Below are 576,716 nucleotides of genomic sequence, written 5' to 3'. Positions count from 1 at the left end.
CCACTGCGCCACCAGGGAAGCCCTATCCACACTTTCAAGAGCCTGGGAAGCACGGGTGACCTCTCCACCCCTTCATGTACCTGCACGCCTCTCCCCGCTCACCTCCTGTACTAGCGTCCTAAGGTATCCTCCCAGTTTCTCATTATCCCAAGTTTCTTTTAAGGGACCCTCATCACCATTCTGGCACTCCAGAGTGGTTTTTTTTTTTTTAAATTACTAACACACTCTACTTTCTTTCTCTGAAGGGACAGGATCCGATCTTCTAAACATTTAATATAAGTTGCTAAGACAAGGTTTTACCCATCTAACTATTCAGTAAATAGCAGTTCACTTACTTAAACTTGTCACCCATCCCTCCAGCTCGTTTCCAAACATGTGAGGGAAGAGACAGGGCTTGGACGCCAGGACCTGGGTGGAATTGAAGGGCCTGCGACATCCCTCCTGGGGCGGCTCTTCCCCTGCAGGACCGAGGCTCTGCTGAGCAGCCCTGATTTATTACGCACATGGGAGCCACAGGGCACAATGCTGGACCAGGAAGGAAAACTGTAAGAGGCCAGAGAAAGCCAGTTTCACATCCCATCGTTCCTTCTTGGTAATTTTCCAGTGTTTGGTTGTGAAGAAAGGACCGTGTCAAAGGAGAGACATTCTTAGCTTGATTTTACTAATTAATAGGGACTGTCTTTTTAGTTTGTATAAGGAAGATTAGGGTGACCACAAACATGGTGCCATGTGAAATCCCATCAAGCCAAAGAGCCAAAGGGATGTTTTGTTTATTGGCAGAATTCTTTCTTGCAGAACTCAACGAAGTGTTTAGGACGGGAAAGGAGTGACTTTTTAAACGTTTTAGAAGGTCTTCAAAAAGGATGAGTCTGAGATGTGACAGGGTAAGAGAGTGTCATGGACATATATACACTACCAAATGTAAAATAGATAGCTAGTGGGAAGCAGCCGCATAGCACAGGGAGATCAGCTCGGTGCTTTGTGACCACCTAGAGGGGTGGGATGGGGAGGGTGGGAGGGAGGGAGATGCAAGAGGGAAGAGAAATGGGAACATATTGTATATGTATAACTGATTCACTTTGTTATAAAGCAGAAGCTAACACACTATTGTAAGGCAATTATACTTCAATAAAGATGTTAAAAAAGAAAAAAAAAAAAGGATGAGTCATCCTCTTGTTCCTTTGCCTCAGTACAGGGGTGCCTCAAGTGTAAGGTGAACGGAAGTTGTTTCTCTCCTGCAGGGCGTGTCAGCATTTGGTACACAACCACAGCTTTCCGTTAGAGGGTTCAAACCCTGGCTTATCATATAAAAATCCTGACAGGGTGTTAACACAAGCAGTTTCTGGTGTTATTGTGTTGTTTGAGTGGTCATTTACCATTAAACACTTCACTATAAACAGGTAAGTGTGTGTTGTGTACGTTAACTTCAGTTTATACCCTAGCAGCAGTTAGCCATCAATGGAAGCATCTCTTCTGGAATCCATTCTCAGGACGTGGCTGTTGGGACTTCCCTGGTGGTCCAGGGGTAAAGAATCCGCCTGCCAATGCAGGGGGCGAGGCTTCAATCCCTGGTCCGGGAACTAGATCCCACATGCTGCGGGGCAATTAAGCCTGAGCGCCACAACTACTGAGCTCGCGCGCCGCGTGCCGCAAACTACAGAGCCCACGCACCCTGGAGCCTGCACGCCACAACTAGAGAGAGAGAACCCGTACGCCACAACTAGAGAAAAGCCCGTGCACCGTAACCAGGGAGAAGCCCGTGCGCTACAACGAAGAGCCCACGCTGCAACAAAAGATCCCATATGCCTCAACGAAGACCCTGCGTGCTGCAACTAAGACACGACGTGGCCAAAAAATAGATCAATTAATTAATTAAAATTTTAAGAAGAGGTGGCTGTTTAGCACTATGAATATTGTTATGAAAATCTGTGCCATAGGGCTGGGGTCCCCAACCCCCGGGCTGAGGAGGGGTACTGGTCCATGGCCTATTAGGAACCGGGCCGCACAGTGAGGCCAAAAAAAAAAAAAATGGAGGGAGGAGCTGGAGGGGCAGGGAAATAGAGAAGATGCCTGGTGAAAAACTGCAAGTCCCAGAGAGAAGCCATTTCATTATTCACTGCTTGCTGTGTAGCAGACTGCTCCAAAGTAGTGGCTTAACCAACAGCCATGGACACTTCTCATCATTCTGTGGATCTGTTGGGCTCAGCTGGTGGTTCTTGGGTTCCATCAGGTATCAGCTGGTATAACTCATACAACTGCATTCAACTTGGAGTTCGACTGGGGCTGGAATGTCCAAGATGGCTTTACTCAATATCTGGGGAGGCTGGAATGGCTGGGGAGAGCCGGGCCTCTTTCTCCAGCTGAGGGGTCACGCTTCTTACACGGCAACTCATGGATCCAGAGACAGAAAGACAGAACTGCTGGGCTTCTTACCATTTAAGCCTGGAACTGGTGCAGCCTCACTTCTACCACATTCTGGTGATCAGAGCAAGTCTCAAGGTCACCCAAGATTCACGGGGAAGCGAAGTAGGCTTCCCCTGTTGATGGGAGGACCAGTAAGTGCTTACAGGGATGGGAGCAGTTAGCTCAAAATCATCTCTGGAAATAGTTGACCACAGGCAACAAGAGTAAAGGAGGGCAGTCTGGATGGAGAACCTGGGTTCAGGCCAAGCCTCCACCACTCATGAAGGTTACCTGGCTTACTGGTGCCTCAGTTTCCTCACCTGTAACGCAAAAACTTGGACGTGAAGGCTGTGTAGAGATAGTGTGCCTGGTGAGACCCTTGACTCTTCCATCATTGGAACCCCCTCCCCACCCCCCAACCTCCCCCCCAAGAATAATCCACGGGGTCTGCTCTTGCCCCCCTTTTCCTTCCCAATTGAAATTGGAGGGTCTTTTGAAAAACCACCCACAAACCCCTATGAAACCTCTTTCATCCCACACAAAGAGGCTTAACATTTCTGAATCAAAAACCAAAAAAAAGAACTTTACTGGTGGCACAGTGGTTAAGAATCCACCTACCAATGCAGAGGACACGGATTCGAGCCCTGGTCCAAGAAGATCCCACATGCCGCGGAGCAACTAAGCCGGTGCATCACAACTACTGAGCCTGCGCTCTAGAGCCTGTGAGTCACAACTACTGAGCCCGTGTGCCACAACTACTGAAGCCCGTGCTCCTAGAGCCCGTGCTCCGCAACAAGAGAAGCCATCGCAATGAGAAACCTGCGCACCGCAACGAAGAGTAGCCCCCGCTCGCTGCAACTAGAGAAATCCCGCGCGCAGCAAGAGACCCAACGCAGCCAAATAAATAAATAAATAAATATTTTTAAAAAACCAACCCCTCCCCAAAAAAATAAAGTGGGTATATGTATATGTATAACTGATTCACTTTGCTGTACACCTGAAACTAACACAACATTGTAAATCAACTATACTCCAATAAAAATTTTTTAAAAAGATTATGAAAACATTTATTCAAGTCAAAGTTTGATTTCTTGGTGTACTAAGGAGATGAATCAAGAGGAATGCTTCTTCTGGGCAGGTGTTTACCTGCAATCTAAGGAAACGTTCCAGAATATTATAACGTATTTTTCTCAGTTTAAAGGTAATAAACGATATAAATCATTAAGAAAGAATTACATCACCCATATTATCACCACCCTGAAATAACCGATTAAGACTTTTGTGTCTTTCCCTTTATTTTGTTTTTTTCTGTGTATGTTTGTAGCAGACATTGCCTGTTTTGGGGTCCGTTTCTTCCTCAGGGGCGCTGGTAAACCCTGACCAGTCTAAGAGGAAATTCATTCCTCCTGTAGATAACTGGTTTGAGAAGTGGATGTGTGACTTGGTGCTGCTTAATGGTATACAATGGGAATTTTGCCAGGGGATTTCTGGAAAGGATTCTCTCCTCCGATAAAGACGTAAACAAGGCAGGAACACAACACGTTCTGACTCTGGACACTGATGTGTGAGGAGGTAACTCCTGAAGCTTTTGGCGTGGAGGGGAGACTAGCCGGCATGTTGATGGAGCCAGAGCCAGAAAGGTGAAATGATCTTGGTTCATAGATCATGTTCGAAAGCCACCTAACTAACCATTCCTGGAGCTGCCCTATCTCCAAATTTCATGTTCTATGAGATAATATATCCCCTTCATGTTTAAGCCACCCCTACTTATGATTTGCTGTTACTGGCATCCAAAAGCACCCTAAGTGCTACAATATATATAGCTGTATAAATATATTTTGTAAAGTTTATTCTTTCATCCAACAAATATTTAATGAGGATATCCCAGGCTTTAGTCATTCTGCAGACACACTTTGGCTCTGCTTTTTTCCACTTAACATTTTCTCTAGTCATTAAAAATTATTGTACATGTAATTTTTAAATTGAAGCATAGTTGATGTACAATATTATATAAGTTATAGGTGTACAATATAGTGATTCACAATTTTTAAAGGTTCTACTCCATTTATAGTTATTATAGAATATTAGCTATATTCCCTGTTTATATGTCCTTATAGCTTATTTTGTACATAATATATATATCTTATGTATACAGAATTTTTAAAAATTTATTTTATTGAAGTATAGTTGATTTACAATGTTGTGTTAATTTCTGCTGTACAGCAAAGTGATTCAGTTATACATATATATGTATATATTCTTTTTCATATTCTTTTCCATTATGGTTTATTACAGGATATTGAATATAGTTACCTGTGCTATACAGTAGGTCATTGTTGTTTATCCATTTTATATATAAAAACTTACATCTGCTAATCCCAAACTCCCATTCCATCCCTCCCACATCCCCCTCCCCCTTGGCAACCACAAGTCTGTTCTCTATTATCTGTGAGTCTGTTTCTGTTTTGTAGATAAATGCATTTGGGTCATATTTTAGGTTTCACATATAAGTGATATCATATGGTACTTGTCTTTTTCTTTCTGACTTACTTCACTTAGTATGATAATCTCTAGGTCCATCCATGTTGCTGCAAGTGGCATTATTTCATTCTTTCTGATGGCTGAGTAGTTTTCCATTATTTATATGGGCCACATCTTCTTTATCCATTCATCTGTCAGTGGACACTTAGGTTGTTTCCATGTCTTGGCTATTGTAAATAGTGCTGCTATGAACATAGGGATGCAGGTATCTTTTCGAATTACAGTTTTGTCCAGATATATGCCCAGGAGTGGGATTGCTGGATCATATGGCAACTCTATTTGTAGTTTTCTGAGGAACCTCCATACTGTTTTCCGTAGTGGTTGCACCAATTTACATTCCCACCAACAGTATAGGAGGGTTCCTTTTTCTTCACGTCCTCTCCAGCACTTATTATTTGTAGACTTTTAATGATGGCCATTCTGACTGGTGTGAGGTGGTACCTCATTGTAGTTTTTTTGTTTTTATTTTTTTTTATTTTTTTTTATTTTTGGCTGTGTTGGGTCTTCTTTTCTGTGCGAGGGCTTTCTCTAGCTGTGGCAAGTGGGGGCCACTCTTCATCGCGGTGCGCGGGCCTCTCACTATCGCGGCCTCTCTTGTTGCGGAGCACAGGCTCCAGACGCGCAGGCTCAGTAGTTGTGGCTCACGGGCTTAATTGCTCCGCGGCATGTGGGATCTTCCCAGACCAGGGCTCGAACCCATGTCCCCTGCATTGGCAGGCAGATTCTCAACCACTGCGCCACCAGGGAAGCCCCTCATTGTAGTTTTGATTTGCATTTCTCTAATAATTAGCAACGATGAGCATCTTTTCTTGTGTTTATTGGCGATCTGTATATCTTCTTTGGAGAAATGTCTATTTAGGTCTTCTCCCCCATTTTTTCGACTGGGTTGTTTGTTTTTTTATTACTGAGTAGTATGAGCTGTTACATTTTGGAAATTAAGCCCTTATTGGTCGCATCATTTGCAATATTTTCTCCCAGTCCGTAGGTTGTCTTTTCATTTTGTTTACCATTGCTGTGCAAAAGCTTTTGAGTTTGATTAGGTCCCATTTGTTTATTTTTGCTTTTATTTTTATTGCCTTGGGAGACTGACCTAAGAAAACATTGGTATGATTTATGTCAGAGAATATTTTGCCTGTGTTCTCTTCTAGGAGTTTTATGGTGTCATGTCTTATATTTAAATCTTTAAGCCATTTTGAGTTTATTTTAGTGCAGGGTGTGAGAGTGTGTTCTAACTTCATTGATTTACATGCGGCTTTCCAACTTTCCCAACACCACTTGCTGAAGAGACTGTCTTTTCCCCATTGTATATTCTTGCCTCCTTTGCCAAAGATTAATTGACTGTAGGTGTGTGAGTTTATTTCTGGGCTCTCTATTCTGTTCCATTGATCCCTATGTCTGTTTTTGTGCCAGTACCATGCTGTTTGATTACTGTAGCTTTGCAGTATTGTCTGAAGTCTGGGAGGGTTTTGCCTCCTGCTTTGTTCTTTTTCCTCAGGATTGCTTTGGCAATTCTGGGTCTTTTATGTTTCCATATAGATTTTAGGATTATTTGTTTTAGTTCTGTTATGTATGTGTAATTTTAATGGCTACTTTTATTTAGTCCTTGCCCTGTTATCTGACATTTAGGTTGCTAAAGATTTTCATTATTAAAAGTAAAGATGGGGTGACATCACTGTACATAATTAGTCACATTTCTAATACTTTGGGGGATATATTCCTAAAAATAAAAAAAACAGAGAGAAAGATATAAATATTTTTAAGATGTCTGATGCATAGTCCCAAATTGCTTTCTAGACAGTTTATGCCAATTTGTATGTCCCCATGCAATGTTTGAGATTTGCTACTGCATCTGAAGTCACTCTCATAATATACATTTTTCCCCAGATGTTTCTGGAAAAAAATTATGATTTAAGTCTACAGGACACATTTGCCCAACAAGTCAATGGCATAAAAAAAATGGAAAGGGAGACTGTTAACAAATGAAAGAGACTTAAAAGATATACTGTGTGGACCTCGTTAGGATCCTGATTCATACAGATGGTTTGTAAAAATATATTTTTGAGAGACTGAAATGTGGACTGGGTATTGGTGTTAAAGAGTTAGTGTTAATTTTGTTAGGTGTGATAACGACATAGTGGTTATACTGGGAAAAAAAAGTCCTTATCAGTTACAGATGCATCATTATTAATGGATGAAATGGCATGCTGTCTGGGATTTACTTTAAAAAATTCCAGCAAATAAAGGGGGTAGGGTGGGATAAGGAGAAACATGATTGGCAAGATCTTGACAATTGCTGAAACTGGGAAATGAGGGCTTATTATAGTAGTCTCTCTACCTCTGTGTATATTTGAAAAATATAATGCAAAGCTTTTTGATTTTTCACCTTGACTAATTTTTTGAAAGAATATGTAGTTGACACTATACGCATAAAAGGGTGGGAGACGGCAGACCTATTCTCCTCTCTTCATGGTCTAAGTGAAGGGCCCTTTTGGGGTTGACTGGGACGCTGGCAGTGCCTAATTGCTTCATTCCTGGCCCCAAGGACACCAGGGAGCCTGGTTTGGTCCCAGGAGCACATTAAAACAGATCTGAGGGCTTCCCTGGTGGCGCAGTGGTTGAGAATCTGCCTGCCAATGCAGGGGGATACGGGTTCGAGCCCTGGTCTGGGAAGATCCCACATGCCGCGGAGCAACTAGGCCCGTGAGCCACAATTACTGAGCCTGCGCGTCTGGAGCCTGTGCTCCGCAACAAGAGAGGCCGCGATAATGAGAGGCCCGCGCACCGCGATGAAGAGTGGGCCCCACTTGCCGCAACTAGAGAAAGCCCTTGCACAGAAACGAAGACCCAACACAGCCATAAATAAATAAATAAATAAATAAATAGACTTGCTCAATGCAGGGATGCCACAAACCTTCATTTAAAAAAAAAACAAAACAAAACAGATCTGAAATGGCCAAGGGAGCTCGGCCAAAGTAGACTGCCAGGCGAGCTTCCTTGGCCTCCAAACCAAACTCGTGTGCCCTTGATCCCCAATCAGCTAGCTCATCTGCTCCCAGACTCAGGGGCTGGACACAAATCGGATGACTTCAGGCTTGAAGCACAGGAAAGAAACTGTATATTGAAAAGCACCACCTGTGACAATCAGATTCATTTGTGTGCCTACGAAATACAAAGAGACCGAATGCATGGGGTGTAACAAGTTTTTAAAACCGATTTAATGGCATCACTCATCAGGAGAGGCACACGTACATTCAGAAATGTAAGTGAAGACTGTAGGGTTTCAGCTTCTGACTCAGCCGATCCCCTGATTTGGGTACCAGATCTGGCAGCTACTGCAGTCTGGGTGTCTATGTAAAGCATGGAACTTAGACGCTTGGTTAATTTCCCTCTCTCAGTTCTACTTACAGTGTGTACACCTGACAGTGGTTTCATTCACTTAGCATAGGCAGGTGGAAAGATCACAGGCCTGGGAGACAAGATAAATCTAGGTTCTAACTCTGGCTTTACACCTGTACACCCGGGAGCAGGCCTGGGTATTAGGAGTCAGTGATACCTGGCAGAGGGCAGGCCTTTGATAATGCCTGTGTCCTTTTCATCCACTAAGGAGGACCCTGAGGCTTATTATTCCCAGTCCAAGGGATCCGTAATGCTCAGTATTATGGGACTCAAAAAAGTGGGAGACTTTCTATGAAAAAGCCTGCATTATTAGCTGACACACTGTTAAGCTCTGAGAGTAGTAACAGCTATGGCAAAACCTCTAACTGCAAATATTAGGAAGCTGTCTCCCGTTGCTTCTGTGAATAACACCACTTGTGCCATCTTCTGTCATTTTTGCTGATTGAAAAGATGGTAGTGATCAAGCAAATAGTGTAAGTAATCAAAAGTCACAAGTTATCCTTTCTTTCATAAAATTGAATGTTTTAAAACCAAACAAACAAGATAGAATATAGAGATTTTAAATCCCTGGAACATGTTGCAAAATCACTAGAAGTCTCAGTCATTGGAAAAAAATCAGCTTATCAAGCTTGCCAGCTGGCTTCAGCAACAAACCTATATGGATCTCAGTCATTCATCCCAAGTGAGGCTGCATTCGGGACCCTGAAGCCAGGATAGCACCACTGTGCCTTTACTTTGGCCCTTGACTCACTCTGCCTTGTTTTGTAGACAGCAGTTTATCTGTCCCAGCCTGGATGATGGGCTCCTGGAGGCCAAGGACCTTGTCCAGGCCATCATTGTGTGGCCCAGACAACTAGTGCTGCCCCTGACCTTAACAGATGCTCAATAAATAATTGTTCTTACCTTTGACTGAGAGCTACTCATTACTCCTGCTTCTCTGCTGTCCAAGAGGAAAATCATTAAGTTCCTTCTGGGATCAGAGGAACATTTTGTAAAAGAAAACATTTGCCCACTTGAGTCTTGTGTTACACAAGAAAGCTCTCTGTTGGCAAATGCCTCCCCTCACTCCTCCACATATACACCTGTTGTTACCTCTGGGCCTTCCCTTTTTTTAATATATTTTTTTAATTTAACAAATACAGCTCAAAAAATGAGCTGCCCTGTTGAATTGTTTTTTGTTGTTATTGTTTTTTATTGGGGTATAGTTCCTTTACAATGTTGTGTTAGTTTCCGCTGCACAACAAAGTGAATCAGCTATACGTATACACATATCCCCTCCCTCTTGGACCTCCCTCCCACCCCACCCCCCATCCCACCCAACTAGGTCACTGCAGAGCACCCAGCTGAGCTCCCTGTGCTATATAGCAGGTTCCCACTAGCTACCTGTTTCACTCATGGTAGTGTATATATGTCAATCTCAATCTCCATCCCCTCTTCCCCACCGTGTCCACATGTTCATTCTCTATGTCTGTGTCTATTCCTGTCCTGCAAATAGGTTCACATGTACCATTTTCCTAGATTCCACATATATGCGTTAATATACGATATTTGTTTTTCTCTTTCTGACTTATGTCACTCTGTATGACAGACTCCAGGTCCATCCACGTCTCTACAAATGACCCAATTTCATTCCTTTTTATGGCTGAATAATATTCCATTGTATATATGTACCACATCTTCTTTATCCATTCCTCTGTTGATGGACATTTAGGTTGCTTCCATGTCCTGACTACTGTAAATAGTGCTGCAGTGAACATTGGGGTGCATGTGTCTTTTTGAATTATGGTTTTCTCAGGGTATCTTGGGCCTTCCCTATTTTCAATAACTTTATCCTTTTTTTGGAATGTTGTTGGGTCAGTAAATAGCTGCAGATAAACGTTTCTCCTTTTTCCTGCGTGTTGCCTCAGTTCTGTTTCAATGAAGAGAGCCGCAATACTCTGCTAGCCTTACAGCTTTGGGGCAAGGGCTCCAGCTTTCATTTTTATATCTTCTTAGTACAGAAGCATTCACAAGCTTTACTGGTTTCAGGAATTCACTGAGCCAGAGGAGGTTCCCCCCGCAGCCCTAAGTGATCAGGAACTAATCACTCCACACCTTGGTCACTCCTCCATGTTCTTTAGACTGGGTAGAAGAAGACACTGCTCTCAGCTCAGTCCTTAAACTCACTAAGTTTTTTCTTAATTCTCCACTACTTCAACTGCCTCCTTGCAACTCAAGCTTGGGGATAAGAATTAAAGTTACTAACAAGAGAAAAGACAGCAAAGAGAGAATTTCCTTACATCATAATGAAGATATCTAATAAATGAAACCTACACTGCCAAGAGTCACTAAAGGCCTTTAATTTTCAGAACAAGAGTTCCCAGAGAAGAGATGGTGGTCTGACTTTCTCTCTACCATTAAGGGCCAGGGCTGTAACTCCCAGTGGAATTATTCCCTGTCCCTTGCTCCTTCCTTACCTGATCGCCCATTCCACTCCACGCCATCCCGCTAAAAAGCAATCAGTATCTTCCTGCAGGCTCTTGGCTATACATTGTTAATTTCCTACCCTAGATAGACCCTTGTATGCTGAGAAAGGAAAATTGAATTTACTTGGAAAACTAAATGGTAACACAGTATGCACACCTAGGTGTTTGGGAAAGGTGGCCCATTGGCTCCACATGAGGGAGCAGCAGGTCATAATCCCAGAAGCTCACAAATCGCGAGGTCTGATCTGACCACTTCCCAGGATGCACTAGGAGGCAGCCACGGGCTGAGCTGTGGCAGCAAAGAAAAGTGTTGGCTTGATGATAGCAGGGTGTTATCAGGAAAGAGGATAATGGGTGAATCCTAGAGATCCCAATGATGTGGCCCCGGTTAGGAAACTGAGCTTGATAATAAAAAATACAGGGCTTCCCTGGTGGCGCAGTGGTTGAGAATCTGCCTGCTAATGCAGGGGACACGGGTTCGAGCCCTGGTCTGGGAAGATCCCACATGCCGCGGAGCAACTGGGCCCGTGAGCCACAACTACTGAGCCTGTGCGTCTGGAGCCTGTGCTCCGCAACAAGAGAGGCCGGTATAGTGAGAGGCCCGCGCACCGCGATGAAGAGTGGCCCCCGCTTGCCGCAACTAGAGAAAGCCCTGGCACAGAAATGAAGACCCAACACAGCCAAAAATAAATAAATTAATTAAAGGTATCCTTTAAAAAAAAAAGAAAAAAGAAAAAATACAAACAAGGAGGTTTGACTTGAATAAAAAAACTGAACCCAGGGTGGCATGATGAGTACTTATTTTTCAGATGGTGTTTATTTTCAGAAGGACTTTGATGCCCATTCCCTCAAACAAATCAGACTGCTCATGTTTACTGAATCATTTGCTTGGAAGAAATTCGTGTCCCTCACAGTGGGCTGAAGATTAGTGCCCCTGAGTGAGAAATACTGAGTGTATTTTTCTTCCGTTTCTCCTTTTTCTCAGTGATGTCCACTGTCCTACAGTTGGTATTCTTACTAACATATCTGTGTGTAGGGGTAGAAAGGTCAAGGAAGTCAAAACTGTGAACAGTAAGAGACAAAGGCAAGACTTTTTATATGTTATCAAACTATAACAACTAACACCTCAGTTACCACTCCCAAAGCATGAGAGTTTTGTTTAAAGATCGGAAAATCTTGAGCAAATTGTTCATTTCCATATATGCTGGCATGTGCTGTTTCTCTGCCTGAAACATCACCACCACCACGCACGCACACACACACACACACACACACACACATATACACACGCACATACACACACACACATATACACACGCACACACATGCACCCTCCTTGCCTTGCCTAACTCCTCTTTAGCTTTAGGTTCTCCCTGTTTAGTCTTCCTAGACCCCAAGTCTGAGATGGGTTTCCCTCTTAATAGCTCCCATAAGACCCTGAACATTCTCCAGCACCACGCTTATCACAACACTTATCACAAAATATAGTAATCACTTCACTCCATTAGAGCTCCATGAAGGCAGGGACCAGATCTATCTTTTTCCACAGTTCTATTCCCCATTCCTGGAATGGCAGCCAATAAGTATTTATAGAATAAATGAATTCTGTAAGACTTGTCTTTGTATGAGCCTTTGTTTATGTCTCTGAACAACGTCTGTTAAGTATGGTTGTTCAGGTCATCTACTGTACGAGGACATCTAGCAGAATCGGGAGGGGAGGCTGAAATCCAGCCCACGTTCTCATCACCAAGCCACTGTCACTGGTGGTATCCACTCAGAGGAAGAGGTCCCTTCTTCTGATTTGCACTGTGGCACCATATGCGCTTTGAGCAGCCCAGCTGTGAACAACGCTTAGTGTCTTCAAAAGCAAATCAGAATTCTCCCTCTCGTTCCTAGAAAGGCTAGGACAGAGTGCTTTTATGAAACTGTTTCTTCAGGTCCTTTGCCAGCCATCAAAGCCAAGACTGACCCCATTCACGGCAAAGATCTCCCTCACTCTCCTCTGATTTGTGTCTCCTGCAGGGTTTGGGATGACGACTCCAGCCACAGTAGAAGGAAAAATCTTTCTGATCTTCTATGGCCTCCTCGGGTGCTCCAGCACCATCCTGTTCTTCAACCTCTTCCTGGAGCGCCTGATCACCGTCATCGCCTGCATCATGAAATCGTGCCACCAGCGGCAGCTCCGGAGGCGGGGGACCTCGCCCCAGCAGAGCCTGAAGAACCCGGGGAAGGGTGAGGTGGACCGCTCGGCTGGCTGGAAGCCCTCCGTGTACTATGTCATGCTGATCCTGTGCATGGCCTCCCTCCTCATCTCCTGCTGCGCGTCCGCCATGTACACCTCCGTGGAAGGATGGAGCTACTTCGACGCACTCTACTTCTGCTTTGTGGCTTTCAGCACCATTGGCTTTGGGGACCTCGTCAGCAGCCAGAACGCCCGGTATGCCAGCCAGGGCCTCTACCGCTTCGCCAACTTCGTCTTCATCCTCATGGGCGTCTGCTGCATCTACTCCTTGTTCAATGTCATCTCCATCCTCATTAAACAGTCCATGAACTGGATCCTGAGGAAGATGGATGGCGGGTGCTGCCAACAATGCCAAAGACGACTCTTGCAGTCCCGGAGGAACGTGGTGATGCCAGGCACTGTCCAGAACCGGTGCGACATCTCCATAGAAACGGATGGAGTCAGAGAGAGTGACACGGATGGGCGGCGTCTCTCGGGTGAGATGATCTCCATGAAGGACTTCTTGGCGGCCAACAAGGTCTCACTAGCCATCCTCCAGAAGCAGCTGTCCGAAACGGCCAATGGCTGCCCCCACCAGACCAGCACTCTGTCGCTGGACGATGAATTCTCAGGGGGGGTAGGAGCCTTTGCAATAATGAACAACAGGCTGGCAGAGACCAGCGGGGACAGGTAGGGGCAAGGAGAGAATGGACAACGAGGGTACTGTCACCCAGCTCAGCTCTGTGCCCTGGCTGGGTTCATTCTGTTCCTTCTAGCCTGGAGCCCAGCTTGAGAAATCTCATCTTCTTGTCTCCAGCAAACAGCCACTTGCCAGGGCTGTGGGAACCTGCAGCCTCGATGCCTTTCTCCTTATCTTTATTCTTGAAGTCTAAATTCAGTCTTTTAAAAATGAACCACAAAAGCAGTCTAAGACATCACGTTGTCTTCTTTACCCACCTTGCTGCAGGGTTTTAACTGCCTAAGAGAGGGAGGGCTTCCTTAAGCCTTGATTTCCTGCTGCTGTATTCTTCATTTGGAAATAAAAATCCTGAAGATCCTGATTTTCCCCTGGAACTCTGAACAGCTGAATTCACTGCCTCTCTTAGTCCCTTCAACAAAGGGAGGGTGGGAACTGTTTGAGAATGTGACTGGGCTTTCTTTTTGCTGGGCTTCCTTCTGGGCAGATTCATCCATGGGGCCATGGCTAGGGAAAGCATCTGTTCCTCTTTATACCTGCCTCTCTATTTTTGTTTTTCCTTTCTTTTATTTTTAAGCTCTTAACGCTTGACTAAGGTGTCTGTGGGACCTCAGTGTGGTAAGAAAACAAAATTCAGCTTCAGGCCTTTAAACTGAGGCGTGGTGGTGGGAAGACTCACTCTTGTCACTAAGCTCTATTCTTAACACGTTAAGCTCTGTTCTTAACACGTTAAGCTCTACTGAATGGACCCTTTGAATGGTCCCAGAGACCACTTCAGTTTTACCAGGGCTTGGGGCCCATTGCAAAGATAATGGCTGACTATTTATTAGAATCGAAAGTTTAATAAATCCTCATTTTATTAACGAAGATTACATGATTGCTCATTAAGGACATTGGGGGGAGGGTGGCTAATTAAACAGGCACTTACTGCACTCAGAGAAAAAGGAAATAGGAAGTTAATTTTAAGAATGTGAACATCATCTTGGATTCTTGGCTGGAGAAACATTCTAGACCAGATAATGAAACTTGGCTTCTCTTTGTCTAATCCGTTTCAGTTCTACCTTGTGGTATTGTAACAAGTCTAATTACATAACCTCCCATGTTGTTAAAGCAGTCCATGCTAGGAACAAGAGCTGTTGATCTTCTTCATCTACGCAGGAGAGAAGATTTGGGGGGATGAGAGCAGAGTTCATAAGAGATAGCTGCAGTTTTTATAAGATAAGAATGGTGTCCAAAAGGCACTTTCAGAAATGAGGAAGAAAGATGGGCTCCATAAAGAAGATAAAGCAGAAAAGCTCTGCCCAGTGAAACTGAATTGTTGAGCAGAAAGCATCAGGCTGGGAGGACCCTTAGGAACCATCCCATCCAACCCCCTTGTTTTTGACACAAGGAAACAGAGGCATGCAGGGATTGCTCCTTGTCTGAATGCTCAGGGCTGATGGGGCGCAGCTAGGAGAAGCGCCCAGGTCTCTGATGAAGTCTGGGCTCTTCACCCATGCTCTACCCAGCCTCAGAACACCCCCAACAGCTCCCTCTCCAGGCTGAGTTGACTTTTCGTCCAGGGCAAACCCAGATATTTTCTTTACGGTACAGGAGTGCCCTAGAGCCAAAGTGTGATAAGCAGCAGTGCTGGGCTTTGAACTTAGGGCTGTGAAGCTCCAAAGTCAGAGATCTTCAACCATTACCTTGTATCACGCTTACAGGGCAGCAGCCTGGAGCTACTGCAAAAGTTCCTTGTTAGGAACTTCTGATCATAAACTGAGCTCCCTGGGGGCTCTGCCCTGCACGAGGCACTGTGGGGATGGGGAGAGCATCTGGGTCCCTGTCCCTAGGGGATTTCTTGATCGCCACATTCCTGGTACAGGGACTGGCACGAAGCAAGGCCTTGCTTCTCTAACCTGGGTCCCTAGAGATCTCGCAGGTGTACCAAGAGGCCAAGAAGCATCAGTATAAGCAAGCCTCATCTTCCTGGAGGGTCAGTTTTACTAAATGATTTTTGCAGAGAGATGTTATGTCAAAACACATCTATTTAAGTAGGTCCCAAAATTGGCATAAACTTTTAAGCGAAACATGAAAGACATTTGTGATCTTATGATGAGATTTCTAAGTCTTCTCAGAGTCTCAGAGGATGAGTTTGTTCTCCTCTAGGTTGGGGGTTCCCTGGTGGAAACACTTGAGAACCAGTGTAAGGAGAGAAAAGTGCAGTGCATTTAGGATGGATGGATAGATGGATGGGAGTAACATGCCAAAAAAATTACAAAACTAGGAAACTTTGTTTAGATAAACCTCTTTATACTTACCCTTAGGCATGAGTTGGTCAATAAGAGAATTTCTAGATAGTAATATCAAAGCTGGAGTTCAAAACCTGGAGCCCATAAATCCCCTAATATTGTTATGTATGCGTACATGAACGTGAGCGGAAACACACATGTGCAATTTCCTAGGTAACGAGCTTCATGGTTTTCATCATGTTTCCAAAGGGGTCCTCACATTTTCACTAGAGTAAGAACGTTTACTACTATTTTCTCTTGTTATCTTTGTCCCCACACAGCATGTCTCTAGCCCTCCTGACCAGTTCTCTCTATTCTGTTCTCTCTGAACTGTCACTGTGTGACCTTGAGGCTGGCCCAGGTTCTTCTGTTTAGGAACCCAGAGACTCCCCGGAGTGATAAAGGACCTATTGACTCAGCATCATGAGGTGGTCAGGCTTCATCCATGGCCGGGCTCACAGCTGGCCATCTTGAGCTCTCTGTGACGCTATAAATGTGAACTGGCCTTGAATGCAGGGACCTCAAAGCCAAGACCCAAGTGACCATCAAGTTTCTCAAGTGACCATCATCCCACACACTTGCACAAGTTTTGTTATATGTCCGTCCTACCTGAAATAGTATCTTCTTGATATTTTAATCAACTCAGTTTTAATTAGTTTCGTTTTAAAAAGAAACTTTGTCTCACTACCTAAACAGAAGACTCATATCACTTGCCATAAACAGAAAATAGAGTCATTGCAAAAATCAATAAAATGAAGATAAAACTATGTTATTAAATTCTAACAAGATCCCGTATCCTAGTAGAGGCTTTAATCCCGTGATCTTTTCTCTCTCGGTTAAAAAAGGAGATTGGCAAATGTGGGGGGGAGTTGTTATAAAGACTCATTAGCACCAAACAGAGACTCTCTTCATGATGTAATGAAAGGACTGGAAGAGAATTGGGAAGGGAGTAACTTTCTCACCGTACGATTCAGTGTTAATTCATTCCAAGCCTGCGGGCCCCTAAAATCATCTCATGTTCCACCTAAATCATTGGTGCACATCCCACATTGGGGGGCCTACATAAAAGTAACAAAATACAGCACAGTTTCTGAGGTCATGCCCACCACGTGGTAAAGAACAGTTCTTGGATTTGAACACCAGGCCCAGTAGTTCTAATGTGAGAGACAGTGGACAGGTCTCTCAACCTCACTGTGTCCCATTCCCTCTGTACCTGTGATGTGGAAACAGTAGCAACACCAGATCAAATGAGGAGATGCTCAGGGCAGGGCTTTGTGGCCTCTGAGGAGCTGCAAATGCAGTGGGCGCTGGTGGTCCACGTGCTGTGGGGGTGGGGGGACGTTACATCCAACAGGGAAAGATTTTGTTCTCTTCTTGCACCTGCCACCCAGCACTTGCCATACTGCGCTTCATTAACTGTTCTCATTTATTAAATGGTGTCACTCTTGGTGATGGTTTTATACTAAACCAAAAGACCCCAATGCCTTTATTTCTGTTCCACTGAGTCCTTTTATTTTAGTATTAGCTGAGCCAATTGAATGATTTGACACAGTAGAATGTTCTGGGAAAGCTGTAATATCTTGGATATTGCTAGAATTTTATAGCTTTTAAGGCTTATCCATTCACAGTTGTAATATTTTGACTTTCATAACCACATTGCAAAGTAGGTAGGGTACTTATCTTCAAACTGCCTTTAATCTTTTCTGAAATAAGAGAGAGAAATAATCACACTTCACATAAAAATTAACTGGGGTTCAGATTGAAGTAGGTTAGAGAATAAGTAAGTTAAAATTATACAGACTGGGTTTGAAGTTTGGCTTTGTCACGTTCTGGCTATATGAACATAGGAAAATTACTTAATGTTTTAAAGCCTAGTTTCCTCATTGTTAATGTGGGAATGGTTGTATCCGCATTGCGGCATCACTGCAACAGGTAAATGAAGTGATCTGGGTCTAGGCTCTCATCATCAAGACTATGGTCTCTAAGCCCTTGGAAGTGAAGGATGATAAGTCATAGCATTTCAGAAACCAAAGGAAAAACAAGACCAGCTTCTAGAAGAGCCCATTTTATTCCAAAATTTGGAAAGAAAGGAAGTTTTCTCCTTCCTATATGACATAATGTAATACATTCTTTTATGACCAAGTGGGATTTATCCCTAGGATGCAAGGATGGTTTAACATTCACAAATCAATAAATGTGATACACCACCAATAGGCTGAAGATATAAATCATAGTTTCATCTCAATAGATGTAGAAAAAGCATTTGACAAAATACAGCATCCTTTCATGATAAAAAAAAACTCTCAACAAATTGGGTATAGAAGGAATGTACCACAGCATAATAAAGGCCATAGATGACAAGTCCACAGCTAACATCATACTCAACAGTGAAAGGCTGAAATCTTTTAAGGTCAGGAACAAGACAAGGATGCCCACTCTCATCATTCCTATTCAACATAGTACTGGAAATCCTAGCCAGAGAAATTAGGCAAGAAAAAAAATTAAAAGGCATCTAAATCAGAAAGGAAGAAGTAAAAATTCTCTCTGCAGATGATATGATCTTACATATGGAAAATCCAAAAGACTCCACAAAAAATGTTGTTAGAATTAATCAATGAATTCAGTAAAGTTGCAGGATACAAAATCAGCTGTGTTTCTATACACTAACAATGAAATATCTGAAAAAGAAATAAAGAAAAGAATCCCATTTATATTAGCATCAAAAACAATAAAATATTTAGGAATAAATTTAACCAAGAAGTTGAAAGATCTGTACACTGAAAACTATAAGACTTTGATTAAAGAAATTAAAGACACAAATAAAAGATATCCCATGTTAATGAGTCAGAAAATTAATATTGGTAAAATGGCCATACTACCCCAAACCATCTATAAATTCAATGCAATCTCTATCAAAATTCCAATGGCATTTTTCACAGAAATAGAAAAACAACCCTACAATTTTTATGAAACCACAAAAGACCCCAAATAGCCAAAGCAATCCTTAGAAAGAAGAACAAAGCTGGAGGCATCATGCTTTCTGACTTCAAACTATATTACAAGGCTATAGTAATCAAAACAGTATGCTACTGGCATGAAACCAAACACGTGGACCAATGGAACAGAATCAAAAGCCCAGAAATAAACCCAAGCATATGCAGTCAACTAATATTTGATTAGGGAACCAAGAATACTCAATAGAGAAAAGACAGCCTCTTCAATAAATGGTTCTGGGAAAAATTGGACATTCACAAGCAAAAGAATAAAACTAGACCCTTATCTTACACCAGTCACAAAAATTAACTCAAAATGGATTAAATACATAAATACTGAAACCATAAAACTCCTAGAAGAAAACATAGGGGGAAAGCTCCTTGACATTGGTCTTGGCAATGATTTTTTTAGATATGACACCAAAAGGACAAGCAATAAAGGCACAAATAAACAAGAGGGACTACATCAAACTTAAAAGCTCTGCATAGCAAAAGAAATAATCAACAAAATGAAAAGGCAACCTACAGAATGGGAGAAATTATTTGCAAACCATCTATCTGATAAGAGGTTAATATCTAAGATGTGTATGGAATTCATGCAACTCAACAGCAAAAAAATCAAACAATCTGATTTAAAAATGGGCAGAGGACCTGAATAAACATTTTTCCAAAGAAGACAAACAAACGGCCAACAGATACGTGAAAAAATTCTCAATGTCATACTCTCTGTGCCTCCAGAGGAATGGGGTTATCTATAGCCATGTACCACATGGGGAGCAATGAGGAAATTCCCACCCCTTATTTAAACAAAAAAGTGTACTGGAAGATTCAGTCTTCTGGTATGGAAAAAAGGTAGCCTAGTGGTTTGATAGATTGTCTTGTCATCTCATTTAAAAATTTAGCTACTGCTTCCTGGATATACAGTGTTGTGCTAATAATGTGGGATGGAAAGTACCAGATGAGGTGGGAATTCTCATGCCTGGCTGTGCATCAGCATCCTTTAAGGACTTTTGTTAACATGACAGACTCTCAGGTTCCATTCTTCACTTACTGAAAAATATTCTCTGATGCTGGAACCTCAGAAATATATTTTGCACAGTGTTCATTGGTGCTTTTGATGTGCAGTCAGGTTGAGAGCCCCTGTTGAGGAGCTTGTTATCTTGGGTTCCAGAAATGACTGTATATAATTAGTAAGGATGGTCTAACAAGAACAGTACCTTACCTGGCATAATCTTTATACTTTTCGAAGAGCTTCCATGTGTTCCATGTGCCACTTGATCCTGATGACAGTCCTGTGAAGAAGGCATCACCATTCCCACATTTCTGATGAGGAAACTGAGCCTCAGAAAAATGTAAGGACTTGATAAAACTTCTGGCTTCTACCCCTAGATGTGGAGAGCTGGAAGGAACATCACTCTAGCCAAACAATGAAAAAGAGCCAGATGAGCTTCAAATTCTCCACTTTGTGGGAAATCACTGGAGAGCTGAGGTCGCAGAGCAACTGGCCCAAAATAGGAGGAAAAACATAATCTGCCAAAGAAGAGGAAACGCAAGTGCTCACTTAGCTGGGATAGAAGCATTTAGCCAGAATAATTGATGAACTGGTGAATGATGAGTCTAGCCTCGTGGGATGTGTGAAGCCCCAAGGGCCACAGAAACTGGAGGAGCCCACACCCTCTTGCAGGTCTTTTCTCCATGAACCCCACTGAGCACTCACAGAAGAGACCAAAAAGAGCTCCAAGAAAGTGTCCATCGTGGCGCAAACCCAGGGGAGGGGAGTGGCTGCCACGTGGGGAGAGAAACTCCACCAGGATCCTCTCTCTGCTGTCTCCCCTATGGGACAAAAGCCTTAATGTGGAGTGGAGGTGGGGCAACAAAATCTGCTCTCAGGGCAGAGTGAAAACTCACTGCAGGGGGGGCAAGGGGACAGAAAAACATCTCTGCTTCAGGGAGAGAGGCAGGAATATGTGCTGCACCAAAAGGCACAGGCAGGGGACAAGCAGGAGGACTGGGACGAACACGCCCCTGATGCCCAAGGACAGGGCACCTCTCTGAAACTAAGGCTGAATCTGAACAACACAAACACTCCCAACCTCCTCCCCATCGAGCTCAGGAGCTTCCGATGACAGGTGTCAGCGGCATACTGCTGGGAAGATGAGAGTGTGCAAAGAGACCCTCTCTCAGAAGGGTGCAGGGAGAAGACCTAACATTCAAGATCAAACAGACCTCGCTCTGGCAAATCAAGTTTCATTCTAAACACAAGGCATTGCTACAGGTATGTGAGGCCTGGGGAGCACTGAGGGTAACCATAGCAACCACCAACCTCAAATCCAGGCCAACTGCTAACTGGATTAATGCAAACATCCACACTAAGCATCTATCAATAGGAAAGGCATGCTCGTGTCTAGGCACAAAAACTCTGCCTCAGTCTCTGCTGACATACACAAGATGCCCAGCTTTCAAGAAAAAAAATTATGAGGCAGGCCAAAAACATCGAAAAAGAAAACTTCCCCCAGAGACAAAGCAATTGTCAGAACCAGACTCAGATTTGAAACAGATGTTAGGCAATATCTGGCAGGGAATTTAAAATAACTATCATAAGTATGTTAAAGATTCAAGAGGAAAAAGTGGGCATCAGGCAACATCGGATGGATAATTTCAGTAGGGAGATGGAAACTATAAGACAGAATCAAGTAGAAATGCTAGAAATAAAAAACATAGCAACAGAGGTAAACAGTGCCCTTGACAGGCTCGTCAGTCGACTGACACAGCCAAGAAGAGAATCCACGAACTTGAAGATAGGCCAATAGAAATTGCTCAAACTAAACCACAAAGAGATGAAAGAATGAAAAAAAAATGACATCCAAGAGCTTTGGGACAATATCAAATGGGCTAGCACATGAATAATTGGAATCCCAGGAGAAAACAATGAGAACAGAGCAGAAGATATATTTGAAGAAATAATAGCTGAGAATTTTCCAAAATTAATGACAGAAACCAAGATCCAAGAAGCTCATAGAACACCTAGCAAGTTTTAGATATAAACACAAACACACACATATATAATACACAAACGCACACCACATACACCTAGGCATATCATATTCAAATTGCAGAAAACAAAAGACAAAAAATCTTGAAGGCAGCTAGGAAAAAAAAGAACATTACATTCACAAGAACAAGATAAAAATTACAACAGATCTCTCATCAGAAACCATGGCTGTCATAAGACAGTAGTATGACATCTTTAAAATGCTGAAATTTTTTAAAGAACCCCTGTCAATCCAGAATTCTATATCCATCAAAAATCTTTCAAAAGAGGAGGAGAAATAAATACTTTCTCAAACTAAAACTTAGAGAATTCATTGCCAGCAAACCTACCCTTCAAGAAATGTTTTTTAAAGTTCTTTAACATTTTAAAACAATGGGAGAGAAGGAACAACTCTTCCAAACAGAAGAATTCTAATTAGTAAATGTAGAGGAAATTAGGGAAATAGTGAATTACCATTAGAACACCAAAGTAATAATTGCTGCCGGTGAGACCCACAGATGGATGCTAAAATTAGTGATGTAAAAGTTTAAGAAGAACCAGGATATTTGCAGTCTCAAAGGATCTCCACCAACCACCAAAATATTTAGTCATTACAAAAAGAAAAATAGTCACTTAACAGTGGACAATTCTGGCGGACACCACATTAATCAATTGAGCGGAGTTAATGTCACCAGTGACACCATGATGTCACAAATATCATGAGCCACCTAAAATGATGCATCGAGACGGGAGCAGCATCTAAAGCATCCTTTGCAATAACTTCGATCTAATCACGAGAAAACATCAGACAGACCCAAACTGAGGGACATTCTACAAAATAACTGAAAAGTATTCTTCAAAAATTTCAAGCCAATGAAAGACAAGACTAAAAGAGGCATGACAACTAAATGCGTGTGGGATGCTGCATTGAATTCTGGAATATAAAACAGACTTTAGTGGACAAACCGGGGTGACATTCAATAAATTCTATAGTCTACTTAATAGTATTATACCAAGGTTACAGTCTTAGTTTTGATGATTGTTCTATGGTTATGTAAGATGTTAAATAAGAAGCTGGATAAAAGGTATATAGAAACTCTCTGCACTATTTTTACAACTTGACTGTAAGTCTAAAATTATCTCAAAGTAAAAAGTTAAAAAGAAAAAACCCAAGACTTTCTCGAGTTTGCACACAGCCAGTCACAGCTCAGCGTAGGCTGTGACTTGAGCATAGTACAGCCATGATTCCAGTCCAGTTCTCACATCCTAAGCAGGTCTTGGCCATTGCTCTAAAGCTGTAGTTCTAAGAGTGTGGTCCTCAGATCGGCAGCCTTAACAGCAGCACCTGGGAAGTTTGAAGTGCAACTATCTCAGGCCCCAAAGCTGACTTAAAAGAATCAGAAACTCTGAGGGTAGGGCCCAGCAATCTGTATTTTAACAAGTTTTTCAGGCAATCTTTTCCAGTAAAGAGTGCTTTCCTGAGCATGAGCTATAAAGGATGGGAAAGAGACCCTCCCTGGGACCCAGCCTGCATCCCCATCAGGCTATTCCGCTGTTGCCAGATCCCAGGGGCTCCCAGAAATTAATTTCTTCTGTATCTCAGAGCCATTCCTAATCATTTTGAATTTCCCAGACACTAAAATAACTACTCTGGAAACTATGCTCCCTGCAAGTTATTAGATGAAGGTAATGATTCTGGATTTAGGCAGAAGATGGTGCTTTTTTGTTTGCAAGGAATTTTTTTAAAAATATCATCTCATAGTTGTCCTTGGGTAGATTTCTGTGTATTCCTAGGGCATTTGCTGAGTGAATTTTGTTTAGTCTTCCCAGCAGCTGGCCTGGGAATTTAAGTCATTACAGCATTCCCTGCCAGTGGGAGCCATGCGTCCAGTATGTCCTACCTTCCTCAAAAATCACCATAATCCCCTAGGGAGATTGTTTTTAATGCAGATTTTCAGGACTTTCCCCAGACCTTCTCAATCAGAACCTCTATGGGTGGGACCAAGGAATCTGCATTTTTTATTTTAATATGCATCCACCATCCCCGTAAAAATCAGTCCTTCAGCACATTAACATTCGAGAACCACTGCTTTGTGGGGTTAGGTGGGAGGAAGAAAGGACATCGCCTCAAAGAAGATGCAGGATCTGCCTCGGGTTTGCTGAGAAAGATTCATGGACATCTGAGATTGTAAATTGCAGCAGAGCTTTGTGCATTCAGCTTGGTTGGGCTGATGGCCACTGAGACGATCCAAAACCTGCATGGTGCACCTGTTCCCATGATTTATTCCTGACTTTCTCTGACCCGTGTGGGAACTTGGGCACCACCCCATCCACTTCTCCATGTGCAATGGAAATGTTCATCTCTGCTTTCTCGCGGGCTCTTGTAAGTCAGTTCAATATTTAGTAAGTATCAAGACTGCTCTGTGTGAGCTGCTTTGAAGATACAGAGCAAATCTCAGGCAGTCAGTCCCTGACTTGAGGGACACACTCAACACACTTTATATAACTAAGGGTTGAAAACAAAGTATCTGAAAATTTTCCAGGGTGACCAGGAAGGGGTGAGTGTCCGTGTGGACTGAGCAAGTCAGGGAGATCGCATGGAAGAGGTGGGCTGGGAGCTAGGACCGGGAGAATGGATACGAGCAGTAAAAAACTCTGCTGAAGGCATAGGTAGGTGAGAAAGGGAGAAGGAAGATCACGACTGCAAGGAAAGAGACTGTGTCCTGCAACCAACATTGAGTATTTAAAAGCACCTCCCATGCGCAAGGGAAGTCAGGGGTGAGGACAAGTCTAGAGCTGAAGGAAACTGCTTGCTCATCTTTTTCTGGAATTCTTTTTCTCCCTCCTCTAAGGAGAGTCTGCCCTGACCCTCCTCTTTCCTTTACTAGAATCTCTCTCCTCCTTGGTCACCCTGGGTCCTCCGGGATTTTACACTAACTACAAGGACCCTTTAAACTCTCCGTGAGTCGCTTAAGCTCGATCTAGTGGGAATGGAAGGTAGCAACCAGCATCAACACCTCATGCTCCTGGAGAAGAGACATGGGACAGAGGAGAGTGATGAGCTGAGAGGCACCACCTGGGGAAGATGGGCAGGCCACAGCCTGTTGTATTAGCCAGCGTTCTGCAGAGACACGGAACCCATAGGTTGTGTAGATACATAGAGATTTCTTTTAAGGAATTGGCTCATGCACGTGTGGGGATCGGCAAGTCCAAAATCTGCAGGGCAGGCCAACAGTCTGGAGACCCAGGGAAGAGTTGATGTTGCAGCTCAAGGTCAAAGACAGTCCAGAGGCAGAACTCCCTCTTCCTCCGGGGACCTCAGTCTTTTTCTCTTGAGGTCTTCAACTGATTGGATGAGGCCCACCCACATTTTGTATGGTCATCTGCTCTACTCAAAATCTACCAATATAAAGGTTCATCTCATCTTAAAATAGCTCCACAGCCACATCCAGACTGGTGTTTGACCAAATATTTGGGTACCTTGCCCAAGCCAAGTTGACATAAAATTAACCATCATCACATCCATTAAACCCCTCAGAGCCTAAAGCAGAAAAGAATCAGAAACTATCCTAAGCCCTGAAATCCCCTCCAGTTGAGCTTCAGAGAGAATGCCCAAAATGGCACACTCTCGCCTCAGGGGTCTGGACCTCAGCTCTGAGGGAGGGGCGAGCACTCCTCTAAGTGTCCAAGGTCCCCCTCAGCCAGTCTCCCTCTGCTCTAGGGGTGGTAGCTGCTTTCTGCAGTTGCTGCATCTGCACACTTAAGATCCTCCTTCCCCCTTTGAGTGGTTAACACCTTTCACCAGGTAACCATTCCTTCTGTTAAATTTTCCCTGTTCAGATTGTCGGTGTGGTTTCCGTCTCCAAATGGACTCTGATTAAATCAGAGGGAGAGCCCTGAGGAGAGCACCTTTGATCCTTCCCTTCCCTAATTCAGCTGGGAGACTGAAGAAGGGAGAGAAGAGAAAATTCTATCCTCTGCCGAAAGTGGAAGCTGCTGTCTGTAGTTTCTCCTCTAGCCTTTTTCCTTCAACAGGGCATCCTCTTCTCTCACTGTACACTTGAATCATTTGAGAGCTTTAAAAAATATATGATGCCCCATTCCTGTCTCCAGGGATTCTGGCTCAGTTGGTCTGGGATGGTGCTCAGTCATGAGTATAATTTAGTTGCTTCCATAGTTGTTACAAGAGAGAACTGCATGAAGTACTAAATTTATGCTGTATAAATTGCTATATAAATTCTGTGTTTCTATGTATTTTTTAATTTTCCCTGAGCTATATTTTGTAAAATTTGTTTTGAAATTTTTATCCTGGCTCAGGAGAGAGGTGGTTTGGTCCTCACTCAGCCTCAGGAGAAGAGCATGAGTAGGAAAGTCAGATTAGACATCCATGCCTTGCCTCCTGCAGGGAGGCCACAAAACATGCTCTTCTTTGTTGGATCCACGTGTCAAAACATAATTTTCAAAAAATTAATATCATAATTCTCATGCAAATATACAGTGAGCAAAAATAGAAGATTTCTTTTTTTTAATAGAAGATATCTTTAACTCAATGAGGGAACAAAAAGGAAAGAAAAAATGAGAGATGACAAATCATTCAAAGGATGATAGGAGATACATAATTCATATGTATGTACACACACACAGTGAAAGAAAAGATGCTGGAATAAGATTGCTAAATTAGATACAAAGTGGGTAAAGCTAACAGATTTATACAGAACACTCCACCAAACAACAGCAGAACACACATTTTTTTCAAGGGCACATGGAACAGTCTCCAGGATACACCATATGTCAGGCCACAAAACAAGTCTTAACAGAAAGACTAAAATCGTACAGAGTATCTTTTCCAATCACAACAGAATGAAACTAGAAATCAATAGCAGAAGGAAAACTGAAAAATTCACAAATATGTGGAAATTAAGTAACTCTTATGCAACCAATAAGTCAGAGAAGAAATCACAAGGGAAATTAGAAAATATCTTGAGACAAACGAAAATGAAAACACAACATACCAAAACTTATGGAACGCAGCAGAAGCAGAGTTAAGAGGAAAGTTTATAGCTATAAGTGATTACATTAAAAAGAAGCAAGATCTCAAATTCATGACCTAAATTTACACCTGAAGGAATTAGAAAATGAACAAAGTAAACCCAAAGCTAGCAGAGGAAGGGAATAATAAAGTAGAGGTAAATAAAATAGACAATATGACAATAGAAAAAAAATAAACAAAACCAAGAACTGGTTCTTCAAAAACATCAACAAAATTTACAAAAGTTTAGCTAGATTGACTAAGGAAAAATGAGTGAAGACTCAAATGACTAAAATAAAAAAATGAAATTGGGAACATTACTATTGATTTTACAGAAATAAAAAGATTGTAAGAGAATACTGTGAGCACTTGTATAACAACAAATTGGATAACCTAGGTGAAATGCAGAAATATCTATAAACATACACTCTACCAAGACTGAATCACAAAGAAATAAAAAACCTGAATAGAGATTGAATCCATAATGAAAAACCTCCCAACAAGGAAAAGCCCTGGACCAGATGACTCCACTGGTGGAATCTACTAAACATTTTAAAATAATGCCAATTCTTCTCAAACTATTCCAAAAGTTGAAGGGGAGGTAACATTTTCTAACTCATTCTACAAGGCTGCATTACCCTGATACCAAAGCCAACCAAGAACATGACAAGAAAACTATAGAACGATATCCCTTATGAACATTAATGTGAAAATCCTCACAAAAAAAAAATACTAGCAAACTGAATTCAACAGCCTATTGAAAGGGCTATATACCATGACCAAGTGGGATTTGTTCCTGGAATGCAAGAATGATTCAACACATGAAAATCAATCAACGTAACACACCACATCAACAGAATGAAGGGATGAAAAACACATGATCATCTCAATTGATGCAGAAAAAGTATCTGACAAAATTCAACACCCTTTCATAATAAAAACATTCAACAAACTAGGAATAGAAGGAAACTACCTCAACCTAATAAAGCCCAAATATGAAAAACCCACAGTTAGTATCATTCTCAATGATGAAAGACTAAATGCTTTTCCTCTAAAATCAAGAACAAGACAAGAATGCCCACTTCAGCCACTTCTATTCAACATAGTATTGGAAGCAGTAGCCAGAGCAATCAGACAAGAAGAATCTATGAGAGAAACATCTAGTTAAAAAAGAAAGAGAGGGGGATGGGGGGAGGGAAGGAAGGAAGGAAGGGAGAGAGGGAGGGAGGGAAGGAAGGCAATTATTTCAACCTCAATGTTTTTCATTACTTTACATGGATCATTTCAGAAATATCTCTTGAAAAGAAGAAACATTTATTTGAAGTTTAATGATTTCTTCTATTTCTTGTCTGTTACTTCTATAAAGTTCAAGTAAGATTAAATGTAATTAGTCTTCTAAATGTCATATATAGATTCATCCTATTTTTGCAATAGCTTTTCTTTCTACAGCTATCTATTCATCCATTTACCCATCTATTTATTTATCTATATTCTGATGCCTAAAAAGATGTCTGAAATTTTTTTCAGGCATAAACCTGGAAACAAATATACTTAAGATGCTAACAATAATTAATTCTGAGTTTTAGTATGGCTGACTCTTAATTGCTTCTTTGTAGTTATCTATTGTTTTTAAATATTCAAGAATTAAAATAAAAATGCAAAATAAAATGAGTTCAGTAATATGTAGTGGGAAAATCAGATTTCTATTTGCGTATTGGCAACTTTGTTAATTTCTCTGACTTTCAGCTTCCCCATCAGTGAAACAGAATAATTATGCTCACCTTACAGTGGAGTTGCACACCTGAAAAGATTTAATGTCTGCAAAATGACCAGAAGTTCCTGGCTCAGAGTAAGCTCTTACAGGAACTAACTTTGACTCTGTTCTTGACATGTTACTGTCTCCCTCCTCTTTTAGGGTCATCCTGGCAGCTGTCTCTTTTTCAGCTACCACTCTGCCTTTCGGACCAGCCACTCTTCACTGCCTCTCTTAGTTAGTGCTTCTAAAATAGACCCTTAAATGAGTTTTAAATTATTGATTAAATATGAGTTACTAAAGCTGAAAGAGAGTCTAAGCAAGAATGACTGGCTTTACTGTAGGGTTTATGGCATTTTAGGGCCAAATCTGTGTGCTGCTATGTTCATTCAATCAACCATTCATATAGCAAATATAGACTGAGCATCTACCATCTGCCAGATGCTACCCTGGGCATTAGAGGTAGAAAGATGAATAAGGCACAGTCCAGACTTAGGAGATCCACAGACTTCAGCCTTTATTCCACAATATGGAACTTGTCAAAAAACTGGTGTCTGATGCTTAGATGGGTGTTAAGGTGGATTTCCCAGTCCCCGAAGACCTAGATCAGTTCAGGGAATACTGTGGCGGTCCAGTGGTTAGGACTCCATGCTCTCACTGCCGAGGGCCCGTGTTTGATCCCTGGTTCGGGAACTAAAATCCCACAAGACGTGCAGCACAGCAAAAAAATAAAAATAGGTTAAAAAAAAACACATTAAAAAAAAAAAGATCAGTTCAAAGCCCTCCCCTCCCTACTCCCAAGACTGCTATGAATTCTAGGGGAGCCATTGCTTTTGTGGTCATTTCTGGCTCTGAGATTCTTAATAGTCTAAACTAGTGTTTTTTCTAAATAGGTCCTTAAATGCCTTCCTGTGTGAACACACGTGTGGTTCCTGTTGTGTGTGTCCCCACAAGCACACAGGCACCATTCTTCTGGCTTCTCTCTCCCTCTTCTCCTTTGTGATGATTAATTTCATGTGTCAACTTGACTGGGCCGCCAGATGCCCAGATATCTGGTCAAACATTATTTCTGGGTATGTCTGTGAGGGTGTTTCTAGAAGAGATTAACATTTGAATTCATAGACTGAGCAACGCAGATGGCCCTCCCCAATGTGGGGGGCACCATCCCATCTGTCAAGGGCCCCAATAGCACAAAAAGGTTGAGGAAGGTTGGATTTGCTCTCTGCCTAACTGCTTGAACTGGGGAGTTGATCTTCTCCTGCCCTCGGAGCTCCTGGTGATCAGGCCTTTGAACTACACCACCAGCTTTCCTGGGTGTCCAACTTGCAGACAGCAAATTGTGGGACGTCTCAGCCTCCATAATCCCATGAGCCAATATCTCATAATAAATCTCTTTATCTGTATCTATATCTCTATATCTTCATATCTCTATCTACCTATCATCTATCTATTATCCATCAATCTATCTATCTATCATCTGTCTATCTCTTATTGGTCCTGTTTCTCTGTAGCACCCCAACTAATGCACCTTCCTGCCTCACCTTCTCATCCTCTCCTGGATTATTCTGGGGAACTACCAGTTCTTCTCATCATTTATGAAGAATTATAATATTTCCTTCTCTTCATTGTCCTCCTCTTTTGAATTATGCCCCTTCAATGTGAAAAGGGCCTATCGTTGAATCTAATAAATATCTCTAATTAGCATCACAAAGGAGAAGAATTATTTTAAATGATTGCTGAGAAGGATGCCATTATATACTATAGGGAAAGATCCTTCTCTAATATGAAGTGGTTGGGGGTGGGAATAACCAGTTACAATTGGCTAATTATTTTTGATCCAAAATATTTCCTGTTTCATTTGTTTTACTTTTTTCTCAGATTAGTGATGGGGGTTGGAGGATTTAATCATAACATGGTTTGAAGCCCCATGTGTGAGGCCAACAGATAGCTTCTTGTTGAATGTTTCAAGGATCTATTCACTGGGATAAGAGTGCAAGTACAATTGTTCTTCATCTCCAGAAATGGCCTCTTACTCAGAGGCTCTCAGAAAAATTTAAGAAACATTCCTCCAATCAGTTCCATTTTCAAAGGCTTACTTAAACGGATCCTTAATTAGAACCTTCAATATAATGGATGCCAATCACCAGACAGTCATAATTAAGTTACTTGATAAGTTTCTGAGTCTACGTTGTAGTGACAGGCCTATTTCAGGGCAGTTCCAGGGGTCCCTTTTAGTCCAGACACTTGGTTGCATTTCAGCCACTGAGCCATCTTTGGCTGTCACTTCTAAGTAGATGAAGAGATTGACCTGCAGATGTTACAACTTTTCCACCCTGGACTCTCCATTGTCTTATCTCAACTTAGCCCCTGTGATCCCCGACTTCTCCCATTCTCTTAATTTCCTGGTCCTCACTTCAAAAGCCCATTTCTGGTGCCTCCCCGTGGCCTGACCTGAGCCAGTTTGGTCATTTACAATTCTTATGTTTTCTGTGCTAGATGCTGGAGACCACCAAAAACTCTGAGAGGAAAAAGAGTTAAGTACCCCACCAAACCTTGCTGCCAGGAAATAATGAAAGCAAGTCTTAGACCAAATTCCACCCTACATATAGACATTTATTAAATAACTATTTATCAGCATGCTGGTCCCAAACCAGTTCCTACAGCCTGTTCCGTGAGCTTGATGGGGTCCCAGCCCCTGTCCTTCTACACCCTCTGACCACCGTCCACATAGAACATTCATCAGGGCAGAGGGACCAGTAGCCAGCATCAAAACAGATCTCTCGGTTCTGCGTTAGACAAGGGACACTTGGAGACTTGGCTGAGGGGCTGGGCTCAGTCATCACCCCTCCCCTTCTGCACAGTTGATCTCTTCTATTAGCTCCCTCCACCAATAGAACAGCCAACACTTACTGAGTTCTTGCTGTGTGCCAGGCACTGTGCGAAGCGCCTTGTAGATGTTATTTTATGCAGTCCCCATAATAACCATGTGACCTAGGAAGTATTAGAAGCCCTGTTTTACAACTAAGAAAGTGGAGCTTGGAGAAGTGACTTGTCCTAGGTTACAGGAATTAAAGGTGCCCAAAGTTAGAGGAATAAAGAAGGAGGTCTGGCTGGTGCCAAAACTTTAACCACTTAACCACATACTGCATTTAACCACTGCCCTGTGCTTGAGTCACTCCCAGGGAAACAAATAAATAAAGTAAAAAAGAAACAAGAAACAAAAAATTTCCTTTGATTTGCCACCTGGGCTCTCGTCTTCCCTTCAGAGCCACGCTTCCCCAAGCAAGAGTTGAAGTTGCCATTTCCTCTTCTCTACCCATCTCTGTCCCGCTGCAGCACAGGCTGTGCCTCCACCACCCACGAGATATGGTCACCAACAGCATCCATGTTGTCAGGGGCAATGGATACTTGGGCACAGACCTTACACTGTCTCCTGGCGTATTTGGTTCTGTGGTCCGCGGCCTCCCTGAAATTGTGTCCTTGCTAGCCTGGCTGACGGTTTTGTCCTACTTCTCTGGGCACCCCTCCTCCAGGGCTCCTCTTCCTTGTCCATCCTGTAAACACCCTCCAGGGTTTACACTCACCCACCCACGTGCCTTTTACTCCCGCCCTGTGGAACACCGCTTAGAGCTCTACTGATGTCACTCACTTGTCCTGCTGGTGGTAGAGAAAAAGGCAAAGCAAGTTTCAGCCTGTGTAAGGGATACTCTCTTTGCAGACGTTTCTCTCCCTGTTATATTTGTCAGTACTTCAGTATGAGAAGTGTAGTGGGGAAGGCTGCACCCTCAAGATAATCCAAACCTGTAACACCTCCGCAGGGTTGCCTAATTAGCATAAGGAATGACAGAGCATCCTTTGGTTGGTGGAATTACAGGTGCAGTATCGGGACCCACCGTGTGATTAAGTATGAACACTGGTGAGCCCTTATGATGGGGAAACTTCTGGAAGTCTAGTCTGACCACAGCCCTTACCTGTGAGCCATGTTGTCACTCAAAGCTTTCATGCATGGGGTAGATGTGAGTCCCTGAGATGGAGAGAGACACCTTTTCTGAAATTCCAACCACTAGTGAGACTATCCAGGCTGTTTACTAATAAATGTCTGTGTGTTTGGCAGAATTTGGAGTGGGACTTGCTTTCATTGTCATTCACCTCCTGGTGGTGGTCATGCGGGTGCAGACGCAGAGCTCCTTTCTGCCTCCAAACACTAGAAGCTGTCCAGAGTCGTCAAAAGAACCTGACGTTCAACAGATTATAAGATGAACTTTTGGTTCACAACACTCCATTTGGAAAGGATAAAATCTAAGGTCATAAAAAATGTCCTGCTAATGGAGGTTTTTAATTTAATACTTTATTTATTTATTTATTTATTTTAGTTAATTAATTAATTTATTTTTGGCTCACAGGCCCGGTTGCTCTGCGGCATGTAGGATCTTCCCCAACCAGGGCTCGAACCCGTGTCCCCTGCATTGGCAGGCAGATTCTCAACCACTGCGCCACCAGGGAAGCCCCAATACTTTATTTTTAAAATAAATTTTCGGGGCTTCCCTGGCGGTCCAGTAGTTAGGACTCGGCGCTTCCACTGCAGGGGACGAGGGCTCAATCCTTGGTCAGGGAACTAAGATCCCACATGCCACGAGGCGTGGGCAAAAAATAAAAAATAAAATAAATTTTCTATTTTAGGATAATTTTAGATTTACAGAAAAGTTGCAAATATAGTACAAAGTTCCCATATACCCCTCACCCAGGTTCCTTGAACGTTAACAGCTTACGTAATCATGGCACAATTGTCAAAACTAGAGATTAATAGTGATACATTATTATTAACTAAACTAGTCTTCCCACTGATGCTCTCTTTCTGCCCCAGAATCCCAGCCAGGGTCCCACATAGCAAATTAGTCATCGTGTCTCCTCGGTCTCCTCTGGTCTCTGACAGCTTCTCAGCCTTTGCTTGCTTTGCTTTTCAAGACCTTGACAGGTTTGAGGAGTACTGGTCAGGTGTTTTGCAGAATGTCCCCCAGTTTGGGTTAGTTTGGTGCTTTCTCACAATTAGACTGGGGTTATGTGTCTGGGGGGAGAGTCAATGCTGGGGGTCCCCCCACAATGCCCACTGAAGCCCCCTCCACCGAGCAGGGGCCCCCAGAGTGCTCTGTGGGCGCCGTAGGCTGGGAAGGGAGCCGGAGCGACTAGGAGACAGTGCCTCGGAATTCCATGATGGGACATCACCCTGAAGAGTTGTGTCGATTTTGTGGTCACTGGAAGGTCCAGAGCTAGAGAAAGGTGATGGTTGTTGATGAAGGGGGTAAATACATCTGAGGCTGAAGGAGGGAGAACAGTACAGCTGTGTATGGGAAACCCTAACCCCTGTGTGTTGTAAATAGATGGGCTGAACATCCTGTTGCTGTGTCTTATTTTTTCCAAGTCTGCTTTTCCACAATAAAGCTATATTTCCTGTCTAAGAATGAAGGAAGGAAGGAAGGAAAGAAGGGAGGGAGGAAGGGAGGGAGGGAAGGAGGGAGGAAGGAAGGAAAAAGTACAAGAAAGAAAGAACCTGAGTGTAATCCACCCTGGATTGTATTTGTCTTTGAACCAATGCAATCATCAAATATAATTTTAATAGGATTTTTTTTAAGAGGAAAAGGACCACAAAAGTTACACCACAGCCTTGCTCCAAGTGCTGGCAATCTTATTTATTTCTTGATTGGATGCAGGTCCCTGAGGAACAGGGTTCCATGAAGCTTAACTTGGGGTGAATGTTTATCAGCCAGTGTCCCCAGTAAGAGGGGAAAGATACAGCCAGAGAGCCCTCAGTGCCCACAGTGGAGGGGGAAGTATTGGTTGAAGCAGAGTCCACAATATTGCTAAGGGCTGGACTTGTCCTTGAGAACACTAGTTCCTTTAGCTCCACTGGGGCGGAATCCCCATTCCACACTAATTGATTAGTGGTAAATGGCAGAAATAAATGGACAAATAGGCTAACAATTTAAATTAGTTTACAACCAGAAATGAAGTTAAACGCACAGAGCCCCAGTCTCTGCAGGAAGAGGCAAGATTACCATGAAGCTGGACATGCCTCACCTTCAGGGAGCTCACTGCCTAGGGAGAAAGATGAAGAAGTAAACAAATAATCACAAAGTAATAACACATTAAAGGGACAATGGGAGTGCAGAGGAGGAAAATCTATGCCTCAAAGTCAAGGATGACTTTATGAAGAGGTTAATTTAGACTGGGTCTTGACAGATGTGTAAGAGTTCACCAAATGAAGGATCAATGTGAGATGGTAAAAATCACAGGTGTTGGAATCAAGTAGTCCAAGGTTCCAATCCCAGCTCCATTCTTTACTGTTCATATGACCAGAGACAAGTTGTTTAGCCTCTCTGAGACTCAGTTCCCCTATCTATAGTATACCTACTAAGAAGAGTTCTTGGGAAGATTAAAAACAATAATGTACATATAGTATCTAGGTGCTGCCTGGCACGTAGTAGGCTTTTTTGTAAATAGGAGCCACCAAAAGGAGAAGGTGCATTAGAAGATGAGGGTGTGTATAAAGGTGTGTCGGAGGGATGAGTCACACAAAGGCTGGGGAGAGGGTAAGTTGGAAGGCTGTTGGAGCCCAGGGAGCCTGGGTTTTCATGTCTTCCAGTCCTTGACTTACAAGCTGTGTGATCCTGGGCTAATTAGTTAGTTTCTCTGCAACTATAAGATGTGGATAATAGTAGCACAACCTCAAAGGGCTGTTGTGATGATGCAATGAGTTAATGCAGGTAAAATGCCCAGCACAGAGTGACCAATCAGCAAAGGGCACCTATTATTTCTGTTGTCATCATCGTTCTTTTTGTCATCATTGGGAAAAAGGAAGTGAGAGAATGGAGCTAAGAACCAACAGCCTATATCTGGCCCTCCATCTACCTTGACAGTATTTATTGATAGGTTTACCTCTTCGTTGTATCTCCCCACTAGAACATGCCCTCCCCTGAGGGTGAGCTCATGGTCTTGTTCACTGCTGAGAGCCCAGTATCCAGCATCGTGCCTGGCACGTAGTATGTGCTCCATAAACATATGTAAGATGGGTGGGTGGGTGGATGGATGGGTGGGCGGATGGATGGGTGGGTGGATGGATGGATAGTTGGGTCACGGATAGATGGGTAGTTGGGTCACAGATGGATGGTTGGGTAGTTGGGTCATGGATGGATGGATGGATGGGTAGTTGGGTCATGGATAGATGGGTAGTTGGGTCACGGATGGATGGATGGATGGGTAGTTGGATCATGGATGGATGGATGGATGGATGGATGGATAGATGGGTAGTTGGGTCATGGACGGGTGGGTGGTTGGATGGATGGATGGATAGTTGGTTGCCTGGTTTGGGAATAGCACAAAGCCCATTAAAGGGAGGACTCAGAGCAGGAGAGTGACTGCAGCTCAGCTCCACATGCAGTTAAAGCTCCAGAAACGTTTCCAGCAGTGGCCCTGGGAGAACAGAGCAGCAATAAGGCAGATGGGTGCCATTGCAGGTGGGCGGGCATAGGTGGAATGCACCCCAGCACCCTCACACAGGTGCAAGGTCAGCTGGACCTTCAAGGGGATCCTTGCCAGCCCCCAGCCACTGGCCCTAGGGAGCCTGGAACCCCACCCAGACAGCAGTGATGGGAGCCTGGCCTGGGTCCCCAAGGAGGGATGGTGGGGGGAGTGGAAGTGGGGCCTCTCCACCTGCTCGAACTCTGGCCATCCTTTGTTACCCTTTTCTAAGTATCAGGAGACCTGAATTCAAGTCCTGGTTCTGCCACTCACTGCTGTGTCTCTTAAGCCAGTTATACAACCATCTGTGCTTCAGTTTCCTCATTTGTAAATAGTGGGGAGAGGACCTACCTTCTAAATTGTTGTGAACATTAGACCCAACACAGAAGAGGCCCTGGACAGAGGTGGCAGCTATTGTTACTACTGTTATTATTTTTTTTTGATAATAAAATGCACTTCATAAACAGTTATAATTATTACTACAGGCCAAAGGAATCTCTTTTTTGCTGAACAGCATAAAGACAGCTTTTCCTGTCTCAGCTACAAAGTCCCCCTCTAGATGAAAAGCTAGTTTGGGGCTGTGGCCTCTGAGAATCATCCGTGTGTCATTCTGCTTTTCCTGGCTGTCAGGAGCTCCTGGGTCGCAGGCATGGTCTCTCTCTCTCTCAGTCTCTTTGTCTGTCTCTCTCTGTCTCTCTCCATTTCTCTCTCTCCTCCTTGATGTTCTCTCTCCTGAGGTCCTCCCAGCCCCACTGACCATCACCCTTAACGGGAAGTGACCCCCTCGCGACTCCCCGCCCCCCCCCCCATTCCTCTGGGCAGCTTTGCACGGAGCCTCAGTTTCCTTGCCTGTAAAAGCAGGTATGCTGGCCCCATCTCTCAGGGCTGTGGGAGGATGCAGCGAGATGGAGCAGACAAATTGCTTAGCCCAGTGCCTGGCGCCAGGAAGCGCTCAGTCCCAGGGCAGCACCTGTGACTCTACATTTGCGCCTCATTTCCTTCCCTTCATCGTGAGTCCTTAAGTCAGGCACTGCGCTCTGGCGTCATCCCTGGATCATTCCCAGCATGTGTCACGGGGTCATCTGGGGAACAGCAAGGGGTGAGGAAGACACAAAAGGGGACGAACAGAGGGGGTAATGAGCTGGCCCTGCTCGTAGAAACGTTTCAGAGGGAACACCCTGTTGAGGGGGGTGGGTGTTTAAAACAAAACATGGTTCACACCCCCTCTTCCTTCTTGCCAGGGAGACGGGCTTCCTCGGGTGGGAGCGGCAGGTGAGTTCAGGTGCGTGGGGTTGGGTAAGTCCGCAGGATGAGGAGATCCTGGCTCGGCTCGGCCCGGCCCGCAGACGCTCGTGACAGGGGGCGCTGTCCTAAGCCCTTCACGACGCCTCCCCCTGCCCCGCACCTGCGCAGAGAGGCAGGTGTCATCCCCTGCACTTCACAGGTGAGGACTCAGGGGCCCGGAGAGCTCAGTTACCTCCCCTTAGGTCACGTTCACTTCCAGGGGCACAGCAGAGTGGCCAAGCCAGCTCCCGCCTCCAGCGTGTAACTGTACTTTAACCTCTTTGTGTCACACAGAACAAACTTGCATCATGAAGAGTGGGCAAGGTAAAGGGCCCCAGACGCTTCAAGAACTTGACTGAAGGTCATCGGGGTTCGTAGGCAAACAGCCTTCCTTGGGGCCCCAAGCCTTAGTGTGGGAAACAGCTTTGCAGATGGAGAGGAGGCCACGCCTCTACACCCACAAACCGAAGTCTAATCAGTGCAAGGCCTCCGACCACTCAATTTTGCAGTAAGGAATTAACACTTACAGGGACCTACTATGTGCCAGGCACTATGCTAGGTCCTTACATTTTTTGGTTGTTGTTGAAATATATTTGATTTACAATGTTATGTTAGTTTCAGGTGTGATTCAATATTTTTTCAGATTATACTCCATTATAGGTTATTATAAGACAACGGCTGTAATTCCCTGTGCTGTATAGTATATCCTTGCTGCTTATCTATTTTATGTGTAGTAGCGTGTATCTGTTAATCCCATACTCCTAATCTGTCCCTCCCCCCTTCCCTCTCCCCTTTGGTAACCACAAGTTTGTTTTCTATATCTGTGAGTCTTTCTGTTTTGCACATACACTTACTTGTATTATTTTTTAGATTCCACATGTAAGTCATACAGGATTTGTTTTTCTCTGTGTGACTTATTTCACTAAGCATAATATTCTACATATATTTTATTTCACTTAATACTCAAAGCAGTCCTAAGAGGAACATATTTTTATTCCCATTTTACAGTCAAAAATCTGAGACAGAGGGTTTTAGGAAGCTGTCTAAGGTCATATAGTCATTAGGTGCCATTCACGTGACCAAATTCTCAACCCCTCAAATCCCCATTGAGGTTCGAGAGATCGTCCTCACTGCTATTTGAGTCTCACTGTGTGTCACAGTTCCAGGTGATTGTGGCATCATTTGCAGACCTGGATTTGTAAAGGAGGAAGTCCTTGGGGGTTTGTAACGGTTTGCTTTTGCTACAATAATACTGCATAACAAATAACCTCAAAACTTGAACTGCGTACAGCAATGAGTATTGCTTTCACTCGTGTGTCTGCAGCTGGGGACTGGCTGATCTGGGTGGGACTGTGCTCCAGGTGTCTCTCATCCTTCTTCTGGAATCAGCAAGCTGCCCCAGAGCATCCTTCTCATGGTGATGGCAGACTCACAAGAGGGCAGGTAGAAATGCAAGACATTAAGCATACCATCACATCCATCTCATTTTACTGACCAGTGTAAGTCACGTGGCCAACCCAGAGTCAAGGACAGGGAAATATGGGTCAGCCATGGAAGTGAGGGGAGCTGCAAAGCTTTTGCATAGCTGGCAAAAGGTGTGGGTTCAGGGGGCTGTTCTCTCTCTTTTCTTGTACCTGACGGCATTTGATGACATAAATGTAGCAGCAGGAACATCTCAAGTTCTCTCCAGAAGACAACAGAATTACTGACTTCCCACCTTTCATTAGAATGAACTGATATTGCTTTGACTAAACACACTTCCATGGGTTGTGAAAAATATTCACTATATTTTTTCTTATCTCATTGACTGATCATATTAATGATAATATAATTTACAGTTGTCTGGGTCTTGAAGGATTACAAGGCACTCATTATCTTCCTGATCCTCACATCAACCCCATGAAGTATGTGGAGGAGGGGAGAGCCCACAGTAATGTGTAATTAATAACACGGCAACAATAATAGCAACTAGCACTTCTTTAGCTCTTGCTACGTTCCAGGCACTGATTTATACAACTGACTCGTTTAATAAAGAGTAGTTGCTCATCACTGGGCCTCTGGAATCAGAATCTGCTTTGGAATCCCAGGGGTTCTGCTTCCCAGCTGTGCAGCCTTGGGCAACTTACTTAACCTGTCTGTGTAAGTTTCCTAAAGCTGTTGTAACAAATTACCACAACCTGGGTGGCTTAAAACAACAGAAATTTATTCTCTCACAGTTCTGGAGGCTAGAAGTACTCATTTTATAAGGACATCAGTCATACTGGAGTAAGGGCCCATGCTACCCCAGTGTTAACTCCAGTACTAATCCAGCCAACTTAACTAATTATATCTGCAATGACCCTATCTCCAAATAGCCAAATAAGGTCACATTCTCAGGTTCCCGGAAGGACATACATTTGGGAGAGGACACTGTCCAGCCCAGTACACCCTCTAAGCCTTGTCTTTTCTTTTCCATCCATAAAACAGTGCTCTTAGTAGGTTCCACATTATAGGATTGTTATGAGGATCGGGTAAGATATGGCTGGAAAGCTCTTAGCACAGAGCCTGGCACATTGAAAGTGCTCATCAAATAGAAGCTGTCACCATCATTGTCCCCACTTTACAGTTGAGGAAATAAGGTCTAGACAGGTAAAATTGGTTGTCATCCTATAAAGGGCAGAGCCAGGTTCTCTAATTCCTGAGCCAGTGTGCCATGCATACAGTAGATGCTCAATAAATGCTCCATGACAACCATCTGAAATCCAGTGGACATATCCCCAGCCATGGAGCCCCGAGATCACTCCAGGCTGGAAGGAGAGGACCCTGGAAGGCCTGGAACCTGAGCCCTCTGACTGTCGGGGCGTTCTTCTCCTCCACCCCTCAAGCTGGCTCCCAGCTCTCAGATGTCTTTTTTTTTTTTGGCCGCTCGGCTTGGGGGATCTTCCTTCCTGCCCCCAACCAGGGATCCAACCCATGACCCCTGCAGTGGAAGCGCAGAGTCCTAACCACTGGAACGCCAGGGAATTCCCATTAGCTGTCTTTAAAATCAGCTCTTATTCCGCCGCTCTCTGCCTAGCTGGTAGGGCCAACACACCTGGGTAAGGATGTCTACCATTAATACTGCAAATTGGATTCCATAAATTAGTCAATCCCCTGCTGGCAGCACTTGGCTGGAATCCTTCCGGCAGCTGGCTTTCAGCTGTTCAAATACCACAGGGACTTGCTTGCTCCATTTCCCCAGGGACTTTGCTCTGTCAGGAAGGCTTTGCTGAGGCAGAGAAAGCCACGTTTTGACATTTGGTGAGCACACTTGTTAACAAATTGCACCTACTCTTTTCTCCACGAGGGCTTCCCAGGGGCGCAGCTTATTTCTCTTGGGAGTTGGGGGAAGCCAGCCAATGGAATGAATGGGCATCCGCTCGTGGGTGGCTCTGTTGGCACCATACGGGCAGAGCCATGCCAGGCAGACTATGATGGAAGCAGGGGTCAGCTCAGGTGTTGGGCTGCTCGGCTCCTGTCCCAGGACCCACCCATGCCCCCCATGATCTCACTCTCATTTTCTGGGAAGTCCCTTACGTTTCCCCCCACCGCCCCGCCACAGGCCACTGAGTCAGGCACAGGTCCCAGGATACAGACACAAAACAGATACTGTCCCTAGTCTAGGAGCTTCCAGGCTCAGAAAGGTGATAAGACATGCATCACCTCCCTAATTAAGTCAGTGAACGAAAAGGCCCTAAGAAGGAGGCAGGAGCACAACCTTTGTGGGGGGATCAGGGAAAGCTTTATTGACAGATGGCATTTGAGTGGGTCTTGAAGGTTGAGTAGGAGTTCAACAGCTAGTGGCAGAGTTAGAAGTAAAGGCAGGGAGGTGGGAATCCCAGGGCATGAATGAGAAACAAGAACTGGTGCAACTGGGCTGAAAAGCCTGAAATTATGGGAGAAGAAACTAGAGAGGTGCTATTAAATAATAATAATAATAGTAATCCCCTCTGAGGACTTCCCTGGTGGCGCAGTGGTTAAGAATCCACCTGCCAATGCAGGGGATGTGGGTTCGAGCCCTGGTCTGGGAAGATCCCACATGCCGTGGAGCAACTAAGCCCATGCACCACAACTACTGAGCTGTGCTCTAGAGCCCACGAGCCACAACTACGGAGCCCTCGCACCGCAACTACTGAAGCCCTTGTGTTCTAGGGACCGCATGCTGCAACTACTGAGCCTGCGTGCTGCAACTACAGAAGCCCGTGTGCCTAGAGCCCATGCTCCACAACAAGAGAAGCCACCGCAACAAGAAGCCCGCACACTGCAACGAAGAGTAGCTCCCACTCGCCACAACTAGAGAAAGCCTGCATGCAGCAACGAGGACCCAACACAGCCAAAAAAATATATAAATAAAATAATGCCCTTTGAGGAGTCAATCCATAAATCTACAAGCACTAGGAAATGCTTACAAGCTCATCAGAATCCTGATTTTGCAATGAGAAGGATGATCCAGAAGGCATAGCAATTGCTTCGCCGTGGTCCTGCCAATGCTGTGGCTAGAACACCCACGAGGTGAAGCGCCCAGCAGCCAGGTCCCCAGAACGGGCTTTCCACCTATGTCATTCCATTCCATCCTCACAGAACCTGAGAACATAAGGATTATAAGCCCACTTCACAGGTGGGAAAAGTGAGGCCCAGGGTTTCGAGGCGGAGAACAATGTGCTTAGGCTCACACAGTGTGAAGTGCTGAAAAAATGACGAATAAAAGGAGGCAGGCTTTTTTTCCAATTATCGTACAGTGATTTCAAGGTTTTCTTTAATAATTCAATGCATGTTTTCATTGAGATGCTGCAGATAACAGTCACATTTTAGGAAGATTCACTCTGATTAAAAAGTCCGGTTCAGTCTGAAGCCTCCCCCAGCCCCCCACCTCAGACCCAATTCATGGCTCAAGATCCCACATTGGAGAAGAGGTGGAGCCTTTCCTTTCAGGTCCCCCTCCCCCACTCACTCTGCTGCTCTGACACCCCCAGGATCAGGGCTTGGGGAGGAGGGAGATGCTACAAAAGTCTTGTGTTGACTCTGCATTCCTCAATGGAGTGTGTTGCATTTTGTTATTTTTCAAATTGAGATACAATTGACATAGAATATTATATGTTTCAGGTGTACAACATAGTGAATCTATATTTGTATATGTTGCAAAAAGATTACTACAGTAAGTCTAGTTAACATCCGTCACCACACATAGTAACAAAATTTTTTCTTGGGATGAGAACTTTTAAGATCTACTCTCTTAGTAACTTTCAAGTATACAATACAGTATTATTAACTGTAGTCATCATGCTGTACATTACATTCCCAGGACTTATTTATTTTATAACTGGAGGTTTGTATCTTTTGACCCCCGCATCTACCCATTTCACACACACCCTCACCCCTCCCTCTGGCAACCAATCTGTTCTCTGTATCTATGAATTCAGGCTGGGGGTGTTGTTTTAAGATTCCACATATACGTGACATTGTACGGTATTTGTCTTTCCCCGTTTGACTTATTTCATTTAGCCTAATGCCCTCAAGGTCCATTCACGTAGTCACAAATGGCAAGATTTCTTTTTTTATGGCTGAATAATATTCCACTGTATATAGATGCCACATTTTCTTTATCTGTTCATCCTTCCGTGGATATCTAGATTGCTTCCATATCTTGGCAATTATAAATAATGCTGCAATGAACATGGCGGTGCAGATACCTTTTCAAGTTAGTGTTTTCATTTTCTTTGGATAAATACCTAGAAGTGGAATTGCTGGATCATATGGTAGTTATGTTTTTAATTTTTTTGAGGGACCTCCATACTATTTTCCATAGTGACTGCACCAATTCACATCCCACCAACAGTGCAAAAGAGTTAGTTCCCTTTCCTCCACCTCCTCACCAATACTTGTTATTTCTTGTCTTTTTGATAATAGCCATTCTGTCTTATTGGGCTTTTGATTTGCATTTTCCTGATGGTTAGTGATAATTGAGCATCTTTTCATGTGCCTGTTGGCCATTTGTATATCTTCTCTGGAAAATATCTATCCAGATCCTCTGCCCATTTTTAATCAGATTGTTTTTTTGCTATTAAGTTGTATGAATTCTTTATATATTTTGGATATTAACCTTTTATCAGATAGACAGTTTGCAAGTATTTTCTCCCATTCCATAAAAGTTACATTTTCATTTTTTTAAAAAATTTATTTATTTTATTTTTGGCTGTGTTGGGTGTTCGTTGCTGTGCGCGGGCTTTCTATAGTTGCGCGAGCGGGGGCTACTCTTTGTTGCAGTGTGTGGGCTTCTCATTGCGGTGGCTTCTCTTGTTGCAGAGCACGGGCTCTAGGTGCATGGGCTTCAGTAGTTGTGGCACGTGGGCTCAGTAGTTGTGGCGCATGGGCTTAGTTACTCCGTGGCACGTGGGACCTTCCTGGACCAGGGCTGGAACCCATGTCCCCTGCATTGGCAGGCGGATTCTTAACCACTGAGCCACCAGGGAAGCCACCTTTTAATTTTGTTGATGGTTTCCTTTGCTGTGCAGAAGCTTTTTAGGTTGATGTAGTCCTTTTACTTGTTTATTTTTTTTGTTGTTGCCTTTGCTTTTGGTGTCAAATCCAAAAAATCATCTCCAAGACCAATGTCAGGGAGCTTATTGCTTATGATTTCTTCTAGGAGTTTTAGGTCTCAGGTCTTACATTCAAATCTTTAATCCATTTTGAGTTAATGTTTGTGTATGGTGTAAGACAGTAGTCAAGTTCATTCATTTGCATGTAGGTGTACAGGTTTCCCAGCACCATTTATTTATTTATTTATTTTTGAATTTTTGAATTCTATTTTATTTATTTTTTTATACAGCAGGTTCTTATTAGTCATCCATTTTATACACATCAGTGTATACATGTCAATCCCAATCGCCCAATTCAGCATACCACCATCCCCACTCCGCGGCCACTTTCCCCCCTTGGTGTCCATACGTTTATTCTCTACATCTGTGTCTCAATTTCTGCCCTGCAAACTGGTTCATCTGTACCATTTCTCTAGGCTCCACATATATGCGTTAATATACGATATTTGTTTTTATCTTTCTGACTTACTTCACTCTGTATGACAGTCTCTAGATCCATCCACGTCTCAACAAGTGACCCAATTTTGTTCCTTTTTATGGCTGAGTAATATTCCATTGTATATGTGTACCACAACTTCTTTATCCATTTGTCTGTCGATGGGCATTTAGGTTGCTTCCATGACCTGGTTATTGTAAGTAGTGCTGCAATGAACATTGGGGTGCATGTGTCTTTTTGAATTATGGTTTTCTCTGGGTATATGCCCAGTAGTGGGATTGCTGGATCATATGGTAATTCTATTTTTAGTTTTATAAGGAACCTCCATACTGTTCTCCATAGTGGCTGTATCAATTTACATTCCCACCAACAGTGCAAGAGGGTTCCCTTTTCTCCACACCCTCTCCAGCATTTGTTGTTTGTAGATTTTCTGATGATGCCCATTCTAACTGGTGTGAGGTGATACCTCATTGTAGTTTTGATTTGCATTTCTCTAATAATTAGTGATGTTGAGCATCTTTTCATGTGCTTCTTGGCCATCTGTATGTCTTCTTTGGAGAAATGTCTATTTAGGTCTTCTGCCCATTTTTGGATTGGGTTGTTTGTTTTTTTAATATTGAGCTGCATGAGCTGTGTATATATTTTGGAGATAAATCTTTTGTCCGTTGATTTGTTTGCAAATATTTTCTCCCATTCTGAGGGTTGTCTTTTCGTCTTGTTTATGGTTTCCTTTGCTGTGCAACAGCTTTGAAGTTTCATTATGTCCCATTTGCTTATTTTTGTTTTTATTTCCATTACTCTAGGAGGTGGATCAAAAAAGATCTTGCTGTGATTTATGTCAAAGAGTGTTCTTCCTATGTTTTCCTCTAAGAGTTTTATAGTGTCCGGTCTTACTTTTAAGTCTTGAATCCATTTTGAGTTTATTTTTGTGTATGGTGTTAGGGAGTGTTCTAATTTCATTCTTTTACATGTAACTGTCCAGTTTTCCCAGCACCACTTATTGAAGAGACTGTCTTTTCTCCATTGTATATCTTTGCCTCCTTTGTCATAGATTAGTTGACCATAGGTACATGGGTTTATCTCTGGGCTTTCTATCTTGTTCCATTGATCTATGTTTCTGTTTTTGTGCCAGTATCATATTGTCTTGATTACTGTAGCTTTGTGGTATAGTCTGAAGTCAGGGAGTCTGATTCCTCCAGCTCCATTTTTTTCCCTCAAGACTGCTTTGTCTATTCGGGGTCTTTTGTGTCTCCATACAAATTTCAAGATTTTTTGTTCTAGTTCCGTAAAAAATGCCATTGCTAATTTGATAGGGATTCCAGCACCATTTATTGAAGAAAGTGTCCTTTCTCCATTGTCTTGTAAGATGTTATGGAAAAATCCAAACGAACTTTTTGGCCAGCTCAATATATTCTTGGCTCCTTTGCCATAAATTATTTGACCATATATGTATGGGTTTATTTCTGGGCTCTCTATTCTGTTCCATTGATATGTGTGTCTGTTTTTATGCCAATACTGTGCTGTTTTGAATACTATGGCTTTGTAATATAGTTTGAAATCAGGAAGCATGATAGTTCCAGTTTTGTTCTTTTTCAAGATTGCTTTGGCTATTTGGTGTCTTTTGTGATTCTGGAGTGTGTTGCATTTCTGAAGGGCCATTTCATTGTGCTGGACTCTTTCAGGCATCATAAGATGTCCAGCTTTCTGGCCCACTAAATGCCAGGGCAACCCCTCCCCCCAATCATTATGACAACAAAAAACACCTCCTCATGCTTACAAATGCTCCCCAAGGAAGTGATATTATCTTATTTTAAGAACTGAGTCTTACCTGCGGCTATTTGCCATGCTCTTTTGTCTGACACCGACTGGTCAAAATGTCAGTACTTTCATGAAGCACATTGGGATTCTGTGGAGGCTCCCCATGAGGACCTCCACACTGCCCTGTTCCCTGACTTTGGCTTCAAATTCTCCAGCTGACCTCTCATGAACACCCCCCCTCCTGCCCCTGGGGGTGTGCCACACAGACTCCCCGTGCTGGGGTTCCTGCATGCTGGCAGACGCCTCTTGGTTGGGATCCACTGAGGGTTTGAGCCAGCTATTTTCTGTGGCATCCTCTTGTTCCATGATGAGCAACAATCAGGCTGCCCCCTCTTCCCAATGGCCACAGCAAGCTGGTCCAGTCACCCTCCCACGCGGGCCCCCCAGCTACAGGCATACATGTCAAGTTCCCACCAAAATTACTCTCACATGCTGCAGCCTGGTACCCCCATATGTCTGCAACTTAGCAAACCTGCAGCCAGGGAACCTGCACTCATCCCCTTTCTGACGGGGAGCCCCACATCTCTAGGGGTGATTCTGCTTGGGTTTGCTCACTTGGTTTGGGAGGGGGAAGGGAAAATCCAAAGCACTTTCTGCTTCCATGTGTGACCTTCTCTCTCCAATTCCTTTATAGGGGCCATCATGGCGGCTGATGGGAGTTGATAGGACCAAGCCCCGCAAGGGTGTATCTGGTACCTCTCTTAGCAGGTGGAAGGACTTGTTGTCTGCTGTTCTCAGTTTTAGGGTTTCTCCTAGCTTCTGTCACCTTCCACCTCCCCTTACATATGAATGAATAAGCACAGTTCTTTGGGGAACTGTAGGTAGGTCTCTGAACCTGGAAGCCAGATTGTATACAGAGCAGATGAGAGAAAATGAGTCAGCTGGAACTCCAGAATATGTACAATAAGTGTTTATTATGTGCTAAGCTCCACACTATGGGCTTCCCGTGCATAATCTCATTTAAAACCTAATTTTACAGAGAAGGAAACTGAGGGGCAAAGAGGTCAGGTGACTTGCCCAAGGTCACCCAGCTGGGTGGAGGTTGAGGAGCTAAGCTGTGAACCGAGGTGGGGTGGGGAAAGCCAGGCTCTGAACTCCTGCTCTGATTACGGTGAACCTCTGGGCGGGTCCATCCTGCTGGCAGCTTGGACCACAAAACCCTGTGGAGGGGATCAGAGGGGTCTTCATTATGGGGGTGTTTGTTTTCCCAGCAAGCAACAGTCCCAGGCTACAGGAAGCAACGCTGCCATTTTACTAATGAGTTCATCCGTTATAAAACCAGTACCACTCAATCACCACCCCCGCTTCCCAGCACACGGGGTCCATAGCTTTGTCCTCAGTCTCTTGCTCGTGTCTGCTTGTCAGATGTTGCCATCCAGATGCAAGAGTAGAACCTTGAATGTTGACAACGATGCTGGACTTTGGGACAGTGATGTTGGAGAGCTGCTTGTGTCTCAAGAGAAGGTCTGGTCCAGGGAGGATGTGGTGGGGACAGACCAGTTAATACCCCAGGACAAGAGCTTCAACAAGCGGGTAGTGACACATAGAAAGAGAGTGATTGAACTTTGAGAGTCCAGGAGGCCGTCAAACATTTTTGCTAGAACGACCTTTCTGATTGTGCCCTGAAAATCAACTGGGACATGAAGGATTTAGTATCGCGCTGTCATTTACGTTTTTGCTGCAGAAATCACTCTAAGAAGCCACCTCCAAACAAGCAACGTCTGATTCATTCTTTGTTCACTTTTAGAATGTATGTGGGATGCCATTACACCCTAAATGTCCTTATATATTATCTTCCTAATTATGAGTTCTATTTTTCATAACTGAGTTTCAGCCATGTTTTTTTCCTCTCTACTTTCTATTCCATTTCAATCCTTGCTTTAAGAGCCTGATAGGATGGGGAAGGAGAGAAAGACTGAGGCTAGGGAGAAGTCAAAGGGGGAATGGAAAGAGTTTAGGAGATGGCTTGGAAGAGGGACAAAGGAGCCGAAGCCGTGACGTTGGGAATGGCAGCTGGTGAGGGCGTTACTGGGCTTGGTGGGTGTGGCACAGACACCATGGTTCTGGGGAGGCCTTGGCCATACCTTTATCCACACATATTCCCTGAGTGCCTACTGTATACCAGAAGTGCTGCTGGGGACACAGAGATGGAAAAGACCTTACAGCTCACAATCTATTAGGAGAAAGAGATATATGAACAGATAATTACTATATAAGGGGATTTTTAAAAACACTAATAGTGAATCTCTAGGAAATTGTGTTGTTACAGATTGAATTGTGTCCACCTCCCAGAAAGATATGTTTGAGTCTTAACTCCCATGACCTCAGAATGTGGCCTTCTTTGGAAATAGAATCATTGCAGATGTAATAGTTAAGATGAGGTCACACTGGAGGAGGGGGGCCCCTAGTCCACTAGGACTGCTGTCCTTATGAAAAGATGGCCAGGTGAAGACATAGATACAGAGGGCAAGCTATGGGATAATGGAGGCAGAAGTCATGCAGCTGAAAGCCGAGGGTCACCGAGGATTGGTGACAGCGCCAGATGCTGAGGGACCTAGGACAGGTTCTCCCCTAGAGCCGTCGGGAAAGCATGGCCCTTCCGACACCTGGATTTTGGACTTCCTGCCTCCAGAACTGTGAGACAATATATTTCTGTTATTTTAAGCCACCCAGTTTGTGATACCTTGTTGCCACAGCAGTACTAGAAAACTAACACCTATGCTGAGTAAAAAAATCCCCAAAGGTTACAATCTATATAACTCCATTTATTTAACATTCTTGAAATGGCAAAATTACAGAAATGAGAACAGATGGGTGGTTGCTGGGGGTTAAGGAGGGGGCGGGGGTGAGAGCAAAATGGGTGTGGCTATACAGGGATCCCGACTGGGATGTTCTGCATCCTGACTGTGTCCCTCTCAAGATCCTGGCTGTGATTTTGTAGTACAGTTGTGCAAGGTGTCAGCACTGGAGGAATCTGGGTAGAGGGTATGCAGGGTCTCTCTGTATTATCTCTAACAATTACATGTGAATCCATAATTATCTAAAAATTTAGAGTTTAATTTTTTAAAAAGTGTAGCTACCGTTGATTAAATAGTTACGATGTGAAAGCACGTGGCACGTCTTATCTAATTCTCACTAAGATCTGAGGAAGAGGTATTATCATCCCTATTTTATGAGGAAATGGAGGTTCAGAGAGGTTAAGGAGGACGTGGCTAGGAAGGGGTACCGGTCAGGATTTGAACCCAAGCCTGAATAACTCAAAAGCCCAGGGGCTGAGAAGCACATGCTGCACTAAGTGGGGAGAGAAGGTCCAGAAGAAACCGAAATGTCCAGGAGGCAGCTGGGGATTTAAGACTAAATCTTAGGACTGAAGAAGAGACAAAAGAGATTCTCCTTCTGAAAGTGGTGGCATGAGGTGAGTACCTTCTTCAGGAAACGCATATAAAACCGGACAAAGTTATCAAAACGACCATCGCAGGGCCCTGGAAAATGATCAGAGGCAGACAGCTTGAGAAGTGCTTACTCATGAAAGCACAGGTCCTTCATGGAGTAGGAAGGCAAGTTCAAGGCATTTTTTTTTCTTTTTATTTAAATTGAAGTTTAGTTGCTGTACAATATTATATTAGTTACAGGTGTACAATATAGTGATTCACAAGTTTTAAAGATTATACTCTATTTATAGTTATTGTAAAATATTGGCTATATTCCCCATGTTGTACAATATATCCTTGTAGCTTATTTTATACATAATAGTTTGTCCCTCTTAATCCCATACCCCTGTATTGCCCCTCCCTGCTTCCCTCTCCCCATTGGTAACCACTAGTTTGTTCTCTGTAACTGTGAGTCTGCTTCTTTTTTGTTATATTCACTAAGTTATTTTTTAGATTCCACATGTAAGTGATATCATACACTATTTGTCTTTCTCTGTCTGACTTATTTCCCTTAGCATAATACCCTCTAAATACACCCATGTTGCTGCAAATGGTGATATTTCATTCTTTTTTTGTGTGACTGAGTAGTAGTCCATTGTATATATATACACCACATCTTGTTTATCCATTTATGTGTTGATGGATACTCAGGTTACTTCCATGTTTTGGCTATTGTAAATAGTGCTGCTATGAACATAGGGGTACATATATCTTTTCCAATTAGTGTTTTTGGTTTTTTTGGATAAATATCCAGGAGTGGAATTTCTGGGTCATATGGTAGTTCTATTTTAGTTTTCTGAGGAACCTCCCTACTGTTTTCCACAGTGACTGCACCAAATTACATTCCCAACAACAGTGAAGGAGGGCAGGGTTCCCTTTTCTCCATGTTTGAGGCATTCTTGAGTGGGGCATTCCACCCCCTCCCCAGCTCAGGTGGCAAAACCTGCAGTTTTCTCAGCCAGAGGTGGTGTCTGGACCAGGCAGGTAGCAGAGCAGCTATAAACCTAACACAGTGATAGTGAAGTGAGAGAGCCAGGAAGACTGAATAACAAACTCCACAATCCCTGGCTGACTGCCCAACTACACATGCGAGTGGGGGACCCCAGAGAATCCAGAGAAAATTCAAAGCCTGAAGAGACTTGTGAAATTCTGCACTTATGAATGCATTTCCCAATCCCCACACAGCTTGGGCTGCAGAGGGTAGTGAAGTGTCTGAACAGAACCTCTACTGACCACTTAAGATATGCAGCTGCAAGGGAGACCCCTAGGGAGCTAGGCTCTAAAAACAAAAACCAAACACTTTGAGTAAACACATCAGCAGCTATGTATCCCAAGAGATACAGATTTTGCAGTTTGAGTTAATTACCTAAAAAAAAAACAAAAACAAAACACCAAAACCCTCAGAAGAACAAAACAGAAGCCAGAAATGTTACAGTGATACCACATATTGTTCACAATGTTCAGTTTCAATAAAAAAATTATTAGACCTGCAAAGAAACAAGAGGGTGTGACCTATGCTCAGGAGGAAAGTGATCACTTCCGAGTGGGAATGTGGGATTTAGCAGAACAAGACTCCAGAGCATTCATGATTATATATTCAAATAATTAAAGGAAAATGTGTTAATAATGAGTCAACAATAGAGAATATTGACAGATAAATGCAAACTGTGGAAAAAAAAAAGAACTTCTAGAATTTAAAAGTGTAATGTCTGAACAAAAAACTGACTAGGTGGGTTCAATGGGCAGAAGAAAGAATGAGTGTCTTTAAAGAAAGATGAATAGAAATTAACCATCCAGAAAACAGGGGAAAAAGGGAAGAAAAATGAACAGAGCCTCTGAGATCTAGGACAATATCAAGTGTAACAACACAGAAGTAATTGCAGTCCCAGAAGGAAAGGAAAAAAAAAAATGAGGCAGAAAAAATTTTTTGAAAAATAAATTGCTGATAACACCTCAAAGTTGGTGAAAAGGATCAACTTACAGATGCAAGAATTTCCATGAGCTCCAGGTAAAATAAACAAAGCAGGAGAAGGTGGAAGGAGGTGGGAGCTGTCTTCACAGAGGGGCTGACTGAAGTCCTGGACTCTCCTCAGGGAGCATGTAGGGAAAGCAGCCAATGGGCCAGGGCGACTCTAGTGAACGGCTGTAATTAGAGGGACTGGAGGAGGGACAGTTAAGGGCGAGAGGCCAGCCTAGACAGTGTACATACACGTCAGGGAGGTGAGGGGGAGAGAATCTCATGGAGGTCAGTGGTGTCGCGTGCACAGAGCAGCGTAGAATTAAGGACAAGGGACCCAAAGGCCACCTGGTATGGTCCTTACATCTCCAGGGCACATTCTGCCAACACCCTCATCCTCTGCTGCTGGGAGGGCAGCCTGGCGTAGACTTGCAATATGGCAAAATGGCAAAATATTTAAAAATGCTAACTTTGACCCACTCACTCTACTTCTAGGAATTTATCCTATAGAAATTACTAAGTGAGGCACACAGATTTCTGCATATTCATTGCAATAATAATGACAGCGGACTTTTGTTAAGTGATTACCAGGTGCTGAGTGCTCTGAGTGTATTTACCTCAATGAGGCAAATGCTATTTTTATACCCATTTCATAGATGAGGATACTGAGGCGTAAAGAGATTAACTTAACAAAGGCACATAATACAAGGGAAAGCTCAGGTCTTTCTGACACAGAGCCCCTACTCTCAAATGTGAAAGCAGCATAAATGCTGAAAAATACCAGCTTGGTATAAATGATGGTATATCCAACAACCGAAGTATCACTCTATCGTAAATCTCTTTCCCATGAGAAGGTCAGCTCCATGAGTGTGGGGTGTTCGTCTGACTTGTTCCTCAATGCCTGAAACAGTGCCTGGAACATAGCAGATGTTCAATAAATGAGTTTATTTCATATTTGTTCATAAGGTAAATTCATAAAATAAGTGAAGGAATAAGCCTATGTAATAGAACATTAAAGGTCATTAAAAATCATTTTTCAAAGAGTAGTTAATGACATGAGGGAAATATTTATGATAAACGACTGTGATAATATTTTAAGTAAAAAGGAAATATGTCACACGAAATATATAGTATGTTCCCGATTTTGCTTAATTATTTCTTATACATAGAAAAAACAGCTTAAGGAAACACACCAAAATGTTAATGGGGTTACATCTGAGTGGTAGAACAGCAACTGACTTGTATTCGCTCAGTTTTTCTCAACTTTTTTCTCTATTTTTAACATTTTCTGTAAGGAACATACGGCACTTCCAGAGTTAGAAAAAAAAAAAAATGTTATGAGCAGGGTCAGCAGAATGAAGGCCACGGAAACCACACGGCAGATGGAAGGTTGAGGAGAAATCCACTGCAGGGGCATGGAGCTGTGGTCCCACCAGTCCTGCTGCGAAAAGGAGAGAAATCAGACAGAAGCAGGAAGGGCAGCCGGGTCAGCTGAGGCTTCTTCTAGGTGATGAGGATCCCGATCCTGTCTGAAGGCAAGGTGGGGAAGAAGCCCAAGGAGCCAAGTTTGAAAACCCTGGAGGAAAGTAGAAGTGGTTTCAGTTTAAATGCCTCTGTATTTAGCCAGACCCGCTGCAGAACAGCAGAACTGCTCCCAGCTGAGCAGCACTTTCCTTCAACCAGTAAATGGTTAAGGAGGCCCCACCAAGTGCCTGGGGCAGGATACAGTGATACAGGGATGCAGGAGTGAGCGTGGCACCCGGAAGACAGTGTCTGAGAATTGTAAACTTTTGTTTCCAATGACAAGCATCTAACTCTTGTGGGATTTGTGCTCAGAGAAGAGAAGGATGGGGAGATATGGCTGGGGTAGGGATCAGATCTGAGGGCCAGGGAGATGTTCTGAGGTGGATGCTGTTATGGGAGAGGAAGAACTCTTCCTCTACCCTCTTAGGTTAAGTGAGTGGGTACATGCGAATTAAACTGACAAGAGACCTATTAACAGGAGAAAAGTTTTATTCATATGCATATGGGAGGTAACAAAAGAAGAAGTAGCTCAATAAATGGTTAAAATTAGAGGCTTATATACCTAATTTAGTAGCGTAAAGGGATGGGGGAGAAAAGGCTTCTATGGAAGAACATATTGATTTCTTTAGGAAAGACAAACATATTTCAGGAGAACAAATGGGAGATAAGAAAGGTTGTGATGATATTTGTCTATGCAGGTTTGAATTGGCTTTCCTTCTTCTTCAGGGCCATAAAACTCCCTCAGAGGGAGGATTTATGGCTGTTTTACTCTTGGTCTCTCTCCTGGAAGTAAACTGCCCCAAGAGGAAATTCATGGCAGCCTCATTTCCCCAAAGTTGCTGCTTTTAGTCAGATAAGGGAAGCTCCAAGGCTTCTTTCCTCATCTGTTGACCCTCAAATGTTTTCAGCTTATAATAATCTTCCTACCAACTCTGGGATTCTGAGTGGTTACCCAAAGTATCTAAGCTGAGATCTGCAAGTTAAGTAGGAGGAGGCCAGGCAGAGATGTCCCCAAGCAGAGGTCACGGGTCCCCCAAGGGCTGGCTGAGGCACTGATCCACTGTCTGGGAAGTGATGTGAACTTGAGGCTGCATCCCAGTCCTAAAACCCTCTGGATTTTCCTGCAAAAAAATAAAAAAATAAAAAGGCGATGAAAATAAAGGTTGGGAGCCAGAATGTCTAAGTTAGACCTGACTGCCCATCAGCTATATGGTCTAGAACAGGTCATTTAATGACTCAGAGCCCCAGTTTCTCATCTGCAAATTGGGGGTAATAGATGAAACTCAAAGCATTGTTGTGAGGTCATGTGAGACCAGGTCTAAGAAGGTGGCCAGTGGGCACTCGGTGAGAGTTAAGTGGACTCCGAAGTCTTTAGCGTTAGTTCATGCCGTGGGGTCAAGGGCCCAAGGGGAGCAGAAATGAGGAGGAGTGGGTGAGCAAGGGAGAGCGCCCCGGCGGCGCCGTTCGGGCGCCTTGGAGGAACAAGAGTCCCGCTCCACGAGGCATTTCGAGCGCGACCACTGCGCAGTATTTCGTTGGGCGGCGCCCTCTGCTGGTGAGTCTCTGAACTGCATGCACCTGTCAGCCACCCGGAGAACTGGCCGCCGTTCATTCCTCCTTCAGTCCCCCAGCTTGGGAGACACACCGACAGTAACAAGCAGCCGGGGTGCTAACTCTGGGGTTTCTTCTTGTTGGAAGGTTATTCAACTTCAAGTCATTTTACTCAAACCCTTTATTAAAAAAAAATAATTTAACAAACATATATACTGCTTACCACATGCCAGGCACTGTTTTATGTACTACAAATGTCACCTAGTTTGTTATTTTAAGTACTTCTGTGAGTAGAGTCGGTTAGTGCACCCGCTTTACGGATAGGGAAACTGATGCATGGGGTCACACACTGACATGCTGTGTGAGTGGCCCACTGGGGGTCAAACCCAGGCAGCCTGGCTTTAGAGTCTCTGCTCTTAACCATTACTCTACACCACCCACTCTTTTATATATATATATAAAACGTATATATATATAAAATACATATATATATAAAATATATATATATAAACAGCTTTATCGAGATATAATTCACAACCATACAACTTATCCACTTAAAGTGTACGATTCAGTGGTTTTTATATGTCTTCACAGATATGTACAACCATCACCACGATACATTTTGGAACCTTTTCATCACCCCCAAAAGAAACCCACTACCCACCAGCAGTCAATCCCCATACCCCTCACCCATTCCCAGGAAACCACGGATCTATATACTTTCTGTCTCTATTGACTTGCCTATTATGGACATTTCATATGAATGGAAGCATATGTGGTCTTTTGTGACTGGCTTCTTTCCCTTATAATTTTTTCAAGGTTCATTCATGTTGTATGTATCAGGACTTCATTTCTTTTATGTCTGAATACTATCCCCTTGTGTGGATATATACCACCTCATGTTTATCCATGCATTGGTGGACATTTGGGTTGTTTACACTTTTTTGGTAATTATGAATGTTGATGAGAAATTAATTAATAGTCAATTGAAGAAAGAAATGGAGAATTTTACTCCAGCCAACTTGAGGATTATAACTTTGGAGGCAGTCTCTCAGAAAGCTCTGAGGACTGTTCCACCCGTTAGAGGTCAAAGCCAGTCTTGATTTCAAGACAAAGGGTTATACATCAAAGTAACACACTGACAGTTTACATGGTCCAGATCTGCACGTACAAGTCCAGTAGTGGGTCATCGTGACCCTTTACAGGACTGGGAGAAGAATGTTATCTCCTAAGGAGTTACCTTGCTGGCACCAGGAGAAAACTGCTCTTTTCAGTTGAGCAGGCATTCCTGTGTCTTCCAAGGGGATCTGGTTAATGTATAATGTAGATGCATGGTGCACACCAAAGAGGGGTAGTGGCCCAAACGGGCAGAGAGAATTTTATGGGTAAAAAGTTTCTTGTCATGCCTTAAAAATAATTTTATTCCATCAGAATAATGCTGCTATGAATGTTGATGCACAGGTTTTGTGTGGATAAATTATGTTTTCATCTCTCATCATCACCCAGGAGTGCAATTACTGGGTCACATGGTAGCTCTGTTTAACCTTCCAGAACAGCTTCCAGACTGTTGTCATTATTTTTTTAAAAAAATGTACATGTGCTTTTTTTAAGGTAAGGCCCAAGGAGGGAAGGGACTCTCCCCAGGTCACACACAAGGTAAAGAAAAGGCCAGAACCTGACCCCAAGTCTCTGACTCCTGGCCAGTGCCCCTCCCACTACACCACACTGTCCCTTGGGCCGGTGGCCTCACCCATTGGGTCAGCTGAGCTGCCAGCACTGCCACATTCCACCCCTTCCTCTGCCTGCTTCCCTTCACCTTCTACACCAAACAGCAGAACTTCCTTCCACACCAAGGTCCAGACGACGCTTAAACCCTTCCCAAGGGCTTCTGTTTTACAGCAGGAATCAAGCCTTGAGAGGAAAAAATAGTCCCTTTAATGGTTGAAGCTCATGGTTGATGCAAAAAGAGTCCGGTTCCAGGCTCTAATCCTCAGAAACAGGTTTTTCAACCACAAAGATGCCTGGCGGGAAGGTACTGAGAGTCCTGGTGGATGCGGGATGTTTCATTGTGTGGGGTGTCCCTGCCCACCCTGCCCCCAAATACCAGTCACATTCGTACTCATCACAAGGACCAAAAGCTGCCCCAGAACTTCCCTAAGTGTCCCATTAGGCGGCGCCGTCCCTGGGAACCCAGCTCTGAACGCCCACTCCCCCCCCTTCCCCAGATTCCTTGCTATCTTCTGCACCTACTACCACCCCCACCAGCCTGGGGAGAAACTTCATTCTTAATCCACGTGGACTCTATCGAATCTATGTTCTAGGTCCTGAGATCTTTCCTTGCCCCCTTGAAGCTGGCTTCTGACACTGGCTTAGGAAGCAGAGGCTCCTTTTTCTCTGCTGTGCGCCAACCTCTCCATCCCTCACCTGGAGCAATGGGTCCAGGAGAGCCCGGCAGAATGGGGGAGGGCAAAAGGTAAAAGGCAATGTTGGAAACTGGGACACAAAACAGCCAGTGGTTAGTATTTTCAGACTATTCTTTCACCACAGCACCTAAAGGAGACCGACACCAGCAAGAACAAAGGCAGCCAGTATTGAGACAGGGGTTCTCAGGTAACGCCAAGCGGCCCACTTAGCTGAGGAGGCAACTCTGAAGGGAAGGCACCCTATGCATCGCGCCTGAGGGGCTCAGCATATGTAGGAAGGAGGAAGGGAGAAGGCGGAGGGTAGGAGAGGAAGGTCACGGGGCCCAGAGGGAAGAGGAGAGGGGGGTAGAGAAACAAATGTGGATGCTGGCGGTGTCGCTGCCATAACTGCTGTTCTCTGTCCTTTCTTCTGCAGGCCACCGTGACCTCCAAACTTCTTTGATGGCTCACCCATCTGTAAAATTGTAATTTTAAAAAGTTAAGCATCAGGGCTTCCCCAGTGGTGCAGTGGTTAAGAATCCGCCTGCCAATGCAGGGGACACAGGTGCAAGCCCTGGTCCGGGAAGATCCCACATGCTGCGGAGCAACTAAGCCCGTGTGCCACAACTACTGAGCCTGCACTCTAGAGCCCGTGCTCTGCAACAAGAGAAGCCACCGCAATGAGAAGCCCACGCACCGCAACGAAGAGTAGCCCCCGCTTGCCACAACTAGAGAAAGCCTGTGCGTGGCAAAGAAGACCCAGTGCAGCCAAAAATAAATAAATAAAATAAGTAAATAAAAGAATGATGCATCTTATGATAGAGGTCAGGTCATCAAACGAAACTTGTCATCACTCCCACTTTGCCTGTTTCCCCATATATAAATTCAGAACACCGCATCATAGCTGCGGTACTTCCTTCTGACTCTGATGTGGCTGAATAGCTTGAAGTTGAGCATTATTTGCCAATTAGACATTTTTCATAAGTAGAATATTCCAAGTCACTGCTGCACCACGGTTTTTGACAAAATCTATTTAAAGAAGTTATGTGACCAAAAAAATCTCATAAAAAATATTACAATATTTCCAAAGCTGTAATGAAATTTATGATGTTAAAATGTTTCCCAACTTTTTTTGAGGCTATTAGTTTAAATAAGGGGTTTCTGAGTGAAGGGTTAATAAGGATAATAGATAATCTTTTGATGTGTCATGGTAAAGCCTTTTGGGTGCATTTCCCAGAAACTGAGAGTAAATGGCTTTGATGACTGAGTAATAAATCCTTTTGTACACCCAGTGTTTTCTAGTTCCTTGCCATCACATGGAAGAAAGACTTAATTCAAATTATCATTAATAATAGATTTTGCTGATGGATCACTATGTGATTTGGGGTATACGACACAGAAGGATTTAAAGAATTGGGTGACATTTTAATTACTAAATTCTTTCCTTTGCTTTTTAATTCCTAAAAATTAATTTATCACAAACTATAATATAATATATACTTTTGATCAAGTGTGTACTAGTTATAATTTGTAATAACTCAATCTAGAAAACATTTTTAACACATGGCACCTTAAAGACAGAAAATAAAATACATTGTAAAATTCTAATTTGTATAAAATGTTTACAGAGATGTTTGGGAGATTGATCAATAAAATATTTTCAAGCACAGAAATGCATGACATTAGGATAAGAGTATGTGGGATGGAAATGCAAATTCAAGGAGAAAAAAACTGTTTAACCCTACAACATACTCACCACCAAAAATTTATTTTCCATCTGTCACCGTACAGTTGATCCCCTCCATCCATTTCACCCTTCCCCCCGCCCCTCCCCCTCTCATAACCACTAGTCTGTATTTATATGTTTGGTTTTGTTTGGTTTGTTCCTTTCTTTTGTTTTGTTTATTAGCTTTTTATATTCCACATATGAGTGAAATCATAAGGTATTTGTCTTTCTCCGTCTGACTTATTTCACTTAGCATAATACCCTCAAGGTCTGTCCATGTTGTCACAAACGGCATGATTTTATCTCTTTTTATGGCTGAGTAGAATTCCATTTTATATATATACACATGTATACCAATGACATCTTCTTTATCCATTCACCTGTTGATGAGCACTTAGATTGTTTCCATATCTTGGCTTTTGTAAGGCTGCAATGAACATGGGGGTATCTTCTTGGATTAGTGTTTTCGTATTCTTTGGATAAATATCGAGAGGTAGGATAGCTGGATCACGTGGTAGTTCTGGTCTTAATTTTTTGAGGACCCTCCATACTGTCTTCCCTGGTGGCTGCACCAATTTACATTCCCACCAACAGTGCATGAGGGTTCCCTTTTCTCCCCATCCTCACTAACACTTGGTGTTTGTTGTCTTTCTGATAATAGCCATTCTGACAGGTGTGAGGTGATACCTCATTGCAGTTTAATCGGTTGTTTATTTTTTTTATCGTTGAGTTGTATGAGTTCTTTATATATTTTGGATATTAATCCCTTTTCGGCTATATCATGGGGAGAACATTTTTCAATGCTAAAGAACCTGTGTACATAACTTTCAAATGGATGGTGTTAGATATCAAGCTATCAAGCTAGTCTTAAGTTGTTGACAATAACCTAATAACTGCGATTTAAATTTTTTTTCAAGTGAAATATTTATAAGGCTCAAATCTCGCTTGTAAGTTAGCGCATCATTGCCCACCCGCTCGCACAAGCCCCGAGAGCGCAGGTTGGTGCGTGCGGGATTTGGTTCCTATCGGCCTCCGTGGCGTCCCTCGTCAACTTCCGCCTCTGACGGGCCGCCGACGCGGTGCACTTCCGGCAGCGGCGGCTCGAGCGGCCGAAGCAAGATGGTGAGTGACTAAGGGTTTCGGCTGGTAGTGGCGGTGCGACGGGGTCGAGGCGACCCGAGGCGCGAGAACCAGGCGGCTGCCGGAGGCACTCGGTCCACCCGCCGGCCCGGTCTCCTGGGGCGGGCCTTATCCCGGGGCGCCGGGGCCGGGGTTCGGCACGGAGGGTCCCCCAGGCGGGCCACGGGGGCGGCGGAGCGGGTCAGGTGGCCCCGCCTCACTCCTGCGCCGGCCAGGGCTCTGCCAACCGGCGCGGGGTGTTTCGGCGGGAGCCTCCTCGAGTAACTGGGACGAGTGCTTTCGGAGCCGCGCAAGTGGAGGGATGTGCGGCTTGAGCGGAGGGAGGGATTCGCTCCAGCTGAGGAGGGAGAGCGAGTCGTGGGAGACCGCCCGGAGTTGGAGGCATTTGACGGAGGCCTTAAGATGCTTTTCTAACAGGTGGACCTCGGAGGGAAAGGTCCCGTGGTGCGTTAGTAATAATAAAAGCAGCTAGCATGTATTCATTAGTTCGCGGATTGATGCTGCACTTTGGCGGAGGGAGGGCGCAGGCTCTGCTCTAGGCGCTGGGGATACAGGGGGTGAGCATGACTGACCCAGTCTCTGCCTCTTGGAGCTTACATTCTCAAGAAGGCAGACAAAAAATAGAGGAAGGAATATGTGATATGACGTCGGGGCGGGTGGCCGTCGCTTAGGGCTGTTCTGTAGAAGGGGATAGGATGGGGAGGGGTGGCTATTTTACATAGGATGTCAGCGAGCCCCGATGAGGAGGTGAGATTTGAGCAGAGATCTAAATAAAATGAGAGAGTGGCTTATGCAGATACGTGTGGGAAACTGGTCTAGGCAGAAGGAACAGCGAGTGCAAAGGGCCTGAGATGGGAATGTGTTTGGCCTGTATCGTGAACAGCAGGAAGCCCCGACCACAGTCGTACAGGTCTTAGAAGGACTTTGGGGTAGCAGTATTCTAGGTATGATAAACACGTGGCAGGTACTTTTCCAGCATTTGGTCATTATTCTTCTCAACAGTCCCTTGAGGTAATTATTATTATCCTCAGCTTACCAAGGAGGAAACTGAGACAGGGTAAGCGGCTGTGCTAGAACACAAACCCTGTCGGTCTTTGCTATGAGGTACTGGTAATCCAGGCAGTAGAGGAACACAGGTATTGGTGTCCCGTGGACCTGAGTGTGATTCCTGGCTACCTCTCTGACAGCTTTGTGACAACAGGCAAGTCACTTAACCTCTCTCAGCCTTCATTTCCTTATCTGTAAACTAGGGGTAATGATGGTGCCCACCTCATAGCGTCTGTAAGAATAAAGGAGATGATACCCTGAGAATGTTTAGCGCACTGCTTGGCATATAGTGTAACGCGTATACTTGTTATTATTTGAGACTGAGAAACATCATGTAAACGCCCCAGACATGAAGAAGTTCGGGACCGACTCAGGAAAACGTCCTCCAGTGGGGCCAGACTTGCGGGATAATGGGAAAGGTAGATGAACCTGGGAAAATTAGTTGCAGCCAGTTTGGCAAGGGCCAGTTATGCCAAGCTAAAGAGTTTGGGAGCAGTTGAAGGTTTTTGAGGAGATTTAAAGGATAGGCTCTTTGTTGTAGGCGGTAATAATTGGATTGGTGAGGGAAGAAACTAGACCTGGAAATCTCAGTTGGGAGACTAGAGCCCCAATAAGATACGATGGCCTGGACAAAAACAGAGACAGGGTGTGGACAGAAGAGAGAGTGAAGAACTGAAGCAGAGTGGATGTGTTTCAGAGCCCAGACTTTATAACCAGACTGACAAAGTCCTGACCCTGACATTTCTTATTCGCCGATGATATTGTACTGAGTAGGTACTATGAGTCATGCAAATTTGAAGTGTTTTACGTGCATTACTTCATTTTCAGCAACAAATAGGAGCTAATACCATCCCCACTTTCCAGTTAAGGACACCAAGGCTCAGAGAGGTGACTTGACTTACCTGAGGTCACACAGCCTATTAGGAATGAAGTCGGAATTCAAACCTGGATACATTTATTTCCTTAGCCCATGTTCTTAGGCTTGTTGCAGTTCCTCATCTAGAAAGTAGTAGTAATGAACCCTACCTTGAAGGATTGTCCGGGATTAACGCGCTAGTGAAGGAGAACGTCTAGTGCAGACTTAGGCGCATCGTAAACCCACCTCAGACATCAACTGCCCCAGCCAACAGCACACTTCCTCAGGGGTGTAATTGATTGTGAAAGGCCTGCAATTTGGACTGCTTATTGCAGTAAAACTAATTCTATTTCCCAAAATTTCTCAGAGCCCTTAATTACCTTCTTCAGAATAAAGTGCAAAGTTTTAAGAATCCTGCATGTTGGGAAATAGATTTGACTTTAACTCTTTCAGGTAACGATGAGAGGGTTGTTTTGTCCTGATAATGAAGCTGGTGCTGTATTAATTTAGAGGAAGTGATTTAAGGGGACAGAGGGCCCCTCTAATCAAGTAAATTCACTATTGCTTATTTCAAATGCCGTCATTTCTGAGACACTGCTCTGTGTGAAACATTGTCCTGTAACTGAAGGGTCTGTTTTAAAGTCAGAAATCCCACTGAACTTATTAATACACTAAGTTCTTGATAGCTTAAGGTGATTCAACTTTTTAGATTGGGAAGAAGGACCCGCCCAATCGCCCCAGTCTTTAGGGATGGGAGATATTTAAGCTGCCATTGAAAGGAAAGTCTCCTGGATCTTGGTGTGATCCTAGTAAGGAGTGATTGTTGAGTAGGTTAAATGATTTAGCTTTCATGGCCCAATTTCATGAAATATACTCTTGGTGGCCTCAGCCAGGTAGTTTTATGTTAGAGAGTGTCAAGCTCTATACCTTCCCCTCAAGAAGGGGTGGTCTTAAGATCTTAGTCTCATAATGACACATTAGTTATATCTGTTTCTTAATAGAGTTGTCCTTGATTTAAGATGCAGTCTGTGGCAAGGTGCACCATTGATCTACTAACAGCTTTTCAGGAAAAAGAAATTCTGCCACATTAAATGTACATGTTGACTGCAAGGTATATCTTGAGTTCAGAAATGTTAAAATGAGGGGAAGTGTTGGTGTCTTAGAATTGCAGGAGAATAAGAAGGGTTTTTTGAAGTGATCATATTCTGAATTTATACCTCTGTCTTAATTTTTTTTCTTTTTTTCAGGGTCAGAGTCAGAGTGGTGGTCATGGTCCTGGAGGTGGAAAGAAGGATGACAAGGTAAATAAATAAGAAGCCAGATATGTCTGTCATGTGAGTAAATTGAGGAAAATGTCAGATCTCAGCTGAGAAGTTCTTTGGGGATTCATGAATTTTAAAATGCAAAATAAATGATCTCTATTCATTTAACCAGCCTAGCCTACAGATACAATACCCTTTTTGTGTTTTACAAAAGATTATTGACCATCACGTAGGTATTTATGAATTAATGATTTTTAAAGGTGTAAAATTAATAACGTTATAGAAGTGTTAAAATAAATTGCCTGTGATTTTAGTGTTTAATATCCTTAGGTGTGAAGAATTGTGTCAAATCATTTCACCTCAGACTTCTGGCATATAATTCTGAATTCTGACCTCTGTTCCTTATTGAATGATCTATCAATGTGCATTGTAATAAAGAAGGATCAGTTACATTCACTTATTAACATTGCAGGAATGTAAAAACAGATTTTGGGGTTTTTTTAGGACAGTTTTTAATAACATCCTAAAAGATGAGGAAAATTATATTACCTGAAAATAGATGATGGTCCCGCGTAAGTGTTTTAATATGATTTCTGTGTGATTTTTTTCCCTTGCTATTCTGAAAACTCAAGGACAAGAAAAAGAAATATGAACCTCCTGTACCAACTAGAGTGGGGAAAAAGAAGAAGAAAACAAAGGGACCAGATGCTGCCAGCAAACTGCCCCTGGGTAATGACATGGTTCCAATTCCTAGGGGGACTGTCTCTGTGTGTGTAGCTTAGAGGTCTGAATGTGGAGACAGGAAATAGGGCGTGGTTGAAGCTCTAGGTCTGTGACTTTGTGGGGCATTCTCTAGCTTGGAATAAAAGCTATATTTTGGTTTTAACAGTATACACAGGATATCCAAATAAGGATATCTTATTTTTCTGTAAGATGTTACAGAAAAATCCGAATGAACTTTTTGGCCAACCCAATACACAAAATCCCTCTCCCCTTTGCATTTGGGCACCTGCTTACTTAGGGTCACCAAACTTTGAATTTTTCAGTGTCTGTCCAACTAAAATAAGTTTAAGTGTTAACTTCTTTTTGTTCTTAAGGATGAACCGAATTAATTGCAAACTTCAAGCTCCAAGTATAATAAAACTTTCTTTTTTAATTACAGTGACACCTCACACTCAGTGCCGGTTAAAATTATTGAAGTTAGAGAGAATTAAAGACTATCTTCTCATGGAGGAAGAATTCATTAGAAATCAGGAACAAATGAAGCCTTTAGAAGAAAAGCAAGAGGTAAATTGAGAAATTACTATAACTTGCTTTTTTACAAATTGAGTTCTACTTAGAACTTAAAACTGTTAATGAATAAATGAAATTCATTTTCTGGCTTTAATGAATCATTATTTAGCTGCCTTTTTAAAAAATTTTTTTTTATTTTAAATTTATTAATTGATTGGTGGCTGCGTTGGGTCTTCCTCATTGGGTCTTCGTTGCTGCGCGTGGGCTTTCTCTAGTTGCGGCAAGCAGGGGCTACTCTTTGTTGCGGTGGGCAGGCTTCTCATGGCGGTGGCTTTTCTTGTTGCGGAGCTCAGGCTCCAGGCGCACGGGCATCAGCAGTTGTGGCACGTGAGCTCAGTAGTTGTGGCTCTCGGGCTCTAGAGTGCAGGCTCAGTAGCTGTGGCGCACGGGCTTAGTTGCTCCACAGCATGTGGGATCTTCCCAGACCAGGGCTCGAACCCGTGTTCCCCGCATTGGTAGGCGGATTCTTAACCACTGCGCTACTGGGGAAATCCTTAGCTGCCTTTGAAAAGTACCAACTGCTTTGTGAATCTAGTGAACTGTCAGCATCGTCTACTTTTTAGGTCTAATCTGCTTTTCCTTCTTGGCCTACTCTTATGTAGGAGGAAAGATCAAAGGTGGATGATCTGAGGGGGACCCCAATGTCGGTAGGAACCTTGGAAGAGATCATTGATGACAATCATGCCATCGTGTCTACGTCTGTGGGCTCAGAACACTACGTCAGCATTCTTTCATTTGTAGACAAGGATCTGCTGGAACCGGGCTGCTCGGTCCTGCTCAACCACAAGGTAAGTTGATAGCCTAAGAAAGCCCATTGGAGTGCTTTCTTCTTCCTTGCAGATCCGTCCACCGGTCCTGTGGAAGTAGATCACCAGAGCACTCCAAGGGGTAGAGAAAATTCTGTGATTGCCATTTCATTGTAAGTGGATTGTGTGAACCTCACATTCCTGTGTTAAAGCTTAATGTTCCCTGTTAGGTGCATGCTGTGATAGGGGTGCTGATGGATGACACGGATCCCTTGGTCACAGTGATGAAGGTGGAAAAGGCCCCCCAGGAGACATATGCTGATATTGGGGGGTTAGACAACCAAATCCAGGAAATTAAGGTATGTCGAGGAACCAGCTCTGGGTTTTTAGTATTTATTTACTTTAAAATATTTATTTATTTACTTAATTACTTGGCTGCTCCAGGTCTTAGTTGTGGCATGCAGGCTCTTCAGTTGTGGCATGCATGTGGGATCTAGTTCCCTGACCAGGGATTGAACCTGGGCCCCCTGCATTGGGAGCTTGGAGTCTTAACCACTGGACCACCAGGGAAGTCCTGAGCTCTGGGTTTTTAGACCTTTAGTTTCTTACTGCTGTCTTATTTAGGGTGCTTGGAGTTGTTTTGCATGTTTTATTTTTTCTTTATTGATCAGACCAGTAACTGACTCAGACCTTGCTAGTGGTTGTGTTTTGTGTTGTTAATACTGAGTTAGGTAATAGAAGTAAGTATAAATTGTATGATAGTTCTTGCAGCAGCAGTAGCTTAATACTTTTTACATGTAATGTTTAATAATTATCTGTGTGAACATGTTTCCAATCGTATTGACTTCAGCTGTGGCTATCCAGAAACCTCCAGTGATGTCTGGGGGTAGGGTGAGTGGCATACACTTGCACAGTGCTGGGGTCTAGAACGTTACCCCCAGCTCCTGCCATGGTCCTGGGGTCAGGGGCGCGTGGTGGGCCAGCCCTCTGCAGGTTCTTTCATCTGCATGGAGGTCATTCAGAGTGATCACAGATCTCCACTGGTGACTCTCAGACAGCTGGGAAATAGCCATCATATCCCTAGGTGGTCACAACAGAAAATCTTGCCAGCTCCTGCCTGCAGTTTCATTGAAAAGGGTGAATTTTAGCTTTAAGTTTCTTTTGCTCAGGAAGCGCTTAAGTGTTACTCAAGGTTGACTTTTACTGGGAAATGAAAGGGAAATTGGGTGCTATTAGGAAGAGGGGAAGGGTGCCGGGAGCTCAGGACAGAGGTCCTCTTCAATATGTCCTTGCTGCTGGTGGAAGTCAAACATTGTCTCTAACAAGAATAATTGAAATTTTAGCTTATTTTTGTTGAAAGTGAGATGTACCCATGATGTCAGTGAATGAATCTGATAAATTTCAGTAAGAAAGCCTTTTATTTTTACCAAGTGTCTGTTTTCTTTAGGAATCTGTGGAGCTCCCACTCACTCATCCTGAATATTATGAAGAGATGGGTATAAAGCCCCCTAAGGGGGTCATTCTGTATGGTCCACCTGGCACAGGTATGTGTGCTCTGTGTTGGTCACTTTCCAGGCACTGAGCTCATCTCTTGAGCAGCAGCATTAGCTGGTTATAGTGACTTAGCTGTTGAGTGAGGATGCCACAGTTCCTTAGTTTGAAAATGTGCTCTAAGCAGCATGATGGACATTTCTGAATAAGCAGCTCCTCTGGAAACATACCTATTGCACGAAAGTATATATTTCTGTATAATAGGTGTACTAAGAAACTGAACTATCTTAGGCTTGTAATTGTAGACTTAACAGAGTTAATGTGTTAAAAACAATAGTAGGGATTACAACAGAAGATAAACACCAGTAGGCAACCCCCCCCCAAAATGCCTGCTCAATGTGAATGCATTTCCAGTTCCCCAACACACCTGCTGTATACTCAAATGTGCTAGATTTATGTGTTATAAAACATAATGCTTTTAAATATTTTAAAGAGTAATGTCTGTTGAAAATATTTTGTAAGAAAAAATAAAAATAAACAGGGTGCTCAACTTTGGCTGTACATTGGAATCACCTTGGGAGCTTTAAAAAATACTGATGCCTGCTCCCATCCCTGAAGATTCTGATCTGTTCATCTGGAGTGTGGCCAAGCATCAGCACCCTGGTGGACGACCACTGTTTTAAAAGCTATCCTGTGCTGTTCAGATTAGGTTCCCCCTCCTGGTCCATGGGTACTGAATGAGTCTAACATTGGATGAATAAATGGATAAAGATAAAAATGCATATACGTATCGGGTTCATTATGCAGTAAGTTGACCTGAGTAAGTTGTATAGTCATTGCTATGTAAATTCCAAAGGAAGAGAGGTTATTTGATTGCGTGAACTGAAGCCATGTTGCCAAGAGGGTCTGTACTGAGGATTGCCCACGCTGGAGGGACAGGGAGCCAGCTGTACCCTGAGGCAGGGAGCTACTGCAGCCTGTCATTTTACAGCCCAGGGAAGTGAGTTTCAGAGAGGCCAGCGACTAGCCCAAGGCCCCATTAGCTCTGGGAATTGAACTGGTACCAGGGCTGGAGCTGGAACACAGGCCTTCTGACCCACAGCCGTGAGCCTTCTTTGGGGCACAGGTGCTGACAAGGGCTAGAGTGAAGTACCGGGTGTCAGCCCTGTTGGGAGGAAGAGGAGACTGGTTCAGGGATCCCTCTGGCCACTGAACATCCCAGCAGCTGAACTTGGCTGCTTCTGGACGGTAAGATCCCATCCACTTAGAAGGTCCTTTTGGTCTTCTGTCAGCCATCCTTAAATGATGCCCTCAGGGAGCAGTCCGGCCTTCTATTAAGCCTTTGAGCCTGCCACTCTGACTGCCCGACTGAGGGAACACCATCGCCCTGTCTTGTTGCGAAGCTTAACTCCCTGTCCTCCTTCCCACTTGCACGAAATCTTTCGTGTCACTCACTCACTCGCCTGCCGGCCTCCTCCCCTTCCCGTTACAGGCCTAAGGGTGGTCCTCGTGCCAGCTCTGCCTCTAACTGCCCCTGTGTCCTGAGGTGACCGCCCAGCGCTCACCATCAAAGGGGCCATGGTCTTGAGCTCTGAAGTTCTCAAGTTGGTACTCTTTGCTTACTCTTGTTCTTGATCTAGGAGGAATATCAGGGAACAGAGCAGGGTTGGAAATGTCAGGTCTTCCCTGAGATCAGTGGGGAACGTCCCATAAGGGCACACCACAAAGAGAAAAGTCTCTTGAGCTTTGAGCAGCTCTCAGCTGTGGGCTTCATCAGGATCTGGTCTTGGCTCAGCTGACTGAGCCCTGGGGCAAGCCCACAGCAACGTCTTCAGGTAGCCCCAGGGCACTGCAGGCCCTGCTCAGGGACACTGTGTGTCCTTCAGTCAAACCTAGGGCTCCCAGGCCTTTATTTCATCACTGATAGTTTTGTAGGAGCTGAGTTTGGTTCTCTAACCCTGGTTGCATTAGGTCAGGTTAATATTATATGCAACTTTGAATAACTTGCAGTAAAAAGTATTTTCTGACATTATCATGATGAACTTAGGAAGATGGTTAAAAATAATCAAAATATGTTTTTTAGGTTTTTTTGAATTTCCTCTTGTCTGCTTTGGAGAACAGAATGCTTTTCATAGAGGGATCCACCCATTCTTGATGTCTTTTTAAGGTGATAATAAGGGTTTTAAAGTTAAAACAGCACTTGAGATTTTTTTCCCCCCTTTTTCTCTTTCAATCTAAAATAGGTAAAACCTTACTAGCCAAAGCAGTAGCAAACCAAACCTCGGCCACTTTCTTGAGAGTGGTTGGCTCTGAACTTATTCAGAAGTACCTAGGTGATGGGCCCAAACTTGTTCGGGAACTGTTTCGAGTTGCTGAAGAACATGCACCGTCCATCGTGTTTATTGATGAAATTGATGCTATTGGGACGAAAAGGTAGACTTTCTCTTACCTCTTTTGTGTTATCTAGAGGTAAAAGCCATATGGCTCTTCTCTGAGAATGACCGATCGTTGGGCACTCCCTACATGGCCTGCATGTTGGTTTGCCACCGTCCCTACTGGGTTGCTTCCATGGATGCTTTAGGCTCTGCTCTCCCACGTGCCAGGTAACAACTACCCGGCAGTTGATTGGTCAGTCAGTAGCCATGCCTTGAGCACCTGCTCTGAGCACGGCACCATCCTGACTCTGGAGACACAGCCATGAGGATGAGTCTCTGCCCTTGAGGAGCTCAATCGTGGAGACTGAATAAATCACATAATTTCAGGCATGAAAACCGCTACGAAGAAAATAATGTGGTGTTCATCTTGGGCTTTGGGAGGGTGTGACATATAGGCTGAGACAGACCTGTGTTTTGTAATCCCCTTTAACAGGAGATCAGTTGGGTCTTCACTTCTCCCTCACTTCTTTTCCAAAGGTATGACTCAAATTCCGGTGGTGAGAGAGAAATTCAGCGAACAATGTTGGAACTGTTGAACCAGTTGGATGGGTTTGATTCAAGGGGAGACGTGAAAGTCATCATGGCCACAAACCGGATAGAGACTTTGGACCCAGCACTTATCAGACCAGGTCACGTTTGCTTTGGTTTCATTGTGGAGAATGAACGTCCTTATGTGGATTTGTATTTCTTAGGAGCACTTTGGGGAGAATATAAATGATACGTGTATGGCAAATACTGCCTTGAAACTTAGAATAATTCACCAAAACTGTGTTCCCTTGAGATAATCATGATGTAGTCTGTGTAGCTTGGCTCCTTCAGCCTCGAGATGCCTTTTTTTTTTTTTTTTAAAGAAATAATTCATGATAGCTCAGGTCCATTTTTTACATTCAGGTAGTACCAAAAGAAGCAGTAGCTAATTTTACTGTCTTTTGTAATGTTTTTAACATGATTGATCGATCTCTCCTTTTCCACTAACTGTGCCATTTAGGAATCGCTCCTTTCGTTTGTTTCTCAAAGTACCAGAGCAGAGAGGATTTTGTAAATGAGATGAATTCAAACGTTGATATTTACAAACTACAGACATGAGTGTTCACTTTTTAAGATCTGGACCTCCTTCCATAGGACGCTATGTGACTGAGACCACTCGTGTGAGGAGACTAAGGCCTCTCCCGGGGCGCCCAGGGGTGTGACTGAAAACCTTTTATACCCACAGGCCGCATCGACAGGAAGATCGAGTTCCCCTTGCCCGATGAAAAGACGAAGAAGCGCATCTTTCAGATCCACACGAGCAGGATGACACTAGCCGACGACGTAACCCTGGACGACCTGATCATGGCTAAGGATGACCTCTCTGGTGCCGACATCAAGGTGGGGACCTGCGCTGGATTGTACCTCTTTATTTTATCGTATGTGTGTATGAGTTTGGACGTTTCTTCCCAGATGACCAGAGTTTAAAGCAAGGTCTGGCAGCACTGAATACGGCCACAGCCTGCTTTCTGGGGGAGGACGTGGGTTGATGCCACGGTTAGGTAGGGGCGGCACACACAGGCTGTTTCACGCTGGTGCCTGCACTGAACTGCGTATCCCTGGCATCTGTAGAACTAGGTTAGTGTCTCAGTTGGGGAGTAAATCTCTCTTTTTAAAATTTAAATTACCTTAAAATTCTGTACCAACTTCTTATTTAGAAAAATTTCAAGCCTTCAGAAAAGTTGCAACAAAAACGCCCACATGCTCATCACCCCCATTTACCAAATGTTACCCTTTTACCTGTTTCTTCTCTCTGTATGCAGAGCACACTCTTTTCTGAACCATCTGAAATAAATATCCTAAAGGCCATAACCAGATAGAATCTTCAAAGACAGGATTGTGTTTGTATCATATCATGTTGCTTGGGTTCTTGTTTTACTTTTGGCAAGTAATTATTGAGAAAATAAATATATTAGAATAAATACTGTACTGAAACTTGTAAATATTTAACCAGAAAATACAAGTTCTCTTCTGACTATAGGTAAATGAAATGGATGTACACTCTGTTTGGGCTCTAAATTTCTAGAATAATTTTATCTATTTCTTAGGAAGATCACTCCGTTTAATGAAAGCAAGGTTGTGAGAACTTACTGACCTGCCAGGCCACACGGCGGGTTAGAACCTGAGCCAGTCCTCTTCCTTAGTGAAATATTCCCAGTTTAAGCCACCTCAGGTCCTTTGAGAAAATAATTAGAATGTTTAAAACATTTTAAAAATCTAATCATTCCCAAATGGTTTGAGAACTTCGTGTTTAGGTTGGGTGCCTACACCAGATTTCAAAATAGCACTCTCTCAATCGTTAGCATAAAAAGGATTTCACTTTCTGAACACACTGTTTCTTCTTACAGGCAATCTGTACGGAAGCTGGTCTGATGGCCTTGAGAGAACGTAGGATGAAAGTAACAAATGAAGACTTCAAAAAGTCTAAAGAAAATGTTCTTTATAAAAAACAAGAAGGCACCCCTGAGGGGCTCTATCTCTAGTGGACCACAGTTGCCTTCCAGGAAAAGGTTGGCAGTGTGTCGACCCCCTCAGAGGTGTGAGGTTGGGGAAGTTGCCCAGGAGTCCACGTTCCGGTTGCTCTTCACTAGCACAGCACCCCGAGTACCTTCTGAGCACGATGGGTAGGAGGCCCATCCAGCCCTCTTCGTATGTGGGTCGCGTGCACTGCTCTCTTCCCAATAAAGCGTGCTCTCTCTCAAACACTGAATCCTGTTTCTGGGCCCTCCACACCGGCCGCTCAGCAGCAGCAAGTCGGTGGATCCGGGTGTTTGTTAGGGAAGCTGGCTGACCAAAAGGACTGCAGACTTCAATACCTGCTGCCCCGTCACACCCCCAGAGCTGGTGGCAGTTGTTCAACAGCAGCTGATGGGAAAGCAACAATCATAAGTAAATAGCCGGCTATCTTGTTGTTTAAGCAACAAGAGCTGAGTCCCTACGGCCGTGGCTTCCCTTTTGGAAGGTCTGTGGAGCATGCGGGCTCTCAGCGCTCTGGAGGCAGGAAGGAGGTGTCGCTGTTGCTAAGAGACCGAGGCTCCTACAAGAGGCCTCAAAAGGGCAGGGCCGAAGAGTCCCATACCAGCCCTGCCCTCCCTTGTTCTCGGGTTCAGAACCTGGTCCCTCCCAAGAGTGTTCAGAAATGTGTCAAGCTTCCCCTTCCCTTTCTTTGTCTATTTCCTGCTCTTCTCTCCTTTCAGAACAGTTCCATCTATCTCAAAGCCTGTAAGTGGGGCAGATCAAGGAAAGCCTCCACTTCAATGGCCAACTTCCTTGGGTGCTCCGAGACGCTCTTTAGAAAGTGCTCTAGCTCAGGAGTCCCCAGGCCTCCACCTGTTAGGAACCACCGGGCCGAACAGCAGGAGGTGAGTGGCAGGTGAACGAAGCTTCATCTGCCGCTCCCCATTGCTCGCACTGCAGCCTGAACCATCCCCCATCTCCCTCCCCCCCACCCCACCTTCTGTGGGAAAACCGTCTTCCACAAAACCGGTCCCTGGTCCCTGGTGCCAAAAAGGTTGGGGACCGCTGCTGTAGCTGTGCTGCCCTCTGCTGCTTTTTCCCAACCAGTGTCCATCGATTTCTAGCCAAAATTCTATTCCACAGCACTGGCTTTTCAGGATGAGGTGCCAAGGAAATAGGCTTTCAGCAATTCTAGAGAGCATGATTTTAAAAAAAAAGAAAAAAGCCAGAGAGAAGCTGTCCACTTTTTAAAAAGCAGGACCTCAGAGAAGATAAAGCAATTTCCTCTCAGTCAAATGTAACTCAGTTCCTGGCAATCAATCAGAATGAGAGCGTGGCCAACACCGCTGAAAGCCACCTTCGGCCCGTGTCACAGGCAGCGCTGGGTTTGGTAGGAAGGAGCTCGCTCCATTCTCCACGACAGTGGCTGCTGGTGAGCTCCCCTGCAGCGGGGTCCTTATTTCTTCAGGCGGTGCCTTCTATGCGGTAATGTACACACAGAGTCCCCTAACAGGGCGTCCTATTAGAGCCCAGGTTCTGACAGCAGGGCTGGGGAGGGGCCTGAGGGTCTACATTGCTCCCAAGCGATGCTGGCTGCTCAGGCCATAGTCGAGGACGTCACTGAATAGGGTTCAGGGAGTAATGCGAACTCAACACATTTGATACAGGTGAGAATACCAAGTTTTAAACGACTCCCCACTGCTCTGGTCTGAAGATAAGGGCAAAATCTCTGCTAACCAGCCCAGGGGAGGAAGTCCTAGTATTGAGTAACCAGACATTTTTTTTGACTGCAAGACCCAGGAGACCTGGCAGGACCACCAAGGATGCCAACCGAGAAGGTACATTCACCCCAGCAGGGCTGGCGCTGGCTGGGCAGGGGAAGAGTGGACCAAACGAGAACTCACACACCAACCATGACAGGTTCAGTTATCACTTAGCATGATTCCTGTCTATGCACATATATACACACATATATAATATGCAAAACAATGGCTTTTGTGTCATTTGCACACGCAAAAAATGTGCAAGAGGTGAGAGACCAATAACCCAGACACAAACTATCAAGAAAGAAACTCCAAAGGCAGAGGTCTTAACACGCTCGCACTCATGTGTCACCGTCTCTTCTGGTGTCTCCTGGCTCCCACGGGGCAGGCGCCGAGGCCTCGGAGGCAGGCCCCACTCCCCTCCTGGTCGCTAGTCCTCAAGCAGAAGCTCCAGCTCCTCCAGCGGCAGGCGCACGCGGAGCTCCTTCTCCGTCATCAGGTCCAGGATCTCCTGCATCTCATCGGGGAAGTACTCCACGGCATCCAGGTACAGCACCTGGGGCCGGAGAGCAACACCCTCGTCAGCCGGCGCTCCCTCCAGCTGCCCCGCCACAGCCCACGCTCCCCTTGCCGTCCTAACCCGGCAACACCTTGGCGTGCTTCAGGAAGGACGGAACTCAAAAGCAGAGGGAACGTGAGTAAACTCAAAGGGAGACCCTCTCTTCCAAAGTGGGGCCAGCAGCTGTTGGCAGACACTGCGGTCACCATCAGCCTGGTCTCTGAACGTCTCCTGACTTGGGCTGTACGGGGCAGAGCTGGCACGTGGATCCCAACGCTCTCAGCACCTGGGATGAGCTTTGGGCAAATGTTGGGAACCAGCTGCCTACAGCAACGCTCCCGTGAAACGCCAGCTCCAGAGCAGGGAAAGGAAACAAATGCCCCTCAGTCTCCAAAGGGGATACTTTGACTATGGAAAGGCCTGGGAAGTGCCCTGTCCCCGTGACACTGACTGGATGAGGCTTGGCAGGGAGGTCCTTGGGAATCTGAAGAGACCATGGCCTTTAGAACTTACCTTTGCCCAAGGACAATTCTGAAGTGCTTTGTAGAACACACCTTTGCTTCTTTCTTTATTTCCTAAGGAAACCTGAGGCGAGGGGAAAAAATACAAAAACGATGAAAGAGAATCCAAGGCCATCCCGGTACTGGTCCACCCGGGGCACTGCCACAGTGGCTGTTGGGTGGTATGGGTCCACGTACCACGGGATGCCCTCAGGGGCGACTGCTGTGTCTCAGTGGGCCTGGAGTTGACCTTTAACACTTCTGACTTGTTTTCATCTCCTCCATCACTGTGGGCCATCACACCTGGCATTACTAAGAGTGCCTAGAACGAGGCCTTGTGCGTGAGGTGAGGGTGATAACTTCACACAGAGAAGATGTTTGCTTTAATACTTGCCATTTTCTGAAAACTATCTTAGAGAAATGAGGCGACCAGGATTACTGAGTCAGTAACCTTATCAAAAGCAAATTTCGGGTCAGAAATTTCAGTCAGAGCATGCAGATATTCAGCACGTTTTCAATCTAAGCACATTTTTACACTAAGATATAAAATCCTTATATCTTGTATCAACTCACACACAGGTGCTTTTCCCACACCTGCTGTGGAAGCCGGAGCAGCGTGTGTCCTGCCCTCCGTATCCCCGGGCCTCTCCCAAGTCCCAGGGAGGGACCTGTCCCTCCTCCAGGGAGTCACAACCCACGGGCAGGCTCCCCAGGCGGGCGTCCGCAGCTGTGAACGGGCACAAGCCGAGCTCAAGCCGAGCTCACGGAGCTGAAGTCTGTTCCTGGGCTTCCTGCCCGCCCACCTCCGCCCGACTTCCCGCTCCCACAGCAGAGCTTTCCAGCGGGTGCTGGCTCTGCCCGCCAGGCAGCCAGGGCATGGTGTCCACACAGGACCGGTGAGGGCTGTTGGCCGACCTCTCAGAAACGCGGGGGCGGCATCAAGAGACCCCCATCCGCAGCTCAGGACCTCTGTCTACCAAGGACAGCCTCGCCTCCTTCTCAGATCTTTCAGGCTAACTCCCACAGTCAGGAAGACTGTAACTCTGGCCTGTAACCAGCATCTGTGATAACCTTCAGGCAGGCAAGGCGCAGGGCTTCCTCACCCCCTCCCAGTGCCATCCACAGAGTCAGCCGCGTGGCCCGGGGGGCTCCTGCCTCCCTCCCTGGTATGAGCCTCGGCCATTCTGAGGCTGGACCTCTGAATTTATACCCAAGAAGCCAGTGTGAGCTGTCCTTCCTTCACACACCAAAATACTTCAATGTCCTCTGCTAAAATAGTAACTACGCTTAAGGCTTTGTTTGTTCTGGAAAGAAGAAAAACTGTATTCCTGTACTTTCTCAACCACTGTATTTGTGAGACTCACAGTTAACCCTGGAATCCAGCAAATCCAGGTACGTAAGTTGGCTAGCCTCAAATGAGAACTGCCCTCTGCTATTTCCTTCATCAGTCGGCCACTGGAAAACGCCTCTGCTGCATCAGGTATGAAAGGCTTAAACGCCAGGTGAAAGCGTGGGAGTGACCGTTTCTCCTCCAGGGAACCAGAGCCACACCCTTCCACAGTGGCCCCACGGCGTCCTGCCCTCTCCTGGCGCTCAGAGCCTACACCTCTCATTTTGGCCCTAATTTGATTTTTTCACTGAGTTTATCAAAGCGTTTAGGAGCTCACCCAGATGCCTCAGAAACTGGTAGGGGAAATCACTGCTCTAATTAATTCTTGGTCTGATGCTAATCTTTCCAAAAAGACAGACATTCCTTAATGGTCCCAGTCTTTTTTTCTAAGTCAACAAGAATTTTTCTGTCTACAGTCCACCCAGACTTGGCTCATGGCAGATCCTCAGTAAAAGTACTACACGTTTGCACTTCACCCTATTTGTCTCTACCTAAAAAAGACTGGAGAAGTTAAACTGGAAGTGTGCAAGCTCTCCCTCTTTTTAAATTTAAAGTCTTTCATTGGCTTGGACACAGAGTATTAGCGCTGGAACCATTAGGGAGCATCTGGCGTGCTCCTTCAGTGAGGGGCCTGACGACAGGGGTGGAGCTCAGTGGGAACCCAGCCCTCCTGCTGCCGCCCCAGTGGCCTCCTCTGGTAACGGGCAGGGCCCGCATCCAGGCCGCGCGTGCCCACGGACACCACGCTGGCGTGTCTGGACTTCTGAAGGTTTCCATTTCACACAAGGGAGTCAAGACGTAAAATCTGAGCTTCTGAGTCTGAAGAATAAACATTAAAAACACAGAAACTTTGGTGGTAATTCATCTTGATGCCGACTTCTGCCCACAAAATTGTGCCCGTTTGTCCTGGGTGTGCTGTCCTGAGATGCGTCCTTCCCTGCTACTCAGGCCTTTCAGAGATCAGGGGAGGTGCTCCCCCATGAATTCTGGACTCTAAGAGGATGGGGGAGGCCCAAACCTCTCCTAACCCCTAACTTACTCTCTCTGTATCTCTTTACACCTGACTCTGTCAAATGTCAATGGGAAATGTTCAAATACTTTGATCAACTTCTGAGAAATTATCCTATGGAAACAATCAGAGAGATACATATTTATTTATAAGGAAGGTCACTCCTGGCTTCTGAAAGGTACAATATTCAATGGAGGTCACTTTGATATGATTTAATAGCCTTGAGCTAAACAACACTCAAGTGGCCTAGAAGACTTTCTAAAAAAGCACGCAACTTGGCAGTAGATGTATTATAGTAAAGGAGGCCCAGCCCAATGCCAAACCTTTAAGCAAAGGCACAGACAATTGAAGACTCCATGAATGAAGCCCAGGAACCACCTTTCAGCCTGCACAGCACATTAACAAAACTAAATGGCCTCTCACCATGTTCAATCACTGTGGTACTTTTAAGTAAAAACAAAGTTGCTTTGCAAAGGTCTATTTTAAAAACCACATTCCAGATTGAATCTTATCTTTTAGTAACAAAACAGAATCAGGACCTGGAAATTCTTAGAAGCAGAATGGCAACAAATTTAGGTCTCTTTCAAATGAAAGCTCTTAGACCATTTCCAAGTTGTTGACTCAGCGAAGTCAACTAGGAAAAAGCCACATGACATCCTGCTGCACTGAACAGCCCAGGCATCACTCCTCGCGATCATTCTACCAAAGGCTCCAGCAGAAAAGGCAACTTGTGACCCCTCCCACGTCCTGAGAGACCTGACGTCATCCCACCAGGACGCCCACAGGATGAGCCAAGGCTGAGAAGGGCGCGGGCTGCTGGACACCCGCACCGCTCACTTGCGAAGGAGGAAGCAGAGCTCTGCGTAAACACAAAAACTCCGCATCTTTTCTTACCAAAAAATTCAAATACATCCTCCACAGTAAGGGGCACTGGCTGCCGTAGTCACTCCGCATCGCATTTTCAAACAGGGCTCTGATCCGATGCGTCAGGCCAGTCTCGGGAATGGTGGCGTGGACCTCTCTACCGTCTACCCTGCAAGACAAAAGCTCATGTAACTCCAAGACAACTTCCCACACCTACGTTGCAGTGGGAAGAGATACGTCAGTGACAGCAGACGTCAGCGACAACTGGATTTGAGCACATCGGAGGCAGTGCTGCGCCCAGGTCTGGGGACACGGGGGTGCAGGATATAGTATGATGTGGCTCCTCCAGGGCCAGAGGAAGCCAGTGTCCAGGGTGCTGTGGTGTCTCCGCCACACTGGGTCTGCCTAGAAGGCACACAAACTCCCTGCTTCTCTGTTTTCTAAGGAAAACCTACCCTTTCATCAGCAGAATGCAAATTTTACCATATGGGAAGGAAAGACCTTTCAGTTGAAAGTAGAGTGAATAAAATCCTGATGGAAGAAGTAAAAAACAAGTAAACTGAAATACTATTCTGGACCCCCCTGGTGGCTCAGGGGTTAAGAATCCGCCTGCCCATGCAGGGGACACAGGTTCGAGCCCTGGTCTGGGAAGATCCCACATGCCGCGGAGCCACTAAGCCCTTGCACCACAACTACTGAGCCTGCGCTCTAGAGCCCACGAGCCACAACTACTGAGCCTGCGAGCCACAACTACTGAAGCCCACGCACCTAGAGCCTGTGCTCCGCAACAAGAGAAGCCACCACAGTGAGAAGCCTGCACACTGCAATGAAACTAGAGAAAGCCCGTGTGCAGCAACGAAGACCCAACGCAGGAAGGGAGGGAGGGAGGGAGGGAGGGAGGAAGGAAGGAAGGAAAAGTGAAAAATAATTTATAAAAAAAAAAGAGAAAGAAATACTATTTAGAGGCAATTCTGAACACTCGATTTCTAAGGTCAGAGTGAAGCAACAACAAAGCTTCTGGAAGGAACAATGATGCCTAAGCCAATATGTTCCCAAGCCTGTCGTTTAACCTGCAGATGTAAAATACTGTATCCAAAAAAAAAAAAACATTTAAAACATGACACTGTTATCATCAGTAATAATAACAGAGGCTAGTAATTAGTCTGCACTCTCTTTGTGCTCGGTACTCACCCTTCCCAGCAACCCTCTGAGGTAGGTTCTTTATTCCCATTTTACAGAAGGGGGAACCTACTGGAGACATGAACTGACTTGTCCAAGGTCACACAGCTGCTAAGTGGAAGAGCTGGGATTTGACTCCAGATTCCAACACCAGAGCCTGTGCTCTTACCCCCATGCTTTTACTACACCTTCTCAGACACCTGAAGACCTGGCGGTCACCACTCATGCACCATAAGCAATGCTCAGGGATCCCAAAAAGCACGGCCTAGGGAGACAGCCACAGGAGCCTCTGACGAAAGGTGTTGCTACTTGCAAGTCTCTTATTCCTTTTTCACCGTGTTTTTCTACAACACGGAGGAAGCCCCCGGCAGGCGTTCCAGGCCCGGGCCGCATTCATTTCTGTATTCTGGAGGCCAAGTGGGTGGTGGGAACACGGCAAGCATTGCGTAAAGGTTCCTGGACACAGGGACAAGATGCTCTGTAGTTACCTCTGCACAGTTTCCACTAGTCTTTTCCTCATTTTCTCAGCTTCAATTGCAAACAACCACGGCTCCAAGGGTTTGGCAGACCTGGTGATCGCATCGAAGAATCTTCTGGTCTTACTGGCACTGTGGGACTTATTCTGAATCTGTACATATGACCTCCAAAGAACCTGGTTGCCCGGATACAACTTTAAAGCCTCCGAGAGAGCGTCTCGCAGAGGAGCCAGCGGGTAGACGGCGACTTTCACGTGGAACCTGAGCAGGCTCGTGTGTGTCAGGGTGACGGCCTCGAGGACGCTGCTCAGGCTCTGCGGGCTGGCACTGCCCTCCAGACCAGGGCCCTCTGCGGAAACAGAGACCTGGTGTTTTGCAAGTACCTGCTCATATATCCGCACAGCAGCGTCGATCCCTAGGGTCAAATACTGGAAGAGCATAAAGCATTTAACCAGGCTAATCAGGCGGCTAAAGGAATCGGAGACACAGCTCTCCCCCAAACAGTCCTGCAGCGCGTGTTCATAAGCCTTCCGAGCTTTCAAAATGTGAACGGCCGAGACTTGCCCGGTGTAGGGCCCGTAGGCCCCATTCTCGGTCAGTCCGGTCAATACGTGAATGGCTCGGGCTGGGGCGGCCCCCCTCACGTCCGGCAACAGCTCCACCTCCAGCTCGGCGTAGAGGAGACCGAGCTCACACAGCTCATGGTCCTTCAGTTCTCTGCTCCCTGCTATGCCGAGTGCTGTATCGAAAACTTTTCTGGCATCCTCTGTGTTGCCGAGCAACCACTCCAGATGCGCGTACTGCTTCCAGAGGCAAAAATTGTTGCGGTTGTCTGGCTCCTTAAGGAGATTCTTGGCTAGTTTTTTGCAGTTCTTTCCTTGTGATTTTAATCTCTTCTTGTTTTTAGTGTGCAGACACCAAACGACCTAAAGGTAAAAAGAAAAGAATGACTCCAAGTGCTCTGTGATAGTAAAGACATCCCTTTGTACTGTCAACTGCAGAAAGCCACACAAGGCGCCTTCACTGCCTTCCTTTATCACGTGTCTCCTAAACACTTAGGCTCTCTGAGAAACAAATCAGGATTCCACCAGGGCCACAGGAGCCCCAAAATGAACACATCTAGGTTTCCATCTGAAATCCCTACAAAGAAGGCTTATATACTCCAAATGTTCTTCTCCAAAGATAGATGACCACCAAATTTTACCAGAAACTATTTTAATAATACAGCCTGGTGTGTGCAATCTGCAGTTAAAGCATCAGAACTTTGGGTATTATAATTCAATACTAACCGGTGGCCAGCAGAGGGCAGAGGAGTCAACCCTAGACGAACTTCTAGCAGATAATGAAGAGCAGCATAAGTAAGTGGCTTATTTTATCTATTTTAATAAGCCCCTAAATCCTCTAACCGGGCTTAAGCTTAAGCTTGGTCCTTACGACTAACTGCTCACATAATCACAGACATCTGGTAATAGAGTCAACACAACAAACAGCTCCCGTCACTGACGCGCTGGACTCACTCCCACCTTCCTCCTCTTCCCTGTGGCCCCTCAGAAGGGGCAGCCACACACCCGGTGCCTTTGGGGCCCCGAAGGAGGAGGTGCTGTGGCCCAGAGCCCTGAAGAACACCAAGAGCCTGGCCATCCCACTGACAAACAGCGACGGGAAATGAGGTCCTCACACAGGGGAGGAGGAGGCCGGAGTTACCTTTGCAATCTCGTACTGTAACCAGGAGAAGCAGAGCTGAGACCTCTCCTTGCCTGAAAACAAAGGCATCACGAGGTGGAAGAGGCTGCGGATGAACTCCTCGCCCTCTCGACTGTGACCCCTGGTCCAGTGCCAGCAACCCAGCTGGTCCGTGCGTCCGACACAGCTGACGCCGGAAAATGAAAGGTTGAGAAAAGTCAAGGGCTTTTCATCATAGAGTCCATTGTCAAAGATGCTGTTCTCATCCATGGCCAGATAGAGGCAGGAGGCCGGAGGGCTGAAGCCGGAAGGCACACCCAAGAACTGCAGAAAGGCTGCAACCAGCTGAAACTGAAGATCCGGGCTGGAAAGTCGGATCAGAGACTGTCCAATATCATCAAACAACACCTGCAACGAAGACAAAATCAAGTGACCGAATGCAACAAACAAAAAAGCCTTCACAATTTTTTCCACAATTCTTTTTATAGGGATATACTTACGAGTCAACATTATTCAAATTAAATTTTAAACAGGCAGGAGCTAGGTTGTCTGCAAGACGCAAAAAAGCTAGAGGTGTCCCAAGGCAAGCTGAGGGCGGGAGGGTGAGTGCCGGGGCCCTGCAGCGCCGGCAGCGTCTCACACTTCCTGGGGATCCTCCACAGGAGGGGCCACCGAAGCGGAAACTTTCAAAGTCTCCTAACGGATTCACAGGAAATCTAAAATCACATTCACTTCTTTTTTTTTTTACATTCACTTCTGAGAACTCACAAAATTGCTTTTGTAGTTACTTTGGTAAGTTACAATTGTGAAAAATTTTTATTTTAAGATAGAAGAACTTTACTACTTTGTGGTTTCTTTGTACAAAATTGCTTCAGGAAATGAAAAATATGCTCAAAAATACACAAACAGCAGCACAGTAAAAAGGAAACTGCAGGAGCAACGGACCATGCTGAAAGCAATTATAAGAGGCTAATACTAACAGTAACTGTTTGTAGCTGACTTCACGTAATAACTTTAAAATGTAAGGCCACGGGGGCTACCCTGTGTCTCAGGTCCTGCTTATCTGACTGGTCTCTGTGGCCCTCAGCAGAGAGGAAATCAAAACACGAGCACAATAAAAGTGGACTGCCTGGGACTCAGCTCATCAAAACCATCAACTAATCAGAAAGCTTTTTCTCCTCCAGGCTTTGACTAGAGAAAAAAATCTAAGAAATTGCTCGCGGCAGTAGTGTGCTCCAGAAATGAGCTTCCGGGAAACTGCCAAAATGCTGAGCCTTGAGAACTAACTTCTGAAGGGTGACCATGAACTCTGTAAGGCCATCAAACACCAAAGACAGAGCCCACCCACTCCGCCTGAAAACTTCAGCTCAGCGGGGCGGGGACCTAGCACGCAGGCTCGCCTCACCAGGGTCGCAGCGTGAGCTGCCATTCCCCTGGAAGCTGGCCCTTCCCTCCCGCCCAGAGGGCCCCTCTTTCCCTCCTCCCAATTCTGTCTCCTCAGTCTGGCCACCCCGTTCGCCACTCCTCGAACGTCCCAGGCCCTCTGGTTCCTTTACTCGTGCTGATCCCTCTGCCTGGAGCCGAAGCTCTGGCATCAAATAAATACTCTCGGCATCCAGGACTATTAACTGAGCGCTCACCACTGGGCAAGCTTCGTCCAGGCGCTGGTGACGCAGCAGTGATGGAAACAGGAGAAGTCTCCACTCTCACGGCACGTGATGTGTAGGGAGCAAGCAGGTCAAAGCTCAGGAGCCTTGCTGCCGTAAAACCTCTCAGACTGTACTTGTGACCTGTCGCGTGCCAAGCAGCACACAGTAGACCCTTGAACAGCACGGGTTTGAACTGGGCGGGTCCACTTACACACGGATTTTTTCACTAAACACGTCCCACAGGACCCCGTGACCCGTGGCTGGTTGAATCCGCAGTTGTGGAACCACGGATGCCGAGGGCTGACTGCAAAGCTATACTCGGATTTTCAGTTGCTCGGGGGAGTCGGTGCCCCTAACCCCCTCGTTGTTTAAGGGTCGACTGTAGTTGGTATCTTGTCAAAGTGGCTCAATTCCAGGTATCAAAATAGAATCTCTTCCTTTCGTTTTATGTAAAACTTCCAAAGCTGCTGGCCACTGGGCACAGAGTAGCAGGCGCCAAGCCACGCAACAGCCGTGAAGGACGTGACCTGAGTGCCTGGCGAGCACAGGGGCCCAATAGGTGCTACTTCCTCCCCAGCGAGACGAGCTGGACACCCACCGTCCCAACACGGCCTCTACACTCCCGTCCCTCTTGTCTTCCAGAGTCACAGCCACCCACCCATCTTTAAGGATCCAAGAGTAGGGTGGAGAAAGTGGACACAGTTAAAGAATCTTTGACAGTGACTCCACGCATTTAAACCCTGAGCCCTCAGGCTTCCGTGTGAAAAATTAACTGAATAACCTGGAAGACCATCTCCAGAGGGGCGACCACCAGAGCCGAGCCCTCTCCTCGGGGACAAGAACTGTCAGGGCGAGCGCCTCGACGCCCCCCCCATCACGAGCGGCGCGTGGAACTGCCCCGGCTTCCGCAGGCAGGAGCAGGAGCAGGAGCAGGCTGGAATCTCCCAGGCCAGGCAGGTGCCCAGAGAGCCCAGCAGACTCCTTCCGGGGAACCAGAACCCAGCGGGAACGGGGGGAGAGCAAAGACCGCGCAGGGGCGTGTGGCGCTCGCCTGTCTCTCTGGGTCCTCACAGTCTTCCTCCGCCTGCTTCTTGGTCTTCTCAGGGCGCCACGGCCGCCAGTGTCTGTGGTCTCGGGACCGCTCAGCAGCAAGCCAGATCTGCCACCTGGGCAGAGTCTTATCTTTAATTTCCTGGTCGTTGTCTTCCGGTTCATCATCGTCATCATCTAGGCAAGAATCAAACTTCTAGCACACCTAACCAGCAAATAAAGCCACCACCAACACTTAAATCTACCTGCTTGTGCCAGCTACAGGGGTGGGCGCCTGGAAGGCCAAGGTAAGACCCAGGCCCAGCCTTCTGGGACACTCAGTGGCATTTACAGACTCTCCCATGATCACTCAGGTTCCCAGAAAAAAACGGCAGGTTAGCCGATGAAATCAGATGATTGTTAATGCTATCACAGCAATTAAAATGGGAAAGACACATATTTAGAACAGCACTGCCCAGAACTTTCTGTGATGCCAAAAGTGTTCCAATTCTGTGCTGAGTAATATGACAGCTACCAGCTACAAGTGACTTACTGAGCACTTGAAATGTAGCTGGTAGAATAACTGAATTTAAAATTTTATTTCGTTTTAACTAATTTTAATTAAAATAGCCACGTGTCACTAGTGGCTACTGTACTGTACAACACACTTCTAGAATGCTAAATGACATTTAATGAGAGCATTGCTTTAGATTTTCTTAAGCCATCAGAAATTTTAGCCAGTGGCCCTATGACTATGACACGTGTTCACTTTTTTTAAAAGAAGAAGCAAGTCAAGATATCCTATACTTTATTTCACTTTGTTTCCTAACTCTGAACATGCCGAATAGGAAAGGAAAAAAGTCTGAGTCTTCTGTAAAGTTCAATATTTAAAAATAAACAAACAGAGTATGTAAAATGGTGCAGCCACCCAGAAAACAGTTTGGCGGTTTCTTATAAAACTAAAATGCACTTACCATAAGACCCAGGAATTGTATTCCTGGTGCTGATTCCAGAAAAATGAAAACCTATGTTCACACAAAAACCTATACATTAATGCCCACAGCAGTTTTATTCATAATAGCCAAAAACTGGCAACAATCCAAATGTCCTACGGAGGGTGAATAGAGAAACAAACTGTGGTACATCTATGACATGGGCACCACTAGGCAATAAACATGAAGAAACTGCTGACACATGCAACAGTATGGACGGATCTCAGGGAATTCTGCTAAGTGAGAAAAAGCCAATCTTAAAAAGTTACACAGAAAACAACTGTTAGTGAGGATGTGAAGAAACCAGAACCCTCGTGCACTGGTGGTGGGGATGTAAAATGGTGCAGCTGACGTGGAAAACAGTAGGATGGATCCTCAAAAAATTAAACACAGAACTACCATATGATCTGGCAATTCCACTTCTGGGTATATACCCCAAAGAACTGAAAGCAGGGACTCAAACAGGTATTTGTGTATCCACGTTCATAGCAGTATTATTCACAACTGCCAAAAGGTGAAGCAATCCAAGTGTCCATCCACAGATGGAGAGAGAAATAAAATGTGCTGTATACATACAATGGAAAATTATTCAGCCTTAAAAAGCAAAGAAATATTGACACATGCTTCATACTGTATGAACCTTGAAGACATTACACTAAGTGAAATAAGCAATCACAAAACAACAAATATTGAATGATTCCACTTATATGACGTTCTTAAAGTAGTCAAATTCATAGAGACAGAAAGTAGAGTGGTGGCTGTCAGGGGCTAGGGACAGAGGAGAGGAATGGAGAGTTAATACTTAATGGGTATAGAGTTGCAGCTGGAGAAGATGAAAAAGTTGAGGAGATGGATAGAGGTGATGATGGTCGCACAAGTGTCTGAATGTAATTAATGTCACTGAACTGTACACTTAAAAATAGTTAAGATGGTAAATTTTGTGTGTGTTTTACAATAAAAAATGTTGAAAAGAGTTACATGCCATATGATCCCATTTATATAAACATAGGTGAAATAACACAGTAATATAATAACAGACATGGAGAACAGATCAGTGGTAGGAGTTGGGGGGAGCGGGGAGGAGGTGTGGCAAGAAAGGTACAGCATAGGGGGCCTTGTGGCGATGCAGTGGTTCTGTATCTTGATTGTGGTTACGTGAAGTGGCTTATGTGGTAAAACCGTAAAGTACGAAACAAACACAGGCAAAGACGAGTACCTGTCAAACCAGTGAAATCTGAATAAACTCTGTGGATTGTACCAGCACCGATTCCCTGGCTGTGCTCCTGTCTGCGGCACTACCACTGGGGGGAGCTGGGTGAAGGGTGCACAAAACCTCCCTGTGTATTTTTTTTCCCAACTTCTTGTGAGTCTGTAAGTATTTCAAAATAAATAACAAACAAGCAAAAATCTCAAAAAATCGAAATGCATGATACGTATACCAGCATTTTAAACCCAATATTCTACCCAATGCTCTTCTGAATTCCTCAAAGAAGAAAACAAATTTAACTATTTACCACCTTCTTCTAAAGGTCTACCTTTGAAGTAATCCTTCAATCACGCTGAGAAACCTACTATAAGAGAAATTACCCCTGTGAGTTACACATCAGACTTAGATACCAGAATTTATTACATGAGTAATTCAAAAAGTTACATGGCTGTGGACAGATGTATATACGTAACAATCACAGCCTAAGAGGAAGTGAGGGTAAGCAAGAAGAAATAAGTTGTAATGTATGAAGAAGTACTTCAGCATCAATGAGAAACACCAGCCACTCTCTAAAGGCCAACCCTGTCGTGATGAACCAAAAACTTAAAAATAAAACAAAACCAAAAATAGTTATCCACTAGTTTTCTGAAAACAAGAATCTTTCAACCTTTCTCCTGATGCTGCTGGGGTTTTACATACTCCCATTATATTCATTAGAAAGAAATTCATTGAATTCAGTACAAGATTCTCTATAATGGAAACTTTGCAGGAATATTAGCACCAACACATGTCCCTAACTTGATACTAAAAATCAAGGTTTCAACACTGAGTTACCTTTCTGAGAAAATTAACTTTACATCTGATCATGAGTGACGATTAGACATTTGGACATTTATCAGAGAAGTAATGTTAACTTGGTCTCTGGACACTGCTATGAGAACTCTATCCTCATAGAATTGCAGAATATGGTAAACTTAGAACATACATACCATGCACTCTAAGAGTCTTGCTCATTCACAAAACATAGAAACAAACAAAAACAAGCTAAAAACACAGAACCATGCTGAGTCGGTCACTCAGAGAAAGAAGATTTATTACCCGAAGACCTATTTTTGTAATTCTTCATGTGGTCTTGCAGACTCAGTGGCTAAAAGTGCAACACCTACTTCCATTTTTCCCTGCAGGTTACTGTTTTCATATATGAAACCACTGAGGTCAGCCTGAGGAACAGTTCCAGTTCTTTTAGGAAAGGACACTCAAGGGAAGTCAAAACAGCTGAGCCTTTGACAGCCCAGGTGAGGCATGACCATTACCAGACAGCGCTGCCCAGAGCAGAGTCACCCCAAATACCTGACGGTCCCCCCACACAACCTGCCTTAGTGGAGGAGGGGATGCCACCTGGCCTGGAGCTTTGCGCTGCCACGCAGACCTTAGCTAATCCAAAGCTTCCATGCCGCAGATGAAGAAACCAAGGCCCAGAAAGGTCACACCTGTGAGAAGAGGCTGGACGAGTCTGGGCTCTCTCCCCCTCACACTTTCAACAAAACCAGAAAGTGAAGCAATTCCTGAATAGCTGAGAGCTGCACTGTCCAATTCAGTAGCCATGGTATGAGGCTATCAAGCACCTGAAAGTGGCTCGTCTGAATTGAGATGAGCTATAAGTATAAAATATACACGAGATGTCAAAGTCTTTGTATGGAAAAAAAAGAAGGCAAAATATCTCATTAATTTGTTTAAATTGATTACATGTTGAAATGTTAATGTTCTGATATACTAGGTTAAACAAAACACATTATCAAAATTAGTTTCACCTCTTTCTTTTCACTTTTTTTTTTTTAGAAATTTTATTCCTGCTTTTATTTATTTATTTATTTATTTTTGGCTGTGTTGGGTCTTCATTTCTGTGCGAGGGCTTTCTCTAGTTGTGGCAAGCGGGGGCCACTCTTCATCGCGGTGCGCAGGCCTCTCACTGTCGCGGCCTCTCTTGTTGCGGAGCACAGGCTCCAGACGCGCAGGCTCAGTAATTGTGGCTCACGGGCCTAGTTGCTCCGCGGCATGTGGGATCTTCCCAGACCAGGGCTCGAACCCGTGTCCCCTGCATTGGCAAGCAGATTCTCAACCACTGCGCCACCAGGGAAGCCCCTCTTTTCACTTTTTTAACGTGACTACCAGAAAATGTGAAGTTACATTATGTGACTTGAATTATATTTCTGTTGGTCAATGCTGTCTTGAAGAGTATAAATCTGGAAAATACTATGGAGTCACTTAGAACGACTACTGTATAAATGCTAGTTAATAATTATTTTATAGTATTCCTAAAAAGGCAAGTATTTTTCAAATAATCTGTTGGTCTGTACATTGCCAAGAAAACAAAAAGACAGTCTTAAACACACACAAAAATGGGAGGAGGGAGAGCAGGGGATTAGTAACAAAATTACTAATCAGAAGCAACCTACAAAAGGAAAAATGAAAATTACTTCCTCTGGAAAGAAATTCAACCCTCAGAGTGTATGGACTAAAGGAGGGGATGGCAGTCAACTGCTTTAAAATCTCTAAGGGGAAGAAACAGTCTTTTCTCCCAGGTCAGTTACTTCATGTGTGTTCGACATTTTGATGTTTGTACAGTGTTTCTAAGCTACTGATAAATAGCTTACACCTACAAACAAATAACCCATGAAGACGTGAAAACAAATTCTAGAAGGAAAAGGCAGAGCATCTCGACCGAGAGGCGCCTTACCTGGGCTGACGACCACCCAGCCGCCCCGCTCCTGCTGGTGCATCCACGCTCTCCAGCCTCGGGCGCCCTTCTCCCCAGCCCTGGGCTCTCCACTGTCCCAAAAGGGCTCAAAGAATTCTACCTGTTCAGGTTGAAAATAGAGAGGTTAGCCTACCTTGAACAACAAAACTGCTAAGTCACTGGGCAAAATCAGTGCTGACTGGCATAAGAGGGGCTTATGATTCTTGAAATCTTGCCTGTCATCAGTCGGGAGTAGATACACGATACACAAAAAAGAAAAAATAATTAGTGTGACAGGCAGCCACCAAGAGAGGCCCCCGTGACCCTCCCCTGCCTTGAGGTATTCACGCCCTTGAGTGTGGGCTGGGCCCAGAGGCTTCTACTAACAAACAGAATATGGCACAAGGCGATGGGATGACACCTCTGAGGTTAGGTTACAGAAAGACCGGCCAAAGCCACCACGAGGCACCTGCAGCTGGGTGGGAGAGGGACGATTTGCCGGTTCTGACCCTGGTAGGCCAGTCTGACCAGGGACAGTGGCACTGCCAGTTCCCTGAATGCCACTGGGCCCCCTAACTGATACCTGAAGTCATGTTGCTTTCAAGACCTTTTGAGGGGAAGGAAATTCAAAGTCTTTTTTTTTTTTAATAGAATTACAGTTGATTTACAATATTATATTACTAAAGTTTCAACAGGACAGACTGTGAGCTCTTGAGGTCAGGACCACATCTCAATTACAGTAAATTCCCAGCACCTGGCACTGTGCCCAACACACAGGAGGGACTCAATAAATGTTTGCTGGGAGACAGCTGAACATGGCTGGCACCCGGTGAACAAACAGGCCTGCAGGGTAAAGCCTGGCCCCTCCCTCAGTCATCTGGCCACCAGGCCTGCAGCGTGTGGCGGCAGTTTGGCGGCAGCACTTCCCTATGGAACAAACGTGAACACTTCCATGAACAGGAAACTGAACATGTCATCACCTGGCAATCAGGACTTTAAAAGTGAGCCAGTAGGGACTTCCCTGGTGGTGCAGTGGTTAAGACTCCGCGCTCCCAATGCAGGGGCCTGGGTTCGATCCCTGGTCAGGGAACTAGGTCTCACATGCCGCAACTAAGAGATTGCATGCCACAACTAAGAAGCCCGTGACCTGCAGCTAAAGGAGCTGGCAAGCTGCAACTAAGGAGACCCAGTGCAACCAAATAAATAAATAAATATTAAAAAAAAAAAAAAAGTGAGCCAGCAACCTGTTCAACAAAAGCTTTTGCAAGAAACCTCTTGAAGCAGAACGAGCAGGCTTCAAAGGGCAGGAGCGGCAGGATGCCCCAGTCCGAGCCCCCGCCTGCATCAGGAGAGACACAGGAGGGCCAGGCCCTGTGCTCCGAGCGCGGACAGCCACCTCGGCCAGGGGAACCGGGAGGACTACACTCCCTCCTTACAGGATTCGCTCTTATAAAAGGGATGGCAGAAGCGCAGTCAAGAAAAGAAGGTTTGTTTTTTCTTTAAGTGTGATGAATGGTTATAACCAATTCATTTATTCCACAGAAACACAGACCGGTAACCCCAGACTCTGCCTGTTTTCTGTTGTACTACTCTGTTTGTGGGAACAATGTCTCTCAGTTACAAAGGTATGGAATGTCATTAAATAAAAGCTTCAAAGTTGTCATACACATGCTTTGAAATTACAGACCTCTTATTCACTGGGTGCCCACCACCTTCAGCTCTGTGCCAACAAGCACTGGTCCCTACCATGTGCTGGGAACACGTATTAAGTTGAGGTGTGGTCATGCCCTCAAGAGTATTTAAAGCCTCAAGTGCGTGGGCCAGTCCTGGGTGATGCTTCTGTCCTGGGCAGCGCCCCCCAAGCCCATCAGCAACTGCTCCCACCCCAGAGGGTGTCAGCAAAGGGGTGGGGGTGAGGGCAATTCTGATCCTGACCCCCAGCACACACCCCAGGCTCCGCAGAGAGGCTAAGAACCACTTCTGCGGCACAGCAGGTTCTTCAAACAGAAAAACGTGTCTTAAAATAGCTTATCTGGCTTATTATACTAATAATCAGTTATACCAATACTAACCAATATTCTTTAACCCAATTTTGTCTAGGAAAAAAAGGTTAAAATAAGGATGATAAAAAGTCTTTACAGGCAGTTCATGAAAGCTCCACAAGATGGAGACCGTAGCCTGTCACGAAAGACCTTTGAAAGTTCACCATAAATTCAGATGTCCAATCCATCTCCCATCAGACCCTCTTTGCTGAGTAGAAAACTGAGTTTTTTTGAGTGGAAAAAGGGAAAAGAAGGTTTTCCTACTTGGATAGTTCTACGGTGAGTTTTTTTTATTGCTTCACATCACAAATATTGGCAATGTTCACTCATCTTCTAAATGACTCTCCCCACCCCCAGCCCTACTCGCCCCCAGTTAGGATCGGTGTTGACAAAGCACCATCATGTAATTTCACTTGCAACTCCAGCAAAGATTTTAGGTGGTGGAAAGGTTAACCAGGGGAGAGACACGAGACCCAGATTAGAATGCACAGAGGCAGGAGAGAGGACCACAGTTTAAAAGGCATGACAACTGCTTGCCTGGAGGGCGGGGGCAACTAGCATTTAAACACGGGCAGTAAGTAAGGGGAAAAAAAGGAACATAAGTGAGTCTTTATATTTGGGGAGGTGGAGGGATCGTCTTTCCTCTCTCCATGTTTCACTACTTTCATTATGGAATTTTCCTTGGATTGCCAGAATATTTCTGAGGAACAATCCTCAACAGGACTGATGTAAAGGAGGATATAAATATTTTAAAAATACGACCACCACCTCCCATTATCCACACACCCCCACGAAAGAGGGAGAGGGGGAGGGAGAGAGATGGAGACGGGGTGGGGGGACTCAAGCAGGACTTGCACCTGTCCTTTGGTAGGCAGGTCTTTCACACTGTCGGGTTTGAAGAAGGTGAAGTCAACCATGGCCTGGAACAGAGAGATGGCCTTCTCGGAGTGACCAGCCTGCCGCAGAAAGTGGCACTGTTGAAGAAAGAGGGCTGCAGGCAGGGAGAGCAAAGGGGAAGAACCCTGGTTAACACCCAAAAAGGGAGAGAACATAACTTCTACAAACATGCAGTTCAACACCCAGAACATCTTTTCCCTGAAATTAGTGACTGTTAATATTTTCAAAGCTGTGAGACGTACATGTCCTGATTTTAAAGGACTCAAATAGTATTGCAATCAAAGTACATTCTCATTTTTATGTGAAACTATCACCGAGTACGAATAGTAACAATAAAATAAGGCAAGAGGATGGTCTGAATATTGGTTATCAAATACTCAAAGCTCATTAATATGAGAAAAATTCTAGGAAAAGGATGGTGTCGTAGATTTTTTATCAGAAAGCAAAGATCTGTACTCAACTGATCACTAGATGGCATTATTCACCAGCAATTTTCATTGTGTACTCAGTCCGCTGTAAACAAATCAGGGTTCCATGTTTGCAAATTTCAGTTCATTTTAACTGTGGTACAATTCCATCTACTAAATACCATTAAGCTATTTGAGCTCATCACAAAGGATATCAAACACGAGACTCTTTAAGTCAGTGGAGTAAATGCTTATTATTTCTAGAGCAATATATTTCTATCTTTAGAAATTAGTAGCACTATTCGATAGCAGGGATTTGATCAAATAAACGCCTGCTACATGCTGGACACTGAGCTAGACTCACCATATATTATCTCAGCTGACATGCGCAACAATCAGGTACAGCAGGTATTGTACTATTGCTGCTGAGGGAGAAACTAGAGCTCAAACAGGTTAAGGAACCTATCCAAGGTCACACCAGAACCCATGAAGGGCAAACTCAGGATTCAAGTCAAGAGTGATACTCTCCAGCTCCTGCATAACATGCAGCCTCCCGTGTCTCATTACTGGACAAAATTCATATTCTAGTCTCCTTCAGGACCTGCCAAAAATGGTAACAGTATAATAACACCAAAAACCTACATCTATCAGTGATTTCCAGCCAGTCAGGGCATCCCACAAACAGTAGTGCCTCAGACCCTATAATGGGTCAGATGAGCAGTGCAGGCATCTCAATAGATAAGGCCACCAACAGCCAAAGCAGTTAAGAGACTTGACTACATTTACCTGATTAATAAGTAGAAAAGTTGGAACTTCTAGTCTGGTGATATTTTCTGAACCCTACTGGCTCTAATGCCCCACCACCAAGAAGTTGGAGGGGGAGAACCTGTTATCAAAAGGAGTCACAATACCTTTTTAAAAAATCAGTTTTATCGATTTAGACATTCCTAAAATAAACCAAAAATAAATCTTCATTTTCAACGTAGCCAAAAGGAAGTACAGCTCCTCCCGCGTAAGAGGATCTGGTCATCATCTCCTTACCAAACATGGCCTCCTCGGTGCCAGGCAGCTCAGGGTGGGACAAGATGCTGCCGTCCTTAACAGCAGACAAAGTACTCAAGCATTTTCCATAAAGACTCTGAATTTTTGATATGGAAAAGGTGCTAAACTGGCTCTGGCAAAATAAAAGGTATTTCTGCCAAAGGGCTGTGTTGTTGGGATGTAAAAATATCAGTTTCTGCCACTCTTTGACCAGAGTGGAGGGCTCCCAGAACTCGGTGCAGAGCTGCAGCTTGGCAAGCTTCAGATCCACACTGCTCGGGTTGCTTTCCACGGCCCGTTCCAGAATGGCCAGCTTCTTCTCCAGAACCAGCCTCAGGGACCGCTTCCGCTTTTCCTGCTCTCCTTCCTCAATGGCGTACAGGCCCGGACTTCTCATGACCTCGTCCTCAACAACAAAAACACCAATTTACAAATGCAAATGGAAGTGGGGGACCCTCAGGATTTCAAGGTTGCTTGTAGAGTGACTTATAAGCCCCAAAGGGTTTCTCACCTCTCAAAATGAATTGTTATTCAGACATGTTTGATCTTGTGTTTAGTTCACCTAATTTACCTATCCACTCTGTCATTTTAAACTTAGATTTTTGTATCAATAGCTAGCATGCAATGTCTTGAAAACCTTTTCTGAAGAGCCAGTTTTACCAATAACACAGCCAAATGTAGGACAAATATGATAATTATATAAGTGGTTCAAAAAGATAAGTGGGACGAAGACAAATCCATGTGTTCCAGAAGGGGAGCACTTAGCTCTAACTACGTCATTCCACGGGCAGCCCCTCTTTGCAATTCTGTGCACTGCGCACGTTCTGTCTGTATTTCAGGAACGCCTTCCCCCGCCTGGTTAGCATCTACTGTTCTTTCACGATTCTGTTCAAGTCTCACCATCCCTTGGAAGCCATTTCTTACTCCCCAGTGGCAAGTCACCCCCTCATTCCATCCCCAAATTAGATGTTATAGCATTTATTACCCCAGATTGCATTTATCCTTCCTCACTGGGTTTTGAGTAAACTCAAGGCAAGGGCTGAATTCTAGTTATCTTTAGAGGCCCGGCACCAGGGTTCCTCCTAGGAGCTCAAAAATCACTGCAGAGTAAATCAGTGCCCCAAATTAAGACCGTCATTCTAAGGTAAGAGAACTGGGACAGCGATACTTACCTGAAAAGCAACAAATGCCATCCACAGCTGAACATCCCGAGGATTCTCCCATACCCTCCTGTTAAACTCCTCCACCTTGGCCTTGAGAAACACGTTCTCTCTGTTGGGCTGTGAATCTGGCTGCTTGGATTCTTGCTCTGAAGGACCCCGGCCTTGTAACCACTGCGTGGTGGCTTCATCATAAATCCCCAGAGGGTTCAACCAGGTGGTAACAGGGGCAACCACGTCCTCTGCACCCTTCACTGGGATAAATGAGATCGACTCCGATGAGGCAGGCTCAGTTTTACTGCTAATCGCAACTCCGTCAATGTTCATTAATCCCACACTCTTCTTTGTAAAGTAGCGCTCGACATGCTTGTGTGACCGCTTCTTTTCTGTGGAAGTCCCCTCCCAAGATATACACTGCTTCTTAGGGTTAATGCCAAGGCAGGAGTCTCCTTTCCTCTTGTATCTTATATTTGAAAAAGAAAACAAGTTACTGAGAGAACATGTGCCCTGGATCCAAATGACTGAAGGCCCAGCAGACACATTCTTGTTCTGCAAGTTAACTGCATATATTCAAATTCACCTTCCCTTCAAATTGCTTCTATTTAGAGACGTACGAGGATTAGCTGTTAACTTTTTCTGCCTGTTTGACTTATTCCTCTAACATGACTCTTTGTTTACGTCTCATGAATTTAAGATCATGCCTGTCTTCCAGTTCTTAGTAACTTATTTCTCCTGCAGCTTTGTACAGCACTGTCCCATACATTATGTCATCTGAACATCACAATCATGTGTGACAGGCAAGGCGGAAATCATCTCCTCTTTTACACCATTCCTACATGAGGACGCTGAGACCTCAGGTGATGCTAGGTCATCTGTGTCTCCTAGACCAGTCCCTTTTTCTCAGTACTGCCCTGTGTCCCTACTTAAGATAACAGAGAGGTCTAAGATTCTTTTTTTAATCCTGAAACAAAGTATGTCAAATAAAATTACATGTGGCTATTTTCGACGCTGCAGGAAGAGAGGCTGCGTTCTGAAATGCTTTTACGGATCATGTAGGCGTCCCCAGAGTTAAACACAAGACTACTGAATACGTGCACAAAAGCTAAGGAAAACTGTGCACACTTTTCTGTATGTATGTTATACAAACAACCCAATTAAAAAATGGGCAAAAGATCTGAACAGAAATGTCACAAAAGATATGAATGACCAATAGGCACATAAAAAAGTGGTCAACATCATTAGTCATCAAGGAAAAGCAATTAAAACCACAGTGAGATACAGCACAGGCCCACCAGACAGCTACAATTAAAAGGACTGGCAATACCAAATGCTGGCAAATGATCCGTGGAGTAACCGGGACTCTCATGTGCTGTTGGTGGGAATGTAAACTGGTACAATCACTTTGGGAAAAGGTCTGGCAGTTTCTTAAAAGAACTAAACACAGACCTTACCCTATGACCTAGCAATTCTATTCCTAGGTATTTACCCAAGAAAAAGGAAACCACATGTCTACACAAAGAGCTGTGCACAAATGTTCTCAGCAGCTTTATTCATAACAGCCAAATACTGGAAAAAGTCCAGGTGTCCATCAATAGAAGAATGGATAAACAAATGGAGGTATGGCCATTGATGGAATACTCCCACCAGGAAAGAGGAACAAACTGCCGATAAATGCCACAGCATGGATGAAACTCAAAAACATTATGCCGAGTGAAAGGAGCCAGACACAATGGAGCACATACTATATGATTCCATTTATATGAAATTCTAGAATAGACCATACTAATTGATGGTGGAAAAAAATTAGAATGGTAATCTTCTCTAGGGAGGTGGGGTGTGGACTGAGTGGAAAGGAGCCTGGGGAAACTTCTTGGGGTCATAGTAATGTCCTCTATTTTCATAGATGTCTGGGTTACACAGGTATACGCATTTGTCAAAACTCAGCAGATAAAGATGTGGATTATTACACTGTAAGTAAATTTTAAATCAAAAGAAAAAAATAAGCAAATCTTGAACTCTAGCTAATGATATGCACATTGAAGTATTTAGGGGGCAGTGTACTGATTTCTGCAATTTACTTTGAAACGCATCCAAAAATTAAGATGGGTGGGTAGATAGCCGAACGGACACATATGTGACAAGGCAAGCACAGAAACATTAATGGTAGAACGTAGGGCATGGTTATGTGAGTGTTCACTGTAAAATTCTTTCGACTTTGGCTGTATTTTTTAATTTTTTCACAATAAAATGCTGTGGAGAGAAAAAAGCAAGAGAGAGGTGCTGCCATCTTCTGTCAACGCCCAGAGAGCTTCTCTCCCACCTCATCCTGGTCCAGCTCCATCACCTCCTTTCCTTCCTCACTGTCAACAGAGACCTGAGAAGCTCTCTGCTTGCCTGTGCCTCCCTCACTGCTCCAGCGTGGTGAATTCCACTTTGGGGGAATAGTTTCTCTCACACACACAAGTTTTCTCTCAAACCCTTTCTCTTTATCCTCTCTCCCAGTTCCTCCTGGATTACCTCTGGATAATCTCTCTCCTTTCCATTTATGAGTCAAACAACTTTAGCAAAGGGGTGATGAGATAAAATAGGCTAAAATAGCTCTATATAAGCCTTTCATCCCCTAAGAAACAAATTTTAAGTTAAAAACTAGTTTTGTTTTCCTTAATTACTATTTTCTTTTATTTTCACTAAAAAGGAACAATATTTTAGATATTCAATCTCTTAAAAAATGTTTTCTGACTTTAAAACTGCATTTTATAAAACTGATTTTAATAGCTTCCTTTTGTAACAAATTTGATGAAAATGATAAAGGAGAAAAAAATGCTACTGGCCTACATTATTAAGTATCAGCTTTCAGATAATGTGCATATGCATATATTCATATACACACACACACACACACACACACATCCTTTTTTAAAATAGCTGATATATAGCTTCAGGCTTTCCTCCCTACTTTTAAGCATTTCCCCATACCATTAGTTTTAGAAAATACAATTTTTATTGGCTCCAAACTGGTTCATTGGAAGAGTGTGTCATAATTTATTTAACCATTTCCCTACTGTTGGATATTTAGGTTCTATATAATTTATCACTTATCATAGAACCTTAATAATTGGACAGGACCTAGGATTAATGCAATAGTTCCCCAAATAAAGGCACTTTTACTATAAAATCCTTACCAAATAATCAGCTAGTCTTCACTTGAATAATTCCAGAAGTAGGGACCCCCACTTTGTTTGGAGGTTCAGTGAGTGATATCACATGTATTTAATTTAAATAAATTCAGATATAGGCACTAAGTCACCTCCCCAAAAAAAAGAGAGAGAGAGAAAGAAAGAAAGAGTGAAAGAAATGAAAAGAAAAGAAAGAGGGAAAGGGTTTGGGAAGAGAATATGTTTAAATCAAACACCCAGTTCTGCCCTGAATCCACTCAGTGGGTCTGAGCCCCCGAGTAAGCTGGGCTGGGCAATATGAATTTACCTTTCCTTTGCTGAATTCAATTCACACATGCCTTCTCAGTGTCTGACTGCCTAGGTCCAAATTCCAACTCCATCATTTACTAACTGGGTGACCATGATCAAGCTTTAAAAAACAAACAAACAAACAAACAAACTGTGCCTCAGTTTCCCTGTCTGTAAAACAGGGATAATAACAGTACCTTATGTCAGAGAATTGCTAGGATGATCAAAAAAGTTTACATATGTAAAGTCCTGGGACTTCTCTGGTGGCGCAGTGGTTAAGAATCCGCCTGCCAATGCAGGGGACATGGGTTCAATTCCTGGTCAGGGAATTAGATCCCACATGCTGCGGAGCAACTAAGCCTGTGTGCCACAACTACTGAGCCTGTGCTCTAGAGCACGCAAACCACAACTACTGAGCCCATGCACCGCAACTGCTGAAGCCCGCACGCCTAGAGCCCGTGCTCTGCAACAAGAGAAGCCACCACAATGAGAAGCCTGCGCACCGCAACGAAGAGTAGCCCCCGCTCGCTGCAACTAGAGAAAGCCCACGCGCAGCAACGAAGACCCAATGCAACCAAAAATAAATAAATAGAAAAAAAATTAAATTATATATGTAAAGTCTTTAGCCATACAGTAAGGACTAGATAAATTTAAAATTATTATTATTATTTCATACAACTTGGCTCCTAAACTTAAGCCAATTATTTCATCTGGTATATAGCCAAAGAAACAATAATCTCTTCCAAAAATGGAGAAAAAACTAGCTGAACTTCACTGACAGATAGTATATTAGTCCTACGGAATTTTCCAAAGGTAATTCTGACCTGTTATACACTAACTTTAGAACCTGACCCTTGCTTACCACAATGCTACAAAACACACCACATCATTGCTGGGATGTTCACACTCTTAGATTGCTTTTATGCTGAGCCAAACTTCCACTCACTGGTCGTGGTTTGCTTCCCAAGTTACACAGAACATTGCCAACCCACCTTCCAGAAGACAGTCCAACAAAGCCTACAAAACGACGACCATATCCCTGACAGAGGCCAAACACCCACAGGCCCTCACCTCATCCTCACACGACTGCCTTAGCCAAGTGTCTGCTCACCTTCCTCTCAATGCTCTTGGTTTGTCAGTATCCCTCTTAAAAAGTGTGACAATTCAGTGCCTGACACAGTGTTCCCATCGTGCCCTGAGCAGCTCAGAGTGCCATGGGACCAACAGCTTCTCAGACCTGGACACTAACAGTTGTACAACTCTTAATCTGGGCAAGACTTGCCTCACTCAAGTTTTAGTAATTTACTAGGAAATCACACCAATGTCCTAAGCCCTTTGTAGTAGTCTCTTTGCAGTTTAGATTAATAAAGTTGTCTTTAGTTACGCTTCCTGAGCTCTGGGCCATTCATTAGCAGAGGCTCAAGAGCCACTCTCTGTTCATATTTTTTCCTTTTTTCAATCTATTACTAAATAATAACTCTTTCTATTTGCACACCAATTTCTAATTTCATAGCAAACATTTTTGATATTTGAGTGTAAGGCACAGCAGGCGTTACAATTCCCAATTTACAACTGAAGAAATGGAGGCTCAGAAAGGTTAAGAGACTTGCCTGGGATTACATTACTAGTCAACAGCAAAGTCAGAATGAGAACCAGAGTCTTCTGTTTCCCAACCTAGAAAATGCCCTACCACCCAACCTGTCTCCTCTTTTTGTGGACAGTGGAAGAACATTTGAAGTCAGAGAAATACAGGTTTAAACCCCAACTCTCCTGCTTCCTGGTTGTATGACCTTGAGAAGGTACTTCATCTCTGAGATTCCTTTCCTCGTTGGTAAAATCAGAGTGCCCCCTCTTCATGGGGCAGCTGTGAGGGTCAGACAGGCTAGCATCAGTGAGAGAACACGCAAAGGATCATGCTACATACTTCCTGCCAAGCCAGCATTTGCTGTGTATCCCCACATCTGTGGCATGAAAAACCACACAAGAATTTAGGGAGCATTAAAATCATTCTAAAAATACACAAATACACTTTAAATATGATAGTCATTTACTCCCTGCCATGAGGTTTTAGTAGACAGTATGGAGATACAAATATGCACCAAAAAATAACTGATATAAACTCATCATAGAGGAAATTTTAGTTGGAGTTGCTTATGTGGTGAGTTACAGTGTCACAATGAATGACAACATGACTAAAATGTGGAGGTGCAGCAAAGTAATGGGAACTAAAATTTACTTTAAAAAGTAATTAGCCCATGAAGAATGATAATGATCTTCAAGGCCTCCTCTTGGCTGTATATTCCATGATTCTCTACCTTCAGTTTTCATCACCTATAAGCTGTTTGGGAATAGAGACTGTGTATTATTGTTCTTACAAAGTACTAAGTGTCTAAAGAGTTTATTGAGGATTCAAATATTTTTGATTGACAGATTAGAGGAGAAAAGTTTAAACTCATTACTGAAGCAAATACCATCACCTATTTTTACGATTATCTGGTGACGTATGTATGCTGGAAACAGTTTGAAAAAGTCATTACCATGTAATGTCATTTTTTAAAATGGCATGTGTGCGTTGCAGGGGGTGGATAAATAGAAGGCTTTTGTAACTTTTAAGAACGGCATATAGATTAGACCAAATGGTTTACGGATAGTCACAATTATTTCAAGGTATTTTTCAGTTCATTGATTCTACAAATATTCATTGAACACCTACTATGCCACACACTATGCCAAGCACCATGGCTAAATAAGATTAATCTGACCTGGGTCCTGATCTCAAGGTTTAAAATTTTATTTTAGAATGTGAGATTACTCACCTTCTATTGTTTATGCCTACACAACTTAACAGTGGATAAAAGTCAACAGAGTCGATGGGGGGGGTGGGGAGGCAAAGAGACACAGACAGTGCTGAGTGAGCACAGAGGAGAAGGAAGTTCCCTCCCACCAGGGAAAACCAGGGAGAGCTATCACGATGGATACCTTGCTACATCTCCTCGGTAAAGAGACTTATACTCCCAGTTTGCAGGATCCGGCTTCTTATCTGTTCTGAAGGTTTCTCCCGTCAGAGCCTGAATGTCCTCAAGCCAAACAAAGTGACGTCCAATATCAGCAGTGGCATTATTTTCTTGACTGTGGGACAAAGGAAGGTGAACAAGAAAAGGGAAGAGGCACTTAGAAATCTCCCAGTTACATATTTCACGTTTCAGAAATGTGAAAGTTACACATTTCAAACTCCATACAGCATCAAGCACACCTAAGTACATAAAATGTGCACATGCCAAAAAAATGGGAAGAGCACTCCTACTCTGGAGAAAGTTTTAAAATACAGAGCAAAAACTGTCAACACTAAGTGACCCTTTACCAAGAAATGAAGTCAACTTATCCCAGAAATACACGTGAAGGATATAGGTGTTTTTTAAAAAAATAATTCATTTAAATGATTATAACTTGATTTTCAAGTATATTTATAAACAAGGCTTTTTCTAAAAAAAAAAAAAAAAAAAGAGAGAAAGAAAGATAAGGCTGCCCTAACTTTGCCTAACTTACTTGAAAGTGCTCAGATAATTTATTCCAACTAAAAACTTAACAACAACAGCAACAAAGCCACAGTTCTGAATGCTTCAGTCTTGCGTGTTACTTAGGCATGGTCTAAGTCTCGTTTTTATAGTCTGGGCTCTGTGTAGGGTGTTTTGCCTGTACGTCTGGACCTCTATCTAAAGGGCAGAGAGTCCACTATAAGACAAGACCCTTATTTATCCCTTTGAACCAATTTGTGACTTGGCAGACTTCCAGATACAAATGGAACCAGTTCCCTAGGAGTCAAAGAAGAGGGAGGTTTTTTTCTGGCACCTAACATCTTTCTTCCTCTAAAGAAAATCAGTTCATAATGCTGCTGACACAAGAAGGTGCCAAAGTAGTCAAAACAGCCATTAAGTGTTGTTCCATCTTTGCTTTTTGGCTCTGCCCGGATAGAAATAAAGATTCTAAAGGCTTCTAAATCACTCTTGGCTGGCAACACAAGGGAATGGTATTTCAGGGACACAAAGTAGCTACTCAATAAATATTTGTTGAATGATGCATCTCGGGTTAAAATACGTGGTGATTTTTAACACATTCCCCTCCAGAACAACTGTGGAGGGTTTTCTGATGACAAAAACTGAAAGGGGCAGCAAAGGGAGAGAAAGAGACTGATGCATTCCAGAAAGAAATGGAAAGCCAGTGTGGAGAGGGGGCGGGAAGGGCCAGGCTGCAGACCACCCCTGGGGAGCAACAAGCTCTCATTCCTCCCCTATTGGGTACTGCGGTCAGGAAGCAGGTTGTGGTCTAGGCTGTGTACGAGGAAGGATGCGCCTCCCCCTGAAGGTGAAGAAGAGCTCATCCTAGGAGACAAAGGTCAATTATAAGCTGTGACCTCTGGGGAAGCGGTCCCTCGATCACCCTGAAATAGAGTCCCATATGGTATGCAACCCACCCCTCCCTCCAGACCGCTTTCCTGACATCACGGAAACACTCTCCCAACTCAGTAATATCTTACTCCCTGTCTGTACAGAAACAAACGATTCTTCCAGGTCACTGTCCCAGGAACAGACTGCAGAAGTGAGTAGTGAGAAAGTAAAAGACAAAGACAAGAACAATCCACTCTGATCTTAATGGGGATATTCTACAAAATATCAACAGACTTAAAAATGCTGTTTGGATCATAAAACTATCAAGAGGCTGTAACGATCACCTCTGATGTGGTTAAGCACAGGCCGAAAATAACTATCTTTCAAGTTCTTATGGTCATTCCTGTACAGTTCCAGGAAATCCTTTAAAACTCATTTTCCTCAGCCATAAAAAAGATAGTTAAAGATGAGTCTTCAGAACACACAGCAATTCATGTATTTTGCTTTGAAGACATACTAAAAAAAAGCAACAATATCAATGGTACATTCATCCATTCATTCATGTAACAAAAACGTACTTGAGCGTTTACTCCACATCAGGCCCAGTGCCAACCGCTGGGGGGATTCAAAGGCAAGCAAGGTGGGGTGGTTCCCGCCCACAGAAATCCAGCCAAGTTCGAAACCTTGTTGCTAGACTCCTTTATTCCTTCCTCCTCTAGGGTTACAGGGATAGCACCTGAGACACAGAGAAGGCTAAATAAATCTGGGTCCTCTGAGCCACCGAGGACTGCGGCATTCTCCAACACTGATCTGCTGACAGAAGGGTCCCGGAAGACTACGGTGTCTGCCTCTCTGGAGACTACGGGCCGGATTCCAGACTCACTCCGACCAGAGCTCTCACTGACATCAACGGGACTTCTAAGCACATCACAAGAGCAAATAATACCTCAAGAGTCGCAGAAGTCTTAACAGCACTAAATTTTTTCAAGTATGCCTTGGACAGGACTTAAATTTTCTCTCTTCTAGACCACATGAACAAAGAAAAGAAAAAAGTTAAATGAGGAATAATAATTCAAGTAGTTTTACCACATAACCACCTGTCTCACGCATGGGAAAAGTACCTCCCTATGTAAGAGGAAGTTAGATTAACCAGAGAGGAAAAGCACCTGCTCTGGGGTCAACCTGTAGAACACCTGGGACACTATGCTCAGCGTAGACAGCAGAGCGAAACACGGGGAGAAAAAAGGCCCCCAAGGAAAGGAAATACTGTGGTCATGAGCCATTCTATACCTTTAACGCAGTGGTTCTAAACAAATGTGAAATAAGGACAAAAGCAATGATTATTTTTGAGTGCTATATTAACCTTAACCTGTGTGTGTGTGTGTGTGTGTGTGTGTGTGTTATGCACACAGGGGTTCTGATGTGAGTGACTGAAAGGAAGACATCAAGAAAGAGAAAGAAGACATTTTTCTTACTCTTTACAGAAGCGTGTAAAGCTAAGTAGTGAACTGGTTCACATGCCCACTGTAAGGCACATCTGCCATCTTTCAGAAATCCTGCAGACTTCCTGTCTGAATCAGATTTTGACACAATCATTACTGTGTCTAAATAACAGTTCTCAAATAAAATCATGGCCCTATTTTTTTTTTTAATGAAAGTTTTCTTTTCTTATGTTGACCTAATGATAGAGCTCTTTTTGTTTTTCTCCCACTTTACTGAGGTATTTATCGACTCCATTTTGATTGAGTGGCTAAATAGTCATTCAGATGTCTAACTTGTGGCAACGATCAAGGGAGAAAAATTCAAGATTTGAAAAATCATAGGTATTTGAGAATAGAAAACCTACTTCGGTTTCTCTGATTCCTTTTTACTGTCTCTGATGCTTCTGGAAGATCTGTCCTTTTCAGAATCAGTATATGACTCAGATCCACTGCTACTTGACTGCCCACGTTTTCTCTTGGTTTTCTTGTGGTGCTGATGCTTCCTTTTCTTCTTTTTCTCTTTCTTCTTTTTTCTGCTTGTTTGTTTGGGCTTTCTGTTAGTGTCACTTTCATCTGAAGGCTCTGAATTCAGAGGACTCCTGTTTGGGAGAATCAACATTAGAATTATTTTCAAAAGAGAATTAGGGAAATAATATGTAAGTAAATATGCAAATAAACAAATATGCAAAAGGAAATTCTATAAATGCCCACACAGACTTACTATATGCCCATACATTATACAGTACCTTCCTGGATTGCAACTCACCTTAAAGATTTAAGAGTTGGACCTAAAATAACATCAGCTGAAGAAATTCTAATCTTTCTAAGATTTCTAAGCTTGTAAACCTATATTTTCATAGCTATATATTTGTAAATTAATCTACCAGTTATTTTATCAAATACAGTATTTTTTAATGCTATAAAAGGTTTATTTTCAGTCTTACATATTATGCCAGCATATCCTTAATGCCAAAAAAAAAAAAAGGTTTAACTCTGGTCCTTGTTTTTTAAAGTTATAACGAGATCTTCCTTATTACTCCCTCTCATGCATCAACTATTCTCAATTTCTGAAAGCTTCCTACACTTTTAGAGTACATCGTATTAATGAGACCATTTGGTCTATATTTGTGAGAGAGCTCATTTCTCAGTCCAGTGATCTATAACAAAATTCTTTCAAAGCTGGGTACAGATGTTTGCCATTTTGCTTTCCCCAAAGTTTTCATGAGGTTTTATCCTATGTTATTACAAAAGCTCCTTCTATTTTTGCATGCAACTCCTACCTTTATGCAACTAAAGAAATACCTGAATTACAATATTCTAAAAGTTACTAATGAGGTTAATAAAGTTACTTAAGAATCACAATGATGCCATTTCCCTTGTGGCCTAATTACTGGCAGTAACTGTGTCATGTACTTGCCACTCCAATGGAAAGGGAAAAAAAAGGATAATCTGTAAGAGTGATAAGGGAAAATAGTCAAAGATCACCTCATTACATCAGGTAAAAGGAAAAGTTTTACTTAACTCTTATCACAGTGTTTTCTAAGGAGCATCATTCAAACTAAGCTGACAAAGACTAAAAATCCACCTATCAAAAATATCAAAAAAACTACCTGGTCAGTAGCGACTCTTCAGAAACAAAGGCTGTGGCCTCTTCAGTTTGTTGGCCCAGAGATGTTACCGTTCCAACACAAAAGCTTGGGTTGCTCAGCCAGTCTAATTCTGCACATGGGCAAAAAGGAGAAAAGATCAATGAAATTAGCTCAATAGGATTTCTAAAGCAGGAAATCCATCTTACCAGCTGACATCTTAATTCACAGCCAACGTCAGCCAGACATTTTGAACAGTCCACAGAAGCTGAAGGGAATCCATGAAATTGTTATTTCATAGGGCATGGGGCTTTAACACACTCTAAAATATTTAAAACTGAAATCCTCTTGTGATATCAGGCTGTAGCTTAAGCAAAAGCCATGTAATAAGCATGGCCTAAAATACAACAAGGCTTTATGTATTCCATCCACACTCTAATGAGCATGAACTCTTCCAAAGCATTAGGTTTTAATGACCCCAAATTTGATTTAGACAATTCCAAGAAGTTAAAAAAAATCAAATCATGCATAGAAACCCACCAGGCTTAACATTATTCCAGAAGATTCAGATATTTTTCTTTAAAAAAAAATTCCAATGTTCTTAGTATAGTAACTTAACATAAGCTTTTCCTTATAACAGTACTCTGTGAAAATAAAAACAGAAGGTGTCAACTTTTTAAATTAATGCTAAAATTATATAAGATGTTAATAATGATTATCTCTGGGCGGTGAGGTTAAATGTCCAAAATTTTTCTTCTTTCTGCTTATCCATTAATTTCTAACTCTTCTATAATGAACTATTTCTAAATTACTTATTTTCCAACTTTTAGGAGTCTTGGCTGTGAAGGAAAGAAGAAGAATGGTGGCAGCAAGGGGGCCCACGGAGGGGTGTGTATTTTGTCCTGTTTTGTTTTAGGATGGGAGGCCAGAGCATAATCACATGCTCAGGAGAAAGGACCCACAAAATGGTTGAAGTTAGAAGAGAGAAGGGTTAATTACATTTTTTAACAGTTGTATTGGGATATAGATTATATACAAGGTTCACCCATTTAAAGTGGACAAGTCAATGGTTTTTAGTATATTTAGAATTGTGCAACTGTCACTGTAAGATAATTTTAGAACATTTTCATCATCCCCAAAAGAAACCCCACACCTATTAGCAGTAACTCCCCATCACCCACCTCCTGCCCTCGGACTCCCACAACCAGCCCTAGGCAACCACGAATCTACTTTCTCTCTCCATAGATCTGCCTACTTTGGGCATTTAATATAAACAAGATCATACAATATACGGTCTTTTGTAACTGGCTTCTTTCGCTTGGCATAACGTTTTCAAGGTTCATCCATGCTGTATCATGTATCAGTATTCCATTCGTTTCTATTGCTGAATAATAATTCCATTTTATATCTATACCACATTTTATCCTTTAACAGTTCAGGGACACTTGGGTTGCTTCCACTTTTTGGCTATTATAAATAATGTTGCTATGAACATTCAGGTACAAGTTTTTATATGGACACATGTTTTCAGTTATCTTGGGCAGATATCTAGGAGCAGAATTGCTGGGTCATATGGTAACTCATGTTCAGCATTTTGAGGAACTGTCAGATTGTTTTCCTAACTGGCTGCACCATTTTATACTCCCATTAACAAGGTATGAGGATTCCAATTTCTCCACATCGCTGCCAGCTTGTTACTCTCTGTCTTTCAGATTACAGTCATCCTACTGGGTATGCTGTTTTCTCACTGTGGTTTTGATTTCCATTTCCCAGGTGACTAACGATGTTGAGAATCTTTTCATGTGTTTGCTTGTTGGCCCTTCATATTTCAACAGAAACAGTTATTCAAATCTTTCCCCATTTTTTAACTGGGTTGTCCTTTTATTATTGAGTTGTAAGAGTTCTTTATATATTCTGTATTCTAGTCCCTGATGGCAACTGCATCTTAGTGAAGAGGGGATATCAGAATGTATGCTCCGTGATACAGCACCTTATTTTGTTCACTGCTGTATCCCTAGCACTGAGAGCAATGCCTGACATACATCAGTAGGAGTTTAATAAATATTTGTGGAAAAGAGGGGATGGAGGAAGGAAGGAAAGTTCCTAAAGAGAAAAGGTGCCTTGAAAAGCACAGGAAAAAGGGAAAGAAGAGAGGGAATCTAGCTTACGAAGGGCTTTACTGTAGGCCAAACAACAGGTTCAGCACTTAATTTACATCTTTTAATCCTCACAACAACCCTCTATAGGAGGTACTACAATCTTCACTGTACAGAAGAGGAAACTAAGGCTCAAAGGGATCAAGTAATTTTTAAGGTCATACTTAATAAGACTTTAAAGAATTGTTCATGCAGTCTTTCTTCTACTGTCTCCTTTTTCCTTCTGTGGGGTTCCCTTCCCTTGGGCCTAATTCCTGGCAAGAGGTATGCGAAAATAGTTCCTGTGGCTCACTGAGATCACAATTATTTTCACAATAATTGGATTCTATCATGAGCAGAGGAAAAGTGGGAAAAAATGGAACAAACAATATGCAAGGAGAGATGCTCTCAAAGAAGTCCATTATATTTTTACATAAATATCTGGATAGTAAGGACAGCTTAGAGGAAGTGTAAAGAAATAGATACATTAAAACAACAATGTGTGTAGCTCTCCAAAGTCCTTCAGAAGGTACAAAAAAAAGCTTTTAAAGGATGCATTTAAGGCTTTGCCATATGGGACCACTGTGGGGAGGAAAAAAAGTAGTTTATAAAGAACTAAAACACTTGGGTTTTGAACTGAAATCATCACTGACCCTCTGAGTGACCTTCATCTCAATCAAATGACCTTTTATAGGAACAAAAGGTATTTTTACCTGATAAGAAGTTGCTGCTGCTTTTTGGGGGGTGGGAGGAGGGAAGCTATCATATTAACAGTGACCATGTGTGGAATATTAAAGTAATAATCATTGGGTGTTAGGCCTAGAAAAATTTGGGAGGTCACCTGGTCCAGAGATTTTCAAACTTTCTTAGCCAAGGAACTCACTGTTCAAGCACAATCTTTCAGAGAAGTTCAAAATGCAGAACAGAAAAAGCAGGATGCCCTTGTTGGGGGCTCACAGGGAGGGAGCAGGTCCACAAAGGCTCACTGGAGCACAGCCTGGATACCCTTCCCTCAGTTACAGATCAATAGTCGGAGGCTCAAAGAAGTTAAGTCACACACACATCTGGATCAGGGAATCCTCCATCCAGCCCCCTCTAACCATGCCATGGTGCTAACTCTTCACCGCCTCAACTAAGGAGTTGCTTTTCCTAAGTCTCCCTGCAATCGGTACAGGGGGCTACAACAGCAATTTTCACATTGCAATCTCATTATCTGCATGCCAAGTTTTCCCATCATAGTCTAAGCCAAAGGCCAACAACTCAAATCCTTACAGGGACCAGATGAGTAATGATTACTATGACACTATCGAGAGTGACAACAGAAAAAAAGAAAACGACAAAAATATTCTTCCAGCCAAACAAATATACCAACTGGTTTACAACTTGTGCATCCAAGTTTCCAGCTTGCCTCCACTCCTCCCACTCCCTTCTTTCCAAACCAAAAGAAACATGAGGGCAGGAGCCATGACTATTCACTCCTGTATTCCCAACTCCTAGCACAGTGCCTTGGTACAAAGTAACTGGAGTCAATAAATATTTGTTGAATAAGTAAAGTGAATGAAGATCTGAATCATATCTCTGCATCCCTGTACCCCCAGCAACTAATTTACAGAACTGAAAAAATTTGATTGTTAAAAGCATGCCATTATCTAGGCATAAAGTACTACTTAATAATTCTTCCAGTCTTCATTGTAAATTCAGATTTAATCATTAAAGAATGGAATATCTACTATGTGTCCAGGCACAGTTCCAGGCTTTGGAGGCACAGTGGTGAACAAGTCCCTGCTCACGTGGTGCTTATATTTAACCATAACATTAACTGTTCATGTGATACATTTGCATTCTTAAATTTTAATTACACAGAATCCTAGAAAGTCATCTGAGATCAAAAGATGCTTTATTAATCAGATTGCAAAGTCCTTTTCTATATTTACTTACATCCTCAAATAATTTACAAATACCAATTATGTATTTAGATAACTGTGCTCATACCAAGCAGGATGTAACACGTTACAGAGAAGACTAGCAGGATACCACATGCCTAGGGTTTAAGATAGAGAAGATGACTAGCTGACAAACCTTTTGTCCCGGCAGGTTAGTAAGTAAATCACAGGTTGAAACTTACCTGGAAATTAGCACCCTGCTATACACATACACACATCTAAGAAAGGAAGAAGAGTGTAAGTATCAGGCAGAAAAACCACTTTAGAACTACTGCCTAACAAAAACAGGCAGGTATCTACAAAAACCACATCGTGTGCAATTTTACAGAAAAAAATATAATGAATTATCACTGAATACTTCAAGCTGAAATGCTTTTTGCGATTATATAAGTTTATTATATAATTCTATTTCTCCATCACTAGTGAAAATGCTTTAATTCAATTCCACTACAGATGGAGGGAAGAAGGAATTGTCATGAATAGATTTAAATTTTAAAAACAAATTTTGGGGACTTCCCTGGTGGCAGAGTGGTCAAGAATCCGCCTGCCAAAGCAGGGAACACGGATTCGATCCCTGGTCCGGGAAGATCCCACATGCCGCGGAGCAACAAAGTCTGTGCGCCACAGCTACTGAGCCTGTGCTCTAGAGCTCACGAGCCACAACTACTGAGCCCGCGTGCCACAACTACTGAAGCCCGCGCACCTAGAGCCTGTGCTCCGCAACAGGAGAAGCCACCGCACTGAGAAGCCCGTGCACCGCAACGAAGAGCAGCCCCCGCTCACCGCAACTAGAGAAAGCCCCGCGCGCAGCAACGAAGACCCAACACAGCCAAAAATAAATAAATTAATAATAAATTTTTTTAAATTAAAAAGTAAAAAAAATAAAAACAAATTTTGAACCACAAGTGGATAAAATATCCTTGTTCTACACCCATTCCCCATTGTATTAGGCTTTCCCCCGCTTTTCCAAAGTTCACTTTATGGCACTTTCGTTTTATGAAAGACCTTCAACTAGTACCTATTTTCACTAGCCAAAGTCCAAAGAGGATTTTCGCTTTTACCAAAAAAAAAAAAAAAAAAAGCGAAAAGCGAAAGCAGCCTTCAGTGTTCGTTTTGCAGCGAGCCTTCAGAGAGGCAGCGAGCACCCCAAGCAGCAACAGTGGCCTCACCAAGCTCCCTCCCCAGGAAGGAGCGCAGCATCGAGCCGCCACAGCTTTGAACTATGTCTGTGAGTATCTGTGCTTTATCCTCATTTACTCTGTGCATCCGTTAGCAAGACGTGGCCTGAAGTAACTGTTTCTTCACTGTACACCATTTCAGCTTAGGAAAGGTTTCATCGGAACGCTGCTCTACCTTCAGATAGTGGGGGAAACCTGTATAACAAAATAGCACTGATTATGAGTTTACGTGAACTCAGAGGCAAGCGCCACCCCTTCAGGGATAATTCAAAAGACATTTCTAGGGCTCTACAGCATCTATATTAGGGAAGGGGGTTATTCCTTTAAAAAGAATGAGCCAAGCTCTTTGTTTTGATGGAAACACTTGATTCCTGACAAAGAATGTGAGAGCACATGCATTCGTACAAACAGCACTGGCAAACATGACTAAGAACTGCATTTAAGACGCCGAGTACAGAGAATCTAAGCAGAGTCAGCCTTTCCACAGAGTTAACCTACAATTTGAAGAGACCCAGGGATCCCAAAGGTAATGTTTAAACAACCAAACCCCAACATTCCAATATCACAGTGTGGTTTATAATACATTTTCCGGTGTCAGAAAGACTTGCGTTCAAACACTGGCTTTAAAGTTTATTCGTTGTGCAACTCGGAACAAAAAACCTAATCTCTCCAAGTCTTCTCCTTTCATCCAGCACTTCTTCACTGAGAGCCAGGCATGGACAAACCCAGGACAGCCCTCAGGGAGCGGACACACTGGCAGTCATTTACATGCAATTAGACAAACGCCAAGATAAAGAAGAGTTACAGGGTATAATGAGAGCACACAGTTGGGTTCCCTAGTCCAAACTAGGTATGGATCAGAGAAAGCTGCCTGGGAGAACAGCTCAATAAGACCTAAAGGATGAGAAAAAAAAGTAGGCAAATATGCTCCTAGGAAGCATCTAGGCAGGAGAAATGGCTTATACAAAGGCCTGAACGTGAGAAAGCATGACTCTCTGGGAAACAGGAGAAAGCTGCTATGGCTGGACCACTGGGAGTGAGGGGGAGTAGGAGCAAAATGAAGCCGGAGAAGTTCAGGGGCCTTAAAAACAACCATATTAGAGTTTGTGTTTACCCTAAGAGCAATGGGAAAATGCTTGAGTTTTGAGCAAGGGTGACAAAATCAGGCCTAGGGTTCAAAAGATCAGCAGCAAAGAGTAGTGTTTAAGCACACACGTTTTGAGGCTAGATTGCTTGAGCCCAAATCCTGGTTCTGTGCCTGTTTCCTCCTCCCTAAAAATGCTGACAATACCGACTTCATAGGGTTGTTATGAGGATTCAGTGACTTAATATGTATTTGTAAAGCATTTAGACCAGTGAATGGCACATAGTGGTTTTTTAAATTTTTTTATTGAAGTATAGTTGATTTACTATGTTGTGCCCATCTCTGCTGTACAGCAAAGTGACTCAGTTATACACATACGTTCTTTTTTATATTCTTTTCCATTATGGTTTTTCCCAGGATATTGAATTTAGTTCCCCGGGCTATACAGTAGGACCTTGTTGTTTATCCATTTTATATACAATAGTTTGTATCTACTAACCCCAAACTCCCAATCCATCCCTCCCCCCACCCCACCCCCTCCCCTGGCAACCACAAGTTTGTTCTCTATGACTGTAAGTCTTTCTGTTTTGTAGGTCGGTTCATTTGTGCCATATTTTAGATTCCACATATAAGTGATAGCATGTGGTATTTGTCTTTCTCTTTCTGACTTACTTCATTTAGTACAATAATCTCTCGGTACATCCACGTTGTTGCAAATGGCATTATTTCATTCTTTTTTATGGCTGAGTAATATTCCATTGTATGTATGTGCCACATCTTTATCTATTCATCTGTTGATGGACATTTAGGTTGTTTCCATGTCTTGGCTACTGTGAATAGTGCTGTGATGAACACAGGGGTGCATGTATCTTTCTGAATTATAGTTTTGTCCAGATATATGCCCAGGAGTGGGATTGCAGGATCATATGGTAGTTCTATTTTTAGTTTTCTGAGGAACCTCCATACTGTCTTCCACAGTGGCTACACCAACTTACATTCCCACCAACAGTATAAGAGGGTTCCCTTTTCTCCACACCCTCTCCAGCATTTGTTATTTGTACACTTTTTAATGATGGCCATTCTGACCGGTGTGAGGTGGTACCTCATTGTACTTTTGACTTGCATTTCTCTAATAATTAGCAGTGTTGAGCATCTTTCCATGTGCCTATCGGCCATCTGTATGTCTTCTTTGGAGAAACGTCTATTTAGGTCTTCTGCCCAGTTTTCAATTGGGTTGTTTGGTTTTTTGTTGTTGAGTTGTATGAGCTGTTGGTGTATTTTGGAAATTAAGCCCTTGTTGGTCGCATCATTTGCAAATATTTTCTCCCATTCTGTGGGTTGTCTTTTCGTTTTGTTTATGGTTTCCTTTGCTGTGCAAAAGCTTGTAAGTTTGATTAGGTCCCATTTGTTTAGTTTTGTTTTTATTTCTATTGTTTTGGGAGACTGACCTAAGAAAACACTGGTATGGTTTATATCAGAGACATATAGTGTTTTTAAATAAGTAGTTTTAAAATTCTGGCTACGGTGTGGAGAGTGGTTCAGGGAGTGACTATTTAGGAAGCCATTGTAATAATCCAGGGGATGACCGTGGTGACAATTATGCAGTGGCAGTGAGAATAGAGGGAAACTAACAAATTTAAGAGTTATTTGGAAGGACCGGATGAAGAACTGAATGGGGGAAACAGCAAGTTGAGGTATGTGTCTAAGTTTTGGCCTGGGAGAATGGTGGTGCCATTTTCTGACATGTGGACACAGAAAGAAGAGCAGGTTTCAGGTAAAAAGGCAATGTGTGTAGTTTCTTCCCCAAATATAAATAATACACCTGACTCGTATGCCTCATATCTTCCATCCCAACTCTGTCTAAATATTCAACCCCCAAGCAACAATGTTTTAGAGTAGACAAGCCTAATAAATCTGATGGTGTAGAAAGAAAAGCTCGAGAATTGGAGGGATCACACACTGGGGTCTTTCTGCTGCTCCTAACACAAGGGAGGCGCTGGATACCTGTTTGTTGAGAGAATGAAGGCTACTGAATTCAGCCTCCCCAAAACACTTACTGAGTGTGACGCCTGCTTAAATCCTGGCCTAACTCTTAACAGTACCGAGAGAGTGGAGAACAGAGCCTCTCTCACTTGCTTTGGTATTGCTCATCTTTCCTGTCCAGGAGTTTTTTGTTTCTGTTTTTGTTTTTGATTGAAACTCTGCACACACCAGTACTAACACCATCTTACATTTTTATAACATTTTATAGTGTAAGGCCAAAAGTACAGTGCTTCTATTTTTAACAGCAAAATACCAGAAACAGTCAAAATGTCCTTAATAGGGACTGACAGAATAAAGTATGTGACATCCACACTATGGAGCTCTGTGTACCAGTCAAAAGAAGTGAGGAAGACTTCTATACTCCACTGTAGAGTGATGTCTGGGATTTTAGGTAAAATAAAGAATAATATGCATTTAAGAAACAGAAGTGGAGGGGGGAGGAGAGATAAATTTGGGACTTGGAATTAACAGATACACACTACTATATATAAAATAGAGAAACGATGAGGACCTATTGTATAGCACAGGGAACTATATTCAGTATCTTGTAATAACCTATAATGGAAAAGAATCTGAAAAAGTATATATATATATATATATATGTATGTATAACTAAATCAATTTGCTGCATATCTGAAACATTGTAAATTAACTATACTTTAATAGAAAAACAAAAAATTAAAATAAAAAAGAGAAACAGAACGGAAATGTAGTTGCTCATATTAAGGAGGAAAAAAACGGAAGGATATCATTGACTACTAAAAATTCTAAACTGTAGGGGAAAGTTGGAGAATTGAGATGGAAGTTTTTTCTCCGAAAATAACTGGGTTATATGTATTTTCAACTTTAGAACCATGTAAATGTTTCACAACATTACAAAACGGGACCAAATCAAAAAGAAGAAAAACACAATCCCCCAAAATTAAAAACGAATATACCTAATTGTATATCAAACTGGTAATGAAACCACACAGAGAATTATTTCAAGTGAATTTAAAACACAGTAATCTGACAGCACGTGGGTTGTGGGATATAGCCTAAGGACAAATAGAACCATAAAGAAATAGTGAACTATTTAGTATTAGTCATATTACTATTGTTATTTTGGACCTATACATAGTTGGACTAATGGCACTAAGAACTAATATTTTCAGCATAAGAGGAAATAAATATAAATAGTAAGTCAAAGAAATCAATTAAAAATCTCATAATCTTAAACTTGGATTAGAAATATCAGTATGAAGTCATGATGTATTTTTCTCTTTCTGGTTCTGGCCACTGAAAATGTTTAGAAGTAATGACAACCCAGTGCCATGAGTACTCCGAACATCCAATTTGTGGTTTTAACATACCCATACCATTTTCCACTAAAAGAAACCAGGGTTCCTTTGAGAAATGGTCAATTCCAGGCCATTATAAAACATGTAAGCGATGAGCTCTGGGCAGCTTTTAGGGCAGAAAGCAAGGAAGTGATTAAAGACAACCGGTTTATGCCAAAAAGACACAGGCCCAACTTGATCAAGGCCCCATTAGCCAAAAATGGGACAATTTAAGCATTAGAAAAGAGTATTTGCAATGGACTGAAATATAAGTATGTTAAAAATTCATGAGTGCATAATTAAAGGGGGTAGGGAGAAACACCTCACTTGTCACCTCTAAAAGTTGCCAAGACCCAAACTTGTTATTCTGTAAACTGACAAAAGGAACAAATCAAGTATTCATCCTGTCTTTCCTGCCTGAACTGTATTTCAGGGTATCCCAACAGTGTTGAGAAAAAGTTCTTTATAGGATAACTGATACTAATAAATATAGGAGGAATACTAAAAACGGAAAATAACCATTTTGTAATCCCAATGAAACGGTGGATCTAAGCAATAATCATAAATGGCTGCAAAAATCATTAGGTGAAAGCCTGATGGGCAGCTTCATAATGGATGAATCAGGCCATCCAGGAATCCACCGATCAATCTCACTACTAAAAGAGAGAAAACTGGACCGCTCATCCTCCTGATTTGGCTCAACAGCAAGTGTAGAGCATACCCAATGAGGTATTTTCAACTAAAAACACTGTACCTGAATCTAATTAACTCTCCACATCTAACTATCAGTTTACAGGAAATTCTAGGGTAGAGAAGCATGTTAAATGACACCATAAGGATTTGGTGGGAAATGTCTATAGGACAAATGATGCAGTTTCCTCAACAAATCACAAGGGAAAATAGAAGGGAGGGAGAAACTGTTTTATATCTTTTAAAAAGACCTAAGAGACATATCCAAAATGCAGTGTTGGATTTTTTTGGATACTGACTTGAAGAAACCAACTGTAAAAGGCCATTTTTGAAACAACTCTGGCAATTTGAACATTAACTGACAATTAGATGATATTAAAGAATTATAGTTAATTTCATTATGGCTAATAATGTTGTGTTTAAATTTTTTAAAATACAGTACTTTATAAAAAGCTCTTAACATTCTCTAACACCATACACAAAAATAAACCCAAACTGGATTAAAGACCTAAAACGTAAGACCGGATGCTGTAAAACTCTTAGAGGAAAACATAGGCAGAACACTCTCTGATATACACTGCAGCAATATCTTTTTGGATCCACCTCTTAGAGTAATGAAAATAAAAACAAAAATAAACTAATGGGACCTCATTAAACTTAAAAGCTTTTGCACAGCAAAGGGAACCATAAACAAAATGAAAGGACAACCCACAGAAGGGGAGAAAATATTTGCAAACAATGTGACCGACAAGGGATTCATCTCCAAAATATACAAACAGCTCATACATACAGCTCATATTGATACAGCTCAATATCAAAAAAGTAAACAACCCAATCAAAAAAAAAAGAAAAAATGGGCACAAAATCTAAATAGACATTTCTCCAAAGACATACAGATGACCAAAAAGCACATGAAAAGATGCTCAGCGTCGCTAATTATTAGAGAAGTGCAAATCAAAACTACAATGAGGTATCAACTCACACCGGTCAGAATGGTCATCATCAAAAAGTCTATAAACAATAAGTGCTGGAGAGGGTGTGGAGAAAAGGGAACCCTCCTACACTGCTGGTGGGAATGTAAATTGATACAGCCACTATGGAGAACAGTATGGAGGTTCCTTAAAAAACTAAAAATAGAACTACCATATGACCCAGCAATTCCACTACTGGGCATATACCCTGAGAAAACCATATTTCAAAAAGATACATGCACCCCAGTGTTCACTGCAGCGCTATTTACAATAACCAAGACATGGAAGCAACCTTAATGTCCATCAATAGATGAATGGATAAAGAAGATGTGGTGCATATATACAATGGAATATTACTCAGCCATAAAAAAGAGTGAAATAATGCCATTTGCAACAACATGGATAAACCTAGAGATTATCGTAGTAAGTGAAGTCAGAGAAAAAGAAAGACAAACACCATATGCTATCAGTTATATGTGGAATCTAAAAAATGATACAAATGAACTTATTTACAAACCAGAAACAGACTCACAGACTTAGAAAACAAACTTATGGTTACCAAAGGGGAAAGGTGGGGGGTGAGGAATAAATTAGGAGGTTGGGATTAACATATATACATTACTATATATAAAATAGAAATCAACAAGGTCCTACTGTATAGCACAGGGAACTCTACTCAATACTCTGTAATAACCTACATGGGAAAAGAATCTGAAAAAGCATAGGTATATGTATATGTATAACTAAATCATCTTGTACACCTGGAATTAACACATTTTAAATCAACTACACTGCAATATAAAATAAAAATTAAAAAAACAAAACGAAAATAAATAAATTAAAAAAGAATAAAAAGCCCTTTTACAATCATTACCCTGATGCTGGGTACCCAGAAGATGTCCAATAAATACTGGTTAAGATAAATGACAAGAGCAACACTCCCCTGTAAACCTGCCACTTCATGCTCCCAAAATAAAAGGATTAACCCTTGGCCTGTTATTCAAGTCAGTACCATCCCTCATCACCAGTTCCAACCATATTTCCCAAGGTGCCTCCTTACACCTCTACATTTCCAGAAAAATTGAACTATTTGCAGTTTTTTGCAGAGGTCTCATGTTTTCCTTCCTGCGTGCCTTTGAAGGCCCTGGAATGCCCTTCCACTATCTCTTTGTCCAGATCCTACCCTCTTGAAGACCCATCTCCAAAGTTAGCTCCTATATAATGCTTTCTTTGAACTTCCCCACAGAAGTCATTATTCCTCTGGTTCACCTGTGTCATCTGTAACATCCCACCTTGTATGTACTGTTACTTTTTTGTTAAGTACCTACTATTGGTCTGTACATTCAGCTAATATTTATCGAACACCTACTATACTTTGGGCCTGTGCTAGGGGTTAACGATGCTGCAATGAATAGACAAACACTGTTTCTGACTACATGGATGTTACGGTCTAGTAAAGGATGACCAAAATTACACTAATTATATAAGAAATTACTCACAATTTTGAGAAGTATACCAAAAAAAGAAATGTAGGAATTACGACAGGATACGATAAAGGTGTCAGACACAGCTGGACTCTGCCACATAAGGGTATGATTTAGGATTAATCACTTCAAATTACAATTCACTATGTGCATTGTGTTTTTAACAATGCAGATCTGGGAACGCTTAAGGCTTAAATAAAATATGTAATGCCATTACCTGACCTACAGTCGACCCTCAATAAATAAATGTTAGTTCTTATTCCCAGAATTTGTGCCCATCTGGAGAGAAACTGTGTTTGATTAGCCTGTGGATCCTAATTCTCTAGCTCTTGGTCGGCCAAAAGGTATGAGACCAATAAACAATTCAGAATAAGGAGAACAGAGAAGGAAAAAAAGCTGTAATAAGAACACCCAGCATTTGCATCAGGAGTCTCCCCGAGATGTGGAGTACCACTGTTTCCATTTTACAGGTGAAGGAACTGAGGCTGGGGGGAGAAAACGGGGCTCAACAATATGATTACATGGAAGTCCCAGCTCCGAGGACTCTCCTGGTCTTTCTTTCTCCTTCTGGACTCTACAACTCGAGCCCAGAAACCCGGACGAGTGCCGCTGCTCCTCCCACAAGGCTTTGCAGCACCGCGGAGAACTCTGGGATACAAATGAATAAACAAATCCAAGGCAAGGGCGAGACCTGGGCCCAAGAAACTCCGCCCTAAGCCTGCCAAGTACCTTCTTCATCCCTTTTGTGTGCTTACCTTTCCTGGGGCTCCCACTCTCGGGCGCCTCACTAACACTCGCAAAGGCGGGGAACAGCGCCATGATCACAGGCCGCACCGCCTTTTCACTCCACAAAAATGGCGCCGGGAAGCCGAGGCCGGTAGTAAGGCCCTTGCGGTCGCTGTGCACTCTGGGAAGTGTAGTTTTCCCGTCGGTCCTTTGGCCTGGACCCCACCCGCGGGGGCGGGGCGGAATGAAAGGGGGCGGGGCATGATGGGGGAGGGGCGGAAGGGACCACTTCCCAGTAATTAGTACCGTCAGGCTTCTGTGAGAACCGGAAAATGCTGAGACTGGAGGTGCGACTGTTCAGAGCACAAAGTTAAAGGAAGTTGGGATTCTGATTACACCCCTGAGTTCACACCATGGCTTCCTAACTGAGTCAAATCAAACTCCCTAAGCTTCAGTTTTGATGAAATAAAAATTTGTATTTTAAGGCAAGATAAAAATTTAAACAAAATTTTTCTCTGCCCATTTGTACCTCCTCCCTCCCGTCTAGTGTGCATCATACATCTGCATTGCGCATTAACCAGACCTCCCCAATGGCAGAAATACCTGCTCAACCATAAAGATCAATTTTTCTTTTTCTGGTGCCAGCTGGGTAATTCCTCAGAAGATAACATTCCTTTCTCAATCCCGTAAGGGGTCACTTATGACCCACCACTCACCCTGTATGTGTAGGCATCTTTGGTGAACTTTATGTACAATGCCAATATGTCATTTCCCTTAAAGATAGTGACTGGTGCAGAATAGACTGGTCAGACGACCTGGGGAGAATACTGGGCCACACCTTATGGAAGTTCTTGGCTTAAATACATATTTATGAACTTATTAATGTTTCTAGCTATATTACTTGTTTTCTGTCTATTCTATAAGATTATTGTTTCTTGCATAACCAAATGTGTGACTGAGTCTCAGATAAAATTAATGATGAACAGATGCCTTGAAGTGATTGATCAAATACATAGTTCTATAAGATCAATGATTGTAATAGTGTAACTCTAGATACAGGAAAAAGCAACAAGAGGGAACCATTTCCTGGACCATAGAAGACTAGTAAGACAGGCAGTCCAGAGGCTTTTGGTTACTGTTAAAGGGGCCTAGTCCAGTACAGTACCTTGAGGGGCCTATCAATGAAATCTTTGCTTGACCTGGGAATGAGCATTCCTGGCACCTTGGGACAAAGTGGTCACGAAATGCCTCCCAAACCTTGGTCAAAATTAAGACCAAAAGGGAGGGAATTGTAAAATAAAGAATGTCACCCACCATCCAGTTCTACAAGAATCAAGTCACTAGCCACTGCAGTCACTGAAAGGAATCCCTGAAAGGAATTCAGGGCAAGCATCAGGATAAGGCACTTTGTGCTCTGGGAGAACTGATAGAACTGGCTCTCAGATAGTTAGATATTTTCAGGTGAAAATTTTATGAACCCAGTTTCTTGCACCTTCCAATACTTAGAAAAGCACTAAAACCATTAACTAAGATATCTTTTCCTCCCAAATAGCAGTAACCTTCTATCAAGATGAGAGTTTGCATGTAACCCTTCACCAAAATCACATACATTCTGGCCTCCTACTTTATCTCTTCAAAACAGTTCTCAGAGCTGTCTGGGAGATTGTCTCCTGTATTATAATCCTCAGTTTGGCTCAAACAAAACTTTCCATTTCTTTCTTAGATTGACAATTGATTAATTTTTTTGTGTGGACAGTTTCTTCTGCAAAATGTTTTGAAAGTTAAATTAGCATAGAGATAAAGTGCTTAGGCTTGTGCCTGGCTCGTGGAAAGCACTTAATACAAGTTAGCTATTATGTGAGTTGTGACTGCAAGTCTGACTCAAAGCCTTGTGAAATATCCAAACTTCAATCAATTTATCATTTTAAATATTTTAGAAATACAAAAGAATTCAAGGTCCTCTTAAGTTAAAAGGTCTTTGCTGGTTAGAAAATATATTTACCCACTTATGAAGTATTCTTGACTTTAAAAAATTGAATCTGAATCTAATGAAGACTGCTACCAGAAATATATGGGTAAAGGAACAATTTAAAGAGCTCATACCACCTAGAAGCAATCAGCCAAATTCAGAGTGTAGGAAATTATAGAAAACAACCCAGTTTCTTCAATGAATCAACATCTTTAAGGGGACGGGAGACTGAAACAGATTAAAAGATTTTAGAGATATATCAACCAAATGCAATATACAGCCTCATTATGATTCTGGTTGGAAGAATTATAAAAATACTTTTTTTGAGACAGATGGAGAAATTAGAAGTTGACAGAATATTAGACGACATCAGGTAATTCTTATTAATTCTGTTAGATGTACTAATGTACTAATGGCACTGAGATTACTTTTTTAAAGTTCTTATATATCAGAGATATATAGTGAAGTATTTGCAGGTGAAAATAAATAAATGAAAATATATCTGGGGGGGGGTGATGGAGTCCTAGGGAGTTCAAAGATCTTTAGTTAGGAAATAGATTAAGAGTGGGAGATGCAAATCAAATCAAAGGATGGATGGACTCTTGTGAAAGCTTCAGACCTGTGTGAGAATTAGGTTGTGTGCGTCCAAAATGAGCACGCTTCAAGTATTGAAGGCCTCTACACAGTGCTTACAAAAAGAGACTTAGTATGATGATATGAGCAGCAAAAGTCTGCAACTTTCAGGTTCTACCAAAATCTCTGGCTCTAAGTTCCCTCAGTTAATCGGGGCAGCCTCCGCCTCCCTTAGCAGACACCTCCCTTAGCAAGCTCCCCTGGCTGCCGCCTTCCCCACTGCTTCGTATGCTTCCATTCCAGAAAAGCAACTAATGTGGAAGGGTTAGGAGAATCAGGGCCATAATAGTAATGTTTTTGTCATAAGAAGGAATCTGGGCATATTAGATATTTTCTGTACTACAGATGGGGAAGAGAACTTGGCTTAAGAGACCCCTTATAAGAACAATTTAAAAGTGTGTAATCGAGTAACTGCTTTAGACTCCTGATTTTAAGTCGAAATCTTATGAAGTTTAGGCAAAGTTTCAGACCATCGAATAATTTAAAGTTTACCATACTTTTAGGTATAATTGATTACCTTTGTAAAAATTAATACTTGAAGAAGATTTCAGGTAACTGAAATACCCAAAGAGGAAATAAAATGTGTTACATTTATATAAGATGCATAAATGCTAAGCCAAGGTCAGCAAACTTTTTCTTAAAGGGCCAGATAGTAAATATTTTAGGTTTTGTGGGCCAGAGGGTCTGTGCCACAACTACTCAATTTTGCCACTGTATTGGGAAAGCAGCCAGAGATAATAAATGTTAAATGAATGGACATGGCTGTGTTCTAATAAAACTTTATTTACAAAAACAAGTGGTGAGCCCACAGGCCATCATTTGCCAATCCCAAAGAGGCCTGTATTACATTGGGAAGTGTTTCATTAGCTACCTTTATAAACTGAAGCAAACATTATTCAAGATCCCTAAAAATTATTGCTAAAATAACAAATGAAATATGTAATCTGAACTTGAACATTTAAGAACATTATTCTTCAATTAAAATATTTATTCCTTTATATCCAACAACCAGTTTTCAGGAAATGAAAGGACAAAGGAACATCATAAACACCACCAGGGGATACAATCAGCAAAATCCTGATTGTGGGAAACCGTGTGGAACAAACTACCTGCTTTCTCTCTCTCTCTCTCTCTCTCTCTCTCTCTCTCTCTCTCTCTAGGCTGTGCTGGGTCTTCGTTGCTGTGCGCTAGCTTTCTCTATTTGTGGTGAGAGCGGGCTACTCTGTGTTGCAGTGTGCAGGTTTCTCATTGCGGTGGCTTCTCTTGTTCCAGAGCACGGGCTCTAGGCGCACGGGCTTCAGTAGTTGTGGTTCGTGGGCTCTAGAGCGCAGGCTCAATAGTTGAGGCGCAGGGGCTTAGTTGCTCTGCAGCGTGTGGGATCTTCCCAGACCAGGGCTCGAACCCGTGTCCCCTGCATTGACAGGTGTATTCTTGACCACTGTGCCACCAGGGAAGGCCCCTGCTTTCTTCAACAAATAAAGTGCAAGGGAAAAAAATAAAGCAAGGAGCCAAATGGAGACATGTATTAAAAGAGACTTGAGAGTCATATTGACCAATAGTAATGCACAGATCTTATTTGGATTCTGATTCAAACATACTGTATACATAAAATGATGACATTTACAAAACAGCTGAAAATGTGAATACTGGCTGGATATTTGATAAAATTAAGGGATTATTGTTCAAACTTTATAGACATGATAAATGTGTTATGGTTATATATTTTTTTAAAGAGTCCATATCTTTTAGAAATACATGCTGAACTATTTACAAGTAAAATGGTATATGCCTAGGATTTGCTTCAAGTATGGGAGGGAATTAATTGGTGAAGGTATGATTGAAACAACATTGGCCCTGAGTTGATAATTATTAAAATTGGGTAATGTGAACATGGGGGTTCATACACTATTTTGGCCTTTTTTGTTAAGTATATTGAAATGTTTCATAATACAAAAGTTTTAAACTGGAAATTTAAAAGCTTATTTTTTAAAAAACATAGCAGTGAAAAGGAACAAACTACTGATATACATAGTGACATGAATGAAGCTCAAAATCTATGCTGGGTAAGAAAAGCCAGACACAGAAGAGTATTTACTGTATGATTCTGTTGATATAAAATTCTAGAAAATGCAAATTAATATATAGTGACAGAAAGTGGATCGGTGGCTTCCTGCCTCTGGGAGTAGAAGGAGGGATATTCTGTGTGGCGCAAGGAGAATCTCTTGGGAGCGATGAAAATGTTCTGTATCTTGATTGTGGTGGTGGTGGTTTCATAGATGTGAACCATCTGGTTTTTTTAAAAGTTTAGGAACACACTAAGGTTTTGAATTTGTTGTTTCAATAAACTGAACACTAATCTTTTAAACCAGGGATCAGCAAACTTTCTGAAAAGGGTCACATAGTAAATATTTTAGACATAGCAGGATATACGGTCTCTGTGGCAACTACACTGAAATCTGAATTTCAAAAATTTTCGCGTCACAAAATATTATTCCCCTTTCTATTTTTTACAACATTTGTAAATGTAAAAACCATTCTCAACTCATGGGCCATGCAAATCAGCGTGGGCCGATTTGACCCACGGCCATAGTTCACTGGACCCTTGCAAACTTTTTACCATTCGACAAAAATAAAAGTAAACTTTTGAATAGTCTTTTCTGCACAGGAAAAACCACCCCAGAGAGCATGAAACTAACTCACTTAACTATTATTATTATTATCACTATTATTTCACCCTATAGACTGGGTATTTCCAGTGCCTTTTGCAGGAATTACTTTGAATAAACCAACAATGTTTTCAAATTATGATTTGGTTTTGTATGGAGCTTGACTAAAGGAAAAGAATGCACTGCTCAACTACTTGTAAATGTTGCTATTCTTTGTAGTAGAGATTACCCACTCTAAATTGATAAGTTGCTGTTCTAGTATCTGTCACACTTTCTAATGTACTCTCATTTAGCCTGTCTCACAGACCTTGATCACCCTTGGACACCAACAAGAGTGAATCTTTTCTCCAAAGCTGGGAGGAAAAGATGTGGGGCAGGGGCGGTTGTGCAGGAGAGATATATGAAAAGGGGCTGTATTTTAGTTGCAGAAGATTTGGATGAGAGAGGTTATGCAATCTTGATCTCAGTAAAGTGGGCAGTCAGACTGGCCATGAAGAATGAAAAAGATGCGGGCATGAGGTAGGGGCTGAAAACCATAGAAAACAGCCTTTAAACAATGTCATAGAAGACACAACATGAACAAAAGGATTGCCAGGAGGCAGTTAGACACCAAGTAGGTAGGTGTAGGTGCTCAGTACTTGTTTGTTGCCAAAATAGCACCTACATAATTCCCATTTACTTTTGGAGAAGGATATTATAGAAAAAAGAATAGGTAGTGGACACCTTTTGTTTTGCTTAATTAGCACCCTCTTTTCTGAATCCACAGGGTGGTCGTGTTAGTACAATGTGGCTTTACTGTCCTGGCCCAATCTGATTGGTCAGGGTAAGGATGTGACCCAACTCGGCCACGTCTTTAGTTGGTCAGTGTTCAACCCAGCTCTGACCCAATCCAGGCCAAGCAAAGTTCTTTTCCAGGAATTCTGGAACTAGAACTGAGAAAGAGAAGCTGGTCTCTCTTTGTGTGTCTGGACTGCAAGATATAATAGCCCAGGAGCTGGTGGACAAGTAGAGGAAACCTGCTTGTAGAGAGAGAAGGATGAAAGCAGATGTGAGTTGGAGAAGAGGGGTACGGGACTCTAATTCTAGTTGTCCCTGGAGCCTCGGGTCTATGCTTGGATTCTGGAAAACAGCCCAATATCCCTTTCATGTATCCCTCATTTCAGTTAAACAGATTCCAGTTGACTTTCTGTCACTTACAACCAAGAGTCCTATATGATACAGAATGAATGAGTGAATGAATGAATAAATGACAACATCTCTACACTCAAGGTCATAATCCCAGAGCCTAGAGGTGTTCTAATTAGTTTCAATGATGATGAGACTTTTAAACTGGTATAAACATTAATAAAGGGAAACCTCACTAAAATGGATTTGGGAGGCTAGAAGCAGGAGAGCTCTCATGCACATACCACTCAGTCTCAATTACAGGAAGAACTGTCGATTACAGACCCCAACAGAAGAATCACCAACAAGAAGGAACCATCAATTACAGGCCCCAACAGGAAAAGACGTACAGTGTGTCTCCTACATGAAATCCAATACCCCAGCAATTCAGCCAACGAGAAACCATCATTACCCCAAACTCTCACTTTCTCTAATGGACTTTCATTCAAAACAACCCCTCCCAATGCCCTCCTTTTTCTCTATAAAATAATGTTCTTCTCCTTTGTTTATTGGACTTGCCTATGGCTTTTGCTCTAGCTTGTTTGTCCCGAATTGCAATTCCTCCACTATCCCAGAATAAACATGTTTGCTGGTTGAATAATGACTTTTATCTTTACGGTCAACATTGGCCTATGAAGAGCATGTAAAAGCAAACTCTTTTCATCTTAAGAAGAAAGGAATCTTTACCCACTAACTCAGGCAAACTGGAGAAACAGGTCTATCAACTCATTCAATCTTAAGGAATTTTCTGGTAGTCCCTATGTAGTAAAAGAAAGAAAATGTGCCTTTGGAAACCAGAGATATCAACAAGGAAATAAAAGAGCCTGAGCTATTTCATTGCTGTGATCTGCTTTCCCTATTTTTTTTTTTTAAGAGGAAGAAGGGATGGCATGTCTTAGGTTAGAATGCCTTAATACGTGGACACAATCCCAAGCAATTGTTCTTCAGTCATGGCTAAAGTGGCCTATTTATGCCTAATCGCAGTTCACATACTCAAGAATCTGTCTGAAATATGTAAAGTTTTGAGAAGTTGTGCAGAAATTACGGAAGAATGTCAGCAACAACGCTTGGTAATGATGTTAGCATTTACAAGAGTCTCTAGGAGGAAACTCAGGTTTACTCTCCTATAAGGAGGGTTATGTGGTCAGGCTGAGGGCATTACCTAAGAGCTTTGGATAAAAGGGATTATAACCAGAGTTTTAAAAGATTAAATGAATTTTCTTGGGTAGCTTACTCTTAAACTAGCCTTTCTTCCCAAAATGCCCTGAATTTTCAGTCTCTGTTATGATTAGAGCTCTTCCAGAAAGTGATATGTTTTATAAGTTATACTGATAAGGAAAGGGATCAGTGAAAAAACATAAGCCTTTTATTTTTTTAAGTAATTTTTAACAAGCAAATAGTTAAATCCCCACTAGTCAGGCTGCCTTTCTTTGACTAGGAAAGTGACATTTTTAAGAACTGGTTGGTCCCAGTTTCCATTCAAAAACTCCTTTATCCTATTGCCTTTTCTCTCCGTGGCGATTCTCCTGGCTTGTGGCAGCATGTCTTTTAAGTAAGGGGCAAGAGTGGCTGGTTTATCTCCTCCCCTTCTTATTCCCATCTTTGCCTCTCTTTTCACTGCCTCCTCTCATTGCCAAAAAGAACAAAAATGTGCATTTTTTTCACCTGTAAATTTCCAGTTGCAAATGAAAGTATCTAAATTAAATTGGTTTCGCCTTGTGCCCACCTATTTAGGAGTACAGAGAGGAATTATCCCCTCCTACCATTTTAAGCATGCAATACATGCTTGATACAAAAAAAAAAAAAAGTTTTAAACACTGGAAAGTATAAAGAAGATGGGGAATAATTGCCCATATTTTCATTACCCAAAGACAAATACTGTTTTGGGGTATTTCTACAGAGGCCTTTTCTTTCTTTCTTTTGTGTTTTTTTGGGGTCTTAGTTTATGGGTATATTTTTTCATCATAATTGTGATTACTTTTCCTCCTAATATTCTGTATAAGCATTTCTCGGTTTTACTACAAACCTCATAAATATGCATTAGATGCATAATATTTCATCCAATGAAATATTCTACTTAACCACTTCCTACTTCTAGATGTTTAGCAAACCTTACTTCTTGTGTCGTCTCATCAGTGTTACCCGTGAGTTTTCCAAAACATGAATGGCCGGGCAGGATTGTCAGCAACAAGATCTTAAGTGGTAGCTCATCCACCAGTAGCCAAGAAAGGATGTCTGTAATGAGGAACTGCCACAGTGCTGGAGCATGAAGAGTGAGGTGGCGAAAATGGCAGCAAAAAAGGGCAAGAGGACACTTTCTAAAAAGACAAATATAACTTCAAATAATGTAGGCAAAACTCCATGAAACATTCACTCGGCAGTCACTACATTACGTGCCAACAGGACATACAGACATCTCAACAAACAAAGTGCAAAGATAACCTATAAACAAACAAGGAGTACTAGCAGCGCTGGGGAGGTGGGGATTAACTCTGCCTGGGAGGGCTCTGCAGAGGTGGAATTGCTCCCCTAGGTCTTGACAAATAAGAAGGCGTTCCCTGGCTAGACAAAGGAGAAAACACATGTAGACAGAGGAAATAGCACGTGCAGAAAGAAGTCCAGTTTCTAAAACAGCAAGGTGTGTTCAAGGACTCTCAACCAGGGCTATGTGGCTGCAGTGAAGTGAGAGAGGCTGGGGTCACGTCCTGAAGAACGCTGATGCTCTGTGTTGTACAGTAAAGAATTTGTCTGGTCCTTGGGGCTAGTCCTATCTCAGTGGCAAACACTAAATCCTTGGCATTTACTGAGTGATCCTTTGTTGTTCATGGTGGCCCCTGACCACACCTGTGTTTATGCTAACGAGCTGACTTTCCAGCATGACTGTCATGACTTAGACCAGTCATGCTGGAAAGATCAACCATGTGATTAGAGGGTTGGGGCTTTGAGCCAGCCAACCTCTAGGGAGTGGAAGGAGGCTGGAGACTGAGTTCAATCACATGGGTGATAATTCAATCAATCATATCTATGTAATGAAACCCCAATAAAACTCGAGACCCCAAGACTCCAGTGAGCTTCCTGGTCAGCAAATACATCAAATGTGCAAGGAGGAGGGTGCATCCTGAGTCTACTAGGAGAGTGCACAGAAGCTCTACATCTGGCTGGTCCTGATTTGCATCCTTTATAATAAAACTATAGTTGTAAGTCTAGTACTTTCTTGAGAGTTTTATGAGTTGCTCTAGGTGGTTGAGGGCACCCCTGAATTTGTAGCCAGTTGGTCAGAAGTGCAGGTAGGCTGGGGGCCCCTGAACTTGTGACTGGCATCTGAAGGAGAGCAGTCTTATCAGGGACAGTGCCCTCAACCTGTAAGTGTGTGCAAACCTCAGGTGATCTGCATAGGAATCACACTGCAAGGTTGCACCCTGGGAAGAAATTTGGATTTGATTTTGAAGGATTTTAAGTAAAGGGACATCACATATTTGTGTCTTAGGAAAATCACTCTGTGCAGTATGAAGGGTGGATTAGACAGGGAAAAATATGAAGGGGGGGCTTTATGGATTGCTGGGAATCAGGCAGGAGCAATAAACTAGGCCAACATATAGCAATCAGGAGTGAAGATGAATTACCAAAAATCTCTGAAATCAGTGTGTGAAGCAGCAGATCAAAGAGCAGCACCCCCTGGGGTTGGCTCTGCAAGAATGTGCCCAACCTATCATGGAATGAAGATAGCAGTTTATTGGAAACATCACTTTCGATTATCACAAGCTAAAAGATTTGGATCTTTTAAAAAAGAGTAAAGAGATACATTTTTCTTTTGAGACTTTAGGAAGAGTTTAAAGATACAGAATATAATACAACAAATGATTATGTGCTTACCCCTGCCCCCAATTAGCACGTGTAAATATTCTCTTCTTTTCTATTAATTAGTTCTATTTGTGCTTATTTGTTTTCTATTATAAATCAGTGGCTTTCGGCAGGGGGTCGGGGGTGGGGGGCGGGGACTCCCAGGGGACATTGGATGGTGTCTAGAGGTATTTTTGGTTGTCACAGTTGGGGATGCTACTGTCATCTAGTGAATACAGCCCAGAGGTGCTGCTAAACATCCTAGAATGCACAGGACAATCCCCATAGCAAAGAATTATCTGGCCCCAAATGTCAATGCTGAGGCTGAAAAATCCTGATTTAAATAACAGAAATAAAATATTATAGACAAAATTGAACTCCCTGTGTACCCTTCCAAACCCACTTCCCGACCACCCTCTCCCCAAAGGCAACCACCACCTTGAATTAGGTATAAGGACAGAGGATTTTTTTGGTGTTATTTTTTTCCAATTTCTTTTTTTGCTAAGTTCTTAGGGTTCAACCCTTTGAAAATTTTTAGTTAATTCTTAGTGTCTCCTACAGGAATGAAAGTACCCACATAGACACCACTGTGCCATCAAAAAAGTACAACTGTAAAGGTGCTGCCTTTATACACACACACACACACACACACACACACACCCAGATCCATCCCCTTACCACCGTTAATCTGCGCTGCCCTCTTCCTCAAGCTAGGCTGGGTTGCCCACCTAAAAGCGGGAGAGGAGATTGTACTCTCCTTTATTTACTGTGGTAAAAAACAAGACCATGAAAAACCATTGCCAGAAATAAGATTAGACACAGTGCTAGATATGCTTCAGCCTTGACCAAAACATAACAAAAAAACTCTTCTTCATTCAGTCTCCTTTGACACTGCTACTAGCAGTCCAACCTACAAAATCATATGGTCGACGCTTTTACAGAATATAGTTAGTGTTTAATAACCTCTGTTGGAACAGGGTCACTAAAAGCAGGCTTATTAAGCAAGGATGATCTAATTCAAGTCATAGTCTTACAAAAAACTTACAAACAGATGTTTGTGTTACAAACAGCTTATGAGAATTTGGGGTTAATACTAAAATGATGCTTCAATGCAAAAAAAAAAAAAAATCAACTAAAAGAAATGAAAAAGTTATCAAAAAGATGGAGAACAAAAAATAGCTCCTTGTTTTTTATTTTAAAAAATAACAAGCAAAACTATCTTTTAACTGCATGCTAAGTACTATGCTTTATACTGGTGATAAACTATCACTCCAAGTGAGGGAAATATCACTCAAGATGCCTTCAAGGATCTCATAATCCAGAATGGGAAACACAAACATTAGCAGATAATGCTCATAAGATGACGTGGTGGGACAATGTAAGAGATATTTTTTCAGTATAACTGCAGCAGAGATGAAATTAAAGACTCAATTGGTAATAGCAACGCCCTTCTTCATCCCATCCAAACTATTGTTTATAACCTTGTAATAAGAGCTGAGAATGCCATTTAAATTAAAATAGTCCAACAAACTTACTCTACCAGATTTAAAATATATTGCTATAATAATCCACTGTAATTTATATGGATATGGCACTGGTTTAAAACTAGGTAGACGTAATAGAATAGAGAGTATAGAAACAGAGTTTGATCTAGCATAAATATGGTATTTCATATCAGTAAAGAAAGTATGGATTATTCAATAAATGATCTTGAAATAAATTTTAGTTTGGAGGAAAAATTACATCATATCCCTAGTTCTTCTTAGTAGCAAATAAATTCTAGGAGGATCAAAGATTAAATATTTTTAAAACACATGAAAAACTAGAAGGAAATATAGGTATTTTTAAAATCTTGAGTCAAATGAGATCCTTCTAAGCATGACACCAAATTTAGAAATTCCAAAAAGAAAATAATTTTTGCTAGATTAAATTTTTAAACTTCTGAACTACAGAAAACTGTCACAAACAAATGTAAAAAGAGAAGCAATCATTTTTTTAAAAAAACTAGGTCATCTGGACTAATATCCTTAAGACATATGAAGAGCTCTTATAAATGAATAAGGAAAATGTGACTCTCCCCGATAAAATGGGAAAAATGAAATAAAAATGCAATTCACAAAAGATTTACAAATAATCAGGTGGAAAGATAGCGTTCTTATTAATAGTCAAAGAAATGCAAATTTCACCACAATAAATGATGGTGAAGATTTTAAGACTGAAAATACCAGTTTGTGCAGAAAGCAGATATTATTACACACTGATGGTGGCAAGATACCTTGGTAGAAATCTTCTAGATGGAAATTTGGTAATACATGTAAAAAGTTAAGGAGAAGAGAAAATAGAGGGGAAGAAGGTTGAGGGGAAGAAGAGATGCTGAAGGGACTACTTTTGAACTAGCCCTTTTCATGAAATTTATCTTAAAATTTATCTTAGATATGCTTCTAGGTCAAGGTGTCAGCAGGGTTGGTTTCTCCTGAGACCTCCTCGGCTTGCCGATGGCCACCTTCTCGCTGTGTCCTCACGTGGCTTTGCTCTGGCTTTGTTTCCTCTTCATATAAGGATACCAGTCATATTGGATTAAGGCTCCACCCTTATTTAACATTAATTACCTCTCTAAAAGCCCTATTTCCAAATATAGTCACATTGAGGGTTAGGGCTTCAACATACGGATTTGGGGGGAACACAGTTCAGTCTATTATAAATAGTGAAAAGTGGAAACAACCTAGAGGTCCAGAAAGTAAAATATTATGCAGCCTCACAAGCGATGAAGCCGATTTATATTTGTTAACATGGAAAGCTGCCACGATACATGACATTTTTTTTTTTGGCCGCACCCCGCAGGTTAGGGGATCTTAGTTCCCTGACCAGAGATTGAACCCCTGCCCTCGGCAGTGAAAGCGCAGAGTCATAACCACTGGGCCGCCAGGGAATTCCCTATGACATGTCTCTTAACAGGTTTTAAAACAATAGGCTTAGTATGACCACACTTTTGGAAATATATATATGTATATTTGCAAAAAAAAGTTTATGTACCCCAATGTAAACAAAGTGACATCTGGATAGTGGAGCTCTGAGAAAGATACATATTCAATTTTATATTTTTATGAATAATATAAAATGAATATTTTAACCTTTATAATAAAGGAGAAAAAAGTTATTTTCAAAAGGACAGTTCAGTCCCAAATTTATTTCTTCCAGGATTATTTAAATAAATTTCAAATTCTGATTGCTAATTTTTTGCATAAATAATTACAAACTATGAGCCAAAGTGACTTTACGGGGTGCACCAGCGGAGGCCACTGATGTGAGGCAGATTACAATCTTGAGTAGAAGAGATTCATTCGCAGAAAAATTATGAACATAAAAAAGTGTTAATTAACCAATAGAATTTATGGGTGTGTTTTGTGGACACTGGCACTCATTCATTTAATTTGATTATTGTAGCCTATCAAACTACATAATTTAAGCCAAAAGGCCCTGTTAGAATAGACAAATACACTGACAAATTTCAAAGACAATAGATTCCTTTTTTTAGCAGCTTGGAATCCTATGCACAATTTCAACACCAACCAAGTGGAATTTCACAAAAAAAGTGCACTTTCACAACCAGGAAAAAAACAACATAACAGTATATGTTGGTTTAGTTCCTGATCGGTTTAACTAATAATTCAGTCCCCAGAGTGACAACTCTTTCCTTTTAGTGAAAAATCATCCCAATTTGCTACTTCTTTTGAGTTAGTTTTTGTATTTAAAGAATCAAAATTCAAGGCAGCTCCCTCAAATTCGAAGACCTCAGCAGTGAAATCACCTAGTGGTGATGGTCGTTCAGACTAAGCAACATTCCCAGTGTAGCCCTCCCTTCTGCATCATTAGCGATGGTTATGTTGTAGACAGAACCTCCATAATGCAGCTTGATTTGCCTAAATAGAAGAAATAGATCTTTCTCTGTTAGAGTGACAGTTGGCATCAAGGACAGAAATTCATCTCCTGATGTTTTGCCATCCTCAAACGTTTAGCTAACTGATTCATCAGAACAAGTGAAAGCATAATGTCTTTCAACCTCTCCTGGGATTATCAAGTAGCTGATTGCAACCTTTCACAATCCTTCAGCATATGGGTTGCATAATCTTTGGGGGATTCTGCAGAATGTGCTGATAATGGTTTCCTCTTTGACATTCAAGTTAATTATCACTATTGAATCTTTAATACTTAAAAAATATGTGTTGCTTAATTTGTTCATGAATCAGTGGTTTAATAAATGCCAGCATATATATTAAATTATGTTAATGTTTAATATCTTTTTTGAGCTAAGTGCATTAAAAATTAAAATAAAATTAATTCTCACTTTCCCATTTTTACACTGTAGGTAATGTTATTTTACACTGTGCTACAGTCTTCTACAAATTGATGTTCAGTGCTTTGAATTAATGAACTTTGTGATTTATTTACTGGCTGGGGTATTATTCATTGCTTTTTCAATTACTGTAAAACTTTATACATCACGGCATGAGACTGAGCAATTGGATGAATAGTACTGGGGGAGTTTTTCTTTTAAAAGGGATCATGTAATAAAGACAGAAAACTAAATTAGCATCTCTAATATGCCAGCCAGCGACACTGGGCTCCGTGTTAGTGGGCTTATGAATGACCTTCCAGAAGTGAAGCTTTCAGAATCAGAATGTTCAGGAAAACCTGATCTCCCACCCTTGAATAACTGCAAATGTTCATGGCGAACCACAGAACTAAAAAGCAAGAATCTCTAGGATCCAGCGTATTAGCAAGAGGCTGAGATTTTGAAAGTACTGACATGTCGTATCATCCTATCAATTTTTAGAACTGCCAGAAGTGATGGTCATGCTTTGCACCAACACCTAAATGTGTTCCATGCATCTGACTTCTTTCCATATTTCGTTTAGTCAGCACTGACAAGATTCCTAGCCCTGCCCTGGGCTCTAAGGGCTGAGGGAACATAACACAGAGATGACATTCCCCCAGGGTTTGTTTTGTTTGTTTGTTTGAATCTCTTGAAAACCCTGTGTCATTCCCAGGAGAAGCATCCCATGTAGTGCATGGCCCCAGCTGGAAAACTCAAGGTGAGGCCGATGTGAGGAAAGGCTAGAGGGGGCCTCACTGAACTGCTCCCACAATCACAGAGGAGCGAGAAGCACAGTGAGGAGCCAGGAGAAGCGGTTGACAAGGCAACAGAAGCAGCAAACGGGCTCAGTGGGAGTCCAGACTCAGCACCGGCAAGCCACTGCCTGTGAAAAACCCACAGCCACATGGGGCCCAGGCTCCTTCCAGCCAGCTTGACCCACTCTGCTCCTGACCCTCAACCTACAGGAACTTCAGATGTGCCAATAGAAAGGGAGGCTTTTCACCCGGCATGAGGGATTTGCTATTCAAAAGGAAGGACAAAGGGAGGGAGCAAAGACCTGTTATCGCCTCAGAAAAATGGGCCTGATGACAAGACCCTGCACCACAAATACCCCAGAAGCCCGGGCAGCCCCTCGCTTACTCAGGCAATTTGAAACCAGACCACACAAAACACCGGAAGGAAGCCTGTGCTTGAGACAAGGGGTAGCCATGTAACTAATAAGCATTTATTAGTCCTGTGCATAGATATGCAAAATACCCATCACACAAGGAGACTTCAAACTCTAATTTCAGGAATTTTATTCCTGTCTCAAAAATATAACCTCTGTTTTCTGGAATTTTCCTCATTCTGTTCTGGCATCTCTTAGTTGGTCAATCTGCCCGCATCTCTTTGGTCACCTCCCATTAGAACAGGTCCCCCTCCACCCCGCGCCCCGCCCCCCAGGGCCATTGCCTCCTCCGGCACAGGGCTGGTCCCAAGTCACTGTCTGTCATACAAGCATCCGTCTGACCTGACCCCTCATTTCTTGTCCCCCACCCTGTTCCCTGCTTACAGCCTTTCCTGACCCTTGTACCTGATGCTCAGGATGGCTTCTCTGGCTCTTAACACTGTCTTCTGCTTCCTCCTTGATTTAAACCCAGCCCTTCGATGAGGCCTGTCTAAGCGCCTCCAGGAGCCCCTTACCCAGGACAGGTCCCCACCAAGCCAGCCCTGGTTCCTCCAGCTGAGCAGACCAAGGCAGTTCTGGAAATTTTGCTTTTGGGAGTCAAGGAGAAAATCTTATTTTGCATCAACACTTACTGTAAATAACACCTATAAAAACTGGTGGATGTCTTGTCTGATCCTTCCTCAATGATGCAGGATGGTATGTATCTCAGGGTCCTCATTCCAAACATCAGTGAAGGTTGAACAGAGCTACAGTACATCCAATAATATGGTTCATCCACTAATAGGACCAGACACTGGAATCCTTGGCTTGAGTCACCTCTCTTGTCATTTGATGTTTCCTAATAAGAGACAAGTGCTGTAAAAATAAATAAGCAACAGCATTCCAGTTGTTTCAAGTTCTGGGGAGCAAGGGGCTTTTAGACTTCCTATGCCATAACCATCTAAATGGATCCCAAAAGTTATGTAGCTCCTGGAAAGTGTCACAAACAATTATCTTGGTAAGTAAATCACTCTGCCCAGAAGTACCCACAAAATCCATTTTTTAAACGTCTTTATTGGAGTATAATTGCTTTACAATGGTGTGTTAGTTTCTGCTTTATAACAAAGTGAATCAGTTATACATATACATATGTTCCCATATCTCTTCCCTCTTGCGTCTCCCTCCCACCCTCCCTATCCCACCCCTCTAGGTGATCACAAAGCACGGAGCTGATCTACCTGTGCTATGCGGCTGCTACCCACTAGCGATCTATTTTACATTTGGTAGTATATATAAGTCCATGCCACTCTCTCACTTCGTCCCAGCTTCCCCTTCCCACTCCCTGTGTCCTCAAGGCCATTCTCTACATCTGTGTCTTTATGCCTGTCCTGCCCCTAGGTTCCTCAGAACCATTTTTTTTTTTTTTAGATTCCATATGTATGTGTTAGCCTACAGTATTTTTCTCTTTCTGACTTACTTCACTCTGTATGACAGACTCTAGGTCCATCCACCTCACTACAAATAACTCAATTTCGTTTCTTTTTATGGCTGAGTAATATTCCATTGTATATATGTACCACATCTTCTTTATCCATTCATCTGTCGATGGACACTTAGGTTGCTTCCATGTCCTGGCTATTGTAAATAGAGCTGCAATGAATATTGTGGTACATGACTCTTTTTGAATTATGGTTTTCTCAGGGTATATGCCCAGTAGTGGAATTGCTGGGTCATATGGTAGTTCTATTTTTAGTTTTTTAAGGAACCTCCATACTGTTCTCCATAGTGAATGTATCAATTTACATTCCCACCAACAGTGCACAAAATCCATTTTAAAGTCTCTGCTTTCAGGTTATCTGAAGAGCCTGTATGGAGAGACCTAGCGTAGGTTGTAGTGAACAGAGGGTGTAGGTTCCGAGAAAGTCATGACATGTGCTCAGTTCTGGCCGGAGTGGCTCATGGCTATACTGTGGTCAGTGCCAGCTGAGACCCAATCAGGACCCTGCATGGCCTGCCCAATGACCTCCAGAACTTTTGGGAAGGTGGCAACAGCATGGGAGGGTGACTGAGCGAAGATTCAGGGATGTGTCCCACCCTTAGTCTCTGAAATAGGTGTGACTCTTTGACTCCAGTCAGAACTGGTGAATTCCCCAAATCCAAATGTCAGAGTGGTGATTTCTTGTAGAGAGTGGATGGCAGCCCTGGATATTTTGGGAACTAACCATATCATTTTCCCTCATCTCTTCTGGGAGAGCAGCCTACTTCTACACATCTGCTCCCAGGAGATCAGTTTCCAAAAAGCCCCACCTTGAGTGCAGGTTACAGGGTCAAAAGATGCTGCTGCTTTGGCTGCCAGCGGGGGTGATGTAGGCAGAGAAGCTGGGATGCGGAGGCATGCTATTCTGACCTGCAACTGCTTCCCTTGCAGCCTGTAGACACTGCGAAAGCAATTTTGAAAATCTGAGACATCTTGATGTATCTGTTCATCTTAAGCTTATTTAATAACTATAATTTTATTTATTTTTTAAAGCATTTATACCCTTTTAAAAATATATTTATTTATTTATTTAATTTGGCTGCGCTGGGTCTTAGTTGTGGCACATGGGATCGTCATTGCCACGTGCAGGATCTTTGTTGCAGCATGAGGGATCTTTAGTTGCATCATGCGGGATCTTTTAGTTGCAGCATGCTAACTCTTAGTTGCGTCACGTGGGATCTAGTTCCCTGACCAGGGATCAAACCTGGGCCCCCTGCATTGTGAGCGCAGAGTCTTAGCCACTGGGCTACCAGGGAAGTCCCTAATAACTATAATTTTAGATGGTCATCTTTTATCCTGATCTTGAGTCTTACATCTTATGTTTAATTTTTAAGCTTCATAATGAATATTAATGAACTAATTTACTTAAGGATTCACCTAGAGTCTAATCTTTATGTATGGCTTTTGTCACAGTGATCTCAAACACTTCTAGGAAGATTACCCACATAAACAGTGCCCCCAGCATTTATACTGGGAAATACTTGATTGCTTTCTGCTTATTGTTAATTCAGGAAACCCGTTCATTCTCAAAATATAAACTCTTGCGATTGAATCAAATGACTCAGCTCTCCCCCTCCAGCCATGCTGCCTGGCCTTTCCTCACAGCTCCAGACAGGTGTCCAGCTGTCCTGAGCACACCCCCACTCACCTGTCCTGTTGTACGAAACTAAACGTGTTCCCTTCTTTCCCAGAGTCTCCCGATTTACTCCCACCAGTTAGACCGTGCAAATATTCCTGTGTCCTTTGGGGATCCCAAAGCACCTACTGGACCCATGAACCAACCCTCCAAAACCACACATAATATGTGGTACATGTGTGCATATTTTTCTGGGGATCACACCCATAGCTTTCATTATATTCTCAAAGGGCCCATGACCCTCTCGTCCAAAAGGATGGAAATGGTCTGTCACTGTCATCGATACTGTCCTATGGTATACTTGAAACAGTAAAACAGCCTCCTGGCTGGTCCCCCTGCCTCCAGGGTCCTTCCACTCCATTCTGTGCACTGACACCACCTCACTGATCATCAGTGGAACACAAGGTTTACCTGCTTTAATTCTCTCCCATCACCCCAGTCCACAGGAGCCTGAGAGCGGTGCCACCATACCTGTTTTATTCCTAATTAATTGCTTTCCTACCTAGAACACCTCCCCTGACTCTCTCTGCACACCCATCCACACCCAACACTTCAAGGCCCAGCCAAAGGCACGTCCCAGCCTAAGACCAGCCTAGAGGTGGAGTTTGGTTTCAGATGACAGGATACCTGAGCGGGGATGTGGGCCTGGAGGTCTACAGAGCTGGAAAGGTCGGCATGGAGTTGAAAATCTTGAAAAAGGACGAGCTCTCCAAGGTTTCAGCCTTGACAATGAAAGAGGTCTCCAAGGTAACTAAAAGCAAAAACAGTCAAGTGTTTATTCTCAATTTCTACAGCACTTAGGTGCCCCGCCCAGGGCTCCACAAAGAGCCCACTTGAATACTTACCAAACAAATGTGGAATGTTACATTCAAAACGAAACATAATCTGATGGGGGAATGGGAGTTTCATAAGGTTAAAATTTGTCTGCAAATTATTTTGAACAAAGTAATTTGCAAAAATTAGGTGAATTATTTCCCTAGTCTTTGCCTCAAAAATTGTAATTTATAAAAGCACTGGAGTTGAAAGTGGTTTAAAGCGGCAAATGAAAAGCCAAATGACATCCTTAATAGGTGCATATTAAATATACATATTTCTATTAACATTTTTCATGGATGTGATAATAAAGTAAATCTACAGTGGAGAGAAAGAAAATACACTTTGCATTAATAATTTGTAAATCACTATCTCAGGGATTTGCTTAATTACTGTTACCTATGCAACTAACCTCGGGCATAATTATTTAGGAAAGAATTCATGTCTTCCTTGCAATACATTCTAAACCAATATTGTTGGTCTCTACGGAGAAACTGTGTCCACAGTTAAGTTAGGTGTTTAATATCATGAGTCAATATTAATATTAAACTAGAGCTGAAGAGAGAACAAAAAACAGGGGCTGGTGCACAGCCACAGAACCACGCTACGGTCTGTTATTGATGCAGGCAGCTGTGAGTTGCCAAATTAGGTGTTACTGAAATGGAAGACCAAGCAGGAAGCTGGTGGCTCGGCAGGCGGGGCCCATCCCTCATAACGCGCTCACCAATGTAACATTCCCCCAGTGCTTCATCTTCATTTGCGGAGGATAATGGATAGGATCAGGGCTGTGAGAGTTTGGTCAGTTGCACAAGGCGCCAGCCTCTAGGCACAGACCTACCACGGAGCCTGGCTTCTTCTACCAGACCATCTACTCTCTACCAACTCAACAGCAGTTTATAAATTCCCCCCAGGGCTTCACAATGCCCTTTGGACCTCCACGCACAGGAGCCCTTTAAAGCCGTCATCCCCGAAGCTGGCTGCCCATAGCGTCCCACCAGTGTTCAGACCACACAGCCCAACTGTGCCCCAAATCTAGAGAATTTCCAAGTCAGAGCTCTCAGCAATAACTGCTCCTCTCATTGCACATGTGACGAAACAGAGGCCTGGAAGATCTAAGAACTGGGCCCGAACCCTGATCTTCCAGTCCGGAGGAGGTTCTGCTGTACCCCAGTTCTGCCAGCTGTTATGACGTAGGGGATGCCAACCAAAGTAGAGCTGGCTTTTCAGAGGTGATATTGCAGTCCTTCAGGAATCCTGAGCACCTGGACCTTTGAGTGTTATTGGAAAAGCATTGTTCCAATTTACTGGAAATTTTCCTTTTGCAAATTGACCTCCTGCCCTTGCTAAACCATTCCCCTTCTTTTCCTCTGGAAACGGTCTACCTGGACAACCCCTGCCATTGTTACCCAGCTGTGGGCACAGGGATTCCTGTCTACTAGGCTCCCTTGTAAATGCAGTGAGCACTGGCAAAGAATGGGAGGAAAAGGCCAGAGCGTCAGAGGTTTTTTGATGCAGCTGTTCTAGAGCAAGACCCACGGTGTAGAAAACCAAACTCTGACAGCGGATGTTTGCAGCAAAATAAGGGTTTATTTGCAGGGTGCCAAGCAAGGGAGTGGAAGACCAGTCTCAGATCCACTCCATCTTGGTCTTTGAGTTAGGGCTGTTTTAAAGGGGAAGAACAAAGAAACTGGGATTAATCATCTTGTGACATTTCTGTGACATTTCTTAATTGTCGTTTCGCGAGTCAGGATGTCTCCGGTTTATGATTCTCTGGCCAGATGGTCCATGGCTCAGGGATCTGTGAGCTCATCTTGCTCTGAGTCTTTACGTTAACGATGATCTCCATAATAGCAATTTTGCTATATTAACAATGTTACCGAGAACAGCCATCTTTGTCATCTGACCCTGTTTGATTCCTGTTCAGTTAGCACAGGATTGAGGTCAGAGGAGACAAGAAAGGGATGGAGGTTTTGAATAGAGAGATTAATCATAAACTCCGTAAGGGAACTCGGTTTTAGGGGGACTGGGTTTCACAGTCAGTGGCCAAGTCCTTGACCTGAAAGCTGCCTCGGGTGCCCGTGTCTTCATGAAGGGCTTTGCCTGGCTCAGAAAAGCCTTGCAGCTGATAAGCTTTGTGAAGTCCCTGTCCTGCCTTGTTTCCACCAATTAAAGCATGCTCAGCCCTTTCCCCTTCCCTCACTGGTTTAGGCAGATGGCCCAGTCCGTCAGCAACCAAAGCAGAGACATGGTCTGAGCTGACTCATTGAAGAACAGTAATTCCTTCCAGAGAAGATTCGCCATTCGTTTAGACACTGGAGCAATTATTTGCTGGCGGACAGTTGTAATTACTTTTTACTGCAGGTAGGCAACTGTTCCAGAAGCCAAGCTAATAGAATTACTGGTTTCTGAATGGCTTTTGGAACAAGTAATTTTCAAAAAGTCAGCACAGCATGTTCAGTGAACTTTTCACCCAGGATAAATCCCTGCCTCTGCGGCTCCTCACTGCAGGCAAGATGTGGGTTCTTCGATGGGGCACTTTGGAACTGTAGCGGCATTTTTCTTCCAGGACCCTTCGTTTTAAAATGGGACTTGAGCGAATCGTGCTTGGAGATATTTCATGAGCTTGCACCAAATCATTCTTCTAATTTTTAATTACTCTGGGAGTTGGCATTAAATTGTATCAACCAACTAACCAACCTTTCTAGCAATAGCAGGGTAAATCACTTTCCCAGTCATGGTATCCCATGGTAACTTCTCCCTCCGTGCTACCCATTTCTGAAGAGAAGTTAAGGGAAAAATAAATCCAGAGGGCCTTTTAGTCAAGGTTCCTAACAAGATTACCAACTACTGTAGACTGTAGATAATGATTTTGCAACAAGGTTCTCTATTTGATAAGAAAATGCCCTTTTGAATGCTTGTCAACATTGGACCCTATCAGCTGATTTGACATTTAACAGATTTTAAAAAGCACATCCATGTTCTGTTGGGACAACAGTTCCTTTTACTGAGAAGTCGTTCGAGCTATTTTTTGCTGTTGTTGTTATGATTACTAAACATTCCCGCCTCCTGCTTTGCCATCCACTAATTAGCTGAGCTCTGGTTTTGAGTGGGCCATAACTGTTCTCTTCGTGTCCATGAGTTGGCTTGTCCTGTTACCTGTCCAGGAGAAGGAGCAAATGCAAAACTGTATGACTTGGGAGAAGACTGGGCCTAATTTAACTCTAGTATCATAAGAAGAGACAGATCTGCTTTTAAGCAGATTGAGAACACTGAGTTGTTGAGAATCAAGAGAGGATGAACTATATAGACTATTGATCCGGATACTATTTTCCAGCTTTAGTGAAAGATAATTGACATATAACATATATAAGTTTAAGTGTAAAATATGATAATTGGATAGACATTTATATTGAAAAATATTTACCACAATAAGGTTAGTTAAACACCTCATGTAATTACCATTTGTGTGTGTGTGTGTATGGTGAGAACATTTAAGACTTACCCTCTTAGTAACCTTCAAATATACAATACAGTATTGTAAACTATAATCACCATGCTGCACAACAGATCCCTAGAACTCATTCATGTTATGACTAGAAGTTTGTACACTTTGACCAATATTTCATCACCATCCAACACCCCAGTTCCTGGCAGCCACCAATCTACTGTTTCCATGGGTTTGGGTTTTCTAGATTCCATGTATAAGTGAGATCATATAGTATTTGTCTTTCTCTGTGGAGACTATTTTTTAGACTTTTTGACATATGGTCAATGCATAGAGACCTGTTAAGGGAATTTATTTCAAGCAATTTGTGTTATCAGTTTGGTTTATTGATATGCAAATTCATTAGAGTCTGGGATCCCCAGAGAAGGAACTGTAACCCCACAGCAAACTTCCTTTGCAGCCCTTAGAAATCAAAAAACCTTCATTCATTGTTAGGAAAGTTGAAAGTATGCTAGATAGCTGTCCTCAAAGCCTGAAAAATGCTTAGCTGAAAATCGTGAAGTAGGTTTAAGAAACTGTTTACTATTTAATACTACACAACACTTAGTATTACCACAACCTTTGCAAGTCATTCTGATGGGGGCACTAAAGTCACCCTCAACTGCAGGACCCCAGCTCTAAAACATCAGGAGGGTAGAGTCTGCAAATTGAGAGCTTATGAGTCAGAGCAAAAGTTTGGAATCAGACAGAACTGGGCTCAAATCCCACTCTACCACTTCCTACCCATGTCTTCCTACAATCCTGTCTGCCTTGCAAGGGTGGGTGTGATGAGATAATGCATGTGAAGCACTTAGTGCTGTGCCTGGCACATAGTAAATGCTCAACAAACTGTGATCAATACATTAATTATGCTGATGAATCATGCTTCCTTTAAAAGACATACACCATTAACATTTCAAAGGGTGTACCCTTTGCTAGCCAAACCTCCTTTATGGAAGATCTAACATTCTGGGTGTTGAGGAAGATTCTAAGGTACCCATGAGACCTATACTATCACAAAAGGTCAGTGTGGTCACTTATCACAAAGTGTGGTCAGTGGGCCACTGCCCCAGAATCACCAATAATGCATGTTTATAAAACTGGTTTCTGGGACCCCTAGAAGGCAGGCTGCATTGGTCAGGATTGGCCAGGCTATGCTGCAGTAAGAGACACACACTAGAAGCTCGGCGATTTCACCTTGAAAGGTTTATTTCTCACTCACGCAAAGTCCGCTGTGGCTCTGAGTGTCCTCCAGGGCATCTCATTTTCAGCAGGGGCTCAGGGACGCAGGCTGTTTCTCTCTGGTGGCTCCACCGTGGAGATAAAGCCTCTTGCTGTTGATGTGCCAGGTGAAGAAGACCATCAAAGTGACTCCTGGCACATCTACTCACAGTCTGTTGGCCAGAACCTGTCACATGATACCATTCACTGCCAGGAGCTGGGAAAAAAGGTGAGGAGGGTGGATATTTGGAATGTCTCTCTCTGCCTCACTCACTGAATCATTCTCTGGGATTAGGATCTAGGACTCTACATTTTCAAACTCCCCAGATGATACAATTCAAAGTTAGCCATCACAGGGCTGTGATTATCTACTGCTGGCAATGCTCCTTTTTGGGATAAATAATTTGAAATAATGGAAATGAGAGAGTGGCTCTGTCAATATAATAATTAAAGTGAGAGTCTAAGAGTCTAAAACATTAGGTTCTTTTCTAGCTGTTAAGTGTAGCTCTTAGCTACAGATGCCTCTCAAATCTATTTCTGGTCCAGACTCTCCACTGCCTTCAGACTGATATATACTCAGCCAGGGTCTCACAAATCTCAAACTGTTTGTTCATCTCTACCAAACCTGTCCCCGTGTCCTGGGACAGTACCAATACCCACCCTCCCGGGCAACTTCCAAGGCTTTGTGACTTGGGAGTCTTCCTTGGCTTTTCCTTTCTTTTTAACCCCTCGAAGCCAGGCATCAAGACTGTGTTTCTGGACAGAGGAACCAAGATGGCGGAGTAGAAGGACGTGCTCTCACTCCCTCTTGTGAGAACACCGGAATCACAACTAGCTGCTGGACAATCATCGACAAGAGGATGCTGGAACTCACCAAAAAATATACCCCACATCCAAAGACAAGGGAGAAGCCACAATGAGACGGTAGGAGGGGCGCAATCAGAGTAAAATCAAATCCCAAAACTGGTGGGTGGGTGACTCACAGACTGGCGAACACTTATACCACAGAAGTCCACCCACTGGAGTGAAGGTTCTGAGTCCCACGTCAGGCTTCCCAACCTGGGGGTCCGGCAACGGGAGGAGGAATTCCTAGAGAATCAGACTTTGAAGCCTAGTGGGAATTGATTGCTGGACTTCGACAGGACTAGGGGAAACAGAGACCCCACTCTTGGAGGGCGCACACAAAATAATGTGCGCATCAGGACCCAGGGGAAGGAGCAGTGACCCCGGGGGAGACTGAACCAGACCTACCTGCTAGTGTTGGAGGGTCTCCTGCAGAGGCGGGGGGTGGCTCTGTTTCACCGAGGGGACAAGGACACTGGCAGCAGAAGTTCTGGGAAGTACTCCTTGGCCTGAGCCCTCCCAGAGTCTGTTATTAGCGCCACCAAAGAGCCCAGGTAGGCTCCAGTGTTGGGTTGCCTCAGGCAAAACAACCAACAGGGAGGAACCCAGCCCCACCCATCAACAGTCAAGTGGATTAAAGTTTTACGGAGCTCTGACCACCACAGCAACAGTCAGCTCTACCCACCACCAGAGCCTCCCATCAAGCCTCTTAGATAGCCTCAACCACCAGAGGGCAGACAGCAGAAGCAAGAAAAACTATAATCCTGCAGCCTGTGGAACAAAAACCACATTCACAGAAAGATGGACAAGATGAAAAGGCAGAGGGCTATATACCAGATGAAGGAACAAGATAAAACCCCAGAAAAACAACTACATGAAGTGGAGATAGGCAATCTTCCAGAAAAAGAATTCAGAATAATGATAGTGAAAATGATCCAGGACCTCGGAATAAGAATGGAGGCAAAGATCGAGAAGATGCAAGAAATGTTTAACAAAGAATTAGAAGAATTAAAGAACAAACAAACAGAGATGAACAATACAATAACTGAAATGAAAACTACACTAGAAGGAATCAATAGCACAATAACTGAGGCAGAAGAACGGATAAGTGACCTGGAAGACAGAATGGTGGAATTCACTGCTGCAGAACAGAATAAAGAAAAAAGAATGAAAAGAAATGAAGACAGCCTAAGAGACCTCTGGGACAACATTAAACGCAACAACATTCGCATTATAGGGGTCCCTGAAGGAGAAGAGAGAGAGAAAGGACCAGAGAAAATATTTGAAGAGATTATAGTCGAAAACTTCCCTAACATGGGAAAGGAAATAGCCACCCAAGTCCAGGAAGCGCAGCGAGTCCCATACAGGATAAACCCAAGGAGAAACACGCTGAGAAACATAGTAATCAAATTGGCAAAAATTAAAGACAAAGAAAAATTATTGAAAGCAGCAAGGGAAAAACGAGAAATAACATACAAGGGAACTCCCATAAGGTTAACAGCTGATTTCTCAGCAGAAACTCTACAAGCCAGCAGGGAGTGGCATGATATACTTAAAGTGATGAAAGGGAAGAACCTACAACCAAGATTACTCTACCTGGCAAGGATCTCATTCAGATTTGATGGAGAAATCAAAAGCTTTACAGACAAGCAAAAGCTAAGAGAATTCAGCACCACCAAACCAGCTCTACAACAAATGCTAAAGGAACTTCTCTAAGTGGGAAACACAAAAGAAGAAAAGGACCTACAAAAACAAACCCAAAACGATTAAGAAAATGGTAATAGGAACATACATATCGATAATTACCTTAAACGTGAATGGGTTAAATGCTCCAACCAAAAGACACAGGCTGGCTGAATGGATAGAAAAACAAGACCCATCTATATGCTGTCTACAAGAGACCCACTTCAGACTGAAAGTGAGGGGATGGAAAAAGATATACCATGCAAATGGAAATCAAAAGAAAGCTGGAGTAGCTATACTCATATCAGATAAAATAGACTTTAAAATAAAGAAGGTTACAAGAGACAAGGAAGGACACTACATAATGATCAAGGGATCAATCCAAGAAGAAGATATAACAATTATAAATATATATGCACCCAACATAGGAGCACCTCAATATATAAGGCAACTGCTAACAGCTATAAAAGAGGAAATCGACAGTAACACAATAATAGTGGGGGACTTTAACACCTCACTTACACCAATGGACAGATCATCCAAAATGAAAATAAATAAGGAAACAGAAGCTTTAAATGACACAATAGACCAGATAGATTTAATTGATATTTATAGGACATTCAATCCAAAAACAGCAGATTACACTTTCTTCTCAAGTGTGCACAGAACATTCTCCAGGATAGATCACATCTTGGGTCACAAATCAAGCCTCAGTAAATTTAAGAAAATTGAAATCATATCAAGCATCTTTTCTGACCACAATGTTATGAGATTAGAAATAAATTACAGGGAAAAAAACGTAAAAAACACAAACACATGGAGGCTAAACAATACATTACTAAATAACCAAGAGATCACTGAAGAAATCAAGGAGGAAATCAAAAAATACCTAGAGACAAATGACAATGAAAATACGACGATCCAAAACCTATGGGATGCAGCAAAAGCAGTTTGAAGAGGGAAGTTTATAGCTATACAAGCCTACCTAAAGAAACAAGAAAAATCTCAAGTAAACAATCTAACCTTACACCTAAAGGAACTAGAGAAAGAAGAACAAACAAAACCCAAAGTTAGCAGAAGGAAAGAAATCCTAAAGATCAGAGCAGAAATAAATGAAATAGAAACAAAGAAAACAATAGCAAAGATCAATAAAACTAAAAGTTGGTTCTTTGAGAAGATAAACAAAATTGATAAGCCATTAGCCAGACTCATCAAGAAAAAGAGGGAGAGGACTCAAATCAATAAAATTAGAAATGAAAAAGGAGAAGTTACAACAGACACCGCAGAAATACAAAGCATCCTAAGAGACTACTACAAGCAACTCTATGCCAATAAAATGGACAACCTGGAAGAAATGGACAAACTCTTAGAAAGGTATAACCTTCCAAGACTGAACCAGGAAAAAACAGAAAATATGAACAGACCAATCACAAGTAATGAAATTGAAACTGTGATTAAAAATCTTCCAACAAACAAAGGTCCAGGACCAGATGGCTTCACAGGTGAATGCTATCAAACATTTAGAGAAGAGCTAACACCCATCCTTCTCAAACTCTTCCAAAAAATTGCAGAGGAAGGAACACTCCCAAACTCATTCTATGAGGCCACCATCACCCTGATACCAAAACCAGACAAAGATACTACAAAAAAAGAAAATTACAGACCAATATCACTGATGAATATAGATGCAAAAATCCTCAACAAAATACTAGCAAACTGAATCCAACAACACATGAAAAGGATCATACACCACGATCAAGTGGGATTTATCCCAGGGATGCAAGGATTCTTCAATATACGCAAATCAATCAATGTGATACACCATATTAACAAATTGAAGAAGAAAAACCATATGATCATCTCAATAGATGCAGAAAAAGCTTTTGACAAAATTCAACACCCATTTATGATAAAAACTCTCCAGAAAATGGGCATAGAGGGAACCTACCTCAACATAATAAAGGCCATATACGACAAACCCACGGCAAACATCATTCTCAATGGTGAAAAACTGGAAGCATTTCCTCTAAGATCAGGAACGAGACAAGGATGTCCACTCTCGCCACTATTACTCAACATTGTGTTGGAAGTCCTAGCCACGGCAATCAGAGAAGAAAAAGAAATAAAAGGAATACAAATTGGAAAAGAAGAAGTAAAACTGTCACTGTTTGCAGATGACATGATACTATACATAGAGAATCCTAAAGATGCCACCAGAAAACTACTAGAGCTAATCAATGAATTTGGTAAAGTTCAGGATACAAAATTAATGCACAGAAATCTCTTGCATTCCTATACACTAATGATGAAAAATCTGAAAGAGAAATTATGGAAACACTCCCATTTACCATTGCAACAAAAAGAATAAAATACCTAGGAATAAACTTACCTAGGGAGACAAAAGACCTGTATGCAGAAAACTATAAGACACTGATGAAAGAAATTAAAGATGATACCAACAGATGGAGAGATATACCATGTTCGTGGATTGGAAGAATCAACATTGTGAAAATGACTATACTACCCAAAGCAATCTACAGATTCAATGCAATCCCTATCAAATTACCAATGGCATTTTTTATGGAACTAGAACAAATCACCTTAAAATTTGTATGGAGACACAAAAGACCCTGAATAGCCAAAGCAATATTGAGAAAGAAAAACGGAGCTGGAGGAATCAGACTCCCTGACTTCAGACTATACTATAAAGCTACAGTAATCAAGACAATATGGTACTGGCACAAAAACAGAAACATAGATCAATGGAACAAGATAGAAAGCCCAGAGATAAACCCACGCACCTATGGTCAACTAATCTATGACAAAGGAGGCAAAGATATACAATGGAGAAAAGACAGTCTCTTCGATAAGTGGTGCTGGGAAAACTGGACAGCTACATGTAAAAGAATGAAATTAGAATACTCCCTAACACCATACACAAAAATGAACTCAAAATGGACTCGAGACCTAAATGTAAGACCGGACACTATAAAACTCTTAGAGGAAAACATAGGAAGAACACTCTTTGACATAAATCACAGCAAGATCTTTTTTGATCCACCTCCTAGAGTAATGGAAATAAAAACAAAAATTAACAAATGGGACCTAATGAAACTTCAAAGCTTTTGCACAGCAAAGGAAACCATAAACAAGACGAAAAGACAATCCTCAGAATGGGAGAAAATATTTGCAAACGAATCAACAGACAAAGGATTAATCTCCAAAATATATAAACAGCTCATTCAGGTCAATATTAAAGAAACAAACAACCCAATCCAAAAATGGGCAGAAGACCTAAATAGACATTTCTCCAAAGAGGACATACAGATTGCCAAGAAGCATATGAAAAGATGCTCAACATCACTAATTATTAGAGAAATGCAAATCAAAACTACAATGAGGTATCACCTCACACCAGTTAGAATGGGCATCATCAGAAAATCTACAAACAACAAATGCTGGAGAGGGTGTGGAGAAAAGGGAACCCTCGTGCACTGTTGGTGGGAATGTAAATTGATACAGCCACTATGGAGAACAGTATGGACGTTCCTTAAAAAACTAAAAATAGATTTACTATATGATCCAGCAATCCCACTACTGAGCATATACCCAGAGAAAACCATAATTCAAAAAGACACATGCACCACAATGTTCATTGCAGCACTATTTACAATAGCCAGGACATGGAAGCAACCTAAATGCCCATCAACAGACGAATGGTTAAAGAAGATGTGATACATATATACAATGGAATATTACTCAGCCATAAAAAGGAACGAAATTGAGTCATTTGTTGAGACGTGGATGGATCTAGAGACTGTCATACAGAGTGAAGTAAGTCAGAAAGAGAAAAACAAATATCGTATATTAACGCATGTATGTGGAACCTAGAAAAATGGTACAGATGAGCCGGTTTGCAGGGCAGAAGTTGAGACACAGATGTAGAGAACGGACATATGTACACCAAGGGGGGAAAACTGTGGTGGGGTGGGGATGGTGGTGTGCTGAATTGGACGATTGGGATTGACATGTATACACTGATTTGTATAAAATTGATGACTAATAAGAACCTGCAGTATAAACAAACAAACAAACAGAACAACTAATACTAAACTTTCATTGGGTTATCTGTATGGAAATATGTTAATATAATTGTTTCAGACATTACGTGAAATTTCTAAAAATCTTATATGTTCTGGTATAATGTTATAAGTCATAATTCTAGTTATTACTTTAAAATATATCTCAGAAAAAACTAAAAAAAAAAAAAAGACTGTGTTTCTGTCTCACCACCACATATTGCGTCTGTTCCCATCTCTCTTCCTCCACTGCTGTTCCCTTAGTCCAGGGTCCCATCATCACTCACCTAGTCTCCCTGCCCTGGTCCAGCTTCTCTCTCCTCTTTCTCCCAAATTGCTGCCAGGGTGATGAACTCCCCTTCACGATAAGCATTTCCTCATTTTTTATGACCCAGCAAGACTCCTCTCCTCTCCTCAGCCTTTTCTGAGCTTACTCTTTTCCCCTTGACTGTTCCCCAGCATACTTCTCTCACACAACTACACAGTTTGCACTCATCTATATCTGCTACACTGCAAGCCCCCTGAGGACAGACAGCAAGTCTGCCTCTCTCAGGACTGGATCCTCATGGTCTGACACCACACTCGGCACATAGTAGGTATGAAGGGAGAGAGGAATGAGGGTGGGGAGCTGCATGCAGCCTGGCACCTGGTGGGTGCTATACAAAATTTGTTGAATAAAAAAGAGGACACCCAACAATCTTCCTCTGCTTAGTTATCTCGAATATCCATTAACGAGTTTCATCAAACCCACAGTGATAAACTAATTAAAACTGACTATTCATCTATACGGAAATGGCACTTTTTCTTTAGAAGACTTGATGAGCAAAACCATCTTCACTGGAAACCATGTCCTGCAGCTATGATCAAAGATGAGAATAAGAGGTGGAGCGAGTCAGCATGTTCGGGGTGTCTGAGTTGTTTTGCAAGCAGAGCAGCATTTTAATTTGCAGAAAAACAATTTTGAGTAAAACCAAGTGAATTAAAAATAAATTGCATGAGTGAACTAATTCCCAGTTCAAGGAGGGCTAACAACTGAAAGTGATATCATTTTTCTTAATTCACAATAGAATCCATAAATATTTGGGGGAGTTAAAATAGTAGTGTTAATATTTGTTATATTCCTGAACATCTGCAACAGTATTTATCCACACGTAGTAAAAAATGAGCCAGAAATATACTCAGAATGTAATTCTAGGAGCATGTTTGTGGGCCATTTACATATTATACAATGTGTCTCATGTCTTAAATCATAATACAATTTTGTTACAAGTTTTCTTATCTCTAGGTCTGCTCTTTCATTTTTTTTTTTTTTTAAGAAATTCACGTTCTTTTATTTATTTATTTATTTATTTATTTATTTATGACTGTGTTGAGTCTTCGTTTCTGTGCGAGGGCTTTCTCTAGTTGCGGCAAGTGGGGACCACTCTTCATCGCGGTGCGCGGGCCTCTCACCATCGCGGCCTCTCTTGTTGCGGAGCACAGGCTCCAGACGCGCAGGCTCAGTAATTGTGGCTCACGGGGCCCAGTTGCTCCGTGGCATGTGGGATCTTCCCAGACCAGGGCTCGAACCCGTGTCCCCTGCATTGGCAGGCAGATTCTCAACCACTGCACCACCAGGGAAGCCCCCTCTTTCATATTTTTAAGGCAAGACTTGGCACCTCTACTCACTAAAGATTTCCAAAACATGACCCTCAAATAGGAGACTCTACAAAAGAGGGTAATGTTCTAATATGTGGATATAAAGAGATGAAGAGAGATTAATGAATTAGAAATAGTACTTGTTAAATATGGAATTCTTCTTTTATTTTTTAATTTAAAAAAATTTTTTTAAAGATTTTTTTTTTGATGTGGACCATTTTTAAAGTCTTTATTGAATCTGTTACAATATTGCTTCTGTTTTATGTTTTGTTTTTTTGCCCATGAGGCATGTGGGATCTTACCTCCCTGAGCAGGGATTGAACCTGCACCCCCTGCCTTGGAAGGTAAAGTCTTAACCACTGGGCCACCAGGGAAGTCCCAACATGAAATTCTTTTAAAATAATTTTTAATAATATGTGAACTATTTGGAAACTAGAGACAATCAAAAATAATAAAACAAAAATCGGTCATAATTCCTCCCAAAGCAGATAGTTACTAAATTTTTTGATTTATCTGAAATTTCATATGATGTATGGTGTAGGGTAGAAATCAAACTTCATTTTTTTCTTGAACACAAGTTAGGCAGTTATCTCAACTTATATCATTGGGTAAAGCCTTAGAAGAAGTTAATTTCCACTTAAGCAAACCAAGATTGCACCTGTGTTGGCGGCTCTTCCTGAGATCCTCTGCTTTTGCCACAGTTCTGAACTTCCTTGGTTCTCTGACTGAAGGGAATATACCAGCAGCGGTGGCCACGCTGCCCACTCAGTCCCCAGCCTCCACAGCGTCTCCTCCTCTGAGAAGCCAGGAGGACCAGTCAAACCAGAACAGGGAGTTCCAGGGCGGCACCAGCTGAGGGAACAAGTGGAGGCAGAAAGGGTGCCACCGACATTTTCCAAAAGTCTGAATGCATACGCCCAGGATACCACCTCTTTGAATCTAACCTAAAGAAATACTTTCACACATGGACAAAAATGCAAAGGAAACACTGACCACTGACTGCAGCATTATCAGTTATAGCAAAAACATCAATAGGAAGTTGGTTACATAATGATACATCTGTATTATGGAATACTTCGCAGTGATTAAAAAGAATAAGGGGGAGGGAGAGAAGGGAAAGAGAACGACTGCAAAAACATATTAAATGAAAAACCAAGTCATAGAATAATATGTATGATTTGATCTTGCTAATGTAAACAGAACCCTCATAAATGTGTATATATGTACATATATAATATATATTATGTATAAAATGTAATATATACAAAATATGTATATATGTATTTATACATATATAAGGATATATAAAATAAATAAACATATATATACTATATATGTAATATATAGTATATACTTAAGAGTATTTAGGTGTATGTAACGAGAAAAGATTTTGAAAAAATGCAAATCCCACTAAAGAAATCACAAATGGAATTGGCAGGGGGAGTGCTGGAAAAGAGCGATGGCAGAGACATTGTTTTACATTTTGCTCTAAGTACTTCTGTATTTTTAAAAAATCTTTCACAATGAGAAATGCAGGAAATGCTTATTCAATATTTTCAAAAGACAAAAATAAACATATAAGAAAGGAAATAAATTACAAAAAAAATAAAACAAAGACAGTGGAAAAAAAAAAAAAAAGAAAGGAAGACTTTCATGGAAACCCTAAGCCCATTTATGCCAGCATGAACCAGCGTGTTCCCGACTTGCCTGCCAGCGGGGTTCAGTCTTTATCAGCAGGTGCAGCTGAAGGCCAGCCCACCAATTCCTACCCATGACACGAAGCTTAATCTGGGAAATGCAGAATGGAATACAGGAGAACAGGAAACACAGAGGAGTCCCAGGAACGCTTATATTAAGGACCAGTTAAACCCAGAATTTTAAAAAGTAGAAGGAGCCAGAAATGATGAATACAACAAAAAGAATCATCACCCCCGCGGAGAGGACTAGGCCGATTTTGTTCTGGGCTGGACTTGATTAGACCATGGCATGAAAAAAAGAAATAATTTTTTTTTACTGTCTCAGAAGAAAAATACAGAAGGTGTGACTTGAAGTGACTGAAAATCACAAAGTTTTATTTTTTAAAGTGGAAATGATTATCTCTTTTGCCACCTGGTGTATCTTACCAAACTGATTTACTAAAGGCTTGACCTTTGGGTCTTCCTATATTTATAGCAGGTGCCAGATTAGATTCTATTAAACTGGAATAAAAAGCACCTGCCCCAGCCTGCCGCATCAGCCCAGTCCGAGGGCCGTCTGAGAGAGCAGGGGCGTGGGGAAGCCTCAGGGAGGGAAGACGGTGGGCTCCCCTACCTGTCAGGTGTCCTAAGGAGAGTACTCCAAGGGACCCTGCTCCTCAGAGGCTGATTTCTATTAATGAAGGAAATACTCCGGAGAAGGGAGGGGAGCATAGACGTAGTGGATTATGAGGAAAACACCACTGCCACCACCACCTTCTTTTATAGGTCTGGTCCCAGAAAATATCACCTTATTTCCCACTTCCCACCCTACCCTTGCCCAGGGGTGAGAAGGGGTGAGAAGAGGGAAAAAATGATTTGCTTTGATACTTGAAATGTATTAAAACCTGCAGACACTGACAGTCTGCTCCTCTTCTATGCAGCAGCGTGGGGCAGCGATGAACCTAAGGAGAGAGATCCCGACGGTTGAGAACACTCACAGGTTACGTGGTTCTGTGCAATTCCATACCCCTGCTGGTATCCCCCAAAGGACAAGATCCCAGAGTACCGTTAAGCGAGACAGTATCTCCTCTTTCATCTAAGGCCACTTTTTCTATTCTGTCCTCTCTTGCTGCATGCTTTCAATTACCCTTCTCTTGCTCAAATATTTAGTCTTTACCCCTCAACTGCAACTTTTCAGCATGCTGAAGGCCTTCCCATTTAAAGAAAAATAACCACACTCTCTTGTTATGGACTAAATTTTGTTCCCCCAAAATCCATTTGTTGAAGCCCTAACCCCCCAATGTGATGGCATTTGGAGACAGAGCCTTTGGGAAGTGATTACATTTAGATGAGGTCATGAGGTTGCGGCCCTCATGATGGGATTATTGCCCTTATACTAAGAGAAACCAGAGAGCTTGCACGCTCTCTCTCATTCTCTCTCGCTTTCACTTCCCACCATGTGAGGACACAGCAAGGAGGCAACCACTACAAGCCAGGAAGAGAGTTCTCTCCAGAAACCAGCCATGCTGGAACCTTGATCTTAGACTTTCAGCCTTCACAACTGTGAGAAAATAAATGTTGTTTAAGCCACCCAGTCTATGGCACTTCATTACAGCAGCCCGAGCTAAGACGGTCCTACACTCTGCTTCCAGGAACTACTTCTTCCACCATTTCACAGCCAAATTTCTGGAAAGTGTCAGTGTTTATAAAGACTGTCTTCATTACCCTCCTCCCACTCATCACACCCCTCCAGTCTGGCTTCCTCCATTTCACTAGCCCAAAGAATCTTTCTGTTAAGTTACCAATCACTTCCATATTGCGACATCCAATGGACATTTTTCGCCTCTCTCAGCTGCATTTGACCACTCCCTCTTCCCCTGGCTTCCATGAAGCCACACTCTCCTAGTTTTCCTCTTCTGTCTCTGGCTGCTCTGCCTTCATCTCCTTTGTGGGCCTATTTTCTGCTATCGCCCTAGGCCCTCTTCTCTTCTCCCTGTAGACTCTCTCAACCAGGGTGCACACCTTCAATTATCACTTACACGCCAGTGATTCTAATTTTCGTCTTCAGCCGGGACCTTCCCTCTAAGCCCCAGATCTACAAATGCTGATCTGACGATTCTAAGAGGAGCACCACAGGACCAGCATGTCCAAAGTAAACTCACAAGTTTGCCCATATCCTGGTTCATTCATGCATTTAGACAAGTGAGTCAGAAATCTAGAAATGAATCATTCTTGACCATTCCCTCCTCCATCTTACATCCAATTTATCATCAAGGCTCACTTATTTTACCTTTATGTTCCTTCCTCTCTCACCTGCTCTATTGCAGTAGCCTCCTAACTGGTATACCTGCATCTATTCTTGCTGTCACCAACCCATGCTGCACACTGTAGCCAGGGTGATTTTTTTCTAAGTGCAAATCTGATCACGTCTTATTCCTGCTGAAATCCTCCAATAAAGTTTCATTGCTCTCACGTTATGACCAAAGTCCCTGACGTAGGCCTAACCACGCATCTTTACTTCCATTCCAGCTTCCTCTCACACCACACGGCCCCTCACTTGCTACTCCACAGAGGCCATGCTTCCTCTCACAAAGGACCATGGCGTGTACTGTTTCCCCTGCAGAGAACACTCTTCTACTCCTCTTCTTCTTGTCCTGTTACGGGTTGAATTGTGGCCCCCAAAAAGATATGTTGAAGCTCCAACCCCCAGTACCTCAGAAGGTGATCTTATTTGAAGACAGGGTCTTTACAGAGGTAATCAAATTAAACAAAATGAGGTCATTTGGGTGGGTCCTAATCTAATACGACTGATGTTCTTACTACAAAGGGGACATCTGGGCACAGAGACCAACATGTACAGAGGGAAGGAAATATAAAGACACAAAGGGAGAAGGCAGTCATATGCCTTGGGAGGTACATCTACAAGCCAAAGAACACCTGGGGCTGCCAGCACACACCAGAAGCTAGATAAGACAAGGAAGCATTCTCTCCTAGAACCATCAGAGAGAGCACGGCCCTGCTGACACCTTGATTGTGGACTTCTAGCCTCCAGAACCACAAAATAATACATTTCCGATGTTTTAAGCAATCCAATTTTTGGTACTTTATTATGGCAATCCTAGGAGACCAGTACATCCTATCAATCCTTCTGTCTCATTAACTCCCACTCAGTTCAATCAGACTTTCTCAGGGAATATGTCCTGGACCTCCTGGCTAGAGCCCCTATTATATATACACAGCACTCTGTTCTCCCTTTCATAGCACTTACCACAGTTATAACCTGACATGTATTTATATGATTATTTGACAGAATCTCTCATTAGACTGTAAAGTCCATTGCAGTAGGGACTGTGCCTTTCTTTAGTTTATTGTGGTACTCCCTGTGCCTAGCCTAGTACATCACACATACTGAAGCTCTATAAATATTTGTTGAAAAAATGAATGAGAGAAAGAGATAAGAGGGGCATGCTGGAGATGGAACTAGAGGCTAAGACCTTAAAAGAAGACAGGCTGGGAGATAGTTTAACATGATATAATTTCCAGAAGGGCCCCCAAATACCTCTGCTGTCAGCTGATGCTATCATTCCATAGAAGAAGGTTTGAAATGCACATATCCCTGAGAGAGATAAGACATTAACCTAAATTTGCATTAGCATATTAATAACATCCTTCCCAGAAAGTAAGCTCGAGGAGAGGGTGTGTCATGGAGAACACTAAATCAAGACTCTGAATGTCTGAAGATGGAAGCTGCGACTTGATGATGGGAACCAGGGTGAATGGTGTAAAAAAATAACCTTTCTTATGTCACAGTTTTGTTAAGGGTCAGCTTACCATTGGTCAGAAACAAACTGCCAGATTACTACTTACCAAGGGTCAACAAGACCCCTTCCCAGAGAATTCTAACACAGCGCTTCACTGACACTTGGCAGCCAGGGAACCATTTCCTCTTCGACTAGATGATGCTGGGGGACAGTGAGAGGACGTGTAGCTGGTACCCACCCAAAAGGGAAGAATCATGCCCTTGAGTTCTGATCACAAGGTTCTTCTGCTGGAATTAAAATGGAAAAATCTTCACCATTGATCAACATCCAGATCCCACAAGGTACAGGCCACCACACACAGCCAGTTCACAAAGGACAGTCATCTTTTTGGGGAGATCAAACTTTAGAACGCAATAATGACAGGAAATGATCCTCACATTTTATTAAAAAGGATTTGCTGAAGATCAGCAGAAATAGAAGAGAAAGTTGAAATGGATAATTGCTTTTATAAAACGTTTTTAGAGCTACAGGAGTTCATTTTTCTTTTCTCTACTGTCAACATGCCTTCAATGGCAGCAAAAAGGGAAACAGATTTTTCTTCATTGCCCCAACTCAGGATATATTTCCAGAATAATGATTAAACACCCCCCAAAATGCTTCCCATTCATACTCTCTGAAATTGTTAACGTTAGTTATATAAAGGATTAGTCTAAAGTTTACTGAAATCTTATTAGACTTTTAGAGTTAAAAGGGATCTCTGAGTATATCTGATCCAAACTCCCTCCAGTGAAAAAATATATTCTACAAAATTTCCAACAGTAACCTCAACTTATGCTTGAGTTTTCCTAGGAACAATGATTTATTTTACTTCTTTTCTAGCCAAATTATTCCATTACTAAGCAATTCTACTTAAGCTTTTTTTTTATATATCTTATTACATGCAACTCTATAAAACCAGTTGGCTCCATTTAAATTTTACGCTGGTACCTTATTCTTCCAAAAGTAATTGCCTAAAAAATTACTTAATTGAATATTTAAGTGAAAGGCACAAAATTGGCAATGATTTTATTTTTGGACTTATGACCTCTGGAATATTCCTGTGGCAGGAGTCAAATTAAGCTAAATTTTGAAATTTAACACTTAAGTTTCAACATGTACATTACACATTTGCATTCTTTCCCCAAAACCAGCTTTAAGCATTAGAGTGTTTTCAATCTTTACCTTTTTTAGTGAAACTTGAACTTCACAAAACACTCATTTGTGAGGTATCTTTCCAACAGTGACTCATTTTTGTGAACAATTTCATTTCTATAAAATATATTGTTGGCACATGGTATAGTCATTTAATTTTATAATGACAGTATATTTTAAGAGTAAAAGCAAATATAGATGATTTAGAAATTCTGAAACATAAATTGAGCAACTGGAAGTAAAAACCAAAAGCTTTCTCAAATATGTTTTAAATAAACCATTAGAGTCAGACTAAAAAGAAAACTTTTAACTTTGAGCAGAATTTTAAAACATTTTAAATGTTCATAAAAATCTCAAAATATATAACCAAAATAAACAGAAAAATACAGAGGTCACAGGCTTCTGATTGGGCTCAATGTGGAAATAACAATTTACACTGTTTCCTGAAAGTCATTAATAGGACTTAGTCAAAACAAGAGAGAAAATTCTAAAGAAAGGAGATCTGATAATTAAATCATGAGATGATTAGCAAAAGCATTTACCTTCCAAGAGGCAGCAGGAAGAAGGTAATCTCAGCCAACATCTCTATTCAGCAAAAAAGAGAGCCCCGAGAAACTGAAATGGTTTGGCTAGATCTCCCCTACTGTTCTCTGTAACTGATAGGGGCTGCTGCTGTTTGATTCAGTTGTAAGGACTCATACCGATGAAAATTAGTTATAGCAATTGCTTGTACTGTCAGCCATGTCCAAATGCTGCCTTCTATACTATAATAATCACGTTTCAACTTGAAAGGGATTAAAACCTCCACAAATACTGAAGCATACTGAAAATAAATTGAAAACCAGTGGGAAATAGAGTGTGGTTTAAAAAGCTTCATCAGCAACCTTAAACAGAAGAATTACCATTGGGCCCCAGATAAAATTTCAGAATGGACTTCAAAAGCAATCCTTAGACTATTTTCAGTGTCTCAAATTATGTTAGTGGGAAGAGAGGCATAACAATTTTATTTGGATATGTTTTGGACAAAACAAAGTTTAATTAGAGACAAATTCCATAATTCCCTTAGGAAGCAGAGTCCTTTTTCCTTCGTTTTTTTATTTGCAATATTTTAAAGTTACAGTTTTGAAAGAGTTGAAAAATGTTTCCTACTAACTCTCCCATGTTCTCTGTGGATAAAAGTTCTGTGTTTTGGATCCTTTACACGACAGAAGATAAATGCTAAGGTCCATCAGCAGGAGATGGAAGGAGTGAATTCCACAAACACTCATTCTAGCTGCAATGTGAAACCATCAACTCTAATAATTTATAGCTATATAAAAAGAAAAAAGGAAGACTGTTACACTTCACAACCACGGATGAGTAGCTGATCACAGCTTTCATACAATACGCATGCAAGCACTTCCCCACAATCACTTCAAAGAACCATTCTCTTGTTCCAAACAATTTCAAAAGCAAAGGAACTACCTATAGCCATTTAGAAAATGAAATGCTGTCTAGAAAATAATTATTGGGATCAATAAACAATTAAAATTGGAGGTAGGGGATACTTAGATTTACTTGGATTCTTTCTTAGGAAGTTAAATTAAGAATTATCAAAGAAAATAAATTTCAAAATACTGTATAAACTCCTTTGGAAGTAAGCTACATATACATAAGTAGGTATTCTCTTGATCTGTTCAAAAATCATTTGACACTAACAGATATACTACCCTGTATTTTGGTAGTACCATTTAGGATCCATAAGATGGCAGGCCTAGATTTCATAGTGATAGTCTTAAAAGTGTAAGTATACTGGTTGCCTTGAAATAAATATTGCATATTATCAGCAGTGTGTGGCTAGTAATAATATTAAGGGCATCTATCAGATTAAATTTGGAAATTATGAAGCATGGAAACTATTAACAAGCTAATGCATTCTATTAGTTCATAATGAATCACAAAATACTACAGCCAGAAGAAAACTCACGATCACCTACTTTAGTCTTGCCTTTCTCCATATAAGGAAACCAGAATCCAGATTGCCCAAGGTCACATGGCATAGGGAATAGCAGAGAGAGACCCAGAATCCTGGTTTTCTTCACCCCAATTGGCATTAATCCTATCGTTCACTATATTTCTTCAGCTCCTCATGGTGGCATCAAAGGCCACATAAACTGCTCTGCCCTATCTCACTGCTCTCAAATCCCACTTCTGCACTTCTCCACAGACTGCCTTTTACTTGTCAAAGTGTCTCTCATGAGTTACCACTCTGTTCTGCCTGGACCCCAGGCATGGAATTCCACAACTCTCTTCATAAATTTGTTCATGTGTTTCTCAAACTGGGGTGTGGTAATATGGAGTGGTATTTGAAGCTACAGGAGTAGTAAGTCCTATCTCTTAGACAGGTTTTGGAGGTGCAACATCTTCTTAATTGAAAGAAACATAAAATATGTATAAATTTTAAACATGAAATACATGAAGTTTCAAAAAAATGTGTAGCATTGGGTAGACTAGCTCAGGCCTGCAGCAATAAATCTCTTCTGTCCCCTATCCTGTCAGGGATACTCTGGTGAAAAGCTTACAGCTGTACAGTCGGCCCTCAGTAGCCTCAGGTTCTGTATCGGTGGATTCAACCAACTGTAGATTGAAAATATTCGGAAAAAAAAAATTCCAGTAAGTTCAAAAAAAGCAAAAGTTGAATTTGCTGTGCACTAGCAACTAGTTACACAGCATTTACATTGTACTAGGTACTCTAAGTAATCTAAAGATGATTTTAAGTATATTGGAGGATGTGCATAGGTTATATGCAAATACCACGCCATTTTGTACAAGGGACCTGAGCATCTGCAGATTTTGGCATCCTAAGGGATCCTGGAACCAAACCCCCTCACATACCAAGGGTGACTGAACCTGGTTAAAAGGTTCCTCTCCTTCAGAGCATAGCCTGGAGCCCACCCTGTCTTCTGTGAAGTACATAAGGTCATGTTACACTTGTGTCCTAGACAAATTATCACACTACTGCCTAAATACTGTGTAAATGGTCCTAAGATAAATTTAACTTCTATATGTGACAAAACATTACATTATAAACATTATAATAGAAATCAAATATCAACTATTATACAACTATCGTATGGGATACATACGTAACAGATAGAGACAACTGGTTGGCAGAATTCTTATGGGCAAACCAAACACAGTAGATGGAATTAATAAAAATAAACCAATGTACTACTTTTAGAGTTTTATATTGACTTTTTCCCATTAAGCATTATATGCTACAGAGAAAAGTACGGAGATCCAAGAAGGAGAGCTAGAGGACTTCTGACCAATTACCTAATCTGTCTTGGTCTGTTTTCTATTTTCTCATCTGTAAAAAAGAGTGAATTGGGTTAGGATGGGGGGAAAAAGGTCTAGAATTTTAAATTGCTTTTTCTCATCTTTTGCTCTACCATCTCTATGGCATAATTTTTTAATGAATGTAACATAAAATAATTAGTGCCTAAACCTTTTTTCTATATATCCTGACAGCGATTAATTTAGTTACTTGAAATATACTTACTTCCTTAAAAATTCTCAGCATATTCATTGGTTAGAAATCTGTAAATTAGTCCATGTTGTGAAAAACACACAGACTGAGGAAGGATTCCAGATTACATGACACTAGAGACATGACACTTGAATGCAATGCATGATCTGGGATTTTACTTCGCTATACAGAACAGCAGTGGGACAATTTGCAAATTTTGAATGAAGACTGTAGATTGGACAATACTGGACAATGTTATTATGTCCTTTTCCTGATTTTGATAATTGTACTATAGTTATGTAATATGTAATAGAATGACCTTATTTCTGGAATTATACACTGAAATGTTTAGGGACAAAGGGCTATCATGCCTGCCACAAGAAAGAGAGAGCACAAGAGAACATGTATGAATGTGCCAATGTGGTAAATGTTACCATTTGGGAAATATAAGGGTACATGGGGATTCTTTGTACAATTCTTAGAACTTTTCTGTAAGTCAGAAATTATGTCAGATAAAAAATTAAAAGAGGGACTTCCCTGGTGGCGCAGTGGTTAAGAATCCGCCTGCCAATGCAGGGGACACGGGTTCGAGCCCTGGTCCGGGAAGATCCCACATGCCGTGGAGCAACAAAGCCCGTGCACCACAGCGACTGAGCCTGCACTCTAGAGCCCGCGAGCCACAACTGCTGAGCCCCCGTGCCACAACTACTGAAGCCTGTGTGCCTAGAGCCTGTGCTCCACAAGAGAAGTCACTGCAATGAGAAGCCCGCGCACTGTAACAAAGAGTAGCCCCCACTTGCCACAAATAGAGAAAGCCCGCAGACAGCAACGAAGACCCAACTCAGCCAAAAATTAATAAATAATTAATTTAAAAAAATTAAAAGAAAGAAATCAGAAAGACAACTTGTTTGATGGCTGCATATAGAACTACAATGGAAACCAGATGTAGAAAGATTAATGAAAAGGGAAAATTGTTCTGGAAAGAAACCCTATTCATTTACAACACTATATTTCTCTGGAATTTGAATTTATGGTACTAGACATAATACACTATACTATGTATTGTAGAAAAGGATGCTCCTAGTAAACATTGGTGAAAGGATTCTTATTTGATAAGATAAATGTTTCTATAATGCCATTCTGTTTGTGGCTTGCTTCTTTACTCTTATGTTCTGCTTTAGTAAATCTTTACTGGGTTATAACTTAAAATCTCTTCACAGACAACTCACAGGAAGAGTTTCACTAAGAATCGATGTAAAAACATACCCCAAGTGATTAAAGACAGTTTTGAGACTATGAAATAGAAAACATACATGACAAATAGAAAAGCAATTTAAAGTAAATTTCCCCCCAAAAAATGACATTTCAAAAATTATTTTACACCACAAGAGGGAAGGAAAGGCAAAACAAACAAAACAAAAAAGTGAACTCTAATATATGCCTTCTCTGAGTGCATAGGTAGGCTGTTCTGATGTCCCCAGGATTCAGCACACAGAAGTAACCCTTACTACCTTTTTATGGTATTCAAAGAGCCTGTAATAAATGATCTTCCATATGATTATTAACAAATATATTTCTCAATCACTTACTAAATGTATTAATTCTTAATAAAGAATCACATAGATTTGTCCTCTGTAAATCCTTGTTTCGGATTTATCCATCTCAAAGTTAAAATACCCCTGAATTGAGAATGCAGTTTGGGCTGAGGGAGAGGCAGGAAGATGACATTGGGAAGTACACAAGTTATTTTCCACAGTATTGGTAATTTTCTAATTATTTGAATAGGTGGTGAATTCACTGGGGCTTATTTTAATATGCTTAATAATTTACATTTACTATATATATTATTTTATATGTATCAAATATCACATAAAAAAGGTGTTTTAAAAGAAGAACATATGTAGTATTTCCCTTTTAAAAGCTACATTACAAAATAGAAGCTTTTCTTCTTTCATTTAACTCTTTTTTCCTCTCCAACTATTTTAATAGTTATTGATTCAGATGTTCAACATACATTTATTTAGCAACTATTGTATGCCAGACTTGGTTGTAAGTATTGAGGGTATAAGCAAACATAAGTGTAACTAACTAAATAACTAACTAAATAAAACCATGGTCCCTGCCTGCATGTGGGTTATAGTTTAGTTGTGAGAATGTAAAGGTCAGAGCTATGTGTAATTCTTTGCAAGCTCGGTACTCCCAGAGTGCCTTGCCCAGGTAAGAACCTCAATAATGTTCACTGATGATATTGATGATGCTTGAACCACCTATAGATCTTTTTTATGGGTAGAAGATTCTTTATGTTGTAATCAGATCATTTTACCATTTAAAATAGACTTCATCCAGCAACAAAGAAATCTGTCATACTGGATTCCTAAAGGCCACTTGGAATTGCATCCTTTCGGGAAATCTCAGCAACCTTGTCTTCCTGAAATAATAATCATTGCAACAAGTTTCCAGGTAGAGGTAAAGAGTTGTAGACATCTGTAAATTTTGTTTGGTATCCAGTTATACCATCATTAATTATTCACACAGAGAAGAATTCTCAAATGACAGCTTGTGTTCCCTCTCTGCACCTTTTAAACATACAAGTTTTACACAGATTCATAAATCTCAGGTTCCAGATGACAGGGTTTCTCTTTATCAGTCTTTCTGCAATAAAATTTAGCAAACCTGATGTTAATTAGGAAGAGCAGCACAAGGAAAGTAATACCAAAAAACCCACTGGTAACCTGTTCTGAAAATAACTCAGGCAATCACTACTCATTCTCTTCAATGAAAATACTTTTTCAAGATAATAAACAAACTTTGATCAAAACATCAATCGTACTAAATCTCACAGGAAAATGTTCTGTGAAAAATCTTACTTACGTACTCCAGGTCTTAGCTGACTTTAATTATATATATTTCAGGTTGTACAGACTTTAAAACAAAAGAGAGATCAGAACTTAAAAACTTCAAAGACTAGATTTACCAATATGGCATATTATAGTTTGAAAAATGCTTGCATCAGTGGCGAATTACAACTCTTATCTTAATGAAAAAAACAATGCTATAATGTATTTTGCCTCCCAAATTCCAGTAGCAAAAAGATGGCCATTTTTTGCTTTAAAGTCTTATGATTAAAAACAACAATTATAAATTGAAATAGTTGAAATAGTATTGAAATAGTTCCCTTAGTGCTACATATACGGTTGATCAACTAAACTACATATGAATGCCTATGTATATAGTTATCTACACAGATAGATCATATGTGATCATACAGTGGTAAGGCCTAAACACATCCCACTGAAGAGGATCTTTTGATTTTAAATGTTTTAGTTTTGATCAAGTCTGAAAGTCTAGACTCTATGACAAGAGTTGCAGAATTATTTTGTGTATGTTTTTCTGGGAGGTTTCTATGGCTTTTATTAGACACCCAAAGGTGTTGATGACCCCAAAACCGCTAATAACCATGACCCCAGGAGAGGGTAATAAGCACTCACATTCAAGGGTATCTGACGTACAGAATGAATTTAATAAACATTGTTGAATGAATCTTGAATGAATATCTTTTTTCTAGAGTATCATTAAACTTTTCAATGCTGTCATCAGAGATAAGTGTTGACTAGAAAAATCAGAAAAAGAGGAGAAAAATGACAAATCAAGACTGAGTGATTACTATATGCAGGACAATGGTGCAGGTGGTGGGCATTTTTTTTTAAGGTAATTTCTGTTTTTAAGGAACTTATGATCTAATTAGAATGATAAAAACACACAAAATGATGTAAGAACATTAGCAAAAGGGAAAACGTAGTCAGTGTATTATAAAACGTATACTAGAACTACTGACGATGAAAAGCCTTTCCTAGGTTTGAAGGATCTTTGACATATACAGGGCTTAATTTTGCCATCTATAATCAGGAAAAGACCAGAAGTATAAAGGGTAGGGAGAGGTGGAATAGCAGGGATTGGAATAAATACTCCTCTTTTTACGGTCTTTGGTGATTGGGAAGACAGTACCAAGGGAAACACAAAATAATCCAGTGGTTCTTGAAGGGCAATTGTTCTTGACGCTCTTCCTCCTTATTGCTAGTGTATTTTTTGGAGGGGCACGGTGGGGGGCCAGGCGGATGCTGACTTGACCAGAGCATAGGAAAATCACTCCTCCAGTGCTCTGAAACCATTAAATATCTTTAAGCAGGTACTACCCAAGGTCTTTCACCCGAAGGCAAATGCACTGAAAAATTCTAGTTCACATTCAGAAACATGCCCAATCAACAGGAATATTTGGAAGCATAACTTGGTACACCTCCAGGCCACTGCTGTTGGCACTTTTCCTCTATGAGGTTTCTGAGGAGTCCAAGTAGAAGGCCAAGCCCAACTAGCATCTATATCCTTTCCCCATTTTGATATCATGAGTTTTCGTAAAGTGAGGCAAAACTGTAGCAACATATTTTGCTTACTGGTCTCATTTCCTTCATATAGAAAAATACGTAGGAGATACATGATGAAACCAACACTGGAGAAGACAGTCCAGGAATTCAGCCCAACCACAGTGATATTTGTTGCTTTTTCATTCTTCACTTCAAACTTTAAGTACATAAAGTACTATAATTTAAGAAGTATCGGGGACTTCCCTGGTGGTCCAGTGGTGAAGAATCCACCTTCCGGTGCAGGGGACCTGGGTTCGATCCCTGGTCGGGGAACTAAGATCCCACATGCTGCAGGGCAACTAAGCCCAGACACCACAACTACTGAGCTCGTACGCCTCGACAACAGAGCCCGCGTGCCGCAAACTACAGAGCCCACGTGCCCCGGAGCCCGTGCGCCACAACTAGAGAGAGAAAACCCACACTGCAACAAAAGATCTCGCATGCCAAAACTAAGATCTGACACAGCCAAAACATAATAAAGACAATTTAAAAAAATATATCTTTTTTTGGATCTTCTCCTCTAATTCCACTGCTAACACTTTCAGATTAAGGCTAATTCATGGACCAACTACTGCATAGAGTAAATGGGTTCAACTTCCAACTCTGTCACCATGGGTGAAGTTGGATAAGTTATTCTTATAACTTAGTTATTATAACTAACCTCTTGTACCTTAGAGGTTAGTTATTCCTCTCTAACCTAAATTTCCTTATTTGTGAAAAGGAGTGAATAATAAGGATTTCGTGAGCTATAAATGAGATATTGCAAGGAAGGATATTGCACGGCATTTTGTAAGGGCTCAATAAATATATGCCATTATTCTTATTGCTTTCATTAGTCTCCCTGTCTACAGTATCACTGTAAAATTCACCTCCCACTTTGCTGCCACATAATTATGCTGAACTCACCTCTGACTCTGTCAGTCTCTTGTCAAAACTCTTCAATGGATTCCATGCAACGGCATCATCTTATCTTCTGGCCCGGAATGTGTGGCCATTCTCTATCTAGCCTTACCCAACCTGCCACCAGCCTGTCTCCCATGAGGCCCCTTAGTAACAGACGAAACTTCTTTCCCCTTCCCTAGCATACCCTTCTCTTTCCAGCTTGGTGGCTTTGTTCCTGGTATTCCCTCTGTGTTGAACGCCTTCCCTACGTACATCCGTGTAAGTCGCTGATCCTCCAAGCTAGCTTGGATGCCACCTCCTCCACAAAGCTTGCTCTCATCCCTCTAGCAAAGTGAGTTCTCCCTTTGGATGCCTGAAATACTTGTTTTCTTTTACCTTGAAAAAAATGTTACTTAGGTTCACATTACCTCCCAACCCAAAATACAAGTCCTTTAAAAACCAAGGTTCGAATCAGTTTTATTTTATATCCGCATGGCCCCTAGTACAGGGCCACACTCACAACAGATACTTGAGAAACATTGATGGAATGAGTAATCAAATACTCATAATAAAGTAGACAGTAAGAACAGAAGAGGGTAAAATAAAGCACTGAGGGAGTTCAGTGGAGGAAGAGGTTATCTTAGCTAACTTTGCATTTGAAGTAAGTCTTTAAGGATGTTAGAACTCTGCTAGGCAGAGATGATGGAAATCAGAAATCGAGGCCCAAAGAGCAACGTGAATGTAAGATGGAGGGGAAAAAGCACAAAGATTAAAGAACAGTTCGTACGGCCAAAATTTAGGAGTTGCAAAGGGTAGTAGATTATTAGGACTGAAAGATCAGATTATGGAGGGCCCTGAAGGAATTCCTGAGGAAAATGGACTTAAGGCTAGAGGCCATAGGAAGCCATGGGAGGTTGAGGAGGGAAATTATATAGTCATATATGTGCTTTAGAAAAACTACTCCATCAGCTGGGCGTAAGATGGAACTAGGGGTGGGAGAACAATTTTTGCAATAGTTAGGAACACAGCCACAGTGTCTTGAACTATGGTGGTGACATATAATGGCAAGAATGTAAAGGTGGGACTTCCCTGGTGGCGCAGTGGTTAAGAATCCGCCTGCCAATGCAGGGGACACGGGATCGAGCCCTGGTCCAGGAAGATCCCACATGCCGTGGAGCAACTAAGCCCGTGCACCACAACTACTGAGCCTGTGCTCTAGAGTCCGTGAGCCACAACTACTGAAGCCTGTGTGCCTAGAGCCCGTGCTCTGCAGCAAAGAGAAGCCACTGCAATGAGAAGCCTGCACACCGCGACGAAGAGTAGCCCCCGCTCGCCGCAACTAGAGAAAGCCTGCACGCAGCAACGAAGACCCAACAAATCCAAAAATAAATAAATAAGTAAATTTATTAAAAAAAAAAAAAAAAGAAGAATGTAAAGGTGAAAGAGTATAAAAGAGGACAGGGTGGAAAGAGAACTACAATGGGGCAATGGAGAAGGAGTGGGGTTCTGAACCTGGCCTACATGGAGACAATTCAGGTCCATGAACTTGGATGGAAAAGCAGAACATCTCTTTTCACTAACCTCTAAGTGAAATGTAGCATGCCTTCAATTATGAATACAGCAATGAATCGTAGCAGCATTAGGCTTCATCAGACTGACAAAGGGGTCCATGGCATAAAAAAGAATTTCTGCACTCCAAAGTGACGAAATCTTTAGGAGAGCCTTTACCAGAGATAAAGATTAGAACTGAATAAGAAAGTTCAGAAACAGAAAGATAGAGAAGAAAGAAAACAGAGGAAGAGAGGAAGGAAGGAAGGAAGGAAGGCCCTGTGTGAGGACTGAGAGAAGAACAATAAAGATGGATAAAATTATGTTTGAATTTGGACATGCTGAGTTTCAGGCGTCAGCCCACACTTACCTTACACAAGGACATCCCTTTTCTTGAGCCCAGTAGCCTCCAGCTGCAGGGAAACCTAATCGCCTCTATACAGTAGGAATCTTCATTTCCTATTCTGTTCATCCTCCCATCTTGTGGCAATGAAAACAATACAAGGATGACCAAATGTCCTGGTTTGCCTGGGGCAGAGGGGCTTTCTAGGACATGGGCCTTTGATGCTAAAACCAGGAAAGACCAAGGCAAACTGATATGCTAGTCACCCTAAGGGCCCTCAAATCTGGCACTGCATGCTAATAAGGCTACATTAATACTATGCCTTCAATTAAGAAAAAAACTATGCCATTTAAGGTTTATTTTAGATCTGAGTTTGTCAAACTGTTCACCCCACAAAGCAGAAAATACTGAAGGAAAATCTTCCTCTCACAACGTCAGACAGTTATTGGCACTCAATAAATGCTTTAGTAACTGAATATCATTATGTCAATAGTTCGACAATTTACACAGTGCTGGCACATTCCCATCTCATGCAATCGTCACAAGGACTGGGAAACAGACTTGATTCTCTTCATACTACAGAAGAAACCAAGACTCTGGAAGACGTAGCCCTTTGCTCTACCTCACACAGCAAGCCAAGTGGCAGACTCCCAGCACTGCAGCTGCCAAAGAACACTGAATTACCGCGTGTTCCACAAAGGCACGAGTGGTTGTTGCTATATGGCGATTATGCAAAGCTGCAATTGTCTTTTCTTTTGCAATGTCCATGAACTCAGTGCTCTGGTATTATATTGATACACAGTAAAATGGAGTGTAAGTTTTAGGCAGAAGGCACCCTAAGGTAAAGTGATGGTTTGCCTATGGGAAAAGGCATAAAAAGCCAATGATTAAATGTTCAAAATCGGTATGATGAGGTAAGAGTAGCAATAACTTACACATCAAATTGTATGGCAGGGCTTCCCTGGTGGCGCAGTGGTTAAGAATCTGCCTGCCAATGCAGGGGACACGGGTTCGAGCCCTGGTCTGGGAAGATCCCACATGCCACAGAGCAACTAGGCCCGTGAGCCACAATTACTGAGCCTGCGCGTCTGGAGCCTGTGCTCCGCAACGGGAGAGGCCGCGACAGTGACAGGCCCGCGCACGGTGATGAAGAGTGGCCCCCGAGTGGCCCCCGCTCGCCGCAACTGGAGAAAGCCCTCTCACAGAAACGAAGACCCAACACAGCCAAAAAAAAAAAAAAAAAAAAAAAAATTGTATGGCAAATGGTTCCAAAATTATGCTCCCGTATGCAGCCTCTAATTAGAAAACCTATACAAGGCAGGGACTGCGCCTGTATTAGTCAATATAGGAATCAATACAGACCCACGTGTGCCTGTAATGATCAGTCCAGGAATCTTGGACCGGCATGGGAATGGTGAAAGCCAGGATATATAAACTTGGATAGTTAATACGAAGGCTTCATTCAAGGGAGAGGCCCGGCCTTGCTGGGTTTATTGGCCCCTGTAACTCACCAACTACCTCTCCCTGTAGCCATGGCAACACCCACACCAAGGCAGCTCCAGAATTCACCTTTGGATACCCACACTGCACCGAATTTGCACCTACGCAGCTCAAAACCGACAGAGACACCACTCCCGCTAAACCAAGACAACCATGGCCTTTTCCCGTTTCTCCAGCTCTAATTCACCCAGGGAACATAGTCTTTCTTTTCACCCATATCCACTGAAGAGAGTACTGAACAACGACCACTTTTGCTGCAGTAAAAGATAAGAAGAGGGTTTTTCTTTTTTGTGGGCGTGGATATCAGAGACGAATGAAAGCCGGATGCGCGCGCGCGCGCGCACACACACACACACACAATAGCTGCCTAAAAAGGCAACTAAACTGATATGATTAAAATAATTTTCAGCCAACGTCTCGTAGCATGTCTGTCAGGCGAGCTCCGTTTTGCTCCTGCAGGCCCCTGTCCCTGGAGCCGGTAAATAGTTTCCAAGACGGCTGCTGGATTTACAGCTCTACAACACAAAAAACGCATTCCCTGCAGGCGCACAGCATGAGCAAGAACCATGACGTATTCGGGAGAGCTTTCCAGAACTGCTTTCCAGCCCGAGCAAGATGCCCAGGAAGCAAATCTCCCTTTTGCTTCTAGAAATGGAGAGGAGTCACACCACACTCCCCGCGCTCTCCGACAGAACGCAGACCCAGCGGTTTTCGGGAAGCGGCGGCTAAACGTCCTGTCAGACCCCCTCCTTCCTGGATGGCCACACGGCCCTGAGCCGGGAGCCCTCGAATTCTAACCCCACCACCTCCCTGGCACCTGAGCAAAACCGAAACAACCCACCGCAATGGAAAAAAGGAAAAAAAAAAAAACCCTCCACAAAACTTCTGTCGCAAAGCCTTTTTCTACTGGCCCAAGAGCGCCGTGAAAAACCCCTTTGCGTCCGGGACGTCCCGGCTGCCACTAGTAAAGATGGCGGCCATAGGCGGAGCCGCTCCCTCCCGAAGGCGGCCGGCTGCCCCTCCAGCCACGGGCATTCACGCCCACCGCGGCTTGACGCATTGCAGGTGCGGCGCGGCCAATCAGGCGCCTCGACTCTTTCCGGCCAACTACTGCAGGGTCGCGCTGGCCAATCAGAGCATCCTTGTCAAACTGAACGAGGAAAGCAGCCTCGGCAGCGCCAACTAAACAACCGGCTCCAAGGCAGCGCGTTTTTGGGCGTGTAAAGCGAGCGGTGCTGTGTGCTCCTCCGCCGGGAGATATAGTGCCCTCGGCCCGCGCCCCGCCCCGCCTGCCCGCGCGCGCTTGAAAAGCTTAGGGTTGAGACTCGCCTATTCTCTTCCCCTCGGAGGGACGGGAAGTAAGGTAGTTGCTTTAAGAACAATACTGAGTTCCTTTGCCGTGGCACGTGGCACTCCAAGGGGCGATCTCAAACCACCCTCGTCCTGCCTCTTGGCTTGTTGAGGCCGTGCTCGTTACGGTTCATCCGGCACGTTTTGTGAAACAGTTGCCACTGGTGAAATAAGAAAAACCTCCCCTTATCTCGAAAACCTGACTCGATCCGCCTCCGAGGCGACCCTTCCTGTTTACGAGCGGAGGCCCAGCCGCCCGACAAGCATCCTTGTGGGCACTTTTGTTTCAGAAGGGCCCGTTTCCATTTCCCTCCTGTGGTCCCGCGGGCTCGGGTTTTCCGCCGCGGCCGAGCAGGAGGGGCCTGAGGGGGACGCGCCAGGAGCCGGCCGGGGGGCTACGGGACAGACGAGGGTAACTTAACAGGCAGTGACCTGAGAGCCAATGGTTAGCTGGTGGGTAGACCGACGGGGAGCTTCTTGTGTCCTGAGGAAAGCCTCTCCTAGATAGAGGAGAAGCCTTAGTGAACTAACCTGTCAAACGTGCCAGATCTGGTACCATAGTCTGCCTAGTGTATAGTCTGTCTGGGTTCCTCTAATCCCTCACTGTACAGTGAAACAGTCTGAGATCCAGGAGGGTCAATGGACCCTCCTGCAGTCACACAGCAATTGAGGAGCAGAGCGCAGAACAGAATCTAGGTTGCCTGTCTCCCAAGCGCATGTTTTTCTGCTATAGTAACATCTTCTGGAGCTGATGCTGTAGTGTGAGATGGCTCAAGCATTTGGGGAGCTTTATTGTATAATTGAAGGAAGGTATAGGAATTAAGGGAACTAAGTTGTCTCTGAACATAATTTTCCATTAGTGTCCTACAGAGAAAGTTAGCAGAGAAGAAATGTTACTTGTTTATTCTCACTACTGTAAGAATCTAGCTAAGAAAATGAAATCCTGTGGATTTCTTAGAACTGCCATTTCATTTAAATGTGATTTTATCCTCTCTCTGATTTTGACACAATATGACTTGGATGATCTAATGATTTTTGTGATTGAACTAGTGTATATTCCTGTTTCCAAGATTATGCTATTAATGGTCTTCCCTGAGGTTTTACAACTTGTAGTGGTGTCTGCTCTGTACCAGTGTAAAGGTTGTTCTCTGATCTAAGGCTATAGTTGCCAGTTGCTGTTTATTGCTGCTTCTTAGACTTTTACTCAAAGTCTTGATCAAAAAGGAGAAAAGCTGTGGTTTTCTTTCTGTAGGCGGCTAGTAGTCATCTCTAAAGATGTTTGCCAAATGAGCAAATATCTGAACTTCCAAATGAGCAACTCATTATAAAAATACCTACTCAAAGAAACAGTACATCATATTTCTTTTGCAATGTGTATGGTATAGGAAATATGTACCATGACTTCTTGGTGTCAAGTCAGATCATAATGTGAGATAAGAGCTCTGACTGTGCCACTAACAAATTGGAAATTCTTGGCTAAGCCCCTCTGTTCCCTGGACCTCAGTTTTCTATTCTGTCGAATGAGAGGATTGAATTAGATGATTTCCAGATTTCCTTTCAGCTCTAATATTTGATTCTGCTGCAAAGAAGTTAGACCATAACTTAGCTGTGTCATTATATTTAGGCTTACCTGCTTCTGCATATAGTGCTTTAAGCTTTTAAAGTCACTTTTCCATTTATTTTCATGCTGGAGGGAGAGTCCCCATTTACCAAGAAGTTAGGTTTACTGTAAAGTGTATCCCAGGTTTATCTTAATGTGAATCAGTGTGCCACAAAATATTCCTCTGAGTTTACTTCAATCCTAGTACATACCAAACCTGCTACTTTTGGTGGTCAGCAAATTAGCTCACTAAATTGTGAGCTCCTCAAGGACAGGGCCTATCAAATTTATCTTCATATTGGCAGTGTTTAGTGAATTTCATTTCCATGAGCTCAATAAAAGTTTATTGAAGGAATGAATGAACAATAATTAGGACAGAGGTAGAAAGAAGAACTTGGATGTGAAAGGGTCTTTTGAGTTCCAAGAAAATCAATCAACCAATACTTATGGAGAGTCTACAGTGTAGAAGGTATAGTTTCTTTTTTCAACACCACAATTTTTTTTTTCCATTTGAATTGTCTTCACTTTTTATTTTTAAGTTAAGAAAATATCATCATTATGGGACATTAATCTTTTGAAATAGCAGGGCTTATCTCCAAGCTTTCCTTTGTATGTATTCTATTATGTTCTTTGAAGAATATAAATATTTAGAAGAAAATGTTTTTTTAAAAAATGTGACACTCAAAATTGCTCACTTTCCCCTTTTATTGTTGCTTTTCTGGTCTTTGTAAAGAGATAATGTCCTCTTCCCAGCTTTTGATCATTTTTGGCAATTTTTGGAAATAAATGTCCAGGATTGATCAGTCAGTGGGAGTAGGCATGGCCTAGTCTGTTCTAAGTATTTTAACTGAGTATCATTCAACAAAGTAAGAACTCTATAATGATCTGAATTTTTACCATTTATAAAAAGATGTAACTCTTGAGTCAAGTCCCCTATGACCTTAGCTCTATTTACATTCACATCTCCAGGGGTCTCCTAGTTACTAGGGAATTCTGTACAAGTTCCTCACAAATTTCACAAGCAAAATATTCAGAATCATAAAATTCTAAATCAGGGAGGTAACAGAGAAAGTCCATCTGGGTCCCCTTTCCCATTTTTCAGATAAGAAAACTAAGTTCCAAGAAGTACAAGTTCAGGACAGAGCAGCCTTTAGGGTCTTACTAGACTGATCTTTCCTTTGACCTTTGAAAACATTTTAATGAAAGATTAATCATATTAAGGGGATCAGAGGAATGTTATCATTTACAAGGCCTCCAAGTGACTGTGGAAAATCTCTAGATGACTTTTCTTTGGACTTTGTGATTCCATTTAGGGATTGGCTGTCCTGAATTGTTCCCTGTGCTAGGCCTTATCTATACAGCTTGTTTAAAATCTTTGACCTTCGTTTAAATTGCTGACACTTTCCTGTTGTTAAGCCTTATCATAGTTTCTTTACTTACGTCTTCTTCAGGCTAGCAGTGGTTCCCTTCCTTATTCCCAAAAGAGCTCAGAGAAGCTAATTTTTAAAAAGAATTTTTTTAACTGAAGTGTAGTTTATTTACAATGTAGTGCAAAGAAGCTAATTTAAAAAAAAAAATTTATTTATGTATTTGGCTGTGCCAGGTCACTGCCGCGTGCGGGATCTTCATTGCGGCATGCAGGATCTTTTAGTTGCGGCATGCAGGCTCTTAGTTGCGGCGTGCGGAATCTAGTTCCCTGACCAGGGATTGAACCCAGGCCCCCTGCATTGGGAGTGTGGAGTCTTAATGGCTGGACCACCAGGGAAGTCCCAAAGAAGCTAATTTTTTGAGATGAGTAACAAACAAATGAAAGGGTAAGTAGTTATAGAATTATAATTTTTTCATAACATTACAAAGTATTTTTTAGGGTATTGCAAAATGCTAATAAAGAATAATCATGGATATATCTTCATTTCTCACTGTGCAACTTTTAGGCTGGTTCCTGAAAATTTGGTTCTTTTCTTCAGCTGATTAAAACAGGTATGAATGGACTTGTTCAGAGTATGGTGCTCTTTCACAGAAAGAAAAACTTGTTCCATGACTTTCACAACACCTAACCCCCAACCCAGCTGGCTACCTAGCAAATGTTACAAGCAGCAGAGTTTAGAAAGTAAAAATGGCTCGGTGGCAGCCTGTGGTATCACCATACAAAGCACAGGTTTAAATGCATGCTGTAGTCTCAAAGTACCCCAAAATACAAAGTACCCCACAGGTGTATACAAAGTCCTGAACGGCTTTTTTCAGTTCTCAACCTTTCTTTAGGATTTGAAAGTCAGAAATACCTCTATTAGAATCACTATGTCAATAGTGAACATGGCTTCTATATTTTGCTGCTATTCGGTTTTGAGGTCATTTCCTAGGTTTCAAACGTTGTGTGAAACAGGTGCAACTAGGAAACTTTGTGTGGCAGAGAAGAGCTAGAGCAGTGAAACGTGAAACTATAAATCAGGTCTCTGAGTCACAAATCTCTTCGGCTGCTCTAGAAGACAGTGATGACTCAGCAGCATTCCACTGGCATGGTGGAGGGAATGAGTCTGCGAGGGCTTGTTGCCCTGGGCACCAGCCTGTTGGGGGCGTGGAAAGATGGGAGACCTTGGATCTTCCCACTGCTGAACTGTTAGACTGCTTCAGATTCCCTGACTGCTTCTGAATTGCCTTCTATCTGACCTTTGCCGTATTTAGCTGATTGATGTTTTAGATATTACAAACAACCACAACTTGTATTTGTCTAGCTAGGTATTTACTGTTTACAAACTAATTCGACATTCTTTTCTCGCATGTAACCCTCACACAAGCCCTTGAGGTTTTGTTATTACACCCATTTTACAGATGAGATGGCTGAGTCTGTGTGGTTAACTGGCCAAGGAAATAGTCATTTAACCTGGCAAATAATATGCCACAATATTATCCTCTTCTTGGGAAATAACTGTTTTCTTTGTCAAAACAATAAAAATAACCAAGCCTTTCGCTGAAATAAGACAAAATTTCTTTCGTTTTGGTTTATAGAGGATGTGAGAAGAAAGGGGGCACACCAATACTCAGTTGTACAGCTTAAAAACTCTCCTGAAGGCAAATCTTTTCAGTGACCAGATGATCCAGTCATCTTGTTGTGATGCCTAGAGTTGGTTTATTAGCCAATGACTCGGAGTCTCTACTTGGAATGAATAAGACTCAAGAAGCATCGTCACTGGACTTAGACAGAGATAGTTCCAGTTTTTCTGTTCAACTACCACTTGCCTTTGGCCGTATTTTCCCCATACAGGAAGCAGGGAATGGATCCAGTCATGTGAAAGTGGGGAAAGAATTGCAGAAGAAGGAAGGATCAGCCCAGGTCCATACTTGCTCAGGGCTGTAGAAGGGTACAGGTCAGGATCAAAGCAGGAAACAGTCTGGCCTATTCCTGAGGAAGTATGACCTGCCACCAAATCTAGGGAGACTCATTTCTGGTGGCAGTTCCAGTGGTAGTATTAAAGCAAAAGACTTCCTTTTCCTTTTCTCTCTACTTTGGAAAATTCACTTCTCATATCCTCTCTAGCCCAGTTGTGAGTTGAGCTCCCCACTAATCAATTAAATAATCTATTGATATTTATTATCAGGTACTATGCTGAGCTCAGAGTATAAGATGGTAGCTTCTGCTACTACCTGGTTGAGGAGATAAAATACATGAAAAGATAATATCAAGTAGAAATGGGTAAGAGGTGTAGGAACTCAGGAGAGAGGAAGTATCATTTAGAGCTACGATCGGGAAAGTTTGCAAGATGTGTGATTTAAAGGGGACGTGAAGGACTGGTACGATTTAGATTGGTGGTGAGGATCTGGACGGGCATCTGGACACTGAGAACGGCACGGAAAAGGCAGTGAGTTGGGGGGGCAGAATGCGTATTCAGGGGTCAGAGAGTAAACCAAGTTGTCTGAGGCAGAGAATCCATATTTGTAGAATAACAAAAGTAATGCTGAAAAAGTAGATCAACAGACTGTTGAAGGGCTTTGAATGCTAGGCACAAGGACTTTGCATTTTATCTCCTGCAGGCATCGGGGAGCCTCTGAAAGTTTCTGAGCAGAGAAGGGACAGGATGAAGCTAATTTGGGTGACTGACGGTGTGCTGCATGTATCAGAAGGGAACAAACTCATTGGGATGAACAAAGAATGATGGATGTGGTACTAAAAATCTGGAACCCTTAGGATTCTTGATCCAGGCAAACATGATGCTCCTTCCTTTTTATTTAAATCTCTAGAATGGTGCTGTCCAATAAAACTTTTGTGATGATGGAAATGTTCTATGCTGTCCAATATGGTAACCACTAGCCATGGGGGCCTACTGAGTACTTGACTGTGGCTAGTGAAACGAAGGAACTACATTTTTACGTTTTAATTATTTTGAGTTAAATAGCCACACGTAGCTAGTGGCTACTGTATTGAACATCATGGCTCCAGAAGGCAGGATAAAGGCTATTCATAATGATTCAAAACCAAACCACACAGTTACCAAAGTAAATCTTAATTCTGTTGGAATTGGTGAGGCACATTCTTTGGTATAATCCACAATCAGCATCAGTTTCTCTGATTTATCATTATGGTCCAGTTTTCTGCATATCAAGACCTCAGTGAAAGTACCAGTTTGTGCTGATCACTGGCTCTGCCCTTCAGGCAAACTGAGTCACCCCAAAACCTGCCATTCCAGCTTACCACTGTGGCTACACAGCCCTCAAATGACTAGTTGTTAAATCATCTATAAGCTGCTAAATGCCTATTGTTGCATGGATGTCTTAGACCTGCTCTCTGGTATGACCCCCACTCTAGCACATGTGGTAGAAATGAGAAGTTGCTGGTTACTGTTTGGATGTTGATTAAAGCTACTTTTGCACTTGACTTTTGGATTAATGGGGAAAATGGTGACTCAGGAATTTCCAAAATAATATGGCTTAGAGAATACATTGCTCAGTAGGTCAGCTGCATTGTTTTAAAAAAAAGTTTAAATTTAGTGTAAACACCTAAAGCACAAAAACTATGATCTTATCCCGTTGGGCATTTTAGAATCTGAATTCACATACTTGGTCCCTAAGTCTGTATAACTGTTGGCTGCCTGTGACTTAAAACTCAGTCCATTAAAGCACAGATCTAACGAGGCCTAAGTCATGGGTCCAGTCTCATTATGGTCAATTATTTTGCTCTGTTCTCTATCCCTGACCTCACACTTGCTGTGTTGCATATTCATGACCTTGGTCACAAGGGTGGACCAAGCCAGAGAGGGAATAGTGCAAATCCATGACCACAGCTACTAGCAAAAGAAGCACAAGCCCTGTGAATGGAGGGCAAGATGTGTCCTCTACTATACAAAAGAAAGTGTTTAAAAAACAAACGAGAATTGGGCACATATGTAAGGTGAATGGTGCTATTTGGAAATATTTCACTTTAGATCATTAACTAAATATACTGATGAACCCTGCAAGCTGGAACACACAGTAGGACATGTAGTGGTCTGGTTATGATTCACTTAAAATTCTGGGACACTAAATAGACATATGCTAAAATTGATAATGTTTTTCTCATGGTAATAAGTCATGGCCTAACACTTGCTTATTTTGTTACAACGGTAACACATTTCAAATTTGAATGTAATGTTAGAATTTTCCCTGTATTCTTTACCTATCTAAGAGTCATTCATAAAAGATAATAGCAAAAAAAAAAAAAGATAATAGCAAAATTTTATATGGAAAAATAATGAGGTATTTTGTCATTGATAGGGAGAGTAAAGCTTGTGTAATAATCCTGCATAACATTTAATGAAATGTAAATCCACACACAAACAGCAGGAACCTGTTCTGGCTATTGGAGATGATTAATGAGGAAGAGAATCCCAAACGGTGGATCATCATCAAATTATATTGGACTATGGGGCAGAGAAGGAGGGAGCTGGGGATGGTGGAGAGGTAGAAGACAAGATTTCTTTCCTGTGAGACAGCTTACAAATTTCTTAAGGAAAATCCTCTAACTAGATCATCCACGAAGACACAACAGACTATGGTTATATTCAGTGAATGAATTTAGACTGGTTACTTTGTAAAAACCATCAAACCAACCATCCACCTCTCTTTCTCTCTCTCACACACACATAGGCATTTTCTCAAAAGACTGTAAGCTCCATGAAGGCTAGGAGATCTATCTATATCTATCTATCTATCTATCTATCTATCTATCTATATCTATCTATCTATCTATCTATCTATCTATCTGTCTATCTATTCATCCATCCAATCATCTATCTCTCTCTGTGTTTAATTTAAAATTCCAACTCCCAGAGATACAGCATGGAATAGCACTGGGATTAGGGAGTTCTTGGCTATCTCTTTCAATGAAAGCATATAGTCAACTAAATGTTTCGCAGTGAGCAAGTCTCCTCGCCTCTTTAGGCCTCCTCTGCAAAATGAGAAATGTCCTCCAACTAGGAAGCATCACAAAGTAAAAGTTTTGCTTTTTCTTATGCATTCTACTCCTTGTGTGGGAGATACAGCTATTACTACATTCCTATGATCTTATTTTAGTTTTAAATCCTTGGGTAAGAAGTATCTCTTTAAAAACCAAATTTGACTCTCATTCTTTGTGCTCCTTCCAAAAAAATTAAAAATAAATTCTATTAAAAATTCTATTAAATTACAAGAGGTATAGTGTAATGCTTACATGCTTGGTCCTCTGAAATAGATTTTTGGGTTCCACCACTTAAATTAGGCAAATCACTGAATCTCTCAGTGCCTTGATTTCTACATAAGGATAATAATGACACTGGCCTCACAGGATGGGCAGGAAGATGAAATAATACAGTTAGCGCAGAGCCTGGCCATAGCCAATGCTCAGCAAATGTTAATTTTTTTTAAAAAATTAATTAATTTATTTATTTATGGCTGTGTTGGGTCTTCGTTTCTGTGCGAGGGCTTTCTCTAGTTGTGGCAAACGGGGACCACTCTTCATCGCGGTGCGCGGGCCTCTCACTGTCGCGGCCTCTCTTGTTGCGGAGCACAGGCTCCAGACGCGCAGGCTCAGCAATTGTGGCTCACGGGCCCAGTTGCTCTGCGGCATGTGGGATCTTCCCAGACCAGGGCTCGAACCCGTGTCCCCTGCATTAGCAGGCAGATTCTCAACCACTGTGCCACCAGGGAAGTCCAAATGTTAATTCTTAAACCATTCCCATTTCTCCATTTGCCCTTTTCATCTTCAATATATGAATATATCTGTGTGTATACACGCATATATGAAATATATGTATAATATATATTATACATGTATATTTTATAATAATGTATATTATAATCTCAGGCACAGCGTTTTACAGCTGGAAGGAATTTTTAGATTAAATCCAAACCTCTTGTTTTACCCCTGAGTATGTAAAATTATTACATTTGTATTCTTTCTGTTAGACTCAGATAGGTAGAGTAATCAGGTTAGTGACAGAAATGATATTCGAACTTGAGATTCCTGACTTGAGGTTGCATTCTTTCTATTTTTCTTCAATTTAACATTACTTTATATAAATAATAATAACCGTTTTCCATCAATATTATGAAATATTCCATAGTTTTTTGGTTCTCAGCAAATTATGACTTCATAATAATGTGACTTATTTTCTTGATTCCTGATCTTTTCATAAATTAGGAAGTTTATTCACTTAAAGAAACTTTTAATGAAAACCAAGTGATCATCTAGGTGGTCGGGAGAACCTGCTTCAGGAAATAGGTAAATAGGTAAATCTTCACGGTACCTTTAAAAATTTCAGGTATTAATTTCACTAATATATAATCTAATATTAGAGCCCCTGAGCAAGATCTTGGGCAAGTCACTTGACCTTCTTATATTTCAATGTGTCAAACTAGCCATAAAACTGAGTAAAGCATGACCTCATTATAAATCCAATAGACTTGAAAGCTAAGATGTGCTTTGATACATTAAAGAATTACCAAAAGAGAACTCTAGCTGGTAAAATATGAAGAATCACAATAATGAATTTTACTATAATAAGTAAAATGATTTTGAAATACAGTTTTTAGCAAGTAAAATCATGAAAAAGTTTCAAAGTGTTTTATTTGGGTGAAATAGGTTAAATGATAGAGGAAGAAATATTATTTTAGAAACTGCCTGGTTTTCAAAACCATAGATTGTAGCAACTTAATTATAAGGAATGGAAGACTATTAGAAGGTAATAAACCCTTAACAAACACATTTCATTTCTAGGCCACTATTTCCCCCTACTTACACGATGTATACCAAGTTTTAAAATGTATTTAACTAACTGCTGTATGAAAAGCCTGGCAAAAGAATACAAATTCCCTTAGTGTGTTTGGCCATTTAGACTGTAACTCACTGTATTACTGAATATTCTTTTAATTGACTTTTTATTAGTCCCTTTCCCCCTATTTCCAACTCTCCTATTAATATATACATTTAAAAAATATATATACATACATTTTATTCCCATTCAGGTTACCCCTGTGAGCACAAGATGATGATGATGACGATGGCGATGGCAATGACAGTGATTGGTAGATGTGTTAACTGGATGATGTCTTTCTCATCTGCAGAGGGAAGGCAGTACCATTCCCTGGCTTGCTGTTACAGCTTCTCTTTAAATTGTACAGCAGGTTCACCCTTTCTGCAGCATTCCAGAAGGAATATCAGTAAGAACAGTTCCACAGATGCTTGTCTGAGGTTATCACAGAAGTCCTGGGGCATCTACAATGTGCCTGAACATTTTCCATTGTTTTAAAACATCTTTCTGCAGACTTTGTCAAAGCCAGAAACAAACATAACCAAGCAAAGCCCTTTCAAGCAGAGCTTGTCAATCACACACTTTGCCACATTCTCTGAAACAGTAAGCAAATGATAACTTGCAACTGTTGCCCAGGCCCTGTAAACAAAAGATCAAATTCTGTGCTCTGCCTTGGCCAAAAAAGAAACTGCAGCATTTTGTCAAGATTTTTACAAAGTTCTGGGCTTCAAATTTACAACTGATACTGTTCTTTCTCTAGTATACAGAAAATTGAGAACATTAGTAAATTTAAAGATTAAAATACTACTTGAAAAAGAATATAATTAAGATTGTGCATTAAAAAATGGTCTAGCTCCATAGTAGAGTCAGTCAGCTGTGTGTTCTAGCTCTAATCTAGGGGATTCTATGTATTTTTCTCCTTCTTTGTTTGTACCGGTGTATGAGTAAAGATCTGATCTCTCTCAGGATCAGGTAATTAACAAAAAAACCAAAACCAAACAAAAAAAAAACAATCAAAGCATGTGTTTTAAAGTCTATAGAAGATGCACAGATACATTAATTTCACTAAGACTGGGGTCAGGATGAATAGTATTTTCCACAGGAAAAAGAGAACCAAACAGTAGGAGAGGGAGATTATTCAGGCATAAAAAAAAAAAAAAAATTCAGTGAAAACGTAAAAACATTAAAATAAGACTGGCTAAGCATATGAACACGACACAGATTTAGCAACTGAGCATATATTAATTTGTCTCTGATATTACTTCAAATTTTCGAAAGCAAACGTCTGACCAATTTCTTGCACGAGGCACACTGCCTTTCCTCTTCCAGACCCCTCTCCCCGGCAGCAGAAGGAGAGCGGTCAATTCCTCTGTCCCCAGCTCCCCGCGGCCGCCCCCTTCCCTAGGACCGCCCGCAGCTCCCCAACGGAGGCGGCCAGCTGGGGACGACGAGGCCAGGGGCCAGGGGCACCCGGGTGCCCCAGAGGAGCGGTAGGAGATGTGAGGGGGGAGGTAGGAGGGGGGCCCACAGGTGGGGGTGGGGCTGGGGTGAGGGGCCTTGGGCTTCTGAAGCCCAGGGCCGCCCCAAGTCAGGGCTATGCTGACGTTCTGTCCACGCCCCGGCCCCGGTGGGCATCTCCGGGGACTCTTCGCCGCACCTGCCCCGCGACCCTGCGCCTCTACCCTAACCCTTCGCGTGTGGGTCTCCAGCCCCGGCCCGCCACGGCTGGCGCGCAGGGGCCGGCGGGAGGCCGGGCGCGCCTGGGGGCGGGGCCGAGCGGCCAAGGCCCGGCCCCCGCAGCGCAGCTCAGAACGAGGCGGCCGCGGCTGAGGCGGAGGGATACCGAGCGCCGTATATATACCGCGGAGCGCAGGCTCGCACTTCGGCAGTGGTGCTGGGAGCCTCGCGGACGCGGAGCCGTTACTCACAGTTGGGCGGCGGTGGCGGCATAGCGCTCAGCGCTCACAGCGCCTTAGCAGCAGCAGCAGCAGCAGCAGTAGCAGAGGCACCCCTGCGGTCACAGCCCCGGCGCAGGTGCAGCCACCCTTGTTCTCTCTGCTCTTCCTCCCTTCGCTCGCACCATGGTAGGTCGGGAGTGGCAGACGCCGGCGTAGCAGCTGCCGGCCCATGATTTCTTCCCCAGTTTTTAGTTCAGCCTTTTTTTTTCCTCCTCTTTTTCTTTTTCTTTTCTTTGGTGGGGTTTTTTTTCTTTTCTGGGTGTTACGCAGCAGGTGCGGTTTAGGATGCATTCCGGATTTGCATCTCGGTTTTCTCGGCCAGGGATCCTCATTTAAATTTTGGTGCGTCTTGGAGCTGGGCTTGGCCGTGGGCTGTCCGCGGGCAGGGTCTCTGGCCCCAGCTGAATCGGAGCCGTCTTCATCCATCCCCCTCCCCCAGTCCGCACCACTGCATCCAGCGCGCCGCACCCGGGCTGCCCGCAGCGCTTCGCCTCTGCCCCGCGGGGCGGGGGAGCCGGGCGGGGCCGGGCACTAGACCCTGGCTCGCAGGCAGCGGGGCGGGCGAGCAGCGGAGAATGAATGGGCCGGAGCGAGCCGGTGGCGTACGTTGCTCCTGCCGGGATGTGGGGGGCGCCGTCAGCCTTCCCCCAACACTGCTGTCCCCGCTGGGCACTCTCTCCCGGCGCTCCTTCCTCCTCCCTCCCGGGGGGCGCGGCGCGGGCGTGGGCTGGGAAGGAAGGAGCCGGGGAAGGGTGGGGTGGGGGCAGGAAGGCGCGGGGTGGGGGGCGGAGAGGGCGGAAGCGGCGGGCCGGCCGCCCTGCACCCGGGCGGGGCCCTGCGGTGTGGTCGGGGCTCGTGTCTCCCCGGTTCGTCCCCCTGCAGCCCCCCACCCTGTGCGGCAGTAAAGGCGTGCATGAGCCTCGGTACACCAGGAGGTCCCTTCCCGAGGGAGGCGCTCGGCTCGCGCTAATTGGGGCGGGGGAGAGGCGGGGGAGGAGGGAGCTGGCGCGCGGCTCGGCTTCCAGCAGAGACGCAAAGTTTCTGCTCCGGGAGGAGGTGGCGGCGCGGCGGGCTCGCCGCCTCGGGGAGCAGAAGCGGGTGGGGGGCGCGGGGTGGACTTGGCCTCCGCCTGCCGCGCAGCCGGGGGTGGGGTTGGGGGTGGGAGTGGGGGTCTCTCTGGCCTGGGAGGGGCGGCGCCCCCTTGAACCCGCCTGCACTGGGGGCCCGCTCCCCTGCCCGGCCCCTCGCCCGGCGTTTTCTCTGCCCCGAGCCACTTCCCAGTCCGAAGGGAGATGCCCTGCACGTTTCCGCTTTCTCTGCAGCCTCTAGATTGCCAGATGCGGCTGTGCGCCTCGCTGGGTGTTTTCCATAGCCCCCTTCCTCTCTCGGCGGGCAGGGCTGACATCACCCACAGCGTTTTCTGGCTTGGCGGGGTGGGGAGGTGGCTCCCGGCAGGTTCAGCGCACCTTCGCCCCCAAGGCCAGCGCGGTCCGGTGGTCGGGGTGTATTTCTTTGTCGAGGAAGGCTGATGCTCTCGATAACCACAATAATGCGAGAATTTTGCGGCGAGGTGAGACTGTCTCTACGGTGAGGTGACAGCTTCTCTTGCGAGGTGTGGCAGCGCTTCCTGTTGTGCAAGACAGACGTTGCCCTGGCATTACGTAAATTATCGTGTCTCCTTCATTCGGTATACAGAAGACCCAACGTGCTATGTCTGGGTTAGAAAGGAAGGAAGACCCAGTTCTAATTTGAAAACATAAGTGTCTCCCCCAAATCAGTATATTGGAACATCATTCCTATTGTGAAAGTTTTCACTTACGTGTTAGAATAAACTTAATGCCGTCAGCTTTCTATTAGGACTTATTCTGGAACTGGCTTCATTAGGCGTCCTTCATTAATATAAAAATACATGTTAGCTCTTCTTGAGATCTCGAATTCCCCTGGCTGGAGGCACAGGTTCAGTGTTGCCGAGGCCAAATAATGCAAGTGAGAATTACCTTCGTGGCCGTTACCACCTCTAGTCAAGTATTTCTATTATGAGCAGCTCTTATGTCATCCATAAAGTAGGTAAATATTCTCTAACAAAGTTAATAGTTCTTCTCCAAAAAAGGGAGGGCACAGTCTCATAATTATTATGTAGTTTCTGCGTACTTAATTTTTGCAGTTTTGTAACAGCTCAGCTGTAGGACAGTTCCATTTTTTCCTGGCTCCTGAATCAGGATAATTTGACCAAGGGCATTTAGCTGTTCTAAATGTTAGGCTTTTAACAAATAACTGCCTAATTTAAATGATTGGAAAGCACTTGTTACATGGAAATGAAGTTGGTAGGATAACGCATTGCTGTATATTTTTTTCCGTTGAATTATATCTCATAAAATAGATATAAAAGCCTGTTAATCCAACCCAATGACATTATGTAACGCCAGTTTGGAGATTTGGAGTGCCTGCAGCAATGCGCAAGGTGCACTAAAAGTCTGCCCCTGGACCCAATCCTGGCTGCGGTGACAGCAGCAGCAGGCTGGGTCCCTTCTTGGTTGGAAGCGGGGACTGCGGCATCCCTGGTGCAGTAGGTGGCGCTCTTCTTTCTCAGAGCCTGCCCCTGCAGCCGATGCAGTGGGCCTTTTGCCACTAGAGGTGCCATTTTTCAAACTATGAACTGACCCTTCCTAGTTAGACTGCAGAGCGTATAGCCATAGGCCCAGAGAAGAAAACCCGAAATGAGATGTTGTCACTTCCTTTGCCATCCTTTGTTTTTAAAATAGCGTAAAGGGTTCCCTTTATTCTAATTGTTTTTATTAAATGACATTGCTGAAGTTTTCAAACAGCTGATTTTTTTTCCGAGATTGATTTTTGAAAGATCACTATTAAAAGTGTAATCGGAAAAACCATGTTGACCTCGATCAAACTCTGGTGGATTGAATTATAACCTTTTCTTTTTCTATGTAGGCTGATCAGCTGACCGAAGAACAGATTGCTGGTAAGTTGATGACTTCAGGGAGTTTCAGTAGACCACAACTAGGCAGACTCAGTTCTGGTGACTCCTCTGTCCCTTCCCCCTATAGTCTGAGCAGTTTTCTAAGAATTTATTTAAATGAAAACAATAAGCAGAGATATTTAGGTCAAGTGTTACTCCTTGTCAGCATTTTGGAGATAATGAGAAAGGAAGTGGAACTAAGAATACCCACTTATTATACTCTGGAGTATTTGACTGTGCGTCACGGTGTGCCAGGCTTTGTATATAATGAGACTGCATGGAGCCTGCTACTCAGAAATGTAGTTGAGAATTCTTATGGCACAGGTCTTTTAGTAATTCACCATGAAAGCTTGTACTTGCTATTCTAAATAGGAATGGGTGGAAATAAGTGTCAGGACCACTGTAATCATTGGGAAGGGAATGATTTAGTTTAGATTTTAGCTTTTAATATTCCCTGGAGGACTTTTTTGAGATGGTTTCTCTTTAGGAAACCAGGAATGCCTTTGAAATACTCTGAATGCCATGTAGAGAGAACACACTGGTTACGTGGGATTGTACATTTCTGGTGACCACCTCTTCCTATGGCTGTGAAACAGGGATTTCTTGTGGCTGTAGAAATTTAACAGGAAGGGACCATAAGGGAACATGTGGACCAATCTTCACTTGTCAGATTGGACCTAGGACTAAATTAAGTGTGTTGAAGCTTAGCCTTCTTTATGTGAGAATATTGTGGCTTTATGGAACTGCTTACCAGGAATGACGTTTGCTCTATGGACTACTGTGTGAAGGCCACTCCAACAGAACTGCTGTGATCTTTGTTTCAGCAGATAAAGAGCAGGCAGTTTCTCTTAACTTGCACAAATTGGATGGCTTGCTTTGGCAAGTTAAGGGAAGGGCGTGCTGTGGCTGGGTTGGGTGAAGACATTTATTCTAAAAGGTAAACTTTTGTTTTCAGAATTCAAGGAAGCTTTCTCCCTATTTGACAAAGATGGCGATGGCACCATCACAACAAAGGAACTTGGAACCGTCATGAGGTCACTGGGTCAGAACCCAACAGAAGCCGAATTGCAGGATATGATCAACGAAGTGGACGCTGATGGTAAGGGCTTTAGAACTATGAATGAACGCCAGCATTGTGTAATTCAAGTTCAGACATGTTAAAGATTGTCTTTCAGGTCCCCAGATCAAGGTAAATGTGCAAAGATCCTTCCTGTGGTTTCCTTACAGCCATTGACAATTAAAATAGAAGATTATGGGCCTGCCTTTCGCCCTGCTCACTGTCTAGAACATTTCCTGGATTGGATCACAGTATTGTTCTTTTCCACTCGCCATGACCTACAACTCAGTCTTTTATCAACTGGCCCATGAGTCTGTGCTGAGTCCTATGGGGAAAGTAAAAATAAATAGCCGTAGACCTTTTAAAAAAGCTTATTGGCTCTAAGAGGAGAAAAAACCCAAGTGAGGTGGGGGAAGAGCATTCTCAGATGTTAACGTATGGAAGTGAGTACAGTGTGAGCGGTCAGTGTGTTTATTGAAGAGAATTTTGAGGATCATTGAGGCTTGGAGGTGGGGTGCATGATGATCATAGGGAGTAGATTTATAGAAGCTAGTTGAAGGATGTGGAGCCAGAAGGGACAAGCAGTAACCCCTCTAGCAGTTGGTCACCATTTGGTCGGTCATTCCTCTGGACTCCAGAACAGTGGACAATAGACCTTTTATTGGGCACTTCTATCAGTAAGTTGTTTTTGATCACTACCCCCCCCACCAAAGAAAACACGTTTTTTGGAAATAATATCAATTAAATTAATAATTTTAACTTATTTAATAAACTTAAGTAAATTAATCAAATCTACAAACATTGTAGAACATTAGTAAATTTTGAAAAGATGAGGTAGGAATAAACAATTTGGATCTAGACTACTTTCTTGATGATTGGCATGATAGTAGCCATTTAAAAATATGGTATCTTAAGGTGATAAAATGGAATTACACTTGTCTGGTCATATACATTTAGAAGCAGGGGTTTTGGGTCAGCTCTTTAACAATGGTTTTAGCCCATTTGAACTATTTCTAAAGACTGTTTTCATCCTTAGTAATTTGGAAAAAGAGGTTTTTCATAGTTCCGTCTCGTTTGACTGCTAAGGGTGATCAGCCATCTGGGAACATGGGGTGGCTGTCTCATGTTTTGTGTAAGCCCTGGGGAAATTGTGCTTGGGGACTGGCAAAGTGTATTAGGCCCTCGGGTTTTATGGAACAAGGTGGGGAAAGTTGTCTCAAGCTATAGAATCTGGTACTTGCAATGAATAAATACGATGCCTAAGGACATCGCTGTGTGGTTATAAGAGAGCATTTCAAATAATTTTGTCTTCCATGAATGTCAATAATGCTTAAAAATTTTGGAGGCTAAATAGATTTGAAGGAATCTCTGAATTATTATTTTGATTTAAAGGTACTGGTGAAAATGAGTGACTTAACGTAAGGCTTTTTTCTTCTAATTTAATTTTTATTTCTGTTTAGTTCAAGTTACACTGTTGATCTGGTGACTTGTCTTTGGGGTGTTCATCGAGCTGTCGGTTTTAAAGGAGGAGTTGTTTGGAATACTGGCCACAGAACAGAGTCTTCTGACAAAGTTTCCTGAATGTTAATAGTCTGAGCTGAAAAAACACTTTTGAGCCTTGCCCTTAATGGGAAATAAAGATACTGAGTTGGGGAGAAAACGATTAGGTGACTTACCATAATGTGGCTAAGAAGTGCCTCCTGGAGAAGACTTTCCAACACTTTATGGTCCCTGGCATAACAAAGTCAACTTTTTTCCCGCTCATAATCCTTTTCTTCCCTAAAAACATTGTGTACTCCTGGCGGCCCAATTATGGACCTTCACCAGCATCGCTAGTGCAGGCAGAGCTAGATCCGGGTGATCTCCCTAACTCGGGGGAAGGCAAACTCAAGTGCCTCCCTTGGGAATAGAAAGATTCAGCTTGCACTGCTATGGGCTTTTTTTTCTCTTGAACTGTACAAAACCTTCAGTGGCCAAGAATCTGTATGTGCAGTTTCCTTTGCATCATTAAATGCTATCCTGGGCACTGATCACTGGTTTGAATTATGTGAATCCCATGAAATTGCCCTGTGAAGTATTTGAATAGTTTAAGCCTAAGATGGCTCAACATAATAAAACAATTTACCAGTTTGTCCTAGCAAATGCTTACTGTTCTATAAAGTGGTTCTAAAACTGTCACTCCAGGGTAGTGTCACTGGAGCGCTTATTTTACATGAGCTTTTGTTTTTTTATTTGAGGTAATGGCACCATTGATTTCCCAGAATTTTTGACTATGATGGCTAGAAAAATGAAAGATACAGACAGTGAAGAAGAAATCCGCGAGGCATTCCGAGTCTTTGACAAGGTAACCCTGCATCTGCATTGCAGACTGTACTTAAATATGGCTTTCTGGCTGTCATTTCTAAAAGCTTTAATGTTCTGTTCTAGTTAGAACACTTACCTAACTGCCTGAGCCTCTGTAATCTCATTGTCAGATATCCTGACTTATTGTAGTAACCTTATCAGATGAGAGTAAACATAATAAATAGTAGAGAAATTTTGAACCAAGTTTCTTGATTGTGACTTTCAATTTCTGTTTGCTTTTCAAAAGCCCCTGCAGTGTCTGCATTGGCTGACTGCATGTGTTTAGTAGGTAGAGGTGGGAACTGGAGACGGAGAATTGTCGACATACCCACAGTTGGCAGTAACTCAAGGGGCTTAATTAAGTCAAAGGCCTACTTGCCCACACCGAACCGCTATGAGTCCCTACCAGTAACAGTTACTGAATGTTCACAGGATGGCAATGGTTACATCAGTGCTGCAGAACTACGTCACGTCATGACAAACTTAGGAGAAAAACTAACAGATGAAGAAGTAGATGAAATGATCAGAGAAGCAGATATTGATGGAGATGGACAAGTCAACTACGAAGGTAACACACCAAGTTTCTTTAGCTCAGTTTTTAAGATTTCCCTTTAGGATCTATAAACAAGTTAACTACTTGAACTAGATTTTTTTTTTTTCCTTATGCAGAGTAGAGATGTTACGTTCATTAAAGCTGCTTTTGGAGATAACCGAAAGTTATGATTATTTGTCTTTTCAGAATTCGTACAGATGATGACTGCAAAATGAAGACCTACTTTCAACTCCTTTTTTCCCCCCTCTAGAAGAATCAAATTGATCTTTTACTTACCTCTTGCAAAAAAAAAAAAAAAAAAATTCATTTACTCATTCTGTTTCTATATAGCAAAACTGAATGTCAAGAGTACCTTCTGTCCACACACACAAAAAAATCTGCATGTATTGATTGGTGGTCCTGTCCCCTAAAGATCAAGCTACATCAGTTTTCCGATATAAATACTTGTCCTACCTTAATGATAAGGAAGCACTTAGTGGACACCTGGCAGGTCCGTCCGCTCATGGTTAATACACTGTTTGGGCTGGCCAGTTTTTCATGCATGCAGCTTGACAGTTGAGCACAGTCAGGCGTTTGTATTAAAAACGAAAAACAAAAAAAACAAATTCAAAGCCTACTCAAAGGGGTTCTAGTTCAATTTGTTACCATAAATTGTTATAGCTGGTTTACTGAAGACAGACATTTAAGATCGGTTTACCTCAGGATGCTGTGGAAGATAAACTGTCCAGGCGTAGCCCCACTAGCAGGATGGCCCTCTTGTAACTTCCCCGTGCCCCTACCTGTCGTGACCGTGACACACCCTGGTGGCATGCCCACGTGTGTTGGTTTAGCATTGTCTGCATTGTGCTAGAGCGGAATGGGTGTCAGGCTATCACCATTCATACAAATTTTTAAAAACAAACCTTTATCAAGGGAGCATCTTTGGACTCTCTGTTTTTAAAACCTTCTGAACCATGACTTGGAGCCAGCAGGGTAGGCTGTGGCTGTGGACTTCAGCACAACCGTCAACATTGCTGTTCAAGAAATTACAATTTACGTCCATTCCAAGTTGTAAATGCTAGTTTTTTTTTTTTTTTTCCAATAAAAAGACCATTAACTTAAAGTGGTGTTAAATGCTTTGTAAAGCTGAGATCTAAACGGGGACAAGGCAGTTGGAGGGGAGGCAAGTGTACCTTTAAATGCCCACAGCCCAGCATTGGGTTTCCCTCCCTCCCTCCCTCCTGAAATCCCAGCACCAACTGCTGAGCCTGAGACCTTGCCTAAAACCAAGCAGATACCGATTGCTTCATCTTATTTATGGACATGTAGGTCTACTTGTATTTTCACTGGGGGGGAGGGGGGAGAGTGAATTATGGTAACTTAATGATTATTCAGGCAGTAGAGCTCTTAATGAAGGAAAAAAACCACTTTCTCTCAAGCATGTATTTAGGGGTTCTTATCAATTGTGCTGCTGATTACCTGTTTCATGTAACTACTTGAGACCATCTGTGCAAAAGACATGATTTAGTGTGTCTGTAATTCAATCCTCGCTGTGTGTGGTAGAAGCAGTCACTTTTCTAAGCCAGGCTCTTCATGCCTAAAAGACACTACCAGTCACCTTTTGATTCACAGTTTTTAATTTATGATTATACTTACCTTAGACTCCTTTTACTTTTTTTTTTTTTTTTTAGGTTGACTTGACTTTGCTTCCCCACCTCCCAAGTAGAACTACTGCTAGCTCCCAACTTGAAAGTAAAACTCCCAGCCCAGAGGGAATTTTGTGTTTCTTTATAAACCTGTAACCAAAACTCAGAGATGCTGGTACTTTGCAGTGGGATTGGTTTGCTTCAAAGCTCCCTAAAAGGCGTTTGGATTTAGTGCAGAGCTCTTTTTGAAGTGAAGGCTGGATGTGCATTTTTCAGGGTGTTAACTTGGTTGTATCTTATTAGCGAGGAGATCTGGGTTTTGAGTGTTTCTGTGAGAGGTTTTAATTTGCCAGGGAACAGCGGCAGGCTGCTAGTGAGGCAGTGAGAAGCTCTTGGCAGCCAAATGGGTGCCTTCGGGGCTGTTTTATAGAGACCCTCAGCTTCTCCCTCTCCTACTCCTTGTCTCTCTGGCATTTTGCAGCTCTTTAGCTTTCCCGCCAGAGGGGTGGGTCAGAGCCGTGGAGAGGAGCCTGGCCACCTGCCTTCGCCGCTGGTCCTTAGACTGGGTGGTTGGAAGAAGAGAGGTTGACGTCATGCGCTGGGCTTGGCTTTCACAACTCCTTGAATCTGGACGGAACATCTCAGAATACCTTGGGGGTTTTCTTCTGGTGAGACAGGACTGGGGTTTCTCCTTCGAGTAAGTTAATAACCTGGGTGTTTCTCGCAGGGAGGTCAAGTAGCCTGACTGTTGACCGACTCTCAGGCCTGTGGCCGGTGACCTCTTGGCAGTTTTAAAAAGGGTTGAGGGCGATTTGGCTTGTTTTTCAGAAACTTTGCCTTCTATCTTACCCTTTCACCAAGTTCTTTTCTAGAAGCTGGGTGGACTCCATGTTAGGGGTCCCGCAGTCTTTCCTAAAAGACTACCCTTGAAACCAGATTCTTGAATGGCCGGGATCCTGTACGGCAACCAGAAACCTTTCCCCCAGGGGATGCTGGGTTCCACTTTGGTGCAGAGGGAACTCTTAGTCCACTGTAGCCTTTCTCTCTGGCCTTTGAGGGGGATGACCAGCCCAGGGGTCGGGTGTTTGCAGTCTGCAGGGGTTTGTGAGAGGAAATGGCTGGATGAGGTGGCAGTACTGTGAAAGTTGGTCAGCACCTTCCTGTAAACTCTTGCCCCTACTTCTAACTGCTCTATAAATATATATATATAGTGACTAGTTTAACTGGCATCCCGCTGGAGCCTGAGACTTGCCATAAAAAACTGCTGAGTCCTTGGCATACACTTTCATAGTTTTGTTCTCCATCTGTTCGGGGTAGGTGTCGAGCAAGGCAAATGTATCTTGATATTTCAGATGGGCTTTTGACGTACTGTTGCCAAGGAAGGTTTTTTTCTGATTTTTTGACAAACGAATTTTTGCACACTTTAAATTGGTGTCTTTCGGCAACCTAAAACACATTGAAAATTAGCTACTGTACATATTTTTATATTCTCTTTATAAATGCATGTCTGACTGTACTTGTAACCATATTGTAACACGTGGCCGCCCAGTAGGCCTCGTGCTGCTGTGGCCCCGTCGGAGTAGCAGCATATTAGCAGCCCCTCAGCATACTGGGAACTTCTTCCTAAACAAAGAATGTAAATTTGGTCAAGTCTGCTCTTGGTTCATTCAATTATTTTTAACATTTGAATTAATTATTGTATATCCTAAATACATTTATCCTTTTGGCAGTGACTAGATTCCACGAATGTGTCTTAATCTATCCCTTCAGCTGGCGGTTACTATTATCTTTTTTGATCCCTTGAAGTTACCCTGTAGGAGACAGAAATTCTTTGCTGTCTGTATTCCTCAGAGTGAGAAGGTAGTGGCATGGGTGGAGTGTGTGTTCTTTCTCCAAATCTATTATAATGTTCATTAAACATGTCTGTAGCAAAGATGGTGGTAGTTCTTTTGTTAACTGAAGTCACCCTTCACCGTGGCGATTTGCAAAGGAGATGTACTTGAACGTTTCTGTAAATCGTGAGATAAACTGTTTGGAGATTTAACCACCTCTCTGATGGGGGACCAACTCTATGGAAATTGTAAATAAGTTCTATTTATAAACCTGGCACTGTATTCAATAAACATTTCTGCAGCCTTTCATCTCTAACTGCGAACTCTGTAGGTTTTTAGCCCGCAATGCTTTCCATTCCTTTTGCTCAACGAACAAGCTACACCTGCCCTCAGATGTGATTCCACCTGGGCCCTAGCGTGGTAGGGGAGGGACCCACACCACAGACACATCCCACTACGGCCTTACCCTGGTCTTAAAGTTCAGGTGTCAATAGCTGACGTTTTAACACAATCTCTTGGCATATTAATGTATCTGTGTTTGCCTTATGTGGAAAATTCACCCCGTAAAAAGATTCATTCCTCTTTAACTTCAAGGTTAATCCAAATCTCTTTAGGAATTGTGTGAAGAAGTACACTTTAAACATTAGATGGGAATTTAGATACTAGATGGGAATTTAACATCACATAAGCACATGCCTCTGCCCATGTCCAGAGCAGGGCAGTGGAGGCTACAGCTTCCATGCAGAACCTTGGAGTTGAAACCTTGCCCTTAATCAGTGCCATCCCAGACCCTGGTTTCTAGACAAGGTTCTCTAGCAGGAGAAGCCATCTCCTGGCTGCTACCTGTGTTTCCAGAAGGATCTTCCCCAGGCTGCCTTGCCCATTTCCTTTCCCACCCTGCACAGAAGGACGAGAGGGCTGAGAAGAATGGGAATGATCACAGGGTAAGCCCCTGCTCTGACCAGAAGGCTTGAGACACAGCTCCAGGTAACATTTAGCTTCTGTGTACAGCCAGCCCCTCGTCTACAAGGATGGAGACACCACCGTGGGGACAGAGCCCTCTGCTGAGACTTTAGGACAGGCTCCTAGTTTTGCTTCTGTCCTTCTGTAGCTATGGACAGGTTCTTTTACCTCTCTACACCTCAGTTAAAATCAGATTATTGGACGAGGTACATTCTACCTGTGGCTTTCTAGGATTCTGACCAATCCAGCTTGGCGTCACTTGGTGTTTAAATTGAAATTGCAGCCTAAAGGGTGGGAGGCAAAAGAGCGTAGGCGTGCTGTACACTTGGAGATGACAAACGGGATTTTTAAAGTCTCAGCAGCTCCCTGTTGGGGGTGGAGCGGAGGGTAAGCTTGCTCTTAACGCTGTGATGTAATCCTGGAACGGGGGTCAAAGAAACTGATCATTAAGTGACTTCCATCCTCCTGGCAGCACAGAAATAGGAAGCTACCATTCACTGCCTGCAGGAGATTCAGTCCAAGTGACAACGTCATCTAGTTTTTCAGCAGTTTTGGTTCAGGAAGAAAAACACATGCACACATTTCCGATTTGAGCTGAACTTCCCAGGGCACTGAGGGCTGGAGCATCCAGTGACTCATGATGCCTTAGAAGGAAGTCAAACTTAAAGTTTTTTTTATAGCTTGCTGCTGCTTCTCTCCCACTGCCCTCAACCCTCTGCCAGGGAGCGGGAGGGCTTCGCTCGTGCTCTGGAACCCACGGGAAAGCTGACGGGAGCCCGAGGAGCTGCCGGCTCTCCCGTCTCACGTCTCCATCGACAATCCCGGAACTTGGGTTAAAAAAATGGTGGCACTTTCCCACATACGAATTATTTATGTCCTGCCTGTGTGTCAGCAACTTATGGGAGTGAATGTGTAATTTACACATTCAGATAGTATTTCAAATGTCACATTTTTAAGTTCTGTTTTCACTTTTACAAAGATGAAAGGTCAGTGGTTAGGCTCTCTCTTCACTCTCTGTGATCATCCCGTCCCCCTCCATACCCTGGCAGAGGCCTGCCTCTTCCTGTTCCTTCTCTTCTGGGAACCCTGTGGTCCTATCAGAATTTTGACTAGTCCTTGAGAAATGCTCACTGCCCCCAGCCAGGAGCCCTTCTCTCTAGTACGGCTGGACCTGGCCCAGATTTGTCTAACACCATGAAAAATGAAGCCACCTGGTCACATCTCACCTCTTCTCTTCTTCGCCAAAGTCTTGATCTTCAACTGGAAGATGTCACACAACACCCCTGGGCTCCCACGACCTGATTCCAACTCAAGGTCGGAGACACTTCCCTAAACCCCAGAAGTGGGTGATGACCCAGTGGTTGGCTAAACCCTAGTGAGCTCATCCTTTCTGGAGGGTTCTGGGGGGGAACTCAGGGTCTGAATGCAGCTGTTCAAGCAGAGCAAGTCCTTTAACTCAGCTTTGCAAATACCTGCCCGGCCTTCCCATTCAGGCTGCCACCTATGGCCAGGAAGGAATTCAGAGCATAGTTCTTTTGCTGTTTCTTTCTGGGAGAGCCAACTCATTAGAGGAAAAAGTGAGAGGGCTGTATTCTGATTATTTGTTCTCAGGTTCAACGCCTACAATGTTCAGAGCTCAGAATTAAAGGACTTCAAAATACTGGAAGGCTCAGTATCCACCTTTTGAGGAGATTTTGCAGGTTATTCGTAGAAACATTATTAGATACAACCACCAAGTAGCGTGCCAATGAACAATATGTAACAACTTGAATACATAAGAACTGATGCAGACATAGCGTAAGAAAGTATAAAGCAAGAATTGACAAGAGTAACAAATCCATCATCATAGAGATTTTGACATAGTTCCCCCAGTTATTAAGAAATCAAGCAGACAATAGTACATTTGAACCACACAATGAACAAGTTGATTTCATGTATGTATGTAGAACATTGCATCCAGCAGTTAGAGATTTCACATTACAGATATTAATTAACATTAATAATATTAATAAATCATTAAATATTATATTAATTATAGTTATAGGATAATATAATTACAAATACATAACAAATTAATAATGATAACATAAGAAATTAATAAATAAGATTAAATAGAGAATTAAGATTGACTACATATTAGATCATAAAGTAAACTGCAACAAACATTAAAAAAAAAAATCTTTCATATTGACCAAGTTGCCTAATAACAATGCAATGGATAGAAAATAATTTAAAAACTACAACTTTTAATATACCCATTTGTTTTGAAAATTAAAGTCCATTTCTAATAGCATTTCTAAAAAGAAATAATATGAACATCTAGAAAATGTTTAGGACTGAATGAAAACAAAATTCTACATTTCAAAACTGTGGGATACAGCTTTGAAATTATAGCATGAAAATGCTTATAATGGAAAAGAAGAAAGGCTAAAATAAATAAGGTAAACATCCAACTTAAGTTAGAAAAAGAATAAAATAAGCCCAAAGAGAGCAGAAGTATCAAAGATACCCACAGAAATTAATGAAATACGAAACAAAGGTACAAAAAAGAAGATCAACAAAGACAAAAAGTTGGCTCTTTGAAAAGATGATTAGACACAGTATGGTAGCTTGTCAAAAAATTAAACATATAATTACCACATGATATATCAACTCCACTTCTGGGTATATACCCAAAAGAATTGAAAGCAGGGACTAAAACAGATATTTGTACACCCATGTTCATAGCAGCTTTATTTACAATAGCTAAAAGGTGGAAGGAACCCAAGTGCCCATCAGTGGGTGAATGGATCAAAAAAAAAGGTGGTATATATATATATATATATATATATATATATATATATATATATATATATATATATATATATAAAACAAAATATTATTCGGTCTTTAAAAGAAAGGAAATGCTGACGTATGCTACAACATGGATGACGACGATTTGTTCTTTTGTAAGAACAGATACTGTATGATTCCACTTACATGAGGTCCCTAGAGTAGTCAAATTCACAGAGACAGAAGGTAGAATGGGTGGATGCAATGGGGGGGCAATGGGGAATCATTGTTTAATGGGTAAAATTTCAGTTTTGTAAGATAAAAAAGTTCTAGAGAGGGATGGTGGTGATGGTTGCACAACAATGTGAATATACTTAATGCTGCTGAATTGTACACTTAAAAATGGTTAAAATGATAAACCTTATGTTATGCATGTTTTACAATTGTTTTTAAAAGTCAAGCAAGTGAAGAAAATATTACAGAAAGATAATGTCATCCTGGAAGTTGCTTATATTGCAGACGATGTTTTCTGTTTCATTGATTTTTTTTCCTATTATTTCACCATTAATATAATGTTTAATTATTATAGTTTTATAATAAAAGCTCATTCCTACTGTTTCTGGTTAAAAAAGTTTAGACAAATCTCAAGCAGTGCTAATGCAAAAAATGTTAGGAGGGAATTCCCTGGTGGTCCAGTGGTTAGGACTCCACACTTAGACTGCTGAGGGCCCGGGTTCGACCCCTACTTGGGGAACTAAGATCCCACAAGCCGTGCAGTGCGGCCAAAAAAAAAAAAAAGAAAAAAAGTTAGGAATAAAGTGGGAGACGTAACCACAAATAAACCAGGGATTTTTTTAAAAACTGTATCGTAAAAACTTTGATGCCAGTAAATATGAAAACTTAGGTAAAAGGGATAATTTCCTAGAGAACTGACTCAAGAAGAAGTAGAAAATTTAAAGCAAACTAACCATTAAAGGAATCTAACCAGTAGTTAAAAATATATCTACCTGTGCTGGATGACTGTCAAACTGTGCCGCACTCCTCCCCATGAGTGATGAGGCCTTGGTCTCGTCCCCTTGAGTCTAAGAGGACACTGTGACTACTTTGACCAATGGAATACACTAGAAGGGATATACTAGTTTCTGGGCCCATGCTTTTTCCAATTCTGTCCTTGGAACATTCTGGAAGCCCTGAGATCTCCATGCTGGAGAGGCCACATGTAGATGCTTCAGCAGACGGTCAGCTGGGCCAAGCCTTCCTGCCAGCTGTCCCCACCGAGGTGCCCAGTAGTTGAGGCTATCTTGGATCTTCCAGACCAGGTCATTTGCCAGCTGAATACCATTGAGTAATCTCAGTTGACCTCAGATGGGGCAGAAGAATCACCCATCTGAACCCTGCCTGAATTCCTCACCCACAAAATCAGGAGATAAAATAAAGTGGCAGTTGTTTTAAGACACTAATATTTGGGTTCATTTGTTTTGAAGTAACAGATAACAAAGCCACCACCAAAAACAGAAAAAAATTCTTCCAGAGAAAGAAAACAAAACAAACAAAACAAAAAGATTACACTGCAACTCTTCACCCATTCCTGACAAATTCTTCCAGAAAATAAAGAGAGATTAATGTTAAAACTGATTATCCACACCAGATAAGAATACAAGAAGGAAGGAACATGACAGGCTGGTCTATGTACATAGATGCAAAAATATACAAACAAATATAATTATTAAACTGAATCCAGCAGTGTATTAAATAAAATGCATCTATGAACATGTTGGTTGTAATCCAATAATCCAATGATTATTTCACATGGAAGGAGAGAGAGTCGTACGAGGGGAAGGAAAGGCTGAACAACCTAGCCAGTGGAAAGGCAGATGCCCCGAGCTTCAGGCTCTTCTGGGGCTGGGGACACCCCCTCCTCTGTCAAGCCTCTGGCCCTCTTGCCTTGTGCATTGTCTTCCTTCCCTATCTTCCTCGAAGACTGGCTTTCTCTACTGTAGGAAACGTGGCTGGTACCACTCCTGAGCTTTACACCCTACACTTTTTGCCAGGTAGAGACAATCTGTTTCAGTCCCAGCTCCAACATTTTTGAGGAAGAATTCTGCCACAGTTTGCCTAAGGTACCCAATCTCGGACTATTCATCTGTGCCAGGAGGTAGACTCTGGGGAAACAACTGTGCATTAGTTTCTTATTGCTGCCGTAACAAGCATCACAGACTTAGCGGATTAAAACGGGGTCTCCAACGCCTGGGCTGCAGACTGGTAACGGTTCGCGGCCTGTTAGGAACCGGGCCACACAGCAGGAGGTGAGCGGCGGGCGGGCGAGCGAAGCTTCACGTGACGCTCCGCATCGCTCCCCATCGCTCGCATTGCCGCCTGAACCATCCCTGCCCCCTCCCCCCACCCTCGCCCCATCCTGGAAAAATGGTCTTCCATGAAATCGGTTCCTGGTGCCAAAAAGGTTGGGGACCGCTGGCTTAAAACAATACACACTTGTCTTACAGTCCTGGAGGTCAGAAATCTGAAATCACTTTCACTGGCCTAAAATCAAGGTGTCAGCAGGACTGGTTCCTTCTGGAAGCCCTAGGAGAGAATCTGTTTCCATGCCTTTTCTAGCTTCTGTAGGTCACCTGCATTCCCTGGCTCATGGCCCCTTCCTGAATCTTCAAGTGTAGCATCTTAAATCTCTTTCTCTATGACCCCTGCTTCTATTGTCACATCTCCTCTGACTGTGACCCTCCTGCCTCCCTCTTATAAAGACCCTTGTGATTATATTGGGCCCATCTGGACAATCCAGGATATTCTTTCCACCTCAAGATTCTTAATCACATTTGCAAAGTCTCTTTTTCCATGTAAGGGAACATATTCACAGGTTCCAGGAATTGGATGCGGGCCTCCTTGGGGGGCTATTATTCTGTCTGCCCTCGACTGTGATTGGCTTAGCTTGGATCAGGTGTTCACCTCTGGACTAATCAACCACCACTAGGAAGTTGGGCTACTCTAAAGTCAGGGCTGCTTCCACAGGAACCACAGAGATGGGGGAATTCTCAGAAGGATGGGAACGCTACACAGAGAGGATGAAAAATTTCCCCTCCGGTGGCATTGCTGTCCACTCATTACCCAAACTAGAAATGTGGGAGTCGCTCATAATTCCTTCCTTCCCCCTCATGCAGTATCAATTATTATTATTATTTTTAAAAAAATATAAATCTGATTTTTTAAAAATTAATTAATTAATTTATTTTTGGCTGTGTTGGGTCTTCGTTTCTGTGCGAGGGCTTTCTCTAGTTGCGGCAAGTGGGGGCCACTCTTCATCGCGGTGCGCGGGCCTCTCACTGTCGCCGCCTCTCTTGTTGCGGAGCACAGGCTCCAGACGCACAGGCTCAGTAGTTGTGGCTCAGGGGCTCAGCTGCTCCGCGGCATGTGGGATCTTCCCAGACCAGGGCTCGAACCCGTGTCCCCTGCATTGGCAGGCAGACTCTCAACCACTGTGCCACCAGGGAAGCCCTCAATTATGTTATTTTGACCAATACTTAAGTAGCACTTAGTCTGTGCCAAGTGTTGGTTTAAGCCCGTGACCCATAGTCACTCATGTAACCTCCTGTGAGATAGATACTCTCCTAGCTCCATTTTCCAGGAGGGAACCTCTGGCATAGAAAAGGTCCAGTACTTGCCTGGGGTCCCACAGCCAGGAAGCTGAGAGCCAAGATTTGAACCCAGGAAAACTGGCCCTAGAGGCCATGCTCCTAAACACCCTTCAATTCTGCCTTGATCCTTTTCCTTATTTTGCCAAGTGAGCATTTCCTAAATGCTGTGTTTCTTCCCTACACTATATTATTTACTCTTTCAGATAACTGTGATTGAAGGTGGTCCAGACAATTTTACCTTTTAAACACCCCACACCCTGACCCTGACCTGCTTCCCTCCTGAGCCTTATCCTGTTACCATCCACCTCTTCTTTTTTTTTTTTGGCCACACCGTGCAGCTTGATTGAACCTGGGACCGTGCGGTGAAAGTGCAGAGTCCTAACCACTGGACTGCCAGGGAATTCCCACCGTCCACCTCTTATCTCTTGGTTGACGGCTACCGCCTTCTAACTGGACTATCTGCCTCTGGCTTGGTCCCCTCAAATTCATCCGTCAAACAGCTGACACACTAATCTGCCTACAATGCAAATCTGACTGCTTAAAATGCTGAAGTTGAGGGTTCCTTGTCGAGGGGAAAGTCCAGTCTCATTAACACACTCTCCAAGGACTTCCATGAGGTGCCTCACCCACCTCTCCAGCTGCCTTCCTGCCACTTTATGCTCCAGCAAAACCAACTTGCTCATGGGTCTCCTCACATACAACCCATCCCATTAAATGGTGAGTTTCTTGAGGGCAAAGACTTTCTTACTTACATCTGAATCCACTTGGCCTGGCATGTAGGGGTGACTCATACTCCAAAAATGTGTCAGGGATCAACTCGCATGTGACAGGAGGTCTGCAGTGGATTGCCACTGAGCTCTGTCCTGATCTGTGTTCCTATGCTTGGCTCTGATGAAACCATAACAACACCCCGTATGACAGAATCAGGGAAGTTTACGTTGAAATGATGGTCCCACACGAATTTAACAGACATTTGTGTAACATCTTATGCTTAGGTTCCAGAATGCACCTGCCCACATACAGCAAGAGGGAGACAGAATGTAGGGCAGCAAATAAGGTAGCACTGTGAAAACTAGAGATTCAGTGAGCGACTCGAGGCCAGGAAAGGGTCAGTGTTGAGTCCAGAGTTTGAAATTCCGTTTCCGACATTCCTTCTATAGTCCAGCGTGGCTTCCCCAAGGCCTCTCTCTCTTATTGGTTTCTGTCTCCACTGAAGATGAAAAGCGTGTCTTATATTTCACGGCATCCCTCTTGGCTCAGGCTGTTCCCTCTGGTCACAATGCTTGTTCCTCCACTCTGGGATGGCTGACTCCTTCTCAGTCTTTGGGTCTCAGCTTTGATGTTTTCTCCTCAAGAACCCTTCCCTGACCATCCTCTACAAGACATCCGCCCGTTAGTCTCTACCACAGCATCCCTGTTTGTTTGCTTCCCACCAGCGTAATTTGCTTCCCTTCCTTGTTCATTGTCTGTCTCCTGTGCAAGACAAAGCCCACGGGGCAGGGACCAGGTTGGTCTTGTTCACCAACGTGTCCCCAGCCTCCGGCTCCAGGCCTGGGTGTTGGAGGTCCTCAGTAAATAAATATTTGTTGAATTGGAGAAAGATATGCCACCGAAGCAGTAGAAGGTTACACAGGAAATGCCAAACACACAGGTGGGCCTTCTCAACAAGGGCTCCTGTCACGGCAGGGGATGGGAGGAGATGAGGAGGTCAGTAAGCCCACAGCAGGGTCCAGCCCTGGGGGACTGTGGTCCTGGCCAAGGAGCCAAGGCAGGGACTCGGGACCCCAGGATCCAGGTGGCTTTAATGTAACATTGTTCTTTGCTGTGTTCATGTAGGGCCCAGCATGCAGTTGAGTTTAATACATTATAGCTGGGTTGAAAAAAATTTACATATCACACTGTAACTGCCTGACTTCTCCCTTGTTTTTTTCTTTTTTAATGGTAGCAAAGCTCATATAACATAAAATTAACCATTTTAATCTGTACAATTCAGTGGCATTTAGTACATTCACTATTGTGCAAACCCCACCTCTGTCTAGTTCCAAAACATTTTCATCATCCAAAAGGAAACCCCAGACCTCCTCCCAGCCCCTGGCAACCACCAGTCTGTGTTCTGTCTCTCTGAATTTATCAATTCTGTATAGTTCCTATAAATAGAATCATGCAATATGTGACCTATCGTGTCTGGCTTCTTTCACTTAGCAGAGTATTTTCAAGATTCATCTACACCGCAGCATGTATCAATGCTTTGTTCCTTTTTATGGCTGAATAAAATAATATTCCACTGTATGGATAGACCCCAGTTTGTTCATTCATTCATCCACGATGGGCATTTGAGTGATTCCCGTCTTTTGGTCTCCCCTTGTTCTGGTCAGTGATGCACGTATCTTAGTGGGTGACCTAAGAAAATGGTACCCCAGTGTGTGTGATGCTGATATCACAAGTGAGAAGAATACACAGGTGTGCCCTGGGGGCCCTGTGCCCATCCTGCTGTCTTCGGGGGCAGTGCTAAGAGCCCAGCTGTTGGCCTCAGGACACCCACCTTTGAGTCCTGGCTCTGCCACGCGGGCTCCCTGGACCTCACCTGCCAATGGAGCCGGCCACACTTGTGCTGCCCCCCACAGGTATGTTGGGAGGCTCCTGTGGATGCCAGAAGCCTTTGTGAGCTGAGAAGCTTAGCAGATGGGCAGCTAATACTGCTGGTTCCCAGACCCAGGTGGAGCAGTAAGTCTCTGGGCCTCATGGGACTAAACTGCTTCGGTCCAAATCCTGGCTCCTATAATTTCTAGTCCAGTGGTTAAGACAGGTTGTCAGCTTCTCTGAGCTATTGAGAGAATACTTTCCCCCCTGGGCCCCTGAGTTGAGCTGGGCTGGGAACTCGGTTCTCCTGCTTCCAAACTTCAGATTATTCCTTCCTCTGAAATATTGAGAGGGGGCACCTTTTTATCAGACTATTGTGGAAAGGTGAGGGACAGGCTCTTTGCGAAACCAACCCACGTGAGCGTCCAGATGTACAAACCTTCCCACAGCTGCGTACACACGTGCAGGGTAGCCATCAAGACACTGAACAGCAGGTAGGGCCCTTGTTACCTCCACCAACTAGAACGCTTTCCTTCACTGGAGCAGGGTCGGGGGTTAACCCTTCAGTTGAAGGCTCATCTGTGCCAGGGCTCCAGGGGGGCGCTGGGGCAATAAAGGAGCTCTTGGGTGTTTGGGGCAGTGGCTGTTTACCAGCAGGTAAGGAAGTTTTGGAATATTTGAAGACTGTGAAGGCCATGATGATACTTATCAGGTACACATCAGATGAATGTCAACATTGCCTACCTGCGAACATTTGCTCCTCCATCAGCACAAACAAGGGCAGTGCCCCCTGCCACCCGTGCCCGACACCAGACTTTCTGACCTCCTGCAATCAGTCTTCCTCGAATGAGGCCAGGGCTGGGCTGATTCAGGCGGCACACGGCCAGCCTGCTGTTATTTCCCTCGGCTCCGGCCTGAGAAGCTTCAGGGAAAGAACCACGCGCATCCTGAGCTCTCACCTGCCCTGGACAGGCCTGCGGGCCTCCTGGCCCGGGTGTCAAGGCAGCTGGCCACGGTTCCACCCTGCCCTTCCCTCCTGCCAAACGCGTTTGCAGGGAGAAAACTCCACACCACACAGGGTTTCTCCAAAGTCCTTGGGAAGAGGCCTACAGGATGGGCTGAGGCTGGGTTTCCTACCTTTTGGAGCTGGGAAGTCACTCTGAGATAACCAGGCCAAGCTCTCCACTTACCAGGTGAAGAATTAGGTCCCAAATGTTGGAGGAGAACCAACCCAAGTCACCCATGGAGAGGGTGGTGAGACTAGGGCAACGCCCAGGCCTCCCACGGCCCAGCTGGCACCTTCTACCTTCAGAAATAGAAGTGGACATTCCCCCAGTCGGTGTTCCGATTTCCTCCCAGGCAGGACCCCAAGAGCAAAATGTCCTAACTGGCCCAGTTTTCTCTCCAAGCTCCGCCCGTGACTGTTCTGAAGGCCTGCCTTCTATCAGCTCTGGTCAGGACCTAACCCATCCATGTCCTGCTCTCCCAGGCTCAGGTGTCGAATGGGTCCACCTGATTGGCCAGCCGACAAACAGGCTGATGCGTTTCAATGAGTGTCCTCTCCTGGGAGTGTGTGGCCTTCATTAACCCAGTTAAATTTACCCTTCCCCATGCCCATCCCATGCCCACCGCAACACACTGGCTAAGAGCTCCTTGGAGGTCACGGCCGGTCCTGTGGTCTCTCCCTTGCAGAGCCCAGCACAGGGCTAGGCTCGGAGCAAGTGCCTGGTGACTCTTCCCTGAAGGGGACTGAGAGGGACGTGGATCTGCTTGGAGCCAGAGGGACCGGGAGGGGAGGAGCCCGTGGAGGGTGGCCTGCAGGGTGGGCTGCGAGCAGGCAGGGAAAGGGCTCCCTCGGGGGGGTGAGGGGGCTCTGGAATCCCTCGGCCTGCCCTCCTGGACAGCACCCACCAAGCGCCCAGCCCCGCCTGTGACTGTAGGGGCCGAGGTGGGCCAGTGAGCGCTTGCTCAAGATGGGCTGGGTGGCAGCAAGGCCTCAATGACCCCCCGGGAGGGTCCTGATTCTGAACAGGTGGGCGTGGGGAGGGGCTCAGGGAACGGCTGAGAGCCCAGGATGCGGGGCTGGGAGGAGCTTGCCTGACTCGGGTGGGCAGTGGGGAGCCAGGGAGCCCGTCGGGCTGCTTGTTCTCCATGTACCCCCAGACTCAGCTCTGCCCTTCTCTGCCCTGCCCAGTGTCCGGGAGTGGGGCTGGCCTGTCTCCATGGCACCAGTGGGCCCCCTCACCCACTGGTTTCTGGCTGGAGTTGGCCAAAGGGAAGCACTTAGGCAGACTGAAGGGCAGAGGGGCTGGTCGTTGCCGGGCCATGAGTCAGCAGTGGCTGTGTCCCAGCGGCTGCGTGTGTGTGTGCGTGTGTGTGTGTGTGTGTGTGTGTGTGTGTGTCAGGGTCCCAGCTCCTATGGGGCAGCCCTCCCTGCAGCTCCGGCTCTCTCTCTGAGGACTGCTCCTGCCCCTTGTTCGGCAGGAGCAGGGGCTGGTGCAGTGCCCAGCCTGGATGCTTCCGTATCCCATGCTGGTGTCCTTCTCCCTGTCCACACCCAGTAAACAGCCCCAATTCCCCTGTTCCAGGGTGCCCTCTGTCTCCCGCCAGGACCCTTGTCGGGACCCTGTGGGTCAGGACCAACAGTTGACAAGCATGGTTCTAGAAGACGAGGGGGAAAAGGCCTAGAGCAGACATGATAGTAACTGGGGCTGAGGCTCACCCCAGAGTAGACTGCACTGGGTAGCAAGACCTCTGAGCACAGCGGCCGCCCAGACTCAGCTGGAGGCCCTGGGCGCTGAGACCGGAGAACCAGCTGAGCCCACAGACATGGTTAGGATGACTCCCAGCGGGGAGCTTGGCTCCCAGGAGGAAAAACCCAAAATGGCCCTCCTCAAGGCCAGGCAGTGGGGGGGTGTCTGAGCCTGCAGACGGGCACCCCAGAAAGGCCCCTCCCTCATTCCTGCTCCGCCCTCACACCTCCTGCTGCCCGCGGGGAACTGGCCGGGGCTTCCAGCATGCACGTGGACTACTTGGACCTTGACAGAACAGTCCGGAGCCTTGGGGAGATGCGGGAAGGGCAGTGGGGTCAACACAGGGCCTTGTTCTGACTCTGGCCTTCCTACTAATCAATGATGGAATCTCAGGGGGGCAGCTCCTTACCCCTGGGGCTGCAGCCTGCCCTGCTCCCACACCGGGACTCTGGGGCTTCGACCCAAACCTACTTGAGAAGCTACTGAGAGCTGCCTTGGTTTCTCTAAAAAATTGGAGAGAACAAAGAAGTTACCATGGAAACCACCCAAAATTTAAAAGACTAAAACAACAGTTTAATATCTCAAAAATCCTCTTTTTTTCCCCCCCTCTTAAAAACACACACTCATATACAATCCCATTGTACCACATTAGTCTGATGAGATGGGGTGGAGGTGGAGGGGAGGATGAGAAAAGGATTCAGAATCTCAGGGGGCCACATGGTGATGGGGCTCCCAGAATTAGTTCTAGGGGTTTAAATTAAAACACGAATAAACATTTGAAATGCAAAAGACCTAAATCCTCCAGCTCCACTGCAGATGAAAACAATGTAAAAGCTTTTCGCTGGATTAAAAGGGAGAGAAGATATGCAGGTGGAATAGTGGGGCTGAGGAAGTCAGCTGGGCCCTAGTGCCTGGGGGAGGGCCGGGGACCACTGCTCCCTCCAGAACCCCATCTCTTGGGCTTGGCCATCACTCCAGCCCCACCCTGTCCCATCCCTCCACTCTCTGCAGGGCCTGAGAACTGAGGACTGGGAACAAGGCATCCCCAGTATTGCGTGGGCCTGGTGTGGGTGAGTGGGGACTGAGCTAGTTTTCCGCTATGTGGAGGCCATGCAGCCACTGCCGAAACGCCAGGTCCACTCCTGTGAGGACAGGTCTCGCCTCCCAGAGTGTCACACTTGCCCCAGGGAACTGCCCTGGTGTAGCTCCTCACTGCTGGCAGGATGAGTCTGTGGGGCATGCTTGCTGCCCTGTTCTTCTGGGAATGGTTCCCTGAATGTCCACAGGACCCACCCATCCTCGAGTCTCAGGCATGTGGTTTTTGCCGGACTGACTCCACCCCCAGTTCCAGGGGAGGGGCCTGCCGGGCCACAGGGATGTGTTAAAGGATAGGCAAGTGATATGTCATTAGATGCTGACTTGGAGTTCTGCGAGAGAGATGTCCATCTTCCCCTCTGGGCTTGAACTTGGCAGCGTGAGTGTGCTGGGGGCCACCTTGAGAACATGAAGGGGTAAACCTGCCTAGAGAAAGGAGCCAACAGTGAGAAAGCAATGCTGAGATAACATCACCCTGGGTTAAGCTTCGCCTGAACCCCATCTCCCAGCCCCCAAACGCTTCAATTGTTTGAGCTGATACATTCCCATCATCTGCTCCTGAAAAAATTTTAGTTGGTACAGATCATGACGCCTGGGCCTGGCATTCAAGGCTCGTTGCCATCTGCTTCTCTCCCCTTCTATCTGCATCCCCACTAATTGCTCTGCATGATTCCTCCATTCAGCCCACTGATCCAATTGGCCTTTTTCCAAACATGCTGTGGGCAACCCACCCTCCAGGGTGCTGCTTACGGCACTGTCCCTACCAGGAATGCCTGTTCTATTTATCTGAGTACTGAGTACTCAGCACTTGGTACTATCTAAGTAGTACTTAGACAGGTAGGCATATTAGATTAGCACTAATTGTTAAGTACTACTTACTTTCCAAGGTCCTTCCCCCTTTTCCAGGAAGACTTCCTTGAAAGCCTCCTCTTGTGTGTTTCCCTGATTCCCCAGGTCTCTCGTCTGGCCCTGATGAAATACACCTGGCTTCCCAGGTGGTTCATGAACTCCAAGTATCATCCCTTGGCTTGATTCAGTAGCTTCCTAGAACCTGTTCCTATTCCAGCAAGGGACTTGTGTTTAGGGATGGACACCTGTCCCCAGGCCCCAGCCCTGCCCTGTTCAGGCAGCAAAGAAAATGGATCCTATCATACTCATTTTCACATTTAGTCCTTACAATAGGTCTGTGAGGTAGGAGATTTTAACCCATTTTAAGAACCAAACCTTGAGGCTCAGAACAGTTCAATGACTTGTCCAAGGTCACACGTTCCTGCACTAGCAGACTTGGTACCTCAAACCCAGGTCTTCTGATTCCCTTGTTCATTCCTCAGATGAGAGACAGAACTGAATTTTACTGAGGGGTCCCCTGGGATGTGTGTGCATCTCTCCTTTGTCCTGCGGAGCGCAGGGTGGCACCTGTACCCTCACAGCTGAGCCAGTGTCTTCCATCCTGGACCCAGCAGGCTGGGTACCAGGTGGCAGTGGATTCTGAGCAGCCAGAGGCTGGCCAGCCTCATCCTGACCATGTCAAATCCCAGAGGCCTCGCTGAGGGGTCATGTCCCTCCAGATGAACAAAATAAATTCATGGAAATGTTTTCACAAGGGCGTTTTTCCTCTGCTGGTCTCTGCTTCCTTGAAAAACACAGACTTGGAGGTAAACAGTCTTTACTGCTACAAGGGAGCAAATACAGACTTCCTTCCCCATCCCCGGCCCCGACAGTTCTGCTTCCTCTGCCCTTCTTTCCAGCACTGTCCAGTGTCCCCCAGGAAGGCCTGAGGACCAAGCTCCAAAGGTGGATGGTGTCCCACAGAGACAAGCCGCGGGGACACCTGGAGCTCCAGATGCTTCTGCCTCCCCATCAGTCAGGGTACTTGGACTCCTGTCCTCTGGACTTTCCCCACTCCCATCAGACGGGCCCGATGGCCTGGAGAAACAAAAGGGGAGCACTTCTGAAAGGAGGGGTGTTGTTAGGTTAAGATGGAGGCTTGATCCTGACAGGAAAAATAATCCACGGGCTTGAACCATGCTTTCTTCTTCCTTCCAGACCCTGGAATTTGCTCGTAAACAACACATTGTCGTCTTGATTTTCAGCTCCTCGAAATTAAACAATGTTAAGAAGGGTTTGTACGAACCACCTTAACTGCAGAGGGCAGAATGAGAGGAATTACTGTCTGTTTATTTATGCTTTACATTTTCTACTTGCAAAATGCTTCAAAATACATTTCACTTTCTGTCTGGGATTTTTTCTCCCCAAGATCCTGGTGGGGATGCATCTTTCTAGTGATTCCTGGGGATGGGCTGGAGGCAAACAGCCGTAGAGTGACCTGCCCTCAGTCACCTGCAAGAGCAAGATTCACGTGATGGGTTAGCACCACGGCAGATGGGATTATTGGTTGCAATTCTTCACTCCCCTGTGCTCATATAACACACCCACACCCTAGCCATAGCCTCATAGATTTCCTTGTCGCACTAATTTGGAGGCTGACCATGTGACTTGCTTCGACCTATGGCAGGAGGACAGATGTGGCAGTGTGCCAGTTCTCAGCCTAGGCAGTAAGAGACTGTGCATATTTCTACTTGTCCTTGTGCACTTTTGCTATCTTCACGAGGAAAGTTTCCCCTGGTTGCCGCTGCCCTTTTATCCTGGGACCCAGAGTGAACATGTGGGGGGTCAGAGTTGCCCCTATTGATCTACAGATCCCCGAGAGGGAATAAATGACGGCTGTTGTAATTCTCTGAGTTTTGAGGTGATCTGTTACACAGTGTTTCATGGCCATTGTTGACGGATACAAGTACTCAGTAGAAATTCTGTAGATAGTAGGTGATTAATAAATGACACCCTGGCATGTTTATTTCCTACAAATTTACTGAGCATCTATGTTTTTGCCAACCACTGTGATAAGTTATGGGGATACAGATAATAACAAAAATCAGTAAAATAATAATTAACATTTATTAAACATTTACTAGGTTCCAGGTATCATGCTCAGCTCTTTATATATAATATCTTACTGAATTCTCCCACATTTCTAGGAAGAAAATGAGGAAATTAAGCCTTTGAGAGTGAAAGCAACCTGCCCCAGATCATATGACTGGAAAGACCCAGTTCCTGTCCTCAGGACGCTCACAATCTGGCAAAGAAGGACGCTTGCCTGCAAACACTTGTGCATGCCTGTCCATGTGACTGGACTGGTAATTATTATTGTCCAAGTTTGAATTCTGTGGTGAGGCAGCAAAAGGCAGACTGGCTGTTTTGGCAGGAAAATCTGCCTTGTTCTTCTCTGCAGGCAAAGTTGAGCTAAAGGCTCTTAGGAAGCTAGGGGATGGTGAGTTTACAACCTGCACCAAATGGCATGAAGGTGAACATGACCCCCACAGGTACTTAGGAAAGCCCTGCTTTTGGAGTTATAAAAGCTTGAAAATAAGTTTCTGTGGTTCTGCATCCAGCTTCCACAGACATGTGGTATGACCTTGGGCCCAACCCTTGCTCTCTTTGGGCCTCAGTCTCCTCGCCTGTAAAATGGGCTGGAGGATGTGGTTGGGTGATCTCTACAGTGGCTTCCATTTCAGAGATGTGTGTAGCCTTGGACCCCTGCTTTGGAAGGAAAGTGTCTTCCTTTCTCTTTGCTCTTGTCATCTGCAAGGGGGTGGGAAAGGGAGTATTGAGGGGTAGGGGAGGAGAGGACGTGTTCTTTTAGAAATTGTGTTAAGGGCTTCCCTGGTGGTGCAGTGGTTGGGAATCTGCCTGCCAATGCAGGGGACACGGTTCTATCCCTGGTCTGGGAGGATCCCGCATGTCACGGAGCAGCTAAGCCCATGCACTACAACTACTGAGGCTGCGCTCTAGAGCCTGCGAGCCACAACTACTGAAGCCCGCATGCTTAGAGCCTGTGCTCCGCGACAAAGAGAAGCCACCGCAATGAGAAGCCCGCGCACTGCAACGAAGAGTAGCCCCCCGCTCACAGCAATAAAGACCCAACTCAGCCAATAATAAATAAATAAATATTTATTTAAAAAAAAGAAATTGTGTTAAAAGCAGTGCAGTTTCATACTGTGATGTTTGTTTGATTAGAGACTTTGTTGACTGTGGCTCTTTCTCCTGGAAACTGGCTGTAGAGTGGGATTTTAGCACCAGCGTACGGGGTGTGTGTGTGGGGGGGGGGTGGGGGGCGGTGTTCTGTGGGTGGGGTTTAGCTTTTCAAATGGAAGGATCACAGCCCCATCACAGCAACAATTTATTGAGCAACTATTATGAGCCAGGCACTTGTATTATCCCCATCAATCCTCCATTTTACAAAGGAGAAAACTGAGCCCCTTAGGGGCCTCCTGTGCTGCTTTCTCTTGCTCAGGAGCCTCTCCTCTTAGGAGAGATGCTCTTTTGCCTCTGTTATCTTGGGCAAGTTCTGAACATCTCTGAGTCTCAGTTTCCTTATCTACAAAATGGGCATAAGAAACCCTGCCTCACAAGTTTATAGTGAGGATCACGCTGAGTAACATAAATGTTACTGGGACGTAGAAGGCACTTGATAAAAGTAACCATTTTACTTAATGTGCAAATAATCATGTATTTACTTAAAGTCTTTCTCTTCAGATGCAATAATTCTAACTCCATCCCTTCCCAGAAATTTGTATTCTGTTTTCACAATTACTCACTTTGCTCAATTCAATTCAAACCTCAGAATCATAGACATCAAAGCTCAAAATCACCCAATGTCTGCCAGATCACTCAGTTTTAATCTTTTTTTGTTTTGTTTTTTTTCACGTGTCTAACCAGAGAACACGTGAAACCTAACTAAACCTTCCTAACTAAACCTTTTTCCTAACTAAACCTTCCAGAGAAGCCCAACGAACAAAACACAGAAAAGCTAGGTTGCTCTGATGGAGGCGAGAGGGCTGGGTGGTGCAAGGGATGAAATCCTGCCCGATGGGGGTCCCTCCTCCCCTAGCGGGGGCTTCTAAATACCTCTGAGGATCCTTGCCTGGTGCCCTTCAAACCACACGAAATCAATCTCCAAGTGCATCATTTGGGGCCCAAGGCTGGTTGGAGAGATCAGACTGAGGAAGAAGGAACACTGCACTTTACTGATGACCGCAAAGGTCCCGGCAGTGTGTGGGTTGCATTCAGAGACGGGGGGATTCCATGGGGGAAGCAGCTCCCAGCTGGCTTCTGCTGGATCACCAGGGCTGGTATCCCCAGGCTGGAGCTGGGAGTGACCTTCCTGCTGCACCCCTGCGCTCTTGGTGCCACTAAAGCAAGTGAGCAAGGGCAACCTCGAACCTCTTAAGTTATATTGCTATTAATGAGCACCTTTTCCCCATGCAAATTACGTGTCATATACCTCCCGTGATCCTGCCTGGGACGCCGAGGTGGAAGGCATTAGGCCTGCAGTGAAGCAAGTTTTGATTTTTATTTTTCTTAGTAATATTCATTTTTTAGACACAGTCCCTACAACTCTTCTGTCCTCCCTTTGTCCCCACCTTCTTTGCATTCCAGTGTCTCTCTGTGTCTCTCTTGGTCTCTGTGTGTCTCCCTAGATGCCCCAGTCTTTCTCTATGGACTACTCTCTGTCTCTCTCCCTGTCTGGGTCACGGTTTCCTCTTTCTCTCCATCTCTCTGAAGTTCTTCCCTTCTTTTTTTTTTTATTAACAGGAACAGAGCTGGTGGCTCTGAATGCACAGTTGCTACCCCCTTGCTAATTGCACCGCCAGGACCCATAGACCAACGAACACGTGGGAAGAGGCTTTCAAGGCAAGGGCAGTTCCCATGATTCTCCTCTCCTCTCTCCACGGGAACAGGAGGGGAGCCATTTGTGGCTGGTTTCTCCATGGGAAGCTTTAATAACAAGGTGCTGGCAATCAATGGTGGCCTTTTGAGCCCCAACTGCCTGCTCTGGGACACCATCCAGCTCTAGAGAGAGCTAAAATACCCACACTGGACAGGTATTATTAACACTGAGACAGAAAGCAATTTCCCCACAGCATTTACAGGATCCTCCCCTCAGCTCTGGGAAGGAAGCCAATATTGTCCCCATTTTATGGATGGGGAAACTGAGGGCCAGAGTAGTAAGTGAAGTGACTCACTAGAGGTCTCACAAGTGATTCAGAGCAGAACCAGGGCTTGAATCTAGGTCTCTTGACCCTAAACCTCAGTGCTCTGAGCATGAGGCCTGTGGAGATGGAAGCTTCCAGGAAATATTGGCGGGGAGAATGAGAGGGGCAGGATGCAGGCTGCTTAGAATTGTGACTGTTTTCCTCCTCTGGGTCCCGGGGCTGAAGTGAGGAAATTCCTCCATGAAGAAAAGTTGGATTGCCTCTTGGAGGCTTCTCTTCCTGTGTTTGGAAGGCTCTCAAGGCAGGAGGGAAGGGGAGCAGCTGGTGGGCATGTTCCTTGCGCCAGGAGAGAGCTGTAGGCGACTGCTTATTTTCCTGTGTCCTCCCAGGGTTTCTTTTCTTTTCTTTTCTTTTTTCTCTTAAAAGGTTAACTTGAGAATTTAGTATCTTTTATCTATTTATTTATTTTTTTGGCTGTGTCACGTGGCACGCGGGATCTTAGTTCCCCTACCAGGGATCGAACCACGCCCCTTGCAGTGGAAGCATGGAATCTTAACCACTGGACCTCCAGGGAAGTACCTCTACTAAAGTCTTGATTCAGGGCTTCAGTCTGATCTTGGATGGGCAAAGGGGAATTACAGGTAGCTGAGGAGGGATGGCAAAGGGGGGCAGTAGTCCACCCCCAGAGCTGCCTGGTGGCAGCATGGTGCTTAGTGAGAACACCCTAAGGAGGGTGGGGAGGCTGTTTGGTGCCCAGCTCAGCCTGTCAATAAGCAATGCTGTGGTTGGATTGGCCCTTGTGGTTCTTATTATGATTGTAAGGCGTCCTTCGGCAATACCCACCAGGAGACTCTGTAAAAAATAAAGGTTTATTACTTACAGGACCTGGAAGTTACACGACACACCTGGGGCCACACAGCAAGGCCTGCAGGGGCGGGGGTGGGGTAGTGGGAGAATGGGCCTGGGTTTTGCTTTTATTGGGGTCGAGGGTGGGGGCCTGGTGTTTCAAGGACTCAATCTTTATTGGTGAATTTAAAACATAAGAGTGAGCAGAGAAAGACAAATATCATATGATATTGTTTCTATGTGGAATCTAAAAAAAATGGTGCAAGGGAACTTAATTACAACAGAGAAATAGATTCACAGATGTAGAAAACAAACTTAAGGTTACCAAGGGGGAAAGGCAGGGGGGGAAAGGATAAATTGGGAGATTGGGATTGACATATACACACTACTATATATAAAATAGATAATCAACAAGGACCTACTGTATAGCACAGGGAACTCTACTCAATACTCTGTAATGACCTATATGGGAAAAAAATCTAAAAAAGAGTGGATATATGTATATGTATAACAGATTCACTTTGCTGTACAGCAGAAACTTATACAACATTGTAAATCAACTAAACTCCAACAAAAATTAATTTTAGGGACTTCCCTGGTGGTCCAGTGGTTAAGACTCTGCACTTCCACTGTAGGCGGCAAGGTTCGATCCCTGGTTGGGGAACTAAGATCCCGCATGCCATGAGGCACAGCCAAACAAACAAATTAATTTAAAAAAATAAAGTTTAATTACCAGGGGGGAAAAAACCCCACAAGAGTGAGAATTTAAAGCATGGGAAGAGAAAAGACAACTGGCCCAAATGGTCAGTTATTGAAATCAACCAAGGTCTCTAAAACAAAGGAGCCTCAGTGGGAGGAGGCGGGCTGGCTCTCTATCTAGTCCTTTGGCTGGCAATGTGTTTATTCAAGATCGTCATCATTGAAGGTGATGCCTCTTTGAAGTGGCTGCCTTGGCAATCAAAGCTTAACTCAGGCACTTGCATTACACAAAAGAAAAAACAAACCAACAAGAAACAACTGGCAGGGTTTATACTACAAAGGCCCTCCACAACTGGAACTATAGGGACTAGGCACCCTCCCCGCATGGAGACTCTCCCCTCACTGTCCGCTTTGAAGGGTTGGGGTGAGATTTTATTGAGAGAGCTGAAGCTGGTGGGCTGGGTGGGCTATGGGGGAGGGCGGAGGCACTAGTCCATTGCTATCCATTTTGGACATCTTTCAGTGGTTTAGGGAAGCAGGTTCGCCTCATCTGGGCTCCATGCAGGATGTATGCTGCACAAGTCTGGGGAGAACCGGTCCCATTGTGCAGTGCACAACCTACACTCCTGTACGTGGCAGCCTGGTCTGGGAAAGAGAGGTGCCTGATTCAAGGCAAAAACAGCCCAACACCTAACAGATCCTGGCTCTGAGAACTGAAAGGCTGGTCTTGGTCCACTTTAGTGACCAATTCAATTTCAGATTGAACTAGCCCACACTGAGCTCCTATTATGTGCCAAGCTCATAGTAGGTGATTTTTCTCATTCAAGTCTCTCCATCTCCCAGTGTACTCTCTACTACATTTTGAATTGGAGGAAATTTACTTGTCTTATTGATAGAATGACCACATTTATGTTCTCAGTGCAGACAGTTCATTTTCAAAACTCAAAAGTCAGTTTTGTATCCAGGTCTGGCATGCAATGTAGATTGCCTTTGTGCCCCTAAAGACAATTGAGACATTCAAGTTGGTACTCAAGAGCCTTTCTGGGGCCCCGTGGATGTTTCTTCTCATACTGATGACCCACAGGCTTCCATGCAATCACTCAAAGGGTCCCTGGGCATTTGGCTCTTAGCCGGGTTAAGAAGGGCCTGTGATTCTGGGAAGTTCTCCTGCATCAGGGGCTGGGCTGCCTGCTGGAGTGGTCTGTGGAACTAGAAAGGACCTGGGTCTTGGGTTCAACTCTTACCTCTCTTACCTACCAGCTATGGACCTTGGATAAATTTCTTGCAGTCTCAGTTTTCTTACTGTGAAATGGAGATGATAATACATGCTGCATTATATCATGAGGTTTACATGAAATAAAAGGCACTGTTTATTGAGTATCCACTGTGTACCAGATCTGCTGAGCCCTTGACATTTGTCAGCTCATATGACTTGTACCTGGCACAAAATCCCCACTATTTGCTGAATGAATGAATAAACACTTCCTCAGAGGGCCAGCTTCACGGGAAGGCCACCTGGGCACTTGCACAGGACCCCATTAGTTTAATGCTCTGCTGTTGCCATCTTGAAATGTTTCATACTTTTTGAACAAGAGACCCTGCTTTTTTTTTTAAATTTTATTTATTTATGGCTGTGTTGGGTCTTCGTTTCTGTGCGAGGGCTTTCTCTAGTTGCAGCAAGCGGGGGCCACCCTTCATCGCGGTGCGCGGGCCTCTCACTATCGCGGCCTCTCTTGTTGCGGAGCACAGGCTCCAGACGCGCAGGCTCAGTAATTGTGGCTCACGGGCCTAGTTGCTCCGCAGCATGTGGGATCTTCCTAGACCAGGGCTCAAACCCGCGTCCCCTGCATTGGCAGGCAGACTCCCAACCACTGTGCCACCAGGGAAGCCCAAGAGCCTGTTTTTTTTTAAGGTAAGAAGTAGATTTATTAATATCCTTTGTTGCAGGAAAATGGGGCACAAGAGGACGGTCATGTCCCAGGTCTCGGGTGAGTTCCTGGGACGGGCCACCAAATAAGGATCCTTGGCTTCACACAGGGAAAGAGGACCCTGCATTTTGATTTTGCATTGGGTCCTGCAAATTATGTAGTTGGTATTGCCTCTCCATAAACCCTGTGGGACATACCTATTCTGCATTGTCATACCTATTCTACAGATGCATAAACTGAGGTATAGGGAGGCGAAACTACTTGCACAAAGTTTCCCAGCCTGTAAAATGCAGAGCAGGGCCCCAGTGTGGACCTCCACTAAATGCAGTTCATTTCACTGGGTTGGTGGCCCTGTTGCTCTGGCCTCACGCCTGGGCTGGGCCTGGCAGTGGACAGGTTATAAATCCACAAATTGGAGTGGCCTTTCCTCCAGATCTTAAAAGTCAAGGGTTTGGAGGATCTCACCAGTCTTTGGAAAAACTTGCAGTTTCTGACAAAGCAGTAAAAATGGCCTTCAGTCCGCCCACTCTCTTTCTGTCTTGTTCTGGAAGATGAGTGAGAGGTAAATGGGGGAGAAACAAGGAAGATGAACAAATGTCATGGAAAGTCAACAACATCTCCCTCACCAGTGTGGTCGAGGGGAGGAGGACACACAAAAGGAAAGCCCCCCACCCCAGGCCTGGGGCCTCTGGGTGGCTGTGTCCACAGCTCTCCAAACAGTGCTGAAAATGAAAACTGTGGGACAAGCTGGTCCCCACCGCCTAGAACAAAGGGAGGCTGGTGTGTCTTAGTCACTGCTAATTTCTGGCAAATTACTGGCCTTGGGAGCAGGACTGCTTGTAAAGTTCTCAGCTGCTCCAAGCTTAAGGCAATTTATTCAAAGGGAAATAAGGGCCACATCTGCTGAGGTGATGGGGAGACAGGGAGCCTCTTGCAAGCTCATAAAGACTGCTGGAATCTTAGATGCACCTGCAACAGGCCTGGCGCTCTCCTCAGCCCAGTTTTTATTCTTTTGGATTGGTTTGCAGAAGGATGCTCAGAAGGGTTTATGAGAACCTGGGACTGTGTGTATGGGTTCTTTAAAAAATAATAAAGTCCTCTACTACTCCCATGGCTGAGTGCATGTGATGAGGGAGTCGTGGGCGGGAAGAAATTGCAACTGGTTTTTTTCAGCCTGAGAGGGAGGGTGTTGGAACAGGTTCTGAAGGAGAGGAAATGCTCCGTTGGCTCTTAATTCCAATGTGGCTGGATTCACACACAACACTCGAGCAGCTCAAGGCAAAAAGGGAGCTTCAGGTTGTAGGTGAGCATAGGTCTCAGGGCTGGAAACCCTGCGAGGGTAAAAGGAGAGAAGGAAGAGGAGATAATGCCTTTGCCTTCTTGGGCCTCAGTTTACCCTTCTGTAAAATGGGATCTGGGAGCCTAGGCTAGAATGGAGCTTGAACATTCTGGATTATGAACCTAGAGAAAAGGGGCAGGCAGGAAGAGGAGGGTATTCATGAGCCCTAATATGTACACAGAACTTTACAGTTTATGAGCCTCTTTAAAGACATTGTCCATTTCTTCTTCTTCATTATCATCCTAGCAGACATACAGAAAAGGACATAAGCAAATGCAAAGCGTCATGAGTAATTCTAATTGTAATAAATTCTAAAGCAAACACCCATCTAGTGAACAACCCAGATCAAGACAGAATGAATGACAGAATGATGCCAGGAACACTAAGTGATCTTTCCCACTCACATCCCCTCCCATATACTACAGGCACTCATAGCTTTGCTTTTGTGAAAATCATTTCTTTTTCTTTCTCTTTTGTTTTAGTTTTGCCACCATGTATACATCCCTCAATGATAAAGTTTAGTCTTGCCTGTTTTTGAACCGTATATAAATGGACTCATACAGGACATGTTATCTGTGTCAGCTTCTTTTACTCAAAATCATGATTGTAACACTGGCCCATTTTTCCAGATGAGAAAAGGGAACCTCGGAGAAGTTAAGTGACACATCAAAGGTCACATAACTAGTCCTGGCAAAGCTGGGCATGAAGCCACACCGCCTGGTTACTCTGTTACCCAGATCAATCCGCTGGGGTTGCTAACATCCATTTCCAGCCATAGGGCAGAGTAGGTAATCCGAGAACAGAAGAGACGGCCCTTATGGCTGAGCCAAGGTCACGGGCCCTAGAGAAGGAGCATCTGTGCCCTGCGCTTCTCTGGTGGGATCCCGTGCCTGGAGTAATTCTCCCATTGAGAGTATAAACAGTGAGGGAGAGAGAATTCCCCCAAAGGAAATGGGGGTGCTATTAGGAAGGGGTGATGCCAGACAGCCAACAACAACACGTGTCTTCTCCTTCCTTCTTTCCTAAATATAGGTCAATCCTTTAAAATTGTTCCTGTTTCACTTTTTTTTTTTCTATTGAAGCATAGTTGATTTACAATGTTGTGTTAGTTTCATGTGTAGAGCAAAGTGATTTAGTTATTTATATATATATATATATGTATATATATATATATATATATATATATATATATATATATTCTTTTTCAGATTCTTTTCCATTATAGGTTATTACAGGATATTGAATATAGTTCTCTGTGCTATACAGTAAATTCTTGTTTATCTGTTTTATACACAGTAGTGTGTATCTGTTAATCCCAAACTCCTAATTTATCCCTCCCCGCCCCTTTCCACTTTGGTAACCATACATTTGTTTCTATGTCTGTGAATCTCTTTCTGTTTTGCAAACAAGTTCATTTGTAGCTTTTTAAAAAAAGATTCTACATGTAAGTGATATCATATGATATTTGTCTTTCTCTGCTTCACTTCTTAATATATGAGTTAGGACAATTCATCAAAATAAACCACTAAGTACCAGTGGGCAACAGTGAGCAATCCAAGCTAATGGAAGCATAGATTTTTCTGAATTTCTTCTTCAAGAAAGCCTTGCATTTTCTCCTCATAGGCTCTTGCTCCTGAGGCTGACACAAACATAACATAAAACTGAAGCATTTTACAGCACCCAGATGCTCACAGGACTACATTTCCCAGCCCCTGCCTGGGCAGTTGTTCTTTCATGTCACCCCTGCCTTTGCTTGGCCCTTCAGCTTCATGCCAGAGACCACTAAAGTTTGGAGAAATGCCCTCAGTTTCCAGCAGTGGCATAAAATGTTTCCTCATATTGTCTTAAGTGGGGCTCCTGGCGAGTCAGTTATATCCTAGACTGCAGAGAGGCTCCTGGTTTTCGGAAGATATTTGCAGCTGGGATGAGACTTTGGGGAAGGGGGGATTCTTGGCTGGAGAGGGGAGATGGTGAGGGAGGAGAAATGAATATCTGAAGAAATTGGGCTGTGGGTATTTGGGTGTGGAAATGGGGGCAGGGCAGCTTAGGAACACAATACAGGGGTCACAGTGCTCGGGGAGGGAGTGCCAGGTGAAGACAGGGTCCTTGTGCAGACCCTGGCCTGGGGCGGCTCCTTCGAGGTGCTCATGACTGAGGCCCTTGGTCCCTTCCAGGAAGGCACAGAACTCTCCCCAGGACCCCCCCAGCCTCGGGCAGAGGCATGAGCACTGGTCTAGGAGTCCGGGAGCACTCAAGATGTGGCCAGTCCTGTTCCATGCACGCTCCTGTGTTAATTCATTTGAGACTTACAAGGACCCTACACTTTTTATTGGCATCATTACTTTGTCGTAAAAGGGAACATTACTGTTCCCTTTTGACAGACGAAGAAAATGAGGCACCGTGAGGTTAAATAACATGCTTGAGCAAACCAGTGGTGGAGCCAGGATTTGAACCTTGGTATCTGACTTGATTTTTTTTTAAATCTTAAAAAAATGAGGGGATGGGACTGGGCGACATCCATCGTCTGTTCCATCCCACCATCAGAACGGCCCATGGTCTTGTCTGCTAACTTTATTGTGAAGTCTGGGGTCACGCAGGGCAACAGAACAAACCTTACAGAAAACAAGCAGCTTTGTAAAAGGTGAGCCTGCCGGGCTGACCTGATCTCCTTCCTTGAGATCATGAGATTATAAGAGACCAGCCAGGCTGGGGGCACATCTTGCCCGTGGTTTGCGGAGAGCAGCCATGAGCCAGCGGTCCCTTGAAGCTCCTCTGTGTTCTGGGTCTCTCTGAACGAATCCTGCCCTGCCTCGCTCGTGCAGCTAATGCTGGATGGGGGGGTCCTCACCTCCTCTGACCTCCCCACCTGCTACGCCAGCATGGTGCCAACTTGTACTCACAACCAGAAATGGTGGCGGGGACTGAAGCTGGGCCTCTCTCTTCCTTTCTCTGTGGGGTAACACTGGGTTGTCATAAAGTGGGGTCCACCTAGATAGAGTGGGGAACCTAAGGCTTTCATTGACCTGACTTACTTGGGTGACTGCTTAAGCTGAGAAGCAAAGATAAGCCACAGGGGGTGGCGTTTAAGAGTCACCAGGTCATTGTTGGAAACAAACTAGTCCTGAGAGTCAGAGGGGAGAGACGTTGGCCCCAGCTCTGGGGGAAGCTCTGAGTGACAGCATCGGGGAACCCCTACTACCCACTCCATGGACAGATGATCAACCAGTCTTGGAGCAACTTGCTCAAGTTCACAGTGAGTGATGGTGGAACTGAGATTCAAACGGGATCTCTCAAGGCCAAGTCTGGGGCTCCAGCCACTTAACCTTTTCTGCCTTCACATCTGGTACCAGCTCAGGAAACCATATGCTCTGGTCATATGGGCTCGACACCCAGAAGGCCCCACTGCGCTGCCAACAAACATGAGACTGAGAAACGTGAACATGAGTTTGTCCCATCTCTAAGGGAATCTCCAGTGATGACTCAGCACCTGCATTCTCTGAGTTCTTGGAGCTCCTCCATCCAGAAACAGAGAGCCTAGGAGTAACATGGCTGGCAGCTCTCGGAGTCGCTCCAGGCCAGGAGGGACACAGCCCATCACGGGCCACCTTGGCAGCCTGTGCTGTTTCTCTGGGGAGTGGATTGATCCTGTGCTCTGCACTCCGTCTCTCCCAGTCCCCAGACACAGCGATACCACTAACCAACACTCGTTACCCTTCACAGCAATCTAGTGAGGTTGATACATTAGTGCACAACAGCATTTTACCGATGAGGAAACTGAGGCATAGGAAGGTTAATACCCTGCCTGTACTGGTTAAGTATAACTAGTCAGTGGGAAAGCCAGGATGGCAAACCCACACAGCCTGGCTCGCAAGTCCATGCGCCCAATCACTGCGCCCAGGTTATCCCTCCCTTCTCCTTTCTGGGGGAATTTCACTCAGCATTTCCTTTAAGAAGCTCCCCTCCTCCATTCCGTGAGGTGGGGGGAAGGGAGGGGCTGGCTGTCAGCCACCATGCCCCACCCACAGGGCGGACCCAATGCCCAAGCTGGGCCAATCAGATTCTCTAGGCACAGGACTCCTTGGCTGATTGACAAAGACGTCTTGAGTCATCCTCACAGTGATGGCCCCCAAAAGCTCCTTTCTGACTGAGTTCTCTGGACCTGCCTTTGTTTCTTCAGCTTTTCTTTCACCACTGTGAGCTGTCCAGTTTCCTTCCAATAAATAGCTTTTTTCCCCTGCTTGTTAGCCAGAATTAGGTTCTACAGTTCAAGAACCCTATGGGTATAACCATCGCAGAAATGATTTACTTTTCATTTCATATACATTTAATAGGTGACCAAACAGGTCTGCATTCAAATGTGAGCTCTGTACTTACTAGCTGTGTGATCCTGAGGAAGGGACTTCTCTGATCTGATCTTCACCCCTCTCATCTGTTAAAGGAGGACATTACCTTGTAGAACAATTATAAGGACAACGTTCCAAGAAGAGGAAAAACCAGATGCAAAGGACTGGAAGTGAGTGAGTGTTTGCCTTTGACCACAGTGGCATGTGGCATTAATGGCCCTGTTCTACACCTCTCCCTGTGTCCATGCCCTTTGTCATGTGGCTTTGCAGTACCCGCCTTGTTGTGGGTGGGAGGTACTTCCCTACCTCTTTACACTGGGCTCGACTATGTGCTTTGGCTAATGGGATGATAGCAGATATGGCTCCAGCAGACACTTGATAAGGGCTCGCAGGACGGATTTTGCTTCCTTGTGCTATTACCATCACCTTCAGATGGACATACCCAGGTGAACCCACTGGTGTCAGGTGGAGGATGAGAGAACATGGAGCAGAGCCATCCCCAACTGAGCCTAGCCTAGATCAATGAGCTGCAGACTCATAAACTGGCCCAGCCAAGACCAGCAGAGCCAGTCAAGTTCAGCCTGGGTCAGCCACCTCCCAGCTGACTCACAGACATGTAAAAAAATCATTCATGAGCGTTATTTTAAATGACTGAAATTTGGGATATTTTGTTATGTAGCAATAATTAACTGATACATACTGGTGCCCAGAAGTGGACATAAAACATAAAACATATGTAACATTGGTTTTTGGGACTGGGTGGTGGGAATGAGTAAACTATTAGGGAAGGCTGAAAAAATAGTAAGGAAATTGCTCTTGGAGGCTGGAAAAATGGCAATCCACATTATGTAATGCTGAATCCTTTAGGAAAACTGTTAGTAACTTGGGAGATAAAAAGTGTATCTAATGAACTCTTGGACTTGGGCAAAGAGATTTCTCAGCAGAGTACTGAAAGCATCAGTTGGCTTTTACGACTGTGTTTGATAAGGTACTACAAAGAAGAGACAAGCTCATGAAATAACTGCCTAGTTTGCAAGTAGTATTAGGAGGATGATAGAGAAGTTAGAATCTGCTCTGTTGCTGTGGCTTCTGGCACATGCAGTAGAATGGAATCATAGACAAAGGGAACCCACAAAGTTTTTAGACAGAGTTATATTGACAAAACGACTCCTAGCCTGAATTAAAAGAGATGGAAATCGTTCAAAATATAAAAAGACCTCTGGGTAGGAAGCAGTTTCAAAAGATTGCTTAAAGGCTATATTTTATAATGCCTTCAGAAGTAGCCAGGGATGGTGATAAAAAAGGAAGGACATCTCAGAGGCTGGAGCAAGAGCCATAGAGAACAATGGGGAGAGAACCTTTCTTAGAATGCAGATCTTGGAGCCTTTCGGCCAGAACCGCCATCTTCCAGTAATTTGTCAAAATGACCAACGCAAAGGGAAAGAGGAGGGACACCTGCTACATGTTCTCTAGGCCTTTTAGAAAACATGGAGTTGTTCCTTTGGCCACATACATGTGAATCTACAAGAAAGGTCATATTGTATGTATCAAGGGAATGGACACTATTCAAAAAGGAATGCCCCACAAATATTACCATGGCAAAACTGGAAGAGTCTACAATGTTACGCAGCATGCTGTTGGCATTGTTGTAAACAAACAAGTTAAGGGCAAGATTCTTGCCAAGAGAATTAATGTGCATACTGAGCTTTTGAGCACTCTAAGACCCGAGATAGCTTCCTGAAATGTGTGAAGGAAAATGATCAGAAAAAGAAGAAAGCCAAAAAGAAAGGTACTTGGGTTCAACTGAAGCACCAGCCTGCTCCACCCAGGGAAGCACACTTTGTGAGAACCAATGGAAAGGAGCCTGAACTCTTGGAGCCCATTCCCTATGAATTCATGGCATGATGGGTGTAAAGAAAATAAAGGACCTGGACTGTACAAGTGTTTCTCTTAACTGAGTAGAAGTGTTGTGTCCCCTCCCCCAAAGAAATATTTAAAGCACATTTTAATTGTGTCCAGATTCAGTGGGTGTTGTCTTTACTTTTCAAATTTAGTAGTTTTTCTTCCTGAAAGATGTGAGGTAGTTTGTTGTGCAATATACTCCACTGGTTAATAAACTGCCAGATATTATTTATATATATATCAAAAAAAGAATGCAGATCTTGGGGCTAATCAAGGAATGTTACCTATCCTCAAGGTTGTGGTAGCTGGAAACATTTTCCCAGCAGGATTTCAGAATTGCTATGGACCACTGACTGGTATGGACCTCCTACTTCCCCTGTTTGAATGGGAATGTTTATTGCAGATGTCCTGTCCCTACCTTACCATTATATGTTGGAGGTATGGGAGGTGGATAACTTGCCCAGAGGTCTTGGATCAAAAGGAGCTGCACCTGGACCTGATGTAGATCATGAGAAAGTAGATTTTGAGCTTGATGCCACTGGCTGTTTCTCAGTCTTGCAATGGGAGTGATTGATTTTTGCATGTGGGAAGGATCTGAATAATTGAGGTTGAGTGTAGGGTGCAATAGATTGATTGCATTAATGGACCCAATTCTTCACCCCTGCCTGTATCCACATCCTTTGCCATGTAAATTGGCAGTGCCCTCTTACTGTGGGGAGGGAGCACTTCCCTACCCCTTGACTCTGGGCTCCCATATGACTTGCTTTGGCCAATGGGATATTAGCAGAGCTGACACAAGCAGAGTCTTGACAAATGCTTACACGATGGGGTTCGCCCCCTTGCACCTCTGACATCACCATCAGAAGGCTACGCTTAGGCCAGCCTAGTGATCCATGGAGGAGAATGAAGGACACATGTGACAGAGCCTCTCCCAAGCTGGGCAACTGCAGACTTATGTGTGAGTTCACTCAAGACCCACAGAACCACCCAGCCAACTCCAGTCAATCCACAGAGACATGAAAAATAATATGATTGCTGTTTTGAGCTGCAGAGATTTGCAGTGATATTTTTATGCAGCAGTAGATATCTGATATAGCAACAAAGTGGAGTTTTTCTCCGCGGGAGGCTGCTAGCCACACATGAAGACCAGATGAACCCCTTCCCTTGTAAGACTTCTCCAATACTAATCATGATAACAATAACAAAAGCTATCACTTACTGAACTCTTATTTCCAGGTCCTGTGAGAAGGGCTATATGCGTCATCTCGCTGAATTCTTACAACAGCCCTCAGGGTTGGTTATGATTATTTCCATTTTATAGATTAAGAAAACCCAAAAAACACCCCAAGGCTCAGAGAGGTTAAGAAAACAGGCTGAGGTCACACAGATAGTAAGTAGTACAGTTTGGATTCAACCTCAAGCTAGTCTAACTCCAAAAGCTATGCCATCTAGTCAGGCACAGGCACTGTAGTGAATGGGGTTGGTTTCAGGCCTCCATTCTCCAGGCTGCCCTATGGATCACACAGCATTTGTTGGTTTTGTTTTCCCAACAGACTTTAATGTAAGAAATTATTTGAACAGGTGTTGGAGAATTGAAGAAGTGAAACGAGTCATATGAGGGTAACACAGAGGTAGAAGCCACAGCTGTCATCACCCTTAAATCAGGGAACAGAGGGAAGAGGTGGAGTTATCAGAACTTTGCAGCTGGGACTCCAATTTCTGGGGAGGAGCCCTGCTTGGCAGGTGCTGGTGCCTCTGATGGGCAGAGCTCATTTTTGACATGTGAACAATGTCAAGGGCATCAAGGAACATAGCTGGCTGGTTGGGGAAGGACTGGGTTATCCAGTCTGGGACCCACTTTGTTCCAGACATAAAGAAGACCCCCAAGGAGAAGGAACGACACCAGGGAGAAGATGGGGCTTGGATTAGGCATCAGAAGATGGGGATAGCTGAAGAAGAGATCTAAGGGAAGGAGTCCTGGGGCTAGAATGGGAGCAGGGCTGAGACTGAACACAGATCCAGGTGTGCACACTTCCCACACTGCCCTGGGGAGGGACGCACCCCTGGAACTTCCTGCCAAGGCCCCAAGCATGGGCTTGTCCACCCTCTGACACGGTGATAGTGGTCATGTGTGCTGGGGAGAGCAAGAGACAGTGGCCCTCTGAGTAGGAGTACGGGGGCCACAAGCATGGCCTTTGCAGCCAGATGGTCTGGGACCTAATCCTCCCCTCTGCCGCCTAGTAGCCATGTGACCTCAGGCAAGTCCCTTAACCTCTTTTATTTTTAAACTTTTTATGTCAAGAGAATTTTAGATTTACAAAAGACTTGCAAAGAGAGTTCCCACATACCCTTCCCCCAGCTGCCCCTGATGTTAACATCTTACATTCATCCCAAGGAAGAAAGTAACACTGGTACATTACTGTTAACTGAACTCCAGACTTTATTCAGATATCTCCAGTTTTTCCACCAATGTCCTTTTTCTGTTCTGGGACCTAATCCAGGATACCATGTCGCACTTAGACTTCTCCTCTCTTTGCTTCAGTTTCCTCACCTGTAAAATGGGGTGATGGTAATGATGGCACCTATTCCCTCGTCCTCTTGTGGGGATCAAGTGATGGATCACTGATGCACAGCACTTAGGTGGTGCCCGGCACAGGGAACTGCTGTGTAAGTGTAGGTCATGGTTATAACACTTAAGACCAGTGACAATTTTCCTGCCTTCTGGGAGTGTACCTTGGATTGCCAGCCGGAGCCCCTACCACTCACTCAGGACTCAGGTTCCTTTGTAAACCCCTGGCAGTTAGGTGGGTGACAGCGAATCCCAGATACCATCACTGAGACCCAAGTGGTGTGAAGCCACACCATCCAAATCCAGCAATTGCACTCTTCAGCCTGAGCTTACTGTCCCGCAATGATCAATTCTGTAGGAATTTCACAGGTTCAGCATTTGAGGCGTCCCACACATACTGGGGGAAGAGGGATCAGGACACAGAGCGCGCTGTCTCAGAAATAGGAGAAAGAAGAGCAAAAATAGGAACGCAGGGAGAAGGTGGGCAGCAGAGCATCATCTGGGCCAGCCTGAGACCCTCCTTTCCAAGTCACAATGCCACCTGCAAGCCCTCGCGGAGTGCCCGGTGCTGGCCAGGCTCTGGGAGGACAGCATGACGGCGGGCGCACATGAAGGCGCCGCCCGAGGCCACCTCCTGGGAGCCTCCCGCTGCCTCTGGGTTCTGGAGGCATCCTCCAGGGAAGGCCCTGATGGCCTGGTTGGGCATTTCTGCAGAAGTATCAGCTGGGTAGGAGTAAGGGGGCGGGGAGGGGAGCAGAGAGGAGATAACGCGTGGCCAAGGCAAGGGGTGATGTGGCAGACTGGAGGGAGAAGCGGGCGTATGTGATTCCCCGTGAGCTAGGCTGTATGTTCAAATGAGGACAAATGTTTGCCCATGGGCACCAAGCCTGAGGGAAGCCCAGCAGGAGAACAGCGCGGAGAGGGCTCGGCCTGCCCGGGAAATTGCTGCATGGCTCTGCATCATGCTGGGAAAAATAGGGAGTCTGGGTTTGTGACGACCAAGGGAAGAAGACCGGAAGCTGCCATGCATCAGGCCTGCTGTGGGCCCTGAGGCTGACCTCCGCTGTCAGGCACCCTCCCTTCTAGCTACCCCGGAGTAGGGGTTACAGAGGCTCAGAGAAATTAGCTGATTTGCCCAAGGACACACAGGTACTAATTGGGAGGGGTGGGGTGTCTCATACAGTGTCCTGCTCTGAGGAGGGTGAGCTGCTTATTACTCTAAGGGGGTGGGGGTAGGGGACTTCTGCACCAGGCTGGCCTCCCAGCTCGCAGCCCCACCTGCTGTCATTCCTGGCTCTGATGCAGCTCATGGGCTCTGGAGCTCACGCCTAGCTGTGGAGGCAGCTGGGAAAGTCAACCCACGGCCTTGGGGACAGACTTGGGGGCTTTAAGACAAGCACCAAAAAAATACTAGGAGGGCAGAGAGAAGCCAGCACTTCATGTAGACTGCAGTGGCTGTGCAGAGGCACATTCAGGCAAAACTTCAAAGAACTAGACTGAGAAGGGTCTTGAGGAACAGGAAACAGGCTAACAGGTAGAGGGAAGACGGGCAGCAATGGTGTTTGCTGCTGATTGCATTGATGGCCCCAGGGACTGGCCCACGCTCTTTGCCATGAGATCTTGCAACTCCTTCCCACCTCCGACCTGGGATGCCCTTGGTGCTTGCTTTGGCTGATAGAATGCAGCAGAAGTGTGCCAGTCCTGAGCCCAAGCCATAAGAGGACCCGCATGCTGCCACCCACTCTCTTGGACTCCAGCCTCCTCTGTGGGAATAGCCTGGGCTAGCCTCTTGGAGGATGAGACACCTCACGGAGCAGAGGCAAGTCACCCAATTGTCCCAGCTGAGGCCCTGGCATGGGAGAGAGCCCAGGCCACAGCTCTTCTGCCTGCTGACACATGAGTGAGACAGTTAAGACAAAAGAACTGCCTCACTGACCCCCAGACTCAGAGGCTAAACAAATGCATACTCTTAAGCATGGGTTTTGTGGTTTGTTACACAGCATTATTGTGAAATAGAGAACTGATACAGTGTTCAATACAGGGAATGGGAAGACAAGGCTTGGAGGTGGGAGAGTGTGGGGTACCTGGGGATGGTGAGCAGTCCAGAATTTCTGTTTCAAAGAGAGGACTGGAGGTAGCCCCAAAGTATTCTCCAGCCAGGGGTCCTGGAACCTCCAGGGCAGCTGACCTGGTCAGCCGTTGAATGATGGATCGAGTATCTGATTGCCTGGCTGACTGGCCACCAGCCTGACTGCTATCTGATGAGCTGACCAGTTGAATGCCTGCCAGGTTCACAGACAAATAGGCCAGCCTGATGGGATGTTTCCTCAGCCTGTTTTTTCCTATTGATATTTGCCAGTGGCCAGGCCTTTGAAACACCTATCAAAAGACTGCTTCCTGGCAGATCCTGCTCACTGGTGACTTTTGCACCTCCCTTGTGCCCTCTGTTATGGACTAAACGTTTGTGTCCCCTTCAAATTCATGCACTGGAATCGTAACCCCCAATGTGATGGTGTTAGGAGGTGGAGGCCTTTGGGAAGTGATTAGATCATGAGGGTGGAGCCCTCATGAATGGGATTAGTGCCCTTTTAAAAGAGGCCCATAGAGCACTCTCCCCATCTCTGCCACATAGGAATACAATGAGAACTTGGCTGTCTGCAACCCAGAAGAGGGCCCTCACCAGAACCCAACCATGCTGGCACCCTGATCTCAGACTTCCAGCCTCTAGGACTTTGAGAAATAAATATCTCTCGTCTATAAGTCACCTGGTCTGTGGCATTCTCTTACACAGCCTGAGTGAACTAACATACCTTCTGAGCATTCATTGCATCGATGGCCACATGGGGTTGGTCATGTCTACTGTTCTAGTTGTTAGAGGGGAGGAGGCCTTACAGGAGATGCTGATGACACAGAGGGGGTAGAGTTAGGACAAGTAAGGTCGAGGGGGTCTTAGATGTGCCTCCCTCCTCTGCTGGTGCTGGAGCTGAAATGTGCCCCTGAAACCCTCTAGTCTAACCCCTTATTATGGAATAGGGAGCCTGAGACAGAGAAGGCAAACAGCTTGTCCTTGGTCACACAGCAAGTTCACAGCTGGGCTCAGACTGGAACCCCATGCCAATGGTCCCACCACACTGCCCAGCACTGCCTTGCCTCCCCATAATCTCCCCTTGCTGCCAGAGCCAAGCTCCCCCTTCACCCCTTCTTCTGCCCCTCTCTGAGGGGGAGGGGAGTAGAGCCACACAGAAAAATCTGGCATCCTGGCTGGGTGGATGGATGGTGAGCCTCTCATGCCACCTCAGGACCCCCGAGTGCCCCTCCCTGTAACTGCAGTCATCAATCATTCTCCTCGTCCTTTTCCTGTACCTGGTCTCTCCCCACCAACCCCCACTTCTGTCTGGGGGCTGCTCAGAAGGCCTGGGGGGCAGGGGGCCCAGCCTGCCCCTCAGAGAAGAAAGGGGGGCCTACCAGCCTGTCCTGCCCCTTTCCTTTTTGTTAAGGAGTCCCTAGGCAGCTAGGTTCACAGCAAGGGCACAGTGATGGGGGTGAGGGCAGTGGGGGTTGTGGGCATCAGGGGGTGGGGAAGGAGACCTGTGGGCGTGGAAAGAGCCTGAGCTGGGAGTCTGGAGAGCCATCCCCAGTCCTTGCACTGCCTCAAGAGGGCTCAGTATCTTCATTTATCAAGTGGGGCGTGAGGAGTGTAAGGGAGCTCTGAGATCCTGTCCAGATCCCCAGGCTGCAGTTTTTGTGTTACCCCCTGAAGATCTGCATCTGAGAAGGGAAGGAGGCTACCTGTGGGGGGTGCTTACGGCATGCCAGGAGTCCTTTGCACCTGCCGTGTGGGTGTGACCCCCAGGACCTTGAGGGAGGCCCAGAGGGACTCCAAGACCATGCCTGAGTTCCATAGCTGTTAAGAGGCCAAGGCCATTCTGGGACTGGAACCCATGTCTCAGGCCCTGTGAAGGTGCTCTGTGTGACAGAGACAGAGGCCCAGCTCACCTGCACACCTTTGGCAAAAGCACAGGTAGGAAGTAGGTGGGAAATGGGCTAGAGGGCCAGCCCCCCTGGGAGGGGCTGGAAGGGAGGGACCTACTGCCTCTGCCCCGAATGTGCAGTTTGGTGGGGGCATGGGTAGTCCTAGGCCTCTGCCCTGTTTCTGAGGAGAGCAAGGAAACGCTCCGTGTGTCCTGACTCTGTGGCTCCAGCTGGAAGTGGGTTTTTGCAAGGCAGCCTCTCCCTTCCCCACCCTTACCCCCACCCAGGCAGTCCCTCTATCCCAGGACTCCCCATGCCCAGATTGGTCCCTCTGGCTGGGGACCTGTGTGAACCATAGAGCACCAGCCTTGGCGTCAGGCAGTCCAGAGTCAGGTCCTGGCTTTCTGTCACTGCACCTTTCCATCCCTCAGTTTTCTCATCTGTAAAATGGGGATCACGACAGGGATTACCTCATAGGGTTGGGGGAGGGATAGGGCCCCTGTGTGCCAGTACATGTAGTTGGGATTCCTGGGGCAGAGATAGGATGGAGGGGCCCACAGGCCCTCCTAGCCCTGGTGTCTCACCCCCTCCTCCGAGAAGTAAAAGCTGCTTTGGTTTCCATCCCCAACTGCCCCCGCTCTCTCTCCCTCGGGCCATTTGAATGGTCTTTTTTAAAAAGCCCAGGGACTTCTGAGGCAACGGCAAGTCCTGGGCAGCTCCTGGCTGCCCATGCCACATTTTGGACTCAAACCTGTAATTCATCACGCGTCTAGAGCAAGTCGTAGGTATCCGAATCTCACACCTCACACTCTCGGCTCAGCCTCCTCCCTCCGGGCACCAGGCTGTTTCCCCGGAGGGCCGGGCTAGTGCCTCTTCCTTTCCTGACTCTCCTAGGAGTTGCGCGCCCGCAGGCTCGAAGACACTTGCGCTGCCCCAGGGGGTGATGGAGTAGGGGTGTTTGGAACCCTCTCCCCGCGCTCCCCCATGAGCTTTGAGCTTGGTAAAGGCAGCAGCCGGCAGCTGCCAGTCCCCGGGTCCGCTCAGGGAGGGACCCGGGCTCCTGGCTCAGTCATTAGCTCCCCCAGTTCGCGCCCCACCCCCTCCCCAGACCCTTGATTCCTTCTGCAGAAAACCCCCAGCCGCGAGAAGCACTGCCCTGGAGCGGGTTCTGGAGTGGCAGGAAGAGCAGCCAATGACGGTGGAGGCCAAGCATTACATCATCACTGTGGGCTCCCATTGGTTGGGGGACACGGCCTTCCCGGCGCTTACGCCCGGGCTTGACAATGGGCGTCTCTGTGCCCCAGGCTCCCAAAGGTCTCGTGCTGGCTTTGCAGAAGGGCCAGACGAGCCCGAGGTCCAGGCTCTGCCACTGATAAGGGGTGATGTGTCGCCAGGCGTCAGCTGCCTCACGTGCAAGAGGAGAGAGTTTCTGCTCTAACATCCTCGCCCACTGCCACCGTTCTACAGAACTCCCCAGCACCACGCTCTGACCCAGTTCCTCCACACCACATCCACCGGCTTGAACGTTCTCCCCGCGGGGCCAGGAGCCCTGGGGGGACAAGGATTTTGTCTGGCCCACTCTCCTTTTCATCCCCAGAGCCGGGCAGGACGTGGACATGTATAATAATGGTTAGCGTTAACTGAGTGTTTTCCTAAAAGGCAGACATTGTGCTAAGCCTTATATATCATTTTATTCATATTATAAACATTAACTACCCACTGACATTGAGGCTGGGTGAGGACAATGATTGCCCAAGGTCATGAGACTGGTGAGTGGGAAAGCCAGGCTTCGCACCCAGGCAGGCTGGCTCCAGAGCCCTTAATCCCAAAGCCATGGGAATGAAGGACCAACCCTCACCGCTGTGCCTGGTTTAAGCTCCCCTGCCTGACAGGCAGTCCTTGGCAGGAGCCTTCCCTGGACTGGCTTCTCAGGGCAGGGCTATTCCGCTGAACTGTTGTCAGTGAGCCTGGGTGTTGATGGGATTTGAGGAGTTCTGTCCTGAGATGTCAGAAAGGATTTTAGCTCTTCTGCCACCCCAGGGATGGTGGCACATAAATCACAGCAGACTGGCTCCTGGCATGTCACCTGTGGCATTTGGTGCCAGCATGGCTGCCTCCTCTCTCTCCCCATCTGTCTTGGCTCTTGTTTGAACTCTACACAGATTCTCTGAGTGATCCTGAGAAAACTGTGCTGACTGTCTAGGCCTGACATCTGCTAACCTGTACCAGGAAAGGGCGGAGATGGATAATCTCACACCCAGGAAACCTGTGGGGCCCTACCTGTGCCCTCCACCTGAGCTCATCTGGCCTGTGCCCTATGGTTTTGAGCCAAGGTGCAGTTTTGGGGGTGCAGGACCAGGGAGAGGGTGCAGGTGTCTGAATGCTTTTTAAAAAATTTTTTGGCTGTGTTGGGTCTTCGTTGCTACGCGTGGGCTTTCTCTAGTTGCAGTGAGCAGGGGCTACTCCTTGTTGCGGTGCGCGGGCTTCCATTGCGGCAGCCTCTCTTGTTGTGGAGCACAGGCTCTAGAGCACAGGCTCAATAGTTGTGGCGCACGGGCTTAGCTGCTCCGCGGCACGTGGGATCTTCCCGGACCAGGGCTCGAACCCATGTCCCCTGCACTGGCAGGCGGATTCCTAACCACTGCGCCACCAGGGAAACCCCTGAATGCTTAATAGGACCAACACCTCTAACCTTAGGGAAGCTTCGGTGGAGCCAAGCTTGGTGACTTAGAACATGAATGTCTGACCCATTTCCCCACTACTTCTTGGTAGGTGCTGCAGAGGGCAATGGAGAGCGATTCAACTCTGAAGGGTGGTTTTGCGAAAGAGGCAGCTGGCTTGCTCAGTGTGGCACTGGCAGGCTCACCAAGGGTCCCAGGTGGAAGTTTCCAGTCGACAGATTTCAGCTGTGCATAAGGAAGAACTTGAAGCTGCCCAGCATGAGCTGACTTGTGGTAGTGAGCTCCCTGTCTCCAGAGTCATGCAACAGAGCACTTTTACTCATGCATCTAAACTGGCCTGTGCAAGGCCCTGTGCTGAGTACTGGGGGTACAGAGGAGAATGAGACCCAGTGGGGACACGTGCACCTTAACAGATAAATTTGACGTTGTGGTTAAGTGTGAGCACAGGCAGGGGGTGTCTGAGTCTGCCTGGGAGCCTGAAGGGAAGGGTGCTTTGAAGATGAGAATGCAGCCCTTGGCTGAGTCTTAAAGTGGACCAGAAGTTTGCCAGGCAGACAGGGGCTGGGGAGAGGTCTGACAATCATTCTTGCATTTATTCATTCATTCATTCATTCGGGTTATATCTTCTGAATTATATATAGAAGGACATGTTGCAGAAGAAATGCAAGCATAGGGAGAAGGTAGGACTGGGGACTTTTAAAATTCAGAGTTGCCTTTACCATAGGTGATCAGAATTAATCTGCATGTAGAGATGCTTCTGGGGGGACATTTCCCAGCTCCATGGAGGGCCAGGAGGGACCTCAGCCTTCTCTTTCTTGGCAGACCTGCCTGTTGGGTGCTGCCCTTCTTTCCCCTCCCCACTGCACAGCCAGCCCATCCAGTGTCTGTGAACTGCTCCAGAAGGATGCAACTCCAAGGAGGCTCTGGGAGCCGAGTATCCTAGCAACCTCCAAGGCTGACATCCGCAGGGCTAGACACAAACTCAAGGCTTGTTCCAATTCCCTAGCCTTCCATTAATGTGTGTCTCCCACAGAAATGGGGGGTGGGTTGGGGAAAAGAGGAGAGAAATAAGCAACAAGTGTAGCGTCCAGCCCCATCTTGGCCCAGATCAGGCCTCTCAAACAACACAGTGGGGGTGGGGGGGAGGGAGGAACAAGGGGAGTCCTTTAACTGAATATTGCCACCTGCCTGTCACCAAGGTCAATTTACAGCCGTTTAGAATACAGTGAATCTAGGCAGTGATCGTCAATGACAGCTAATATCATAAAATGATAGACAGCTGGAAATTATGTTCCTTCTGATGGAAGACCACAACACCATCTATGCAGTATTCCTGCCCCCCAAAAAATCAAACCTGAATCTGATCAAGCCTCTAGAGGTAACTCCCAGTTACAGAGATGCAGCGAGATCTTATCTATAGGAAAAACACTACAAGTTTCATCAACAAGAGATTGTGTGGAAAAGGAACAACCGCAAGAACAAAAACAACAAAAACCTCAAACAAAACAGAAGGGGAACAGAAGCTCAAGAGAAACATCAACCAATTATAATATATGGACTTTATTTGGATCCTGATTCTTACTAATAAACTAAAAAACAACAATGACAATAAAACCTAAGACATTCATGAGACAATTGGGGAAATTTGAACACTGACTGGATGTCTACTGATATCATTGGATAATTTTAATTTTTAGGGATGTTAAAATGATTTGGAGATTGGAAAGGGTCCTAATTGTTCAGGAATGCATACTGAAATATTTGTGAATAAAATAATAAGAGGTCTGGAATGTGCTTTAAAATAATCCATGGTGGAGAGGAGGGTGGAGAGGTTTAGATGAAACAAGATTGACCTTGAGCTGATGCTTGTTGTAACTGGCTGGTGATAGGAACACGGGGGTCATTATACTATTAATTTAAGTCATGTCAAATTGCTACTATTTAACCATTTTGGACCTTCAAATGGCAATTTTGTATGGTACAAACTAATCCTTTGGTATATGTTTGAAATTTTTCATAATAAACGTTTTTTTAGAGCAAAAGGAGAGGTCCAATCCTGCTTTTCCAAGAGGCTGTGCCCTAGGAAAGTGGTTTCCCAGGCTGGTACTAAAATCTGTAGGACTGTTATGAAAAAAGCTGAAAACAACTCTCAGAGGCTTCTGTAACCTGCATGAATGATTTCTGTTAAACTAATAATAATAGTAACAATATAATTTACTGATCACTGACAGCAAATGCTTAGCGACTTGACTGGGTATGTTTGAGCTGCGGAAGATGGCTTCATTGACATTTTAACTGCTTACTAAGTAACAATAAAAAATTAAAGGAATCCAAACAAGCAGTAGACAACATCAAACGAAAATTCTTCTTGCTTGGGAAGAAGGCACACTGGGTCATTCCTGGAGCATAAATTTTCCCTGCGGACCGTTGGCCAGAAGACCCCAAAGAAGGGGCAGAGTCAGGCCCTGAACTCCAGCGCTGCTTCATGCCATGGTCTCTGCAAATCTCCCAACTTTTGAAGCGATAGTGTTCAACTCCTGCCCGTTTCTCAGACTTGTGGTTTCCTGTACCTGGAGAAGGCCCAGGTCACTCTACTACGACCCTTGTCTAGTTCCTGTTTTTATCTCGATGCTGAGTTACTCATGCAACCAACAAGGTTTTATTTGTTTGTTTTTAATAACGTTTTCTCTTTGTGAACCACTGTGCTGGGTGCTTTAGATGACACGGTTTCTTGTCGTGACAAGCTCGTGAATCAAATCCCAACTCTTAATATCTTTGTGGCCCTAGGCATGTAGTATTTAACCTCCAATTGGGTCTCAGTTTCCTTACCTGCAAATTGGGGTTAATGATAGTTAATACCTGCATATAGGGATTTTGTGAGGATTAAATAAAATAAGGCAGATCAACCACTTAGTGTCTGGCACATTGTAAGGCTCAATGAATGGTAACTACCATTATTATTATTATTACATAAAACCCCGAGTGTTTAACAGTAAAGATAAACTGTGTGGTTTTGGTGATGTGTGATATAAGGTATCCTAGTGGACTGGTTTTGCAGGAAAACGTTGTACGGAGAAACTACTAACTGCCCCTCACTATTCATTGTCCCTTTTTTCCTTAATAACAAAGCTGAGACTACATTTCCCAGCCTTCCTTGCTGCTAGACATGGCCATGTGACTAAGTTCAAAGAAGTGAAAACACAGGTGTTATGTAGGACTTCTAGAAAGGCTGCTTAAAAGGATCAGCTGGAAGGAGAATCCCTTTGTCCCCATTACTTGCTTCTGCTGGTATGGAATGCTGATGTGATGGTTGGAGCTCTAGCATCCACTTTGGAGTGTGAATCCATCTTGCAGATAGAAGAAGTGTATTGAGGATGATAGAACATGACAGGAGCCTGGGTTTCTGATGACTGTGGAACCACCATGATGTCCCTGGACTCCCTATCTCTTTACTTTTTTGTGTGAGAGAAGTAAACTCTCTTGTTTACCCCATCCCCTCTTCTCTGGTAACCACCTGTTTGTTCTCTGTATTTATGACTCTGCTTCTGTCTGTTTGTCCATTTGTTTTGCTTTTTAGATTCCACATATAAGTAAAATAATACAGTATTTGTCTTTCTCTGACTTATTTCATTTAGCATGATACTCTCTAGATCCATCCATGTTGTCTCAAATGGCAAGATTTCATTCTTTTTTATGGCTGAGTAATATTCCATTGTGTATGGGGTGGTATCTCATTGCAGTTTTGATTTGCATTTCCCTAACGATGAGTGGTGCTGAGCATCTTTTTATATGCTTGTTGGCCACCTGCATGTCTCCTTTGAAGAAAGAATGTTCTCTTTAGTGTGTGTGTGTGTGTGTGTGTGTGTGTGTGTGTGTGTAGGTTATAAGAGGGGCTGGAAGATATCACTGGAAATAACATCAAAGAGGCCAAATGAATCAGATTACAGAAGCCTGTGAGAGGTAGATTCAGAAATATTCTTGAATTTGAGGCGGGGGAGCATTTGTGGGTTTGGGAGTGAGTGAAGGACCAGATGACCATTGGAAGTGAGGAATCTTGGCTGTGCAGTGCCAGGTGGCATTTCAGTTGCCCCTGCAGTGTAACAAGCCATCCCTATCAGTCAAAGAAATCACGAGTCTGTCCAGATTCAGGGGGAGCAACATAGGTGCCCCTTCTCACTGGGAGAAGTGTCAAGGTCATATTGCAGAAACACATGAGATGGGAGGTTCGATTGCAACCATCTGTGGAAACTACAACCTGGCACAGGAGGTGTCCTTCCTTTTCAGCACCTGTCTAGTTAAGAAGCCCCTCAGGGTGGATGCTTTCTCTTTTTTCACAGTTCCAGACCATTCAGAAGTATCTGGAGGCGCTTACTGCTTTCTAAGTGGGATACACAGTGTGCACCTAAATTATTTATGGAAACAAATGATATCTATCGTGGAAAATAACCAAGAAAAAAGCTTAAGCATTGAACTAATTAGCTAATGTAATTGAAACGAAGGGAATAGTTCAGACTCTAAGTATGACTCAAAAATAAAGAGAAATGATTTTTCAGTGGGAGATGATATAGTTCCCATCACTATCCAAAATTACTGGATTTATGAGTCATTCATTTAACAAAATTTCCTGAGTGCCTACTAGGTGCCAAGCACTGTGCCGAGTCCAGGTTGAAGATGCAGATGATCCAGCTCCTACCTGCAAGCGGTCGGAAAAGATTTTAAAAATGTGGACTATTATGTGCTAAGCGCTGTGCTGGAGGAATGCAAAAGGAGCCCTGGGAACATGGGGGTGGTTGGGCTCAAGGGTCAACCTTGAGCTGGGGTTTGAAGGAGTATAAGAGTACTGGGGGGCTTCCCTGGTGGTGCAGTGGTTGAGAATCTGCCTGCCAATGCAGGGGACACGGGTTCGAGCCCTGGTCTGGGAAGATCTCACGTGCCGTGGAGCAGCTGGGCCCGTGAGCCACAACTACTGAGCCTGCGCGTCTGGAGCCTGTGCTCCGCAAGAAGAGAGGCCGCGATAGTGAGAGGCCCGCGCACCGCGATGAAGAGTGGCCCCCGCTCGCCACAACTAGAGGAAGCCCTCGCACAGAAACGAAGACCCAACACAGCCAAAAATAAATAAATAAATTAATTAATTTAAAAAAAAAGTGCAATTGATTTAAAAAAAAAAAAAAGATTGGAAGGGACCTAAGACAGCAAAAGACTCATTTAAAAAAAAAAAAAAAAGTACTGGGAACCCAGAGGCAAAGCAGGGTTTGACTTGCAGGGTGACCCTGCAAGCTTCCTGAGGCTGGATCATTTCAACCATGGCTGAATGTTGATCTGTCTTATAGACTCAAAGTTTAAAAAAAAAAAAAAAAAATGTATATACATATATATGTATATGGTTTCCATCTTTTTACTGTAACCTTAAGATGAGCAACAGCTAGTTATATACAGCAATATGGGCCTATTCAGGGAAGGGGCAAGCAGCCCCCCAAATCTCTACAAGCCCAGAGGGAATCGTCCAGTTATATTTAGGGCAATAATCAATGTCCATAATGATGATTCTGGGCCATCCAAATGTTTAATTATCTCTTAGATCCATTGTTTAAATGAGGCACACCAGATGATCACATCTTAAAGAAAATCAATCATTCTTATATAAATTTACAAACAACATTTACACATACCCTTTGATCAAATTTTCTTGACAGTCCTGTAAATGAGTTTATCCCCACTTTCTTGATAAGGCTCAGAAAGGTCAAGGGGCTCACTCAAGGTCACTCAATTAAAATCAGAGAGGGGACTCCAACTTAGTTCTTCTGATATGTTTTACTTTCTTGATTGGATAGTGAACTTCTGTGGAACAGCTGATTCTTCCATGAGGCCAGATAAATGGCAGATGAATGGATTCAAGTTAGCATCACGGAGGGGAGGAAGCGATGGTCTTTGGTCTTTTATCATTTAGACCCCCCACCCCCAAGGTCATTCTGAGCTTGGATATCCCACTGGCAAGAGGAGGAAGAGAGAGTGTGGCATCCCAAGAAGGTTTTCTGAGCCAGGTGGGGATGTGGCATACATGATGTCCCCCACATTCTGTTGGCCAGAACTCAGTCATGTGGCCTCATCTCAAGATCAAGGTGGCAGGGAAATATAATCCCCAAGTAGTCAAGTGCTTCCCAGTGCCATTTAGACTAAGAAAGAGGACCGTGATTGTCTGATATTCTGCTGGTCATCAATGACGTAACGCACTTGTCAAGCGTTTACAATATAGCAAGCAACATTCTATGAGTTCCACTGATATTGACGCATTTAATCCTCACACCAAAACCGGGTGGAGGTCCTGCTGTTAGTCCCATTTACGGATAAGGAAGCTAAGGCACAGAGGGGAGGTAGTTAGCTGGGATTCACACTGAGATCCTTGCTCTGGACCTTGGAGCTTGGCTTGTCTCCGTCCCACACATCCCTCCTTGACTTCTCCTCTGACATATAGCTTGCATCTGGCTCCTCCTCTCCATCCTCTGCCACTGTTGCAGGTTGCACTTTCTCCATATCTCTTGTGTTCCCCTCTCCCCCAGGTTGTCCCCTCCCATCCACTGTCCCCTCTGCCACCAGTGATCTTGAAAGTCAAGTGTGGCTCTGTCCTTGCACCTTCCTACCAGTGCCTGCCTGTTGCCCTCAGGATAAAGTCCAGACTCCCCTCTGTGGTAGTCTAGGTCTATCCAGTTTAACAATATCTCCATCCTCATCTCTCACCAAGCTGTGTTCTCCAAACACTAGGCTTCCACCCCTCTGAGCTTCTCACCAGTCCCCACTCACCAAGGAGCCCAGTTGTGAATTCATGCCTTTGCAATGCTGCGCCTTCTTTCTGGAATGATCTTTCCTTCTCGCATTTGCCAAATTCCCAGTTCTTCAGGACGAGGCTCAGAGACCACCCACCCCATACCTCCCCTTGGGGCTCCCCCAGTTGGGTCCTTCACTCCCTCTTCTGTGCTTCTCAAGTTTGCACGGAGACTCCAGCCCTTCCCACACTACCTTGTTGGTTCTTTACTTGATTGTCTCCCTCCCCAGACCAGGAGCTACTCAGGGTCAAGACAGTATCTCATCCACCATCATTTCCATGGGGCCCAGAACAGGAGCTGAGCTCTCACACTGTCGAGCCAGGAGGAAGGGAGCCTGTGTTCTATGGCCCGCTCTTCCCTGGCTAGATTTGACCCTAGTCAACCTCTTTGTGAATGAAGGGAGGGCATTTGTCTAGTCAGTGGTTCTTAACCCCAGGAACCTCGTAAAAATTACTGATGGCTAAGTGTTACCCCCAGCGATTCTGATTCGATGCTCCCTGGTGATTCTAATATGCGGCAGGGCTGAGGACCACTCCAGTGCTTCTCTGGCTTTAATGTGCACACAGATCCCCTGGGATCGTGTTGAAGTGCCAGCTCGGATCCAGTAGGTCTGGGATGGGGTTAGAGGGTCTGCATTTCTCACGAGCTCCCCAGTGATGCCAATGCTGCTGGTCCACAGCTTGAGTAGAAAGGACTCAGATGATCTCTCCCATGGCTGGCCTGGCATTCGATGCCACTGAGAAGGGAGGAGGAGGCCTGGAGGCCTGCAGGTCAGAAAGGAGGGGTGAGGGGTGAGGGAAGGTAGTGAGGTCAGGGAGGTGGGGCATACCTGAGAGCTGTCAGGGAGGACACATGGCGGGGGTGGACATGGCGATACTTGGCACATGGGTGGGTGGCGAAGTCCTGGCCTGTATGCTGTGGCAACACGGTCCCGTGGTCCTGCGAATCGTAACAGCTAGTGTTTACCAGGTGCTGGGCAATATTCTAGACTTCTAATAACCCATTTAATCCCCTTGTCCTTTTCATAAATGAGGAAACAGAGGCACAGAGAGATTAAATAACATACCCAAGGTCATGCAGTAGGAAATAACAGAGCCCAGGCACTCTGGCTGCAGGGTCTGAGTGAGGAAACAGAGGCACAGAGAGATTAAATAACATACCCAAGGTCATGCAGTAGGAAATAACAGAGCCCAGGCACTCTGGCTGCAGGGTCTGAGTGACTGACCCCTTCGCCATATGGCCCCTCTGGTTTCTGAGCCAATGCATATTCATTTCACCAAATATTGGATGGCTCCCTTGCTCTGAGCCAAGGTCCGGGTTGGGCACTGGGAATACAAGGGTGTCACTGCCCTAGCCACCCCCTACAGAACCCCAGCCCCTTCTGCAAGATCTACACTCATGAGCAGCTCCTAACATCTGGCCCCAGCTGGAGTGCATGCTTGGCTGAATGGAGGGTCAACGTATAGCCACCCACAGGGCTCTGGACCGGAGGAAGGAAAAGCAGCCTGGGGCCCCTGTCTCTTTCCCTGACAACCTCCTTCCCTGCCCTGCCCAGCCTCTTAGGATTTCAGTCCTATTCAGGTCCCCTCTCCAGTCCTTGAATTTCACTGTCCCAGCCCACGAGGCACCTAACTGCTTGCCTTTTACAAAATCAATTCCATTCTATTATTTACTAATTACTTAGTTATTATTTTGATGGATGGAATAGGGCACCCAGCCCTCTGGGCTTCTGTAAAACAAATTGCCTTCCAGCCCACACTACTTGGATAAATAATAGATCCTCACATTGTGAGGCAGGTGAAAGCCCATGTGCTGGGATGCCATTGTTCTCTGTGTCCCTTGCTCCTGGGGACCGAGAGCCTTCACCTTCCCTCAGGTGGGCTCTCACGGAGTGGGTGCCCCATTTGGTGAGCTCACTGGCTGAGGTCAGAACTCTCCCTCAGGGAACCTGGTTGCTATGGGGGCTGATGCCCTGAGCTCCAGGTGGGGGAGAGGAGAGGGACACGGGGTCAGCAGGAGAGTTATTCAAGTCAGAGGGAATCAGACAGATGAAGGGAAAGCTTATCCCAGCCAGACCCTCCCTGGTCCCAGCCTCTGTCTCCTTGGGTCGTCATGTTGGCACCATTGCCGTCACCATCAGGCTGGGAGCTCCAGCAGCATCTGATTTCTTTTCATCTCTGTCATCCCCAGAGCCTGTGTAGATGACGTCATGCGTATCCCATGGGAGGAGAGAGCCCAAGGATTATCATTCCAGTAGCTGTCTCCAGCCTGGCATCTGCCATTCATCTGCCATTCTGTTTGACTTCTGTTCCTAATAGCTCACGTTTGTGACACATACTTCCTATGCTAGTTTATAATCCGGTATATTGTTTATTCACAATTAGTATTTCCACTTGATGAAATCCTATGGGATCTTGTAACTTACATAGCAAACGCATAGGGAGCGTTTACAATGAGCCATGCATTGTCTGAGGTGTTATTAACTCACTGAATCCTCATAGCAGCCCTATGAAGTAGGGACAGTCACCATCCACATTTCACAGGAACCTGAAGCACAGAGAGGTTAAGTCAACTTGTGGGTAAGTGAGGAGCTGGGATTTAAACCCAGGCGGCCTCGCTGCAGATTCTGTGCCCTAACCCTTAGCTGAGCTCCTCTCCTGGTCTTTTCATTTCCAATCATTCTTCTCTTTCTCTGATGTTGTATGCCTGCCTGGATCAACATAAAGGAGCTTCTAAACTTTCTGATCATGTATGCCACCAGCAAAAATTTCTGAGCATGCATCCCTCCAATATACATATATTTAAGTGCCTATAAGTTCTGTTCAAGCCCTGCTATCAGGAATCAATATCTCAAGGCCCAATATAGACTTCATGCAAGGGCCATCACTTACTATGATGGAAATAACCCACTTTTCAAATAGTCTTCTTGAGAATTTAAAATTGGGGGCTAGGGGTAATTGTCTGTTAGATTTGTCACTGGTTTTATCTCAAAGCACTGAAAGTAAAGGCTGTCCCTGGAAGAGAGGAGGGTCAGCTTTGTCATTTGCTTTTTTTTCTCCTATGCTTACGTGATTTGTACTATCTTCAGCCCATAGGTTCTTGGGAGTCTTTTAAAGCCATATGCCCACTTCTTGAGAGCTGATTTAATGAAAAGTAGTTTGCAAACTCAGTTGCCTTGGGCAAACCTGAAACCCACGCACTGAAACGCTAATGGAAGAGGGTCTGCCGTTAACCCCTCCACACTGTGGCTACTTGATTTGGGACAACCTGGAGGTCAGTTTCTAAATTAAACATTAGTAAAGTATCATTTCTTTCCTAATTTTTACATAAAGATCTGAACAAAAATTCTAATATTGTCTGAACTCAGATGAGTCAGCCTTAGCACCCCCTGGGTGCACATACCGCCCCCCATTACAGTCTGTTTCTTGCTCCTTTAATGTTTATTACCATTTCTTCTATGGTTTTCCAGAGTTCTTACACATGATTCGGCCAATTTTACACAGATCAAACCTTTGGCTAACCAAATAAACACTTAAAAATAGCCACAGAAAAATATTTGATTAACTAAATACAAGCTCAGAAACACTAACAGTTCTCAAAAACACTTTTATGGGTGGCACTACGTTCAAAATAGGTGATTTGTGTTTAGTATCAAACATGGTAGAAATTCTAAGCTTGATTTTAAGAGATCAAGTAAACAAGTGCTCCAAGGACTTGCAATTCTTGTGAACAGTCCCTGCCTACCTGTCACTTGTTGGGTCAACATTTACAAAGGAACAGGGATGGTGACCACTGCTGGAGTGATCATGGGATTAGTGGCCCCAGCTGGATTTGTATCTCCCATATAAGCATTTGAAGCAGAGAGGTTTAAAAGGGGAGGCACCTGAATCTTGGAGAGGTTAAAGGTCACACAGAGAGTTAATGGTGGAGCTGGGTTATAGCCAGGTCTTTTGATAGTGCTACAGCAAGCTTTCAAGTTGGCCTGTGATTTTTTGAAAAAATTTTGACATTCTTTGATGTTTTTTTCATCTTTATTTACTTGATCCCAAGTCAAAACTATAAAACACGGTACATTCAGATAAGTCTACTTCTAGCTAGGTTCAGTTCTATTGTTTTTATTAGTTTGGGGGATTCCTTCAATTGTTTCTTCTTAAAAATATAAATAAAACACACACGTGTGTGTGTGTGTGTTTGTATGTATTTCTCCCTGTTCTACACAAAAAAAGGACAAACTATGTACTCTGTTCTGCACCCTCTCTTAACAATATGTCTTGGAAATTGCTCCATAACATTACTTAGACATTGTCCTCATTCTTTTATACAGCTGCATAGTAATCCATTGTATGGATGTACATAGGCTATTCAACCAATTATATATTGATCAATATTTGTTTTTTTTCCAGTTTTTGGCTGTTACAAATAATGCTTCAATGAATGACTTTTGCCTACATCATTTTGTATTTCTTTCAGTGTACTTTTGGGATAGATTCCTAGAAATGGGATTGCTGGGTCAAAAGGTAAGGCCTACGTAATTTTGCCAGATATTGCCAAATTCTTGATAGGGAGTGCATATATTTTTTGTTTTCCTACCAGAATTATGTGAGCGTGCCTGTTTCCCTAAGGCTTCTCCAATAGTGTATGTTGTTAAATTTTTGGAGTTTGCCAATATGTTGGGTAAGAAGTGGTATCTTGGTTTAGTTTTAATTTGCATTTTCTATTTTTATAAGTTTAGCAGCTATATGCTTTTTTTCCCCCTGGGAAATGTCTATTCATATCTTTCATCCATTTTTCTACTGAGTTGTTGTTAGGGGTACTAACTCTGTGATATAAGCTTAAAAATATTTTCCCAGTTTATAATTTTTTCACTGTGCTTATTTTTTTATATAAAAAAATGAAAACTTTTTTATATAGTAATTTTACTATTTTTTCCCCTTATTGGTTCTGGATTTCTAGTCATAGTTTAAAAAATGTTTTTCCAACCCCAGGTTATAAAGGAATTCACATATATTCTCTTTATAGAATTTTATTTAGTTTTTACAATTAGATTCCTGGTTCATATGGAATTTATCCTGGCATGCAATGTGAAGACTGGATCTGATTTTATCTTTTTCTGTATGGCTACCCAGTTGTCTCAACACAACTTATTAAAATGTTCTTCTGGGCTTCCCTGGTGGTGCAGTGGTTAGGAATCTGCCTGCCGATGCAGGGGACACGGGTTTGAGCCCTGGTCCGGGAAGATCCCACATGTCACGGAGCAACTTGGCCAGTGCACCACAACTACTGAACCTGAGCTCTAGAGCCCGTGAGCCACAACTACTGAGACCGTGTGCTGTAACTACTGAAGCCCACGTGCCTAGAGCCCGTGCTCTACAACAAGAGAGGCCACTGCAATGAGAAGCCTGCACACCGCAACGAAGGATAGCCCCCACTTGCCGCAACTAGAGAAAGCCTGCACACAGCAACAAAGACCCAATGCAGCCAAAAACAAATAATCAAACAAATAAATAAATAAATTTAAAAAAATAAATAAATAAAATAAAATAAAATGTTCTTCTGGGACTTCCCTGGTGGTCCAGTGGTTAAGACTCCGTGCTTCCACTGCAGGGGGCACATGTTCGATCCCTGGTTGGGGAACTAAGATCCTGCATACTGTGTGGTATGGCCAAAATAAACAAACAAACAAACAAACAAATAAATTAAAATAAAATAAATTAAAATAAATTAAAAAAATAAAATAAAATGTTCTTCTTTGCCCCCATTGACTTGAAATGCTACCTTTATCATATACTAAATTTCCATATACACTTGTGTTTATTTCTGGATTTTCATCAGTTTGTGCACCAATACTATATTGTTATAATTATAGAGGCTTTAAAATATGTTTAATATCTTTTAATGCTAGGATTCCTTATTACTCTTCTTTTTTAGTTTTTGTTTTTCTTTTTTTTTGGCTACTCTTACTAGCTTTTTTCCTTATGAATTTTGTAATCAACTTCTAATGCTCCAGGGAAAAATAGACGGTATTTTGGGAGTGGGAGATCTCATTAAATTTATAAATTAACTTATGGAGAATTGGCATTTTTACAACATGGAATTTTTCTACCTGAGAACATGATATATACATCAATTTACTCAAGTGTACATATTTGCATTTCAGGTACTTAAAACTTTTTCTTCCTATAGATTTTACACATCTCTTGTTAAGTTTATGTCTGATTTTTTTTTTAAGTTTTGCTATTATAAATGGAGTCTGCTCTGCTGTTATTTTCTTCTAACATAATTTTTTATATTTATGAAGACTTGGTTTCTGCATGTTAATTTTATCTTACTATTTTACTAAATTCTCAACATTTATAGCAGTTTTTCCATATTCTTTTGGCTTTTCCAAATATATATAGTCATATCATCAGCAAATAGAGATAGTTTTTACCTCTTCCTTTCTGATTCTTATACCTCTACTTCCTTTCTCTTATCTAATTGCATTGGTGAATATCTCCAATGCATGTTAAATAGTCACAATGTGCTGTTTTTAAATGTGCTGTTGGTTTTTGTTTGCTAGTATTTTATTTGAGATTTTTCTATTTGTGTTCATAGGTGAGATTGGTGGGGCCTGTTTTTAAACCTTTCCATGATAACCATGGCCTAAGCATGGGTGACAGCATGAACTGCAAAGATTCTCATGAACTTCACTTTACATCTTCTCTCCTCTCTTCTTCCTCCACACTGGCTGGTGTTATCACCTTCAAAATATACCTCCCCTTTGCTTCCTTTTTCTCACCCTCCATTGGTTTTTTATTCTTCTCCATTCACCCTCATGTTTGCTTTCTGTTCTTTCTCTTTCCTGGGAATCTATGAATCTTGATGGGATTGGGTAAGTGAATAGACCTCAGACTCACACAGACCAACCTGGTATTGAATCACAGCTCAGCCACTTACCAGTTCTGTGACTTTGGGCCAATTGTAGAATCTTTTCAAGCCTCAACTTTCTCATCTGTAAAATGGAAATGATAATAGTGCCTTACTTCACAGTATTGCTGATAAGAGTAACAGATGAAAGAGACAGTACAATTAACACGTGTCTGTTATAGCTGCTCACCAAACCCATCCTTTCTTCCTGAGCATATTCTTAAAAAATTTCCGTTTTTCCTTGCAGTTAGGTGTGGCCAGGTGCCTGTGTGCTAGCCAATGGAATAAGATCAGAATAATGTGTGATACTTACAGGTAAGGGCCATAAAAATCTCTCCACAGGTAATTGTCCATGCTTTTCCCCTTCTGCTAGTTTCATGTAGACAAGCAAGGCGCAGATGGTGGAGCTGCAATGTGGAAGGAGGCTGGGCCCCTGCATTGCCATGTGGAGGAGAGTCACTCCTTAATCAGAAACATAGTTTCAGGGCTTCCCTGGTGGCGCAGTGGCTAGGAACCCGCCTGCTAATGCGGGGGACACGGGTTCGAGCCCTTGTCCGGGAGGATCCCACATGCCATGAGCAACTAAGCCCATGTGCCACAACTGCTGAGCCTGTGTGCCACAACTACTGCAGCCCGCGCGCCTGGAGCCCGTGCTCCGCAGCGGGAGAGGCCACTGCAATGAGAGGCCTGTGAACCGCAACGAGGAGTAGCCCCTGCTTGCCACAACTAGAGAGGGCCTGCGCTCAGCACAAGACCCAATGCAACCAAAAATAAATAATAAATAAATAAATAAATATCTTTAAAAAAAAAAAAAAAAAGAAACATAGTTTCAGACTTTACTTGAATACATAGTAAACTTCTACCATGTTTGACCCATTGTCCTTTTCAAGGTTTGCTTGTTACAGCAACTAGAATTACCCTAAGTAATACCATGCTCAGTAAACATGACTTCTTCCCATCCCTTACAACCCATCTCACAATGCCAGCTCCCTGGTGAGACTTTCTCCAACCTCCTCAGGCAAAATTAATAAGTCATTCTGTCTCTGTGCTCGCAGGTCACTTAGCACAAGCCCTGCCTGAATCACAAACTGGATTGTGGATTCTTTGTTTACATATGTCCTCTAGTCACCTGGCCCACAGCCGGTGTTCAGCAAGGGTTCGCGGGTTGAATGAAGAATGTGTGTAGTATGAAGATGCATCACATCCATGTTCTGATAAAGAAGGAAGGCTAGCTGATGTCTGCAAAAGGGTGTGGAAATAACACGCTCACCTGCTCGGCCAAATTTAAGTCTCAAAGCGAACTGTTGGCCTAGTTACAACTTTGGGTCACTGCCAGGCACAGCTCTCAGTAAAGGCTCTTGTTTTTTTTTTTATTTTTTAAAAATCTTTATTGAATTTGTTACGATATTGTTTCTGTTTTATGTGTTGGTTTTTTGGTGGTGAGGTATGTGGGATCGTAGCTCCCCGACCAGGGATTGAACCCACACCCTCTGCATTGGAAGGTGAAGTCTCAACCACTGGACCAACAAAGAAGTCCCAAGGCTCTTGTTTTTGCACTGGTACAAATGACGTGGATTGCACGGGCCCTTCATTTCCTACCACATAAGGTTCAAGCCTTGGCTCTGTCTGGAATTGGCTGTGCAGCCTTGGACATGTTACCCCTCCCCCCGCCCCCAGCCCCGGACTCACCCCTCCAGCTCAGAGAGCTGTACCTGGGAGTGGGGGAGATAACTTCTGAGCAGAATGTGGGCCAGGGGAGCTGAGCGACAGGGACCTGAGGCTGGGGGAGGCCGCCCTACGGCTTCTCTGGGGTCCCAAGTGGCATTCATGTCAGCAAATACCAGAATTATGGGCCCAGGCCTCAGCTCTCCCTGCCTTGCCCAGCTCAGCCCCAGCCAGTCTCACTGCTCCAAACTCCCCACAGGCAGGGCCACTATATTTGGAAGAGATTCTGGGGATCGCCACCACCGCAGAAGTCATGCAAAATTAAAACAATACTGGAAATACCATAGTCCAAATGAGTTCTGATTTTTTTCATGATTATTATTTTGACAGTGCTTTTACAGTATTACATATCAACATCTTTCTAAAATGTTTTATTTGTCCTCATTTATTTTTGGTGACCCTGTTTGCAGTCTTCTTCAGCACCTGCTGGGCCTCCTGTGTTAGGATCCAGGAGGCAAGTGATACTCATCTGAAAGCACCTTGAAAGTTGCGCATCCCTGGTGTCTGTGGGAGCGGAGCCCAATTCCTGTCCATGTGGGTAGGTGCTAATACTTCCCCTCACACGTGGCTGGAAAGGAGCCAGGTCTCAGAGCTGCAGCACCTCTCTCCAGTTCCCGTGGCACTTGGCACTCGGAGGAGGAAGGAAGTCTTGCGAGCTGCCGAGTGTGGGGTGAGGGTGTGACAAAGGGTGTAGGGACGGGGACGGGTGGGCAATGGAGAAGCTGAGCTGGGAGGAAAGTGAGTCGGGAGGGGCCCGTGGAAAATGCCACCTGCGTCATCGCTTCGGCTCTGGATGAGGCAGAAAAATGTGGAACAAACCCAAATGGTACTTGGTGGTATAGGGGATTAGGGGCTTGGGACTGGGGAACAAGGAGCCCCTGACTGGACTTCCAGCCTTTCTTCTGATGTTCCAATAGTGGCAGTGAAGCAGTACAGTTAAAGAGAATGCACTTTAGAGCCAGATTGACCAGATCCAAATCTGGGCCCCATCATGACCTTGGAAAAATCACTTAATGTTTCTGAGACAGGAGTTGGTCCAAACTGGAAGGGATCAAAAAAGCCAACTAGTCCAGCAACCTCGTTTTACAGAAGATGCTGCTGAGATCTTGAGTGGGGAAGGAGCTCTCCAAGAGTCCCAGCTAGTAGGAGGCAAGCTGGAGTCTGAACCACGGACTTCTGACTCCCAACCAAGTACTTCATCCAGTACATCATTGTGAATACTGGGTACAAACAACATCCACCCACCAATTCCCCCCATTTAACCAGTTATCCCTCCAACCATCCATCATCCATTCACAGATCCACCAGTTGCTCCATTTACCCACCCATATACCTCATTCCATGCATGACCCATCTATCATCCATCCATCCACCTATCAGTCTATCCAATTAGTCCTTATCCATCCATTTACCCACCATCCTATCCACCATCCATCTATCCACTCACTTATCTACCCATCTTTCCATCCAACTACCATGACATCCATCAACCCGGGGGAAGGGGGGGCGGGAATGACTGTTGGGTACATAACCAACAGTGTTTGCCATAGGGTGTGAAGCTGAAATTATTACTATTAAACCTGTTGTTCTTAATTCAATTCAAAGTGATTACTGAATCGCTATTAAGTTCACAGCTTTGTGCTAAGCACTGCTGGGTAAGGGTAGGGATTCAGAAAAAAAAAAAAACCCACAATACATAACATATTTCCTCCTAAAGAAATAGGACAACTAAAAGCAATTCTAGACCCTGGGTTGGGTCTTAGCCCGGGAAAATAAAAGGACTATAAAGGACATTATTGAGAAAATTGATGAAATTCTAATATGGACTGTACAACAGATAATAGTATTTTCCTGGTATGTTTAATTTCCCGATTTTTATAACTGTACTGTGGTTATATAAGAGAATGTCCTTTTTCTTAGGAAATTCACACTGAAGTATTTAGGAATAAAGGGGCATGAAATCTTTGACTTACCTGCAAATGATTTCAGAAAAAATTTTTTTATTATATATATATAAATATATAAAATGTATAATATATATAAACACTGTAATATATGGTAATATATATGGAGAGAGAGAGGGAGGAAACAAATGGGGCAAAAAGTAAGCAATTATTAATGAATTTGGGTCAAGAATATAAGGGGGAGCCTTTATATTCTTGCAAATTTTTTGTCTGTTTGAAATGATATGAGGTAAAAAGTCAGTCCCCCAAATCAATAGTTCCTTTGTGTTAGAGCTTATAATTAGATGAGGCAGATACCCATTGGAAACTCAAACACATATGAGGAGGACAAGATGCCTATTAATTTGTGAGTGTTTGTGTTCCCCTCCCCCACCCTGCAATGTACATCATAAAGAACTGGAAGAGAGAGAATGAAAGCAAATCTGTAGGGGTTGGGGCTGGGATGGGCTTTTGAGAGCTGCAGCTTCAGGCTGTATGAGAACTTGGGAGTTGCAAAGGAGCTTCTGGGAAGTCTGCTATGGATGATGAATTTGTTTTTCAAGCATCAAGAATAAGGACTGAAATGTCTTTTTAAATTACTTTGGTTGCTTTTCTGTCTTTGAGTGCAACTCTATGCAAAGACTGACCACTTGGAGCCCTGCATCTTATCCCGGTAACAGATTTATAACTACTCCCTATCAATGAGGACTACAGCAAAGAGGTGACTGAGGAATGGGTTGGTCAGAGAAGGTCTACCTCCGATAGTCATTGGAAGATATTGGCGGTGGAGCTTGAGGCGTAAGTGGCAGCTGGCTAGGCAGAGAGGAAGAGGAAGCTATGGGAATCCAGGTGAGAGAGGGGAAAGTCACAGAGAAGATGGGTATTTATGGAGCACTGTACTAGGCTCTTTTACATACCTTTGTTTCACTTAATCCATACAACATCCCTGCTAATAACTCACTGTTAGTTCTATTTTACAGGTAAGGAAACTGGGTTGCAGGGAGATGGCCTATACGGCTGGTAAATGGCAGAAGCAAGAATTGCATGACTCTAAAGACCTTTGATGCCACAATGCCTCAGGAAAGAGCATGGCTCGAGGAGATGGTAAGGACAGATGAGAATGGGGCGTGTCTGAAGGGAACGGCCTTGAATGCTAGTGTTAGGGGAACCGCTGACGGAAACCACCCTCCCTGGCCAGGCATGATAGTAGCCACTTGCATGAGTTATCTTACAACAGGAGGTCCTGGTAAGGAACGTGGAACTAACAAGCTACAACCAACCGGAAGAATTTGGGAAAGGTCAAGAAGAGGGAGGAGACACCGGTCTATATGTCCCTACCAATCTCCCAGAATCCTTCTCACTGGAATCCATCTTGGCTGAGTGATGTGCACACCACCAGGAAGGACCCTGAGTCAGAGTGATTGGCCAGAGACAACCTGGAAACTAACCCCATCACCATAAAACCCAAGACTGCGAGCCACGTGGCAGAGCAGTTCTCCTGGGTTGCCTTACTCTGCTGCTCTCCACCAGGGCGCCTGTTCCCAATAAAGTCTCTTGCTTTGTCAGCACGTGTGTCTCCTTGGACAATTCATTTTGGAGCCCACCCTTGGACCCTGGAAGGCGTCCCCCTTCCTGCAGCAGTAGGAGTAAGATCCCAGGCTTTACAAATACAGATTCCCAGAAAACTACTAGAGGGAAAGGGCCTGGTGGACGTAGAATATTAAGAATTGGGGCCGCGGGACTTCCCTGGTGGCGCAGTGGTTAAGAATCCGCCTGCCAATGCAGGGGACACGGGTTCGAGCCCTGGTCTGAGAGAATCCCACATGCTGCAGAGCAAATAAGCCCATGTGCCACAACTACTGAGCCTGTGCTCTAGAGCCCGTGCACCACAACAAAGAATAGCCCCCGCTCGCCGCAACTAGAGAAAGCCCGCATGCAGCAACGAAGACTCAACGCAGCCAAAAAAAAAAAAAAAAGAATTGGGGCCGGGTGTTCCCAATCTTATCCAGCCACAGCAGCAGTGGTGACAAAGAAGGCCACCTCTTAGAGGGCCTGGTTGGTAGACCTCTCAGCCTGATTGAATATCCTCAGGGTAGAAACTGCTTCTTTTGCCCTGGCACCAGGCACATTTAAATTCAGAGAGAAGGATTTGTGATTCTGTGTGGGCAGACTCCAACTGTGAACTTGCCAGCTGCCGCTTCCTGTTCTCTCCTGCCACAGGATGGGGGGAAGCGCCCCCCCCACCACCACCCCGCCTTGCAGAATGGATGATTATTGGACGCACACCAGCTGCTCAATTATTCCAGCCTCCCTCTGCTTGGTGACTTGGACTGCGGCCCTGCCCACCTGGCCAGCCCTGACTCCAGACCCAACCCTACCGGGATGGGCAGAGGGGCTGAGCATGTGACACAAGGGGCCAAGAGAAGGCTGCAGTTTTGAGGAATGGCTTCAGGGCAGCATGAAGGGAGCAGTAAAAGCCAGAAAAAAGTCCTTTGGGATTTCAGCAAAGTAGAAGTAGGATTCTCCTGACCGGGCCAGGGCTCTGTCTCCATCTTTCAGATGATGGCAGTGAACCATGACAATGCCCTGCAGGATGGCCAAGCCACAAGACGGAGGGAGCCTGGGTCTCTGAAGGACAGTGAGGAGGACAGCTGACTAACCACCCTGAATACTCAGCCAGGACTAGTGTGAGCAAAAATAACTTCTGTTGTGGTGATCTGTTACATGTTTGGGCCTATTTGTTACAGCAGTTAGCCTACTCTAACTAATACACAGTCTGAATCATCAGGGTGTCATGAAAAGAGCACCCTACTCCTGGTTCTACCACCAATTCACTCTGTCATCTTGGACCAGTCACTTTTCTGGGCCTTGGCTTCACCATCTGTGAGAAAAGAGGATGAGTTAGGTGATTTCCAAAGTCTCTTCTATTCTACAATTCTACAAGTCTATTTCCTAAAAGGTGGGTAGTAATACTTGAGAACAGAAACCCAGTCAAATATTTGACAAAATGCTCCCAATCATCCTTACTAATAATATAGTAAAATGGAATCTTGCAGGTTGTAGGTGGAGATTGGTCACAGCAGGTTGATTAATGATACCTAAGGAGCACTGATAAGTAGATCAATAACAACTGGGAAAGGAGGTCTCTAGTGACATGCTACAGGGCTCTTTTAAAATCAACAATTTGGATGAACACACAGAAAGGAAGCTGAAAAAATACAGATCTTTCTCAACTTACAATGGGGTTACATCCCGATAAACCCCATGGTAAACTGAAAACACTGTAAGCTGAAAATGCATTTAACACACCTAACCTAATGAACATCATAGCTTAGCCTAGTCTATCTTAAAGTGCTCAGAACACTTATATTAACCTACAGCTTGGCAAAATCATCTAAAACGAAGACTTTTATAATGAAGTGCTGAATATCTCATGTCATTTATTGAAGACTATACTGAAAGTGAAAAACAGAATGGTTGTCTGGGTACAGAGTGGTTGTGAGTGTATGGGTTGTTTACCCTCGTGATTGCTGGCTGACTGGGAGCTGTGCTCACTGCCTGCTGCCCAGCATAACGAGAGAGGATTGTACCATATATCACCAGCCAGGGAAAGATCAAAATTCAAAATGTAAAGTATGGTTTCCACTGAATGCATACTGCTTTTGCACCATCGTAACGTCAAAAAATTGTAAGTTAAACCATTGTGAGTCAGGGACAGTCTGTATATGGAAAACACAAGGCTGGGAGGGCTGGTTCATAGGTGGATGAGGGACTCATTGTTCAAAACAGTCTTTATTAAGCAAGAAGTTGGGACAAAGACAACAAAGGAAAATGAACCAAGATGAATGCAGGTCCTGCAAAACTCAAGGGCCGGGGCACTTGTTTTGGCAATAGGCCTTAGCGACAGGCTGTGCAAAAGTGCCCTGGGCATTTCTGTTGACCACAGGTTCTCATGGAGCCAATGCCGGGTCATGGCTGCTGAAACCCACAGCATCTGATGCTGTACCAAGCACTCACACACAGGATCCTAGGAGGGGACGCCAAGGGAGGTGCCCATCCTGAAGGTCAGACCATACCTGGGATCTCTTGTACCATTTAGGGGACCACTGATGCTTTGGAACAGGGGTCAGAAAACTTTTTCTGTAAAGGGACAGGTAGTAAATGTTTTAAGCTTTGTGGGCCATACAGTGTCTGTCTTGACTATTCAACTTGGCCTTTGTAGCACAAAAGCAGCCATAGACAATAATAAGTGCGTCAGTGTGGCTGTGTCCTAATAAAACTTTATTTACAAAAAAGGTGGTGGGCCAGATTTGGTCCTTAGGCTGTAGTTTGCAATCCCTACTTTAGAAAGAGGCAGACATAAATGACTGGAGTGGTGAGGGTCCTGGAGGTTGGGGCATATGTGGATTGGTTAAAGAAAGGAGTGGAATTCACTATGGAGAGTTAGATGTGCCCACTCAGTGGTCTCAGAAGGAAACCATAATGGGGGAAAGTCACAAAGAGGCTTATTTACATTCATGACAATAAGGACACCATAAACCAACAAGGAGATGATTCTGTATCATCAGAGGTGTGCAAGCAGGGGCTGGGGGCTGGGGGAATTGGGCTGGGTGCTCTTTAATGCCCAGTCCTGCTCTGGAGTGAAAAGGTTTTCTGCCTCTCATGACGGCCCTGTCTTCCCATCCTTGCCAGTACTCAGTGCTGAGCTGGTACATCCTGCCCACATAGTGAGGCATGAATAATACATGGGAGATGGAGCCACAGTCCCTTTGATCATGAAGCTCCAGGAGTCGGGGAGACATTTGTAGGGCTGGCTTGATAGGAGACTTGCAGTGAGCCCTGTGGAGGATGGGGAGCCTCTGGCGGCAGATACACCCCCCTGCCCTTATGGGTGATAGAAAGCTGGCTCCTAAAATAGGGGGCCTGGCCCAGGACTGAGCATTCAGAGCTCCCCCCATGACCGAAATGGTGGGAAGGAGTTGGATGAGTTAATTTCTCTGGTCCTTCTCAGCATAGGTGTCCTGGGGCCAGCAGATGGAAGCATAAACCTCGCTCATTACTTTTGGCTGACCACTGGAAGGGGGCTTGCTAATGGAAGTGGGACCTCCAGGTTTCTTGAGACAACATTCTGGATCCCCTCACCTCAGTTCTGTAAGGTCATGACCGAGCTTGACCAGGTCTGACTCATTCAATTTTGCCGTAAACCTATGGAATGGCAGGCTGGCCATGAGGTTTTGGTTACTAGTAACAGAAACCACAACTCACCTGACTACATAGAAGCACAGAAGCACGTGACTCATCACCAAGGGTATGAGACCCAAGTCCAAGTTAGTGAGGTGCCTGCTCAGGTAAAAGAATCCCCAATTCCAAATGGCTTAAACAGTGAAGAAATCCATCCATTATCTTAGCGACAATCTTCAGTAATATAGGACCCCGCCTCCCTGGCCACAGCTGATTGGACCAGGAGAAAGAACCAGACTCAGAGCAGCCAATCAGTGGCCTGGCCAGCAGCCAGTGGGATGGTCTGGAGGGGGAGTTCTGTGCCATCAGGGTGCCAGCAATTAAGATGTCCAGGCTGGACTCCTTGGAAATTTGATCCAGAGAGTTGGAGAGAGTGGGACAAGCCTTAGAGGGATCTGAAGACAAAAATCCCACCCAAGGTAGTGAGTAGAGCAGCATGAGCCACAAGGATACAGAAACCAGGAGAAAGCAAGGAGCCAGCCTGGAGAGGGGCTGGTCATCTTTAAAGCCAGAGCTGAAGCAGGTCTCTCCCAGTCCCCAGTTTGTGCTGGTCTTTATACATCTGGCCGAGTGGCTCACCATGGAGGTCATGCCTAGTGACTGGCCTGGCTGAGTTACTATCTTTGCTGCTCCCACAATATCTTTATACATGATCTCCTACCAACCCCTCACCATCATCTGAAAGGTTCTGAGGAGGGCAGTGAACTCCCTGGAATTCTAAGTCTCTTGTAGGAGTATGATGGGCATAGGCAGACCTGAACCCTGGGTCAGGTTCTCAATCCCCAGGGTCCCCCAGGAGAAATGAGGGGGTGCTGGGAATGGCACCCAGGTCTCTGGCTCCCTGAACCTCCCAATGCCATCTCTAGGACAGGAGCCTTCTCTGGGCCTGAGAGAGTGAGCGCTGGTCAGCCAAGGCCAGGAAACTCAGCCAACAGTGGTGCCCGGCAGGTGTGGGCAGCTGGCATTGCCCTTCACCCTGGCTTCAACCAGGAAGGTCAGTGTGGGGTGCAGGCAGTGGGGAGGGGAAGTGGGGACAGGGTCTTCAGAGCATGGACATGTGCTGCCTGTGCCCCTCTGTGTCCCCCCCACCCACCTTCATTTCATTAGCAGCCCCTGGTGTTTCTTAGACAATGGAGACCATCCAGACACCACAGTGCCTGAGAGTGGAGTCACTGGCATCCAGCCAAACTCCTGAGTCTGCCAGTTACTGGGCAAGTCACCCAACCTCCCTGGGCCTCCACTTGCCCATCTGTGAAATGGGGATGATGATAGTACCTACCACATAGTGGTGAGAGGGTTAAATGAATTCACATGTGTAAAACACTTGGAACAGTGCCTGGTGCATAGTATGTGCTCAATAAACATCAACTACCATTCCTAAGGGCAAGGGCTCAGGGAAGGGAGCGGGAAGGAGGACCTAGAGAAAGGAGAAAAGAACGTAGAAACATCAAAAGAGGGAGAAGGGAATGAAAATGGCAGAGGAAATGTGGGGCCCACTTGGGTACTGGCCCTGCCCTCCCCCAGGGCCTGCTCAGGGCTCACTTTCTTGTTCTTCCCTCCCCCATATGCTCTCCCGGGAATTCTGAGGAATTCTGCTTCCACCCCCCAGCAGTTGCCATGGTGATGGAAACCTGGACCCAGTGGAAAGTTCTCTGTGCTTGGCAGCGAGACTGCAGCACCCTGCCTCCTGCCTGCCTGTGCGTGGGCGGCCAGCTACGACTGCTGCCAGATTCGGGGCCAGCACGGCCTGTCCCTCTCCGTGGAGACCAGCCCCCCCCCTTAGAATCTAGGATGGGAGCCCTGGCATGACCGGCACCAAGCACCCTCAGGGAACATCTAGCCTGTCCCATTTTATAGGTGGGACATTGGGCCTGGGAGGTGACGTGGGTGACACAGGGCTCCTGACACCCCTGTATTCTCTCTTCTGGGCTCAGCTGTGAATCCTGCAAGCATGGGGTACCCGAGGACATCACAGCATTGGCTACATGGCAGGGCAGGCCAGCCCCAGAGAACTGGGCAGCTGCGGAGAGCCGGGGGGACACAGGAAAACAATGGGACTCTGGTGGGGGGCACCACTGCCCCCTTCCCACATCACAGTTGTCGGTGGGGTTTGCTGGGGTGCTGAGTTTGCTTTCCTCCCAACAGCCCTGACTTTCAGTCAAAGTGAGAAGGTCACAAAGCCAGCCTTTAGCAGCCCCCCTCTGGCCTTTCCTGACAGGGTCCCACTGCCCAGTCTCAGCTCCTTCCTCCACCCCTTCCCTTCCCCGCAGACTGAGCCTTGGTTCCCAGAAGGAGGCCAACTATTTCCTTCAGGTGTTGATAGATCCTGGCTTCTCCTACTTTTCACCTACTCAGCTTCTTCTGTGTGATTTTTCTTATATGGATCCCATATTTTCAAAACGTTGTCCCTTGAGCAAAACGTCTTTATTGAGTGGCTAGGCTCACACAGCATTTTTTTTTTTTTTTTCCACAGCTCATTTTTGATCATCAAAATCCTTTACATCCCAGGTTTGACTGCTCCAGAGGCAGAGACACGGGACTTGTGTGGTTGTATGGGGGACACGTGGGACAGTTCCAAGAAGTGAAAACTGACGCTAGCTCAGGACTCATGGTCCCCGCACCTTGGAACCCTTCAGGTGACAGTCTCCAGGTTGGCGACAATGGGATCTCTCCCAAGTCCCACAAACCACCAGTGGGTAGGATGTGGACTGTCTTGGGAGCTGTGGCTACTGACCAGACTGAGGCCAGGATGGGCCATATCATGCCTACCCCCATTTCCTGTGAGTCTTGAGTGTCCGGGCATTTTGGGGTATATGAAAGACTCTTGTGGTTGCTGCCGAGAATCCAGCTCTTGCAAAGAAGGGGTCTCCCACCCTGTTTCTGATAATATGACTTGGACAACAACACAACTTATTAGAAGCAAAGGGCTTTCCTCATGTGATCTTAGTGACCCTGGAAGCCGTTACCCAAAGACTAGAGACTAAGCCCATGAGTCCTAATTTTCCATGGAAGCTAGGATTTGGAAAATTCCCTTAGAGATAGATTTAGCCCAATGTCTTCATTACCCAGGGGTGTGAACTGCAATCTAGAGGGAGGAGTGATGGCATAGGCAGGGGATGGGTACAAGATCCAGAGCCAAGGGGTAGGGACTCAAGATCCACCTCTGTCACTCCTGAGCTAAGTGATTACAGAAGAATTGCATCACTTCTCTAAGCTTCAGTCTTCCCATCTATAAAATGTGGCCACTGTTTGTTCCTTCACCAGGTCTGTGTTCCATAGCGGAAGAACCATGTCAACCTCTTGTTTCTCTTCCATGTTCCTACTATAGAGAGCCTGGCATAGTAGTCCTGGTGAAATCAAAGGGTAGGAACAAACCATGAGGGCATTCCTTCCCCAGACCATCCACCTCTCATTCATTTCATTAATTAATTCATTCGTTTGTTCAACCAAAATTTATTTTCATCACTTATGTGTTGGGGGCACAGCAGTGTGGTAGACAGACGAGTTTATCATTAACTCATGGGGTCAGGTAGGTGGTCCCCACACACTGGGATGTGGGAGGTACAGAACATAGAGGAGACCACCACCTTTAGTTTTGCAGAACCTGAGAAGCCTTCCTGAGGAGGTGACAACTCAGCCAAGACCTCAAAGATAAGAAGGTTTAATACAAGCAAAAGAAGTAGGATTAGAGTTCTAGGAAAGATAAGTATAACCTGGAGGGGGAGAGGTTCTCTGGGGCCACACAATTCCCCTTCCCCCACCTCTACTTCCCAAAGAAACAACCTCACTCTGAGCAGAGACCAGAGAGGTAGTTCAGGACCACGGAGAGCACCGTAGGGACTTCCCCACCATTTTGACCTTGCTAATTCGAAGGTGCACCACCTGGGCTAAGACCTGAGGAGAATGGCAGGTCTGTGGCGGTTTGGGAACCACCTGGTTAGAAGAAGAGGTAGGAGGGTCTGGGGACCTGACTGAAGTCCAGGGTACCAACTGTCACCTCTCCAGCTGGGTGATGGCTGCAGTCACCAGACCCAAGAAGAGCCTGGTGAGCACCCCCTAGGCACAGGAGCCCAGGGACCCTGCTGGCCACAAGCAAAACAGCAGGATGATTGAGACAAGGGGTTCTCAAACTGTTTAGAGTCAGAAATCCCTCTGAGAATCTGTTAAATAATAAAGAATAAATTTAGAAACATAGCATGATAAATAAGTAAATCATATAGCATGTCAGAAGGTGATATATGCTATGGGAAAAACAACCCTCCCTCCCCAATAAAAAAAAAAACAAAACAGACCCAAGTGAACCCAATGTTTTGGTATAATTTAGGAGGTGTTTTTTCTTTCTGGCATTCTAAAATCATCTCTTTATTATTTATTTATTATTTTTTATTGAAGTGTAACTGATTTACAATATTATATTAGTTTCAGGTGTACAATATAGTAATTCAATGTTTTTGTAGATTACACCCCATTTAAAGTTATTATGAAATATTGGCTACATTCCCTATGCTGTATAATATATCCTTGTAGCTTATTTATGTTATACATAATAGTTTGTAACTCTTAATCCCCTACCCTTATCTTGTCCCTTCCTCCTTCCCTCTCTCCACAGGTAACCACTAGTTTATTCTCTGTATCTGTGATTTTTAGCATGCCCGAGCCCTCCATGGACACAGTTAAGAACCAGTCCCCCTCCAGGGTATAACCCACTCTGCATGAGTGTAAGGGAGGGGGAGGGAGGATAGGTGGCGAGAGAAGCTGGCTGAGTCTGCCTGGATCCCCAGGAAGGTACTGGGGGCCCCATGCTCCCTGACCAGCTGCTAGGGGCATCCCCAGGCTCCTGGATCCTGACTTACTTGCAGTCCCATCTCTCCATCATCATATTTATTGATTGAGCATCTATGTTGGATCAGTCACTGTTCTAGGTGTTTAGAAGATATCAGAAAAAGTAAAGCCAATGCCCCCAGGAAGCTTATACTCTAGTGGATGAATACAGATTGTAAATAATCAAATAACTTAAAATTATATAATACAGTCAAAGTGGTAAGTGCTATGGAAAGAAAGGAAGAAACCTGGTAGGTTAAGAGGGATTGGGAGCACCCAGGATGGGCTGGGTGGGGGAGGGGCAGTTGCAATTTTAAATACGGAGGAAAGAGTGGGTCTCACTGTGAAAGTCACCCCTGAGCAAAGACTTGAAGAGGGTGAGGGCCGTGGCCATGCAGACGCATAGGGGAAGAGGTCCAGACCAAGGAAACAGCCACTGCAGAAGCTGCGAGAAAGTGACTGTGCCTGGTGTATTGGAGGAATGGCAAGGACCAGTCAGGGAGTAGGCGAGAGGGGCAGCAGGGGACCAGATGATGGGGAGGCTTCACCAGGCTGGTAGCCAGAGCAGTGGAGGCAACAGGTCAGATTCTGGATAGATTCTGAAGGTAGAACCAACAGGTTTTTCCGAAGGATCAAACGTGGGATGGAAGAGAGAGAGAGGACTCAAGGATGACTCTGAAATTTTGACCTGAGCAACTGGAAAGATGGAGTTGCCATCCACTGAGAGGAGGAAGCTGTGGAAGGGGCAGTTTGGGAGACAGAACGAGAGCTCATTTTCAGCTGTGTTCTTTTCGAGATGTTCACTGAACATCTCGGTGGAGACACTGAGGAAGCATTTGAAATATGAGCTGGATTTCACAGCCCAGAGTGGCTCGAATGGCTGCCTGAGCCCAAGCCCCCATCAGAGCTGGCACGTTCCCTCACGCTCTCCCATCACTGCTTGCGTGTCCGCAGGGATGGGTCCTCACTGTCTACTGAGGCAGCCCCTGTATGTCTGAACAGCCCTGACTGAGAGAAGTTCTTCCTGCACTGAGCAGACTTCTGTACCAGGGGTCTAAGGACTGCAGAAAGAAACGCAGATGAGAGACACTGGGTCGTCTCCGGTGTAAGAGAGAGTGAGATGTAGAGGAGATATATGGGCTCCTGACGCCTTCCCAGGGTCTGGCTGCAATCCTTTATGAGACTGGGTTTCCCCAAGACGCCTGGAGCTTCCCTACAGATGTTCCCTTTCTCTTAAGCTGGCTCCAGCGGGCTCTGCTCCTGCCACCTAGAGCCCTGCCCAGCCAAGCCAAGGGCTGACAGAGGGGCTGTGAGGATTAGGTGAGAGAATGTGTTGAATGCTTATCCCTATGCCTGGTGAAGAGAAGGTGCTAGATGCAATGAGATAGTCACCTGTGACAGAATAATCACCTGTGCTCCAGAAGCATCCAGAAAGGCGGTGGTCAGGAGCCTTGAGTTAAATCCTAAGAGGTGGGTAGGAGTTAACCAGATGAAGAGAGGGCGGAAGGGGTTCCCTGTCCTCAGGACATCTCTTCTCCATACTGAGCAGCCCGGCCCTTGCCTCGCACCCTCCCCCACGGCTGGGGTGGTCCTGCCCCTTACTGGCCGTGCCCAGCACAGAGCTGTGAGAGAGGACATAGCACAGTGTAAAGAAAGTTCACAGACTAGAGCCAGATATTCAAATTCAGACCCCTTGCTTACTAGCTGTGTGACCTTACACAGCTTAACTCCTTTTGTGCTTCAGTTTCTACTGCAGACAAGGGGAGAGTAAGAGAACCTACTTTGTAGACTTTTGTGACAATAAAGTGGGATAATGCCTGGAAAGAGTCTAGACACGGTGAGCGCTCAAGAAGCGTGAGCCTCTAGCGTCACAGATGGAGACTGACGTTGTATGGCCTCCGCCGCCGCTCCGTCCAGCCAACCCTGGTCTGCCACGGTTCACAAGGCTTGCTCCAGCGCGTGAGCTCAGGAGAACCCCTTTCACAAAGAATGAAATGAAGGTGACTCTGAGTGGCCAGATGACATTTCTCAGACCCTACAGCTGGTTCAGGGCAAACGCAGCCCAGGATCTGGCTCAGGAGAGAGGCAGTTACTGAGGGGACCCAAGTGAAGGTGTGGTGGGCACTCAGGGCTGCAGCAGGAAGCAGAGGAGACAGGCAGGGCTGAGGGGAGAGAGAGGCAGTTTCCAGCAGGAAGAGGGAGAGGAAACCCAGCAGTCTCCCGAGGGGCAGGGGAAGGTCTGACCCCAGACACCTGGCCGTTCCATTAGGTCCCCACAGACCCCTCTTGCTTCGACTCTGGGTCCTGGGCTGCAGCAGAAAAGTCATTTGCTGAGTCACCCAGCAGCTGGGACAGCCCCAGAGCTTCCTCAGGCTTCCTGCAGAGCTGGGCTGCCTGAATCAGCTCATGCATTCAGTTCCATTCCCCTGCCCAGCGTCACCTCTGAGCCTCGGCCTCTACTCCGGCCTGACCACTAGCTGACTGTGTATCCTTGGGCAGGTTGCTTTACCTCTTAGACCTACAAACTGTCCAGTGGGAGTTCCCATCACCAGAATGCAGCCCCCAGGAAGCCAGGGACTTTGATGGCCTGTTCGCTATGTATCCCAGGACCTACAATGCATTCAGGTAGATGGTGCTTAGAGAGTATTTGTCAAGTAAGTGAATGTATGAACGAATGCTCAGCTCTGGTCTGACGGCAGTAGTGGAAACCAGATAATAGGCTGCAAAGTTCAACTTGGTCCCATCTCCAGATCTGTGCACACACTGGAAACTGGGCCCCGCCTTCAGGATGCTTCCAGGCCTCAGACTCCTTATAACTGAACCCATTCATTGCCTGCCCCCCGACCCCGGCTTCTGCTCAACATCATCGCCCCTGACCACCGCCTAGGAGTCCCCTCAGAATCACCACCCTCATCTCCTGTCCATCACCCGCTCCCTCTACATCCTTAATAATCTCAGCTCCACCCACTGCCTCCATCTGAACTTCATCACCTTAGCTGGACCACATCCTCTCCCCTCCTACCTTCCAGAGTCACCTCCCAGCTGGCCCCTCTGCAGTCTCACCTCCCCACCACACACACCATTCCATCCTCCCCACTGCAGCCAGATGGGTCCTTCTCCTCCAGGGCTCCTCATTGTCCTCAGGACAGAGTCCAAATTCCTCAGCAGGCCCTGCATGGCCCTTGGAAGCTGGACCTCTGCTTATCTTTCCAGAACTCCTGCCTCTCCACGCCGCTCTCCTCTTACTGTACGACACTCCCCTTATGATTCAGGAACCACCATGCTCTCTCCACACCTCTGTGCCTTTGCTCATTCCATTCTCTTGGCCTGGAATGTGCAAAGGCCTCCCTTGTCCGCATGATAAACAATCATCCCTCACATCCCTCAAGAATGTCCAGGGAAACCCATCCTGACCACCCAGAGTTGTACAACTTTTGTGAATACATCTATTATATTACATTTCTCATGTTGTACCTTAAGAATTGGATGTCTCTCTCCCTTATGACGTATTTCTATAATAGGCTCACGGTTTATTTAGGTTGAACATGAATACAAATGTGAATATTTAAATATAAGCAGTATCCAGCTCAAGTAGGTGTTCATAAATATGTAAATAATGGAGGTATTGTTAGATAGCAAGGATGGGAAGACAAATGGAAGAATGAAAGAAAGAATGATTGGATAGATGAACGGATGGAAGTAAGGAAAAAGGAAAGATGGATGGATGGATATGTTGAAGGAACAAGGATGGAAGGAAGGAGGGACAGCTCAATGGAAGGAAAGAGGGATAGATATTGAATGGCAGGATGTAATGATAAAGGATGGATGAATAAATGGATAGATAGATGGGTGGCTGGATAGAGAGAAAGGCAAGAAGGAAAGATGGAAAGATAGAAGGAAGGATGGAAGAGAGAAAAGATGAATGAATAAAAGAATAGTTGGATGGAATGGATGAATGGATGGTTGAATGGATGGATTGAAGGATGAAAAGATGGAGGGAAGATAGGAGGAAGAATGGAAGGATGGTTGAGTGAAGGCATGAATGCTCAGATGTGATTCGTGGATAGATGTGAGTTTTTATGCCGCTCGAGCTGGTCGGCTTTCTCACAAGGCAGTCAGGGGTTCCCAGGTAGTCCCTGTAGCTGGCCCCAGCTGCCTGACCTGGCACATTTATACTGCACATTTTCACCTTAGACAATAAACTCATCATCAATTTGTGGTTACTAAGAAAAACTAGAATTCTGGAGATCATTTAGCTCAATAGACTCACGGGCGTATCAGAGGAACTGGAGCTCAGAGGGTTAAGCAGCCTGCCTAGGTCACAGCCGGCTCCTGAGCTCAGCTACCTACCGTGAACGCAGCTCTTCTAACTCCCTCCCGAGCTCTGCACGCTACTCTTTGACTTGCCCTTCTCCCCGGAGGCTCATTCTGGGCAGTGCCTGCCTGTCCACCAACCTGCGGAGAGTTTTTTTCATGGAACAGATGCGAAAAAGAAATGACCTCACCCAGGGTTGAGGCCGGAGAGACCTGAGCGCGGCAGCTGCCTTTCCACACCCAGCGTAACCCTGGGCACATTCCTGAGCAGGAGGAAGGGAATCTGGGCCAGTGCCAGCTTCCAGGCACCCTGCCAGGGCCATGACACAGAAAAGGTCTGTGCAGCATTAGAGTGAGGTCTGGGTGCCTGGGAACCCTCGGGGGAGGTGAGCTGGGAGGTCAAGGTGCCCCTCATGGATCCCAGAACAGGGTCTGGCCGTGGAGGAATCTGGCCCCTCTGCACTTTCCCACCTGCCTTCTGTGGTCAAGGTCCAAAGGCTGAACCTCTACCTGTGCCCCCAGCCCTGTCCCCTCCGTAGCACTGACTCCTCTCATTCTTAGCTCTACATCCACGGACTTTATTACTGAAGCTTCCAGAAGATGCTTGGCCACTTGTGGTACCCACACACTGTCCTGCATCCCTGCATCCCAGTGAGGCCGGCAATGACCCAGGAGAGCCGCGCCTGGGGTGACATTGGCTCCTCTTTCCAGTTTCCTTCCACACATAGCCCCACTCTGGGGCACCTGGTGGTCACCTCCTCTGGCTCTCCCTCCTTTACCGCTCGTGGAGACTTCTAGCAGCCCCCTTGCGGGGAGGGACTTAGGGTTTCTACTACACAGCTGTAGACCCAGAACCCGGGTCAAGAGGCTCAAGAGAGGTCACACGATTCAGTTACCGAGGGGCACAGATTCTGGAAGGTACCCTTAAGGCAAGGTGAGAACTTCACTTTTTCGGCATCTCTGTCTAACTCTGGAAGTCCTGCTGCCTGTTCGTTTTCTTTAAGGCAGCCTGAGGACAAAGCATGTATTTTTGAAATAGCAACATTTTATTTTCTTTTTCTCCCTTTCTTCCTGGAAAACAATTCAGGGCTTTCTTTTCATGCTTCATGACCATAGTGACTGAAAAAAGTCTGCTTTGGAAAGTTGGGGGAGAGTCGAAGTTTCCTAAGGAGGCTGGCCTGGCCGCCAGGTGTGGGCCATCTCGCTTTCTTTGGTGCAAATGCTGTTGGCCGACCCCTGCCAGCCGGCCTCAGACTCGGCTCTTTGAGGGCCTCCCGCCTGCTGCGCTTTTAAATGTTGTTTCTTTTCAGAGTTAAGAATCTGTGGTTTTTAATTGCACCCCAGGATACCACCCTGCTCTGTTCCCAACCACTGCTCTTCTTCCAGGCGAATGCAGGGCCTCAAGGTAAGTTTTGAGGCTCTGTCACGCTGATTATTCATGAAAACACATAGAGATCTGTATTTACTCAACCAGAGACAAGTCCTAGAAGCCTCTACAAAGAACTAGATATATATAAAGTCTAGTTTTCAAATATATGCAAATTAATATTTGAATTGTAGAAATATGTAGCAAAATTGCAATAATACTGTAATTTGGGATTTTATTACTGCACGTCTTTAAGAGTCCAGCCTCTTCATGGGCCTCCTTGCCTCTACCCTTGCCCCTTACAGTCATTTTCAGCATCTCGCCAAGAGAGAAACTTAAGGCACACACATTTAGGACAGGGGTCAGAAAACTTTCCTGTAAAGGGCCAGAGAGTAAATATTGTAAGCTTTGTGGGTCACACAGTCTCCAAGTCAGCAACGCAACTCCAAACAAAGCAGCCGTAGACAATAGCAAACAAATGTGTTCCGATAAAACTTTATTTACAAAAACAGGCTGAGGGCCTGATTTGACCCTTGGGTTGTATTTTGCCAGTCCCTCTTTAGAAAAAGGACAGACATAAATGGCCGGTATGGCAAACATTCAGGAGGATTAGGGAAAGAACTTGTTGGGGTTCTGTGTGGAGAAGACTTGCAGAGTTAGACAACCCCCCCTTTAAAACATTGTGGGGCTGGGGAGGGACTCAGTGGTCCCAGAGGCAGGCTGTTATGGGGGGGTGGAGTTGCAGGGGGTTTGTTTTCATTCATGACAAGACATAAGCAACCCAAGACACCCATAAACAATGGAGGGGTGAGCTCCTCGTCATTGGAGGTGGGCAAGTGGAGGCTGGGGCATGGGGGGATTGGGCTGGGTTCTCCTTACACTCCCGTTCTTAGAGTGTAAGTTCCTCTGCTCAAAACTCTCCGTGCCCTTTGTGCTTGGCGCAAAGCAGAAACCCAAGTACCCACAAAGATGGACGACCTTGCATGTCCCGGTCCTGCTGCCTCCCATCTCCCTCCCTCTCTTGACTCCAGTCCTGCTGACCTCTGGGCTGATTCCTGAGCCCCTGGACACCCTCCCACCGCAGTGTCTCTGCCTTAGCTGATCTGCCTCCTAGAATCTTGTCCCTAGACCTCCCCACGGCCAACTCTCAGAAGTCACCTGCCTCCCAGCGCACCCTAGCCCTCCACCCTGCAGTGTAGCTTTTCCTCTCTAGCATTTACCTCTACTTAATATGCCATTTAGTTTACCTGTTTATTTAGCTGACGGGCTGTCTTCCCCAACTAGAATGTCAGCTCCATGGGGCAGGGACTTTGGCCTCCGGGTCACTGCTGTGTCCCCAGTGGTTGTACTCTGCCTGGCTCATGGTAGGTGCACAATAGTTACTAAAGATGGCAGATTGTATTTTTCCAAAGATGGCCACCACCACACTTCCCCCCCAACTTGCTTTTTTTTTTTAACATCTTTATTGGAGTATAATTGCTTTACAATGGTGTGTTAGTTTCTGCTGTATAACACAGTGAGTCAGCTATACGTATACATACATGCCCATATCTCCTCCCTCTTGCGTCTCGCTCCCACCCTTCCTATCCCACCCCTCTAGGTGGACACAAAGCACAGAGCTGATCTCCCTGTGCAACTTACTTTTCTTACAGCATGAGGCTGACACTCCCCCCTTTGAGTAGTGGGGCCAGCGCTTCATCCCCTCGAAGTTTGGCAGGCCTGTGACTATGTTGGGTATGATATTCTGAGACTGGGTGACTTCTGAGACTGGGTCAGGAAAGGTGACAAAGCTCTGTCCAGTTCTGTTGGGATGTTTGCCCTTGGAACACAGACGCCATGGTGTAAGGAAGCCCAAGTCACATAAAGGCCATGAGCAGAGGCTCCAGCTGACAGCCCTGGCTGAGGTCCCAGCTGATAACCGGCCTCAACCGTCAGACACACATGTGAGGAAGTCTTCAAAATGACTCCAGCCCCAGACACCATAACTGCATCAGAGGCTCCAAGTGAGAGCCAGTCAACCCCCAGAAATGTAGGCTATAGTAACAAAATGTTGTGTTTTTCTGAAAATTGAAGTATGGTTGATTTACAATGTTGCGTTAGTTTTGAGTGTACAGCGAAGTGATTCAGGTTTATATATATATATATCTTCTTTTCCAGATTCTTTTCCATTATAGGTTATTACAAAATATTAAGTATAGTCCCCTGTGCTATACAGTCGGCTCCGACTTCCCCTGCCTCCACCCCTGCCTCACATTCTGTGGCCCCAGGCCCAGTGCTTCTCATTAAATGACGATCTGTCACTCACTCTGGTGAGTGCCACCCCCCCGTCCCCAACCTCCTGAGGCTTCGTCCTCATCCTCAGAGCTCAGGGAGCCACCCCAGGGCCACTGGCCAGCTCCCTTCTTGGGCTTGCAAATCCGAATAAGCTCTTGCTCTCTGTCTTGGCAGAGCCTCTCTTTCTTCTGGTTTACCCCAAGTGAACAGAAAAAGGGTCCAGGAAAGGAGGAGTGTTGAAAACTGGCCTTTGAATCAGGGTCAAATGGCTCAAGCCTTGGCTGCTAGAAGCAACATGGACCCCCAGAGGGTTTGGGGGACACATCTCTGCTCCTTACTAGCTGTGTGACCTTGAGCAATTTCCTTTACCTCTTTGAGCCTCAGTTTTGTCATTTCTGAAGTGGGCACAATAGTACCAGTCCTGAGGCGTCAGACGTGCCTGCCTGGCTCTGGGGCTGAACCAAGATACTTCTCTGAGGTCACTTTGAAGTTGGTCTCCGCCTTCTCCGGGTCCAATGGCCCCTTCCCCCTGGACAGAAGTCCCATGGTGATGATGTGTGTACAGGTCTGCTTGCCCTTCACGTGTGGGCACCTGGAGGGCTGGGACCCTCCGCCATGTCCTCTGTTAGGGGCCCCGTGCCCAGCACAGGGACACACGCAGAGAAACCAGCCTGAGTCAGAGGGGCGAATATGGACTGATTTGTGAGCTCACAGCTCCAGCTGGGGCTGAGAACCCCAGGGAAAAATGTCCCAAGCAACACCTTGGGGTGAGTCAGCAGGCAGAGGTAGGCAGAGGCGGGCAGGGGCAGGCCAAGGAAGACTGCTCTCAGCTCACCTGGCCTTCGGAGAATCCCTAGACAGTAACCCAGGGACCAGCCCAGCCCAGCCCACTGTAGGTGGTGCTGACTCAGAGGGTGAGTGACTCTTCCTTTCCCAGAATCCAGGGGCCCTGGAGGCACCTCAGCTGAAGAAATCTCTAGAACCCACAGGCCTGATCTCTTTTGCTTTCCCCGTCAGTTTCATCCTGTAATGTTTGTCATTCTCACTGTCATCATCCCATTACAACGTATTTGTTTTATTTGGTAAATGTAATGTTTGATAAATGTTGTATTTGATTTAAGTAATGATTATGATATACCAGGCACTATTCTCCGTGTTCAAAAAAGTGTGAATTCATTTACTACATCAACTCTAGAAGATGGGTACTATTCATTAACCCGAGGCCCAGAGAGGTTGAGTAACTTGCTGGATGTCACATGGCTAATGGATGTCAGAGCAGGGCTCTCTGCTTCCTTCTGAGAGGCAGCAGCTGAGAACGGGGCACAGAATGGTTCTAAGCCCATCTCCAGACACAATATTATCTTGTAAGCTCCTCCATGTGCCACATGGGGCCTCCTGAGTTGCAGTTTCTTCATCCGTAAGTGGGGACAATAATGGCCATTTCTGCGGGGGCACAGGCCTGGGTACAGGGGCTCCATACCCTCTCCTTTCCGTCCACCATCTGGCCAGGGCTGGCTCAGAAGTTCTTGCTGATGCGATTCTGCTGGAACAAGCTGCTGGGAAGGAAGGAGGTAAGAGCAGGGCCAGGAAGGAACCCTTAGACTCCACAGCTGGCTGCACTGGGGTGAGGCCCCAGAGTGTGCCATCCCCAAGTGGGGACCTGTGCCCTTGACCTTCCTCTGCCAGGCCGAGAGCCTGGGCTGGCTCTGTATAGCACTGGGCCAGGCTCGCAGCAGCCCCAGGGCCTGGCCCTGAGCTGCGGGCTGTCTGCCAGGGTAGGGTGACCCTGAGGTCAGGAGGCCTCCCCAGGATGGCCTGCCCCCATCTATGAGGAAATCCACTCTGTTTCCCAAAGAATTCCCTGAGTGAGCGTCCTGCCAGCCAAGGTACACGGGGCCTCTGTGAAGCGCAGGGTGTGGGCAGGAGGGGCGGGCAGGGCTTGGGCCAGCAGGAGCCCCGGGCCTGGTGGAAGGACATTAGGCACCTGCCCAGGAGTTGTGGGTATCCCCCCCAAATCAGCTTCAAGCCCCCAAAGCTCCCACTCCAGCCCTCCTGGGTTCCCTGTGTGAGGTGAGGCCGAACAGGGACCTCGGGGTGAGGAGAGACAGAGCCCAGAGCACAGCTTGCCCTTGCCCCGCATCAAGGGAGCTGGGGCAGGTGGCACGGGCTGAAGGTCACACAGGAGCTTTGGCCACTGGCCACCCCAGGCTGGGCCTGTCACGGGAGGCCTCTCATGCACCAAAGGCCTCGAAGTAGCCCTTTGACACTCCCTCTGAAGGAGGTGACAGCCTTGGGCATGACTGAGATGTCTGCAGGGTGAAAGGAAGTTTATCTTATAGCCACCAGGGAGGGTCCCATCCCTGGATGCACCTCCCACGCGTGGCCCCCGAGCGTGTGTATGTGGAAAATAAATCCTATAACCAGCTCGTCACTATCACTACGGCGTTGCCCTGGGGGTGAGGTGGGGTGTTAACAGTAGCATTTTATTAATTGCAAGCTTTAAAAATAACTCTGTGATTCTTATAACCCTATCTTGACATGTCTTGGTTTGGTAATGACCGTGCTTCGGGTTGTCGTCCATCTCCGGGGGCCTGGCCCCGGGACTGCGGGGCGAGTGGGCAGCCCTCCCCACCCCCATCCCCCAGGGATGGCGGGAAGATGACGAGGCTTTGGGACTGAGCCAAGTGCTGATGACCAGCATGTGAGGGGCAGGTGGACGACCCCAAATCAGCTCCGTGCAGAGGACAGGACCTCAGTGCCCAGCCCGTCTCGCCGGCCCCTCCTCTGTGACCTTGGGCCATCAGACTCTCGAGAGGCTGAGCTGAGTGACCTCTCTGATGTCCTCCAGCCCTGCGCGTGCGTGGCGAGGATACCCCGGCTCAGTCCCGGGGAAGCCCCCCGCTCTGGGGAATCTCCCCCGAGCCGCCTGGGGCTCCAGCAGCCTCAGGAAGGAAAGACAGGCTCTCTGAGTTGTCATAGCAGAGTGGACCTCCAGGCACCTCCTGTTTACCGAGGCTGAGTAAATACAGCCAGGCCCTAGCAACGGTCACAAAGGGGCCTTTGTGCACCCGCCCGGCCCTCTGCTCCTTCCCCGGCTCAGCCCCAGCTGGGAGCGCTGGGAGAGGCAGGGCCGGGCCACCAGGCAGGTGACAGGGGTGGGTACAGGACCAGCTGTGCGAGGGCTGGGTTGTCGGGTAGCCAGGCCCTTGAGGGTCCCGTCCTCTACAGGCAGGAAACTCCACCTGATTCTTTCTATCACGCTTGTGAATCAGAGATGCAGCAGGGCGAGCCTTGGACCAAGGAAGTGCAGGGGGGTGGGGGGGATCGATGCCACTCTCGGCCGTGAAACCTTTAGCACGTTACGAAGCAGGTTTGGGCCTCCGTTTCCTCATTTGTAACAAGGGGCTGCACACCATCTGCCTCGCGTGGCCACCTGGGCATCAAATGAGATGAATGTCTGAGGACCTTCATTCTATAAACCCTACCCCTAGGCAGACAGAGCAGAGGGAGGTGTCATTTCAGGCTGGGTGCTGAGAGACGACGATAAATGGGTTGTGCCCCCTTTTGAGAGGTTGTGCCCCCTTGTCGAGAGCCGGAGGCTCCCAGGCCCCCTTTTGAACATGAGGAGCCCCTCTTCTGGAAGCCTGCTCTGTACCAGGCCCTGGGGGAAATCCCCTCTCCCCACTGGCCCTCAATGTCTAAACAGGGGGTAAGGCAGATCATGACAAATGGCTGACTTGTGTAGTGTGTGAAGCGCTACTACAAATCAATACGAAGATGGATGCCCAGGCTGAAAAATGAGGCAAAGACACGAGAAAGTAGTTCATAAAAGAATGGCTGATAAACACCTGGGGAAAAAACATCAACCTCACCAGAAACAAAAATGAAAATGAAAGCAACAATGAGATTTTCTTCTTTTCCTCCTATTAGATTATCAAAAGACTAGAAATATTTCTCCTAGTATTGTCAGAAATGTGGGGAGGGGACTTCCCTGGTGGCGCAGTGGTTAAGAATCTGCCTGCCAACGCAGGGGACACGGGTTCGAGCCTTGGTCTGGGAAGATCCCACATGCCGCAGAGCAACTAAGCCCGTGCGCCACAACTACTGAGCCCACGAGCCACAACTACTGAAGCCCACGCGCCTAGAGCCTGTGCTCCGCAACAAGAGAAGCCACCGCAATGAGAAGCCCGCGCACCACAATGAAGAGTAGCCCCTGCTCGCCCCAACTAGAGAAAGCCTGCGCACAGCAACAAAGACCCAACACAGCCAAAAATAAATGAATGAATAAATAAATAAATAAATAAATTTATTTTTAAAAAAAAGGAAATGTGGGGAAATGGGAGCCTCCATAAACTAACGCTCTGCCACTTTCTAACTCTTGACCACCAACATAAACTTCTCTGTTCCTCACTTTCCTCATCTGTAAAATGGGTAATGAAAGTACACACCTTGCAGGTTTGAGGGGAGGATTAAATGAATTTTTCGGTATAAAGTGCTTACAGCAGTGCCAGGCAAGGAAAAAGTGCTTAATATATGATAGTTATTATCTATTATTATTATTATTCAAAATATAAATTGGTACAATCTTCCTAAAGGCCAATTTGGAAACATGTATTCCAGTTTTAAATTGCCCACCAGTTCCAGATCTAAGGAAATAATCAGACAAGTGGGCAAAGAGTAATTAAAAGGATATGCATCAGAGCATTGTTTGTAAAAACAAAAAATTGGAAAGAATCTGAACGACCATTAATAAGGGGCAGAATGATTAGATTATAATCCATCTATCCAATGGAATATCACCCAGCCATCAGATCAGATAGGGTGGAGATATTTGTATTGATATGGAAAGTTCTACCTGTCACACTGAGGGATGAAAAAGCAGATCATGTGACAGAGAATTCAAAGAGATCCCATTTATGTGAAATTGTAAACATAGATTTATAGGTTTTGTATTGTGTGTAAGGATATTCACCAGAATGCTAGCAGTGGTTTTCTCTTCAGGTAGCTTTTATTTTCTTCTTTACATTTTTCTGTATTACTTAAACTAAAACACAAACAAACATGTATAAAGTTGTTTTTAAAAAATCTTCCTAAAGCTATTTTCTGTTGTTTCTAGTTCAAATGCAGTATGTGCTGAATGGAATCATCCAGGCCTCCCTCTCAGCGTCTGGAAATGAACCAGGGCACGGAGTGACTCAAATCGGGAAAGATGTGGACCGTCCTGATGGTGGGGGGGGGTGGTCAGGAAGGCTCCACGGAGGGCAGCACAGAGGCAGGGAGGGCCCGGGGTCAGTGCAGGAGGGACCCTGCAAGGTCAGAACCTGGAGGAGTCCAGGGGTGCGAAGGATGGGGTGGAGGGGGGCAGTTGGAAAAGTAGGTTGAGGTCAGATCCCAGGGACTCGAGGGCCAGGTGCAGGGTGTGGATTTTATTTGGAATGTTGGGACAAGGCGCAGGCCCTGACCCGGTGCCTCTGTCCCTTTTTGGTTGTTCATATCCAGGCCTCACTGCTCCCGGCAGGAAATCCTTGGAAAGGAGGGGACAGGCCCGAGGAGGCCGGATGCTCACACATAAGCAAGTCGTGCCTCCTTGAGGCCTGCTGGGGCTGCAGCCGTGACTGTGTCTCTCCCAGTCCAGTAGGGCCTGGGCCATCCCGCGACCCGCAGTGAGAGCTGGGCCCTATGCGCCTGCTGGGACACGGTGAGCCTGGGGAAAGGGCTGGATCCTCCTGTGGTCGGCAGGCTCTCCCACCCCAGAGCCAAGTCCAGATGCCACCCCAAGGCAGCCTGATTAGTAACCACAGGGCTTTTGCCCGGCAGCATCGTGCAGTTACAGGAGATGCCGCGCTTCATTCCCCGTGCTCCAGCCACGCCCCTGGATGTCTTGAGATGCGCTGTTGACACCTGGGGGCTCAGATAGTTCTGTGCGGGGACCGACCCTGTCCACTGCAGGATGTGTAGCAGCATCCTCGACCTCTACCCATTAGATGCCAGCGGTGCCCCTGACAGTTGTAACAGCCCCAAATGTCTCCAGACGTTGTGAAATGACCCCTGGGAGGCACAATCACCCTCAAGCGGGAACCAGGACCCCACAGTGACCTACATGGCCGTCAGCCCCTCTCCAGGACCGAACGCTCCTCCTGGGCAGGGTCTCTGAGCCCCAGCTCAGGCCCGGTGCACAGAAGCTACTCAGCCAAACGGGGAGCTCCGGCCCTCCCCTCCCCCGCCTGCAGAGACAGCAGGAGTAGCCCTGCCCCCTGCCTGCCCAGCCCAGGACACTGAAAGCCCCACCTTGTCCTCCCACCTCCCCTAGCTCTGGTCTCTGAGTCACCAAGATGAAAAGAACCAAATCCTTGGAGTGAAACAAGCTTTAGTAACATTTGCAGACACTGCCCTCTACCCCACCCTCGCACACAGGGAAGCCAGCGCTGGGGACACAGCGGCCAGCGGCCGTCGGGGCGACTCCCTCTGCGCGGGTCTCTGCACACGCATCCTTCACACACATCCTTCCCCGGCACCGCTCTCTCAGGAGGACCTGCCACCGGATGCAGCACCACATCCTTAACACGCTAAAGTATTTACGGGGAGTTAACTTCTCAGAACTGCAGCCAGGAAGGGCGCTGTAGGTGATTCTCCTGTAGATGTGCAGGGCCGGGACGGCCAGGAGGGGTCCTGGGCAGGGGTGCTGCCAGGTGAAGGGCGCCGGGTGGGCGGCAGGGGCGCTCCTGCAGCAAACATCCTGGGGCCGTGATCTGCACAAGTGAGAGGTTGCTTCCTTCTCAGACTCTGATGCGGAAGGGATTCCGTCACCTCGCTCTGCCAATGCTTCGGACAAAGGCAGCTCCTGCTGCAGGGCCAAACATAAAGCGAAAAGCCATTCTAGGTAGGCAAGTGGCCAGAAGGGCACAGAGGGCATTGAAGGAAGGAAACTCTTGACAGCTGCCGGGCTGGAGCTGCCAGATCTGGGGCTCAGGGCATTCGCAGGTTCAGAGACCCCAAATCTTGTGCACACGGTGAAATGGGCCTTGCCTCAGGAGGGGCCCCTTCCCAGATCCCATGTCCTGGACGAGAGCTCATGGGGCACAACAGGAGTCAGCAAAACCCCAAAGAGGAGGCATTCGGAGAACATCAGAACAGGGCCACGTCTCCAAGAAAAGGACTGTCACCGGTCCTCAGAGAGGAAGGAGTGGACCCTGATCACACCAAGCCCCACTGCCAGGCTCCCCATCCTTAGGCTTTGTTAACTGCAGGGCAGACATGTGAACTTTTATTTCAGAAGGTGCCTGACAGCCAGCCATCCCTTGATAAATCATCTTTATTTGCTGCATGCCATCTCAGGGCTTCTCAGCACTGACTGGTCCCTGGGGTCAAGGGGTCCAAGGAGAGGGGCCACACTAAAGCATCTGAGTTTCTAAATGACTTCCTATTTATTCAGAGTTAAAGGGGATTCCAGGCTACCCCGCGACACCATCGCACACAGGCAGGCAGATGTTTTGGTGAGGGCTGGTGGGGATGGGACCCCGCGGGAACGCCATCGGGTGTGTCATGGTTGGAAGAAATAAAGGCTGAGCACTACAGCTCTAGACGTCTGGGTTTGGGGGACACAGGATATTATGATCAAGATTCTGGTGCCTGGGGTGGGCACAACCCGGTAAGTGGCCCCCTCCTGCTTCTAGCAAGCTTGCTGTCTTCAGCAGGCCTGCTTCTGGCTGGGCTTGCTATCTTTGGGGCACAGCTGCACTGGGAGTTGGGGTCCCTTCCTCCCCTCCCCAGGGAGTTCAAACCCCTGTACCTTCTGTGTCCTCTATCATCACATTGCCCCCTGGAGGATGGAGCTCATGGTCACATACGCACAAGTGCCAGACATTTTAACAGGCCCTCCCTCTCCTCTTCCTGGGCATCCAGATCCCAATTTTGTTCAAAACAGCAGAGTGACCAGGCCCACGGGACGAATCTTGCCTCATTGACGGTCCTGTGCCCTTTTTCCAGATTCTCTCTTTCCAGGCTCCCCTGCAGCTCTAGGTGGCCACTGATTCAATCCCAGGCAATGAAATATAAGGAAAAGTCTGTTGAGTGGAGGGGGAGTTGGGGAGACATCTGGGAGAGCTTTTGCTCCTTCATAAAAGGGACAGGTATCAAAGGAGAGTTCTCTTAGGCCACCTTTCCTCTTTTTTCATAATGGAACGCAGGCCTGATGTCTAGAGCTGCAGCAGCCATCCTGCAACCATGTGGCACCAGGTTAACACTGAGGATGGTGGGCAGAGATATGGAAAGAATCTGGGTTCTTGATGACCTCACCAAACTGCCAAATCACCCTGAAGCCCCCTATGCCCAGGATTCTTTTTATTTTTTATTTTTATTTATTTATTTATTTTTAAATTGATTGTGGTGATGGTTACTCTGTGACATGTACTCTTTTTTAAAAAAATTATTTTATTTTTATTTTTCTTTATTTTTGGCTGTGTTGGGTCTTTGTTGCTGTGCATGGGCTTTCTCTAGTTGCAGGGAGCGGGGGCTACTCCTCGTTGAAGTGCACGGGCTTCTCACTGCAGTGGCTTCTCTTGTTGTGGAGCACGGGCTCTAGGCACGCGGGCTCAGTAGTTGTGGCGCACGGGCTTAGTTGCTCCGTGGCATGTGGGATCTTCCCAGACCAGGGATCAAACCCGTGTCCCCTGCATTGGCAGGTGGATTCTTAACCACTGCACCACCAGGGAAGCCCCAGGATTCTTTTTAAATAAGGAATTAATGCACTTGTGGTTTAGCTGGATTCTGATACTTGCAGCCAAACACATCAGGGAGGCAGTGAGGTGTGACTTGCTCAGTGTGAGCGTATGTGAAGCGCCTAGCACGGTGGCCATTATCACCATGGCATGTGGTGCATGTGCTGCGTGTGTACGCGGTCGCTTACTCACAGGGGTACGTGTGGATGGCTGATGGATGTGTGAAGTATACGTACACATGACCTCTAGAGTCGGAATGCAATTCACGTCCAGGTCTTGGGACTCGGCCCGGCCCTGGGGCATGCCCCTAACCTCGGGAGACTCAGTTTCCTTAATTAAACTCAGAGGATGATGACGACTAACTAAACTGGCAATTAATATGTCAGGTGTCAAGATGACGCAGTTAGGGCAAGAGTTCTGGCTCCACTTGGCAGATGGGGAGACCGAGGCTCAGAGAGGCTAAGTGATGTGGCGAAGTCATGAGCTGAGAAGTGGGGAAGCTGGGACTTGAACCGGATTTTCTGCTCCACCATGTGGCCTCACACAGTGCTTTGAGCATTGGAGGGCTGCATGTGGTGTGTGTGTGCAGGGTGTGTGTATAGGGTGTGTATGCAGGGGTGTGTTGCAGGCGTGTGTGTGCAGGGTGTGTGTGCAGGGGTGTGTGTATAGGTGTGTATTCAGGGGTACGTCTGTATAGGGGTGTGTGTGCAGCGGCGTGTGCACACTGTCACACAGCGCAGTCACATATGCTCTCCCAGACTCCCAGGCTCCAGAGGGGCTGCTCCTGTGTGCCGACTCCCGCTAGCTCCCGGGGCGCTGGGGCCTACACAGCGGCGCCTCCTGCTCCCTTCGCCAAAACAACATCAACAGCAGCATCGGTAACAGCTCCCAGGGGATGAGCCGCCTCCCTCCTGTTTACCACCTGCCCGGGCCTCACCCTGCTGGGCTGCTCCAGGCTGCCACCAGCAGGTGTGTTTTCTAGGCCCCTGACATTTTCCCCTCTGGCACCTTTGAGGGCCGGCTTTGGTGCAGCTGCTCCTGAGGAGAGCTTCCCTCTCCTTTGATGCCAAGACCCCCAAAACAAGGGGTGTTTCCCAGGCTTCTCCAGCTGGGACAGCCTTGGGGGCAGGGGTGGGGACCTTGTGTGAAAGAGAGGCCAGGGGAAGGATGTCAGAAGCTTACAGAGATGATCCCAGGCTCCTTGCCCCACCCTCACCCTCTTCCTTGTCGGAGCAGATCTTTCAGGTTGCCCTGAAGACAGGGGTCCACTAGGACCTTAAGCTCTGGCCCAGACGTTGCCCAGTCACGACAAACATGCTGGGAAAGAAACCTTCTTGTTCTCACCTGACCCTGAAGGGCGCCTTTCTCCTCCCCCTTGCTCCCTGTCCTCACCTCCTTTTCTGCATCTCTGGTAGAAGGAGATTCTTCCCTCCCACCTAGGGCTCAGGGCATTCCCACCTCCTGGGCCCACCCAACACCTCCAGCCCCCGGGCCACAGGCCTCAGTTCCATGATTTTCTCACAACAAACACGCTGCCCTGCCGTCCTCCCCCCAGGGAGGCTTTGATCCAGCTTGGGCCCTGAGCCAAAAAGTCATTAAAAGAAAGTACAGCCAAGGAGAGGAAAAAATTGCTCTTCTGACAGGACAAAGCCAACCACTGTCACATGTCACACACCAAGGCCACTGACCCTCTTCCAGGAACTTGGGGAGAGCTTCTGGGGGCGGGGGGGGGTGGGCACAGAGTGAGGCAGAAGAGGGTGCTTGTGGCCGGGGCCTTGCAGCCCAGCTGGGGAGCCCAGCTTCATTCCTGATGAGGCCTTGAGCAAGAGGCCAGCCCTTGGGGACAGCCACCTGGCACCTGGCATAGAGCAGGCCCCAGTGAGGAGGGCCTCCTGAGGGCTCTGCTGTTTCCCACAGCTCACAAGCGTGTTTGAGGGGGGACAGCGCCGGCCTGAGCCTCTCACAGGACAGGTGACCAACTGAAGTCTGGGAGCGATGACCTACCTGACGTCACAGAGTAGTTGGGACACCCTTGGCTGTTCCCACATCCCCCGTGGTCCCCGTGCCATCCCACACCTGGTCCATAGAAGACATCACAGCAGTAAAGAGAGCGGCCCTCAAGAGCCTCTTTCTCAGCTGGAGAAACAGGCCCAAAGCGGGCATTCTCACGGGACAGGGGCTAGAATACACATCTCCTGGTTCTCCCTGCATCCTGCTTGGACTAAATAGCTGACGCTTTCTTTTTTTTTTTCTTGGCCATGCCACGTGGCATGCGGGATCTTAGTTCCCTGGCCAGGGATTGAACCCGTGCCCCATGCAGTGGAAGGGCGGAGTCTTAAACACTGGACCTCCAAGGACATCCCCAGAACTAAATAGCTGATGCTTATTGGGTGCTTACTGCACTTGGGGCCTAGTGCTCTGAGCTTTTAGTACATGATCATAGTTATTTTTACAACAAACTGATCAATTAGGCACATTTATTACCCTCCCATTTACAGATGAGTTAGTTGGGATGGCAAGGGACAGACCCAAGGTCACACAGCTGACACACGGTGGGGTTAGGACTCAAACCCAGGGCGTCTGACTCCAGTGTCTGTGGCCGTGGCCTCTGATGGAGGCTGAGGGAAGCTGACATAATCCTCCATTCCCTACCCTCCCTCCCCGAACCCCTGGGCCAGGTGGGAAGGGTGCAAGGGCGCCTTCTACAGGGTGCCTGGTGCATAGTAGGCGCCCAGCGGATGAGGCACTGCGTTGAGATGCACACAGGCTAGGCAGTCACAGCGACAGGGCGCTCTGGGTGAGACCCCATGGAAGAAATGGAAGGGGCTGAGGTCAAGCACTTAAAACAGTGGTTAGTGCAGCTTAAGCGCAAACGATTAACCTCTGTTAATCCGAAGGCCCTCTGCTCGAGAGGAAGGACGGGCGGGGATGTCCGTGAGGATGCAGGGGCCAGTTAGGACCCTTGAAAGGAACAGACGAGCAGAGCACAGGGGAAGCCCCTCTCAGGGAAACCCATCCGGGGTAGTGGGCGGAGGAGCCATTGGCTGAAGGACACAGGGGCTGCGGTCGGGGCGGCTTCCTCCAGGTGCCTGGTCCTACCTGGGCATGGAGGTGACCAGAGAGATTGCCCGGGCTCTTGCCATGGCTTCCTCTCTCTCCCAGCCACAGGCCTTTCCCGGTCTCTGGAGCTTCTGCTCTGAGAGTCTGCCCCCATCACCTGTCCCCCAAGGGAGCTTCACGTTCCTGGAGGGGAGCTAGGGCAGGGCAGGCCTCCTCCATCCCCAGCCCAATCCTATCTCTTCTTGCAGCCACAGGCGGGCTCCACACCACCCTCTGCCCTCCCGACCTCTCTGTAAAACCAGGTGTAAGTGGGTCTCAAAGAGAGATGCCCCTCTCCACACTGGATGATGGGGGGAGCTGGTCCTTTGGCTCCAGACCCTGAGCCCGAGTTGGTTGCCAGGGCAACAGCAGCCCTAGGGGAGGCAGGCCCGATGGCTGAGAGGAGGCGGGAAGCTGGGTGCTGGGGAGTCACAGCCCAGCCCGCTCACCCCTAAGTGCTGTAAGGGTGTGTGTGTGCCTGGTGCGTGCCTGGCGTATGAGCACGAGTGTGTAGCAGGGCTGTGCGCGCCTTGGTGTGTGTCTCTGTGTGTACCATCGCCTATGAGCATGTAGCCCTCAATTCTGTAGCAGAAGGGGAGGGAGGAAAGGGGAGGAGAAGGAAGGGGAAGGGAAGAAAAGGGTGCCTTGGTTAATCCTTCCAACTGTCCAGGAAACATCCCCCCATTTTATAGATGAGGAAACTGAGGGTCATTATGTATTTTGCCCACAGCATAGTAGGGCGGTGGCGTTCCCCCTAGACCTGGTGGATCCAAGCCCAGACTCTTTCCCGGTCCCCTCTGTCACTCCTTCTGGCTGCAGGTGCAGGGCCCAGATTGTACAATACACCTTTCCCTGTCCTTGGACTGTGTGCCTGGTGCTCTTGAGCAGAGCTCCTGGCTCACCTGCCATCCGTCCTCCTGGGGCAAGTTGCGAACAGCTGTGCAGGAGGCCCCATCCTGATGGGGGTCCCTGGGCAGGGGCAGAACCTGGACCCCACAGGGCTGAGGACCAGGAGGAGGTGGCAGGGGAAAGGACACTGGGAGCTAGGCTCGACTCCACCCTGGTCAGCTGAGCAGCTGCACGCAGGTTGGGGAAGCTGAGTCTCCTGCATGCGTCGCACTGTCCCTCCTGCCCCTCCCCACCGGTGGGGTTCCTGGGGCTGTGGCTGGGGAGAGGCAGCTTGGTAGGCCCATTACCCGTGGCCTCACCAATGGCCAAGCCCTTCACCGCCGTGCTTGCTCAGGGACAGAGAGCACCGCTCTTCCTTCCAGAGAACTCGGTGGAAAGAGCTTGGGGGACAGACGGCCCAGGCTTCAATTCCTGCCCCAGCTGCTCACCAGCTATGTGACCCTGCATACGTTTCTTAACCTCTCCAAAGTCTCGGCCTTTTCACGTGTGATAGGGCATCTACTAGTCTGCGCAGGCTGCCATGACGAAGTACCACAGACCAGGGGCTTAAACAACAGACGTTTGTTTTCTTACAGGTCTAGAGGCTGGCAGTCCAAGATCAAGGTGTCGGCAGAGCTGGTTTCCTCTGAGGCCTCTCTCCTTGGCTTGTAGACGGCCGCCTTCTCCCCGTGCCCTCACACGGTCATCCCTCTGTGCGTGCCTGAGTCCTAATCTCCTCTTCTTGTCTCCCAATCTCCACCAGTCTTACTGGATCAGTGTCCACCCATATGACCTCATATAAGTTTTCCATTCCTTTAAAGCCCTTGTCTCTAAATACAGTTGCATTCTGAGGTACTGGGGGTTAGGACTTCAACATGTGAATTTGGAGGGGTACAACTCCATCCGTAATAGGGTGTAATATGAGTAGCAGTCTCCTTGGTTTGGTGTGAAGATTATTCATCACGGAATGTAGCCAGCAGGTCTGGGCACCACAGCCCAGCCGGGGTCTTCATACATTATATCCATAACCCTCACAGCCTGGGCGGAGCACAGGCCTGCGCCCCCAGGAAATGGGGGGGGGGTGCTAGGGCTCGGTGCCTGGTCTGGCTGCACCCTTGGCCGGAGCCCAGCCTTCTCGAGCCTGCCCTGTCCACTCCACCACAGAAAAGGGCAGATGTGCACTGTTTCCAAGAGCCGTCCATACCCTCAGCCCAGCGGGCACAGCCCAGCCCTAGAGTGAGCAGGGCAAGGTAGCAGAGCCCTCCACTTCCCAGATGGGAAAACCGAGGCACAGAGAAGCCACACAGGGCACCGTAGCAGGGGCCGGAGGTGCACTGGGGCCGTGGGCCCGGCACAGGGAGCAGCGATGATGAGGAGGTGGCTGCCTTGCCCTGCCCTGTGCTCCTGGAAGTGGGAGACAGGAGGCGGCCTGGCCTGAGCAAGGGAAGGATCCCCGTGGCCCCAGACCACGGCCTCTGCCCCGGGCCCTGCCCGGCCGAGCCTCCACTTCCTGCGCCGGTAGCCAGGACAGGCTGGGCTGCCGAAACCCTTCCTAAAAAGGAATCGGGCTGTGGTGGCCCAGGCTATTTTTAGACAATTGTGTTGAAAAATTCCCAAAGTACATGTAGCATTTCTTCAGGAAGAAAAAACAGAGAGGGTAAGTGGACTCCCCCTCCTTCGGGAGGGTCCTCATACCACCAGGGCCCTGCAGCTGCCCAGCCTGGAGTTAGGTGCTCAGGCCCTTGGGCCAGGGCAGGGCTCACCTCGGCCCCTCTTCATCCTGGGCTTTCAGGGGGTCTGGGGCACACACGATCACCCCAAATTACAGGTGGGAAGATTTAAGCCATGTGGCCTTTGTCCCCATTTTCAGTTTTCACTTAAAAAATACAGCTTTTAAAAAAAATTTTTACTGGAGTATAGTTGATTTACAATGTTGTGTTAGTTTCTGCTGTATAGCAAAGTGAATCAGTTATACATATACATATATCCACTCTTTTGTAGATTCTTTCCTCGTATAGGCCATTAGAGGCTATTGAGAAGAGTTCCCTATGCTATATCTATTTTATATGTAGCAGTGTGTATATGTCAATCCCAATCTCCCAATTTATCCCTCCCCCTCCCCCCCCGGCTTCCCCCCCCACCCCCGTAACCATAAGTTTGTTTTCTACATCTGTGACTCTATTTTTGTTCTAAAAACCCAGCTTTATTGGGGTATAATTGACAAATGATAAACTGTACGTATTTAAATAGTACAATTTGGTATGACCTAGGTTTAAACTCATGAAGCCAGCACCACAACGCAGGCAGTGAACACACCCACCATCCCCCAAACTTTCCTTATCCTCTTTGTAACCCCCTACCTGCCCCCCTCCACCCTCCTCAGTTCCCTCCTGCTCCCGGCAACCACGAGTCTGCTTTCTGTAACTGATTTGTTTTCATTTTCTAGAATTTTCTGTAAATGGAATCATACAGTCTGCTCTCTTTTTTCGACTGGCTTCTTGAACTCATCATCATTACGTTGAAATCCATCCATGTTGTTGTGTGTATCAGTAGTCCATTCCTTTTTTTTTTTTTCAATTGGAGTATAGTTGCTTTACAATGTTGTGTTAGTTTCTGCTGTATAGTAAAGTGAATCAGCTATATGCATATACATATATCCCCTCTTTTTTGGATTTCCTTCCCATTTAGGTCACCACAGAGCACTGAGTAGAGTTCCCTGTGCTATACAGTGGTTCTCATTAGTTATCTATTTTATTGCCAGGACTATCCCATTATGTGAACGGACCACAGTTTGTTTCTCCATTCAACTGTTGATGGCTATTTGAGCTGTTTCCAGTTTTTGGCTATTATGAATAAAGCAGCTCTGAACGTTCATGGACAAGTCTTTGTGTGGACAGATATTTCCTTTTTGGTAAATACACAGGGCAGATGAGAGGAATTCCTGGGTAACTCTATGTTTAACTTTTTAAGAAACTGCCAAGCTGTTTTCCAAGGTGGCTGCACCATGTTACATTCCCACCAGCAACACCCAAGGGCTCCAGTTTCTCCACATTCGAGCCAACACTTGTTATTGTCTGTCTTTTTGATTATAGACACCTTAGTGGGTGTGAAGTGGTATCTCACTGTGGTTTTGATTTGCATTTCCCTCATGACTAATGATGTTGAACGTCTTTTCATGTGCTTGTTGGCCCAAATCGCACTTCTTTCTTAAATAAACTTTTAGTTTGGGGATAGTTTTAGATTTGCTGAAAAGTTGCAAAGATAACATAGATACTCAGATATCCCCTCACCCAGTTTCCCCTAATATTAACCCCTTATGTTATCTGGTATATGTGCCGCAACTAAGGAACCAGCATTGGTATGTTGCTATTAAACTTTATTTAGATGTCACCAATCCATTACACTCATGTCCTTTCCTGTGCCTGGATCCCCACACCACATTATATTGTCACGTCTCCATAGGCTTCTCCAGCTCGGGTCAGTTTTTCAGAATTTCCTTGACAGTTTTGAGGAGTATTGTCAGGTGTTTTGTAGAAAGTTCCTCGATTTGGGTTTTTCTGGTGTTTTCTCATGACTGGGGTTATGGGTTTTGGGGAAGAAGCCCACAGGGGTGAAGAGCCTTCTCATCCCATCCTATCAGGGTACATGCCATCCACGTGACGAACCACTGGTGATGTTGACCTGATCTCTAGGTTTCTCCTGCCAGGTTTCTCCACTGTAGTGTTATTAGTTTTCCTCTTTCCAAACTCTCCTCTTCAGAAAGGAGCTGCTAATTCCAGCCCACACTTGAGTGTTTAAGTTTCTCAAGCCCCACTTTGATTTGAGGATCTTCTATGCCAGGCACTTCACACTGATACTTCCCTTAATCCCCAGCTCTTCCACTGTCCCACTGGGAGAGGGTCCAATTATCCCTAAACTCGGCAATGTTTAAAGTTACAAAGGATCAGAGATCATTCATTCGAACTCTTTCCTACCCTTTTAACAGATGAGGAAACCGAGGCCCAGAGAGGGCGGTGACTCACTTATGATCACACTACAGTCAGAAGTGGTCTTGGGGCACTGGATCAGGGCAGAGGTCTGGAAGGATGTCCTGGCCCAGAGTAGACACCTATTGGTAGATGAATTGGGCATATGATGATTGAATGATAAGGACTTCTGTTTGTGATAAGGTTTCTCTGAGGACAACACAGACAGCCAGGCAGAACACTTGTGCCTCCCAGGTACCTGCACAAACCAGGGAAGCAAGAATGGGTGATGCCAAAGGGCAGACCACCCCACACTACCCTGCTGTGAGCCTGGAATGCCCCCCAAGCTGGCCACACAACAGAAAGGCTGGATTCGGGGTTTCAGCTGCCTACGAACAACCTGCCAAATGGTCAGGGTCCCCGTAGTGAGCAGACATAGTCACAGCCCACGGTGTGAGTATAAACTGGTAGGGTAATTTGTTCATACATATCAAGGGCATTAAAAGCGTTAATGGTTTTCGCCCTGGTTCCCACAGGGAGATCATGGATGGACCATGGAATCAGATGGATCCTGGATGGAATACAGCTTATGCTCTTCCATGAGTCACTTTATCACCCTGAATCTCAGTTTTCCCATCTATAAAATGAGGGTAGATTTGAGAAACGCTTTTTTTTTTTTTGGTGAAATTAGTGGTAAAGTGTGAGTCAATCCACAATCAGGGTGGATTGGTTAGCAATATTGTACGGGTACCTCTAATGCGCCCAGTAACCTCTACCCCTCCTGGAGCACCTAGGACCAAACCTCCATCTAATTCTGTGTCCATATGACTTTGAGGATTTTGTTGCCTGATTGGACCAGAAGGGAAGCTGAATCCTGCCGTCAGAATCCTGTTGCATCTGCCCTAGTGGACTTTTCATGGGAGAGCTTCTCAGTGCCTGAGATGCCAGAGACTGGGGACCCCACCTAGCCCAGACCGGGTACCTGCTTTGGCACCTGCTTGCTGATGGTACCCTCTGTCTACGCTTCACATGCATTGGGGCACCAGCTGGCAAGGTGAGCTTGTGAGGGAGGAGCCAATAGCCCTCAGTGCTGTTAACGATTGGCCTCCACACAGAACCGTCAGACAGAATCTAGCAACTAGAGCTGCCCACATGGGCTCTGTTCAGTTTATAGACCACCTCATAGAATTGTGAGGGTTAAGTGACACAATCCACAGAAAGTGTGTAGTGTGGTTCCAGCACAAACTAACATTCCTCCTAGAAGTCTATCCTAAGATAGATAATCAGAGATGCTAAAAATGTGTATGTGAGTGGCTAAGAGTGTGGATTCTGGAGTTCGGTGACCTGGGTTTGAACCTACCACGGAATCACTCAACCGTGGGCAAGTTTCTTCATCTTCTGAAGAAAGCTTCATCCCGCATCTGTACCAGTATCTGTAGTAAAAGCATCCACCTCATAGAGTTGTCATAAGGGTTAGATGAATTCATACAACTTTTAGATGTATGTAGATCTTTTAGAACAGTGCCTGGTGCACAGTAAATGCTCAATCAATGTGAGCTAGCATTAATTATTCCATTGTATGTGGTGTGACAGAGTAAGACAACTTAAATGACTGATAATAAGGGCCAGGGTTAAATAATAATAATAAGGGTTAAATAATTGACAGGGCATCCATATGATGGAAGGTTAGGCTGTCTTTAATTGTTCATGGAGTTTAATGACAAGGGGAAGATTAAGTGAAATGGTGTATAAAGTGTTACATATAGTATGATTTCACTTTATTAAAAATATACACTCTACAAATGAACTTATTTACAAAACAGAAACAGACTTACGGTTACCAAAGGGGAAAGGTGCGGGGAGGAGGGATACATTAGGAGGTTGGGATTAACGTATACACACTACTATATATAAAATGGATAATCAACAAGGACCTACTGTACAGCACAGGGAACTCTACTCAATACTCTGTAATAACCTATATGGGAAAAGAATCTGAAAAAGAATAGATATATGTATATCTATAACTGAATCACTTTGCTGTACACCTGAAACTAACACAACATTGTAAATCAACTATACTCCAATATAAAATGAAAATTAAAAAAATAAAATGCAGTTATCATTCAAAAAATATATACTAATAGAAAATTGCTGGAAGACAATAGGCCAAAATGCTGAGAAAGTTAACACTAGATGGTAGAATTTAATGACCTTTACCTTAGTATTCCTGAAACTGTGTGTGGTGGGAATGAAAACTGTCTGCATTTTTCAGCAGAACAATGCACCCGCCATCCCCAAGATGTCCACCCCTGTGAATTTGTCACCTTAGAGAGCAAAAGGAACTTTGCAGATGTGATTATGTTAAGGATCTTGAGATGGGGATGAGATCCTGGATTATGCACTTGGGCCCAAAGTAATCGTAAGGTCTTTACCTGGGAAAGAGGGAGGTGGAAGTCAGGGTTGGAGCAGGCGCTATGATGAGGAAGATCAAAGGTCAGCGTGATTCACTGCTGGCTTTGAGGATGGAGGAAGGTGCCACGGACCAAGGGATGTGGGCAGCCTCTAGAAGCTGGAAACAGCAAGAACGGATTCTCCCCTCAAGCCTCCAGAAGGAACACATCCTTGCCAACACTTTGACTTTTGCCCCTTAAGACGCATTGCAGACCTCTGACTTCAAAATTCTAAGAGAATAAATGTGTGTTAAGCCACTAAGTGGCCATTGACTACAGCAGCAATAGGAAACTAACACAGTGAGCATGTATTTTATAATCACACACACACACACACACACACACACACACACACACACACAGAAAGCTGCTTGTTATTTTTAAAAAGGCAGAGTTATGGGTGAAGCAACTTCACTTCCACAGAGAGCCACGTGCACCTGCCAGTGTGGAAGGAGCTGCCCAGGTTCAAGATGTTAAATACGAGAAAGTGAAGTTTGTAAAAATTCTTCATGAAGTTGAAAGCCAGAAAATTCAAAATACTGTACTGAAAAGTCTTGTGGTTTTTGAGTTCTATCTGATTGCTTAATGAATTTTATTTTTAAGACCATGATTGGCTAAATGAAAATATTTGTAAAAACTAATTTAGTAACCTTTGACCAACCATGTTAAAAAAAAAAAAAAACTTTGAGAGGATTTAAAGTGGACCACATCTTTTCAGTTTAGAGAATGGTTTTTCGTCTTCACATGGTCAGATTGTCAGTTCCTTGCTGACAATTAGAGGATGGGCCCCCTTTTGCACACTGCCGGGCCCAGGCATCTAGAGTAAAAAGTGGCAGAACCACAGGCTTCTTGGCCATGGTTTACCCTCAGGAAGTCTGTACATGATCCTCTTTTAGGCAGAGAACCCCAGACTCCTACATCTCTCCATGGTGGGGGCCTTCCCATTACTCAGTGTCACCGCCTCACAGAAGTGACCCTGGCCACCCCATCTAAAGTAGCCATCCACCCATTACTTAAAACGTGTTCCCAGCAGTGCCATCTATCCAGTAATTATTTATTTATTGCTCTGTTTGCTGTCTCTCTCCCCAGTCCCCACCTAGACTGTGACCACCTAAGGCCACAGGAGGTGCTCAAAATCTGGTAGCTAACAAAGGGGGATCCGGGTGGGTCCGCCTTCCCGGCAGCTGTACCTTCCCGGGTGCTGCTGAGGGGCAGCGGGGCTGGGGGCTGGGGCTGAAGCTCAGGCTGGAATCCCCTCCTTCCCACCATGGCCTTGGGGGTGCTACGTGGGAGGGCCAGGCTTGGCTCTCACCGGAGAGTAATGATAAGCAGAGCGGTGGTGAAAGTCATGTTAACACGGGTACCATCAATGGAGCACATGTGCCTGTCGAGCGCTGTGCTTATGTTACACACACTCTGAATCTTTGCAGTGATCTTGTTCTGCGCATTTGACAGATGAGGAAGCTGAGACTCAGGACTAGTGACGGCCCCCCCTCCCCCACCACCACAAGTTTCCTCAGAGAATGAGCACCCGGGCCCAGATTCAAAGCCCAGCTGGCCGGCCCCACGGCCCGAGCCCTTGGACACAGGCCCTGCTTCAGGCAGCTGCAGACGTGAGCTTCATGGCGCGTGTGGGCAGGGCTGGCTCTCCCCATCTCCTGGACCCGGGGGCCGAGGAGGCAAAGGTGAGGGAGGCCACCAGCTGCACCCCTGCTGACCCGGCGCTGTGGGCAGGAGGCCCCCAGCCCAGGCCTCTCATCTCCTCCTCCAGGCAGAGAGGGAATGAAGCGCGGCGGGAATCGCCATGTGGCTGCAAATAGTTCTGTGTGGGAAGAGGGAGAAGGGAGCGGCCTGTCTCCCCAGGGACTCGCCTCATTCTAGGCAGGGGAGAAAGAGGGGCGTCCCCGCAGCGCACCCGGGGCCCAGGCACCGTGCTTCATCGAGGCTGTATTAACAGGCCCAACGGCGGTGTGAGGGGAAATGTCACCCCTACGCTGAGACAGGAGCTGGAGGCCCTTCTCCGCTGGCGGTGACGTGACCGGGCAGAGCTGGGATTCCAGCCAGATCTGTGTGACCCACAGCCCAGTGGTCACCAGGAAAGCCTATTGTCCTCAGGGGGCCAGGGGTCAAGCAGTAGAAGACGGGGGAGGCAGGGAGGGCCCTGGAGGCTCTGGGCGGCCCAGCTGGAGCTGCCGCTCCAGGCGGACGGCAGAAGGCACCCCTCGACCTGCCCGCCACCCCACGACCTGCCCGCCACCCCCCCTGGCCAGCGCCACTCTGGGCCTGAGTATCCAGGAGAAGTCCAGCTGCAGCCTGTCTCCCAGGCCCCTCGCGGTGGCCCCGTGGGGTGGCGGCCCCTTCCTGGCACCGCACACCCGCTACAGCTGCCTGCTGACTCATGTCTCAGCCGGGAGGGCAGGCTGGCAGGAGGGCCTGTCCCCAGAGAGGGACAGTGATTCAGGGTCACCCCCCAGCAGGCACAGAGCTGGAATGGGTCCCCAGGGTATGGCCTTGGCGGGGCGGGGGGGCGCGGGTCTCGTCCTGGCCCCCAAAGACCTTGTGGAGGAGCCCCTGCCTGCCTGAGACATTTGCAGGATGTCCCTTTCCTGGTCCCATCTGGCCGTGGAGCGGGTGGAGGCAGCAGGAAATGAGCTGACCTCGAGTGGGAGGAAGGCTGGTGGCAGTTCTGAGGGTCAGTCTCCTGGGGACCAGCCATCCCCTTGTGTCTGTGGAGGGGGGGAAGGGGGCTGGGGTCCTCACAGCCTGGCACGGTCTGCCCACTGCCCGTCTACCCCCGGACGGGACTTGAACACGGTCTCAGGAGCTTGTGGTCCCGTGTGTGGATGCTTCCAGAGCAGGCGGGAGGGAGAGGAGCCAGAGAGAGGGGCAGGGAGGGACCAGAGGAGGCCTGAGCGGGCTAGTGACAATTCTACAACTCACTTGGTGCCCCCCAGTTGGACATGAGAGGTAGAGGGGGCGGGGGGAGGGGGAGAGGGCAGGAAGGAGTTAGGCGGAGATAAAGAAGGAGACACAGTGCAGCGAGAGGCTCCCTGTGGGAGAGGCCGGGAGGGCGTGGAAGAGGGAGACGGCAGGGCATGGAGTGGCTGGTCCCGCCTCAAACCCCCCTTCTGCTGCCCCCAAGCCTTCAGCCGAGCCAGGCTGCCATCTTACCCCGCGCCGGCGATGCGGGGGGAGCTGGGGAGGGGCCGCTGGGCTGGGGCCACGGCTGAGGTGGGAGTGAGAGGCTGCCCAACGTGCCCAGAGCAGACAGGGTGGAGGGCGAAGATCTCCAGAGTATGTGGGGAGGGTGCCTGGCTAAGGGCAGGGCTTCCGGGGGGCAGATGGGATGGGGCATCCAAGGATGATCGTGTGACCACAGAGGAGCTCTGAGTGACCATCCGGAGGACTCTGGGGGCTGTTCCACGTGGTCACAGACATGGACATGCACAGGCCCTCTCTTGGGTCATGAACAGGTAAGGGGGCCAGGGGAAGGAGGCCTTGGTTCCCACCTGGGGAGATCCTGAGCTCACAGCCCTCCCTGGTCCTGAGAGTGAGCCTGGGACCTGCCCCAGGCCCCAACCTGGCCCTGTCCCCAAGACCCTTCCCCGCTGCTGGTGGTGGGGAGGAGGGCTGGCTCCCTTTAAAGAAGGGCATCCCCTCTCCCCTCACTTCTTCGTCCTCCCCTCCCTGGCCCACCTGCCCTCCCATTCCCCTCCAACTTGGGGGGAGTTGGAGCTTTAGTGTTCCAGCCATGACCCTGGGACCCAGTCTCTCTACCTCCTCACTCTCTTTTCCTGAGTTGGCATCATTCTCAGGCAGGCCATCCCACCTGGTGCCAAATGGCCACCCGCATCCCCAGGCTGGTATCCTATCAGGATGTCAAACCCAATAGAAGGAGATTTTTTCTAATATTTCCATAACACAAGTCCTAGAGGGGCCTCCCATTGGCCACGTTTGGGCCACATGTCTAAACCTGAACCAGTCACTAAACTTGGGGGCTGTAGAGTTCTGGACGAAAAGGCTGGGCCCATGTGTTCATCCTTGAGCCATACGGGTGGAGACTGGGTTCTCCCAAGGGAGATGGGACACTATGGAGGGCACAGATGGTGGGCAGGCAGACAGCAGCCAACACCAGTGCCCCTGCGCAGGCTGATGTGTGCAGGACTTTCCAAGGCAAGGTCCTGGCACACAGCCAGTCTGGGAGAGAGTGGCTGGTATGATACCTAGACCATTATCCTTGGGTGGCCCTGGCCTCCTGCCTTCCCAGTCCTGACCTGGGAGGGACTCTTCCCACAGTGCTGTGCAGGACGGCAGGCTGGCCCTGACCCTCCAGCCAGGGCTAGCTGCTGCCCCTATGAGCACCTGTCCTTTCCTGCCAGTGTCTCACGTTGCAAATTCCATGACTTATGACCACCCACAGCTCGAGGTGCTACCTGGCAAGGCCAGGGCTAAAGTTGGGATACTTACCTGCTCTGCCTACAGTGAGCTCTTGCCTTCAGTCTCTCTCCAGACATCAGCTGCCCCCTCACCTGCCTGCCTAGTGAGAAAGGGAGGTTGTGCCTAGCTTAGGGGGAGGGGGATTGAGACTTAGCGTGCCTAAGATCAGAGCTCAGGCTCTCCACACTTCCCTGGGTCCTGGCAGGGTGGGGTCACCCCACAGCTGCTCAGCCAAGCAGCTCTGGGGGATTAGAGAGTCCTGCTCAAGTTCTCTCTGGTTCTTGATCTTTACTATTCACTCTGTTGGGTTGAGTCTCTGACTTCACATCTGGCCCCCAAACCTCTATATGCCCTCTCCTCATGGTGGCAGGGCGGCTACTGCAGTTCCAGCCTCACCTCTCAGGTTTAAGTCCCTCAGGAGAGTGAGAGTCTTTCCTTGCAGCTCCCACTCTCACTGGACAATTTCAGGTCACATGCTCATTCCCGATCCTCCATAGAAGTGAATGCTAGATGTTGATTGGCCAGGCCTCAGTCACATGCTCCAATCCCAGGCAACATGAGGAGAGCTGGGAAAGGTGAATTCCCACACTAAAATCAGGGCTGGACCTCCTAGTTCCAAGGGCTGACCTGTCCAGGGCGGCCCCCAGGCGCCGAAAGCTCCCCACCCCAGGAACTGAACCTCTCTCGGGTCTGTGGGCTTTCACGAACAACACAAGCCATGGGTCCATTTAAAAATCATTTTATTATTAACTTCATCTTTCCATTTAGCCAAGTGTCTGTCATGTATAAGGAATGTCGGTAAATATTCCATTTGAAGCTTCTTTGTACATATTTCCATCGATAAATAAACTCTGAATTCACATAAAAAAGTTAAACTTAAATAACTCATATTTCCTTCTCTTGTAACAGGCATATATTGGTAAAATATAAATATTCTTGGACTCAGGCTTTGTTCTAAGTGAGGGCAGTAATTTATCACATGGTACAATTACTGACAACAAAACCAAGAAATTGTCGGCTGGTGTCCTGGCTTGGACGAGTACTGAGGCGGAAAACAGAAAATTCACATTTGGTTTCTGGGCCAAGGGTAGGGCAGGAGTGGTGATGGTGGGGAGAGAACAGTTTTCTTTATAGCTCTGATAAAAATAATCTGTTCTGCCACTGAATTTTAACTTTGAATATATTCTTCTACATTTGCAGATTAATTCCATGATCATTTTACTTAAAACTCAAGATGTCAGCTAACAAAATATGGCACATGATCCATTTTGAACAATGTCAGTAGATTCAGAAACTATCATTGGGCTGGCGAAAACGACAACAGAAATGCACGTGGAGAGCGATGATCGGGGGTTGGTTTGGTTAGTCCACTGTGGTCAATCGCACATTCATCCAGGGCTTTTGTGCGCACACTCGACCCTCAGCGCCCAGGCGGGGCCCCCTTGGCCTGGGCGGCAGTGAGGCTGGGGCGCTGCTCAGAGCACGCGGGGGATGATGGTGAAGGGCACCGCGGGGCTGCTGGCCTCCAGCTCCAAGGCCGTCAGGAAGCACTCAGTGGCCGCCGCGTCGTTGCCCTGAGCTTGCAGGACCTCGCCCAGTCCGTTCCAGACCTCGTGGGCCGTGGAGTTCACCTGCACCGCGTCCCGGAGGATCTTCTCGGCCAGACTGTAGCGGCCCAGCTGATGCAGGATCAGGGCCTGCAGAGACAGACAGACAGACAATCAGAGAGACTACCACTCTGCACTCTTATCTGTCCTTGAGTTTCGGCACGTTCCTTGGAGGGAGGCATGCATCTCCATTGGGCTGGGCATGACGTAAGTTCAAATTCTTCCTGCACTCGGGGCTAAGAGTCAAAAGAATCGCTCGAACCATGAACTGTATGAAGTTACCAATGTTCAGCCATTTTCGAACCATAAAAATGGCGATTTCAAAGGGTTCACCAGGAGCGAACCGTTTGGATCAGCCATGGTCTGTACTGACTCAGGGGCGTCCTGCGTGTAACGGCTGACACTTGCCTGCACAGAAGGGTGTCTGCCAGCTTTTATTTTTTTTAACCTCAAGAAATGTCATCTGTGGCCTTACTACCACAACAATTAGAACAGAGATTTCTAGTTGCTCCCCTACCCTCCCCTAGGGTCCCCTACCCTAACCACGCCCCCGATCTCACTGTCCCCTTTGCACTCCAGGCTCGGCCCCCGCACAGCTGTCATTTTAGTTTTAATCAGGGCGTATGTGTTGGTCCCCAAATACTTTATCATAACCCTGTTTCCAAGTTGTGCATCTCCACAACTGATGTGTTTGTACTCTTTCATCCAGCAGATACACTCTCATTTACTCAACGTCTCCCTCACGGGGGAGACATTTAGGCTGTACCCAATGAACGTCTTTGCAGACAGCCCTCTGTGCTCTTTTAGACGAATGGATTTCAAAGCTTTTTTTTTTTAGAAGTGATACGCTCTATCTTTTTTTTTTTTAATTAATTAATTAATTTATTTTTGGCTGTGTTGGGTCTTCGTTTCTCTGCGAGGGCTTTCTCTAGTTGCGGCGAGCGGGGGCCACTCTTCATCGCGGTGGGCGGGCCTCTCGCTATCGCGGCCTCTCTTGTTGCGGAGCACAGGCTCCAGACGCGCAGGCTCAGTAGTTGTGGCTCACGGGCCCAGCTGCTCTGCGGCATGTGGGATCTTCCCAGACCAGGGCTCGAACCCGTGTTCCCTGCACTGGCAGGCAGATTCTCAACCGCTGCGCCACCAGGGAAGCCCCTCAAAGCTTTTTTTATAGCCCCGGAAATCTTTGGCTAAATGGAATCTTACTGCTCACGCTCACACATTATGGGTATAAACAGACAAAAAGGAACTGCTGGGGGTAGGACAAGGGGGGAGGGGCCCAGAGTCCCCAGTGGGCTCCTCAGAGGCCCTGGACAGGCTCAGTGGAACCAGCTGACAACCATTTGGAGAGCCTTCCTTTAGGACAAATTTCCCCAAAGTGGCGTTACTGGGTCAGAGGATAAGACTCTTCAGGGTTCTCCAAATATTTTGCAAATGATATCCCCAAAGGGCGGCATCACGTTTTTAGCCATCTACAGAGTTGCAGTGGTCTGTCCCCTGCCCCACCCCCGCTATCATTACTCTTTATTTTTACTAATTTTGTAAGTGCAGATGGTCCCCTCCTTGTCAAAACCTGCATTTCTTTTATAACAATTGAGGTTATATATTCAATATTTCCCATGCCCATTAGAAGACATGCATCTGTTACCGTAATTGTCTAAAGTCTGTTTTTGACTTTTGAGGGTTTTTTTCCTTCTGTGAACAGAAGTTTTTAGTTTTTTAAGTTGAATTTGTTGATCTTTGGTTATTGATGGATTGATTGATTGTCACTTCAGAGCTTAGACAGTTATCCTTTCAAAGAACTGACATGCCTTGGATTCCATGTGTTGGGATCTGACTTCTCCCCGTAGCTGTCCACCTTCCCCGGCAGATAGGAAACCTCCGTGGGTCTCCTCTACGTAGCTGGACACTAGCTACTCCCCCCCTCCCTCATTCCTGTGAGACACTGCCTTTGTCACACAGTGAAGTTTTGCAAGAGATGGGGGGGGAGTGCTTCTTAAATTTTCCGATGAGCTACACCACCTTCCTTTCGCATAAGCACCGTGCTGTTTGGATTTCCTTATTCCACGTTAGGATTGAACAGGTGGGATTAGAGCCTTTCCTCATCGCTCTTCGCTTTCAGTGTATTTATTGACAATCTTGCCCTGTACTAGTCCAGATGAATTTAAAAAATCACTTTGCAGTTTCCCTCTGGGAGTTGAAATGTACTTGCATGAAAGCTCTAAGAGCGTGGAGAAGCCTAACACCCTTACAGTGTTTTGTCTTCCTAGCCAAGAATGTGGCCTGAATCACTGGTCCTTCAAATCTCAGCCCTGTACTTTCTTTCTGTGGCTCACGTGTGGCAGGGGTGAGCCCTCCCTGGTTTCCTCCAGGCTGTACTTCACCAGCGGGCAAGGGGCAGAACCAGGCAGAGTGCAGGGGCGTAACATGCAGCCTGGGCCAGGTGGGCCCCCTCCAAAGGGCTCTGGCCTCCAAGATGAGCTCTGAGAGGGGGTAGGAGGCGCCCTCAACAGGCGGTGTCCAGGCCCCGAGGGCTGTCCGGCTGACCTTGCCCCGGGCGTGTGGCCCTGGGGGTGGTGTCTGAGAGCCACAGAAGCAGTCTGACTTCCCAGAGTCACCTGCACCTATGAGCAGCTGGCACGGGAGCCGTGAGGCCAACCCCGGAGGAGCTTGCGGTCAGAGGGGCCTGGGAGACCCACGGCCCCAGCGCAGAGTGTGACGCCTCAGCTCTGGGAGGGGAGGCAGCTCGGGGAGGCTCCCTGAGTGAGGAGGGAGAGGAGGCCTCAGGCCAACAGAGGCTGCAGACTTCAAGGTCAGGTCCAGCCTCTCTAAGAGGTAAACTGCATGCATGTCCTTTCTTTTCTTTCTTTTTTTTAAATTTATTTATTTATTTATATTTATTTTTGGCTGTGTTGGGTCTTCGTTTCTGTGCGAGGGCTTTCTCCAGTTGCAGCGAGCGGGGGCCACTCTTCATCGCGGTGCGCGGGCCTCTCACCGTTGTGGCCTCTCCCGTTGCGGAGCACAGGCTCCAGACGCGCAGGCTCAGTAGTTGTGGTTCACGGGCTTGGTCGCTTCGCGGCATGTGGGATCCTCCCAGACCAGGGCTCGAACCCGTGTCCCCTGCATTGGCAGGCAGACTCTTAACCACTGCGCCACCAGGGACCTTTCTTATTAACATCTAGATACGCTGTAACAATGTCCACCCTGGAGTCCCTGGGTACGAGTAGGTCCTGGACTGGATCTGCGAGAGCTGGGGGCTCCGTGGGGGTGGCCAGGGCCAGGCAGGAGGGTCTTCCAAGCTTCGGAACAAAAGAGGTGGCAGAAGCCAGTGCTCGCAATTAGGATTTTACTGGGCTTCTGGAATTTGCTGTCCTCAGACTGCAAGGCCTTCCCGTTCTGCAGTGAGCGCTGCTGGGTTTCGGCTGCCTTCCTAGGCTGGTCAGGGTCAGGTTCGCTGGGACTACCGTGAAAGCCCCCTGTTTGCACATGAGGCCACCGCAGGGAAGCACTTCCCGCGTCCACAGGGTTTTCTCCTCACGGCTCCCTCCCCAGAGCACCCACTCCCTACCCACCCAGGAGGGGATAAGGGAACAAGGGCAGACGTTCGGTGTGGACCTGGGCTTCCTGGCAGGATGAATATTAATAATAAGAACGGCAGCGAGTGCTAACAGTGTTTATGGCACACCAGGCCCTGCTCCAAGTGCTTAGTTCACCCGGGGACCCCAGAGCAATTTCACACAGGCGTGGCCAGGACACAGAAGCACCTGCGTGCAAGGCCTGCTTTTATTGCTGCGGAGAAAGAGCCCACAGTTGAGAAGCATCTACTATGCGGTGGAAAATATGCTCACGCACTGGGTCCTCCTACCCCCATGTTGCAGGTGAGTATGCCGGGGTGCCTAGAGGCTCCGGGTCTCTTGCTCTGGCATAAGCTGCCTACTGCAGAGCCGGGCCAGAACCTGCGTCTCCCAACTCTTCGGGCCTCCCTGAAGGCCATTTGGGTGTGGAGTGCACGGTGGGGTGGGGAGTAACCACATCCATCTCCCGGGTGGCGCCCCCCCCTACTCCGGCCGGCGCCCCCCCTACTCCGGCCCTCCGCCCTCCGTTAGAGAAAACCTGACAGCTTGACACCTGCACTTCCCAACCTCGAAGGTCAGGTGGAAAGAACGGGAGGCCACTTTCCCAGGACGTGAGGGCTATGCCTCCTTTCTTCCAGGGGAGGTTATCAGCCCCAGCTCACGCTAGAACATTCTGATTTAGCCAACAGAGAAATGAGAGTAGGGAGGAGGGTCTGGGTAGTGGCAGCAAACATCGGGATTTAAAGGTTACAGAAGGAGGCCTGTTGTGTTCCTTCAAGGCAAGACTTTCTCAATGCATCAAATTATTGAACACACACCTTTTCTGAGCGGCTCTACCAGTCAGGGAGGCACAGATTGCGTGTTTGGCAAATGGTGATGGGGACAAGCCACCTGGTAAGCCAGAAAGAGGCATGCTTGGTTAATTGGTGCAGGTGGAGAATATAACTTAGGTCCCACTGGCTCTGCTGCAGTAGAAGCAACCTCGTGCTGTTTCCTTTCTGTACCAAGAGTTTTTTCTCCCCGTCGGGCACTATGCTAGACACTTGAACTTGGCTTTGGCTCATCTCCTATTTCCTCCACTTTAGATATAAGGAGACAGGTTCAGAAAGGCCAAGTGTCTGGCCCAAGGTCACAGGGCACAGGAGTATGGAGCTTGCAGGCCAGCCCAGGTCTGCCTGAGGCCAAGGCCACGATCTCCCCACCTCGGCTTCTCATCCGCTCGCTGCTGCCTCTGTCGCTTTAAGAGACAAGCTCGGTGCCCCTCAGGCACTAACCCAGTTACATCTGAGCAACAGTAAACGTGCACCTGCCATGCTGTCTCTCCCTTCCACTTTCTCTGACCACTGATGGCTGGCTCTGCCGCTCCTTCCCACGGTTACGATGGGGAGGTGGCTCCTCTCCAGGGCACAGCTTTTCTCCTGTTTTTCTGCTGTTTGCGAGCATCCTGTATATTCACTCAAGGACTGGAAGGCTCCTTGCCTCCCTTTGGTGGCCCACAGGCCAGCTGTGATCTTGAGGCTTGGGGTGGCTGCAGCCGCCAAAGGACTGGGGGTCCCGTTAGCCGGAAAGCAGACCAATGAGATGTGGAGACCCAGGAGGACCAGGGCCTTGGTCCAGCAAGTCCCGGGGGTCACTGCTCTCAGCAGCAATGACCTGCCCCTACTCTGCTGGAGTGGGGACAAGAACCCCAGTCCTTTTGCTGGGAATTTTGTTTAGAAAGTGGCAGGCTGCTGAATCTACCCTATCTTGGGGGCTCTAGGGTACGTGGCAGCGGCAAGTGCACCCCCAAAAATGCCTGCAGGAACCAGCCACTGAGCTAATCTGACCCGTCGCCCTCAGTGCTGGGCAGCTAAGGGCCTTTGTGATTCTCTAGTGTTCTTGTGGGCTTGGAAATTTCCAGCCCATTCCTGGACTTATATTCCAAATGTACAAACAGGCTACCATTTCCAGATGACCTTGAAGCTTCCTGAGCAATCTGTCTAGTGGAACTAATTCCTAAAGCTGGAGCAGCTCGGGGAGACATCAGACTTGCTAGGGGCTGCCAGCTCAGGCTTGGCCAGGGAATGAAAAATCGGCCTCTCCCCAGTGCCCCAGTGAGCCAAGAGCAGCTCAGAAATCAGTCACACAATGAGAGCAACCAGAACAAGCTCCAGCTGGGGTGTGAGTCACTGTACTGGGCCAGCGTTGCTGGCAGGTTGGCCAGAGGTGGGATGGGACCTGGACGTGCCTGGCTGTCGGGACTGACACACCTCCCAAGCCCCTCTACGTCGTGAGAAGCCTCCCCTGGCTTTGATGTGCTCTTATGCATTAGGACCCTGCTGTCTTTTTCATTCTTCAGGCCCTGCCTCCTCTCTTCTGCAAAGATCAAAGGCCAAAATGTTCTCATCACCAGCTGGGTCCAACTTTCTCCCGGTGCAGACCTCTTGGTTCATCCAGGCTGATTTGTCAGCCCAGGTATTTCTGCAGGACACAGCCCCCAGCCCCCTTCCACCTCTCCAACCTCAGTCAGTCCCGGCCTGGCCCTTGCTCCTGGAGCTCTAGTCTATCTGCTCGAAGTGCTGACGACCCCCACTCCCCCCAAAGCCCAGGCCACACTGCCTACCTTAGGCAGGGCTACCCAGAGGCACACGGCTCCCAGCTCCAGCCCTCAGGCTGGCAGGAGACAGAGATTTCGATGACTGACATATTTCATCACCTTAGTAAGTACCCCCCATATCAAAGTCACAAAAACTCACTGAGTGATCACCCAGACCCCAGCCATGTGCTGGGGACACAGATGTGGGCAAGAAGCAGGCCTGCTTTCAAAGCTGGGGCCTGGTGACAATCCTGACATGACCGAGCTATGTGCCTCGGCCGGCGCGCCAAGACCCTCCCTCACGTCTACACCTCGGGGCCTCAGCAGGGAGTGTTGGCTCCTGCCTAAGACAGGGAGAAAGTGGCAGAGCTGAGACGTGAACGCTGCAGTCCGTGCTCCTAACACTGGGCCCTCTCCCTTCCTCTTGGAGAGGATGTGCAAAAAAAAAGGCCTCCACCTTTGCCAGCCCTGCTGTTTCTGGAGACTCTGGAGGTGAGCAGCCGGCTGGGGCTGGCCTTCTGAGAAGACGGGAACCGCTGAGGAGGTAGCTCATTAGTCCCTTTCTTCAGACACAAATGGAGACAGCTTCCCAAGCTTGTAATTATTATAATCAGGTGTTTTGTACAAATAAGATCTTGGTGATGCAACCAAGTTGCAAAGAAGGGATTAAATTAAACTTGTTATTTCAAATGAGACAAAATGGCCTTGGCTAGTTTGAGGACAATTAGCATCTTCCTCATTCATGTCTTTCGTGTGTGTGTGAAAATTGCTGCCCAAGGGCTAAACACCTTGCCCCATGCTGAGGGCACCCGTGCAGGAGGCCTGTGCAAACCCCACTGCTGCAGCCCTGGCCCTGCGGAGCACCTCTGTCCACGTTCCCAGGAGACCAATAGCCGGGCTGCAGGACAAAAGCTCCTTGGAGATTTTAGACATCCCTGTGGTGCTCTGCCCAAGTGCCAAGTCAGCCCTTCGCTGGGTTCAAGGGCGTGTCTCAGACCCCTGCTTGTCCCCCTAGGCGTACAGGTACAGGGAGATAACATCGCGGCAAGATCCCCACCACAGCATGCCTTGGAGAGGGGGAAGGATTTCCCTGGCACCCGTGAGCCAGGGGCCCCATCCTGGATGGGGGCTAATGACCAGATCTGCAGCCTTTCCCAGGGCCTGACCTGCACCTGAGCTGCTGGGACCATTCAAGGCAAGCCAGCACCTCCGAGCTTTGGACAAGGATAGTTAAGCCTCCTCCTGGTGGAATTCCTGTTGTCAGGACCCCGGGATTGTGATGGCAGCTAAAGGAAAGCCTGTCTCCCCAGCTTGTTACTCTCGGGGACAATGACAGAGCTGCTGAGCTGGCTGCAGTCTGAGCTGTGGCTGTGCTGGCTGGGGGAGGTGTGTCAGGGGGTCAAGACACAGGTTCTGCAGGCCCTGGTCACTGCTGGTGGCTCCGGAGTTAGAGGGACCCACCAGCAGCCGGGGAAAGGTGTGGATCGCTCAGAGACGGCAGAGGGTAGGTCAGGAGCACGGGCTCTAGGTTCCCCCGAACTGGTTTGAATCCTAGCTCCACCACTGACTTGGACAACTTCCTCTGGGTCTCAGGTGTTCTGTCTGTATAATGGGGACAAATACTAAAATACAGGAGAGCAGCGAGGCCTAAATGAGACAGAGTTTGTAAAGTATTCAGTATAATAAAACTTTGGTGAATGGTCCCCATCATCAATATTATGATTATGAGCATTATCATTCCTCCTAACGATCGCGGGGCAGGGAGGGCCTCCAGGATGCCCACGGTTAGATGATACGTCACTGCCATCCCTGATGCCCTCTTGGCTGGCACTCTGTAAGAGCAGGGACCATCTGATTTGCCTTTGCTTTTGCAGCACCTCGGGCGGGCCTGGCACATCTGAGGTTCTAGGTGAATGTTTGTTGAATGGACGGAAGGATGGAAAAGGGGACGGTGTGGATGCTGTGTGATGGTGGGGAGGGGAGAAGTGGGCATGGCCTCTGCCGGTGCTTCTGACTAATGAGCCCCTCAAAGTTCTGGCCTCAGGTCACCCTTGTCCACACTCCCAAGTCAGACCCCGCTCACTCAGAGCCTTCTCCGCCTTCCAGGGACATCAGCATGGTGGCTGAGTGAGGGAGGGGAGCAGCCCCGTGGGAGAAGGTGCCCGGTTCCCACTGGAGCCCAGGGGCTGCCATGGCCTCCCCTCAGGCTGTTTGCTCACTCGCCACAGATCTGACACTGCCCCCCAAGAAAACCCCAGAACCCACCTACAGACTTTCTGGTCCTACACTCTTACAGATGAGGGAACAGAGGGCCAGAGAGGAAAAGAGCCATGCTCAAGGCCACGACCCCTGGATGCAGAGCGGGGCTTGACCCCTGAAGGTGCCAGGAGAAGAGGCCTGGTGGCAAGTACCCCGAGCTTTCGTTTCGGAGCCCAGTGCTTTAACACTGCCCTCAACACAGCTGTATATGCACGGCAGAGTCAGGGCTTTCTGGAAGCCTATCAGGCCCCCAAGAGGGAACAGGGACCCCACATGAGCTCCCACCCTTTCCCAGAGGCCATAGGTCGGCTGGTCTGGGAGTCGGCACCAGCTGAAACATCAGCATTGGGTGAGAAAAACCAGCACGCTGCCGTCACCACTTCTCTTCAGGTATTTGCATTCTCCTTCCTGAAGATGCAACCCATCAGAGAGAAGCAGGGTGGTAGCGATGGTGTTCTCAAAAATATTTTTCTTTTAAATCAGAAGTCAGTGCCACTCTCAGAAGACCACAAGGAGACGACCGACTTGGAAAGGCTTTCCTCGGAGCAGCTCTGAACGCCAAGCCTAGGGAGGCCCGCTCTTCTCTGCAAGCGTCAAAGGCGCTGTTGGTTCAGAGCACGAGCATTTTGTGGGTGCAGCCCTGAGCCCTGCCCTGCTTTCCGACAACGCCTTGAAAAGGAACTGAACTCATACTCGGATGGGGTGGGGTTCCAGCTTCTCCACCTGGATCCCAACAGCTCTGGGTGAGGCTGGGTCTATACTGGGCTCTGTTTTGTGTTTCATTTCTGTTTGTTTTGAGAGCTTAGAAATCGCACTGGCTTGCCAGGGGCCCGAGTGTGTGTATCCTGGCAACTATGGCAGCTGTGGAAGCCCCGCCTAACCTGGCCAGGAGTCCCCAAGGAGCCCCATCCTAGGGGTCCTGGCTGATGCCGAGAGCGTCTGCAACCCTACCTCCTACAGCCCCTTGCCCGCTGGAGCTCCAGAGCCTTCCATAGGCCGTCAAGAGTGAGTCGAGAATGCCCTGGAGAAGGACCCCTGGGAGTTGGTGTGACTCAGTTTTCCTATCAACAGATCTCAAGTTTTGGGGAGGGGCTGGTTCTTTGCCACTTTACTCAATTTGACCCAGTTTCCCCAAAGGCCAAGGCTAGCCATTCCTGAGGACCGTGTACTCATCTGAGCCAGGACACAGCAGGCCATGTGCACGACTGCTGCAACCGTCACCTGGGGGGTCTCAGAGTCCCACCTAGCTGCCCCGGTCCTCAGGTGCGGACAGAGCGTTCATGAGGCCACCTGACCTTCAGAGCAACAAAGGGCCGCTGACGTCCCGTTCTGGGGCCCTGGACTGAGGCTCATGAAGAGGAGGGCCAGTGCTGGCTGAGTGGCTCCTGGGGAAGGGCCAGTACTGGACACTGACCCTGAGGATGGCTCCTGACCGGGGCTGGTGGGACTGAGAAGAGCTGGGGGCAGGGGGAGGAGAGTGGGAGCCAGACTTTGTCCACGTATGCTGGGGCTGGAGACGAACATTACAGGGAAATCTCCTTGCACCCCTGTGGCCTCCGTCCTCCACATCCCCCCAGTCTCCCTGCTCCAGTGTCAGAACCAAATCACCAGGTGGCTCCTTCCCCCACCCCCCTTCCAGTCAACTAGGCCAAATGCCCCCACGTCCTCAGACAGGCATGGGGGTGCAGCACCCAGAGGGGAGCCTCGGCCCGAGGAACCAGTGGTCTGGGCACCAAGCAGACACCCTGGGAGGCATTCCCTCAGCAGTGTGTGCTGTGAGATGGTGCTGAGTATTCCAGAGGGAGGAGGGAACGACCCCCAGCCCTTCCGCTCCCTCCCCCAGGGGATGAGCAGACGTGGCTGAGAGGCCGCCCACACCTTTGTTCACCAGCGTGCCTGGCGGCTGCAGGAGGCTGTGCTCTCGTGGGGGCCCCTTTCCAGGTCAAATGTTTTATTTGAAGAAATGTACCTTCTGGGGACCAGGCCTTTCTAGCATTGAACTCAACTCAGAAGGAAACAAAACTCAATTTTTCGAAAACCTCTTGTTTTTCGAAGCCAGCAGCCAACCAGCTACGGAAGCAGAAATCCTCGGGGTTGGCGGGGGGGCTTGGGCCTCTGCTCTATGACACAGAAGTCCCTGCTGCGGTCCCCGACAGGCAGCCTCCCACTCTTGCTTGCACCCTCCAGTGACGGGGAGCTCACTACTTATCCAGGCTGCCCACACCGTTGGTGGGCAGTCTGAACTGTCGGTTAAAAATGTGTAGCCCTAATCAGGCTTTTTATCTAATTCCTACTCTTTGATGTTTGCTGAGTCCTCTGGAGTCATGCAGAAAAGTTCCCTCCCCTTCCTTTCTGCCCTATAGCCTTTCAGGCTCTGAAGAAAGCTTCCAGAATTCTCTGTCTCTCAGACACACACACCCACACCCACACACCCACTCCAGGGCTTTAGAGGAATGGTAAGCTCAGACTTCCCACCCTCCTGCCCCCATCTCACTGGACTCTAGTGCTGAGCGCAGCGCCCAAAGGAGACCTCACTGTGGGCTCAGAAGAAGGAGCCGTTAAGCCCCAGAAAACCGCGAGTGTGGCTTTTCCTTTATTTTTAAGTGTCTGACTGGCAGAATCTTTCAAAGCTGCTTTCTTCCAGGATGGTGTGGAATATTCTGAAGGAGCTCATTCTACGATTAGCAGAGCAACGGGCCGTCAGGCAGTAAACACCCGCGGTGAGGAGGGGGCAAGTCTGGCCTGAGCCAGAGGGCCCGTCCAGTCCCCAGTGGATGTCACACAGACTCAGGGCCCTTGGCCCCAAATTTCCTCTGGCCTAATTTCTTTGAAAGTGGGTAGTTCGGCGTCAGTGCTGAAATATCCACAGATCGTGGTGGCTCCTAGGGAACAGTCCCTCAGGGAGGAACCACAGCTGGCCTGCCAGCAGCTTCCAAGCACGGAAGACCCACAGCCTGTCGTGTCTGCAGCAGGCGTCGGGAGGGCGCTCAGGCGTGTGCAGAAGGGCACGTGAGCGCCCCCAAAGGCGGGAAAGGGGGCCATGGGTGGGCGCGCACGCTGCCAGGGTCACAGAGTGAGCTGAGGAACGGCATCCCAGTTCCCGGGTTCCCAGGACGGGGCTCGCTCACTTTGCTACAAGCAAAGCTGTTTTTAGCTCTTCTCTCCCTTCCGCAAACTTCCTCTGAGTATGTGCGGATGATCGAGCACCGCGGTGTTGGGAGCTGTGCGGCGCGCGGGGCGCTCAGAGGCACAGGCCGACACCCTGGCCACGTTCCCTGCTCTCTCTGGCCTGGAAGGGTTGGTTTGCTGGGGGTCCTGCCCCAGGCCGAGAGCCCCCTGAGCAGGGCAGGGCTGTCATTCACGTGTGGACACATCGAGGACAGAGCCAGGCTGTTGGAAGGAGGATAAGGGGGAACATTCCAGGAGAGAAAACATGATGCTCCCCCGCTTTATAAAAAACGAATGAGAAGCTCACAGTTGGGGTGACCACGCATGGCCACACGGCGGTGAGGCACTGTCACCCCAAATCGGATTCGATGCCTCCACCTCTAAAAGCTTCCTGTAAACTGGTACCTGGCCCTGCGTGTCTAGTTCTTCCTGGAGGACAATGGCTCTCCCTGGATGGTCTGGGGGGTAGGCAGGCTCCTATCTGGGGGAGCCACACCGGGGAGGGGCCTTAGAGGTGACAGAGAAATGAGGAAATGGCCCTGGGAGTTGGGTCCCAGAACCCAGGTTTCCCAAGGACCAGCTCAGGGCTCTTTGCCCCACATCAGGTTACCAGGATCTCTAGAGAGGGCAGCGGGCATATAGGGGGCTTAGACGCATGCCAAGAGCCTTCTCTGGGTTGACTGGCTCTGACCCCACAGCTCGTGGCTGGTTTGTCCAGGGAGCAATCCTCCGTGGGGGAGAAGTTCTGGGGACGTGACATCCCCGCCCGGCTCTGTCAGCCTGCCTGGGCAGTGCAGGCCCTTCCTGCACGTGGTGGCTTCCAGACCATGGGCTCTCCAGGCCCAGGTGACCACCAGAGCGCCTGGCCTGAGAGGGGCTGACAGCGTTGCCCGCATCTGTGTGACGTGAAGGGCGCCCACCCTACCCGGCACGCTACTCACGCGGCACGCCCGTTCAGCCTGGGACGGGGGCAGCCGGCTCCCTTCCCTGCGACGTAACCCCAGCAGCACCCCTCCCGCTGGCTGTGCCAATCTTATAACCACCCCCCACCTGTAACCTCTGCTGGAAGATGAGCTCAGACTCCAAATTAGAGATGGGGTGTCCTGTGCCCGCGGCAGTCTCCCCTGGCCCCCACTGCAACCTGGCTGTCTAGAACTCAGAGGCCCTTCACTTGCCCTTCAGAGTTCACGGTGTGGTGATTTTGCTAGTCAGGAAAAGAAAAGGGAGAGCTGACCTCGGTAACAGAAGGATGACGTCACCTCAACATCAGTATGTCTGAGCACCTCTCTGACTTGAACACTGGAAGGACTGAGGAGGCGTCGGCTTCCTTCCTCCCTGAAAACCAGTGCCAAGGCAGGCTGGGAGCTGCTCCCTCTCCTTACCCCACGTGCTGCCCCGACCCCTAGCCCTGGGGGTGGAATTACTTTTATCTGTGTCCCGAGGCCTGGGTGTCCCACACTGCGGCAGGCAGGACCCTCGGAGACCAGGCCGGCAGGGTGATGGGGAGTCCGGTGCCCGGGCAGGTGAGCTCCACACCGGCCGCAGCCTGAGGCAAGGCACTCATAAATTCAACGCGCTCGCGCTCAGAAACACCAGCGTAAGCATCTCCAAAGCTCTGCGTGGCGCGCTGACCTAACTGAAGAAATGTCAGATCAAGCCAGCCCCACGCAGCGTCAAGGGGCACCCGTGAGAAGGAATCTCGGGGTTACCTCTGCACCTCAGGCTGGGCGGGGGCCCTGGCGAGGGGCGAAGGGGGGAGCCTTGGTGTCCCCAGAAAGATGTGGAGATGCTGGGCATCTTCCTTACTCTGAAGCCTGGGACAGTTCTTGGTAACATTCCAGATAAATCTCTAGCCTCGCCTCCCTCAATCTGCCATTTAAATCCTGTGCTTTGTTGTTGCCACTGAGTATTAGCTCAGAGTCTCAGCGTGAACCGGAGTGTTAGCTGCCAGCTCTGAGGAGAGACAAAGCCACAGCTTGGCCCCAGGGCTGTGGGACCTGCCACGCCCCGGCCAGTGTTTTCTGTGGGTGCTAACACGGTTCCCCGTCCTCGTACTTTTCCATTGGTGATGGGCAAGAGACTCCTGGCTGACTTATTTAAACGTCTCCCTGGTTGACTTATTTATAAATAATAAATAAGGGGGGATATCCACCTTCCCCAGCAACAAGTCAGGCAGGAACAACAGCAAGGGGTGGTCTGGAAGTCAGCATTTCCCCACGGTCTGAGTTACCCGCGCAGTGGAAAGTTTGGTGCTAATCACCCCCCGGAGGCCGAGGCCCAGCCTCCCACCCTCAGGGGAGGCTGCTGCTACTCCGGGTGTGTCTGGGAAGATGGCGCTCCTCTCCAGGCCTGTGCGGCCCAGCCAGAGAGTAAACCGGGTCCTGCTTCGGGCCCAGCCTCCCCGTGGGGTCCCAGGGCTTCCACAGGTGAGAACAGCAGCCCAGGCAGTCACCTGGCTCTTCCAGAAGCTGGTGGGGATGGGGATGGGGATGGGGAGGGAGACATGACCCCAGAGCCCTGGTGTGGGGAGTGGAGGTTCTCCACGGTCAGAAAAACAGTTCACAGGCCACCAACTCATTGCTGAGCTGACGAGCTTCCTGGGAGAAGCCAAGGGTGGGAGGGTCCTAGAAACTCCAGCCCCACTCCTGAGGTCCCAGGCTGAGATCCCTTCCCAACGACCCTAACACACCCTCATCAGGCCTCCGTCCCAACCTGTCCTCAGATGGGGGGATGGGGTGGGGGAGGGTCACACCTTTGACTGGGGTGTCACACTGTACGTGAGTCTGAACATTTACCACCAAACAATGAAAGCAAAAGCCGGTCCTGTTATTTCCAGCAAGAAGTCCTGGCCTTCCCTGGGCCGGCAGCTGGGGCCGGGAAACGGCACGCTGGTGGAGGGCACGCCCTCTCAGGCCAGCTCCGTGGTCCACCGTCAGCTGTCCAACTTAGGCAAAACCTCTCTAGCCTCTTTCCCCACCTAGAAAATGAAGGGGTGGAGTAGATGATCTCCAGATGAAAATACTACGGTTTGGTAGAATTTCCCACCCAACAAGTATTTTTGGAGCACCTACTACACACCTGGTGCCTATCTATTTTTTCAGGGCTTAAAGTTTAATTGGAGAAACAAGCAGAAAACACTACAGGGCAGCCTCTTTCCTGCTGTCTGCAGGGTAACCGACCACAGCGTGAAAGGAAGGGGCGAGGGACAGCGGCCGGCGCGGCTGGGAGGGCTTCCCGGCGGAGGAGAGGCCCAGAGCAGGGCTGCCCTCCAGCAGCAAAACTGGACACAAACAGGAGAGCGGCCCCGGAGGCACGTTCCCTACCGCGGCGCGGCAGGCCAGGCGGAAGAGAGGGGAGCAGGCTCTGCTCTGATTCTGTGGGGGACCCTGGGGACTCTGGGGACCTGTGTGCCCTGGAACCCCGTGGGCGCTCGGTAAACGCTGCTTGACTGAAAGGCAGTTCCGGTCCCTGGCACACGCTCGGTACACTACAGGCACTCGATAGATGGCTGTGTATGGGCGTCATCTCCCTGCTTGGTCACCCACTCCAGTCTAGGCAGCGCCCACCCTGAGAAGGGCTGGCACCCTCCGTGGCACCTCTGGGCGCAGTGGAGCAGGGGAGCGGAGGGGAGGGCTTCCAGGCCCCAGCCCTGCAGGCTCCTTGGGGATATGATGGAGAACGCCAGCTACACGACAGCCACTAGGACGCCTCAAGGCCAAGTGCTCCCGCGACCGGGCTTCCAGCGGGTCCTGCTGGGCGCTGCCCACCTGAGGCCCACCCGCTGGGGGGGGGGGACAGTGCTCCCCACCCGCTCCGCCGGGACACAAGCGCGCTGATTTACTCTCCGCCGAGGAGGATGCGGTCATTTCGGCGAGTGCCTCCCCCATCCCTGCCAGGGTTCGGCATGAACAATTTTTCCATTTTTACACAGGAACAAACAGAAATGATAAGACAGTTTCTGATGACGGGAGGACAGGAATTGATAAACCTTGGAAAAAACGTTTTCCACAGATAACAGGAGGACTCACCCCACGGAGTCCGGGCAGGAAGGTAGGTGTGGGCTCTGGGACCCCTGGGCCGGGCCGGGCCAGCCTGGAGGCCAGAGCCTGGGAAAGCTACGCTGCAGTGAGGAAAAGAAAGACAGGCAGTTTGCTCGGACGTGGGGACTTCCACGCCTGGGCTTTTGTTATAAACGTTCTCCCCAGGGCCCTCCGGCCTCGTCCTGGGACACGCGGGGAGCAGCTGCCACCGGGAACCGTGTGGCTGCCGGGGAAATGGAACAACCTGGCCCGCTCTCTCCGTTCCCACGGCGCCGAGCTCTTACCACTGAGCACTTCAACACAGAGTGAACAGCATCAAGATTAGGGCCATTTCCTCAAAACTCCCCCATCAGCCCCCACGGGAAGGGTGCAGCGACGCGGTGGCTCCCCTGAACAGAGGCCCTCGGTGCTGGGCCTCGGTGCCCGGGGCCGTGAAGGCTTCTCCAGGCCACGTGCCTGTGCAGGGAGCTCCCCAGCGGATCCCTGAGGGGTTGACCAATCACCTGGATGGAGACAGGCAATCGGAGGAGGAAATTACAGCCACTGCAAACATCGCTCCCGTGGCTAAGCTCCTGCGACTCTCACGTGTGTGGATTAGGGAAGGTAACACTCACTGGGTCCACAGAGGTGGCCGCTCGCAGCCAGCGGGGACCGGCCCCGGGCTCCGCTGCCCCAGGAGCTGAGCGGGTCTGGTCTCAGCTTCCCGGTAACCCACTCGGGCACTCCCTGCTCTCCGACCGGGGTGCTTTGCTGAGAAGTGAGCCCTGGCCTTCTCCCAAAGGACCTAACGTCCACCTTGCATGCATGGGCCCTGGGGACCTCTTCACTTCACCCTCGGTTCTCACAGCCTTGCTTCCTTGGGAAAAGGGAAGGTGCAGAAACCTAACGCCTGCTAGGCAGCTCTTATGTGCTGGGCAGGTGCCCTCACAACACCTATAAGGATAGACAGCTAGTGGGAAGCAGCCGCAGATCACAGGGAGATCAGCTCAGTGCTTTGTGACCACCTGCAGGGGTGGGATGGGGAGGGTAGGAGGGAGACGCAAGAGGGAGGGGATATGGGGATGTTTGTGTAGGTATGGCTGATTCACTTTGTTACACAGCAGAAACTAACGCACCATTGTAAAGCAATTATACTCCAATAAAGATGTTAAAAAAAAAAAAAAGGATGGAATTCTCATTTCTGCATGACAGAGGCCAAACTGTCCAAGGTCGTAGGAATCGCCCATGGGTGGTAGAGCTAGAATACAAACGTGGGTCTTCTTGGCTCCAGAATGTGAGCTCTCCCAACCACCTCTCCCTCCCTGCCACCTGCCCGGGCAGTTCTGAGTCTCAGTCTTTCTCCCTGTTGCCTCCTCTCAGCTGTTGTCTCTGTGGAGAGTGGTGAGGTGAGCTCCCCTGCATCTGTGCCCCAAGCACCCTGCGCCCGGAAGTCCTGACTCAGGGACACCTGTGCTCTTCTCTGCCGATGTCCACTGCTCCCCCTTCTCCTCTGCCTCCCTCCCCACCACTAAACCTTCTGGATCTGAGTCCAGCGGTGTGCTGGTAAATTTGCTCTCCGAAAGAAAAAACCCCTGATGCGTAGCATTTGCCACTTTCCGCGGTATAAATACTCCCTCCGTGGCTGAGTTCACAGGACGTCACTGTAGGCGGAGCTGGGAAGCAGGGAGCAGAGCGGCCCACTGGCCCCTCAGGCACCGTCTCTGTCCTCTAACTGGCAGAAGCCCTGAGCTCCTCGCCCCCAACGACAGCAGAGAGAGAGGGGCAAGGAAAGGCAGGCGATGCTGGTGCCCTGAAACGCGTCCAACCCGTCAGCCAAAGCACATGTTATCTTGATGGCTGGGCGGGGTCAGCACAAAAATACTATTTTCTTCAGGATTGAGGACAGAAAGGGAGAAAAGAGGCCCATTTTCTTCTGTCATCAAGCAACTTGACTCGGCGAAGCTTAAGGCATCATTGAAATGCCCTCATAACACCTCCGACACCTGGCCTTTGTCTTCTCCCATTCAGTCTCCAAAGGATCATTGGGCAACGTGGCCTTCTGAGCCTGGATTTCCCTAAAGCCAACTTTCTTGTACACCGGGCTGCGTCCTGTCATACTCGTGGGTGGGTGCATGGTGGTCGGGGGTGACTGGAGGGGCTGCTGGCAGCAAGGAGGATGGGATTGCAGCTTTAATCATTCCAGAGGCAGGAGCAGATTCGCCCCCTTTGTGTAAGACACCAGGCAGCAGGTACAGAACCTAACAGCTTGTGGGAGTTCTAATTAGAGAGCCAGGTGTAACTCCATTGACCTGCCCGGCTTTGAAAGGCCTGGAAAAATGCATGTTTGTCGTTAGGAAGAAGCAGATTTTGCTTCTCGTTTGTTCTGCAAGATCCCCGCAGGGATCGCTTGCTGGCACTTTGATTCTAGCCTCCTGCATCTGTCCGGATGCCCGCTGCCCGGATGTGGAGGATCAGAGAGAACCTGCGGGGACCCGGGTCCCTACAGGGGAGGGGCCGTTTTCCACAACAGGCCTGCTTCACGCCTTTGTTTATGAAGAAAGACACAGCATCGTACCCCACAGCTTCCCCTGTGGGGCTGGGCCAGCAGTTTCTGCTTCATTTGGAAGGATATCAGCCAGCATTTCAATTACGGATCTAATCAAGACTGACCTCTTGGCAAGGCCAGATCCCAGGCTTAGTGTGTGTGTGTCCAAGATTCCTCAGAGAAACAATCACTGCTGTTATCAGCTTGGGTTATCCCCCTCCCAACCCCCCCAACCCGGGAGGCTGCCAGCTGGCAAGAGAATCAGGTCTCCAGGAGACATGAAGAGGGGACAGTTCACATTTTTCTCGAGAACCAAGGCCGCATTGACTGTCAGACACCATCGGAGTCTAGGTAAAGCTAGAACAACCCCTGACACAGAGCAGGGGCTCCTGAGTCCTTTCTTGCTTTACAAGCCTTCTGGGTGACTAGCTGACGTTCTGAGAGGCTTGAAAATGAACAATACCTGCAAAGGTATTTTAAGAGACAGGTGTTGGGGCTTCCGTGGTGGCGCAGTGGTTGAGAATCTGCCTGCCAGTGCAGGGGACACGGGTTCAAGCCCTGGTCTGGGAAGATCCCACATGCCGCGGAGCAACTAGGCCCGTGAGCCACAACTACTGAGCCTGCGCGTCTGGAGCCTGTGCTCTGCAACAAGAGAGGCGACAATAGTGAGAGGCTCACGCACCACGATGAAGAGTGGCCCCCGCTTGCTGCAACTAGAGAAAGCCCTCGCACAGAAACGAAGACCCAACACAGCCAAAAATAAATAAATAAATTAATTAATTTAAAAAAAAAATTAGGTTTAAAAAAAAAAAAAGAGACAGGTGTTATGTAAACACCAAGCTGATGAGGAAGGGGAGGGAGGGCGCAGCCTGGAGCAGGAAAGAGAGGGACCACGGGACAGTCAGTGGACCTGGCGGGAAGTGAAGGGGCAAAGTAACCATGGGGCGAAGTGGTCGGAGTCCCAGGAACCTTAGTGGAGGAACTGTCGAGCTAAGGGCGTTGCTAAACTCTTGGAGTCTTGGGCTTTCTGGACACTGAGGCCCAGATCTGAGAGCTAGTGGGGGGTCTCTCAGACTGCAGTTCTCTTCTCTCCCCAGGAGGCAGCTGAGGCCTTGGAGGCACTTTGGGGCAAGGCCACCTCCGGACCCCGGGCAGCCTTCTCACCAAATACCCCAGCGTGGAGCCCGTGCACACCTGTACCCCGCCTTGGTCAGCAGGTTTCTAAGAGCAAGGGGTCTGCGATGACAGGCCCCAGAGGAGGCTTCTGCACATCTGGATCCAAGTCACGACCTTCCCAGAGCCTGAAACCTGGTGATTCTTGGTATTTCGTCATTGGTGCATGTGGCATTCCTTCCTCCTGAAGCAATCCTTCACCACCACCCCACCCCCTTGGTAGCAGGAGGGACACCAAAGGCTAACCCAGAAACTTTTCTGCATGTGCCCGGGCTCCTAAACCAGTGCTGAAGCTGTCGATTCAGGCATATCCAGGGCCCAGGCAGCTGTGAGCATGTTACAGCTACACAGCAGGAAGAGACCCCTCTGGGCAAGGTGAGAGGCAAGAGGAGAGACGGAGACGTCACTGCAGTTGAGAGCAAAAGAGAAAGGAGACAGGCTCAGCAGTTGCTGCTTGACTGTCAAGTCACAGAGTCGAGCCCTCTAATCCCCAGAAGATGGTGAGAAATTCCACTCCTCCCACCAGAGCAAGGGGCAGAGTTCTCTGGGGCCAGGGTCACCCTGGAAGGGTTCAGAGAGCCGATCCCTTTCACCCCACCCCCAACCCAAGAAGGCAAGTGCTATTATCCCGTTTTACAGGTAAGGAAAGTGGGCGTGAAACCTTCAGAAGTGATGGAATCAGGATTCCTGGTGGGTCTGCCACTCAGTGCTGTGCCCTTGGCAAGTCCCTTCCCCTGTCTGTCTCAGCTTCCCCAGTTGTAAAAGGGGATGCTTAGACTAGGGAATTCCATTGGCGTTCTAAATCCCGGACTGCTTTCCACTGCCTGGGGAGCATCAGGTCCAAAGGCTTTCATCTGCCACCTGTGTACCCTAGGCCCTCATCCTTGATATCAGTGAAGAAAAACCAGAAGCAGTACCTGGGGGAGACATCTCACGGGAGGTCCTCCCTAGACCTTTGGGCTCAAGAGTTTTAAGCTCAGACTGTCAGAAGGTCCGGACAACACATGAGAGAGACATGGCCCAGAGAGAGCCCAGAAACACTAGCAGGGGCGTCTCTGGGACCAGCCCCAAATGATGGGGAAGCAACTCAGGCACGAGACGGGTCGGAGGCTGCCAGCCCGGGTTGGCTCCAAATGCCACCATGAGAAAATGGTGGCAGCTACGCCCTCTGGCTGAGTTCAGAGGCAGGCTGCGTGGGGGAGGAGGGTGCTGAGGAATCCAAGCTAAGCAGCAGGGCCAAAATCCTGGGAGGCCTGAAATAAGGAGGGGGAATTAGGAACCGGGATCTGAGAACACAGAAGGACCCTGCTAAGTGAAAAAATCTGGATCAAATTCCTGATCCAAGCTAGGGAGCAATAACTGTGGCAAGGCAGGAAAGCAGTGGAAGCGAAACATCAAATCGTCCTGGAATAATGGGGCAGAATTTCTAAGAAGAAATGCTTTGGGTAGAGTACGTCAGATTTTAAATAATTTTAGATCATCATTACTAATGAGACACTGAACCACGCTGCCTGTAATTAGTCATCTAAGACTCCAAAACAAAATAGGAATTAAACACAGAATTCATTTTTTTCCTTAAGCTGAAGCAAAGGAAAGCCTAGTGACATGGCTTGCATTTCAGAGCCTGCCCTGGGTCTGTGTTGCTTCTGGGTCTGTGATTTCAGTCCTCGGGGAACGCAGGGGTGGCCCGATGCCACGGCTCCCGGGCCAGCACCCAGAAGATGCTGCAGTGGGAGGATGGACCCAATCATCAAGCAGAAGATGTCTGCAGAGAACATCCCTGCACCGACTGATGCTGTTTGGGGCGGGAGGGTTTCTGGCGGGGGCGGGGGGTGGCAGGAACAAGGGCCCCAAGTCACACAGGAATCATGGGGATGTACAGCACACGTTCCGGATTCCCAGGCGACACTCCTTTTGCTCCAACGAGGACACACGTTCCCAACAAGCCAGAAGCACACAGTTTCAAAAGGATGTGAAGACATAGCTTGTGTCGTAAAACCTTTCAATTACCTGGTTCTTCCCTCAAGTCATTCCCAATACCCGCCCCCCGTCCCCACACAAAGGTCCTCTCTGCTGGGTTTGCTCCCCTGACCCGCTTCGGCAGACTCGCTCTTTGACTGTTTCTGCCACTGCTGTCACCTCCCGCCCAAAGACGGGTGCAGGTGCTCTGCAAAGCCGGTTAGGGCAATGTGGCCTCTCCCTCCCTTCCTCAGAAGACTCCCCTCCCCAACCCAAGCAAGACGTGAGAGCAGAGACGATATCTTGGTGCTGTGGAAATAAGGAAGCTGCTTTCATCTGGGTTTGGGGTGGGGGTCAGGGGCAAAAGAAGAGGCCCCCTCAGTCTGGGACCAAGAGGAGAAGGTGGTCTCGCCCTGAACGGGACACCAGGCTCACCATCTACGGAGGGAACCGGCAGGAAGGGCTGAGGATGTGTCCCGAGTCACCACCAAGGGACAAAAGAGTGTCCTTGGGGAGAGATGGCTTGGGGGTGACCAACAGAAAGTCCACTACAAGAGAATTCACCTGGCCTGAGGGAGTGGGGTTTGGAGGTCCGTTGTTTTCAGACAGGAAATGATGTTTAATGATACCTGCATGGCACACAGGGCTGAGGCTACCCCTTTCTTGGCTCATCTGTAGCCACAGGACATAAGCAGGGAGGCTCTGGCCTACAGGGGAGGTAACAGGTGGGAGAGCTCTGGCCCAGGAAGAAGCTCTGTGTGGCGGAGGACGGGTGCTGCCTGGGTCCACGCAGCTCCAACCCCTCGGCGGCTGCCACGTCAACACGTCTGCCTTGGTGCCCCCGGGCACCTGGGGTGGCCGTTTCAGCCTCCCCGGCACCTGAGTCTGAGTCAGGCCTTGGGGCCTGGCATCTAGCTTGGCAGGTGAGTTCCTCTGGGGAGCGGGGAAACAGAGCACAGGGGCTTCGACCAAGGAATGGTGGATTCTTTTTACATTACCCTTTTGATCTCTGGTCTGGAACTAGGTCTCTCGTGGGCGTGGTCAGGTGAGTCTGTTTCTTAGAGGTGACCCGCCCCGACTGCACTGAGAGAGCCTCACAGCTCCGGCAGACAGCTGCACGGGGGCGCCTGCCCGCCCTCGGCCCGGGCCTCTCTCGCTGCGATGCCGCCTGTGAGGACGGAGGGCCACTGTGGACTCCAGTAGCGTCCCACGGCCGTCTGTGGTCTAAGGATGGTGACCACCACGCTCCCCAAATGGGGTTCAGGGTCTGACCCAGAAGAATGTGCTTGGGGACAACAGGACAGAGTGTCTGAACGTGAGAGGGGCCGTCGCTCTCCCCCTCCCAGGGCCCCCGAACAGAGGGCTGCCCCTCCAGCCTTCTGTCATGTTCAGCCCCTGGAGCAGGTCCACAGGTAACCACTAAGCTGACACACCTGCCGGGATCCCTGCCTGGCAGCCCAGCAAGTCCTCTCTGAGCTCCCGCTGCCCCGGGAGGTGCGTCACTTAGCCCTGTCCGGGCCTCCACGGTCTCCAGTCCCACCTCAATGTCATTTCCTGTCCTCGCGGGCGATGGGACTTTGTGCCGAGGCGGAGCCAACAAAGACCTAGTTAACCTGCCCGGCTGGAACCAGCATGTTCCCACGAGAGCCGCTCAGGGTCTACTCAAGGGAATTAGCACCCAGGCTCTGGGGGGGCTTCACTCATAAGAGGGGAGTAATGACATCTGTCAAGTTCACGGTCGCCTGTAGTTGTTCTCCCCCCTCCCTCCTCCCCACCCCACCCGCCCCACGCCGGCCGGCCACCCCTGGTCTATGCGGTCACTGGGCTGCCTCAGGCAGGGCGCCTTCCCCCAAGGAGCAGACAGACCCATGAGCAAACAAGTCCGCGTTGGTTCAACCGGTGCTTCCGGGGAGGGAGGTCAAGGGGCTGAGGGCCCCTCTGTCAGGGTGGGTAGGTAGGGGGCCAAGAAACGCTTCTCAGAGGCAGTGACACCTGAGCCGGGCTCCACGACAGGCTCTGTCCTTCCTGCCGCCCAGGCTGATGCCTGGTACCTGACCGCCTCTTGCCCACAGGCCGAGGGCCCACCCCACCCTGGCCATGGGCGCACCCATCTTCCACAGCAGCCATGGTCTGGCCCAGCTGGGCCTCCCCCTGAACCCAGTCAGAAGAGATGCTTTCCGCCTCTACCTGACAACAAGTCAGGCCAGCTGCGGCCTCCACCGTTCCCTGACTCCTTTCAGCCTTGATAACCAGGGCTACAGGCTCAACAGAAACAGAAAGTAATACTTAAAAAGGAAAGTGTACTACCATGCTTTCGGCCAAGCACGGGCCATGATATATTCTTATTTCAGCTCCTCCAACTGCTGACATTTGGTTCAGGAGGAAAGCCACACCCATGGTCAGTTCCTTCAGAAAAGAACTCCCTGTCAAATCGAGGCAGAGAGGCTTCCACCACGGGCAGGTGGGACCTAAATTATGGAGACTGGTAGTAACGCTCATAGCTAGTGCTTATGGAGCGCTAGGCAGCCTGTGTGACTCACTTAACCTGCAAAATCACACCGCCAGGGGGTCACCATTATTATCCCCATTTTATAGCTGAGAAAATGGAAGTACAGAAAGATTAAGGGACTTATCTCAGGCCGCACAGTTGGTAAGTGACAAAGCTGGGACCCAGGTGGGCTGGCTCCAGCGCCATGCTCTCAACCTCCGTGCTGTCCTATCATTCAAGCTGGAGACTCTTAAGTGACTCTACCTTCTTGTCCTGGCTCTGCTCCTAACTTGAAATATGACCTAGGGCAGGTCACCAAGGGCAGCGTCCCCATCAGTAAAAATGAAATTCTCTATTTCATATTTCATACCGCAAGAATAAACATCAGATACGGCGAATGAGGTTTTACATCTCTTTTTAGAGGTTAAGGTTATATTCATGCTAATTATTAATAATTCCTGGGGGACTTCCCTGGTGGTGCAGTGGTTAAGAATCTGCCTGCCAATGCAGGGGACACGGATTTGAGCCCTGGTCGGAGAAGATCTCACATGCCGAGGAGCAACTAAGCCCGTGCGCTACAACTACTGGGCCGGCACTCTACAGCCTGCGAGCCACAACTACTGAGCCCGCGTGCCACAACTACTGAAGCCCGCACACCTAGAGCCCGTGCTCCACAATAAGAGAAGCCACTGCAATGAGAAGCCCGTGCACCGCAACGAAGAGCAGCCCTGGCTCACCGCAACTAGAGAAAGCCCGCGCGCAGCAACGAAGACCCAACACAGTCAAAAATAAATAAATAAATCTATTAAAAAAAAAATTATTGGAAGGGCCTGAAGCTGTCAAAGTTGCTCAGAGGCAGTGTGTACCATTAAGGGATGGGAGGGAAGCTGGAGTGAAGAACAGGGGCTAAGCATCTGGTAGAAGGCCCTGCTGTTTCCTCTCCTCTGTTAGTATGAGTCCCAAATACTGTCAGTAAAGACAGTAGAGAAGTTAAGGCCTGTACACTTTTCAAAGAGTACTGTCAATAGCACACAGATGAGTAGGAAAGGTGGACATCTAAATATTTCAGTAGTCTTCCTTTAAAGAAAACAATTGTTCTCCTTATGTTTAAAAGCATTTTAAAAATCCTGAAAGTAAATGAAATACAATTAATAGATGAGAAGGCTTCTCACTAGACGATGGTAGTGTTTTGTTCCCCGCCAATCATTCTTTCTATGTACAGAGAGAAATCGATACTTTGGATGAAAGAGATCCGTTTCTCAAGATCAGCATTTGCAAGGGGAAGGGTATCTCCATTCGGCTTCATTACCTTAATTGTACCTGGGTCTTATCCAGAGTAACAGTAAGGATCAAAGTTCCCTTCTTTAAGACTGGCTTCTCCAAGGGAAGGATGCAGAGCCCTGCCCTGTCTGTGCCCTGGGCCCTGGGTACCCCTGACTAAACTGATGGATAAACTAGACAGATACACAGACAGCTGCCACCTCTGGAATCACCCTGAAAAGTTCATGACTTCATGCTGCATCTCTCCTCCAATAGGGGCATCCACTGGAAAACATGCTTCTAAATCATAAAATAGACACAAGCAATTTCCTCCAAATCTCATGAAACACTTTAAAAGAGGGAGAGAGAGAAAAACACCAAAGTTTCATAATTTAGCAGTGCAAGCTACCTCAGGCAAGCCGGAGTCACCTCTTTCCCTTGATTCAAACCTGCCCTGCCTGCCACCCTTCTGGCTCGTCATGCGCAATGGGATGAAGTATTTTCGCACAGTAGACAAGCGTGTAAGCTTGAGGACAGTTTAAGGAAAGCTCCGACTTCAGGTCCCTCTTTGAACTTCAGAAGAGCTGCCGCCATCTCCGAGCAATGTCGTTAGCCTTGTTTGGATGCTTCTGGCTCAAACTTTAGAGCTGTGAAAACAACTTAAAATGTAGTAACCATCCAGAAGACTTGTCCCACTGCACCGTGCATTTCAGGTCCTCCTTCTAGACCTCCCGCCAACGTGGCGTGCCTCCGGGTATTTGATAACAGAATGCACTTTTCCGACAGCGCGACCGTTCTCTGCCAGCCTTTGCTACTAATGTGCTCCGGGAACAGAACTGCAGCACCCGTTCTGAAGTTCTCATGCTTGATGTCACTACAGATTTCTGATGTTTCTGAAAACGTAAGATCACGGAGGAAACCCTCGAAGACACCTGTGCTGAAATCTTTAGCCTGGAGCTGTCTGGATTGAACTGGGGTGTGGGGAGAGGGGTGTTTCACGCCTCATCCACAGAGGTCAACCAGCACTTTTGGACCCTTCATGCCCCAAACAAAAAGCCTATTCTATTATTCAACTGGCCCCCTAAAATAGCCCCCAAACTGTCTTTCCACTGAGCAAGAACCCCCTGCAGCCTCCCTGGTGGGTCCTTGCCGAGCTATTCATACAACCCACCATCATGGGGCCCTCAGGCTGAGGCAGGGAGGCCTCCGCCCCACTCCCTGGGTGGACCCCTGGGGCCTGACCCCTGGCCTCCGACGGTCTCTCTTCCCCATCGTCCTCCCCTTTCTTTGGGGAGCTCCACCAGTGGGCCTTTCTCACTACTTCCTGTGGCAGAGCGGGTGAAATTCACACCGCCCACCCCTGGTCTCCTAGCTACCCTCCTTTGAAGGACGGATGGCCTCTGTCCCTGTCCAGGTGTCCAGCCTTGTCGTGGGACCTTTGACATTCAAGGGCGTGGTCCCTGGTGCTTTCCCTCTGGTTTCTCCCCCCTTCGGCATTAGCTCTGAGAGACCCTCATCTTGCCGTAGCTGGAGGCCCATCCCTTGGGGACACGTCAGGCCTCTTCCTTCCCTGCAGGGCGGGGTTGGGGCGCGAGCGGGGCTCTCCGGGCCCAGCCCCTCTCCAGCTCACACCCTCCCCTAAGCCGCCCGAGCAGAGCACGCCTGTCTCCCTCTCCTCCACGTGCGGCCCCGGCCCCCAGCACGCCCTGGGCGACCCCCACCATCTGCTTCTGTTTCACACCTCTTTTCGACCCGTCGAGTTCATTGGTAATGTGCTCCAGGGTAAGTTACTTTCTCAGCAGTATTTTCCCCTCTAGTCTTACCAACATCAGCTCCCCGCACACAGCCTTTCTGGCTTCCTTCCACGTTCATCTCTCTCTTGTTGGCTCTGTTCCTTTCTTACCCTCCCATCTCACACACTGCCCTCGGGAGCCCAGGCTGACATTATCAGAGGGCAAGCAGGTGGCCCTGTTTGCAGAGCCTGTCCCTGTCCTGGTCATCGTGTCCCTGTCGACCCTGAGTCCGTGCCTGTCCTTGGCCTGGGTGATATCACCCAGAGGCCGTTCCTCTGCCCTTAGTCCGCCGTGAGCCCCATCTCCCTCCTCTACCCCCTCCTCCTGATCACAGGGTTACTGGTGTGGAAACAGTTGCTCTATGTTTCATTAATTTATCTCGGGTCCTGGGAGTGAAAGGCTTTTTACCATGGCATGCAAATGTATGTAAAGGTATATATACACTTATGCAAAAATGATATGAAAATATGCCTTTAGATTTTCTGGAAAAAAGTCTGGTCACTCTATGATTTCCTCCCCTTGTCAACAACATCACTTTGTAATTCTTTATCCCGTCAGCTCACCGCTCCCTTACTATCTGCCCACACTCAGCTCTCTTGTCTTGTGCTAACTCATTATTAATATTAAACACATTATTTCTCTTCTTTCTTTGCCCTGTATGTGAATTTAAACACATCTGTGAAGGCTGAAACTATTAGAAAACTGTCAATTTTCACTGGGGTTTAATTTACATTTCTGTTGTCAAGTCTGACCTTGTATTAACTTTAATACATTTAATACTTTAATGAATACCATCTGCCTCCAAGTCGTTATTGCTTTTTAACAACATTAATGTGTTTGCATTTCTCTGAAATCGTGCCTCTCCTACGAGCTGGGCTGGGCGGTCTGGCACATGCTCCCACTAACCTGCCCTAGAAGGTAACAAACAATCATTCCTCAGGGAACAAGCTCGCGCCCCGACTGCTAACCGTTCTCCATGGCCACCGTCAGCCCCTGGTCTCCACCTGTGACACACAACGTGGCTTCCTTCCTTCAAATCGGCTCCCTCTGACTGTCCCTCGGCCCCTCTCCTTCCTCTCTGAGCATCAGGGCTGACGCAGACGCACTTTCCATCCTCTGGGCTTCTTCCATGACCTGCAATCTGCCTGCAGTCGGTTCCTTCCCTTGGAACCCCCTTGGTTGGTTCTTCGGGGTGGTGCTCTCTGCGGCTCAGGTCCTCCAAACTCCTTCTAGTCTTGACCTCTGACCCTCGCCGTGGCCTGGCGGCCAGGCCTCCTTGGCCCACCCTGTCACTTGCGCACCCCACTCCCGAGAGCCAGGCAGGTGCCAACGCTCATGTCTGTTTCCGCCTCCTCTGCCCCGTAAGTCTAGAGCCCCCGACTGTTCCCTTGGACGTCACCTGGTAAAAAGACGGCCTCTGATCTCCCTGCTGACACTTCGTCTTCTCTTAGGGGCTTGCAAACCAGTCTGGCTGCCACGAGGGTAGAGGCAGGACCATCTGTGACTCAATAAGAGGTTTCCCTTCCCATGCTTCATATGTGTCTGGGGCTGAGATTATGCCTCTTTATGCACAAAGAGGGTGAGCCAAAGAAACAGAGCTTTCCTGTGCAGCTGGGGTGGGAGGCAGGAAAGAGAGGGTTGTGGTGTTTCAGGGCTGGGGGCCTGGGTTCCAGGGGCTGCCCCTCCATGGGCACCAGGAGAGTTGGCAGCACTGGTGGCAGGGGAAGCTGACCTTGGCTGCAGCGGGGCTCCCGCCAGCTGTGGCTGGGCTGGGAGGACGCAGGCCAGCGTGCATCGTTTACGAGGTCACCAAGAAGGAACCGGCCAAGCCACCCTTTGGGACCCACGACAATCACAGTCACTGGGCAGTTTCGGACCACGAGAATCTGAACTCCTCAAATTTGTAGGCCTGTTGGTCTCAATCTGCCTCCAGTCTGGATAGTTTTTGAATGTATCAGGATGCGTGGAGAAGTCTTAAGAGTTTATTATTATCGCAATTTTCTCCTGGTGAGATTTCCAAGGCAGCTAATAATGTCTTCAGGCCAGAGAAGGCTTGGTCATTGCCTGGGATCCCACAGGCAAGGCCCCTCCATCACCCGGCCCTCGCTCACCAGCTCTCCTCCGCTGGGCCCACTGCTGCTCCGTTCAGAAAGGAAAGCATCTGGCATCTGGCAGGGAGCTCAGGTGTCTTGACAAGCTCCAAAGGTGAAACAGAAGACTTTGCTGGTGCGATTTTCCTATTTGATCTTTTGTCTCATGTGTTCCCCTTGGGGATGAACAAGAAATACTTCTCTGAATAATTCATAGGCCCCGGGGTAGAAACACGCTGCCTCTTTTTAATAAAAAGGCTGGGTACTCGATGTTGATTATACCTCTTCTGTGATACTTCAGCAAAAGCAGGGAGATCTCAAAAGCTCTTTACAAATTCCTCTTACAATAGTGAGACAAAAATGAAAAGCCATGGAATATTTTTAATCAAACAAACCAATGTTTGGATAATACGTAAAATTATTTATAAAGCTGTATTGAACTACAAAATGCTCATAAAGGGAAGTTGAAAATTAAATGATTGTAATTATTACAAGGTCTGATTTATTTTTAAAACTGAAAATGATTGTCTTCAGTTTTCTATTTAATGAGCACCTACTAGGTGCCAGGAGCTCTGCTGGCCTCGTTATGTAAATCATTTCATGTTGTTCTCACAAATGAACTGGGTAAGGAACAGCTCAATGCACAGAAACACCGAGGCTCTTAGAGGTTAAGTGACTAGCCCAAGGTGTCCCGGAGGCAGGGACAGGGCTGAGTTTGAACCCAGATCTGACTCAGAAGCATACGTTTCCCATGGTTCCTAATGCTGGGCACCTGGGCCCTCTTCTGCTGAAAACCAGTAGTTACTGCTCAGCTCCATCTACATTTTGTGATGTTACTGTGAGCAATGGTGAGAGAACAAAGCCTTTGGGACCCTCTGGAGAACATTTTACTTATTAGTTACAAAACCGTATCCTCTTAGCACTGGACGGAAACTCACAGCCTATCTAGTTGAATGTTTTCATTTTACAGAAAGGAAACCGAGTACGGAGAGCTTATGGGCTTTCCCCAAAGTCAGAGAGTGAGTGAGTGACACGGCAGGGCCAGAACTCTGTCCCTGGACACCTTGTCCGGTGTCCACTCCTCCATGTCACACCCCCCTGATCATACACGCTGGGCTCCCGAGGGCTGCCCACCTGAAGGACACCTCGGCTGCATTACGGGCTTTTCCCTTCCCGTGGCTCATGAAATCAGAGATGTCCTACCGCTAAGAATGAAACACAAATTCAGAAGCTAAGTCTGGCCGACAGGCCCAGAGAAAGCGGCTTTTCACCCGCTCCCTGGACCCGGTTCATCTCCAAGTCTCCGTCCGGACTCTCGCAGGAAGGGGACAGCAGACGAGCGGCTCCTGTGCAGCCGCTGTGCCCCACGTGTGCTCTGAGAACCCTCCAGAGTGGTCTAACTGACCCGGCCCAACTGAAACCAAGGTGGTCGGGTGGCCAACTCCCAGGCAAGGAAGGGAGGGGAGCAGTGGGGCAGCCCCTGGCTCCTGGCCTGGGCACCCAGAGGAGGGGCGTGTGCGGTTTCAGAACCACCACACCCGAATGCAGTGTGCACGCTGGGGTGACTTACCTGGGTCCTCTGGGCGCCGTAGGGCTGCCCCCGTCCTCTGACAGGATGCTCCCACTAGCCAGTGGCCTTGGAGACAGGCTGGGGTCTCGGCTCCCTCAAGGTAAGAGAGCCCCCCAGGAGGTAAAGTGCTCTGACTTCTGTACTGAAGGCTCCCCAAGGTGCGGACACCCCCAAGGTGGCTGCTATAAGCAGCTCGGAGACCAAGATGACAATGACAGTGCCCAGGGCCACAAATACGTCTTTATTAAACCCAGAGCCACAGGGTGGCTTGGACCGCTGGCCGGAGACCGCTGACTCAGACTCTCCCCTCACACCGATCAGGACCCCCAGGTAGGGTCGCTGAGGCTGTGCGCTGCCGATTCCTATGAGCTCCATTTGTGTAAACTACAACAGGAACGGCGCTCGCTGGCTTCGTGCACCTTGACAGCCTGGCAGGCCAAGTGCATCTGGCCTTTGGAACGGGAACAGGGTTTGAGGGTCAAGAACTATGTGCTGCTTCCCAGGGGACCCCTGGTCCAGGGCTGGAGGCCCCGGCAGCCCTCAGACTCACCAGCCGCTGCATGCTCTTCACGTGGGTGGGGCTTATGGATAAGGCCTCTTCGTACCACCGCTGGGCCTCCTCGATGTTTCCTCGGAGCTCGGCTACCTGGCCTCGCATGTACAGGACGTTGTGGGACATCGGGAAGAGGTTGGCAGCTTCTTGGGTACAGGCTGTGGCTTCTGCTGGCTTCCCAATGCCGATGTAGACTTCAGCTGTGAGGAGGAGAGCACAGGCAGATGCTGTCCTGGGTCACTGCCCTTCAGAGGCCCTGAGACATCGACTCCCCTCCACCATGCAAGTCTGGCAGGGGCCCACCCGGAATACGCAGGGCCCAGAGCCAGCCAGCCGAGCCCCCAACCCCAAGTGGAAACAGCCGCGGGCTGACGGTCCTTCCCGCCCACTGTTCACAGGCACTCGAGTCAAGGCCGTGCGGCCTGGGAGGGGACACTTGTCACCACCGATGAGAGGGGAGTGAGGCCTGCCTGGGCCCTGCCCCTCCCCTTCGGAGGTCACACATCCTCAGGGCCCACCAGGGACACCTGCCCTCAGCTCTGACAACCACAGAAGAAGGGCTGGATGAACCCAAGGACAGGCAAACTAGAGGTGCACAGCCCCTCACAGGGCAACGGCTCTGCTCTCGGGCTGGTTCTCCTGATGCCAGGAAGTGTGACAAGGCCAGCTGGCGGTGGCTGCTATGGGCATGAAATAAAATCCCTGCTCCATCAGACCCTGTCTTGGAGCGACCAGGGAAAGCCACTGCACCGGGGAGACTAGTAACTGTACGACACTGACGAGCCATCACTTTCCACAAGGCAGGAAAATGAGCTCTCCTCCCATCTCAGGCCTCAAGTCTCCCACGCCTACGTGGAGGGTCCCCAATTGCTCTGCAGCCCTGGCTTCCATCATGCACGTCCAGTGCCCCCGGCTGTCCCCAGCTCCGCTCAGATCCCTCATCTCCTGAGGGCCCTGAGGTCACGGCCCCACCGCCTCTCCAATGTAGGGCCTGCGCTGGCTGGATGTGGGAAGACTCCTCTCCCTCCTCGGCCACACCTGTCAAGGCCACCGCCCAGAGCCCCGCTCGGGTGGCCGCTGTGCTCCGGGCCCACGGACCCCTCCTCCCACCTCCGGGGCAGCCCCCTCCTCGCCTGCTCCTGCCCTGACCGCTGGCCTCCACTCCTGGCAGAGAAGGATGTTTTGTGCCCATATCTCCAAGTTACGTGTATATGCATATGTTGTGTATAACGGAAGGCACACGAGAATAGGCATGATAGAAGAACACAATAAAAAGAAATAGAAAGTGTTTACTTTTTTCCTCACACACCTCTCAAGTTGTCTCCTGGAGGTGAGGCCTCCTCACGCCCCTCCCGTCTCTCCTCCAGCCCCTCCGCCCCGTGCAGCCACTGACAGACCAACCTCCCCAGGCAAAGCTCCGGTGGGGTCACCACCCTGCTGAAAAGCGCTCCTTCCGCTCCTGTGCACCCCTCACCCCCTTCGTCTTCCCCGGAACGGCCTCTGGGAGGCTTTTGCCGACCATCCCACTTAAAACTGCTGCTACCCCTGCCCCGTCCTGACCCAGCACGACCCAGTTCCTTTCCCTGCTTTCTTTTCCGGCCAATACCAGGCTCACCTTGTCTGTCTCACTCACTGTCTGGGGGGCCCCTCTAGAACATAAGCCACCAGCTGCGCACTATTCACTGCTGCGTCCCCAGTGACTGGATGAGTGCCCGGCAGTCAGAGGGCAGGAAATGGTTGCGAATGCATGAATGGTAACAGTAATGATAACAGTAGCTAAGAATCATCAAACATGTGCTTTGTGCAAAGAAGTGCTCTCATTTCTGCTTTTATCTGCACAGTGATCTAGTACACTAGTACACTAGGTACTATTATTTTATCCCCATTATACAGACGAGGAAACTGCGGCACAGACAGGCTGAGCAATTTGTCCGAGGTCCCAGGGCAAGGTATAGGCAGGCGTGGCTTTGCGGCTGTGCTCTCAGCCTCTACAGAGAACAGTGTCTCCCCTGCCTCCAAATAACATCCAGACCCCTTTGCCTGGCATCTGGAGCCCTTGGTGACTGTCTCCACCACCCCTACTAACCTGTGTTCCTACTGCTTCTTAAACCCCCGGGCTCTGCCGTGTTAAGCCGCCACTGTTTCCCTGGGTTTTTGTTTATTCTCTTGCCTCTGCCCTGATGGTGTCACCCCTGTACCCCCTTTAAGGCCCAGCTCAATGGCCACCACCCCTGGAAGCCACCTCTGACCCCGCCCCACCCCACCAGCTGGAAGGGGAGCCCAGCCTGGGTGTCCCTCTGATGGCTGTGTCCCTAGAGACGTTTTGTGAGGGGTCCTGGCTACACTCCAGACAGCACGTTCTGCTGACATCCACCCTTCTGCCTCCCCACCTCCGGCTTCAGGCGCGGAGACTGGAAATTCTGGACAGGGTGTGGTCAGTGTCAATGCCACTGGATGGCCCTCTCCTAAGCACCTCACTTCCCTGGTGACCACAGTCACGCCAGTGACTGACTCCTCAGGCCACGAGCAAGCCCGGGGGAGGCACAGACCCGCCCTGCACCCCATCTGTGCTTCTGGCCATCAGTCCCCCTCAGCAGGGAGCAGAGGTGATGGGCTGGCCCGGGGACCTGCGGGGAGAGACCCAGCCTCTCAGACCTGGAAACTCGGACACTCACATACAACTGAGTTCTAAGCGTGGCCGGGCCGGCACTGTGCCCGCCTCACGTCCTCTGAGACTCCGCTCTCGAGGTACTTACTGAGCACCTACTACACACGGGGCCTCTGCAGGAACGAAGACCACACGTGTCTGTCCTTCCGCCTGGGCCTCTGCAAAACCTGCCCTCCTGGGAGATAGACACGCAGGGCTGCCCGCTGTCTTCCAGTAACACGACTCTCTCCAAGCTCCCGCCAGAAGAGTCCGGGGTGTATCTGGCAGTTTCAGGTTCCAGAGCCTGGCGGCTGCGGGGGCAGCTATACAGAACGTTCCTCCCACTGTACGCTGCCTCCTGACTTGCTTCCCTTTGGGGGTGAGTTCGTGTTCATTTCCAAGGTCCCAGGGATGCCTGCGGGTGGGTGAGACGCCACAGGCCTCTCCCATCTAGATCGCTCCGGAAAAAAGGCCAACTTGGGAGAGCAGGGACTAAATGATTCCAGAGCTTTGTTTTGTTTTTAATTTTTAAAATTTGTTTTATTTTATTTTCATGTATTTGCTTTCTGGCTGCTTCGGGGCTTAGTTGCGGCACGCAGGCCGTTCATTGCGGCGTGCAGGCTCCTCTCTAGTTGTGGCGTGCGGGCCTAGTTGCCCCGCAGCGTGTGAAATCCCAGTTTCCCCGACCAGGGCTCGAACCCGCATCCCCAGCATTGGAAGGTGGACTCCCAGACACTGGACCACCAGGGAAGTCCCCAGAGTTTTTATAACAAGAATCAAGGTGTATGTTGCAGCGGGGGGGGGGCTGGCGGGGAGCCTTAAACACCAACACAACGATGTAGATGACACCCTGTTCTGTGTGGGTCCCTGTGAAAACAAACACGGGACCGAGTGTCTTCTTGGTTCCATGTCTTCGGCCACAGGTCTGGTGCCTCTGCTCCCTCCTCGTGAGGAGGAAACAGACGACGGGGGCTGAGCTGAGTCATGATTGTGAAGGTGGGAGAGAGGATCCAGACCCCCGAGGGCTTCTTTGCCGTGCTGCTGTCCAAGTTGTAGGGGCAGGCTCATGTCACTGCGGAGGCCTGCGCTCCCGAGGCAGAGGGGCAGGCGGGTGCACGGCTCCCCGATCCCTCCGTTTTAAGATCAAACAGAAGGACATAGGCGCAACGGGCTGGGGTGATTTTCAAACCATTTTTCCCCAGTGGACCCTCTTTCCTCCAAAGAGATCTTAAGAGTGGACAGCTGGCCTCCCTCTTGGTTTGGCCCCCTTTCTGGGTCTCTGAGGCAGCACTGGGGACCCCAGGGCTCTAGGGTACCCCGCTGGTCAGCCAGTGTCATGGGAACATGGAGGGTTCGATTCCTGCGCCCGGGCCTTGTGTGTGACCTTGGGCAAGGCCATCAACTTCTCTGGGCCTGTTCACCTGCCAGGTGGGGCCTGAGGCTGGCCCGCATCTCTCCAAGGGCAGTGGTAAGGATCAGCCAAGAGGGTGGAAGCCTGGAGCCTTGGATGCCCGCATTCTCGGCTTGCTCCTGCGGGCATGGTGCTGGGCTCTGCCCCTGCGACAGCGAGGCCAGCAATTTGGGACAGGTGAATTCAATCAGCTGTGATGCACTGGGAGCCCAGCTGAGGCCAGAAGTCATGATGCATTCTCCGATTCAGCCTCCCTGGGCACAAAGCTGGGAGTGTGATCTCCATCTCACTCCCTGTCTCTTTCTTAATTGGCTCAGAACTCAGGACGTAAACAGAGGTGTACTATTTCCCTAAAGCCTCCAAAAAATGTGATCGGTATTGTCTTTTCCCACTAAAACTACGAGCAACTGCCAGCCACGTCACCACTGCATCCCTTAGCACAGGATCTAGCACTTAGTAGGTGCTTAAGGAAAGACTGTAGATTAATGGACACTGCTTGCGGGTCAGAGGAAGGCAACCATCTCTGTGGCCCAGGTTGATGAAGAGTCAAAGGCCAGAAAAGCCACAGCAAGCGATGCTCCCCTGACCCCTTCACCAAGGGCTAAATTCAAGTGAAAAAAAAAACAAACAAAAAAACCCACAAAGGGCCTTTTGAGCTTATTAAGAGATATAAGAGCTTGTACCGAAGGAACAGCAACACAGAGGGAAGCTGGTTCTGGGAACTTAAAGCTGATCGGCTCCTAATAAGAACACAGTTCAGTGCAATGTCAGAGCCCCCGCTGCGGGGTGGGCTCTGAAGGGTCACTCTCTGAAGAGGTCACAGGGACAGAGTCTGTCCTGGTCGCTGGCAGCTGACAGCCTCTAACCAAAGGTAAGGTGCCTCTCAGGGTCACGGACACTTTCTACCCCTTTCTGAAGCTCAGACTAAGCTCTGGCTGTCCTCTCTGGAATCCCTTGGCTTCTCCTTGCTACCAGGTTACTATGAAAAATGCTGGAAATACCCCTCCACCCCACCCCCGCTTGCAAACCCTCAGTGATTCCCAATTGCAGGTGAATGTGACCCACATGTTTTTGCTTCCTGTTCTAAACTAGGACCCTGCTACCTTTTCACTCCCTCCGTGCTAAGTTCACGGTCTCACCTCCACACCTCGGCTGTGCTGTTCCTTCTGCCCAAAGTGTCTTCCCTGTACTGTTGCAGACCCATCACTCCTCACCCTGGGCTCCCCCAAACCCCACCCTGCACACGACTTCCCCAGACAGGCCTGGGTGCGTCACCCCTCCACCGCCCTGTGCGCTCTGGGAAGTCCCTCACCCCAGGCTGCCTCGTGCTCCCCTGACTTGTGTTATCCCGCAGAGGTCGTGCCCCTGGAGGGCCGGGATCGAGTCCGCTCCCCTTTGCATTGCGCCTCGCGCAGAGGGCTTTCCGAAATCGTTGGCCAAACCAAGCTAAAGATGGGATCTGAAAAGGGCTGAGCTGTACTGCCAAGGCCCGGGGACTCTTTCTTCCTCAGTGGTGAAGGGGGCTCCCGATAGGGGGACCTGGAGCGGGATGCACCCACAGCTCCACACGGGTCCCAGTTTCCTCACTCGTTCATTCACTCTTCTGACACTTGTCAAGCACGTGCTTCACGTCGGCTGCAAGGCTCCCGTTGCCTGCCTTGGGCTCAGGGTTGTTTGGGTCGTGTGCCATGCAAAGGCACGGGGCGGAGTGGGGCTGACCAGCCTGGACCCCGCTGGCCAGCTGTGAGCCTGGCGTAGGGCTGCATCTGCCCCTGGAAAGTGAGGAAGCTCTTCTCACCAAGGTGCCCTCAGCTAAGGCACACCTGCTCCCTGGGGCTTAGCCTACCCAGAGGGGACGTTTCTGTGAAACTCACACAAAGGAGCCGTGTATGTGAGAGGCGGCCCGAGGGCTGTACCTGTGTGCGTGCCGTCAGATCCTCCATTCCACCAGAGGCCTGGCAGAGAGGGAGGCAGGAAAAGGCACGTGGGCCATCAGCTTCTCTCAGTCTTGCAGGCAGCAGGGAGTTAGGCCTGCAGACTCGCTGACCCCTCGAAACCATTTCCTTTACCCCAAACGCTGCTTCCCTAGAGAGAGGAGACTTGGGAAACAACCTTAGCAAGCTGGTCCTGGGACAGCCTCTGCCGCGGAGGGCAGAGCAGCGCCGGGGCTGGGCGCAGGTGTCTGCCGGGAGCAGCAAGGCTCCTGCGACTTCACATGACTCTTTCAGGTGGAAACCAGCATGAGGGCCGGAGAGGACAGGGGTCAGTGAACTGATGAGTGTCCTGTCACCTGGCCAAGTCACCAAGGCCTGGGCAGGCCTCTATCCTTATCAGCTCTCACCCGGACTGTTCATTATTCTTTCTTTTCTGGGGACTCAGGAAACAAAGGGAGGCAGTGATTTTGTTTTCATGCGTCGGTCTTATCCTGAGCTCTTCTGGGCCAGACCCCAAGCTGGGGCCTGTAGTCCCCACGAGGGACACAGCCCAGGTTCTGTCCTCACTGAGGGCCCGGCCAAATGCCTCCGTCAGGGTCTTGGCTGCACAACTGACATTTATTTCCGAGTTTGCGAATGGCTGTGTCCACTGTCAAGAGTGATCCCTTTTCGTGGGTGGGATGGTGAGACTAGGCCCTCGTCCTTTCACTGCGTTGGCCCAGGTGTTTATCCCTTGGCCCAGGTGTTTTCCTGACTCCTCGCTCCTTCCCCAAAGCCCCCCACCCCTCTGGCTGACCTTGACTCATCATTCAAAGAGAAAGCAGAGGCCGGCAGAGCAGACCTGGAGCCTCTTCTCGCCGACAAAGCGACAAGCCCAGCGTTGTCCTCTGTGCCCATCCTCTGCCCGCCTCTGCTACACCTGAGGGCTGATGCCTCTGCCGGTGCCCTGGGCCTCACCACTCTCTTGTCTTCTTGAGGGACTCATGCCTTCACAGACCCCCCTTCTCTTCTGGATGATGAGGGACCCCCGTAAGCAGTCAACAGCCTTCTGCGTCAGCCTTTTTAACCCCCTTCTTGACCCCTCATGTCCCCACTCCGCTCCATAGGGACTCTCCCCGCAAAGACTGTGCCCCCTCTGCCCCCACATCCTCACTTGCACCCACCTTGCAGCCCACACCAGTGCGGCTCCAGCCCCCACCGCTCCACACCAGATCCAACAAATGTTTCTGTCTCCACCTTATTCAAGCCCTCCGCAGCATTTCCTACCTGCCACACGCACTTAAAAATCATTATTTTACAATGGGGAGAGGGAAGGGGGCGGGGGCAAGGGAGGGGTGGGGGACTAAGAGGTATGAACTATTAGGTATAAAATGAGCTGCAAGGATATATTATACAACGTGGGGAATATTTTATAATAACTATAAATGGAGTATAACCTTTAAAAAATAAATGAAGATACAATGCTGACTAAGAAATCATTATTTTAACAGTTATTGAGTGTTTGCTACGTGTTGAACACTCTCATGCATTATCTTGTGTGACTGTCAAACTGTCGTCATTTTGCAGAGGAGGACACTAGGGTGGTGGGACCAGGATTTCAACTAGTCTGAGCCCAGAACCCAAGCCCCTGATGGTACTGCACAGGCGCCTTCGTAACCCCCCCTTGGCTGCCAGGACGCCACCTCTCCTGGTTCCCTCCTGCCTTGCTGACCACTTCCTTTCTGTTGCTTTGGTTTTTCCTCTCCTCCCCAAATCTTGAATGTTGGGGGCTCAGGTCTGGGGCCTGGCCCTTTCCCTTCTCCATTGACATTCTCTTCTTAGGCCTTCTTGTCACACCCCTTGGCTTTAAATCCCCACTTGCAACTTGACGTTTCTAGCCCAAACCTCAAGCGTAGACTTGAATATCCAGCCACCTGCCTGACACCTTCACTGTGGGTCCTCAGGCACCTGACGCTCCCAAGTTCAAGCAGGGCTCTGGTTGCTCTTGACCCCCGATCCCTACCCATCGGTTCCCACCACCCAGGCTACCCGTGGCAGGAAGAGGAATCACCAGTTACCCACTGGCTCCAGCTCCCGACACAGGAGTCTTCCTTTTCCTTCACCCCTACATCTAACCCATCAACAAGTCCTATCAGTTCTGCCTCGAAAATGCAACTCAGGTATCCCCCTCTCTCCACCCTCAGAGTGGCCGCTCCCCGCGGTCACGCAGACCAAAGCTCCTGACCTTCCCTCCCCACTGCACTGTCTCCCGTTCCGTGCCCCACATTCCGCGGGGGTGATCTTTTAGCAACCTCCCTCTGATCCTTTCATTCCTCCGCTTGCCGTCCTTCAGCAGCTTTTCAGTGCTTTTAGGAAGAGATCCTGACCTGGTCACCAGGGCGCTGGCTCGTCTGGCCTCGCCCTGGCCACGTGATTCTTCCCCTCTAGGCTTCATGCCCTGCGGCCCTGCCATTTCTCTAATCTCAGGGCTCACGTGGCCCACAGGCCTGTCCACGTGTGTCCTACGCCTGCCACGTGCTCAGGCCTCCTCCGGCCCTGGCTGGGGAAGACCTCTGTTCCCAGTTCTCCCAGAGCCCACACTGCTGCTCCGGGGTACTCGGCACCGTGGAATTAAGTGCTTCTGCAACTGTTACGTTTCGCATCTGTAAGCTCCGTGAAGGCAGAGCCCGTGTCCGTCTGCCGACCACTGAGCTCCAGAGCTTCGCCCTGATGACACACGTGAACAGTTGCTCACAGGTGCGTGCTCCATAGCCGAGTGCCCGCCCTGGGCAGGGGCTGGGGCTCTGGGGCCACACTGGTTGGGTCTGAATTCTGGTTTCTCCACTTATTAGTCATGTAACCTTAGGCAGGTGACGTGAGAGCTGTGTCTTGGTTTTTCCATCTGTAGAATGGGGTGATTAAAGGGTATTTATACCTTATATGGCTATTACAAGGACTAAACAAGTTAAGACACATAAAGTCCTAGGATAAGGTCTGACACATGCACGGTGCTCGGTAAAGGTCAGCTACCTGCAGGTTGTAGACCATGAATCAAAACCTCCCAGGGCAGCAGAAGGGGCGGGTCTGGCGGGGCTGACCCACAGAGACTGGCACCGTGTCAGGTCAGGCCTGACCCCTGGGTACCACGTGTTCCCTCCTGCGAGCACTCCCTGTGCAGTGACCCTCACGTCACCTGTCTGGGAGCTGTCTTCATCTTGTCATGGTGGCCATGCCACAGGATTACCCTTCAACCCTGCGGATGCAGCCTCCCGGCGGCTGGGAGGAACCTGGCAGGGGGAAGGGCAAACGGGACAGGCCAGCCAGGGCCAAGGAATTTGTGAGAGTATCACAGCTTTACATTCCCAGCAGAAATCAGAAAATCTGATCTTGCACATCTAAGAATAGCCGTTGGTTTCGACGGTGAGAGATGCCAAAGTGAAAGCTATAATTATTAGTAAGTAACAAGCAGAAATTATCCACCTACTTCAAAGTCATTTTTAGCTGCCATCCCAGAAGTGGAAATTGAAGGATGGACACCAAGAAGCTGCTTGGCTTGGGAAAGGCCCTGGTTCAACTCTGAACGACTGTGAATGTATGAATTTCCAATGGCCAATGATAAGGTGTGCATTCTAAAGAAAACGATGTATGACTCCCAGGGAGATACGTCTCAAGGTGCAACAAACATCAAATGCTCTAATTCAGCTCTCCTGACTCTTGCCCAGTGAGACCACAGAGGTTCTGGCTTCTATCTGGCCTGGGTTTCCCTTCTGCATAACAGAGGAAAAGAACGCTTTGGACCTTCTATATAAGATGGTGTATATACAAATGGCACTAGAAGATACTTGGAACTTTCAGGAAAAGAGACCATAAAAATGGGTAGTTGCTTTCTAAATATCATGTGATACCCAGATGTTATAAGGAAAAGATTGCTAAATGTAAAAAAAAAAAAAAATTTGGCAAAAAAACCCCAACAAAACCCCAAAACACAAACAAAATTAAAATGGGGGGAAATACTTATAGCACATATGACACAAGGCAAATTTCTTTGACACATAATAAGTGCTTACAACTCAAAAAGAAAAGCTCAGTATCTAAGAAGATAAATGGGCAGAAGCCATGAGCAGACAACTGAAATACCATTTTCACCTATCAGATTGGCAAAGATCTTGAAGTTTGATAATTTGCTGTGTTATAAAGAATGTGAGAAAATGGGCATCCTCACCTTGTTGACTGGAATGCAAACTGGCACAATTCTGTGGAAGGCAATGTGACAAAATTTCCCAAAATTAAAGAGGATGCACCCTTTGATCCATCAATTCCACTTTTAGGAGTTTACCTTACAGGTACAGAACAATCTATAGAAGGCTACTCATTGACGCATTGTCTGTAGCAGCAAAATACTAGAAATAATCTAAATGTTAATCAGTGGACTACTGGTTAAATTATGGTAAAATCATACAATGGATTTACTCTCTGATGTGCCGACAGGCAATGATCTCCAGCGAGTGTTACACCCTGGCAGGTGTGCACACACTAACGGTGGTTGCCGTGGGTGAGTGTGACTGACACTAGGGATGGCAGGAAGCCACTCATTTCACGTCTTTTGTGCCTTTTAAACTGTGTATCATGTGCATGTATTATTTTTTCAAAAATAATTTAAATCAAATTGTCACATGGGTCCAAACAAACCAAGCAACAAAACATGTACAACCTATGCCAGTTGGCCACCAGGTATCCTGTGAGGAGACTGAGGCCCTGGGGTCAGAAGTGTCCAGGAAGGAGGAGGAGGTACAGAGGGAAGGGGCGCCCAGGGCGTGGGTCCCACCACACAGGACGGGAGGGACCCCGGATGGTCAAGCATCCCTGGACTTCTGGGTCTGTGCTCCCCACTGGGCCTGTGGCTGATTTCCTCACAGAGCAGCCAGAGGCTCAGGTGTCCTAGTCATGATCTCTTTGCCATCCAAATGACACACAGGTGGCTCAGGGACCTGCTCATATAATAGGCTGGAAATCTGAGGTCATCTCAGAGTGGCCTTACCTGCCAGCCTCAAATCTGGGGCCACCTCCAGCACGGGCCTCCACCACAAGCTCCCACTACACTCAGCTCACCAGAAAAAACAACCAGGAGAGAAGAGACCCACAAACGCCACAGAAACACCATGGCCTTGGGTGTGAGGCCTTGATCTAGTTTCTTCCAAAGCTTGCGACCTTTACAGAATCTGGCAGTATTGTTAGAGCTGATGATGGACGCAGATGTTACCTGGTTTCCATAAGTTGTCAAAAAATGTGAGTCACTTTTAGTTTGCCACCCAGAGCAGTAAAGCTCAAACCACATATGGTAAAACCTTACAGTTCAGTGGAAGCTTATTTTATGAATTCCTTCTGAGTTTACCTCTTCAAAGACCATATTGAATATACGATACAATTCTAATCTTGACTCAAAGTCAGTGCTTTGAAAGAGTCAATATAGCACCAATCCTATAAAGATTATCATTTGCTCCATTCATTCATACTATATAAGTGTGATTTATATTCTGCCTGGAGTTTAAGGCAAGTATGATATTCCATTTCCAGAATTCAATTCCACCAACTCGTAGAGTGTTAAAAGCCACACGCATTAATAGCAATGAGAGCTTTATTCTGTCCTATAGGCTATGGCAATGAGAAATGGATGTCACACGATTAATAAAACTTCAAGGATAACTCCAAACGGAATCTTAGCTGCCAGGTTCTTCAATGTTCTAATAAGCAGCTACAAAATTTCCTCCCAAGAGTCATGGTGGGTCACGTCAAGAGGAGCAAAGCCTGGATAACTGAGTGAGAGGCAGCAAGCCACTGGGCAAAGCGGTCCTGGAACTCAGTGACCCTCACCAAGGTCATTAGCTTTTCCGAGACACAAGCAGGAGAAGCAATGCCTGGGAGGTCAAGGGAGCTGCTTCCAGCCTAGAAGGATCACCTTCTGCCCTTGTGGTTTCATAGACATTGGCCCTTTAAAAACTCAACTTCATGCCCATTTTGAAGGACAACTTTGCCCCTCTACTAGCCCTGCAGGTTGGGCCAGTCTCACCTGGCCTGGACACTAAAGTGAACCCCTTCTCTTTTTGTTCTTTGCCGTCACTGCTCATGAGGGCGACTGAGTAGGACAGGCACCAGGTCCTAGACTGGGGACCAGCTTTTCTTCAAGAGAGCCGCAGAGGAAGGCATGACTGCTGCTCTCGGGCCCTTGAGTCAGCCTGTCTAGAGCCCAGTAAGAGGCTGAACGCTGGCCAGCATCTGCACATGAAGAACAATCAACACATTCGTGAATCACCCCTCTTTTGTATTTCTGCTTAGAAGAACATAATTTGTTAATTTACAGTGGTTGTTTTGGCTCAATTAAAGATGCCAACACGGAAGCAGCTGACTGAGCTCGGCTCTGGGACATGCCAAACCCAGGTAAATCCAGTCGTGTTTCTTATACGAAGGTTCCAAACAAGGTTGAACATCACACAATTAGCCTTGGCAAAAAAGGAGTAAACAGATGGCCAGTGGTGGGTAATAAGCACTTTCGCAGCCAAACCTGGGCTTTTGCCGTGCACCCTGAGAGTTGAGCCTGGGAAGGCCTTGCAGATCAAGGGGTAAAACTTGAGAAACAGAAGTTATCTTTCCTATGGAACTATAAATATGGAAGCAAATCAATAGCCACCATTTGCTCTGTACGGTGGGATTCCCACTGCTAAAATGTCTGCAGGCTGGATTTATCGTGGCGACTTCCTAGCTATGCAGAAGCAGCCACGTGAAACTGGAGGAGGGGCACTCACACCTGCCTTCTGGGCTAGTTTCCAGTTCGGCAGCTGCTGGTACCTGCCTCGCTCTCTGAGGATTACCAGGAGCGCCATCAGAAAGGAGAGCTCGGACATCAAAAACGCTGTACCCCTCACCCCCTCGGCTTAGATAGAGACATCTGTGTCATCAGGACACCTGGCCCCTGGCCCAGCGTCTCTTAGACTTCCCCACCAGGGTGTGCCAGGCACTGTGCTCACCAACCCTAGGAGACGATGCTATTAACCCCACCGTACGGATGAGGAAACCGAGGCTGAGGGGGGAGGCTATCACCTCCAGCCTGTGCAGCTGTTGGTAAGTAGCAGAGCTGAGGCTCCACTCCAAGGCTGCAGGACTGCCAGACCTCCGTCGGGTCTGGGACACCACGCTCTGCTGTCCCCGTCGAAGAAAGTCTGGGGTGTAGATCTCTGGCCCCTGCTACAGCATGAACCCTGCGGCCCAGGCCGCAAGCTCCCCTCTGGCAGAGCGGCAGGTGGGCGTGGGGTTGAGGGGCGGAGCGGTACCTGCGTGGAGCCAGATCTGCGCCAGCGTCATCCAGGGGTGTAGCGGGCCCTGCTTGGGGGTGCTGCTCTGCAGAGACGACGCCACTTCCGACAGTGCCTGCTCCACTCTGGAGGCTGCTACCGACGTGGCGTGGACAGAGCCTGCGGGAGGGTTTCGGGAAGACGGCATCAGAGGCGAAAGGACAGAGCCAGCCAGCCACCGACCCACACAGCCAGCCGTCCCCCTCACACACAGGCACGGGTTCAAGACGTACACACACCCCTCCCTCACGATGTTTCTGAGGCTTATGGTCCTTACTGTCTATACAGTCACTATGGCCTGGCACCTTAGTTTCTGTCCTTCGCTTTAGCTCGCCTTTTAGTCAGGACAGGGCACACGCTGTGCAAATGCTCCGTCCGGGAGCTCAGTCGAGCGCAGGCTGAGTGTCGGGGCAGGAGGGGCACGGCTAGCCACGAGGCCGTGACACGCTGCTGAAACCTGGCAGACGTGAAGTACTACAAAGGGAGGTGACAAAGCACCCCTGCCTGGGCCTGAACCCAGAAACTACCTGGGGGGCAGGGGGAGGAACCACACTTGCCTCCTGGGGCAGGATTTGGCATAGATGGAGGCCATTCTCAAGACAAACCCAGCAACCGCCCGTTTCGTTCCCTGGCCTTTGAGGGATTTGGAACCATATTCTAGGACATGGCTTAAAAACTGTAGACAAAGCACAATTTGCCTGCCGTCTAAGCAGGTGTCTATCACTAAGGCTAATACCAGACTCGCCAAGGACAGGTTACAGCAAAGTGGCCCGGAGCTCAGGAGCTGCACCCGCCTCACTCTTCTGTAGAAGCCACTGTCCCGAGAGCTGGGGGAGGCGGCAGGCAGAGCACATTCACTGGCCACAGGGCTTCTAGTCAGAAGTCCGCTGAGTCAAATGACGCATTCCTCTCCACGCTGACCCTCGAGAGGTCCTGGCGATCGGAGGCCACCTCCCAAAACAGGGGCTCTTTCCCCGCCTCTTTCCAACATCCGCTCTTGGAGGAATGGTTTCAGAACTGAGAGCGGGAGTCTTGGTTATTTCAAATTTAAAACTGGTGATATTTATATTCACTGGCAACATTCTTAATTTATAACTCATTGTAAAGTGTAATGTGGAGATAAACATTCCAACGCCGTCAGTGGTAACTATCAACTTATCATGAGGTTGAAAATGGTGATAATATAGAGAGATAAATGCTGACTACTCAAATAAATTTCACTCTGGGTAAAATGAGATTGTGAGCATAAAAACAATTTCTGTTGGGGCTTTGAAATGCACCAAGTTGGTCTTTTTTATGATAGAAAAATATTAATCTAGAAATGGGAAAGTATATTCTCAGTATGGCACAAACAGCCAGCAACTGTTATTCTCACAGTTAAACATCAGAGATTGTCTTATTAAAGTCATAAGTGACATAAGAATGTCTTCTATTTTCATGAATATTTAAGGAAGAAAGCTTCTAAAAGTTCTAAACAGTGAATAAGACATGAAAGATTTGAAAAGAGGAAAGCATAAAATTATTATTTTCAGATTATATGATTGTACTTCATGAAAACAAATAAAATCTGGAAATTAACTGATCTGAAAAAAAATTTTTTTTTAAATAAAAATTAATTTATTCATTTTTAAGACTACTTGCAGCAATAGACTGGCCATCCATATTCCAACACAAAGGAAACATGGATTTTTCTAAATACACTCAAATCCGTCAGTGGGGTGGGGTTGGTGGAGGTGAAATGCAGGAGGTGGATGGGAACCAGGGGAAGAGTATGAGGAGGGCGCCTCTGGAGAAGGACCAGTGAGTCCTCCAGAGTGAGCGCTGCCATGCAAGGAGGATCTTGAGGCCCAGTTCAGAGACGCTGATCGATATCATTATGATCCAGGAGAACTGATGAAGTTCAGCTAAGAACTGACCTTGCTTAGACAAAGTGTGTCGGACTACTTAAAAAAACCCTAAACAGCAAAATGATTAAACTGCCGCTGATTTTTTTGGTCTTGTTTTGTTTTTAACCTTTTTACGGAAAAATCAATGCTTTAACTTTGATAACAAGGATTTGATGTAGTTTCCCTGAGACTTTTAACAGCAACTATTAGTAAATAAATAAGGTTGCTGTTGCTACATTCTGACATTATCAAGCCGGCTCACCTCCTCACTGACTACCTTCAACAGTGGTTCTCAACTTTGACTTCACATCAGAATCGCTTAGGGATTTTTAAAAAATCATGATGCCATAGCTACAGCCCAGACCGACCGAATCACGGACCCTAGGGGTGGGACCAGGCATCTATTTTTTAACAGCGCAGGTGGTTCCAATGTGCAGCTAAGGCTGAGGCCCCTGACCTGGGGAGAGAGGAAGCAGGTGTTATTAACTGACATTTGGTCAAGAAAAGCCTGCAGGCGTCCTCCACACAGGCCAGCCAGCCTGAGCTGTCCTGCTTTCCTGCAGCCCAACAGTCTGGGGAAAGAGTACCGGGAAGATCTTCTTCTTTAGGACGGAGGTTCTCAGAATCCTCTTGGTCTCAGAATCCCTTAGGAGTCTGCAAATTTATTGCGACCCCTCAAGAGATCTGGTTTACATGGGTTATATCTATTGATATTGACACATGAGAAATCGAAACTGAGATATGCTCAAAATATTTAGTTATTAATTCATTCTTAAAAAAGAACAATAATAAACTACCACTCTAGAAAAATCCTACACATTTTCTACCAGGTTCTCAGGCTCCTTTGCTACAAGGACTTGTGACTTTTGGAGGGGCTAATTTTGCTTTTTTGGATTAACTGTTTGGTTCACAAATGAACTAAGCAGAACTAACGTCAAAGTTCCTTCTCTTTGTGGTATCTATATACAACTAAATTAATTAATTCTTCACATAATAATCTGTAAAATAATAAATTTTAATTTATTATTAAAATCAGTGTTTCACTGTGAATAAGGTCTGGCAAATGATGATGATGATGACGCCAGCACTGGTGATTATTGGCTTTAGTGAACGTGGCCTGTTTCAGGCACTCTGATTTGCACTTTACATATTATTATTTCACTTAATCTTTAAACAATTCTTTGAGGCAGGTAACACTGTTAACCTGCATTGTTTAGATGGCAAAATTGAGATTTCAGTGAGTATCTTACCCAAAGTCATACAGCCAGCAGGTGGCAAAACCAGGACTCAAAACACTAGCCTAACTCCAAATCTAGCCTCTGAATCCAGCCCTGATGCCACCTCCACCAGGAAGGCTGCTGGGAGCCTTCTGTTTCTTCTCCCTAGCACCCTCGTGTAAGAAGTTAGGCCTCGGGTCCTCAGTGCCCCGTCTCACCCTGTGGGTATGGTTATCACCGTACAGACCACACTGTTTTATGTTAAAAGTTGATGTAACTGTCTCTCCTCCGAGACTGGGTGGTTCTGGAAGACAGGAACATGCCCTCCATTTAGGCATTTTCAGGGGCTCACAATGCCAGGCCCATGCAATGTCCTTGGTAAATGCTTGCGGAATGAGTGAATGATGAATGAATGAATGGAAGAATGAGTACTGTCAATACACACATCACTGTGTGAAATTTAGAAGAGTGGCCCCTCTTTGGGGAAGCATGTCTGGGTGCCCTACTCTCCTTCCCTAATGGCTCAGAGGCCAGAACCTTCCCCGGCTCAGGGGGCTTCTCAGCATGGCTGTGCTCACTTCCAACAACCTGGACTAAGAACCACAGTGGTGCACGGCTGGATTAACACCGCACTCACCTAGGGGCTTCCCATCTCTAACATAGCTAACCCGCTTAAATAGGGAGGGTAACTGAGGTTCGTCAGAAATAACCGTTTCCTTCCTAGTCGATCCCTTTTCACACACGCCTCACAGGGGCAGAGACCCTTCAGGTTCTGAACTAGGGATGGATATTAGGGCATTCAGTACTTATTAATAATGGTAGGTGACTTATGATAATGGTAAAATTATTTAACAGTTAATGTCTACTCTTTCCGGCAATAGCATAGTATATCAAATTCTTCCACTGGGTTAGAATTTGGAGGAAAAAAGGGATAAACATCATTATGAATCAGAATGGATATATCTGATTACAAATAATCAAAACAACCTGTAACTTAACTGTTTCATAGGATTGAAAATGGTAAGTGCCAAAACAGATTTTGATCTCTGTTGGTAAACACCTAGAAATGCTAGTTCTAACCAACCTATTTTTAAAGCAACCCTTTTCTTTCTCACCAAAGCAAATGTACTCCTACAGTGTGCGTGGGGGTTAAGAGGATTATTCCCCTAAGGGAAATGGACAAATTGAGGCTTGAGAAAGGAATTAGAGGGAGGAATAGAAGACATATTTCTAATTTGAAATCCAAGACTCTGGAGAAATAAGCTTCCAAATAATCAGGTTCGACAGGTAAGCCAGCGAATGTGTCCGGCCACTGTACATCTCTTATTTATCACGTTAATTTGAGAAGTGCTTGTCCCTGTCGTAACCCTGAGAGCCGAGCAGCCACCAAGTCCCTCAGTCACAGGGCACAGTGGCTCTGAAAAGCTACTGCAAAACCAACTGAACCGACAGCTGACACAGGCAGGTGAGAGCATGCCCTAAAATCTGGCCTAGGTTCTGTGACCTGATTGCCCCAGTGGTCCAGGGGGCATAAGATGCCCTGGAGCTGAGGAGATCTGAATTTCCTCCCACCTAGAGGCCCGAGAGGAAACGTTATCTCGGACACCTGATACATAGGCAAAGTGCCACTTGAAGAATTGTTCTGATCCCTACATCCGGGGTCTTTATCTGAGTCCCCCCGCCTTGGACCACTGTCTGGGTGGGGTGGGGGACAGGGGCAGTGAAAGAGAGGCCCCAGGAGCTGTGGTGGAGAGTCATCTCCCCATGGGCGGAGGGGCCAGGAACCCAGGCCCCTGACCTCAGGAAGCTGAGTCCAAGCTCAGCTTGGAGGATGTCTGCCCCACATTCCTATCATTTGCTGAAGCCTGTGGAGAAACCCTGCCACAAGTAGGACGCCGGGCACAGCCAGGTCAACTTGCCGTTGCAGTTGAAGCCTTTCCAAAAATCCTTTTCCAAAGCACACTACACCTGCGGTCAATTTCACACAGACCTCAAATGTGGCAATCACATGTGGACCCTATTTCAATATCCAAGGCTCATCATTCAAAGGGGTCTCAGAGCCAATAATTCTGTTAAGCAAAAGGCTCAGTAAATTATGTGGCCTAGTTAGGTCCCATCACCTGTATTTTCACAAGCAGGGTCACTGAGTGCATGGCGTGTATTTATATTCTAGCTACCCTTTTCGCTGTTCTGGTCGCATTATGTAAGCTGCTGTGGTCTGAAGGATGTCCACCTTCCCTGTCCCCTCATATCTTCACAGCAGGTAGGAGATGAACAGGTCTCAGATGCAGCCCTGCTGCCTGCTGTCTTGCTGAGCAACACAGTCTGGGAACAACAGACAGCTGTGTTTCTTGATGTGCGAAAAAAATCCTCTACCGAAGAGACGCCAGTAGGCGCATCTCACAGGTGTTTGCTCAGAATTCAGGCTGCTCTTTGCTTCCCGGCCCTGGAGAGTTAACTCGGATGCCTCATAGGCATGAACGTGAGAGAATGTAGAGCACGTGGCCGCGCCCCAAGTTCCATCTCTCTGCTTGTCACCCACATTCTTTCTGCCTAATGCCGCCGCAGCAGATACTGGCCCTCCCCACGTTTTTCTGAAAAGAAACCGAGTGTGCAGAAATTACCCACTGCTAATAAATCTCTGTACTGGTTTTCCCTCAGTCCTGAAGTGATTCAATAGTATCTGTCAGTAGAGTTTATTCAGCTTCTGGTTCTTAGAAGCTGTGCCCCCAAAACAATGAAAGAATTAAAAGCAGCAGCTCCCCTTCTTAAAGACCCTGCAAACTAAACAACGATCTGAATGACTAAGCATTCTGCCCGAGAGCTTTGCTTAAAATTTTTCGTTTTTAACAGGAAAAGGATGCCTGTTTCTCAAGATAGGGCTTGCGCGTAAATCAGTGCAACACTGCGGACTGCTGGCAGCCCAAGCGACCTCCTCACACCTGGCCCCTGTGCGCTAAGAACCAGAACGTCCTTGGACCCGAGGAGACAGTGATGACTGTCTCTTCTTTTCTGAGGCGGGAGGAGAGATACGAGCGTCCGCTCTCACTTCAGCACTCATATTAGGCATATTTTTCTCTGTACCTTAAAAACATGAGCCATTTTCCTCCACTCCCCGCCCTGCCAACCCCGGGCGAGGACAGTTCCTATCTTTGCTGGCGGCGGTCCTGCTTCTCGAGGAGGCTGATCTGGGGGTGGCGGGCTCCCACAGCACGCTGTCAGAGATCTCCCTTCCGCATTTTGGTCCCTCGAGGGCTGCCCCCTGCCCTCTTCACAGCATGTCCACCCACGTGATGGGGCCGCTGCTGGGTCTATCCAACTCCCACCGACTATGGGGCCTCTTGGTTGTGGGTCCCGCCGATAAATAGCTCTGGGGGGGGGGGTCATTCTAGTAGATACTTTTCTTTTTTCACTGAGTGAAAAAGGAGGTTAAGATAGCCAAGGAAATCTGGACAGCCAACCCATGGTCCCGAGACGAGATCACAATTTCCAAATGACTTTAACAGAATATCAAGCACAGTTGAAACCTGACAGGATGTGCCTTCCCTTGAAAGGGGAAAGTCCTTTCCAGGGAAAGCTTTAGGGAAGGATCCCCCTAAGGCAGGGGTATGTGGTCACCAGTGGGCATGCGGGGCTGGCCTGCGTGCTGCTGATGGCAGCTGGCGGGGCTAAGCGGTGCACATGCAGCGAGGGTCCCGCTGTGAGGGTGAGCTGAGAGACGGCTCTGGGCGGGAGACAGCACCTTCCGGAGGACTACACCGGGCAGAGGCTACCCACCTCCTCAAACCCTCCCCACTGCACAGCCATGAGGCCGTGTCTCTGGAATGAAGTGTCCTTCCGCCTGCGAAAGGCTTTTGTCTCTGATGCAGCCCATGGGAGAAGCCTCCCAGGCTCAGGCCGTAGTCTAATTGCTGGACGCGTGCTCCTCCACGTCTCCCCGAGTGCCATTTATTATCGACTCGTCCATCTCCTAAAATTCCATCCGACCTTGTTTACAGAAAGACACCCCAGAACTACTTAAGGAGAATTAATTTTAATTTAATTGGCAAGAAACGGTTTATACTTGAATCATTAGGGCTGAATTTTTTAAACTGCCACCCCTCAAAAGCAGTGGGGTCGTCACTAGAGTGATTTTTTTTCACATACAGGTGACAAAAATGACTTTATTCTATTAAGCAGTAGCAGAGGGTGAAATTCACCACCTAACTGACTAGTCACTTCCTGATCATGACAGATGTTTTTTGAATGTTAGAAAAATGCAAAGTCAATAATAAAATGCCAGCCACAGTGGAAGGAGACAAAACGACTACCCTGGCTTTATTTCTCACCTTATTTCGTTTGACAGGTATGTTTGCTCGTTAATGTCTGTTCTCTTGTCCTGGTTCCTAAAGAGAGCAGCAGTTTCACCAGAATTGGTGATATGAAAAATGAAGCCGAGCACCCAAAGTCAGCACGTTCTTGGAGAGAAGAATAAAACCTCAACCCACACTTCTCTCCAGAATGATGACTGCTGGGGCGCTCACTGCTGGGGGCGCCTGGGGTCCTCAGGACTCAGGAGTGAGGGCAGGGCGGGGGGTCCTGGCGGCTGCGTTCCGGGCCGGCTCTCCCCACCCGGCCGGTCACTGCCCTCTGGAGGCCACAGAGTCCGGGCTGCAACTCGGGGAGAAAGGCACCTGGCCGAGGCTTGAAATCAGGATCAGCTACCGGCAAACCCCAAAGGTGTGTGTGAACAGAATAATTAGTCAACTAAGACCTTTACAGATGAGGAAGCTACGGCCAGGAAGGTTAAATGAGTTGCCTGGATTCCTCTGCAGAACTGGCCCCGGAACCCAGGTTTCCTGACCCTCGAGAGACTTGGAGCTGTTTTTATGGAAATAGTTAAGTCCCTTGTATAAATATGTCAAGCCTCACTTTAACATATTTAAAGGGAATTGCTTAGTCTGCTTTAAACTCTGGTAGAAGTAGTTTAAGTTTTATGATGTCTTATTAGCTTATTTTAGGAAAACGAATTATTAGAATTATTTTCTATGAGCAATAATGGTTGAACTGGAAAGGAATTTTAAGATTCAACTAGTTCCCTCTACCCCAGATTTACAGATGAGCCGCACTGGGGAGCGTGGACGCCTCACATGTTTGATCAGCCCCCGTGGGACTGCTGACCAAGCCACTGCACGCCCCTACTTGGGCATTCTTCCTGCAATGCCTTCTTCTGTAGTCCTTCCCAGACAAGTGCTGCCTCCTCAGTGTTTACACCCGAGCTGCAGAAAGCATTAGAGAGCCCGGGAGAGCTGGGTCCCAGCGGGAGGGTTGAGCAAGCGGGTGGCAGCTTCAGGTCCAAGCCATCTCAACATTCCTGATCAACGGCCACAACACACACTGCATGGTGGGGTCAGCGTGATTCTGGAGACCCTCACAAAAGTTAACAGATAGATTGGTAAACTACTTACTAACTGAAAAAAGGGAGGGAAAACCATGAAAGTATACTTCTGGAGAGTTGCCTTGGAACAACAAATCAAACCAAAAATTAAAACCAAGAAACAAACATTTGAAAAATCAAAATTAAGGCTAAAAAAGCAAATGGAGTTCTAATAACCTTCCAACTGTAAGTCTGGCTGTCTGGAATCAGATTTCAATTCAAGAGTGACATATGTTTTTCCACTAACAATGATTTTTTTTTTTTTTTTTAAAGCAAAGAAAGGCCAACTGGGCATTCCCCTCCACATTTAGATGTTCACTCAGCACATGAAAGCTGACCAATTCATGTAATGTGTTTTGTTTCCAGGGCAGGAAATTCCAAATGGAAGGGAAAAATAATCAAACAAGCAGTTTTCAGATCTTTCCACACGTTAACCCTAATCATGATTCCAACAGTTTGTAGGGTTGGGCTAGCTTTCAATCCTCTGAAGTAAAGGATTGGAGGGAGAAATTCATAAAACTTCAGGTCTTGGCTATCTGTCCTAAGGGAAAGAGTTGGGATTCAAATTCATTATAATTTTAATCAAGAAATTCTACATTTACTAAATGTATGTTATGTTTTCCCTTCTCTAACTAAATGTTGTATTTATGGGGCGGGGGGAGGGGAGCAGTCTTACTTAAAACACCTGGTTACCGGCTATGCACTCCCTAAGGATGGAAGATGACTCAGAGCTTCACAGAGAATAAACAACTGAGCACTGCTTGGTACATATTACATTCAGCAGAAAGCCCAGTGGGTGCTCATTGCCCTAACAATTTGCTAATTAATCTGATATAAGGTGCCCACCAGAAGAGTCTGGATTTCAATCTTCTGAGGTTTAAAGGGACACAGGGCTCCTTGGGATGCAACAAGATAACTACTGGCAGGGTGTGGAGGTAGGTGGGTTCATTGTGCAAATGAGAAAGGATGGGGCAGTGGGAACATCTAACATTATTCTAGAACAGTAAGATCCCATTTTAAGACCCCCAAAAACTGGGCGAAAGTCAATGTAATAAACAATTTTTTCTGGAAAAACCAAAGCAAAAAAAAAAACAAAGTTGGCAATTGCCCCTAGGCATCATATTAAAGGGAAAATGTCTATTTTAAGAAGTGGATTAAAAACAACATAAGCAGTTTGTAAATTTTATCTTCATCTTCCATTGCATAAAACTGGGATTGCCGTTGAGGCTGAGTTCAGAACACTTAATATGCAGATAAGTAAGGTCAGAGTGTTTCTTGGTTTGAATTATTTATTTTAGATCATAGTCTCCTTTCTGCCCGACTGTGTGTGTGTGTGTGTGTGTGTGTGTGTGTGTGTGCGCTTAACACAGCAGGTTACCATCAGAAAGATAAGTGCATTAGGGAAAGTAGTTCTTTCTGGCAGCAGCTCCCCTTATGAGCTATTGTTTAGCATATAACTGAGTGTTTGGAACAAAGATGAGCCCTTATAAATCATGGACACAGAGATTAAATATTCTGGCCGTGTTGCGGGTAAAGTGAACATTAAATAAATGAGTGGAAGAACAAGGGTGGATCTCCTGGTGAGATCCATATTTAGGTGCCATTTAAGGGCTTTATCAACCAGTGTCTCATTTTAATACAGGGATCTTTTTTTTTTCCCATTGACAGGTCCCTGAACACCCTAAAACAGACTTCCAAATTTCCCTATTATTTAAAATCATGATTACATTAAAATACTGTTCAATTTCCCTGCATAGTTTCATGACACAAGCCCTACATTTTCTTTCCTTGCAAACAGAAAACAATTTATAGCACTGTTTTTCAAAATGTAGTACACAACCCACTGGCATCGGGATCATAAGAAGGTATTTTATAAATCCAGATTCTTGGGCCCCACCTCAGGCCTCCTGAGTCATAAACTCCGGGGGTAGGGCCCAGAGAATCTGCAGTTTTCAAAGCTCTCTGGGTGATTTTAACACACAGTAAGGTTCGAGAACCACATACTTAAAAGGCATGTGACCGATATCTTTAGAATACTACCTTGATTACTATATACTTGTTGAATTAATTTCTAAACTGAAAACCAGAAATAATTAGGAGTAAATTATTATTTGCAAAATGTTCTAATTTGTCTTTTTAAAAAATGAGATCTGTATGAATTTATATCAACTCCAGGAAAGCACAGAAGTCCCCAAGAACTAGAAGCGATATTCCAGAGAAGCTTCTATTGATTCTGCTCTAAACAGATTTCCTTTACTTTTTAAAAGGGAGGTTGGAACTTGGGCACCAAGGTCTCCTTCTGCCCCGCTCAGCTTTTGGATTTTCAAACTAGCAAGATTTTCTCTCAGATAAATTTGATGGAGTTTCTGATCCAGCTTATCAGTTAGGAAGATTATCAGAAAATAAAACATCAGGCAAATGAAGCAGATCTAACAAGAAAGGAAAAAACCATAAACCATGTTTACACAGAGAGGGTTCCTGGCGGGGACCTGGGTCACTGACTGAATGAGCTGCCGGGGGCCACACAAAGGTATCGGGTTTGGGATGAGAATGAAGATGAGAAGATACAAACAGGTGGAGAGGAGATTCGGTTCTTGAAAGAGAAGAGGAGGAGGAGGAATCTGACACTAAAAAAGTGAAAGAGAAAAATAAAAAAGGATAAAGGCAAAAAAACTTTAGAAACACAAAGAAAAAAAATAAACTGGCTTTTAATATACTCACATAAGCTGCAAAGAAAATGAGGTCATGTAATACACAATCATTCCTCTACTTGACAAGAGAATACAAGTGCTTTTCGAAGAAAACAAATTTGCTGTTTTTTCCACTGGTTATTTAATTGTTCTGCAACAACACCACGGCATAAAAACATCTCAGATTTACCTGGGCACAGATTCAGCAGTATGATCCATTGAAAATAATACCTCTTTAACCTAGAATACCCAGGACATTCTGGAGGAAAAGAAACTATTTGCTTTTCAATTGGAAAGGATTAGAACTTGACTTTTCCTTGATTTGTTTTTCATGAGAAGCACTTATATAAAGTTTACTTGAAAACTAAGGTCTTTCTAGGTGCAGATACTGAGGTGCAACAATGGGTCAGGTCCCCGAATCGTGACAATGGAGTCTAAGCTTGCTAAGCTGGTCTACGGTTGGGTCCACTGGCCAGGCACTTTGAAAAGGAAGCTATTACTGTCACTTCCATGTCTTCAGCTGGAGAGATACACAGCAGTAGGGAGAACCACCGCAGTGACAAATTAAAATTTTTCCCAGACAAAATGGATCAAACTTTCAAGGTAGAAGAATCATTACTATGGATCGGTGTCTGTTAATATGTACCAATGATTAAAGATAAATCTCCTTACTCCACATCCTGTTTTGAAGGCAAAAGGAAGAAAAAGAATTCTTTTTCCTCCTCTATTTAAGGAACTAACTTATTCCGAAGAAAAGACAATGATTCAAAGCTTCAGAGTTAAATGACTCACTCCATTTGATTCCTCTCCCTTGATGGCTAGGACCTACTGGATGACAGAGGTGGGGGGAAGGGGACCCAGAGGTGATATTAGAAGGGAAAACATATTCTTTAAGGGTTTTTTTTTTTCAGTCTGCCACATCCATTTAATAAAACCAATGTCCACTCTTTAGCCACAGTGGACTCAGCTAGTCCAGAGCTTCTAGACATGGGTTCCCCTTATGTTATTGCACAGATCTGCATATGGACAATTTCAGAGGTGGAAAACCATACCCCAGTTAATTATTCACCTTCCAAAATCAAGAACACTGAGCCTGTACTTTATAATGACCCAGATGTATAATAATGGTATCTCGGTTATATTTTTATAACCGAGCTCTTATCTGTTTGACATATACACTGAAATTTTAACAGGCAAAATATGATGTCTGAGATCTGCCGCAAAATATGATGTCTGAGATCTGCCTCAAAATAGTCTACAAAAACTAAGTGTGGGACAGCAGAGATACAGGAAAAAAGAATAGGAATTGTTGAAGGCTGGTGGTAGGTACATGGGGATTCATTATACGAGTATTTCTATTTTGGTATACTTGAAATTTTTCCACAGTAGAAAATTTTTTAAAAAAGGAAATAAATTTTAGTTCTGGAAGACAAAAACAACAATCCAAGAGGGCCTGTGGCTTCACAAAGGAGTCTACTGCACATTGGGTGACTCAGAATTGGCAGTATCACAACCGTGGCAGGTCGCCTCGGCTTTGGCCACACGTCTTTGCCCGCTGTGCTCTTGTCGGATGCATTTCGAAAAGCAGAGAAGCACTGCGGAAGCCTGAGGACATTCTCCCAAACGGATGCAGAGGGATCCTCAGGGCATGCGTAAAGGGACACGTCACAGGGGCTGTGCAGCACGTATATGGTATGCTATTTTCAAGTCAAGGGACACGGGAAATAAGATCTAATCTTATTTGCATGGGAGGGTAAACAAAAAGCTAATGAAAAATGGTTATCTTTAGGGAAAGGCAAGATGGAAGGGCAGGGATGGAAGCAAAACATCTCTATGGAACCTTCGGAATCAGTTTGAACCAAATCTGTGGGTCGTTCACGAGACAGGCGGTCCCCACTGATGCCCTAATAAGAACCGCTGCCCTCCTGCGACCAGCCGCGGGCTGAACTATATAAAACTGGGCTTTATTAATCAAGATGGAGGCATCTTTTCCATTTATAGGCGAGCCTTCCTAATGTTTAAGTCTCTCTGATTTAAACAATCACTTCAGAATGTTTTACCATCATTTATAATCGGTCTGCAACTGATAAGGCCTGCTAACACGGCCTTCTGTTTCTCTGATTCCTGGCCTCCTGGGTAAGTAACTGGTGATGTGAAAAGCAACGATTTGGGGCTCTGGGGGCAGGGCCGGTGACAGGAGTCTTGGAGGGGGTCGTGTGGACATACAACCACACCAACACAATAAACTGGTCACTGGCCAGCGCCTGGGAGGCTGTGGTTTTGTCCTGTTGTCCAAGGGCACCTGCCCCAGAGATCCAGACTCCAACCCCCCAGGCTCCGGAGTGAGGGAGAGCAGTGTCCGCTACGGACAAGGGGCAGCGACCCCCGACTCTGCCACGGAGACACGCCTTGGCTGGAAGCTGCGGCACCTGATGTTTAACCTGAAGAGGGAGCCTCCTGGAGGCTCTGGGGAAAAGGTCCCAAGGGGCAAAGGGGAGAATGAATCCCAAGGGCCTCACTCATTTTCTCCCACTGTCTGTTTTTAATGTGATGTGGATGAAAGTCTCAGACCTCAGGGGAAATTAAGGTCCCGATCAGCTGGAGGGGAAGGGGGTCTGAATTTAGTACGAGTGTCCTCGCAGGGTCCTGGGGGTAGGGGAGAAGGGGAAGCTGGCCCTGGGCAGCCACAGCAGCTGGGAGCCAGCCGTAGTGAATGTTACCTCCCTCTCCTCTCTCCCCGGGGTCTGAGCCTCACCTCTCAGTGGCTAAGTCCTGACAGCCTGACCTTCCCTTTCCTGCAGCGAGGGGGGCTACACACGTCACTCTAGCAGGTCTGGACCACGAGCAGGACTCTGCTGTGCCATCCCAGGTCAGAGTCTGCCTGGTTCGCCGTCTAAGCCCACCGATGACCGCCCCTCCACCCAGGGGCCAGGCTACTCCAGGGGCGAGTTTCTCTGTGGCCTAGCTGGCCTGCATTTTGAGCAGTGGCTGCAAGCCCTGTTAAACTGCACTAATTTATAATTCATGCTGCTTCCAATGCCCAACACTCTTTTGACCTAGGAGCCCCAGGGCCCTGGGATCAGGCTTCTTAAGCCGACTTTAAGTTTGGCAAAAGGGAGACTAGCACAGGAAGGCAGGCAGCTGTGAGGATGGGCTTGGGTGAGTACCACACCCGGCTCCCATTGCCACCTGGGGAGAGGTTTTCCAAGGATGGCTGTGCACGCCTCAGGGCTGCTCTCTGGCTCTTTGGAGGGGCTTGGTCAGGAGCCGGGACCTGGCACAGTGCAGGAGAAAGACCCGGAGGCTCCTTTCGTGAAATCAAGCCACAGAAGACCAGGCGTACCCAGACAGCGATTCAGCCTGACCCAGGGCCCTCTGGGGCGGTGGGAGAAGCAACAAAACCAGCTTCCAAAGGATGCTCTGGAACTACCCCTGAGGCTCAAAGCGCTGTGGATTTCTTTACATTTTGTGGGTCTGTGGAGTCCTCCGAATTGCCACTGAAAAGTCAGTATTACTACTAAAGTTACTTGTTTGGAGTTCCGGAGATTACAGAGGTATCTTTACCCCTCTGTACTTAGGCAACTGTGGAAACGCAAATGATAACTGAGGTGTAAATATCTGCTCCGAGGCGGTAAGTGCCACAAGCTTGCTCGTGGGGTCAGTAGATTCAGAAGCTCTGAACCCACCTGCCTCTCCCTGCAGGGTTTTTTGTGGGGTTGTGTGAGTTCATATGTGCAACTGATTAGAAACCAAAAGCTTGATTTTAGCAAGGTCTGAAATCTAAAGAAAGAGAAAGAAACAGAAAAGCAGAGGGGAAGCTTGATGGGGATGGGAACAGTCTAATTTTAGTTTCGAATTTTCGGCTCCAAGAGCAAGGGGAAAAATAGAAAGATTTCAAAGAGCTGTGTTGGGCAAGTAATATTACTTCCCCCACTGTGAACACACACTTGAAAAAAGACACTGGAGAAAATGCACCTCAGGTGAGAGTTTAGCCTATTTGGGTGAGGACTTCTTCCCACCCCAGGCCCTGATGGTCTTCATCCCGCGCGGCTTGGGGCCAGGCCCCATGTCCCTTCTGGTTGACACCGTTTCAGCCCCTCTGGCTTTTTATTCTCACCTGTCTCGGGATCGCTGAAGTCTGGCAAAGTAATTGTATTAAGCTGTCGTCTGTCAGCAATGGTTCTATCTAAGAGGCTGCTCCCACGTCCAGAATCACTGCAAAACACAGCTACAAATGTCAGTCATTTGAAGGGTGGGCAGGGGAAGGAAACAGAGTCAACCAATCCCGACTCCTGAAATGCAGCAAAACCTTCTGTGCATTTTTTGAGCTTCTTCAGCACCTTTCCACTCATCACCGGACATCCTGCTTCCCCGCCCGGCCCGGGCTGGGATTCCTTTCAGGATCCACATCACAAACACGGCTTAAACCGCACCCAGAGACCCAAGCTAATTTTCGTCTCTTTTGTGTCATTGTAAGACACAAAAATGAGAACTTCGAGCCACGTTCTCCATCCACCGTGTGGGGGAAACTGATGAGCATTCTGTGCTGGTAAGTCTCAGGCTCATCAAGCCCATAAACACATCATCCTCGAGTCGTCTTTAGGAACCAACGCTCTACACCAGTGCAGTTAAGCCCTGGCTGCACAGAAAAATCACCCGGGGCATCTCTAAAAGCCACTGATGCCTGGGTCCTGCCCCCACACCAAAAAAATCAGAATTTCTGGTTTTCAGAGCTCCCCAGATGGTTCTAATGCATAGCCAAATTCAAGAACCACTGGCCCTTCCTTTGCAAAGGGTGATCACAGCCACGGCCTCGTTTGTGTCCTAAGAACAAGCCTTTAAGATAAATGGCGTGGTTGATACCTCTATTTAATAGACAAGAGAGAGGAGGTGTGAGGCCCTACACTGAGCTGGGTGCTGGCAGAGCGGCAGCTACAGCCCCCTTCCAGTGTTCCCGCGCTGGGCAGGCTGGGCCTTGGAGAGAACACGGTAGCGTCTTGGCAGCAGCCTGCAGGCCGGTGCTTCTCATTAGCTTCCTGCACTGAATCCCCCTCTCCAGGCTGCTCCTGCATAACATAACGGGATCAGCCCCACTCCTCGGGCGAGTCACGTGGGAGACCTCATCGGGACTAACTGGAACGAAACACCGTTAAGGGCCCTTGGCTCATAAAGACTTTTTTTTTTTTTAATTCTAAGAAGCTTGTAAGTAAAAACAATGAAACAATTGCATTCTTTTTTCCTCTATCATGATATTCTATCAAAAGATGCATATCTGTCTCTTGAGGTTTGAGCCTTTAATGCTTTTCTTTGAATCCATTTTTTTTTTTTCCAATCTGGGGGCTCTACAAATGATTTTTTTTTTTTTTTGTTAAGAAGTTCAAATTCCACAATAAAGGGACACAATTTCCTTCCTCTATGCAGCTGTTTCTAAAAGTGGTACAAACAAGATTTGCTATGAAACTTAATATGGTTTGCAGGCTGCAATTTCCACGTCCAGTGATGTAGTTAGAGAAATCCACAGGAAACAGAAGGAAACTTGCTTCAGTACAGACTGGTTTGTTAGCCTATACTTATGACATCACTGGATACATGCTTTTTGGAATCTGTTCTATTAATTATTTCCATGACTGAGAAACAATAAATGTCTCTGAGCAGAAGACAGCATAAAAGTACATGCAAATTTGCATTAATCACATTAGCAACTGAATATTTCTAGCATTGATCTGTTCATGCATGTATTTTTAATATAAATATTACAAAAAATACTACAAAAATATTACAAAGAGTTAATTATCTGAATGTTGCAATGGCTCCCCACTTAGGAGTTTTTCGGAAGATCTTATCTCAAAATACAGTGAAATTTTTCATCACCTTGGGGATTCCAGGACACACAATGAGGTCTTGGAATTGCCAAGGAAGGATTTGCCTGGGTTTTCAGTGGACCAAATCACAGTAAGTGGATGGGAAATGTCTGGTTCAGCCACAATCCTCCAGGCTTCTCATTTCACCAAGTATCAGAGCACAGGTTTGGCTGCTGCATGTCACGCTGGGTCCTGGAACCCAACCAGGAGTCTGGGTTCTTATCCCACATCTGTCACTAATGGTAGGTCACTTTGAGCAGGGCCCCTTTCTCTGTGCCTCAGTGACTTCCCTGTGAGGTGAGGATAAGGATTGTCTTCCCACACAGGAGTGTGTCAGGCTGAACTGAGGTCATGGACACAGAACATTCAGAAGAACTATAACTTCTGGACACACGCCAGGTGTCCTTATAAATACCATGCCTCCAAACATGCATCTGGGGTTAACAACGCTGGCTGACTTCTGGAGACAACTCATTCCCAGCTGTCTGGTGCAACAGTAGGTGTGGAGAAGCTGAGTTAAGGACCTCCTACTCCAGATGTTATAAACCCCAACTAAAACGAAGATCTTAACTTATGAACCTCAGCCAGTGATAGGGACCCACGACCTATATTTCCCTTCCACCAGCTGAGAAACAATATTTGGTTACATTCCTTAGTTTATCTCCATAGTATTTGTTTATCTCCATAGTATCTGGTGCTTATATAGCAACAAATAACTATTCACAATGGAGATGCTTTCATTTCCACTCTGACGGCTGTGACTGACTGAGAATTTTGCTGGATGCTTTAAGCAGGTTTTAGTTCTTTGTTTATATGGTGCAGAATTTGCCTTTGCCATGATCCACAGGATGTGGAAGAAGGGGCAGAGGAAGGCCTGGCCTCGCTCTCTCATTCTGGCCAGCCTCTCTCCCGCAAGCCTTCCTCTCTCCCTCTGGGACACATCTGCTTGGGCACCTCCGTGGACCACCTCCCCCTACAGCTCAGTCACCTCACCTCTTCTCTGCCTGGCCCTTAGGTGCCAGGACCACCTCCGAAGGAGGATGACAGGAAGGAAAGGAAAACCATTCCTGGTCAGCGGTGTTCGTAGAGGGTTTAGGGAAAGGAAACTGGAAGGAACCCCAAATCCACCGCACGTAAGCTGCAGAGATCCACGTATGTAGGTGTACACATCCAGGTAATTTCTATTCCCTTAAATACGGACTGAAAATCCCGAGTACACTGTACTGATGGTTAAGTTATCCTGGAAACTGGAAGCTTCTCTTGGAAATCCTCTAACACAGCTACACAGAGATTAAACACAGGAGGCGAGCTGGTGGTGGCCTGGGAACCAGAACCCTGGGGTCCTTGTCACAGCTTTGTCCCTTCCCAGCTCTGAGACAGTGCCTGGCACACAATAAATACTGATGTAATACAGGGGCCTTGGATAGGAAACCAGAACATTTCCCAGTCAACTTAAGGCCGGATTACACGAATCAAGGCAAGTTCCCAACATTCCCGAACTCAATTTTCTCATCAGTAAAATGGGTCTGATGTAACACGACATTTGGCCATTTTATGGGGCTACTTTGAAGATGAATGAGAGCACACTTTGTGAAAAGAAAAGCTCCACCAAAATATGGATGACTACTAGCGTGAAATGGGGTTTCCAATTTCCACCTGAGGTTAGAGCAAAGAAATTGTCTTTTTTAAAAATGTTTATATGCTATTTGTTAATGTGATTGAAATGGGACTTAGGAAGAAAAAATTTTCTTCCGATCATATGGCTACATGATGGAGATGGTTTAAGTGGCAGTGACAAGAGGGGGGAAGAAGTAGTTAATAATAAAAAATAAAAATAAAGGAAAAAAAGCTGGTTGTCAATTCAGAGAGGCAGCATGGGTGATGGAGAGAGCTTTGATGTTCGGCAGACCTGGGTTTGAATAATAGCTCTACTAGTTGTTTAATTGAGAAAACTAGGGCAAGTTCTTCAATAAAAGTGAAGTGTAGCTTCACTTTTATTTTCTATGAAGTGGAAAAGAACAGTAGCTTTCTTGCAAGGCTGAGGCAGGGGTTGAGGAGAACGTATAAACAGCTTAGCACGGGGCGGCACAGGGAAGGTACAGCATCCGTTGCTGAAGCGCTGGACCGTCTGGCGAGGCTCTGGCCAGAAGTCACACTGTCTTAAGTGGCCAAGTCAACACGCACAAGAGCTGAGGGAGCTGTGCACTTCAGCAGGAGAGAAGACGAAACGTGAGGCAGATTTCTGTCCTAAAGGCAAGCAAAACTGCAGGCCTCGGGAAATAAACCCAGGCTTCTGAAATGACCAACACCTTGCCAAATGTACACTCAGGAGAACGCCACCCACCCTTTGCTCACAGCAGGAGAAGCGTTCTCAGCCTGCAGGGACCGCTCTTTGGCCTAAGGCTGCGTTCAGCGACTGCCTCAGAGGGTGGTTCTCCTTCAAGCAAGAGTGAAGAGGAGGGACGGGTCGCAGAGAACAGGAAGCGAGGTCTTGTCTCCGTTTGGCCCTGTTACTGCCCGTGTCTTCTTCTGCGCCCCCTTCAGTCCCACCGCTCTGGAGGCCCGTGCCAGCCCCTGGGTGGGGCTCTTGGGGGTGGCGAGCGGTGGGACGCCCTGGGAGGGGTGAGCGCAGGTCCCTCACAACTGAGCACACTTAGAAACACGGGCGCCTGAGCCCGGAAGTCAGTGAGGACCTTCTCCAGCTGGAAACCAACCGCCCCCTGCCAGCATGCTTTCTGCTCAGTTTTCACGTCTTGGGCATGCGTTTCTATCCTCTTCTAAAGCCCCGTGTTTCCCGACTTGAGGCTGCCGGGCCCAGAGCTGCCCTTATCTGGAGAACTGCGGGGTGTGCTGTCCCTGTCAAGACGCTGCCCTCCCCTCTTCTGCTTTATTCTACTGCCAGGGTCACGCCCTCCCCGACCGTACTGGGGAGGATGTCTAAATTTGCACACTGGTGAGGGCTACAGGAGAAACATTTATTTATATCCCAGAGAAAACAGAGTTAAAAAAACAAACAGGAAACTCCTTAATAAGGGACTGCTGCACTGCCAGCCCCCTCCCTCAAGGCTCTGGGAGTAGCCGGAGGGAGCAGTTCCGTGGAGCTGATGGTCCTCCTCCGCCCACCCCACCCCCACCCCCACCCCCATCCCCACCCCCAGCCAGACTCTGCGCCGCCCGGGGCCAGGGTCCCCCCCCTGCCTGGCCCTGAAGGATCCTTCAGGGAGCCGAGCAAGTATGGACACAGCCCAGGCATTTGGTTAAGTATTTTTAAAGAGCTTTCCAATTCTGCTATTTTTTCTTCTCCTCACATGCAATACTCTTGGTTGCTAAGTGGGAAGAAATGTGGGGAGGTGGGAGAGGTGTGGAGAACTGAGGGAAAACTGGCAACGGGAAAGCTGATGGATTTATTTTCTCACTTCTAAAGGGGGTACAGACAAAGGGATGTGCTGCAGTAGGAAGCAGCCAGCTCGGGGAGTATCGCCTGTAGCTGGGCTCGCGGCAAAGACCCTCCCTCAAATCCTGCTGCGTCTGGTAGGCTGGGAGTGGGGACTTTGGGGGACATAAATATGGACATTTCCTATTTCTGCCTACAGACTCAGAAAAGTAGAATTTTTTAAAAAAAATTAAAATGATCTTTATCTCCAGAACATACCCACAAAAGGGAAGAGGCCAGTTTCACGATTAGCTTTTCACCAAGAGGAAGATGGGCCCCGTGGGCCTGGGAACGTGCCACAGGCTACGGTTAGGAAGGGGACTCTCGTGTAATTCTTGTGGCTCGGGCTCTGCAAGGGGGGGGTCTCCCGGCCAGGCTCCCCCATCTTCTAGCCACACCGCCCACGGGGCTTGTGGTCTCAACTCTGTCTCATATTAGCTCATCAGGACCCATCACCTCAACAGGGCCCTGATTTTGAATTTTTTTTTTTTTCACGGCAGAAACTTGTCAAACAAGATCTCACAAGGAACCCCACCAGCACCGAGCTGCTTCCCTAACCCCACCCCACCTTTCCTCCCGCCCCGCAGCGACTCACCAGCCCACCTGCCCGCCTCCTGCTGGGCTGGATTGGGTGGGCCACACCCTTGAACACATTTACCATTTGACTTATACAGTTTTAGGCTCCTGACTCTTAAGAGCAGAATGTGGGCTGCCCATACATCTTGCCGCGAACTTGAAAACTATTCTGAGTGTTTGAGCAGTTGTTTGAATTCACCTGCATCGTGAGGTCCCTTTTCATTAAATCACTTCCTTCACAGGTCAGGGCACACTTCGTAATCCAGACACATGCCGGGAAACACTGCTCAAGACTTGAAGATGGTGTTTTTCGGGGACATGCTGGGAGTTGACTAGGGGACCTTCCCCAGATTATCTGCCTCTGCAGGGTGGGCGCCTTTGACTGACTCCGACTGGCTGGGCCCTTTCACATCTCTGTGGGGCAGAGTTGGCCGGTAGAAAACCTATGAATTTTGTCTGGTCAAGATACAATCAATGTCCACCTCGTAGGAAAGATAACCCCAAACAATGTATTTCATTGTTCTATAGAATATTATTGGTTTTATATGTATTTGCAAATTCATTTCAGCAAATCTATTTTTCAAATTCTTCTTTGAATGGGTCTTAACATTTTACTGCTTCCCTCATTAGTTAATGAGGTAAATAAAATCTTTCATATGTGCTAATCTTTTATGTTTGATATGTGCTCATCTTTTATATTTGTTTGAGTCATGATTTTAACTTTTTGAAAGTTACACTTTATCATGTCAAAAGCAATTTCTATTCTCCTTATTAGCATGTGGTCTGTTGTCTATGCAGGTCTTTTTAAAATATTACTGTGAGAACCCCATCTGGAATATATAATTGACTAGTCTATCCATAAATCACCAGAAAGATAAAGACTCGTCAAAGGGAATTACGTAAATGGCTGGCTGAGAGAAGTCAGATGCAGACCGATTGGAAGTGAGCCTAGAGGGCCACCGTGGCCACAAAAGCATAAGAAACCCACGATTTGGAGATTTCATCAGACACTAAGAGAAAATCTCCTTAAAAATGTAATGTGTGAGGCTCCACTGCTCTTACCTGTGGCTCCCGGGGGCCTAGGGGTGCACAGGGGTGGAGAATTTGTCCTGCTAAATGCCAATCGGGGATGGACTGCGAGGCAGGGGCCATGCAAAACCCACGCACAACAGGCGCCGCCGCTGGCCTCTTACCTGGGATTGGTAAGATTGTAGCAGGATTTCCAAATCTGTAGCATGTGCTTACAAGTGAGGAGCGCCTCATCCGGGCCCCGGCACAGCGACTCCAACTTCACTTTGGAAAACAGTAGTCTGTGGTGGGGAGATAAAGGGAGAAAAGAACACAGCTCAAGCCAGAGTCCCCACCAGAACAAAACAAAGTAGCCGGAAGCTCTGTACTCATTCTAGAAGGGGGCGTCCAAAGGCTGGATCCGAGGGAAGCAGTGGCAGCAGGGCCGAGGATTCCAGAACTCCCGGCTCAATACCTGCCTCTGCATAAGTCTCACCCCCAAGGCCAGTGCCGGCACAATGCCACCATGTGTGGTCAGGTGAAACGTATCGGAGTGGCTAATTTCATTCAGAACACAGGGATTTTATTAAGACCGTGCTTTTTAGAACAAAGCCAATGTATTTGCAAAACTTCAAAAATGCATCAAAAGCGAATCCTGATTTATTTACAAAATTACACAGGAGATGTAATTATCTACATAAATATCTACAAATAACCTTCCACAATGATCCTCATCATGGGAAGGAGATGAAAGCCTGAACCGAGGGCACATAAAAAGGGGGCCTCGGGCTAAGGCCCTCTCCTCTTTGATCTTCTCCAGCCCTGCTCTGTAGGGGCTAGGACTTCACCAAGTCACCCATAGTCACCCACTACCTCTTCCCAATTTTTTTTTACCACCGATGGCTTCGCATTCCGCCCAGACCTTCAGGGCACTAAGCTTAGCCCCTTCTCCCTTTCGTGGCCCCTCAGAGCTGCCCCGCCCCCTAAGTCTACTTATGTCCCTCTAGACATCAGCTCCCTTGGTCCCTGGGCTCATCACTACTGTCCTTGTGAAAGCCCCGCCATAAGCCCAGGGACCGTCCTGATGGTCTTGCTGTCCACTCACCTGCCCGGCTCTAAGAAGTCATATAATAAAGATCTCCAAAAATCATTTTCATTCTCAGCTCAAGAAACTACAACGATTCCTTATTGACTATAATAATAAGTCAAAATTCCTTATCGAGTCCTTTAAGACAGGGGTACTGGTCCGCGGCCTGTTAGGAACCGGGCCGCACAGCAGGAGGTGAGCAGCGAGTGAGCAAAGCTTCATGTGCCGCCCCCCCCCATCACTCGCATTACCTCCTGAACCATCTGCCCTGCCTCCCACAGCCCCCCACCTGTCCGGAGAAAAACTGTCTTCCGTGAAACTGGTCCCTGGTGCCAAAAAGCTTGGGGACCACTGCTTTAAGACACTCTGCCCACTGGCCCACTCCTATGTCACCATCCCATTCAGTGCCACGTATCCCACTGGGCCCTGTACTCCTACCAATGTAATTCACTGGCCAAAGGCTATGTTTTTATCATAACTCTAAGAATATATGCCATGTTCTCAATCTTAATCTCTACTAATCCACGTCGCTCCTTAATTCTTTCTAAATTCAGCTAAAACTCCACCTCATCAAATAGGTCTTCCATGGATACCACTTTCACACCTTTATCTTTACTCCGTGTGTATCCTATTAGCTGGTGTTTGTTGTTAATAAAAAGAAGACAAAGACAGGGAGGAGCTCCTGTTTTTTAAAGGTCTTCTCTGTGCCCGTGCTTGGCACTTTACCAAACAATATCAGTGTTATCTTTGTAAGGACCCCTCTCAGTAGGGGGTTTTACCTCCCTTCAATAAAAGAACCCCTGGCCTCACTTCCACAGTGCTTAGAACTGTGCTCTGAGGTCAGTGGACTTTAAATCAGCATTTGCTCACTGACTATTTTCTCTATAAACCGCAGAAGGTAAAGAAATATGTTTCTAGTGATTTAAGTTAGACGTATAGGAGAAGTCCTCACTACTCATCTGAAGGCAGGCCCTTCGGAGGAGGAACGTCCGCCCCCTGCCCCAGGAGAGGTGGAATGAGGGTGGTCCTAACAGTCACCACCCAAGCTCAGGATGGGTTAGCGCCAACTACTCCCTCCAAATGGAACACAGGATGCCCAGGGGGCGCTGGTGGCTCCCAGAGGGCTCAGGGCTGCAGCCTTCTCAAGCCTGGGTCTGCAGAAGCCTAGGACGATGGAATAACAGGCCAGGTAATGAGACGGATGGAGGCCCTGATCTACCAGCAGGTGGGCGTAAAGAGTGAGACCAGATGTGAGAACAGGGCTTGGCTTCTGCTCAAAAACGCCTCAAGAAGCGGAAATTCCCTGAGGCCCTTCCAGGACTGCCTGCAAGGAATGGCAGCCACTCAGGCTGTCTTGAGGGGTTTTTAAGGAGCCAGAAGCCAACTCCTGCTGATGTCTTCAGGAGTCCAGAAGGTGGTGGGAGTACTTCTCCACCAGAATCTCCCACATGACATGGGTCCAGTTGACATGGGTCAACTGGAACATGTGTTACAAAGGAAGGAGGAGCTGCCAAACGGTCACCTGCCAGCATTTGGTGGAGACCTACTTGGAGGCCAGAGACGCTCGTGGATGAGGTCTGGGTGCCAAGCAATTCTGGCCAGGGGAGACCCCACCGAGACCATGGTGCTCTCTGGAGGCACACCGAGTCCTCGGGCTGAGTCAAGCTCGGAGCCTGCCAGCCCACGGAGGGCCACGGAGTCGTGGGGAAGGTTTCCTGGCCTGGCAGGCAGTGCTGCGGCTCTAAGAGCAATTATCCACGATTCCTCTAACTGTACCAAAGTACAAAACACCAGAGCTCGTCTCTAAGCCACAGCTTGGGGGAACAGTTCTGTGCAAGGCTTCTTGGCTGGAAAAAGAACTTCTAATTAACATGAAATAACAGCTTTCAAACACTTGACTCAGGATATGGAGTTGAAAGGTGTGGGCTGGATTTCAGAGAACCAGACAGGAAGAACAATAGTAGAATTGCTGAGCCCAAATGATGGAAAAGGTACTTGGAAGTGAAGCAAGGGGAGCGGCGTGAAGGAGAGGCTGACGGAGAAGAGGAGCTGAGAGCACAGGCTGGGGAGAAAAAGCAAAGCCTCTCGGCCACTGTCAGATGTGTCCAGAGCGATGGGCAGAAAGTTCCAGGAGCCTTTAGCTCTGACATGTTCTTGCACGCAAAGGAGAAGCAGGAGATTGGAGGCCTCAGAGACTGTGCTCCTTCTCGCCACTCCCCAGACCTCGACTGGTTTATAAGGCAGAGAACAATGCCGAAAACAGAACAAGGGACTTGTCAACATGTTTGCCGAGCCCTGCTCACACATTTCAAGATTGTTCGAAAACATCTGGCTGGGTGCATGTTACATTGGCACAGACGTGAAGAGTACACAAACAACGGTAAGCGTTAATGTGCTGTTAATTTGATGTCCAAAGATATTGTAGATTCCATCTACTGAGGAAACCCTGAGGCAAGAAACCTGGGACCAACCAGCACTGACTGCATTTCAATCTGTGGAACTGTCAACCTGATAGAGAGGGCAAAGGGATGGCCGGGCTGAGATCATTTGCCGGCCACATCACCCAGGACCCACCACAAATTAAGTGAGATGTTCCTCTTAAGTATAGTAAGGCATCACATGCTGGGAAAATGGTCTATTCCTATTCCCTATACCTGGCTTAAAGTCCATTAATCTAATTAAAAAAAATTTTGCCCAGAGACTCATTGAATACTTACAGGAAATTAATGAAGAATAGAACCTCGCTAAAATACCAATCTAACAATGTTCCTGGTAGTCCAAATCTAGCATCACGTGCAATGCCTTTTATGATCTGGCTCCTGCCCACATGCTTAGCCTCTGTCTGCCCTCTGCCCACCACGTACATCCCCCATTCTAGCCACGATCAACTTCCTCCACATGTCACTCTCCTTCATGCCCCTGGGTCTTTGCACATGCTGTTCCTTCTGCCTGGAATGCCTTTTCCATCCGCTTCTGCTTTTTAAGCCTCTACTCATCTTTTGAGATTCAGGTCAAAAAGCCTCCCCAACCCCCAACTGCTGAAGCCAGCCTTAAGTAATAGGAGCTAAAACTCCCAAATGGAAATGCAATTCCAGAAAATACAAGAGCTCTCAACTGTGGAATAATAAGCTATAAGCCAGGAAGCTTCTGCTTTCAAGACAGTTGAAATAATAACAATAACAGCAGCAGCTGCCAGACACTGTAAATATGTAATCAGTGATCTCTACAACAACCCTCCAAGTTAGGCTGAGAGCTAAGGAATCTGCCCAAGTTCACGTTGCCAGTCGCTGTTAGAACAGAAATGTAAACCCAAACCCATCTGACTCCGAAGAGCCAAACAAGAAACAGAGGAGAATGACTTGAGATGTTCTAACCACACTACTGACACTAATGAAGATATGTAGCATTTTCTAAGCCACTGTTAAATATTTAAAACCCTAAAATGTGCAAAGATCTGTGTTAGATACTGTGTGGAATAAAAGTGGCATAAAATACAGTCCCTTGCCCTCAGAGAAGTTACAGGCCAATCAGCAGGAAAGACTTGCCACGAATATTAGGCAGGATTTCTGGCTTAGGGACAGATTAAGGCCCTGAAATTCGGGTAGGGTTGCAGAAAAAGTGGAGTTTGGGCTCCTGGGGTATTGTTCCTAGGATACATCATACATGGTTCTTTAAAAAATGATCACATTAAAAAAAAAATTGATCACATTTGCCTGTGCTTTTTGTGACTTGCCTCTTTCACTCAAAAGTCAGGCCCAGGGCTTCCCTGGTGGCGCAGTGGTTGAGAATCTGCCTGCTAACGCAGGGGACACGGGTTCGAGCCCTGGTCTGGGAAGATCCCACATGCCGTGGAGCAACTGGGCCTGTGAGCCACAATTACTGAGCCTGTGCGTCTGGAGCCTGTGCTCCGCAACAAGAGAGGCCGCGATAGTGTAAGGCCCGCACACCGCGATGAAGAGTGGCCCCCGCTTGCCGCAACTAGAGAAAGCCCTCACACAGAAACGAAGACCCAACACAGACAAAGATAAAAATAAAAAAAAAGTCAGGCACATATAAAATTCTAGACACTTGAACGATGCAGTTAATCAAGGCTTTACTTTTCATTAAAACTAACAGAAACAATACTTTACCCCATTTTTGGAATTTTTTGAGAATCCCAAGATAACTCTTGAAATTACTGGCTTAGTGTAGACCTTAGAAAGAAGATACAGGCCCCTGGTGAAGCTCTGGGGCCATGTGGCCTGGTGACTTTTCACTGGGCACCCTGGAGAATGTACCAGGGCCAGGTTTAATGTCTAATCCTCATCCCCGGGAAGACCTTCCTCACTCCCTGGAGACTGCCCCCAAGCACTGGCTCCCCCTCTGGCACATCTCTCTGGTTTAGCTTCACCCTGGGCCCCACCCCCATGAGACACAGACTCAACAGGATTCCTCGAGCTTTTGCCATATGCCCTCCCATCTTCCTGCCTGCGCTCACGGTGCTCCCTCCGCCTGCCTGAAGTCCCCTCCCCAGCGCCCCTCCTACTCTACCTGTGCAAGTCCCACCGTCTACCTGTGCAAGTCCCACCGTCTGACATCTCCTATGACTCACCCCCCGCCCCCCAGGCAGCATCTAGCTCCTTCCTCATCTCATCTGTATAAAATATTTTTTGTAATCTGTTTACTCACCCCATAATTTGTACAGCTGACTACCCACATGTCAGTGTGCCTGATAATGAACTTGAATTTGTTCATCCTTTTGTCAATCATTAAAAAAATGCCTATTATGCCCTTGAGGCCACAAAGGGGAATAAGACGTGGTATCTTTCCCCAGCAAAGCTCACAGTCTAGTGTTACATACACATATGTGATGAACACAAACAGACATATGGACAAGGTTCTCTGGCAGCACAAAAGGAAGGAGACAGGGTCTGCCTGGGGGGTCATGCAAGACAGCCGAGAAGTAGGACTTTCACAGTTAGGGTGGGAGGGGTCCTGGGGAGGGGCCTTCCAGGCAGGCAGATGGACTATCTCGACAAAGGCAGGAGCGTCCCGTGCACTCAAGGAATGGTGTCTGGAGTCTGGCATATAAGGCTGGGGCCCGAGAAGAAGCTAAAAGGGTAGATATTGCTTAATTCTGAAATCTAATACGCCTCACTAAGCTTTCTGATGAAGAACTGTCCATGAAAATAAACTAGGAAAGTTTAGAGAAATTCTAAAGTAATAATTCCCTCCAATCTTATCTGGCAGTATAAACAATGTGCTCATTAAGCGCATCAAGGAGGAAACACGCATATCAATAAACAAAACCCTCACTAATTAGCAGATCCGTAAATGCTGTATTCAAGGCAACTGATTCAGAAAGAACATCACGGGAACCTTGGACGTTTGGTATTTTGTGCTGATCTGTGTTTGTGTGCTCTCGGGCTCAGCACGCCAGGGACCTGTCTTCGTTTATCTGCTGAATGTAGGCTGGGATGCAAAACAGCTGTGCAGAAAACGCATGTGGTATTTGCCCACGTGGGGCAAATGGCCACAGGGGACTTGGATACCGCCCACATCTCTCACTTCCCGGGAGCCTGACCTGAGAGCTGGAGTGGGGCGGGCTGCCAAACACCTGAAGGGAAGTGTCACCACTTTGTCACCAGGTACAAGTGACAGTACATCAGGCAGGGGTGGGGAGGAGGTAGGTATGCTCAAATGAAATTTTAAATTGAGAAGATGGCTTGGCAGCCACAGATCAGATGGTGAGAGAAAAGAGATGTGCCCCAAGCACATGGTGATGAGGAGGAGCGGTGGAAATCTGAAGCCAGATGAGTCAGCTGGGAACAAAGTCAGACAGGACCGAGCGGCAGCCGGTCACGGAGAGGATGTTCCCAACACCTCTAACCCACCCCTCAGAGGGGGACGAGGGGCTGCTCTCAGGTTTCGGTGGGGCTTTCGTGAAGGAAATCCATCTCAGGTCCTTGTTACCAGCATTTCTCACGTCCTGCTGGTCTTGGAGCCCTTGCTCTCCTGGCCGGGTTTCCAAAGCAGCCCAATCCCAGGAGGTGGTGTTCTCTGCAAAAAGCAGCCTCTGATCCGGGGCTGAGTCACTGTCACTGGAGATCAATGCCACGACTGGCCTGCGAGCTGCCCGGCCTGACGCAGCTCCACAGGCCCGGTCACCACCAGGCGAGCCCATGATGGTGGGGTCGCAGCTGCGCAGGCCCCAGAGCTGAGGCTACCAGCCCCCTGAGGACCCTCTGGGAACAGCTGGAAGGGATGGAGGGAGGTGTGTGGAACCAGTCACGTGACTGCTTCCATTAGATATCAAACATTGCTTGGTGGGGGGGGGGGTCTCACTAATGGTGATTGTTCAGTAAATGTCACCTGAATGAATGATCTGTATACTCAACTATTACACAGGAAATACACAATTCCTTTGATCATCTGGCTCACCTAATTGCTGTATTGACGTGCTGTTCATTGACTCATTGGAAAAAATATAGATTTTTCCAATTAACCCAGCCCTGGAAAAGGCCTTGAGAGGTCCTATAATGCTTTACTGCTCAAGAGCGTGGTTGGGACAAGCAGCCTCTGCATCCCCTGGGAGCATGTGAGAAATGCACAAAGTACACACCACTCTAGACCCAATGGGTCAGAATCTTCATGTAATAAGAGTCCTAGGTGACTTGTGCAAACTTAAGTTCAAAAAGCACCACTCTACTTCGTAACTCTCCATCTTAGCCTTCAAATGGTCTGATTTTTTTTAAAAAAGACATCCAAGGAAAAGAGTTCCCATAGTCCCTACACTTAGGCAATTCTACCTGTGTTTATTTCATTCCAGTAAGGATTTTGAGGGTATTTTATTCTTAAATTCAGTGGCAATTCTGATCAACCACCTACATTAAGCTCACAAATGAAGGCTACCCCCACCTGTGGTCTTGAACCTTCCTTTCCTTCTGGAGAGATTCTCTGGAGGGCTTTCTGGTGGATGTGCTATAACCCTGCCCAGGTCCTTCCCGAGCCTCTCCAGTTAGGGGCAGCGTACCATTCACATTGTCACCCACATAAAGGGCACGTCCTGAGTCTGCAAAGCACTGGATAATCATCCACTGCCCTTGGGGGTCCTCCTCTTCAGGGCTGGAAAACTCAAACGTCTTCCAGAACCAAGCAAGTAAACAGGAGCTGAGCTCAGGGTCTCAGGGAGTGTTTGGAGTCCTGCCTGCCTAGCCTGAAGATAATCAAATCCAGACATCTTTGAAATGTGCATTGACCTCCTGGAATTCTAAGAGATGTCTGCTCACAGGCTGCCAGACAGAAACCCTTCGTCTACAAGTTTTAAAGGGATCAAATCTGAGTGCCTGGTTTCCTTTACAAAACCCCCAAGTGCACGCTGACTCCGGCTGGCTTTGCTAACAGGACCACCAAAGGAGGGTTTGGAGAGCATGCGCTCTTGCTATGAGTGCATCTTCTCCAGGAACGAAGCCCTGCTGAGCGACTGGCACAGGTGGCTCAGGGGCAAACTTCTGTCTGGGAGTTTTTACCACCGAGGAAGTTCTTGAAATCTGACCACTTTCAGGGCCCGTGGTTGCCGTGGAAGGAGACGTCGCACAGGGTGCTGGCAGGTCTGGGGGGACATTCAGCACGGCTCCCGGTCGCCGTGAGCCTGACCCCAGCTCAGGCTCCCAGATCTGCTGGTTCCTGGAACATCGACACCACGCTTGTTCAGCAAAAAAAAGCATCAGGGTCAGACACCTCGCTCTGCGGGACTTAGCAGCCCCTCATCCCGGCCTGGGAGGCTGCTCGGAGTGACGGTGCTGGGGACGGTCCTGCCGTCGCTTCTCGGTAGCCTGATCCCGCCGCCTCCTCATGACCCGCAGGGCCTCCGGCTCGATCCCGTATCAGTTACACTCTGCTTCTCATTTCAGTCAAAGTGTCAACAATCTGGAATACTCCCCCATCCTCCTCACGATATTTTTAGAACAAACAAACAACTGACATATTTAGCTGAAATAAATCACCCCAAGAAACCCCAGTTTGGCTCATTTTTCGCTCCCACTTCAGCTATTAATCTCAACTCCGATTAGCGTCCTGGAACCAGCACCTAAGCCAGAAACGACCAGGACAGGCTGACCTGAGAACATGTGTGGCATCACACTGCCCAGACTTGGGAGACCTCCTCCCATGCCTGAGTGTGACATTTTCATGAAGGGAGCACTTTCATTCAGTGCTATCCACAAAGCAGCAGTCAGGACGGTTTCCCGCGCACGGTCTGACCGGGTGGAACGAGGGGCTAACGGGGTGCAGAGCAGCAGGGGGCCGAGAACCTGCCCCCCGCTCTGGTGAGCGATTCGGTGAGCAAGTGCCTTGGGCCCGGTGAGCCCTCTGCTATATAAACGTGTAAACAGGAAAAATTTGAAAAACAGTTTTCCATTTAACTACCCCAGCTCTACCAAGAAATAATCTATTCTGTCTGAACCACAAAGCCATTGGTCAGCTCTAAAATCGTGAGGGGGTGAACCAAGAGCAGATCTACTGACAGGCCGCTCCCCAAAAGCCATCTCTGCAGGATTTATTTCTGACTCAGCTGCCACGGCCTGGATCTCCCCACATTCCCACGTCTGAGGATGGGAGCTCAAGAAGAAAAGATGCACTGGGGGCCCTTTTCAGGGATAAAGGCAGATGCCAAAGAGTGGGGATCCTACAATCACCTAGACCTAGAAGGAAGAGGGCTCAGCCCGATGAGACACAGACTCTAAGGAAGCCATGAAGTTCTGTAATTTAGAAATGGCAGCCTCCACCCAAAGTCAAGAAGGGCTCCAGAAAGGAAGAGAGCAGCCGGGTGCTGCGAAGCTGGCCAGCTCTGTGGGACCAGAGGTGGACGAGGCATCCCGCCAGGATCCCAGGCTGAATGGAGCCACGGGTCCTTGCACAGAACCTGCTCCCATGAATCCTAGCCCGTTTTATCCACATTCTCTCTTTACCTTCTCTGTGTTCTCACGTAGCACATCATGAGGTTTGGTACACACTTGGCAGAAAGCGGGCTCTCTAACCCTTCACTGGAGGGATGTTTAAAGGAGAGCAAGTCTGACCATCTGCAGGTGGGTGATGCATTCCCCACCAGCTGTTTTCGGCTCAGGATCCCACAAGAATGCTTAGGAGATAAATTTGAAGATTCTTTTCTTGCTCTCCTTTAGCTCTCAGGTGTTTTTGTTTTGTTTGTCATTAACTTAAAATGCAAAGACCACTACAAATGAACTGGCATTCAACTGTACTTGTACTACTTGACAAACATTCTTTTCTTGCTCTCCTTTAGCTCTCAGGTGTTTTTGTTTTGTTTGTCATTAACTTAAAATGCAAAGACCACTACAAATGAACTGGCATTCAACTGTACTTGTACTACTTGAGGTTTTTTCACAGTTGGCCGGGTAACTAGCAGGAACTGTATATGATCCCTGAAATAAGTAGACATCATCATTTTATCATCTAGCGGAACTTGGCAGAGTGAAAGCGGAAACAGACACTAGACGAAACACAGGTAAACATGCTTAGCTATGAACTAAGGCCTCTAGGCTGCTCAGCAGGGTCGTCAGTGTACAAACGCATAGTAATGTTTGCAGCAAGCCAAGCTCTGGGTTAGGGGCTGGGGATCCAGAGATCTCCAGGAAACACCCCGCATGAATTCTGAAGACGATACGCCATACTTTGAATGGTGGGATGAGATATCTAGGAGAACCTGAGACATTGTAAATGAAAGCACCGAAATAAATAAACCTTCTGCATGCCACCATCGGGGACGGATGGCTCTGGGGTGGCTGCCCTGGCCTGGCTTCTCCCAGCAGCCGGGCCTGCAGACAAGCTCTCTTCCCAGGCGGACAGGGAGACAGGCGTGCAAAACTGGAACTCTGTATCCACTAAGTACTCTACTTTGTCTCTATGATTTTGACTACTCTGGAAACCTCATCTAAGAGTACTCATACAGTATTTGTCCTTTTGTGGATGGCTTGTTTCTCTAGCATAACGTCCTCAAGGTTCATCTATGTTGCAGCATGTCAGAATTTCCTTCTTTCTTTCTTTCCTTTTTTTAAGAATTTCCTTCTTTTTTAAAAGCTGAATAACATTCTGTTTTATGTATGGACCAGATTTTGCTTATCCATTCATCCATCCATGGACACTTGGGTGATTTCTACCTTTTGGATATTATGAATACTGCTATTATGAACATGAGTGTACAACCTCTGTTCGAATTCCTTCTTTCAGTTCTATTGAGTATTTACCCAGAAGTGGAACTGCTGGATCATACAGTAATCTATTTTTATTTTTTTGAGGAACGGCCACACTATTTTCCAAAGCAGCTGCATCATTATACATTCCCACCAGCAGAGCACAAGGGTTCCGGCTCCGCCACATCCTCTCCAGCACCTGTTAGTATCTGGGTTTTTTTTTTTTAAATAATAGTCATCCTAATGGTATCTCATTGTGGTTTTGATTTGCATTTCCCTAATGATTGGTGATGCTAAGAATATTTTCATGTGCTTATTGGCCATTTGAATATCTACTTTGTAGAAATGTCTATTTAAGTCCTTTGTCCACTTTTTATTCAAGTTCTTTTGCTGTTGTTGTCGTGGAAAGTTGATTTTAAATAAGCCACTGTACCACTGAATCCACTCCACTTTGTTCTGTGGTGTCTTTTAGGCTGTCACCCACTCTCCTTTGCCCAAAGATCCCCTCCCCAGCTTGTATCTGAGGAACAGGCATCCCTGGGTTGGTTACCTTGCACTCATCCCTCCCAGACAACCTTCAGGTCTCCAATGAATCATTTCTCTAGTTTAATAAGACGAACAGCCTCTTACCTTGTGGTCCAACTTTCTATCAAATGCAAATTTAATAGGCATGTTCATTACTCTATCACTCAGCTCAGACATAAAAATAGCCCATAACACCTGGCCTCTCAGTAATCACTACATCAAAACATTACTCAATATGATATTTCAACTTAAACTGAGTTTCTCTGAGACTATGTGTGTTAAGTGAGACAGACTGAGAAAAAGGCACAATCTTACTTGCCAAGTAATGTTTTTTTTAAACCAGGTATATATACTCCACTCAAGAAAAGAATGATCCTCATCGAGTTTTCTGGTTTATTGAAGAGATTAACAGAGGATATAGGATAAAAATCCTGTTCATCTGGATTGTTAGCTTGAAGAGAGCATAAATTGCCTTTCTCTTGTCCATGGCGGCATGCCCAACACCTCACATGGCAACTGGAATGTGGGAAGAACGCAATGCTTCAAAGGCACAGAGCACAGAGGCCAAGGCCAGGATGCCTGGGTTCAAAGCATGACTCTGCCACTTACTAGGTACACAACTAGACAAATCACTAAACCTCCCTATGCCTTAGTTTCCTTATCTGTAAAATGGGGATGATAATGCTACCAATCTTTGATGGTTTCATGATGATTAAATTAGTTTAAAATATGTGAAGTGCTGATAGGAGTTGCCTGTCACAAAGCAGTGCATAAATGCTAGTGGTTATTATTGCTAAATGAGTGAACAAATGGATGAATGAATGAATGAATGAATGAACGTTATATATGTTCATTTCTTTCCATACAGTTAGTTCCTGTTGATGTAAAAAGCAGCACGATTGTCTGAAAAAAATCTGTTTCCACGGGTACGAGAATAGAAGACCACATACAGAAGAAAAGATTGTTTTCCAATCTGGTGACTTGAGGATTTGTTTCAACACCTGATATATCAAAGTCATGGATCAGAAAACACCATAATGATCCCACTTCTATTTTTATCTTTTGAGAGGTTTCAAAATTTACTTTTTGTGCTTTGTGGTAACATTTGATGGTTTCTTAAGTGTGTTGTTCATTTGATGACCTCTCTGAGAGCCAGAGAATAAGTGCCTGTATGTGTTCCACTTAAGTAGGAAAGAGTAAAGTTCAAATCAACTAAAAATCTGTAATTAGGAAAGTTGTACAACCACAGTTTGTCTCAGGGCAAGAAAATACACCCTGGTGTGGCTGCCTTTAGCAGCCATTGGAAGGCTTGCTGAATTAGAATAAAATATCTCAGTTATACTAATGTTCTCAAATGTGCCACCATTGGTATGATACTATCTAGTATATTTTCCAGAGAGAAAAGTAACAAACTGTCAGTTCTCATTGCGATATTTTATCTAAAAATGAATAATCCCATGGCAGAAACACGAAGTCTGTGAGGGCCTGACCAAGCCCTGGCCACGCTGTCTTTAGGAGAAACAATTGTTCCCAACATCACCTGGCATCTACTTCTACATTCTTGGGCCAATGAGGAAAATTACTAAGTAAAATACATTAATCAATTAGGAAATTTTTGCAAAGCTCTATTTTAAAAGAAGAACGATCGAGGCTCTTATACCAAGTATAAGAGATAGTGAATCTATCAGAATCTGTGAACACTGTTCAATATAAAAATGTGTACTTTGTTAAATTTTATTTTGGAAAAAACTTACAGTGTGTTAGAGATATTTAATACATAATCAGCAAATACTAATTTTTCATCCTTTTGTTTAGGCATTTAATAGTTAAAGGGTTTAAAAAAACAAGTTTTCAACAGAAGAAAAAGGCAGTATTAGAGGAACAAAAAAGACAAGACACATACAGAAATGTCAAACATACATTCAACCATCATTAATTATATTAAATGTGAATGGACCAAACACTTGACACAAAAGGCAGAACTTATCAGACTAAACAAAAAAAGCAAGATCCAATGATATGCCAGCTATAGGAGAAGGAATACTGGAAGAAATAATGGCTGAGAATTTTCTAGAAATGATAAACAATACAAACAAGACCAATCCACAGTTTTAAAAAGTCCCAAGCAGGATCTACTCTTAGCTGTATCACAGTGAAAATGCCAAGCATCAGCAAGAATGGCAATGAAAGCAGCCAGAGAGAAAAGACAGATGACATTAAAATGAACTGAAATTAAACCAAAGGTTGACTTCTCAACAACGACAAAAGGAGCAAGATCACTGTGCTGTGAGGAAATGTGAGCCTAGAATCATAGATCTAGTTTGAAACTCTCTTTTGAGAGAAAGGCCAAATACAATTTTAGACACAGGTTGAGAAAGTTTGCCAACAACAGACCCTCACTAAAATTTCTAGGGTAATCACTAAACAACAACAACCAAAATAGAATGTTTCTTTTCCAAATTAGTAAAGGAAAAATATGTAATAAAACATAATTATTTAAAGTAGGAAAGGAGAGGATAAGATATGAAAAGAGAGCAGGACAAATAGAAAACACAAATGAAGTGGGAGACACTAATACAAATATGTCACTATTTACAATAAATGGAAATGAACTAAATGTTCCAGATCGACTGTCAGCCTGAGTTAAAAAAATAAAACAGCTATATTTAATGAATACAAGAGTGAATCTAAAATATAAGAATATAAAAAGTTCAAAGAATGGAAAAAGATATTCCAAGCACACACACACACAGTATGTGTGTATACATGTATATGTACACATATACATGGCTATTTGTATGTGTAGGTATGTGTCCATCATACAAAATAGACTTTCAGGCAAAATGCTGAAACTACATATGCAACTACTTACATATTGATAAAAGGTTGAATTTACTAGGAAGACATAGCAATTCTAAATTTAAATGTACCTAATAGCACAGCTTTTAAAATATATAAAGCAAAAATTGCTTTAACTATGGGTAAAACAGGACAATCAATCTACCCATCAGAGGTAGTTTCAATATACCTCTGCTCAGAAACTGATAGATTAAGTAGAAAAAAAAAAAATAAGAAGAAAAAAAAGATCTGAAAAGCACAGTTGATAGCTTAACATAATAAAATATAAAAAAATTTACCCCCAAATGCAGGAAACATTCTTTTTAAGCACACGTGAAATATTTATAAGTAGTGACCACATGCTGGGCCATAAAACAAGTCTCAACAAATTTCAAACTTATATTGATTATAGTCTCTGAACACAATTCAATGAAGTTAAAAGCCCATTGACAAAAGATAAGTTAAAAAAACCCATATATTTTTAAATTATAAAATACAGTTCTAAAATAATTAATTCATCAAAAAATAATAATGGAAATTTAAAAATATTTAGAACTAAACAATAACAAAAATTTCACATATTGAAACTTGTGGTTTATAGTTAAAGCAGTACATAGCGGAATATTTTATCTTAAATGCTTATGTCAGAAAATAAGAAAGGCAAAATACTAATGAACTAAACATCCAACTTAAAAAATTAAGAAGGAAAACCAACTAAAACAAAACAGAACAAACTCTAAGAAAATAGGAGAAAAGAAATAATAGAAGGACAGAAATTCATAAAAGAGAAAGTAAATATATGGTTGAGATGATAAAAAAAACTAAAGGTTCTTTGAAAAGATCAATGTTTCAGACATTTCACATCTGGCAAGACTGTTCAAGACAAAAAAAAGGCACATTAAACAGCATGAGGAATGAAAAAGACTTAACCACAGATGCTGTATGACAATAAATAATTTAAAAACATTATAAACTACTCTATGGCAATAAAATTTAGAACTTAGATTAAATGGGCAAATTCTTAAAATATATATAGTATATTAAACATAGCTTAATAAAATAAGAAGTAGAAAAACCTGAATACACTATAATCATTTTTAAAAAGCATCAGAAGTCCTTCCATGGGAAAAAGACCAGTCCCAGATGGTTTTATAGGCAAATTCTACTCAAACTTATTATTTTAGGAACAAATAATTCAAATCTTACACAAAGATTCCAAAACACACAAAAAAGAACTACTCCAACTCATTTTATGAGGCCGGCCTAACTTGATGCCAAAACCTGACAAGGATATAATGAGAAAGGAAAATTACAAGTTATTTCACACATGAACATAAATGTAAATGTTCTTTAAAAAACTAGTAAATTGAATCCATTAAAAAACTAATAGATCATGATCATGTTGGGCTTATTCCAAGAATGCAAGGTTAATTTAACATTTAAAAATATCAATTAATATAACATTCACAGATTAAAGGAGTAAAATCATATAATCATCTCAATAAATACTGAAAAAGCATTTGACAAAATTCAATATCAATTCATGATGAAAATAAAAACTCTTAGCAAGCCTTCTCGGAAGAAGGAAATTTCCCTAAACTCTTAAATAGAGGTTTAAATAGAAAAGCATGGAATTTTTTTCAGGTAACTAGGAATAAACCTAGTAAACGTCAGCAAAATCTTTATAAAGAAAATTATAAAGCTTCATTTAAAAAGTATTTTCTAAAGGCCTAAATAATTAGAGATATCTAATTTCCCCCAAACTAAGCTATTAGATTAAATGTAATTCCAATCAAAACCTCAATGGATGTTTTCGGTGGAACATGAAAAGCCAATTTGAAAATTTATATGAAGGCTCAAAGGCCTGAGGGCAGCCAGGATATCCCTGAGGACCAAGTTACAGGGGTGGACTGACCTCATGTATAATAAAGTTGTAAGAATGACGACAGAGCGGCAATCACACAGAGATGGGCACCCTGAACCAATGGAACCAAGTGGAAAGCTCACAAGCAGCTCCTCACACAGATGGACATTTGGTTTAAGACAAAAGTGGCCCTGGGGAGAAACCACAAAAGGAATCTTTTCAATACATGTTGCTGGACAATTGGGTATCCACATGGGAAAAAATTACCCTGGGTCCCTTACACCTCACATACATAAAACAGTCAATTCCAGATGGACTCCTAGCTTCAAGGATGAAAGATAACATGAGAGAGCTTGAGATGATAACTTAGGAAAGGTCTCTTAAATCATATCAATCATATCCATGGTCTCTATCCATGGATATGATTGATACATTCAACTATACTTTAAAATTAAGAACTTCTGTTCATCAAAAGATATCATTAAGAGAAAGTAAAGACAAGACACAGATTGGGAGAAGATTTTTACAACACATATAACCAACAAAAGCATTTTTAATCATAACATAAAGAAATCTTACAAATTAGTATGAAATGGACAACCCGATTAGAAAAGAAGAAAGACTTCTATACGTGCTTCATAAAAGAGAAAAGCTAAATGACCAATGGACACATGAAAAAGGTGTTCAACCTCATTAATAATGAGGACATGCAACTTAAACTCACAGTGTGATACCATTAACCAGCAACCAACAAGTCTGAGGGCACCAAGTGTTGGTGTCTGGAGTTGCATGGGCCTGTGGGCACTGCTGCTGGAGATGTAAACGGACACAACCACTATGGAAAACAGTTTGGAATTATTTGGTAAAACTGAAGATACACGCATCCTATGACTCAACAATTCCGCTCCTAGGTGTCTACCTGACGACATGCTTGCACACGGGCACCAGGAGAACTGTGCAAGGAATTTACAGCAGCATCATTCGTGTCACAGCTGAAAACTGAAAACAACCCACATATCTGCTTACGGTAAACTAGAAAAAGAAATCTTGGTATATTTATACAATAAAGTACTATTCGTCAGTATAAATGAATAAATTGCTGTTGTAGGCAAGAAGGATGGCCCTCAGGAACACAATGTTAAGCAATGACAGCGAGTGGTGTAAGGAGATCATTAAAAACTTTTTTTAGAATTCGGGATGGTGGTTAACCTGTGCGGGGAGAGGTCAGGGAATAGGACAGCAGGAGTGCACAGGAAATTCACAGGCAACATTAATGTTCTCTTTCTTAAGTTAAGAAGTGGGTATACATAGGTTAGTTGTATTATCATTTTAAATAGATTTAATAAATAGTCTTTTGCTTCTACTCAATATTTAATCATTTTAAAGGATTCTAAAATATTACATTTGAAGACACTGTATCAGTAGTAATAATATTAATATGAATGCCTCTCAATTACTGAGTGATCACCATGTATGAATGCCTTCAATGCACTGGCCAGGACAGCTCACTGCCCCTGGGGGAGCAGCTGGTCTCTCCAGGGTTACCCGTCCTTACTGTCACCATGAAGTCATAAAAGATGGTGCTTAAGTATCTTGAATAAGTTTAACGGAGACCAAAAAGCTCTGTAGTTCTCCGCATCAGGCTAAGAGGCTAGTGAAATCACTTCTTGGTTCAACGGTCGGACAGGCCTGACCCTAGCAGAGGGCAGGGGCCGAGGGAATATCCACTACATACTCAGTCTGTGGTAGGTTATGGCTGCTGGGACACGAGAGACACGAGGACATCCCAGGCTTCCGAGAGTCTGCAGCTCTGCTCGAGACAAGCTTGTCACAAACATACGGATAATGCTACATGGCAGTTGGGACAGGTGCCCACGTATAATCTTGTTTAGGTTGGTGTTGAAATGTTTTAGCCAGGTTGGGAAGAAACCATGGGATCCACTGACTATATCTGGCCCCAACTTTGAATAAAGTATTCTTGGGAGGAAGAAGTTTCCCATCACAAAGGAAGAAATACAAATATTTAAAAAGCAAGCAAGTCATCAGAGGTTCTCAGCCCTGCTGCCATATGCTTTGCTTTTTTGAGCTTACAGCTTAACATTAAAATAACAGGCTCGCATTCCTCAAATACCTCTACTGCTGTTCCTTACTTCTACTACTTGAAAAGGCTGTCAGCTGCTGTCACTTGGAGGCATTACCATATTAGCCACCACTGTTTACTGCTTACTGTGCGGCGTGGCTGTTAGTTTAATAAGCCTCCTCTCCTCTCAGATGACACCCCAGGCTGTCTACGCAAGAGCCACATGCTGGAATCCAACATCGAACATCTAACAAACATCCAATGAAGGTGCTGGGCTTGGGAGGCAGGAGCAGCCACTTTACAAGAGTATTGATGAGAGAAACTGAATTCAGTTGCATCAGGCTCTACTTTACTGAGGGGTAAAGGGCCGAGTATTTTTGAAAGTGCTTTAACCACTTGACGGTTCCATGGGCTAACCAGCTCTGGATAAAATCCAGAAATGTACTCCGTGGGCATTTTGAGATGTATTCCGTGAGCAAGCGGCAAAGCTCTTTAATTCACTCTGCATAAATAGCTGAACCTACAAGAGAAATCTCTAGTCAGAGGTTTCCTGGATTATAATGAGAATTTTCTCGATGGGGAGAAAAGAAGTGCCCTTTTCACTTGAAGACAAAGAAATGTTTGTAATGGAAATGTGTGAACCAATTTTCCGAGGGGAGTTTGCTGAAACACACTGATTAAAACCACAGTGAGGTGATGAGGCAGAGAAATAAAGCCAAGGCCGATCCACTTAAAATTTGCATTATTTCTGGAAGTGGAGAGAGCTCGCCTTCCCTTCTCCCCCTGCCCCAGGCCGCCCCCGCCTACTGCTGACCCCGCCACTTAGACAATGAGAACCTGCCAGCCTGCAGGACTGTTTACTGTTTCTGGCCTCTGTGTACTGGTTACTAGGCTACTCCACTGAGGATAAAATGAGTAGCCCAAAAGACAATGTCCTTCTCAACAAAGCCTAATCAACAGGCCCGGATTCAGGGATTCAGAGGGAAGAGGTGAATAAGCAGACAATTCCAGCACATGGCAGTTTGTAATGACAATTCTTAGGTTACAAACAAATACTGCTGATTGATTTAAGGAATTCCATTTCCTAGAGAATAAACCTAAGACACAAAGAGGTCAGGTATCCAGATCAAAGTTGCCTAAAATACAGTAATCACCTGGAACTAATGGGCATCCTTTATGTAATGTGGGACAAACAAGCTATAAAGCAATGTTTCCCAAATTTCAGTCATTGGAGTTTGTTCAGCATAGCTTTTGCCATATCCATGTATATTAATATTTCCCTTTAAATTCACTTTAAAACAACTCATTTAAAAATTCTTGGGCTTCCCTGGTGGCGCAGTGGTTGAGAATCTGCCTGCCAATGCAGGGGACATGGGTTCGAGCCCTGGTCTGGGAAGATCCCACATGCCGCGGAGCAACTGGGCCCGTGAGCCACAATTACTGAGCCTGCGCGTCTGGGCCTGTGCTCCGCAACAAGAGAGGCCGCGATAGTGAGAGGCACGGCGCGCGCACCGCGATGAAGAGTGGCCCCCGCTTGCCACAACTAGAGAAAGCCCTCGCACAGAAACGAAGACCCAACACAGCCATAAATAAATAAATAAATAAATTAAAAAAAAAATTCTTAGTCTCCCTCTGAGCAATAATTTCTATGAAATCACACTTTGATAGGCAGCTGTATTATCTCTAATGTACGTTTAAAAATGCATAACTATTAAAATAAAAATGTTCATCCGTAATGCATTTAAAATCATCTTGTATGCCTCAAAGGTACACATTGGGAAAGAATGGATAAAGTACTTCAACTCAGGTTGACCTGACAGACTACGTTTGTTTCTAAATATCATGAAAAAACAAGAGTAAAGGGGATTCTGTACTATTTACCACCAGGATGTGCATGAAGGACTTAGGTAGATTGGGAGAAGAAGTAAATTCAATACCTTCTGTATAAGGAAAAACCAAGTCCAGTATCACTTACATAAAATTTTCTGGATATTCACTCAGGGCCATGTCAATGATATTCAGAGCATCATGGTAATGCTTTTGTGCTGACAACAGGAGGGCAAGGAGGTGCAGGGAATTGGCATCATCGCCTTGAAGTTGAAGAGCTTGGCGGACATACCCCAGAGCCTCTGGTATCTGGTTTAAAACAAAACCAGAAAGAATTTTTAAACACACACACACACACACACACACACACACACACACACACACACAGCCACCATTTCAGTATCTGATTCTCTGTAAATATCAGGAGTTGTTTCACCATGTGCCACACTCAGATTTTAAGCCATCTTCATGGCAGCCCCAGGATATTAACCACAAACACAAAAACAGAGGTCCCCTTCAAGCAACAGTATGACTAACGAAGTGACACAAGAGACTCTGTTTCTCAGTATAACTGCCAATACCAAATCGTTTACTTCTCCCTAAATAATTTGTCTCTTTTTCCACAAAACTGATTTACTTTCGATTATGCCCAAGATAATTTCACTCTAAATGGGGACACATAACAAACTGCCAGCAGTTTTTATTGGAATGAAACTGACTTAGCTGAACTGTTCTGATTTTTTAAGTAGTACTGAAATTAAAGTTCTTGATAAGTTTCAGAACCTTAAACAGAGCTTTCCAGAGGATCAGACACCTGTGATTCTTTTCAAGTCCCTTCGTCCTGCATCTCCGTTAGACATCAAGGAACTATGCAAACAAACTAACCAACCCCACACCTTTCCAAACTACAATCCAAAGGAACTCCACCCAAGAAACAAACTGCAATGCCACATACAGAGCAGGTGTATCCAAATTTAAGTAGGACCAGATACAACCTTAACCTTCAAAATCCAACAGCTCTTCAAGACTTTCTTCAAAATCATCCAAGCACAAGGGTGGATAAAATGCATACATAATGGGTATCTGAACACCCGAGATTCTGTGCAGGTTTAACAGTACCTAGGGAGAATTAGAACCTGAAGCTGGATTTCGAAACAGGCTCAAGACTGAGGCATTCTTTCACGGTCGCCCCAGGGACTCCTTTCTGTCTCCCCTCCAACTCCGGGCCCTGGCTGGACCTCTTCTCAGCTCTCCTGCTTCTTCCCAAACCCTCAGTAACCTCACTCCTTAGTAGGAAACCGTGACTTCTGTCTTTACCAAATCTATTCGTTTTCCTCTCCGAAATACCATTTTTGATGGATGTAAGTTTAAAATGCTGGTTACAGAGGCTTTCTGTTTTGAGCCGTAGAATCACAGCTTATCACAGCGGGAAGAGATCATCCGGCCCTACACGCCACTTCACGAAGGCTGCTGCTGCACCCAGAAGGTTCCATCTACTGCTCCCCTCCCCAGGGGGACAGCCTGCTGTGTGAACAGCACTGGTATTCTGGGAGGGTCAAAAGGCAGGTACACTCATGATATCCGTTTTTAGGGATGACTAGCGTAATCAGGGAAAAACTGATACAGGGTGCAAAGTGAGGTCCTTAAGGGCTAGGCTGACTTGAAGGAATTCGAAGCTGGTTCCTTCATTCAATGAGTATTAGTGAGGGCCTACCACGTGTCAGGCAGTGTCCCCGCTGCCAGGGCAAAGCAATGATGACAGACGTGGGTTCCTGCCCTCAGGGAACCTAAGGTCTAGTGAGAAAGATACTGAACAAGAGAGCTGGGCAAGAGGAAGGAGAGGAGCAGCCTGCTATGGGAAGGGGGCTTCAAGGAGGAGGTGAGCGGAGCTCCTGGAGGAGGAGAGAGACCGGACGGTCGGTCACCAGCCCACAGCTGTCTCCGCAGCAGCTCGTGATCAGGCCAGCTGTGAGCCACACAATGCCAGGTGAGAGGACCTTTACAGACGAGCTCTCTTGGTTTCCTTGGTCCCCAGGTCGCCAAGGGGAGCCGCTTCTCGGCACCACTCCCTGGCCTCCGGGAAGTCAGATACATGTGGACAGCCCAGGCCTGCCAGGGGGATGGCATGTCTGGGGAACTGGCCTTCGATTCACTCTCCAGTCAGCACTTAGGAATGTGCTGGGGTTACCACCAGTGTCTTGCACGTGGTGGGCAGGCAGACATGGGGCCAGAGGCTCCAGAACAGCTGGGAGGGGACGGGAGGGTATGAGAATGGCAAAGGCAGCTTCTGGAAGCTACCACTGGGAAGATGAAGACCAACAAAGCTTGCCCCTCCAGCAAGGAGAATACTGTCGAGTCCCCTATTTCGAGGAGCCACTGTGTGTAATTGTTCATATCTTCTACATATTTGAAAGGAACTGGTCTCTTTTGTCTACACTCGCTGGCATCTTCCTGTCAATCCCCGATACCCTTATGACGACCAGGCCCCGGCAGTGACTAAATCCCCACCATGCAGCTCACCACTGGGCTCTGTTAGCAAGGGACAAAGGTTCTCTGAGGACTCCTCGGTCAGGGTATACACCATGGGCTGCATCCCCTGTTGCCATCCGACCCCAGGTGGGGCCCTCCAGATGTGCGGATTTAATCTCCAAAAGCAGAGCCTGCCTGCCTTGCGTCTTCACAGCTGATGCTCCAATTGACCGAAACACCAGGGTCTCCGCTGCGAGGAGGCAGCGTCCTCTGAGAGTCCCTGGCTCCAGGTCGGCCTCAGGTGAAGGAAAGCAGGTCAGCTACTCCCTCAAACTGTATCAAGACAGAACAGGCACCAAGTGTGGGAACATTGGAGGACTGACCTGTCTGGAGATGGCAAGCTGCAGAGCCAGGTAGAAAGCTGCTTGGTGATCTGTAGGTGACAGGCTGTGGGCCCTGAAAAAGTATTTGCGGCTATTAGTACATGAGAGAGGCCATTTTTATTTTCCATGTCAAACAAGTATTCCCATTTGTATTTTTATTTATACCAAGGCCCCATATTTTTTTTCAATTAATTTTTATTGGAGTATAGTTGATTTACAATGTGTTAGTTTCTGCTGTACAGCAAAGTGAATCAGTTATACTTATGTCTACTCTCTTTTAGATTCTTTTCTCATATAGGTCATTACAGAGTATCGAGTAGAGTTCCCTGTGCTATACAGTAGGTTCTTATTAATTATTTTACCAAGGCCCCATATTTAATTTAACTATTTAATGTTTCACTTAAACTCTTCTCCTCTGTCCACGAACAAATGGCATGCATGTTTCCTCCTGCCACTGTACATGGGAATGACACAGGAGCACGTTTCTGTTTTGTTTAGCATCTGAAATGGCAGCCAATGGGCCTTGACTTTGAGAAGGAGCCTGGGGTTGAAGAATCCACAGGCCCCGAGGTCTGACCTCCCCAGCAGACGCCTCCCTTGGGCTGAGCAGGAGAGGTCCACGTGTCACGCTGGGACACGGTGAGGCTGTGAGCATACTTGGCAAGGCGACGGCTGCTTTGGTTAAGTTTTGGCTTGGTCTTAACACTACTTTATCCAAATTTCTGGATTTCAGAGAAACCATATGAAAATCAAAGGCCCGGCTTTGCTTGTAAAATGAGGTTTTGGTTTTTTGATGAACTATAGAGAGAAATGGAGGATATTCATTCAGTCTTTTGAAGCTTCTACTAAGTTCCATGCAGTTTAACTAATTACATGCAACCATGACATGTAAGACTTTGTGGCCAGACACCAGACTTAGTCTATCAACTGGCTTTTGACACCAATGGGAAGAGGCTATGCTGGCCTCCTACTTGATGGCAGACATGTCATTCTTGCTTTTTTGTGGAAGTCAATTGTATCTTGTACCACAAGCAACTCAAAATGTGACTGTATACGAGACATAATTCTGTGTTTAACAGTCTGGTGGGAAGACAAAAACAAACTTTTACTTTCTTTAAAAGGCACTATGGAGCCAACTAATTACAAATGGTGGGGCCCAGATAGTAAACAAACCCTCAGGCTGTTCTGTCAACATTCTGTGATTAAGGGAGGATCTTCTACCAGCAGAAAGCAAATTCAAGATGAAAAAGAAAGTCAAATCATTATGGAGTCAATTGTGGCAAACATGCCAAGGATGGATTTCTACAGTAATAAGGCCTTTTTAATGGAACTGTCTGTTTGCTGTGGGCAAAAAGGCTAAAGTCTTCTGAGTGTTTGCAATCCAGAAAATATGTGAAGTCCAACAATCCGGGGCATTATTCACGCAAATATGGTAGCTCATGTGTGGGACTGGGGGGAATTAGCGGGTGGGGGGGTGTCCTCTGTCCTTTTTTTAACCTTAAGAGCAAAACTCCTATCCCTGGGGAATCTTCACTAGTAAGCTTGCCTCCAGACACGGCCTTATGACTCTTCTCACTTTAGTCTAAGAGGCCGAGGCTGAGGATTTGCCTGTGTTGCCCTTTGAGATGTCTTATTTCTAGCAGAGGCCTACTCAGCATGCCCCAGTTTTTATTACTTGACAGGCATTGGTTTTTCCATGAATTTGTACATCAAAAAGTATTTTTCTTTGGTGTTCATAAAAAGTGAGATTGGAATGTCATGGTTTCTGTCTCTTCCAATTATTCAGGGAAAATGAATACAAAATGGATTATGAAGAGACTTTGAATTTAGCATTATTTATTTTATCTCATCTTCTTTCACAATTAAACCAGCTTTCTACAACCCTCAAAAAGAATTCCACAGAGCTATGATTTTCTCAGCACAGTTTAGATTTTTTACAAATGAAGTTAAATCAAATCATGGTTGTTTCTACCCAACACCAACCAAGTGAAAAGCTGACAATGGTCTGGTGAACTCAGGGTGTGGATAAGAAGAGTTCTAACCAAAGGCCCTACCTTAGCCTGTTCAAATGATTATTAACTGTTAGCCACAGCACTAAGAAACAAACAGAAGTTCTAGAAATCGTGGCATCACTGGGGTACATTAGGACAACATCGGAAGAATCGTCAACTTGGTTAATAATGAATACCCCAACAGCCAAATTTCTAATGAGGCACAACTTAAACATACACATTTTAAAAAAAACCTTATTTCAATAATTTGGCTAATACGTTAAACTGGCCACTTTAGCCTATGAAAGAAAAAAGGAAACATGGAGATGCTCAAAAAAACTAGAAAAAGTGCAAGATGTTCATCTCAGGTAGACTCCAGAAAACGTGCTCCAGTTGTGCAGGACAACTTCAGCAGCTAGGCTTCCTGTGACAACACCACATTTGTATGCCCACAGAAAATGTGCTTGACAGAAATCATCAAGCAATGCAGGTGAGAGGAAGGACATTAGTGATCTTGAAAACTGCAAGCCTGCTGGACTCTGTACATGAATTTAGAGCAGTGCTATGAATCCCATTCCCATGCTGTGAGCACCTGGTGAGGCTGCTAAGAGAAAATCAGAGACCTAAAAACTGTCACTACAGGGATGCTCACAAAGTGCTTCCCTTGTCAAAGCACCTCCATACCAATTAATTCCATTTTTATTCCATAGGAAAAGAAAGAATTGCAAGACACTGGCCCACTGAGGGCACCCATCTATCCACCCATCCACCCATCCATCCATCTACCCCTTCATCTATCCATCCATACATCCAACCATCCAACCACCCACTCATCCATCCACCACCCACCCATCCATCCATCCACCCATCCACCCACCCGCCCATCCATCCATCCATCCACTCATCCATCTATGCATCCATCCAAACATCCATCCATCCATCCATCCATCCACCCACCCACCCATCCATCCATCCATCCATCCACCCACCCACCCATACACCCACCCACCCATCCACCCACCCACCCATCCACCCACCCGCCCATCCATCCATCCATCCACCCATCCATCTATGCATCCATCCATCCATCCATCTATCCACTCACCCATCCATCCACATTATGCAGTACCTACTGTGATGCCAGGCCCTGTGCTAACTTTTAGGGAGCTTGGAGATGAATAATACAAGTGCCTTTCCTTGAGGAGCTCCCCCCAACACCACAGAGGGGGAGACCTAAAGGATCATTACAGTGCAGTAGGAGCAGCGCCCTGAGAAGGGTATGCCAGACTGCTCCTGGAGTGCATGGGATGGGCCTCCCAGATCACCTGGCTAAAACTTAGACTGCCCTGAGGTCCACCCCATCATTCTCCTAGACTCTGGCTCCAACATCCTCTGGAGCTGAACCAAGAATACAGAGACAGCTGATCAATTTTGACCCTGGTCCATTAAGACATGTACCTTGTAACAATAATAACTACAATTTATGAAGCATCTACTATTAAGCATCTTGTTTGAGAACATCAAGCAAAAGAGGTAACGCCAGAAGTGAAATTCCGAGGCCTGGTCTCTCCACCATATCACCCTGCTGCCTTATTTAGCCAATTCTCCTTGAAGTCCCCTTCAATCCTGATTACAGTAGACATGGGATTAGTATATCATTGTGTTAAGAAAGAAAAGTGCAAACCTGGTTAAATCTATTACTCAGGGACCTCCCATTACTTACACACATAGGATGACCCACTTGTCCTGGTTTGTCCTGTATTTTCCTGGTTTTTGCACTGAAACTCCCACATTCTGGGAAACTGCTCAGTTCCCAACAAACCGGGCTGGCTGGTCACTCCATACCCACAAAACATACCACATTCAAACTTAAATTCAAGCTAGGAGTGGGAGAGGAAAATAAAAGTGAGATTGTGAGATTGTGTCCCTTCTACCACACTGAGTGATAAACACCAGTGACACCACGCCACCTCCTCCTTGTGGAGCAGCCCGGATCCCTGCATGCTGGGGGGCAAGTCACTGAGACATGCGCTCGACTGTTTCCAGCCTGGCTTTTCTCTGTAGGATGTGAGAGCCCCCAGGAGCCACCACTGAGATCAATACAGCATCTTAGAAAGCTTTGCAAACAACAGTTTTTCTTCACTATAATTTTGTACAGGACATACGAATCGGTTCAGCCTCTTGGGCTGAGCTTATGAGTGTACGAACAGCTGAGGGTCTCAACATTAAGATGCAATCATGCAACTGGGATGTCTTCAAAAACCACCTCTCTGAATCCAGGAGAGAGCAAACCTTTTCGAATTCTGACTCCAGTCATAATTGAGTTAATTTTCACACGCTATATCTGCAACCTCAGCACTTTTTGAGATACACCGTTTTCTTTTTAAACAAAATTTGCTAAACAATAGTATTAACAGAATTGTGGGGAGAAGATTTAAAATATATAGTAAGAAAATATTTCTCATCCAAGTGATTTTTAAATACTCATTTACATGTAAGAAGTAATGCAAATCCTTCTTATTTACTTAAAATCCTTCCCTTATAGATTTTTGTATAGTACACTAGGATAGTCCTAGTTAATGTGTACTTGAAACCAAATATTTCTATTACTTTGAAAAATATCCTTAAATACACATAAACACAAATATAGGTTAGCCTTCCCCAATATAATCACGTAGGTTAGTAGGATTTTATTCCTCTTTATTCCCATATGAACTAATATCTTAAAAATCCCTTTGAATTAGAAACTAAGCAAAAGAGGAACAAAAAGAAATTCAGGCCAATGGAACAGCTGTTATATAACATGAAGTTATGAATTCTGCGGCTCAAGGCAGACCACCACCATGGCTGTTTTTAGAGAGCCAGTAAGATGAGCTGATTTAAGGAAAGTGAAACAGTGAAACAGATGTAATGACCACTTTCTTAGGCATCCATGTGTGGGTTTTACAAACTAGGACTGGAAAATTTAAAACTCCAGATCATTTGAAATGGAAATGCTTTCCACACTCCGTGCCGAAGAACATCAACAAAAACTTAACACAGAGATAGGAGGTCTGTTTGCAGCTGTCAGTTGGTACCTTCTGCCATTAACCAGTCTGGGACTGGCAACGTGAAGGAGCTATGGGCAAGCCTGCTAGGAAATGGAAAGAAAAGAGATGAAAGTGTTTCAGACTAACTGAAACCAAGCGATAATGATTTCGTGAAAAAAAGGAGCATGTACACCGTGACAAATCCGCAGGCAACCCTAGTTCTACGGAAAGAAATCTAACAACGGTTATTAGGTATTGAGAGGTCCTCGTAAAACTATTGGTTAAGTAACTAAGTTTCTAATATAATTCCAAGAAATCAAGTAACTCAGATATATTTAAGGTGACAGGATCAATACCAATTCTAGATTGGACATCATGGGGCTATACTTTCAGACAGTGATTCATGTTAGTGATTTATTATGCCTGCAATAAGAATAAAATGAGGGAAGTGTGGTGTAGTAGGTACCAGAGAAGCCAGTCAGCGTCAGAGACCTTGACCTTCCTGACTTCAATAGCTACAGGACTCCGGCTCTTCATCCCTGCATCTCGGTCCCTCACCTGCAGTGAACACACGACTTGTTCCATCTACCTTACTTGTGTGGGGTGAGGATCAAGTAAGGGGTGTGAAAGGGCACTGGGACATGCAAGCGTTCTCTAATTATAAGGCCTTCTCCTAATTTCATGGAAGGTACAGTGATGGAGATAAGCATAAGGTATTATGGGAGCATGGCGGGGATGGAGAGGCCTGGGACCTGCCAGCCTGACTGTCTTATAAGTATTTCAGAGACTGCCCTAAAATCTGGCCTTTTCATTTCATAATATAAAAATCTGCAGATTGACATGTTAAAAAAAAAAGGTTGCAAAGAATGATCCTTTCTCTAGATGATAAAAAATGTCTTTAATAAAAGGAATCATCTCCCTAGACATAAAAAAGTACCTCTCTTACAGCTGAAATCGCTTTATTAGGAATGAATAAAATGTGCCTGAATGAATAAACAGATCAAGAATGCAGATTTACATGGCAACAAGTGATGCAGCAAGTTTTATACTGTCTGTTCAGTACTCGAGAGGAAAGACTCCCAGGGGTAAAACACTGTTTACATAATCTTTATAAATATCTCTTCTTTTTATACTTATCATACTTTGGTGTCATTATGTACAGCCGAGTGAAAAGATGAACTCCCACTCACCTCTGAAATGCAAGAAGCGCCTTTCTCTGTAGGACCTCCTGCATCCCTCGCAAAGAAGCTAAGAAAAGGGTTCAGTTAGTCAGTGGCATGGGAGATCAGGGAGTTTCTGACAAATAGAAAACTCATCACAAAAACTAAAAGTTTGACTGGATTAAGAGCAACAAATTCTGGGAGCTTATGCGCCCAGTCCTGTCCCAGGCACTGTCGAGGATGGGAAACGAAGGCCGGGTCAGCCTGAGGCCCTTGCACTTGTTGGGCATAACTGTGGAACCATGCCAAGGTGAGAGTGGGAGTTGGCTGGTCACTCTTGGTACCCCCAGGAATAGCAGCCTGTCTTCAAAAGACCAGCTGGGAACTCCAGAGAGGAAAACATTCTCAAGGGCAGGCATGTAATTCACGGGTGAAGAATGGCTCTGCCAGAATGGAATAGAAGAGATTCAAGCACCAGTGGGTGGATTAGATGGCCTTCAGAGTTCCTTCTGGCACCGAGAACCAAGGACACTAGCCTGATGCCATGGAAGGCCAGTTTAATTCACGGTGGCAATGGCTAGGACCTTTAATACCTTGATGTGAACACCAGGGACAGACCGGGCAAACCCAACACTGATACCGGAAAATCAGCTCAGCACTTCCCCTGTAGACAGCATGTGAGAAATGCCACCTTAGAGTCTTGTAGAAACTAAAAAGGTACTTTTTACTGGGACAACAGAAAAAGTCCTAGAGGAACCTGTTTATGGCTGCACCTGGAGGTGGTCCTTATCTAACAAATCCAACATGGCAGATCCCATCCTGACATCGCTCTGAGGATGGTGGAAGGCTGCCCAGAGCTGGATGTAGCTGTAAGCCATGACTAACTCAGAACAACAGTGAATGAGCTAGAGGCACCCAGAAAGCTGTCCCAAGTGAACCATGGATACAGATGAGACCCAGCAGGGTCACGTGACTCTCCCAAAATTACAGGGCTAATTAGGTGTAGAGTTTCAACTAAGAACTTATATGGATAAATATATGGTATTAAATTTACCCTTCACTGAAAACCTACTATAGTTAAAAAAATGTTCTGGGTATTGCCAGTATATCAAGTGTATATGAAAAATTAGCAAAAAAATCTATCATTGAAAATCAGTTGATATGCAAAACTTCTCCAGGGTCTTTGATATTTTAGGGCAGAGGAAAGAAAGATTTGGGGTAACATGTAAAATAAACTATAGCAAAATTACAAAGAAAGCAAAAGAAAATGAGTACCATAAAAGTCAGGGTAGTGTTTTCTCTTAAGGGGGCTTGTGATTGGGAGGGGTACGTAAAGGGCTCCCAGGTAGCTGGCAAGGTTCTATCTCCTAAGCAGGGTGGTGCTTTTAAGGATATTTTCCCTTATACTAATTCACTGAGTTGGACAATCATTTTTGAGATTTTTTTTGGTATTTGTGTTACATTTAACAACAAAATGTAAAAGGAATAATAGAAAGAGTTCAGAAAAACAATTTACCAATTTACCCTTTCTGCAAACATATAATTGAAAACTCATTAAGTATAGAAAACATAATTAAGATTTTTTTTTTAGCCGGAAGCCCATCCACCAAAACAGTAAATACATCCCAAACGTGTAATGTCACTGCACGTGCTATGAGCCGCTATACTACACATGTACGTATCTGTGAATTAAAATGTGCAAATGGGGACTTCCCTGGCGGTCCAGTGGTTAAGACACCACGCTCCCACTGCAGGGGGCACGGGTTCGATCCCTGGTTGGGGAACTAAGATCCCACATGCTGCGCGGCACGGCCAAAACATAAATAAATAAAAAAGTTGTTTAAAAAAAAAAAAAGTGCAAGTGGAGAAGGGGCAGGTACTGATAAATCAAGGGATGCTTTCTGGAGGAGGTGGGCCCTGAATGCTTCTACATTCCTAGCCTAAGACCCAACATCCCTCCACACGGGGAGAGCTCAGGCCAAGCGCTGGGGCAGAGTCAGGTGAAGGCCGGGTGGGGGGAATTCTCTCTCAGGGCCCTGCTCACCTCACTCCTCAGGACAGACCCCTACACCTGCCAGCTGGGCACCACCAGCACAGTGCACCTGTGAAGAGGGCCTGGAAGCCGGGGCACGGGGCCTGCATTTCTTCCCTCCCATTCTCCGACCCGTCCAAGCAAAGAGGACAGCGGTGGCAGGTCCCCACGGGACAGCACACGAGGAACCAGCCATGTGCCCTCCTGAGACAGGGGATGGGCCCGTCCTGCAGTGCAGACTTGGCGGCTCCCCAGCTCCCGTGGGCAGGGACTTCGCTCACCGTCAGTGGCCTGCAGACTGTACGTAAGCCCCAGGGCCAGGTAGCCTTTGGCCTTGAACTCTGACGTCTTCTCTCCCGCATCAACGACGGTTTTGGCAAACTTCTCAGCCTCTTCCAACTGAAAAACCAGGTAAGTTAAAAACAACACCAACATCCTGCAGAATTTCTAACATGAGTTCCCGTAAGCATCTGCTGTCCTAAGCGATTTCTGATGAGTCACTGTGAAAATAACTCCCAGATCTTCCAGTTCCACTCTGGTGATTCTGTTTTCTTTATTTGAGCTTCTCAACAGTCCTCAGGATTCCCACCTTGCCTTTTTGCTTTAAACCTTTCCTTATTGCTTTTTTGCCCTCTTTTCCAAGGTCACTTCCATACTTGGTGGGGCTCTTTGTCGTCTCTATTTTTCACTGATTGGCTCTGTAATTAGATTGTGCTAGGTATTCAGAAGTTATATATATATGTATGTATAATTTGTAAAGAATAAAGTTCTTGAAATACTTTGTGCTTGGGTCTTTCCTTTTTTGCATGACATAAAGAATCTTTTAGGCTTGGATTCTCTTTCCCACAAGCTGTTAGAAATTTCAAAACTCCATCTATTTATTTTACAATACACCGCACACAGACCTCGCACTGGCAGATTCCAATGGGAAAAATGTGCACCTGTAAACTACACCCACAATAAGACCTTTTGCACAACTCACTAGAGGCAAAAATAATAAGATTTGCTCCTTCGGGGTATGGTAAGTGTTGTTGTTATTGAAGCTGGGTGATAGTACATGGATGATAGTTGATTATACTCTTTACTTTTGTGGTATTTGGAAATTTTAATGATAAAAATGTAAAAAAAGTACAGAAAAGATTTGTTATTCTCATCTTGTAAAAAAGAGTCAGGTTTACGTTAGGCGTTATGGTGATGAACGATGCCATCGCTGGAAGGAGTGTGGCAGAGTCACAGCTGGAAGCTGGCATTTTCAAAACCGAAAGATTCGGTCCACTGCTCCGGCCACTCTCGGAGCCTGCCTGCGTGTCCCCTCACTTGCCACACCAAAGTGTTAAAACCTGCACGGACCACACAACACCTTCACGGCTGTGTTTCAGGTGAGAGCCACATTTCAAAATGTGTTTTTTCTTCCACACTTTCCCAAGAAAAATTTGACCAAAGTAGGACACTTTCTTCACAATGTTTACTTTCGCCCTGCTGCGTGAGAATAGATGGAAAAAAACGAGCAGCAAGGACCATAATGGTAAAAAACCTTAGCCAGGTGCCTCAGTCTTTTGGGCAACTTCTTCTTATCACTAACCTTGACATGAAGTTAGAGAAAGACATTAAAACTCCACCGTATGTGGCGATCATCTATACATCGTCAGCGATTGTCTGAGTTTTCTAGTTTCTGCTCAAACAGTACATTTTTGAGGTACTACAACTGTTACAAATCAGGCTCTTCCCAGATTCAAAGCTGAACAAGCACATTTGAAGCGGAAAGCCTCTGTGCAGGAAGAGGAATGAAGGAAGTTGGGATTACACATGAGCTCAAGTAGAGGTTGACTCTTGGCTTTACAGAAAAACTCAGGCTCTCCTAAGAGGGAATCACTGAGTGACATAGACTTTTTCAGTCCCATATGACTTGCATACAGGATGCATCTGAGTAGGAATTCCAATTCTATCTTACCATTTCTACTTTTGAAGCACATTCCCATGAAAAAGAAAAACCTGGAGTTGTAATGATTCCCCGAAGTCCTTGGGGTGGGGTTGAGGCCTGAGGAGGGCTGGAGCCCAGGCCAGAAGCCCGGGGCTCTGAACAGCCTTGCTTTTGTGTAGCTGATGAACTGCTACTATTTCCTGTCTGCCTAGGAATCAAAAGGGTGGCAGCCCCCGCACACGCGGAGGGCCCCAGCCCCACTCACCCGGTGGAGGGAGCCCATGCACAGCTTTGCGGCCAGGAGCGGGATGGTGGCGTCGTCCGGCTTCAGGCGGATGCACTCTTTCAGCACCTTCACAGCGCGAGCAGACTTGGCAAAAGGAGATCATTTCTGTGAAACTCAAAATTTTTGACAGAACCAAACACTAAAGCCTTCCCAGTGGCGTTTCTGGTTAGGATACCCTCTTAATGAGGTTTTCCAACTTTCACCCAATGAAGCAAGGGCCTGGGGATGGTGATAACCTGAGCTTGGAACTTTGGGGGGACCGGGGAGTAAACTGTGGTTAAAACAAGTGAAAACGCTGCCCCAGAATCCCCCTACTTTTATTCCCTACTTGTGTAGCCATTGTAAAAGTAAGAAAAAAATAAAGACAGTGGAGGTTTACGTTATTATAAAAAAGAAACTATCCAATTTAAAGCATACCATTCAGAATTGAAAGCATACCACTCCACTTAGCCCAAATAATCTTGTGTCTCAGACTTTACAATTCACTAAAGGGCCCAAATTAACAAGAATAACAGCGGCTATTATCTTTATTGAGTGTGTTCGTTTTGGGGGTACTATGCTAAACACCTTGTGGGTATCATCTCACTACCTGATGACAATTCTATGAAGTCGGTACCACTTCTCCATGAGACGGAAGAGGAAGCTGAGACACTAAGTGACCTGCCATCGGTCACACGGCTTTGAGGGCAGCACCAGACCTCTCTCTCCACAGCCCTTGCTTTCAACCAATACCATACACTGCCTCATATTACATCTTGCTAAAGATAATTAGCAGATTTCCCCCGCCAGGAATAGTTTACACTCTCAAATGAGTGAAAGGGGTCAGTGTGAAGAACTGACCTTAGTTTAAGCCACAGCTTCAGATAAATAAAGTTACAATGACTAGAAAAAGGCAAGAATTCCAAAATTTTCTTCTCATTGATGTGTCCATGTTGGCCCCAAATAATTAAATTCGATCGCTCATTTATAAATGACCACAGGACAGTTTCAAATAACTGGTGTAGACATCTACCAGGCATCACCTCATCCCATGAAATTCAAGTTAACCATCAACACAGAGGATTGCATGTTCCAAAGGGAGACTCACTTTTCCAGCAGCCATGAGTGACAGAGCAAACTGGTACCAGAGGTGGAACTCCTCAAAGGCAAACTTCATGGCTCTTTCTAAGCACTGGTTTGGAAAGAAGAACAAATGCAGACAGGTAAGAATTGCCGGTGTTGCAGCCGGACAGGTGTGAGCTTGCGTCTGTGCACACTAAGAGAAGTCCTACCAAATCTGCTTCCCTGGAATGCTTAAAGCACCCTCCTCCTCCTCCACCGAACCCCTCCCGAGGAGCCCCCTGAGGCACCCCACTGGGCCAGAAGCCGCGGACAATCCACCATTGACTACAACACAACCCTTGATCCCAAGTAGCTTTTCATCCAGTACAGGCAAAGAGGCAGGTACACAAACTACTCAATACAAGGTCCCAACTGACAAGCGCCCCAAGAGGAGGAAACAGAAAGTACTGTGGGAAAGTGGTCACGGGGATCAGGAATGGCATCCTGGAAGACTGGTACTTGAGCCGGTTTTGTTGGATGAGAAGGGAAAAAACACAGCTATGATTTGGAAACGGTACTCCAGGAAGAGGGGGGACAAACAAAGACGTGGAGGCATGAAAGAGTACCCTTTGACGTGCCCATGACAAGTGGTCCAGTATAAACCCAGCTGAGGGCACGGGGGCCAGAAGGCAGGTGCGGCTGGGGCCACGTCACTGAGAGTCTGACGTGGCGGCTCCTTGTCTGAGTTGTTCCATCTCCCTCCCCCTCCCCAGCTTTGGTTCTCCCTCCTCTGTGCTCCCAAAGTTCATACCTGTGTTAACGTGATGTCTTCACCCTCCCCACCCCACCCCAGCCCAGCCCAGCCCAGCCCAATCCCACTCTGAGAAACTCTCCAGGGCAGAGATCCTGGCTTCTCTGTCTCCTCAGTGCCCACCCCGAGGCAGGAGATCTACAAACGCAGGTCACTCAGTCAATGAGGAGCCTCTGGTTTCTGCGCAGAGTGACACGACCACGTCAGAACCTAAGGAAGATCACGGGATGAGGGGGGTGTATGACGAGGGGGGTGTATGACCAGGGTGGATGGAGGCCAGGAATAAGGCGGATAGAATGGTCCAGGGACTTCAGAAACAAGGACAGAAGCAAGAAATGTGTCTGAATTAGAATCAGCAAGGAAGGGCCACCCAAGGCAGGAGCGGGTGGCTGGTGAGTGAAGGGGGCCCCCAAAGTCTCCGGCCTGCATACTCGGGAGCAAACCCATGGCACAGAAGGTCTGTGTATGCAGGTGTGTGTGTGTGTGTGTGTGTGTGTGTGTGTGTGTGTGTATTAGAGAGAACGACAGAGAAAGAGACAGAGAGAAAGAGAGAATGGGGAGGCAACCTGAGGGGAACAAGCAGGCAGAGAAGAAACTGCAGAGATGAATTAGAAAGCCAGGCCCCTGGAACAATGGGCCTCTCATGTAAGGCCTTCTCCCATGGAGGCAGGTTCCATAAGATACAGAGGAGAGCCCAGTAGGGAGCTGTCCTGCTCAGCCACTGTTTTCTCTCTAAAGATGGAATGAGGTGGTTGCTGGGAGGGAAGAAAAAGAACAGGGCTAGGAGTTTTTTAAATGAACAGAAAAGCTTTAAACAAGGACAAAAGCTTCAGCCTGAGAGGACAGAGAGCTCCCATCAGGGGCACCTCAAAGACTGGTGTGGACCTGCAGTGGCACCTTCGGCACCACGTGGCCACTTGTCTCCAGTGACGCTCCATGCAGCCCGGGAGCAGAGCAGGAGGGCGGGGGGGGGGGTTGCTGAGGATTAATGGATGGACAAGGGGGGGGGGCCAGGGGGCTGGGGCTGAGAGACAAAGGAGCCGCCGAGAAGGTGACACTGAAGGTCACGATACAGGTAGAGTGAAGGGGTGAGAGGAGAGGAAAGAATTCCAGAATTTTAAATGGTAGTCACAGAGAAAGTCACAGCAAATATTACGCTGGCTGGTTTACTGTGAAAACCTGCCCTAAAAAGTATATTAAAAAGCGAAGTATAAGCAGTCGATAAGCCCATGCTAATGATGGTGTAGGATGTAAAACGGACACTTGTTCCCTTATTTTGATCACACTGGAAACACACGTAGTCAAAAACTCGGGGGTGGACATGTGACTCCATCCTAGACCAGGATGTTGGCAGAAGTTAAGGGGAGGGCATCTGCAGTTGGCATACACTTTGCCCTCAGCCCTGGTCCTTCTTCCGCCCGGGACACAGACTCAATACTGGAGGTGGGGCAGCCAGGAAGTGAGAAGCATGAGGACAAATGCTACTCTCTAGAATGACTGAGCAGAAAGGGAGAAGGTGCCGGGCCTCTGATATCATGAGATGCTGCAGCTGCCTCTCATCAGACTTCCTGCCATGGGGAAAAAATAAACTCATATTTGGTTAAGGCACTCACTATATGCTGGTTTTGTTAATTACTTCTGGATACACCTCTCACTAATAAAAACACTGAATAGCAGAGCGGGGATCTGAATCTGTCCCCAGAGCCCTCTTACCTGCTCTGCTACACAGATGAGCAACAAGAAAGCATTACTGTGCCTTTAAGGAGCACAGTGGGTGTAAAAAGAGGAAAGCAGCTCACTGAGAAGATCAAGTGGGCAAGATGGGGTGGTGCGGGAAGACTTAACCCAGGTGTGGGGTGGCATGGGCTGGGAACATGTGGGGGAGGACAGGTATTAAGGAGAGAACGCCAAGTGGTGAAAAGCCAACAGTGCTTGGAAACTGATTTAGGGAAGGGGGATGAGGGATGATGAAGAAGGAAACAAGAATGATGATCACAGAATTAGGCAAAGGAGTCAGTATGTGGAGAGAAGTAGGTAGATGATGATCAAAAATGAGGTTTGGGGCTTCCCTGGTGGCGCAGTGGTTAAGAGTCTGCCTGCCAGTGCAGGGGACACGGGTTCGAGCCCTGGTCTGGGAAGATCCCACATGCCGCGGAGCAACTAGGCCCGTGAGCCACAACTACTGAGCCTGCGCATCTGGAGCCTGTGCTCCGCAACAAGAGAGGCCGCGATAGTGAGAGGCCCGCGCACCGCGATGAAGAGTGGCCCCTGCTTGCCGCAACTAGAGAAAGCCCTCACACAGAAACGAAGACCCAATACAGCCATAAATAAATAAAATAAATTAAAAAAAAAAAAAAAAAGTAAAAACTTAATATTAAAAAAAAAAAAAAAAAAAATGAGGTTTGTTCTACAGCTCCACTCAAGTAATTCATTGCAATACAACCACTAAGCACTTAAATATGTACACAGAGACATTTAAAGGTTTAAGTGCTTTTCTGCCTCCTTTGGTGAAGAAGAATGATAAATATCAACTTCTTTCCTGATAAACAAAAGGAGCTCACAGCTGAAACAGTCTGTTCTGAATCAGAAAGCTAGATCCTATAAATAAGTGTGCATCCTTATTTTCTTTTGCGACAAAGGCTAACATACTCATATCCTCAGTGAGAAACATTCATGGAAGTCTAATTGGTATAGGGCTCCATTCCAGGTGCTCCAGGGAAATACCAGCCCTCATAAAGAGTGGACTCAGAATCGCGGGGCTACCAGGGAACTTGGGAAGCATCTACTCGAAGTCTCTTAACGGAAGGGACATTTGTCATTTTGGCTGCCTATCACCTCAAAACTCTTCTGTTGGGGCTTCCCTGGTGGCGCAGTGGTTGAGAGTCTGCCTGCTAATGCGGGGGACGCGGGTTCGAGCCCTGGTGTGGGAGGATCCCACATGCTGCGGAGCGGCGGGGCCCGTGAGCCACAATTACTGAGCCTGCGCGTCTGGAGCCTGTGCTCCGCAACAAGAGGGGCAGCGATGGTGAGAGGCCCGCGCACCGCGATGAAGAGTGGTCCCCACTTGCCGCAACTAGAGAAAGCCCTCGCACAGAAACGAAGACCCAACACAGCCATAAATAAATGAAAAATAAATAAATAAATAGATAAAAAAACAAAAACAAAACAAAACTCTTCTATTTATTTTCAGGCAGGGGTTGGGGTAAGGACACCCTAGATAAAAGGGGAACAGACTCTGCTTTCCAGGTGCCAAACCTAAGGGTGAATGAAGGAGGGAAGCAACTGGAGTGTGTCACGTGACCTGAGCCTGGCCAGTGAGATGTTCCTGCCAGCGAGCTGCATCCAGAGGTCTGGGCAGGGGGGCTGGCCGTTGGAAGTTGTTTTCCGTGGCGAGGCCTGGGGGCTAGGGTAGCAGCTGGGTTGGTGGAGGCCCTCCAGAGTTAACAGTATCCTCCCAAACTGGGGCAGGGGGCTTGCCTCCTTAATTTCTGCTCACCCCTGCTCTTTAGCCTTCTGTGGATCCTGCGTGCTAAACGGTATGCATTGGTAGATGCATGCCTTTTCTGCCTGAATTAACAAGTCGGGTCTGTTACCTACAACCAAGGCTCTGAAGGTGCACCCAATCAAATGCTTCAGGCCCCTCTGATAGCACCCCCTACCACCCAGCCCCCAACAAGTAGTTGTACTACTTCTGCCTGAGAACCTTCCAGAATAGGGAATTCATGACCTGTACAGCAGCTAGAAATAAAGGATCACCACAGATTAAGTGTGTGAATTTGGGCAAGCCAATTAACTTCTCTAGACCCAGATTCCTCACTGTAAAATGAGAAATATAATAGTAATTAATGTAGAGAGTTATCAGGAAGATTAAATTAGTTAATGCATAATAAGCAACAGGAACAGTACTTCAGATACAGGCTAGTAGGTGCTAAAAAAAGGTTAGCTATTACCTAAAATTAACATTCTTATATTAAGAGAGAAAATGGAACATGACATCTATCATTTTACCCAAATTTAATATATGAAAATTCAAACGTATAATACATTATATCAGAAATAATTATTTACAAAGCGTTTCCTCATTTTAGAAAAGGATTCAATCTGAGACCCTTGAAAATAAAGTACTACTTTATGGAACCAAACTGTTAGAATACATGTTTATTTCCTTAGTAAGTGGTATGGACTAAAAGTTTGTGTCCCCCCAAAATTCTTACGTTGAAACCTAATCCCCAATGTGACCGCGTTAGGAGGCGGGGCCTTTGGGGTGGATTGGGTCATGAGGGCGGAGCCACAGAGAGATCCCTTGCCCCTTCCGCTGGGTGAACAGCGGGCAGTCTGCGACCAGAAAGCGGGCCTTCACCAGACATCAAATCTGCCAGTCATGATCTTGGACTTCCCAGCCTCCAGAATTGTGAGAAATAAACGTTTGTTGTGTACAAGCCACGCAGCCTGTGGTATTTTGTTACAACCGCCCAGACTCGCTGAGACAACAAGCTCTTTGCTAACACTGCAGCCAGGTGCTCTTCTAATTGCTTTACAAGAACTGCCTCGTTCGCTGGTCCTAATGACCCAACATTAGGGTCCAAGCAGGTACTGTTACATTTACAGAGGAGGGAAATGGAGCACAGCTCTGCCATGTGACCATGCAGGGTCTCAGAGAGCTGCGGCAGATCCAGGATCTGCACCCAGGCGGTCTGGTGCCAGAGCTGGAGCGCTTATCCATAGCACTCCACCGCCTCTGAGACGTTAATTACAGATAAGCCACTCCACTGATTGGGCCCACCCGTACTGCATAAAGCGAAGCATAGCTAAATAAAAGCCTCCTAAAAATGCCACATGTTCCCCGAAATATTTCCGAGATTCGACAATATTTTTTACTGCTGAGGGGCCCTCGCTCCTGTGTCCTCTTGGGGATCCCTGAAGCTCTGAGGACTGAAACTCTGCAGAATTTTCAGGAAACTTCACAGATCCCAGAGATGTCCACCAGCACCACAGTGGCCCACCTCAAAGGTGCACAATTTGACAAAGATGTACACAGGCCATGGTTTCCTCTACACTGTAGATCTTACTCCTCCCAGCTCGGACCCCATTCTCATAACTATAACTATCCACATCCCATTATAAGCCGTCGGGGTGTCATAAAGAGAGTTAGGAAATGCAAACCAGCAATTACAAATTAACCCTTCACCCCAATTCAAAAGTATTTGCGCTCCGGCCTCAGAGCCAATGGCTCTGTCTTCCTGTGGGCTCTTGGCATGCTCTATACAATGACGGCAGCTGGCTCTGAAAAAGTGCCCAGACAGCTCCAGATGCTCCTGGAATCCTGACGCCAAGCGTACCGCTAGGCTATGTAACACGTCCTCCCCTATGTTCCTGTAAACACTGAGATTATATAAATCTCTAAGCACTCAGGTCGACATACCTCAATCACAAAGGAAGCGAATGCACCGAAGACCAAAGGGAACTTGGGGTGTCACTGGAGCATCTGCTATCCACAGCCTCTGCCCCTTAGACTAGGTCTTTGCTCACCCCAATTCTGTTTGGCTATCCCTTTTAAGCACCTTAAACACACATGTATGTGACAGAGTAAAAATTTCCAGTTTTTTTTTCTTCTTAAAAATTTTTATTATTACTATTCCTGTTCTCTGTGAGTTAATTGCCTTTGATATAAATAAGTTTGGTGATAAAAAATTTTTATTATTGAAAAATTTCAAACACAGACAAAGATAGGGGAAATAGCATAATAAATCCCCATGTACCCTTCACCCTATTTCAACTACCAACTCAATTCTCAACTCTGTTTCATTCATATCCCTACCCATTTCTCCCCAACATATTATTTTGATGCAGATCACAGATAGCATAACATCTTGTCCATAAATTTAAAAAATTCCAGTTTTAATGAAGTAGGGAGCCTGGGAACAGAATATATGCTATAAAGTGAGATAATTCACATTTCAATAACGGTTCCAGTCTAAAAGAAGTACTAATGAAAATGGAAGAAGATGTAGGTGTTGCAGGATGGAGACAGACGGGAGTGGGGTGCATATAAGAGGCGGCTTCGGCCCCCCAGACCCAGCCTGGCTGGTGGCTGGAGAGGAAGAGCAGAGGCAGCACGAGGTCGAGAGGAGAGCAGCGTGTGCTGACGGCAGCGGCTCTAAGGCCAGACTGCCTGAGCTTAATCCAAACACCTCATTCACCAGCCAGAGGGTTGTTATAGGGTTAAAGGAAGTAATACGTGTAAAATGCTTAGAAGAGTGTCTGGCACAGAGTGAATGCAATAAACATGCTACTGCTGATGTCGCTTTCATGAACCAAAGAAGTAGTGGATTCTGCTGCAGGGCTAGATCTGCAGTGAGGAGCCCTGGGAACGGGGCTGGGGTGCCAATGGAGGGCAGAGGGAGAGCGGAAGGGAGCCCCTAATTGGAAAGGGGGAGATGAGAGCGGGCCCTTTTCCACTTCCAATGTCCAGAGGAGAGACGGCAATGTGGGCCTGGGGAGAGGGACATGGACTCCAGATCTGCAGATCCCTGAGTCACCCACACAAAACAGCAGGTGACATCTCCAAATCATCTCCCTTACAAGAAAAGATGATGGATTTGGCAACGGTATTATCTCTACCGGGAAAGACAGGCCCATTTGCTGTAATCAGACTACTGCCACCTCTCTCTAAATCCCAGATAACATTCATTTAATACCAAGAATATTTGGTAGAACAATAATTAGACTCTAACTGGCATCCTAATCATTTGAGTGGTAGTCAAAATGTCACTTCCAAAAATGTTATTTCCTCTTGGTAGCAAGAGCTCATCCTTCCCAGCCTCCTATTTTGGCTGTTCATAAACCAGCCATCTCTGAGGGGGCTCCAGGGATGAGAAGTTCTTCTGGCAGAAGAAAAGGATTTAGCAATTACCTTCCTGGTATGCAAAGCCCAATTACACGAACTGGGTGCATGGCAGTGACAGCTGTACGATACCACAAGCAAGGAAAAGCCAACGTCTATATTTGGAATTCAACGGTGAGATTCAAAAGCCCATGGGGGAGGGGGCAGGAATAAAATAATCAGATACCCCTCAAATTTAGCCTGGAGGGGAAGTCTAAAATTCATCACTATTAAAATAGAACAAATAACATAGAGAACTGTCTTCATTATTCACCTTTGTGGACAGGTTTGCCATATCCTGCAAGTTCTCGTAACCTAGATCCTTCGATTGATTAGGAAGGTTTTCTTTTCTACATGGTGTATACTTAATGAATCAATTAATAAATGTAATTCCTGGCAGGTGTGTAACAATTTTTAAAAATTTAACACGGTATATGAATAATATTTCATTTCCTTACTTTAACGATGAAAAACTATCTAAGCAATGAAAAACTATCTAAGTAATTTAGACATTTTGGACCATTATCTTAGACCCACAGATTGATATAATCAGAGAGCGTGTTGACCTTTGAGATTATCTCGTCCCATTCTTACTTTACTAAGTACATGGAAACCAAGACCCAGAGAGAGGAGATAGGACCGGCCCAGGGTCACACAGTGGAAGCCCTGAAATTAGAAGCCAGGTCTCATGATGCTCAGGTCAGAGCCCTTATTTCTAAATTAACTGCATATAAAAGTACAAATTAAAGCGGAGTTCGAGAGATCTACTCTCCAAGGAGTCTGGGGCCAGGAAAAGCTTCTTCTAAAAGGCAGGCTGATGGGACTCTCAGCTACAAATAAAAGTCCTCCTACCCAGTTTTGAGAAAACATAGACAACACCCATCAAGACTTGCTCAAGTTTTCTCCCCTTAAACTGGAAATAAAATAGAGCAAACCCCACATCTGTGCCCCCGCTTCCCGTTTCTCTTTTTGCCCTGAAACAGCGATACGGCTCCAAGCAGAGGAGTGTCAAACCTTTATTACTTCGGCAAATGCTTAAATTAGAGGCCGACGCTGCCTCTGGCCATGGTGGGAGGAGTAGAGAGTGGGTTGTTTTTCAAAGGTCACAGACTTTATTACAGAGCGTGAACGCTGGACGCCACCCTCCGGCACGCCCTCCCTTCAAGGATGTGAAGCAACTGGATCAAGTTTGCACAGTGTGTAAAGGGTCGCCAGGTTTCTGCTCAAATACCGCTCTATCTGCTCTTTTGCTGATGTAGCCCTTTGTTATTCTTACAAAATGAATCCCTAAATTCAGGAAATGGGCATTTCATTCCTCTCCCTCCTCCCTCCCCAACTGCCCTCACCTTTTGGTCTTAGTTTTCAGTCCTCCCCTGGCTCTGGGCACCAGGGACTTCAACCATGGTTGCCCCTTGACACACACAAGATGTAGGGAGGGAAGTAAGGAGTCCCAGGTGCTCCCTAGAGGTGTGTCTTACACAAAGTAGGTGTTCAACGAATGCTTGAATATAGGTCGAATGTTAGGATCCATTCTTCTGGATGTCCTTTAAGGGGGGCAACAGACAAATCTTCATGACCTTGGATTTGGCAATCGATTCTTAGATATGACACCAAAAGCAAAAAAAGAAAAAAATCAGTACACTAGACTTCATCAGAATTAAAAACTTGTGTGCATCAAAGGACATTATCAAGAAAGTGAAAAGACAACCTACAGAATGGGAAAAAGTATTTGCAAATCATGTATCTGTTAAGGTTTTTATACACATTAAATAAAGAACTCCTATAACTCAACAACAAAAAGACAAACAGCCTAATATAAAAATGGGCAAAGGGGACTTCCCTGGTGGTGCAGTGGTTAAGAATCCTCCTGCGAACGCAGGGGACACGGGTTCGATCCCTGGTCCGGGAAGATCCCACATGCCGCGGAGCAACTAAGCCCAGGCGCCACAACTACTGAGCCTGCACTCTAGAGCCCACGGGCCACAACTACTGAAGCCCAGGCGCCTAGAGCCCATGCTCTTCCACAAGAGAAGCCACCGCAATGAGAAGCCCACGTACCGCAACGAAGAGTAGCCTCCGCTCGACGCAACTACAGAAAGCCCGCATGCAGCAATGAAGACCCAAGGCAGCCAAAAATAGATAAATAAAACAATAATTTTTTTAAAAAATGGGCAAAGGTCTTGAACAGACATTTGTCCAAACAAGATACACAAATGATGAATATGCACGTGAAAAGATGTTCAACATCATTAGTCAATAGGCAAACTCACAATGAGATACCATTTCACACCTACTAGAATGGCTATAATACAACAACAACAGCAAAAAAACAAAAACAAAAAATAAAAGCGTGGGTGAGAATGTGGAGAAACTGGAACACTTGTGCCTTGCTGCTTGGAACATAAAATGGTGCAGCTGCCGTGAAAAACAGTTTGGTAGTTCTTCAGAAAGTTAAACATAGAATTACCATGTGACCTGGCAATTTTACTCTTGGACATATACCCAAAAGAACTGAAAGCAGGAACTCAGATACGTGTACACCTGTGTCCATCACAGCATTATTCACAATAGCCAAAAGGTGAAAACAATCCACATGTCCATCAACAGACGAATGAATAAACAAAATGTGGCATATACACACAATGGAATATTATTCAGCTATAAAAAGGAATGAAGTTCTGATACATGCTATCAGATATATTATTACAACATAGCTGAACCTTGAAAACATTAGGCTAAGTGAAATCAGCCAGAAACAAAAAACTAGTATTGCATGATTCCATTTGTATAATGTACCCAGAATAGGCAAATTCATAGACACAAAAAAGTAGCTTAGAGGTTACCAGGTTATGGGGGTTGCGGGAATGGGGAGTATTGCTTAATAGGTACAGAGTTTCTGTTTGGGGTGATGGAAAAGTTTGGAAACAGACATAATGGTTATGCAACACTGTGAATCCAATTAATGCCACTGAATTGTATATTTTAAAATGGTTAATATGGCATTTTTTAAGTTGAAAAATTTTTTCCCTTAAGGGCCATAAGAAGAGAACAATGATGCTTAATTCAAAAAACATACCCGTAATGGTGGGAACATAGATACCTGTGGCCATGTCAGTAGCTGAGATTCTTCAGGGCAGGCCTGTCATTCAAAAATGATGTAGTTGATCCCTACTGGGCTGACCCCCAAAGCTGGACCAGAGTTGGGATCTGCACCAGTCAGTGCTCTGCCCCAAGCAGGGCCCACCTCTTCCTCTGCTATTTCCCAAGTAAATGACCTTTAACCTTTGGGCCTACCTGGGGAAGATACACTCACTGCACATCCAGGGACAGTTTACCCCCAAACCAAAGAAAAGCAGGATGAGAATGTACATTGGTTTTGAAGCACGGGTGTGTTCAGCAAGTTTTTATTGTGCACCTATCACGAACCAAACGCTCTACCTTGATTTCTCAGAAGTCTGCGGCTCCGTTTGCATCAGGCCACCCTGATGCCTTCTAGGGACCCTGGCATGTAGGTCAAGGCTGGGTTTCTGCAGAGTGAGTGGGGCTGCATGAAATACCAAATGTTAATGTAAACTAACAAATGATAGGCCGGTTAAAGAGATGTCGTTAGACGTTCAAGCGTTTTTTACAAGGCTCCCTGATTAAGTAAGCGTTTGGGGTAGGGATGTGTAGACGTCCCTTCGGTACGAGCACTACCCACAGTGCCACCCACAGAACCACAAAGTTGTTGAGATTTACCCCAAACAAATGAATACGAATTCCACAGGAAAGATAAAAATACCACTTCTGTCTTTAAAGCTGCCATGTCTGTGTAGAGGGGATACACACACCCTTCAAAGAGGACCCCAAAACATTCTGTCAAAATGGAGCCATTAATAGCCAAATTCAAGAAACAATTCCTTAGCAGCTTGGGTTCATTCTAAAAAACAGAGAAAGCGGTGCTTGTTGCTTTACTTTTAATAGCGCAGGTTGTCATGCCAACTAGTGCTACTGTTTAAAAAGGGGGAGAAAAAGAAGTGTTCCCTCCTACACAAACCTTTCAGCAGGGCTTCACATCAGTCTTTAAAAACATGAAAACTCCTAGCACTGGAGATACGGTAACCATTGCGCTTATATTTAAACCTGTTAGGATGAGGATGTGATGCTTCTTTGGTTTGAATTCCCTTTGCACACAGCGCTCCTTGTTCAGGATCCGGCTGCACAGCGCCCCGAGAGAAAGAAAGGCACCGTGTGGGCACACAAGAAAGCAGCCCATCTTGAGATGCGAGGGGAGCCTTCCCTCTTGAACCACAGAGACAGAGAGGAGAGTTTTTTTGCAAAGTGGCTCTGCTCCCCGCCTAAGCACAGTTCTTAAGGGGGCGGACTCTGCACAATGCTTACGACACACGCAAAGGTGTCGTGACAGGAGGGACTAAGAGAAGATGGGCTGGGAGCCACCCAACCCTGTCCCTGCTGGTGCGGGGGCGCCCGGGCCCGGGCTAGCCGCGTCCTGACTCAGGAGTGTTGACGCTGTGCGGGGACAAGAGAAGGGAGGAAGGTATGAGGACGGGGTGAGAAGGAGGCAAGACCTCTTCTCTCACAGTGGCCTGGTGGAGGTGAACTCTTCTGCTCATGAAAGATTCCACCCAGAAGAAAGGAAGATTCCTGCAGTGGCACAAAGGCAAAGACAACCTGCTCACAGACCAGCTGAAGGGTGATGTGCCAGACACGTCAGGGCCTGGCAACCTGGCTGCATGCTTTCCACCCAATAGCCTCGCCTCCTCTCCTGCCTCCATGAGAGCAAAGCCTCATGTCCCTGCACCTCCGTGACCTTGATCATGAGGGTGTCCCTCTGCTCTTAGACTTAATTCCTATCAGGCCCCGAAGAGCCAATTCATACGTCAGCTGTTTGTCATTCTCCCTGGCACCCCCAACCTGCCAGCTCTGCTGCACCTGGCCTAGTCCCTTCACCTGCAATTATCGTGCCTTGCACTATCTAGTCTTCTCTAACTGGTTACCTTTCCATGTGTTGCTTTCTGATTTCCCTATCTAGACTGGAAGTTTCTGGAAGACAAGAGTGTTTTTGTATACTTAGTTGCTTCCCACATGCCTGGCAACTCCTGGGCACACAGCGGTAGAAACAGCACAGCAGCACACGGCTGCTGTTTAATGAGCTCTACGTGTAGGGCTCTGTTCTGAGCACTTTACAGGAATTAGCAAATAACCCTCAGGATGATCTGACATAGGTGTGATTATTATTCCTATTTTACAGAAGGAAAGACTGAGGCACAAGTGGTTAATGACTTGCCGGGATCACACAACTAGTAAGCGGCAGAACCAGAACTCACACCGAAGCTCTCTGACTCTAGGGCCTGTGCCCAGGACACATGAGATGGCTGACCTGGGTTTGGGGGTTGAGGAGGCAGGGCTGGGGTGGGGATGTCAATGGAGGGGAGGAGAAGGATGGGGAATATCCACAATAAAACGTCTATAATAACTGTCCCGTTCCCTGAAACTTACATAGATGTACATGCACTTGTTCATAAAGAGATATAGGACAAAGTGATCTCTAAAATGTCAGTGGGTAGTCAACTATTTCAGGAGAGAGGGATTCTCAGTGACTTTTTTCTTTTCCATGTTTGTAGGTAACGTTTGATTCTTCAAGGAGTCTGCTGGGCTGTAGCACATGGCAGAAAGACAATGAAGCTGTTTTCATTATAGGAGGAAAAGGAAAGCAAAACAAAATAAAAAGAGGGAGAAAAAGAAGGGGCAAGGGGGACAGCCATGAAATGTTTCTCAACAGAAGGTGTTTGAGAAAGATCACTGTGGTGACGATGCAGCAGATGAAGACAGGATATAAACAACGGCCACGTGAATGATAATGATAATCCCAACATCCGCGGGGCCCAGAGAAATAATGTAGGAAGTTTAAAATCCAGTTACTCCATGGCAGCACTGCCGCCACGGCCAAATGTCCACCAACTGATAAACGGAGAAACAAATCGTGGTCTATCCATACAATGGGATGTTACTCGGCCATAAAAAGGAATGAAGGACGGATACACGCTACAATGTGGATGACCCTGAAAGCATTATGCCAAGTGAAAGAAGCCAGACACAAACGGTCATATAATGGATGATTCCATTTATATGAAATACTCAAAATAGGTAAATCCACAGAGTCAGAAAGCAGATTAGTAGCTGACAGGGCCTGGGGGGAGGGAGGAATGGGGAGCAACTGCTTAATAGGGACGGGGTTTCCTTTCAGGGTGATGAAAGTGTTTTGAAATTAGAGGTGATGGTTGTACAACAGCATGAATGTACTAAATGCCACTGAATTGTACCTTTTAAAATGGCTGAGTGTATGTTATGTAAATTTACCGCAATTAAAAAAAAAAATCCAGTTAGCCTTTTAACCTAAAGTCCTCAGGAAATGGAAGAGCAGATGAGAAGAAAGAAAGGAAGGGGGGGAGGAAGGAAGGAAGGAAATATACAATACAAATTGGGGGGAAAAAAAGGGGAAGGAGGGAAGGGAGGGAGGGAGTAAGGGAGGAAAGAAGGGAGGGAGGGAGGAAGGAAGGGAGGGAGGGAGGAAAGAAGGGAGGGAGGAAATGAGGGAGGAAAGAAGGGAAGAAGGAAGGAAGGAAGGAAGGAAGGGAGGGAGGGAGGAAGGGAGGGAGGGAGGGAGGAAAGAAGGGAGGGAGGAAGTGAGGGAGGAAAGAATGGAGGGAGGGAGGAAAGAAGGGAGGGAGGAAGGGAGGGAGGAAAGAAGGGAGGGAGGAAGGGAGGGAGGAAAGAAGGGAAGAAGGAAGGAAGGAAGGAAGGAAGGGAGGGAGGGAGGGAGGAAGGGAGGGAGGGAGGGAGGAAAGAAGGGAGGGAGGAAGTGAGGGAGGAAAGAATGGAGGGAGGGAGGAAAGAAGGGAGGGAGGAAGGGAGGGAGGAAAGAAGGGAAGAAGGAAGGAAGGAAGGGAGGGAGGGAGGGAGGGAGGGAGGGAGGAAGGGAGGGAGGCAGGGAGGAAGGAAACCCCAGCAAATGAGGGAAGCGGGACACTTGAAGTCATAGCCTGAGACCAAGGGAGAGGGGTCCGTGCTCAGCCAAGGGCGGACCAAGACCCTCCTCCAGGAGGTGAGCTCTCCAAAACTGGGGCCAGCCCTCGAGATGCTGTGCACCTGCGCCTTCCTCCTAAGACAGCTCTACTTAGATCTGCTTCACTGTGGCCGCCAAATGTGCACTGGGGGAAGCTCCATCTGCAAAACTAAGTAGAAATAGCAAGAAAAGCTAAAGCCAAGGATTCAAATCCTTCATTACTGGATGAGACCCTGTGTGGAGAACCCCCGGCAGCAGCCAGCCCAGATGGCAACTGCCTGCTGCTTGGCTGCCTTCCTCTAGGCTGGGAGCCGCTCACGGACAGGGACCCCGCCTCGCCCACGCCTGCATCCCCGGCCTGAATCACAGCCCCTGGCACAGAACCAGGGGCTGCATTTATATGTGTTAAAGAAATGAATGTCCTCTATTATATATATTTTTGATCCATCGATTTTTATGTTTAATAGATAAGACACAGATATGGTACGAAATTCAAAAGGCTCCAAGGGATGTACAGTGATAAATTTCCCTTTCTTCCACCGTTCTGCTCCAGCACCTTCAAGGCAATCCCTGACGCTGTTTCCACTGTTGTCAATGTGACTAGAGCATATTCTGAATTGCAAAGGCTCCGGCAACCAACCGGACTACCCAGTGACTTGGGCGTCAGGTCATCACCACGAGATGAAGCTACATGTGATGTCAAGGTGAAAGTCATCTGGCTGAAAACAAGGTCCCAGGGTTCCGTGCCGGGCAGAGGCACATGCCAGGGAGCTGCTGGCTCGCGGAGGAATGCCGCTAGGATGACAGCCGTGCCCCTGGAGTCATTTGTGGCATGACGAGAAGCCTGTGGGCAGGGGCCATCCAGGCTGTCAGCCACGCCAGCCACCTCAGGCTCCTCACACCTGTTGCAGACACAGGTGAATTTCAAGCTGGGGACAGGTTCTGTTGCTACATGATGGGAGGAAAGCAGACGTGCAAACCACACTCAACCTTGGCCTCCGAGAAACTTTTAGTGGTTTGTCGTGGGTGGAGGGGAGTTCACCTTAAGAGAACTCAGCTGTGAGCTGGGTGGCACTCTCCCCACAGATGGGCTCCTTGGTGGAAGCGGCTGACAGGAACTAAGCTGGCCAGAAGGAGAGGGTCCCAGGAAGCCAAAGCCCCTGGGATGGTAAAGAATCTGGGCCAATCCCAAGCCTAGGCAGTGTCCCAGGGGGTGTACCGTGTATGACAGGAACATCTGGACTCATTGCCTTATCTAAGCCAGATTGCAAGGGCTTTTTTTTTTTTTTTGAAGACTGAGTAACCATTGCCCTGTATAGTCACCAAACCAAAGACTAAAAAAAGATCCAAGCCACGCAGGCTCATCTGTTCTCCCAAGGCTCCTGCCTAATGTGGCGATGCACCGGCAGGCAGGCTACAGGGTGAGCTGGGTGCTTATCTGATTTCAGCCAATCTGTTACTGTATTTCATTCCCTGTCCTCGTGCCCAGAGGCTGTTGCAATGTGTGTAAATTTAGAAAAAGAAAGATAAATAACATGGAAAAGTTCATTTTAACAAAAGGAGTTGTTTTTCTTCCCTTCTTTCTTTTTACTCCACTAAAGAGAGGATAAAATGATCTTGTTACTGATTTAGCCCCTACCAGGGTGGATTTGGCATTCTGGGCGGGGACTCAGTAATGCATAACCACAGCGTCAGATTAACCAGCTTCTTCTGAAACTGTAAAACTGTCAGGCTTCCATCCTAAATGCTTCTTAGCAGCTGAGGGCATGAGACGGCAATGCCTGCTACAAGATCTGTAAGCAACTGGGGTCTCTTCTGAACAAGTAAAAGACTCTACGTGAAGACGGTGTTTACTCCCCGTGAAGCCTGTACCAGCTCACCCAACGTACACTGTGCCGGAAGTTGCCAGTGCACCAGGAGTTATGCATCGATACCTTATATAAAATAAAACCTGTTTTACAAGGAAATTAATATCACACATGGGAGATTGGAGTTATGGTGGAAATTACACTGAAAGAGAAACTGCTTGAGAAACGCCTGCCTTCTCTCATACATGAACTCACCCCAGTGGGTTTATGGACCCTTGGTAGGAGATGACCACCAATGAATTCCACCACTTAATCGTTTAGCCCAATTCGCATTTTGCAGAGATAGAAACCAAAGTTAAGTGATGGGCCCAAGGTCACATGTCTGCCAGCGACGGGGGGCGGGGGGCGGTGGGGACAAGACCAGGTCCCACAGCTCTTCCCAGTGCTGGTACCGCCAGCACTGCCCACTGCTGGAAGTCAACCAGACTCAAGGGCTGTACCTCTGACAGCATCTCATACTGGCCTCTTCTTCCAAGAGCGATGGTCAGTAGATCATAGACCACAGATGCGCTCTGTAAACTGATGAGGCGGTCGCTCTTGTGCTCAGGTATCCTGCTCAGCACAGCGTCCCGGTTGGCCTGAAAACAACACAGAAGAGAGAAGCAGACGGTGAGCCAGCCCGTGCACACAGCTGTCACCTTGCACAGAGAAGCCATCCAGGCTCTCCTGCCCCTGAGAGCTTGCCGAGGGTCTGGAGACAAGGGCACAAATGAGCAAGGGGTCATTTATTCAAAATCCCCAGAGCACCACGGCACATGGTAACATGGTATTATCCAAACGCTGAAGGCCTGGCGGGCACTTGTCCCTGTCAGCAGGCGTCTGGAGGAAGCTTTAGGAGTCGATGCAAAGCAGGGTGGTTTCTCCTGGGCTCGGGTTCACAGACAGCCACGCTGCAGACACAGCTGCGCTCTGGGGCAGCAGAATCATCCATCAAGTGAAGCCCTGCTGCGCCTCACTTGTAGATCCTGTTTCTGCTGTACATTAAAGAGTGGGAGAAAATTCCCAGCCCCACACTTCCCATCACCAAATGGTGTCATCAAGTTCCATCAGTCCCACAGAGATACAGCGTACTTTTCCTCTCTCACCCAAGCCACGTTCAAATCCCTATATGACATCTTCATTGGAACAGACTACAGAAACGAATTCAACTTTGTTTAGGGAAGCACAAAACAGATGTACAAGAGACAGCAAGAAGCAAACGGATTTTTGTTTTAAAAGACGTTAGCACAGAGGACCCAGGAGAACACCAGGGCATGCCTATTTCACTCCCCCACTGCTTAGCACAGAAATACAGCAGGTGCATTCAAGCTTATTCATCTCATCTATCTAGAAATCAACCGCTCTTCACAGTGACTTGTTTTCATTACTTTTGAAATTTCTCCCCCGATTCCTCCAGACATATCACATGTACTGGAGACTCTGACCATAGCTCATTTTCCTTTTCTCCCTAATAGGGAGTTCAGTATCAATAAAGTTAGATTTTTTCCTGTCTTCTTTTCCTTGCTAATGAACAGAAGTCCATCCCTAGGAGCACAGAAAGGGCCCCTCCGTTCTCCCCATGGAAGTGGCACGTGCAGGGCGACGGTCACTGGTCCAGGCGGGCTGATGTCTACCTTCCTGCCTGACACTCGGAAAGGCCACGCACACAACCTCCTGCTCGCTAACGAGGTGAATGCTTTCTTTCGTGTGAGTCCAAGGCATTGCCCTGTAGCCTCCTGTCAGTACTTACTCATTTTAAAACTCCTTACTCTTAAATGTCAAAGACAAATAAGAATATATAAGACAGGCCACTTCCTACAAAGTGAGTCATCTCTTATGGAAACAAGCCTGCTTTTGAAGATTTCATTCTAAGTTTTTCTTGTTAGGAGTGCCTTTCGAGCCAACAAAAGAAGCTCTGAGGAAAATACGGCCTGCTGTAAGTGGTCTCATTTTATTTATTTCCTCTAAATGTTCCATATTGAGATGAATGCCTGGGAGGGAAGGGAACAAGACAGAACACCATTTAAGAGAGATTTTCAGGTTATGCCCAAATGCGTTTTTTTTTTCTTTTTCTTTTTAAAAGAAAAAGTCTATCAGTGCTTTTTGATTAAAAAGGTACAATATAGAACCTCAAACAGGTCCACAAATAATAAATGTCCCAGAACATTGTCTCAGTGGTAGTTGTACTAATACGGTTCTGATAACCCCTTTCTCCTGGGGAAACTAATTTGACTTGAGGTAAGAATGCAGTTCAATTCCAAATGAGTTCTTGTAGGTGGAGGGACTATTGACAAATTTATGCTCCTAAGTTAAAATTAGGACCAGTAAAGAATACAATTTTCTCAGATACCAAAAAAGCCCGGCAATTCTCATTTTGGTTCTGAAATGGAGCACATCTATTTTCGGTCTAAAAACTGAAAAAAATCAAGTAGTCAAGGGAAGTGAAAAAAGACTTCCAAAGGCAACTGAATTTAGATTTCTACCTACGTAACTATGGAATGATTTACAGAGACAACATAATCATTTTGGTTGGCAACCTAGTACTTCATATTTACTGTCATTGGATTTCACCATCCTCTGAAGAGACTTCCTGGAAATTAAACACGACACAGTCACATTTGACTGTCTCCAGGGGACCCGAACTTTGAGTATTACTAGTTTCTACCACTTCAAGGAGGGAGCAGGAGAGTTGGGGACATCACTCCCAAGACAACAACACTTAGAGCGAGCATTCTAGAGATGTGGCCATGTTTCCCAAATTCCAATCTGGAGCACACGGTCTGACAATAGGACTCAATACTTTCAATCAGAATTGTCCAAGAAATCGAAAGTGTATGCTCACCACGCTTTCAGAATTTTTACCCCGTTACTAACCAAGTCTGCCCAAAGGAAGCTAAGTGCCAGGTTGTGAAGAGTCCCGCGATGAGGGCTGTGTGGGCAGCCCCCCCACGCCCCCCCCCCCCCCACAGAACTGATGACGGTGAGACCTGCCCGTCTGAACACCAGTTACTGGAGGACACTGGGCGCCAGCCTGTGCACATATGTGCCTCCACGTCTGTGCCAAGGTAGAGTAGAGGATGTAAGTGACACCGTCCTAAGTCACCAGCTGACAGTCAAGGAAAGATGAGCCGCAGGGGCAACCTGTTTCCTTCAGAGGAAGTGGGGCCAATGATGTCAGCGAGCTTCCAAATAAAAAGAAGCGGTGACTCAAGCAGTCTCGCTCTTATAAACATCTCGGGGCCATTACACAGAACAAGAAAACCCAAAGCTTTAACTTAAGGCAAGAACGCTACGCTGCCTGCCTAATCCCAGCCTCTTTGCCCCTCTTTCACTCAGCACACAGGCATTCCTCTTGTGCTCCATTTCTAAGTCTTTCTCCCCGAGTGTATTTCACGCCTCCATTTAAACTGTCTGCTTGGGGAAGAAGGGAACACCTTCTCTTGCTTTAGTTACGACTCCTTTTCCTCCTTCTTTCTCCTCCTGCCTGCCTGGTGGGGTGGGAGTTATGGAAGAAGGCAGGATGCTCTGCTAGAAGAAGCAGCAGACCACTGCATGATGCCTCCATTCTGCCTGCTCTGGGCCTCCGGTCCCTCGTCTAAATAACTAGGTGGATGTGAGGACCTCTAGGTCCCTCCAAGTTCCAGGGGCTTGCTGTTCTGCTCAGCTGCTCAGCAGACACCACTTACTTGACAAGGTATTAACTACTATAACACAGATTACTCCAGAATGTTTCAAGCCGGGCTGTCATGTCTAGCGATATGCAGAGTAGAAACCCAGTAAATGATGAGTGATGAAATTGTAGACCTACATTTGATATCCTGGCCAAACACTAAGAAAACATTTCAAAGGAATTTGATGGTCTGGCAAAAACTCCCTCACAACAGCAGAGCCAGGTAACAGGAGTGGGCTCTCTGGGCCTGAGCTCTGCAATGCCCGGGGAACAGGTGGGGGTTTGGGGAGAGGACCTGGGCAGGAGGACGAGGCAGTTTCATCAGACTGCTGCTGTGGAAAACAGAGGTTCAAGTATACAAGTGTTTCACCCCCAAATTCTCCCTCCCACCAAGGCAAATGGAGAAGGCTCATAAAGGTTACCTTTTGGGGGCTTCTTTCCCCTTTCAAGGTTCCTTTGGTGGTCATATAGTTACCCATATACAACTGTGTTAGTGTTCAATCAGTACTTGGTGGATAAATGAATGAACTAAGGGAAGAGAAGCTCCATGCTCCAGGCTGACCCAGGGACATATCTGGCCAGTCCAAGAATTAGAAACGTCCCTTTTTTTTAAACCACTATAGTTTTTTCCCATCAGGTATCCCCTTTGGAAAGTACTCTTCTCCAAAGAAAAAGAATCACTATCCTGATGGAGTCACCATATCAAAACAGGGACCATAGGAATAGGGGAAAAAAAATGTAAAAACACATTCTACTCACCATTGATTCACTAATCAGCAATAACAACAGGGCTTCTTCAGTATTTTCTTGAGGACAAAAAATGCTGTATAAAGAAAATTGACTTTGATATATGGCAATTTCAAAATAACACAAAATACATGACTAAGAGCAGAACTGAAGGCTAACAGCTTCTAGATTTTTATATAGTGTAGAACCCATGAAAAATACTGTATAATCTGGGCCCCTGAATTAATTTGTTTATTTCTATGGTAATCTATGGAATGTATAAATTTTAACTACGCATTTTAATAGCAGGCAGCTGGGTAAAGCTGTAGAAACCAAGTTAAAAGCCCAAAGAACGTTTGTGCCTATTATAGAGGCGGAAATTTTGATCACTACAAACTGACGTTATCTAAATAACACAAGCTTTCTCCTAAACCCATTACGAGGTATAAACTGAAGACATTTCACTACATGGTACTCTTCTTACCTCTTACTTGCTAGCTGGCGTATTGTATATTGTCATTTAGATGAAATAGGAGATAGGAAGCAATTTTAGAGTTTGAATGATTTCTAGACTACTGTAAGAACTTAGTGAGCTATCTTACTCAAACACACGTGTACTATGGCGTGGCACGCAGGAGCTGTCTTATTCATCAACTTTATGGGATTTGGCTGAACTCTACCATCTTGGATTAAAATAAAAAGCTTTTAAGCTCAATGTTACTCAGTATTAAAGAACAATAAAAACCAAACATAACTCTGGTCTCCATTCCCTATATCCTATTTTTTGTGCTTTGAGCGTTTTAAAAGACCTCCAGGGAATTCTCTGGTGGTCCAGTGGTTAGGACTCTGCGCTCTCATCGTCCGGGGCCGGGGGTTCAATCCCTGGTTAGGGAACTACGATCCCACAAGCCGCGGGACACAGCCGGAAAAAAAAAAAACCTCCAGCATTTTCCCCCGTTCTAAAGTTCTAGCATCCTTTGAGTAGAATTGTAAGTCTTATCACTAGTTGGGCCAAACTCAACTCTGTTTCTTTTTTTTTCGGTTCTTGTTTTTTTGTTTGTTTTTCGGCCATGCCAGGCAGGCATGTGGGATCTTAGTTCCCCCACCAGGGATCAAGCCCGCACTCTCTGCAGTGGAAGCGCAGAGTTTTAACTACTGGACCGCCAGGGAAGTCCCACCAACTCTTTTTTGTGGAATGGTAGAAGAGTGCAGTAAAAATGAACTTGGTTAAAAAAACTCCTGGATGTTTTGGAGATGACTAAATAAAGACTAAATTTACATCTTCCCAGGGGTAATATTACAATCATTTAACTTAAGAGAAGGGATGATTTCCCCCCCAAAATGGCCAAAAAAATGTTTTCCAAATGATTACAAATATTCGTTCTCTTTGAAGTGCTGGCAAATTTTGTATTGTGTCAAAGGACCATGAGGAGTAAGAAAAGTCCAGTGACTGATACCTTTTTACAATTCGGTCATCCCTGGAGGTAAGGAAACCACCTGTGGGATGGTTCCTATTGCTCTTGCAGGGCTAAAATTTTATAAAAGGGCTGGCCTGTGAGCGAGAAGCAGGATTCTGGAATGTGCAGTGACCTCCTTAAAGAGGTAACTTGAGGTGATTTGGGTTTTTGGAGATGGAACATTTCTTTCCCCTTAAATTCAGAAATAGAGCCAACAGGCTTTGAATTAAGAACGCTCATGTGTGTGTGTGCGCCTGTGTGCCTGTGTGCCTGTGTGTGTGTCTGTGTGTATCCCCATCCAGCAATCAGTTCCTGATATCCTGGCTCATGCTTACATGAAGTTGGGACCTTATAAATAAAGCAGAACCATTAATCATTTTTTTCACAGCTACCCAGTTCTGCATTGTCCAGACTAATTGAAAAGAGAGGGAGCCCATTCTAATCATAACTTAACACCAGCAAATTCAGTCCAGAGATAATCCAATCCCCAAATTCCATTTGAGCCATCTAGCCTACTTAAATGCGAGGTTGTGTTATTTTTACTAGAGCTGCTAACAAGTAGCACGTTAACTGATTCTAATTCTACTTCCTCTACCCTTCTTTTCAAGGCAGGAAAGATGGGTACTCAGGGGCACTGCAAAGTTCTCAGGGCTGGCAGGAAGAAGTGGGGGGCGGGGGAGGGGGAAAGGATAGTTTTAAGAGACATGCTTGAAAAACTACCCACTGGAATGCCCCCTTCTCCATAATTATGAATTCTCTAGATCTATTTCTGGCCATTCTTTCCCTCTTCCTTGCCCAGGGAAGTGTGGAGCTCAGGGTGGACAGTCAAAATTGTTGGGGCCTTCCTTTTGTGATATTATCCTCTTGGGGCCCAAGAGCCTCAAGGGGAGATCCTGGGGTGCCCAGGCCTCAGCCTTGTGGAGCCGGAAAACGGGGGCCTTAGACCTGGAGGAAGTTGATAGAAGGGATGGTCGTTCACAGCTTCGGTTCTGCCATCAAGTAGTTGTTAGGACCCTTCAATGTCCCCCATCTTTATACTTTGAACAGCATCCTCATCCTTACCAAAAGCCTCTGCATTGGCTACCAGGAGGTTCAGACCTGTATTTAGCACGCCATGATAATTACTTTCTCCTCTTAGGCCTACCGAGGAGTTTAGCACAATGTATGGCACTCCTAGTTTTCAATAAATCATCATCCGCTTCCTGGCATAATAGTGGTTTCTAGCTTCCATCTTTACTTAGTGCTAATTATCTAGTCTAACATGCATTTAATTATCTAAGCCACCTCAAGTGCTTTTTACAAGGAGGAATACAATGGAAGTAAAAATATACTTGAGTGACATGCACACATATGTGCACTAAGAAACATGTATAAGAATATTCATAGCAGCACTATTCCTATTAGCTCCAAATAAGAAACAACGCAAATGCCCATCAAGAGTAGAATGGATCAACAAGTGGGAGTATATTAATAAAATGGAATACTATTCAACAACAAAAACAAACTACTACTACATGCAAAAATATGGATGAATCTCTCCAGTATAATGTTAGACAAAAGAAGTTAAACATAAAAGTACTTAATATATGATTCCATTCATGTAAATTTCAAAAAAAAAAAAAAAAAAATGGGCCAGACTAATTACAGTGATAGAAGTCAGGATAGGGTTACCCTTGGGCAGGGAGTAGTAACTGGGGGAGGGTACAGAGAGGCCTTCTAGGGTTCTGGCAATGTCTGTTTCTTGACCAGGATGCTAATTACTTGCATGTGTTCACTTAGTGAAAATTCATCGAGTTTTCTACTTTTGGTTCGTGTATTTTTCGCAATGTATACTATGTGTCAGTAAAAAGCTTACTTAAAAAATAAGTAAACAAAAGTCAATAAAATTCTTCATAGAGAGAGCTAGAAGAAAGGAAGTAAGGAGGCCCATGGCATGTGATTCTTCCTCTCTTTTTTTATCGTGGATTATCAGCATTTTATTTCCTTTCAACATTTAAGACGGAGAGAGGATGAGCATCCTGTACACACTTCACATCCAGGTTGCAGTGACAGGGAGGGGAGTTTTCTGGCAGAGGTTATTTTTCATTTATTGTCCATTATGACCAATGGTCCTGAATGGTCCGTGTGGTTTGCTGGAGCTGGAAGGATCTATGGCACATAAAGTTTGCTTTGTGCTCATGTTCCTCATAAGAGACTGAGGAGAGGGGAGAGAGGAGGGACCACCGGCCAAAATGAGATTTAAACATCATCTATGGATTCCCTTTTTTACCTCCCAACTCACATAACTGAACTGGTGATAACATCTTTTTGCCACAAAATTGCTTGATTGGAGAGTCCTGTCTTGTTAATAAGGAAGCCCCAAGCAGATTTTCTCTCTTTACTAATAAATCAGAAGTAAGGGTATGAACGTGCAAAACTAGAAAGCTAAAAGCTGATGGTGATAACTGAAGGAAGAAAGATTAGCACAGAAATTAACTAACTAGAGAAACAGAAACACAATAGAGAAAAATCAACAAAACTGAAAGTTAGTTCTTCAAAAAGATCAATAAGATTTGACAAACTTTTTAGGTAGACTGACCCAGAAAAGAAAGAGAAGACTCAAATTACTAAAAGGAGAAATGGGAAATGGAAGAGGGTACATGACTACCAATCTTACAGAAATTATATGTGTGTGTGTGTGTATGTGTGTGGATGTGAATACTATGAACAACTGTATGTCAGCAAATTAGATAACTTAGATGAAATGGACAAATTTCTATAAAGACACAAACTACCCAAACTGAAGAAATAGAAAATCTTAATAGCTCTGTAACAAGTAAAGAGAGTGGATTAGTAATCAAAAACATTCCCACAAAGAAAAGCCCACGACCAGATGGCTTCACTGGTGAATTCTACCAAACATTTAAAGAAGAATTAATAATAATTCTCCGTAAACTCTTTCAAAAATAGAAGAGGAGGGAATATTTCCCACTCATTCTATGAGGCTAGTATTATCCTAATACCAAAATTAGACAAAGACATCATGAGAAAAGAAAACTATAGATCAATTATTTTATGACTATTGATGCAAAAATCCTCAACAAAATACTAGCAAATCAAACTCAGCAATAAATAAGGATTATATACCTAGTGGGATTCACCTAGGAATGCAAGGTTGGCTTCATATCTGAAAATCAATTAATGTAATACATCACATCAATAGAATAAAGGACAAAAGCCAGATGATCATCTCGGTAGATACAGAAAAAGCATTTGACAAATTCAAAACCTTTTCACAACGAAATATACTCAATGAACTACTAATAGAAAGGATTTTCCTCAACCTGATAAAGGGCATCTATGAAAACCCACAGCTAACATCATACTCAATAGTGAAAGATTGGACGTTTTCCCCTTCCTAAGATCAGGAATAAAACAAAGGTGTCCACTCTTGGCACTTCTATTCAACATTGTACTGGAAGTTCTACCCAGGGCAATTAGGATAGAAAATGAAATAAAAGCCATTTATGTTAGGAAGAAGTAAAACTATATTTGCAGATGACATGATCTTGTATACAGAAAATCCTAAAGAATCTAAAAAAACTATTAGAGGGCTTCCCTGGTGCTGCAGTGGTTGAGAATCTGCCTGCCAATGAGGGGACACGGGTTCGAGCCCTGGTCTGGGAAGATCCCACATGCCGCGGAGCAACTGGGCCCGTGAGCCACAACTGCTGAGCCTGCGCGTCTGGAGCCTGTGCTCTGCAGCGGGAGAGGCCGCGACAGTGAGAGGCCCGCGCACCGCGATGAAGAGTGGCCCCCGCTCGCCGCAGCTGGGGAAGGCCCTCGCACAGAAATGGGGACCCAACACAGCCATAAATAAATAAATAAATAACAATTTAAAAAAAACTATTAGAACTAATAAACAAGCTCAGCAAGACTTCAGTATACAAGATCAATATAGAAAACCAATTTTACTTCTATATACTTGCAATGAACAACCCCAAAATGAAATTAATAATAACAATTCCATTTGTGATTGTATCAAAAAGAATAGCACACACACCAAAACACCCTTAAGAATAAGTTTGACAAAAGAAGTGCAAACCTTATACCCTGAAAACTACAAATTGTTGTTGAAAAAAGTTAAAGGAAACCTAAATAAATGGAAAGATATCCCATGTTCATGGATCAGAAGACTTAATATTGTCAGGATGGCAATACTCCTCAAATTGAGCTACAGATTAAATGCAATTCCTACAAAATTCCAGTTGCTTTTTTTTTTTTTTTTTTTTGCAGAAATAGACAAAATGATCCTAACATTCATGTGAAAATACAAGTGTTTGGGGGATGGCGGATGACAGCTACGGGGTGCTAGGTTTATTTTGGGGGTAGTGAAAGTATTCTAAATTTGATTGTAGTGATGGGCTATGTGACTATATTAAAAGCTATATTAATGTGAATTGTACACTTTAAATGAATGAATTATATAGTATGTGAATTATATCTCAATGAAACAGTTTAAAAAAAATGACTGTGTGTATTTGTGTGAAATGAAACTTGTGTCTCAGTAACCAGTCACATGGGAATCTTCCCTTTAACTAATAACTGCATTTAACTAGATCTGCATTTTGCCTCGATAATTCTCCTTGTACAGATGGGGAAGCTGATGTTAAAAGAGTGACAGAGGCTGAGTGGTTCAGGAAATAAGGGAGAAGTGGCCAGCACTGTGAGCTTCTCTGCCTTCAAGGGGTGAGGCCACATTGGAATCGCACCCAGAGAGACACAGAGCTCCATCCATGTGTCAAACTTGATTGGAGGAGGGAGCAAGAACTAGATTCTTCAATATACTGGCACTTTGGCTATTAAGAAGCATCTGAAGCAGAAGAAAAATCTAGGGTCTATTTTTAAGATTTAAATATCACCTAAAAAAGAACCCCAATCCTGCTGCTAAATAGTTCATAATGAGGGGTCAGCATTTTAAAAGTGAGAGTTTGAGAATTGCTAGAACAGATGTTCTACGAATCCAGATAAGTACTAAGGAGTAAACACAGGCAAAAGTTAAGAAAATGCTCACTAGTCTGAATCCATACAAGAAATGCAAATTGAACAAGATGAGGAGGGAGACAAATGCCAGGGTCAATTGAAGAGGATTAAGAGGCAGTTACCCTGAGAAATGCTGCCCCTTTTAAAATGCGGCATTGTGTTCAGAAGTCACACATGTAATAACTATCTAATCACCCCATCTCTGTCAGTGCTTTCTGGGGCCTCAGAAGCAGCAGCCTGTGGTCTTTCAGCCATTTTTCCAATTTGTAATGACTAAAGAAGGTTTCCGTATTTATTCTTACACGTTCCCCTTTGCTTCATGGAGAGGTTCTGAAAAGCCATCATGCCTTGTCCTTGTAGGAACAAAGACGGGAAGGAAAGCTTTGAGGGGAGGAATAGAATGAGTCAACCCCTGTTCCTGTCTCCCCGCTTTCTTGTGGTCTCTCTCCCTCCCACCTCCTCCTTCCCGGACCTGGGGAAATCCCAGGCTGAGACCGGAGTGTTTCGCTAGCCCATTTTCCTCAAAGGTGATCAAGTTCCAAATTCAAAACTTAAACCAATTAAAACATTCTAAAGAGACATCACCTTCCAATCACCTGTAAGTTATTAAATTCACCTTCTTCTTACAGCTAATTCAGTTTAAAACAAGTTTTTAAACAAAAGGATCAAGGAATTGCTGAGGAAAAGAAAAGAAAAGTCAACTCTGGCTTACTAATAGCTTTGTCACTGACTGCTGTATGGTTCTGCGGTTCTTATAATAAACGAAATGAAAATCCCAAAGACCAACAGTGAAGGCTGAGAATGGCAGCCAAGCACTAGATGAGAGCATTTTCCTACTCAAAATGTCCCCACTCATGCATGGATATTTGCTGAAGTTATGAAGAGTAAAGAGCTATCTTTATTAAACTGGTAAAAAATCTACCCTTGAACTTCTATTCATCCTTACACTTTCCTGAAGTTTCCCTCCCATCCCCTAACCTACAAATGAGGACACCAACTCCCATACTTCTCTCCTGAGTAGACACGGGCTTTCCGCGTGAGGGTGTAGGTTTTTGTGTTTGCTCCTTTCCGGAGAGGATCGTCCAGAGGTGACTGGCATGGCGGATCCTCCAGAGGGTTCCAGTAGCTCTGTTCACACATACCCCGCAACAAGATCTCCGCCAGCTGCCTGGCTATTGTCTGGGGACACAAAGGAGCAAAGGCACAGCCATGAATCTATTTTGTATTATTCATTCATTCATTCGCTCATTTAATTAATATTTTTTAGTCATCACTTTGTCATCACTGTTCCAAGACTCATAATTAAAAATTTCTACTCCTATGATGAAAATTATATCAGTTGATGACAAGAAAAGAAAAGAAAATATGATACACTAAGATATTTGAAAGATTAAAAAAAAAATAAGTTCATGCCCTTCAAATGCTGCCCTGCCTCTGTTATACTCTGGAACACTAAACATGTTTTATACCGGAAACAACTGAAACTTTTAGTTAAGCTCTTTTCCAAAAGCTCTTATAAATAATAGGTGAACTGCAAATATTTTCATCACCTCCCAACTGAGGCCTGCCAAAGCCCGACCTTGGCAGAAAGCCAGTACTCAACCTAGATGATGTAATCCCTGAAAAAAATCTCTTCGTTGATGATAAGATGATGTTCAGTGCAGATTTTTAGAATGTCTTCGTCTTCGGAGTGCCAAGGGCAAGTCCTTCACAGCCCCACCCTGCGACCTGAGGCCCCGTTCTTACTGCATCCTGGCCCTTCCAGCCCAAAGGCTCCCACTGGCCTTGAGCAAAGTGGAGAGCTGGCAAAGTGACTATGGCTACCAATCAAGAAGACCTTTTTTTTAAAGCTGGGCAGGGATCTCCTTTCTTACTGTGAAAACCCAGAAATATCCAGATCTTGTTCTTCTAAGTTAGGTGCAGAGTACTATGTTTTTCCAAACTCTATAGCTCCACTGCCTAGAACAGCATCACGTACGATGTATGCGGGAGGGAGATGTGGCAGCTACTAAGAAGTACTTTGTTAACTGATGCATATCAGTTAACTTACCGCATAATCTTCCAGTGACAAAGAAGAGAAGTAAAAAAAAAAATCCCTCCGAAAATAGAAGCACTGCATCTCAGGGTGGTCCAGGTCACCTCACAATTAGCCAGAGGTGGCCAAATACAACTTCAACCAGCAGGTTTTTCCACAAGGTTTTAGCATTCTTTGGAAGATGCAGACAAAGAATGCTGATCTTCCCTGACAACGAGCCTTTTTTTTTTTTTTTTTTTTCTTTTATTTTATTTATTTATTTATTATTTATGGCTGTGTTGGGTCTTCGTTTCTGTGCGAGGGCTTTCTCTAGTTGTGGCAAGTGGGGGCCACTCTTCATCGCGGTGCGCGGGCCTCTCATTATCGTGGCCTCTCTTGTTGCGGAGCACAGGCTCCAGACGCGCAGGCTCAGTAATTGTGGCTCACGGGCCTAGTTGCTCCGCGGCATATGGGATCTTCCCAGACCAGGGCTCGAACCCGTGTCCCCTGCATTAGCAGGCAGATTCTCAACCACTGCGCCACCAGGGAAGCCCAACGAGCCTTTTTAAATAAATATGTTCCAGAAGAGAACTTTGCTAGGCTTTCATCTGTGCGAAATCTCTTAAAACACCACAAGGAAACCTAAATGCAACCAAATCACTAGCTTAGCGGTTTCTGATAACCACTGGATAAAGGCAAATTTTCTTCGTTATTCCCAAGTAAGACCCACTAGCTTTAAATGTCTATAAAAATGTGAAATTAAATGCACTCCTATCATCCCCAACTGAGCCATCTGTAAAGATCTCATAAGAGCTCGATTTTCAGGACCTAAACAGTTCCTGAACTGTTTTCTTAAACCTTCCATTACAGCCTCATTTTGATCTCACTGCAGTCATATAAGCTAATGACTTCTGCTGGAAGCGTCAACTAGTAAAAATAACCTCCACTCACTATAGCTGAGAAAAAAATGTTAAAGGAGAAAAATGAACAAAGAACTTCACTTTCTGGATGTATCTGCCATGGAGGGATTCTAAGGTTGTAAAAGTCTCTGCCCTCAAAACAGTTTGCTTGTCCACTGCTGGATAGCTCATGCTAGATCTCATTTTCCCTCAAGGTATTAACCTTCCGGAGAGATTTTTAAAATGAGGTTTTGATGTGATTGCACATTTTAAAGGCATCACCTCGTCATGCATTACCGATTAGGAAGGATGTTGGCTGTGTTCATTGAAATCTCAAATGAAGTTCAGAAAAGGAGATTAAATATAAGAAATTATCAGCAAGATCAACAGTATCTATGATACCTTTTATGTTTTATACTCAGGTTATATTTAGCTTGCAGTTTAAATGCCTAAAAATTGTTGGTAGCTACCAAATACATTTCAAATACATTTAGAATTAAAGGAAGGAAAGGAGAGAAGCTGGTCTGGAAGAAGACTTGAACTTCTTTGTACAAACTGGGTCATTGAATGCACTTTTTTGTATGTGATTTTAAATTGTAATAAAATTCACATAACATAAAATTCACCATGCTAACCATTTTAAAGTGTACAATCCAATGGCATTTAGCACATTCACCATGTTGTACAACCATGACCACTCTAGTTCCAGAACTTTCTTTACCCTAAAAGGAAACCCCATACCCTTTAAGAAGTCACTCTCCATTCTCCCTCCTCCCACCCCCTTGGAACAACTAATCTGCTTTCTGTCACTATAGGTTTGCCTCTTCTGGACATTTCACATAAATGGAATCATATAATATGTGGTCTTTTTGTGTCTGGCTTCTCTTACTTAGCATAATGTTTTCAAGGTTCATCCATGTGGTAGCATGAATCAGTACTTCATTCCTTTTTATAGCTGAATGATATTCCATTGTATGGCTAGACCACATTTTGTTTATTCAATCATCAGTTGGTAGACATTTGGATTGTTTCCATCTTTTGGCTATTGTCAATAGTGCTGCTATGAACATTGACATACAAGTTTTGGTTTGAACACCTGCTTTCAATTATTTGGAGTACTTATCTAGAAATGGGGTTGCTGTGAATGTACTTTTAAATCCTTCTCTGCTATGGTCTCACACCAGAGTTTACAAAGCAACTTTTGCATCTCATAAGGATATCATAAATTTGTAATTATCAGCTAATCTGAAAAGAATTATACAGCAATTAAGGCTGATAGAAACACTGTCTTATGAGTGGCAACAGCTGGAGAAGTTTCCTGATGTCCACCGGAAACCAAGACACCAGTGTAGACTTCCCAGGAAATGCTTCTCAACTAGAGTGGGCGAAGACTCACTTGTGGAAACTAGAAAATACAGATTTTCAGGCCCTGCCGCAGACTGACTCAGGTGGCATTCCTGAGGTCAGGTACAGGGATGTGTATTTGCTCCAAGTTCCTCAGATGGTTCTGATGCACACTTTCGTTAAGCACTCAAGGGATTAGAAACAGTTTAACTTAGGTCACTTGAGAACCAGCAACCAAGACCAAAGGTGTACTTGCAACTCAAGTGTGACATTGAGTGGGAAGTGACTCCCCCCTTACATTAACACCAACCAGTGAGTTAACAGCTGAAAGTGCCCAGGGGCAGCCTTATCTACACAGGCTTTCTTTAGAAGCCTCTTCACTGGACTTCTCAGAAAAAAGAAAAAAAAAAAGAAGAAGAAAACTGTCTTCCTTCCTAACATCTCCAGTCAGAATCCTACCTCATAGGATTTTTATAAGTTAAAACACATTGATTTGAAAATCATAAACCTTAGACAATAATGGAAGATATTCTCTAATTTTGAAAAATAATATTGGAGTAAGCAGCAGGCAGATTCTCACAGTGCAGTGCATGCACTCAACCTTTTAACGAGGAAAAACCCTTTATTTCCTTAACAAAATATATATTTTTTGAGAGTCTATAAGCAATTTTGAAAGATTGGCATTTTATTTATTTTTATTTATTTATTTATTTATTTTTGGCTGCATTGGGTCTTCGTTGCTGCGCACGGGCTTTCTCTAGTTGTAGCAAGCAGGGGCTACCCTTTGTTGCGGTGCGTGGGCTTCCCATTGCGGTGGCTTCTCTTGTTGTATTGCACAGGCTCTAGGCACGCGGGCTTCAGTAGTTGTGGCTCGCGAGCTCTAGAGTGCAGGCTCAGTAGTTGTGGTGCACGGGCTTAGATGCTCCGCGGCATGTAGGATCTTCCCAGACCAGGGCTTGAACCCGTGCCCCTGCATTGGCAGGCAGATTCTTAACCCCTGAGTCACCACGGAAGCCCAAAAGATTGGCATTTTAAATGTGCTTTTAAAACAATTATAAGAACACTTGCCAATATAACCAGTTGCTTTCATTGTGCTTCCAAATCTTAGAAGAAGCTATTCATGCTGACCAGTTGAGAAGTTTTATGGAATGTTGGGAGTAGGTCAGTTTGAGAGAAAAGATAGATGGCAACAATTTTTACCCATATTTTTGCAGGGTTTTTTCCCTTAAAGAACTGTGAAGATCAAAATGTTTTGTTTGAACTTCTGAGGGCACCCATAAATCATATCAATACATAAGTAGATATCGAAGACCAAGTGAGTTCTTGATGGGGTGTGTGTGTGAAGTCGCCCGTCTTGTCTTACCTCCCATAATTCTAGGAAAGCCTATGGCTTAGCCATCTGGGCCAGTGAGTTGTATGTCCACATCCTTAGCATGAAGATACAGCCTCACTTCCCACGACAGGAATCTCTTAGCCTTGCCCAACTGAACACTCTCCCACAGCATTAAAAGGACTCATGATAATGGGAGGACAACAGCGTGGAAGACGAGACCAAGGACACTGCAGTCTGAGTGGGGCTGCTACATGGCTGGGGCCTGGGGCACTTCTTAGCTTCCACGAGCACCAGGCCTTCACCCAAACACTCGATGACTCTGGCTCTGAAGGGTAAACTGTGGAGGTATAATTAATGAGCCTCCCAGACAGGAAGGTGAAAGGTTTAAAAGGAAAGAGAGAGAACTCAAGTCAACAGGAGAGCCATCAACCAGTTTTTTTAACTAGCTTTTCTATTTCTGGGTTTTATGGTCAATATAGTTAGTCAAACAGCTAGGTTCTCCTCGGGAGCTAGTCTGCTTTGCTCCGTCTGGGTTTTGGTGTGAGTCATCAGCATACAACTAACCCTTCACCACACTGGCATCAGGAGGGTTTACCTTCTAACTGCTATACAGGATGCATTTTTTATGTTTCAGGAGAGAGCGTTACCGAGAAGCAACTGAAAAGACGCTCAACATCATTAGCCATCAGGGAATGTAAATCGAAACCACAATGAGACAGCACTTCACACCCTACTAGGATGGCTAGAACTAAAAAAAAAGATAATAAACACGTGCTGTCGAGGATGTGGAAAAACTGGAACCCTCGTAATTTTTGGTGAGAATGTAAAATGGTGCAACCGATTTGACAAATAGTTTGGCAATTCCTCCAAATGTTAAATGTAGAGTTACCATATGATCTAGCAATTCCACTCCTAGGTATATACTCAAGAAAAATGAACACATATATGCACATAAAAACTTGCATGAGAATGTTCGTAGCAGCATTATTCACAATAGCTGAAAAGTGGAAACAATAAATGTCTATTGACTGATGACTGCATAAACAAAAATGTGGTCTATTCGTACGATGGAATATCATTCTGCAACGAAAAGGAATGAAAGACGGATACATGGTATAACGTGAATGAACCTTGAAAACATTATGCTAAGTAAAGGAAGCCAGTCACAAAAAAGACCACATACTGTATAATTCCATTTATATGAAATGTCCAGAATAGGCAAACCATAGAAACAGGAAGTAAATTAGTGGCTGCCAGAAGCTGGGGAAAGGGAAGAATGGGGATTGACTAGTAATGGGCATGGAGATTTTTGGGGAGGGACGAGAATGTTCTGAAATTAAATATTAGTGATGGCTGAACGATTCTGTGAGTACTAAAATCCAAGGACTTTGGGTGAATGTATGATGTGTATATATATATATATACATATGTATATATATGCTTCACTGAGATATAATTTATAATGTATAATGTCTATATTACATAGTATGTTATGATATATAATATATAATTTATAAGACACGTATGAAAGACAGAGAGGCGCTTGAAGTGCCTCGGGCCTCAGCCAAGCCATTAGTTACACTTACCATTCGCAGGTTCTGGGTTGTTCTCGTCTCCACTGCTCTGAGGATCTCTCTAAACCTCCCGACTCCTCTCGTCAAGTTCCTGTGTGCACACAGAATTTGACAGGGTTTCCGTCTGGCGTGTATTAATGTTAAATATTTTATACACATATTTCAATGCATTTTGCCTACATAAAAGCTGTTGGCGAGACTGTAAGCCATCATTCTGCACGTGTCTGTCCATCTTTGTTCAACTCTGAAAAGTTTGACCTAGGATCAATGGTCTTTTGAACTTCCACAATTCAATTTTCTCAAGAAAATAAATGTCGGAAGATCAGATCCGAGGCAAAAAAAAAAAGAAGGAAAGATATCTTTCCAGAGTCTATCTTCCACCTCACAGTGGCTGAGGAGTTTTCCTGCTCTGCTGAGTGGTGCTGAAAACTCTATCTTTTCACCGCAAGGTGGGTGGCAAAGGGGTACAGGAGTATCAACAAGGCACTGTGTGCAACGTGGGAAAGGCTTCTTGTGACCTGCAACCTTCATAGGCAAGACAAAGAGAAAAGGTATGAAGAATGAGGGGCTCCACCAAGCAACCACTCCGCGTCTTTGCGAACATACATCACTGCCCAGTAAACCCATCGGCCCCTCCTGCCCCCAGTGAGGCAGAGGGTCACAGCCCCTCCCACAGTTAGTGAGCGCTGGCTGGAGGCTGGCGCCACCTGACTGGGGCCAGCATACCTCATTTTGGTGCCCACACACCTCACAGAGACGTGCAGGGTGACACATTTCGTGAAGGGACAGTAATTCATTAGTAAATCCCGGTCCATATGCCCAGACCCCACTTGCTGTCTGCCCCCTCTGAAGGCTGTGCCTGACCCATTCAGCTGGGAGCGTTTCCCAGCAGGTCCCTTCACATCGAGCACCGCCACCTCCTACGACAGAACCCCGTGATATTTATAACCTGCTCGTTAGAACACATCTCAGCTTTCCAAAAAAGCCACAGAGCGGGTCAGCCGGTGCGGACCTGTCAGCCAGCCTCTGCAGTCTGTGGCAGATGCTCTAGGTATTCAGCTCTCTTCTTGGATGACATTTTAAATCACACAAAGGGATTAAATCAAACTGAAGGTGGGTCCTGTATGCTACGAGCACTCTCAAGGGCTATTAATTCGTGTCTTATACCTAACGTGACATCCCAGGACTCTGATTCACAAGAACAGCCCCAGAACTTGAAGGTAATGGTGTATTGGCACAGATACATCAATACTCCCATATTCCTCTCACCCACACATATCAGATGATACCAGATCAGAAGCTTTACGGTGGCATAAAAAGAGAGGCTTGTGCTTGGCGGTCCAGGCAGCACTAAAGGAGACGTGAATAAAAATTAGGTAACAGGCCCTGGGACATGCAATCTACGCTGCTGCTTTCCCCTTCATTTGCTTTTATGGCATCTGTGTTCACAGGCACCAGAGTACATTTGCTTTGGACTGAAGCTCGGTTCTGTTAAGTAACATGGTGGGGAGAAAACAGCTACAGCTGAAAAAAGGGATGGGCAGGACAGAGCAGTCTCATTTTATTCCAGAATCGCAGATTAAGCTCCTACTACGTACAAAAAGAATGGCGTTTTGAACTGTGTGAAATAAGGTGGGACTGGGACAATAGAGTTGGAGACCCAGGTTTAAAGGGATGTTTTAGCAGGGTGGAAATTAGGCCTTGAGTAGGCAGTATCAAATCTATATGTTATAAGTCAGGGAAGGTCATCCGATGGGAATTGGCCATTTGGAACGTCTCCCAGGCCCTCTTTGCAGAGTGAGATACCTATCCGGTTACGGAAGCACAGAATTGTCTAGCTATAAGTGATCCGACACAACCTAGTCCGCTGGCACACAGAAGAGAAACGGCTTGCTCAGACCTCCACACCCAGTGAGAGGGAGAGCTGGGGCCTTTCTACCCAACCTCTCACCTTCCTGACAAAAGAAATGTGAGCCCTCAAATTGAAGTGCGACTCTAGAAGAAAGAACAAAATATGCATACAAGAAAGGTCTATGTTTTACACCATTAATATGAAAATTAATATATATACATAATACAAATCGGATGCGTTCCAGTGCTCCCAGCTAATGAGATTCTCCTAGGAACTGGTTCAAAACGGGAAAGAAAATCTGCTGGCCCAGGTGAAGCAGCCTGGTGTCCAAGGGTGAGGCCTCAGCTGCCCTAAATGAGAACCGACGGGTAGAGAAACTCTACTCCCCTCTGAGGCCGAGGTGGTTTCTCCCGTGCAGGACCGAGGCCCTCTGGTGGCGACTGCAGGAAGTTCCCGTGACCGAGGGGACGCCGCACAGGAGGCCAAACCGGTAGCAGCTGAGGGCGTATGCCTGACGCATGGACACTGCCTTTGAGGCAAATTCAAGTTTTTCTCAAACTGCTTCCAGTTTACTTCTGGGAAGAGGTTAGGATTCAGAATCAGATTCTCCCTGAAGCTGGGAGGAATCCTGCTTGTAAACAGCGGATCTGCAGGAACCGCAGAATGTCTCAGGAGGCCTCCGGCTGTGCTGGTCAAACGGCACCTTCAGGACAACCATGAGGCTGCCTGCCCACCCACAGGGCAGGAGGGAGGGGGGCTGGAGGGGAGAGATCGCCCAGCTTAAATATCCTAAACGCAAAGACGTACAATTCTCAGCCACTCTCATACCATTCATACATGGTTTTAGTCACATAATTTTATTCAAGCAATCATTTCCACCGTTGCCATGACAGCAGAAAAAAAATTTTTTAAGCTAGATGGATAATCATGATAGAAAGGAACAAAAAAAGGAATTAACTTGCAAGAATTACATTCTAAAGGCTATGAAATACCCCAATTTGAGGGAAATAAACAAAAGCCACATGATTGTTTTCATGTCTCTAAACTATTAGTTTATTCGTAAAATGTGGAGACCCATGAACTATCTGGAATGAATCGCTGCTTAAAAACTCCACTCCAAAATGAAGAGAAGAGAGACAAGGAATTTCCCCGGTTTTGAGGGTTTCCACAGACCCTTGACGTGAGGTCATTTGTTCCATTTCAACACCCTTGACTGAGAGAGTGCAATGATGTCAAAATCCATTATGGTAAACGATTCTTAAAAGGAACGTTCTGGTCAGCATTCTAGCAGCAGGCACTGGCAAGCTGTCAGAACTTGGGGTTCACCTCCTGCACCTCGCTTCCTGAGCTGGGTGCGCTTCCCTCCACGTGGAACGGTTCCCAACAGCTAAGCTCTTACCAAGGAGAAAGGGCCTGCAAGTCCCTTGAGCACCAGCTGGTTGTTCAGCCCAACAGGCAGGCAAAACCTGCCAACATCACTGACTGTCCCCAGCCCAGCAGGGAGGGCTCAGGCCAGCTGAGCTCTGAGGCCAGCAAGGTCTTCAGCCTTGCTCTTGTGCAAACCCAGGCAAAGGAAAGCCCATCCACGGTTCACAGGGACACGTTCTAATCCTCCCTTGACCTACTTCCTTTTTTCCTTCTCTTCTCCCTTTTCCATCAGGTTTCATCCTCCTCCCCCTGAGCCTCCTCCTTCCAGGTCTCGTGTGCTGGCCCTTAGGTCAGTGCAGAAGCATGACTTCCTGAGGACACCCAGGGAGGGCATTGACTGGCCAGCACTTGGCCTCCCTCTTGACCCTTTGGGGCCTGAAAGCAGCACTTCTGAAGGCTGGTCTCTGAAATGTACATTCTGACGTACAAACCTACAATCAAACCAAGGGGGAAACGTATACGGGAAGGAAGCCAGAGTTCCAAAATCCAAATCCAAACGGAAAACCAAGGCTGGGAGAAACTCGGAGATGGGAGAACTATTTCACCTTGTGATGGGCAGCTATTTCAACTGCAAGCTCAATATATTTTTTTTTTACATTTTTTATGTTCACTTCTTGGGAGCAGGGTGGGAAAATACAATTCTTCCCTTAAGCTGTCCTTCCAAATTCTCTTCTAACCTCAGAGTTTGGCCCAGGCCACCAATGCACTTAAATTCAATCTCAACTGTCATTGTCATTGCAAACTAAAAAGTTCTGATGTGAACAAAATACTGGATGTCAAATTCCTGGGTAACAAGGGAAAGGTACCACTGCCAGCGTAGGTTCAGTATTTTTTCTCCTTCTCTGTGGTGGAGAACTTTATAACTAAAGATCAATTTTAGAACAAGTCAACACAGTAGATCTCTCAGAGCTAAGAAATCGTTTGGCTTTTTCCATGTTCTTTCTTACCAACCGGCGCTTCTGAATCTCTTAAGCAGTAGGTTATTTCAATAATTACTGAGCACTATTACATATCGGGTTCCAGGCTCATCCCTGAGGATACACTGGTGAACACGGGACAAGCACCAGGAAGCTTGGATGGCTTCACATCCCCCATAAGAACATAAGCGCCGTGAGGACCAAGATCTTTGTTTTGCTCACTGCCATATCCCAAGCCCCTCAAACAGAGCTGGCATCCCGAAAGTGCTCAATAAATATGTGTTGAATGAATGAAATTCAGAACTACCATGAGCTGAGTGAAGCACGACCCCAAGGGGATGCATTTTCTACCTGCTTCTTACCCCCTTCGTTCTCACTGCACATGGACTGACAGGCAGCACAGCCAGCTCCCTTTAAACAGAATACGTCTCATGCATCCTCAGTCATGGTTGCAGCATGGGTGCCTGGGAGAGCAGGGACACACCTGTAGCAAGCAACGTACCCAGGCATGCCCAGCCTGACAGCTTCTAGAGGGTTCTGTGGATAATGAGGATTTCGAGACTTTTGAAAAAAACCTTTCAGACAGTTCAGGGAAACCTTGCTGCCCAGGTGCCTTTCCACATGCTCCTCTCTCTCTTTAAGGAGTCCTAAGTCATCCTTCAAGACCCAGGTCAAAGGCCACCTTTGAGAACCTTTTCTGAGCTTCCCCAGGAAGACACGACACTGCCTCCTGGTGTGGCCAACAAGTTTGTACATTTTTTTTTTTAATTTTATTTATTTATTTATTTATTTTTGGCTGCGTTGGGTCTTCGTTGCTGCACGTGGGCTTTCTCTAGTTGGGGCAGGAGGGGGCTACTCTTCGTTGCGGTGGGCGGGCTTCTCATTGCGGTGGCTTCTCTTGTTGCGGAGCATGGGCTCTAGGTGCACGGGCTTCAGTAGCTGTGGCACGTGGGCTTAGTAGCTGTGGCACGTGGGCTCAGTAGCTGTGGCACGTGGGCTCAGTAGTTGTGGCACGCTGGCTCAGTAGTCATGGTTCGTGGGCTCTAGAGCGTGGGCTCAGCAGTTGTGGCGCACTGGCTTAGTTGCTCCGCGGCATGTGGCATCTTCCCGGACCAGGGCTCGAACCTGTGTCCCCTGCACTGGCAGGTGGATTCTCAACCACTGCGCCACCAGGGAAGTCCAAGTTTATACCTATTTTGAGTGTAGACAGCACTAAACCTGTGCTTTTCCTTTGTATTTATGTCTGCGGTCATCTTGAGAGCACAGGCCCTCTCGTACTCACCTCTTCTTGTCCCAACTGCCTCACAGAGCCAACCAGGTACCCAGTGACCCTCAGCAAGCTTTTTGCGGGGTGAGGGCAATCTTACATTCTGAAATCCCCTTCCCCATCTCCTGGCTGAAAAGCATGTTTGTGATCACAAAGAGGACAACTGAAGAGATCCTTCTTACACCAGGAGATCCACCCTGTCAGCGCCTGGACACTGTCAACACTTACAACCCTAGAAAAACACAAATGTATCATGTATCCCTAGGTCAATTTCTCTTCGTTCTCAGGCTTGGGAATTGCTTCCCCTTCATTTACACAACCCTTAGTATCATCTATGTGGAAAGAGTCTGGAATCGAAACCAGAAGTCCAGATCCGGAAAGTGGGAGAAGAAAAAGACATCCTTCACAGTACGGAAGCCCACTTCTGGCCGGCTGTCAGGGAGCTGTTTTTCCCAGAATGGATTCCAGCTTCTCCCTCTGTGCACACTCCTTGCCTCAGACCCAGTGACATGCATTTGTGAAGACAGATGGCTTGCTGTAGTCAAGGGCCAGGGATCAAACCCACAACCTTGGCCTCATTAGCAAAGGACTCTCTCTGATCACTGGAGCGAGCCAGCTGCAACCTAGATATAGCAATGGAGGGTGTGACAACCGTGCACGCCGGGACCTGAGCAAGCGGGCGAAACTTCCGTAAGTCTCATTTCAAACCTAATGAGAGTCATACTAGGCTTAACAACATTTTTTTGACCACCCTGGCAACGAGGGCTTCCTCGTGACAAAAGCAGAGCAACCCAGGCGCCCTAGTCAGCTGGCCAGGCAGCCACAGCACAGCGAGCAGGTGCTCACGCCTGTGACATGTGACAGCCAGACAAGCTGTCCTGCCTGTGACGTATGACAGCCGGACAAACTGCCATAGGGGCTCAGACGGAAGGACTACGCACCCTCCTACCCATTCCCTCCCCTCATCCCGACCCCCAGGCTCTGGGGAAACAAGGGATATGGAAAGGGCTGCTCCTCTCCCATCCTCCTTCCTTTCAACCTTTGGAAATGAGTCAAAGGATATCAATCCTCATTCAAACAATACACAGCGAGTGTCCACTGCGCACGAGGAGAGGACCCCGGGGATGCAATGCTGGGCCGGTCAACGAACGTGCTTCCTCCAGCAGACCTGGATCGTAACGAGGCTCAACTTGACCCGAGAGGCCTCACAGTACCTAACGCAGAGCTGGACTCCTCAATCTCACAGCACTTTTAACAAACAAACCAGAGCACGTCTAACACATGAGGCTCGCTCTTCAAAGCACCCACCTGGAAATCCACGTACTCATCTAATCTACGTCCTCAAACTTAGGCAAAATAGAACGCGGACTCTGGAGTCAGTCTGGGCTCAGACCCAAGCTTTTCCACCTAACTAGTTGTTGACCTTGGGCAAGTGCTTGCCTCGGTTTCCTCATCTGTAGAATGGTGAGAACAAATGTACCCACCTCATAGACTGGCTATAGGAATTAAATGAGTTCATACACGGAGTAAGTGCTTTTTAAGCATTCACCATGATTATCACTATTATCCTCAAAACTCTGCCATTGATCCAAACAGTTTTGGAATTCTGGAATCTACCTTCCAGTCAACGCACAGACATGAAAGTCTGTTTTACTTCTTTGGAGTCATTTAATTTTGAAGAAAAAAAAAAGATATTCCCCAGTTTGATTCATTCATTCACTCTGCTGTTTACTGAAAGCCTACCATGCTCACGATGACAAAAGACACGACTGATGTCAGGTGGAAGAGTGAAAAGCTCTTTCCTGGGGCCCTGTGGTCACTCTCGCAGGAAAGGATGGCGACATCGCCTAGGAGTGCTGGTGTCCATGGGGAGGAGCAGAGAGTCTCCGCCAAAGGCCACAGGGCGAGGGTCAGAGCCCAAGGCAACACAGATGAGGCAGAGGAACCAAGGGTGTTAGCAGTTGAGTCCTTCTTGTTCTGGCTCAGTTAATACAGGTTTGCTCTGAATCAATCAACAGGGGCCAGTCCAAACTCAAAAATGTGAGCTTGGGTGGCTGAGCCACCAGAGGTAGTTTAGTGGCTCAAACTAGTGGCCCAGGCGGTTTAGCCACTAAAGTTCTAGGAGAGCCTGATACAAAGCTGACAAGAGAAAAGCTCAGCACCAACATCATTCACTTCCACAGAGGGAAGTGTTTGCTCAAGACCAGCCCGAGGTGGAAGACGCACACACACGTAGCATGAGGAGTGCAAGAGAGGCCAGGGTTCCATGGCCTGCCTCCAAGAAGGGACATAGTTTACTACATGGAATCCTGATGCGCACCAGGCCAATCTAATACTCATTTAAAATGTCAGTAATAAAGCAGAAGGAAAACAATCTAGGAGGTAGAACTGGTCTGCTAACAATATGGCTTCAAACGTTCATGAATTCTAAGCCGCAGGGTCACATAGTTAGAAGGACTTTTGAGCATCCTGTTCATCCAGTCACTTGGGCTGTGGAGAGGGGGGAAGGCAGAGAGGACATCAAGGGGGGGTCCAGATGGACCACAGTACTTAAGCTGAAGGTTCAATACAAGGATAAGAGGGCAGTGTTCACTTCCATTTCAATAGCAGGAAACAGAACTGCATTTCCAAAACAACCTCTGGGGACAATATTTCAAAAGCTATGACAAGTGAGAAAAAATCCAAGGGACTCAGTTTAAAAATAATATATACAGGACTTTAGGGAATTCCCTGGTGGCGCAGCGGTTAAGAATCCGCCTGCCAATGCAGGGGACGCGGGTTCAAGCCAGGAAGATCCCACATGCTACGGAGCAGCTAACCCCGTGCTCCGCAACTACTGAGCCTGTGCTCTAGAGCCCGCGAGCCACAACTACTGAGCCCGTGTGCCTAGAGCCTGTGCTCCGCAACAAGAGAAGCCACCGCATTGAGAAGCCCGTGCACCGCGATGAAGAGTAGTCCCCAATGGCCACAACTAGAGAAAGCCTGCACTCAGCAACGAAGACCCAATGCAGCCAAAAATAAAATAATAAAATTAAAAAAAATATATATATATATAGGACTTTAAATGTCCAGGAGTCACGGGTCCAAATGCCTTCAGGAGCCAAGCAGGCAAGAGATGAGGGTGAGGAGAGCTGAGCGGGGACGGGGAGTGGCAGCAACTCTGAAGGCGGCGCTCAGGCCAGGTCAGCCCGAGGGTCCCATTCAAAACCAGACCAGGCACCCTCGTGGGGGGAAAGGAGGAGCTTGGCCATGAAGCAGGCACATAAAAGCCTCCGGTATTTTTCTCAGGGAAAACAAAGCAGTATTGCCCAGTTTGAGGGAGCATGATGCCGCTTGGAATCCTCACAGGTTCTTGTGAGTCAGGCTGGGAAAGACTAGTAAGTTGGGGATAGAAAAGAAGGAAAGGGCAAAGGTTGAGAGTGATCATGAGACGAAGAACAGAGACTGGAATGTGAGACATCTGGAAACAAGGCGAAGGGAAACAGTACCAGACGCTGGGCCTCCACGGGAGGGGTAAGAGCCCGGGAAACAGGCTTCACCTTGCTGTACCTGCCTCCCCATCTGTAAAATGGGACTAATACCTGCTCCTGAGGCCTGGATAAGATGACACCTGTAAAGCCACTGGCCCAGCGCTCAGAATCACGTAATCCTCCCATTCCCCACCCTCCCCTAACCCTCGCACCACCCCCCACGTGGTCCTCCGTTCCACACATAAACTGTTATCGGGTAAAAGCCAAAGACAGCCACTGGTACATTTGTGTACCTCTGGTTTAGCAGAAAATACTGCAACATCAGAACTGGTTTCCATCATGTACTATGGTCAAAATTTTTTTCTCAACTGACAAGTATTTATTTAGCATCTTCTGTAGTTTTATACACGAAGAAACAAAGGCTCAGAGAAATTATGTAACGTGCCCGTGATCATCACACAGCCCACAGACAGAAGAGCTGGTATTTGAACCCAGGCCCAGTCTGACTCCAGTGCCCAGAAAAGTTGATGATCCCTGTCATGCAGAAGCCTGCAAACAGTCTGGAAACTGTGACTAGCTCCCATGACACAAAAGCAAAAGCACGACAGGGCAGAAGAGAAGCAAGGAAGGCTGGGAACAGCGAGGGCCAGGCCAAATTCCTACCGGGACACACTTGGCTCTGAAGAAGGGCTGTGATTCATGGCCCCTGCCAGTGGCGGCGGACAACAAAGGGACAGCAGAGCATTTCTGCTGCGTGGGCTAACCTTCACGGCAGAAAGAGAACTCTGAAGTGGACCAGGATGGACAAAGAGACTAACGTTGACAAAACGATGATAATATAAAAACAGGTCTGTCCACAATTTGTTAGGACAAGCTTCTACATCAGATGCTTTCATCATATGCCTCAAAGAGTGGCCCTTCCCAGTCAGAATTCACATCCAATCACTCAGGTGGTGAGCTCAACTGTACCTTTGCACCATCTATAGAAAAAAAGCTTTGTTAAGCACATGAGCAGGGCAAACATGATCTGTGGGGAGAATACTTAATTTGCTCAGCAGAATAAGCTATTTTCAAGCCCTTCTAAGCCATCCAGAAGAGCGGACATTTACTAATGACCCCTGACAAGATAATTACAAATGAGTCCCCTCTCTCATCAAGAAAGCCTCCCTAAGACTTTCGGCTGCTGAGGACTTCCCTGGTGGCGCAGTGGTTGGGACTCCACGTTCCCAATACAAGGGGCCTGTGTTCGATCCCTGGTCAGGGAACCCGTGCATGGATCCCACATGCATGCCGCAGCTAGGAGTTCGCATGCTGCAACTGAGGAGCTGGCGAGCCTCAACTAAGGAGCCCACGAGCTGCAACTAAGACACAGCGCAGCCAAATAAATAAATTAAATAAATATTTTTAAAGAAAAAGAGGCTTTCAGCTGCTTCAGGACAGAGACGGGGTCTTCCAGGGTAAGACCAGCTGCACACCTGCTACTCACAGGGCTGCCGTGAGGATCACATGAGGCCACAGTCACTGCTCAGTAAACGTTCGCCATCATCGCCTCGAGCTGGTCCCACGCCACCCCCAGCCCATTGTTCCAGATGGTTCTCCCACCAACCTAGCGAGCAGACAGGACTCATTACGCTCAACTGACAGAGAGGGAAACTGAGTCCCAGAGAGGGAATGGGAGAGGCCCGCCCAACAGCGCTGAGCGGGCAGCGGAGCCAGGACCGGGACCCCCAGTGCAGGGATCCTTCCCTTGCCCCTGCTCGGTGTCCTTCTATCCACCCCACTATTTTTTTTAACTTTTTGTTAGATAAAATATAGACACAGAAAGCCACATAAAACAAATATATCGCTTGAGAAATTATTACAAGGCAAAAACACTTGTAACTATCACCCAAGTTTAAAAAAAAAAAAAGGATCATTGTCACTCACCCCATCCCAGTTAACAGGCCTCTCCATCCAACCAAAGTAACTGCCCCCCTGACTTTCATAGTCATGGCTTCATTCCATTCCTTACGGCTTAATCACTCAAGTATACATCCCTGCACTTGCCCATTTATTTTTTTCTTACTTGATGAGTCTTTAAAATCTCTGTTAATCTACAGGTTCCCTTTCTACCTCTTTCTTTTCCTTACAATTTATCAGTTAAAGAATCTGAACTGCTTGACCTGTAGAGATTCCCATTGGCTGGAAAACCACACAGTCATGCAGTTCGATAGGAAAACCACAGAGTCATGCAGTTCGATATATTCCTCCTTTCCCTGTATTTCTTGCATTTGGGAGCTGGATTTTGAGGCTTCACCCATTCAGGTTCAATCCCTTTGCAAGACTTTGCCAGTGGTGTGTTCTTCGATCAGGAGGCACATCGGGTCAGGCTGTCGCTCTTTTTTTGCTGTTAGCTGCCCTTGATGCTTGATGGTTAGATACATTAATTCACTGGGAGTTACAAAATGGTGACATTCTAATTCTCTCACTGAATTTTCACTTACTAGCTGGAATAATTTTATAGGGAGGTATTTCCCTTCATCTAATATTTGGTTTTCCAGTTCATATAGTAAATGGAGGAAAAACATTTGATTCTTTCTGTCTACTTTGTTAGATACTGAATTAGAACTCATGAATTTAAACATATTTGATGAGACTATTGCAATTTTTATCCTTCTTGAAATTCAAATTGTCCCATATATGGCCTGAATTCCATGTCAGAAAACATAGCGCTAGAAATCTTTGATAGTTCTCTTGCTATCTGATATGTAGAGATTTTACAGGCTTGTCTTATTTATTTCCTACCCCAGAACTGAATGAGGTTTTTTAAATTGGAAAATGATACTTCAAGATCACAACCTAGGCACTAGGGACAGTCACTGCTACTGGGTCAGTCACTGAGCCAGACCTCCTCTCCTCTCCTTGTCTCTCTGAAGGACTTATTTAAAGGACCTCCTCTCTCTCTCTCTCACACACACACAAACATATATGTGTATATCTACACACATGCACACACAAATACACATACACACACACACACACACACACACACACAGATACCTAATGATTTCATACTGATATTTCCAATTCAGTCATTCAAATTCAGGACTACACTACAAATAGCAAATGCTGGAAAGGGTATGGAGAAAAGGGAACCCTCCTGCACTGTTGGTGGGAATGTAAGTTGGTACAGCCACTATGGAGAACAGGTGGAGGTTCCTCAGAAAACTAAAAATAGAATTACCATATGATCCAGCAATCCCACTCCTGAGCATATACCAGAACAAACTTATAATTCAAAAAGATACATGCACCCTTATGTTCATAGCAGCACTATTTCACAATAGCCAAGTCATGGAAAAAACCTAAATGTCCATCGATAGACAAATGGATAAAGAAGATGTGGTACATATATATACAATGGAATACTACTCAGCTATAAAAAAGAATGAAATAATGCCATTTGCAGTAACATGGATGCAACTAGAGTTTATCATACTAAGTGAAGTAAGTCAGAAAAAGATATACCATATGATATCACTTATATGTGGAATCTAAAATATGGCACAATTATAAAGCAATTATACTCCAATAAAAAAATAAAATAAAATAAGGCACAAATGAACCTGTCTACAAAACAGAAACAGTCTCACAGACACAGAGAACAGACTTGTGGTTGCCATGGGGGAGAGGGGTAGGGGAGGACAGGACTGGGAGTGTGGGATTAGCAGATGTAAACTATTATACATAGGATGGATAAACAACAAGGTCCTCCAGTATAGCATAAGGAACTATATACAATATCCTGTGATAAACCATAACGGAAAAGAATATTAAAAAAAAGAATGTCTATATGCGTATAACTGAGACCCTTTGCGATACAGCAGAGATGGGCACAACATTGTAAATCAACTATACTTTTAAAAAATTAAATTAGAAAAAAACAAATTCAGGACTACAGAGTTTTTCCTTGATTCCTTCCATCTTAAGTTTATTTTGCCTTTCTCCCACACCAAGAATCCTGGTTCTCAAGGACATGGGGGATAACAGAATTAGAACATTCCATGACTATTAAGCTGCTCTATTTTATGTTACACAAAAACATTTCACAATATCAAATCATATCACCATCATTATGATTACTGAAAAGCTAAAAAACTTATTTTCTGCATATGCTATCAGCATTCTCCTTTCATTTTTTAGTTTATAGTTGTACTATATCTGTTATGAGACAATCAAAGAAATAGGGAAGCATGACCTATACTTAAAAAAAAAAAGAGTAGTCAATATAAACTCATTCTGAGTGAGCCTATGTATTGGATTTAGCCAAGACTTCAAAGTACCTATTATAAGTATGACCAAAGAATTAATAGAAACTACATTTAAAGATTAAAAGAAAATAACAAGTCAACAAATAGGGAATCTCAATAGAGAAACAGAAACTATAAAAATTAACCAAGTGGGGATTTTAGAGTTAAAAAGTATAACTAAAATGAAAAATTCCCTAAATGGGCTCAACAGAAGCTTTGAGATAGCAGAAAAATCACTGAACTTAAGACAAATGAATAAAAATCATCCAATCCAAAGAACAGAGAAAAAAAAAAGGCTGAAGAAAAACAGAGACACATAATGATAAAACTGCTGAAAAACAAATCTTGAAAGTAACAACAGAAAAATAATTAATCACATAGAGGGGAACAACAGTTAAGATTAATAGTGACTTCTCATCAAATATAGTGGAAGATATACTCAAAGTGATGAGAGGAAAAAAAAAAATCACCAAGAATTCTGCATGGCATAAAATTATCACTCAAAAATGATGGCAAAATAAAGACATTCCCAGATAAACAGAAAGTGGGAGAATTCATATCTAGCAGACATGACCAATACAAAATTTTAAAGGAAGTCCTTCAGACTACAAGGAAATGACAACAGAGGGTACTTTGAAACCACAGGAGTAAATTAGTAAGAGTACTAGAAATGTAAATATGTGGTTAAATATAAAATATTGTTTAAATATATTTTTAAATCTTTTCTTCTTTTAATTTATATTAAAAAAATAGGACTGTATGAGGAAATAATTGTTATATCACACTGTTGTGTTTATAACATATAGAGACATTAGTAGCAAAAGGAGGGAGGAAATAAAGCTATATTAGAGCCAACCTGCATATTTTACTGAAATAGATTGATAATTTAAGATATGTTTTGTAATTCATAGAGGAACCACCATAGAAATTTTCAAAAAATACAGGTAAAAAATCAACAGAGGAATTAAAATGTAATGCTGAAAGGTATTTGTTTAACCCAAAAGAGGGCCATAGGGAGGAACAAAGAATAAAAAAGACATGAGACATACAGAAAACAAAGAGCAAAATGGCAGATGTAGATCTAATCATATCAGTAGTTACATTACATGTGAATGAGTTAAATATTCCAATCAAAAGGCAATTTTTTTTATACTGGATAAAAAAAGCAAGCTCCAACTATCTGCTATCTGCAAGAGATATACAAGAGAGGTGCTTTAATTCAAAGACACAAATAGGTTGAAAGCAAAAGGATGAAAAAGATACACTATGTAAACAGTAACCACAAGATGGCTGGAGTGGTTATATTAATATCAGATAAGACAGACTTTAAGTGAAGAAATACTACTAGAGACAAAGAGGTATCTATGAAAAACCTACAGCTAACATCTTACTTAATGGTGAAAGACTGCACGCTTTCTCCCTAAGATCGGGCAGGAGTAAGATAAAGAGGTCTGCTCTCACCACTTCTATTCAACATTGTATTGAAGGTTCGGGACAGTGCAATAAGGTGACAGTAGAAGTAAAAGACATACAGTTTGGAAAGGAGGAAGTAAAACTGTTTTTATTCACAGATGACACGATTCCATATGTAAAAATCCTAAGTAATCGATCTATTAAAAAATTATAAGAACTAGTTAACAAGTTCAGCAAGGTTGCAAGATACAGCATCTATATATAGAAATCAAATATATATATATATATATATATATATATATATATATATGAGCAAAGAATAATCTGAAAATAAAATTTAGAAAACAACTTCATTCACAATAACATAAAATGAATAAACTACTTAGGAACAAATTTAACAAAAAATTCAAAACCTGTGTAATAAAAACTGCAAAAAAATTTTGACAAAAATTAAAGAGGATCTAAATAAAAGAAGAGACAATGGATTGGAAGATTCACTATTGTTAATGTGGCAATTCTCCCTAAATTGATCTAGAGATTCACTGCCACCCTTATCCAAATCCTGGCAGGCTTTTTTTTTTTTTTTTGGTAGAAATTGACAAGCTGATTCTAAAATTCATATGGAAATATCAAAGACTGAGAATAGCCAAAATAATTTTGAAAAAGAACAAAATTAGAGAACTTACATTACCTAATTTCAAAACTTGCAATACAGCTACATATTCAAGACAGTGTGCTATTGGCTTAAGAATAGACATATAACTCAATGACACAAAATAGAGACTCCAGAAATAAACCTTTATATTTATGCTCAATTAATTAATTCTTTTGCTGAAGTGTCAAGGCAATTTAATGGGAAAAGAGTTGACTTTTCAACAAATGGTGCTTAGATAACTGGATATTTAAATGCAAAAAAAAAAAAAAACTTTAACTTAGACTCTTACATCACACCATACACAAATATTAACTCAAAATAGATTAGAGACCTACGTGTAAAAGCTAAAACTATAAAACTTCTGTAACAAAACACAGGAGAAAAACTTTGTGGTCTTAGATTGGGCCAAAATTTCTTAGCTATGACACCAAAAGGACAATCCATAAAAAGAAAAATTGGTTAAGTTGGACTTCATGAAAATTAACTTTTCCTCTCTGAATGACATAATTTTAAAAAAATGAATACCAGCCATAGACTGGCAGAAAATATCTGCAAATTATATATCTGATAAAGGACTTGTATCCAGAATATATAAGGAACTCTTACAACTTGATAATAAGAAGACAATCCAATTGAAAACAGGGCAAAAGATTTGAAAACGTTTCACCAAAGAAGATATAAGAATAGCTAACAGGCACATGCAAAACAGCTGAACATCATTAATCATTAGGGAAATGCAAATTAAAATCACGAGATACCACTACAAACCCACCAGACTGGCTTTAATTTCAAAACTGCCAACACCAAGTGTTGAAGAGAATGGAAAGAAGCTGGAACTCTCATACACTGCTGCTAGGAATGTAAAATGGTACAGTCACTTAGGAAAACAGCTTGGCAGTTTCTTAAAAGTTAAACATAAACTTATGACCCATCAATTCCACTCCGATGAATCTATCTAAGGAAAATGAAAACATATGTCTACAGAAAGATTTGTCCATGAATGATCATAGCAGCATTATTCATAATAGCCCCAAAGTGGAAATGATCCAAATGTTCATCAATTGGTGAACGGATAAACAATGGAAAAACTATTTAGCAATACAAAGGTGTGATTACTGATATTTGCAACAACGTGGGTAAACCTCAAACATGTTATCCTAAGAGAAAGAAGCAAGACACAAAGGACTACATATTCTATGATCCCATTTATGTGACATTTCTGGAAAAGGCAAATCTATAGAGCAGACAAGTGGTTGTCTGGAGCTGCGGGTAGGAATGGGGACTGATTACAAATAGGCATGAAGAACTTTTAGGGTGATGGAATGTTCTAAAGCTGAATTGTGCCAATGACTGCAATGCTTGCGTAAGTTTATTTAAAACAATTGAACTGTATATTTACAACAGGTGAATTTTTGATATATAAATTATAACTGAATAAAGCTGCTAAAAAATAATAATAGCATCTTGTTTTATGATAATTCCTGGCTACCTCCCCGTCCTTCACTTTTATCTCTACCTGATTGTTCTTTTGTCTCTTGTGTCACTTGGTCAGTTTTCATTCCACTTTCAGCATTCTCCTCATTGTGGGGTCCAGTCCCAGCAAAAAGCCCTAGTGCATCGGTTTCAAGGCTTCACAGGGGCCAGACTGCTCCAGTCCCTTAGACCTTACTTGGCAAAACCCTCTCATTTTCAGCAGCTAATCCCAAATTGGCCAGACAAGCTTTCCAGTGGTCTTGATGGTTATTTTTGGGTCTCCTGTCCTCAGGACCCTTGGATCCCCCATTGTTTCCTTCTGCTTTCTCCCACACAAATGCAAATAACATGCTTGTCTCTAGCTGTTGGTAGTCTGTCCCCATTAGCCTGTACTTTGGGGTTCATGAGTACACCTTGTCATCTAGTTTCACTGTAAATGTTGTGCATGGGTTTTTGGTTTTGCTGTCTGGTTACTGTGTCTTTTTTAATGACAGGATATGAGAAGATCCCAAAACTATACTGCCACTGTTGCTATCATCTTCCCAGACTTCTCAGCTGCTGATGCTTACCTTTTCTTCTAGGGAGCTGACAAACCCTTCACTCTGCAGGGTTTTATTAATTTATTTATCAAACTTACCATGTGCCACTGTCCAAACACACTATAATTACTAACGCACTTAATCTGCCTAACAACACTATGAAGCAGGTACTATTATTATCCCCAGTTGACAAATGAGGAAAGTGAAACACAGAGAGGTTAAGTAACTTGCCAAGGTCACCGCGCCTGTAAGAGGGAGGATTCAAACCCAGGCAGGTGGATCCAGAGTCAATGCTTTTTAACCACTAGACAATGCTGCCTGCCAAGAGCGCATAACGTGTATCTGGCCTGGTAGCTCTAGCGTTCAACCATGACTACCGGCCCTGTCCCCCAAGGCCTCGCTGAGATGGGGAAGTCTTACCCCTCCCTCAAAGACCAAGTTCAATTCTTCTAATGAACTTGATGAATGCACCCAGGCAAGTGCTTCTTCCTCCTTTCTCCCCTCCCTCTCCTTCCCCCCACCAGCCCATCTCTTCTTTATAGTGCTTTTCACCAGGTGTTATAATTATTTGTTGACATCCTTGTCTTCCCCATGAGCTCAGAGAACATTTTTTATTCATCTCATATCCCAGAGCTTATCCTAGTGACTGGTGCCCAGCAGGCTCTCAATAAACATACATGGAATTGAGAAGGCAATAGCTTCTTTTTTTTAACTAGCTCAAAATGTACTTGAAAGCAGTATAATTGCATCTTTAAAAAAAATGGGTAATTCAGAGGTTTTACCAAGTCTGGCTAATGAGTTTTCCTGAGTATTCTTCAGAAGAAACACAACATCACATTCTTCCTGGTATTTTAACTGCTTGTTTCCAACATGCAGAGATTGCTGCTTCTGATGCTAATTTGCCAGGGAGATTCAAAGGAGAACCAGCTCCCATACCCATCAACCAAGCACCTGCCAGCAAAGAGAAGACACAGAAGGAAGAGCTAGCTGAAAAAAAAGGTACAGTATGTCTGTGCCAGGCCTAGAGAATTACCACCAAAGTCACCTGTGAATAAAAAGTAAAACTTCAAACCTAAAATAGAGAGGAAGGTGGAAAAACCAAATGTCAATTGAAAAAAACAATTCATTAATTTTTAAAAATCTTACAATTTAAGGCGGGATTTTGCTATGAGAACATACAATCATATTGTAGATATCCTTATTGGTGTGCAGATCTATGGCAGACATTGCTATACAAATATAAAGGCAGGTCTTTGTAAGAAAATTTATGGCCCCTCTCACTTTCAATAGAAGGTTCTAGTATTTCCTAAGAAAAGTCATAAATTTTCCAAAGATGTCTCAGTCATTTTCTGGGCTTTAACTCAACCTCTCTGCAACTCTCTCTAAGAGCTGACTAAAAATACCTCTGCAAAAAAAAAAAAAAAAAAAAAAAGAATGGAGAGAAAAATGATGACTTAAAAAGAAATAGGTAGGAAATATCCCTTGAAAAGAGCTGGGGCCTCCACCCCCCGCACCCTGCCCTCATATAAAATATTAACGCATTTGACACCTAAACCAGGGAAGGGGAAGGGAAAGAACAGGTTGATGAGCTTTGCTCTGGCCAAAAACAGGAATGCTGCACGCCTTCCCAACACCCTCCTGCCCATCCGCCCCTCTTCCCAGGCAGATACATCTGGACCGGCTCTGTGGCACAGACGCCACTAAATTACCGAGAAAGCTCCCCACAGTCTGACAGGCTCAGAGAGGGTAAAATCTGGCTTCCTCCTTGACCAGACAGGACATGAATTCCTCCTTCCCAACACTCATGTGTCATTTCAATGGCCTGCCCTTGAGGGGCTGCCTACAAAGGCCATGCTTAAACAGGCTCTCATGCTTCTGTGTCCGACTTCAGCCTGTGAGGTTTCAACTCAAAGAGCTACATACCTGAAAAAAAATCCGGGTCTGGGAGGCTCTGGGAGCAAATGTTCTCAACACTAAACCGTGGAAAATGATAATTCTCTTTCCTGCTGTGGGAACGCTAGAATCCCATCCAGATGTGTACATGCCAGGCTTAAGGAAGGAGGGCTACAAGCACCAATTTTCCACCAAGCTGGGAGCTTCTCAGAAAAGAAAGAGTCTATCAGGCCTGCTTGGGGGGTGTCTTATAATAAAGCCACCATTATTGGAAACAGCCTCCAGTCTCAGAGATAAGGTAGACAGCAGAAGTCCCTATGACCTTCCCAGAAAACGTATTATTTCTTACTGAGGTCAAGGAAACCACTTGATACCTGGCCCCCTTCACCCTCTTCCAACAGAAGGACATCATCTGCGGGAAGAGCTGGACGGTCAGAGCACAGCTCCCCCTAAACAGCAACAGGAGCGGTCACTTCCATGAGGCCCGTCTAGGCTGTCTTTTTCTTCCTTACATCCCGGCACCTAGCACAGCGCTTGCATGCTTAGCTCTCAGTACATACATGCTGCATGAACTAATTTTAAAGAAAACACACAACTGTCAGGCATCTGTGAGCCACAGCCATCTCGGCTGAACATGAGAAGTTCATTCACTCACTCACTCATTCATTCACGTACAACTGTATACCAGATACTCTCAAGGTACAGATCCCTCCCCAAACCAAACAGATAAAAATTCCTGGAACTTCTATTCCAGTGATGGGAGACAGACAATAAACAGATTAGATAAGGGAAAAAAAAACACAATGTGGGCAAAGGGTTAGCAAATTCCTTTCCTCTCCTGCTTGAGAATCTGACCTTAGGTTAACTTTCTAGTTCTGTTTCCCTGGAAACCTAATAAAGCTAGAATGTCAATTATGTTACAAGGCAACATTGCTTATATTAAAAATGACCTCTGACTGATAACTTGCATCTGGACTGGAAGGAACTATAAATATCTGATGGAGACAACGCTGCTTTGGGCTTCCTTGGATGTGATGACTTACATCTGAGCATATCCCTCAGGGAGACGTTAAGCCAGGGCAGACCCCATCCCTACTCCATGTGAAGCTCATCCTCTAGCACGTGAGCTGTCACTTGATGAGGGAGGGGCAAAGAGAACAGCTCCTGGGTGGCCAGAAGGGCTGCCAAGAGCACAGTTCACACAGGAGAGAAACCCTTGACACTGTCTGGTTGGCAACTTACGGTTCTGTTCCAGGTCTGTCTCGATAGAGGGCCAAGTGTGGCCAGTGAAAGTCTTGTGGGTCGCAGTGCTTAACTGAACCTAAGAAGATCCCTGGTAAGCACTGTTCGTAGTACATTTGATGCCCGTTAAATACTGAGAAAAACAAAGCAGAGAAAAAGGATGGGTTGGCTGGACCAGATGCCTCTGATGCCTATTTAGGATCCTTTCAGGTCTAACCAGCACACGAGCACCCTTCCCATCCCACCTTGCCTTTGTGAGCAAGCTCCTCTTCACTGATTCATCTTCAGGCTCTGCTCAGTCACTTGCTCGGGGAAACCGCCCCTAACCACCAGCTCCAGGTCAACTTCATTTCCAAATGGCCTCTCACAGAAATGGGTACCTTGCCGCCTGAGCACCATCTCGGGGTGCAGTTATACACCCAGGAATATAAGGACCTGGTTTCTCTCTGAAAGCAAGAAGCACGTCTGGCTGCTCACCATTTCACCCCCAGCACCTGGAGAACATCTGGCAGAAGTAGCAGCTGAATAAACACTGGCAGAACAAGTGAATGTTGTAACAAATCATCTGAAACTAAACAGACTTGGGCAGCAGTCCTCACACCACCCTGTTATGTTCCTGCTGTGTATGTTCACTAATGATGCTCCTGTCCAGAGCATGACCCAAGGGTCGGCCTGCAAATATCGGCCTCTAGAGCAGAAAATTCCAGGGTCAATCTCCGGTCGTATCAAGAGTTATTGGCAAATATCAAAAAAATAAAGTTAATTTTGATTTTTTTAGCCACCACTGTTATATAACCATCTCTTTTGGGGAAAACTTGCAAAGTGAAAGGCTAAATTTAAAGAGACAGTATTGCCTTCTTCTCCTTTCCTAAAGTGTAAGCCTACTTGTAGTTATTTATTTTCCTGTTAGACTAGAAAATCCGCTGGGATCATTTGCTGTCTCAACCCTAGCTCCTAGCACATAAATGTTTGATGGATGAACAAATAAGTGAATGAATAAACAAAGAACCTCCCCCTTCCCTCCTGCCTCCATGAAAATAGAAAATCACTATCCCGGACAAACCCAAGGTGAAGAACTGGAATAATCTCCTGTACCAGTTCATCTTTCAGGGAATTCCAATTCTGAATGGAGGCTGAAGGAGGCAACCTACAGCTGGGAGAAACCGTTCGGAGAGGGGCCTTTGTGAGATGCAAGTAGTTGCCAATTCGTTCACCGGTCCCCTCCCCACGCCCCATGCTCCCACCCTACCCGGCCTTGTACTTTGGAAGCTTCAAATGACCTACCCCGTTCTTCTGCTGAAGCCAGGACAGGCCAACGTGGATGCACCCACCTTGCTGAACACTGATAACGCTTTGATGGCGCAGGCCTCGAACACACCATGGGTGCTAAGCGCTTATGCAGTGCATTGAAAGCAACTACCTGTCCCCCATAATTCATTCCCCAAAATTTATCACGGAAAGTGGTCCTGGAATCTCATAATTAAAACTGACAAAGACTCCTTTGTTTTCATACTAAAGTTTTGATGGCATTAAGGGATGAGCCAGACCTAGTCTACACTGAAACAAAACAGAGAAGACTTGGCTGACGCTTTTCATTACATCAATAATTACATCTAGACTGGCTTTTAAAAGTCCTTATTTTCTGAGTCGCATGTGTTCCTTGCAGCTCTGCTGCCCAGAGCTCCATCTTCAAGAAGAGAGCACTAACTGGGCGTGGTCAGTCTGAGGAAACTGGGCTGGGTGTCAGCAGGGGGAGGCACAGGCCACCAACCAGCTGTGTGACCCTGAATAAATCACACTGCCTTGTTTAATTCTTTTTTTTTTTCTTTTCTTTTTTTTTTTTAGCAGTTTTAGGTTTACAACAAAATTGATAGGAAGGTACAGAAATTTCCCAAAGTCCACAGTTCACCTTAGGGTTCACTCTAAGGAAGTGAATAGTGTTGCACATTCCATGGGTTTGGACAAAAGTATAATGACACCTATCCATCATTATAATGGCATACAAAGTATTTTCACTGCTCTAAAAAACTTCTATGTGCTGTGTATTCATCTCCCCTCTCTCCCAAACTCCTGGCAACCATTGATCTTTTTATTGTCTCCATTGTTTGGTCTTTTCCAGAATAGCATATAAATGGGATCTTTTTTTTTCCTTGAGAAGAGAGGTTCAAAGCCTTTAAGTCTATAACACCACTCATGGCCCACCACAGGCTCTAGGCGGCAAACTCCCCCACTAAACACTGTGGCTTTTCTTCCAATATTGAGCCCTGTCTCACTGGTCCCGCTCAGCGGCCACCTGGAGGTGCAGGAGGACATGTGTAGGGTATTTGTTCATAGGAAGGCTACAAGTTTTGTGCCCCCTGTCACAATGAACCCAGATGCCTGTCAGGTGTGTTATAAACAGAGGAGCCATTTCTTCAGGCTCCTGCTCTGACCGCACCCCAGCACTGCCTTGTTTACTGACTGTCTCCCTGAGCAAAATGTAAACCCCATCAAGGCAGTGACTGGGTCTGACCTGTTCACTTAGAACAGTGTTTGGCACTAGTAAATAACCTCCTGAGGTTCTTGATAAATATTTATTAAATGATCATTGAATGTGATTTCTCTGGATCTCAGAGTCCTCATCTACAAGGGGCAGTGATTTTTAAAAATATGCTCTAACCATTTGGACTCCAGGATTTTCAGATTCTATACCTGACCTTCAGCTCAACTATTATGAAAATTTTCCTTATTACTGAAATGATTCATGGGAAGTGCTTAGCACGGTTCGCTAGGTTGACCCAAAGTCTTCCAGACACAGGACTGCTGGAATGATAAGTGGCATCACCGAGGTGGTCCTGGCTGGCCAGGCTGCAGGCCTCACACCGGTCCATAAACTTCCCTCCTGAAGCTGTTGCGAATAAAGGAAGTAGCCCACTTACACGGACTCCCCCCCACCCCACTCCCTCCATCGTCCCATCTTTCTCTCAGTCCAATACATACATGGTTCTTGCTGAGATCAGAACGTAGCCTATGGCCGAAAACCAAGTAAAATGAAGCAAGTCCAACTGATATGGTGGCCATGATTCTGCTGGCACTAGACTCCTGCCAAATGAACTACCCTAGTCTTGGCCCTTCCTGATACCCCATCCTTCTCCACACCTGAAGAATAAATTCCCTGCATCTTAGCCTGGTTTTCAGTCTTCCACCATCTCTCCACCATCCATCCTTCCAGCAAGAACCCTAACTTGGAAAAGGAAATAGGAACGGAAATAACATTTATTTAAAGTGACCCACATCTGATGCCACCACTTCACTCGTGCCGCTCTTTCCCCAATCTAGCTTGTGCTCTGACCATCCACCAAAAGTCCTTTCAAGGTCACAAAGGCTTTCCATGCTATCGAATCCAGTGCTTTGGTATTTACCCTTATTAACACCTCAGCATCATCAGGTGAGCCCTTCCTCCTCTTCAGGCACCTTAGGCTTCCACGAGAACACATGGTCCCTCCTACCTCAGGCAGCTCCTCCATGGGCTCCTCCTCCTCGGCCCAACTCCAACTCCTGCAGGTTTCCTGCTGGGTCCTGGGCTTTGCTTCTCTCTTTTCGGTCTGTCTCTCTCAGATCTCATCCAGTCCAGGGCTTTAAATATAATCAACATGCTGAGACTCCCAACTTATAACTCAAGGTTCAACCTCCCCTGTGCTCATCTATCCTCCTAGTCGACACGGCCACTTGGAAATCTCACAGGCTCTCAGACGATACACATCCAAAGGCAAATCTCTGATTTCCCCTTTTTCGAATCTGATCCTCTCCTTGTCCCCACTCCATCTAACCAGTTGCTCCGACTGCAACCGGGGAGTCATTCCTGATTCCTCGGTTCCCCTTCCCGCTCCCCCCCAAACCCAATTCATCAGCTAGTCCCCACACCAGTTGGGATCACACATCAACCAACAGCAGTTCTACCGTACATCTCTAATCCATCCACTTCTCTTGGTCCCTACTACCACTGTCATCTTTGAGGTGAGCATCTAATGCCTTGCCCACCATTGTCACCTTGCCTTTGTTTTGGTGACTTGGGGATTTTTCTTTGGACAATCACTACTCTCCCAGTGTACACCACCATAGTAGATCTGCCTTTTCAGGGTAAGCCAGACCAAGAGGGTCTGTGACTCTCCCCCCCTCCAACTCTGCTGCAGCCACACTGGGCTCTTTTCAGGTTCCTAAACACATCAAACTTTCCTGGGTCAAGACCTTACATGTGGTGGGCCCTCTGCTTGCACCACTCTTTCTCCCGCTTGTGGCATGCTTACTTCCTTCTCATCCTTCAAGTCTTGGTCTCATGTCACTTCCTCAGGAGGCCTGGCCTGACCACCCTACCTAAGCAGGTGCCCTCTGTTATTTGCTGCACCCATTCGTTTCCTAGCATTTATTACAATTTGTAATTATAAACATTGGTTTACTTGTTTATTATCTTCTCCCTCACTAGACTGTATCCTCCCTGAGAACCCGGATTATGTGTCTTATATTCACCAACGCAGTACCAAGCACAGTACTGGCACATAGCAGAACTATGTTGGATAACTGACCAAACCTACTGCATGCCAGGTCCTGTGCTGGGACGTTTATATAGGAACGCATACATTACTCTATAAACCTCTGCTCCAACCAGAGTGGTCTCCTCATACCCTGCAGAATATATACAATACTGAGTACAGTTCTAACCCCATGTTTCTACCAACTAGTTGGAAAGTACCCCTGACTCTCCCAAATCTGTGCACCTACATCATTTCAATCCCACTTCTCCAAAGCTTTATTCCCCTTCCCAAATCTGCAGCCGTCTCAACAGGCAGCCTCCTTATTTGGTTTTCTGGCAACCTGGACTTACCCTGTCACACATGTACAGACTATCCTGAGACTGCTTCTTTTAATTAATTCCCTGAGATGAAGTTCTAGGAGGGCAGGGACTTTGTTGTTCTTTTCCGCATTAAAGCCCCAGTGCTAGAACAGGGCTTGGCTCCTATGCAATTAGTCCTCATTAAATGAATGAATAAATACTTTACTGAATGAATGAATGCGCCTGGAAACCTCAGCTCAGTTAAAGTGATTATTAGGTGTTCTTGCACTGTTTACTCTTTTACACGACCATACTGTCGCCTATAAAGTTACCTATTTTCACATCTTACCCTTTTTCTTTTCTCCTACTATCTCCCACAGTGCAGGCTCATTTCTTTTTACTCTCTGAATCTCTCGAGAAATGTCATGTACAAAAAGTTGACACATGCGAAATGCTTACTGGAAATGTGTCTGAATTTTCTCATGTTCCTTGCATTTGACTCCTAATGTACAAAGCAGTCGGCAGTTGAAAAAGCAACCACTTCTATCACCGCCAGAAGGAAGACGTACTGAAGGCGAGAATGCAGAGGACACAAGGCCAAGTCGCTCCAGTGCCTGCGGAGGCCGTGCATCGAGCCAAGGCCCCTCGCTTCCTGGCCGGCACCCTCCCCCTCTCTCCCACCCCCAGCAGGGCCCGTGGGAGCCTGTCTGCTGCTACTGTTTCTCTGAGGCCATAAACCCAGGAACCTCAGCAGCCCATGGGACACCGCAGGCCTCATGGCCCTTCTTCCTGCCTTCTAATTCCAAGCTACACTGAGCAGGGCTGAACAGTTGCAGAGGTCAACAAGATGACTGGGGAAGTTGAAAAACTTTTAAAAGTCAATGTGTAGTGGTAATTAGAGGTCTGTTTAAAGCCAACGCATAGCAGTGACTGACTGTAATAACACAACTCCAAAAAGCCCTCCGTCCCACTTTATTCCCTGGCCTGGCTGCAAGCACGTGGGGGGAGGCCCAGAGTCTGACCATATTGCCTGCCTTCCTACCTTCTCCGAGGCAGGATCTCCCACACAGAACTCCGTGATGCACCCTAGGAAAGAGGACAACCCAGCGGGTACATTTCCCAGACACTGACGCTCATTTGCCTTCTTGCTCGAATCTACCCCCACCCCCCTTGAGTTAAAACCAATTCAGAACCAGGGAAAACACACACTAGGATCCATGTGGCTTACCCAGTACACCTGACGTGGTGGAACAAGAAGCAAAGCTACTTGAAATGTCCTTGGCTACCCTTTGTTTATAAGATATAGTTAAATATTCCTAAAATACCATGGAGTAAATAAACGGCATCCCAAACCCAAGCTTCTCTGGCATTGTGGCCTCAAGGACTCAAGGAGGGGCAACACTTCTCAGAAGGCTGAGGGGAGCCCCAGGCTGAGGCCCCTTCTCTGCACACCGCCCAGAACACCCAGTGCTACCGCCGCACACCAGGCGTCCCCGCCCCCCTTCTCTGAAACACTGAGGTGGCCCTCGGTTATTAGGGGTGATCCAAGCTAATTGTTATGCATCTCGAGCAGAGCTCGCTCACACCAGCAGTCAAAAATGAGTGCCCTTCCTTGAAAACTCTGCTGTGTGAGGCTCTGCAATCAAATGAGTGACGCCTGCTTCGAGAACTTCCACTTCAGCTGGAGCCTGACCTTCGTGTGGTCCCACTTCCAGCTGGAAAGCCAGCCGGGCCTCATCACCGCTGGAAGTTACCATTTCCCCCGCCTGTTCGCCTGACGCTGCACCAAATGCCTCCACGTGCGTTCTCTTACTTGCGCCTCACACAGCTCTCTCTGGTTCTGGCACTATTTCACAGATAAAGAAACTGGCACCCAGCGAGGAGAAGGGCTGGTCCCTTATCCGGTCCTCTGGCTCCAGCGCCCTTGCTTGCCCTCATCCGAGTGCCTACCGTGGGCGAGGAAATTCGAGAAGCTCGGAGGCAGCAGCCCTGGCCCTCCGAGGCTAACGCTCTCTGCCTTCACCCTCTGCAGAGCCTAAGCAGGATATTTTTCTCGTCCGTAACAGGCCTGCTGCTGCCACCCAGAGGGATAAGAGAAACCCACGTGAAATCGACGTGGGTGTGTGCCAAGCCAGACCATGCTCAAGGACACTGGGGCTGGGATGATGACAGGTGCTCGGTCCCTCCAAGGGGACCGGGGAGATGGCGGAGTGACGGGGCAACACGGAGACGGAGGGGAAGGGGGTGAGGAAGGAAAGAGAGGGGGAGGAAAGGAGGGGGGAGAGGGGCAGGGGGAGGAGGAGAGAAGAAGAAACATATGATTTGTGACAGGCTGTAGATGAGACATGAGGAAAAGTGTGATGAGGAAACACCAATTCGTGGAGGCTGGGGACCATCCCCTGGCAATGTCTCATCCCGGGGTCAAGTGCTCCCTCACAAGAGAGGCTGGATGGTGGACAAGGCCACGGCTTGAAGGTTGAGCCAAGGCCCTGCACACAGCATTTCCCCTGCAGTTGGGGCAGCACTGAAAGGACTGAGGTCAGAAGCCCGGCAGCCAGGTCACCGGGCGTGAAATAGAGGCGATACTGTTTATACCGCCAACCCCAAGGGCGGTGGTGGACGTGGAAGATATAACGCCATGAGGATCAACGATGAAATAAAAGTATTTGGTAAACAGAAAAGGGATCTAAGGGATCAGGAGGGGCCCAGGAACTGGTCCTGGCGTCAGGTTCTTTCTGAAAGAGACCCAAGGTCACGGGCTTGGCAACTAAAAAGCTGAACATATTTAAGTATATTTCTAAAGAAAAAGATATGCTTTACCAATTAGTAACTCTTATTGCCAAACTCATCTATGATGCATTTTCCTAACCCTGAAAATCAGTCAAATCCTGTCAATTACATCCTTCCAGATATATATATTTTTTAAGTGTAGAAACACAGAAAGGGAGCGAGACAACGAAGGAGCAGAGCAAACACATTGGAAGATGGGAAGCCACTGGTGCTTAGGGACGGCAACCACCTCCATTTGTCCCCACTTGCTCTGCAGAGACACTGGCGGTAGGCGTCCACTGATGAATGCCCCCCGGGTGTGGCTCTTGGGCCCCGAGTGACCCACCGTGTAAGTCAGCAGCCCTGACAGCGCTTGGCATGTCCAAAACCTCCCACTGGTCTCTCTCCTTTCATCCATATTTTGTGATCTCAAAACTGGCCTTCACCTCCACCTACCCACGTAACCTCTTGTTACTGCTTTAGAACACTGCAGCTGACAAGAGCCTTCCAGAGCAGCCGGCTCAATGCATCACTGGTCTTTAGAGCCATGGGAGAACAGCAAGAGGACAAGCAAAAAGGAAGAGGGGCTTCAAACTTAAGCAGTCCCTTAACTTTGACTATGTCAATGGGAATCTTCTCGAACTTGGGTAACATAAAATGAGACATGAGCCAGTAAGCAATTCCCAGCATGTAATCCATCACCTAGTGCAAACCTCTCATCATTATTTTTTAGTTGGGTTCTGGTGGGCATCCAAAGCTTCAGGGCAAGAGGACAGAGCCCCATAGCCCCGCTTCTTCCTCCTCGACGAATAGGCTTCAAATAGGAAAATAAGTTATCCAGCCCACCGTTATCGATCTCACACAAAACGTTTTCAATAGAAGGTATTGGTTTGGGACTCCTGAAAGCCCCAGGGAAATTCATTCCGGCCTCTGGACTTGCATATCAATCACACAAACTCACAGGTTAGAGGGAGGGAAAGCCAGGGTTGGAGTTTCCTCTGTGATGACACTATTTATCGTGAAAAAGGAGAATAAACAGAAAAAATATTCTACGTTCCCTCCCTTCTCTCTCTATTTATAACAGCAAAGAAACTAGAACTCAAAACTCAGCCTAGGGTTTCCCTGGTGGCGCAGTGGTTGAGAATCTGCCTGCCAATGCAGGGGACACAGGTTCGAGCCCTGGTCTGGGAAGATCCCACATGCCGCAGAGCGGCTGGGCCCATGAGCCACAATTACTGAGCCTGCGCGTCTGGAGCCTGTGCTCCGCAACAAGAGAGGCCACGATAGTGAGAGGCCCGCGCACTGCGATGAAGAGTGGCCCCCGCTTGCCACAACTAGGGAAAGCCCTCGCACAGAAACGAAGACCCAACACAGCCATAAATAAATAAATAAACAAATACTTAAAAAAAAAAACAAAAAACTCAGCCTAGAGGACATGCACCATCACTCAGATGATCTCAATCAGTGACAGATGAGATCAAACTCAGAAGCATCTATGCCAAAGCTACCAAGCCATTCCAAACTTCGGGGTGTTTATTGCAGCCTTTTGTGGGCCCTGCCAATCTGAACCTTTGGAGCAAAGCAGGCCTTCTCCACAAACAGTTTAATAGGATTTGGAAAATAAGCATTTACTCCCCAACAAATGGGAAACAGGAGCACGTGGCTCTGGGCAGATGAAATCCCACTTCCATGAGCTACGCCCCAAGGTTTGAAGCTCTTGCAAATGAAGAGGGAGCAACTCCCCTGTTGAGTTATCCAATCTGCAGTTTAAAGCGCGATTGGACTGTTCCTGAGGAAGGGGCCTCCCACGCACAGCCTAGGAGGAGCTACAGGGGAACCGGATACATACTGTTGGTCTCCATGCACATGTATCCTGCAGCAAAATGTCAAAACAAGGGACAGCTGAAGAGATTTGGAAGGGCATCATCGCATTTCTCGTAAGAGCAACACGAAAAGGAAAACAAGCATCAAATGCATGAGAGAGCTATCCCTTACATGCAGGCTCTTAAACCTTTTAAAAACTCTTTTCAAAAGCGGCTCAAGGGGAAAATGTACCCGTGTGGCATTACAGCCATACTCGCTTTCATAAAAACCGTCTGAAATTTGGCAAATCCAGTTCTCTAAACGGATCAGCCGTTCAAAGGGGAGATGATCCAGGGTTTCCAATCCATTAATTCTCCCCGCAGCAAAGCAGGGAGGCCTGTGCAGTACCATCCCAGGGAGGCAAGGGAGCACAGAGCATGGCCCCCATTCCCTCCCCCGCTGGTCCTGGTGCTCCACACTGTGACTCGTACTCATGGGGGAGCCTCCTCCTCCCTCCTCCCACCTTCAGATCTCATGGGAAAGTGAGGAGCCAGGTGGAGAAGAGACAAAAGAGCCTATGCTCATTCTTTTTAAAAAAAAAAAATTCCCATTGTGGTTTATATTTAAAATTGCTTTATGATAAAAACTAAACTGAAGACAGCATTATAAGGCTTTCTATTTTCCTTCTTTAGGAACTTGATTTAGAAAAAGAAGAAGGCTTACCCATTTTTGAAATAGAGGACATGGGCTCTCTGTAGTCCTGTTTCTAGGAAAAAACCTAGTTCTTGATCGTGGGGAGCAGAGCCAGGCTTAGGACTTCTGTTTTGAATATTAGAAAGTATTACCTAGAAGGGGAGAAAATCGGAAAACTAATCAGATCCACATGCAAGCCTACCTCCTTCAAACCCTGTCTCTAAATGCACTGCAGGACTTGAAAAATTAACTTCTGTATGCAAACATCAGTGCAAGGCACTGCTGTAGAAGTGTAGGCATGAGAAAAGCAGAGAGAGTGACTTCTGTGAGACAGGGAACAACTGCTAACCCCAGGCCACGTGTGGCCCTCCTGGCACTGAGGACAGAGGAGTGAAGGATGCTGATGAATGTACGGTGCCAGGAGAAGCATTAGAGGTGGAGTGGCTCTGCCGAAGGCCAGGATGTTGACAGAGAGGCTGAGTGACACAGAAGCCGGTCCAGCAATGGACAGAAATGGTCATCATCCACCAGTGGCTGAGGTCACTGATGGGGGCCCGTGGCTTCAGCCCTCCAGAGCGTGATGAGCTTCAGAAAGAGCTGGAGAGTGCCGTGATTGGCACTGGCTCTGGAATTAACCAGAGAGGGCAAACTCACCAGGCTACAGAGCTGAGGCCTGTGGACTGGGCAGCAGCTACCTATTCTCAAGGGGAGAGTTGAGAAAAACAACCTCGACTCCCCCTCTCCCCAAACTTGACCTCTTGTCAGCAGATAACGAGGTTTTAAAGGTTTACGTGTTTAGCCCTGCCAGAAAGACTGCCAACTAGTCAAGAGAAAGGCTTGCAAGTTGAGGGGGATACAGTGAAGGGTAAACACTTAGCTACTGTCACAGAGGCTGCTCTCCTTAAATTCACAAGTCAAATAAAGCATTTATCAACCAGAAGCTACTTGTGGCCCATTTAAAAACCACAGGAGTGCTCTCCAGACATGCTGCCAACATCTGCTGAGACTCAGCAGCTCTCCAAAGATCCAGCTGTTAGCCAAACCCCAAATATTTTAGAGGTCTTGAAATTATTCTCCAAATGGAGTTGAAGCAATTGCTGGTTCTCTACCTTATGAGCTTTGGGAGGGGGGAAAAAGTAGAAGACACACAACGAACAATACGTTGTGGAACGAAATCCAGGTGGGCAACCCTTGCCTTTGAACTACATCCCAGCATCTTATCAAAACTGCCTGGCTCCTTCTTGACTTCGCCCTTGGCCCTGCAAGTGCTAAGAGGTAGGTGTTCCTCCTGCCTCCGAGAACTGTCATTTTTGGCTCCGCCCTCACCCATCCTCGAAGAGTTGGAGACGCAGAGAGTGCGGTCCTGGGCCCTTGTCCTTCTCTGTTAAGTGTCTCTCAAGATGATCTCATCCACTCCTCAAAAATCATCTACATGCTGCTGAATCCCAAATTTATAATCTCTAGTCTAGACTTTCCCAGACTCATATATCCAACTACTTCCTTGACATTTCCACTTGGGGGTCCAATGCTGAAACTAAAAAATTATCCTCCATTTGCTTTTGATAATAGTTTTTAATTTTTTAAAATGCCATGATTATTTTAAAGTGAAAACAATGTAGTACAGTACAAAAAGAAAATTAAAAATCATCCCAAATTCTACCAGATAGAAATAGCCAGTGAACACTGATTGAACGATAACCCAGCTATCTCTGTGTACAAATGTATCAAGAGGAGAGAAAGATAAAAATCATTTTACAAACATTGAGATTGTTACACATACTGGTTTTAATTTTAATTAAATTTGACAGGAGAAACTAAAGGGTGACCAAAGTAATCACTCAACCTCAGAAAAATGTGGGTTTTTTACACATAGTTCATAAATTTATGTCTCTCTAAGGTTAAAAATATGTTATATTTATTACATGTATGCATGTGTGTTATATGTATGTGTATATGTGTATACAGACAGAAAGACAGAGACAGGGAGACAAAGAAAGAGACAGAGAAAGGACAGAAAGTAGGTCATTCTTTTATCTACATATTTCAACACTATACAGTATCTGTTGACCCAGAACAAAAATGAGGAAACTGACATAATCATACTACCTTCTCCTTTGCCTTCTCCTCAGCCTCTTATTTTTGTTATAGTACTGTTTTTTATTGCCAAGGTACCTAACAATTATGTTCTACCCCATAATTGTTTTGCATCAGTTCTATATCAAAATGCATTTGAGGGGCAAGATAGGGGTAGAGGATTAAGAGGTACAAACTAGTATGTATAAAATAAATATGCTACAAGGATATATAGTACAAAACAGGGAATATAGCCAATATTTTATAATAACTATAAATGGGATATAACCTTTATAAATTGTGAATCACTATGCTGTACCCCTAAAACTTATATAATATTGTACATCAACTATACCTCAATCAATCAATCAGATGCATTCATTGTTTCTTTAATTCTTTATTTTAAATTGATTCTTACTTGGTGGAATATTGCCAAAAAGGGCTCATGGATGCTACAGGCCCTGAATTCTTACAGGTGTAAGAATGTCTGTCTCTTGTCTCTGTTCCTCTAAACCTGAGTATGACATTCTCGGATTTCCCACTTTCTCTCCCTCAGAACATGGCAGACGATACTCCAGTCTTCCAACGTTGACAGTTGCTGTGGACAACTCAGAAGCCAGCCTTATTGTTCTCCCTGTAGACAATCTGCAAAGAGCAGTCCTTTTCTCCCTGAAGTCTAGAAAATCTACCAGGTGTTGTCTTGCCATTCATCATTCTATGTCAGCTATTCTTGGAACACAGCGTGAACTCTCAATCTAAAAATTCAGATCTGTAGTATCAAGTAAGGCACTGGACTCGGGCTGCCATTCTGGGTTCAAAGCCCAGCTCCACTACTATGGGCAAGTCACAGTCTCTAAAGTTTTCTCATTGGTAAAATGGAGATGGTAATAGAATTTTTCACTTAGTGCAGTCCTATGAACTAAATGGAATAATAAATGGATAGAACACTTAGCACAGTATATAGCAAGTGCTGAATAAAGCCTTACTTTGTTGAAGAATTTCTCTTTGATTATATAATTGTATTTTCTTATCTATTCTGTTTTTTTCCATTTTCTTTTTCAGGAATACTAATTGTGTGCACTGTCTTAATTACTGTAGCTTTGTACAATAGAAAGTTAAGAGATTGGGAAGTGTGAGTCCCTCAACTCTGTTCTTTTTCAAGATTGTTTTGGCTCTTCTGGTCCCTTGCATTTCCATATTAATTTGTGAATCAGCTTATCAATTTCTGCAAAAAAGGCAGCTAGGATTTTAATGGGGATTGGGTTGAATTTGTAGATCAATTTGGGGAGTATTGTCATCTTAACAAATTAAGTCTTTTGTTCCATGAATGTAGGATGCCTTTCCATTTATGTAGGTGTTCTTTCATTTCTTTCAACAGTGATTTGTAGTTTTCAGAGTATAAGGTTTGAACTTCTTTTTATTATCCCAATGCATTTTAATCTTTTTGATGCTATTAGAAGTGGAATTACAATTTTAATTTCATTTTCAGATTGCTCATTGCTAGTGTATACAAATAAAAGTGATTTTTGTATATTGACCTTGTATCCTACAACCTTGCTGAAATCGTTTATTATTTATAGTTTTTTGTGTGTGAATTCCTTAGGATTTTCTACATACAAGATCATGTCATCTGCAAATATAGTTTTACTTCTTTTTTTTAAAAATTTTTTTATTTATTTATTTTTTGGCTGTGCTGGGTCTCTGTTGCTGCACGCTGGCTTTCTCTAGTTGCGGCGAGCAGGGGCTACTCTTCATTGTGGTGAGTGTGCTTGTCATTGTGGTGGCTTCTCTTGCTGTGGAGCATGGGCTCTAGGCGTGCAGGCTCAGAGGGCTTCAGTAGTCGTGGCACGCAGGCTCAGTAGTTGTGGCTTGCAGGCTCTAGAGCGCAGGCTCAGTAGTTGTGGCGCATGAGCTTAGTTGCTCCACAGCATGTGGGATCTTCCCGGACCAGGGACCAAACCCATGTCCCCTGCACTGGCAGGTGGATTCTTAACCACTGTGCCACCAAGGAAGTCCCTCCCTTTTCAATCTGGATGCCTTTTATTTCTTTTTCCTACCTAATCGCATCTTGGAAGGAAAGCATCCACTCTTTCACCATTATATATGTTGTTAGACGTGGGTTTTCATGGATGCCTTCTATCAGGTTGAGGATATTAACTTCTTTTTTTTTTTAATTTTTCTTTACTTCTATTCCTAGTTTGTTGTGTGTTTTTTTATCATGGGGAGTGTTGGACTTTGCCAAATGAGTTCTCTGCATCTACTGAGATTATCATTATCATGTGGTTTTTGTCCTTTATTCTATTTATATGTTGTATTACATTCATTGATTTCCATACGTTAAATCAACCTTGCATTTCTGAAAAGAATCTCACTTGATGGTATATAATTCTTTCTCTATGCTGTTAGATTCAGTTTGCTGGTATTTTGTTGAGGATATCTGCATCTGTATTCATAAGAGATACCGGTCTCTGGGACTTCCCTGGTGGCACAGTGGTTAAGAATCCTCCTGCCAGTGCAGGGCACACGGGTTCGAGGCCTGTCTGGGAAGATCCCACATGCCGCAGAGCAACTAAGCCCGTGCACCACAACTACTGAGCCTGCGCTCTAGAGCCCAAGTGCCGCAACTACTGGAGCCTGCGTGCCTAGAGCCCGTGTTCCACAGCAAGAGAAGCTACCGCAATGAGAAGCCCACGCACCGCAACAAAGAGTGGCCCCCGCTCACCGCAACCAGAGAAAGCCCACGCGCAGCAATGAAGACCCAACAAGCCAAAAATAAGTAAATAAATTAATTAATTAATTAATAAAAAAAAAAAGAGATACTGGTCTCATAAAATTAGTTAGGGAGTGTTTTACTCCTCTTCTACTTTCTGAAAGCTTCTATAGTACTGGCATCATTTCTCCCTTAAATTGAATCTCTCTTCATTGAATTCACCAAGGAAGCCAACTTGACCTGTAGTTTTCTTTATGGGAAGATTTTTAATGATAAAGTCAATTTCTTTAATTCATATAGATATACTTGAGTTATCTATTCTTTCTTGAGTGAGCTTTGGTACTTTGTGTCTTTCAGGGAATTTGTCTATTTTCTATAAATGATCAAGTTTATTTGCATAAAGTTGGTCATAATTTTCCCTTACACCCTTTCAATGTCTATAGATCTATAGAAGTGCCTCCTTTTTTCTGGGTATTGATAATTTGTGTCTTCTCTCTTTAATTCTTGTTCATCTTATTAATAGTTTACACAAATTTTATTGATCTTTTCTAAGACTCCATTTTTGGTTTCACTAGTTTTCTCTACTGTTTATCTGTTTTCTGTTTCACTGATTTCTGTTCTAATCTTTCTTATTCCCTTCCTTCTGCTTATTCTGGCTTTAATTTGTTCATCTTTTTCTAGTTCCTTGAGTTGGAAATGTAGATCATTGATTTGAAATTTTTCTTCCTTTCTACTATACACATTTAATGTTATAATCTCTTCTATACATTTTGTTTTCTATATCTTGAAGCTCTATTATTAGGTATACATACTTTTAGGATTACAATGTCTTGATGAATTGACTCCTTTTATTATATCTCCCTTTATCTCCTATAATATCCCTTGTTTCTAATTCTACTTTATGATATAATACAGCCACTCTAGCTTTGTTTTGATTATTGTTTGCATAGTGTGTAATTTTACCTTTTATCTACCTATGTTTTAATATTTAAATCATTTTCTTGTTGATAGAAAATGTCTACCTTTAAATTGGGGTGCTTAGACAATTTACATTTAATATAATTATTGACATGGTTGGAACCATCTTGCTAGTTTTTTTTTTATTGGCCCATATGTTCTTTGTTCCTTTTTCTCACTTTCTTCTTTTTTTTTTTTTTTTTTGGATTGATGATTCCATTTCATTTACACTATCAACTGGTTAATTATGTCTCTTTTTTTCTTATTTTTTAGTGGCTGCCCTAGGGTTTACAATATAGCTCTTTATAATATCTCTTAAGTAATATTACACCAATTCATATATAGTATAAATACCTTATAACAATATACTTCTATTTCCTCCACTATCTTTTTTGCTATTGTTGCCACACATTTTACTTCTATATTATAAATCCCATAATACATTGTTCATATTTTTGGTTTAGGCAGTCGATTATCTTTTAAAGAAATTAAACATAAGAAAGTCTTCTTTATTTACCCTCATTGTAACCATTTATGATGTTCTTGATTTCACTGTGTGGGTCTGTATTTTCTTCTGCTTGAAGAACTTCTTTAACATTTCTTGTCACACAGGTGTGCTGGCAATGCATTCTGTCAACTTTTATTTGTTCTAAAAAAGTCTTTATTTGTCTTTCCAGTGTCTTCTAATTTGCATATCGTTTTCTGATGATAAGTCTTCTATAACTCTTATTTTTATTCTTCTGTATTTAAAGTTTCTTTTTCTCTAGTTGCCTTCAAGACTTTTGTCTTTGATTTACAACACTTTGACTATGATGTGTCTAAGTGTGTGTTTGTATTTATCCTGCTTGGGGTCCTCTGAGATTCTTGGATCTGAGATTCTTTGCTGTGTTTCAGTAATTCTGAAAACTTAACCATTTTCTCTTCAAATAGTTCTTCTGTCCCAGTTTCTCTCTCTTATCCTCTTGGGGCACCAAATACATATATGATATTTTCCCACAGCTCTTGGATGCTCTGTTCTGGTTTTGTCCCACTCTTTTTTACTTTATTTTTGTGTTTCTGTTTGAATAATCTCTATTAACCTATCTTCAAATGAAAGTTTTTTTCTTAGCTCTTTCCAGTCTTCTAATAAGCTATCAAAGAAGTTCCTCATCTCTTATATCATATTTTATTATTTCTAGCATTTTAATTATACTTTTTTTATAGTTTCCTTCTCCTTGTTGAAATTCCCATCTGTTGCTGCATGTTGCATATCTTTTCCATGATATCCTTTAACATATAACTCATGGGTATTTTAAAGTTCCTGTCTGATAGTTCCAATACCTGGGTCATTTCTGGGTTTGGTTTTGTTTATTGCTCTTCACAGTGATTTGTTTATTCCTGTTTGTGTGTGTATATATATGTATCTTATAATTTTTTATTTATTGTTGACAATTGTGTATACAGAAATAAACTGAGTTAAATAATATTTACACTTGAAAATGTGTACCCTTTTCTCTTATCAGGCCCTAAGTGTTGGGGATTGAGTCAACCTAGTCAGTAGTTGAGCTGGAGCCGGGTTTTATTGTTTCTATAGTTACCTCCAATGCACCACAGGCTTCAAACTCCTCCAGCACTGGGTTGCTAACTGTGGGACTTGGGATGCCAGAGGGTTTTCCTCAATGTTTCTATTCCACCCACAGTTTTTAGCAGTCTCTGTATGCTTGCACTACAGAGGGGTTCTCTCTCCACATTCACGCCTCTTTCCCAGTAGTAGTCTGCTGTTACATAGTACTTGGTGCTGTGTTTGTTATGTGGCTGGTGGTGGAAGGGAGAAATTCTTGGTTCTCCTGGTCCAGCCTCAGTCTTAGGAAGGGTCTGTACACCAGAACCTCAGGGATGGGGCTCATCTTCAAGGGTCCCTTTCTGGGCATCTCCCTCCTAGCTCCTGGAATGCCTTCCTGGGACAAAAGCCATATAACTTCTACCCCAGAGAAACTCTGAGCATGATTACACTCCTAGGAGTCCAGATTCAGCCCAAAACTGACGCCTCTATTTATCACTCCATCTTATAAATACAGCTGGTCCTGTATCCACGGATTCCACATCTGCAGATATGGAGGGCCGACTGTACTATGCCATATTATATAAGGGACTTGAGCATCTGCAGATTTTGGTATTCACAGGGGGTCCTGGAACTAATCCCCTACAGACACCGAGGGGCGACTGTAACGTCATCCAGCCAGCTGCCCAGATCAGACACTGGGGAGTGAGCCTTGAGACCCTGACACTCTCTCACATCTAATCTATTACTATTTCCCTCCTAATTATTTCTCAAATGTCTGTATATATCCATTTCCACAACCATAACTTTCATCAAAGCTACCATCACTTCCTGTTAGATTTCTACAGCAGCCTCCTAAATAGAGTCTCCACGTCCTCTCTTGCTCCTTAACTTCCTTTCCACCCTCCACAAGCAGCCTGAATAATTTTTTAAAACACAGTCTGGATCATGTTACTCTTATGCTCTTTCTCACCTCTCATGTATCAGCTTGATTGTCATTTCTCAGAAGGGCCTTCCCTGAGCACTAACATAAAGCAGGCCGTCCTCTATTATTCCCTCCCACAGCATCCTATTCTATTCCTTCATTGCATTTATTAATGTATTTTTTACTTGATTATTGGCTGTCTCCCTCCATGGTGTTGCACCTTCTGCAAAGTCAGGGGCCATGTCTATTCCATTTACTAATATATCCAGTGTCTACTGCAGTGTCTGGTACAGGGTAAGCATTCAATATACATAGTAAATGTAGTAAATGAATAAAGCACATAGTAAATGAATGAATGAATAAATTTGCAGGGCCAATAAGAAATGCAGGGAAAAAAGCAGTAAGAAAATAACCTATTCTGCATTAGGCACTATGAAGGTACATAGACTCTCATTTATTCTCCCACAAAAACCCACTGAGACGCACACTATTACCCTCTCTTTACTGAAGGGGAAACTGAGACTTTGCTCCACTGAGCAAGTTGCCCAAATCACATAGCTAACGAGTGTTAAGGCTGGTGTTGAAACTCAGGTCTACCTGACTCTGCAGTCCAACTCCTCTCCCTTTGTCCTATTAGTCTGCATTTGCTTGCAGAACAAAGTCCAAAAGACAAGGTCAGGGCTGCCAGGATGAGGCAGGATGGGAAAAATGCAAGGTGGGAGAGAGAGGGAATAGCTTAGCTCAGAGTTTGCCCTGAAGTCTAAGTATCTTGGATTTAATCCCTTCCTCACAAAGAGCCTCCAACACATGGGCCTGGGCAGGAGCATTGTTTGGCAGTGTCGAAGCCACCACTTTTTCTGTGGATAAACACTTCCCTGTGAGAGGACTGCCAACAAGTATCCTTAACAAGTACAGCCTGCCTTGGCAAAAGCACACACCCAACACCTGAGGAAGCATGGCAGAAAGTGGGCAGGGGCCAAAGATTTTAGGTCAAAAGGCCCAGGTTCAAGGTCTGGTTCTGACATTCCTCACCACTTGTGGACTTAGGACAACTCCTTTGATCTCTCAGATCTTCATTGTTTTCATCTGATTAATGGGGATAATAATATATACCTACGTAATTGTTATGAACTGCAAATGAGAAACTATTTAATGAGCATGTAAACATTATAATCCTTACTGGAGATATATTAAAGTATCACCTTCAAGTAGGAACAAAATAAGGATACTTTCCACTACCTTTATAAATAACATTGTTTTAGAAAAGTCTGGAGATAGGGCATGAAAGAGAGATAAAGTGGAGAGTATTAGAAAGGAAGAAAGAATAACGACAAAAATCATTCCTCTGCCATATGTTCATATTCTTAGAAAAATGAAAAGAATCAACTCTATTTTTATGGAGGAGTTCAGTATTGTGGCTGATAATCCTGCACTGCTATCCTTGTCAGCCTTCAAGGTTCAGCTCAGGTGTCATCTCTTCCAGGAGCCATCCCTGAACTTCCGCACAGGTCCAAGACCCTTCTCTGGGCTTGCAAAATTCTCTGAGCGTTCCCCACCAAAGCAGCCCACGTGCTGTTTATGGACCTGTGTCCTCAGAAAACAGTAAGTTTCCTGAGGACATGCTCTGTGGCTTATTTCTTCTAGTGCCCCTGGTGTCAAGCACAGTGTGCAGAACAAAGAAGGCACTCATTAAATATTTTTGTAATTGAATTTAAAAAACCAAAGCATTGCTTTATGTGAAAATATAATGAAAAAAAATGATCCTATATGCGAAGCAATACAAATAGAAGAGATCTGGGAATACAATCCATCTACTGAAGTCTGTAAAACAAAAATCTTGCAAAATGGAAAGAGGTATCATGGTCACAGATGAGTAAAGACTAAATATAATTCTCCAAACCAATGTATAGCGTTAATGAAAATTCGACCAAATCCCAATTATTCTAAAATGCATCTAGAAATACCAACAGAAAAGGACAAAGAGTATTCTGAAAAATAAGTAGTTACTAATCCCTTCAGATGTTAAAACATATCATAAAGAAGCACTTATTAAACAGTGTCACACTGGTGCAATATAAGATTAGCAGAACAAAATAGGAAAGTTCAGAAATTACTGTTGTGTCTAAAATTTTATTAAATGACTTAAAATACATAACAGAAAATATGAAAAAAGAGAGATAAGATCATCTTAAAGTGGTACTGAAGTTTGAGGAAAACATTAGAGTCATATCTAATATCATACACCAAAATAAGTCTCTCCAACAATATTTGAAAATTAAAAGCTGCTTTTTAAAAAATGGAAAATGGTTGAAAACTTTTTAAATCCTAGAGAAGATTTATCCCAATATTTCAGCTTTAAAACAATGAAATAAATGTAATAAAAAGATAATCAGATTTAACTAATATATATAGTAGATTTAAAATTTATGAACAATTTAGAAATGGAAAAGTACTGAGTGGGAAATCATTCAGAGCAAACGTAATAATAGGTTAACATATTTATGGTATAAAAGCTTTATTCAAATTATAATACTACATCCTAAAACCAGACAGAAAGTATAAACAGACAAAAAAGAAATATAACAAGGTTAAACATAAAGTTATCATATGACCCAGCAATTCCACTCTCAGGAATATACTCAAGAAAAATGAAAACATTTGTCCACACGAAATCTTACATACAAAAAGTTATCGCAGCATTATTATAATAGCCCAAAGTAGAAACAACCCAAATAATAAATGATAAAATGATGAATGGATAAACATAATGTAGTATCTCCATATAATGGCATATTATTTGGCAATAAAAAGAAATGAAGTACCAATACATGTTGCAACATGAGAACATTATGCTAAGCCAAAGAAGCCAGTCATAAAAGACCACATGTTGTATGCTTTGATTTATAGGAAATGTCTAGAATATACACACCTATAGAGACTGGAGAAATTGGAGGTAAATGGGGAGTGACTGCTAATGCGTACAGGGTTCCTTTTGGGGGTGATGAAAATGTTTTGGAATTAAATATTGGTGATGGCTGCACAACTCTGTGACTATATTAAAAACCACTGAATTGAATACTTTAAATGGGTAAATTCTATGGTATGTGAATTATATCTCAATAATGCTGTGATTTAAAAAAAAGAAAAGAAATATAGCTAGTAAGCAAATAGATGGAAAAAATTTCAACCTGACTGATAGTCAAAGAAATGCAGACCAAAATGGCAAAGTACTGTTTTCACCTAGCAAATCAGCCAAGTAACTTAGATAGAAACAAATGCAACCCCATCAAGACTGCAAAGCAACCACTACTCTCCTGTACAGCCAAAGGTGGAAGATGTCAGTATGACTTGTAGAAAGCAATTGGATACAATATATAGTAACGAGAATGTTAAAAATGTCCCGACTTCTGGGAATTTGCCCTTAGGAAACAAAGCAAAACAAGGGAAAAGCTACCTGAAGGAAGCTGGCACCAGAGCACTATAAAAACAGGCTATACCCAACTATAAGTGAATTATATCATAGAGGCCATCCACTTGATAAAATATTACATAACCATGACCACACTTTGAAGTTTTGAGGTAATGTTGAGTGAAAAAAGACAGATATAGATCCCTTTAACGCTATAAAATTATGAGGGCAAAGACTGACCAAGAACATACAAAAATTAAAATAAGCTACTGTTCTTTTCTCGTTTCCAGGCTTTTCTGACTCAGCTTTAAGTGTGCTGTAGCCTCCTTTCCCAGCCAGTCAGATGGCGGCCTCAAAGTCAGAGCAACATCCTGGCCAGTTTCTTGATATTTCTTTAAGGAAGTAGTTTATTCAGATGTACTACATTAAGCCATGACCTATAACCTGCTGTTTCAGCTTAAGTGAAAAGGCAGGGATTGGGAAGGAGGAAGAGAAGGGAGAATCCATCTTTTCTTCATGGTCACATGTTTTAGACCCAAAAGCACAGCCACGTGGACCTCCAGAGTCACACCCTGCCTTCCGTGTCAGTAGCACTGAGTACTTTTCCTAGGACATCTTGTTCGAGTTCAAGACACACAGTAACCTTAACCTAATCCAACTGTGAATCCAACGTCTCAGCTGTGTCACTGCGAGTTCTTCCTGTGGGGAGGACAGAACCCACTCAAGGACTGACCACGATGACCAGTGAACAACTCTTGATGAAGTCTAGGCTGGGCCCTGCAACATTTGGGCACCAGCTCTTTCTTAAAACTTTAACACATAAGAAAATCTATGGGTGTCCCATAATTTAGCATTAACTTCTTTTCTAAAATAGGGTGTAAAGGAATGAACTGTCAGCAGGAGGTAAAGTTCCACCCTGGCACGGCTTCTGCTCAAGAAAGCCATACCCAGCTGGTTGGCTGATGCATGCAAAGGACAGAGACAGGATGACTTCATTTGCCAAAAGCAGGGCTCATATTATGATATTCGAGGGTGAAGTCATCTTTATTCCTATCATTGCACCTTTAGAAGCTCCTGGTGGGGCAGATAACTTTATTTACTGTTGGTGTAATGCCACCATCCAAAGATAAACTAATCAAGGTCAACCTATGTCATGTCCATCTATTCTAATTTGGTTTACTTGATTAAATTTTTCTATATGCATAATTTTGGAGGTATCTTTCATTCCCCTTCAGAGAACAAACTATCAGAGAAAATTACTAGCAGATGTCTCTGTGACCCTAATGTAACAAGGACAACACTAAACATATATACAATGCACACGGCTTTCAGGTATTCAAATTTCCTTTGGCCCTGCCTCCCCGTTTGGAACAAGGAGGGAGAACAGTACATGGAAAGCTCCTATCATACTGGGTGGAGAACACTGGTGGCTCACTGGTTTTCTTCCCCAGACAAGGCAGGCAGTATTAACCCCACCATGAAAATGGAAAGCTGAAGCACACAGATATAAACGATTGGACCAAGGTCAAACAGCCGGGGTGAACAGAGACTCAGAACCCAGATATGATATGGGGACTCTAGGCAACATGTTGTTCCATTAGCTTCCAGGCAAGAAATGGAAAACCAAATTCTCCTGAAAAAATTACTCCATAAGTATCTCTTTAAAATTATTTAACACTTTTAACAAAACAGCATGTTTAAAATACTCCATATTTTCATCTAAATATCTGAAATCTTCGAAGGTTAGGAAAGATTCCACTGCCAGGTGACACAGGAACAGATAATGACAATAAAACGAACATTTAATGTGTGCTAAACATGTACTGGGAAGAACATGAGTTAACCCAATTTATGCTCACAACAGCCTTACGGCAATTATTATTGCTATTTTACAGCTGAGGTTCGGAGGCAGCACAGAGAGGTTGAGTAACTTGCCTGATGTTCCACAGCTAAGAGGTGGCAAGGCCAGGATCCCAACGCCGGCGTCACTTAACCCCTGGGCCCTGCTGCCTCTCCCAACTTAACTTAGCCGCCTGGAGGGGAAGCCGAGGTCAGCCCCCTTTCTGAAGAGCCCCTGCCCTTCAGGAAACAAACAACACTAACGTTGCTAAACATACCCACTCTTAGAGAAACTAGAAGAGGGATGAGGCTGCATCAGAAACAAATCGATGGTTCCAGATTATGAAAAAACATTTTCCACAATACTCCAAACTGTGCTCAAAAGTTCTCCTCAAATTTTATCCTTGCTAGTGAATGACACTAAGAGGCAACACATAAATAAAATGCCAAAAGGTCCCGGCAAACAGAAGTTTCTTCGCTGGGAAGAATGGCTGGGAAATGAGGGGAAAACCACTGAAAAGACTGCCTTTGCCCAGCAGAACAAACACAGGAACAGAGTGTGTGGGGTTTTCTACTTAAAGGGCTACCTACCCAGAAAAGCAAAGCACTATTTACCTAAGCTTGCCCCAGTCTTTTGCTTCCTTCAGATTTTATTTTCCTTACGTTTGTTTTCAATTTAGCATAATTCTTAAAAGTCATTTAAGTTAAAGGAAGAAAAAAGAGGCCAAACAGGTATCTTCCTCTGCATGGCACCATTGTCTTGCCTCATAAAAACCCCTGAACTTCCACCAAGCCCAGTGGTCACTTAAGGAAGGTCATTTTTCCCCTAGACTTCTAACTAGTCACAGATAATTTATTGAGCATCTACTACAGTCAAAACAGATGTTTCATTCATTCAATCTCTCTCATTGCTAATATCCCAGCTTCCTGGATCTGGGGAGACCCAAAGTGGTTTCCCATGAAGGAAAACTCAGACTGGAAAATCAGAGCCAGAAATGTGAAAGTCATCTAATATATACCCTGAAATTGAACCATACACTGAGTGAGCCTGCTTCCCCACACTACTAAGAGCTATGGCTTGCTTGGTCAAATACTTATTGAGCACTTTCTATATATAAGGGTGTAAGAAACTACGGGGTGCCACATTTATTGGCAGCGGCCTGGGATAATGAAGTAAGTGATGCTGAACTAGGTGTCACAAGAGCTGAGTTCTAATCTTAGCTTTGGCCCTAACTTCCTGTGTGTCCTTGGGGTCTCCCTTTCTGGGCCTCCATTTTCTTCTCAAAATCTAACATCCTATGATCACTGTTTCCTCAAAACGAAAAATATTTATTTTAAATCCTATGATTATGAGAGTCTCCTTTCTGGTCTGGCTAAAGAACCCAGTGGTGAATAGGTGGTTATAAAGGAACACAACAGGAAGTACATCCAGATCTGCCAATTCCCACATCATTAAAGACACACATAACAGATGAACCTCCTTTCTCCCAGCCAGGTGAAGGAGGCCCCAGTGTGACAACAGAGAGTAAAGTGCAAAATAAGGTCCCCTAAGTGGCAAGGACTGTGGGGTCCACAAGAACAGCTTAGCTGGCGTAAGCAGACTTCTCAGCTGCCCAACACTGGCCATCAGGGAGGTAGACAACGAAAAGCATGTAGATTTTAAAATCAAGCTGCATGATCATTTCTCTAAAGATCGTACCGTAAATTCTGAATAACAAATAATTTCTTTCTCATAGCAGACTTCTTATAGAACAACATTTTGGCAAGACAGCCAAATATATTCCTGAATTCCTGGATATTGCGAACCATGATGTATAATCCATTCTGGTATGGGCCAGGCCAGACACCACTCCCATCATCCTCTCCACCTCTTCTCTGTGGCTTTCACCCTACTCTCCCTGATCTTGAAAGGTAATTCTGATCCTTGCCACCCACATCAACACACTACAAAAAGATTTCTATGAAAGAAACTACTTCCAGTCTGTACACTTATAAAATAACAAAAACTACCAAGACTTTGGTAGTCCCCCTCTATTCTAATCCTTAAGGAAACAGAGAACCCATAAGTTGATGGGAAACAAGATTCTGACCATTTTCAAAAAGTCTCACAGAACTTCTAATCATTTCAAACGATCTCACAGGATGCACCTCTGGGTCTGAAAGGGGAAATATCAGGATCGAGCCTTGGTTAGAACACCAGGAAGCTCTGCGAGGGGCAGACTTGACTAGGAGCTATTGTTTTTAGTAAAAGTAAGTGTCAATTACCAATAATCCAATACGTTTCTGAATCTGGGCTAAATGCCTTTATTTAAACGACGTTTTACAATCCCCACAAGAACTCCATGAAGTAGGAACCATTATTATGCTCCTTTTACAGATGGGAAAATTCAGGCTGAGAAGTGAAGGAAGTAACTTAGTAAAGAGCAGAGCCAAAGACAGCGATCCTTCTAAACAGACAAGTTGCCCACCCCTCCCCAGCCTCATCCAGCCTTCAACTTCCTCTGCCTGAGGGTGTGAGCTCAGGGTCCCTTGCTCACTCGTTCTCTGCTCAGATGGCCCTCTGATCAGCTTCTGGTTTCATTCCCCACAGCAGAGGCAAACCACTGACTGCTGGGAGAAAACCATTCCAGATGGTCTCAAGGATACACAGCCTCTCCAAGCAGGTTGGTTGAGAGTCCCCAGCAGCCCTTTGGCATGACCATTGAGGTAAAGCCTCCCAGACTCCAGATGTACCCTATGTTGGTACATAATCCACGCAAGTGCAAAGGAAGCTCAACCTGTTTTGCCTATGAGAACAGGAATGATTAGCCAGCTTCGGGGCACTGAGGGTATAAATAGATGCATAGTGTCATTTCTGCTCAGAGGATGTTAAAATGCTTCCCAAACATTGACCCATCTATTTTCACAAGGTGCCACATTTACCACAATATTCTCCATAGCATTAAAGAATAGAAGCAAAGCTTTGCCCCCAGAGACAGACAAGTTGAAGGCTTCCAGAGGCTGACCACAGTTCTGTGAGATCTGATTTGAAATTTTAAAAAATTATCAACTGAACAAACACATGGTCCTCACTTACCCTTTCTATCTCTTGGAGGTACAGGAGTGCAATGTCCCCTGCCTTCTCATAACAGGTGATGACATCCTGTTCCCGATCCACATGGAGATTACTGGTAGAAGAAGAAATAGGCAACTTCTCTAAACAAAGTCCTAAAAAAAATCAACATACAAAAACTGGGTAAGTTGTTTTTCATGGGGCTTAATTTTTTAATATTGCTCTAGAGGACCAGATAATATTAGAGAAGCAGATACTCTGCCCTCTCTCTTTAAGGACAAAATGGAACATCAAAATGGAGTACCAAAAAGAATATCCATAAGTTACAGATGAAGGAGGCCCCTAAATATACAGAAAGCACCATTTGACTTTGATATCCAGGTTGAGAATTTGATCAGGTACTTCACCATGATTCCATTCAGATCTAACAGAGCTTCTCATTCAAATATGTTGCAAGGCCCTTCAAGAATTTTTTAAAGTAAGTACAGGTAGGCTCACAGCACAATACTAAGTACAGAATATCTTCTATCCCAAGATGTACACTTAACCGATTGAACATAAAACATTTCTAAATGCTCTCAGGAGCCTCAGTTACCAGGAAAATCTTCCAACTCTCAGCCCTAGAGTTCTGTAGTAATGACAACACCCCAAGCCACCTCTCAGTTCCAGGCCAAGAAAACACCAAGAACGTTGCTGTGTGGGCACTTCTTGGGAGATGGAGGGGTTACTCTTTGCCAAGAGAGAGTTCAGGGCTAGGACGGGATATGAAAGCATGAACGACTGAGAAATAACAATGCTGAGAGGAGCAGCTGCTGCGTAAACCCAGCACCAACCTCAGCCCCTGCTCTGGGCAACCAGCCTGGGGCACGTCGGGCTCCAGGTCCCCACCTGCAATTGGAGGCAGAGAGGGAGTCCCGCGGGGAGGGTTTCTGCTGTGTCAAGTGCCCTGGGGTACCGGGAAACACACACTGCACACGTTCACTCCACGCATGAGGGCGCGAGAAGCTTCAATGCGGACACAGTCAGGCTCTGCAACTGGAAGGGGCCAGAGAGGTCCCTGGGAAACTCACTCATTTTATAGACGAAGAAGCTGAGAACCATCATGGTAAAGTTAAGCGACTCGCCCAAAACCTGACAGGCAGTTAACAGCACAGCAGGAATGAGAACCCAGGTCTGGGGCCTCCCAAGCAACACCTGTCAAGTGTGCTGCTGGCTTTCAGAGCAGACACCACCGCAGAGGGGACCAGACACACCAAACACCAGCAAGTGACCCAGGGCCTCCCGTGCATCACTCTGAGAACGGCCTCCTCCAAGGTGCTCTTATCAAACTGTGACAGTCCCTCCAGGCTGTAGAAGGTGACAGGAGGTGGTCGTACTGCACGGGAAGGAGAAACCACTTCCATCCACAGGGAGCCCACAGCTGAGGACAGTGTGCCGGGGAGCTCAGAGGTGACCACGTTGTCACAGAAGGTGCAGATCGGCCAAAGATTTTGTTATTGTTTAACAGCTTTATTGAGGTTGCGCTTTTTAAATGTTTCATCATGATTTCTTTTGTTTTTATTGACTCTATTTTTTATTAACTAAAGCCCATCATTTACATTAGGGTTCACTCTTTGTGTTGTGAAGTTCTGTGAGTTTTAACAAATGCATAGTGTCATGTATCCACCATCAGAGCATCGTACAGAATTGATTCACTGCCCGAAAATTGTGCTCTATCCCTCTAGCCCTCCTCCTGAACCCGTGGCAACCACTAATCTTTTTACTGTCTCTACAGTTTTGCTTTGTCCAGAATATCATATAATTGCAATCATCCAGTACGTAGCCTTTTCAGATTGGCTTTGTTCACTTAGAAATATGCTTTTAAGGTCCCTTCATGTCTTTTTGTAGACAGATAGCTAACTTCCTTTTGTCGTTAAATAACATTCCATTTATTCATTATTTAAAGGCACCACGGTTGCTTACAAGTTCTGGCAATTATGAGTAAAGCTACTATAAACATTCACGTGCAGGTTTTTGTGTGGACATAGACGTCAACTCAATTGGGTAAATACCAAGAAGAGGAACTGGTGGATTGTATGGTAAGAATGCATTTGTAAGAAATAGCTAAATAAATATATTTTATTTACAAATAGTTTTGTAAGAATAAATATTATTGGGTTGGCCAAAAAGTTTGTTTGGGTTTTTCTATAAGACCTTATTTTTAGCTTTATAAGGAACTACTGAACTGTCTTCCAAAGTGGCTGCACTACTTTGCATTCCCACCAGCAATGAATGAGACTTCCTACTGCCCAGCGTCCTTGCCAACATTTGGTGTTATCAGTTTTTTGAATTTTAGTCATTCTAATATGTATAGTGGTGTCTCATTGTTGTTTTAATTTGCAGTTCCCTAATGGCATATGATATTGATCTTTTCTTACGCTTATTTGCCATCTGTATACCTTCCTTGGTGAAATGTCTGGTCAGATCTTTTGCCCTTTTTTCGATTCAGTTGTTTGTTTTCTTACTGTTGACTTTTGAGTTCTTTGTATATTTTGGATACATGTCCTTTATCAGATATCTATTTTGTAAATATTTTCTCGAAGTCTGTGACTTTTCATTCTCTTCACAGTGTCTTTCAAAGAACAAAAGTTGTTAGTTTTAATAAAGTCCAATCTATCAATTTTTTCTTTCAAGGATTGTGCTTTTGGTGTGGTCTCTAAAACGCCACTGCTAAATCCAAGGTCACCTAGATTCCAAGGTCACCTAGATTTTCTCCTATGTTATCTTCCAGAAGTTTTATAGTTTGGCATTTTACATTTAGGTCTACAATCCATTTCGAGTTGATATTTGTGAAAGGTATAAGGTTCGTCTCTCTCTCTCTCTCTCTCTCTATATATATATATATGACATATGGATGTTCGTTTGTTCCAGCACTATTTGTTGAAGAGACTACCTTTCCCCACTGAATTGCCTTTGCTCCTTTGTCAAAAATCAGTTGATTAGAGTTGAGTGGGTCTATTTCTGGGCTCTCTATTCTGTTCAACTGATTTTTTTGGTCTATTCTTTCACCAATATTATGTGTCTGGATTATCAGTATACAGTGTATCATTTTTTAAAAATAGCTCTACTGAGAGATAATTTACATGCCATAAAATTCACTCATTTTAAGTAAAATTCAACATTTTTTCAATAAACTCATAGAGTTGTACAACCATCAACACAATCCACTTTAAGAACATTTCCATCATCCCCAAATGATCCTTTCTGCCCAAATCAATCTCTATTCTCAGCCCCAGGCTCAGGCAACTGTTAATCTGCTTTCTGTCTCTGTAGATTTACCTTTTCTGGACACTTCATAAAAATAGAATCATATAATATCTGGTCTTTTGTGTCTAACTTCTTTCACTTAGCATAATGTTTTCAATGTTCCTCCAAGTTACAGCAATATTCCATTTCTTTTTACTGCTGTATGGATATACTGCATTTTATCTGTCCATTTGCCAGTAATGGGCATTTGGGTTGTTTCCTTTTTGGCTATTATGAATAATGCTGCTATGAACATTCATGTATAATTTTCTTGTGTGAACATATATTTTTAATTCTCTTGGGTAAATACCTAGAAGTGGAATTGTTGGGTCAGATAACAAATTTACTTTTAACTGTTTAAAAAACACTTGTTTTCCAAAGTGGCTATGCCATTTTACATTCCCACCAGCAGTTTATTAGGATTCCAGTTTCTCCACATTCCTGTCAATACTTGTTATCGTCTGACTGTTTTGTTATAGCCATCTAAGTAGGTGTGAAGTGGTAGCTCATTGCGGTTTTGACTTGCATTTCCATAATGACTAATGATACTGACTTTTCATGTGCTTATTTGTTATCCATACATCTTCTTTGGTGAAATGTCTATTAAAATCAGTATTGACTTTTCTGACCTATGCACAGGGTATGTCTCTTCATTTATGTAGGTCTTCTTTACATCTCTCAGCAACGGTTTGTAGCTTTCAGTGTGCATGCCCTGCAAACCTTTTGTTAGATTTAAGTATTTCATATTTATTATGCTGTTGTAAGTGGTATTGTTTTAATTTTCATTTCCTTTTGTTCACTGCTAACATATAGAAATACAATAGATTTTTGAATAGTGATCTTATATTCTGTACCCTTGCTAAATTCAGTTAGTTCTACACAATCATGTTGTTTGCAAATAAAGACAGTTTTAGTTCCTCCTTTCCAATCTGGATGCCTTTATTTCTATTTATTGCCTTATTGCACTGTCAAGAACCTCCAGTACAATGCTGAATAGAAATGGTGGGAGCAGACATCCCTATCTTATTCCTGACCTAAGGGAGAAAGCATTTAGTCTTTCACATGAAGTTTGATGTTAACTATCAGTTTTTCATAGATGCCCTTTATTAGGTTGAGGAAGATTCCTTCTACACCAATTTTGCTAAGAGTTTATATCAAGATGGATGTTGGATTTCCTCAAATCCTTTTTCTGTGTCTATGGCTTGTTGTCTTTTAGTTATTTAATCTGGTGAATTACATCGACTGATTTTCAAATATTAAACCAAACTTCCTTTCCTGAGATAAACCCCATTGACCATGATGTATTATCCTTTTTTTATATTTTTAGATTTGATTTGTTAAATTTTTGCTTGGAATTTTTTTCATCGATGTTCATGAGGAATATTTGTCTATAGGTTCCTTGTAATGTCTCTGTCTGATTTTGGTATTAGGGTAAGTCTTAACCTCATAAAATGACTTGAGAAGTATTCTCCTCCCTTCAATTTCCTGGAAGAGTTCGTGTAGAATTACTATTTTGTTCTTAAATGTTTGGTAGAATTTACCAGTAAAGCCATCTGGACCTGGAGTTTTCTGTGTGGAAGGTTTTTAACTATAAATTCCATTTCTTTGATATACGGTTGTTCAGATAATCTTTGCTCTTAAGTGAGCTTTGGTAGTTTACATCTTTTAAGTAGTTTGTCCATTTCTTCTGAGTTGTCACATGTATTGGTATAGTGTTGTTTATAATGCTCCCTGATCCTTTTAGTATCTGTAGAATCTCCAATGGTGACATCTCTCTCATTCCTGATGTTGGCAATTTGTGTCCTCTGTTTTTATCCTGAACAGTCTAACAGTTTATCAGTTTTGTTGAAATTCTCATTAAGATCTTTGGATTTCATTGATTTTGGTTTCACTGATTTTTCTCTATTATTTTCCTGTTTTCTACTTCATTTATTTCTGTTCTGATCTTTATTATTTCCCTTCCTCTGCATACACTGGACTTAATTTACTCTTCCCTTTCCAGTTTCTTAGGGTGGAAGCCAAAGTATACATCTGAGACCTTTTTCCTTTTCTAATATATGCACTTTGTATGATAAATTTCTCACCAAGTACTGCTTCAGCAGTATCATACAAATTTTGATATGTTGTGTTTTTATTTTCATTCAGTTCACAATACTTTCCAACTTAACTTTTGATTTCTTCTTTAAAAATGTGTTATTTAGTTTCCAAACACTCAGGGATTGTCCAAAGATCTTTCTGTTATTGATTTCTAAATTAATTCCATTATGGTCTATGTAGTAAAGGACTAAACAGGCTTGAGATGTTCAAACTCTGCACATTCCAAAGAAAGGACTGGCCTTTGACCAGCTGGGAGAAAAGCGCTAAGCCCTTGGAATATTCTACCTGATAAGAGTGTCTTTGTACATCTGGGGCCTCAGGCCACACCATTTAGTTATACTTAGAATGTGATTTACAGTGTAGGTCTTAGGCCACACTATAACACTTTGACCTCTAGGGAGTCTAGAGACCGAATAATTAAGTTCCATGGCACTCTATGCCTTCTTGACTGACCCCCAGTACAAACCGTGGACATGATGGCCTGAGCGAGCTTCCCTGGCTGGCAGTACACCACTAGTGCTGTCCCACATCGTTGCTGGGAGAACTAAGTGCTGTCCATATCACCCCACTGCGAGAAGATGACTTAAATCTTGTGGTCTCTTCTGGACTCTGCCTTATGTGCCTTTTGGCTTTACTAATTTTAATCTGTAGCTTTTTGTTGTAATAAACTGTAACCATGAGTATAATAGCTTTTCTGAGTTCTGTGAGTCTTTCTAGTGAATCACTGACCTGAGGGTGGTCTTGGGGATCTCTGACAGAAGTCAGAGAACATAGTTGAACCCTTCTAATTTTGTCAAAATTTGTTTCTGGCCCAGAATATGGTCAATCTTGGTAAGAATCTTGAAAAGAATGTGTATTCTGTTGTTGGGTGGAGTGACACATAAACGTCAACTAGGTAAAATTAGTAGATTGTGTTGTTGCAACGTTTCTGTATCCTTACTGATCAACTGGTGACTTGTTCTATCATTTATTGAAACAGGGTTTGGAAGTCTCTGAGGATTGTTGCCAGTGGTTGCTTTAAGGTTTAATTCATCACAGTCTACGTCAAATGATATTTTACTAATTCACATACAGCATAACACCTTTACTATTACATACTTCCATTTCTCTCTTTGCAGTCCATATTTTCTTATTATATATATTATACTTTTACATAGATTATAAATCCAATGCTACATGATTATTTTTATTGAAATGGTGGATTATCTTTTAAAGACATTTTAATAATGAGGAAAGACTGATATAGTCTCTAATATAGTTATGATTTCCAGTGCTCTTTGTTCCTTTGTGCAGATTTATATTTCCTTCTACCTAAAGGGATTCCTTTAATATTTATTATAGCACAGTTAAGTTGATGATGAGGTCTTTCTTTCAGTTACTGTCTGTCTGAAAAAGGCTTTATTTGGCCTTCATGTTTGAGAATATTTTCATTTTCATTCACTTGACAGGTTGCTTCCCCCGCCCATGCCCCCCACCCTCCTAGTACTAAAGATGCTCCTCTATGTATTCTCACTTGCATGGTTTTTTACAACAAATCTGCTGTCACCTTATGTTTATTCGTCTGCATGTAATGTGTCTTTCTTTTGGCTATTTTAAAGATTTTCTCTTTATTACTGGTCATGAGCAATTTGGATTATGAAGTGCTTTGGTTTAGTTTTCTTCATGTTTCTTTTGCTTGGGCCTCACTGAGCTTTCTGGATCTGAGGATTTATAGTTTTCATAACATCTGAAAAACATTCAGCCATTATTTCTACAAAAGTTTTTTTTACCCTTCCCCTTCCTTAGGGGACTCCAATTACACACATATTAGGCCACGTGAAGTTATCCCACAACTCACTTATGCTCTTTCCACTTTTTAAAAAGTTTTCACTCTGTTTCATTCTAGATGGTGTCTATTGCTACATCTTCAAGTTCACTGATCTTTTCTTCAATGTCTAATCTGCCATTAATCACATCCAGTGTACTTTTCATCTTAGACATTGTAGTTTTCATCTCTAGAAATTAGATTCAGTTCTATTTTTAACTTCCATGTCTCTACTAAACTTTTTGAACATGAAGAATAGATATAATAACTGTTTTAAAGTCCCCCCAGTCCTAAGCGCTCAATATTCACTCCCTTTCCTTTAGAGACAAAGTTGTTTATATGGTTGCAAAAGAAAATTATTAAGCATCCTCTCTCCAGTGTGAACTCTGTTTCAACCTCTTAAAATTTTCTCCGAAGGAGAATACAAGATAAACTGAACAAATTCACCATTTGGTAGAACAGCTCTGGAACTACTCAAAAGCAAGCACTTGATGGGGGGCTTCTTAAATGTGCTTTAAGTGCTCATTTGTGCAAAATTAAGATCTCCAGAAAACAACAAAAAGAGATAAATTATTTCATAATCTGCCTTCTGCTTATATGAGAAGCAGCCAAATAATGTGCAAGTCGGTATCAGGGACTTCATATAAAGGAAACAAATTCTCCAGAGTATGTCAAAGGGCCAGGAAAAAATGGGTCTAGTCTTTGGCACTTGATACTACTGCAGCCTGGACTCTGACCACTAAAGCTCATGGAGATGACCAAGGCCCCCAGGGACCTGACAAGCCCACTGAGTCAAAGAAAAGGCAAATCCAGTTCAACACAGTTTTACTATCATCTGTACTGTGCATTCTGAAATATCTGAAATCCACTTATCTAGGGCTGCAATCCATGGCCGTGCATAGTTGGTAAGAATATTCAAAGCAGCTACACAACGTAATCCTCCACCATGAGGAGAGACTGGTGTTTTCTGTGGATTCCTGTTCTGATTAGGTAGATATGTGGACACCTAAGGTCTTGGCTGGCAAATGGGTCTTTGGCAAGGAGTCCATTCTCGGGTAGGAGGCCCTTAATGGTAAATACTGCTCCTTTCCTTCTCCCAAATGCTGTGACGTTCATTCCATGTGCCACCGTGCACACCTCAGAGCAACAGCTGAGTCTTGATTTACCACAGTGAATTTGTGGCTATGCAGCTCAGTTCCAGAATATGCAGTCCTCTGTCAAAAGCTGCTTACAGGACCTCTGGACTAGACTGTCAATTTTCAAGTGTCTGGGATCAGATCGACACTATATGAGAAGCAGAGTTCTGAGGTCACAGTTCAAATTGGCCCCCATTAAAATGTCAGATAATGCCTTGCCAGTTTGGAAAGCTATCATCAATAATGTTTTTGGTTACTTTCTTTCTTCCAGAGAAATGCATGACAAAAATAAAAAACAGACTTGAAAAATAGCTGGTGTGGGAGCAATGCCTAATAAACATCTCAATAAGATCTGCATCTCCAAAATCAAAGCCGTGTACAAAAGAGTAGACGTTAAGTGCTCCATGACCAATCATCAAGGCCAACTATAAAGCACGGGTGGAAAAAGGGCTGACTACAGGCTGTGATTTAAAGAATGCTGAGTAGCCACTGGACCCAAAATGTATCTCCCTTCCTATGGGAAATTCCCACAGATGGACTCACTTCTGATTCTGAAAGGTCCTTTCTATGAAGGGCAACATATTTTAACTAAACTAATGATAATAAAGTCATTTAGGTCATACTTGACTGCTTTGAAGCTCTTCCATGTGCGTTAGCCTGTTTGGGCCTGTTTTATGGGTACTATCCTCCTCCCAAACTTGTGGGAAAAGAAACAGGAGGTCTGCACAGGGGCCAGAACTGAGATTACAAGGGAGCCCCTGAGCTGGGACAAGTGCATCCTGCCCCAGGTGATGGATGGTCTAAGAGTCTGAGGCAGGGTGGGCTGCGGGAAGCAAAGGTGCTGTGCCGCCGTCAGGGACCAGTGGGACATCACGGTTGGGAGGGGACACCAGTCAGTGAGGGGCAGCTGAGGACCCTGGACACTTAAAAGCTCAAATGCGTTCAACCCCCGAATCGCTCGGTTTAGGTGCATCTTACAGATGCAACATAATATGGCAACCCGGACTCTCCATCCCTTGTTTCCTTCCACACCAAGGTTTCATCACCTCTGAAAGGGAGCTCCATTTTCTTTCCTCAAGGACTGGAGCTTTGGCTGAGGAAGTGGAGAGCTACACATCTCACTGCCAAAAAAATAAATCAATCCAGTGATCACTGAGGGGTTAACATCCCCACATTCTTTCAGGATTGTCTAAACTTGAGATTCCTCAGCTAGGAGCCTGATCTGGGCGCGTAAGGCTGCACAGTTTCCATAATAGTAAAGGTTCGTTGGTCAAGGCCCTACTCAGCACACAGCACTGTGCCTGGGGTTTGACATGCACCACTTAAAATCCCCACAGCCACCCTGGCGAGGAAGGTGTTAACAGCACCTTATAGATAAGATTGAACTTAGGGTCTCACAGCTAGTAAATGGTAAAGCCAAGTTTCGACCCCCGCTCTATCCAACTACAAAACTCCGCTCATAATATCCTGTCTCATGGAGCTGCTGACAGCATATTTGGTGTCTGATAAGAGCAGTGACCATAAAAATGAGTTTCAAATTGTAAAGGCATAGAAATTGGAGTCCAGAGCTTAGGGCAGTGGTTTCCTCTCCCACCAGGAGCTGCATCACCCTAGGCAAGTCCTGGGATCACCGACCTCTGCTTCTCATCTGTGCCGTGAGGGCTGAACTACTGGGACACCATCTTGAGCTGAATGACTGTGCAGGACTACAGGCCAAAACAAATATTTTGGTTTTTTTTAATCGCATTAAAATGAACAGGGAATTAATTTCTCATGGAGTTAAGCAACACAATAAAATATAATTACAGCAACTACGTACTAAAACATTAAGCATTGTTTCCTCATTTATCTTAACTGCATCTCTGAAGCCAGGCCCAGGCCAGGTACACTCTGATGTCTTGCTGTAACATGACCCACAGGTCAGTTTATAACTGGAGGTACCAGAAAAACATCATTACAATACCATGTCTCTGTGGCAAGGACTTCAAAGGCAGTAAGACAGTTTCCAGGGATCTCAGTTTCCAAGGCTGAAAAGTAACTCGGGAAAAGAGATTCAAGAGTCTCAAAGTAAGGTCTTGGTACAGGCAGCCCCAGATTGCCGGTCCTGTGGACCGGTTCTCACCTCTGGAACAGCTGGGCTCCCACAGGTGTCAGATGTACTCAACTCAGTGCAAGACAAGCCCCAACACAGGGTGTAGAGAGGGGACGCTAATGGAAACCACCCAAAGCGGGGGGTGGGTGGCCTAGACCTCCTGCGAACACCCCGTCAATAAAGAGCTTCTCTACTTTTAGTGGTCTCTGGGCTGGGAGGCACAGTTGGCCCCTTCTGGATGCTTTCAGAAATTGCTGTCTTCCTTCCAGAGTCAGCATATTCTTCTTAGGAGGTGTGCACGTATACATACATGCACGCGTGCACGCACACACACACACACACACACACACTGCTTATAAAAGGAGACGCCAGGCCTTGAATCAGACATTCACCTGCTACAGCAGACGATCTTTCAGTGTCCCTTCCAGCTCTATAATTCTGTGAGCAAATGAGATGCTAATTCAACCTGAAATGCTCACTAAATAAGAGTTTATAATTTGAATTAATGCTCTTAAAGTCTCTACTTAGGAACCATATAATAGTAATAACAACATGCAACAAGTGCTAGCTACATGCCAGACACCGTTCTGAGAGTTTAAAATAATTTTTCTAACCTTCACAGGAACGAGGGAGAATTTACTATCATCCTCATTTCAGAGATGAGGGAACTGGGGCTCTGAGCTGTTAAGTAAATCACCCGAGATTACACAACTAGTAAGTGGCAGACCCTCTGCTGTCCGAGTTCTTGCTCTCAGCCTCTCACATTTCGGACTTACCTGTCTTTAACATGTAAAGCGGTACTGCATAGTGGCTAAGAGTGGGCTTTGGAGCCAGACTCCCTGCTTCCTAATCCACAGCTGACTTTATATGTAAAATGTTAAGTGCTTAAAACAGTACCTGGCACATAGTAAGCACTCAAAACCCAGCCACTATCAGGATTATTCTCTATATCACTAGTCTCGTTACATAACAGTAGGCTGGAAGGTCTCCAGGAGGAAGCATTTATTCATTTGCTAAATTATTTTTATATATTTTTAAAATATCAGCTTTATTGACATATTATTCGTATACCATAAAATTCATGTTTAAAGTGTACAACTCAGTGGTTTTAGTATATTCACACAGTTGTGGAACCATCCCACTAGCTAATTCTGGAACATTTTCATCACCCCAAAAAGAAATACCTTACCCATTAGCCCTTGCTCCCCATCCCCCCTCCTCCCTGACCCTGGAAACCACTAACCCACTTTCTGTCTCTTCGGATTTGCCAATTCCAGATATTTCATATAAATGGAATCCTACAATATGTGACCTTTTGCGTCTGACTTCTTTGTCTTAGCATATTTTCAAGGTACATACTATTGTAGCATATATCAGTGCTTCATTCCTTTTTTTTAAATTGAGGGGAAATTCACATAACATAAAATTAACCATTTTAAAGTGAACAATTCAGCAACATTTACTACATTCACAATGTTGTACAACCTCCATCTCTGTCTAGTTCCAAATATTCCATTCTTTTTTATGGCTGAATAATACTCCATTGTATGGGTATAACACTTTTTACTTATCCATTCATCAGCTGATGAACATTTGGGTTGTTTACACTTTTTGGATATTTTGAATCATGTTGCTATGAATATTCAGGCACTGGTTTCTGTATGGACAAATGCTTTCAATTCTCTTAGATATATACCTAGAATAGAATTGGTAGGTCAGGTGGTAATCCTATGTTTTGTTATATTATTTGTAATCTTTGTGCTAAAAATGACACCTATTACTACTACCAATCTGCTGGATAAAATATTAAGAAGTGAAAATACATGGACATGGAAAATACATGAAAATACAGGAGTAGACAGACTTGGATTCAAACCCTTGCTCCTCCATTTTCTAGCTCTGTGACTTTGAGCAACTTCCTCAATATCTCGGGGCCTCTGTTCCCTCATCAAGCAAACGAAAATAACAGCACTTGCTCTAATCGAGTATTATGAGGCTTAGTCCAGTGCCTGGCTACAAGTAAAGTAAGTATTTGATAAATAACAACTACTATTATCAATAAGCACCTTTCCTGGGGGGAACCGCAATCTTCCTCAATTTTCTGAGGAGTATCTATAAAATACGGAAAAGCGTCGAGAAGACAGTAACAATCATCTATGTCCCCACCCCTCAGAATCAAGCATAGTTAACATTTTAGCACAGACCCTCAACCTTGCTAATACATGACACCATGTAAACTTTGGCTTTGGTTCTAGTTTCTTTCCTAAGAAGAGTGGACTCATCACCCTTAGGGGATCCCTACAGCACCAAGCGTAGCCCTGACTACAGCAAGGAATGAGAGCGGCCAGTGAACAGATGTGCCTTCCCTTTCTCCATTCCACAAATTCTCACTAAGCCCCACGGCGGGGCTTCACAGAGCAGGACACGGTCTTCTCCCTTGAGAAGGCCCACCTCTAGTGGAATGGAGGAGAAAGACATTTCCAAAACAGAGTAAAGAGTACGGTGACTGAGACAGACATGGTATCACAGAAGAACTAAGAACAAGCACCTCAGTGGACCTTCACGTAAGGCCCCAAACTTTCTCTGGGCTCTGTCTCGGCTTGTTTCCCAAAAAAGAACCAATGAGGAGACTATCAACACAACCAACGTGAAACGTGAACGTGGGTCAGCAGCAATAAAAGGGCTCTTACTCTCCTTACACTATCTAAATATAAACAGGAGGCTCTGACTAGCAACCTGAGATGAGTGGCTACAAGCAACGCGGCATCTAGCTTCCCACCGTCCGCAGAACCGTTACATCTAGATGGGAAGAGGCCTGAGTGCCGCGCCCGAGATACACAGCTCCAGAAGGCTTACACAGCAGATCCCCAGCAGGCCACGGCCTCACAGCTCCTCGCCTTCTCACACCCGTACTCCCACATTTTCTGGGTTTTGCACATGGGCAAAAGCACTCGGCAAGGACCCCCCCGGGCCCCATCTCTGCCACCCCATACCCTCCGCTCATGGATAGTTGTCTATCAAACTACTTCTTTTCACTGCCCCTGAAGCGATCTCAAGACTTCAAAAAATAAATAAAAAGCAGCTTCTAAAGGGAAAAAACTGGATCCCCCTATCTTCTCTCCTCTCCTTACCGTGGAGATAAGGAAATTCAGGCCCAGAGAGGGTACGTAATTTGCCCAAGGTCACAGAGTGGGTACTGGCAGAGACAACCCTGAGCCCCGCTGCAATGAGCTCACTACCAGGGCAGGTCCACAGGAGCTGGGGCCCAGCCTCCAACAGACTGTAGAATTTTCCTGCCAGGGAGGAAGCATCCTGCGTGTTACTCGTGTGTCGTTCGGCTCCAGGATACCTAGGAGGTCATGGTCATCAGCAAATATCCAATTCATAAAGGTCAGGATTAGGTTCTGTCACTTTAAGACCTGATATTAATCTACCAAGAAGTACTCTAGGAAAATCCTCTTCGGATTCTTCTACAGTCCTTACGACCTGGGACTTTTCAGTCCATGAAAAAAAAAGGAGGTATATTAACTCCTGCTAAACCTCCACTACCAGAATTCATACTTGTCATTCCTTTCTCTTTTCAAGTCATCCATGCACTGACTTTAATGTACTGAACGCAGTCAGCCCCTGTGGGAGTCTCTGTAAATGCCGTGACTACAGGCAGCAGCAGAGGTTCGGCTCCCGGTCTAGGAAGAACGGGCGAGGCCTACTATCTGTAATTGCCTATCCAAGGCACAGCTTTCGAGAAATGACCCAGGAGTCCCTTAGGAGGCTCACTGATCCAAGGTTAATAAAGACGGCTGGCAAGTTCACACTCCTTCCCGGCTCCCTGACCTCGAGTAGAATCTCAGAATGATCCAAATTTCAGGGCCGAGGCTGCTGGGTCGGCTCTGCGCATGCTCGAACTCCCCGGCGAGGACGCGGCTCCCGCGCCCCCTGGCGGCGGCGGCCGGCACTGCGGGAAGACCTTGATGGGTGCCCGCCGCGTGGAGGAGGGTCCTCCCCACCCCACTTTGGTGTGGCCCACGACGGAGCTTTTGGCACGTGACCCGCTCAGAGGCCTAATGTGGAATTCCGGTTTTTGAACGTGGCCAGGGTACCAAAGAATCCTACTGTTTAAATAAGAAGCCCCAGTGTTATCGACGCTGTTCAGGGAGAAGGATGTTTTTTCCAAGACCTCCTGCAAGGTCCAACCAGCTCTGGGAGCCACTCAACGCAAACCAAGGCACCTCACAGCACACCAGGGTAGACTCAGCCTCTCTCGGTGCGGCGTCGGCAACCTCTGCACCCGGGAGCGCCTGCACAAATGATACACCGGCCCCAGTCCACAAAGCAAGCATCTGACAGCAAAGGAGAAAATGAACGGGGGTCTGAAACAGAGGGTCCACCCTTTACTCCTCCTCTTAACTGGGGGTGGTACCTGTGTGAGGATTAAGGGCGTTAGGGGGCAAGTGCTTAAAGAGTGTTTGGAAGGTTTTTCTCTTTTAATGCTGTAATTACTATGAATAATTTACTACTATTATTCCAGAACCTGGCCCATAGTAGGAGCTTAACAAACCTGAGTTCCTCTCCCTGTCTTGCGAGGCTGCGGTGTGTCCCTGCAGGGCAGACAGAGGTCTCTGCCTCACAGGTAAAGGGACTGGGCAGGGAGGCCCAGCCAGGGCCCAGCACAGCTTCGTGCTCTGCTGCACCAGTCCCAAGGTGACTGGGGGAGAGCGCAGAGCTGGCTCTGACACCCTCCCTCTCCCCAGAACAGTCTGTGCTCTGCTCCCGCCCCCAGAGAGCTCTGAGCTTTCCAAATATGGATGCTTTTTTCATTCCCAAAGCATCAGGAACATTTGGGGGAAGAAAATGAACACCAGACATGGTTTGGAAATGATGGAAGCCAAGTGATGGGTGGTGGCGGAACGAGCACGGTGCTAGGACTCAGAAGTCCTGGTTTTAAAATATTAAATGGGAGCCTGGACTGCTCCCATTTTATAACCTGGCCTGCTTTGTTTGGGTCTAGGCCTCAAGGACCTAGAAAGAAGGCCCCAAGTCCAAAGAGTGAAAAATACGGCCACTAGCACACAAAGCAGGGGAGAAAACTGCATTAAGGAGGCCCAAAGAGTCCCTGGATTTCAAAGAACTGAGCCATGAGAGATGGGCTCGTCAGAGCCAAACAGCCTGAAAGACAGTCCACAAATTGGGATGACCCACCTGAAGGTGAGTGTGGGTAGAAGAAGAATTAGAGACAAGATTGTTTGTTTTATATCGGGCCCAAACCAAAATCTGTTTTCATCTAAAATGGAGAGCATTTCAGAATACACTAAAAACCCTGCACTTTTGCTTAAGCAACTTGTGTTACTCGGGTAGAGTTTATCTTCGATAGTGTAGCCCTGGACGCCAGGGGAGAATGTTTAAAGAACCATCCCCTCACAAGCACCCCTGTGTGGCAGGCACTGTCCCAGGTGCCAACACCAGGATCCGCAGCCAGCAGCTTAGATGCGGTGCAGCCTCAGAGCCCCACCCCCACCCCGGAGCAGGCACTCACGTATCTGCTGATTTAATGAATTAATCAATCATACAGTCTAGCCCGAGAGAGGCAAGTGACAGGTGTGAAATAATTAAAAACGGAATGCCCAACTGGATGGTACTACCTATAAATAGAGGTAGAATCAGAGGAAGGAGAGGTTGAAGTGGACGATGGAGCTGGAGAGGTCGTCACAGAGGTGTCACCGAGGGTGGACTCCTCACAGGAGAAATGAGAGACTCCCAGCTGGAGGGAGAAGACAAGCGCAGGGGGGAACAGGCCCGCCAGGGGTGAGGCAGGCGGGCGGGCAGCCGGCAGGCGGCCTGGAGCAGAGCGTGGGTGGGACAGAGCAGGATGTGGGCCCAGCCTGGCCAGACCAGGACAGAGCCTCCAGAATGGGGAAGATGCACGCCCGTGCCTAGACTTTTCATGGTCAGCAGAATGCATCAGGAACCCGAGCTTCAACCATAGGGGAAAAGGTAACAATGGGGGAGCGGGCGTCTGTTCCTGACGACCTCAGTGTGGATTTTTCTCTGGTACATTAAAACCTCAGACTGCTTACTGCCTTCACCACATTTTAACTTCGACCTACTTAAGAATATAAAATCGCCACAAATGTGCAAATGCTCACATGTTCTAGGTCCCGTAATCCCCAGGGGAAAGCTCTCGGTCACCTGCGTCCCTCCTCCCTTTGTGGGCCCAGAGCCCTGGCAGGCGCTCTGCCCACAGGTAGAGCTCCCCTGTTATGTGCTGGGCCTCTTGCCTTCCTCACTCTCTGTGGTCCCCTGAACGAGAGGCAGCCACTCCTGGGTTGTAACCAAATCTACACACAGTCAATTCCCGAATCTTGACCAACGAACCAAGAGCCTAGAGACCCTTGTGCTGGGCAGCAGCCCCAGAATTAGAATGGTTCCCTGGACAGCACCCCCTTGTGGTCGCAGAGGTGTCACCATGCTCAACTCCAACGCAGTATCTTCGCCCCACCCTCCTAGGAAAATTGGCTCCTCCCCCTGTAATCCTTACCTGGTTCAACAACAGCATTGCCTGCCCAGTGAGCTAAGCTAAAAATCTCACAGTCATCTTGGTTCCTTCCTCAACCGCATCAACACACATACCATCTCCACGGCCTACTGCAATCCAGGCTTTTGCAGTTATCTGTCAGGATCCAGCTAGGACAAAGGAATCACTCTAGTTCCTTCAGATAAAGGAGAGTCAGTGTATGGGACTGTCTACATAAGGGATGAAACAGATGAGAAGCCAAACAGGATGGTATGGCATCCCAGGATTCTGCAAGAGCAGGAGGTCATGAACACCCCAGGGCTGGAAAGGATAGAGGGAGGAGGTGGAGTTACAAGAGCTGAGGAGCTGGGGCTGTTGGCTGGGAGACGGAACCCAGCACAAGCTCCCTGGTGGGAGCCAAAGCCACAGAGGGAGAGTCTGTCTGGCTACAGCTGGGACAACCAGAGAGATGCAGCCGCTGTCAAAGGTGCAGCCTAAGGCCGAGAGAGAGAAAAAAAATACCCTGGCCCCTCCCTCCTCTTGCTCCCTAATTTCCTGCCAGTGTTTTCTGTTGGCGGAGCCCAGGCACCCGGAAACAGCCTGCAAAAGTCAGGCCCCCTGAAATGCAGAACCCAAAGCCAGCTCACCTCCCCAACTGGTCTCCTTTCCCATAATCTTTAATTCCTTCTAATCTATTCTCCACTCTGTGCCAGAAAAGATCCTTCTTGCTCATGAACTTAATTAAGTCATTCCTCCTGTTTAAAACCTGGCAGTGGCTGACAGTTTTCTAGCAGGAAAAAACAGGACTCATCCACCAAGCTGATTTTGTCAATCAAGTGCAAATATAGGAAGTGCTGTTTCCCTTGACTACGAGGACGTGTACTTGAGTTTACTCTGTAACATGGGGTGAGCTGCTATTCAAGGTATTGTTGTGGAAGAAAATAGAGACCATTCCTCAGTCATCTACCCTGAAAATGGTAACTGGCTAAAGATCATTCCTTTCTGACCACGATTGTTTGCCATGATCTGAGCCTCAGGGCTCCAATGAAAAGATGCCATGTGGAAGCAAGTGGAGAACAAGTAATGGCTTTAAAATCTATTAAAACAATAGAGTATCAAGAGATTGAATTAGTAATCCAAAAACTTCCTATGAAGAAGAGCCCAGGCTCAGATGGCTTACTGGTGAATTCTACCAAATGTTTAAAGAAGAATTAACACCAATCCTTCACAAACTCTTCCAAAAAGTAGAAGAGGAGGTAACACTTCACAACTCACTCTATGACACCAGTATTATTCTTGATACCAAAACCAGACAAAGACATCCCAAGAAAACTGCACCATTATGAATACAGATGTAAAAATCCTCAACAAAATATTAGTGTAGCAAATCCAGCAACACATAAAAAGGATTATATACCATGACCAAGTGGGATTTGTTCCAGGAATGCAAAGTTGGCTTAACATATGAAAATCAGTCAATATAATACATCCTAATAGAAGAATAGGCACAAAGATTACACAGTTATTTCAACAGAAAAAGCATTTGACAAAATCTGACACCCTTTTAGGATCAAAAAACACTCAACAAACTAGAAATACTTCTTCACCCTGATAGAGGCCATTTATGAAAAACCCACAGCTAACATAGTACTTAGTGGTGAAAGACTGAAAGCTTTGCCCCTAAGACAAAGATCTCTGCCCTGGTCACTTCTATTCAACATTGTACTGGAGGTTCTGGCTAATGCAGTTTGGCAACAAAAAGAAATGAAAGGCATTCAGATTGGAAAGGAAGAAGTAAAACTATCCTATTTACAGATGACATGATATATATAGAAAACCCTAAAGAATCCATAAAAAATTATTAGAGCTTATAAATGAACACAGCAAGGTTATAGGATAAAAGATCAATATACAAAAGTCAGTTGCGTTTTCTATACACTAGCAATGAACATTCTGAAAATTAAATTAAGAAAACAATTCCACTTATGATAGCATCCAAAAGAATAAAACTTAGCAATAAATTTAACAAAAGGAATGTAAGACTTGTACACCAAAAACTAGAAAACATTTCTGAAAGAAATTAAAGAAGACATCCCATGTTCGTGGATTGGAAGACTTAATATTGTTAAGATGGCAATACTCCCCACATTGATCTACAGATTCAACATAATCCTTATCAAATTCCCAGCAGGCTTTTTTTTTTTGGTACTAATTGACTATTTGATCCTAAAATTTATATGGAAATGTAAGGGACCCAGAAAAGCCAAAACAATCTTGGAAAGAAGAACAAAGTTGGAGGACTCACACTTCCCAATCTTAAAACTTACTACAAAGCTACAGTAATAAAGACAGGGTAGTACTGGCATAAGGATAGACATACAGACCAATGTAATAGAATTGAGAGTCCAGAAATAAACCTTTACATTTATATTCAATTAAATTCAACAAAGACATCAAAACAATTCAATGGGGAAAAAACAGTCTTTCAACAAATGGTGCTGGAAAACCGGATAGCCACAGAAAAAAGAAAGAAGTTGGACCTCTACCTCACACTACATACAAAAATTAACTCAAAGTAGATCATAGACCTAAATGTAAGAGTTAAAACTATAAAACTCTTTTTAAATGTTAAAAAAAGATCTGTGACCATGATGAGGCAACAGTTTCTTAGATACAACACCAAAAGCACAAAAGAGAAAAAAATAGATAAACTAAAATTAATCCAAATTTAAAACTTTTACATTTCAAAGGACACCATCAAGAAAGTAAAAAGACAACCCATAGAATGGGAGAATATATTTTAAAACCATATAGCTGTAAAGGGACTTGTATCTAGAATATAAAATGAACAATTATAACTCAATAATAAAAAGACAAACTACCCGATTTTAAAATGGGCACAAGATCTGCTTAGACATTTTTCCAAAAAAGATACACAAATGGCCAATAAGCACATGAAAAATTGTTCAACATCATTAGTCATTAGGGAAACAAGTTAAAAACCACAGTGAGATACCATTTCACACACACACTAGGATGACTGTGATCAAAAGAACAGAAAAGCGTTGACAAGGATGTGGAGAAACTGGAATCTTTCAGAATAATACAGCCGCTTTGTTAAACAGTCTGCAGTTCCCCGAAAAGTTAAACACAGAGTCATCACGTGACCCAGTAATTTCACTCCTAAGTATGTACCCAAGAGAAACGAACACATACATCCACCCCAAATCTGGTACACAAATGTTCAAGGCAGCATTACTGATAATAGCCAGAAAGTAGGAACAACCTCACGTCCATCAACTGATGCGTGGATTAAGAAAATGTGCAAAATGTGGTACCTTCATACAATGGAATATTATTCAACCATAAAAAGGAATGATACATGCTGCAACATGTGAGAACCCTGGAAACATGCCAAGTGAAAGAAGCCAGACACAAAACATCACATGTTGCAACATTCCATTTATCTCAAATGTCTAGAATAGGCAAATCTCTAGAGAAAAAGTAGATTAGTGACTGGCTAGAGCTGGGGGGGTGGGCATTAATCAAATAACAGGAAGTGAGTGTTAATGTACTGATTTCTTTCTGGGGTGATGAAAATGTCCTAAAATTGACTGTGGTGATGGTTGCACAACTCTGAACCACTGAATTGTACACTTAAAAGGTTGTATTTAATGGGATGTAAATTATATCTCAATAATGTTGTTTATTTAAAAAGGTATAGAGCATATTTGTAATATGAAAAACTGAAACAACGCAGATGTTCCACAGGCAATTCGTTCAAACATATCCATAAAGCACACCACTGTGCAGCCCAGGTTGGCTCGAACCCTGGTCCCAAAAATACAACTGTAAAATTTGTTAACTAACTCAAACGGCAGTAGGGTGGCTGGTTTTATTTTTTGCTTTATATTTTTCTTTATTTTCCAAATAGCCTATACTCAACATACAAGTGAAGAATAAATGTTTAGATGCTTCCCTGGTGGCGCAGTGGTTAAGAATCCACCTGCCAATGCAGGGGACACGGGTCCGGGAAGATCCCACATGCAGCGGAGCAACTAAGCCCGTGCGCCACAGCTACTGAGCCTGTGCTCTAGAGCCTGCGAGCCAGAACTACTGAGACCGCGTGCCACAACTACTGAAGCCCGCGCACCTAGAGCGTGTGCTCTGCAACAGGAGAAGCCACCGCAGTGAGAAGCCCGCGCACCGCAACGAAGAGTAGCCCTCGCTCGCTGCAACTAGAGAAAGCCCATGCGCAGCAACAAAGACCCAACACAGCCAAAAATAAAATAAATTAAAAATAAATAAATTTTAAAAAAAATTTTAAAAATAAAAAAATGTTCACTTTTAGATCAAAGGTCAGAATGAGAGGCGGCTGGTCCCACATAGTGCAGATAGGAAAGCACACAGGCACAGCCGTTCTGCAGCACAGTCTGGAAATACTTCTTTTCTGACCCAGAAACTCCACCTCTGGAAACCTCTCCTAGGGAAATCATTAAGAACAAGCACAAAGACCAGGCTGAGAGGGCATTCATCACAGCCTTATATGTAACAGAGAAAAGCTGAAAACAACATACATGGCCCAAAATAGAGGCTTTTTAGTTAAATATATTATAGCTTATCCATGCAATGAAATGCTGTACAGCTGCTAAAATGTTGCAGAAATGTATCTGTTGTTGCAGAAAGTGACAGCAGGTCACAAAGCAGTATATGTGATATAATCTCATTTTATTAAAAAAAAAAGCCACACGCATGATAAGTATAGAGAAGATCTAGAAGGAAACACGCTAAGATGTTAACAGAGGTTGGCTTTGGGTAGACAGGGTGATGGATATTTTTATGTTCTTTTGACTGGTCTGTATTTCTTATTTTTATATAATGCACATGTATCTTGTCTGTATTAAGAAGAATAATAAAGGGAAATTATGGGGGAAGAGGCAAGAGGGCAACCCAGGACAGCTAGAAGCACCACCAGCTGCCCAAGCAAAGGAGCATGATAGGCGGGGCCATGGGGAGGGTTGAGACCATCACAGCAACCGCTGCTCCCAATCTCAGGATACCTGAGGTCAAGACTACACAAACTCCCTTTTGCTGACCTCAGATTTATATATTTAAAAGCATTTTCCCATTTTGCCTTCTTCATTCTTCTCAGTATTCTTGTATCATTATCTCCATTGCGTAGATAAGAAAAGCGAGACTTAGATTAACTTACTTAAGAATCACAGAATAGCATCAAGGGTTAGCAGGTTATCTGACACCGGAATTCCATCAATGACATCCCTACTCCAACTGAAAGGCAGCTCAGGAAAGCAGAAATAGTATGGATTCTGGAGTCCACAGGCCTTGATTTGAATCCCACCTCACCTCTGAAATTCAGGCTTTCAACCCCTCCGCAGGGAATGATAATCCTTACGGCACAGGATTGTTCTCGGGGCAAAGTGCAAGCATGCAGGTAAATCTGAAAGCGTCATGCCTGGTTCCTGGGAGGGCTCCACAAATGCTAATCCAACAGGAGCCCCAACCTCTCAGGGCAGCCGAACCCTGAGGCGGCTGTGTCTGTTCGAAAGATCTCCAGATATGCGAATACTGCTGGACTTCGTGCAGCTTCCACTGCCTGGCCCTGGCCCTATCCCCGAGGCCAGAACAGTCAAGTCCCTCTTCCCCTAAGAGCCCTCCACGCAGGCGAGGTCGGCTCCTCCATCCTTGGAGACTGCCTGATGTGGTCTGGTCCCAAGGCCGTCTCCAATCCACAGTGACTCTGTCACAGAGCAGCCACCTGGCTCCTCCTCAATTGTCCCTTTTCCTTTTCCCCTGCAGGGATGGCCTCCAAGGAGAGAGGGCATAAAGACCCCCAGCCTCTTTGACAAGAAGGCTCCTACTCAGAGGAGCTGCTGCTGTGTCATCTGTCATGGACATCTGCCCTCCCTCTCATTCCCCTGAAGGGCCTGCCCTCTTCGTCACAGCCTTCATGCAGGTCCTGGGCCAGTTACAGGGCCTGTCGCTGGCCACCGTAACGACATTGAGGATGGGAACGTGACCCGGGCAGGGTCAACAAGACCCAGTGAGAATCTGGCTGAGGTTCCTAAGACTTACGCCTAAGAGACTCAGAGTCTGGAGCTTGAGATGGGAAGCAACACAGGATAAGATGTGCTGGGAAAAGGAGAGAAAGCGTCCATGCCTTTGAGCCCTGAATCCAGCTGCCCCCGAAGTCAGATTGAGTTGGGTTTTCTTTCACCTACAACTGAAAGGCCCTAACCCACAGCTCTCAGCAGAACTTCTAAATGCGTCTTCAGCGTGGGTTTACCCTCTGCACGTGCTCAAGGCAGGGGCTCTGGCCTTGGGGGATGGAGCCTGAGTCGCTGACTTGGATCGACACTTCTGCCTCCACCCTCTCGGTGAGCACAGCATACCCGTTCACTACATCTGCTGAGCAGCTGGGTCGGGCTGGGCAGAGCAGGCGACATGGACACCCTGCCACCGGTCCAGCCCCTCCCCTCTCCCACCGTGTCCCAGCAGCTGTCGTGTCTCTCTCCCGGCACTCTCTCCCACCGAGCACACAAGCGACCTGAGAGCCTCTCTGCCACCCAGTGTCTATGTGAGCTGGCTCAAGAGGCAAGCCCTGGTCACCATGCCTGCGCCTGAAGCTGTCAGCTGAGCATAGGCGCCAGCTGGTCCGGAAGACGTCAACCCACGGCCCGGAGAGGGCAGGGGCCCTAGTGTGCGAGGGGACCAGCACTGCCTTCCCCCCAGATGCCTCTGGCACTGGTGGAGCATGGCCAGCCTGGACCCAACCCACCACACGCAGGCTCCCCTGGGAGCAGCAAACGAACATCCCTGAGGATGGAGCCCCCATCAGGGCCCCCAGGTGAAAGCCCCCAACAAACATGTCTCCACTTTCCCAGGGGAATCTAGGCTGCTCCTAACAGACAATATTCCAGGAGGAAAAATGAGGCAGAAAGGTAAACCACCTTCTAGGAAACTCATTCCTCAAGGCACCTCGTCGGGAGTCTGGCCTCACCTTGACCCAGAGGGCTGTTACAATTAGCCCCCAAGGAGAAAGGGCAGACACACCCTTCTCCTCCCGTCTCCTACATTTCATGGGTGGGGGGCGGGGAACCCTGGTTAAAGATATTTGTTTCCTCTGTGGTCGCAACATGTGACAGCCTTCTTGGGAGCACGACAGTACTCAAGTCATAACGACCCACCGCCTGAAGAATTTCCAACTCAATTTGTTTCAGGCCTTTTTCGATACCACCCAGCGGCCCAGGACTGAGCAAAGTGTGGTGGAGAAACCCGTGAGCAACACCTAATAAAAGCCCCTCAACAATGAACCGTGTCCCTTGTGCTGATTTGCCTGAATTTTGCTCTGGTAGGAGGCCCATGGAAGACAGTGAGCAATTCCCAGGGGCCTCTTCCCGAAACGTTTTCTCAGTGAATGTTTTAAGTCTCTGTCCTCTGGCCTAACGACTGATTACTGCAAGCTGAGGTCTGTGGGTGTGAGAAGACACTGGTTTTCAAGCTGGGGAGGGCAAGGCTGAGATCCACACCTTTTGGAAATGGGTTCTGTGTTTGAAGACCAGTGCTTACAAGCTTAAGGGAACAGGCAGCACTTCTGAAAGCCCCTGAGAGCTCCCTCGCCCCTCGGCACTGCCCACAGAGAGGCGGGCACCTTAGTTCCTTCTTGGCACCATGCCCCAAGACCCGATGCTCAGAGCACACAGTGGGCAGACCGAAGAGGGCTCTGGGGCCAGTCTCACACAAGGAAGGAAGTAACATATCCAAGGGGAGGCCTCTGGCCAGGAAGTGAAGTCCAGTCAGCAGAGACGAGCCCTCCTCCCTGAAGCCCAGCAGAGCTGGTTTCTCCTCCTCCGCTATCTCCTCTCTTATCAGCCAATGTATTTAGCATGTTCCTTATGAAGACAACTACCTGGGAATTGTGTGAATTGTTCTTGCCTCTTAAAGGAACGCTACTTGAATCAACTGATCCATCCCAATGTGAATGGCCTTTTGTGATAAAACCATGAATGTGGGTCCAACTCTAAAGACCTCTAACCTTCCGGGCCAGCCCGGGGCAAGACTGGTGAAGTGCAGGATGAACTTTGTCTCTGGACCCACCCTCAAGCAGTCCCGTTAGGGTACCGACTCCACCTGCCCCTGACCACTGGGTACTCCCCATCCTCCAGCACCAACAGCCTTTCCTCCCTAAGCCTCCAATCTCTGCTTGCTCTCCCACAGCCTGAGCCAAGCCCTCTGTCACACAAAGCAGATACACTAGGGCAACTCTCCCCTCTCCCCATAGCTGGCTGTTACCTGGGGCTTCTGAAGAGGTCTATCCATTTGGGTTCAAGCTCCAGGGATACATAAAAATAAAAATAGCTAACCTTTGTTGATCTGCCAGGCACTGTGCTAAGTGCTTTACATGTGTTCACTCCTTCCCTACAACAATGCTATAAAGTAGATACTATTATTATCTCTATTTTATAGATGAAAAAATGGAGCCCCAGTGAGGTGAAAGTAATTTGCACAAGATCCTATAGCTAGTAAGTGACAAAGCTAGAGATCAAACGTGGAAGTCTGGTTCCAAAACCCCAAGCTCTGAGCCAGTGTGTCAGAGGAGCAATTTCAAACCCAGGAACAAAGGAGGAATAAAGAAAGTGGAGGAGGCCCCACAAAGCTCCCAACACTATACCGCCTTCTCCACCTGGGCAGACGTCATGCAGCTTGACAGGAACGTTTCCTACCAAGTTTCCTCCACGTCCGGGCCCTGCCTCCAGTTCATTCTGTGTCATTGGGCAAGTCCCTTACCTTCTCTGGCATAGTCTCCCCCGCTGGAAAATAAGACGTTTGTATGAGTGATGGTTGTGAAGGCCCTGTTTATATTTTGGAGTCAGTCCTTCTCTGCTTTGGTACCATGCAATCTGGAAAGGAAGTTTAATACCACGCTGCTGTTTCCAGGTTCGTAATTTCCCTCCTCGTGGGCACCAATCCCAAGCCTCAGGTCCTACGCATTCCCTTTCATTCACCTGAGCACAGGCTACTTTCTTCTCCCTGCATCCTCCAACAGGTCCCACCTGGGTCCGAGACCAAGCTCTGATGGACATGTCTAATGAGAGGCTTACATGTCCCCCCAGTCTCCTCTTTTTCCCAAGTGCCTGGTGGCTATGGCCCTATAGTAACTTCTCACCAGTGGACTGTCAGCACAGCTGATGTGTGTTACTTCCGCTCACCCCAGACATCTCTCTCCTCTCCCCTTTCCACGAGCTGCGGCACGCCAGCCACCCAGCTTCAGTCATCCATCACACAGATGAGGACTGCGCCCTGGCAGACGGGGGAGCGACAGCAACCTCGCAGAACACAGCTGCCCACCCACCGGGACCAGGTGGGCCATCGCAGGACTGCCACAGGCCTTCCCTCAAATTGGAACCAATGCATTTGTGGTCCCTCTGTTACAACAGGGTACATGCCAAGGCTATTTATAAAGGCCATCTCTAGGAAGGCAAGCCACTTACAGCTCCCACTGTCCTAGCTGCAGAAAGTTAGCCGATGTCCAGCAGATCGAAGTCCCAAAGTAGACAGTGACCATGTGTTCACTGTTCCCAAGCCTCCCCATTTGGGAAAAGAACATCTGTGGCCATTCGGTGTCCTGGAGATTTCACGTGATATCTCAATCTGTACCCAGAGCAAAGATTTCTACTCACTTGATTAACCCAGTTCTACCAGAAGCTAAAGAGTTTCTCCATGTCTTCTATTCTCATTCTCTGTTTCTCTACTTAGTTTTAAGAGATAGGAGGAAGGTGCTGGGGGAATGGGGGGTGCGGGGGAGTTGAGATCCATTTAGAGGCTCTCTGATAATGGAAATGAACTGAAATGTATAACCTTTGGGGAAGGGATCCATGCCAGCCTCTGTCATGGTGTGATGTCAACATGCTCTTACAGGTATACCCCATAACTAGCAGCGAGTAAGTCTGAATTATCGAAATATGCTCAGTATGTTACCTATGGGCAAAGAAAATGCACCTGACCATGACAGCTAGAAGCAAAGGCACCCAGAATCACCTGAATTACACAATGGGCACCTTGGTAGAAATCTGAGCAAGGGAACTTCTATAAATTTCAGTCAATAATTGAGCACCAATTAGGCACCAGACACCGTGCTAGTTTCTGAGGATGGCAAACAAACAAAACAGTTCCTCCTTGAGTGGAACTCACAGACTGGCTGGAGTGTCTGATCGCAGTACAACTGGTCCTAATATGACGTTTGAGTAGTTCTAACCTACTGGGCTGTGATACTGTCAAATGCAATGGCCTCTAAATGGGTGAGCCCCGGAGGGTGTCAGAGAAGACAGGACACGTGAGCTTAAGGGCCAGAACTTACAGCAAGGGACCTGGGCAAGGAGTTAAGGGAGAAGAACGTGAGAGGTGGGGCTGAGAGGAGGGGTATGGATACAAATCTAGGGTGTTCTCTAGTGACCTGAATGTTTTCTACCTGCGGAAACCTTACCTGCCCTGAGCGCATTCCCATCCACGTGCCAACAGAGCAGAGTAATTAAGAACGTGGGCTTTGGAGCTGAACACTCTTCAGACTGAGTCCCCCTCCTGCCACTCAGTAGGAGAGCATGGGCTCTGGAACCAGCCACTGAGGCTGAGTCCTGGCTCTACCACTTCCCAGCTGTAGGGCCCCGGACAGCATATCTAACATCCCTGTGCCTCGGTTTTCTCATCTGTAAAATGGAGAAAATAATAGTGTCTACCTCATAGGGTGATGGTGAAGCTTGGCTGAGATACCCAAATGAGGGCCACAGTGCCTGGCACACAGTAGGCACCATATCATTCCGAGTAACCTCACCCAGTCTCATTTCCTTTGTCTGTAAATTAGGGGTTTGGAGAATTAAAGAGACAATAAAACCCTAACGTGGTGTTGGCCCATAGGAGGTTCTCACAACTGAATGACGTTGGCTTCTGATTCCCAACAAGCCGAGGCTGTATTACCTGGCCAGGGGAATCTGCTCCCGGCCATGGCTGCAAGAGCAGACGTGGGAGTTCATGGACATTGACTCTGGCTGAGACACTGGGTCGAGTCAGACCTCAGGGGACCATGGAAAAGTTGAGGTGACCTGTGAAAGTGTGCAGGTCAAATCCCCGGCCGACAGCAGCATACAGGTGGCACAGGGGAGGGGCGTGGGCTGGTGCATGCCCATCCAAGGTGCACCCGGGCTTTGCTCCAGCCCAGTCTTACTCTGGTGAAGTGAGGGGACAGCTCTTCCCTTCTCCCATGAGCCAGCCAGCATGTCCCAAGAGCCAAATGTCTCAGCCCCGTGGCTGGGGCCCACTGCTCATCACACACCACCCAGGGCCAGACTTGGGGACCAAGCCTCCCGTCCCCCTTGCCCACTTTGCATGGCAGCCGTGAGACTAAGCTGGTGGTGCCACCTGCAGACAGTCTGCCCCACCAGGCCGTCTCAGAGCCCAAATCAAGACCTGAGCTCTTGGTGCTAATCAGGCCTTAGAGCCATGCTCCTCCCCCCAAAGGACAAACCAACTCCTGGCTACAAGCCAGCAGGCCCCAGGTCAATCAGGTGACTGGAAACTGCCAGATGAAGCCTTGCTCTTGCTGCACAATATTGTTCCTGGCCCCAAATCTCTCTCTCTCACACACACACACGCACACACACACACACAGCTCCCATAAGCCTAAGGCATGTGAGGTGCTGGGTGAACACCAGCGAGAAAAGAGGCCAGCTGCGTGGCACAGACCTCAGACAGATGCACGCCCAGGCCCAGGCCCTCAGAAGCCCTGATGTGCCCATTAAACCACCAGAGTGGCCTGTCAGAGTGACAGCATCCTTTCCCAGCCCACAGGGACACTGAGAAGATTAATTAGAGGAACCTAAAAGTGCTTGAGCAAGGTTCCCCAGGGAACTGGGTGAACATGTCACCCCTGTCACAAGGCTCTTTAAGTGTGCCTTGGCTGGGTCTTTGTTCAACATTGCATAGGATAACCAAGGCAGACAGCTGGCTGCATACAAGTGGCCAGCTCAGTGCTGTTCTAGAGGGTCAACCCACCCAGGGCCCGGGCCTCTGTGTGGCCACAGTCAGCCACATTGCATGGTTTGGATGGTAGGTGGCAGGAAGGAGAGGAGCTGCTTTCAGAGGGTCTCCTTCTTACTGAGGCCTTTATAAATCTACTTCAAAGTGTCCCTCCTCCTCCAGGAAGCCTTCCTGGCCCTGCTGGCCTACAGTGACCTCTCCTGCCTCTGAAAAGCTGTTACTGGGCCTGGCTTTTTCCATTTGCTGTTTTGTTTGGGGCTGACATTTAAAAATATCATTTAGTAAGTGCTTTAACATACATTATGTGGCTTAATCCTCATAACTCTATGAAGTGGATGTGATTACACTCATTTCATAGATGAGGAAGTAGAAACTTGGAAAGGTCAAATAATGTGTGTGTCCTGGCTTTCTGTCATTTTTTTTCCCGTGGGACTGCACTCCCTCACATTAGATCACAAACTCCTCTGTGGCAACCAGGGCAACATTTCCCCTTTCTATCCCCTGAGCCCCTAGGCCCCCAGGTAAACACTGCTTGGCTGGCTGTTTCAGTGACCACTGAGCCTTAATTAAGCCAGAGGTGGCACTGATGAATAAAAATGAGATCAGCCACATGGCCAACTGGCCATATGTAAGGATCCCTGTATATACACTGTGCGGCATCTTAATTACCAAGAACGGTCCCTGCTTAAGCTGTACATTAATCATCAAGAAACTTTACTGCAATGTTGTTCCTTCGGGGATAACTGAGGAGCCGCAGCTCTAAGGAAATGCCATGTCACTGGGCTTAAAATGATCCAGTGCCTGTGGTGGGGCAACCCCAGGGGCCTCGCTGGGAGCTGCCGGGGTTAAGCCCAGCCAAGGGCACAGGGGTCAAAGCGCAGGATCCAGGGAGGCCCTGCAGCTCCAGACAGCGCGACCCGGGGCACGGCCCCCAGGAGAGCAGGCGTGGGCCTCACCTTTGGTGGCGTAGGCGTCCGCGGCCATCCGCAACCTGTAAGGGGGGACGCCCGTCAGCGGCCAGTCTTCCAGGCCCACCCGGGCATAAATGTTGAGAGCGGCTTCATAGTCTCCTTCAACATAATCCAACTTGGCCATGATCAGATTGGACTCTTGTAGGAATTCTGACTAGAAGGAAAAGGAGAGAGAAAAACATTTTCCTACGATATGATGTGTGATGCTCCCACGGGGCCCCGCGGCTCTCCACACCAAGACGGGCGTGGGAGCCTTCCTGGCGGTACTGCTCACGGGGCCCCAGAGCGGAAACAGCCCATGTGGCCAGCAGCTGATGAGGGCGGAGGCAAAATGTGGTCTCGCCGTCCCCCGGAATATTACTCAGCCGTCATCAGGAACGAGGCACTGACCCCTGGGACCACATGGGCGAAGCTCAAGAACATGACGCCGAGTGAAAAAGCCAGTCACACAGGTGACATATATTGGCCAGAACAGTCGAGCCTGCTGAGGCAGAAAGCAGACTAGTGTTGCCTAGGGCTGGGATGATGGGGGCATGGGAGATGACGGCTAATACTTACAGGTTTATTTCTGGGGTGATGAAAATGTTCTAAAATTGACGTAATGGTTGCACAGCTCCTGAATTGTACACTTTAAATGGATGAATTACATGGCATGTGAATTATACTTCAATAAATCTGCTGTAAAGCAGGCTCCCGTCAGGCCTCAGGCTTGGGTCAAGTATGGAAGGCATGCGTTATGAACAAAACACATGAGCACCTGTCTCAGAAAAGGAGGCTCCACGGACATCCTGGTGGGTTCTGCCCACGGCACTGGGGGTATAACACAGACTGGAACCCAAATAACCCAAGGAGAGAGGCTTTCTAAATTGGTGCAAAAATCAGAACTTGCTTTCTTTCCAGGGACACACTTTTCTCACTGAGCTGTTCCAGCTTGCTATGGTTACTGACCCAGGTCCCTTCCCAGATGCTGCAAGTTCTAACTCTGATGGGCTCATCTTCCTCTCCATCGGGAGAGGCTGGCTTCCCCAGTCCACACCCACCAACCTCATCCTCAGCCCATCCTCGAGCCCCACTCATCACTGGGGAAAGAAGAGGCGACCCAGCCATCTATATAAGGAAACAGATTTATCACCCTCTCCTAGGCATTCTCATTGGAACCCCAGCTACACAAGGCCGGATTTTTCAGCTTACAGAAGCACTCCATGAAGCTGCACTATCCTGTAATCTATGGCTGAGACGGGGTGGGCGGTACACAGGTAACCAGCCAGAGCATGGCGAGGCCGCTGTTTCAGCCAAGGTGGTCGGCTTCCAGGCAGTCCCTGAAAGGGAGCAGGGGCAGCACCGCAGAGGACATAGAACAGGCAAGAGAACGAAGGGAGCAAAAGGGTTTTAAGAGTGGCCCGAGGGAGTGGCACCAATGCAAGACGTCAGAATTATATTTGGAAACAGAGAAAGAAATCAAAGCAGACTGAAGAAAAGAGAAAAAGAGCTGTGAAAAAAAAGCATCCACCACAGGGGTTCTCCACCAGGGAAGAGGACAGGGCAGCCTTGGGTACACAGAAAAGGCTTCCTAGGAGATTCCTGTGTCCTCCCTCTTTCCCCAGAACTGAGACCCATAGGCTGAAAAGCAAACTGAAGGGGGAGGGGGAGGGAGTTCGTGTTTGCTGGGCACAGAGCTTCAGTTTGGGATGATGAAAAGGTTCTGCGGGTAGATGGTGGTGAGCTGAATATGAACGCACTTAAAACCACTGAACCTAAAAGATGGTTAAAATGGCAAATTTTATGATATTTATATTTTACCACAAGAAAAAAGTTTTAAAAATTAAACCGGAAAAAATTTTTAATTAAAAATAAAAAGGTAACTTGAAGGGCCAGATGGAAAATACGCAGGAGACTGAAAAAATTCCAAGAGTAGAGGTGCAGTAGTATGCATGCACGGTATGGAGAGCCTTGCTGGGCAAGTCCAATCTATGGCCTCGTGCAGAGGAGGAAACAGCTTGGCCAAGGCCCCTGGGCCGAGGGGGAGAGGGGAGCAGCTCCAGCCCGGTGCCATGTTACCTTGCCTGTGACAAGCGCAACTTTCTTTGAGTTGAATCAGAAGCCAGGCCTCCTGACTCCTCGCCCAGGCTCTTTTTGCCACCACACGGCTACCTCGCTCTGGTCTCTCCAGCCTCAGTTCACTTGTGTTTTGTGGGCACCTGTGTCTGCACAGGGCTTTCCCTAGCTCCCAGCTAGGAGACACCTGAACTTAAGGTCAAGAGGAGAGGAAATTTCACATCAGCCAGTGTGAGTGGGTCAACCCGCCCAAGCAAGAGCAATACGACTTTGGAACACTCTTTATAAGGCAGAGGGAGCTAAAAAATGGCAACAGGAGAAAAATTCTCTAGGTAGAACCAATAAAATAGCAAAAACTGACACGTTATCTAGCGCTATTCAGTTGGAAAGAACTTCTACACCTGAGACTCAAAATGACCTTGAGCTAAGTACACTTATAGATAAAAAATGTGAAGCTCAGAGAGGTTAAGTAACTTCCCAAGGTCACACAGCTTATAAATCCACAACTGGAAAGCAAACTCAGAATTCTAAGTTGAAATTCAATGTTCTTACTACCGCACTGGGTTGTGGAGGATGCGGAGCAAAAACTATGAGCATGTGGTAAAATTAAAAGTTAATTTTTCCGGATGAAGGTAGGGGGATTCGAAGTGGGATAGAAACTAGCCAGGTGCCAGGCCTGGAGCAGTGATCTTCAACCTCTCCCCCCAACACAGAGTCTCACCCTTATACCTCCTGGAAGGACACCTGAGTCTGACCAGCTGTCACTATGAGGTCCCCCCACCCTTTCCCACTGATTAGGACCCACCAATGTCACCAGAACCACCTTCGTTAAGAACAACTGACATGGAGACAACTGTCCCTAACTCTGAAGAAAAGTGAAAGAAGGAAGGAAGGAAGAAAGGAAGAAGTCAGAGCTTTAAAAGTTCACTGAAGACTGCCCTTCCCCAATAGAGAATACATCCGAGATTTTAAAGGGACCCTAAAGAAGCTGACAGGAATGGTGGGATGCAGTCAGCTATCTGAACAAGACTGACTTCAGGAAACCAGTAAGAGCCAGACTTCAGGCAGGGAAGTGTCCAGAAACCGGTTAAGTGCGGTAACAGGGTGGGGAAGGGGGCAGGGGGGAGGGAAGGCAAGATGAAAGAGATTCAACGAAGCAAGCAAGGAAAGACGTGAGAGGGAGAGGGAAAGCTGAGTATAGAGACCAGGAAACAGGGTAGATGAAGAGAAGGGCAGCGCTTAGGGTTTCCTGTGCCATGAGGATTAGGGTCATTGCTCAGGCAGAGGGAAGTTCCTGCCCTGGTTCCCTCCCACACCAAGGTACCAGGCCTGCCGGCGCCAATATGCACCCCCCTCCGGGCCAGAGCGGCCTGGGACATTCACAAGCTGCATATTTTAGGCAGGATATCGTGCGGTAAGTGACACTCCTGATTAACTTCTCTCTTTTCAGTGGGACAAAGTGTCAGATTGAGTCCTGGGCCCCAGATAACAGCTTTATTCCAAGCACCTGGGGAAGATTAGTGCCATTTCTCAGGATAATGTGTCATTAGAGACTCTCATCAGAGAGAACCTATTGGTCTGGAAGCCCCACATCAGTTGCACAGGGAGTTGGCCTGCTCCTCAGAAGACAAGCCACAGATGTGCTCCGCCTGTCGCCCAGTTCGTCCCTGGGCATCCTTCCCGAGCACACGCTGCCCAGAGGAGGTAGAGCCAACATATCCCTCTAAGCCCTCATCCCGAGGCGCACGGTACCTTGAGGTTCCCTCGGTCCAGGGCAGCGGTCAGATGCTTGCGGACCTCAGTCAGCTGGGGCCTGGGGCCTCGGGGACTGGCCCCCTGCCGCAGGGGGTGTTCCTTCAGGAATTGCTCCAGCTTTGATTCCCCGAGGAGGAGTTCTGCCATGTCATCTACAAAGAACACAGTGAGAAGCTAAATGGGGGTGAGGAATGGTCTGTGGGCTGGGAACTCCCCAAGGACCTCAGGACCATCTGACAGTGAATTCTCTTAATTAAGAATGTTCCAGAGTATGAATGCAAAAGGGTGGTAGCTCAAGCATTCATTCCTCTGTCCCGTATTTATTGAACTAGAAAGATGGATACTCGTTAATGTGGACAGAGCTCAAGTTCAGTAGAAAACACAAAGTTGTCTTACGATTTATTCAGCATGATCGCTACAAAACACACAGAACCCAATACTCTGTATTTTTCAGACAATGCAGTGAAATCTCACACAGAACCCAATACTCTGTATTTTTCAGACAATGCAGTGAAATCTTCTAGCTCTTTTGTGGTCTACTGCTTTATACGTGGACACGAGCTGGTAGAAAGTCTTGTGTACTCAGATTCTTAAAACAAGTTTGTGTCAAAATGACCTGAATGCATGCAGTCTGTTTCTGCCTAAAAGTCAAAGCTCTACAGACATGGTATCTGGGAATGTTTGTATGAAGGTTCTGCTCCTAAGAGTGCATTACTTATACTTGTAACTTTGTTAATGTCTGTGTTGGCTTGTTAATTAGAATAAAAACCTCACTCCAAGAGCAGCTCTTTGGAATCCACACATCCAGATTGTTCTGAGTAAACCCAGAACAATTCATACACCAGCCTGAACACAGACTATTTTTTCTGTGAAGGGACAGAACATAATTGTATGAAAATATAAAAGCAATTTTTAAAGGTCTGGAAGGATATACCTCAAACCCATGGCAGTAGTTACCACTGGGGTACAGGAAGGAGAACCTCAACGGGGGTTAGTGGCCAATTAGGCTTTAGCTTTATCTGTAATGTCCTGGCCCTAGAAAGGAGAACAGGTTTGCTCATTATTTGTGTAATCTAAAATTAACTAAAAAAAAATATCACAGAGGACCCACTGAGATTTTGGGAAGTAGGTCTACCGAAGGCCGAGAGCTGTAACAAGAGCCTTTCCAAGTGCTCTGGTCAGTGACCCAAAGCTGCTGAATCTATAGTTCTCAGCAGTGCCTCTGTCTGTGCACTGTGGAGCCGAAAATAATCTTTTAGAGATGAGACCGAGGGTCCTGGGAGGAACCAAGCAACACAAAAATAGAGCTGAGTTAGGCTACTGAACACAAGAATTCTTCAGCTGTCCAAGAAGAGAAAGCAATTGCCTACAAGGTGCGGAGGACGTCAGGCTTGCCCCGTGGCCGCATCAACACCGAGGGCTGCAGGGCCATGTCGGCACAGAGCCCGGGGATACGGAGCAAAGCCCACGTGGACAGGCCAGCCCAAACAGCAGCTTCCTCCCAGAAGCATGAGTCCTTCCTGAGAATGAAATCCAGCTAATAAAGAAATCCAGGGCTCAGGGATGAAGGACATGTAGGCAGAGGCCTGCAGGCCTACGAGAATTACAAAACAGAACATGACTGTTATAAATTAATACGATGCAAAAACAATAATACGTCAAAAACTGGGAGGAACTTCAGGGGGCCATGCCCTCATTTTTCAAAACACTGTAATATATGTTTAAACAACAAAAACAAACATGACTCCAATCTTCTTAAAGCTTTATTGAGGACTTCCCTGGTGGTCCAGCGGCTAAGACTCCACGATCCCAATGCAGGGGTCCCAGGTTCGATCCCTAGTCACTAGGGAACTAGATCCCGTATACTGCAACTAAGAGCCCACGTGCCGCAACTAAAAGATCCCACATGTCGCAACTAAGACCCGGTGTGGCCAAATAAATAAATATTTTTTTAAAAAAAGCTTTATTGGACTCTTTAGGAAATGACTGTCACATGGTGAAGCATTTATTTGGAGCTCAACAATTCTTTCGGATTCAGTTTCTTCTTTCCATGAATACTTACTAACACCTTATTTTCTAAATAGTGCACTGCCATCCAATAGAAATATATGCAAGCCATATGTTAACTTTAAAATTTGTAGTAGCTATATTAAAAAAGAAAAAAGAAACAGGTGAAGTTAATTTTACTAATATATTTTGTTTAACTCAATATATCCAAAATATTATCAGTTTAACCAGTAATCAGTATTTTTTAAGTTATTGAGATATTTTACATTCTTTTACATATTAATTTTTCTAAATCCATTGTGTACTTTACACTTATAGCACATCTTGATTCAAACCTACCACAATTCAAGGGGTCAATAGGTACATGTGGCTAGTGGCTACTCTACTAAACAGGAATATGATCACTATTTATAAAAGTGTGTCTATTTCTCTTTAAATCTGTCTGTATCCCTACAGAGACATCTAGAATGATTACCACTGGAGGAAACGATAGTAATTTCTGAATGATAATATTTGGGGTAATTTTTAAGCTCTCATCTATAAAGTTTGAATTATTTATATTGAGCAGAATCATTTAATATTACTTTTAGAAAAAATGAACTCTTCTATAAAAATCGGAAATAAATTTAAAAAATATATATATATATATATCAGGATATTAATAGTGGTTATTTCTGAGTGGTAAGACTATCAGTATACTTTGAATTTCTTTTCTGTATATTTTAAGCTTCCAAAAAATAAAATAAAGTAAGATGGGATTCAGAGTCCCAGATTTAAATCTCAGTTTGTTGCTCTGTGACTTTGGCCCTAGGATTTAACCTCAGCATTTTGGGGAGTAATTCTAAGAAAGGCTCTCTGGACACATGAGCTGAGGATTCCTCTCTCCCCATTATTCCCCATTATTCCGCATTATTCTGAATTATTCCGCATCATTCCCTGCCCCTCCAGCTCACCTCCCTGCTGCTGATCTTCTGCCCCTGCATCTGGAAATGGCTGCCCGGAGCAGAATCGCCAGGCCAGCAAGCAGAAAGCACAACAGATCAGCACCTCTGCTACCTGCTGCATCTTTCTAGCTGTGGGACCAGGGGCATACTGAAGCATCAATTCCCCCGTTTACAAAATGGGAACAATACTGTGACCAGAGCAAGACTGCAGAATGGAGCTAATGAGTTCTTAGTAGGGACTATGTGGTGACCTGGAGTGACCACACCACTCAGCTGGGCCTTAGAGGATGAGTAGGATCTGGACTGGCAAACAAGAGAGGGAAGGGTAAACTAGGCTGAGGGAACAGCATAGCATTGGAAAGGTGCAAAGGCAAGCTTCCTTTGCATTGAATAAAGTGGCTGGAGAACAGGGTGTGGTGAGTGAGAAGACCAGCTGGGGTCAGAACTCAGAGACTCACCGGTTCCCCCTCCCCCACCTCCCTACCCAGCCCCATCACCACGGGGTGACGCCCAAATCCCTTAGCATGGAACACAGGTCCTGGCCAAGTTCTCCACATGTGCCAGCCAGGTTCACTCCTCCAAGCCTTTGCAAGGCTCTGGGAACACTGTTGGCCATTACTGATCTCTAAGCGCTGTGGATCTCCTCCCCGACATGTCCCATCCCAAGCCACCCCCAGCTGTCCCAGCAACCTTGAGCACCCCAATCCCTTCTAGACTCTAAGGAGAGGCTTAAAGGAAGAACCTGAGTGTCGTTTATTTTTGAGTCTCAGGGCCGGGCACAACATCTGGCAAAGAGTGACAATAAATGGTGAATTAACTCGATGACAGGCAGAGGCATTTGGGCTGCACCCTCCAGGGTAGGCCTGTCCCTGCCTGTGGCAGCATCTGCCAGTCGCCCCCTAATATTCATTCTCCCCTTCTTCCTTTAGCATTAGAATGCCCAGGTTTCATCAGTGCACATAGCTTCCCAGGGCCCCTGGGAGCTAGATGCTGCGTGTGACTCAGTTACAGCTGATGGGATACACGCAGCATCTGGACCAGGGCCTTAGGGGGGATGAGCTTGCTGTCCAGTCCCTCTTCATCCCACCCTACCCGCCGGGATGTGGCTGTGCTGATAGATACTGGCAACCTGTCCCAGACCACAAGGTGGAAGCCATCTACTGAGCATGGCGAGCAGCAAGACACAAGGACCCTTGGTCTCTAACAGCCAGGAGCTGCCACAAGCCCTGGGTGCTGCTTATGGTCAACTAGTACACGAGAGAGAAACATTAACTTTTACCTTGTTCTGCTCAAGTTGCTGTTATTCTGACCTTTGTTACAGTGGCCAAACTCGTATCCTAACTAGATCTCCCAAACACAAAACAGGCTTTCAGCTGAGAAACACTGTTTGAGAAGACTTACCAATGCCCATCCCCAGGTTCACTGCTTTCTAAACAGAACTCTGCAGAACCCAACTGAGGGCTTTGATAGAACCCCTAGACTCTTCACCTCTCCTCTTTCATTGGCTTTTACTTCCTAGGCTTGCAAAGATGTTTATGTAAACAAGGGGCTGCACAGTTGAAGAGGAGTGTACAAACCACTCCCTAGTGCTGTGTGGGATTCACGTCCCTTTACGTTCACCGATCTCCTAACACTGGGGCAACGCACCACAGTCTTTTTGTTGTTGTTTGTTTTTTGTTTTGTTGGTTTTTTAAAATTTATTTATTTTTGGCTGCATTGCATCTTCGTTGCTGCGCCAGGGCTTTCTCTAGTTGTGGCGAGTGGGGGCTACTCTTCGTTGTGGTGCATGGGCTTCTCATTGCGGTGGCTTCTCTTGTTGCAGAGCATGGGCTCCAGGCATGCGGGCTTCAGTAGTTGTGGCACACGGGCTCTAAAGCCCAGGCTCAGTAGTTGTGGCGCACGGGCTTAGTTGCTCCGTGGCATGTGGGATCTTCCCGGACCAGGGATCGAACCCGTGTCCCCTGCTCTGGCAGGCGGATTCTTAACCACTGCACCACCAGGGAAGTCCACTCACCAGAGTCTTGATTTAAGACATGAAGAGAGCCTAGTGTTCTCAGAGCAGCGGGGTGGGCCCTGGCAGAGGTTCAGCTGAGAGGAAGAGGCTCTCCTCAGAATTAGGAGACAGAGCCCCTTTTCTCATGGAGGTTCTGGTCTTTCAAGACCATTTAACATGGTGCGGGCTCTAACAAAGATGCATGTAGCTCTGGCTGGGTGGAGGAGACAAAACCTTCAGCAAGAGTGTGACAGGTATATGTTTTCAAGGAGGAAAATGTAGGGAAGGGCATTCTAGGCAGAAGGAACAGAATATGCAAAGGCATGACTCAGACCAGCTGCTTGGGGAAACTCCAAGAGCTGAACCATGAAGGGCGGGGAGAGGGAGAGGAGGTAGTCGGGGGAGTTTCCTGTCAGGTAGGCAAGGATCAGCTCCTCAGTTCTAAAAAGAGCTGCACATTCTGAGTAAAGAGCTTACAATCTAATTTGAAATTTAGCATGGTGGCTACAAAATCATTTTTGAAATTTTTTAAATTTCCAGGCTCTAATTAATCTCCCAAGCAAATTGTTTTCTTGGCCTCCCTTCAAAAAAGGTGACTTCCCTGCCACTCACTCTCCCAACGAGGAGGACAGAAATCTTAAAAAATATCAAGCAGCTCGGGGCTTCCCTGGTGGTGCGGTGGTTAAGAATCCGCCTGCCAATGCAGGGGACACGGGTTCGAGCCCTGGTCCAGGAAGATCCCACGTGCTGCGGAGCAACTAAGCCCGTGTGCCACAACTACTGAGCCTGCGCTCTAGAGCCCGTGAGCCGCAACTACTGAGCCCAAGTGCCACAACTACTGAAGCCCGTGCACCTAGAGCCTGTGCTCTGCAACAAAGAGAAGCCACTGCAATGAGAAGCCCGCGCACCACAACGAAGAGTAGCCCCCACTCGCCGCAACTACAGAAAGCCCGTGCGCAGCAACTAAGACCCAATGCAGCCAAAAATTAATTAATTAATTAATTATTTTAAAAAATCAAGCAGCTCATGCCAGAGAAATTATGCAGAAGCTGCAAGGCTCGTGATGGAGGGGGCTCCACAGGCGCTGGCCAAGGACCACACAGCTTCCCAAACAGAATCCACTATCGACAAAAGAAACAGCCGTCCCCCACCCCGCTGTCATGGCCCAACCGTGTGTCCCGCTACATGCCGGGACCATGAGGCATAAGGAAATAAGGCACCTCGGGGCACACAAGGAAATGAATTCCCACTGTATTAAAGAATTAAATATATAAAGAGGATCAAAATGTTAAAAATAGACTTTCACTTCCAGCCAAGACGGACCGAATTTACCCTCCCATCTAAAATAAACACAAAAGCAAGACAGAATATATGAAAAAAAAAGAAAAGCAGTTTTCCAGACACTGGACATCAGGCAAGAGAGGAAAGTGATCCCAGAGAACTGGGTAGCAAACAAGGTGCACCCTACAATTGCCTTGAGAGCTTTCCAGTCGCAACACAGAATCCTGCTCCCGAAAGACTTAAATCTGAGTGTCTCTTCCCCCACTTGCCTATTCACATCCCCAGGCGCAGGGGAGAGAATCAGGACTGCAAAGTGGGGCCGGGGTGTACTTCCCGGGATGGGGAAGCCCAGTAGTACTACGTGAGAAACAGCTTTGGCCTCAGGCAGCCGTGGGCTTGAATGCCTGCTCCTCTGTTTCCTAGCTGTGTGGCACTGGACAAGTTACTTAACCTCTCTGAGCCTTCGTTTCCTCACCTTTCGCTACTGTGAGGCGCTGGGATACTGTCCTGGCGCTGGGATTCCAACCCAGATGGCTCCTGCCCCATCTCCCCAGCAGGTCAGGCACAAACCATGTGGACGTCAGCTTCAAGAGAAGGAGCCCAGCTTCCTTCCCAGCCCTGGCCAAGCCGGGACGGGCAGTTTCTAAGTCCCTCTCCTGCTCCACCTGCTGGGATTCTCAGGTGACCGAAGTGGGGAGGGGGGGAGGACTCAGGGGCCCAGGGGCCCAGGGGCTGGTTTCAACTTTCCCACAGGCATTTTTGGGGGTTTGAGGTGGCAGAAACCAGCTTCCCAGTGACAAATAGAGAGGAAGCCTGAAGCCAAACAGAGACCACTCCCGAGGGCCCTCACCAGGAAGAGTGTGGGGAATTAGCCCCCGGGAGGCTGGTCCCCGGTTCATGTCCACAGACAGTCCCATGAGCCTTGCGGCCGGCTCGGCTCTGTGCCCAGGTGGCCCTGGCGCCCCCCCTCCCAGGGAAGGAGGAGCTGTGCCCTTTGCCACTTGAAGTGACTGCTCCTTCCTCACAGCCTTCTCCCTTGTGGGGTAAACAGCTGACACCCAGAGATCTGATCAGATGGGGAAGAAAAAACTTCGGTTTCTACTCTGTTCAGGGAGTACTTGATATCAATATAAAAAATCTCAACTACTCAGTTTACATGTCAATAGAGAAGCATTAGGTCTGTTCAAACCATTCACTGCTGGGGCTCCAATCCAAGAGGAAAAAACAAACCCCTACGGAAGGAGGAACTGGTTTGTCCCCTTTGTTATCCAGCAAAGACAGCCAGGCTCTCCATTTCCCAGTCTCCGTATGAACTCTGAATTTCATCCCCACGTCTCTCTGGCTTCTTGTAAATCACAGGTACCTTAATGTTTGCAGCACTTGTGACCCTCCTGCCTCCCAAAGAGTGTTGACAAGAAAACAGAGACCATCAGATAGTGTTGGGAGGAGTATAAATCGATAGGAGTGTCTACAGAGGGCAACTCAGCAATACCTACAAAACAACGTTCGTACCTGTACCATCCGACCCAGAAATTCCAGTTTTAGCAAATTCTCCCATAGAGACACGCACTCTTGAGCACGAAGATGTATGTATAGGGATGTTTAGTTTACTACATGCAGCCCTACTGGTAATGGCAAAGGATAGGAACTACGGCAGGGGGCCTGTTAAATGAATGATGGGACACCCCAGGCAATGGGACAGACTGTGTCCATTAAACAAAGGGAACAGATCTAAACACAGCTCCGTGGTACCCTGGTTGCACAAATGGCCCCAGGTCCTCATGCCTCCCTGAATCCACGTGCTTCGTGGCCTTTCCCATTGACCCTGGGCTTGGCCACGTGCCTTGCTCCAACTGGTAGGACAGGAGCAAATCTGATGCACACAGAAGCTCAGAAAAGGGCTTATTCACTCCTACTTCCCTCTTGCTTCTCCGCAACCACCAAGAGAACATGCTTGGCTGGCCTGGACCTAGGAGGCTGAAAGGTCACGTGCAACAGAGCTGAGCTGTCTCAGGTGAGACCCAGCCAGGTAAGAGCACCCAGCCAAGGGCAGCAGCGTCCCTGAGCTGACCCACGGCTGGCCACCGAGGCAGGAGCAAGCTCTGATAAGCCCACAATCATGAAAAACAATAAAATGTGGTTGTTTTAGGCACTAAGTGTTCCGATGGTTTGTTACAGAGTAATAGATAACAACTCAAAAACAGATACAAAATTGGGAGTGCAGTATGTCACTACTGTGTGTAAAAGACAAAAACCAACAATATACTTCCTTATAAATGTATAGGTACACAGAGTGTTTCTGAAAGGGCCCCCAGGAATGGTCGTTTCAGTGGAAGGGAGCAAGAGGACACGGAGATGATGTAAGGAGGCAGCTACTTTCACTATATACTCCTTTGCATTATTAGGTCTTAATAACCATGTACATTCGTTACCTAGAAAGTATTAACTGGTTAATTTAAAATGAAAGAAGATGGCCCGTGTTACAGTGTACTCTGCATCTAGAGCGGCTGGTCTGGGCGCCCACAGAGGGCTTCCCACCACCTACTCCACCATCTCAGAACCATGTGAAGATGTTTTAAGTCTGCAGTTACTACTGAGAAATGATCACCCACTCTCCCTGGGCCGCCAGCCTCTCACACACACTCTCCAGGCCCTCAGCATCCTTCCAAGGCTGTGTCTCACCAGAGGGTGCCTGGACTTGCTGTGCCTGCCTCCCTTCTCCTGCCAAAGTTCGAGGCATCGTCTGAGATGCATTTCAGGGTCCACCGGGAGAAGCTTCCTCCGCTCCCTCCGCCTGAGCTAACCACGTACCTCACAGGGCTCTGCACATGCAGGCACCAGCCAGCCCGCGCCAGGACGTACAGCAGCGAACGAGACAGGAGAGGCCTCTGCCCCCAGGGAGCTTACGTTTCTGGACAGAGGAGACAGAGACAAACCAGAGAAAGGCCAGACAGTGGTAAGAGATGTGCAGAGAACTAAAGCAGGGTGGTGTGACAGTGAGCAAGTGTGTGGCTGCTTGAAACTGGGTGGTCAGATCAGAGCAAGAGTCTCCAAGGAGAGGCGTTTGACACTTGAATGATGTGACAGCCAGCCATGCAAGTGGCTGAGGGAGCAGCATCCTCTCAGCTCACGTAGGGGCCCCAGGTGGGGACACAGCTGGTGTGTTCTAGCAACAGCAAGAAGGCCAGCGTGGCTGGAAAAGAGGGAACAGGTCAAGGTGGGGATAGACAGAGAGGCAGATCATGAACATTCTCATAGACCGAGGTGAGGAGTCTGGCATTCACTCTAAGTGCAATCGGAAGTCTTTGGTTGGGGGCTGGGGGTAAACGGGGGTGTGCAATGATCTGATGCAGGTTTTGGAAAGATCCCTCTGTCTGCTGTGTGGAGAGTGAACTTGGGGTTGGAGCATGGCAGAGGCAAAGGCAGAGCCAGTTAGGTTGCTGTAGTAGTCGGGCGAGAGTTGAGAGACACTTGGACAGGAGGGTAAGTGGTGAGAAATAGCGCAGAGAGGGAGAAATCGTTTGAGTGAGACATAGTTTGGAGATAAAATAAACCAGACTAACTAATGGAATGGACTGGAGATATGGCAGACAGAATATGAGCCACCCCTCGCCCCATCAAGACGTCTATGTCCTAACTTCTGGAACCTGTGGATATGTCACCTTGCCTGGCAAAGGGGACTTTGCAGATGTGATTAAGTTAAGGATCTTGAAATGGGAGGATTCTCCTGGATTATCTGGGTGGGCCCATTGGGCCCCTAGGAGAGGGAGGTAGGAGGGTCAGAGTCAGAGAAGAAGACGTGGTGATGGAAGCAGAGTGAGAGAGACTGGAGGACACTGAACCACCAGTTTTAGAGATGCAGGTGGGGCCACAAGCCAAGGAGTGCGGGCAGCCTGTAGAGGCTGGACAAGGCACGGACAAAGACTCCTCCCTACAGCCTCCGGAAGGAATGCACTCCCGTCGACACTTGATTTTAGCCCAGTGAGACCCATTTCCTATTTCTGACCTCCAGAACCGAAAGAAAACAAATCTGTATTGATCTAAGCCAGTAAATCTGCAGTAATTTGTTACAGCAGCGGCAGGAAACCAATGCATGAGGGTTGAGGAAAGGAGAGGATTAAAGGTAAATTCTAGATTTTAGATTGCACAGTGGAGCGGACAGTGGTACCACTTTGCCATGTACTGAGGTGAGGAAGAAAATACCCAAGAGTTCTGTGTTAACCAAGTTAAATGACACTTGATATCCAAGTAGAGAAATCAAGTCAGTGGACGAGGGTCCACATCAAAGCTGTGGGAGACTGAGTGGGAAGGACCAAGAAAGAGAGACTGAGGTTAGAAGTTTCCAGAAAGAGGGAGTGGTCAAGTGGGTTCAAAGCAGCTGGAATATCCAGGAAGATAAGAGCATAAATATAACCATTACGTTTGGTAACATGGAGGCAACATCGGGGGGTGGGGGGGGAGACCTTAACATGAGAAGGCTCGGGGAAGCCCAGGGGATACAAGCCCAGCCAGGGTGAGCAGAGGAGATGACGATTCTCTGAAGAGCCTTTGCCAAAAGGGAACAGAGAGATGAGGCAGTAATTAGACAGCGATGTAGGGCTAAGGATGGTTCCAATAGGAAGTCTAGGGCATGTGTGCATCCCACAGGGCATGGTCCAGGAGAGCCAGACAGAGAGACAGAGAACTGATCCAGGGAGGCAGAGAGTGGACTGCAGAGGCCAATCTGGGAAGGCGAGGACGGAAGGGATTCAGAGCAAAGGGATTCAGGGCTGCAGGCCTTTGGAAGGAACTGAGGCCCCCAAGCAGGGCAGGAGGAAAGCGGGTCAACTCGGGGGGAGGAAACGAGCTGGTCTCCTGATTGTTTCTATTTCCTCAACAAAGAATGAGGCAAGGTCATGAGCGAGGGGTGACAGCAAGGCATTCAGAGGATGTACAGGGTCTAAGAAGAGAAAAGAACGCGTGCGACAGACATTTTGGAAAGGGGGAACGCAGACCTACTGGAGGAGGGGCAGTGCCTTGGTGAGGTCACTGGTCAGCAGGGGCACGTGGTCAGCAAGGTGAGGGCATTCCTCAGCCAGACCCACGGATAGGTAGAGCTGGGCCGAACCAGGGTAGGGACACTGTCACGGAGGAGGATGGGGAAGAAAAGGGCCCACACCTTGACTAGAAAATATGGATTACACGCCCTACACCTGTTTCAAATCTAAGTCAGGTCATGTCACCCCTCCCCTCAAACCCTGCAGTGGCTCCCCCCTCACCCAAAGTGAAAGCCAAGATCCTTGTAACTCATCACCTCAGCTCTGACCTCCATCCTATCGCTCTCACATCCACGCTCCACCTCCACTGCTCAGCACACAGCAGGTGTTCCGTACACACTTCTGGAATGAGTCAATCAATAAGCATGTCTCCCCTCCACAGACATGGCCCAACCAAGTACCGTAGTCTCTGGAGACGCAGCTCCCTCCGCCGGCGTGCCTGGCACACAGTCGGGGCATGATGCTCACTGAGACCAGACCTCCCCATGTCTACCTCAGGCCCCACTGCTCCCCTTCCACTATCTTTGTTTAAATTGTGACCCAGCTCGGAGGGCCCGGCTACTTGGAACTCTGACTGACAGGCAAAGATGGCGTGAGGCAAAGAGTAAGGAGCTCAAAAGAAGCTGGCAGAAACGACATTCTGGGATCGTCAGGGTCCAGGCCTCGTGCCAAAGCCTCCTCATATCCACGCACAATGCAGAAGCTGAAGGACAGGATGGGAGAGTAAAATGTGGGAACAGAAGACCGTGCTTCCTCTGCGCCGGCAGAGTAGACGAGTACGCTGGACACACACGCACGCACGCACACACGTGCAAGCACACGCACGCACACACACACGTGCACGCACTTCCCCTAGAGAAACCTCGCCTAAGAAAAGACAAGGTAACTTGGAAGTCATGAGCTTGGAGTTGGCCTGACCTGTCCCCAGAGCTCCGCAGGGCAGGAAGTGAGTCTAATGGGCAGGGGGGGCTGTTATCAGGCCAGCCCAGAAGGCTGGGAAATGGCTCTCTCAGGAAGCCAGCCCCACACAGGCTTGTTAAACGTACACCCACACAGACTCAGCAAGCTCCTCCTGAAGACCCAAAGCCCCAGTCCAGTCCTTGCCTTGAAGGGGTAGGGTCTGTAGGGAGGCGGGTACCACCAAGTCCTGCACAGTGGTGTGCAAAGACCAGCAGGGACACTCAGGAGAAGCAAGCGAGGTCTGAGGGGCCTGAGGAATTTCTCCAAGCGAGACCCCAGGCAGAAGGGTGACTGCACGCCGCCGGCGTGTGTGCTGGGGCAGGGCGGGGAGGAGGCTGCCACAGGGTGTGGGGCGGCTACGACGGGCCAGGGAGACCCACCTTCCCAGGCCTCCGGGCCCAAGACTCAGTGGGGAGCTGACTGCCTCGGCCTGGTGCCTGGTGGACCAGGGAAGGGAGGGTGGCATTGACTGCAGGTCCCTGGGCTGGGCACCACCCCACCCCTCAGGGGTATCATCTCACCAACTGGACACTCCCCCAAGGCTGGCTAACGTGGGAGGACGCTGCTTCCGAACCTACAAGAGCCAGAGGGGGCAGTTCCTCAATGGAGCCCGGCCCTGCAGCAAAGGGGCTGAGCCAGCCCGAACGTGAGGAGGAAAGAGGGATAAGGGGGGCAGCGAGGGGACCGGAACCCCTCCCTGGGATGGGCCTCCCAGCAAGTGTCCACCCTGCAGTTGCCCAAGAAACAGGGAGAGAAGGCCACAGGCAGCCAGCCCGAACAGCGATCCATCAGCCCCAGACGGGCCCAGGCCAGTCACGCTAGGACGACACCAAGAGGCTCAGATGTGCAACCACGCGCGGGTGGACACTCCCTCCCCGGGGGCCGCCACGAGGGGTGGGGCAGCGGGACATGCAGTCATTGTCATCCCTCCCTTCCTGGTCCACCAGGCACCAGGCCGAGGCAGTCAGCCCCAGGTGGGTGCCCAGACACACCCAGGGCAAGGTGCTCATAGCGTCTGATGAGTAAATGAATCCAAGTTAACTCCTCCAGAGCACAGGCCAAGTTGTTCGTTGAATAATTAGTTGAGTACCTACTGTGTGCCAGCCATGTGATTGGTGCTTGGGATAGAGCAATGAACAAAAGAACAAAAGGCCGTGCCCTCCTGGGGCGGCCAGCCCAGTGGTCTCATTCATCTTCGTGTCCCCATTACCCATGGCAGCACCCCTACGTCCTACCCCAGCCTCACTAGGTGCTGAATGGGTGGCTGGAAGAGAAGGCCCGAGGCATCTGTCAGACCTGGGCTGAAGCGCTTACTAGTTCTGTGACCCAGCAAACACGGGTGGTTGCCAGCTTCTCAGCACAACAAGAACCCCACCCCCACTAAGCATCTTTTCTATCATTGCTGTTATTGTTGTCCTGCCCACTTTGTCCACACCCTGTAAAGGACTGAGTATCTGGAAATTTCTACCCTCCTTCCACACACAATACTCCTGATGCAGTGAGGCTGCTTGAGATAATGCTTGTGCTAGAAACTGCATTATCTTATTTGTTCCTCGAAGTAACCTTTGAGATAAAGATTGAGGCTCAGAGAAGCTAAGTAATTCACCCAAGGCCGGACGAGCAGTAAGTGTCGGACCCAGGATTTGAACCCAGATCTAACAGGGCAAAATCCACCTCTTTCTCCTGTACTAGGTTCCTTTCCTCTTTGCTAAAATACCTCCATCCGCCTAAGAGGGTGAACTATTGTCCCACTGCCCAGGACTGAGGGGGCTCCGGGACACAGGACTCTCGGCGCTAAGACCGGGAGAGGCCGCCTAAAGCCACGCTCTGCCAGGCCTCACCCGCCACCCTCGGCGCCCAGTAAGCCAGCTGCACCCTGTAACCTTCAGTGATGCTGTCACTGTTCTCCTCGGGCCGCAGGTGACGCTGTCCCACCACTTGGACAATCATGCCTCAGTGTGGTCCAGGAACTCCCTGCGCCACAATCCCCCGGGTGCTGGTTAACAACCCTGTTCCCTGAACCCGACGCCACCAAGACTTCCCGAAGCAGAAGCTCAGACCCAGCCTGGGACTCCGGGAAGCTTCCTGTGGCTGGTGACCAGCTTGCTCTACTTCTTCTGGTGCAGCGCCCCCCACCCCGCTCCACAGGAGGTGCTCCTTAAATGCTAAGAATGCTGGCTGAGGGCAGGGGCTTTCAGACGCGCCTGAGGACACAAATCACCGGAGGCTCAATTTTGAAATGCAGATTTCCAGTCCGCATCTTGGACCAAGAATCGCCACCCTAGAGGAGAGGTCTGGCAATCCATAATGTCCGAGCTCCCTTAATTCGGTGCAGCTCAGGGCGTGTCCACGGACCGCCAGCACTGGCACAACCTGGGAGCTTAGAAAGAGCGCAGAAGCCTAGGCCCCAACCCAAACGGGCTGCATCAGAACCACCGCGTGTGGAGCTCTACAAACCGGGCTCTAATAAGCCGGCTCGGTGATTCTTTGATCTGAAAAGTTTAGAAAAACATTAGTGCAGAATAATGGAACTAGAGGCGTAAGTGGGCTAGAGCCCTATTCTATGAACAGCTCCAAGCCTCGGTCTACTCGTGCCCTGAATGGGAATCACAGCCCCGACCCCACTCCCCACGTGGCTGTTGTGATGATTAACCGGGATCCACGTAAAAGTTCATGCTCAGAATCCAGCACACAGCTGAAGCTCAAGAAATGCTTGTTCATTCTCCCTCCTTACTGGCACTGTTTTAACACCCATGAAGTCGGGAAAACTAAGGTTTCAGTGGTTCAAGTCATGTGCACAAGGTCACTCAGAGGGCAAATGCCTGGGGATTCTGACTCCATGTCTGGCAAGCCCGTGAAAGGACCAAAAAACATCTGTTCTGCCTGGTTCTGGCACCTCCACCACGTGCTGTGCTTGATGAACAGGGACAGACAAACCTGGAGGGAAGCAGGGCCTGAGGCCACAACACCAGGTTTCCTGTGGCTGCGGCTGCCCTTTATAGTCTACGTGGCTCTCATCTCACCCGCCTGCCAAACTCTGCTCAGTCTCATCTTGGTGGCTGATGGGGATGGTTTTGAGGCGTCTCAGAAAACCTCTTCCTATTTGCAGCAACATGGATGGACTTGGAGGGCATTACGTTAAGTGAAATAAGTCAGACAGAGAAAAACAAATACTGCATGATATCATTTATATGTGGAATCTAAACAATACAACAGGGGGCTTCCCTGGTGGCGCAGTGGTTAAGAATCCACCTGCCAATGCAGAGGACACGGGTTTGAGCCCTCGTCAGGGAAGATCCCACATGCCGCGGAGCAACTAAGCCCATGTGCCACAACTACTGAGCCTGCGCTCTAGAGCCCGTGAGCTGCAACTACTGAGCCCGCGAGCCACAAGTACTGAAGCCCGCGCTCCGCAACAAGAGAAGCCACCGCAATGAGAAGCCCGCGCACCGCAACGAACAGTAGCCCCCGCTCACCGCAACTAGAGAAAGCCCGCATGCAGCAATGAAGACCCAACACAGCCAAAAGTAAATAAATAAATTTATTTTAAAAATAAATAAATAAAATGTTTTTTTAAAAAAGAGAGAAGCAGACTCACAGATATAGAGAACAAACTAGTGATTACCAGGTTGGGGAGAGGGCAATATAGGAGTGGGGGAGTGGGGGAGTGGGAGGTACTAAGTATTGGGTGAAAGACAGGCTCAAGGATGTACTGTACAACACGAGGAATATAGCCAATATTTGTAATAACTGTAAATGGAAAGTAAATTTTCCAAATTGTATAAAAATTCAAAATTAAGAAGAAAAAGACCTCTTCCCTCTTCCTGGCTCCTCAGATGGGAAGCAATGGCTTTCACACAAGTCAAAGGTCTGGAACCCTCCACCACCTGCCAAGCACGAGGTCACCCAGAGGGGCAGGAATCCGCCCACTTGAGGGCGATGTGAATCAGGAGGAAAGGCCCTTCTGGGTGCAGTGCCTGGTGTAAAGCCGGCCGGCGGCAGGTGCTCTGGGTAAGCGAAGAGGTGCACCAGTTAGAACGCCTTCAGCAGCAAGTAATGACTGAACACCCGACTCAACAAGGCTTCAACAAGAAGGCGTTTATTATCTCAGGTAACAGGAAGTCCAGGGAGGGACCGCTGCAGGCGTGGAGCATCAGCAGCTCGACAGCATGGCCAGGCTCTCCCTGTGTCTCCGTGACCCACGGAGCCCCCTCACTCCTGAGCCGAGTGCCTCCTGGCACAAAATGGCTGCAGCTCCACATCTCAAAAGCATGAACCATTTCCAGGGCAAGAAGAGAGAACGTTCTTCTTCCCTCTTAAGCATGTACGTCACTCTTAAGCGTGAAGAAATCCTTCCCAGAAGCCCCCTCCCACAGCAGATGTCTCTGATGTCTCATGGGCTGGAGCTGAGTCACATGCTCATGCCTCAACCAATGACAGGCAAGGGAGTAGACCCTTGGGGCCAAGGCCCACCTACCATAAAACACATGGCACTCAGAGGGGCCGACAGCTGATCAGGGCTCAATTAGGAAGAAGCAAAATGACTGGAGGCGGAGAATGCTGGATGGACAGCCCCACACGTAAACGCCAGTCCCCGCAGCGCAACACTCCGCAGGGACGGGGTCATCACCGGTACCTTGGCCTTCACATCCATTTTGGAAGGCCCTCAGCCTTGCTTCCTGAAAGACTGGTTCCAACCGGTCAGGAGCCGCCCCTGGTGAAAGTCTGCGGGCCACTTCGACACAGCACACCCAGTGCGGGCTAGGAGGCTGGTGGCCCACTAAAGCAGGAGCACGCCCTCCGCCCTTCAGAAGGACCACCATGGTGCGGAGACCAGGCACATGCCCAGCAGACGGTGTAGGGGAGGGGAAGCGGCCCTGAGCGGGGAGGTGGGAGACGCTAGCACCCACCACCATGAGACAGCCCATGCTATCTCTGCTAAGGGCTTACTCTGTGCAGGCCCCGGGCTAAAAGCACTTTCAGGTGCTCTTTGGCTTGTTTTGTTCTGTTCTCATGTGGTCCTTCCAGCCACCTTACCAGTTTAGCACTGTCATTACAGGTTCACGATCCCTCGTCCATAATTTCCAAAATCCAGACCTCTCTACAAACCAAAAGCTGGGTTTTGTTGTTAACTTACTGGGCAATTAAACTGAACCAACAAAAGGTTATTTGGAGTCTATTTATCCCTTTTGCAATGACTGTTGATATGTTTTAATGCAGAAATACTGCTTGTTTTCTCATGAAGCACTGCCACTAACCCCACGGAGAGTGTCACGTAATGTCCAGTATATACACTGCATTCCGAAAAATTCTGCATCCTGAAACACATCTGGCCCCAAGGGTTTCAGAAGAGGAATTCTGGATGTGTGTCCCCACTTTACACATGGGGTTTCTCAAGGCGGAGTAACACTCTGACCCAGGGTCCAGACCTCTGACCCACTCTGCTCACCTCTGCCATCGCCAGCTGGTGGCTTTAAGGAAGACACCTCTCTCTCTGGGCCTGTTTTCTCATCTATAAGATGGGGAGGTTGGACTAGATCAGTGGGTTTCAAATGTGTTTTTTTAAGCACATTAGCCCTCCTTCAAAGGAAACTTTAAGGGAAAATGTAACTGCTCCAATGAGTGAGGCCTGCCCACCTGGTCACCAGGGTGGTTTCTCGACAGGACAGTGTGAAAACTGCTATCCAATGTGATCTCTCAGGGCCCATCTGGTTCTGACTCTCTGTGGTTGTCTTCTCAGAGGCAAACAGCCTTTTCTGTGGGGGAAGGACAGCTAGGAGGAACCTGAACCAGACCTTGACAGATGGGTAGGCTTCTGACCTGCAGAGAGGACTCTGGAGCCCAACAGCTTGAGCACAGGTGAGAGATGAAAAGCAAGGGGAGCGAGAAGGTTCGGGAGGCCAAACCAGCCAACGGAGGGGGGCGCACCAAGGCGATGGGAGGTCAGGCTGGAAAGGCTGGCTGGCCAAGCGGATGGATGTCGGGAATCCTCCTTCCTCTCCACTCGGAGCCTGAAATTCCTGTGCCCTGGAGGCGGGGGGCAGGCGGGGGGGGCGGCGTGGAGGAGGAGCCGAGCGGTCCCAGCCCCACTGTGTGGAGCCACAAGGTCACAGTCTTTTTGCCGCGACCACAGCGACCACATGCGCCCCAATGCCTAGCTCAGAGCCACCCATGTGCTACTGTTGAAAAAATGAATCTTCTGGATCCAAAAATCAGGACGTGTGGTCTGCCACAAAGGCACATCCTTCAGAGGACAGCAGGACAGAGCATTTGAAAGCAGGACGCTGGCCTGGGAAGGCCAGGAGGGAGCGTCTCCTACGTTTCCTTCCCCTGTGTCTGGGGGCTTCCCGAGAGTCCGCTGGACCCCAGGAATGTCCAAAAACGCCATTCCTACACACTAGGGCCACCTTCTCACCCCGCTGCAGGCTCTCAGTTACACCTCAGCCTTGTTTCCTAAGAAGCCCCTCGGGCGGGCAGAGGGGCCCCCCATCCACCATTACATCTCCCCGTCTCTGAGAAATCTCCAGGGGCCTGAGCGAGCCCAGCCCTCCTCCGAAAGGGGAAGCCACAGTGCCACCCGTGCCCTCCTTCAAACCACAGGAATATCAGCTATTGGCAAAGGCGAGAACCTCATTCTCACGCAAAGGTCTAAGTATATTTCGTAACCAAACTTTGCCCCCCTAAATATTCTTTGTTTCAGGCACCACTTCCTTACCTACCCCTCACCAAGAGGTAATTAAAGTGACCCCAAATCACACCTAACCAGAAGGGCGATGGTCCCTTCAAGGAGACACTATGATTAGGGCCTAATTGTTCTAAGTGAGCTCAGCGACTGAGCCCGTCTGAGACGCTGAGCAGCCTGGGGAAGTGGGGAGAGGCCGACACCGCCTCAGAGCGAGCGGCTGTCTTTCGGGGCGGGTGCACGCTCCAAAAGGCCTGTTCTGTTACTGAAATATGCAGAAGTCTTGACCAGGCACAGCTCAGGTGTGTCATCTCGAGGTCTCCCACACTTTTTCCCAACCAGGTGATATCCAGGACCTGGCCTGCCTTGCCCAGGGTCATGCTGAGTCAGCAGGAGGGAGTGAATACCAGTATTTTGCATATACCAAGTTTAACAATATATCAACTCATTTCATCCTCACAGCCACCCTGATGGGTTAGGAATTATTAACCCTATATTACTGATGAGGAAACGCAGGCTCAGAGATGTTAAGTAACTGGCTCAAGGTCACCCAGCCAGCCAGAGGCAGAGTCCGAATTGAAGCCCAGGGGCCAGATCACTGCACTTTCTCACACAGCAGTGAACCTAAGCACCAGGAGGCTAGAGGGTGACCTTCTGGGGAGAGAAGGCAGCTGGGACTGCCCTCCCAGGGCCAGGGCTGACCTGCGAGCCGACAAGAAGCCACCGATGTGCGGCTCTCCGTGTTCACCCCTGACCCCTCGGGCGGCCACGCCATCTCCAGGCCAGGGCCCCTCCCACTTCCCTGTGCCCACCAATCCCCTGCAGGTCTGGGGTGGGGTCCGAGAGTCTGCACTCCTCACATGCTCCCAGACGATGCCCATGCTGCCGGACCCCTGACCACACTTGAGGTAGCAAGAGCCTGGGCTTGAGTGGACCCTCCCATGCCCCTTAGCTTGTATGTATTCCCATCCCCACCTTCTTGCTGGAACTCATCAGGGCCTGGCATTTAGCTGCCACACATTTTGGTTCCTTGAGATGGAGGGATTAAAAACAGTGACTGCAGTGGGGTATGAGGCAGAAAAGGAACTTCTGGGCTCTGTTTCCAGCTTGGCATTGGCCCTTTTCTTCCTTATACACCTCTTGGCAAAACTATCTAAACCAATTTATCTCAGGGGAGTCAGGCTGAAGCAGCAGGCTCTGAACGTGTCCGCTATTTACCGCCCTCCACGGGGAGGGGCTGCCATGTCCCGAGCACGTAGCTGACGTGCTGAGCGGAGAGGCTCGCTGCAAGCGGGAGCGTCCAGAACGAGTGACTCCCCTGCTCAGAACCTTCCCGTGGCTCCCACATCGCTCAGAGAAAACCCAAAGCCTTCAGCATGACCCATGAGGCCCCATGCCATCTGGCCCTGCCGCCCCTCTGCCCTCACCAGGCTTCTGCCCTTGAAGTCCCCTCCCTGGAACACACTCCACCAACTTAGCTCTTATCTCGGAGGTTGCCTTCCCATCGAGGCCTTCCCCGGCCTCCCATTTAAACCAGCCCCACCCCCATCCCACCCCAAAGCACTCTTCCTTCTTCCCCTCTTTACTCTTCTCATACCACTTACCACCATCTGACATCCTGTACATTTTACTTCATGATTTTATTTATCTGTCTCCCTGCCCCTTCCCTAATAGAATGTGGGCGTCATAAGGGCAGGGATGTTTGTCTGATGTGGTCACTGGTAGATCCCCAGTGGCTAAAACAGTGACTAGCACATTGGCAAGTACTCAGTATTTGTGGAATGAATGAATGAATAAGTGAATGAATGAAGGGCCTGCCTACTAAGGTGTCAGGCTCTGTGGCTAGCCCTGGGAGTCTTTAGACTCCTTTGAATCTCATAACAACCCCTACAAGGTAAGTCTTTTAATCCTCATTCTAAGATGAAACAACTGAGGCTCCGAGTGGTTAAGTAATTTGACCAAGGTCACAGAGTTAGGAAGTGGCAGGTCCAGGACTCAGGCACTGGTCTGGCTGGTTCCAAAGACTGTGCCCTTTTCTGCCTGTGGTTGCCTTCAAGGTAACTGTCTTAGTATGACAAACACGACATTAACTCGCTGTCCTTATTCTAAACAGCAAATGTTTTAGCTTAGGGATTTTGCCAAATCCACCCAAAACTTGAGGTCTAGTGCACCCAGGTGGGTCTGGTGCCCCCAAAGCCAGGAGGAAGTCCCACTGCCAGTCAAGGGAGCCCCCATCAGCCAAAGAAAGGGAAAGACCCTCCTACAAGCACTTCTCTGAACCCCAAAGGAAAGCCACAATAATTCTGTTTTGTTTCATCCTTTTTCTTTGCTTTTTTTTTTTTTTTTAATCTTCCTGAGCAATCTCTTTGACCTTTTCTAGTCTGTGTGACCTTTGGCCATCAATGGCTGCTGCTTACCATGTGGGTTCTGGGGCAGAAATCTCTCTCTCATGAGTTTCCCCAAACCAAACTTGCACATAGACCCATGGACCACAGTGCCCTGTACAACCTGCTCCCCCCGCAAGCCCCATTAATGACTGTGGCTTAGATTCTAGGGACCAAGCCTTGGAAAGGGAGCCAAGCCTAGAGGGGCCGTGAAGGTAAGATCAGCTCAAGCCACTGAAAGCCCAGCTACTCTCTCATTCCAGAGACCACCATAGTTTGAGTTACCCCACCTCCCCTACCCATCATTCTCAGTCACATGATCTTGTCTGTTTTCTTCAAATCACTTCTCACTATCTGAAGCTACCTTGTTTACTATGTCCATATTTGCTTACCATCTGTCTCCTCAGAGGAGGTAAGTGCATGACGGTAGAAGCTTGGTCAGTGCTATTCACCACTGTTGATGCCTGGCACATGTGGGCATGCAAATATTGGTTGAATGAGTAAATAAAGCAGGAAACAAGTGGGTTCTGAAGGGAAAAACCAGGGGGCTCACAAATGAACTTATTTAATCCTAAAATCAACCTGCCCTGAAGGTATTATATGCCCACACAGCTGGGAAGTGACAAAGTAGACCCAGGATTGTCGAACTCTGAAGAAACAAGAAAACTTTGCAGGTACGGGGAAGAGAAGCAAGAGGGCAAGCTCGTGACCCTTACAGGGACAGCAAGGTCAGGCTGCCACTGGGGCCCAGGGGACTGAACACCTTTTCCTCAAATGCTCGCTTAACTGAGAAGAGTCAACATGTTCCACATGCTGAGCCCAGGTAGGTCTGTGCTCCCTCCATGCCCCTGGTATGATCACGGCACCTGCATCTGCCCAGGAAATACCGGCCCAAAGCAAGGTACCACAGTTGAGAGTGCACAAAACCAAGTTCTTATTTTGAGACTCTGATACCATAAAAGGCACAAATATAAACCATTCCTGAAGAGGACACATGACATCCCTCTCCATTTCTGGGTAGTTTGAGGCGAGAAGGTTGAAAACTGTGTGGCGGTCCTTTCTCAGAACAGTGTCATTCATTCATTCTTTCATTCATTCATTTGTTCAGCCAACATGTGCTCACCAGCCTCAGGAAGCCTGAGATGAAATGTGACAAAACCTCTGCCCTCTCGCCAGTGCACTGGTGCCTGCGGTTTTGGCGGGCACTAAAAGACAAGCAAATATTAAGGATACTTGCTTCCAAAACAAATAAGGACACGTGGATCTGTGCTCTGAAATGGTATTTTGGATGCAATTTTGATTCCATTGGGTATGAGAACCAGTTGAGTCAACCGGGTCATAGACTAACTCCAGGCACCAGGTTCCTACTCCTTGGATCTCTCCGACCCCCTCTTCCTCTAGGCCCCAAGCCCCTCACACACCCAACCCCATTTCCCAACATTCTTCAACCACATTGCCACCTCTCTCCACAATATTCTACCTCCTGGCTCCCCTGACTCTATTTCCCCCATATTCCCAAACCCGACCTCCCTAGATGCACAGCTTCGACATCCTACCCTCTGGACCCTGGGACACATCTCAACCTGACTTCCACCACCGCCCCCCACACACCCCAAGCCTGGGCTTCCACCTGGAGCCCCTTGAACGCCATCTGTTTACACAGCATATTTCCCAGGGGTCTCTGCTCACCACCCCCATTCGCAGGAGCCCCGTAAATACATCGTGACTCCGAGTACACCATACACACACCCTGGATCCCCATACATCCACACCCGAGTCCTGAGGACGCACCCTCCCCCCATCGCCTCCAACTTCTCAGAGCCCCTAGGCCGGCCCCTGACCCCCTGGGACCCCAGTACAGCAGCCGACTCCGAGACACCCACCCCCTGACTCCGCAGAAGCCCTCCCTGCACGCCGGAACTCTGGGACGCCCGGCACAAGCCCTCGGCCGCAGGACGCCCCCACCGCGCCGCTCCGCGGACCCCGGGTTCCCGAGGCCCTGGCCCCGCCGCGCACATCTCCGGGCGCAGCGCCCTCGTGACCCGGCCGCGCCCCTGCCCGCGCCCCGCCGCGCCTCGGGGGCCCGGCCCGGCGATCGGCGGAGGCCGCGGCGCCTCCAGCAGCCCAGGCCGGAGCGCCCGGCGCGTACCGTTGGCGATGAGCTTGGCCGACAGCTGCTTGACGAGCTCGGGGATCCGCTCCCACTGGCACTCGGAGCGGCAGCGCTCGATCTCTGTCTCCAGCCGCGAGCCCGCCTTCTTGGTCGCCATCGCGGCCTGGCCGGGCCCGGCCCGCCCCCCCGCAGGCCCCGCAGGCCCCGCCGCCGCCCGGGCGCCCCCGTCGCCGCCTCCCGCTGCCGCCGCGGGCTCGGGCTCCGGCTCCCGGCTCCGCGGCGTAACGGGAGCGCCGGCTGGGGAAGGGGCGGGGAGGCGGGCGGCGGCGGCTGGCGCGGCGGGGCCCCGGGCGCCGCGAGGAGCGGCCCCTACCGGCCAGGGCCGGAGCCGCAGCGCGGGCCCGGGTCGGGGCCGGGGCCGGGGCGAGACCCGGGCCAGGGGGAGGGGGAGGCGCGAGGAGGGGCGAGGTGCGGCGGAGGCCGGGTCGGGGAAGGAGGCCCGGGAACGGGACCTGGAGAGGGTCTGGGGCTGGGGTCCAGATTCGAGGGGGAAGGCGTGGAAGAGAGAGGTGAGGAAGAGCAGGGGCTGTGGCGGTAGGGGTCTGGCCGAATGGGGGCGTGGAGGAGGGAGACCCGGGAGGGAGTGAGGGAGGGAGGCTGAGACTGGGAGCCCCGCAGACCCTCAGGAATAGGGCCTAGAAAGGGCAGTGACCCTGGGGACGGTCACGGGCCAGGCCGGACTAGTGGGCCTGGGGTATGAGGTGGGTGTGACGGGGAGGCCTGCCTGAGCTTGCCCTGCCATCTCAGGTTTCTGGGAGATCCCTCTGGGCCTGGCTTGGCCTGTGCCCCTTAGCAGGCCCCCTCTGCCCCAGGCAGCCTTCGCCCCACCCAGTTCGAGGTGGGTGGAGACTCATCTATCTCAGGCAGGCACAGCACCTGCCCAGGGCTCCGTCAATGTCTGTTCAGGCGAGTTGGATTGAGCCAGGCAAGGACTGCCAGCTCAGATGCCAGCTCCCTTGCCCTCTGAGGAGGATGCAGAGTCCCCAGTGGGGTTTCCTTGTCTTGGTCTTGCAGACAGAGCTGAGGGCAGGTGTCCAAACTGTGCCTTCTTTCAGTTATCCGGTAACTATGTAGTCATCACCTACTATGGCTAGGCCCTGTTGCAGGTGCTGGGGATACAGCAGGAAACTAACCAAATACCTGCCTTGGTTACATTCCAGGCAGGGGAATAAATAAGCAAAATAAAGTAGTAAATTAGAAGGTAAAAGTGGTTAGTTGAAGAAACAGAACAGGGTCCAATGAGGAGAATAAAGAATTGACAGGGTGGTAAGACATGGCCTCATTGAAGTGACATTGGACAAAGACTTGAAGAAGGTGAGAGAGAACATCTCTGGGCAGAGGGTACCGCAAGTACAAAGGCCCTGGAGCATATTTAATGAGTTGGGGGAACAGGAAAGAGACCCAAGTGGCTGGGGTAGAGTAAGGGAGGGGGTCGAAGCAGGAGAGCTCAGAGGTGGGAGTCAGACCTGAGTTCATGTTGGGCCTGCGGACCATTATGGAGACTTGGGCTTTTCCTCTGGTGAAATGGGGCATCCGTGCAGGACTTTTAATGAACGTCATGACGTGACCTACATTTTAGGAATACCACTGTGACTGCAGGGCTGAGAATACTGCCAGTAGTTCAGGAGGGAGATGGTGGTGGATGGACCGGGGTGATAGCTGTGGCGGTGGTGAGAGGGTTGGATGCTGGATACCGCGTTTGAGGATGGAGCTGACAGTCTGGAATGTCAGGTATGAGGAAGCACCAAGCCATGATCAACATCATCCCTTCTAGGGGTGCCTTACTCTAGCTTTCCAGGAGTCCTTACCTGCAGGTTCAACTCTCGTCCCCTCAGCAGCCCTGGGGCTGTTCTTGGGAAGAAAAGACATGGACCCCAGTCAATCAAGGGTGAAGCTGAAACTCAGCTATTCAGAGATGTGAGGAAGGAAGATCAGGAGATGCCTTCTGATGTGACCGGCATAACCTCAGGCACCTCCAAGGACCTATGAGGTGATGAAGGTTGGCCTGATGAGCCTCAGATGCTATGGGCAGCTCAAGGAAAGGGGAAATAGAATGTCAGGGTTTCAACAGAGGTCCCTTTGGGGGCTTGGATTCTTTAGTTTCACCAAGAGGAAATAGGAAGAGAAGTAGAAGGAATCTCCACAGGAGGTATTTCCACCACCATCCTCCACCCCAGACGCTCATATTCTCCTCTTAGCATGGAGGTCTGTTTCTCCAGATGCTTGCACAGGATGTTCTCTCCCCTCTGGTCCAGGAGGGAAGTTCCTGTGCATTCTTTGAACCCAAGCCAAGGGTCACCAAGAAGCCTTGCTCAACATCTGACAGATCCTGTGTGATCCCACAATAGTTGCTCTTTCCCTCTGTGATAGAGCTTCTTATAACAAACTCTGTCATATAATGACTGATGTTTATACTGTCTCAGTTGCCACACTGTAAGGTAAATTATTGGTGTCCATCTCTCTGCTCCCCCGCCAGCTGATAAGTTCCAGAGACAAGGCCTGTGTCTTCATGAGGGCAGAGTAGACCTTGACCCTTGACTCAGCATGTGCTGCCTGGGCAGTGGCATTTAATAGTTCCTGCCTTCCCCGCCAACAGTTCCTCAACTGTAATACCTACCCTGTAGAGTTGATTGTGAATTAAATGAGGAAATACAGGTAAAGCACTTAGAAGGGTGTTGATAGACCATAAGAGTGCAATAAATGTGCCCTGACATTCCATGTCTCTGTACCCCTTGCACCCAGTGTAGGGTCTGGCACAGTGTAGGAGCTTGAATGAAAGAGTGAATGAATGAATGAATGAATGGACGAGGCTGGAGATCTCCAAGGTCGAGAATCAGCCTGCAAATGTTTTCCTTCAGGATTTAACACAACAATAATAAGTGACTACATTTGAGGCTTCCACCTTCACAGCAGGCCATCCTGGAAGTGACGGACACCCACCAGCGTACCCTTCTGACCATCTGCCTGAGCGCTGAGTTTGCTGGGATATGGGGGTTGGGAGCAGAAGCTGATAAACATTGTCAGCCTGACAGTTGGGCTCCTTGGTCTCTGGGCTCATTCCCACATCTGCGATGAGTTTTGATCCTCACCCATTGCCCGGGCTGCTCTGGCAGCTGCCACAGCAACCCCGGAGATATACAGATGATCACAGGGGGAGAACGTTCCCAAATGGTTTTCCAGGTGAGTTTACCTGCAGGCGGCACTCAGGGAACCTCAGTAGTAGGATGTCGTTCGTGCTCATAATAGTAATTAAACTGACATCTTTTTTCCAGGCATTGCTGTTCCAGGTTTGACAAGGATGTGAAAAATCACAGGCTGTAGGCCGAACCCAGCCTTGAGGCCTGGCAATGGCTGGCAGGAAAGGAGCTAAGTGGAAGATGGCTCAGGAAGTCTGACTCCAGGATTATTCCTGCAGGAGAGCCGGCTTGCCAGGAGCCATGGAGATGGGCTAAAGGTTCAGAGCAAAGGTCAATGCAAATGGGGATGCCTCGGTGGTCTGGAAACGTCCCAGTCCTCTTACCCCAAAAGCCTGGGCCCCCTGGGCAACTAGAATAAGGCAAACTATACTTCAATTAAAAAAAACAAACAAACACCCACAACTAGAATAGGGCAAGAGGTAAGCAGAGGGGAGAGGGCTTGAGAAAGAAGGCAGGCTGGGGAGGGGCGGGGGAGCCCCGGGGAAAGAAAGAGCCTCGAGTGAGCAGGGGCCTGGCCTTTGCCCTTGTGCCTCCCTCGGCCTGGAAGACCCTTCCCACATATCCATGTGGTCCCCTCCCTTCATTTAGGTCCCTGACCCAAGGGCACCTCCTTAGAGAGACCTTCCCGACCACCCTTTCCAAACCCACTCCCTGCCCTTCCCTCCACTCTCTGTCCCCTTACTCAGCTATAGGCTTCTGCTTGTCACCACCTGATTCATATTTATTAATTTAGTGTTTGTCTGCCTCCCTCACTAGAATGTCAGCTCCATGAGGGCAGGGATTTTTGTGTGGTCTTGTTCACTGCTGCATCCCCAGCACTGAGAATGGTGCCTGGCACGTAGTAGGTGCACAGTAAATATTTGTTGAATGGCTGAATGAGTAGAAGGAAGGTGGTGGGGCTGGAGCTGTACTCCAGGCAGACAGGCCCGCAGTCAAGTGCAAATCAGCTTGCTGAAGCATATGGGTCAGGTTTGAGGGGGAGATGGAAATCCGGAAAGAGGAGATGACAAGGGGCCTCAGTGTGCTAACAGAATAATTGCTGCTAACCTTTGACCTCACCATGCCAGGCAGCAGCCCTGTCATCTGGCTGCCTGAGCGGGGAGACTCCCCAGAGCCCAGGGGGTGTGCGCCACGCGTGCTCGGTGAGCCCTGTGGGCGGGCACTACAGCAGTGCTTGTGACGAACTGGGAAACCAGCCACAGTGCTCATGCTTGAGTCATGATAGCTGCAGTGCCTTTGGATGTCTTTAATTATGAAGTTTTTGACACCTACAAAAACATATAATCAAGAGGCGCCTGTATAATAAAATAATAAAGTGAACACCAGGGACCCAACTGACCATCTCAGAGTTAACCACAAGTTTGATTTTTGTGTTGATTACATCCTTATTTTGTATTTTAAGTAGTTTTATCACCAAACATTTCCTGCCACCCCTAGTAATATGAGTGTGATATGTAACCTGATGATGCTGTTTAGTTTCATGCTTTCTAAAATGGCGTCCTGTTCTGTAATTTGCTTTGTTGCTCATTACGCGCCACGGTTTGTCCTTGTTATGCGTAGCTGTGGTTCCTTCCTTTTCTATAGTGTGTAGTACTCCACGGCATGGAGTATATTATCCATCCTCCAGGTTTATCATACTTCAGTGCCCAGGTTTGCTTTTACGAATGAGGCTGCTGTTTATAAAGCTGCATCGCTGCCACTGTTTTGAGCAGGGTTTCTGAGGATGACTCAAGATGGCTCTGTGCCCCTCCCCTCCTTAAAATACCCTGAGGTCCCCTGACTTTCTTCCCAAGGGCCACCTGCTGCTGCCCGGAGCCATGGTTCCCACTGTAGGAACAAACCAGTGAGATCCTTGCTGAGCAACCCCACTGCAGGCACCGAGCTGGTGTTTCCAATTAACCATCTGTTGCCATTTGAGAGGGACAGCCAGATGTAGGAGGCTGGCTGGCTGGCTGCTCAAGGAGGGAACCAGCACGGCATGACCTGAGTGCGGAAACCACGTTCCTGCGTGGCCTTCAGCTCTGCAAGTCCGGAAACACGTGGGCGCTCCAGGGTGCTCCACCTGCCCCCACTAATGAAGTCCACCAGAGGCCCTCGCTTATGCTCCATGCCAAGTTCCATTTATGATGGAAGCCGTCCCCCAGTGCCCCATACCCAGAGACCTAGTTCCCAGTGTCAGGACGCTTGCAAAGCTGAAATGCTTGCTTGGAGGTTGCTTGGTGAGTGTGGACTTGGAACCAGAGAGAGGAAAGTCTCAAGAAGGTCATTACCCAAGCCCTGGAAAAGCTCTGTGAGCCTTCTTGGTCCCATTCCTGAACCACCTCTCTGGGGCTGAGAATATCCATGTGTCTGAGATCTGTGTCCCCCTGCCCAGGATGAACCTGGAATAGCTCTGAGACTTTTCACTTTTCATCTCCATTCATGATAACCTTGCCTAGGCTTTGGACACCATAACAAAAATCAAGTTAGTTTTCAGTTTAGTCTGTATGATAGAAATCACTTATCTTTGTGAGTGTTTTTTTCACACTTAGAGTTCTGGGGATACTTTCCTGTTACCCTATATATCACCTGTCCTACCTTCTTCCAGAAAGGCAAAGAGTGGGCTTATATGTCTAAATGAACAGCAAAGTAAAGATCAGAAACTACACAGATATAGGGGAGAACATTATACCTGTCACCAGGGAGGAAACTGTTTCTAAGAGTGTGAATAGGATGCTTTCTGAGCTTCCTAGCAGACCAGGCACCGAAGAAAACACATGGAGGGTTCTGATTTGAATAATGCAATTGATTCACACTTCTGGAGTTTTAAAGGGCAATCGGGAATTAGGTAAGCACAAGGGATCTGTTTGTTTTTATGGAGTTGTATTGGGTTGGCCAAAAGGTTCGTTCGGTTTTTTCCATAAGATGGCTCTAGTAGCACTTAGCTGTCTTTAACTTCATTTGAAACAATTTTGTTAGATTGTATGTGACAGCTGTCATATCAGCGTGCATTTAAAAAGAGACTAATCAAAATTGGTGAATTTTTGTATAGCCATTTTAATGTTGAAGATGGATGAAAAAAGCAACATTTTCGGTATATTATGCTTTATTATTTCAAGAAAGGTAAAAATGCAACTGAAACACAAAAAATGATTTGTGCAGTGTATGGAAAAGGTTCAGTGACTGATCAAACATGTCAAAAGTGGTTCGTGAAGTTTCGTGCTGGAGATTTCTCGCTGGACGATGCTCCATGGTCAGGTAGACCAGTTGAAGTTGACAGCGATCCAATCCAGACATTAATTGAGAACAATCAACGTTATACCACGAGAAAGATAGCTGACATACTCAAAAAAATACCCAAATCAAGTGTTGAAAATCATTTGCACCAGCTTGGTTATGTGAATTGCTTTGATGTTTGGGTTCCACATAAGTTAAGCGAAAAAACCTTCTTGACCGTACTTCTGCATGCAATTCTCTACTTAAATGTAATGAAAACGTTCTGTTTATAAAACAAATTGTGACAGGCGATGAAAAGTGGATACTGTACAATAATGTGGAACAGAAGAGATCGTGGGGCAAGCAAAATGAACCACCAACAACCACATCAAAGGCTGGTCTTCATCCAAAGAAGGTGATGTTGAGTATATGGTGGGATTGGAAGGGAGTCCTCTATTATGAGCTCCTTTCGGAAAACCAAACGATTAATTCCAGCAAGTACTGCTCCCAATCAGACCAACTGAAAGCAGTACTCGACAAAAAGCGTCCAGAATTAGTCAACAGAAAACTCATAATCTTCCATCAGGATAACGCAAGACCGCATGTTTCTTTGATGACCAGGCAGAAACTGTTACAGCTTGGCTGGGAAGTTCTGATTCATCCACAGTATTCACCAGACATTGCATGTTCGGATTTCCATTTATTTCAGTCTTTACAAAATTCTCTTAATGGAAAAAATTTCAATTCCCTGGAAGACTGTAAAAGGCATCTGGAACAGTTCTTTGCTCAAAACGATAAAAAGTTTTGGGAAGATGGAATTATGAAGTTGCCTGAAAAATGGCAGAAGGTAGTGGAACAAAAGGGTGAATATGTTGTTCAATAAAGTTCTTGGTGAAAATGAAAAATGTGTCTTATTTTTACTTAAAAACTGAAGGCACTTTTTGGCCAACCCAATATTAGCAAACAGTTGTGAAGTTTTCATTTCAAACACTTTACTAATAAAAACAGTGAGAAGTCTCATTTTGTGTGAAGGAGCCTCATAAACACAAAATCTGCATCTGTTAGGAACTGCGAGTGATCTTCCCCTGCACAAGGCAACTAGCGTGCAAGGTTTCCACAGTTCAATTCAACAAACATTTATTGAGCATCTACTATGTGTCAGACCATGTTAGGCCTTGAGAATACAAAATTGTATAAAGTATGATGCCATCCCTCAGGAACTCATGGTCTAGCTGGAAAGGGGACAAAGAAGTGAACAGTAGCACTGCAGTTGGACTCAGATGAGCATTGGGGGCTGCAGGAGCCCTTGGTCCACCTTTGTTGGTGGGGATTCCAGGAAGTCTTGGAGGAGGTAAACTCTGAGCCAAGCCTTGCAAAAGGATTTCAGGTCTAGTCTGCTTGCCAAGTCTCCCCATCTAACAGAGTGGTCCTGAGTTTTCAAAAATCCTTGACTCAAAAGAGGGTCATGGCATTCAGACACTTCAAGCACCAGACCACCCCCTATGTCAAAGGAGAAAAAATCCACAGCCTGGTCTCCTTTCCTGTAGCAAAGAACCTGTTGGTCAGAAAGGTTGGGAATGAAGGCTCACCCGAACTGCTGGCCAGCCAGAGAAGCATACAAACACTTCGGATTGCTTCCTTACTCCCAAATTAGATGCTTGCAGTACTGAAGCCATGCTCACTGCACAAAACTTTCCCTAGGGACTCGTGGGCTTTCCAGTCTTTCCAGCATTTGGGGCTCATCGCTGGATAAGAAGAGCAGGAGGCCTGGGTCAAGTCCGGCCTCTACCCACCAACAACTGGTTTGTGATCAAGTACCCATCAATTTCTTCTTTTGTAAAATGAGAGCACTGCTCTGGGAGATTGTAGTCCATGATTCTATCCTGTCAAAGTGGGAGTTAGGCAGTTGCTAGAATGCGAGGAAACCTGGAGTATCCCGTATTAGTATGTGGGTTCTCCTACAGGCAGAGGTTCCTGGACTGCAATGCTGCTCCGAGCTCTCGGGGGGGGGGGGGTGTGTGTGTGTGCAACACTGAAGTTGCAGTTGGAGCCCTGGATCTGATTTTCATCTCTGTTCACCAACCAGCTGTGTGACCTTGTGGGCGCCACCTAATTACTTCCCAGGGAAAATGTGGGACAGATGATCACTAGCATTCCACAGTAAATTCGGGCTTGAGAAACTCATCCACTGAGATGCAGGACAAAACTCGTTCAAATACACGATTAAAGTAAGTGGGAAATGAGTGCGATCTGCCAGGTACCTAGGAAAGGCTGAAGACACCAGCTAAACCTCAGCGATGCAGCAAAGGTCAGCGCAGAAAACCAGTACTTTGGCTGGCTGAGAGGCACACTCAAGTCTTTGTCAGAAAGCAGAATTTTCCTTCTGAGGTATCTGTTGTTTGAAGAGAAGCCCTCAAGACTCGAAGACGAGGTTAAGAACTCAACCCGCCTTCCATCTAGGGGCGGGGCCCGCGCAATTTTCCCGAGCTCTAATGGAAGGGGAGGGTCCGGCGCGGCGGCAGCAGCCAATGAGAGAGTAACCCGATGAAGTCATGGAGTTCCTCAGCGCTTCATTGGCGGATCCCCGAGGCGCCGGCGCAGACTGCAAGGCGGGTTGGCCAGTGGCAGCTGGGCGCCCGAGATGTAGGAATGGCAGGGCGAGTCTGCAAACTTCTGCCCAGCTTTTATTTACCCTAAGGGGAGAATCACGCGATGAGAGCGTCTCTTCTTGAAGGGAGAAATGAAAATACCCGGAAAAAAGACCTCTTACCCACCCCAAAGGCTGGATTTACTCATCCTGAGGTAACGCGCATTTCTTTGGTGAAAGTGGAAAGTTTGTTTTGTTTTAATCCAAACACACTGATTAATTAACCACTTTAACCGTTTAGTGATACTGAACAAACATCCCTTGGCTGGTCACCTTTTATTTCCCCATGGTGACACTCAAGGTTGGGAACAAAGACATTTCTGACGTTTTGAAACATTTAAAAACCGTGATTCTCAAACCGTGGTGTACAGAGGGATCCAGAATGTAGGTTGCACACATCGAGCCCCACCCCCTGTTTCCAGTCCTTCTGACTCTGGAACCTGCAGATTGAAGAAACTGGGAGGGCCAGGAATGTGGACCCCACTTTGGGAACCAAGCATTTGAGCGTCATCAGAGCTTGTTACAAATGCAAATTCTCAGACTGTGCCCCTCCAGACCTACTGAATCAGAAACTCTGAGGTCTAGCCCTCTGTGTTTTAACAAGTCCTCCAGGTGGTTCTGATGCACCTTCAAGTTTGACAATGGCTTTAAATCAACTCCTCATGACCCTTGAGACTGCTTCAGAACAATCTGAAGAGTTACCCTGCAGTCTATTCACTCCTGCACTCCCAGACTCTTAGGCCTATCTGGGGGCCTGTAGTCCAGTCCTTCTGGGGTAGGTAATTTTGGATGCCTGCCCTGTTCTCACCATGAAACTCCAGGCTCCTCACCAGGGCTCCTAGCAGCTGCCATGGTTTTGCCTACAAGTAATTGGACCAGAGATGCACCTGTGACAGTGCTTTCCTAGAATTGATTGAGATGGTTTCTGTGAGTGGCTAGACCCTAAGGGTGAGCATGGTACCCAAGGGCAGCCTTGTTCTGCCATATGGCCTGGGGAGCAGAGGAAACTGGTCTGCAGAAGGAAGAAGAGGAGTGAAGCAGACACATAGGTCCAGAGATGGGGGGTGGAAAGAGAATCCATTCCTAGAAGCCCTCCAGGCCCTGCACTACCAGCCTCTGCCTACTTCTCAGACTTAGGCCGCTGACTCTGGCTCACGGGACTCCGTTAGCTGAAGAAAAGATCACTTTCCCAACCTACCTGAGGCCCTGCTGCCTTCCAGCCTTTAGGTAGCAGGTGATTCCTCAGCCTGTATTCTCTGATAACAAACACCCCTCCTGACTGACCCATGTGGATTCCTGAGATTTGCCACCCAGGGACTCTTGAGGGATTCAGCTTTGTTTTACAGACAAGGAAACTGAGACCCAAGTGACCTGCCCACGGTTATGTGAGCACTAAGCTTGCAGGCCACTGCTGCATCCCCAGGGGACTCACCCTCATGACCTTGGGTCACAGCCCAGGGCTCTCACAGGAAAGCAGTCAGGTCAACCTCAGGCCTTTTCGCCTCCTCTTACAAGCTTTTAATAAATCAGTTTCATTTTCAAAATACTGCCCAGAATAGTCTATGGTCGGCAGAAAGATGCTGACAGCACTGTCTATTCTAGGAAGTTATTTTATTTTCTGATGAACTACAGTGGCAATGGACGGTTTGAATGTCTGTTGCTGAAGGAGCTTGACAGATGTTACACTGGTCCTCACCCCACCCAGATTTCTTTTTTAAGATGTAAAATGATATGATCTAGTAATTCCACTTCTGGGTATTTATCTGAAGAAAATGAAAACACTAATTCAAAAAGATAGGTGCACCCCTGGTTCATTGCAGCATTATTTACAATAATAACCAAGACATGGAAACAGCCTGTGTCCACACACAGATGAATAAAGAAAATAAGAAAATGCAAGATATATGTGTGTGTTATATATTATATATATATAAATATTACTGAGCCATAAAAAAGAATGAAATCCTGCCATTTGCAACAACATGACTGCACCTTGAGGGCATTGTGCTAAGTGAGATAAGTCAGACAGAGAAAGACAAATACCATATGATCTCATATGTGGAATCTAAAACAAAACAAAACAAACTCATAGATACAGAGAACAGATCGGTGGTTGCCAGAGGCCAGGGGTGGGGTTGGGAGAAGTGGGAAAGGGGGTCAAACAGTATAAATTCCCAGTTATAAAATAAATCAGCTATGGGATGTAGTGTATGGCATGGTGACTGAAGTTAATATTGTTTGTATATTTGAAAGTAGCTAAGAGTAAATCTTTTTTTTTAACATCTTTATTGGAGTATAATTGCTTTACAATGTTGTGTTAGTTTCTGCTTTATAACAAAGTGAATCAGCTATACGTATACATATGTCCCCATATCTCCTCCCTCTTGCCTCTCCCTCCCACCCTCCCCATCCCACCCCTCTAGGTGGTCACAAAGCACCGAGCTGATCTCCCTATGCTATGTGGCTGCTTCCCACTAGGTATCTATTTTACATTTGGTAGTGTACATATGTCCATGCCACTCTCTCACTTCGTCCCAGCTTACCCTTTCCCCTCCCCGTGTCCTCAAGTCCATTCTCTACGTCTGCGTCTTTATTCCTGTCCTGCACCTAGGTTCTTCAGGACCATTTTTTTTTTTTAGATTCCATATATATGTGTTAGCATACGGTATTTGTTTTTCTCTTTCTGACTTACTTCACTAAGAGAGTAAATCTTAAAAGTTCTCATCATACGAAAAAAGTTCTCATCAGTACTTTGCCTGAGTGACTTTTACCAAACTCAGAGATCGTGCTGGTCAGGGAAGGCAGGGGGAAAAAAGAATAGAATTACTAGCTGCCCTTACTCCTGAGAGGCAGAACAACCATTTTTCATGTCTTATGGCCACCTGGGATCTTTATGGCCTGTCCTGTATTGGGGGAATTCCCCGCCTGATGAGGCGGAACCCTCCTCCCACTGGAGAGGCTGAAGATGCCAGGCGCTCACTGTGCCAGACTCCCTGGTGGCTACAATGAAGGTGGGTAACAGCTCTGCCAGGCAGACACCACTCAGAGTCCAGGGGCGGCTGCTTCCGGATTCAGTTGAGGTTGCTCTGGCAGCTGCGGGTGGAGTTGGTCCAGGTGCACCTGGGTGCCCACACCCAGCAGCGGCTCCCAGAGATTGTGAACCACCTGAGATTAATTCCATTTCTGCCTAAATCAGCCAGAGTTGGTTTCTGTAGCTTTTAACGGTGAACAGGACTGAGGGATGAGGCTTCCCAAAGGAGGGCCGGACACTGGCGGGGCTAGACAGGGGGCAGGTGCCCAGGTAGAAGAAAATGGCATTCGAGCAGGGAGAGGTGCTGCGACACACTGTCCTTCAGACCGAGTCACACATTGTGCGGAGGGAAGAGAGTCACATTGCAGGTCACAGCATCCTCCAGCTCCTCACGGGGGTTACAAAGGGTCACAGGAATCATGAACGGGCTGGAGGGTTTTCCTGCAAGTCTGGCTTCTTTCCCTTTGACGCTTTCTGAGCTTTTCATTCAAGAATGCTGGGCTTTTCCTTTGTGGAAGAGGAGGTTGGGTTAGGAGGGAAAGGTTAAACTTCCTGAGCCTCTGCACAGGCAGCTTCTTGGGTTTGACTGGGGAGCCTCAGGGTGCACCCCCGCTTCCAACGCCAAAAGTTAAATCCTTCACCTAACGTGTTACTTAACTAGGGGTGGATTTCCTTCCTTCCTCCCTCCCTCCATCCCTCCCTCCCTCCCTCCGTCCCTCCCTCCCTCTCTCTCTCCCCTTCTTTCTTCCTTCCTTCCTTCCTTCCCCCCTTCCTTCCCCTTCCTTCCTTCCCTCCTTCCTTCCCTCCTTCCTTTCTTTCTGTATAGCTGATTTACAATATTGTTTTAGTTTCAGGTGTACAGAATAGTGATTCCGGTGTTGGCTTTTTTGCAGATTATATTCTGTTATGAGTTATTACAAGATATTAGATATAATTCCCTGTGCTACAGAGTAAATCCTTGTTGCTTATCTATTTTATGTATAGCAGTTTGTATCTGTTAACCCCATACTCCTAATTTGTCTCTCCCCCCTGCTCCCCTTTGGTAACCATAAGTTTGTTTTCTGTGTCTGTGAGTCTCTCTCTGTTTTGTATGTAGATTCATTTGTATTATTTTTTAGATTCCACATATAAGTGATACCATATAGTATTTCTCTTTCTTTGTTTGACTTATTTCAGTCAGCATAATATTCCATGGGTCCATCCATGTTGCTGCAAATGGCAAGATTTCATTCTTTTTTATGGCTGAGTAATATTGCATTGTATATACTTACCTCATCTTTTTTTTTTTGATTGTGCTATCTTATTCTTTTTTAAATTTATTTTTTATTGAAGTATAGTTGAATTACAATGTTGTGTTAATTACTGCTATACAGCAAAGTGACTCAGTTATACATATACATACATTCTTTTTCATGGATATTGAATATAGTTCCCAGTGCTATACAGTAGGGCCTTGTTGTTTATCCCTTCTACATATACCAGTTTTCATCTGCGAATCCCAAACTCCCAATACAACCCTCTCCCACCCCTCTCCCCCTTGGCAACCATCAGTCTATTATCTATGTCCCTGATTCTGTTTCTGTTTCACAGATAGGTTCATTTGTGTCATATTTTAGATTCCACATATAAGTGATATCATATGGTATTTGTCTTTCTCTTTCAGACTTACTTCACTTAGTATGATAATCTCTAGTTGCATCCATGTTGTTGAAAATGGCATTATTTTGTTCTTCTTTATGGCTGAGTAGTATTCCATTGTATATATATACCACATATTCTTTATCCATTCATCTGTTGATGGACAGAGGTTACTTCCATGTCTTGGCTATTGTAAATAGTGTTGCTATGACTACTGGGGTGCATGTATCTTTCTGAATTAGAGTTTTTAGTTTTTTCAGATATATACCCAGGAGTGGGATTGCTGGATCATATGGTAGCTCTCTTTTTAGTTTTTTAAGGAACTTCCATACTATTTTCCAACTGGCGGCACATTACATTCCCACCAACAGTGTAGGAGGGTTCCCTTTTCTCCATACCCCTTCCAGCATTTATTATTTGTAGACTTTTTGATGATAGCCATTCTGACCAGTGAGGTGATACCTCATTGTGGTTTTGATTTGCATTTCTCTAATACTTAGTGATGTTGAGCATATTTTCATGTGCTTACTGGCCATTTGTATGGCTTCTTTGGAGAAATGTTTATTTAGGTTTCTGCCCATTTTTTGATTGGGTTGTTTGGTTTTTTTCAATATTGAGCTGTATGAGCTGTTTGTATATTTTGGAAATTAATTCCTTGTCGGTTTCATCATTTGCAAATATTTTCTCCCATTCTGTAGGTTGTCTTTTTGTTTTGTTGATGGCTTCCTCTGCTGTGCAAAAGCTTGTAAGTTTGATTAGTTCCCATTTGTTTATTTTTGATCATATTTCTTTTGCTTTGAGAGACTGATCTAAGAAAATATTTCTACAATTTATGTCTCAGAATGTTCACCCATGTTCTCTTCTAGGAGTTTTATGGTGTCATGTCTTACATTTAGGTATTTAAACCATTTTGTGTTCATTTTTGTATATGTTGTGGGGGAATGTTCTAATTTCATTAATTTACATGTAGCTGTCCAGCTTTTTCAACACCACTAGAAGGGATTGTCTTTTCTCCATTGTATATTCTTGCCTTCTTTGTTGTTAATTGACCATAGGTGCATGGATTTATTTCTGGGCTTTCTATCCTGTTCCACTGATTTATATTTCTGATTTTGTGCCTGTACCATATTGTCTTGATTACTGTAGCTTTGTAGTGTAGTCTGAAGTCAGGGAGTCTGATTCCTCCAGCTCCATTTTTTTTCCTCAGCCCTGCTTTGGCTATTTGGGGTCTTTTGTGTCTCCATACAAATTTTAAGACTTTTTTGTTCTAGTTCTGTAAAAAATGCCACTGGTAATTTGATAGGGATTGCATTAAATCTATAGATTGCTCTGGGTAGTATGGCCATTTTAATAATATTAATTCTTCCAATCCAAAAGCACAGGATATCTTTCCATTTCTTTGAATCATCTTCATTTTCCTGTATCAATGTTTTCTAGTTTTCAGCATATAGGTCTTTTACTTCCTTGGTTAAGTTTATTCCTAGGTGTTTATTTTTTTGATGTAATTTTAAATGGTTTTTCTTTTTTCTTTTTTACTTTCTCTTTCTGATATTTCATTATTAGTGTAAAGAAACACAAAAGATTTCTGTATATTAATCTTGCACCCTGCTACCTTGCTGAATTCATTTATTAGTTCTAATAGTTTTTGTGTGTAGACTTTAGGGTTTTCTATATAGAGTATCATGTCATCTGCAAACAGTGACAGTTTTACCTCTTCCCTTCCAGTTTGGATACCTTTTATTTCTTTTTCTTGTCTGATTGCTGGGGATAAGACTTCCAATACTATGTTGAATAGAAGCGGTAAGAGTGGGCATCCTTGTCTTGTTCCTGAATTTAGTGGACAGGCTTTCGGCTTTTCACTGTTGAATATTATGCTGGCTGTGGGTTTGTTGTAAATGTTGAGATGTGTTCCCTCTGTACTCACTTTGGTGAGAATTTTTATCATGAATGGATGTTGGATTTTGTCAAATGTTTTTTATGCATCTATTGAGATGATTGATCATTGTGGGTTTTCTCTTTCATTTTGTTAATGGGGTGTATCACATTGATTGATTTGTGTATGTTGAACCATCCTTGGGACCCTGGAATGAATCCACCTTGATCATGGTGTATGATCCTTTTTATGTATCGTTGGATTCGGGTTGCTAATATTTTGTCAAGGATTTTTGCTCCTATATTCATCAAATATATTGGCCTGTAGTTTTCTTTTTGTGTAGTGTCTTTGTCTGGTTTTGGTATCAGGTGATGGTGGCCTCATAGAATAAATTTGGAATAGTTTGACAAGGATAGGTATAAGTTCTTTGTAGTATGTTTTGTAGAATTCCCCAGTGAAGCCATCTGGTCCTGGACTCTTGTTTGCAGGGAGTTTTGTAAAATTACAGATTCTACTTCACTTCTAGTGATCAGTCTGTTCAAATTATCTATTTCTTCTTGACTCAGTCTTGGCAGACGTTATGTTTCTGGAAACTTGTCCATTTCTTCTAGGTTGTCCAATTTGTTGGCATATAACAGTTCATAGTATTCTCTTATGATTTTTTGTATTTCTCTGGTATCAGTTGTTATTCCCCCTCTTTCATTTCTTATTTTGTTTATTTGGATCCTCTCTCTTTTCTTCTTGATGAGCCTGGCTAGAGGTTTGTTGATTTTGTTTATATTTAAAAAAAAACAGCTCTTGGTTTTATTGATCTTTTCAATTTTTTTTATCTCTATTTTATTTATTTCTTCTCTGACCTTTATTATTTCTTTCCTTTTGCTGACTTTAAGTTTTGTTTGTTCTTCTTTTTCTAATTCTTTTAGGTGATAGGTTAGGTTGTTAATTTGAGATTTTTATTGTTTCTTGAGAAAGGCCTGTATTGCTATGAACTTCCCTCTTTGAACTGCTTTTGCTTCAGGGGTGGGTTTTCTTTTTACAAGGAAAGATATAGATTAAAATAACACCCCCCTGCCCCAGCACAGCTGTTAATATTTATGCCTTTGATGGGAGCAACAAATTCCAGTGGAATGGGCCCTTGCAGCTCTGAGTGCATTAGAATGGGCTCCTGAGCCCAAGCCTCTGGGGGATGCCACCCCTGAGCAGCTGAGGGGCTCCTCTAGTGAGACTTCATCCAACATGGGGAGGCGCTGATGCATACTGGGGGCCCAGAGATCAGGTCCTTTCTTGGGAGCAGAGTTTGAGCAAGCAATGGGAATGGCTTAAGTACATAGAGGAGGAAGAGGAGGGAAAGGCCTCCAGAAGGCAGGGGCAGAATTTGGCACCCCACAGACAGGCCTCTCTCCCCTGCTCTCAGGGACTGGGCTGTGGGTCTGTCATCTTATCCCTAACCCCAGTTTAAACCATCAACTTCCACACAGCCCTGTGTGCAGGTCCATGTGAACGAGCCCAGGAGACATCTGCCCACACAGGGGGCTTACGGAGAACAATCTGGAAAGAGTGGAAGCAGGACAAGTTACCCCTGCAGCACTTACCATCCTGAGCACTCAAACCAGCATCTGTCACCTGCTCCCTTCTGCAGATCGTCTGCTCAGTGTGCCCACTTCTCACTGCGTCCCTGCCTGGTGGGCTGTGGAGTCCCTGGCACTACAGGCCATGCCTTAGTCCTCCACACATCCCCCGGACACCCAGCTGCCCACGGCTCCACAGGCACTCATCAGTTCTCCCACCCATGCAATGTGGGTGTCTTTGGAGAGCCCCCAAAGGAAGGAGAAGGGAAACCCCTGATGAACTACACCTCCCTCTTCACCAGGCTCATCTCCTTCCCCAAGAGTAAGGAGCAGTTGGGATTTCCAACTCACTCCCTTGTCAGTTTTTCTTACACTTTGTGTTTTTACTATAACAGGTATCCACAATCCCTCTCCTGTTAGAGGCATTTGGGTATGTATTTGCTCCTCTGAACAGGCTATGAATCCCAGAAAGGCCAGGACTGTGTCTTGGTCACTTCAACATCCCCGCCCCCGCCCCATCATCTGGCACATGGCTGGCATGCTGTAGTTTTTGAATAAAGGAACAGTCATTGAATGGAATTGTCATGCTGAGGGCACCTACTCCCCTATAAAGTCTGTGTAGTGTGTTGGAATGTGTGATCTTTTTTAAAAAGTTTAAGATATAAATCACATAGCACAGAGTCTCAGTTTAAAGTATACAATTCAATAGTTAATATATTGATAGAGTTATGCAACCACCACAGCAATCAATTTTAGAACATGTCACCCCAAAAACAAACCTTGGACCCATTAGCAGTCACTCCCAGCCCCTCCCCCTGCCAGCCCTGGAAAATACTAATCCATTTTCTGTCTCTATAGATTTTATTCTGGCCATTTCATATAAATGGAAACATACAATATATGGTTTTTTATAACCAGCTTCTTTGACTTAGCATAATGTTGTCAGGGTTCCTCCACAGTGTAGCATGTATCAGTACTTCATTCAGTTTTATGGTTGAATAATGTTCCATTGTGTGGAGACCACATTTTATTCATCCACTCGTCAGTTGTGTTCCCACTTCTTAGCTATTGTGAACGATGTTGCTATGTTCGTTTGTGTGCACATTTTTGCGTGGACATAATTTTCGTTTTGCTTAGGTATATACGTAGGAGTGGAATTGCTGGCTCATATGGTAACTCTATATTTAACCTTTTGAGGAATTGTCAAACTCTTTTCCAAAACAGCCGAACCATTTTACATTCTCACCAGCAATGTATGAGGGTTCTAATTTCTCTGCATCCTTGCCAACACTTGTTATTATTTGTCTTTTTAATTTTAGCCATCCTAGTGTATGTGAAGTGGCTAAGGATGTTGAGCAACTTTTCATGTGCTTATTGACCATTTGTTTATCTTCTTCAGAGAATTCAGATCCTTTGCCCATTTTAAAATTGGGTTATTTTTCCTTTTAATAATTGAGTTGTCATTATTCTTTATATATTCTAAATACAGTTCTCTTAGCAGATATATGATTTGCAAATATTTTCTCCTATTCTGTGGGTTGTCTTTTCACTTTCTTTGTAGTGTCCTTTGAAGTGCAAATGTTTTTAATTTCAATGAAGTTGAATTTATCTAATTTTTCCTTCTGTTACCTCTGCTTTTGGTATTGTACTTAAGACACCATTGCCTAATCAAAGGTCATGAAGATTTGCATCCATGTTTTCTTCTAAGAATTTTGTAGTTTTAGCCCTTATGATTAGGTCTGTGATCCATTTTGAATTAATTTTTGTATATGGTGTGACGTAGGGGTCCAAATTCATTCTTTTGCATGTGATATCCAGTTGTTACAGCACCATTTATTAAAAAGACTATTCTTTCCTTCTTTGAATGATATTAGCACCCTTATCAAAAAAAGTGTTTATTTCTGAACTCTGATATTTATTCTATAGATCTCTATGCCTATTCCTATGTCAGTATCACACCCTCTTGGTTACTGTAGCTTTATAGTAACTTTTGAAGTTGGGAAATGTGAGTTCTTAATGTTGTTCTTCTTTTACAAGATTGTTTCAATCATTGAGGGTCTTTTGCATTTTCACATTAAAATTTGGATCAGTCTGTCCATTTCTGCAAAAACTGGCAGCTGGGATTTTGATAGGGATTGTGTTGAATCTGTACATCAGTTTGGTGGGTATAGACATCTTAAGAATATGAAGTCTCATCCTGTCTACTTCACCTCATCCCTTGTCTCTGCAGAGTTGCTATTGTTTGAAAGAGGCCAGAGAGCTGGATTTACTGAGCTCCTGAAATCAGAGAAGAGCTTTGCTTTTTCTCTAGAAACCCTTGGGGATCAAGGCTCAGCTCCTGGCAGGATCATCTTCTGCATGATCGCTGTAATTCCTGGGCCCCAATCTGGATGCAGTTTCTCAGGACTTCTTTCCACCCCAGGCCTGATCAGCAGATACTCCCAGCCAAGCCTCAGGAACCATCACCACATTAACAAACCAATTATAGGCTGGCTTCTACATGTGAGGTCACAAATGTTTTTGCAAGTCATTCAGGCAAACAATAACCCCAGCTGCTCTTTGAAGGGTATCAAAAAAGGCTTCTACCCAAAGGCCTTACCCTTCCTCCCCAACCGTCCTTAGAGATTCTCGCCTTGGGCAGGTGCCTTTTAACATGCCTGTGTGTCTGAAGATAATATATGAAGCTCCAATCTCCTAGTTCAAATTAGTTTCTTATCTTGCTTTCCCTTGCAGCTGGCAGGGAACTGTTCCCAGCAAAGTGAGGTGCCTCAGGAGGGCTGTGAGAGAAGCAAGGGATGGAGAGCAGAGCAGAGGCCCTGCCAGCCCAGGGAGGGGTGGGAGGGCGCCCAGGAGAAACTTCTTGACATCATGATTTTCTGAGACCAGGCCTGAATGAATTCATGGCCATTGAGAATGTCAGGGCTGGAGGGAAGTCCTCAGAGAGCAGAGGGTCAGACAGCACAGAGAAGGAGACCAGGTCAGGGCATCAAAAGGACATGTCTGCAGTCTGGAAGGAAGTGCCGGAGGTAAGACTTGAGCCCAGGGCTCCTATCTCTGTCCCTCTACGCTGCGCCTGCCTCGCTGCCGCAGACAGACAGACAGTTCCTTCCAGCTTCCTGAGTGTGGCCCCTGGGACAAAGCTGCTGGTGACATGCAGTGGGGTGCTGACAGCTTAATGGGGAAGAGACGCATTCATTCGATGGGTATGTGGTCATTTACTCATAACCGCTAGTTATATTAGGAAGGTGTGTGGGATGCTGAACTGGGCTCTTCAACCTAGCGAGGCGTCCGAGAAGGCTCCGTGAAGGCTGCCAGTGATCTGAAGGCCCTGGGCTGAGGGCGGGGAGCAGCAGCCGGGCAGGTGAAGGGCAGTGAGAGTCTGTCAGGAAGGGCTTGGGGAGTGCTAGGGGGAGAGCAGGAAGGCAGGGAGCACAGCGGGCCAGGGCCTGGTCTGCTGTGTGGTGGAGAGGGGGGCAGCGTCCCACGGAGCTCTGGGGCGTCTTCCAGGGAGCAGCTGGGAGACACAGAGGAGTTTCACTGGGAACGTGACCTGATCAGATTGGTCGTTGAGGGGACGTCCTCCTCTAAAATCTCTGAGCGTGGGCCCCACTGGAGCCCAGGCCCTCACCCAGGAGCTGACACCACCCGGGAGGACCTCTGGGGAGGCCGGCCGGCCGCCCCCTCCACAAGCAGATCCGTGTCCCTGGTGTAGAAACCAAAGCTCAGGCTTCTCTCATTCGCTTAAGAGGGGTAACATTTAAGCCTACTCTTCACCCTGAGCTTCAGGGAGTTTCCTCAGCTCCCAGAGACACCCTGGTCTGGCTGGAGACCCAAGACACCAGAGCACACGGGGGCATTTCTGGGCTGGCTGGCCCCTCACTTGTGCCTGGGAGGCAGAAGTACCATTTTCTCTCAGGCCTTCTTTCCACCTCTCCGAAGTCTCAGGAAAGCTACAGAGCCACCTTCTGACAAGGGCGGAGCACTCCAGCCAGCGTGATCCAGCCGCAAGGGCGGAAGGATGCTGTTTAACAGACAAAATCAGCGCTGGGACCCGTCCCTTTGTCAAGAAGCTGGGTTCTGAATCACCCACGCTCCTCCTCTGTGGCCTATTCATTTTGTGGTATCTGTATCCAAGGCTGGGAATGATGTCTGTCTGTCTTCCTCTCTCTCTCTCTCTCTTAGGAAAATTTCTAAACAAACAAACAAAACAACCAAACATGATTTCCAGGGTGGAGCTATCTCTGAGGGTCTTTCTACCAGACTATGGGTAAGTCAATTAACCTTTCTGAGCCTCACTTTTCTTGTAAATATTTCTTGACCCCAAAGTATCTCAGAGTAGGAGTGTCTGGACACCCCATCCTGGTCAGCAGCCAATTGTACAGAGTCCAGAAACTCAACTGCATTGAGGCCCTGGGCCTCCCAGGTCACCCAGTAGGTTTCACCGGGAGGGTTTCACGGGCATGCAGAGGAATGGGCCCTGAGCTTCAGAGGGGGCTGTCGGTCTCCGTGACATCACAGAGCAGCTCAGAGCCCAGCCTAAAACCTCAGGAAACATTCATGTATCAAAGGACAGTCATCAGGGAATAGGGTATTGTTCGCTTGTTTGAAGTCTTTTTTCAAAGTGCCTTTGGAAAGAAAACTATAAAACTGCGTGACGACTCAGGAGTTTGCCAGTTATTCGTTCATGCTCCTGGCAATAGTCTGAGTCTGATCTTTAGCTATTTAACACGTAAGAAGCAGACGGTGTTTGTAAGTCCAAACAGTGGTCTTTGAGAGAAAGGAGGAAAGCTTGTTATTTCACACGTGGCCCGTGATGCGCAGATCAGCTTGCTCCCGTGAGGGCTGGGTCGCCCCGATGAAGATTCCTCAGGGAGAATGTATGGCCCCTAATTACAGTGGCTACACAATCACTTCTCCAAAAGGAAGGTGCGCTAACGGTCGGGAGAACGGATGCAACCTTTGACTGAGACAGTGAGTCATATTCTTTCAAGCTGGGAAGGGAAAGACTGTGGGCTCGAGCGTCAATAGACTGATGAATCAACACAACTTTGCTGCAGTTTGCATTCCTTTCTTTCTCACGGATGGAAATTAATATCTGGCATCCGTTGAGCCTTTTTTTCAAACTTTATCTCAGAATAAAACCCTCATTGTGGGATGCAGTGTCTTGACAGTAAATGGCAAAATTATTCCATTATTCTGCACCACCATAGATAATCGCTCCACCCGGGGCAGGAGGTGAAGGTGTGGGGAGTGAAAAGGAGCTTCCGGGATCAAGTGGCCTTAGAAGCACAAAGCCAATTTGATATGCTTAATCCTTGCCACTTTCCCTCAGAGTACAAAAATGTTTTGAACTGCCAGAAGGCACTTTGCAAGGATCTGCATTTCCATTTTTCTTCTTGATTTTATTGACTTCAAGTCCATGAGTAGTTATTAAGCAGCTGCTGAGTATTCAGGATGCTGCTGAATCCCTTCGCTCCCTCCGCCCTGCTTTTCACCCCGCCCCCTACACATTATAGGATGCCCTGCACGGTGGGACTCACTGATGGATTCAGTTCCACAGGTCACTCGTTCTGCAGGTCCACGAACCCCAAAGGCCTGATGGCTTGCATGAGTGAGCGCACACAGCTCCTTGAACTGAACTTTGTACCGTATACTCACTCACCCTCGGGATCATCTGGCTTAAAATTTTAATCCCTGGGTGGCCTCCTCTCACCATCCATTGTGCTCAGGGCGGACTGTCTCCCTTACCAGCTGTTCAGGGAATGTTTTGAAACCAGTTCTAACAAGGTACCAGCGTGCAAGTCTGCTGCGCGTGGCGCTCCCTCTTACTGCAGCTCTGTTCCTCTCTGCTGGGTTTTGTCATCAAGAACAGACTGCTGGGAGGGATAAATTGGGAGATTGGGATTGACATATACACACTGCTGTATATCAAATAGATAACTATAAGGACCTACTGTATAGCACAAGGAACTCTTCTCAGTACTCTGTAATGACCTACATGGGAAAAGAATCTAAAAAAGAGTGGGTATATGTATACATATAACTGATCCACTTTGCTGCACAGCAGAAACTAACACAACACTTTAAATCAATTATACTCCAGTGAAAATGAAAAACAAACAAACAAAAAGCAAATAAGATGCAGGCAACTCTGCAGTACAGATGTATCTTTGGGAAAGCAAAGGCCACTCAATAAAATTTACAGCCTATCATTAGAGCCAAAAAAAAATGGACTGCTCTTTGCTGGTGAGACGAGGCCTACATTTTCCTTTAAAAAGTCATGAGGAAGTATTTCTGATATGCAGAAAGGCATAGGAAATGCTATAGTTAACACCTGTGTGCTGCCACTAAGCTCAAGAAAGAAAACATCAGAAATACAACCGCAGCCTCCTGCTTAAAGAGCCCCAAACACTAAAGTAGAGCTTGGCAACTTGCTCATATGCTTGGGATCAACAGCAATTCATTGGGCCACAGTGAAACATAGCTTCTGTGTCTGATCTGGTAAGACACTGCAGAGTTGCTATGGGCCTAGGAGATTGCTAACAATTATTATCCCTATCATTGCATCTTTCTGCATCCAAAATGGGTCCCCAGTTGCAAGATCAACGTGGGCAGGCCAGTGTGTGGAGTTGGAATTTTGACTTCAGCCCACTGAGCCCCCTTCTCATCCTAATGATAACCACACTGTCAAGGTGAGGGGTGTTGTCAGGCCCAAATTATGAAGTAATGCCCAGGCCCACGACCTTCCCCTGTGCCCAGACCTCCTGCAGGGCCACCATGCCCAACTTCTTCAGGTCGTGCTGGCTCTTCCTACTGTAGGTGCCCTCTTCAAGCTGCGTGGTATATTATTGACCTTAGACCCTCCCTCAATATTTGTGACTAATCAATAACTACTAAAATTTTTGAGCACCCCAAATGTATCAGACATTTTATATAGGTATTACAGCATAAAGAATTACCGCAGTCTTCTGTGATGAAAGGATAACAATAACGTTATACCTATTTTGCAGGTGAGGAAACTGAGGCCCAGATGGGTTGGATCCTCCACTGGCTGAAACACAGGTAGTACCGAAGGGTTGTACCAAACTTGCTGAGAAGGTAGGATTTTGAGGCATAGGTCTTCCCCAGACCTTCCACCACAGGCTGACTCTGTTTTCTTGCCAGGCTGGTCTATCCATTTATTTGGTTGTCTTTTAGCCACTCGTGGTCACACCACATTGTTCAGTGGAGGGACCCAGCATGGCCTTCATCTGGGTTTCCTGTGAGTTCCACTTCAGCACCAGCTGCAGCCTCAAACTACCACAAGGTGCAGTCTGGAAGAACTGACTACTGCTTTTGCTGAGCTGTATCACCTGTGACTATGAAAGTCTGGTAGAATAAACACATAATATTTACTAGAAACATCCATGGATGCTTTGCATATATTATTATCTTACAAACAAACATGAGATTCTTGACTCAGTCCATGCATGTGGCTCAGCATCATTTGCAGCTGAACCTTCTGGAAAGTAAGCATGCAGACAGGGGCAGCAGCAAGCCAGAGCCACCATCTGGGTCATCAGGTGGCCCAAGGTTATCCCCTTCACCCCACACCTCTGCCTGGAGGCTTAGTCCCCAATCTTTGGCGTCACCTGGGGATTACTTCTTCTTTGTCTTATAAATAGTCAAACACATGCCTAGGTTAGCTATTAATCCCGGGAGCTTGCTCTGAGATTTCAGAATCATATCTTCCTCAGACTGAGCGCACAGCACACAAAGCAGAGCTGACCAGAGTTAAAGGAGAAAAAAAACCCCACAGAATGCCAAGCACAAGTCCAGTTTTGAGAGTGTGGCTGGATTTGAGAATTGATCAAAGAGGGAAGTGTGCTAAGAACAGCCCTCACCACGCAATCCTGTTTACATTATCCCGTATAATAGAAACCTGTTTATATTACCCCTCCTGCCATGGAAGACTCCACCGCTCTCTGCTCTCTAGTAATTCTTTGTGGCGAAAGGAAACTTCTTCCGTTTGGTCAGGAGGTTTCAGGGCCCAGAGAAAGGGAGGAGAAGGGGATAGGAAGAGAGAACAAGGGATCCAGGGCAGGAGGATAGGCTGTAATTTATTTCCAAGAAATAAAAAAGGATTAAGAGTACAGAAAGAGCTGTGCCACAGGGTCGGGAACACTGACGAACAGCCTTCCTTCTCAGCAAATTAAATTTCTATTGCTCTTTTTTATTTTTTATGCATCCAGTGTAAAACAAAGGCTTAGAAAAAAATGTCCTGCAGTTTTCAACTTGATGCAAAATATAAACAAACAAACACTGTACTGGACACAGCCCAGCTGCAGGGAATCCAAAAGGCAACCACCAACAAATGAGTCTTTACCCTTGGGCCTAATAAGGACCCAAGCTTCTAAGTTGAGGACACATTTATTTCACTCGCAAATTTTGGTTTTAGCTTGTTGAGCTCAAGAGCAAAATGTCTTGAGAAAAGCCCTCAGGGGCATTGATCCCAAGCAGGGCCACTCCTGGAGGTTGGTGGGAACGGGGAGAGCTTTGCTCGTTTCTGGGAGCTCTGCACTGTTTTGTCCCTGGTTTTTAAAAGGAGTCTCCTATGTGTTGTGTTCATTGGTGTAAAGTAAAGCTTGTCTCACCTAAGGTAAGTAAAAAATACATCCCCCCCCCACCCAGATGCTATGCACCACCAAGGAGGAAGAAAGCAAGTGCTAGGAGAGCGTGTGCTCAGTAGGGAGACCAAGCAGTGGGGTCATGGCCAAACGCATAGTGGCTAGAGGTGGGCATGGGGTGTATGTTTCCTATTGCTGCTGTAATAGCTATCATGGGCGTACTGGCTTAAAACAACACAAGTTTAATTTTTATTGGTTCTTTTCAAAAACAGATTTATCGAGATATAATTCACACACTATACAATTCACCCCTTGAAGGCATACAATTCAGACGTTTTCAGTATATTCACAGATATGGACAACCATCACCATAGCCAGTTGTAGAACACTGTCATCGCCTCAAAAAGAAACCCAGTACCCTTTAGCTTTCACTCCCTTATACCCTTAAACCCCCTGGTCCTAGGCAACCACGAATCTAGTTTCTGTGTGGGGCTGGGGACGATGGCGTGCATCCCTCTAAATGATGCCCCTGCTTTAGAACTGAGCATTTGGTGGGGCTGGGGGTGGGCAGTAGCCTCAGGTCTCCTAGGCTTGCCTCTCTCAGCATGGAACTCTGCCGCAGGAGTCCGGCAAGGCAATCAGGCCCCGATGCTCTCGATGCACCATGCCAGGGGTGGAGCCTCCATCCCACAAGTGTGGGCCAGGCAGAGGAACAAGGCCCCAGCTCCCATCTGCATGTCCCTCCAGAACTTGGCCTTGGCAACAGGAAGCTGGGGCAGGTTTAGAAATGCTGACATCTTGCCTCTCCTGGGAAGACAGCCCTCTGTCCAGGAGCTGGGGGAGAGGGAGCCCTGTGTTCTTGACTTCACCATTCTGGAGTGGAGTTTCCATCATGCTGAGCTGGAGGTCCGAGGTCCAAAATCAGTCTCACTGGTCTAAGTCAAAGTGTCAGCAGGGTCAGCACTTCTTGGAGGCTCTTGGGAGAATCCATTTCCTTGCCATTCTAGATACCACCTATATCCTTAGGCTTGTGGGCCCCTTCTCCATCTTCAAAGCCTGCAGCGTAGCGTCTTCTCTGCTCTCTGACCTCCTGCCTCTCTTATAAGGAACCTTGTGTTACATCGGGCCCACCTGATAATCCAGGTTAATCTCCATCTCAAGACCAGGAAGTTGAGATTGGTTCAAGATGGAGGAGTAGAAGGACATGTGCTCACTCCCTCATGCGAGAGCACCGGAATCACAACTAACTGCTGAACAATCATCGACAGGAAGACACTGGAACTCACCAAAAAAGATACCCCACATCCAAAGACAAAGGAGAAGCCTCAATGAGATGGTAGGAGGGGTGCAATCACAATAAAATCAAACCTCATAACCGCTGGGTGGGTGACTCACAAACTGGAGAACAATTATACCACAGAAGTCCACACACTGTAGTGAAGGTTCTGAGTCCCACGTCAGGCTTCCCAACCTAGGGGTCTGGCAATGGGAGGGGGAATTCCCAGAGAATCAGACTTTGAAGGCTAGCGGGATTTGATTGCAGGACTTTGACAGGACTGGGGGAAACAGAGACTGGACTTTGTGAACACACAAAGTTGTGTGCGCATCAGGACCCAGGGGGAAGGAGCAGTGACCCCCATAGGAGACTGAACCAGACCTACCTGCTAGTGTTGGAGGGTCTCCCGCAGAGGCGGGGGTGGCTGTGGCTCACCGTGGGGACAAGGACACTGGCAGCAGAAGTTCTGGGAAGTACTCCTTGGCGTGAGCCCTCCCAGAGTACACCATTAGCCCCAAAAAAGAGCCTGTAGCCTCCAGTGCTGGGTCGCCTCAGGCCAAACAACCAACAGTGGGGAAGTCAGCCCCACCCAACAGCAGACAAGCAGATTAAAGTTCTACTGAGCTCTGCTCACCAGAGCAACACCCAGCTCTACCCACCACCAGTCCCTTCCATCAGGAAGCTTGCACAAGCCTCTTAGATAGCCTCATCCAACAGAGGGCAGACAGCAGAAGCAAGAAGAACTACAATCCTGCAGCCTGTGGAACAAAAACCACATTCACAGAAAGATAGACAGAATGAAAAGGCAGAGAACTATGTACCAGGTGAAGGAACAAGATAAAACCCCAGAGAAACAACTAAATGAAATGGAGATAGGCAATCTTCCAGAAAAAGAATTCAGAATAATGATAGTGAAGGTGATCCAGGACCTTGGAAAAAGAATGGAGGCAAAGATCGAGAAGATGCAAGAAATGTTTAACAAAGACCTAGAAGAATTAAAGAATAAACAAATAGAGATGAACAATACAGTAACTGAAATGAGAAATACACTAGAAAGAATCAATAGCAGAATAACTGAAGCAGAAGAATGGATAAGTGACCTGGAAGACAGAATGGTGGAATTCACTGCTGTGGAACAGAATAAAGAAAAGAGAATGAAAAGAAATGAAGACAGCCTAAGAGACCTCTGGGATAACATTAAACACACCAACATTCACATTATAGGGGTCCCAGAAGGAGAAGAGAGAGAGAAAGGGCCTGAGAAAATATTTGAAGAGATTATAGTCGAAAACTTCCCTAACATGGGAAAGGAAATAGCCACGCAAGTCCAGGAAGCGTACAGTCCCAGGCAGGATAAACCCAAGGAGAAACATGCCAAGACACATAATAATCAAATTGACAAAAATTAAAGACAAAGAAAAATTATTAAAAGCAACAAGGGGAAAACAACAAATAACATACAAGGGAACTCCCATAAGGTTAACAGCTGATTTCTCAGCAGAAACTCTACAAGCCAGAAGGGAGTGGCATGATATATTTAAAGTGATGAAAACAAAGAACCTACAAGCAAGATTACTCTACCTGGCAAGGATCTCATTCAGATTCGACAGAGAAATCAAAAGCTTTACAGACAAGCAAAAGCTAAGAGAATTCAGCACCACCAAACCAGCTCTACAACAAATGCTAAAGGAACTTCTCTAAGCAGGAAACACAAGAGAAGAAAAAGACATACAAAAACAAACCCAAAACAATTAAGAAAATGGTAATAGGAAGATACATATTGATAATTACCTTAAATGTGAACGGATTAAATGCTCCAACCAAAAGACACAGGCTCTCTGAATGGATACAAAAACAAGACCCATAAATATGCTGTCTACAAGAGACCCACTTCAGACCTAGGGACACATACAGACTGAAAGTGAGGGGATGGAAAAAGATATTCCATGCAAATGGAAATCAAAAGAAAGCTGGAGTAGCAATACTCATATCAGATAAAATAGACTTTAAAATAGAATGTTTAAAAGAAAGTTACAAGAGACAAGGAAGGATACTACATAATGATCAACGGATCAATCCAAGAAGAAGATATAACAATTATAAATATATATGCACCCAACATAGTAGCACCTCAATACATAAGGCAAATGCTAACAGCTATAAAAGAGGAAATCAACAGTAACACAATCGTAGTGGGGGACTTTAACACTTCACTTACACCAATGGACAGATCGTCCAGACAGAAAATAAGGAAACACAAGCTTTAAATGACACAACAGACCAGATAGATTTAATTGATATTTATAGGACATTCCATCCAAAAACAGCAGATTTACACTTTTTTCTCAAGTGCACACAGAACATTCTCCAGAATAGATCACATCTTGGGTCACAAATCAAGCCTCAGTAAATTTAAGAATATTGAAATCATAACAAGCATCTTTTCTGACCACAACGCTATGAGATTAGAAGTAAATTATGGGGAAAAAAACATAAAAAACACAAACACATCGAGGTTAAACAGTACGTTACTAACTAACCAAGAGATCACTGAAGAAATCAAAGAGGAAATTAAAAAATACTTAGAGACAAATGACAACAAATACACTATGATCCAAAACCTATGGAATGCAGCAAAAGCAGTTCTGGGAGGGAAGTTTATAGCAATACAATCCTACCTCAAGAAGCAAGAGAAATCTCAAATAAACAATCTAACCTTACACCTAGAAGAACTAGAGAAAGAAGAACAAACAAAACGCAAAGTTAGTAGAAGGAAAGAAATCATAAAGATCAGAGCAGAAATAAATGAAATAGAAACAAAGAAAACAGTAGCAAAGATCAATAAAACTAAAAGCTGGTTCTTTGAGAAGATAAACAAAAGTGATAAACCTTTAGCCAGACTCATCAAGAAAAAGAGGGAGAGGACTCAAATCAATAAAATTAGAAATGAAAAAGGAGAAGTTACAACAGACACCGCAGAAGTACAAAGCATCATAAGAGACTACTATAAGCAACTCTATGCCAATAAAATGCACAACCTGGAAGAAATGGACAAATTCTTAGAAAGGTATAACCTTCCAAGATTGAACCAGGAAGAAATAGAAACTATGAACAGACCAATCACAAGTAATGAGATTGAAACTGTGATTAAAAATCTCCCAACAAACAAAAGTTCAGGACCAGATGGCTTCACAGGTGAATTCTATCAAACATTTAGAGAAGAGCTAACACCCATCCTTCTTAAACTCTTCCAAAAAATTGCAGAGGAAGGAGCACTCCCAAACTCATTCTATGAAGCCACCATCACCCTGATACCAAAACCAGACAAAGATACTACTAAAAAAGAAAATTACAGACCAATATCACTGATGAATATAGATGCAGAAATCCTCAACAAAATACTAGCAAACAGAATCCAACAATACATTAAAAGGATCATGGGCTTCCCTGGTGGCGCAGTGGTTGAGAATCTGCCTGCCAATGCAGGGGACATGGGTTCGAGCCCTGGTCTGGGAAGATCCCACATGCCGCGGAGCGACTGGGCCCGTGAGCCACAACTACTGAGCCTGCGTGTCTGGAGCCTGTGCTATGCAACAAGAGAGACCGCGATAGTGAGAGGCCTGCACACCGCGATGAAGAGTGGCCCCCACTTGCCGCAACTGGAGAAAGCCCTCGCACAGAAACGAAGACCCAACACAGCCAAAAATAAATAAATAAGTAAATAAAGGAGTTCTTTTAAAAAAATAAATAAATAAAGGATCATATACCATGATCAAGTGGGACTTATCCCAGGGATGCAAGGATTCTTCAATATACGCAAATCAATCAGTGTGATACACCATATTAACAAATTGAATAATAAAAACCATATGATCAACTCAATAGATGCAGAAAAAGCTTTTGAATTCAACACCCATTTATGATAAAAACTCTTCAGAAAGTGGGCATAGAGGGAACCTACCTCAACATAATAAAGGCCATATACGAGAAACCCACAGCAAACATCATTCTCAATGGTGAAAAACTGAAAGCATTTCCTCTAAGATCAGGAACAAGACAAGGATGTCCACTCTTGCCACTATTACTCAACATAGTGTTGGAAGTCCTAGCCATGCAATCAGAGAAGAAAAAGAAATAAAAGGAATACAGATTGGAAAAGAAGAAGTAAAACTGTCACTGTATGCAGATGACATGGTACTATACATAGAGAATCCTAAAGATGCCACCAGAAAACTACTAGAGCTAATCAATGAATTTGGTAAAGTTGCAGGATACAAAATTAATGCACAGAAATCTCTTGCATTCCTATACACTAACAATGAAAGATCAGAAAGAGAAATTAAGGAAACAATCCCATTCACCATTGCAACAAAAAAATAAAATACCTAGGATCAAACCTACCTAAGGAGGTAAAAGACCTGTACTCAGAAAACTCTAAGACACTGATGGAAGAAATCAAAGATGACACAAACAGATGGAGAGATATACCATGTTCTTGGATTGGAAGAATCAACATTGTGAAAATGACTATACTACCCAAAGCAATCTACAGATTCGGTGCAATCCCTATCAAATTACCAATGGCATTTTTTACCGAACTAGAACAAAAAATCTTATAATTTGTATGGAGACACAAAAGACCCTGAATAGCCAAAGCAATATTGAGAAAGAAAAACGGAGCTGGAGGAATCAGGCTCCTGGGCCTCAGACTATACTACAAAGCTACAGTAATCAAGACAGTATGGTACTGGCACAAAAACAGAAATATAGATCAATGGAACAGGATAGAAAGCCCAGAGATAAACCCACGCGCCTATGGTCAACTAATCTATGACAAAGGAGGCAAGGATATACAATGGAGAAAAGACAGTCTCTTCAATAAGTGGTGCTGGGAAAACTGGACAGTTACATGTAAAAGAATGAAATTAGAACACTCCCTAACATCATACACAAAAATAAACTCCAAATGGATTAAAGACCTAAATGTAAGACCGGACGCTATAAAATTCTTAGAGGAAAACATAGGAAGAACACTCTTTGACATAAATCACAGCAAGATCTTTTTTGACCCACCTCGTAGAGTAATGGAGATAAAAACAAAAAATAAAACAAATGGGACCTAATGAAACTTCAAAGCTTTTGCACGTCAAAGGAAACTATAAACAAGATGAAAAGACAACCCTCAGAATGGGAGAAAATATTTGCAAACGAATCAACGGACTAATGATTAATCTCCAAAATATATAAACAGCTCATGCAGCTCAATATCAAAAAAACAAACAACCCAATCCAAAAATGGGCAGAAGACCTAAATAGACATTTCTCCAAAGAGGACAAACAGATGGCCACGAAGCACATGAAAAGCTGCTCAACATCACTAATCATTAGAGAAATGCAAATCAAAACTACAATGAGGTATCACCTCACACCAGTTAGAATGGGCATCATCAGAAAATCTGCAAACAACAAATGCTGGAGAGGGTGTGGAGAAAAGGGAACCCTCTTGCACTGTTGGTGGGAATGTAAATTGATACAGCCACTATGGAGAACAGTATGGAGGTTCCTTAAAAAACTAAAAATCGAATTACCATATGACCCAGCAATCCCACCACTGGGCATAAAACCAGAGAAAACCATAATTCAAAAAGACACATGTACCCCAATGTTCACTGCAGCACTGTTTACAATAGCCAGGTCATGGAAGCAACCTAAATGCCCATCGACAGATGAATGGATAAAGAAGATGTGGTAAATATATACAATGGAATATTACTCAGCCATAAAAAAGAACAAAACTGGGTTATTTGTAGAGACGTGGATGGACCTAGAGTCTGTCATACAGAGTGAAGTAAGTCAGAAAGAAAAAAAACAAATATCGTATATTAATGCATATATGTGGAATCTAGAAAAATGGTACAGATGAACTGGTTTGCAGGCAGAAATAGAGACACAGATGTAGAGAACAAACGTATGGACACCAAGGGGGGAAAGTGGCGGGGGGGTGGGGGGGGGTGAGATGAATTGGGGGATTGGGATTGACATATATACACTAACATGTATAAAATAGATAACTAATAAGAACCTGCTGTATTAAAAAATAAAATAAAATTCAAAAAGAAAAAAAAGACCAGAAGTTTCCTTTTGTGGCATAAGGCATCATATTCTGAGATTAGGACACAGCCATTGTTCTGTCTGTTGCAGGGTGAGAAGTAGGAGAAAGACAAAGTGGCGGCTTCCAGCTCAGAAGCTGGCACTTTTACACTAAGCCAGCTTGGCTCCTTCACTGACCTAGCTGGGAGAAGCCCCCCGTACTGTGGGACTGTCTGGGGAGTGTCTTTCCCAAACACCATCATGCTGGGGGTCCATCTTCACCTGGGCAGTCAGCAGAGTCCAACCTTGGTCTTCTTCCCAAGCCCAGATAACAATAACTACCATTCATTGAACACCTACTGGGCCTCAGGCTTGGTCTGAATCCATATGACTTCCCTTTGAGGAGATAGCGTTACACTCATTTTAGAGATGAAGAAACTAAGGCTTGGGAGCGTAACTCATCCAATACCACATAGTTAAGTGCGGGAGTAAGGATTTACATGTGTGGCAATTTTAAAATATGTCCACAGATTCTTTAATACTCCTCCCTTCAAAAGGGGAGCTTAACTCTCATCCCCTTAAGAGTGGCTGTACTTGGTTGCTGGCTTCTAGAGAATGTAATGTCTGTGACACCTGAGACTAGGACAGCAAAGGAACTGTCGCTCCCTCCTTGCTTTCTCATAGGTACTTAGCTTAGGGGAAGCCAGTTGTCATATTGTAAGGACACTCAAGCAGCCCTTTTAAGAGCCTGGGTGAACCATCCTAGGAGAGATCAGCCAGCCCCAGTCAAGCGTTCAAATGATGGCAACCCAGCCACCATCTTCATCCTGCCTGCCTGAGAAACTCTGGTCTGAGTCAGAACCATCCAGCTAAGCTGCTCCTGAATTCCTGACCCACAGGAACTGGGAAATAATAATAAATGGTGGTTGTTTGATGCCACTGGGTTTTGGGGTTGTTTGTTATGCTAGCTGACACAGCAGCTAAGCCTCTGCTCATTCCATCAACTGCTGCTGTCTCCAAAAATAATCCAGTTAAGAAACTATTTCTTTGGAAGACTGAGAGAAGCTGGCCTTGAGGGGTAGAAGGTGGGTGAATTTCAGCGGATAAAAGTGAGGGATCAGTGCCCAAGGGAGCAGGGGAGAGAGTCACAGAAGATTGGGTGGGAGGCGGCCAAGGAGATGGGGAACCAGCTGCCAAGAGCTGTGGTAACGAAGCCCCAGGCACTCCCTCCCTTATGATCTATCAGGGGCCAGTTTCTTCTAGAGCCTTCGGGTTCTGACAGGGGTTCTTTCGAGAAGAGCAATGAATGGGCAACTAGAGCACCAGACCTTTAGAGAACTCGGTGCAAGGGAAGCTTCCTCTACTTTCAAGGCAGTGCAAAGCAGAGCAGACAAGTGCGGCTAAGAGAACAACAGAAAACTGCATTCAGTTACCTACATGCAATTTTAGCACAAGCAAGTTAATTTGAGTCATTCCTCTAAGACATAAAATTACTGATATCTACTGTTGTGTTACTTTAATAATCTTACTTAATTCCAAAAAACAACATACTATAAACAGCTCTCTTTGCCCCAAACCACCTCCCCCCAGATCCAAATCAGATATCAGGTGTTTGTACACTGACAGGTTAATTTTTTTCTTAAAGCTTGAACAAATACATCTTTACACACACAGAAGTTGGTAGAAAGTAAGCCCTTACTGCTTTGTTAAAAATAAAACCCATACATAAAAACTGTCTGGTCAGACTTCCAAGGCAAGAAAACATCATGTTTCTACAATATATCTACCTTTTGATACACGTGTGTTTTCCAGTGATACAACTCATTCAAACCTGCCTGAACAAAGGGAACACTAAATTTGAGACCAGGAAGGGAAAAAAACACATTCCTCTTATAAGTTTTAAAGACAAGCAGCTATGGGATTCTGAAAATTCTCAATAAATAGTATATCGTATACAAATTTTTAACTCCATATATTTTACCTTTAATCAATGGCAATACCAATTATCACTGTAATAAAGCATTCAAATAACTTTCAAATGACTATGTATATTTATAGCAACAAAAGAAACATGTAACGTTTAGCTCTTCTAATAATCCCAGAAGAGGAAAAGTTCATTATAAATTAATACTTGAAGATTCTAGCACAACTGGACTTAATCAATTTCAAAAAAAAAAAAAAAAAATCCTACCCTAAAGTATTATAAATATGGGATTCAGGAAAGCAGCTAAAGAAAAGCTTATACCTACTTAATGTGGGAGGCGTCAAGCCACTCCCTTTGGGAGAATTAATACTAATAAAACAATGGAAGATGGCATAAAGGCAGATATAAAGTAAAATTGATCCTTGATGTGAGAATAATTTTATTTCTTGCATTGTCAAAATGTCTTAACATTCTTCTAGAGTGACTTAGAAAAAAAGTCACGCAAATAAAATTGTAATTGCATGCCAGTTCAGTGACTCTGTCAGAGGATTGCCCCAGAAGGGCTTTTTCAAAGAGTTTAAAAACCCATTCTAATCGCCATCCAAATTGAGGTTTACAACCGAAAGAAGAAGAAATCATCTATTCCCAAAGCAAATCCTATCTATAGACTTCACTTAAAAGGGTTTTTTGCTTCTTTCTAAAATAAAAAGGAATTTTCCATATTGGAAAATTGGGAGTAAGGTGAGAGAGAGAGACAGATATGCAGGTAAAGAACCTCATTAAGGCAGGCAGAACATGACAAAGATCAACAGAAGAAAAATACAATCAAATGTCTGCAAATAGAATAGTTCCCTCCTTTGATGACAAATGAGTACCTGATCCTAGCTGGGGGGACCGGCATAGGCTGCCTGGGAGTCTGAATATAACAGCTGCTCCTCTGGTATTTAGGGAATGATGAATTAGCTACTGCCTATCAGGCAACTAACAGAGCCAGCAACAAAGGGTTGCAAAGACACCTTCAGAAACAGCCCTTTTGAGACTGGAAACAAAGTTTCGGCCAGAGAGGAACACGCACCCATATGTCTGAAAAGAGAAGCTTTTCAAAGGGGATCACTAACCACAGGTCTTTTATTTTAGAAACGTATCCACTCTGGTTGCTGATTCTTCTGCCTGAAAGGCCACCTTGGACTGCTAGACAGCTGATGTGACTGGACAGCAAATAGCTGTTTAAAACTGTCTAATATAGTTAATTTGGTGGCTACCCACAGATAATCCCTGCTAAAGGGTTTAGAGGCTAAGGCTGGTTCATTTAATATGGTGACATGGTGACCTGGATTCCAGCAAGAACAAGCACAGCTTCCTTTAAAAAGGTGGGAGAAAGCAGAAGGAATGCCATGGGGGGGGAGAGACTGAGTGAGAGAGAGAGAAACAGAGAGGTGAAAACCAAATGAAAAGATGCAATTAAAGTGATTTACTTTGTTGATGCACATCTGGGCCAGTTAGCAAAACCAAGGTACTCTCATTTCCCAAAGATGGAACAAAGGGTGGATTTAAATATCAAAGCTACATAGGTCCCTAAACCTGACCTGCTAAAGCAAAATGGACACATTGTTTCAAGACTGTCTTACCTGGCAGCTGGCGCTACACTAGAATGCCATGTCTCTGCCGTGTCTCTCCTGGCTCTTGGAAGCATGCTCCTTAGAAGGAAATACGGTTTTGGGACATTTGGACCCTCTTCTCTACTCTGGGGTCCTCTCAGCTTCCCCTTCCCCAGAGTTCCTGACATCACTTCTCAGGCATTGCCCTGAAAGGAATGGCTTCTAGTTTTGAAGGACCTTTAAATAAGAGACGGTCATCAATCCAGTTGCCGTAGTAAGACAAAACAGAAGCTATGATTTCAGCCCACTGAAAAAATAGACATCCCTCCCCTCCTTGCTACCATAAATGCTAAGTGGAAGAAGATACAAATAAAAAGGGAAGAAAATATTGTCAAATTATTAAGAAAATGGAGAAAACAACCCAATCAATGGGGAAAACCATGTCAAAAACATAAAACAAACCCCAGAAAATAATACAAACCTAGGCCCTTTAAATAAGGATGGTGTTCAATACAAAATTTTAAATGCTTGCATCTTCTCATGTAACACATGACTAGTCCCAAGTTTTAGGAAATTCTTGAACAAAAGGTACACATCAAAGCAGTGAGGTAGCAGCACACTCCTTCCCCAAAAAGTTTTCAGGAAGAGGCTGCATAAGCGCCTGTCAGTGACGTCACCAGGAAGGAACCTGGTTTCCTGCAGGAAATTGCCCTGGGTGAGCTCCAAGGCTCCTAAACTCTAAGATTCTGGGATATGCTAAAAATACTGCTATGACTACAGTTTGATCTGATTAACTCTGCAGCCCTCTGAAATAACCAAGTCAACTCAAATAGCAAAGACATTCTACAAATTAGCTGAGTGTAGTGATATGTTTTTAACCCACACTCAGATCTATAACATACACTATAAATTTTTACCAATATTATTTGATGACCTTAAGTATTAAAAATCTATATAATTAAAAAACTCCCTATTATCAGTTTCTACTTCAAAATGCTAGTTGATATTCACTATACAGTACCAGGCAAAGATACAAGGAAATTGCTATATAGCAAAGCTGTCATGATTAAATAACAGCTACATCTATGTTCTGTCCATCTTTTGGATCAGTGCATCTTAGAGATTTTTTTCCTCTACTTTAATTGATATTTCAGTATGCTGCTGAGGTCGGGGGAGGACAGGTATAATTATTTTCATTTTACAGATGAAGAAACAGAGGCACAGAGATGCTGAGTGTCTGGCCAGTCTGGAAATCCAGTACTAAACTGCCTTCCCACCTCCTTTTTGCAAAATCATCAGCAATACTCATGGAGAGGCATACATAATACATTTTACTCTTCAATTAAAACCAAGGGTTCAGGGAAGAGAGAAGGAATAAAGTGAGCTTTTTATAATTATTAAAAACTGAACACTGAGAAACAAAGCTGGGGCACTGACTAAGCTACATATGAATGACGGGCTTTATGCTTCATTACTCATAGCTTCCTGAGCCTTCGGTTCTCCCAAGAGGTTCACTGTACAATAGTCAGCTTTGCATCCAACTTCAGCACACAGTGTTCCCAATCATCTCAGAGCTCTTTTGAGCAAAAAGAGCTAATTTAATAATATGTTGGTCGATATTAAGAAATAAATAGTATTATTTGTTAACAGCCCTAGAATATAGAAACATAGCATTATGCCCAACCAATCCATCTACAGAAAGGTTAAGAAATGGAAATTTCATTTCAAATGGCTCCTCAAATCTATGGCTCATAAGCAAACCATTAATTTCCAATGTCTAAATACCTTCAAAGGAGTAAATATTTATGTATTAGTCCAGTCATGTGAAATCTGCCCAAATAAGATCTGATTTGAAAACTTTCAATGTAAAGTGCTAAGTTTAATGAAAAACAGTATATCTGCATGCTGTTAGTATGGTTGGTATCTAATGCTGTGATGGAGTAATGCTAATTTAGAGCTTGCCATATGAGAGGCATATGTGCAGCTTTTATTTTTTCCATATTAAAAATATTTCTTTAAACAAAAATAAATTCCAGTCAGCCTCTTATCAGGAAGGAACATTATTAAGTCTGCAAAACAGTCACAATGAAAAGAAGCCCAGAATATTAGCAAAAACTGCTAAATATGCTTGTCATTCTATACATAAGCTGAATTCACTATGATGCTTTGCTTAATTTGCCTACATCCCAACACAGGCTTTGAAAAACTCCTCTAAATGCCACAACTTTGTAAGGGACATATATGGTTTCATGATATTTCTGCTGCAGAAACTTCTTAGGTTATCACCTCTCCCACAAAAAAAATCCCAAAACCAACCAAACAAAAAAATTCAAATACCCAAAACCCAGCAGAGAGAGTTGACTAATCAAACTAAAATTTCCTATGAAGGCACCAACTATGAAGTAGCTTGGCAAAAAAAAATCACATTTATAAAGTCTAGATAAAATCAACCAAATAAACAAAATGCATTCCTTACTTAATCTTCAAAAAACAAATACCTACTATCTCTGGATGTTTTAAATAACCAAGTTTAGGACTCTGAAGTCTTGAATAAAATCAAAATCTAACCATCTTTAAAGCTACCTTAAAATAATCATGGAACTCTGGAATGTTACCACCTCTTATAGCTATATTAGTTCTTAGGAAACCAATCTGGTATTACTAGTTTGAACTGTTTGTATCCATATATTTCATTTAGAAAGAAACAAATACAGATATCTCATACCCTGTGGTTGACTGATCATTCATACCAGAGAGTACTTCAGTATAGGTGGGGATCACAGCAGGGTAGATAGTGAATTTAAGGAATGGATCTTATTAACCATTTATACACAGATACACACACACACACAAAGAGGTACATTTCACTGAACTATTAAGTAACAATTAAGTGAATTGTTAAATAACTAGAAAATAGAATAGTATTTTTTCCTCCAAACTAAGGTATCTATTTAGGCTATTAATGCAGACTAATTTTAAGTAATTATCATGCAAGTATGAAGATTTGAAATTGTAATTTATAATTTAATGATTCCTAAATATGCTACCAGATTTAAAACAAAACCCTTTACTATAACCACCATAATCTGCTAACGTTTGAAAAACTGAACATGAAACCACTGTAGAAACTAACTTAAAAATAAAAAGTCTGAATAATGAAGATTATACATTAAGGACAATAGTAACAAATAGTTATCTTTTTAGCTTTCATAACATACATATGGCTCAAATGAATCAATTTAAACTCTAATTAGAATTTTAAAAGACTCGAGTTTTTCACTGAATGTATTTATCATTAGAAAAAATTTCTGAATTTTTCAGTTAGTAGGATTTATTCTGACATTAGAAAGCCAACACTAGGCTCAAAAGCAAGGACACTGAAATTAAAAAAAAAATCTGGATTACTTTGTCAGTAGGCTTTACTCAAATATCTAAAAGAATCACTCAGTAAAATAATAGTGTACTTATTACAAATTAATCTTTATCTTCCCAGCCCATTCTTGTTTTAAAACATATATACAATGAGACTAATGATACAACAAAATACTTATACTACTTCATACATTTTAGGTGTGATTTATTCTAAATATTTTAAGAAAAAAAATTTTAATAGTTACTATTAAAAAATACCTTCAAAACATTTACCATTCAAAATTTATAAAAAGTACTGATTTTATTGTGCTGAAATATATATTCTTTTCATAAAGATTTTATGTAAAACAACTTGTGGTTTGAAACAACTTTATTTGCATTTTCTATAAAAGCATTTTGACACTTCTAAAGTCTAATTAATTTTCTTCAAAATAGTTCATCTTTGCTAGGACAAAAGAAAAGTTTCATGTGATGTCTCAATCGGTGAATAAAAAAGGTTTATAACTTCACTCTTATGTTGATAAAACCTTTGCATTCGCTGAGTAGAAATAAATTATTGAGGATAAAATTATTTTAAAAATATACAGTGGAGTTAAGAGAGACAATATAACCTCTGATCACAGTAGACCCTTTGAACAACATGGGGGTTAGGGGTGACGACCCTCCATGTGGTCAAAAATCTGTATATAACTTGTGGTCGGCCCTCCTTATATGAGGGTCCTCCGTATCTGCTGATTTAAGCAACTGGGAATCGTGTAGTACTGTAGCATTTACTATTGAAAAAAATCCATGTATAAGTGGACCCGAGCAGTTCAAACCAGTGTTGTTCAAGGGTCAACTGTACTTTTAGTAAAATGGCAAAGTCATGAGTAGCATAATTTTCTGGTATTTCAATGGTATGGTGTTTGAGAAAAAGATAACTGCTCCAAATGACTTCATGATTAAATAAAATACTTCACTGCACAAATGAATCTGCTTCTGAGAGAAAGTTAACATAGGCAGGATTAGAGAGATTTGAGAAAAGCATTCATCAAAGAAAAACGTATGTAAAACAAGAGGCTTGTGGTCCCATTATGACAACAAGGCCAAAAGCGAGGGATTAACCCTCAGAGCAGAGATAAAAGTACAGTAATGAGAAGCTGGATGTAATCACCATTAAAACATAGAGCACATTTAATAGCTATCCAAACATTACCCTACGCTGGAAAAAATACGGTTCAAAGGAGGTGCCCTCTCTCTGTTAGGCTGGGTCTTTCTTTGATGCTATCTGCAAGAAACACATTCACTTTGTCCCCAAGAACTCAATTTCTGTGTGTAAGAGAAGATTTTCCAAACATAATATCAACTGTGCTTCAGAGTTGCTGCTGAAGTAACTGGGAACAGTATTCTCTGAATAGCAAGGTGTTAGGACTGACTTCCTCAAAATAACTATTTGCTCTTTAGTTGGTAGTTCTTTTATATGTGTGATTTTTTAAAAAATTAAGGTAACTTTGGGACTTCCCTGGCAGTCCAGTGGTTAAGACTCCTTGCTTCCACTGCAGGTGACACGAGTTCAATCCCTGGTCAGGGAACTAAGATTCCGCATGCGGCATGGTGCGGCCACAATAATTTTTAAAATTTAGGATAACGTTCACATAACAAAAAATTCACCATTTTAAGTGTACAGTTCAGTGGTTTTTAGTATATTCACAATGGTGTGCAACCATTACCACTATCTAATTCCAGTACATTTCATCATCCCCAAACCTCATCACCCATACATATTAAGTAGTCACTCCCCCATTTCCCCCTCCCACCATCCCCTGGAAACCACTGATCTACTTTCTGTTTGTATGGATATGCCTATTTTGAACATTTCATGTAAATGGAATTATACAATATGTGGCCTTTTGTGCCTGGCTTCTTCCACTTTTAACTGCCTGTTCTTAGACCACTCCGAAAGGGCCGTAATTCCAAGTACACTAAAC

The 576,716-nt window shown here is 45.7% G+C and overlaps 5 protein-coding genes, 5 long non-coding RNA genes and 1 pseudogene across 25 annotated transcripts in view; 7 read left to right on the top strand and 4 right to left on the bottom strand.

The window, feature by feature from the left end:
- The window catches only part of KCNK13 (potassium two pore domain channel subfamily K member 13), a 119,399-nt gene extending 101,882 nt beyond the window's left edge, over positions 1–17,517 (top strand). Inside the window, exon 2 of the mRNA XM_082383730.1 lies at positions 12,828–17,517. Coding sequence (XP_082239856.1) covers positions 12,828–13,720 — 893 coding nt within the window. The 3' untranslated portion in view covers positions 13,721–17,517. The remainder of the gene's footprint in view (positions 1–12,827) is intronic.
- Positions 1–23,124, bottom strand: part of LOC309624944 — a 74,825-nt gene extending 51,701 nt beyond the window's left edge. Inside the window, exon 1 of the long non-coding RNA XR_014242244.1 lies at positions 20,209–23,124. This is a non-coding gene — a long non-coding RNA (uncharacterized lncRNA). The remainder of the gene's footprint in view (positions 1–20,208) is intronic.
- A 36,968-nt stretch (positions 23,125–60,092) lies between these two features.
- On the top strand, positions 60,093–72,057 carry PSMC1 (proteasome 26S subunit, ATPase 1). The gene is made up of 11 exons (XM_082383734.1): positions 60,093–60,179; positions 63,348–63,401; positions 63,995–64,091; positions 64,525–64,649; positions 65,258–65,443; positions 65,632–65,760; positions 66,849–66,945; positions 69,136–69,325; positions 69,805–69,956; positions 70,541–70,695; positions 71,703–72,057. Exons 1-11 carry the CDS (start codon positions 60,177–60,179, stop codon positions 71,835–71,837), a joined length of 1,323 nt encoding a protein of 440 aa, XP_082239860.1. The 5' UTR covers positions 60,093–60,176; the 3' UTR covers positions 71,838–72,057.
- On the bottom strand, positions 71,773–119,043 carry NRDE2 (NRDE-2, necessary for RNA interference, domain containing). 5 transcript variants are annotated; one of them, XR_014242217.1, is made up of 15 exons: positions 118,914–119,043; positions 105,336–105,444; positions 104,091–104,324; positions 100,839–100,988; positions 94,408–94,858; positions 93,236–93,641; positions 91,748–91,881; positions 88,849–88,969; positions 83,935–84,110; positions 81,256–81,642; positions 79,564–80,477; positions 77,927–78,065; positions 74,647–74,718; positions 73,916–74,130; positions 71,773–72,219 (listed from the first exon to the last, which is right to left on the bottom strand). XR_014242217.1 is itself a non-coding variant. In XM_082383660.1 (14 exons), the coding sequence occupies exons 1-14, from the start codon at positions 118,975–118,977 to the stop codon at positions 74,005–74,007; spliced, it is 3,483 nt and encodes a 1,160-aa protein (XP_082239786.1). In that variant the 5' UTR covers positions 118,978–119,043; the 3' UTR covers positions 71,773–74,004. The 5 variants fall into 5 exon arrangements, 2 of the variants coding, with proteins under 2 accessions (XP_082239786.1, XP_082239787.1); XR_014242218.1 differs by having other exon boundaries at positions 73,927–74,130; XR_014242219.1 differs by lacking the exon at positions 71,773–72,219 and adding an exon at positions 74,832–74,955 and having other exon boundaries at positions 73,995–74,130.
- Positions 119,044–128,858: 9,815 nt separating this feature from the next.
- LOC309624950 lies at positions 128,859–174,997 on the bottom strand. Of its 2 annotated transcripts, none has more exons than XR_014242256.1 (3): positions 152,271–174,997; positions 143,371–143,586; positions 128,859–141,820 (listed from the first exon to the last, which is right to left on the bottom strand). It is a non-coding gene; the product is annotated as an uncharacterized lncRNA (long non-coding RNA). The 2 variants fall into 2 exon arrangements; XR_014242257.1 differs by having other exon boundaries at positions 128,859–143,586; positions 152,271–169,076; positions 169,875–174,997.
- LOC309624953 lies at positions 171,598–182,839 on the top strand. The gene is made up of 2 exons (XR_014242261.1): positions 171,598–171,671; positions 174,993–182,839. It is a non-coding gene; the product is annotated as an uncharacterized lncRNA (long non-coding RNA).
- Positions 182,840–183,536: 697 nt separating this feature from the next.
- Positions 183,537–194,305, top strand: CALM1 (calmodulin 1). Its single transcript, XM_082383784.1, has 6 exons — positions 183,537–183,731; positions 186,552–186,582; positions 187,535–187,678; positions 189,874–189,980; positions 190,412–190,547; positions 190,719–194,305. The coding sequence occupies exons 1-6, from the start codon at positions 183,729–183,731 to the stop codon at positions 190,745–190,747; spliced, it is 450 nt and encodes a 149-aa protein (XP_082239910.1). The 5' UTR covers positions 183,537–183,728; the 3' UTR covers positions 190,748–194,305.
- A 26,197-nt stretch (positions 194,306–220,502) lies between these two features.
- On the top strand, positions 220,503–226,880 carry LOC309626554 (large ribosomal subunit protein eL21 pseudogene; annotated as a pseudogene). The gene has a single exon. The product of its transcript is annotated as a large ribosomal subunit protein eL21 pseudogene (transcript).
- Positions 226,881–293,824: 66,944 nt separating this feature from the next.
- Positions 293,825–534,968, bottom strand: TTC7B (tetratricopeptide repeat domain 7B). Of its 8 annotated transcripts, none has more exons than XM_082384497.1 (22): positions 534,711–534,968; positions 511,272–511,426; positions 507,450–507,618; positions 477,545–477,675; positions 461,046–461,167; positions 430,515–430,593; positions 424,345–424,517; positions 416,893–416,956; positions 412,925–413,062; positions 395,903–395,986; positions 394,795–394,899; positions 392,890–393,007; positions 390,607–390,664; positions 384,397–384,469; positions 381,693–381,853; positions 361,322–361,438; positions 354,376–354,473; positions 350,034–350,195; positions 347,600–347,650; positions 339,029–339,169; positions 325,730–325,932; positions 293,825–294,798 (listed from the first exon to the last, which is right to left on the bottom strand). In XM_082384497.1, the coding sequence occupies exons 1-22, from the start codon at positions 534,829–534,831 to the stop codon at positions 294,577–294,579; spliced, it is 2,745 nt and encodes a 914-aa protein (XP_082240623.1). In that variant the 5' UTR covers positions 534,832–534,968; the 3' UTR covers positions 293,825–294,576. The 8 variants fall into 8 exon arrangements, with proteins under 8 accessions (XP_082240623.1, XP_082240624.1, XP_082240626.1 ...); XM_082384499.1 differs by lacking the exon at positions 293,825–294,798 and adding an exon at positions 325,337–325,630; XM_082384498.1 differs by lacking the exon at positions 347,600–347,650.
- LOC309625315 lies at positions 397,147–410,259 on the top strand. Its single transcript, XR_014242456.1, has 3 exons — positions 397,147–398,723; positions 399,068–408,934; positions 409,175–410,259. It is a non-coding gene; the product is annotated as an uncharacterized lncRNA (long non-coding RNA).
- A 154-nt stretch (positions 534,969–535,122) lies between the features above and the next one.
- On the top strand, positions 535,123–563,351 carry LOC309625300. Of its 3 annotated transcripts, none has more exons than XR_014242438.1 (3): positions 535,123–537,914; positions 538,007–543,928; positions 556,066–563,351. It is a non-coding gene; the product is annotated as an uncharacterized lncRNA (long non-coding RNA). The 3 variants fall into 3 exon arrangements; XR_014242439.1 differs by having other exon boundaries at positions 535,123–543,928; positions 556,066–556,150; positions 558,894–563,351; XR_014242440.1 differs by having other exon boundaries at positions 535,123–543,928; positions 556,066–558,981; positions 561,596–563,351.
- The last annotated feature ends 13,365 nt before the right edge of the window (positions 563,352–576,716 follow it).

Source organism: Balaenoptera borealis, assembly GCF_965194805.1.
Source record: "Balaenoptera borealis genome assembly, chromosome: 3".
In the NCBI taxonomy this organism is placed as follows: Eukaryota; Metazoa; Chordata; class Mammalia; order Artiodactyla; family Balaenopteridae; genus Balaenoptera; species Balaenoptera borealis.
This window is presented reverse-complemented; position numbering and strand designations above follow the sequence as displayed.

What these genes read in the sequence shown, in the direction of transcription:
- PSMC1 (XM_082383734.1), top strand. An exon ending in GTGGAAAGAAGGATGACAAG is followed by an intron (nt 63,402 to 63,994) that starts GTAAATAAATAA and finishes TGAAAACTCAAG; the next exon opens with GACAAGAAAAAGAAATATGA. An exon ending in TGCCAGCAAACTGCCCCTGG is followed by an intron (nt 64,092 to 64,524) that starts GTAATGACATGG and finishes TTTTAATTACAG; the next exon opens with TGACACCTCACACTCAGTGC.
- NRDE2 (XM_082383660.1), bottom strand. Translation starts at nt 118,977, where the DNA reads ATGGCGCTGTTCCCCGCCTTTGCGAGTGTTAGTGAGGCGCCCGAGAGT. An exon ending in CTGGGTGGTCGTCAGCCCAG is followed by an intron (nt 84,111 to 88,848) that starts GTAAGGCGCCTC and finishes ATTCTTGCCTAG; the next exon opens with ATGATGACGATGATGAACCG. An exon ending in AGAATTGTCCTTGGGCAAAG is followed by an intron (nt 74,131 to 74,646) that starts GTAAGTTCTAAA and finishes CTCCGGCCCCAG; the next exon opens with GTGCTGTACCTGGATGCCGT.
- CALM1 (XM_082383784.1), top strand. An exon ending in GACCGAAGAACAGATTGCTG is followed by an intron (nt 186,583 to 187,534) that starts GTAAGTTGATGA and finishes TTTTGTTTTCAG; the next exon opens with AATTCAAGGAAGCTTTCTCC. An exon ending in TGGACAAGTCAACTACGAAG is followed by an intron (nt 190,548 to 190,718) that starts GTAACACACCAA and finishes TTGTCTTTTCAG; the next exon opens with AATTCGTACAGATGATGACT.
- TTC7B (XM_082384497.1), bottom strand. Translation starts at nt 534,831, where the DNA reads ATGGCGACCAAGAAGGCGGGCTCGCGGCTGGAGACAGAGATCGAGCGC. An exon ending in ACCTCCAAGAGATAGAAAGG is followed by an intron (nt 461,168 to 477,544) that starts GTAAGTGAGGAC and finishes CTCCCCTTCTAG; the next exon opens with GTAATACTTTCTAATATTCA. An exon ending in TACAATCTTACCAATCCCAG is followed by an intron (nt 354,474 to 361,321) that starts GTAAGAGGCCAG and finishes TGTGTTTTGCAG; the next exon opens with TGATTCTGGACGTGGGAGCA.